Genomic DNA, 569,372 nt, shown 5'->3' on the forward strand with positions numbered 1-569,372 from the left:
AGTAAACTAAAGAAGTATGGTGTCTCTACATTCCAGTATGTGTCTATTACTAACACCTTCAGCCAGGGCCGCCATTAGCAATTACGGGGCCCGTACAACAAAATTTTGTACCCTGGTCCCACCCCAGGTCCCACCCACATCACAGTTAAAAGACCACACAGACATCAGCACTAAAAAAGGTAACCCCCCACATACTCAAGTTTTAAAAAGCTATTGATGTCAGGGCCCCCTTTTAAGTTAAAAAAAACTGTGGTGCCAGGGCCCCCCATAAAAGTTTTTTTTAAAAAAAATTGGTGGTCAGGGCCCCCCTACATTTTAAAAAAAATAATTGGTGACCAGAGCCCCTCTATAAATTAAAAAAAAAAAAAAAAACATTGGCACCAGTGGCCCCCATAAAGGTTTTAAAAAAAAAAAAAAAAAAAAAACATTGGACACCCCATGCAGCCCCTTGCACAGCCCATGCAGCCCCCTGGCAGCCCTGCACACCCCATATAGCCCCTGCACATTGCTCTCATCCTTACACAAATCTGCCTGACAACTTTAGGACCCACCAGCAGGAAGAAGCAGCCATCCACGGGGACCACTCAGGCAGCGGGACAGCCCCCACATCCTACCAATGTAGGGCTGACACAGAAACCTAACCAACAGCCTTAGCCAAACCCTGGTGCTGGAATTCAAGCCATGCTCACGCTTCAGGCCCGGGCCCGGTACACTTGTACCCCCTGTACCCCCCTGATGGCGGCCTGCCTTCAGCACACAGGCAGCAGTATAAACCAAGTGGCAGATCATTTCACTAATGTGCCCAAATACTTTATTACTGCTACGGTTACGTGATAACTGATAGCACTGTGCTGGCGGGCTGCATTTTTATTAATTTCATGATGGAGGCTGGGGGCCAGAGTAAATGGGCCACAATTGGCCCCCGGGCCGGACTTTGGACATGCAACAATTTATATTACAGACCAACCTCATTTTCTGCTGATAATTTATGACAACCCCTAAATTTAGCTTCTCAACAGCTGCTCAGAGCCCACTGAGCATGTGAGTGTCAGACACTTTCCAAGATGGTGACCCCCTGTGACTAGTTTGAAATCCTGGATCATTGTTGCTATTGACAAGCTGAAACTTTAGGCTGGTGCAATAGGTTCAGTTTATAAAATATGGCGTTTTAGCCATATTCATATTTAAGGTTTAGTTCTTTAAACACTAACAACCAGGAGTGCTGCTTTCAATAGCAGTGGTTTTTACAAAGTTGCTTAGAATTATGTTTTGTTTGGGGTTGACTTGTCCTTTCAGATTGAGACTTTCCAGTCTGACACAAAATGGCTAATTTACAATGCCCTACACAGTGTACAAAGTGCACGAAAAGTCATTGTGCAAATAGCTGTTTTGGAATGCACAGAGCTGCGGCTTTTTTCCCTAATACACTACTGACTACAATTAGTCACCAATGTATCAGTGACGCGCGGGTGGGACAGGAACATAGACTTTCCTTCTTCCGCCCTTTACCTTACTTGTCATTGAGCGGTGCAAGGTACAGAGGAGCAGGAGTGGCCTCTTGATGCTGCTTTCTTCACTGAGCACTGGCTTTTTGATTCTGTGCTTAATGCAGAGAGCAGCAGGCTGGGGAGTACAAGAGCACATCCCTTAAATGAAAATTTTAATATAAGCTTCAGCATACTGAAATAAAAAACTTTATAAATACAATTAATGAAAAAGTCTGCATTGTTTCTGAAATTATTGCGTTTATCTTCACTATCCGTCTCTGCACATATTTCTCTTCATTCTGTCTTCATTCAGGAGTTGGGTGTCAGATAATCATTGACAGATCCAATATATCTTATAGGGGGTTTATTTTGCCTAGAAGATGACCTGCCAAGGCCGGGGCCAGTATTACAAATTTACCGGCAATGTAGCTGCCGGTAAATTTGTAATACGATTAAAAAGAGCCCTCGGCCTGCCCCCAATCACCTGGAACTTAGCTTTTCTTTTGCTTCTTTTAGCGTCCGTGGCGCGGCCCGCCCCTTTTGACATCACGGCCTGCCCCTTTGTGTCCCCGCCCCCACCAGCCGGTAAAGAATGGTGGCAACCCTATTCCTTAATAGTAATTTCGTATAGAACGAAAAAACAAACAAACACAAATGAAACTTTTAAATCGCTAAGTCTTTATTAAGAAATAACTTACTGAAAATCCATTTGCGCTCCTCTTCAGAAAGGGCGACAGGGCAACGATCCATCATGCGGCGCTCGATTTCTCTTCCCTGGCTATCTCCTATTAGGAATGCAGGGAGGAGAAATTGAGTGCCGCACGATGGATCCCCGGATCGCCTTTTCTGAAGAGGAGTGGTAAGTTATTTCTCAATAAAGGCTTAGCAATTTAAAAGTTTAATTTGTCTTTGTGTTTTATTTTCGTTCTACACTAACGAATTTAAAAAAAATTATGTTACTGGTCCTTTAAAGCTCACTTTTAAAATCACCAGACATCATGTGGGACATTCACTAAGATTCGTAGTTGTGCCACACTTCGCCAGACGTAGTTTCACCAGCGCTCCGCAACTTCACTAAAATCCGAAGTTGCGCTCAGGGGTAGCGTACGGTTGCGAAGCTGCGCCAGCGTTGATTTGCGAAGCGAAGTTACGCTAGCGATGGTTAATTTGCATACGGCGCCAAATTCAAATTTCAATGGAGGAATATGTACAATCACTACAAATGCCTGGGAAACCTTCAAAACATCAAATAAAATTTTTATTTTGCCCTACACATGTGCCCACTGTATAGTTAAGTTGCCATGAGTTAGGAAATGTGGGGGGGAAGCAGGGGAGCCCCAAAAAAATCTTGATCTTTTTCAGCCTATCACCCATAATATAGGAAAAACACCAGCGTTTTTTGGGACTTAGAAAAAATTGTAACTTTTTTTGAAGCAATCCCTATCTACTCTATTGCGCTTCGCTTGGTCTGAGGTAGAGAAGGAAGTCTGGCGTAAAAGGTAGCATTCAGAACAATGCACGCGTTAGTGAATTTGCGTAGTTACGTCCGTTGCGCAAATTCGTCCGGCATAAGGGTGCGAAGTAACACTAGCGAAGTTACGCCAGCGTCCGTTAGTGAATTTGCGAAGTAACGAAAATGCCCAACGCTAGCGAATTGACGCTAGCGTTATGCGCTTGGGCGCATAGTGAATTTGCCCCCATGTAGCTCTACACGCAGGATTTGTGCAAAAGGCAGTTTTTTTGTTAGATTTTGTTTGTACTGGAATCAGTTATTTGAGTGAGCTCTTATACATCTGCTAGGAAAGGAAACCTTCCCCCATAAGATATATTGGATCTAACTGTCAATGATTGTCTGACACCCGACTGCTGCAGGAAGACAGAATGACAATGATATACAGATGCTGAGAGGGATAATGGACATAAATGTGATTATTTCAGGAATGATGCAGAATATTTAATTGATTGTTTTTAGAAAGTTTCTTATTTCAGTATGATGAAGTTTATATTAAGTTTCCATTTTCGAGATTTAATGCTTATTTGGGAAGCACTTGTGCCCCTGGTTTAATGAATGATCCCTGAAGCTTCAGAGACACGAGGGGTCATTTACAACCCCAGGGGGTGCAAGAGCACTAAGAGGCAGGGGCGTACCTTTTACTCCTCATTTACCAGCACTTTCAGCCCTAGGTTTGTTGCTCTATGCACAGTACTGGATCAAAAATCAGGGGATGAAGCTTAGCCCTTTCATGGGCATCCTTACTCCTATGTCCTTGCCTCCTCTCTTAGGTCTCTGCACTCCCAAACAAAAAGCAGAGGCCTGCGGCTATTTGCACAGTACCCCACGCAGCAGGCAAATGACAAACTTAAATTGTAAACGCAAATCTATTGTTTCAGCATAAGTACATACATCTTTTTTTGCTACCGGTTGTTATTATGTTTTTGAGTTGGAGTCTGTGTTTTTAGAACCTCTGCGTCTAATACGAGGATATGAGTAGTGAGTGTCTTGCACTGCAGATACAGGTATGTGATCCATTATCTGGAAACCCGTTATCCAGAAAGCACCAAATTACGGAAGGGCTGTCTCCCATAGACTCCATTTTATCCAAATAATCCAAATTTTTAAAAATGATTTCCTTTTTCTCTGTAATAATAAAACAGCACCTTGTACTTGATCCAAACTAAGATATAATGAATCCTCATTGGAGGCTAAACCAGCCAATTGGGTTTATTTAATGTTTACATGATTTTCTAGTAGACTTAAGGCATGAAGATCCAAATTATGGAAAGATCCATTATCCAGAAAGCCCCAGGTCCTAAGCATTCTGGATAACAGGTCCCATAACTGTATCTCCGTTTAATACATGCCAGTACAATAGTATATACCAAGATCTTTTCGTAAAACATTGAGAACAAAACGTTACCAGATTATTTTATTTATCCTTTATATGAATTGCAGTCGGTGCAGCCCTTCTTCCTGGATTTTCTATACACATGATGTTTTACATAATCTAGATACATCATTATTGAACTCAAATCAGGAAGTATTTGACATAACCTGATATGGTCACATCAAGGTGTTCCAGGACTTATGTTTTTATAGTTTTAGAATTCTGTATTTTTGTATATCTCTCAAAGAGGTGACTTCCAAAAGAAACTTTTGGAAGTCTAGGGGGCACCAACTTTCACAAGGACCAAGAGCAACACAAGCTATAAATATACCTGATGTACATACACTTGCTGTCAAGTGTATCCTTGTAATGTACAACACATTCTTCTTTCATGAGATGTCTGTAGGGGCTGCTGTTTGATGTCACCATTGATTTGATTGTCCATCTATCCTAAGGCTTGTTTACTGTTACGGCTTTTTATAAGACTCAACCTGCTTCTGTTCATAGTTTTACTCCTCAAGCCCCCAGGGAGGTTTGTGCCTCAAAGGGGCACTGTCATCAAAATAATGAAATGTATTCTAGTTACACTAGTTATTTATATTCAGTACTTGTATAAATGTTTGCTTTTAAGCTGAACTGCTACTTTTCATTGCAGCATGCTTGCAATCTGTTATGATGTCTATAACATAAATATCCATCCAACCACTGTACAGTGAAGTCTGTTATACATTATTTAAAAACTTGGGATTATAATTAAATGATAATATTTATGAATACATGTACATAAAGGATACTAATTATATGAAGTTTATTTCAGCTGTTTTGTGACAGTGGGTAAAAGATTAGAGGAGAGTTTGAACTAGACATGGGGAAAGGGAATATGAGAGATATATTGGATGAATGACATATGGATTGGACATACAATAGGAAAATAGCAGCTAAGGGAGAGATATTATCAGCTTAGATCAGAATCGTTGAACTCAAGGCCTACAGCCCAGATGTGGCCTTCCAACATATTTGGTTCCTCAGATTGCTCAAGATCTCCAGTGACCAATAGAATAACCTCATAACTATTATAACTCAGTCCTCAAACATGTTTGATAGTGAATAGCTGGCCCCACCGGAGGTAAGCTAGGCAAGTAAGCTACAGGTATGGGATCCGTTATCAGTAAACCTGTTATCCACCCCCCCCCCGGCCTACCTGCCCCCCTGGGCAAATGCCCCTAACTTGTTATTTACCCCTCCGTGCAGGTCCTCTCCTGCTGAGTTCACAGCAGCCATCTTCTCCCAGACGCTCTTCTTCCTGGATTCAGTGGCGTTTTCTGGCGCATGCACAGTTGGAGGCATTTGCCGGTGCATTTATCTACTGCACATGCGCCGAAAGTCACAAAGTTTCCGAAAAAAGAAATCAGAAACTTGGTGACTTTCGGGTGCATGCGTCTGCTGCCTACAGACATCATAGCAGATTGCAAGCTTATTTTAGTATGATGAAGCTTATATTACATTTTAATTTTCGCCATAGTTCCCCTTTAAGTTGGGGGGACACCTACATGCCTCCCCCATCCCTTTTGAATCTAGTGCAGCCTAAAGTAGGCCACACTAGATTCAAAAAGCAGTCCGAAGGGCAGAGGCCTGCGTCTATTCACACAACGCCCCATGAAGACGGTAAAGTTTAAAAAAGGCCTTTTTCTGCACACTAGTTGATTAAAAGCATTGGTGCTTCAGTATGGGACTAAGGCCCTGCATTTTGGGCAGAGAGGGGGGCGGGCCCAGGCGCGAGACGTGCATCCGGCCCCGCCCCCTCCATACGGCCAGAAACGGCCACATTTCCCTTAGGACAGAGTGGCGCACGAGCTGCCTGGGGGCCCTGAGGGGGTGCGGGCCTTGGCACCATTCACACCCCCGGTAGTTACGCCACTGATTTTGGGTTATATACCCTAAAGCTGGCCAAAGATGCAAAGCTAATTTTTGGACAGTGTGGGGAGTGTCCCAACATTTTTAGTAGGCAAAACTTACCAGTACACAGGACATGATGCAAGCGGGGAAACCCCTGCATGTTGTAGCGTTTCGGGGGCACGCCCCTTCGTCAGACATTGGTGATCAGTCATTCAGTGGAACCAACAGGTCAGAAGATTTCTATTGGCTAACGACATCTCTGCATGTATTGCCTATCTGATGATATAATGGGACACTGTCACTAGTATTTGTCAGACAGAACTTTCGTACGATTGATGTCTGTCAATTAATAGCCAGACCATCATCCGATTTATTCTGTTTACTATTTTATTTAATCTGAATGGTTAGTTGTAGGTCGTGAGACTGCAACGCATGATTATTTGTGAGCTATAAGGATAACTGTGCACATCTATGTTCAGCTTTCATCATAGGCAGGCAAGGATGTCAGCATTACAAACTTTTAAAGACTTGCAGACAGCGCCATCTAGAGACAAGATACCAGAATGGAATTGTCTACCATATGTTCACACTATTATCAAGCTTTAAAAATGTCAAAGAAAATTATTTAACTTAAAAAAAAAAGAGGAAAAAAATGTTAAGGAGGAGCAATAAATACATATTTAACATATAGTAATAGTCGGACTGGCCCAGGTGTCAGTGGGCCCTCCTGCACTTTCCTTGTGTGTCATTGGTGGTTTTAGAGAAAATGAGCTTATTCGTGGTTTCAAAAACCTATAAAATGAGAATGTTGATAAATGAGCCTCTAAGTCTTTAAATTTATATATATTACATTGTGGGAGTGGTTGACATTTAAAAACACAAATATTTTTATTCGATTATTATCTCCCCTCTCATACGCCAACCTCTAATGACGACCTTACCATGTTTTTCCAAGTTACTGGACGATTTTATACAGTTTTTACACACGAATGATTTGAATTAGCAATGATTCACCATGATGGAGAAATTAACTTTTTAGAGGTCACTTTATGTGGTGATGCTTTCTCTATAGAGGCCCATTTATCAACACTCTAATTTTAGTGGTTTTTAAAAGTTTTTGAAAGCAAGAATAGTGAAAACATCAAACCACAAGAGTCATATGATTTTAAAGCTTCGGGTAAGAAAATGTTTTGTTTAAAACGGATGCATGTTTAAAAAAAATTGGAATATACCAAGGTTAAAATTTGGGTTGGTATGTGTCTGATTTTTTATGGAGAATATTGCCAGGACCTCGGATATTTCAGACCCTCTGAAACTTTATTTATTCTGCCATTTGTTCTGATGCATAATAATTAGAATCTATACTGCCATGGGCTCTGGGGGTCTTTATAAATGCAACTGACTTACAAACATGTTTTGGCCACTGTATTTATTCTTCAAAACACTATACATTGCTGAGGGGAGTCTAGAAATGCACTGGAGTGGAGATAGTTTAAACAATGCAAACATGGAAATTGATTCTGCAATCTATAATTAGGAACATCGTTACAAAAATCTTTATTATAACATGATTTATAATATGAAAACCCCAAAGTCTATGGCCTAGCGCATTTCATGCATGAATGGCACTTGGTCTCTTTAAATCATGTTTTTAACATGTCATAATAAAGATGCGTTTTTTTAAAATTTGAGTGCAGAAATAATCTATATAACTATATTTATTCTGTCTTGCTTGTAGTACTACACAAGGAGATGGAACTTTATAATACCGGTATAGGATCCGTTATCTGGAAACCTGTTATCCAGAAAGCTCCGAATTACAGCATGGCCATCTCCCATAGACTCAATTTTATCCAAATTTTTAAAATGGATTTCCTTTTTCTCTATAATAATAATAATAATAATAATAATAATAATAAAACAATACCTTGTACTTGATCCTTATTGGAGGTAAAAACCAGCCAATTGGGTTTATTTTAAGTTTACATAATTTTCGAGTAGACTTCAGGTGAAGATCCAAATTACATAAAGATCAGTTATCTGGAAAACCCCAGGTCCCAAGCATTCTGGATAAAAGGTCCCATACCTGTACTATGTACTCTAGGGTATTATATATTAATTGTCTTGGAGACTACTATGATCGTTATCATGAAGGCCACTGATATGGAGACAACTTGGTTGTCACAAAGACAACTGTAGTGTTTTCCATGTTTTTTGTTATCCTATATGTGTCTGTAAATTACCCACCCCATTAGATTTTAGATTGGTATTTATAATTTCTAATCTATTGCTATGTTGTGTTAGTGCTATGTAAATAAAATCTACATAAGGATGCTGTACCAAGGCCTGGCAGAAAATTCCTTAGGCACATAATACAGAATGTAAAATGTCTTTTTTCAACCTCAATAACTATGGAAGAGAATAACTAGAATTTTTTTCCTAAGCCATTTTAGTGAAAACAAGTCAAACTGTAGTGAGGTTTTTTTTTTCTTCTTTTAATACACAGATAACTTTAGTTCCCCAGCATGTTATCATACGCAGGCAGGGCATCAATGCATTCCATACAGGAGAAATCTATTCACACCAGCAAAATGAATAGTTAAGTTATAAAATATATAAATGTACACCTTCAGGGGCTGCAGTGCAAGCCCAGTCCCAAATCTGTGAGTAAACACTGGCTTTCAGGCAACAAAGTGGATTTATATGAAATAACAAAAATAGATATCTATTTGCAAATTAACTTGTGATTATCAGTGGTTTCCAAACATTCCCTTCTCCCAAAGAATATATTAAAAATAAAGTGTATGCCCAAAATCTATAATTCCATCTGGCTAAATAAGGAATGCAACAGAACATCTCTACCTGTCTATTGCTTGGATCAATGGCCAACATTGTGCATCAGAGCAGATGAAATTTTCAAACCTGCCCAATCCCTTAAGGTGGCCATAGACGTAGAGATCCGCTCGTTTGGCGATGTCGCCAAATGAGCGTCTCTCTCCCTGATATGCACACATTGAAGTGGGCGATATCGGGCTGATCCGATCGTGGGCCCTAGCGACCAGGGATAGGATAAGAATAGATCGGATACGGGCGGTCGGATTGCGGGACCACATATACGCATAGATGCAGCCGCAATTCAACGGGAATTTTTAACCTGCTCAATCGAGATCTGCCTGATTTTCGCCCAGATATTGATCGGGGAAGCCCGTCGGATGGCTCCACACACGGGCCAATAAGCTGCAGACTCGATCTGTCAGCAGCCTTTATCGGCCCGTGTATGGGGGCCTTTACTCAATATAAATCCATAGTGCAAGAACAAAGGCAGCCTGAGTGACTGGAGTCTGGAGACAGGATTGGGAGTTAGCAGCTTAGCTTTCCAGATAAATAACAATGGCTAACGTTCTTATAACAGTAAATAAATGGCAAGGAATTAATAGTGAGAATGATTTTTAAATAGAGAGTTTTAATAACCCAGACATTATTCTGCACACCTACACTCTGGTCGCCAGCTACATTTTAAGCCGAATATGGAACTCGCTCATTTCTAAGAACAAATTATTTACATTACAGCACATGCAGGGGGGATTTACAAGGAAGGGGATGATTTCTTCACACAAATGATATTTACACAGGGAGGCCTGCACTATACTTAGCTTGCAGCATAGAAATCAACGGGATGCAGGTTTAATGTATTTGAATCTGCCCAAGTGAGTGGAAACTAGTGTTGTAGAAGAGAGCAAGGCATGCGATTCCCATAACTTCTGGCCAATTGTGTTACAGAGAAAACAGAACCAATTAAAGTATGATTTATCATGCATAGGGCCATGGTTTTAAATGCACAGAGCATCTATTCTGTTTATTATGGTGCCTGGAAACAAAGCCCTGCTTAGACTGTTCTTGCTCTACTAGTAAGGCTGATTTACCAAGATAGGTGCTAAATCACAGAAATACAGTTGCCAATAACATCCAATCATTTTCTGATCAAAACAAACTGCTGATTGGTTGTGAAGGGTAACTGCACTTGTGCAATTTAGCTGTTAGGTTTGTAAATAAGCCCATGTATGTATTACACTGCACTAAACCTGCTGACAAAATCAACACATGCTAGGTGGGCCCATTATGCTGAGAAAGGGGGAAGAGAGGAATGGCGTCTCAAGATGTGCCCATTGCATACAGTCTTTTTTATTATACGTGGGCAGTGGTTTGTGCTGTAAATCGAGAAGTTCCCAACATCCACCATACAAAGTGGCACTGCAAGGTCTTCAGGAGCTTTTAAATCCCCTCCTAATTGAAGTCCGGGGTTGCTTTAACGCCGGAACCACAGCCAGCTGTTCAGGAGTCCGAAGATGATGATGATGGAATACATGGTCATTTCATGCTTGACTCGTTCTTTGTTTTCTTCTTCTAGAAGCAGAAGACGTCTGTTCAGTTTGATTATCTAGGAGAGGAGAATGGAGGTGTGATTTATACCCACCACAATCAGAAAAGTTTGGAAAATTTCCACATATTCATTGAGCTGATCAGAGAAGCCTGTAATGCAACTTCAGTGAAACCTTGCACGTACCTGCCTCCTTAATGATGCTGCGTCTGCTAAAGCTAAGTCATCTGGGGTGGAGTCCAAAGTTGTGTCTAATGTGGACATTGCAGACCTGCAGAAGGAGTGATGGAAATGATATCAGAGGACCCATGCATAAAGACAAGCTCAGTCCAATCCTCTGTGCCAATGCTGATGGGAGTGCTACAGAGAGGCTCAATAAGTGGCACGAAGGAGAAACAGCCCAGAAGAAAAGACGAGGCCAAGTTTTAACCATAAACATCCCAGGTACATTGCATTTCTAAAGCATGCGCATTGCGATATGTTCACTAGTATGGTGTTCTTCTATTTATGATATCGTTTTCAGAGTACTGAGCAGGTGCTTAGAGAAGGTGGAATAATCCAGCTGGCTATTTAAAGGAACAGTAACCTCAAAAAATGAAAAATAAAATGCAGTGTTGCCCTGCACTGGTAAAACTGCTGTGTTTGCTTCAGAAACACGAATATTATTTATATAAATAAACTGCTGTGTAGCAATGGGGGCAGCCATTCAAAGGAGAAAAGGCTCCGGTTACTCAGCAGATAAGCTCTGTAGAACATAATAGTGTTATCTGTTATCCACTATTTAACCTGTGCCATATAGCCCTTTTTCAATTCCCCCATTGCTCCACAGCAGCTTGTTTATGTGAACTATAGTAGTGTTTCTGAAGCAAACACATCAGTTTTACCAGTGCACCAGTACATTATATTTTCATTACTTTAAAACACTAATTTTTTAGTGTTACGGTTTCTTTAAAGCGATAATGACACGTTTCTATAAAAATCATACGAACGTGTCAGTATGAAGTAAATGCTGCACAGAATAGTTCCCCCGCAAAGCCGCCCCAGCCCGCGCACCTGTGTACAGCAGACCGGCTGAAACAGCTTACTGATCTTCCGGGTTGCTTCAGTGATTTTGGGCTGGGGGCGGAGCGATCATTCCATAGGCTGAAGTCCTGTTTTGATTCGTAATCAGCCTATGGAAGTATCGTGCCACCCCCAGCCCAGCTTCAATGAAACGTTTGAGAACATCATTTAGCTGTTGGAGGGTCGGGTGAGTGCGGGTTTGCGGGGGAATATACCAGATGCAGCATTTACTTCATACTGACACATTCCTATGATTTTTACAGTAACGTGTCAGTATCGCTTTAACTTTACCACAGGGTTTTGATATCAAAACCCTAGGAATAGTCACTAACAGTATAGCACACAGCAAGTGCCATACATATTGCCAAAACAAATGAAAATATATTGAGGATTATTATTGCTATAATATTGGTATCATGACAGCAAGTTGAAAATAATTGCACAGTAGGCTTGGATTGCATTCAAATACTACAAGGTGTAAGTATCAACAGCAGCCACAGGCCAGGGGCTGAACATCTTTTCAAGCTGCAATTTATGGCAGAACCCTGAGAAAGGTATAGGAAAGTGTGAGCAGCAACACTTGGTAACTCATGGCTGGACATTGTCAAAGAAACTTAAGTGTCCAACAAACACAATGTGGTTTACTACCTATGGGTTTGCAGTACACACGACCAGACTAAGACACTGCCGATGTGTCATTAAGTTACATTTAAAAGCTTAAATGCCAGCCATGTATGCCCATAAGCATCCAGCCATACTGTATATAAACTCCTGCTCCTAAATAAAGTAAGGCAGGGTATGTAGTGGCACAATGGGCATCTAAAGTCACCCAGAAATGACCCTTAGTCTTTCCTACAATTACTCACCGGATGCTACACCACTATAGGGTAGAAACTTAGCAGAACATAGTTTATTATTGCAGCTGCTCTGTTCATAATACACTATTATTAATGATTTGAGTTAGATTTTTCCCCATAGTGTGCTATACTGTCCCCAGGCTCATGCACATGATCCTGTGCCACCATATTGTTGTCAGCCTTAGTCCCTGGCTTTACCTTGTACAAGAAATGGGTTGAAACAGTCTCTACATTAGATCCAAATCAGTCATTTATAGAGGTGGGCTTCAGACAGTACCAGAATGAGAGGACATAGATAACTGAATACATAAGCATAACTGAATAGAGAAAGGTTTGGGTTACCTGGGGTTATCATGATGGGTGACAGGAACAGAGGTCGATGATCCACCACGCAAGATAGGCCTGGTACAGGCACGTGCAGGGAAGAGACAATAAAAAGGGAAAAAGGAGAAGAGGGAGAAGAGAATAAGGAAAGGAAAGAGAATTACTAAATGCCCAAACACATTCATGTAATCACCACATGACCTGTGTATGCAGGGCTCCATGATCTAGAACACACATATACTTAAAGGAAAACTATACCCCCCAAACAATGTAGGTCTCTATTAAAAGATACTGAGTAAAACAGCTCATGTGTAAAACCCTGCTTCATGTAAATGAACCATTATCATAATAATATACTTTTTTAGTAGTATGTGCCATTGGGTAATCATAAATAGAAAATTGCCATTTTAAAAAATAAGGGCCGCCCCCTGAGATCGTAAGATTCACTGTGCTCACATACAAACCACATGTAAGGTCACATGAGCCAATTAACAGACAGAGTTCTGCCTTTTGCTTCCTCACTTCTTCCTGTTACAGTTAGTGTTGTAGTATTTCTGGTCAGGTGATCTCTGAGGCAGCACAGATAGAGTCACAAAATGGTGGTTCAAGGCAAGAGATGTAAAAGGGCAATATTTATGTAAATATATATTCCAGTTTGGTAAGATTCTTTAATATGTCATTCAATTTGATATAAACTATCTGTTGCTTAAGTATTCATTTTTGGGGTATAGTTTTCCTTTAATAGAAGGAGTAGCTTGGAACAGGTGGGGTCACATGGGCACTGCAAGTCAGTCTGGCACTGAAAGGGTTACAGGGGTGAGGAGGGTAATAGGGAAGACATTCACCTGCGGTTTTCATCCAGCACATCAAGGACCTGCTGATAAGCCCTGCGGGTGGAGGTCTGGATGAGCGACAGAATGCCACGGGGAGAGAAAAGATCTGCTCCAACTGCAGGGGGCGAGGGAGCGGGGCACAGGCGGCCTGCAGGGGCAGACGGAGTCGGGCTAACCAAAGGAGAGCAGCAGAGAGAAACAAAAAAGTAAGACTGTGTGTAAAAGGCAGACAGGGGAGTAAGAAATAGAGGAGTTCATAGTAGAGAAGGGTGAACACAATGTGAAAGACACACAAAGAATAAAGAAAGAAAGAATAGAGACAAAGGGGAGTAGTAAGTAAAGTAGTAAGAAAATAAAATATACATAAAAATCATGCAGAGATAAGTGCTATAATGGAAATACTACAAAAAGGAGCAAAAGAGGGTGTAATTTGGAAAAAGGAAAGACTGGAGGCCTGAAATTACTGCACTGAAGTTGGACATTAAGGGGCAAAAGGGCTGCACATTAGCATTGACTATACAGTATAGGGGAAATCAGAGAAGGTACAATATACACCAGGAATTATACTCCCAGAAATAACTCCTTACTCTAAGTACTGACAATGGCAGTTACACTCATCTTTTGCTTTTTACCCTTTTTCAGTTCTAAACAAACTAAACGTAAGGCTGTGGATCTGGTCATATACCTGTATCAAAGCTCTCATTACATTTCATTTGCACAGATCAGAGATGGAATTAGAAGCACAGGGAGCCCTTTCACTATGGTATATGCCTTGCTATACTTAGAAATAGGGGATATTTTCACTGGAAGGATAGTAAATATCAAGGGTACTAAGGGTTGCTAGGGTATAAAAGTGAACAAATGGAGGAGGCAGAGCAGCTGAAGCACAGGAATTGTAAGAAGAGGAGTTATACACAGGTACAAAAAGACGCACGGAAGAATTAGAACGATGGCTCACAGAAGTAAAAGGTGGGCTGAAAAGATGTTATATATAGAGATACAGCTGGGGGAACAAATGAGGAAAAGGATATGGCAAAAGGGAAAACTACAAAGGCTGGTAATAGGCCATTGGTTTCCAAAATGTGGGGCATGAATTAGAAATGGGACTCGGCATAAAGACCAAATCATTCCAACTAAAGGAGAGTGACTGGGCAGCGCACACGTAGTAGTAAGTCTTGGCGTTTTGTTGCCCAGCTTCTCACTGCTCATTGACACATCAAAACACACAGAGCACTTCCCATTCAAGTGACAGAAAACTTGGAATTGTTTTATTTTTGATTGCTCATAAAATGTGTTCTTATATCAGTAACATTGTCTTTTGCTAGAGGTTTGCCTTCAAAGGGGGCTGAAAACCTAGGGACTAACTGGGACAGATAATAAATAATGCCAGGCAGTATGTGGTGAGGTTATATGGGGATACAGGCTGAGTTATCACATGAAGAAAAAGAGGTGTATAAATATATAAAGACTTATATGGAGCTAGAGAAGGGACACAGAGCTGCATCATAAAATCTACTGAGGGCTCAGAAGCTGCTGCATAGCACTAAATACTGATGCTTGGAGTGCCAGGTATTAATGGACCCAGTACAGTAAGTGGCAAGGAAGTTTCATTAGGACAATAAAATAGATTCAAATAAAACGCTATTAAAAAGGAGTAACTGGAAAACAATGGGATTCTTTACAACCAGCTTTCGGGTCACTGCCTGTTTTGTCCTACGTGCATCCATACAGAGCATGTGATCAGCCACATTATAAATAATATCACAAAAACTTTATTTTCTCATTGAAAAACAGAGCAGAGTGTCAGTCATTAATTTGTAAAACAAATAAGAGCACCTAACACTTTTCATGTGGTTATCCAGCACTTCTTTAGAACTTGTTCCTGTACCTGGTGACAGGTACTTGCCATTAGGTGGCTATGTGTTTTATATTAATTACTTTTGAACCATTAATGTGTTTTTAAATGGTGACAATTGTTTCCTGATAATGTCAACTGCACAGTGTCGGAGACTGTGGATATTCTAGCAGAAAGATGAGCCCAGGGAATTATCCTACTAATACAGGGGTGCCTTGTATAGCACCTCAACACACTTCTCATGTTTTGCACTATTCTTATAAAAGGAAATTAATTATTATCCAAGCTGCAAGGACAGCATCACACTGATATTTAAATGTTTAGGAATAATAATATTCAGAGCACCACACAGAGAAACTATATTCTTATATTTCAAGGCAAATCAACTTCCCGTAAAATGTGAAACCTTCTCTTCAACAACCCTCCACCAAGTACTGCCCAGTATATTCAACTCTATCTAACCTTAATTACTGCATCAGAATCAATTGCAGTTCTCAAAAAGATTCCATAAGGGGTACGTCAGTATAAGAAAGATCACACTGAAATGGGTAACAATGAGTTTGCCCAGAAAAGGAACACACAAATATTGCTGTGATTAGATTAATATTCAGGAACACATAAATAAAACTGAAAAGGAATACAGATCCAGGCCAGAACATTAACCTAGGGAGAAAATACTATGTTTCCAGCAGAGCCTTTTAAACTTCAGGGATCCCCAACCTTTAGAACCCGTGAGCAACATTCAGAAGTAAAAGGAGTTGGGGAGCAACACTAGCATGAAAAATGTTCTTTGGGTGCCAAATAAGGGGTGTGATTGGCCTTATAGTAGCCCCTATATGGATTGTCAACCAACATTGAGGCTCTGTTTGGCAGTACAACTAGTTTTTCTACAACCAAAACTTGCCACCAAGCCTGGAATTTGAAAAAAATCACCTGCTTTGAGGACACGGAGAGCAACATGTTGCTCACGAGCTACTGGTTGGGGACCACTGTTTAAAGTAATGGATTAGGGTTAATTTAATGGAGGAGACAGACAATCCACTATGAGTAGTGTTTTGTATAATCTCATGTAATGCTCATAAGACAGGGAGTTTGTTGTTCTGCTGGTAGCCCGTGCATGGTATGGGAGGGGGGCTGGATGGATGGATGGACAAACATCAGTTATTTTATTATTTGTGTTACAAGTTGGTCTTTAACAAGTCACATAAGAGTGTAAAAGCTCAGTCACTTTTCTCCATTATGACCCATCAGTGATACATAGGGTTTTACCAGGAAACAAGTGCAGGTGAAGCTGTTTCTCCTGAGCCTCTCAATAAATATCTCATGCTCTTTTCAACCAGTCTTTGTCTACCACACCCCTGCAAGTCATTGTAACCCAGTGGCTCCCAAACTGTGGGGCTGGCTTCCCTGGGAGGGGGGTGGCTTTAAAGCAGTGGTTGGAGAGCTCAGTCTGAAGGCCATTTAAGATGAGAAGGGAAGTATAGCTGTTTCCTTTCCTAGATAAACCTAAAAGCCCAGCTCTAAGGTCTGTTCAGGTTAGAATTGAAGTGAATATGTATTTGTGATCCTAGACATTGTTGAAATAAAGACTGAGTAATTGATACACTCATATCTTCCTAATCTGTACTCATTTCATCCGTTAAGGGAAGCTCTGAGCAATGTTGGACCTTCAACGGACAGCATGATCCAAGGCTGGGCATTCAAGTGAAAACGGACAGCTACTAGTGTAGTATAATGGTAGTTTAACGGTATAATCTGTAAAGTGTTATTTGGTGCCTCATTTTAATAAGTCTTTTTGCCAGATACTAACATTATCCAGAAATACTTGTCTGTTTTTAATCACTTTCTGTAAAAACATTAATACACCAATTTTTTCTGCACAAGCAGAAAAAGTCTCAAAGGCCTTGAAACAACAGGAAAACAAAGATATGAGGCATGAAAACAGTCTTTACAGAGAAAAGAGGCATCAAAGCTTACATGGAGTCATGTCTGACGAGCTGTCCATTCTGCCTCAATGAATTCTCAGAGGCTAATCCGTCTCTCTTCAGATTCCCGCTGCTGCGTACCTAAGGATTTGAGTGACAGGGGTCAGACACTAGGCATACAGAGCCCTTTCTTAATTACATACAGGGATATACTACGTTATATAAATAAAAGGTGTTGTATAACCCTAGAGAGCAGGGCCGCCATCAGGGGGGGACAGGGAGTAGAGTTGTAGGGGGCCCGAGGGTAAGGGGGGCCCCGGCCACGCCACACTTTCTTGATTAGCCGGGCCCCCCTGCTTTCTGAGAGCTGCCGACTTCGGGTAAGCAGGGCAGGAGCACAAGGGGAGGTATCTTCTGTCCATTACTTCCCCTTATTGGTCACTGAGTTTAAGTCCCGGTTGAGCTGCTCAGGGATTGAATAGCTGAGGTTTGAACTTCTCCTCCAGCTCATCCAATCACCATGCAGCTTTACCAGGACTTGAAATTCTGTGACCAATAAGGGAAGAAAATGCTGTCACTGGAAGAAGATGCAGCCACCTGTGCTCCCCTCCTCCCTTCTGTAGTTGGCAGCTCACTGACAGCAGGTGGGCCACACTAATGAAGTAAGTGTAACATGGCAGGGCCCCCCTAAAGGTAACCCTTTGTGGTCCCTGTTGTGTGGTGGGGCCTGGGCACCACATTTTTTTTTAAACTTCTGGGGGGGGCAAATTTTTTACATGGACGTTTAAGGGGGGCCCTGGCCACCAATTTTCTTATAACGTGGGGGGGGGGGGGCTGGCCACCAATATTTTTTAATGGGGGCCCTGACCACAAATGTTTTTTTTAATGGGGGGCCCTGACCACAAATGTTTTTTTCAATGGGGGGGCCCAGACCACTAATATTTTTTTATTAACAAACGGGAACTATAGCCACCAATGTTTTTTTTAGTGTGCGGTGGACCTGTGGGGTGGGGAGAGGTGACCTGTAGGTGGGGCTTGTGGTGGGCACAGCCCAGGGAGCCCAGGACATTTTTTCGTATGGGGCCCTGCGGTTTCTGATGGCGGTGCTACTAGAGAGATGCATGGGGAGCTGGCATGCAGGTTGCTCGTGTATAAGCAATGAAATGATACACAGACCAAGTCACAGAGATAAAAGCGATTAAGTCTGCACGATGGGGGAGGTTACATCCCTTACATCGACTGTATCATATGCCATATTTTAGGCAAATACAAGGCTTTTTTTTTTTAATGAGAAAAAAGGAAAAGTTATCTGCCTCTTTGCTGTGTGGAGTGGCTGGTGCGGGTCCTTCCAAATCCAGAAAGTCTAGCGGCCTTTCACTCAGAGTGAGGACCCTCGGTGGGGTTTTCAGTGCAAGGGCCGCGATGTTAGCTCCAGGGATGAAATCCAAATTAGAAGGCCTTGAGAAGAGAGACTCCTCACTGTGACCTGTAAGCGGAGAGGTAACGAGGTCAGACTATTAGTAACGGCACAGACTGTTAGTAGAAATCTGATCTCTGTGTCGTGAATGCCATTTTATTGTATCACTTCTCTAACAAATGACTCTTCTATTAATGAATTTGCTGTCAGGGAATTATGTTCTGCCCAAATGCATGCGAATGCCCCAGGAAATCTAAATGTTATCAATGTCTCACCTGCTATCACAATCCTCTCAGGCACCTCCATAAATACTCCAGGAATGGGCATGTCTGGCTGAGTTTTTGGGTCGACTCCTGAGTTACTTGGAGCCACTTTAAGCTTCTCTGGGACCCTCATGCTCTGGCTGATCCCTTCTGTGTACTCTCTCTCATACTGCATGCGGTTTATCTCAGCCATCTCTGTGCTTGGGGGTGAGAAGCCTTTAATGTTCATCCTAAGGAGACAGTAGATCACAGTTTAGAAAGCAAAACTGAGTGCAGAGAATTGTGGAGTAGCAGTACAGTTTATGGTACAAGGAAGGCCCAGATATCATTTTCAGGAGTGGATGCAACATCAAGTCATACTTTCAATGCAGCGAGCACTGCTTATAATCCTGCTACAAGCACTTGTTCTACAGAAGCTGGATCATGAGTGCTTCAAGTTCCTACAGTACTATATCAAATCAGAGGCTGCCTTCTTGCTGCCTTATACATCTCCCACATCCCAGAGAATAGAAAGCTGCTGAGGAAGCCAGAAATTGTTCAACAACTATAGGGCTGCATGCAGATCATCCCTTCCCTATGCTAATATGGATTATGTCAGTGAAAGCTGTGTGTTAGTTATAAGATCACCTATAATCTGTTGTTAACTTTCTGGGTTGCTTTTTTAACAATTCGTTTTTATTAAATGTAAATGTGTACATATTATTACATTGTATAGCAAATGTGCAATTGCCTGTGGTACAACGTATTGATTGTAATTAACATTTCAACCCCAGTTAAAATAATAATGATACAAATAATAAAAAGAAAAGCAATAACCTTGCAGTGTAACCGATCACATTCTTCCATACGAGTAAATTTTTTCTATCGTTAATAAAACATCTTATCAACAGATTTCTAAGAACAAACGATGTCTATGTCATTCTACGCGAGAACCAGAGAAATGTTGGCAAACAAGTCCTAAGAGGGTTCAAAATCCACCCAGGACGCCCATATTTTATCAAATTTTTGCGGGCAGCCTCGTCTCATATACGTAAGCCTATAAAGAGAGATGGCTTTGTCAATCAGTGCTTCCCAAGTCACCAGCTTTGAGCCAGTAAAAGATTTCCAGTGGATTGCTATAGTTTTTTTTGCTTACATACACAGTAATATAATCAATGTTCTTTGAGCCCTTCTAGGTGAAAGATCCACAACCTGGTTAAGCAAGATTACCAAGGGGTCCAATGAGAGGATTAAGCCTGTCCTCTCTTGTATACTTTTCACCACTTTCCCCCAAAAGCGCTGTGCCCTAGAGCAGTTCCACACCAGGTGAAAGAGATCTGATGGAGAATATTGACATCTTGCCCAATCTCTGGATTCATTATGTGAGTGTAAGAAATGGGGTGTAAAATATGTACGATGGAGATATTTTAGCTAATTTAGTCTATCCCTGCTGCAAATAATCCCATCAAAGGTGGCCTCTAAAACATCTTCCCATTGTTCTGGGGAAAGATGTGGGATGTCTCACTGCCACTTGCTATACAGTTTGGGTAGTAGAGTGCTACCTGTTAGCAATAACCTATTGTAAAATGTTGTGAGGGGTTTCTTAAGATCCTCTGTGTGTCCTAGGAGTTCAAGTGCTCTTGGAGAGATGTCAATAGGATGGGCTCCAAACTGGGTCCCCACTGCATGTCGCAATTTCAGATATCTGAAGAGCATGTTATTGGGGAGGGAGAAAGAGTGCCTAAAGGTGGCCATACACGGAGAGATCCGCTCGTTTGGCGACATCTCTCTCCGATATGCCCACCTTGAGGTGGGCAATATCGGGTTGATCCGTTCGTGGGCCCTAGGATCCTAAGGAATGGGAACGGGCGGTCGGTTTGCGGGACCGCATCAACAAACAGATGCGACGGGATTGTTTGTCCCATCCGATCGAGATCTGGCCACTCTGGCCAATAAGCTGTCGACTCAGTCTGTCTGCAGCTTTTATCGACCCGTGTATGGCCGCCTTTAGCTCTGGAAAAGTTAGGAGAGTGCCTTCTGGCATAATATCCGAGATATATTTGATATTGTAGCTCGCCCATAACTGAGGATCTGGAATAGTCTTAAACTGTTGGAGCTTGGGATTACACCATAGGGGAGTATACTGCTGGGATTTGGGAAATGGTTTACATGCCATTTTCCAGGCTCCAACTATGGCTTTCATTTGTGGGGTAACCCTCTCAGCAGAAGCCGTACCCCGGTACAAATCCCCTCCTGGGATCCCACAATTTGTGCCTCCAGCATAGTAGCTACATTAGTAGGCGAAGGCGACATCCATCTCCATGCCACTACCATCTGTGCTGCTAAATAATATATATAGAGATTTGGCACTGCCAGCCCCCCTCTGGTAGTTGGTAGCTGCAGAGTTTGCAATGAAATCCTGGGCTGCTCTGCATTCCAAAATAAGGTTAACATAAGACCCTTAATCTTGTTGAAGGCGGAGTGGGGAATCACTATAGGGGACTGGCGGAAGACGTACGTCAATTTCGGGAGAACTACCATTTTAAATAAATTGATTCTTCCTGCAAGGGTAAGCGGAAGACATTTCCAATTCTCGATTCTAATACCCAAGTATTCTAAAATGGGACTAACATTCAGCTCCGTAAACTTCGCCAAGTCCAAATGAATCCAGATCCCCAGATATTTAAACTTATCTACCCACATCAACTACACCGTCTGGTTAGGCTGATTGGGGGTCTATTGGGAAGATTACAGATTTTGTCCAGTTTATTTTAAGACCAGAGAAAGCCATATGGTTATTAATAATGTCTAAGGCATTCTTTAAAGATTGGTCTGGGTCTGCTAGATATAAAAGATTATCATCTGCATATAGGGAGATCAGTTCTGTCCTATTGCCCAGTTGCAGTCCCTTTACTCCCTTTGCGGCTTTTATACGGCACGCCAATGGTTCCATCGCCAGGGAAAATAGCAAAGGCGACAACGGCATCCCTGTCTGGTACCCCTAACTATTGAGAAAAAGTTGGAGAGTTTGGAAATAGTGCGGACCTTTGCTATTGGAAGGTTATATAGCGCCCGGACCCAAGATAGAAATGTTTGGTTAATGCACATTTTCCTCAAAGTAGCCCATAAATATTCCCACTCTACAGAGACAAAAGCTTTTTCGTTATTAATTGAGACCACTATTCTACTACCATTGTTATCGTGTGTGACAGAAAGATTTGTGAAAAGCCGTCTGAGATTGGTATCAGTCAGATTGGTATCAGTTGGAGGAGATATCACCTCCTCCAAATGTTGGGACAGTCTCATGGCAAGCACTTTTGCCAAAATCTTTGCATCGACATTAATGAGGGATATGGGCCTATATGAGGCACAGCTTAGTGAAAGTTTCCCTGATTTGGGTATAAGAACTATTAGGGTAGGGACACACTGGGCGATTTGGGGAGATTTAGTCGCCTGGCGACTAATCGCCGCGACTTTCCACGACCAATCTTCCCCGAATGCCTCCCCTCACTCTGCGCCTGGATAAAATGAAAAATCGCCTGCGCTAATCACACGCGGCGATTTGTTTTCCGAAGTCGCCCGAAGTTTCCTCGTGAGGCAACTTCGGGCGATTTCGGAAAACGAATCGCCGTGTGTGATTAGCGCCGGCGACTTTTCATTTTATCCAGGCGCAGAGTGAGGGGAGGCATTCGGGGAGAAAAGTCGCTGCGATTAGTCGCCAGGCGACTAAATCTCCCCAAATCGCCCAGTGTGTCCCTGGTCTTAAGGTTTCTCTCATGGACTTTGGGAGGGGGTCCCGTTTGGTTATTCCATTATATAACTTAGCTAAAGTGGGTGCTAATTTTTTGGCATGCCTTTTGTACCATTCCGCCGGTATCCCATCTAAACCCGGTATTTTCCCTGCGGAGAGAGCTGAGATGGCCAATTACATCTCCGATGGAGTAATTTCCTGCGCTAGCTGTTGGGAGATTTGGTCCGGGAGTACAGAAAGTTGTATAGACTCGAGGTATTGGTGGAGTTCTTCTGGGGCGACTGAAAGCTTAGAGGTGTATAGAAAAAGTTTTGAAAGCCTCATTTATGCCCTCCGGAGAGGAAACAAGCTCCCCACTAGGTAGCTTGATGGCCGGGATGGAGGTGGTTACCGACTCATCCCTAGAGAGATTTGCTAAAAGCTTATCAGTTTTATCACCATGTTCAAACACATTTGTTTTTTGCAGGAGAATATTCTTCTTAGTGAGTTCTATTTGCGCCAAGTTAAGAGCTTCCTGACACTGTTGTCATCCCCACTTTATCTCATCTGTAGGCTCGGACACATGTCTAGCTTCTGCTTCTATCACCTTGTCACTTTTTTGGGAGATATCGGCTGCTGCATTACGATTGTGTGCTTTAATATGACTTATAAACTCTCTTCTAATGTATGCTTTAAGCGCATCCCAGTAGTTGCCCATAGATGTCTCCCCCAGATTAATGGCCAAGTATGTGTCTATACAGTTCTGAATAAGTTCCCCCAAATCCTGGTGATTTGCCCGGGACGGGCTCAGCCTCCATACTCTATCAGATGGCGTATTCGATGTCACCATAGTAACTAGCATTGGGGAATGGTCTGATATGCCTCTAGTTAATATTTCAACATTTTGTATCAGTTTGGCAGCCTCCCCACATCCTAAAGCCAAGTCTATCCTGGACAGGGCATTATGTCCAGCCGAGTAACATGTATATTGTTTAACCCCGGGGTTGCGCTCCCTCCACAAATCATGCAAACTAAAAGTCGAGAGCCATCTAACAAAGGCAGGGGTATTAACTTTCTGGTTTCCAGACTTCATGTAATGGTCATTTAAAGTGATATTGACACTAAAATTTTATTTTCAAAATATTCATCTACATTAAAATTTACCTGTAGGTCATGTTGATTGTTTTTCACTGATAGTTCTGCTTTTGTAAGTAATTGTTACTTGAGGTTCCTTAACTTGACTGTTTTGCCAACCTGACTGCCCCTCCTCTAACGGACTCCTGCTACACAATTATGGCAGCCTCTTCATAGAGGAACATGGGGATACAAAAAAGGTAATGTAAAAGCACCTGACAAATACTTTTAGGGCAAAATTATAAATCTTATGCAAAGACAATATTATGAAAGATATAAAAATAAGTTTATTTTCTGGTGTCAGTATCTCTTTAAAATATGTGCATAGTATGGGCATATAAACATATGTATTTTGTGCATGCTGGGAATCCAACAACAGCTGAATGTCTGTGAGCTATGCGTGTGTTTGCGCAGTTATAATCTCATTTCATATGTAGGTTATGTATGTATGGGAGTATAAATTTGTGCATGCTTTGTATATACAGTACTGCAGACAAATACAAATAAAGCTACGCTCTCTTGAGTTTTTTTTTCAGCTATGATAATATAACAGAAAACCCCTTTGTGTACTTGTTCCAGTGGGGTCTGTGCTTTTAACAGGGGATCAAGTAGGAGGTTTAGCCTAAAGGCAGGTTAGGGTGAGGTCACATTCCTTCTTCTTAAAGTGGTTGTTCAATTTTATATAAACTTTCAGCATGGTGTAGAGTGATATTCTTGTTGCTAAGGTCCACGTTACCCTAGCAACCATGCATTCATTTGAAGAGACTGGAATATAAATAGGAGAGGGCCTGAAGAGAACGAGGGAGTAATAAAAAGTAGCAATAAAAATAAATCAATCGATCCCCCATTTGAAATTTGGAAAGAGTCAGAAGGTGGCTGCAAATACAACAAAAACTATAAAAAATGAAGAACAATTGAAAGGTTGCTTAGAATTATCCATTCTAGAATATACTAAAGGTTAACTTAAAGGTGAACTGCCCCTTTGAACTGGTGATAGCCAAGGGCTGAGTGGCACCCCGTGCTGGTCGGGCATACATAACAGCCCTATGGACATGTGTAGGCCCACACTGGCAATCTACAGATTTTAATAGAGGCCAGGTCTTGGCCATGCAGTTGATGTCGGTGTGGGGCAGAGGTCTGGTTGGTAGGACTAACGGCAAAAGGCCCTGGGTAGCTTTTCTTGACTGCACATGGTTCTGGTACCTGCGGGTGCATACGCATTGATGCAGTAAACTAAGCTTAATAACAATGGAATGTGAGGATCTCCCCATTAATTTACAAATTTGCTTGTGCACAAAACCTTTTATTATCAATATAGGTCAACCCGCCACTTACAGCTGGAATTACCATTTTATTTGTTTAAAAGAGAACTAAAGCTTAACTAAAGAAGTAGCTAGAAATGTTCCAATGTATAAACTCAAAACGGAGGACAAAAGGACAATATGCAGGATAACTGCCAATGTGCAATTGTATTGCTATCCACACAACATGTTTCGGGCATCACAGGCCCTTTTTCAAATGCAGAGCAAATAGCTAGAAATGTTGTACATTATGTTTTGAGCTTCTGTACCAAGGCAACCACAGCCCTTTAGCATTAAAAATCTGTCTCCAAAGATGCCCCAGTAGCTCCCCATCTTCTTTTCTGCTGATTCATTGCACATGCTCTGTGCTGCTGTCACTTACTGAGCTTAGGGACCCACTCACAATATACAGTACACATAGAATAGAAATGTCACAATATAAGGCTGATTAGTAATTAATACAGATAATTATTACATGGCAGCACAGAAACCAGTGCAATTAGATTTAGATTTTAATAATCAGCCCTGGAGCATCAGCTTATATTACATGCCAACCTCATTTTCTGCTGGATAATTTGTGACAACCCCTAAGCTTAGCTTCTCAACAGCTGCTCAGAGCCCACTGAGCATGTGAGTGTCACAGACACTTTCCAAGATGGTGACCCCCTGTGAAAAGTCCTGGATCATTGCTGCTATTGAAAAGCTGAAACTTTAGGCTGCAGCAATAAGTTCAGTATATAAAATATGGCATTTTTAGCTATATTCATTTTCAGGGTTAGTTCTCCTTTAAAAACAACTAGTGGGGTATATCATTGCTAAAACATTCTCATCTCTGTCATACAATCAGATCTGGAATTAAGGTGGCCATACACGGGCCAATAAAAAGTGCCGACAGACCAAGTCGACAGCTTATTGGCCCGTGTATGGGGCCCTCCGACGGGCTTTCCTGATCGATATCTGGCCGAAAGTCGGACAGATGTCGATCGGATGGGACTAAAAATACCATTGGATCGCGGTCGCATCTGTTCATTGATGCGGTCCCACTATCCGACCGCGGTTACCCATCGTTAGGATCCAATCGTTGGGCCCTACAGCCCACGATCGGTTCAGCCCGATATTGCCCACCTCAAGATGGGCATATCGGGGAGAGATCCCCTCGTTTGGCGACATCGCCAAACGAGCGGATCTCTCCGTGTATGGCCATCTTTAGAGAGGTGGCCCTAGCCATGAGGATAGGTTGGGGCCAACATCTTTGGATAGATTTCTGGGGTTAGAAGATATTTGGGGATAGATATGTGGGGATAGATATGTGGGGATAGAAGATATTTGGGGATAGAAGATATTTGGGGATAGAAGATATTTGGGGATAGAAGATATCTGAGGATAGATATGTGGGGGATAGATATGTGGGGATAGATATTTGGGGATAGAAGATATTTGGGGATAGAAGATAATTGGGGATAGAAGATATTTGGGGATAGATATGTGGGGATAGATATGTGGGGGATAAATATGTGGGGGATAGATATGTGGGGGATAGATATGTGGGGATAGATATTTGGGGATAGAAGATATTTGGGGATAGATATGTGGGGGATAGATATGTGGGGATAGATATGTGGGGATAGAAGATATTTGGGGATAGAAGATATCTGAGGATAGATATGTGGGGATAGATATTTGGGGATAGAAGATATTTGGGGATAGAAGATATTTGGGGATAGATATGCTAAATCATGGATGTCCAGCTGCTGCAACTCCAGTTGTTGTTGAGCTACAACGTCAGACAGAGCTGGGGGGCTGCAGATTGGACAGTGCTGGTGTGACTGCTTCCCATGATACCAGTGGTTACACATTATAGTCTATGGTCTCAGCAACAGGAAGAGTTGGAACATCATTACGAGAGACAACCATTCTATCATCTCGCAGTAGCTGAGGGCTATTATAAGCGACTGACAGCGACTCGGGATAAATAAATATAACGAATAAGGATACATACAATGTACGCTCTTCAACCAGATCGTCCTTTCAGCCGTGTGCAATCTTCTAAGTCTGAGCCTACCCGGCTGCCATATGCCGGAAGCGGCTCTCTAGCTCTCCGCAGCTAACATTGAAAGCGGAAGTCCGGAATAGCGAAAAGGCCGAGTCGCTGACGTCAAGTGATGGTTGTCCCGTCTTACATAGCGACTGGGCTGGGGTGCGGGCGTGACAGGCCAAGGGATCATCGTATTAACATATATAATCTAGGTAGTATATAGTAAAGAGCTTTGCCCTTTTGTTTGTTGGAAGGTGTAGATGACAGCAGAACATCCAATGAAACCAAAAGTGAAAGGAGGTTTCACTATCAGCATAGGAAGGGGTTCTTTACTGTAAGCACTACAACATGTGGCACAAATCTGCTCTCCTGGGTGATAAAATATGGGTCAAGAAATTGACACTCAAAAATGCTGACTGTTGCCCCGATGGTTTCTTCAAGGAAAGTCCTGGCCAGAAGCTCATCCCCCTGTCTCCTTGTACAATTCAAAGCTTTTGTTGAGTCCTAACAAGACTTTGTGAGAAGGAGGTAATGGAAGAAAAAATTCAACTTCTGTTACTGGTCTAGTAACTTCTCAAGTCCCACCCAAACTTTATACCCATGATCCTCCTCACCTGTCCCCCGAGACCAAGGTGAGGGTTATGGGGTCTGCTCCCCAATAGTTACACTTTTGTAGGGCAGACCCTGTGAATGTCAAATCTACTTACAGATCGGGAATATTTATTTTTTGTAACCGGTTACTGTAACGATAAATCCTTAAAGGGCCGGTTGAATATCGTTGATTGTTTCTAAGCAGGGACTGCCCCGGGGAGCTGCAAGACGTGATGTTATCTCTTCAACCTCAGAAACCTCATGAATGAATCGAGCGTGGACGGAAAGTGCAGGATACGAGGAAGAGATAAGCGTATCAGTAGCCAGAATGAGATGGCACGACACTGTCTGTCTCAGATCATTTCCCTGAAATCTTCATTTTCATCTTGTTCTCTGAATTTCTCTGAGTACTGAATATATATATGTATAGAAATAGGTACTACTCCAAAATAATTAATAATTCAAAAACAAATACTGAAGTTAATCATAGAGAATATTCTCACAATTCACCCCAGTCCTAGGGTGTAGGTCCAAGACAACATTTCAAAAGAAAGGTGTGATTATCTCCAACAATAATGCATCAATCAGTTAAAAAATTTAAAAATGTATTAGGACATAAGAGCAAGACCTAATGCGTTTCGTGCCTGCTGGGGCACTTACTCATAGGCTAAGAAATTTCTCAATTTTTTAACTGATTGATTCATTATTGTTGGAGATCCTCACACCTTTCTTTTGAAAAGGGGGTACATTATCCCTTATAATAAATGAGTGATACTCAGAGTTCCCTGTATAACTCAGCCTGCAGCTGTTGGCATGTTACATTAGGTGGCAAAGAACCAATTTTACTTGCCCCTTCTTCTCAGAAACAGGGGTGCTTTTGAAGCGGAATTTGCATTTTACAAATTCTTCACAAACTGCCTGCAGCCTTGTGCCTTTATATGGTCACAGAACAACCCCTCAGTGACTTCAATATCCTTATCATTTACAGTAGGGGGTACATTATCCCTTATAATACATGAGTGATACTCAGAGTTCCCTGTATAACTCAGCCTGCAGCCTTGTGCCTTTATATGGTCACAGAACCCCTCAGTGACTTCTAATATCCTTATCATTTACAGTAGGGGGTACATTATCCCTTATAATACATGAGTGATACTGAGAGTTCCCTGTATAACTCAGCCTGCAGCTGTTGGCATGTTACATTAGGTGGCAAAGAACCAATTTTACTTGCCCCTTCTTCTCAGCAACAGGGGTGCTTTTGAAGCGGAATTTGCATTTTACAAATTCTTCACAAACGTACTGAATTGTTTTGTAGCACGGTGTTTATTCACACATGTGGCCAGTTACACAGGTTCCTTAAAATATAATATAACAAACATCACAACTGGGCAACATATGAGGTTCGGTGGTGTCTGTACTGCTGAATGTGCAGGTGAAACCACACACCTTTATAATTCAGAGGCAAAGCAGGAAGTATAGATAAATCTCATGTATAGGGCGTATCTCTCATTTCACATGCCTGAATTATACAGACAGTTCCTCTGTGAACATTCCTGCTTTGCATTTGTGCATTTGTAAATATAAACGGGTGCGGGAATATTTCTTTATTTCTTTCAAAGACTGGGCTTTCCTCTATTCAGTGAGTCTACTAGACATGGAACAATAACAACGTCTCGCCTTTCTATCAGCGCAGCTAATGTTACCGGGGCTGCTACCATTTCAATTAACCTTAGTTTGATGTAGAGAGTGATATTCTATGACAAATTTCAACTGGTTTCTATTTTTTATTTTTATTTTTTTTAGTTATTAAGCTTTTAATTTAGCAGCTCTTTGCAGTTTCAGAAAGCGACAAATTGCCTCTTCTTCGGCCGACTAACCTCCCTGCAATGCCTTCCCGCCAGCTAGAATGTAAAACGCCAGCTAGAATGTAAAACGCCAGCTAGAATGTAAACTGCCAGCTAGAATGTAAAACGCAGCTAGAATGTAAATCGCCAGCGGGAAGGCTCTCAGAGTGCTTCATTTTCCAAAATCGCCCGACGTTGCCTTGTGAGGCAACTTTGGAAAACGAAGCACTCTGAGTGCCTTCCCGCTGGCGATTTACATTCTAGCTGGCGTTTTACATTCTAGCTGGCGGGAAGGCATTGCAGGGAGGTAAGTCGGCCGAAGAAGAGGCAATTTGTCGCTGGGCAACTAAATCTCCCAGAATCTCCACGTGTCTCTGCCCTAAAAGATCAAGTTGGTAGCTTATTGTACATGTATGTGGCCAAGCAAAAGGCCTGTCTGACAATATCTGGCTAGGGTTGCCACGCGGCTGGTAAAACACCTGCCAAGGCCTGGGCCGGTATTACAAATTTACAGACAATGTAGCTGCTGGTAAATTTGTAATACACCTAACAAAAGGCCTGCCCCCAGTCTGGTCAAAACTTACCTTTTTGCCAGCTTCTGGCCAATCACGCACCGCGGCTCCACCCCTTTGATGTCACGGCCCACCCCATTTGTTCCCGCCCCCTCCACTGGCTGGTGGAAATTTTATTAAAAGGTGGCAACCCTATATCTTCCCCAGGATCAGCCAGATACTGTATGTAGGTTTAACAATTCCATTGGGCAGGGACTTTATTGGGGTCTCCCCTGACTGGTCTGCATAGCCCAATATAATGAGTGGCCAATTCTGATCATTTACTTTTTGCCAATCTCACTAAACGAGCGAAATCAGATGTCTTTGTGTGTGTTTGTAACTGTTGTTTTTATAACATTCATTTATCAAAGAATAACATTTGGCTTAGGTTGTGAAATATTAAGAGAGGGAGAGGATGGGGAGCCTGGGATGGAAATAGAGAAGAGGTTAAGTTTATGTGAGAAGTTGGGGTGGTTGTCTTATTCAGAGAAGAGTGGCTTCTTGTTATGTCTACAATATCCCTTCATTTTTTAATTCTAGGAATGATTGACTGTGGTGTTCCGTATTTCAGTAGAATTAGTACAGGTATGGGAGATGGCCATCCTGGAATTTGGAGCTTTCTGGATAATGGGTTCTGGATAATGAATCTTATACCTATATACAATACCCAGGTTTCAAAAGGAACCAAAGCATTTACAAATTAAAAAAAAAAAAGATCAATACTCCCACTGTCAACTCAGCCCTTTATCAAGTGTAACAACATAACTCCCACTGTCAATTCAACAGAACATGCTCCTTGTGTGCAGGGAGCCCAAATATTTTTTGTTCGGATCTGGGATATAGTCAGAGCACTTTTTGAAGTAGCTTTGAAAGTAAACTCAACAAATGAAAAGACATTTTTAATTTTTGGAGTTAAAGCGATGGTTCACCTTTAAATTCACTTTTGAGTTGATGTAGACGTTTGTATTCTAATGGGTTTGGTTGTTTTATGGTTTTTGAATTATTTAGCTTTTTGTTCAGCAACTCTACAGTGTGGAATTTATGCAGCTTCTTGGTTGCTAGGGTTCAGTTTACCATAGCAACCAAGGAGTGGTTTTAATGATAGACAGAAAGATGAATAGGGAAGGACTGTAATAAATGATAAAAAGTAGCAATAAAACTGTAGCCTCATAGAGCAATAGTTCTTGGCTGCTGGGGTCACTGACCCCCTTCTGAAAGCTAGAAAGAGGCAGAAGAAGAAGACATATTCAAAAACTATAAAAACAATTAGGAACAATTAAAAAGTTGTTTTAAACCAGGACATTCTATGACATACTAAATGTTAACTAAACTTAAAGGGGTTGTTCACCTTTGAGATAAATTTTAGTATGATCTAGATAGTGATATGCTGAGACAATTTGCAGTTGGTTTTCATTTCTTATTATTTGTGGTTTTTGAGTTTTTTTTTTTTTAGTCAGCAGCTCTCCAGTTTGCAATTTCAGCAATCTGGTTGCTAGGGTCCAAATTACACTAGCAACCATGCACTGATTTGAATAAGAGACTGGAATATGAATAGGAGAGGGCCTGAATAGAAAGATGAGGAATGCCAAGTAGCAATAGCAATACATTTGTAGCCTTACAGAGCATTTGTTTTTTAGAAGGGGTCAGCGACGCCCAAATCAGAGTCATAAGAAGTAAGGAAATAACTATAAAACTATAAAAAATAAATAACGAAGACCAATTGAAAAGTTGCTTAGAATTAGCCATTCTAAAAGTTATCTTAAAGCTGAACCACCGCTTTAAGGTGAACAACATTAAATGTAAAAGGGACGGTTATGTTTTTCCCCTCCACTAGGTGTCAGCATGAGGCAACAATATTAATACTGTAACTATTGGCACTAGAGATTTGTTAGTATAAATTGCTCTCTTTTACTAGCGCTCACATTACATTAAGATTGGCTTACTCATTTCACTTAATAACTAATAGGTTTAAGATGATTATCCAGCTATTTACAGCTCATTTATAGCATTTACCAGTGAGCCCCAAGTAAACAGCAGTGAATCTCTTTAAAAGCTGAGCAAATGTGTTTATACAATCGATCCACTGGTTTGAACTATAAGCATTTAAGGAACTACAGTTCTACGAGCAAAGACCGTGACAATGCAGTCAATGCAGTAAGATTTTTCTCTGGAATTTAGGGGAGAATGAAGAGTTTAGAATGAGGTTTGTGACCGATAATGATTAAAAAAAAACCCAACCAACCCCCCAGCACCTAGGGTTGCCACCTGGCCGGCATTTTACTGGCCTGGCCGGTAAAAATCACCTCCTTTATTTCATCACTCGGCTTCCCCTCCAGCAAGACCATTGCTTTCTTCTCCAGCATTCTCACTGCTTAGTCCCAGGGCCCAGTGCTCAGTAACCTCCATGCAGCTGCCCTAGCCATTGCATTAGTTCTCTTACCCGCCTTCTTTCCTTTATTACCATCAAGCAAAACCAAATGGCACTCACACATCTCAGCAACATGTCATATTTGTGATGCTTTATTAAGATCTCAGCAAACCCCTTCTCCATATGCTCTTGGTTTTGCTTGGTTCCATATCCACACCGTTCTTCTATATCAGCAGAAGCACAGAGAACCACTTCCATATTTATTCATCTATACAGCTACATACAGTACATGGATTATTTGTAGTTCTTTCCTTTATACCAATCAAATTCTTTCTCTCATATGTTCCTATATCCATGATATCTGCTCCTAGTCTCCCTTCACTCCATTGTATTTACTTTGCCCACTTCCCTTCTATAATAAACATCTACTTCCAATCGCATTTCAATTATATAACCCATATATATATATATAATTATATATACATAAATATATAACCCATATGCAGGTATGGGATCCATTATCCAAAAACCCATTATTCAGAACATTCCCGAATTACATAAAAGCCATCTCCCATAGACTCCATTTTGGTCTAGTGATTGTACGTTTTCAAAATGATTTCCTTTTTCTCTGTAATAATAAAACAGTGCCTTGTACTTGATCCCAACTAAGCTAAATAAATCCATATTGGTGGCAATATAATCCAATTGGGTTTAGTTTATGTTTACAATATTTCTAGCACACATAAAGTATGGAGTGCCATATACCTGTTTTATAATTTCTGGACTTGTATGTATTATCTGCATTTAGTCTATTCTTTACCATGATGGGGTTTTATAAATATGAATGCCAATACCAGTTATCCAGAATGCTTGAGACCTTGGCTTTTCCGGGTAATGGATCTTTCCGTAATTTGGATCTTCATAACTTAAGTCTACTAGAAAATCAAGAAAACATTAAATAAACCCAATAGACTGGTTTTGCTTCCAACAAGGATTAATTATATTTTAGTTGGGCTCAAGTACAAGGTACAGGTATGGGACCTGTTATCCAGAATGCTTGGGACCTTGGGTTTTCTATGTAGTGGATCTTTCCATAATTTGGATCTTCATACCTTAAGTCTACTAGAAAATCATGTAAACATTACATAAACCCAATAGGCTGTTTTTGCTTCCAATAAGGATTAATAATATCTTAGTTGGGATCAAGTACAAGGTACTGTTTTATTATTACAGAGAAAAAGGGAATCGTTTTAAAAAATTTACATTATTTGGATAAAATGGCGTCTATAGGAGGCAGACTTTCCATTATTGAAGCTTTCTGGATGATGGGTTTCCAGATAGTGGATCTCATACCTGTACTTTGAACCCAGCAAAAAGGTATTAACATATACCGGTGAAACTAACATAGAGGTTTCTACTGGGAGCAGTACCCTGGGCATCTTTGAATAATCACATGAATGAATAGAGAGCAGGGCAGGTTGAATGTGGACACAAGGTTATATAGTCAATGAGCGCATGATATTTATCTTGGCTCCAGTTGTGGGTGTTTGCTGATTTGTGGGGCTTTATGGAAAGGAAAACATTTTTTTGATGCCGTCATTTTTATTTCCTCGAGCGTCTAAGACAACTGTTTATGGCAGCCTGATAGAGTAGAGGGGTGATGGCTGATTTTGAAAATGCAAATTATAGAAAGCAATGAAAGAGAACGTTCTAACACGTCTTCCCAGCAAGCGTGCAAGGGGTGCAGGTTTCCATGGCAACCAGAGCAGCATGAAAATGCTCATTTGCAGCGGAGCAGGGAAATGCAGTTCCGGGCCTCTCTCTGATTAAGTGCAATTGTCACACACCAGACTCAGATCTAAATCATCCTGTCATTCTTGTGTGATGGGCAAAAGAGCCGCATCTATTTCTGTGAGAATCTCAATGTTCTGCTATGACTCTGCAGCCCAATAATAATCCATTGATCCTACAGTACAAAAAAGAGTAGTGATAACCAGCAGTGCAGGATTTACTACCCCCTGCCCTGTAAGAGGCACTGTACAGGTATGGGATCTGTTATCCGGAAACCTGTTATCCAGAAAGCTCCAATTTACAGAAAGGCCATCTCCCATAAACTCCATTTTATCCAAATAATCAATTTTTTTAAAAAAATGATTTCCTTTTTCTCTGTAATAATAAAACAGTAGCTTGTACTTGATCCAAACTAAGATATAATTAATCCTTATTGGAAGCAAAATCAGCCTATTGGGTTTATTTAATGTTTACATAATTTTCTAGTAGACTTAAGGTATGAAGATCTGAATTACAGAATGATCCATTAACTGGAAAACCCCAGGTCCTGAGCATTCCGGGTAACAGGTCCCATACCAGTACTTTTGTAAATAGCACAGTATATTCCTGTATGCTGATTTTTTTTCAAGAATATTTTGTATTGTTTTACCAATAGTTTACAGTTTCATATGGTGTATACATACAATGATTCTGACAATATTTCCGTTTACCTATGTATGAACACATAACACTATTTTGTTTAAATATCAGAGCACACTGCTGTTCACTCTGGAAGGGATTCTGGAAAACCAATTCCAACTGTAAAACATATGTAGTGATAACATAAAATAGAAAAAGAAATAGAAACAAAATGAAAAAAGAGGAAAAACTAACTAGAAAAAAAAGAACTAGAAAGTGGTCTGACTCACAATTTCTAAGCCTCTATAAATGATCAGTTTGTAAAGGTCCCTATTCTATTTCCCAGTAGTTACAGTGATAATAAATGAGAGGGGAGGGTCCCTCTATATCTATAGTCTATCCGGGGTTGCCACACTTTTAGAAATGAGGGCTATTTATCCAATGCAATGTTGGACAATTTTTCATTTACAAATATCCAGTCGCTTTTGGGCTTCAGTATATTAAAATTTATGAATAGGGACTTCCAAGATCTCGCTAAGACTTGTCTAGCAGCTAAGGGGCAAATTCCCTAAGCGGCGAAAATTCGCCAGTGACGGCTTTGCAGCCATCGAAAAACTTCGCTAGGCGTAATTTCACTGGGACAACGCCAATTCTCTAAAGTGCGAAGTTGCGTCAAGGCCGCCGAATGCTGGCGAATTTTCGTTGGCATTACTTCGGCAATCAAAGCGAAGATGTGCTAGTGTTGCCTAATTTGCATATGGCGGGAACTGATAAAGTTACATGGATGTATATGTTGCAGAAAATACATTATATTAAAAAGTCAGGGAACCTTAATAAAGAAAATAGAGTTATAATGCCCTACACATGAGCCCAGTGCGTAGTTTATGTTCCATATTTTTATGTTCCTTATGTTTAGAAAATGTATGGGGGAACCCGGTTACTTTTACGGACCTTTGCAGGCTATCACTCTGAAAAAAGGAAAAGACGCCAGTGTTTTTTGGGACTTAGAAGCATTTTGCACTAAAAGTTGAGGAAGTCCTATGCCCTCCATTGCACTTCGCCTGGTCTGAGCTGGCGAAGTAAAACCTGCATCCTAGTGAATTTGCGGAGTTACATCTGTTCGCCAGAGCGAAAATTCGCCTTGCATTAGAGTTCGAATCAACAATATCGTCTATCTCCTTCGCTAGCGAAGTAACGCCTGCGCCCGTTAGGGAATCGGCGTAGTTACGAAAATGACGTCACGCTGGTGAATTTTCACTATCATTAGTCACCCCGCCCATTAGAGAATCTGCACCTAAGAATATGTGGTTGATTAACTTTTTTTGTGCCCTTGTGTTTTGTGGTGGTGCTTCGTAAGGATTTTTTTGTAAGTTCACCTTCAGTACTGCACAAACCAGGTTATATACACGTAACCAATATGTAGATGCTATGGGGCAATCCCACCATATGTGGGCCCTGTTTGCTGATTTTTTAAAACAAGTTCTGGATCCCCCATCTCACAGGAGCAACTGGAAGCCTCTAGCCCTTGTGCCCAGTATATACCCACTATACAAATGAAACATCTGCATGACCATGGATCCCTGATCAGACAACTTTTGTTTTGTTAAGAAAAGTGTCAAGAGCTTTATTATACCCTAGTTCTACTGAATGCACTGAATAAGATAATCACAGGGAAATTGACTTCTTGGGATACTGTATCTCACAAGGGAAGGTGGGAGATCTTATAGACTCTACTAGATATTCAGCATTTAGCTCAACAGCACAAACTCACAGTAAAATTTCCAGTGACCGACCTTTACCTAGAGAGAAGCTTTAGAAATGTTACAAGCCTTCCTTGAATGTCGATCCTTTGGTCAAAGCCCCCTCCCACACCTTAAAACAAGGTTACAGATATAGGAAAAAATTGGAGTATCAGGCATTCAAACCATAGTTCTAGGAGGGCAAATACTGCAGGGGTTCACCCTAAATCTCACTCTAGTTGACCTTCAAAGTGGGTTTTCAGATGGATCTAGGAGACCAAAGAGACATTCTCTTCAAATCTCACCCTAACTGACCGTCAAGTTGAGTTTTCAGGTGGATCTAGGAGAGAAAAGTGACATTCTCCCCTCATCTCAACCCAATTGACTTTCAAGGTGGGTTTTCAGGTGGATCTAGGATAGAAAAGAGACAGTACCCCCGAATCGCAACCCAATTGACCTTCAAGGTGGGTTTTCATGTGGATGTAGGAGAGGAAATAGACATTCTCCCTAAAGCTCACCTTAACTGGCCTTCAAGGTGGGTTTTCAGGTGGATGTAGGAGAGCAAATAGACATTCTCACCAAATCTACCCCCAAATGACCTTTAGGGTGGGTTTTCTGTTGGATCTAGCAGAACAAAGACATTCTCACCCTAGCTGACCTTTAGGCTGAGTTTTCTGTTGGATCTAGCAGAACAAAGACATTCTCACCCTAGCTGACCTTCAGGCTGGGTTTCTGTTGAATCTAGGGGAACAAATAGACATTCTCACCAAATGCTTCTTCCAATGCTTCTTCCATCAAATGCTAAGCCCAAACCTTTTTGAGTTTGGCCCTTTTTTGTGGTTCAGCACTTGTTGGGGCCTCGGTAGCTCACAACAACTACATAAAACACACTGGGCACATGTACATTGCTTGTAAAAAGAACACACAAAGGTACATTTTCAACCATTTTCAAAAAATCAGTAGTGACACTGGTTATGCTTGCCTTAACCAAGGATTTGGCACCATTTCTGCTGTTGAACTAAAAGAGAATTAAAGGGAAGTTTATGATAAATCCTATGATAAGCCAGAGATAATATACAATTTACAGAAACCTCAAGATCTATCCATATCTCTATTTGAGTCCCTGCCATGGATCACAACTGGTATTTTGGGGTCAATATAAAGCTGGATTGCTCTAAATGCAACAGATTTCTCTCTGGTTATGTAGAGAGTGGATGTGAGTGGAGTTCTTCTAGGCGAGGGCAATAAGAAAGGCCACACATGATTTAGCTGCTCCCATCAGTTAACATTCATTGTACTAAGAAAGAGATATATAATCTAATAGGAAAGTCATTATAATGATCCTACATTTCTGGTCCATCCGGGTGATATGGAATGAGTAGGTGCCAAAGTCAGTGATTTGTATGTTGGGTCTCACAGATTTGGTAACTCATCATTTATCCTATATATAGCATGTACATTGTTTTTTTTAGACAAGTCAGTGGGGAAGAGCAATTGTGAGATATTCCATGTGGGAAATAGTCACGTATCATAGGGAAATGCTGGGAGTCTTGTAACTTTATCTCCCTCCCCCACTCTCAAGGGCCTGGGACAGTGAGCAGAATTTGCTTTATATCAGCCTACGCTTCATACGTCACCGCATGGAACCAGCTGCAGCACAGCCTGCGGAAATAGCGACACTCTCATACGCCCGGCCCATATCACAGGCAGCACTCGCATATTTCATATTTCCATTCCCACCTATACGCCTTTCCGGTAACAAATACTGTCGCTCCTTGCTAGTATTTGGGGGGTGGGGCAGTGTTTGATCAGCAATATACCGAGTGGAAGTGCAACAGCTGAAGTTTTTGTAGGATCCTACAAGATCTGATCCCCACAGCTGTAATGTACATCTATCTACATCCAACCAGGGCTGTGAAATAGGTACAGAAATCCTATGATTCCACAACAGCAACACCAAAATCTGAAAGGTTATCAAAATAATGAAAATATAATGTACTGTTGCTCTGCACTAGTAAAACTGATGTGTTTGCTTCAGAAACACTACTATAGTTCAAATAAACAAGCTGCTGTGTAGCCATGGGAGCAGCCATTCGAAGCTGGAAAAAAAAGGAGTTCCTCGTGAGGCAACTTTGGGCGACTTCTGAAAGCCAAAGCGATACATATGCCATCCCGCCGGCGATTTGGGGAGATCAGTCATCTGCAGTAGAGAAGACGTGCCACCACCCTATATGGCTGCCCCCATGGCTACACAGCAGCTTGTTTATATAAACTACAGGGCAACAGTAATTTTGTAAATGGATCCATCAGATCCTTTAATATACTAATGTAATTTCCATGTTGTTTGAAAGACGTTTACACAATATAGAAGGCATTTTATCACTGGCAAAGCTCAAAAATATAAACCATATATTTTGGTAATTCAATAAACCAAAACAACTGGAAAACCTAAAACAATATTAATAATATATTAAATGAACCTGGCATATAGCTGTAGATTAGCTGTTTTTGTATTGTATTGTTCTTAGAAACAGAATTGCTTCTGCCATATTGTCCTTCACAGAAGCTCTTAAATCTGATTTGATTATTTTCAGTGCTTGTATTAGGAGTCTGAACATTCTTGGAGACTCCGACTCTAGATACCCAAAATTGCTCCCGACTCCAACTCCACAGCTCTGCATCCAACAGTCACTAGGGCTCATTTACAATGAATGCAACAAGTTAAACGTGGGTTAAGCTGGCCACAGATGCAAAGATCCGATCATATGAATCAATGTACGATCGGACTTTCCCATCTCCCGACCTGCCACTAACCATTCAGATCAAAGTCTTACCATTCTGACCAAATAAAGTAGTTAAAGAACAGATCAGCCGATGTTCTGCCCCTGACAGCAATCGTACGATAGACAAAGCTAGTGACAGTCTCCCACTGAAAATTGTACGATCGGCAATACATGCAGAGATATTACCCGCAGCCGACAGAAATTTTCTAACCTGTCCAATCGACAGATCTCCGCCGGACGAAAAATGTCGGGACTCTTCACACACGTTCCGAAAATCGTACGAATCCTCGATTCGTACGATGAGATCTTTGCGTCTATGGCCAACTTAACTCCCCACTGGCAAATTTGCCTGGTGTTGATACAAGACCCCCAGTGTATTAGAAGTAAAAGTCTTACAGACTCCATGAGATTTTATCTTTCCAGATGCAGAGTTCCCTTTCTACAAGTGTGTTGTGTTGGAGCTTCCACGTAGTTCACACATCACATTTCTGTATTGACCCCATTATATTGTGACCCGGTTGACGACATCTGACTTGTACAATGTGTTCTGTAGATCTGACACTGATGATAATGAGAATTGTATGTGCAACTGCAGGACACTATCCTATCCTAAACAAACAGAGAGCTTCTAGAGCTGTTTACTAAGGTATGGTAAAACATTCTACAGAATAAATAATCTATTGGCAATAAAATGCCTCTGTAGCTTTCCTTCTCCTTTAAGGATCCTATGTTCCTGTACACACATGAACACTCACGGGAAGGTCTGTAATGTCTGACTACACGAGGATCATAAGAAGGTGCTACACTTGATCTTAGCCAAAAGGCAGAGAAGCAATCTGCTGCCAAAAGCTATTTTTGTTGTTTGGAAAGAAAAACTGCCTTTATTTTGTACCGGTTTGCCGCCGGCTGAAATAAAAGCCAATTTTTCTTTAAAGGAATTGTTCAGTGTAAAAATAAAAACTTGGTAAATAGGCTGTGCAAAATAAAAAATGTTTCTAATATAGTTAGTTAGCCAAAAATGTAATGTATAAAGGCTGGAGTGATTTGATGTATAACATGTCAGTCTGAACACTACTTCCTGCTTTTCAGCTCTCTTGGTTTACACTGATTGGTTACCAGGCAGTAACCAATCAGAGACTTGAGGGGGGGCCACATGGGTCATATCTGTTGCTTTTGAATCTGAGCTGAATACTGAGGATCAATTACAAACTCACTGAACAGAAATGTACCATGTGGCCCCCCCTTCAAGTCGCTGACTAACTCAGAGTTAGAGAGCTGAAAAGCAGGAAGTTGGATTCTGGCTGTTTTATAAGACATCCAGTCACTCCAGCCTTTATATATTACATTTTTGCCTAACTAACTATATTAGAAATATTTTTTATTTTGCACAACCTATCTATTTACACAGTTTTTATTTTCACACTGAACTGTTCCTTTAAGAGACCTTTTGAACCTGTCATATGCACCCTGAATAACACACAAGCTGGGGGCATGACAAGTGATGGCCCTGCGGTGCCCCCCATATGTTGAGTACAATGTAATTCTCCTACCGCACACCTGTAGTTCACCAATCCTGCAAGCTGGTGGTGCGTTCCTTCCGTTGACCCGGCTGGGTCCCTTAGCAACCAATGTGTAAAAGAAACGGATCCGCACACACACCGATTAATGCAGTCGGGGATTATCCCCTTTTATTCAGCCACCAAACATCAAAGTTTCGGGGGGGAACACCCACCCTTCATCAGAATGATATGTTGAGGCCTGTCTGGATGCAGCCTGCAAAGCACAAGCAGTGACACATATAGAAAGTGGTGCAAATCTTTATAAAAATAGGAACAGAGACTAAAGGTGCTGGGATTTTGCTTCTCCATTTGCAAATGAGGCCACACACAGAACTGGATAATTAGGCACACTGACACGTTGGGACACATCCAATCTGTATGACAGCTGAAGGTGCAGAAATATCTGTATTTATAGGCTCCTTCTGTACTATAAACCCAGCCTGGGCCACAAGTATAATAATAGAGACACTGCTCTAAACAGCTGCTGCACATGAGAACTGAGCTGCACATCTCTGGCACAGGAAGTTTTTCATTCTTTTACGGTTTTATTGAGCTTTGATCCCTGGGCCATTTCTTTCCCTTTGGCTGTGGCACATTTATAGGTTTTACAGAGCTGCACTTTCCCTGCCATAAAACCCTCTGTATTCCAGATCTGCTTGTGTCCTTCTTTCCCGTGCGCATACAGGAACCCATCTATACACGCTAAACATATATGTATTTAATACTCCAGAGTGTTGTATTTTTCTTTTCCTTTCAGATTGATTCCAGAGTTTTTCCTAATGAAATTATCATTTCCAGCACTGGGGCCCAGTAGACTATTTCCTTGTAGGAATTCTTGGAATAGGAAATGCCAGAGTCTCTTTTTCTTTTGTCTATAAACATATTTAATGTCAATCTTCTAAATTCCTTTATTACAAAAATCACCCTGCTCCTTTCCATGGATTGCACACCCGGCAGAAATTCTTACAGGAATAGAAAGGTATTCGTTGCCTTGTAAGTTTATCCGTTGACTGCAAAACCGCCGCCTGCGGAAGTCGCTGCGCTGACTGTGCAGAATAAGCAATTTAGACATTTAGGGGCACAGTCATCACATATAGAATGATCTGGTATAATCACAACTGGTCTCCATTGTGCTGATGGCTAAGCTAAGCTTGAGACTGGGTTCACGACACGTTTCAGATTCAAAAATTAATTTTACATTCCTCTCCAGGGTGATAATGGATTATTATTGGGGCCTGTAGGCCCCTGCAGAAAGAAATCCAGACATTTTGCAGTACAAGCCAAGTGCCCCATATAGCATGACATTTCTCTGGACAACCTCTTGCTAGGTAAGTCAATTTTTGACTTGTAAGGGCAGAGACACAAGGTCAGATTTGGGGAGATTAGTCGCCTGGCGACAAACCTCTTCTTTGAGGCAACTAATCGCCTGGCGACAAATCTCTTCTTCGGGCCACTAATCTCCCCAAACTGCTTTCCCGCCAGCTAGAATGTAGATTGCCTGCAGGATGGCACTCGGAGCAGTTTGTTTTCCGAGGAAACTTCGGGTGACTTCGGAAAACGAAGCTCTCCGAGTGCCATCCCGCTAGCAATTAACATTCTACCCGGCGGGAAAGCAGGTCAGGGACATTAGGCGCCCCGAAGAAGAGATTTGTCGCTGGGTGACTAATCTCCCCAAATCTGATCGTGATTCTGATCAAATTGACTTTGTTTTTAACGAGGGCAGGGGAAGATGAGAGAACTTGTTGGGGGACAAGGCAGTGGTCCCTAAGTTACACTCACTATCCTGAATTACACAGCACCCTATGGTCAGTTCTCTGCATCATTCATATGAATACCAGAAGTGCTACAATACTTCATCTCGGAACTGGAATTCTGGGGATTCACCTTGCATCCAGGCAGGACCCATGTGACCCCAGCCTTACTAGACCATCGCTCCAGGAGCTCATCAGATAAGCACTACTTCCCACTCAAATAGTTAACGACGGCACATGGATTTCAAATATATTTCCTTCTGCCAAGACAGGAAATAATTTCCTGTTACAAATAAAGTCTTGTGCCTAAAGGCAATATTTACTTTACCAAGACTTGTATTCGAACAGAAGCAGACGAAGCCGTACATTACAGGCTCATATGTTCGTGTAAAGGCCCACGGCTTGGGGGCTTGCAGGAAAATACACTTGAACAAATATGGGAACTAATGAGCAAAGTCCTAAAGAAACTTTTTTTTGTAAACGAAATTGCTGCCGTGCCAGACCTACGACCCAATATCCTGACTAGGACTGAAAGGCCTCAGTTTCAGGGCTACAGCCCTGTTTCTCTACTCATTTAAGGAGGCCATACACGGGCCGATAAAAGCTGCCGACAGACCGAGTTGGCAGCTTATTGGCTGGATCGATATCTGGGCGAAAGTCGGGCAGATGTCGATTGGACAGGACTAAAAATCCCGTCGGATCATGGGCGAATCTGTTCATAGATGTGATCCTGCAATCTGACGGACCATTTACCCTTCATTATGATCAGATCCTTGGGCCCATGATCGGATCAGCCCGATATCACCCACATCGGGGAGAGATCTGCTTGTTTGGATACATTGCCTGTTTGGCAACATCATCTGCCTGTAGTCCTGTCCTCTAAAGTTGGTCATACACAGTCAGATCTGCTAGTCTGACGACCTCTGGGCCCAATTTGGCCATCCACATGCTGTGCCAAATCGGCTAATTTGATCTTTGACCCTAGGGCATCTTTCATCAGGGTCTATGGAGACCCACATCAACATGCCTAAGTGATTCTCTTTTCTAAACGATATCTGGTCAATATTCAGCTACATATCAGTCAGCAGTGGGACTTAGATTTTAGAAACAGCTTAAATCTGCCTTTAAATCACCTTTGTGCTGCAATAGCTCCAAAAAGAGGGCGATTTGCGGGGTTTATTAAAAAAAGTGGGGGGAGACATCCCCAGTATATCTTATACATATGGCACAAGGACCTATTTTAAAATAGAATTGTAATAAAATCTACTTCTGTGCAGAAAGCGTGGATTCACTGATGTTTTGGCAGAGGAACACGAGGCCGCTCCTCGGAGCCATGTGGAATGTGCTTCTACAACTCATGTCTGAGCCATTCCAGCTGCAGCGACTACCCCAGCACACACTCTATATGGAATCCCACATATCTATGATGTAGAACTTCAAAGCAACAGCCCCTGACAGCAAAGATAGAAGAAGAAGAGAGAGAATAAGAGCTTCCTGCCCGGCCGCTGGTCACGCTGTAATTCTGTGTAATGTGGACCATTCTCGTTCCATAGGGAAGTCATATAAAGCTGACTGGGAACTCTCCAAGGAATGAGGTGAATCTGGGAAGCATTCGAGGAGCGCACACAACCCCCATTGTGAAGGAAATTCTCCTGTAATGATATGGGGGAATAAACATCACATATTCACTTGTTTCAGCAGCCTCAAGGCTATCTAAATATTTACACTTCACTAATTCCAACTAAGTAGTTACTATGATCCTCCCCCCTGCAATGTTTAATGGAAAAAGCAATAAGCTGCAGCCCCCACTAAATACCAGACCAATAAGAAAGAGTGTTGTTCCAATGAATATCATGGCCCTCAGCACAACATTCCTCAGCTGGGAAAAAGCTCTAAGCTGCCTGTGTGCATTGTGGGATACGGAGCAGCGTTCGATACAGGGGAGAATCGGCAAATCGCTGGCCCATTCAGTGTGAAAGAGAAATGCGGTGGTCACAGGCACATATTGCTCAGAAACACTAGCCCTGCATTTGCAGCAATACACCAGTCACTTAAAATGAAAAAAATATTATTTAACTATATACAGTTCACCCGTGCGTTTCTATTCTCTGGAAATAATACTGGGAAGATTAGAAACAATGAAGTCAATGTTTTAGTATGAAACTACTGTACTTTCCACTCGTACATAGACATGTTTTTTTGTGTAGCCCACAAGAGAATATCACACTGGCAATGAAACACTGGTGGCTACTTGTATTGGGCGGCTCTCAGACATTTCTAGAGAGGTCCCATTAAAATAAACAGCAACATTAGATGTTTGAGAAGCAGAATAGAGGTGGAGAAATGGAAATGCTGTGACAGCCATCATCTTGCCAAACAACATACCTCTGCACCATCAAGGGGCATCTGTAAATAGCGGCAAGGGGGGCACTTGCATATCTCACAGAGCTGTCCCAGGTCACTGTTTAAATGTCCCATGTTGTCCTTCTCAGCTTCCTGCTCCTTGTGAAAAAATCCAAGATGGCTGAGTGTTCCACTGTGGAACACATGGCCATCTTGGATTTTTTACGAGAGAGAGAGAAAAAGAGAGGCAGTGTGGGAGCAGCAGGAAAGAATAACTTCGGTGTTAGTATTCTTTCTGTGCAAGTGTAGTTGAGGGAATGCTTTCAATCTGTCAATTTCTGCATTCAACTTGCTGGCATGTTTAGGGATAAAGGAGAACTAAACCCTAAAAATGAATAGTGCTAAAAATTAGGGATGCACCGAATCCAGGATTCCGTTTGGGATTCTGCCAGGATTCTGCCTTTTTCAGCAGGATTCGGCCGAATCCTTCTGCCCGTCAAAACCTAATCCTAATTTGCATATTAGGAACAGGGAGGAAATTCACTGGACTTTTTGTCACTAAACAAGGAAGTAAAAAATGTTTTCCTTTTCCCACCCCTAATTTGAACATGCAAATTAGGATTTGGTTCTGTATTCGGCAGAATATTTTCCGTAGGATTTGGGGGTTCGGCCAAATCCAAAATAGTGGATTTAGTGCATCCCTACTAAAAATACCATATTTTATATGGTGAACTTATTGCACCAGCCTAAAGTTTCAGCTTGTCAATAGCAGCAATGATCCAGGACTTCAAACTTGTCACAGGGGGTCACCATCTTGGAAAGTGTCTGTGACACTCACATGTTCAGTGGGCTCTGAGCAGCTGTTGAGAAGCTAAGCTTAGGGGTCGTCACAAATTATCAAGCAGAAAATGAGGTTTGTCTGTAATATAAGCTGATGATACAGGGCTGATTATTACATTCTGATGCACATGATGCCATGTAGTCATTATCTGTATTAATTACTAAAAAGTGTACTGTATATTGTGAGTGGTCCCTAAACTCAGTAAGTGACAGCAGCACAGAGCATGTGCAGTGAATCAGCAGAAAAGAAGATGAGGAGCTACTGGGGCATCTTTGGAGAGACAGATCTTTACTGCTAAAGGATTGTGGTTGCCTTGGGCTGGCACAGAAGACCAAAACATCATGTACAACATTTCTAGCCACTTCTTTAGTTAGGCTTTAGTTCTCCTTTAAAGGAGTGCTCATTGGCCATTTCTACAGTGATTATACTGGTATGTCTGCGGTTAATATGCCAATTATCCATTTCCTGTAGTAATTAATCTGCATATTAACCCTAGTAATGCCAGTATGACTACGGAAAATGGATAATCTGATTAACCCTAGTTATGCACAGTATTTTTTCTGTAGTAACTATACTGGCACATATAGGGGTATTTTTATCAAAGAGTGAAGTTATAGATCTCCGCCGAGTGAAATACCGCCACTCTCTCCATCATTTCTATGGGATTTTTAAAGGCGTATTTATCAAAGGGTGATAGTGAAAGTTCACCTTTTGATAAATACGCCTTAAAAATCCCATAGAAATGAATGGAGAGAGTGGCGGTATTTCACTCGGCGGACTGCGGAGATCTCTAACTTCACTCTTTGATAAATATACCCACTGGGGTTAATAAACAGATTGTCCATTTTCTGTAGTAATTATACTGGCACGTCTGGGGTATGTTTTGGAAAATGGGTGTGGTTTCTTTAGGGGTGTGTTCACAAAGTACACGTGGTCAAAGTTTTTCGCAGCGTTGCATGCGTCAGATTTTCATGATTTATTCTCTCTATTTAAACAGCCCCCTCATTAAATAATTATGTAAGTTGTGAGTTTAGGGGCTTTGCCATTAAATTGATTTCTACCAATTGTGGCTTAGCTGAGTTGTTTTTGCTTCATGACTTTGCCCTCCCCAGAATACATTATGAGGACGTCCATGGGCAGAGCGCAAGGAAGGGGTTAGTCCCAAATAAAGCAACAGGTCACAAAGCTTTGGTAAACAAGTCTGTATTTTACCTTTGTAAATAATACAATTTTTTTATATGAAAAAGCAACACTTTTAACAACCAAAATAGCTTCCTTGGGGCAAAATGTTGTTCTCTGGTTGATAGACGCACGACTGATCTGAAGTTCCAGCAAACAGGATTTAACACATTCACAGTGACGGATAAAACATTTGAAACTATTAACATACATCATAGAATATAAAACGTCTATGTACACAAGCTTACATACTCTGACGTGTGGATCAGATTTATTCTTGCAGGAGCCGAATACAAAAATAAATTCTTATACAGAACCTGTGTTGCTTCCTTCTCATAAGCGATTTAAGGAATTCCTTTACATCCCCGGGGCGTATGATACAAAGCATGAACTGCTGCTGCTGCTGCTTAGAGTCGCATGAAAAAGCCGCATGTTAAAGGTGCAGAGATTCGTCAGGGTCACCTTCAGCCTCTCCTGAATAGTGTAACCTTGTTATTTAAAAATAGGGATGCACCGAATACACTATTATGGATTCGGCCGAATCCTTCTGAAAAAGGCTGAATCCCAGACCGAATCCTGATTCAGTGCATCCCTATTTAAAAACAGTAACATAATAGTGACCCAACCTCTGAACTTGACCCCCCCCCCCAAAAAAAAAAACATATTTGCTTGCTATTGAGCTGCAAAGCCTGGTCCCAGAAAAGTGCAGTCTTTCATTTTCAGAAGCACCGGTGCTTTAACTGTCACCAATAGCAGGGTCTTTGGGCACATCAGAGTCAAAGTGTTGCAGCTAATTAGTAAATTAATTCCACTGTTCCCTGTTTGTCCCCAGAATTAAAAATTAAGTTTAGCATTGATGCTGACATCTTTAAAGAAGAAACAAATCCTAATAATGAATATGGGCAGAAATACTGTATTTTATATAGTGAACTTACTGTATCAGCCCAGAGGCTCAGCAGCCCCACATTACCCACAGGAGTTCACCATCTCGGATCTTGTTAATCCAGAACACTACTTCCTGCTTTTCAGCTCTCTTGGTTTCCACTGAGTACCAGTCAGTTACCCATCAGAGACTTGAGGGGGGGCACATGGGTCATAACTGTTGCTTTTGAATCTGAGCTGAATGCTAAATATCAATTACAAACTCACAGAACAATTATGTCCCACGTGGTCCCCCTTTAAGTCGTCGACTAACTCAAGAGTTAGAGAGCTGAAAAGCAGGAAGTTGTGTTCTGGCTAATACGTTAGACATCCAGTCACTCCAGCCTTTATACAATACATTTTTACCTAACTTTATTAGAAACAATCTACCCATTTACTATTTACTGAACACTTAGGCTGGGGGGAGGAGGGAGGGGGTCTATGTAGGGTAGGGGGTTTTTAACGTTAGGGTTGAATTCTCCTTTAAAGGGTTTATAACGACTGAGGGACAATGATTTGAGGGATTGGGCAATAAATAAGATGGCCACTGCCAAATGGATCTGTATCCTGACTGGCTACCCAAAAAGTGGACCAAACTAGGCTGATCTGAACTTTTAGGCCCCTAGCTCTGTGTATTTTTTCAGGCTGAGAGAAGCAGATCTGCTCAGTACTAGGGATGCACCGAATCCACTTTTTTGGATTCGGCCGAACTCGGCCGAATACCGAACCCTATGCAAATTAGGGGAGGGCAGGGTCACGCAATTTCCCTCCCCGCCCCTAATTTGAATATGCAAATTAGGATACGGATTCGGTTCGGCCAGGCACAAGGATTCGGCCAAATCCAAATCCTGCTGAAAAAGGCCGAATCCCGAACCGAATCCTGGATTCGGTGCATCCCTACTCAGTACTTCTGCTTCATTGGTTTGAATTCTGATCAGCATGTGTTGCAGGTCACACCCAATGGAGGTCAGCCTGGAGATGCCCCCTTTCATGTATTTGGGCTGACCTTCGTTTAGCTCTGCTATGTGTGGGTACACACAGGATGATTCAAATCAGTGGAACAGGGACACTGAGCAGATCTGTTTCTCTCGTCTGCAAATAATAGCAGATCAACAGCCGGAGCCTACAGCCTGTGTGCCCATAGCCCAAGGCCTGACTACTACTACTACTGACTAATGAATGAGGAATGTGCAAATATATGATTGAGCTTCTTAAAAAATCCTTTAGGACAGCCGAGCAAAGATATGGTGAATATACAGAAAACATCATTCTGTATACAGAGGCACCTTATATCAAAGGTCACTACACACAGCAACTTTCTTTTCCACCCCCAAACCCTACAGAATGCTGAATAAAGGGCAGTGGTGTAAATGGAAGAATGTGTGTTCCAGTTAGAGGATCATTGATCAGGCTAGAGTTCATGTGGCTCTTAAAATTAAAAACCACAACTGGACTTAGGGCAGTGGCTGATGGGGAGATTTGTCGCCCGCATTGAAAATGCAGGCGACAAATCTCCCCATCGCCCACTGGCCTAAAGGTTGACATTATTCAGGAGTTGTTTTATGATGGCATTATCCCTTTAAAGGGGAACTATCTCAGATATTAAAATTTAATACAAGCTTCCTCATACTGAAATAAGAAACTTTCTAAATACAATCAATTAAATATTCTGCATTGTTTCTGAAATAATCCAGTTTATCTTCACTATCCCTCTCTCAGCATCTGTTTCTCTTCATTCTCTCTTCATGCAGCAGTTAGGTGTCAGATTTTCATTGACAGTTAGATCCGATTGATCTTATAGGGTGGCTCCTTTTGCCTAGAAGATGTATTAGAGCTCACTCTATTAAAATCACCAGACATCATGTCTCTCTAAATGCAGAATTTGTGCCAAATGTGGTTATTTTATTCGATTTTGTTTGTACTGGAATCAGTTATTTGAGTGAGCGGTCATATATCTGCTAGGAAAGGAAGCCCTGTATAATATATATTGGATCTAACTGTCAATGATTTTCTGACACCCAACTGCTGCATGAAGAGAGAATGAAGAGAAACAGATGCTGAGAGAGGATAGTGAAGATAAACTTTATTTCAGGAACAATGCAGAATGTTTAATTGATTGTATTTAGAAAGTTTCAGTATGAGGAAGCTTATAACAAATGTTCATTTTCTCGATAGTAAATATGTTAAAGTGATTTAGTATTGGGTATAAACTCACTGTGAAGCAGTGCCCCCTCAGCGCCACAGCCTTAAAGTACCTTCAGTAGACGACTTATCACTAAATGCCTGATCATGGATCTCCAGATGGCAAGTGGTTGCGTGTATGATCATCTGCTAACACTGTTAATATTAAAGAAAAAAAAATATATGTCATATATATATAAATCTATATTGTGTAAATAAAAATATGCTTCAAAATATTTAAAATGGACACTTTGCTGTTCCTTTAAGAACTCCCGGTGCCATTCTGTGAAAAGATTATTCCTTTGAAAACAAACGCAATTCATTCTGAACGGGAGGGGTAGTGATGGATTTCCAAGGCAACTAGAATCTTTTAAGACCAAGAAAATAAAAAGGTCAGGCTTTGAATGGGCACTGGAAGGAAGGAGGTAATTAGGGGGAAAGGGTGGTGGGGGAAAAAAGATGGAGTTGTCACATTTTTGGGAAAGCAGCACTGTAATGGACACTTTAATGTTGCATCGATATAGGTGCATTTTCCTGTAGGATGCTGGCCAGATAATGTCCTCTAGTCCCACTCCTGATATAGACCATTCACCAGCTGCTGCTGCTGCTTCACACTGTTGATGCCTTCCCCAGAAAAAGAAAAGTTCAACCATCATCAGACTCGAATCCCTGGGACACCTCCTCCGAGGAGCTATCTCTGTGGATTCGTCCGTCACTCCTCATGCTCTGGAAGGTCTTCTTAAATGCCACCATCATGGCATGTGCCAGCTTTTTAGCTTCTAACTTGCTCTCGCACTCCACAGCATGACAATCCATCTGGAAGCTCAGATCATCGTTGATTTCTCTGTATACCCAGGCAAAGATGTTGGGGCTCACGTTGTGATCGGCTGTACAATAGGCTATGCGCGCCACTTGGAAAGTATCCATGTGGACAGTAGCTTCACCCTTTAGGTCCTGGTGGTGAAGCCGTACCTGGAAGGGGCGGATTTCGAGGAGAGCATTCGAGGGGAAAACATCTTCCCGGGCAAGGGTATGCTTCTTCCACAATTCAATCACTGGCTGCTCTGTGCATCCTGAAGAAAACTGACCTCCGGTGGTGGAGACATTCCCCAGATACGTCACCTGGAAGACAAAAATCATCAATTTAGACCTTAATGTAGATGGACATCTTTGTGAAAACCAAACTCTACAATACTCTAGGTTAAAGGGATTCTGTCATGATTTTTATGGTGTATTTTTTATAGGGATGTACCGAATCCACTATTTTGGATTCGGCTGAACCCCTGAATCCTTCGCGAAAGATTCGGCCGAATACCGAACTGAATCTATGCAAATTAGGGTTGGGAAGGGGAAAACATTTTTTCCGACTTTGTTTTGTGACAAAAAGTCACATGATTTTCCTCCCTGTCCCTAATTTGCATATGCAAATTAGGATTCTGATTGTCCGAATCCGAATCCTGCTGAAAAAGGCCAAATCCTGGCCAAATCCCAAACAGAATCCTGGATTCGGCGCATGCCTACTTTTTTATTTCTAAATTACACTGTTTACACAGCAAATAATTCACTCTACAATATCAAATTTAATTCTTGAACCAGCAAGTGTATTTTTTTAGTTGTAATATTGGTGTGTAGGCAGCCATCTCAGGTCATTTGCCTGGTCATGTGCTTTCAGAAAGAGCCAGCACTTTCTGGCAGGCTGTTGTATCTACTACTCAATGTAACTGAATGTGTCGCAGTGGGACCTGGATTTTACTATTGAGTGCTGTTCTTAGATCTACCAGGCAGCTGCTATCTTGTGCTAGGGAGCTGCTATATGGTTACCTTCCCATTGTTCTGTTGTTAGGCTGCTGAGGGGGAGGGATGTGATATCACTCCAACCTGCAGTAGAGCAGTAAAGAGTGACTGAAGTCTATCAGAGCACAAGTCACATGACTGGGGGCAGCTTGGAAACGGACAATATGTCTAGCCCATGTCAGATTTCCAAATCAAATACAAAAAAAAAAACCTGTTTGTTCTTTTGAGAAACTGATTTCAGTGCAGAGTTCTGCTGAAGCAGCACTTTTAAATGATGCGTTTTGATGGTATCTCTTTAAGAAAAAATGCTATTGTACGGACAGTCACAAACATGCACACATCAAACAGTGGCATGCAACGCTCTATTTAGGCATATTAATGAATAATAGAATACATGAGGACACAGCTAACGATTCCAATCAGATGTTTGGGCAGTGGAAGAAGAGCTGACAGAGGTGAGGTGACAGAAAAGCTGACAGTTTAGAGTAGTTGCTATATCTCTCATATGGGAGGTGACAGTGGGATATTCACTTACACACATAGGGGTTAAATTTGACCCAATTGTGGTTACCATTAGCAACCATTCAGTGCTGACTGGTTGTTGTGGATGACTGGTGAGATTTAGCACCTATGGGAGGTGTAAAAGAGGACGACTTGATTATTTTACAAAGTTGATGGGTGAGAAGTGTTCTCAAAGGTTGAGGTGAAATCATGTATTTTGCACAAGAGAGGTGGGACTGAAAAAAAAACGATTTAATAAAAAGGGAGGTGTTCTTGCCAGAAGAGCTGATACAAGTGAGGTGACATTGGGAGAAGATCTGACACTGAGTTTTACAGAGAGGGAGGGAAGAGAGTAGGAGCAGAACTCACAATATTCTGAGCGGAGGTTACAGTTTAATAAATGTAATGAATTTCCTCTCATCTTTTTGTTTAAAGGGGTTGTTCAACTTTACATAACTAGTTGTTTTCAGATAGATCACTAGAAATAACGACTTTTTCCAATTACTTTCTATTTTCTATGTGTGACCGTTTTTATAATATTGAAGTGTAAAGTGTCATTTTTCACCTTCTGAAGCAGCTCTGGGAGGAGGGGGTCGCCGACCCTGTAAACTGATCTAAATTGAAACATTTAGTTGATACATTTCTTATCTTTGTCCCTACTGAGCAGAATCTCTGAGTTTCATTACAGGCACTAATACTCCAGAGATGCTGCTGAGAAATGGATCAACTAAATGTTACAAAATTATAACAGTTCAGAGTCTGCACCTGAATTACTGAGCTGCCAGACTCAAACACCAGAGACACGAACATTCAACTTTAAACTTAGATTTTAGAAAAACAGTAAAAAAAAATAACGAAAGTAATTGAAAAAAGTCTTTATTTTTGGGGGACGATCTGAAAACAACTGAACTGAAAAAAGTGTTTGGAACCCCTTTAAGTATCCCCTAATTTTTATTATTTGTTTGCAAATTTTTTACTCCATTTCTGTATTTCAAGAATACCGCTTTACGGATGATAACCGCAAGCTGTAGCTTTTCATGGAGACCGGCATAATCTGTCCCTCTGAACGGAGTAAGCAAACTTGGCATGAAACTAGCTAATGACAATTTAAATTCCTCTGGTTTCCTCTTAAGCAATCGGGTTGCGCTGTCTGTATGAGACTCCACTGGGTCCCAGGGAAGAAGCTGTCCTGCTGCTGCTGCTGCTGGTGAGATATATATACACGACTTTGGCTGCAGCACAAAACCAAGAGGCCCCAGACATTCCACTGACTGAGGGAATACAAGGGGCTTCATTTAACTGTTACTCACATCAGCGAAGAACACTCACTGCTATTTTCCACTTTATAAAAAAAACAACTGCTTATTTAACTTCTCCCCTGCAAGCTGGAAACATCTCCTCCACTCCGGTCTGGCAATAGGCTGTAAAGTCTTACACCTCACTTCATCCCAACCCCATTCTCATACAGGCCCATCTCCTTCCAAAAGAGGGTTTTCTTAGTGGCATCTTCTGCCTACTAACCTTCTAATACAGCAGCCCTAGACCTCACGGCTGATGGATTTCATATAGGACAGTAGCAATTCAATTACTGTTCAATATAAAAATAAAAACTGGGTAAATAGATAGTCTGTGCAAAATAAAAGATGTTTCTAATATGGTTAGTAAGTCGGCATCTTATTGGGCTTGTATGGGACCCTCTCACAGGTTTCCGCTAGGGATGCACCAAATCTACTTTTTGGGTTTCAGCTGAATCCCTGAATCCATCGTGAAAGATTCGGCCGAATACAGAACCAAATACTAATTTGCATATGCAAATAAGGGGTGGGAAAGGAAAAGGTGGGGAAAATGTTTTTTTTTCACTTTTTTGTGACAAAAAGTCACGTGATTTCCCTTCCCACACCTAATTTACATATGCAAATTAGGATTCAGTTCAGCCATGCACAACGATTCGGCCGAATCCTGCTGAAAAAGGCCAAATCCTGAACCGAATCCTGGTGCATCCCTAGTTTCCACGATAGAAACAATATCTGTCCATGTCGATCGGACAGGGTTAAAAATTACATTGGATCAAGGACTGCATCAGCTGGTTAATGCGGCCCTCTATCCGACCTCTCGTATTCTTCTCATTGTGATCCGATTGTTGGGCCCTAGGACCTACGATCGGATCAGCCCGATATCACCCACCTCATATCGGGGGGGGGGGGGCGTCGCCAAACAAGCGAATCCCCCTATGTATGGCCAGCTTTAAACAAGGGTTCATGAAAATATAAGCAAAACAAAATCTCTTTTACTATACTCTTTTACTAACTCATATATGTACAACGAAAAGCTTTGGGATGAAAAGGTTCTCACTGCAACTTTTCAATGGGTAATGGATCTCTGGGTTCTGCTGGGCAAATACGAGAGGAAAAGTTTAAATTTAATCAGATTCACCCTCCCAGTTTAGCTAAAGATAAAGATACGCAAAAGAAACCTAAAAACTTTCTGCAATCCATGGGAAGTGCAAAACAATCGTTATGGTTTCTTTCTATGTTTAGGTGTTTAAGTACAGGGATCCCCCAACCTTTTTTTTCTACCTGTGAGCCACATTCAAATGTAAAAAGATTTGGGGAGCAACACAAGCATGAAAAAGGTTAATGGGGATGTTAAATAAGGGCTGTGACTGGCTATATGATAGTCCCTGTGTGAACCCGTCAGCCTTTATGAGTCTCTGTTTGGCAATACACCTGGTTTTTATGCACCAAAACTTGCCTCCAAGCCAGGAATTCAAAAATAAGCTCCTGCTTTGAGGCCACTGGGAGCAACATCCAAGGGGTTGGTGAGTTACATGTTGCACACGAGCCACTGGTTGGGGATCAGTGATCTAGTAGATCAGGCATTTCAGCTCACAGAAGTGCCTACTATTGGTCCCAAGCATTCCTTGTACTAGATGCCGGATATCTAGTATAAGTAATTCTAAGGGTAAGGGCACACGGGCAGATTTGGGGAGATCAGTCGCCCAGGCGACAAATCGCTTCTCCGGGATGACAGTCCCAGCGGGATGGCACTCGCGGTACTTCGTTTTCTGAAGTCGCCCGAAGTTGCACTAACCCAATCACAATGGCACATTGTAACTCTTCAGAGAGTAATCACAATAACTACAAAGCAATGACACCTCTGTGAATTTCAGATGTCACCTCTCTGAAGAGTTACAATGTGCCATTGTGATTGGATTAGTGGAAGAGTTTATATGCAGAGGATTTCTCACACCAGTCAGTTGAACCGAAGAAGCTGCTCGGATGAGTAGTGAAACGTCTTCAATGATTACTCAGCAAGTCCAGTTGTTTTTAGAATTACTTATACTAGATATACCATGACCTGGATGAATGAAAATCTTCATAGTCATAGATGCTGGATACTAGATGCTGTGCCTGTAATATTGTTTTGTAGGAGTCAAACAGGTTTCATTGGGAGCCACACATGTGCCAACGCTGGTACATTGAGAGACAACTACTAAGATGGCAGAAAATGTATGACTTAAACAACCAACAAGACGACATGAAAATGAGTGAATGAAATGGTTTAGTGTTATCTTATAAATTACCCTCAATATGTTCAGATGTATTAGACCATTTAGTGAAACAACCAATCCCCTCCATGGGAGTGACAAGTTATTGGCCAAAGCATCAGCAGATGTTGCCTATTTAGGTATCAGTCCCCCACACAGACCATATAAACATCAGTAAGAACTACCTATAGTACAAAAATGAACTGTACTTTTAAAAAAGGTTTCTGTGAGGGACATAAAAGTGTTGCTTGCCTGCTCCACCACTGAAGGAAATGCAAAAAAGAACAAGGGAAACCAACTCACAGTAACAAAAAAAAAAAACATGAAAGAACCCACCCAATAAAATTTGCAAAACAGAAAGACACAAACAAAACAAATAATCTAGCATGAAAATGCCAGTTTCTGCCTGAAAAATCTGACATAGAACATATGGTCATTAAAGGAACAGCAACACCAAAAAACAAAAGCGTTTAAAAGTAATTAACATATAACATATGGTTAGGGTTGCCACCCAGCTGGTATTTTACCGGCCTAGCCGGTAAAACACCTGCCAAGGCCGGAATTACAAATTTACCGGCAATGTAGCTGCCGGTAAATTTGTAATACACATAACAAAAGCCCGTGGCCTGCCCCCACACTCACCTTTTTTGCCGGCTTCTTGCCAATCGCAGCGCCGAGGCTCCGCCCCTTGATGTCACAATCCTCCCCAGCCAATCACACGCCATGGCTCTGCCCCTTTTGATGTCACGGCCCGCCCCTTTGAAGTCACGACCCGCCCCTTTGTTTACACCCCTCCATTGGCTGGTGGAACTTTTATTAAAAGGTGGCAACCCTACATATGGTTAATATGCACTGGTAAAACTGGTGTGTTTGCTTCAGAAAGACTAATATAGTTTATATAAACAAGCTGCTGTGTAGCCATAGGGGCAGCTATTCAAGCTGTAGTATACAATGGGATTCTTCAGAATGTATCTGTGATCTACTGTATATCCTGTGCTTGAATAGCTGCCCACATGGCTACACAGCAGCTTATTTATATAAACTATAGTAGTCTTTCTGAAGCAAACACATCAGTTTTACCCGTAAAGGGCAACAGTATATTATATTGTCATTGCTTTAAAACACTTACATTTTTGATGTTACTGTTCCTTTAAAGGCCATGCTTACCATATTTTCTTTGGCCTAAAATAGTCCATAGGAAGCAACATGCTATGCCGGTTTTTGGCCGAGAACTGCATGAAAATAAGTATCTTTGGTTGATTTTCATTACAAATATGGTGGGGGTGAGGTGAATTCACCGATTGTAGGGATTAAGACTTTTAGGGAATGAAGCACACCCATTTTATAACAACAACTAGTGCTGCACACATACACAACACACACATACATAAGCATTGTGTTCAACTCTATCAGATATTGAAAGCCACTTGTCTATTTCTAGTTTCCTTTCACCGTGAATATTTATTGTACAGATAAGAGAAGTTAGGAGCAGAACACAAAGTACTCCCCCCTACACGACTTGTGAAATCAAAACAAGTCACATCCGCTCATAAACCAGAGACACTCAAGCCTGAAAAATGCAGATGTTGGTCCAGTTTCCATTGCTCATCTTCTTGTCCAGCAGCCACTGGTGCCAACTGCCAGATTCCACTAAACTGGGCCTATTTTTGGCATGGAATGGGTTACAGGCAGGACCAGATATTTGGCTCTGTTAGCATATACCACCAAACCACTCTGTAGAGTATAAAACCAAAACATCTGCTAGGGGCTCCCGAGAATCAAAATATTTTGGCATCTAGACGCACTCACATGCCCCTGTTAACCCTACTGACGCAGGACACCATGCATTGTGAGAGCCAAGGGATTAAACCTACACCAGTTGAAGAATATGTGTATATGCTGTCAGATACACGTGAATTCAAATACATACTGTAACCAAGCTAATTAATAGTGCACCATATTAACAGCAGCACAGCCTTTTAGCCTTTCATCAGCTTGTGCCACAGGTTTGACTGGCTACTTGCCCACATTATGGCCAGCTGATCAACAGGTCAGTATACCAATTGGATATTTGCTTGATGAGAATTAGAAAGATCCTGTAGACTTGGACATATTGGGCCTAACACAGATAGACTTTGGGGCAGTTTTAATAGAAATTGCCCAAACTGGATGGGTACTCACTTTTATGCCCAAATTCCAAACACCCTTATGTATTTATGCCCTGTAATTAACAGATGAGAGAGTCACAAATGTGTCCAAGGCATTATGCAATATAAAGTTTGCAGCACTTTGCTTATCAATAGCAACCAATCAGCAGTCAGCATTTCTTGGTGATTTGTTTAAAAGCAAGTATCTATGGGTTACTGCTCCTGGGAAAACATTGCGCCATTTATTACATATGTGGGTCTAGAGTCTTGGCTGAAAGAGAGCCGACAGATTCAATGGTACATGAATATATAATGAAATATTTGGCTTTACGGCCACTCTACTTTTAGTATGACATAGCCAGCAGTATTCTCAGACCACTTGCAATTAGGCTTCTATTTTTTGTTGTTGTGGTTCTAAAATATGTACTTTTTTGGTTCTCCAAATCTCAGGCTTGGATCTTCAACTGCTATTCTGTCGACTGAAGTTAATCACCCTAGAACCATGCAGCCATTTGCAGGGCCCCGCCTATTACAGTTAAAAGACCACACAGACATCAGCGTTAAAAAAAAGGTAACCTCCCCCCACACACGTTATAAAAAGCTATTGGTGAACATGGCCCCCGTAAACATTTTTTTTTTTAAAAACCATTGGTGCCAGGGCCCCTCTTACAAGTTAAAAAAAATTGGGGCCCAAAAGATGATTTAAAAAAAAAAAAAACAACATTGGTGCCAGGGCCCCTCTTACAAGTTAAAAAAAATTGGGGCCCAAAAGATGATTTAAAAAAAAAACCAAAACATTGGTGGCAGGGGCCTATAGAGTATTAAAATAATACATTGGTGGCCAGGGGATTAAAAAATAAATAAAAAAAACACACATTGGTGTTCAGAGGAGGCGGCATGGCTTTGGCGCTGTCAAGGGGGGCCTTGCTCTTTTGAAAAGCTCAGCACTGCCGGGCCCTTCAGGTCTGGGCCCGATACAAATGTACCCCCTGTGCCCCCTGATGGTGGCCCTGGCCGTTTGGAAATCAGAAGATGAATCAGAAATGAAACAAAGTGGGAGCGAGTCCAAGATGGCGGCGTGACAAGTCAGATTTCTCCGAGCTCCGGTTCCCCTTCTCAGCATCCGACACAATAACCTTCACAGAACTGCTCTAAATGAACCCTGTGATTGCCTCCCACACTGCGCACAGTATAGACATGGGGAGAAGTGATCAGAAGACCCAACACGAGCCTTCCAACAGGCTGGATCAATATCTCTCCTCTTCACAAAATGGTGGCGGTATCAAGCAGGGCGCAAAGGGACCCGTGGCCCTGACTTCCTCCAGCAGCACCCCACTAGTACTAGAACTAGCTGGAAATAAAGAGGGGCAAATTCACTAACCTGCGGAAATTCGCTAGCAACAACTTCGCTCACATCGCCAGGCGAAAATTCGCCAGGACAACGCTAATTTACCAACATGCAAAGTTGTGTCCACGGCGCTGAAGGATGGCAAAGTTCCGCTAGCATTAATTCAGCAAGCAAAACGAAGTTGCGCTATCGTTGGCTAATTTGCATACGGCAAGAAGTTAAATTTCAATCAACGTAAATGTTGCAGCAAATACATTACACTACACAAGCCCGGGGAACCTTAAAAAAATAAAATTGTTATATTGCCCTACACATGAGCCCAGTGTATAGTTTATGTGCCAAATGTTAGGAAATGTAGGGGGAAGTCGGGTACCCTAAAAAAAAAATACGATCTTTTGCAGCCTATATCTCCCGAAAAAATGAAAAGTCGCCAGTGTTTTTTGGGACTTTTCAAATTTTTTTTGAGGAACTCCTATCTATTTATTGCTATTCTATTCTCTATTCGCCTGGTCTGAGGTGGTGAAGGCAAGTCTGGCGCAAGAGGTAACATTCAGTAAAATCCGCATCTTAGTGAATTTGCGTAAAGTCCATTTGCCAGAGTGACAATTCGCCTGGCTTTAGAGTGCGAAGTAGCGCTAGAGTCTATCTCTTTTGCTAGCGAATTTACACCAGTGCCTGTTAGTAAATCGGCAAATGATGTCACGCTGGCGAATTTTCACCATCGTTAGTCAATTCGCCCTTTAGTAAATTTGCCCCAGAGGAACCCACAATGCTGCAGCTCCTCACAGCCATCAACAGCAATACAGTAACAAACCAAACAAGCACTGCTACAGCGCTGCTTACACTAAATACAAAAATTCAATTCAGCGGCAGAAGGATTTTCAGACCTACACAAGAAATCTCAGAGCCTAGCACTTTTCCAGCTCTTCCATTAATATTCTCCCCAGTCAACACTTATCTTCCATATTTTAATGCTGAACCCGAGCCACATCCAGCCTTCCTCTCCCCCCGAGTCTCACTGTGTGTGCAGACAGCTGTGTGGAGGGCCAAAGAAAGCAATGCAAGATCTGAGCCTTGTCCTTGGCAGAGTTCATGGCACTGGTTACTCCAATATCATCTAGTGAATGAATAGACTTTACATTAATACTGTAAGAACCCCGAATACATTTGGAGAATGCAAGCACTGTGGATGCAGCAGAGTACAAGAACGGTATATGTGTTGTGTCCAGTAATGTGTGAGAAAAGAAACCCGCAGTACAGATATTACATACAGATAATTAGTGGTATGTGCGGGGTAATGGTTTTGTATTTAAAGGACAAGGAAAGTTAAACTAAAGAAGTAGCTAGAAATGTTGTACATGATGTTTTTTGTGCTTCTGTACCAGCCCAAGGCAACCTCATCCCTTTAGCAGTAAAGATCTGTGTCTCTAAAGATGCCCCAGTAGCTCCCCATCTTCTTTTCTGCTGATTCACTGCACATGCTCTGTGCTGCTGTCACTTACTGAGCTTAGGGACCCACTCACAATATACAGTACACATAGAATAGAAATGTCACTATATAATTAATACATGGCAGCACAGAAACCAGTGCAATTAGCATCAGAATGTAATAATCAGCCCTGTAGCATCAGCTTATATTACAGACAAACCTCATTTTCGGTTTGATAATTTGCGACGACCCTTACGATTAGCTTCTCAACAGCTGCTCAGAGCCCACTGATCATGTGAGTGTCGCAGACACTTTACAAGATGGTGACCCCCTGTGACAAGTTTGAAGTCCTGGATCATTGCTGCTATTGACAAGCTGAAACTTTAGACTGGTGCAATAAGTTCAGTATATACAATATGGCATTTTTAGCCCTATTCATTTTTAGGGTTTAGTTCTCCTAAGGACACATACCTTCAAGCTTATTGCAACCTCACTATTTTTCAGTGGAACTGCTTATACCTCAGACACGGACCCTCTCACCCCACTATGGAATAATCAGGAGTAACCCATAATTGCTAAACCAGGATAATTTAGAGTCCCATAAAGACATTGGTTAAACTTCCATAGGCTCCGCTGCTCCCTCTACTCTACCCATAAGCGTAACAGACTCTCGCTTTCTCGCTTTCTACCCACCCGTTTCTATAGTACCTCTACCCTAAAGGGCATACCAATGGTCTTATTACCAAATTGTATGCCAGATTAATACTGGATGTGCACAGGGATGCTGTGGAAATAAATGGATATAATTCTGGATGAGGAGTAGCATGAGTCGCAAAAAGCTATACTAGTCTCCCCTAACAATAGGCTGTGCCTGATTCAGTTATATATTTTCTATAGGGCATATTATAGCCTGGTATGATTGCAACATATCAACACTGATATTCCAGATGTCTGTACAAGGTGTGCCTTAGAAAAGAAGGGACCTTTATTCCCATGATGTGGAGCTGTAGCAAGATCATGCAATACTGGGGAGAAATTGTGTCCACATTGGAATCAATAATTCAGGTCACGTTAAAACGAACCCCCAAATTGTGTATTTTAGCTGTGTTCCAATGACGAAATCTAAGCTACTACCAATCCCTGCTTCTACATGAGACTCTCTTGCAGGCAAAGAGATTAATCGCACAAAACTGGAGGAACCTAGCCACCCCTATTCACTCAAATGGGGTACGTCGTGCATATCTGTAGAATAGAACAATTTGTCAATATCAAAAGAGGAGTCCCAACCAAATTTTACAAAATTTGGGGCCCATGGCTGTCTAAATACCCTCTCAATCCACTAGGCAATGTGATGCAGGAATAACCTGAAATGTCTGTAATAAGCTATTAAGGGAATGTTTTTTATACACTTGTCTGTGCATTGTTGTGCCCCTATATACCAACACAATTTTGTCAAGATCAAATTGAACATTGCAAGTTACTATGTAACCATCGCCACTCATTGTTATTGACACTGTGCAACGTACCATGTTTTCCATCTGCGTTTACTCAATAAACTTAAAAAACAACAGACAAATATCTTGCCCTTTAAAAGAAGTACTTAAACTATGTCACAAAAAGGCCCTGTAAGAGAACTACCTAAACACTTTAATGTATGAAGCAAATACTCTTCACAAGCCATTGTTCAGTTTATTAAAGGGGTTGTTCACCTTCCAAACACTTTTCCATCTGAGTTGTTTTCAATCGTTTTCAATTTCTTTCCATTTTTTATTTTTTCCCATATTTCCAAAATTTAAATTTAAAGTTAATGTTCCACTTCCTGTCTCTGTAGTTTCAGTCTGGCAGCTCAGTAATTCAGGTTCAGATTCGGAACGGTTACAATTTTGATACATTAGTTGATACATTTCTCAGCAGCATCTGTGGAATATTAGCAACTATTGTATCAACAGCTGTCTTTAAAAAAAACTCAAGGTAGAGTCCTGTGCGGAACCAATTTGTTAAACCCGAACCCGACCCCCATCCGATTGGACCAGCTAAACGACCCACAAGTACCTTATCCGCAACCCGATCCGCTGACCATCAAGAAATAGGAAGTGCTGTTATTGTAAACCGGAAGTGACCTCTTAGAAGTAGGTGTGATCAGAAAAAAAGGAGTAAAACAGGAAGTGCTGTCAATGTAAACCAGAAGTGACATCATTAGAAGTAGGCGTGATCAGAAAAAAAAAGAAAAAAAAGAGTAAAACTCGCTATCGAGAAGACCAGCAACCCGACCTGCGTCTATACCCACTCCCGAAACTTCTACCTGCATCCCGCAGGATACCGCATAAGACATAAGAAGGTGAAAAACGAAAAAGTGTAAACTTCAATATTAAAAACACGACCACAAATAGAAGGTAACTGAAATTTTTTTTTTAATTTCTGACGAACTATCTGAAAATAACTAAACTAAAAATAAATAAAAAAAAAGTGTTGGAAGGTGAACAACCCCCTTAAAGGGGTGGTTCAACTTTAAGTTAACTTTTAGTATGTTAAAGAATGGCTAATTCTAAGCAATGTTTCCATTGGCCTTCATTTTTTCTTTATTATAGTTTTGAATTATTTGCCTTCTTCTTCTGACTTTTTCAAGCTTTCATATGGGAGTCACCGGCCCCTTCTAAAAACAAATGCTCTGTAAGGCTACACATTTATGGTTATTGCTACTTTTCATAACTCATCTTTACATTCAGGCCTCTCCTATTCTTAATACAGTCTTTTATTCTAATCAGTGCATGGTTGCTAGGGTAATTTGGACCCTAGCAACCAGATTGCTGAAATTGCAAACTGGAGAGCTGCTGAATAAAAAGCTAAATAACTGAACAACCAAAAATAATAAAAACAGAAAACCAATTGCAAATTGTCTCAGAATATCACTCTTCACATCATACTTAAAACTAAATTTAAAGGTGAACAACCCCTTTACGCTTACTTTACTAACAAGTCACCAAGTGGTCAGATCTCTGCCCAATTTGGCCACCCAGGAGGTAATTAGTTGGGATTACGGCTATTTGTTTTCCTATCTTGAAAATCAGTTGAGATGAACAACATGCACAGGTTACTTAATAAAACTAGCTTTATTTAGTTAAACAAACCCTATGGTACAGGTGTTTATAAATGGCAGGGACACATCTCAAACAATTATTGCATTAAAGGGGGTTATCCCCCTTTAAACTATTAGTATGATGTTCTAAGACAATTTGCAACTGGGTTTTATTTTTTATTTGAGGTTTTTGAGTTTTTTTAGTAGCTCTTCAGTTTGCAGTTTCAGCAATCTGGTTGCTAGGATCCAAAATACCATAGCAACCATTAACCGCTTTGAATAAGAGACTGGAATATAAATAGGGGAGGGTCTGAATAGAAAGGTGAGTAATACAAATTAGTGACAACTATAAATGTGTAGCCTTTTAGAGCATTTGTTTTTAGATGGGGTCAGTGACCCCCCCATTTGAAAGGTGGAAAGAGTCATAACAAGGCAAATAAAAAAAACCTATGATGTACATATATGTACATAAAGTCTCAGTTTTGCGCTTATGCTTTACTGTATCAGGAGGAGAAGGGGATGTTGACCTAATTGTGGTATCTGTTGTGAGCTCATCCTATGAAAAATGCAGTCCTAAAGATGAATTGAAGGCAAGTCAACCTCTGGAATTTTTTCTAAACAATAGCTTGTCAACGGAACTGCAAAATTAAAGAACAGGATTAAATCTATTTGCATAAAGGCTTTCTCCTCAGCCCTTAGAAATTTGCAGTCAAATAACCTTCATCAGCTTCTGTCATTGAGCCCTTGTTCTCTCTGCATATAACCATATTTCTATTCCCTGAACCCATTGATTTTGTCTGATGGTATTAATTACCTGTTATTCATACTTGCTGGGAACAATTCATTAGTGCGCCTGTCACCGCATTTCATGCTTCAGAAGCTCTCAGAAACATCAATACTTGTACTAACTAATGAGAAAACTGCACTGAAACTGAAAAAGGCAGTAGGATTGGTTTATTTGTAGATTTATAAAGCAGCAAAACAAACTGCGATTGGGTATTTATTAGCTTTATGTAGAACAAAGATGCATAAACTCGAATGGGAATTTATCAGAATTGTTGGTCAGTACTGGAGGGGTTATTTTACCGAGGGTAGGATTGGCAGGGGGACTCAGGGAGGAATATATTTTATATGATAGAAATGGGAGTAGTGTCCGTGTGAGGAAGGTCATTGTAACTTATTAAAATATATCTAAAGTGCCAACATGTTGCTCAGTGCTGTACAATAAATGGGTGTATATACTGAACATACAGAAACAGCCAATAACCATAACAAGAGTTAAAGAGTTTCCTGCTTACAATCTAAAAGAAGAGGGGGTATGATGGGGTGGGAAAGATCAGGAGCAAGGTAAGAGATGTGTCATAACATTTAACTCGGAGTTCCATGACCTGTATAAAAACACTCGGCCTTCGGCCTCGTGTTTTTATATGGTCATGAAACTCCTCGGTAACTTATAATATCCTTATACTTTATTCACTATATTATTATATATATATTTACACACAAACAAACACAAAAGGGCTCAAGCGCACACCTACAAAAGATATACCCGGGTGCAAATCGGAAAAAAAAACACACAGTAACTAGATGCTGATGCACATCATGATTTTTCAATTAAACAGCTCACTTTATTGAATCGATGTTTTGGTCCACGTCAGGGAACTTTATCAAGATATATATCAGCAGGTAATATAATAAATGGGTAAGGAGTATGGAGCTTAGATGTGAAAAAACAAAGACTGTGTAAACTGAGGTATGGACTAAGTACCCTAATTGGGGCTAAAACCTTGCTGTAAAGAGCAGAACTTGTGTGGCCAGTCTGCCAGTGAGCAGCCGCTTCTGGTTAATACCAAATAAAGAAATTGAGCAGCACTAACGGAATACTTCTTCATTAGCTGCAACAGAATCGGTTATAGGAAGCCATGACACCTGATGTGTTTCAGCTACGCCCCTTGTCATAGGCGCTTGGAGTTTGAGTGGCCATTTGTTATATGTTCCGTTTAATGAACACAACTGTTGCTTTTGTTAACAGTTAAGTCTGTCTTGAATGTTGCTGCATTTCTACGTTAAGAAGTTATTGCTGAGGTTAGGAGAATTCCCACAATTCATATATGTATGTATGTATGTATTTATAGTATATATGTGTGTGAGTGTATGTGTGCACAATACACTGTTTAATATGCTGCCACTGGAGAGTCAGCAACTGAGTTTGCCTGGACAGCAACTTATTGTAAACAGTGCCTTTCTCACTAGAATATCCAAACATTTGCATATGTTTGGCAGCTCTGTGCATCTATATGGCACTTGTTAACCACCCCAAGAAAGCCTTCTGGCCTGTCACTTGGGTTTTTTCCTTTGAATATACCACCTTACCAATTATCCTTGCAAAGCCTGGCAACTTTATTCTATCTCCACCTAATGGCATACAGACATGGGATACTCCAACCTTTTGTGTGAGTCAATGCAAATATGGCACTTCTTTGCAGCCAAGTTAACTTAGTGTGTACCAATGGGATACATTAGCATGTAATACTAGCCCACTGATCTCTAGGAACAACTATAATGATACCAGGATCATCCAGTTGAACAAGATTAACACAGAATAGAGTAAGCGGTTTGTGCCATTTAGCTCAAAGTCAGAACAAACTTTTAAACAAAAAAAAAACTGTTTAGGCTATGTCTGTCTGAAACATTAAGCATGTCGACATCTGAATACCAAAGTTTATATACATTTACCCCGGGGCCTTCCATTAATGGAATGGTATGCCTGCTGTCGGTCTATGGGGCTGTTCTAATTTTGCTCAGTTTTTCCAGTTTGTTGTTATTGTTGTCTGTGGATAAACCAAGACAAGCAGTATGACATATGTATAAATGTAAATAAACACAAGGCAAATATTGTGAGTGCTCGAGGAACTGTGCACTCTTTTAGGGCAGAGACACATCATAATGCTGCTATTTCGGGAGATACACTTGCCCATCGACAAATCGCTTCTTCTTTGGGCGACTAATGTCCCCAACTGCCTTCCTACCAGCTAGGATGTAAATCGCTGGGGGCATGGCACTCGGAACGCTTCGTTTTCCGAAATTGCCTCACGGTGAAACTTCGGGCGACTTCGGAAAGCCGAGGCGATCAGACTTTAATCCCGCTGGCGATTTACATTCTAGCCAGTGGGAAGGCAGTTCGGGAGATTAGTCGCCCGAAGAAGAAGAAATGGGCGACTAATCTCCCAAAATAGCAGTGAGTGTCTCTGCCCTTAGAGTGCAACTAAAACCCTCAACAAAGAGTACTGCTACCTGTTGGACTTAGAGTTCATGTCTGCAGGTACCACTGTTTTTGCAGCAATGCTACATGCCCTCTGTGCAACCTTGTGTTTTGGCAGTCAGTCGTCTGACATGAGATCTGCCATAGAATGCTTGCAGGATTTAGTCCAGTAACTCTGTAACAGAAGAATTCACTCCAATAAAAATGTTGCTATAAGCAAATATTTCAATTCAGCGCTCAGTTTACCTCAATTTTCCATTTAGGATGACTTGAACTGGGACAAATCATCGGACATGGCAGCCAAGTAAGGAGGAGGAATGGCTTTAAAATGTGGGGTGTGGGGGAGGGAGGATAAAAAGAAAATTTAGAATGGACTTGAACTAGAAAAAATGCTGTGACATGGCAGCCAAGCAATGAGAAATAATAGATTTGTGTGTGGGTAGCAGGGAAGCTGCCAAAATGCAACATTCAAAAGGATGCTACATACATATGGACACATTCATATAATGCAAGGTTATCATTCTATATTTATTCTATTTTAACAATACAGGTATAAGACCTGTTATCCAAAATAATTGGGGTTTTCCAGAGAACGGATCTTCCTACCTTAAGTCTATAAGAAAATCATGTTAACACTAAGTTTATGTTGGCTGGTTTTGCTTCCAATGAGGATTCATTATAGCTAAGTTGGGATCAAGTACAAGGTACTGTTTTATTATTATAGAGAAAAGGGAAATCATTTTTTTAAAATGTGGATTATTTGTATAAAATGGAGTCCATAGGAGAAAGCCTATCCATAATTCAGAGCTTTCTGGATAACGGGTCCCCATACCTGTATAACTAAAGTGCAAGTGTTTCATGTAAGGCTACAAGGCTAGTGAAACACTGGGTAAGTCTTAAAGGAACAGTTCAGTGTGAAATAAAAACTGTGTAAATAGATAGGCTGTGCAAAAAAAAAAAAATCTTTCTAATATAGTTAGTTGTAATGTATAAAGGCTGGAGTGACTGAATGTGACTGAATGTCTAATATAATTGCCAGAATCCAACTTCCTGCTTTTCAGCTCTATAACTCTGAGTTAGTCAGCGACTTGAAGGGGGGGCCACATGGTACATTTCTGTTCAGTGAGTTTGCAATTGATCCTCAGCATTCAGCTCAGATTCAAAAGCAACAGATATTACCCATGTGCCCCCCCCCCAAGTCTCTGATTGGTTACTGCCTGGTAAACAGGGTAACCAGTCAATTTTGAACAGCAGGAAGTAGTGTTCTGGCTATTATGTTACACACCCAGTCACGCCAGCCTTTATACATTACATTTTTGGCTAACTAACTATATTAGAACATTTTTTTATTTTGGACAGCCTATCTATTTACCCAGTTTTAATTTTTGAACAATTCCCTTAAGGCCTAACACACAAAGGTTAACTAAACTGGCTATACATAGTACCTTACAAGGGCCGGTGGATTTATCTATAAATCATAACTGAATACCTGCCTGCATAGGGGTGCCTTAAAGTGGACCTGTCACCCGACATAATAAGCTGTATAATAAAAGTCCTTTTCAAATTAAACATGAAATCCTAATTCTTTTTTTTTTTTTATTAAAGCGTTCGTAGCTGTGGTAAACTCATTTACAAATCTCAGCTGTCAATCAAATATTGCCTGCCCCTCCTCTATGCCTTAGGCAATTACTTTCACTTTCCATTTAGCACTTACTAGATATTATTGCACTTCCCATATCCCCCCCACTATCTTCACCATTTAATTGTGTAGCCAGTGCATGGGGATGGGGATGGACATCAGGTCCCCCATTCTGGTGCACAAACAAGATTCTGAGACGAAGCAAGGCTTGAATTAATAACAGTGTCCACAATATGGCGCCTGCCTGCTTGCTATAATTATGAGTTCACAGACCGAACAAAACAAGATTCAAATAATTTATACAGTGTTATTAAAGTTTATTTTGCTTGTCTAATGTCATAAAATAGTATTTGGAATATTTTTTTTGGGCGACAGGTCCCCTTTATAGAGGAAGTTTATCTTTAAATAAGTATGCTATATTAAATTGGTATGCTATAGACTGGTCTGTTCATAGCAACTTTATGGCAGATGTTCGTTTTTTTTATTTTTTATTTTAATGTTTTTTTTAACCAATTTGCGTTTTCCATATTGCAATTTAAAAATGCAATCTGATTGCTGGGGTCATTGACCCAGCAACCAAAAAAACGGATGATAGTGCCTATTCATTATAGTATTATTATTATCGTGTATTTTTATAGTGCAGCGCTTTAAAATAAATGTGTTTATACAAAGAAATCACATGAAGTACATGCATAGAGCATACAGAATTACATACATAGCTACCAGTAACAAACTAGTACAAAAGGTGCGGGAAGCCCTGGGCAAAAGAGCTTACAATCTAAAAGGGGAAGGGACAACAACTACCTAGTTTTAGTCCTACCCATATAACACTAAGTATCCATTGAAGAGAGTTTCGCAGCTTAGTACCTTGCACCCCGTATGAGGTCGGGTCTTCATAAGTGGTGTTGTGGTGCAAAGTTCAATGTCTTCAGGCTCGTGGAAGATCACAGCTGGAAGGGGCTCCTTATGAAGGGTTAACACGTTCAGCTTGGACTTTATCATGGTCTGGAAGTGCTGAGACAATTAAAAAAACAAAAAAAAAAAAACACAATAATACATTATAATTGGTACTGATCATTTCAAAAATATAATCCTTATTTTAACAGTTCCAGTTTACCAGTTAAATTTGTGCTCCAGCAAGATCAAATAATTCCGCACTAACTAAACAGTTCTTAGGAAACACAACCTGTTTCTACTCTAGTAGCCCGAACAAACAATCAAATGCACAAGAGGTCAATATGTGCTTACGACACAACAATGGCATTAAACATATCGCCCAGAATATTTCCTGCAATGCAATCGTGTTTTATTAAAATACTTCCCAATAGTACAAAGCGACTTCTGTTTTGTGCCCTTTGCCTTTGTATAAACATGTTGGTTTTGGAGGCATGGAGTTGACCCCAGACAGGGCAGAAAAGCTGCACTGCACAATCGGTATTTTCATAAGCCTCACTTTCTAAACCTTGTTTTGGTAGCCTCACATTAGGAACCCTTTTGCTTGGCTGCATGTTTCTGCATTTCTGTGACTTCCAGCACATGTTTTTCCAATTACCAGGAGGGGCTGAATACTCCAGCTAGACCCCTGGTTCCTGGAACTTAGCAGGACATGTGCAATAATCCAGGAGAATGTAAAATAGCCATTTTACTTGCCAAATCGATGCAGACTTTGCGTAAGACTTGGCATCTGGCAGCAATAAGGCGGAAAAGCAGCGCAGCTTCATGCTCCAAAATGCAGTTTATTAATGTGCTCGCTTTTTATTTCATGTTGTCTGCTCGAACACATCTGAAGAATGTATAAAACTTGAGACAAATAAAGCTCAGCTGGTTACCTTCCTCCAAATACCAGAGGCATATTATACTGAACTTAACATTTTTCTGAAACGCCACATGCTGGAGACACCTAGGGGTATATTTATCAAAGAGTGAAGTTAGAGATCGCCACAGTCCTCTAGAGTGAAATTCCACCTCTCTCCTTTCATTTGTATGGGATTTTGAAAGGCGTATTTATCAAAAGATGAACTTTCACCCATTGATAAATACTCTTTTAAAAATACCATAGATATGAATGGAGAGTGGCGTAATTTCGCTCTAGAGGACTGTGGAGATCTCTAACCCTTTGATAAATATACCACCTAGCATTTATCCTATGTATAAGGCATTACATTTAAAGGGCATGTAAAGGCAAAAAAATAAAATCTCATTTTTACTTTAATGAAAAAGAAACCTATCTCCAATATACTTTAATTAAAAAATGTGTACCGTTTTTATAAGAAACCTGACTGTATGCAGTGAAATTCTCCCTTCATTTACTGCTGTGGATAGGAATTGTCAGACGGTCCCTAACTGCTGAGCAGGGAAACAATCATACTCATGAACAGCAGGGGGAGCCCCCGCCTTACTTCCCAGCCATGCAGAACTCAAGCAGCTTTGTTTATGACGATCCCTAAGCAGCCCAGACCACACTGAGCATGTGCACAGTCTTAGTCTTGCAAAGATGTTTAACAAAGTTACAAGATGGTGTAGCCAACTTTGAAAGCATAAATTATTTGTTTGATTAGGCTTGTGGTGCAGTAAGTTCATGTTTATATTTAGTATACAAAATACAGTATTTCTAGCCTTATTCTATTTTAGACTTTACATGCCCTTTAGGAAGTGCACTGGGCTTCAAGGGGTATTTGGATGCCTATTTTAAGAAATTGCATACTCCAGACAGAAATGCGATGAGGTTGTTGCTGATTTCTACCCTGTCTCAAGGGCTATGCAATTTACAATGATATTAAGTGTCAACCAGAGAATGCAGTCTGTCTCAGCAGTGGAGGCATAGCTGGGACTGAGGAAGACTAACAGTAAGAATCCAGGGCTTTGGCGTATTTTGCTTTTGGTGGGTCCAAAATACAAAAGAGTACAAATACTGTCTTTGAATTTTTCTTTATACATTATTGTAATATTTGTTACATTAACAAAACAAGAAGATCCATTCTGATTGGTATATGACGATAATGCCTCTTTTAAGGGGCAAATTTTAGTGACGTGCAGGTCGGGACTTCCCGACCCGCAACTGCCCGCCCTCCTGAGCCCGACTTCCTTTTAGACCTGCGCCGCTCCGCCCCGGCTGATGACGCCACAAAAGGGGCGGGGTGAGCAGGTGCATCGTCTATAAAAAAAAATAAATAACCCGGAAGTCGAAAGTCGGCATTTGAAGGTGTCGGGCGGGGAGAGCAGAAGAGCTCAACCCGCAACAGCCCACGAAGAGGAGTGCAAGGCCGGCCTGCACATCACTAGTAGATTTATAAAGGTTCGAGCTGTGTTTTCCACAAAAATTCTAATTTTCAAGGTGCTTTTTTTTTTTTTGGAGTCAAACCTCACATTTTAGGGTTAAAAGAAAAAAACTCGAAATTTTCGAGATTTATTATACCCTGAACCCGTAAATAGCTGGAATCTGAAAATACACCATCTAAAACCTGTAGAGGTCATATAGGAAGGAGTCAATGGCAGAGGTCCCTTGAACCATTAGAAGAGGTTAATAGCCTTCATGATGTTCTACATTTTTTTTTTTCAGAGGGTTTTGCCGAAAACTCAATCAATTTGACCGATTCAAGTTTTTTTTTTGCCGAAAACTTGGTTAGTTTGAGTTTTTGGGTGTCGCAACTCAAACTTGCCGAATCTGTTTTTCTTAAATAAGATACCATTTGAGGTATAAAAAAAACTCTTAACAGGTCCAACGACCTTTGATAAATAACCCCCTTAGTGTCAAACATGTAATGAAATTTAAGCAGCCCCCTTCTCCTATACTACATCCTCCAGCTCCTGTTTAGATATTGGCTTGTGTACTTACCACAGTCCACTGTACCACCTCTCTCCATTCATTTCTATGGGATTTGTAAAAGGCGTATTTATGTGAAAAGTGAAAGTTCACCATTTAATAAATATGCCTTTAAAAAAAGAAAAAAACTCGAAATTTTCGAGATTTATTATACCCTGAACCCGTAAATAGCTGGAATCTGAAAATACACCATCTAAAACCTGTAGAGGTCATATAGGAAGGAGTCAATGGCAGAGGTCCCTTGAACCATTAGAAGAGGTTAATAGCCTTCATGATGTTCTACATTTTTTTTTTTCAGAGGGTTTTGCCGAAAACTCAATCAATTTGACCGATTCAAGTTTTTTTTTTGCCGAAAACTTGGTTAGTTTGAGTTTTTGGGTGTCGCAACTCAAACTTGCCGAATCTGTTTTTCTTAAATAAGATACCATTTGAGGTATAAAAAAAACTCTTAACAGGTCCAACGACCTTTGATAAATAACCCCCTTAGTGTCAAACATGTAATGAAATTTAAGCAGCCCCCTTCTCCTATACTACATCCTCCAGCTCCTGTTTAGATATTGGCTTGTGTACTTACCACAGTCCACTGTACCACCTCTCTCCATTCATTTCTATGGGATTTGTAAAAGGCGTATTTATGTGAAAAGTGAAAGTTCACCATTTAATAAATATGCCTTTAAAAAATCCCATAAAAATGAATGCCCGCTAGCAGACTGTGACAATCTCTAACTTCACTCTTAGATAAATATACCTCATGGTGTCCTGCCTACTGTCCAATCACATTACAGTGTGAAGCACCCACCACTACTGGCAAATAGAAGAGGGCTGGTAAGATAAAATAATGGGCTATGCATCTATTTTTCTACTGCTGAACTGTGCATCTGTACTGCAGAGACAGGGGCTCATTTATCAACACTGGGCATATTTGCTCATGGGCAGTTACCTATAGCATCCAATTAGTGATTAGCTTTATGAAATCAGCTGCAAGTAGAACAATGAATGCAACAATTCTATTGGTTGCCATGGGTTACTGCCCATGAACAAATTTGCCATGAACAAATTTGCCCAGTGTTGATAAATTACCCCCTGTGGGCTGGGAATCTCTGCATTTGGACTGCTGGTATACTACAGGGACACATGTTGCCAGAATACCCCCAGAATTACAGGTGGGTGATGGTTACACCAATGTTCTATATAAGACATTTGGGTCTCCATGGTATGTGCCACATTTTTTTCAGATTTCTTCAGACCTTAGGCATTGTCCTTAGAGCTATTAGCGGAAAGAGAGTTACCTGTGAGCACTCCGATACTCTCCCCTACAGTGTGCAGCCCGTAGAAAGCTTCCCCAGTGAGCTCAAAGGTTCAAAGCTTCAGAAAAGGTCACGGTGCACCAAGGAGGGAAGAGGTCAAAACTGGCACTCCTTATCATAAGGAACCAATGCTCGCTTGCTTAAGCAATGGTTCCTTATGATATGGAGTGCATGTTTTAATGGAACAAATAAATATGGACGTTTAATGATTATTTAAGTTTGACCTCTTCCCTCCTTGGTGCACCGTGACCTTTTCTGAAGCATTGTCCTTAGGGCTACACATTTTGAGCGATCACCATTCTCACGCCCTAACAATATGGAAACAGCCAAGTGTATGTAACAGCATGGCAGCAACCCGTTGATACCATTTGTGTGCATTGTTGGATATACCACGCTTCTACCTTCTAATTGTAAAATAAAAAAATAGATTGTATGGTCCAAGTGGGATGCATTAGAGAGTACCATGATACAATGCCATAAATCATTTTAAAGACATGCATAGATGGGACATCATTACAACCTGTTATTATAGGTTTCAACTTACCCAGAGCGTTCCCATTTCTGTACAGACCACCCCTTAACAAAACACAAGAACCGCACAAAGGAGAGAGGTGTGAGGACAGCAGTATGCACTGAACATATCGAATAGACAAAAAATGATCCTATCCATACCGGGAAAGCAGCCAGGTATTTGTTCACAGAATAGAAGTGAACAGCATGTGCTCTCAGGCCGTGGGATGAAAGTTGGCTTTAAGTCCTCTACAGAACAAACAGTAAAAAAAAAAAATAATACTCACGTTTCTGTATTATTAACCAATATGAGGTTACATATCCCCATGCTCGTTATCATTGTACCCACTGGATAACAGAACTGGAACTAAGAGACACTGCCCTTTAAGGTAAAGTGAGGCAAAGTTTAGTAAAGTTTATAAAGTATTTATTAGGACATGTTTAGCCTAACCCGTTTTGTGCCAAATGGGCACATACTCATAGGCTAATGAGTAAGTGCCCATTTGGCATGAAACACGTTAGGATCTTATTTCACTCACTTTGAGCATTTTTCCAATTTTTGGTTACCCTTAGAGTGGGTTTTTTTGTGAATAAGAACGCTTGGTGACCAGGGGCAATCCTGGCCCCTCAGCCGCCTGAGGCAGCAGCAATTGCTGCTGCCCCGCCCCTCCCCTACCACAGAAATTCGCTCTTAAAGTACCAGGAGCAGCATTTTTGTTGCCCCTGGTACCTAGTGGGGCGCTGCTGTCTGAGGCGACAGCCTCAACTCGCCTCATTGGCGAAGCACCCCTGTTGGTGACTTATCCATGACTACTTATATTTTTACTTTCATAGAAGCAAAAATATTTGCCATTTTTGGTTTAAATTGAGTTGAATGGCAGGTTCCAGTAAGTAAAGAAGAAAAAGCAAATAAAGGGGTAAGGGATATACAATGTTTAAGTGGTTAGTGGGTGTCTCAGTTACTGGCCAGCTTACCAGGAAGGTGCAATGCAGCCAGGGCTGGATCATCCGCACCTGCCTAAGGCCTGCCTAGCTCTGGATAACAGAAAAAAAAGCACCTAGCAAATCTTCCGGGTTCTGGGCCCCCTAATGGTGCGGTGACATTGCGGCGCAGACGTCATAGTGCACGCGGTGCCATTGCATCACAGGGGAGAGGATCGCCAAAGCCAATAAAAGGCTGGGTGTGATCAGGGAGAGCTGCAGTTGGCCCCCAAACTTCTTCTTGTTAGGACCTCCTATGTAAACTTGTGTTTTGCCTTGCCCCCTATTACTGTGCCTGGTTGGTCTATGGCACAGCAAGTGTGTGGCAGTGCCTGCTGCAGGCTGAATTTGTTTCTGTCTGACTGGCTTGTGAGGGGGGAGGAGGGGCAGTCAGGCCAGGCTGGCAGGCTGTGCTGTAGCCATTTGAAAGTTGTCTGGGGGGTCAAATTGAAAAGGGTCTGTGTGGGGCAGTGGGTGTGGAACTGTTACAAGGAGTGAGGGAGGGGGCAGACAGAACTGAGAAAAAAAAAACCTACAAAAAAAAACTAAAAAAAATTTAGTTTGGGGGCATTTGTAAATGGTCTCTGGGAGTGGGACTGTGCAAAACTGTAATAACTGAAACCACAGAAATATGCTCAAACTTTCATAATCTGCCAAATTTTGTAAAATGAACACGGTAAATAGGGAGTGTGGCCACAAAAACGGGCGTGGCCAAAAAAATTTTTTTCGCCCCTCTATTTCCAAAATGTTGGGAGGTATGCGCTAGCACAGCAGTGCTTCTTTTACCACTGTAACTTTAGCTGGTTCAAGGGGGGGGGGGTAGAAGAACTATCTTGCCTAGGTCCCCGTTTAGTCTTAATTCAGCTCTGAATGCAGCAGTGCCAGGCAGAATTGTTAATGTGTAGAGGAGCTGCTGTAAGATGCCATAGACAGTCACTATTTATTGGGCCCGTGGGGGGCTATTTGGGCATCTTTGTGCTTGAAATGTGAGGGCAGAGGAATCTTCACTGCTTTGTATATGGCGGGTATTTCTCTGCAGATTTACAGCATAGGGCAATGCTTAATCAGACACTGGAAAATCGACATGAAAATCCTTCCAGCATTAGTGTGTGAATATGGTCTGTCAGGGTGCCCAAGGGCTCCATGCATTTATTTACATAAGACAATACTGGTTACATAGACAACAAGGAAGAGATGCAATCTACATTAATAAAAGTCAGAAACAGCAACAAGGATAATGTAAATATTAAACTCAGGTTTAGGTAAATGTAGTAAATTAATGATGGTATCAATCATACTCCTATGAAGGGTCGTTAGTATCATCAACACTGGTAAAATGTACACCTTGGTGGTAATCCATAATAATTGTTGTTTTGTTTTGGGTTTTTTTCACTAATAAAAAAAGAAACAATTATATTTATGTGAAATGAAGGTTTAACTCAAATTTGATGGCTGTGTTTTCCTTGATTGAGCGCTAGGTTTACCATTTCCCACAGGCAGGAAAAAAAGAGTGCCTAAGAAAAAAACCTAAGAAGTTGGTGGAGACTTTTGGGTCCAAGGTGTTGTTGTTTATCTAGAGAATGTCTGGAACGTTTGCTACAATGTAATTTTCCAGGAATTCTAGAAAACATTGTACAGATATCGGAAACCCATTATCCAGAAAGCTCCAAATTGCAGAAAAGCTGTCTCCCATAGACTCCATTTTATCCAAATAATCCAAATTTGAAATAAGCGATTTCCTTTTTCTCTCTAATAATAAAAAACAGTACCTTGATTTTCTAGTAGACTTATAGTACAAAGTACGTAAAGATCGGTTCCAAATCCAAATTACGTAAAGATCAGTTATGTGGAAAACCCTAGGTCCCGAACATTCTGGATAATAGGTCCCATACCTGTACCTGCTGCTTGTTTTCTCTTTGTACTCCACCTAGTGCCATTATGCAAAAAATACTGTTAATTAATAAAATAATTATATATTTTTTTCACTGGCTTCAGATATGTAAATGATCAAAAAGTAAAACAAAACAGTAGGGAAAGCTCACAAGTTTTCCATGTCTCCATAGCTTTCTAAGAAGATGAAGAAGCAGGGCTGACCGGCACTCAAACAGATCCACAAGACCAGAGATATTCAGTTAAAAGATAAAATTTATTAGTAGAAAAATTTAAAATTATGGCTTCATCTCCATCCACCCTACGCGTTTCACATCCTTCAGGGTGCTTAATCATGGGCTCATAGCTTTCTAAACTTACTTTTAGCCTACTGTATGCCAAAAATCTTTTAATTTGTTGCTCCTCTCATGAGCTAAACAGGGCAATCGAGGAAATTGGAGCTACTCCATGTTTGCGAGGTACATAATTAGACCACCAGTGCAGAGATAAACCCCTTGCACAATGGGCTTCTGCTCATCTGTGCTCTGGTAATCTTGTGACCTACCTTGCAAGAAGCAAACATGTAACCCCAATTTCCCTGCACAGCTCATGAGAAAAACAAAAAACAGATTTTGATGATTGAAACAAGAGGCAAAACGTATGTTCAGCACAAGCCCTATTCACTGAGCTCATGTTGCACAAGGGGTGGTACTGTATGACTCAAAGTTACAAAGATTCAGTGTTTGTGTATTTCTTTAATGGATACTAGTGATACTGTATATCCACACAAGCACAACACAATCAACACCAATGTGCTTAGATGCTAAATACTATTGTAGGGATGTGAAAATCTTAGACACCCTTACACTTTATTGACAGGCCCATCCCTAGCTATTTGGATACCTAAGTGGGTCCTAAAATACAGTTGGGAGGGGTATTGTGCTCCTGTCTTATGTAACCCTTGCAATTCACACGGTGACCTGAGTGGCGCTGTGCCAGAGTATAAAAGGTTTAGGAGCCATGTGCTCTAGGTCCATTACTTTAGCCCAACCAAGCAGGCTGGAAGGGAATGGGTAGTGCTGACCCTAGAGCCCAGCATCCTAGTAAGTAGATAGCTATACTTGTTCATAGATCACTCTAGGAGTGATAGAGAGGTTAACTAGTTGAGCAGCTCAAGGCTCCTACGAGGAGATTAGTGGGATTAAGATTCCCGGGTAATACTGACCCAGAGAGGGACTAAAGTGTTGAGATTAGGGATGGTAGGTTTCCCCTAAGAGCAACCAGGAGTTCCTGAGTACTGAAGATATATTAATACCCACACCTGTTGCAACTACTCTCTGCTGTTATTCCCTGGCCTGTGGGGATTCAGCCTATGCGTGCTGTGAGTATAAGCTCCTTTAATGCTGCTGTGGTATTTGATGCTCCATTGTGGATAATTGTACTGATCATCTTCATGCTCTATTGTTCAATAAATATTCTTTTGGTTTACGGTTAAAGAACTACTGGCGCCCATCATTGTGCTATTGCACCGAGTTACAGTTGCATTACATCCTTCCTCCACCTCGTTGCGAGGGCTTGCCCCTGAGAAAGAGAGCTCATCTGTGGTGAGAGTCCACAAAGGAAAGTAGCTATAACTGCTATATAAGAGGCAGTTTACTATAGCGCTACATTTTGGCGCCCAACGTGGGGCTCTAAAGGGTTAACTGTAACCATTAATTGTTATACTGCACGCAGCCTAGTGTGACAGGCGCTGCGTGTGCGGACCCAGTAGGAAAAAGGCACCTTACTGTGGGGAAAGTCTGTAGTTCTTATTCCCCCAGTGCTGCCATACTGATTCCAGTGAGAAGTGTATTGTTTGCTTGGTTCTGTCCTTATTAAACATTATGGCTCCCCTATCTGAAGCTGCAATGTGGGATTGGTCCCTGGATATGGGAGCGGATCCTGAATACACATTTATGGTCGATGATGTACCTGAGAAATGTCCCATAGACGTTGTGAATCAATCGCTAATGGGAAATTCTATATTTGATGCGTTTGCTTATGTAGCTAGAGAACCCTCAGACAAGAAGGGATTTGTTCGGCTCTTATATTGGGTTCCTGCAGTGCCCCAGAAAAGCACCTGGCCTTCTAGAGTCTATCCGATGGGAGTACAGAAGGAAGGGTGCCCTTGTCGGTACCAGAGCCCGCCAACACTCCCTCCATTTGGGTTTCCGCTAGCTCCTTTTAGTGACTGTGTAACTGACTCTTTCAACTGCTCGAGTTTATCGGGAGAACAAGAGGGCTGCAGTACTAAAGTGTCTGATGATTATGAGATTAATGTGTCTACCCCTGGGCTTAATCCGTTCCTAGCTGATGATGTCAAGGACTGTAGTGACAGTTTGCCCGTTGAGGAATGTCCTAATATTGCCCAGGAAAAAGACTCGTTGGTGGATAGCTGTTTTGCTATACCGCCACCTATTCCCCCTCGCACAGGAAAAGTGGCTGTTAAGAAATTTTCTGCTGCGCCACACCCTGTGTCCTTGACCTGCCCAGAAGGGGTTAAGTCGGAAAGCCCGCGAAGAAATAAGGGGCGTGCTCACTCACCTCTAAGAGGCGTTATTGAGGAGATGTCGCGACGTCCTAATTTAAAAGATAGCTTGGCTGGGATATCCTGTTTGCCGTTCATGCTGCTAGGATCTTCGGAGCTAGTAGACCGGGACCTGAATTCTGTTATGGAGCCGATTTCCGAACCCGGTGTTCCAGAGTTGCCCATGGAGTCTTTGCCCCCTCGAGCGAGAGCTGATTCCGTTCCTATCCGGGTGGAGGCTGAGTGGCAGTATATATACCAAGGAACCTTTACCCCAAGTGAATGGGGAACCATGATTCCGGGCTGTGGAGTGTGCGACTTGGAAGCACCCGACGCCTTGGAAGATCCGGAGAGTGTTTGTTTCCAGTGTGAAGCTCATCTGTGGATGGGACCATTCAAGCGGGCTGATCAATCCCCCTTGGTGGACCGGATACGGGACAAGGTGAGCGGCAAAACTATTCTCATCTACAACGAGATAGAGGGTGCCCCCGGGGTGTCAGCGGCTGCGGGCCCCATATCTGGAGCTGCACCCAAGCTTGTCTCCGACTCCGCTCCAGAGCCTGTCCCTACACCGGTCCCTGAGCCTGCTATGGACTTTGTGTCTATGCCCGAGTCTGTCTCAGTGGCTGCAACAGTGCCGGGCCTTAAAACTCAGTGAGGTTAAGCTCATGTGCGATTGTGCTTCGCAGACTGATCTGATTCTACCAGGGGGAGAGGAACTTGTGATCGCCACTGCGGGTCACGAAAGAGTGCCGTCTTGCCGGGCGGCTGATGTGACTCCTACTACCCCCTTGCTAAAGTCCGAGGGTGAACAAAATATTCTGGCGTGTCCTGCGCTTTTGCCTCTTAAAGTGTCTTCCCCAGTTTCAGATGTACCAGGGGGAGATTTGGATCCCTTACTAACAGTTGAGGATCCTGACTGTTGGGTCCCTGGCACACCCCAAGAGAACTTTCCAGAAGGGGTGTGGCACGTGTTAGAGCCTGATGCAGCTTGCAGGCCTGAAGCTGCTCTTGTATCCTCAGAGGAGGAAATGTTTCAGCCGTTCATATCTAGCTATGCTGAGTCTGATGTTTCGTGGGAGGTGAATTCAAATCCTGAATTGTTCCATGCCTCAGCAGAGGAGAATGTTGGAACTGACCAGGAGCCTCTTGTGACGATTTGCCCCAAAGATGATCCTTTGCCCCGCAAAGTATTGCTCAGTGGCATGGGACCTCATGGGGATTTAACAGTGACTGTCTATACAGCCCTAGCTGTTCCTGCACCACTTCCAGTCCTTAGTTCTGATGTGGAATGGAGGAAGTTTTCTTTTGGCAGGTTGGGGACTATTGCGCCTGTTGCCACCAACCATCCGAGATCCTCCAATCCTGGAGGATGAGGAGGACCTGTTAGAAAAGTGGATCTCTGCCAGTGTGGACAGTGATGGAGTTTCCACATTGGACCTTCCGGCTCAGGTCAGATGTCAGAGCCGACGATCTGTGGCTAGTGAGCCAACAAAGAATGTGTGCCCCAAGGTGACCGTGTTTCAAACTCTTAGTGAGCCAGGAGAGAGCATTCACGTGTCGGAGTTGTACCATCACGAGTGGGGTAAGATATCCCTAGAGAGGGAGGAAGGACTGGTTGCTATCATTCCTGTTGTTGCTGATGACTCCATCCTCAAAAGAGCCCCTGGATGGGAAGAATATGAAGAGGAAACTCCCGAAGCCGTGTCTGAGCCAACACCTTCTATAGAGAGACCTTCCAGCTTCACTGCACCTCCCATCATTGGCCCTGAGGAGGAAAAAGATTTTGGGTGCTGCCAGGACGGGCAGACCCCAATGTATTCACCTCTGTATCCAGAGTACAGAGGGTGATAAATTTTCATGTTCATAGAACTTGGGGATATTTCATGCCCTATGCACCACTGTGGGTGTACGAGAAGGTGGCGGCATCTTATGAAAATTGGCTCATAGATGAGATTCTCCGCAAAGAAAAGATGCACCACAGTTGCCTTACCAATCCTGACAAAGTGAGGAGAGAGAAGGATTGGCAGTATCTGCGTTCCATAGAAAGGGAATGGTGGTATGGCCGCACCATTTTAAAGAATGCCGTGAAAAGCTGTGGCAAGTATAACCCCACCAAGTACTTCAACTTGGAAGTCTATTTGGGAGATGGACAGTGGGTGGACAAACCCCATCCCAAATACTACATCCCCTATGAAGATACCAAGGCAAGATTTCTTCACATGATTTAATCTGCTGATACTCCATTGGGAGTTTGTTTGTAGCTATTTTTTTTGAGCTATCTGCCTATTTTCCTGTCCCTTCAAGGTACTGAACTTTCTACAGGGGAAGATTGTTTTTCGTTTTACTTCAGTTGGAGTTATGCCCAAGGACTGTTTTAGGTAATACCTGTCCGTTGGTAGGTTCATCCAATTTCTCCTAAGTGCATTTTCAAAAAGGATTGTGGGTTTGAATGTTTGATGGACTAGAATACTGATTGTGTTTGAACTGCAGTATTTCTAACTTGTGTTCTTTTATAGGTGTACCAATAAAAGTTTACCTGTTCATGAAGGAAACTGTGCTATTGATATGTTTTCTTTCAGTTATGTCATTGTACCTGGGTTTACTCAGGAGAGTTACCCCGAAGAGGTTATAAGGTAATGGTGTAGTAATGCAATGTGTTCTTTGAAAAGGTTTCTGCATGATGTGCCTTAACTGCTATATTTTCAGTATTGATTCTTTGAAGGTTCCTTGCCGGGACGGAAGGAATTTACCAGGGGGAGAATGTAGGGATGTGAAAATCTTAGACACCCTTACACTTTATTGACAGGCCCATCCCTAGCTATTTGGATACCTAAGTGGGTCCTAAAATACAGTTGGGAGGGGTATTGTGCTCCTGTCTTATGTAACCCTTGCAATTCACACGGTGACCTGAGTGGCGCTGTGCCAGAGTATAAAAGGTTTAGGAGCCATGTGCTCTAGGTCCATTACTTTAGCCCAACCAAGCAGGCTGGAAGGGAATGGGTAGTGCTGACCCTAGAGCCCAGCATCCTAGTAAGTAGATAGCTATACTTGTTCATAGATCACTCTAGGAGTGATAGAGAGGTTAACTAGTTGAGCAGCTCAAGGCTCCTACGAGGAGATTAGTGGGATTAAGATTCCCGGGTAATACTGACCCAGAGAGGGACTAAAGTGTTGAGATTAGGGATGGTAGGTTTCCCCTAAGAGCAACCAGGAGTTCCTGAGTACTGAAGATATATTAATACCCACACCTGTTGCAACTACTCTCTGCTGTTATTCCCTGGCCTGTGGGGATTCAGCCTATGCGTGCTGTGAGTATAAGCTCCTTTAATGCTGCTGTGGTATTTGATGCTCCATTGTGGATAATTGTACTGATCATCTTCATGCTCTATTGTTCAATAAATATTCTTTTGGTTTACGGTTAAAGAACTACTGGCGCCCATCATTGTGCTATTGCACCGAGTTACAGTTGCATTACATCCTTCCTCCACCTCGTTGCGAGGGCTTGCCCCTGAGAAAGAGAGCTCATCTGTGGTGAGAGTCCACAAAGGAAAGTAGCTATAACTGCTATATAAGAGGCAGTTTACTATAGCGCTACACTATGAAGTGTTGAGAACATCAAAGAATGGGAATTATAGCCAATGCAAGAACTGCTGTCACAAAGTTAAGAGGATACAGAAGGCCAGTGGGGCACAGGGGGTATTCCTGTACGGGGCCCGGCTGTGCTGCACTTTTCGAAACGGCCGGGCCCTTAATTGACACAGACGAAGCCGTGCTGCCTCTTCCAAAGTCCGGAAACACCGAAAAGCCAAACAGCCGAAGTCCCGCAGCGGCAGAAAGACCAGAAGCCATGAAAATAGCCGAAGTTGAAGTCCTGAAACTGCGAAAAGACCCGAAGTCACGAGAATAGACGCAAAGTCCTGAAGCAGCGAAAAGACCCAAAGTCATGAAAATAGACGAAATTGAAGTCTGAGTTCAGTTCTACCACCAATGTATTATTTTAATACTCTATAGGCCCCTGCCACCAATGTATTTTTTAAAGTTGTAGGGGGCCCTGACCACCAATGTTTTTGTAAAAAACTTTTATGGGGGGCATTTTTATAACGTGTGAGTGGGGGGGGGTTTACCGTTTTTAGCGCTGGTGTGGACTTTTTTACTGTGGTGTGGGCGGGCAGGGACTAGGGGACCCAGAAAATGGGGCCTGTGATTTCTGATGGCGGCCCTGCAGAAGGCAAATACAAAATAATAATAAGGACAATATATCGATCAATTGTTTATTTTAAAACAGTGTTTTGTTTTTTTTTGTAAAGTTATGGGAATCCAGAATGCTCGGGAACTGATGTTTTCCTGATAAGGGGTCTTTACATAATTTGGATCTCGTACCTTAAGTCTACTAAAAATACATAAAAACGTGAATTAAATCAAATACGCTGGTGTTGCCTCCAATAAGGATCACTTATATATTCGTTGGGATCAAGAAGCTACCGTTTTATTTATTTATTACAGAGAAAAAATTAAAAATTTGATTATTTGGATAAAATGGAGTCTATGGGAAATGGTCTTCCCATAATTCAGAGCTTTCTGGATAATGGGTTTCTGGATAATGGATCCCATACCTGTAATATTAAACTAAGCTGGCCCCCGACCTGCCATTTTTAAACAAGCTGGAAGCCTACCAGCCCATGAATACCTATCTGATTGATATCAGATAGGTATTCCGTCAGATATGATTAGAAATAGCTGGGAAATCTAATTTAAGAAAGGATACAATCAACTCCAAACAGGTCTCCACACAGGGCTTATAGTATGATCTGATCCTTTGCAACTGGGCCAAATATCGGATCAGTCTATTCCGGTCTGCCATTGGACGGACGTATTTTCATCAGTGAACCTCATCTTTAAAAGATTTACAGTTCAAAAAGCTGCTGATAATAAATCCAACAATTTGCTATATTTAATTATAATGTTGCCCCGGGAACCAGTATAAAACCTACAGAAGGTATTTTAATATTCATCCAAATATTATAAAAATGCACAGTTGTTTTTCTTTCTGCAGGAACCAACTACACCTACCATTCGACTACAGAAAAATAAAGGATCTGTTAGTCCTAATTAATTACAAATCAGGAATATTTTAATGTGCCCTATTACTGAATAGGCACTAACAGAAAATCTGTGTTTATTTCAACAATACTCAAAATGAAACCAGAAAGGAGTCATTTGGGGAAAAGACATTTCCTCATTTTTTGTTATTCACTAAAAGGAAAGTTTTGCAACAAGCAATAAATCTTTATATTTAATTAGTCGTTAATCCCCTGGGTGCAAGGAGAAATGGGATCTGTTGATAATAACAGATCTCACAAAGTGCTATTATATGGCAGCGGTATTTGTTTAATCAAAAGCAGAGAGAGAGACACGTGCATTTAATACAACATTCAAAAACTCAGGAACATGAAATGTAAAACAAATTGAGTTTTCGCCACTGGCACCTGTGACCACTGGAAGAACAGACTGGGAAACACAGGCAATTTGGCCTGCCTGACCCACAACAAATTATGAGCACTAAAGTAGAGTCCTGCGTGTAGAGTACCCGACCCGTACTGCAACCCACAACCCGGACCCGCATTCTTACCCGCTACCAAGCCCGCAGGTACCTTATCCGCAACCCACTGACCATAAAGAATCAGGAAGTGCTGTCATTGTAAACCGGAAGTGACATAATCGGAAATAGGCATGATCAGAAAAAAGGAGTAAAAAAATCGCTATTGAGAAGACCCGCGGCCCAACCTGCAAACAGCCGACCTGCATCCTTACCCGCACCGGGAATTTCTACCCGCAGGTTTATACGGGTACCCAACCCGCTGCAGGACTCTACACTAAAGCACCCTCTAGGACACTGACCCAAAGCTACATTTTCAATTCAATTACAAAACTAATGAAAAAAAAACCCAATAAACTTTTGCTAATTGCGATTAAGTATCAATTGTTTCCTGCAAGCATATATCTAAATCTATAGATCTAAATCATATAATAATAAAACAAATATTTGCCAGGCATTCTTTCCCCACCGTCCTAATAAAAAGTTTCTATGATCGAGCAATCTTTGGGACAGAAAAACAAAGTCTGGGGAAATTTTGTACAACATATTTTACATAACCAAATCACACACTGGCCCTTATATATGAATTCAAGCATGGGATCCCTTATCCAGAAACACATTATGCAGAATGCTCCGAATTACAAGATGGTCATCCCCCATAGACTCCATTTTAATCAAATAATTCAAAGTTTTTACTCTCTCTTTAATAACGAAACTAGGGATGCACCGAATCCAAGATTCAGTTCGGGATTTGGCTTCGGCCAAATCCTTCTGGCTGGCCGAACCTAATCCTAATTTGCATATGTAAATTAGGGACGGGGAGGGAAATCACGTGACTTTTGTTAGAAAACAAAGAAGTAAACAATGTTTTTTCCCCTTCCCGCCCCTAATTTGCATATGCAGATTAGGATTCGGTATTTGGCCGAATCTTTTGTGAAGGATTCAGCCGAATACAAAATAGTGGATTCGGTGCATCCCTAAACAAAACATTAAAATCTACTTGATCCAAACAAAGATACAGTTACTCCTTACTTATAATCCTATTTGGTTTATTTAATGTTTAAATTAGTTCTTTAGTAAACTTAAAGTATTGATATTCAAATTACAGACCTCTTAAAGTAACAGCAAAAAATGAAAGTGTTTTAAAGTAAAATATAATGTAGTGTTGCCCTGCACTGGTAAAACTGATCTGTTTGCTTCAGAAACACTACTATAGTTCATATAAACAAGCTGCTGTGTAGCAATGGCATAAATTGAAAAAAAGTCTATATGGCACAGGTTAAATAGTGGATAACAGATAACACCATTATGTTCTACAGAGCTTATCTGCTGTGTAACCTGAGCCTTTTCTCCTTTGAATGGCTGCCCCCATTGCTACACAGCAGCTTATTTATATAAACAATAGTAGTGTTTCTGAAGCAAACACACCAGTTTTACCAGTGCAAGGCAACAACACATTATATATTAATTACTTTAAAACACTAATTTTTTGATGTTACTGTTCCTTTAACCAGAAAACCATGGGTCTCGAGCATTCCGGATAACAAACAAGATTACTTTATATCTAGAGTACAGAAGTACCCAACAGATTGACACAAACATCAGACGTGTAGCTAGTTATCCCTATGGATCAATTTATTCCTAGCAAAGCGTAATATTATTCCCCTAAAGCAGTAGCTACTGACCTCCCTGCTATTCAGTCCCCAAATACCTGAAGTTGAAAAATGACCCAGAACGCAAGATCATATCAGGAGTAAGTTTATTTCTAAGAACAGGCATTAGGTTTGTAGCTTTAAATACCAAAGGGAATAAAAATCGGCTGATCCCATAACTATCGGTGCACTTGGGATGAAACTCTGACTAATTATCTATTACTCTGCTATAAACCTCCCTATAGGGAATCCACTTTACCCCCAACACCTTTGCAAGGACAGAGTGTTAATTGTCTTTACTTCCTGTTCCTGGGTGTTCTCTCAAATTTTCAGCTGGGGGGGGGGGGGGTTGAGGCACCAGATGTTTCTCAAACATTCTGTATTCCAGTTCCCCTTTGTGTTTCAATCTCTGCATAAACTTTCAGAGCTTCTGATCTAGGAATACCCCAGGGGAGCAAATGCCGTCCAAATATCTCCCATAGGCTGATCCCCCCACCCCAATCTACTTCTTTTGGGCCCGACAACCTCTGCATATGCATTTGCCTTAAATGCAACCTTAACAGGCCTTTAGTTTGATATAAATGACAGGGCAGATTTATGGAAGATCCATAAGGGCACACGGACAGATTCGGGAGATTAGTCGCCCGGCGACAAATCTCCTCTTCTTCGGGGCAACTATTCTCCCAGAACTGCCTCCCCTGTCTTCCCGCCATCTAGAATGTAAATCGTCGGCGGAGCGATTCGTTTTCCTTAGTTGCTCGAAGCTTCCTCGTGAGGCAACTTCGGAAAATAAAGCGATCCGAGTGCCATCCCGCTGGCAACTTTCATTCTATTCAGTGGGAAAGCAGTTTGGGGAGATTAGTCGCCCCAAAGAAGGAGATTTCTCGTCGGGCGACTGATCTCCCCAAATCTGCCCATGTGTCTCTGCCCATAGGATTCTCAGCAGCTTAATCTCCCATTTATTAAATCTTTCCCTGGTATTAAAACCAAGAAAAAAGATGTCACTTTAAACGTGTTCAAGTGCTTTTGACTGCTCTGTAGGGTATTAGTGCTCCGGTAGCTCAGCAGCATCTCTGAGCACTAACAGCCATCCATGTTCTTAAAGGAACAATACCACCAAAAACTGTTGCCCTGCACTGGTAAAACTGATGTGTTTGCTTCAGAAACACTACTATAGTTCATATAAACAAGCTGCTGTGTAGCAATGCTGGAAATTGAAAAAAGTCTATATGGCACAGGTTAAAGGAAAACTATACCCCCAAAATGAATACTTAAGCAACAGATAGTTTATATCAAATTGAATGACATATTAAAGAATCTTACCAAACTGGAATATATATTTACATAAATATTGCCCTTTTACATCTCTTGCCTTGAACCACCATTTTGTGACTCTATCTGTGCTGCCTCAGAGATCACCTGACCAGAAATACTACAACACTAACTGTAACAGGAAGAAGTGAGGAAGCAAAAGGCAGAACTCTGTCTGTTAATTGGCTCATGTGACCTTACATGTGGTTTGTATGTGTACACAGTGAATCGTACGATCTCAGGGGGTGGCCCTTATTTTTTAAAATGGCAATTTTCTATTTAGGATTACCCAATGGCACATACTACTAAAAAAGTATATTATTATGATAATGGTTCATTTACATGAAGCAGGGTTTTACTCAGTATCTTTTAATAGAGACCTACATTGTTTGGGCGGTATAGTTTTCCTTTAAATAATGGATAACTTATAACACCATTATACTACAGAGCTTATCTGCGGAGTAACCGGAGTCTTTTCTTCTCTGAATGGCTGCCCCCATTGCTACACAGCAGCTTATTTATATAAACAATAGTAATGTTTCTGAAGCAAACACACCCGTTTTACCAGTACAGGGCAACACTACATTTTATTTTTCATGTTTTGATTGGTTACTGTTCCTTTAATCTTCAGTGCAAATGGCTTTCAGGAGAAAAATGCTTTGCACAACTATTTTCCACACTGGCAAAATAACTTGGCCCCTTAAAGGAACAGTGACACCAAAAAATGAGTGTATAAAAGTAATGAAAATATAATGTGCTGTTGCTCTGCACTGGTAAAACTGCTCTGTTTGCTTCAGAAAGACTACTATACTTTATATAAACAAGCTGATGTGTAGCAATGGGGCAGCCATTCAAGCTGGAAAAAAGTAGAAAAGACACAGGTTACATAGCAGATAACACCATTGTATTGGACAGGGCTTATCTGGTACGTGCTAGGTTTCCTGTGCCTTTTCTACTTTTTTCCAGCTTGAATGGCTGCCCCCATGGCTACACAGCAGCTTGTTTATATAAACTATAGTAGTCTTTCTGAAGCAAACACACAGCTTTTACCAGTGCAGAGCAACACTATGGGGCAGATTCATTAAGGGTCGAATTTCGAAGTTAAAAATACTTCGAAATTCGACCCTCGAATTTAAATCCTTCGGCTTCGAATATCGAAGTCGAAGGATTTAGCGCTAATCCTGCGATCGATCGAAGGATTTTTTGAACGATTTTTTGAACGATTAAATCCTTCGAATCGAACGATTCGAAGGATTTTAATCCAACGATCGAAGGAAAATCCTTCGATCAAAAAAAGTTAGCAAACCTATGGGGACCTTCCCCATAGGCTAACATTGACTTCGGTAGGTTTTACCTGCCGAAGTAGGGGGTCGAAGTTTTTTTTAAAGGGAAAGTACTTCGACTATTGAATGGTCGAATAGTCGAACGATTTTTCGTTCGATTTCGTTCGAATTCGAACGAATTTAACCAATTCGATGGTCGAAGTACCCAAAAAATACTTCGAAATTCGAATTTTTTTCATTCGAATCCTTCACTCGAGCTTAGTGAATCGGCCCCCTATATTATAAAATAATTCTTATGAAATGTACTGTTGCTATAAGTATTCAATCCTTTAAAAACGAATGGCCTATTCACTGAAAAGATGGTGGAAGAAGAAAATGGCAAAAATGGGCTTCTACAGAAATACCCCAGGCATGACATTTTGCTCTCCTTAGGGTAATGGTTGATGGGGAGATTTGTTACCCGCTATAAATCTGTGCTACCGTGTTGCTTTGTTTTTCCGAAGTAACGACCGAACTTTGGGTGACTTTGCAACGCATAGGTTTTACCACAGGCGATCACAATTATTTCCAATGGAGAAGCACTTTCAGGAAATTTGTCTCCCACAGTAGTGCAAATTTATCACGGGCAGCAAATCTCCCCTTAAACATTATATTTTGAAAAAAATCTTTGCAGCAATTGCAGCTTAAAGGGTTTTGGAAAGTATGTACCAGATCTGCCCACCCCATATATCAGTTTTCTGCACAAAATATATTTTATTACGGATACTGCATCATTTCCATTTGGTGATTTTATCTTTAGAATATTAATTGGAATAAGGTTTCTACTGCAAAGATTACGTTCCGCTGTTATTTTATTGCAGGAGTACTGAAACCTTTGAAAAAGACTAAATACGTTCAACGAGTAAGAAATCAAATCAGCGGAGTTCTAAATCAAGGGGTGAATACAGCATAGTAAATAAAAGCATTCTGAGGTCCAATATACACAACATTTTTAAAGGGGAGGTTCACGTTTGAGGTTATTTTTAATATGTTACAGAATGCCCAATGCCTACCAACATTGCAATTGGTCTTCATTATTTATATTTTATAGTTTTAAATGATTTGCCTTGCTCTTTTGTCTCTTTCCAGCTTTTACAAGGGGGTCTCTGGCTGCATCTAAAAACAAATGCTCTGGAAAGCTACAAATTTATTGTTATTGCTACTTTTTATTATTATTTTGGTTACTCATCTTTCTATTCAGGACCTTTCCTATTCATATACCAGTCTCTTACTCAAATCAATGCATGGTTGCTAGGTAACTTGGACCCTAGCAACAAGATTGCTGAAACTGCAACCTGGAGAGCTGCTGAATAAAAAGCTATATAGCTCAAAAATCACAAATAATAAAAAACAATTCCATACTGTCTCAGAATATTAATCTCTACATCATACTGAAAAGTTAATTTAAAGGACAAGGAAAGTTAAACTAAAGAAGTAGGCTAGAAATATGTACATTTTATTTTGTGCTTCTGTACCAGCCCCAGATCTGCATCTCGAAAGATGCCCCAGTAGCTCCCCATTTTCTTTTCTGCGGATTCACTGCACATGCTCTGTGCTGCTGTCACTTACTGAGCTTAGGGACCCACTCACAATATACAGTACACATAGAATAGAAATGACACAATATAAGGCTGATTAGTAATTAATACAGATAATTACTACATGGCAGCATAGAAACCAGTGCAACTAGCATCAGAATTTAATAATCAGCCCTGTAGCATCAGCTTTTACTACAGGCCAACCTCATTTTCTGCTTGATAATTAGTGACGACCCCTAAGCTTAGCTTCTCAACAGCTGCTCAGAGCCCACTGAGCATGTGAGTGTCTTTCCAAGATGGTGACCCCCTGTGACAAGTGTGAAGTCCTGGATCATTGCTGCTATTGACAAGCTGAACCTTTAGGCTGGTGCAATAAGTTCAGTATATAAATTATGGCATTTTTAGAGTTTAGTTCTCCTTTAAAGGTGAACAACCCCTTAATAAATTGTCCTTTTCTCTTCATTATTTGAATGTTTACTTGGGCAACAGCAAAAAGTTATTTCTATCTAAATGAGAATGCTTTGTTACTAGTTCTTTTTTCACGGCAGTGACCTTCTCCAAATTTTCATGTGCACACAGTGTACCTCCATCGCACATTCCCCTTTATTAACCACAACACGGGACTCTTCTTCCTCCAATCCACAAACCAAGAAGAGGGAGAAGGACAAAGGCAAATGGAAATTAAAACGGAAATGGAATTGAAAAAAAAAAAAAAAAAAAAAAGAGAGAGGGGATATGAAGGAAAGGAATAGAAAATATATGCGGGGGGTATTCATTCACATTCTTAAATATGATTAAAGGTACAAGGAGGTCATGGCAGAAATGGGAAAGAATGGGATGGGAAAACAGCTAAAAATAAAACAAGAAAATGAAGATAAAATTAACACGCTGGAAATTAGGAGGTAGAACAGTGTGAGGATATAGAGAACTGGTAGGTTACAAGGTGATTGTAAAATACTTTATTGCATGGATGTTTCACATCAATATGCAGTAAGGAGTAGTGAAATGCTGCAGATTCCATACAATCAACTAAACCAGATAGCTGTATGTAAAGGGGGGAATTCATCTTAAAATGAACTTTTAGGGGGTTATTTACTAAAATCAAAATTTGTCTCATATTTTATTTAAAAAAAAAAACAAAAAAAAACGTAGAATTGTCTTTTTTTTTTTTTAAATTATATACATTACTGAGCTGCACAGTTATCAAGCTGGTATCTGGTTACTTGGGCTTAATTAACCACAAAACAGTTATAAAGTCATAATGGGAAAATGAATATTAGAGGGTCCAAAAGTAATATGAAGTATAAAAACATTTATAAAAGCGAGGCTTTGTATACGGCCTGTTTTGGGTTGCCGGGTTCAGCGACCCAATCAACCAGATTGCATTTTCAGTTAAAGGGCAAAAGTGGAAGACTGATTTAAACCTATAAAGCAAGACTATCTGAAACCATTAAACAAATGCCGATCGTGCTATTATTTGTTCATATAAATGTCACTCACTTGGTATCTCTGTTTATCCTCCGTTCTTTCCAATTGTACTTATTCTAACATCTCATCTGCCACTGAACATTCTGTTTGTGTCTTACTCCACCTTTCATTCCATTTATATTCAGTCCAAGTGGCTGCATCACTTCCTTTATTGCTCTAGATGATTCCTGATATTACCCTTGTTCCACATAGCACAGCAAAATTAAAATAGAATCTCCAATGGCCATTTGCCATCACAAACGATACAGAAAAAAATTATGCTAAACTCATGTCTGTCATTTAGGCAGACCTTCAAGCAAGCTGGTGCCAATATTAATTAGTATCAACAGGATTCAAGGCAATGGATGATTATACCCAGTCAGTAGAACATGATCAATATACTGATCACACGATTATAACTCTGTCTTCTCTCTCACGGTGTAAAATGGGACTGGGATCAATCTCCAGTTGAAATGTCAATACTATTGAATTTAGTTATCAATATTGAACGCCTGTGTACATAATGTCCTGTTGCTTGCTTTCTAAAGAACTATAATGAAAAAAATATTTAGGCCAATATAAATGTACAACTGGTTTAAAGGAGAAAATGAAAGCTACAGAGGCATTTTATTGCCAATAGATTAGCCACAATAGTGCAAGCTACAATGCTATATTTATTCTGTAGAATGCTTTACCATACCTGAGTAAAAAGCTCTAGAAGCTCTCGGTTTGTTTAGGATAGCAGCTGCAGTATTAGCTTGGTGTGACATCACTTCCTGCCTGAGTCTCTCCATGCTCACTTATAGCTCTAGGCTCAGATTACAGCAGAGAAGGGGGGGAGGAGCAAACTGAGCATGCTCAAGCCCTAGCCCTGGAGGTTTAAGCTGAAGGCAGGAAGTCGATACAGAAGCCCATGTGTACACAATAGAAGGAAAGAAATGCTCTGTTTCTTTTGACAGAGGACTCAGAGCAGCATTACTGGCATATTTAAGTGGACCTTTCTGATAAGGCTTACTTAGTTTTAACCTTTCCTTCTCTTTAAAGAAGATACCATACCCTCCCACATTCCTGCAGAATAGTGCTTGGGACAAGCTGAAGGAGTATATTAGAAAACTTTTATGGTATTCCTCACTACAGGCTATAAGAAAATACAACAATTTGTCCCATTTAAACTAAATAGAGTTACCCAAAACCCTTGGCTGCTAGGCCACACCCTCTCCTTACTGTTTCTTATTAAGGGACCATTATACAATAGGATGTGCATGGGTTAATGTCTGTCCCCAGCCTGACAGTCAGACAATGACGGTAAGTTAAGTCAGCACAGGTATGGTATTTACTGGAATGCTTGGGAACTGGGGTTTTCCAGATGGAGGGTTTATCCATAATCTGGATCACCATTAAGGCTACTGAAAAGACAAGAATAGGATTGTCTTGCCACCAGCATGCATGCAGCTCAGTCAGTACCAGGTACCATATACTGTTGTATTATTACAGGGGAAAATGATATCTGGAAGATTTTGGATGAATTACTTAAAGGTTCACCTTTAAATTACTTTAAGTATGATGTAGAGAGTGAAATTCTGAGACAATTTGAAATTGGCTTTAATTATTTATTATTTGTGGTTTTTGAGTTATTTTGCTTTTTATTCAGTGGCTCTCCAGTTTGCAATTTCAGCAGTCTGGTTGCTAGGGTCAAAATTACCCTAGCAACCATGCATTGCATTGAATAAGAGACCTAAATATAATTAGAAGAGGGCCTAAATAGCAATACGAGTAATAAAAAATTGCAATAACATTACTTCAATAGTCTTAAAGAGCGTTTGTTTTTAGATGGGATCAGCGACCCCCATTTGAAAGCTGGAAAGAGTCAAAAGAAAGCAAATAAGTACAACAACTATACAAAATAAATAAATAATGAAGACCAATTGATAAGTTGCTTACAATTGGCAATTCTATAACATACTTAAAATTTACTTAAAGGTGAACCAACCCTTTAAAATATACTAGTTGAGATAATGCCTTTGCATTAGGTTGAGGCTTTCTGGATATTGGATTTCCGGATAACAGATCCAGGATGAAATCTTGAGGAAAGTAAAATGAATACAAAATATACATTATGCATACATTTCAACAGACAAAGCTATAGGGGGGAAATTAAAAACAAAAAAAAAAAAAAAGAATATACTAAAGGGTCACTATTGTACACACACATATATAGGAAAAACTGTGCATATCTGTGCAAGATGAAAAGAAGATTAAAGCACTATTACTAATGCTAAACAGCTTCTTGCCTGCCACCTGAAAAACACATTTTAAGACAAAAACATTTCTAAAGCTGCAATGTTCTGGCTGAAAATGAATGGCATAGTATTAGCTATAATTACAGAAGGGCTTTGAACAAACGGCTTTGGGGATTTATTATCAGCTGCACATATATATATATATATATATATATATATATATATATATATATATATATATATATATATATATATATATATATATATATATATATATATATATATATCTGCTTCTGCGGTTTCATGAACAGATCTTGCATTGCATCCACTGGAGAAAGAGTGAGACGACTTCAAAGCGCTCTGCCTCACATCCCCCTACAGAATACCTTGCTTTATGTCTGCTCTTTCAAAATTATGTTTAAAAGGGAGGAAAAAATAGAATGGTATCTTCAAAGAAGCACTGGATGGTAGGAGAGTGAGCTTGGAAAATGTGCAAAGCATATGTACAGCTTGTACCCAGAGGAATAAACAAAAACAGATCAATACCCGAGCGCAGCATAGAAGCCATTCCCAGAGCAACATTAAAGGGTAGGCGAACCACATAGAAGTGCCAAATATTACTGGCGCCAACCAGTTCCCACCCACCTCCCAGCTTGGTCATATACCCATACCTCTCCCCTGGTCCTCACTCCAGTTTACCAGCTTCTTGTGTGGCCCTCATGTTACCCCCTGCCTCACAAATCCACTCCAATTGCACCACCCCACATGCCTCTACTGCCTACCCCTAGTTTCAAGCACTAGTAAACCTAAAGCCTACCCCTAGTTCCAGCACAAGTAAACCTAAAGCCTACCCCTAGTTCCAGCACTAGTAAACCTAAAGCCTACCCCTAGTTTCAGCATTAGAAAACCTAAAGCCTAACCTTAGTTTCAGCACTAGCAAACCTAAAGCCTACCCCTAGTTTCAGCACTAATAAACCTAAAGCCTACCCCTAGTTTCAGCACTAGCAAACCTAAAGCCTACCCCTAGTTTCAGCTCTAGTAAACCTAAAGCCTAACCCTAGTTTCAGCACTAGTAAACATACAACCTACCCCTAGTTTCAGCACTAATAAACATAAAACCTACTCCTAGTTTCAGCACTAGTAAACCTAAAGCCTACCCCTAGTTCCAGCACTAGTAAACCTAAAGCCTACCCCTAGTTTCAGCACTAGTAAACATAAAACCTACCCCTAGTTTCAGCAACACAAGTGTTGGAAAGTGAACCACCCCTGTGATACCATAAACTTAAACTACAAATAACTTTAAAACCAAAAATGTCAACAAGTGTATACTGATTTAGTTAAAGATAAAGGAGCAGTTTAAGAATGGGAAAGGGAGAAGGACAGCTTGACTGGCTAAGCAGCGACAGAAGTAAACAACCGGGCACATCTGGAAAAGACAAGAATGACACAGCCAAATAGCTGAGGAAGGAATTTGAAAACAATTTACAGGGGTAGTGAAAAGGTGGCTGAAATGGTCCCCTCGGGCTGTGTAAGGCACAGTAACAGTCACGGGGGGGGTAGATTAAGACATTGAAATCCTACGTTAGTACATGAACTGTAAGCTGAGATTCCTACTTCATTCAACCAGCGCAGGATGAGGACACACTTTCTTGAAACCCCCTAAAACCTCCCTAAACCAGCGTAAAGAGTATAAATAAGAAAAAAAGAACATCACACATGCATTTCAACGAGACCCTTCATGATGACAGGAGAACGGAAGTAGTTAAACAATCGGCAACACACGCAAACCCTACAAATATCTGATGATCACGATGCAAACTCCCGCAAGCAGTGCTTTAGATTTTTAGAAGAATGTTTCTGATCTCGTGACTTAAAACTTGCACTTTAGAGCACCTTATTTCCCATATGTTCTTGGGTACAATGACACAACATGTAAAAATGTAACTACCTTCTGAAGAGTTGGAAAATGGAATGCCCAAATGATTGATAGGCAAAAAAATCATAGATATGAATGCCACATTCTCATAGAAGAACCCCAAACAGAAGTACCAGCCCAGGTTATCAGGTAAGTTAATACTATCATTGGGGGGGGGGGGGTTCACTGATGTAAAGCTCTAACTTAGGCCGTGTTCTCCCCAGTCTCTTTATTTTGCAAACTGCCAGCTCTGCTCCCATGTCCATGGGCCTTTCTACTTGCCCAGACCAAGAATCTAGCTTGAAAAAGAGCTGGGGAACAGCTTGAAATGTTGCTGTATTCTTGGTCTAATCCATGAAACAATAAAAACTTTCAAATCTACTAGGGATGCACCCAATCCCACTATTTTGGATTCGGCCGAACCCCTGAATCCTTTATGAAAGATTCGGCCGAATACCGAACCGAATCCGACCCCTAATTTGCATAGTGCTGGGAAGGGGAAAACTTTTTTACTTCCTTGTTTTGTGACAAAGTCACACAATTTCCCTCCTGTCCCTAATTTGCATATGCAAATTAGGATTCGGTCCGGCCAGGCAGAAGGATTCGGCCGAATCTGAATCCTGCTGAAAAAGGCCGAATCCCGAACCAAATCCTAGATTCGGTGCATCCATAAAATCTACTATGAGGTGCCGTTCTTTGCAGAATTTTATGTATCAAGTGGATTGTGGCCAGAACAGAACATGCACTTGTCTTCTTGAGGAACGTTGTACTAACTCAGAATTTGTCACTTGCCCTCCCAAGATGCTACAGGTGTTCCCGCTCCACCTTGATGTGGCAACAAGTTCATCCAATTTGGCATTTCTAACCAAAACTGATGTTCGCCATCATTTCATTTGCACTAAGAAATCAGCCTTCAACTTGGACTAATGTGGAGCTGTGCCTACATGGTGGTCTAAAGGATCAGCCCATGGGCCAAAAGGTTACCCATCGAATGAGCCTGTGTGGGACAGCTTACTGCTTTGAGTCTAAACAAGAAGTTAGAAGCAGGATTATACAGATTTAGCCTAGGTTACGGGAAGCTAAAGCATTTATCAAGATATGGAACCATTTGCACTTAGATTTCAGGTCAAAGCAGCCATTATTTCTGTACGGATATTCTTTTCAAGTGCCACAAAAAATAAGCAGTTTTTTTCCCCAGCTCTTTAGAAACATCAATGTTTATATGCATATAAACAAATTACACATTCACACAGTCTTTGACTAGAGAGAGAAACTTAGCATTTCTCCTTTTATTGCAAGTATGTGACTTGCATTCTGCTGTACTGCTTCTAAGAAGATTGCACAAAAACTACTAATTAGGCTGCAGGTCCTGCCAACCCTCTACCAGCTTTGATCTGCTTCAATAAATCTCGCCTCGGATTTTAAACGTGTCTAATACAAAACTTTGACGATAGCACGAGCCCTATTAAGATTAAAACTACTTTATACAATATATTTAACGTGTATTTAATGTACTAATATAGACAGGTTACAACTGCTCTGTGTACAGTAACTGGTTTTCCATTACCACTCATGTAAAAGAATAGTCAATGCCATGCTTTTAGTTGTACTCCTTCAAAAATCATAATCATGTATAATATGCAGGTATGGGATCCACTATCTGGAAACTCATTATATATGTATGTATAACTTTATTTGTAAAGTGCTGTTAAGAAGCTGCAGCGTCGAACAATGCATAAAAGTACAATATAAATAAAAGTACTATAAGAGTACACACAGGGTGAACAAGTCAGACAATATACACAGAGCTCATATAAGGACGCAGAGCTTAGGTGCTATGTGGTAAGAGCTAGGGATGCACCAAATCCACTATTTCAGGATTCAGCCGAATACCAAACTGGATCCAAACCCTAATGTGCATGTGTAAATTAGAGAAATGAGGGGGAAAGAACCAAAAAAAAACACCAAAACATTTTTGACTTCCTTGTTTGTGTGATTAAGTCACATGAATTTTTGGATTCAGATTCGGTTCGGCCAGGCACTTGAGTTCGACAGAGTTTGAATCCTGCTGAATAAGGCAGAATCTTGGCCAAATCCCAATCCTGGATTTGGTGCAACCCACAGTAAGATAGATGTCCCTGCCCTGTAGAGCTTACAGTCTAAGTGGTTATCCAAAAAGTTTCAAATAACGGGAAGTCCATCTCCCATAGATTCCATTTTATCCAAATTTTTATAAACTATTTCCTTTTTCTCTGTAATAATAAAATAGTACTTTGTACATGATCCAAACTAAGATATAATTAATCCTTATTGGAGAGAAAAAGCAGCCTATTGGGTTTATTGTTCAAATGATTCTCTAGTAGAGAATCCAAACTAATGAAAGATCCTTTATCCGGGAAAACCCCAGGTCCAAAGCATTCTGGATAACAGGCCCCATTACCCATATGTGCTCAGATACAACTGCCAACAATTTTTCATTCCTCCAAAAAGTCATACAAGAACCATAGTATCAATGTTTAAAGTAATTGTTTGTTTGGTTGGGGAGTAAATAATATGGGTTTTGGGCAATATCCACTGTAATTGCTGATGCACATGACAAATCTACAAGTATGAAATTTAAAACATCAGCTTATTTTAGTTCCTGTTTTATTTTATTACTATTATGCAACATACCAAATCAAAGTGGTAACCATACAAACATAGCTAAAAAAATAATTGCTCCGAACTTGGGCGTCAGACATATTGGTGACTTAATCAATGGAGAGTTGTTCATGTCATTAGAACAGCTAAGTGGGAAGTTACTCAATCCTACCATTCAACTTTATCGCTATCTGCAATTGCGACATGCCTTTAAGGCATGGTTCCTTAACTGTCACATGGGTAAGCTCGAAACTTGAATCTAGACTATAGGATCCACAAACCAAGAAACTGCACTCTGATATATATAGGCTACTCCTGGACCCAAATGTAGACCCATTTACTAAGTCTTATCCTAAATGGTCTCAATATATCCCAGAACTTGATCATGAGAAATGGGAGGAGGCTACTGAGAGTATATATGGGTCCTTGATATCCACTCGGGACAAAATGATACAATTTAAGGCTATACACCAGTTATATATTACTCCTATCAGATTGAAACAAATGGGTAGGTCGGTGGATGGAAAATGTCATAGATGTCAAACCCTTAATGCAGGATTCTTTCACATGGTGTGGGAATGTGAGGTCGCTTTTGGTCAGCAGTTGTCCACTATTTCAGCCAAAATCTTGATCTCCCGGGAGTAAAATCCCCGTTGGTATGTCTATTAGGGGTGGTAGAGGATTTGGTGCCTCTGAACAAAACCAGGAATCTTTTACGGGTTACACTCTTTTATGCCAAAAAGCTGGTGGTGATGAAGTGGATGAGCCCATATCCTCCCAATATCAAACAGTGGCGGGAATTAATAAATAAGACGCTACCACTTATTAAATTGACCTACATTGCCAGAGGTTCACCCACAAAGTTTGATAAAATTTGGACTTCCTGGATTGATGCCAATCCCGGAATCTCACTCCCAGACTCACCACAATAGTAAGTGGGACTCCCTATACTTGATCTACATATGCTATGATATTGACACATGTACTAATGTTTCGGTGTACAGCCTTGTATTTGTCTGTTTTTGTTGTGTGTTTTAAAAACCAGAAATAAACATCTTTAAAAAAAAAAATAATAATAATTGCTAAATTGTGTGTTCGTCTCACTTTGCTTTCTGTTGAAATAGCGGTGTAGCTCATTGTATGTCTGACTTTGCTTTGTGCATCTCATACTCTCATCTGCAGATACCGTAAGTGTGACTGTCCCAAGCTATATTGGACTTTTCCCACTGAAATTATTTATGTCATGAGCTATGTATTCCTCATTGTTTTGACAGGCAACTTTGCACTTGCTGTGCTGTCCTGGCTGTGAAATGTTTAGAGTCCAGTACATACACACACACAGATGCTGCACAATCTTAATGGGGTTGTTCACCTTCCAACACTTTTTTCAGTTCAGATGTTTTCAAATAGTTCACAAATAAAGACCTTTTCTGATTACTTTCTATTTATGGCAACCAGTTTTCTAATATTGAAGTTTAAAGTTACATTTTTCACCTTCTTATGTCTTTCTAAAGCAGCGGGATGAGGGGTAAACTGTTCTAAATTGACTGAAGGGTAAACGGTTCTACATTAGTTGATACATTTCTTATCTTTGTCCCTGCTGAGCTGAATCTGAGTTTCATTAAAGGTATTGATTAGAATTGATACAATAGTTGCTTATATTCCAGATGCTGCTGAGAAGTGTATCAAATTATGTAGCAAATTGTACCAGTTCAGAATCTGCACCTAAATTACTGAGCTGCCAGACTGAAACACCAGAGAAACGAACAGTACTTTGAACTACAAATTTGGAAACAAATGGAAAAAAAAAAAAAAAGGAAAGCAATTGGGGAAAAAAGGCTTTATTTCTAGTGAATAACTGAACTGAAAAGAAGTGTTTGGGAGGTGAACAACCCCTTTAAGATTGGATGTTACAAACAAATCACTCAGTAAAAGCATTTTATCACAGCATCATCACCAAGATGAGACGACTGTAAAATTGTGCCATAAAAAGAGGTGCTAGCGTGAAAAGTCACATAAAAATTCTAGCATCAGTATTTCGGAGCTCCACATGTCACCACCACGTGACGTGCATTAGACAATGTGTTTTCCATAGATTACCATTGTTGACAGGGGTTACACGTGTTTTAAATGTCCTTGTGATATATTTCCCAACGTGCTCCGATGCCAATTTTTGCTTTGTCTAATGGTGTTATTGCTTTCTCCCATGCCAAACCTCTTCTGTGTGACAATCTTATAAAAAGGAGAATGTTAGATGCCTGGCTATCTAGACATGGGTGACAGTTGGGGTGTGGCAACAGCAATAGCTGCACAAAATGGCGCTTCCCTGTGGGCAACACAGGTCCTTAAAATACCTTTTCATTGCCAGCAATAGGAATCGCCACCAGCAAAACACTTTAAATCTTTAAAGGCCATTTCGGAGTTCCATGACCTGTATAAAAACACTCAGTTGTCAAATTGTGCTTTTATATGGTCATTTAACTCCTCGGTAACTTAGAATATCCCTATATTTTACAAGAAGGGGTACTTTATTTTCTCTGCAGTGCAGGTCCAACGTTTCGGAGTCAGGCCCCTTTGTCAAGCATAGGGGCCTGACCCCAAAACGTTGCACCTGCACTGCATTAAAAAATTGCAAGGGTTTGACCTGCAGCCTAAAATCCTGTGTGCCGGCGAAATTCTTTTCCATGATTCCGTGAGGTGGCCGATGCCTCTATCTTGTGCACCAGGTGATTATATCAGGAAGGGTGGTGTCGGTGTGCGGTTAACCAAAAATCTTCTTGGCCTTATTCTCTCTCTCTATATAGTTTATGTCAGTGTAAAGATAGGTCGTGTCAGTGCATGTATGTGCACTGGGGATTATTTGGAGGTTAAACTTGATGGACTTTGGTCTTTTTTTCAACCCAGATTAACTACATAAATATGTCACAACGTAAACAAGCTTTCCCTTTTACAGTTCTACCCTTCTAGTCATTTAAATCTGCACATAAATATTCACAACAGCCACCTCCTCATTAGAAATGTGGTTGGTGTTTGTTGGCAGTATACTTCTTTATTTTAAAACTTTATTTTTCCAACCAACTATTGCTACTTTAACCAATTCAAACACATTGGTCCAAACAAACACATGTATGGTAAGTATCAGGCCTCTCCATAATTTTTTACAACTCCTCAAATGAAGTGTTCCCAATTCACAAAGTTATCCAAAATGTATCCGATACTACTAGAAAACACTAACTACAATTCACAAGAATGCACACATATATATTACATATATTCTATTAATAAGCAGCAGCTGAATTTACCCTCAATCTAAAAAACACATAAAAAGGAGAATTTATTTATAGCCTGTAAAATAGGTGAAACATTTAAAAGAGTTTATTTTAGGTTACACTGATATATAAGGTCTGTATACCTTTACCTATATGGGTCAGTTTATGGAAATAAAAGCAGATAAGCACATGCAGTTGTTTTCGAGATGGGGCTGGGGTTAATTAATAAAAATCTATTCAATAATGCATGACCAAAACAAGCTTGCTATCCTCCAATTAAGGTGCATTTATTTGACACATTAATTAATTAATTAATTAATTAATTAATTATAGCTTACTTACTTACTGACCTCTGGCCTGCAATGCCAAGAATCCCTTTCACATTGTAGTGTGAATGACCTTCACTTATTAAACAAGCCCCTAAATTCGGCAAAAACACCTTTGCAGCTTTACAGTCTTAATTTTGATAAGTTGTTCTCAAACACATGGATGAAGAGCTTGAAATGCAGCATGAAGAATCAGTTAAGTGACCTATTTACTGGCCATGCCAAAGTTTTGCTCCTCATGTTAATAAAGTAGTTACTTCTCTGCTTCCTCTTTCATTCTGACTCTCAAACCTAGATTACCCCTGCCTTCCAAAGAAAAGGGAAAACATTATATATTGTCGTTAAAGGAAGTAAAAGCCATCAACTGGATCTACTCAGAAACACAATTTTCAAAAATTGAGAAAACAAATCCATATTTCATGGTGATCTTTGACTACCTCAAAAGACCCAGAATACCGGAAACAAAGAGTTTACCCTGTTTAGCTCAAAAGCCTTAAATTTATTTAAATTAAAACGTTATGCACAAAAATAGGCTTACCACCCTTTTCATTGAACTCATGTTGAACAATGTGTATTGCCAGTTTTAAGTCACTTAAACCTTTTTTTGCATTTTAACGGAAAACAAATTTGCTGGCAAGAAAAGAAACACATTCTGTATACAGTAGGCCACATGGAAATATCGGCAGCAAACAAAAGTTATCCTAGCAGTTGCCAAATGAATAAAATGATCTAATGAGCTCTTTACATCTCATTCATTTAATGGCTTGCAGGTACTTTCAAAGCTAAATTTCTAAAATGATGTCCTGTAGTACAGTAGCTCATGCTCCATAGGATACAAGTCTCCAAAATGCTGTTAAAATTAAAGGAGGGGGGAAAAAACCATTGCTGTTAGTCATGTTTGCCTCATGTGATGTTTTATGTCAGTTCTCCATAGTTTTCTGGGAGATATAAAGCTACTTGAGAACTGCCAAAAAGGTCCCTTAGTGAGATTGTGTAAATGTATCTGGCAGCGCGTCCGTTCCGCCATCTGGAGAAGATTTTCCAGCGAGCAAATAGAAGCAGAGGCTCCAGCTAAACAGGACAAGATGACTTTGGTCGCCTGAGACTTCCTTAAAACGTGTCACTGTGTAGAGTGTTCTGACTAGCGAGACACCTATCCCAATTCCCAGACTGCACACGCAGTCCTGTAAAAAAAACACTAACCGCATTTCTGACACAAGGCAGACACACAGCTAAAGCAAAGATGTTTGCACAACTTGGACTATGTGACCAGTTTTCAGACCATGGCTGCACAAAATAAATGTTAAAATCCATCTCTCTATAAATTACCATGCCGGCCAATCACCATAAATTTCAGCAACAAAAGGCCCTGTTATGGGTTGGTCTTGCTAGAGTCCTGCACGGAACCAATTTCTAAGAACCGGACACGACAACGCGACCTGAACTGCAAACCGCATATTTACCCCCTTTGATCCGCTACCTGACCAGGACCCGCAACTGCCTTATCCGCAACCCAACGACAAACATCAAACAGGAAGTGATAGTGCTGCAAACCGGAAGTGATGTCATCAAAAGTGGAGGGGCAGAAACAAGTTTTGTAAAACTTTAAAAGGAGTAAAATATAGACAATATTACATAAGATAAGAAATTTAGATGAGACCAGCAACCCAACCCGCGGCTATACCCATACCTGAAAATCCTCCCCTCATTCTGCAGGGTGCCCACTTTTTTTGTGGGTAACCCGCGGGTACCCGACCTGCTGCAGGACTCTAGGTCTTGCATATTTTGGGAATGCTATTTTTTAAAGTTATCATAGATACACAAAGATGAAAAAGTTTTGCCATAGTTATCAAAAATATGTGTGTGTGCAGCCAACTGACAACATACCCTGGGAATAGACTGGAAGATCCACTGGTCTGTCCCTGAGCCAACAATGGGATTGTGATGGACTCCTACGCAGGGCTGTTGGCCAAGTACTACATTGATTCTCATCTGATGGGATTATCTAACCTACAGGTGGCCATATATGTTACAATTAAGATTACAATGAAATCTTTCCTGCTAACATCGGTCTCCTAAATGATAATTTGTTTTCACTGCAAACTTTTTTTTTTCCCTTTGCTGATGTTCGTAGACCTTCAAAGATGCCCAATCAAAACTTTCGGTTTTGGATGATTGATGAGATGACCGATAGCCAAGTCTTTAGTCAATATCTGTTGCCTTTGCTTTGTACGATAATATCTGTGTGTGCATGGCCACCTTAAAAGAGAACAAACCACTTGCTAATAAAACCCCATACCCCCCTACCCTATATAGACCCCCTCTCCCTGCTACCCCCCTCCCAGCCTAGGTGGTACCCAGGGGTGCTTCGCCAATGAGGCGAGTTGAAGCTGTCGCCTCAGGCGGCAGTGCCCCACTAGGTACCAGGGGCAGCAAAAATGCTGCTCCTGGTACTTTAAGAGCGAATTTCCGTGGAAGGGGGGGCAGCAGCAACTGCTGCTGCCTTAGGCGGTGGAGAGGCCAGGATCGCCCTGGTGGTACCTTTGGTAAATGCCCCTAACTCTTTATTTACCCCTCGTGCAGGTTCAGGGCATCGGAATTCACAGGCGCCATGTTCTTCTCTTCGGGTCTTCTTCTGGCGCTTCGGCAATTTCCGTGACTTTTGGTGTAGGCGTATGCAGTTTTCACGAAACAGAAGATTGCTCCAACTGCACATACGCTGTTACGCCGCTCTCTTCCCAAAATTTACTGAAGAGAAGAAGATGGCGCCCGTGAACTCCGATGCCCCGAATCTGCACCGAGGGGTAAGTTAAGAGCTAGGGGTATTTTCCAAAGGTACCACCTAGGCTGGGGGGAAGCAGGGAGGGGGGGTCTATGTAGGTTAGGGTTTTTTATTAGCAAGGGTTTGGTTCTCCTTTAAGCCAATAGATAACTGCCTGATTTTGCCCAACATCTGTGGGGTAGGCCATCTGGAGGGCTCAAAACATGCGGCTTTCCCCATGGAGGGGCCGCCTCAGCAGCTTTTATCAGTCAATGTATGGTTACCTTTATACTATGTTAACATGAAGCAAAGCATTGAAATTTCTTGGACACTCAGATTACTGTAAGTAATTAAAATGATAGCAAGAAGGCATCTAAGGAACAAAGGGAGAAGGCACACAGAATTCTTAGTGGGCTATCTTTCATGAAGGCAGAACATGAAGGCACAAGATTTTGGGCACAACCCCTTTCTCAGGTGCAGAATCATTGATTTATCATAGTCTGTGGGGCAGGAGTGGCCAAGGATTAAGGTGTACTGGTTCAGATTGAGTAAGTGGGGTGCAGAAGTTGAATTGCTGTTGTAAAAGGCACGTCAGTGATTTAGAAGTATGGGGCAGTCCTCACACGAACCTCAAAGCCATACTGAAGATTTAGACGGCTACGTGAATAAAATGAAATGTAGAGTTATGCAAAATAAATAGCATGTAAGGGGTTAAAACAGAATAACTCCAGCCAGTTGAAGCCGCTTTAACACAATGCTGGCAGTGGCCAGACTTTACTCATCCAGCACACACACAAACTTATGGCATGTAAAGTTTCTCTCCCAAAATCCTAGAAACATCTGGAGCCAACGACTGGATCCAGCCAGAATGTTTTCCCTCGGTCACTTTACAAGAACTGCAAGTCAGTTGCCCCTTGTCCTGTGATAAATAAGATGGAAAAAAACAAAAAAAAAACTAAAATGACACACACAAACAGCTACAAATGTTACTCCTGAGAACAGAAGCGCTGAATTCTGTCATTAAAAGAAGTTTGATAGATTAATAGAAACTACAATGAACATAACCATGCATTTATTAGCAACTGTAAAACAATACATGATTCATACAGGAGGTCTCTCACCCAATTATATTCTACAGTTCTAGGGGCCCATTTACTTAGCTCGAGTGAAGGAATAGAATAAAAAAAAAAACTTCGAATTTCTAATGTTTTCTTCAGGCATCGAATGGGCTACTTCGACTTCGAATCGAATGAATCAAACTAAAAATCGTTCAACTATTCGACCATTCGATAGTCGAAGTACTGTCTCTTTAAAAAAAAAAACTTCGACCCCCTAGTTTGCCACCTAAGACCTACTGAAGTCAATGCTTTGCTAGCTTTTTAAGGTAGAAGAAAAATCGTTCGATCGATGGATTGAAATCGAACGATTTTTCGTTCGATTGAACGAATTGCGGTAAATCCTTCCACTTCGATATTCGAAGTCGAAGGTTAATTAACCCTCGATATTCGACCATTAGTAAATTTGCCCCCTAAAGTCACAGCTTAATTGTGTGTGCAAAATATTCCTTTCCACCATATTTGTAATTCTCATTGCTCATCTCAGCAGTCATTCTTCCCTACTTCCACAGGCATTTACATTGAGGGACTGATTTATTAAGGGTCAAGTTGTGTTTTCCATGAAAAATTTGAGTTTTCAAGGGTGTTTTTGAGTTCGAAATCTAATTTTTAGTTTAAAAAAAAAGTGTATTTTTAAAGAAAATCAATTCATATTGTCCGAAATGAGCATCCCTGTGTTTCAATGATCTCTTAAAGGGGTGGTTCACCTTCAAATAACTAGTTGTTTTCAGATAGATCACCAGAAATAATGACTTTTTCCAATGACTTTCTCTTTTCTATGTGTGAACGTTTTTCTAATATTGAAGTATCAAGTGTCATTTTTTACCTTCTGAAGCAGCCCCTGGGGTCTCCAAACTTGTAAACCGTTCTAAATCGATACATTTAGTTGATACATTTCTTATTTTTGTCCCTGCTGAGCAGAATCTCTGGGTTTCATTACAGGCAGCTGTTAGAATTGATACAATAGTTGCTAATACTCCAGAGATGCTGCTGAGAAATGTATCAACTCAATGTTGCAAAATTGTAATAGTTTAAAGTCTGCATTAGAATTACTAAACTGCCAGACTCAAACACCAAAGATACCATCATTCAACTTTAAACTTAGATTTTGGAAAAGCAGTAAAAAATAAATAATGTAAATTATTTCTGAGGAACAATCTAAAAACAACTGAATTGGAAAAAGTGTTTGGAAGGCGAACAACAAGGTGAACAACCCCTTTAATACCCCTTTTTTTGAGTTTTTTTCCCCAAACACATGGAAAAAGTCTGATTTTTGGGCTAAACCCAGCGCAAAATATAATAACTTCAAATTGAGATTGGTTCCATTCTGGTTGACTTATACAGGACCTTGACAGGTCTGAGATGGAGGATTTTTGAGATTCAGGCTTTTTGCAGCATCAGGGCATAATAAATTATGAATAATTTGAGTTTGTTTTTTTCCATGCCCAGATAAATGAGGTTTATCAAATATGTTATAGAATGGCCAATTCTATGCAACCTTTCAACGGACGTTCATTTTTAATCGTTTTTTTTTTTTTATAATAGTTTTTTTAATTTATTTGCCTTCTTCTGATTGACTGACTTTCCAGCTTTCAGATGGAGGTCACTGACCCCGTCTAATAAAAAAATGCTCTGTAAGGTTACAAATATATTGTTACTGCTACTTTTTATCACTCATTTTCTATTCTGGCCCTCTACTATTCATATGGCAGTTTCTTATTCAAATCAGTGCATGGTTGCTAGGTTAATTTGAACCATGGCAACCAAATAGCTGAAAATGCAAACTGGAGAGCTGCTGTATAAAAAAAGCTAAATAACTCAAAAGCCACAAAAAATTAGTGTGGGTAATAAAATAAAATAAAATGCTCTGTGTGTTCTTACCCTGCCTTAGCCCACAGAATGGTAGGAATATCAGTTCAGTAGTTCATTAGTTTTAGTAATGAACAAAATAAATAACCATATGAAGAACAGGTGGAAGAATCAAAAGTATTTTATTCTTCCCCTCATTGCTTTTATTAAAGTTTGCCACATATATGAACATGAAACAATTATGAAAGACAACCTTTGGCCCTCTGGCTTTTCCACAGTGTTATGTTTACTAGTTAAAACGGGTTGAAAGAAGACAAAGTCCATCAAGTTCAACCCCTACATAGAATGATAAAAAGTTGTAGTTCACTCTTTACTGGAGAGCTGACAGTTCTGTGCTCCCACCCACTGAGAAAGCATGGTGGTGAGTGTGTAAGTAATCAAACTCCATTACAAATTAATTTAGGAAAATCAGGATCATACACAAACCCCAAAAGGCTTCTGTGGTTAGCGGCTTATTAATGTGTGCACGTGTGGGAGCAGCACTAATCAGGTGATTAGTACATTGACTGGAAGTACATATGCTCTACATAGAGGGATGAAGATAAATCACTTCCTCGTTGCGTTTAAAAAAAAAAAAAAAAGTGGAATGTAAATTATGGAATCTAGTGAGACTGGCAGTGTGCCAAGGGTGAGAGGAACGAAGGGATCGTAAGTACTCTCACTACAGGAGTTCTAAGCACAGACCAGACTTGAGACAAAACCGTTGGATCAAACGCAAATGGAAACATAAAAACCGTTCAGAAGGTTTATACCTGAACAAGACCAAAAAAAAAAAAAAAAAAAAATCTCTTTAATATAAGCAAGCACCAAAGATAAAAGTCTTGATAGAGTTGGAAAAGCACTAAATTCTAATGAAATCGGATGAGAACAGTATGGCACAAGCAATACAATAACCCAATTTTGTTTTGAATAACCAGACAAATGTAACAAATCGCGGGAAGCGGATGCCCTAATCTTAATTGAGAAGTCAGATGCACCACTGCCGCTAATTACATACATTTCATTGCACGCCTTATTATATTGCACTGTAAACAGAATTGTGAGTGAAAAAGAAAACAGTTTCCCAGATCTGAAGCAATGAAAAGTAACTCTCCTTTATGTCCTCTACATTTATTACCTGCTTTGTTCTGTGATAAATAAATGTCCAAACATTGAGTTTTTACTGGCATTTCTTTAAAGGACCAGTAACATCAAATATTTTAAAAAAATTTGTTTGTATACAAAAAAAAAAAAAAAAAATGAAACTTTAAAATTGCCAAATTGTCTTTATTAAGAAATAACTTCCTGAAACTCCACTTGCACTCCTCTTCAGAAAAGACGACAGGGCGACGATCCATCATTCGGCGATCGATTTTTCCTTCCTGGCTATCTCCTACAGGGAAGGCAGGGAGGATTGCCTTTTCTGAAGAGGGGCGCAAGCTGAGTTTCAGTAAGTTATTCTTAATAAATTTCAAAGTTTAATTTGTCTGTTTTTTTTTTGTTGTATACAAACGAATTTAAAAAAAAAAAAATTATGTTACTGGTACTTTAAGGTATCCTTACAGGACAAGGTTTTAGCAGGGGTCTCTATAGTCTGAGATTGGGGCTGGGGTTTCTTGTCTAAACTTAATTCTTGTATGTTTTTTTTGGAGAAAAGTTTAGTGCAGCCATTCCAGGGTAGATGCACTGAAAAGGTATTGTATTTTATACAAGTGAATAATGAATTGTTCTATATATACACATCTATTTTAGATATAGGAATATTTGGGATCACGTGTATAAACGTGATAGAATAATTTTTAAACTAATATCACACAACAATAATTTGTTTTACTAACTGGGAAAAGCAAAACATTACATTTTTTAACTCATAACTGATCAATAACTAAATAATTAAACAGTCACAGTGGTGTTTTATGAAAACTTGTATAAATTAATCAACTTGTTCCCCATGGAAGAATTTCCCAATTTCCCCGACATTCCTTAGATAATGGTAGTATTGGGGTTCCTCTGTTGCACCCCACACAAAGTCACTATAACTCGTCAGACCGTATTAAGCTGGCTCCATACTGTATATTGGAATTGTTAAAGCTTTATTATCATCAGTTCGCGCATGAGGCTAGTGATCAGCCTTGGCAACCAATCTCTGATACAATCAGCAAAATGTAAAACGGGCCCAACCAATGACCCGCACTAGTACATACTACATTCACTGGGTCATGTGCCAGAACATAACTAACTGTTGGACCAGTCCTTGGGATGTATGGGGCAAGCCTAAGAATTCCATATGTCAAATGGATAGTGATTATTAGCCAATATCAAAAATAACTGGTGCGTCAATGCTGCCCCTTGCCATATAGTGTCACTTGGGTAACCCCCTCCATCACCATTCCCAAACTTTAGCCTCCTGGCTGGTGTCAGCCTACTAACTGGAACCTGTGACACGTGCTGCTGAACATACTGGTAACTATTTCACTTGCATACCACTACACTGCTTCCAGAAACTGATATTCATAAATTGCTTGCTAATTATCACTATCAATATGGTAATTGACTACAATCCCAACGACGCAAGACAAAACCAAGCCAGCCGGGTGATGTTGTGATGCCGATTCAGTTAATGCCTTTAAGAATGGCTTGGATAATTTTTTGGACAGACATAATATCAAAGGCTATTGTGATACTAAACTCTATAGTTAGTATAGGTATGGGTATATAGAATTTATGTGAAAGTAGGGAGGGGTGTGTGTATGGATGATGGGTTTTCATTTGGAGGGGTTGAACTTGATGGACTTTGTCTTTTTTCAACCCAATTTAACTATGTAACCCACAAGAGATCTTTGTAATAATGAGTAAAACCCCCAGACCCTCTTTGTCGATTATTACTGTCTAATCTAAAACCTTCAACTGGTTATTCAACCACAGCTTCCAGTGCCCTCTAACAACTCAAGAGCTTATGTTTATGTAGCACAAAATACTACTGGTGCTACTTTGCCCTACTGACCATTCCCAGAGACTAGTATCCCACTGTTACTATAGGCACCATGTCTCCCTACTATACCTGCTATCCCACAGTCACACTCCCTTCCCAGAGACTATTATCCCACTGTTACTATAGACACCATCTCTCCCTACTATACCTGCTATCCCACAGTCACACTCCCTTCCCAGAGACTATTATCCCACTGTTACTATAGGCACCATCTCTCCCTACTATACCTGCTATCCCACAGTCACACTCCCTTCCCAGAGACTATTATCCCACTGTTACTATAGGCACCATCTCTCCCTACTATACCTGCTATCTAACAGCCACACTCCCTTCCCAGAGACTATTATCCCACTGTTACTATAGACACCATCTCTCCCTACTATACCTGCTATCCCACAGTCACAGAGACTATTAGAGTGAGAGCTGCAGTGGCTGCAGGCGCAACAGATTCACATACAGATTCACATACAGATTCACATACAGATATGGTGCAGCAGGTCTGGTCTGAATTAGAGCAAACACAAGTGCCGGCCTGTTTGCGCCCAGTAGGAACGAGGCCCAGAGCAGTTGTCCCAGCTGAAAGCCGCTACACACAGCTCAGCATAACCAGCGTCTGGAAACAATCTCTGCTCCACAGTCAGGTCTCACATCCCGGCATTCTCTGCTCCCCACCCTTAGCGCGCTACTTACCTGCAGCCTTTCGCTCGCCGGCTGCCACATTTCCCTCAGGGTTCTCCACAGACTGCCCGGCGCTGTTTAGCAAAGGGCCAAAAGATCCCGCGCTCGAAAAAGACCTGGTTCCTCACCGCCCCGTTATCCTCCTTAACCCAGGCTCCTCTCAGCTCCCAGACACCATGGGCGTGGCCTTTCAGATTGGCAGCCGTATTCCCCTACTGAGAAATGGGAGGAGCTTTCTTAAAAGGCCCGCCCGATAATCCCACGTATCCAATAGGTTTTCCTATGGAAAAAGTGCCAGCTACTCATTAGGAGGAGCCAATAATCACCCGCTTTTCGCAGCGCGCCAGCAGTGATGGAGGTGGTCCTGCAGTTGTGGTGATAGAGCTGGATGTGTGGTGTGACAGGTAGGACTGGAGAGGGAATGGAGACAGCAATGTCATATACAGTAAATTCGTCTACTCTGTGCTGTGGAGAATGTTTATCCCCGAGCTATTTAATGTATCTAAATAATGTCACTTTGTTTGGTCAGTTCATCCTACTCCTTGTGTGATTTCATTACCATAGTAACATAGTAAGTAACATAGTAAATTAGGTTGGAAAAATACACAAGTCCAACAAGTTCAACCTCTTTACTTTTTATTAACCTACCTAACTGCCAGTTGATCTAGAGGAAGGCAAAAAAACTCTCCAATTTGCCTCAGAGGGGACAATTCCTTCCTGACTCCAGAATGGCAATCGGACCAGTCCCTGGATCAACTTGTACTATGAGCCATCTCCCATAACCCTGTATTCCCTCACTTGCTAAAAAGCCACCCAACCCCTTCTTAAAGGGTTTGTCCACCTTTGAGTTAACTGTTAGTATGATGTAGGGAGGGATATTCTGAGACAATTTGCAATTAGTTTTCATTTTTTATTATTTGTGGTTTTTGAGTTATTTCGCTTTTTATTCAGCAGCTCTCCAGTTTGCAGTGTCAGCAATCTGGTTGCTAGGGTCCAAATCACGAAATTTGGGGGTTGTGGAAGCACTCTTAAGGCTAAATCAAAGTATATTTAAGTATAATGGAAGTGCTACTTACAATGCACTTCCCTGGGCCCCTGTCTCATAAGCAATTCAGTATAAATGCAAGTGCATGTGTTTACAAAACAGGGGTTGTTAGTTACAAAGTTATGATCATAAAGTTGAAAAGCGACCATACCACTTCAAGGTAAACCCCATATGGCGGTCCCTAACTTATTTATCTAAGGTCATAGTATAAAAAGACTTTGCTGGGCTTTTTTAAAGCAGTGAAGATCTCTACCCATATGGCTTCTGCCCCCTCCTTTTCTAACATAACCTCCTCCTTTATTTTAGCTTTTAAATCCTGCCTAACAGGCAGTATAGCCGCTGATATTAACTGCCCAGTCATGCGATTCATTCAGCCATGTTTTGGCAACACCAATCCTATATTTGTTGGTAGGACATAAAAGGTACAAAGATTCCTACAGGCCTACTCACCTTTCTCAGCTAATCAACAGAAAGGGTCTACAGTAGTGATGTGCAGGCCGGCCAGTCGTGCTGGTTCGGGCCAGCTACTACAAAAAATCTTCAAGTCGTGACCTAACACTGGCCTGTCGATATATAGACTTGCACCTGCCCTCCCCTTTTGTGACATCAGCACAGGGTGGGCACATGTCTATAAATAGAGGGGATGGACCGACCAGGCCGTGTTAGGTGGGAGCGGATCGCGAAAAACTTTAACCGCACATTACTAGTCTACAGCTCACCTGGTTAAAATCAGACATCTGATTGGTTGCTAGGGGTGACTAGACTGTGAAACTGCCTAGTTTTTGACAAAAACAACTAGTAAAGCGAGAGATCCAGTCTATGGACCTCAGCAGCCTTTTCTCTCAGTAGGGCTCTAAACTTCCTAATACACACAATTTCTGGCTGCTAGAAAAGCAATAATCAGCTTCAGTATTAATTCTTTTATCATTATGGATGGGCTCTTCCCCTTAATACTACCCCATTGTCCAATTATTAAAGCAAGCCCTGCCTTTAGTCTGTTGAAGTGTACCAAACAATTGTGAGCATCTCTGAGCTGGGCATTGTGATTGGCTTCTGGAGAATCAGTCACAGGCAGCTTAACAATACCCATCTGATGTATTTTTATGTGCTCTTCAAACTAGGTGTCAGAGTGTATATGTAAAAATATAATAGGAGAGGTGACTTTTTTTTGTGAACTAATCCATAGTCTGCCTGCACCTTTATCTCAGCCTTCTCTGCTGGAATTCTGGCTCACTAGTGATGCCTGTGTTTGCCTTCAGCTTCAGTATAATGTCTATATTTATAAACCTTGTTTGTTATATTATTGTAAGGCCACTGTTTATAAAATGTTAATGTAAAGTGCTGTGTAACTTGCTGGTGTTACATACATAAAAGATGATGTGTGATAGGAATCATTTTTTTTTCCATAAATGTCTGCAACCGTGGTCACTGAGAGATCCACTCGGCTATACTTATGCCCCCTCCTATCTGCCAGCCCTGATAAATGTTTATATTTCAAGCATCTTCTCCTGATGACAGGCAATAGCTAACAGGAGTTGCTGCCACAGCCAGGCCTTGGCATTATTTGTGCGTCGACATGAAAAGTGTCTTGTTTAAAAGTGATTATTAAGACTTTGGTCTTAATAAAGTAATTTTTAATTTTAAGAGTAATACATAATCCTTTTCTTACTCCGGGTGATGGTAATGTTGTGTGTGCCATGACATTGTCCTAAAAAAATAGAACCATAATTCTACATATAGGTATGTATAATATAGGTTAGGTATTCACATCCATGGGCCAACAGCAAGAATAAAATCAGCCTGTGCAAGCTCCCAGGGTCATGACCAGTAATCCCTGTTTGCTCATGTTGTCCTTACCTTGCTCCTACTTACCCTGGGCTTCCTCAGTTATGGGGTTTGCTTCGCCGTTATTACACTACTAATGTAATGATATGTGTTGATAGTTGGAGTAGGATGTAAGAGGAAGTAAAGTTTCCCCAGGATTTTTTTTCTTTTGGCACCAATTTGGTCACCTATCCAGTTTGGAAATTCCATGTCACTGGTTCACAGGTTGGAGTACTTGTGGGAGAGGTTAAATAAATGTAGATCTGTACTGCTGATTCCTTTATGTGTTTGACTTCTGCCTTTTTATCAGACTTCTCACTTTAGCTTACTGCTAAAACTACGACTTCACTCTCACTCAAGAATCCATACAGTCATCGGTGATTAAGATGGTCTGCCTGCACCTTTATCTCAGCCTTCTCTGCTGGAATTCTGTCTCACTGGTGATGCCTGTCTTTGCCTTCAGCTTCAGTATAATGTCTAAATTCATGACAGTGACAAGGGCATACTAGCCAAAAGAGACATCTTCCTTGATCAATGTGTTGTGGAGGAGACACAAACCTGGTAAACAAAGAATAATACAATGGAATCCTTGCTCAGCAACCCAAAGTATTCTCCTTTACTATTCAGTGCTGTTTACTAGATGTTGGAACATTGTCGATAGGATTTTGCCATTCAGTCACAATAGCGATAGTGATGTTGGACACTGATGTTGAGATTCAGGCCATCACAGTTATAGAGTTCCAAATTATCTCTCTGGTTTCTAGTTGGTTTGAGATTAGGGCTCTGTGCAGAGCATTTGGATTCCTTCACTCCCATTACTGTTAACCTATTCAGTATAGACACCATTGTGTAGAAAGTAGGAATCATGGTATTTTCAAGAATGCTACTGAACGAGACAGCCCTAAGGTTTGCTTTAAAAGGAACCAGAAACCATGCAAAACAGTCCCAGACCATTATACCTCCTCCATCAAACATTCAAAGTTACAATTGGATATTATTAGAAGACAATAGGAGGAGGGCCCTGCTTGTAAAAGCTTACTTTAAGAGAAGGATGCAACTGATACCCTTTTAGTCATGTGTACATTTTTATTGAAGCAAAATATTGTAAATTATCATTACTTAGCTGTATACTATTAATGCATGGGTAACTCAGGAGGAAATTCAAAAGAGACTAGAATATTTGAAGATAATAAAGGCCGGGACCAGATGGTACTTATCCAATGGTACCAAAAGAGCTTAGCTCTGTGTTTGCCAAACTTCTTTACTTAACCTTTCATAATTCTTTAATGTCTGGCAAGGTGCAGAGCGATTGGCCCATTGCCTAAATGTTGCCACTATTCAAAAGGGGGGAAATCACAATACTATAAGTTCATGCCAGCATGGTTTTATGTGTAATAGATCTTGCCAAACTAATTGCCTTCTACAAGGAGGTGTGCAGAAACTTAGACTCAGAAATGGCAGTGGATGTGATTTTTGTTTTAGAGTTTTGTACAGTACCAAACAGAGTGTTACTAATTAAATTAATGAATATTAGCCTGAAACATAATATTTGTAGTTGGATAGACAACTGGCTTAAGGATACTAGATTACAAAACATGGTGATAGATTGAAGATTTTCTATTTGGACGAGTGTTGGTAGTGGAGTACTGCAGGAATCTGTCCTTGACCCTTTGCTCTTCAACTTGTTATATGTAATTTTGCTGATGATACTAAAATATACAAATTCAGATGCTGCAAAGTGATTTTACTAAATAGATGAAATGGGCAGTAAATTAGCAAGTGAGATTCGATGTTGATTATTACAAGGTTATGCACTTCGTTAGAAATAAAACAAATGAGAAATATATATTGAATGGTGGTGTGCTAGGTGCCTTCTTTATTGAGAGGAAGTCGGGGATTTTTGTGGATAACAAGCTGTATAATGCTAGACAGTGACATTTAGTGGCTATTAAAGCAAATAAAGTACTGTCTTGCCATAAAAAGGTAATTAACTCAAGGGATGAAAACATAATTTGAATATGCAATGCAGAGACATGCAAGTAAATGGGTGAAAGGAATAATGACGTCAGCTACAAAAGGTGGTTTGATAACATTTATTTAGAATATCTGGAGGATCCAAGAAAAGAGCTGAAAAAAGACCAAGTAATCAAATGCCTACTGAATATAAATAAGAATACTGGACAATGCAATGCACAAGCTAATGAGCAGAAAAGTCCAAGACAAAATCTGCGTTATTTCAAATAAGACGCCTTGCTTAATCACAATTTAGAAAAAATCGTTGCTGTTTTTAAGACACACACAAAAGAAAATCTCATTCTATTTCTAATTTGCTTTCTATCATTTATACGAGAGCTGGTTGTAGCAACACAACAGGAGGATGAACAGGTACATCGATTCAAGAGCAGATTCTAGAAAACATTGCAGCATTATTGTTTGCAAACCATGCAGAGATGAAAGCTAAACGAAAAAATCTAGTAAATTGTGGTTAGAAAGAATTAACCACTCGGTTTTGAATATTTTTTTTCTTCACAACACAACATTGTAGACTCCTACTATGCCTATCGACAGATAAAATATGTATCGTATACGCCCCTACATCTACACATAAAGCCTGCATACGGTTCCGGCTGTAACAATGCTAACATATCAGAATTTCGCTAAGAAATCTGTTATTTCTTCCCAACTGGTTTAACCCTTTCACTGTCGGGGGTAACTGGAGCCCGTCTCTGGCAGTGAATAGGTTATTTTTCAGTTGAGACACCATGCCTTGAAGGATTTCTAGAGGTGGTAAACTGCTCAGTAAAGAAAGACATCTCAGATTTTTTTTTTTCCTTAAAAACAGTTAGTCAGTTTAGTTATTTTTACTTCTGAATGAAGATCATCCCCCCTGGACTCCTGGATCTAAATATGGGATGCTGGGAGAGATTACAAATCCTTTGTCTTGATCAGTGTAACAAGAGGCTTATCATCAGGGCTGTAGTCCTCATAAGACACAGGGGTTGCATCGTACATGGCAGGTCGGGACTTCTTGCCAAACCTGGTATAGGTAAGAAGAACAAAGTTAGATATTTGGGATAAGCAAAAAACACTGAAATTATATTCCCATTATGTTAAGGACCATGCATTTGTCGTCTCTTAATATGGTGTCATGCTATTAGTACTCACTACTTAATATTTATCCTTAATATTATTACTAATGATCAAATATAATGCGTAATAAAGTTTTTTACATTTTCCCAGATTTTACACCATATTCTTCTGGTGAGGGGAACTGCGCCAATGAGCGAGATGCAAAATTTGTTTCATGGGGGCATCACCGAGCATGTTACCAGGGGAGGCAAAAAGCATTCTCCACACAAGCAATACATCCCCCCCATGAAACCCCCTAAAGCTGCCCATGTTAGATCATTATGACAGTTGGTAGCTTATCTGCCCGTGCATGTGCCCTCTATGACTGCTTTCCCAACAGACATCTGGACAAAAAACAGGCAGATATATATCTATATGCCAGTCCTGTATAGGTGCCTATTATAATCTGATCATTGGCCCTGGGACCAAATGATCAATTCAGCCCAAATTGGTACACCATGTAGGTAGCCAAATCGGTAAAAAATCTGCTTGTTTTGTCACATACCTAGATGAGCAGTATGACCATTTTAACCTGCACATCATTCAGATGAGCAGATTAGAGTGCCTGCGGACGCATAGGTGTTCAGTCCTTACCACCTGCTTTATGGCAGGCTTTTCTTTTCAAAATCTTTATTTTTGTTTTTAGGGAAAGGAAAGGGCTATGGCAGGCTTTTTGCACAGAACTGCCTTGACCCTTGCAGTGCTTTGCTCTATACCTTGTGAGGTGCAGCAATGCCCCAGAAGCAAGTACCGGATAAATGAGAACCAAGGGGTGCCATTTTGCACTACCACTTGTGTCTGGGACATTGGTAAGTAGAGGTGGCCATACACAAGCATACTTTTATCGTTCTGCGATGAATGATCATATCGTTAAACGATCGTCTGGCGATTGTTTTACCATACGATATGCCATCCACGGAGAATGATTATATGATCAGACAAAGTTGCAACTGCATTTTTAACACTCAGACAGACTGTATACCCTGCACTTTCACACTTGTAGCAGTGTGTTTGCCTCATCGGACAGTAGGAGTGGTGCCAGCATTGTATCACTGTCTGTAGGATATAGTCAGTTTCTCCTTCCCTGCTCCATGCAGACATATGGATTTATGCTATGGTTGGCATAATAAACTTCTTTCACATATGAGGGGATAGGGTGATATTCCTGCAGTCAGCACCAATTTATTTCTTTACATAGTTCATATGGTTACAAATGACGCTTTCAGCAAAGAACGTTCGGGTTCTTCCGTATATGTTTGTTGACTTGTGCTACAATCCTGACATGCGCAAAGAACGATCGTTCTACGACAAATGTCTGTAATTCACGCAGGACTGCCATCAGAAATCTTGGGCCCCATACGACAAAATTTCCTGGGCTGCACCCAACGCAAGCCTCACCTACAGGTCCGCCCTCCCCACCCCACAGGTCCGCCCCCCACTACACAGTAAAAAAACAAAAGAAATTTTGGTGGCAAGGGTTCCCATATGTTAATAAAAAATAAAAAGATATTGGTGGTCAGGGCCCCCCATAAAAAACATTTGTGGCCAGGGCCCCCCCCATTAAAAAATATTGGTGGCTAGGACCCCTCATGAGAAAAAAATTGGTAGCCTGGCCCCCCCCCACATTATGAGAAAATTGGTAGCTAGGGCCCCTTAAACGACCATGCCTTCCCGAAGTCAGCAGCTCTCAGAAAGATGGGGGGCCCGGCTAATCAAGTAAGTGTGGCGTGGCCAGGCCCCCCTTAACCTCAGGGCCCCCTACAACTCTCCCCCCTGTCCCCCCTTGATGGCTGCCCTGAATTCACGCCCATTGCCCAATTTTATTGCTGAAAGACCAAAATTTTCAAACTCATCCTATCAAATTTGCAAACAATAATGTTGAGACGATCGTTCATCCGACGATCGTTCATCCACCATGAACCATCCGATAAGTCGGAACGTTTGGTGAAAGTAAAAAATCTGGCCTTTTATGGCCACCTTAACCCCTCTAATATGCTGTTTTTTTAAAAAAAAAATGATGTACAGTATAATTTCCTGATAAAATAGTTCTCTCTGTGATTGTGAAGGTTTATAATTGCACCAATTTATTTATCCTGGTGCAAACGTTGAAACTTTCTTTACATAATGCCCGTTGGTGTCTGGGATGCGGGAAAATTTTCCGAAAGCCACAAGCAGTTGATGTAGAAGTTTTCACTGGTTTTGACTCACCTCGCGTGTCTAATTGATTCTATTGCACTGCTGAATTCGCTGTCAATGCTTCTACAGTTGTAGAACTCCTCATACGCGGGTCTGGAGGATCCCTGGTACTCAATGCGACTGATTCTGCAGATCCCCACGATGAGAATAATCAACATGAGTACAAAGGCCACACAGAGTGCTCCAATGATTATATAGAGCGAGTGACGAGGCATATTGGTGAGACTTTCTGCCATGTGTCCAGCTTTCCACTGCAGATCTGCACAAAAGAGAGGACAATGTACAGACAACTGCTTTTCTATTTCCCCCTCTTTTTCATGAAACCAGAGCTAAACTATCAGTCTAAACTATCATGAACATTTAATAAATCTGCTCTCTATATTTTTTTTTTTCTCGTTTGTATAGCTTTTAGCTTCATTTTTTTAGCCACCTAGTGAATTCTCTCAACGTAAACATGAATTTACTGAAAAAGAGTATTTTTGTAATGATTAAGTTGCTAAGAATGGGGCATTCTATAACATGCTAGAACTTAACTTAATGGAAAGGTGAAGCGTTGCTTTTAAAGGTATCCTTTCACAAAATGATAACAAGCGCATCAAGAATGTTGTACTTACGAATTTCACAGGTGGCCCCAACCCAGCCATGAGGACAGTGACAGGTGTAACCATTGACCTGGTCTACGCAGGTGCTGGCATGGTGGCATGGGTTGCTGTCACACTCATTAACATCAGTTTCACACTGCTCACCTGCGTGGAAACAAACAGTCACATTGTGCAACATTAAGCCACCCCCGTAACAGCATTAAAGGTACATGTGAAAATGAGCTGTTGTCATTGGCAGAAGTTACTAGGCTGTAGGGAGAACTACACAGAGCAAGCAATGCAAAAAAAAAAAGCTAAGCATTTTTTTATTACTCATCTTTCTATGCAGGCCCTTATTCATATTCCAGTCTCTTACTCAAATCAATTCATGGTTGCTAGGGTAATTTGGACCCTAGCAACCAGCTTGCTGAAAATGCAAACTGAGAGAGCTGCTGAATAAAAACGAAATAACTCCAAAGCACAAAAATGTAAAAAATTAAAACCAATTGCAAATTGTCTCAGAATATCACTTTCTACATCATGTTAAAGGGCACCAATCATAACTAAAATCATTTCCTAAGTAAATACACTATGTGAAAGTTCAAGAAATCCGATTTTTAAAACAGTTTGTATAATGTAAATCATCAGCTCACTATACCTTCTGCAAGATCTCCCCTATCTCCACTGCAGTTCTAGCTGAGGCAGACATCTTGGATTTCACTGGCTCCTCCTAACTATATCTTCCCAGCCAACTGCAGCTCTGAAATCTCGCACATGCTCAGTTGAAATTCCTTGTTGCTTATCAACCCTTCTAAGCTATTTTCAAATCAGCCAAACCTCTGTGTTAGCTGCTGTTTAGTAGTGCTGCCACCTGCTGGAAGTTTGCATATTATAGTCTCTGTTATAGTCTAAGTATGGCCTCCCTCAGTGTAAGAACCCATTTGACAAAGTAAGGGATTTTTTAAAACCTGCACTTTTTTCAATTAAATTAAATATGTTTATGTTGTACTGGTCAGATTGTTAATATGTGTTTGATTTTCGGTGTGCTAGGTGCCCTTTGAGGGGTATATTTAATAAACCTCGAATTTATCTGGTCAGTCTTTTTGGAGAAAAAAGATTTCGAAATTTATTATACCCGATGCTGCAAAAAGCCTGAATCTGTAAATCCGCCATCTCAGACCTGTCGAGGTCATGTATAAGTCAATGGGAGATGTTCCTTTCCCAGTTGGATGATGTTGTGGTCTGCGCTGGATTTAGATGGATAATCGGGTAAATTCGGGGTTTTGGGGCAAAAACCCCGAAAAATCTAACGATTCATGGGAAAAGTTTGAAAAAAAGCATATGATTTGGGTTTTCACTCTATATTATTGAGTTTTTTACCGATCGATTAAATTGAGTTAATAAGGTAAAATCGGGGATGGGAGTTTGGGCTAGCTTTTTTTATTGAAACAATGATATATATTCAGATTTAGTAAATAACCCCCTAAGAGTTTATTTTAAGGCGAACAACCCCTTTAATCAGTATGCTGGTTGCTTAGTTCTTTTCTTTAACAAAAATTCCTATGCAAGTCATAAAGGAACATACCTTTTTTTCAAATGAACATATTATTACCAGACATAATTATTTCCATTATAAATATTCACCTATAAACCCAGGAGCACAGACACAGCTGGTGTTCATTCCTTCACTGTTACACGTTCCTCCATTCTGGCAACTGACATTGATACACGGGTCCTTGTAAAGCTCACAGTGAAGTCCTGGAAACAAGAACATATTTCTTAATATAGAAATACGGTTGATATGATGCTAATTTCATGGTTAATTTTGAGAACGCAATAACTGGTTGTATCTTCTAAATATCCACGGCAAAACCAAGGTGAACGGACCTACCAACAGTGCCGGGGCATTAGTCAATATTTTGTTTGGTTATCCACTGTTGCACATGGATGCTTTAGAAATATGCATCTTTTGTGGTCTCCAAGGGAAAAAACGGAAATTGATTGAGATCTAACTAGAATAGTAAGGTGTATTAGTAAAGTCCAAAAGAATGTTGGATTGGGGCATCATGACCCAGAATTGTGAACTCATAGCAACAGGATACAAGAAATTCAGTTTACAGCAGAGGGTTTTAGAAAAGGGAAAGCAGCCAGCCAAGGTTTTTTTGGGGAAATTTTCAGCGATGCAGTACAACAGGTAGGGATGCACCGAATCCAGGATTCAGTTCGGGATTCGGCCAGGATTCGGGCTTTTTCAGCAGGATTCGGCCGAATCCTTGTGCCTAGCCGAACCAAATCCTAATTTGCATATGTAAATTAGGGGCAGGTGGGAAAATCACGTGACTTTTCGTCACAAAAGAAGAACAGGCAACTATTAAAAGCACATTCCTTCTATGGAGGTGTATATTGCAATGTCAATAACTTATTCTGACACTAAGCTCCGAATACCCGAAATTCCGAAAAATTTGTGATTTTTTTTTTAATAAAATCGTACTTTTAAAAAAATCACAAATTTTTCAGAATTTATTAAACCCAGAGGGCTAAAAAGCCAGAATATAAAAACACAGCATCTCAAACCTGTCGAGGTTGCATAAAAGTCAATGGGAACAGTCCCATTGATTTTTGGTTGTGTCGGGGGTTTCGGGCAATTTCACGATGTATTCGGAGCTTTCGGATAAAAACTCCTGAAAAATTCAGAGTTTTCTGGGAAAATTCACAAAAAAATTGTGAAAATCAGAGCTTTTCCCGCAAAGCAAATTTTCAGGAAAATGTCATCATAAATAAGTGTTAAAAACCCGAGCAGGTTTGTAGCAGCCGATATTGAGATAAATTCGGACCTTGATAAATAACCCCCAACAAGTCCCCTTTAGGGGAGATTTGCTCGCCTGGCGACTAATCGCCTCGTTTTTGCAGCGGAAGTGGAAACTTCAGGTGACTTCGGAAAACGAATCGCCGCGTGTGATTAGCGCCGGCGTTTCTTTCATTTTAGCCGGCGCAGATTCAGGGAAGGCGTTTGGCGACCAAATCTCCCCAAAACGCCCTGTGTGGCCTGACCCTTATTAAGAATAGTAAATTAATGGCAAAACGGGTATTTGGAGACCAGAAGAAAACCTGTCCTGAGTTTCATGCTTTGTAAATCTAAATGTTCAGCTTGAAATTATTTTATTTTAGCAAACAACAAATAGGTACAAAAGCATGTTCCCTCTTTGCCAGCATTTGTATTATTATTATATGGCCTAGATATGTTTGCTGGCTCCCGGCCTGGATCCCTGTTGTAATTCTGCATTCATCTGCATAATGAAACAACGGCAAATAAGCTTTAAACACAGACCACCGCAGATACTGCTCATTTATCTGTCACCTCTCTCACAGCAGAGACATATCTTCCTTTCTTTAGAAGCCAATTTACTATACAAGAGCCAGTTTAGCTCATTGCATGGCAGTCTCATTAACGGAGGAGGCTATTTTAACTACATTTATGGTAGGATTTATCTACAGGACACTTAAAAGGAATATGGGGCCTAAAGTGCCTACGTTTTCTCTTGCAACAGTGATCTTGGGGCACTTTTGCGAGAGAACCAAAGCAGTGCAACCACTCAAAATTTTCCCCATGGAATCCTTCTTCAGTGATGAAATCTGAGCATCAGTCTGAAAGTAGCAGAGTAGGACACTTTGAGTGACATATACATTAAGGAATGCATTCAAATGTGTCCTTACCAGAAGAACAAACAAGTATTGGGATAATGTAGCCACAAATCCCAAAGTGTCACAATCAGTGTAAATCAGTCATGCACAACAGGAGGCTGATGCTTTCTTCAAGCTCTTGGAAGATCTGAGATCTTTTTAAAAGATCAGATCCTGATCGTGAGACCACGATTTTCTCGGAACGATGGTACGATCGTACGAATTGACCATCAACTAAAAAGACCAATTTACCAGGAAAACAAAGGGGAGCTGCCTGCTTGGCCCTGCAAACATAGATAGATTGCACTGGGACCGACAAAGATTTTTTGACCTGGCCGATCAATTTCCTGACAGATGTCGGCCGAAAAATCGTAAGATGTATGATCGTTCGAATCCCACTAAACGCACGATAATTTTGAAGGATCGGTCGTTCGGCAGGAAGAATCGCCACGTCTATGGGGAGCTTAAGACTGTTCTTGCCGTGCCGGTGGCAGTTCTCCTGAAGTCTAATCCATGATAATAGCATATCCCAAAACAAACTCCTTTAGAAACAAAATTGCAATCAGAAACCGCTTTAAGAAGTGCCATTGCTAGTGAAAAGTTGGTTATATATAATTAAGAACTGTGGGAGCACCTGCAATAGAACCTAACTTTAAAGGCCACACTCTGGTGTAAGAAATGTGCCAGAGCCCAAGAAGAAAATTCCCCTTAGTCAAAGTATTATGGCCCATCATCATGTGATTTTTCAGAGCTCGGTAGATGTTCCTCTTATACGATGTGACCATTCTTCATGAAGAAATTGTTCCCATTGTGCTTACAGTGGTCACATTCAGGTAAGGGAGACCGAAATAATTAATATGCATTTGGCCACCCTAAAGCTTAGGAGGAAATTTACTAAAGGGCGAAGTGGCTAACGCTGGCGAAAATTCGCCAGTGTGACATCATTACAGCACTGATTTACTAATGGTTGCTGGCGTAAATTCGCTGGCGTAATTTCGCCAAGGAGATAGACTCTGGTGCAATTCGCACTCTAACACCAGGCGAATTTTCGGTCTGGCGAAAGAGCGTTACTACGCAAATTCAGACTTGCCTTCGCCACCTCAGACCAGGCGAAGTGCAATAGAGTAGATAGGAGTTCCTCAAAAAAAAGTTGAAAATTTTTCTAAGTCCCAAAAAACGCTGGCGTTTTTTCCTATTTAAAGGGTGATAGACTGAAACTGAACTTCTTGGGGTACCTAAACTATACTGTGGGCACATGTGTAGGGCATTATAACAATTTTATTAAGGTTCCTTGGCCTTGTATAGTAATATGTATTTGCTGCAGCGTAAACGCCCTTTGTATTTTAACTGCACACCGTATGCTAAATAGCCAACGCCAACGAAACTTCGAACTGCTGAGCGTAATTTTGCCAGTGTTCGCTACCCTGTGTGCAACTTCGGATCTTCGTGAATTAGCGTTGTCCAGGCGAATTTACGCCTGCCGAAGTATTGCGATGTGCGCGAAGGCAGCGCTGGTGAATTTTTGCCGGTTAGTGAATTTGCCACTTAGTGTGTAATAATCCCTGCCCAGAAAAATCTAGCACAACAGATCAATGATTCAAAAGTTGCCATAAGTGCATTGGTATCCTCAGTAAATAGAGTTACCATTCAAAATTGCTTGAAAGCAGAACAGGTTCAATGACACACTACTGCTCACTTTACCTTCATATTCTGCCGGACACACACACTGGTACCCATTTACCAGGTCTTTGCATGTTGCCCCATTCTGACAGGGGTTAGACAGGCATTCGTTGTATTCTTCTTCACAGTAAAGTCCATGGTAACCTGCAGTATAAGGAACAACAAGAGAAAGATTTCATTTCATGCGAGCAAAAGAAACAGAAGCTGAAAACCAAAGTGTTTCACTATTACACTTTAAAGTTACATCAGACATTCCAGATGTTACACCTAATATTTCTCAGTCACCACCATCACCTTTCATTTTCAGTTTATTTACATGATAAGCAATGTATTACTGCCAAAGTATGAGCACAAATATATATATAGGCAATATGAAGATAATAGGCTGCTCTACATTCTACGTCTTGGTTTGTAATTAACACCTTACTGGTATTGCATTGTCACTATAATGGCATTTTAGCAGGCGTATGTCATTTTTTCACTAGGTGGCGCAAGTCTAGTTTTGCAGTCTGGCAAAAAAACGACATTTAGGAATCCTGTATCCAAGTCTATAGCTGAAGTCTTTGTCATCGCAAAGAGAGAAGTACTGTTACATTTAGCAGTTGAAAGAATATAATCTGCTTTCAGCTTTTAGTATCCCGCTGCTCTAAAGGGCACCCGCTCAACAAAAGACTTGATTTCACCATTTTAGCACTCAGCCTGCCCAAATACTCATTCCCCAAAAGAAACCTCAGGGGGCTGCTGTGCAGAACCCACCTGCTTAATATTCTTCTCACAGGCAAATCTCTCAGCCAGGCACAAAGGCTCAGATCCAGCACAGGGGCAAATAGTGAGAACATGTACACCAATGGCTTATTAACCCTTCCAGCAGCCAGGAACTCTGAGATTCCACAAGTATCCATGGATTATCTGCGCCACACTGGTTACAAATCCCCTTTCCTTTCTCCTGTGTGAATCAAAGGGATTCTGACATTTCTAAATTAATATGCTAATTTGTGCAAAAGATGGAACGGAAAGCGGAAAGTGGTGCGGTTTTGGTCCACACAAAGCGCCCCTGTCTGCATGCTGATATACTTGACATACATCTCCTTGATGTCTCCCTTCAGGCCTGGACTGGGAGTCAAAATAGGCCCTGCCATTCCAACTAAACAGAGGCCCAAACAGCCCCCTACCAGCCCACTATTTGGTAACTTTCTATGGAATGAAACAGCAGCCCCTCTGGCATTTGCCAGAACCCACAGATTGCCAGTCCGGGCCTGTCTCCCTTATTCAATCAAATCACACTGGGAATTATATTTCAGCAGCAGCTAAAAAAGGTGAAGATCCTATTCGTTCATTGATATTTATTGGGTTTAAACATTTAACGTGACAAGGAGGTGAAATAGCAGTATGTATATGTATAAATATATATACACAGTATAGTCTAGGTTCACAAATGCATTTATTTAAGCCGCTTTGTCCGTAGAATGTTAATTTTTCCATTTCAAGGTAAAGAGTTATTGTAGGATAAAGAAAGAGATGTTATCACAAGCCCAAATATAAAGAAAAATTGGTAATTGGTTATAAAACAATCATCATTTTAAAGGTACAAAGAATGAACGGATCTTAAAAGGTAAAGGGAACAATCACTGATTAACATTAAATACAGGCAAGCCTCAAGGAAGATTCAGAGGTTCCTTTACATAATAACAGGAGTAAATAAAATGGCCCTTGGCTGTAACATCAGAACAAGCCCCTCAGGTATACAGTATATATATTTTTTATTTAGATCCATAATGTCTATATACACTACAGGGCACATTTACTAAGCTCGAGTGAAGGATTAAAATGAAAAAAACTTAGAATTTGAAGGGTTTTTTGGCTACTTTGACCATCGAATTGGCTACTTCGACTTCGAATCAAACGATTCAAACTAAAAATCGCTCGACTATTGGACCATTCGATAGTCGAAGTACTGTCTCATTAAAAAAAACTTCGACTATCTACTTCTCCACCTAAAACCTACCGAGCACCAATGTTAGCCTATGGGGACCTTCCCTATAAGCTTTCTAAGAAATTTCTGATCAAAGGAAAATCATTCGATCGACGGATTAAAATCCTTCGAATCGTTCGATTCGAAGGATTTAATCGTTCGATCGAAGTAAATGCGGTAAATCATTCGTCATCGATATTTGAAGTCGAAGGATTTTACTTCGATGGTCAAATATCGAGGGTTAATTAACCCTCGATATTCGACCCTTAGTAAATGTGCCCCTACATATCAGAGATGAAACGTTTGAAATAAAGTTATTTTCTACAATTGCAATATATATAGTTTATTGTTGAAATACTATAGGAATAATGACTCTGAGATTGGGGGTTACAGGGCCCTTTAATGGCTGCTCCTCTTTTATATTCCATGAGGCTATAAAACTGATTAATTGGAACCCTCACTCTAAGCACCACTGGAAAGTTGAGGATCCCAGACCAGTAAGAAAACGGGGCTCCCTACAATGGTGTGGCCATTCGGTAAAGTGATGGAAATGTACCTGGGTATTTGCGCTCTATATTTTGAATACATAAACTGCATGAAACCCAGATTCCACTTAAACACTTTGGGGGTTATTTATCAAAAGTCGAGTTGTTTTTCCACAAAAAATTCATTGATCAATTCAAGTTTTTCACCCCGACTACACTGATTCAAGTTTTTTACATTCAAGTTTTCTTAAATTAGAAATCATCCAAGTTGTGACTTACATCGAGGTCGAAAAAAGCTCACATAGCTCTAAAATCCAACCTTTGATAAATATTACTGTACATAAACACACCACAAGGGTATTACACAACAGTATACAGGGCACATAACCTAAACACTCAGGAGAGGATTAGATAAAGGAATAATTTGCCAATTAACACAGGTAGAGTCAGAGAAAACAACATCTGCAGTGACTGATCCAATGATCATCTGCTGTAATGACACTGTAATTAGTGGTCTAATCAAGTAATTAATGAAAAACTGCTGACTCCAGACTCATCCAATTTTGATGCAATTAGCAGACTTTGCAACAAAAAAAATAAAGAAAAACGGCAGATGATCTCGTATTACGCCAGCCATTCATATCTGACAAATACACATACAAGCTTGTATTACATCCAATAGAATGGTGAAGAATGGAGTTAGAGATGAGGGGCCTCAGGCACTGCAGGTAGGCTGCACCTGTTAGACGGGTAGTGAATGCTGGAGGGCAGGAGGTTCAACATCCCTCATGAATATCCTATAAATATCTAATAACAGGTGCAATACACTGATGGCATTTCAAAATGGTTCCTTCCATATAAGGGCTCCACATTGGATAGTTTGCCCCAGGCCACTCAACCACTAAGGACTGCCTTAGGTTTAAAGGATATCAAGTGGGGCCTATCAACTTTATCTCCAAAGTGGTAACTTATCATATAACCTGGCTTCATCTCCTTAAAGGGATGGTTCACCGTTAAGTTTACTTTTAGTACGTTATAGAATGGCTCATTCTAAGCAACTTTTCAATTTGTCTTCATTTTTTTAATAGTTTTTAAAATGATTTGCCTTCTTCTTATGACTCTTTCCAGCTTTCAAACGGGGGTCACTGACTACAAACAAATTCTCTGTAAGGCTATGCATTTGTTGCTATTGCTCATTTGTATTACTTATCATAGGCCCTATCCTATTCATATTCCAGTCTCTTATTCAAAGCAAGGCATGGTTGTAGGGTAATTTGGACCTTATCAACCAGACTGCTGAAACTGGAGAACTGCTGAATAAAAAGCTAAATAACTAAAAAAAAACACAAATATTAAAAAATGAAAACCAATTGCAAATTGTGTCAGAATATCACTCTCTATACCGTAGTAAAAATGAACTCAAAAGTGAACAGCATCTTTAACTTCCAATATAATCAATCTTCATTATATTAGCAGTTTAGCTTGGTCCCTTAGCTACCAATCAGATATTTGCTTTTAAGCAGCCCACCAGTAAATGCTAGCTTTTTATTGGTTGCTATGGGGTACTAGATCCGAAAAAACATTGTCCCTTTTGATAAATTAGGTTATATAACGTCTCCCATAATATAATATGTGCTACTCCTTTACTAGTTTCTAAACATATTCCCCATTTTTGAGTAAGCCAAAGTTTTCCAACTATCATAGCAGCGGGTTATCCTTTCTTAGAAAAAAATAACTTGTACTAGTATCTGTATTGCCGGTACAAAAGGTCAGTATGGCCAGCGCTCCTGACTGTGAAAATGGAAGACCACAGACGGCTCCTTTTTACTGAACTATCAAAGAGAAATGTTAACTCTCCTGGTTTCCTACCAACCGAATCAAAAACAAAAATGTACTTTTTGGGCTCGTTCAGAAGTCCTTCTCTTGTATCACAAAACTCACGGAGCTAGGGGGAAAAAACCTTGTAATGTCTAACAGCACTCTTATATAATGTTTCGTCCTTAAAGGGGAACCTAAATTAAATAATAATCAAGCGACAATTGACTTTCCTCCCACTCTCTCTCTCTCTCTCTCTCTCTCTCTCTCTGCATGGAGGCTTTGAGTCATTTTATTGTAGCTCTAGTACATCATCTAGGCAAATGGATCACAAAGCAATGATGTATTTAAGCTAATTGTCCATACAAAACAGACTCTGACAAAAGCCTGAATGAGGATAGACGGACTGCTGAGTAATAAATGTGATATTTAAGCCAGAGCCATACGTGTGTGTGTGTATATATATATATATATATATATATATATATATATATATATATATATATATATATATATATAATATCAAAACAGGTAACAGATTACAGGTAATGCTAAAATGCACATAAAATATAAAACAAGTTAGGGACCGCCATTCGGGGTTTACCTTGACGTGGTATGGTGGCTTATCAATTTTATGATCATAACTTTGTAACAAAATAACCCCTGTTTTGGGTACATATGCAATAGCATTTATTATACTTATATATATACTTTAAAGCCTTTAGAGTGCTCCCACAACCCCCCGTTTTGATATTGTATATTTAGCCAGGAGCTGTGGCATAGCTTCAGTGGTTGTAGCACCCCATACCCCCCTTTAAACTAGTGGTGTTCCTATGCTTTTAAAATTGGGCGTTTGTTTTGGGAATATCTCTCCTTTAAAAGCCTGATTGCTGGCTGGGGAGGATTTAGCCCTCAGTGAAAAAACAGCGTTCAATGGACATTGATTACAGGTAATGCTAAAATGCACATAAAATATAAAACAAGTTAGGGACCGCCATTCGGGGTTTACCTTGACGTGGTATGGTGGCTTATCAATTTTATGATCATAACTTTGTAACAAAATAACCCCTGTTTTGGGTACATATGCAATAGCATTTATTATACTTATATATATACTTTAAAGCCTTTAGAGTGCTCCCACAACCCCCCTGTTTTGATATATATATATATATATATATATATATATATATATATATATATATATATATATATATATATATATATGGCAATGGTCAAACATAGTTACATAGTTAATATAGGATAAAAAAGTGACAAGTCCATCAAGTTCAACCTCTCCAATTAAACCCCAGCACACATGTATCACACACATAAACAACCTATCTACTGTATGCAATCACATATATACACTTTATATTCTAATACCAATACTAATTGTAGATCCTAAGATCACTATAGCGTTGGACATTATGCATGTTAAAGAAATCATCCATGCCACTCTTAAAGGCATTTATAGAATCAGCCATCATAACATCATCCGGCAGGACATTTCACATCCCCATTACCCTGACTGTGAAGAACCACCTCCACTGCTTCAAATGAAAGTTCTGTTCTTCAAGTCTAAAAGGATGGTATCTCTTTCTTTGATGTTTTTCAAGGGAGAATAGATCCCCATTAACTGCCTATAATTCTGTGTAGTGTGTATGTAAAAAGTAATCATGTCCCCTCACAAGCGTCTTTTCTCCAGAGAAAACAACCCCAATCTTGACAGTCTTTTTCTTTTACTAGTGTAATTGCACAAATATGCACTCTCTCCAGCTCATAAATATCCTTCTTCTCAAAGTGAAGCCTTACCAGGGACATAAAAGGTGGCAAAATTATGTTTTTATTCTTCGAGTTAATGCCCATTTTTATGTAAGCCAGCACTTTACTTGTTTTAGTTTGCATTACCTATAGTTACACAGCTTGTTTTCCACAAAAATCCCCAGATCCTTCTTAATATAAGAGGCTCCTAACAGACATCTGGGGGCAGATTTATCAAGGGTCGAATACTTAGAAATTCAACCCTCGAATTGAAATACTTCGTCTTCGAACATCGAAGTCGAGGTATTTTTCACTGAATTTGGCCATCGTACGATCAAAGTAAAATTGTTTAGCGTTCGATCGAACGATTTTACTTCGATGTGTAAAGACTTGAAGAAAAATGATCTAGAAGGTCCCCATAGGCTAACATAGCACTTCGGCAGGTTTAATTTGGCAAATTATTGAAGTCAAAGTTTTTTTAAAGAGACAGTACTTCGATTATCGAATAGTCAAATATTCAAACTATTTTACTTTGAATCAAAGTCGAAGTAGCCTATTCGATGGTCAAAGTATCCAAAAAATTACTTCGAAATTCGAACTTTTTTAACTTCGAAAATTCACTCGAACCTTAGTAAATCTGCCCCCTGGTGTATAGTTCACTATTTATGTTATTTCTAACAAAGAGCATAACCTTGGAATTCCACCTTGAACCTCATTTGTCATGAATCTGAATATTTAGATGTAAGAACTCATTTACCATACAGTATGCTGGGAAAATGGGAAAACAGACTGGTCCATATCACTAAAGGAGGAATGTTTTGTTGATATTTATGGTTTTGGATCCTATGACATATATGGAACATTTTGTTTTCTGGTCCAAGCTGTATTCTGATTAATAAGGCCCATTGTTTTCAAAATCTCTCACACTGCTGCCATTTCATATATCTCATATGGACACTGCTAAATTGGTTCTTATTAGAATACAAAAATGGCTATTTCATTGTCTGAGTAATGCATTTATTGCATGAAAGGAAATAGCTTCAGCCTCATGCTAGCCTGCCCTCCTCTAAACGCTGAGTAACAGAAATGCATCACTGCTGAGCTGCATGGATTTTGGATAGAGTGGCCCGGCACATCCCAATCAATAAGCTCTCCTGCTGATACAGCGCTCAATAACATCTGACAACCATTTGTCTTTCTCCAAAGTCAGGATGAATCTAGCAATAGCGCAGCACCACAGATTCCTTTCTTAAATGCTGTTCCTTCATAGCTCGCTGATATGCACTTCCTTCCGCTGATTAGGCACAATAAATGGCAATTACGGGAGAGATTATAATGGCCCTGTATAAAAAGGGCAAATAAAGCCCTGCAACATCATCTGCCCATAAAGACTGTCAAGGACAGTTTTATGGGATGGCATGAAAGGGGTTACCAGAGCTTTAGAGGAGTCACCTGGGTGGGGTGGAAAGTAGATAATTGTACAAAGGTCCTATTTATTTAGCTGTAATTTGTATAGTTGTTTATTTGTTCTTTCTCAACCAGAACAACTTTATTCAACACTCATACATACATTTGACAAATACAGTAGAGTAAACAGGACCATAATTATATACAGGCACCCGAGGGCATTGGGCAGCTGGGGGGGGGGACATCTTCCTTTAATTCCTGCTACAAGAAAATTGTATTTAAATTTGGGCCAGAGCTGAGAGTTAAGAATAGCCGACCTAGTGCCTTGCAAAGTGAATAAAAGAGCAATGAATCAGTTTGACACTTGCTGCTTCTACCCTTACACTGCACAAGTAGAAGTGTGAGGAGTGGAGAGCGGAAGTGATATGGCACCCTTCATTATATTCCTTTCACTCTTTATTACTCACACGCCAACACGTATTCATGTGACAGCTATTTAATAAAAGACTCTGCTACAGCAACTGTAGGGAATTTCATTAACACCATTTTCTTTTTTTTTCTTCTTCTTAGCAACATACATACATACATACATAACTTGACATTACCAAAATAACCAGTAATAAGCATTTGTGCCAAAAACAGAAACACACCATTTTATGTATAGATTTATTTTTCATTCTGGCATTTGTTGAAGTATGTCTTGAAATTTAACAGCAGACAAAATACTTTGCTATTTTACAACAATGCCATTGTTGTAAAAGCTCCAAATATTATTGAAACTACCCGTCTCAACATTCCCATTTCTCCCCTAAACTAAAACTGCTTGGCCCAGATTGCTTCTATAGACGCCAGAAACTGACCTGAATGTTTCTATGGAAGGAAAATTCAGATAAGAGAGATAGGGCCGCTATCTTTACAGCCAGGCAAGCCATCCCTCCTCAAGCAAGAATAATGCAGCTTTACTCAGATTAAGATATCTTTTTTAATAATATCTGTCATTTTTTATATAAAGGGTAAACATGACTGCACTTAAGTTAAAAAAAAAAGGAAATGTTAGTGTCCCTTTAACCACTGCCTAAACTGATAAAGGGGTAGTTAACATTTATGTTAAGATCAAAAAGGGCCAAAACAAGGCTTTAAATACATTTTGTTTTTGACTGTTCTTTTAATTTTAGAAAAAAATAATTCCAGATCATAGAAAGATAGATCATGTTTTTTTCACCCTGTCCCACCTGCAGTCATCATTTAGGCCAGCCTCCTGGATTTCTATAAGCCTGTACCATTCAGATAAAAATGTGCAAAGCAAAAATTGGTTAAAATACAACGGAACTTACAAGTGCGGATGCAGTAGATGATTCGGATTTCACAAAATTTTGTTATTACACATACTAAAAAGCAGTATAAAATTCCTCAATACTTCAATTGCCTAACAAAAGGGGTGGTGTTCCTGGGGGGCTCAATATGTGGGCCAGACTACCCGTGGGGCAGGAGTCAGGATCTTGGAACATCTTTCGGCAACAGATAGGGGCGATGAGAAATCAGCTACAGCCAGACATATGAAGTTAGGCCATCTAGTCCCTGCTAATATTTCTTTTCAAATCATTGACAAGCCACGTACAGAAATTAGGAAAGGAGATGTGAATAAAAGGCTGTTGGGTAAAGAAGTATAGTGGATTTACCACCTTAAGACTACTGAGGAATATGGTGGCATGAATCGGGATTGGGAATTGTCATGTTATTTCAGTTGATGTCATGTCACCCTGGGTTATTATGATGGGTTTGATTCAGTGTAGAATGTTTTTATGTAGCCATACTTTTGATATGGTTTTTTTCACTTTTTCTCTCTTTATTCTCTTTTCCCTTGTCTCTTATGTACTTTTTAGTATTTTCTATTTGCATTTCCATTTGTCCTTTTTTGTTTATCTAACATTTTCCAAAGGTGAATTAAGTGTTAATACATCCTCTGCGGAGAACCAAGGGTTAATCATTTTATGGGTGGGATTTACTTGTATTTATACCTGACTTTTGTGTGAACCAGTGTGCTTTTGAGAAAGTGGCTGGATAGCCACGAAACGCATTAAGCTATGGTTCCTTTATCAGACGGAGTGCCTATTTTAATGGAATATTAACAATATATTAAACAATAAAATATGGATTTTTAAAGCGACTTTTAAGTTTGTATTTCTCACTAATGATCTATTGTATCAGCCAACCCCTTCTTAAAGCTATCTAATGTATCAGCCAACCCCTTCTTAAAGCTATCTAATGTATTAGCCAACCCATTCTTAAAGCTATCTAATGTATCAGCCAACCCCTTCTTAAAGCTATCTAATGTATCAGCCAACCCCTTCTTAAAGCTATCTAATGTATCAGCCAACCCCTTCTTAAAGCTATCTAATGTATTAGCCAACCCATTCTTAAAGCTATCTAATGTATCAGCCAACCCCTTCTTAAAGCTATCTAATGTATCAGCCAACCCCTTCTTAAAGCTATCTAATGTATCAGCCAACCCCTTCTTAAAGCTATCTAATGTATCAGCCAACCCCTTCTTAAAGCTATCTAATGTATCAGCCAACCCCTTCTTAAAGCTATCTAATGTATCAGCCAACCCCTTCTTAAAGCTATCTAATGTATCAGCCAACCCCTTCTTAAAGCTATCTAATGTATCAGCCAACCCCTTCTTAAAGCTATCTAATGTATCAGCCAACCCCTTCTTAAAGCTATCTAATTTATCAGCCAACCCCTTCTTAAAGCTATCTAATGTATCAGCCAACCCCTTCTTAAAGCTATCTAATGTATCAGCCAACCCCTTCTTAAAGCTATCTAATGTATCAGCCAACCCCTTCTTAAAGCTATCTAATGTATCAGCCAACCCCTTCTTAAAGCTATTTAATGTATCAGCCAACCCCTTCTTAAAGCTATCTAATGTATCAGCCAACCCCTTCTTAAAGCTATCTAATGTATCAGCCAACCCCTTCTTAAAGTTATCTAATGTATCAGCCAACCCCTTCTTAAAGCTATCTAATGTATCAGCCAACCCCTTCTTAAAGTTATCTAATGTATCAGCCAACCCCTTCTTAAAGCTATCTAGTGTATCAACCAACCCCTTCATAAAGCTATCTAATGTATCAGCCAACCCCTTCTTAAAGTTATCTAATGTATCAGCCAACCCCTTCTTAAAGCTATCTAGTGTATCAGCCAACCCCTTCTTAAAGTTATCTAATGTATCAGCCAACCCCTTCTTAAAGCTATCTAGTGTATCAACCAACCCCTTCTTAAAGCTATCTAATGTATCAGCCAACCCCTCCTTAAAGCTATCTAATGTATCAGCCAACCCCTTCTTAAAGTTATCTAATGTATCAGCCAACCCTTTCTTAAAGCTATCTAATGTATCAGCCAACCCCTTCTTAAAGCTATCTAGTGTATCAACCAACCCCTTCATAAAGCTATCTAATGTATCAGCCAACCCCTTCTTAAAGCTATCTAATGTATCAGCCAACCCCTTCTTAAAGCTATCTAGTGTATCAACCAACCCCTTCATAAAGCTATCTAATGTATCAACTGGTTCAGGGAGAGAATTCCACAGCTCTCACTGTAAAAAAAACCCTTCTGAATATTTAGGCGGAACCTCTTTTCTTCTAATCGGAATGGGTGACCTTGTGTCAGCTGGAAAAACCAACCTAGATCCGACTACTGCCTGCATGCAACTAGAGGACAGGTATGCAGAGGGGGATTAAAGTTGGGGTGGGGGCCTTGGGTCGGTTGCAGCTGGAGCAGGGGGCCCAGAGAAGGGTGAGGGCCCCTGTGGAGGAAGCCCCGATGGGCCTCGGTCAGTCTGACGCTGATTTAGGCTAATGGCACAGAGCTAATTTTGGCATGAAAATGCATATTCTTACGTTTCCACACCAGATCTGTTTTGTGTGTGCACTGACAGGCTGATCCTGTGCTTGTCAATGCACATACATACAAAGGGCAGAAGGCAGTGGATTGTGTTTTCTTTTTTGGCCTTTTTACAACAGTAGAGAAAACAACCCTTGTCTCGTTAGATGACCTCGCATTTCCTTATCAGTGACCCAGTGACCCCAAGCTTATTACACAAGGAAGGTTTTACTACAAGAAGGACCATGTTTTTTACTGGAAGAATCATGGCGGTAGGGGGCTCATGCTGAAGGCAGGTTAGGAGTATGGCCATTTGCTCTACTGTATACAAATGAAAGACAAAATTCAAAGCCAGTAAGGATAAGATGTATTTGTTTCACTAGATGACTAAATGACACAAATATTTGCTTTATCTGTACTCATTTCATGAGCTAAAGGGGCTGTTGCTTTATCTGTGCACATTCTGGGAGATGCCCATATGCTGTGCTGGAAATGATGCTTATAAAAGTGAAAAGTGCTGCGCTTCATGGCACAACATGGATATGGAATTTGGGCAAGATGAAAATGCAAAATGGGCTCAGTATATAAGTTGTCATTTATAACCTTCTGGGAAGGTTGCAATGCGCAAAAACAGGTGCAGTTTATTTAATATATGTTTACTGTTCTTTACACTTCTGCCTGGGTAAATCATAAATGACCCCACAGTGCAAAGTATAAAATACAAGTATTCAGCTGCACCATTTAGTACAATAAATAAAAATAATATCTTTCGTTTTAGTAAATTAATATGCTAAACACATTTCCAACATAAGCTGTTTATATAGGACCAATGTTAAATGCAGGTGAATATTGCCTGATGGATTTCTGTTCTGTTTGCAAAGGTGTAAATAATGGCCTCACTCATAGGAATAATGCTGTTTTTGAAATGAATATACAAATATCAGGAAATACATGAGTATCAGGGAATACAGTACATGCCATTTGTATTTCGTCCAGCTTCGCTTTCTTAAATATTATTTATCTTAAAGGGATACTGTCATGGGAAAAAAATTTTTTTTCAAAATGAATCAGTTAATAGTGCTGCTCCAGCAGATTTCTGCACTGAAATCCATTTCTCAAAATAGCAAACAGATTTTTTTATATTCAATTTTGAAATCTGACATGGGGCTAGACATTTTGTCAATTTCCCAGCTGCCCCTGGTCATGTGACTTGTGCCTGCACTTTAGGAGAGAAATGCTTTCTGGCAGGCTGCTGTTTTTCCTTCTCAATGTAACTGAATGTGTCTCAGTGGGACATGGGTTTTTACTATTGAGTGTTGTTCTTATATCTACCAGGCAGCTGTTATCTTGTGTTAGGGAGCTGTTATCTGGTTATCTTCCTATTGTTCTTTTGTTTGGCTGCTGGGGGTAAAAGGGAGGGGGTGATATCACTCCAACTTGCAGTACAGCAGTAAAGAGTGATTGAAGTTTATCAGAGCACAAGTCACATGACTTGGGGCAGCTGGGAAATTGACAAAATGTCTAGCCCCATGTCAGATTTCAAAATTGAATATAAAAAAATCTGTTTGCTCTTTTGAGAAATGGATTTCAGTGCAGAATTCTGCTGGAACAGCACTATTAACTGATTCATTTTGAAAAAAATTTTTTTTCCCATGACAGTATCCCTTTAAATACATTTTTTATTGTTGCTAAATGTGTTTTGGCTGCATTACTAGCTTCTTCTCCCTCTCTATCCAAATAAAAGAACCTTTTTAGTAACCTCCCTAAACCAAATGCATATCCGATTTGTATTGTTTCCTCTCCCAATTTAATTTGTAATAATATGGAGAGTGTACTTTTATATTAATCTTGCCAGTCATAAGATTCTTCTACTCCTGTGGTTCTAAGGTAACAGTTATATCTTAATTATGTCTGAAAATACAGCACTTAATTACTTTGAAGATTAACCAAAAAAATAATGGCTGGCTGGGGTACTATATAATTTTAAAAGCTAATCCTGTCCAATGCTTGCTTTTATTTCTAAGCATATGGCTGCTCTCCCTGTAACCGTTTCATGTAAAATCTCTGCTTGGGATGTAAAAAGAAAACATATAATTGCCATGAATAAACATTAATCCTTTCTGGTACTGATATAATAAGTGTTTCACAGTCAGTAGCCGACACAAACATTAAGCAATATAATTACCAAGTTAAAATAACCTAATGGGCAGTAGCTAGTTTATAATGTATCTGTGTTCTATGTCTAACAGCAATTTACATCTCCTCTATTTTGTAAAGAAATTATGAAAAAAAGATACAGATTTGGGGCCTGTTCTCCAGACAGTGTCGGACTGGCCCGGCGGGACACCGGGAAAAAACCCGGTGGGCCCCGACCCTCGTGGGCCCCCGCCGGGCCAGACCCTATCTACCAGTATAAAAATGTTGAGAAAAGTTTACGGCGATGCGCATCGCATCGCCGTTTGCGCATGCGCACCGAGAAGCGCCGCTCGCGCATGCGCATGGCGGCATTCGAGCGGCGCATACGCACAGTTTGGCGCGTCGCAGTAGGGGGGCGGGGGGCCCTGGACCAGCAGTCCCGGTGGGCCCCGGGCCCCCCAGTCCGACCCTGTCTCCAGAATGCCTGGGCCCTGGGGCATTCGGGATAGGGGATCTTTCCGTAATTTGGATTTCCATACATTTGGGGGCAGATTTACTAAGGGCTGAAGTGAATTGAGGGAATTATCGAGTAAAAAAATTCGAAGTAATTTTTTGGATACTACGACTTCGAATTTACTTCGGCTTCGATTCGAAGTAAAAATCGTTCGAATATTCGACCATTCGATAATCGAAGTACTCTCTCTTTAAAAAAAACTACGACTTTTCAATACTTCGCCAAGGTACACCTGCCAAAGTTCTATGTTAGCCTATGCGGACCTTCTACAACCATTTTCTAAGTCGTTACACATCGAATAAAAACCGCTTGATCAATTGATGAAATCCTTCGAATCGTTCGATCCAACCATTTTCTAAGTCTTTACACATCGAATAAAAATCATTTGATCGATCGCTGAAATGTTTCGAATCTAACGATTCGAAAGATTTAATCGTTCTATCGAACGGTTTTTATTCGACCGCAGGATTGCCAAATTTGCTGAAAAGACTTTGAATTCGATATTCGAAGTTTTTTAATTCGATGGTCAAATTTCGAAGTTTTTTGTACTTCGAAATTCGACCCTTGATAAATCCGCCCCTAATTCTACTTACCGTAAAATTAATTTAAACATTAAATAAACCCAATAGTATGGGGTTGCCTCTAATATGGATTAATCCTAACTTAGTTGGGATCATGTACAAGGAAATTGCTATTGACATTCTTAAGAAGGTATCAATGATAAGATGCACTGTAAAATATTACTGCACCATAAGTTATTCCCCAGCTACATGGCCTACAGCTGGGGATGCCCAAAGGTAGTTCATTACCTACCAGTAGATCTTGAGTTGGTGACCAGTAGATCAGTGCAGCCCAGCCATCACTGGTACCTTTGTTATTTAATGAAGTGTAGCACTCAAGGTGGTGGCAGTGATGTGATAACTTCACTAAAAGATGACCCCATTGGGAAACCTTGCCCTACAGTGGGGGGCCCCCACAGTTTTAACTGTCACCTACATTCAGATGTAAAAAGAGTTGGGGAGCAACACAGGAATGAAAAATTTTCCTGGGTGGTGCCAAATGAGGGTTGTGATTGACTATTGGTAGCCCCTGTGTGGACTGGCAGCCTGCAGGAGGCTCTGTTTAGCAGTACTTCTGGTTTTTATGCAACCATAACTTGTCTCCAAGCCTGGAATTCAAAAATAAGCACCTGCTTTGGGGGAACTGAGAGCAACATCCAATGTTTGAGCAACATGTTGCCGAAGAGCCACTAGTTGGGATCACTGCCTTATAGCATTCAGCTGGGAATGTAGCTCCAGATATGTTGCTTCTAAAAGGAACCTTGAACAGCATTTACCTATTATTTATTCTTGGGTTTTAACTACAATTCATGTACTGATATAGTATTGCAGCATTTTATAGGTGGGGTATGTATTATTATTTGTAGAAATAATAATCATATTTGGTTTCAGTAAGAGTGATGTCCTGGTCCAAAATAATTATTGTAGCCTCTTCTTTGTATGGGACCTTTTTGTAACCAGGGAACTGATGGATAAAGTTGCTACTCACCAGGGATGCAAAGACATTTATAGCTTGTCCCAATGCTGCGGCAAATTCCATGGGCACATGGGCTGAGGGCACAGAAATCTACTAGCTGAGCGCAGGTTGGCCCAGTATAACCTGGACTGCAACGACAAGAATATGAGAGTCCAACGGAGGTGCAACTACCATTATTAAGACATGGAGAGGAGGCACACGGATCTATTTTCTCTTCACAAAAAGAACCCAGATATCCTGTTGAAGAAAGGAAGGCAATCAGTGCAACTTGGTATGAAAGAGACGTAATTTGCCTGCAGAAAGGAACACAGTGCTCTGCCTGTTTACCTCAGTACTCAAACAGCTCAGAATTTGATTTCATCCTTAGGACATGTCTGTCCCAGCTATTAATTAATTCAGTATGTGTATCAACAGTAATCAGGCAGAGGCTTATCTTTTTCAAGAACCCCTGTAAACAGATTAAAGGGACTAAATATATATTTTCAGTAAAAGAAAAAAACATCCCTCAATACTCTGTCATCTTAGTCATTAGTTCTGACAGGCAGGGGAGCCGGGTTCCACTTGCAGGTCAACTATTTGTGACATGAACTAGTCAATACCAGAGCCTCCGACACATAACATTAGATCACTGGTAGGTACCCTATCTCCATACACTATGCCGCCTATTCAGGATGCCAAAGCTTGTTTATTGTTTTAGGCAGATGACCTAGATATGAGCTGAACTTGCAATTTTCAGTCTTCCTTACTATTTCGTTTTGTACAGTCTGTGGTTTTTTTAACCCAAAATGACACCATCAGCCTTCACTTGCTCATTTGCTTTTTGCTGTCCTGAATGCACCTTAGAGTATACCAAAGTGCCATTTTATAATACTTGTATTTATCTATAGCCCTATTATAAACATGGATGGGCCTGAATATACTTAAAGGAAAACTATACCCATGAACAATGTAGGTCTCTATAAAAATATACTGCATAAAACATCTCATATGTAAAATCCTGCTTCATGTAAACAAACCATTTTCATTATAATATACTTTTTTAGTAGGATTGTGTAATCCTAAATAGAAAATTGCCATTTTAAAAACTAAGGGCCGCCACCCATGGATTCTAAAATTCACAGTGCACACAAACAAGCCCAAGAAACCATGCATATTAGGTCACGAGCCAATGAACAAATAATGTTCTGTCTTTTGCTTCCACACTTCTTCCTTTTAAAGTTAGAGCTGCATTATTTCTCGCCAGGGGATCTCTAATAGAGTACACAGACCATCTAATGATGGATCAATGGAAGAGAGTAAAAGGGCAACATTAATTGATATCTTTATTCCAGTTGGGTAAGATTCTTTATTATGCCACTTAATATGATGTTTATGTTGCTTAATTATTCGTTTTGGTGGTATAGTTCTCCTTTAACACTGCCTCTATGGGCTTGAATCCAAAAGCACTGCCCTATGCTATAGCTTCTGGGCTGGGATGAAATCGGTAGAGTTGTCACAGTGATTGACATTTGAGATCGATGTTTTATCCATAGGCAAACACAACTGATGGTTATTTCCCCATAAATGGTGAAAATATAAATGAAAGGTGAAAAAGTATGGACCTAGACATGTACTTGTCCCATAGGCAGTCAGAATAGTGGGTATGTCAAAAGTAATTAAATTCAGCAGCAAAAGTATTTCTCCATATTTATAACAATAACAATGTCAGAACAGAAAATTCTTCATGGTGCAAGCATTTTGTCCCAGAATTTTATATAGCTTAGTGAAATGGTTATTTGCCATCCTAGTTAATATTTAAAGGGTTGCCCTGGAATTAAAGAAAAAGCTGACCAATGCCAAAGGTGGGCCAAATAGTGGATAAGCAAAATATTGCGGAATTGTGCATTTCTATGGCTGTAATTGGTTGATACTATAGGTCCAAACCAATTATGGAATTATCTTTCATAGTTCAAGTAAGAACTGTCTTAGACAATGGAAACCTCTTATTCTTCCGAAGATACAACCAGTAGCCTTACCTTCAGGACAATGACAACTGAATCCGCTCAGACTGGTGGTGCAGGTGGCTCCATGTCTACATGGTTGGGGTGAGCAGTGATCTACAAGTAACTCACAGTGGCCCCCCGTGTAACCTGTATCAGAATAAATGGCTGGTATTAATACATGCACTGTCAGGGGATGTAAATATTATACTGTAAATATACATTTTGTTAACAAAAAGCTGACATATTCCGTAGTGTCTGGCTGTCTCTGGAGCAGGATACATACCAGGCAGGCAAGTACAGGTAGCATTTTTCCCATTATGTCTCTGAGGGACGTCCGTGCAAGAAGCGTTATTTAGACAGGGGTGCAAGTAACAGGCATCAAACTCTTCACAGTAAGAGCCAATGTAACCAGCTTCACAATGACAGGAATATATGTCCTGGAAATAAAGAAAGAAAGATGAAACAAGTAGGGTAAAAGCAATAGCGCAGAAGGAATACAATATTAGTTATATATATTTCTACTTGAACCAAAGAAGAATGAAATGGGTCCCAGAGGCTGATTCTATTGGTACAGGATGTTTTTTGTAAATGTAGGCTCCCTTCCAGACCATGATGCATTTCACCCAAACCTCTTTCTGCCTTATTGCTATGACTTGTGTCAAGATCCTACTAACAAATAACATCATTTTCCTCCTACCGCTCAGGAATGTCAAGCGCTCAGTGTTCAAAAGGGAGCTCTGGGGAACTATAGATGTTACAGTACACATAAGTCTATTTCACAGAGATTTAAAGAGATCCATATATATAAATTCTTCCATTTTAATGGACAAAATGCAGCCTTTTTACACAAAATATAAGAAAATCCCTGCTAGAGTCATGCAATCATGTTGTAAGCCTAATTTGCAACCCTTGATTCCCAGGTATATTCTCACCATGTGGGGTACAGTGAAACTTTATGGATTCCAAGTAATTGCTCCTGGTTTGAGAAAAACATTCTGCAAGCCACAGAGTAGACTTGTTTGTATTTAGAGTAAATCTTTCAGATTATAACAGTTGGCAAGCAAAGATCTGTTTCAATCTGATTATGGACATCTCATTATGTGCATCTATATATATTGGCTTACGGTTAATCTTCTTTTAGGTTCTATGTTGTGTTTCTCAGTCCAGCTTAGATTGGATTTAACAAACGTTACTAATATTGTTTCTCTGGAACCTGTGGTTGATATTCTAAAGTAAATGCTGCTGAACAATCAATATATAAATATGAAACTCTAATAGCATAGCAATATAAACGATATTTGTTTTTTGGCTTTATGATGAATAAAGACAGTGAGATAAAGCTCAGATCCAAATAACTCTGCTAGGAGATTAATAATGTTCAATCAAATTTAATAATGGTCAAAAGCATGCATGCAGTTGGATACAATTTGTAGAATACCCTTAAAGGGATACTGTCATGGGAAAAAAACATTTTTTCAAAATGAATCAGGTAATAGTGCTGCTCCAGCAGAATTCTGCACTGAAATCCATTTCTCAAAAGAGCAAACAGATTTTTTATATTCAATTTTGAAATCTTACATGGGGCTAGACATTTTGTCAATTTCCCAGCTGCCCCTGGTCATGTGACTTGTGCCTGCACTTTAGGAGAGAAATGCTTTCTGGCAGGCTGCTGTTTTTCCTCAATGTAACTGAATGTGTCTCAGTGGGACATGGGTTTTTACTATTGAGTGTTGTTCTTAGATCTACCAGGCAGCTGTTATCTTGTGTTAGGGAGCTGTTATCTGGTTACCTTCCCATTGTTCTTTTGTTTGGCTGCTGGGGGGGGAAAAGGAAGGGGGGTGATATCACTCCAACTTGCAGTACAGCAGTAAAGAGTGATTGAAGTTTATCAGAGCACAAGTCACATGACTTGGGGCAGCTGGGAAATTGACAATATGTCTAGCCCCATGTCAGATTTCAAAATTGAATATAAAAAAATCTGTTTGCTCTTTTGAGAAATGGATTTCAGTGCAGAATTCTTCTGGAGCAGCACTATTAACTGATTCATTTTGAAAAAAATGTTTTTCCCATGACCGTATCCCTTTAAGTGCAGAATACGGCAACTTTGATCTGGTTGTGTACTGGCCACTGAACATTATTCAATGTCATTTTCATGGTATACATTCCAATGAAATCAGTTGCATTAGTGATTTATCTCTGAGCATACATGATATACCCGGGCATAAAAGTGTTATGAATCCAAGGAGCAAAGAAATCCTGGCCATTAGCAGGGCCCCATTATAATGATGACAAATGTGCTGATTAAATAGGTAAATCACTTTCTAATACCTTTGCATTAACTTGTTTGTTTCTCTTATTTTGGGAACAAATGTATTTTAACAATCCCAGTAAGCATTACTTAGCATTGAACTGATAGAAAACCTTTAATTTGATTAAATTTAATTTGGGGTGGAAGCAGTGGTGACCACTCCGGACACCCAGTGAAAAGTGGCTGTATAAAGAAAAGGGAAAATAAAGATCTGGGAAGATGTTGTTACTAACACTTTAAATCAGGCTCCAGACCCTTCCTGCTATTTTATTTTATATAGACAGTATTTGGGGTTCAGGAACAGCCTGGGGACCATCAGTTCGACATCAATGACCAAACTCATCTGAATTTGATCATCTTTCTGGGTGATACAGTGCATTCTCCAGGATTGCTTCATTACATGTCTCAGTACTAGGCAGCAGTGAGCAGGAATAACAAGATTACTGATATTGCTCTGGGTTACAGTGCCAGCAGGGAGCTGGTATCAAGCGTGGCAAGAGTAATCCCTACTTTCTCTATCATGTTCAATCTGTGTCTTTTATAAACAGCTTTGGGGATTCATTTACAGTATCTTTTTTATGACAGCATGGGCACCAGGCAGCTTTAACTATAGGCTCAATCGAACCTAAAAAGTCCTGGCATTTATGTAAAGAATTATGTGATTAAAATAATGCATCTGCACTCTGACACTGGGCACACATGGACCAACATTTGGAATATACAACCAACCAGCATTTTGACCACAAAGATAAATGGTGACGAAGTTGATTGTTGGCCCCTGGATTATCAAGTCAGTTAGTCAACCCCATGTAGGTAAACCAAGTCACCTGTTAAACCAGTTTTCCTAAAGTCTGAACCCAGCACCCAGTCACTTGTTCAAGGTCTCTAGCCTGCCCCAGGCAAAGCCAAATGATAAAAGTACAAATATGTATTGTTACACAGATCTCTCCCAAAGACTCACAATTTTGTAAGATGACAAAAGACAAATCTGAATTAGCTGATATCAGTAAAAATTAAGAAATTAACTTTTGTTATGTGCAGTCAAAATGTAATATTTCTTTAACTATTACCACATTGTATACACCACCATGAGCTGCCAGCTAAACCTGTCAGGATGTCATTGGATGTTTTAGTAATATAAAGCTGTTTTGTTGTCCGTTTCCTCAATTTACACAAGATTATTCAACCACTATGAAGATCTTAAACAAGCCACAAGCCAAAGGTGGCCCTCCAAGATAATATTTTTGGCCGCCAGCCAGTGCTGGAATTGGGGAGGGCAGAATCTGAACTGCCAGCCAAGTAAATCTACGCATTCTGGGCATTAAACTGTGCGTTAGAAGGAAATGCCAAAATGGAAATAGCAAAATAGCTTTGCATTAAAGTGAGTGAAACCAGAAGATATTGGGGTGAAACCAGAAGGTATTAGGTGTGGCTTATGGTTGTGGGAGGGGCTTCTTTCAGCACGCCACTCTACACTTACCACAATGCGCATCCCTCCACTTTTTTTTACTCCAATTCAAGCACTGCCCCCAGCAGCCCAAGATCTCCACAGACTTCTGTGTACGACATCATTGTGTTGGGCCCCAAAAACATGGTGACCCTCCAAGATAATATTTTTGACCCCTTGCAGCCTAAGATCTCCTCAGACCTCTTTGTACAACATCATTGATTTTTAAAGTCTGCCCCTCAAAACATATGAAATAAAGATCAATAGCCCAGCAACATGGAAAACCATGGATGGTCCTAACTTAACAACATCAATAAAATCTAAATTGTTATGGGTTTCTGTACCAGGGCAAACTTTTAATGCTGAGCTTACTATACACATGCCAGTATTGCCAGCTGGGCTACTTAGAAGCTAATTGACAAATGTGATGGCCACCCTAATCAACATCTAGTCAGCTACTGGCCAGAAAATTCCATTACACAAAGGAAACATCAAGCCATGGAAGTCCTCTCCCTACAAGTCTGCACAGTAATGCATTATCTATTTTAAATGTATTCCTTAACAACCAGACCATAGTTTGCATTTTGTACAATATGCCTAGATAAGAGGACACTTTCTGTTTCTTTTATAGTCGATTAACTCTCCCTACATGTCATATTTTATGCATCTCTAAATAGCCAAGAAAGCACTGCCAGCCACTGTCACAGAGAAAATAAGGTGTCATGAAAATAGACTAAAGCTGGCCATAGATGTTGAGATTTTTAAAAGATCAGATCCTGATCGTGAGACCACGATCTTCTCAGAACGATCGTACGATCGTACGAATCTACCATCAACTAAAAAGACCAATTTACCAGGAAAACAAAGGGGAGCTGCCTGCTTGGCCCTGCAAACATAGAGAGATTGCACTGGGGCCGACAAAGATTTTTTGACCTGGCCGATCAATTTCCCGACAGATGTCGGCCGAAAAATCGTAAGATGTACGATCGTTCGAATACCACTAACCGCACGATAATTTCGAAGGATTGGTCGGGCTTCCCTAAAATCGGTCGTTCGGCAAGAAGAATCGTCGCGTCTATGGGGACCTTTAGCAGAGTCTAAGCCTGTGGCAGAAAGCCAAATTTGTTCTACCATTCATTAGTAAAAGAAGTCAAAAACCTACGATTAAGTGGAAGACTCAATTCAATTAGATGTAGCTGACTAGGAAACAACATTCCGAGGTATGAAACAGGCTACTAAATGCCGCTTGAAACATTGCTCCAAACTGCCACTGTGACGGTACCTTACTCCATATAGCTTCAAACAAAAGACAAGATCCCAAGGTTCTGCGGTTCACTCCCTTGGCCGGTAAAAGACCTGTTCTCTCTCAGATCGACCACAATGTAAACAAACTTTTCTTCATACGAAGATATACCAGCGCTAAAAGCTTAGGGATAGACACCAAAAGAGATAGAGATACAATATAGTGTAGTATTTTCAAATTAGATGAAATATGTAACCCTTTGTGCAGTTACTATACAGTGTGATTTGAGGTCTTCCACCAGGGGGGTTAAAGCCCTTTTTCCGTGCCTTTTATAGATAGTGTGGCCACCTCCTGTGTGGGGTAGTGGATACTTACAAACGTTTATGTTTGTCACCAGCATGTAATAAAATCCTTTGTCCCACTCTTGGTAAGCTCCAGACTTCTAAAAACATATGCCAAAATCGTGTAAAAACTTCTTTAATATAATAAAAAAGATAAAAGTACAAATTGCACTCATATGTGTGTGCTTATAATAAGCATGAAAAACAGTTCGCATTGGGGTTCTCAAGTCCTGCGGTCCAGGGGGACCAGGAGCGCGTGTCCTACGAACAAACGCCAGGCAAAGTGAAACATCTAAAGTGGACCGCAGGACTTGAGAACCCCAATGCGAACTGTTTTTCATGCTTATTATAAGCACACACATATGAGTGCAATTTGTACTTTTATCTTTTTATTATATTAAAGAAGTTTTTACACGATTTTAGCATATGTTTTTAGAAGTCTGGAGCTTACCAAGAGTGGGACAAAGGATTTTATTACATGCTGGTGACAAACATAAACGTTTGTAAGTACCCACTACCCCACACAGGAGGTGGCCACACTATCTATAAAAGGCACGGAAAAAGGGCTTTAACCCCCCTGGTGGAAGACCTCAAATCACACTGTATAGTAACTGCACAAAGGGTTACATATTTCATCTAATTTGAAAATACTACACTATATTGTATCTCTATCTCTTTTGGTGTCTATCCCTAAGCTTTTAGCGCTGGTATATCGTCATATGAAGAAAAGTTTGTTTCCATATAGCTTCACCCTTATGTTGGTAACTATGTGGCGCCATTGGTACTTTAGTTCATATCTTCTGGGAATGCTCCATGATCCAAAAGATTTGGCAAAAATGTCCATTACATGGAAACTGAATAAGAAATTTCCTAGCTTTAACTTTTTTACATGTGTTACGACCAGACTTGCAGAAGGGGAAAGCCTTCCTTACCCACCACCTATTCTTTCCAGTTACAATCCTAACACGTCAGCAATTATTTCAACTTGCTGGTCACCCTACTCTGCCCTGAAAAATCTAGGTTGCTCTAGGTCACTTAGTAGAAATCCAGGTGGAGGTGCCAGTCTTTCTACCCCCAGACCCTCAGACTGGCCAGCCATACACTGTAAACGAGCAGATCTTTCCCCTGATACACCCACCTAAGCTGGGATATATTGTGCCAATTCGATTGTCTGGCCCTATGGCCAAATGATCGCATCAGTGAGCCGGTCTGCCCAATCGATATCTGGCTCAGAACTCACCAGCATTTATTAGGTCTCATCATTGTGAGCTGAAGGCAAGAGCTAAAAATAAGGCTTTTTTTCTCATTCACTCACTTATCATTTCTTTCTTTCTGGTCCATCTGCTTCTAGTGATACTAGTGTTAACAACATAGCCGCTGCTTATCCTGTCAATCTCCAGACTTTGCAGAAGCTTATATAAAACCCTGCAGCGCTTGGTCACTTCATTGTGCTGGGGAAGTTACTTTTATTGGAATGTTTGTCTGAAGCCTAAAGGGCAAGTCACCAAAAATATATTTTTGTGTTATTGACTGTATAACAGTGTTCTATGCAAATGTGGGCATTGGCCTTCTTAATTTTTTTTAATAATTTGGCATGTATATGATTATTTTTTATTTATTTGTATGCTATTATATAATAAAGGACAAGGCAGAGGTCAGTATGGAGAGATCACAGCATGTGCCCCAGAAAGTACAAGATGCTCTAAATTCTAAGTTCTTCCATTTGGTTGGATACCAAATCCCAGCTGAGAATATATGCCCAAACTCAACAAAAAACAGAACTATTCCCAAATCTCTCTATTCAATGTATAAGGTCACAAAACACCTAAGGCCACTGGCTATACCCAAGATAAAAGGCTTAGGTTTAGACAATGGTCTGTTTTAGTGAATCCTGGAGTTGGTTCACCCGTAGTACTGTCATTTACAACCCAACCAGTAGTCCAAATTTAGCTTAAATCGTCCCTAATAATGGGTAGGGCTTTCTGGAAAGTGTGTAAATGTTTTTGGGTGGATTGTGAGTTTGCCCACAATAATTAGACATGGTCCCCTATTTTAAAATAAGAGCTCCGTGACTAAATAAAGGGACAGGGCTGCAGCCCAAGTCCAGATAAGTAATTTCTGAGGTGTCTTATAATATTTCTGTGGCTGTTCAATTGTTGAGGGGTTATGGGTGTTGTATGTCAGCTGCACCTTGAGAACTATGCATCAGAATCTATTTTCATCTAAGCCCTGCTAGAAATAAAGCTGACCCTGTTTTTATCTTGCTGTGCATGTTCCGATGGCTGGTGTAAGATGACAACTGATCATAAGATAACTATATTATCTACAAGAGACGAGAACCGTAGACATATTAATATTGGGCAAATGTGGTGTGTCTGCTGCAGGTAAAATAACAAAAGCAAGCAAGCTCCAAGTAGTTGTTACAATACAGGTATGGGACCTGTTATGCAAAACATGGGGTTTTCTGGATAACAGATCTTTACATAATTTGGATCTTCATACCTTAAAGGGATACTGCCATGGGAAAACATGTTTTTTTTCAAAACACATCAGTTAATAGTGCCGCTCCAGCAGAATTCTGTACTGAAATCCAATTCTAAAAAGAGCAAACAGATTTTTTAATATACAATTTTGAAATCTGACATGGGGCTAGACATATTGTCAGCTTTGCAGCAGCCCCAGTCATGTGACTTGTGCCTGCACTTTAGGATGGAACTACTTTCTGGCAGGATGTTATTTCACCTACTTAATGTAACTGAATCAGTCTCAGTGGGACTTGGCTTTTACTATTGAGTGTTGTTTTTAGATCTACCAAGGAGCTGATTTCTTTAGGGAGCTGCTATCTGGTTACCTTCCCATTGATCTGTTGTTAGGCTGCTGGGAGGGAAAGGGAGGGGGTGATATTACTCCAACTTGCAGTACAGCAGTAAAGAGTGATTGAAGTTTATCAGAGCACAAGTCACATGACGGGGGCAGCTGGGAAACTGACAATATGTCTAGCCCCATGTGAGATTTCAAAATTGAATATAAAAAAATGAGAAATGGATTTCAGTGCAGAATTCTGCTGGAGCAGCACTATTAACTGATGTGTTTTGAAAAAAGACATGTTTTCCCATGGCAGTATCCCTTTAAGGTATGAAGATCCAAATTATGTAAAGATCTGTTATCCAGAAAACCCCAGGTTTTGCATAACAGGCCCCATACCTGTATTGTAACAACTAATTGGTTGTTAAACATGTTTTCCCATGACAATATCCCTTTAAGTCTACTAGAAAATCCTTTAAACATTAAATAAACCCAATAGGCTGGTTTTAAGAATTAATTATATCTTAGATCAAGAACAAAGAACTGTTTTATTATCACAGAGAAAAAGGAAATAATTTTTTAAAATTTGGATTATTTGGATAAAATGGAGTCAATTAGAGATAGCCTTTCTGTAATTCGGAGCTTTCTGGATAACGGATCCCACACCTGTATCGGGACAAACTTAATCAGATTTTTATGTAAGCCTCATGATTTATGGTATTAGGCAATAGAATGGTTCAACTCCAGTGGATTACATGCAATAATAGACAGTCACAGAGCCCAGCAGTACAAATATTATAGAAAAGATATCAAAGCTCTTGCCACCCAGTGAAGGACACTATAACGAAGGTACATTATTGAACATCTGAAAGACCAAAGAACACTTTGGACAGACTGCATATGGTAACTAAAGTCATATAGTCTAAAGACTCTGATCTCTGATATCACATGGGGATACAAGGGTTTGTAGTATTGTTGGTAAGAGTTCAACTACCACAGTACGAAGACTGCAGTACTGGGAACATGCTATGATAACATAAAAATTATTAAATGTGCTATGATCATGTGTTAGCAGAAATGATGACAATCCAGAGATTCCAATTCTATGGTATAATAGAACTGTTATGCAGATGGTGACAGCACAGCACCAGATTCAAATGCTCTGTCCAAAAAGCAAACCAGAAAATACAACAGCAAAATACAGTAGAATCCCCATTTTACATTTTTCAGGGGACCAGAAAAAAATGGTGTAAAATCCTGGAAACTGTAAAATCAGGGAAATATATTATGCATAATATATAGGTGGGACCTCAAAACAACAATGTAAAATGATGGAAAACTTTAAATAAGGGGATGTAAAATGTGGGTTCTACTGTAGTCTTGTCTTCTGGTAATACGTGGGGTGGGGTAGATACAGCTGAAAGTCCAGCTTTAAAGGAGAAGGAAAGGCTAATATTAATCAAGCTTTATCAGAAAGGTCTTTATAAATACACCAGTAAACCCTCAAAGTAATGCTGCTCTGAGTCCACTGTCAAAAGAAACAGAATTTCTTTCCTTCTATTGTGTACACATGGGCTTCTGTATCAGACTTCCTGTTTTCAGCATAAACCTCCAGGGCAGGGCTTGAGCATGCTCAGTTTGCTCCCCTCCCTCCTCCCATCCCTGCTGTAATCTGAGCTCAGAGCTGTAAGTGAGCAGGGAGAGACTCAGGCAGGAAGTGATGTCACACCAAGCTTATATGGCAGCTTCTATCCTAAACAAACAGGGACAATATCTTACTCAGGTATGGTAAAGCATTCTGCAGAATAAATATAGCGTTCTAGCTTGCACTATTGTGGCTAATCTGTTGGCAATAAACTGTTTTGGAGCTTTCCTTCTCCTTTAAGGCAAATTATGATTTGGTGTCCTTCATATATTAACAGGGGCCCTGACCAAAGGCTGAACCTGCAAATGGGGCTTGAACTAAAAAGATCTAAGAACCTCTGCTTTACTGGGAATATTAGCCATCAATGTTCAGATATTTTGCATTTGAAGACTAATGTTATTAGAAACGTGAGCTTTCTAGACAGAGATGATTATTACACTGATGTCTGATTATGTTTCTGCACTTACCTCTGTATTTTTGGAACGGCAATCTCCCTTCCCATGGCACTGCAGCACATCTGGCGAGCTTCCCTCGGGTACACAGTCTGTGATCTTAACCACCACACTGAGGCGTAAAGCCACTATTGATTTACTAACAGAGTCGTTCACAAAGCCTGAAGAAAAGAGCAAAACCTCAGAAAAGACTAAGATTCTTGTCTGGCAGCGGTTTTATATGCATTTAAAATTAATCTATCACAGAAAAACATATATATATATATATATATATATATATATATATATATATATATATATTTTTTTTTTTTACAAAACGCATCAGTTAATAGTGCTTCTCCAGCAGAATTCTGCACTGAAATCTGTTTTTCAAAAGAGTTCCCAGGTGCCCTCAGTCATGCGACTTATGCTCTGATAAACTTCACTCTTTACTGCTACACTGTAAGTTCAATTGATATCACCCCGTTCCCTTTCCCCCTGGTGGTCTAACAACAGAACAATAGGCAGGTAACAGGATAACAGTTCTGTGACACCTAGGGGCCGATTCATTAACTTCGAGTGAAGGATTCGAAGGTAAAAAGCTTCGAATTTTTAAAGTTTTTTTGGGCTACTTCGACCATCGAATGGGCTACTTCGACCTTCGACTACGACTATCGAAGGATTCGAAGTAAAAATCGTTCGACTATTCGACCATTCGATAGTCGAAGTACTGTCTCTTTAAAAAAAAATTCGACCCCCTAGTTCGGCAGCTAAAAGCTACCGAAGTCAATGTTAGCCTATGGGGAAGGTCCCCATAGGCTTTCCTAAGTTTTTTTGATCGAAGGATATTCCTTCGATCGTTGGATTTAAATCCTTTGAATCGTTCGATTAGAAGGATTTAATCGTTCGATTGTACGATCGTACTATCTGCGCTAAATCCTTCGACTTCGATATTCGAAGTCGAAGGATTTTAGTTCCTAGTCGAATATCGAGGGTTAATTAACCCTCGATATTCGACTCTTGGTGAATCGGCCCCCTAGAGTGCTAGCGAATAGCAGAAATCCCACTATGACTCCTCTAGTTAAATTGAGTAGGAAAAATGACAGTTTAACTGAAAGCAGTTCTATTGTGAAGTGCTGGCCCTTTCTGAAAGCACATGCTCAGACACAATGACCTGAGATGGCTGCCTACACACCAATATTACAGATGAAAAAAATCAAGAATTATATTTTATTTATATGGTGGAGTGAATTATTTCTAATGTAAACATTGTAATTTAGAAATAAAAACGACACCATAAAAATCATGACATAATACCTTTAAATGTAATGTACTACTGTAGCCTGCAGTGGTAACAAAAAACTAATAAACGTAGCCAATAAATAGGTATTATGTATCTTTGTATCTTTACGGGCTCCCATTCAAGTGTCCGTACAACTGATATTGATTATATTGATAAACTGTTAAAATACAATGGTTTTAGTACTTAAAAGTGCAAATTAATAGAGGTCAAATGTCATTCATGGCCCCTACACACTTATAGAATAAAGCCAGCCATACACGTACCAATAATAAAGTTTCATATGATTTCTTTTTCTCTTAAATAAAAAACATTTATCTAAACAAAACATTGAATATATTGATAAATGACATTAAAACTACCCAGAATACATTTAAGGATCTAAACAAAAACAATCCAACTTAAAGGAAAATTATACCATCTGAACAAAATCACCCAATATGTTCTTTATATACTAAGTGACCCATCTAAGTAATTATTGACACATGCATGTTAATAAATATTCTCCTTTACCTTGAACCACCATATTGTGATGTTCTGTGAGCTCACTCACTAATCACCAGACAGGAAATGATGCAGCTCTGACAGTAACAGGAAGACGCGTGTCAAAATGCAGCTGTGTCCATTAATTGGCTGTTGAAACCTGGCATGTATGTGTACCTTTGGTTTGTGTATGAGAACAATGCCTCTTATAAACCAGAGGAACTGATGAAATACTGAATCTGGGATTATCTAATAGCACATACTACAGGTATAGGATCCCTTATCCGGAAAACCAATATCCAGAAAGATCTGAATTACGGAATGGCTGTCTCCCATAGACTCCATTTTATCCAAATAATCCAAATTTTTTAAAATGATTTCCTTTTTCTCTTTTATAATAAAACAGTAGCTTGATCCCAACTAAGATATAATTAATCCTTGTTGGAAGCAAAACCAGCCTATTGGGTGTATTTAATGTTTAAATGAATTTCTAGTAGACATAAGACACAAAGACACAAATTACGGAAAGATCCGTTATCTGGAAAACCCCAGGTCTCGAGCATTCTGGATAACAGGTCCCATACCTGTACTAGAAAAGAATATTTTTAAGGAAAAGGCTTTATTTATCTGAAACACTGTTTTGCATTTGAGTTGTTTTATGTGATATATTTTTATGGAGACCTGAAATGTTTAGGTACAATTTCCCTTTAATCGATTTGAATCTGAATAGATCCTAAATTGCTTTAAAAATAGGAGATGAATATTCAGGTGATGAAAACTACAATTTATTAATATGTAAAAGTGCACATTATAACCACTACAGCATCTTAAGTGAAAACCAGTTTAGTGGAGGTATTTTCTAGGCATAATCAAGGGGTGGGCCTCCTATGCCTGATATCAGTGTGTATGTGGGAGCCTGCAGTGTCTTGGAGATGTGGCTCTGGCTCTGTTCATCTGTCATTGGCAAGCATTTAGTACAAGGCCCAGCAAGACGCACATTTGTGGTAATAACAGAAAGCACAAGGGCTACATCAGCTGACAAGGCTACAATGCCCTCCAATATGTATGTAAAACAACCTCTAGAGATTTTCCAGTGGTCACATATCAGCACTTTTGTTTTCTTTCCCATTTTCCACAAAACCTCAGATTTTATATGTGGCAATTGAGAATATTTGCCTTAAAAAAATTAAGCACAATCTGCAAATGAGTGGCTTCTGATTATATGTGTATGAATGTTATTGGGGCCCTAGATTGCAAGCTCTACTGGGGCAGCGGCTGATGAATAATCTCAGTAAAGCACTGTGAAATATGTCGGCGCTACATAACTAAAGTATAAAAATAATGGCAGAATGTGCATTTATCACCTCTCTTGTGTAATTGGCAGCACATTTCTATTATAGCTCTGGGTTACAGGAAGTGAGGCTGCAGGTATTGATTCCCTGGCTGATGCAAAAATAGCCCTTCAGCGTCATATTTCTTAAGCCGCATGAAGGTACTGGAATTTGAACTCTCTTTTATATCTTGCTCTTTTACATATGTTAATGAGAGATTTCTGGGTCTTACAGCAATTCTTAGTCCACCAATCAGTGTCGGACTGGGACACCAGGGGCCCACCCAAAAACCTTAGACCAGGGGCCCACTATTATTCTTTCTCTCCTCACTCCTCAAACTGATATTCTTCTAGTCTCATTTCTTTACATATTATAATACTTTAATCAATATTCCATCTATTTAGCCTCTTTGTTCTCATAGAAATTAAGGATGACCATGAAATATGCCAAATATTTAGGCGCGATTCATTTTCAGAAGTCGCCCGAAGTTTTCACTTCGGGCGACTTCAGAAAACGAATTGCGCCGAGTGCCACCCCGCCGGCGATTTACATTTTAGCTGGCGGGAAGGCAGGAGAGGCAGTTTGGTGAGATTAGTTGCCCCGAAGAAGAGGAGATTTGCCGCCGGGCGACTAATCTGCCTGTTTGCCCTGACCCTTAAGAATAACTGAAGTTTATCAGAGTACAAGTCACATGAGTGAGGGCATCTGGGAAACTGACGTGTCCAGCCCATGTCAGGTTTCAAAATGAAATATTAAAAAATCTGTTTGCTCTTTTGAATAACGGATTTCACTGCAGGATTCTGCTGTAGCAGCACTATTAACTGATGCATTTTGGGAAAGAACATGTATTTCTGTCAGTCCCTTTAAAATTGATATTCTGCTGGCAATGACACTTTCTAGACACACTTACCAATAAAAAAGTTGTTTCCGAGGGCCAATACTTCATCAGAGAGCACAAGACCCCCCAGTGCCTGTAGTAAAGTTACACTTCTCCCGTCTATAAGAGAGCACTGTTTGAAGCCACTGGCTGTCACTTTCCACAGGAGAATCAGGGCAGCAGTTGCATCTTGGGAGATCCTTAAAATACATAAGCACATCTTTAAGACTAAAGGATAAGTAACACGTTTTTTTCAAGTTTAAATATAATGCCCTAGTACAGTATATATAGTATAAAGCTGGCCACAGACGCAAAGATCTGATCGTATGAATTGAGGATTCGTACGATTTTCGGAACGTGTGTGGAGAGTCCCGACATTTTTCATCAGGCGGAGATTGGTCATTTGGACAAGTTAAAAGATTTCTGTCGGCTGCGGGTAATATCTCTGCGTGTATTGCCGATCTCACAATTTTCAGAGGGAGCATTGGTCGGACATATCTTTGCTGTCAGGGGCAGAACATCGGCTGATCTGTTCTTTTGTACTTTATTTGATGGGAATGGTTAGTGGCAGGTCGGGAGATGGGGGAGTCCGATCGTACGTTGATTCGTACGATCGGATCTTTGCGTCTGTGGCCAGCTTAAGTTATCTGTTGTGTAGCCATGGGGGCAGTTATTTCAGATGATGAAACAGGGCAAATGTTTATATAGCAGATAACAAATGAGGTGTGTAGAATGCAATGACTTTAGTTATTACATAGGGTAAAGTGCAATGTATGGCTCACTATGGAATCAGAAACCCAGAAACAGAAGGGGTGGGAAAACAGAGCCCACACTCCAGGTGTGTGGGGGGGAAATAATACTATTTTGGGCAGCATATTTTCCTATGATAGGTGTCTTTTAATGGTGCCTAATTTTCAAGTAGAGTGTGGCAGGCAAAGAGTTATAAAAAGCTGCCGCACATTTGCAGAAGGTCCCAGCAGAGGCTTACGAGTAAAAAGTGACCTATTTTAGGGACAATACATCTTTTTGTTATTATTAGTCCCTGAAGTGTCAGTGAAGTGATGCTGCTGATTCCAGTATCAAATGTACTGCCATAAAGTTCCCTCGGGGGCCCCAGCTGTATCTACAAGGTAGAGGCACGAGGGAGCTAAAAATGTGACAGAAAATGTCCTTGGAAAAATTAAGAAAACACGTTTATAAAACAGTGAAATAATATTTCGACTATTTATGTCTAACCCACAGCCTCACAGCTTACTATGAACTACAACTCCCAACAGATGCTGCTTTAGGGTAACAAGATGAAGCTGCAACAGATGGGTTGGAAATACTAAGGAGAAATTAGCAGGAGAGAAAGAGATGTTACAAAGCAGTCAGACAGATCAAATGTTATAGTGAGGGGTGGAAAGGGAGAGATTAAAACAAGATTTTATGGCGGTGGAAGAATGATAAAGGGCACAGTATATAGAGAGAGTAGAGAGAGAGAGAGAGATAGACGGACAGACAATAGATAGTGCTATTAGGTTGTAATCTACTTGAAGAATGGGCAACATTAAAAAAGATCATGATTCATTATACAGATCTAATCAATAGCCTCACCACAGTATCAAAGGACATCTTATTTACACTTATTATTCCCTGACATTACAGAGTCATTTTCCCCATTACTACTCTGTAATTCCATAGAATAAGATATGTCCTTTCAGTGTTGGACTGGGGTGTACTTGCGGGCAGGCTGGGGAGCCCCTAAGTCCGGGCAGGGAGTGAGCCTGGGTCAGAGGGGGCCCACAAGGGCCAGGGCCCCTGGGTTTTTTCACTGTGTCCTGCTGGCCCAGTTCTACCCTTGTCTTTGTATTGTTCTCACTTCACTGTAAAGCAATGCCTATATCTCATATAGTATACAGTATATAAAAAAGGAATTGTCAACTATCAATGTCACAATCAAGAGTTGCAGTTCTGCAACTGCCTTAAAATAATAGCAGTACATATGCAATAAATATAGTAACTCATCGAAATACGGCAGTTGGTCTGCAGATCTTACAAAAATAAAATCATACATTTGATTTGTTGTTATTGGTTACTAGACCAGAGCACATCTTGCCGATTCTATATAAGGAACAAAAGCCATGAATAACATCTAAAACATAAACTTATCAAAGCTGCTTATCAATGTCATCAGTAATAATGAGTGCTAACTGATGTTATTTGTGCAAAAAAAATGATCTTTTCACTAATAAATAGTGTAATGTGAATAAAATAAGGAGTTTAGAATACAAGGTAAGATCATACATGCAAAACAACAGTAGCCCCTACAAAGAACAGTAGCCCCTTTCCAGTGTACTGAGCGGAGTGATGCCGGTCCCATACTAAAGTGCCCATAAAAGATTTAGGCAGAGAACTGTCCTGTTTGTGCAGCTCCCGCAGGACACCAGCGTTTTGTAATAGCAAGTGATGACTCAGCATAGATTGTGTCCTCCAGCAGAATATGAAGGTCAGTGTGTTCCATTATTACAGATTTCTAGTTGACAAATGAACCTTTATTTATTCACATGCACAACCCAGCGCAGACAGACCGGCAGCTTCCATGCAACTCAGCAGGATCCAGTGGGAAGACGCGAGGTCTCAGGCTACTTTGGAGGTTACATGTTACAGGAAAAAATCCTGCATTTTAATGAGATTTGCTTGGAATGTACAGGGCTAGAACTATTGAAAGAATATACATATGGCAGAGCCAAACTACAGGTCACATTACGATATTCTGTACAGTTTTGCTCCAACATTAGAGAATGGTATCCAATGTGACATATGGGGCAGATTCACTAAAGGGCGAATTGTCGCCAACGACTGATACGCACACATCGCACCACTTCGCCAGGCGCAAATTCGCTACCACTACTCTAATCCACTAATATGTGAAGTTGCACCCTGGGCGCCGAATGCTGGCGACTTTCTACTAGTGTTACTTCGGCAGTACGAGCATTTCATAGCGAAGATGCGCTAGCGTTCATTTGTAGCTAGTGAAAATTAGCCAGTGATCTTGCGCTTAGGTCAAGTTGCGTACGGTGGGTAATTTAAAGTTGTATTGACGTCTTTATTATAAATGTTGGTGCAAATGCTTGAGGTTACCACTTTTTATTACAAATGTCCAAATAAAAGAGAGTTAATATAATGCCCTACACATGAGGCCACTGTAAAATGAATGTTCCATATGTTAGGAAATTTCTGGAGAAAACCGGTTCCCCAAAAAAAGTTTGTTAGGACTTTTGCAGGCAATCCTGCTTCAAAAAAGGAAAAGTCGCCAGCGTTTATTTAACTTTAATGCATTTTCGGCACACAGGATATGATGTGAGTGACAGAGGATTGAGGAAGATTTTGCTTCTTTTTAGCACTGTGCCTGCTCTGAGGAGGCGAAGTCAACTCTGGTGAAAGAGGTAACATTCAGTAAAATCTAAACTTTAGTGAATTTGCAGAGTAATGAATTTTCACCAGAGCGAACAGTTGCCTGGTGGTAGAGTGCGAACAAACACAAGCGATGGTCTCTTTCACTAGCGAATTGGCACCTACGCCAGTTAGTGAATTGGCGAAGTCCCTGTGCGTTAGCCACTTCGTCCTTTAGTGAATTTAGCCCATAGTTGGAGTAGGGTGTATTATTATTATCAAATGACCTACGAACCTCCTGCCCAAATGGCAACCTTAACAATGGCTAGCAGATGTTGCAATCACCACTTAAAGGGCATGTAAAGGCAAAAAAATTAAATCTCATTTTTACTTTCTTTAATGAATAAGAAACCTATCTCCAATATAGTTTAATTAAAAAATGTGTACCCTTTTTATAAGAAACCTGACTGTATGCAGTGAAATTCTCCCTTCATTTACTGCTGTGGATAGGAATTGTCAGACGGTCCCTAACTGCTGAGCAGGGAAACAATCATACTTATGAACAGCAGGGGGAGCCCCCTGCCTTACTTCCCAGCCATGGAGAACTCAAGCAGCTTTGTTTATGATGATCCCTAAGCAGCCCAGACCACACTGAGCATGTGCACAGTCTTAGTCTTGCAAAGATGTTTAACAAAGTTACAAGATGGTGACCCCCTGTAGCCAACTTTGAAAGCAGAAATTATTAGTTTGATTAGACTTTGCATGCCCTTTAAAGGGGTGGTTCACCTGTAAGTTAATTTTTGGTATGTTAGAATGGGCAATTCTAAGCAACTTTTAAATTGGTCTTATTTTTTTAAATAATTTTTAATTATTTGTCTCCTTCTACTGACTCCCCATCTGAAAAACGAATGCTCTCTAAGGCTACAAATGTATTGTTACTTTTTATTACTCTTCTTTCTATTCAGTCTCTCTCCTATTCCTATTCCAGACTCTCATTCAAATAAATGCATGGTTGCTATGTTCATTTGGGCCCTATCAATTAGATTAATTGTCTCAGAATATCACTCATACTAAAAGTTAAGTCAAAGGTGGACAACGCTATGGCTATGGCACAGGAACAGGGGAGGCTCTGCCTACATAACTGCTAGGGGAAAATTTTTGTTGAGAATGCCTTCTAGATACTTCAAAGCCTAGAAAGATAGCTTACATTGACCTCTTATTATTTCCACTGGATAGATACAAAGGGATCATAAAAAATGAATATAACTAGATTGTAACGGGCTCATTACAATCAACAACTGCTCTCATCCTACTTCCTGAGCCTTAGCCTACAGCACATTCGGGTAACATTTGGGGAGTATGACTCCTCTTCCTGAAATCATTCAAATATTCACCAACAATAAAGGCAATGAATAAAGGCACTTTTTGCAGCAGAACTCTGCGCTTTATCGTTATCTATACCCAACTTTTTGGATTTACTGAACATGTGCTTTGGATGGAAGCAAGGGTCTATATACCAAATTTACATTTAAAGGGTAAATATACCGGATCACTGTGTTTGCCAATGTGCTACTTTCACTTTACTGGTTGGTGCAGTCATCACACTTACCCAATTCAGTACATAACCCCCCCCCCTTCTACTGAATTGATGTCTTAGGGTACATTTGTTTTCCATTGGTAAACTCCACAGCACCTATGATCACACTGCAATAAATCTCTGTGACAGACAGGTTACATAATGACAACACACACCCTAATTCACAAGTGCAGTGCTATGGGTAACATGATCATTAAAATTCCGGATTTTTTATTTTCATGCTGTTTGAACAGTTTCTGTTCGATTAGGAACCAGCTGGGTTTTTTTTTCAGACAAAGACCTTCAGGATTTAAATCCTGTAATTAGATTGTCAGTATAATAACCTTAACATCTGTTTGTCATCAAAAAGAGAAAATACCAGGCTATTATCTATTTAAAACTAAATGGTTTAAATGGCAACCAGCACTGAAAAGCATGACCATATTAGCATGGGTTACAGGATATTTCAAATGATACTATAGCAAACTGTCATATAGCAGACAATCAACAGTTAGCTTTTAATGAAACCAAAATAATAAAAGCAAGCATTCGAATGGGTTCTATGCATTAGTGACCTAGGACAGTCTTCTCTCACATATAGGGGCAAATTCACTAAGCGCCGAAGCGCCTAATGCTAGAGTGAATTCGCTAGCGTTGGGCATTTGCGTTACTTTGCAAATTCACTAACGGACGATGGCGTAACTTCGCTAGTGTTACTTCACACTCTTACGCCTGGCGAATTTGTGCAACGGACGTAACTACGCAAATTCACTAACGCGCGTATTGTTCTGAACGCTACCTTTTACGCCAGACTTCCTTCGCCACCTCAGACCAGGCGAAGCGCAATAGAGTAGGTGGGGATTGCTTCAAAAAAAGTTACAATTTTTTCTAAGTCCCAAAAAATGCTGGCGTTTTTTCTTTATTATGGGTGATAGGCTGGAAAAGATCGAAAAAATTTTTGGGGCTCCCCTCCTTCCCCCCTACATTTCCTAACTCATGGCAACTTAACTATACAGTGGGCACATGTGTAGGGCAAAATAAAAATTTTATTTGCTGTTTTGAAGGTTTCCCAGGCTTGTGTAGTTCTGCTACATATTCCTCCATTGAAATTTGAATTTGGCGCAAATTAACCCATTGTAACTTCAATTTGGCGCCGTATGCAAAATAACCATCACTAGCGTAACTTCACTTTGCTTGGCGAATTAACGCTAGCGCAACTTCGAAACCTTACGCTACCCCTGAGCGCAACTTCGGATTTTAGTGAATTTGGGGAGCGCTGGCGAAAATACGCCTGCCGAAATGCGGCGAGGCGAAGCAGACGCCAGCGCAACTACGATTCTTACTGAATGCCCCACATTGTGTGTTCTCTTTCGATAACTTTATTACTGGAGTACAACGTGGTGGTCAAACTGTTTCAGTTCAAGTCCACATGAAGCTCCAGCATTTGGCCAGGGTCCCACTTGAAGGTCACACCTTTTGCCTGAGAGTCCCTTAGGTCATGAAATCAGAGCAGATATAGTAAAATGTTGGTCTATCAGTCATTCAGCTATAGTTTACCAAAATCACAACCTAAATGACCTTCAAACTGAGCTTTAAGGTTTATCTAATAGACCAAATTTTCATTGTTCCAAATGTTTCTATCCTACCAAGATGAGCCCCCCTGCTGCTGCTGCTGCTCCAGGAACCCACTGTATGGAAGCCACTTGCCTAGAACAGGATTCAATTAAACACAGACGGGAATATTTCAAACATCTGGCATTGAGCCTGTGTCTTACTTCACAGATGTGTTCTCTGCCACTTCAAATGAAACCAGCCTCCCTCCAGAGGAAGTGTTGGAGCTGGCGTTTCCACACGCAACATCTGGAATTATCTGCAGTAAAAACAAATGCACAGGTACCATTCTATTAGTATTTAAGACATGAACATCATTATTAACATGTGTTTATAAAGCTCCAACATATTCCACTGTGCCTTGCAATAAATATCGCTATACACTGAACATACAGATTTACATAGAAAGCAAAAAACCCTGTAGAATAAAAATGCCCTGGTTTGTATCATCCCACTGCAGTGGTTGCTTCCTCCTCATAAATCCCATTTAGATGCAAAGGGCAAGTTAGTGTCAGATCTGGACAAATGGCCTTCAGTTTTCAATACAATAACCCACTAACCAATTAGCTTGGATTTGTGTTATATTGTGTTGTGGTGGCTCACGTGGACTCCATGATCCCCACACACATCCTTCGTGTGCCTATAACCAGACAATTACAGTCCTCATTGACCTTTTTTTCCACAATTGAGAATTGTGTTTATGGTTATGAACGTTGGGGACCTCTAGCTTAGGCACTTGTAAATACAGTCATGGAGCAGATCTGCAGGACCGAGTGGTTTTTAGGCTGGTGGTTGGTAGTGGGTATAGTTCAATACTCCTGAGGCTCAGGGAGGGTCTGGCAAAGCATTTTACACTTTCTGCACTTCACCAGTCCTACACTGGTACTGTCTTCTTCTATCTCCATTTCTCTTTTCTCATGGTCCCCCATCCTATTTTATAATATGTGCTGTGGGTCTAAACGTGCGCTAAACGTGCGGACGGGCCCAGCACACTCCGATCCCCATCCTTCCGCCCACTTTCTGCCTCCACCCACTTCCCCGCCCAGAATCCGCTCACTACCCTGTACAGACTCTGTCCACTATCCACCCAGTGCCGACACGCTCTGTTTCCCCGCCGCAGGTAAGAGAGCGGCTGAGGAAGGGGGTTCTTTTTGGCTATAGAGGAATCAGTCCAGGCCCCCCTTTTCCCCGGGCCCCCCTGTGACTGTGAGGTCTGCTTCCTCTATAGTTACACCACTGGGTCTAAACAGGAACTTATTCAAGTTGCTTTTACATACTGGTTCTGGTTCCACAATCCCTGTTTGCCAATAAATGGCTTTTGCGAACATGTCCAGTGTATGTAATAAAATTTCGCAATTGCCAAACATCTTTTGTGACAATATTTAACTGAACTCCAGAGCAGGTGTTAACGCTTACCTTTGCTTAGTGATAATGAGCGATTGATTTTACATTACGAGCCCCGCTAAACTTTTGCAAAAAAACGACATTTTAAATAGCGCTTGCGCTTTTTAATTACATTCCCCCCTATGTGTCTACAAATGACTGCGAAGAGAATAACCGCATGTAGACTTGGACTCACAATTAGCAACTGAAAAGCCTCTTTCAATATTGAAAATTTACAACTGTGAGAACCAATGAGAGCAGAATCACCATTTGTACCTACTTATATTATTATGTTTTTGCGCTACCATTTTACAGAGCTTTAGAGGATCCAAAACACTTTATAAACAATAAGAACGCTGAGTGCAGAACATCTGCTTATACTGTTTGTGATATGGAACTATAAATACTGATCTGTCTTATCGAGGACTGTTGTGATAGTTCTGAGTATTTTTATTTCCCTTATACAGTTATTTAAAGTATGCTTTAACATCTGGTATTGTTTTTATCCCCGAAATGAATCAGTATAAAAGCCTCATGCTGTTATGACAGTACTGCCATTTTATCCTTATGCTTTTGCAGAGTACTGAAATAAGAATGTTATTTATTTTATACTTAGGCTGCTCTTATAAGGCATTCGCACAAGCAATAAACATCTTACTTTATAATAACTCACGGATACTTACAGCTGTCACTTAGACTTATTTATTTGCAACCAGTAAACTAGGGTAAAGGGTGAAATAATGAGGCCTATGCTTCAGTAAAGAATATATTCCAGTAACACAGAGAGCGAGAGAGAGAGAGAGAGCGAGCGGAGAGCGAGCGAGAGAGAGCGAGAGAGAGAGAGATAAATAAGAATACATGCAATCCATCTAAAGAATGGGGAACACTAAATAAAAAAATAAATATATATATATATATTCCACTCGGCTACCAGCACTCTCAACAAAGTCATTAAATGTGCCTGGGTGCAGGAACATCAATAATGAGTGCGGATCCTTTCAGAAATATATATTTATATACATGAAATGTAGACAATTTTACTTTATCTAATGCTTAAAGGGGATGTTCACCTTTGAATAAACTTTTAGTATATTTCAGAATGTCTTATTCCTAGCAACTTTTAAATTGGTCTTCGTTATTTATTTCTTATAGATACTGAATTATTAAGCTTTTTATTCTGCCTCTTTCTAGCTGTCAGATGGATGACCCCGGCAGCACTCTGTGAGGCTACAATTTTATTAGTTTTTCATTTGTATTACTTTTCTTTCTATTCAGGCCCTCTCTTATTCACCAACCAGTCTCTTAATCAAACCACAGCCTGGTAAAGTAGGCCCTAGCAACCAGATTGCTTCTGGAATTCTAAATTGGAGGGCTACTTAACCATAAGGCAAATAATTCAAAAGCCATAGAAAATTAGAAAATGAAAAACGGTTGCAAATAGTCTTAGAATATGAATGTCAACATCATACTAAAAGTTAATTTAAATTTATCAATATAAAGAAAAGAACCCCAAAGTAAGTTTCTGGCCATATCTCACCTGTACTTCATCCCACTTTAGAGTTGTAACCTTCTGCCCAACCTTTGGCCTCCATGTTGGAAGCTCCTGGGCTACAGAGGAGTGAGCCACTTCAATTCTCGGCCCCGTGGTTGAATGGACGGGCTCTGTACGACTCGGAGCTACAATTTCTGCAGAGTGTAGAAGTGCCTGGTCACAGTTCAACCCAGTGAACCCGTCGCTACAGATGCACAGGTAACCATCGCCAAGGATACTGCAGTTTCCATGGTTACATGGGTTTTCACTACAGGGGTCTGTGACAAACTGGAAAAAAAAAACAAAAAAAAGAATTTTTTTGATTGCGTGCATATAATTTGATCTTGTTACTAACATTCTGGATTATTATTTCCCCCTAATCTGAAATAGAGAGCTCTGGAGAAACATAACTAGCAGTTCAACTCAAAGCATCAGAGAGGTTGCTGCTGTCTTACCTGTCCTTCACATGCCATTATTTCATTCCTTATGGCTGTGGATATTCATGCATAGTAATAAGAAGTGAAAGAAATTAAAGGAAAGATTATACACACGAGGAGATGCTTTTCAAGGATGGCATTAATAGGATGGAAGGGGTACTGACTATACATGCCCTCATTTCATTCATTTATTGCTTAGGTTCATGAGGGATGTAAAGTGCTCTGACCAATTATTTTCAAGCACTAAGGGGCAAATTGACTAAGCGGCAAAAATTCGCCAGTGGCGGCTTCACACCCATCGCTACAGTTCGTCAGCGAAAATTTGCTCAGACAACGCTAATTTACTAAAATGCGAAGTTGCGTCCAGGGCGCTGAACGCTGTCGATTTTTCGCTAGCGGTACTTCGCCAATCAAAGCGAAGATGCGCTAGCGGTCAATTACGCCTAGTGCAACTTCGTTAGAGGTCTTTGCTCAGGCTAATTTGCATACGACGCGAAATTATAAAGTTGAATGGACGTATATGTTGCAGCAAATACATTACATTACACAAGTCCAGGGAACCTTAATAAAGACAATAGATTTGTTATATTGCCCTACACATCAGCCCACTTTATAGTTAATGTTCCATATGTTAGAAAATGTATGGGGGAACACAGTTACCCAAAAAAAAATGTAAGGACTTTTGCAGCCTATCACTCTGAAAAATGGAAAAGACGCCAGTGACTTAGAGACTTTTTCCACTAAAAATATGATGTAAGTAACAGAAGATTGAGGAAGATCTACTTCACCTGATCTGAACTGGCGAAAATACGAATTTTAGTGAATTTTCGGCGTAACGTCCATTCTTCAGAGTGAAAATTCGCCTGCCGATAGGGTGCAAATGACCGATAGCGTCTGTCTCTTTCGGTAGCGAAGTTACGCCTGTGCCCATTAGTAAATTGGTGAAGTGCCTGAAAACGGTAACGCTGGCGAATCGTCACCAGCGTTAGTCACTTCGCCCTTTAGTAAATCTGCCTTGAATGTTTGTGTTAGGGGAAAAAAACATTAAATCTAATGAATGCAACATTGCTCGGGTGGTCTTCTATGCACTTTTACAATTGTTTTTATTGTTTTCACAATATTGTCAGTTTTTAAAATGCAAACACCAGCACCACCTGCTGCCCATTTTAGCCTTCTGGTTATAGTTGGCTGAAAATCAATTTCCTGATAGAAATGTCTTGTGATATTGCTCTGCTTAGAAAATTAAGTTAGAGAGCACAGAAGAGTCATCTGATGTTTCTCTGGTACATTCTAAGCAAAGCAACATTACAAGACGTTTCTGTTGAAGATGTTTATTTTCAGCCGACTGTAGCCTTAAGATAAAATGGCCAGCAGGTGGTGCAGTTGTTACAAATTCATTATATCAGCAAATTAAAAGCTGCTAATATTGTGAAAACTAGAAATAAAAATCTAAAGGGCTTAGAAGGTCACTCTGAGCAATTTTACATTAATTAGATTTTCAGCCGACTGTAGCCTTAAGATAAAATGGCCAGCAGGTGGTGCAGTTGTTACAAATTCATTATATCAGCAAATTAAAAGCTGCTAATATTGTGAAAACTAGAAATAAAAATCTAAAGGGCTTAGAAGGGCACTCTGAGCAATTTTACATTAATTAGATATGAGGGTTTACTTTTCCTTTAAGCATAATAAAAACAACTGACAAACACTGTAATATAATCAGTGATATATTCAGTCCAAACACATCAACAGTTTGCAAAGTCACATATGCAGCAATGCCAGCTTTTGGGCTAAGTATTTACTGTACCAAATTTGTGCTCTCTGTTCAGTAGTGATTTTTTTGCACCAAAAATTGAGGTGCACAAGAATTGTCTGGCTAACCTGAACAACCAATATCATATTGTCCTAGAAGAAGAGGCTTCAACTACTCCTGGACAGTTTGAAAAGTTGGTTCATACTACCCCCAAAAGCCCTAAAACTGTTGTTGCTGTAAAAGATACTTTGTAACATTTTGTGGGGACTGAATACAAGCATGTGACCTGCTTTGGAACTGGTGTTTTCCATATAGTGGGTTGTTCCATAATTTGGATCGCTATACTTTATGTGGGTTATTTACTAAACCTTGATTTTTTCTGGTCGAGGTTTCTTGGGAAAAAAATCGCTTTTTTGGGGAAAAAAAACTTGAATCTCAAAAAAACTAGAATTAATAGAGATGTATTATACCCTGAAGTTGCTAAAAGTCAGAATCTGAAAATCCACCATCTCAAACCTGCAAAAGTCATGTAGAAGTCAATGTCCCTTTTACAATTTGAAGATGTCATAATCTGTGCTGGGTTTCATCTGATAATCTAAAAAATGTGGGGTTTTCAGATAATAACCCGAAAAAAATCGACCGATTCAGGCGTCAAATCTGAAAAATTTGTACGAGTTTTCACTCAGTTTAATCGAGTCTTTCCCAACTTTTTCTAGTTATTTTATTGAAAGATAAGATAAAATCTCTTTTATTTATTTTTTTACTGTTTTTCCAACATCTAACATTCTCAGCAGCATCTCTGGAGTATTAGCAACTATTGTATCAATTCTAACAGCTGCCTCTAATGAAACTCAGCAGGGACAAAGATAACAAATGTATCAACTAAATGTATCAATTTAGAACAGTTTACAGGGTGGGCGACCCCCCTCCAAGAGCTGCTTCAGAAGGAGAAAAATTACACTTCAATATTAGAAAATGGTGACACATAGAAAATATAAAGTAATTGTAAAAAGTCGTTTGTTTGAAGGAGAACTACCCCTTTAAGATTGTTTTGCCTCCAATAAGGATTCATTATATCTTACTTGGGGTCAAGTACAAGGTACTGTTTTATTATTACAGAGATAAAGGAAATCATTTTTAAAATTTGGATTATTTGGATAAAATGGAGTCCATGGGAAACTGCCAATCCCTAATTCAGAGCTGGATAATGGGTTTTCAGATAATGGATCCTATACCTGTACTTACAATTGCACAGTTACAAAACACATTGTGACTTCAATGTGCCAGCAGAAAAAGCACAACTAAAAGGTTCCTGTTTAGTGGAACCCTTGGGGTCCTCTATAATCCTTGTTTGCCAAGCAGCCTCCATACTTAGTGACCCATTTATAAAAGGTCGAATTTTGAATTCACATGAATAAATTCGAATATACTCGAAATTCGATTGGGATGTTATTTAAAGGGGACCCATCACCAAAAGAAATTACTCCAAATCCTATTTTATCATGTTAGTCAAGCAAAATTAACTTAAATTACACTGTATAAATTATCTGAATCTTGTTTCCATCAGTCTGGGAAGTCATAATTATAATAAGCAGGCAGGAGCCATTTTGTGGACACTGTTATTAAGACAAACCTTGCATCATCTCAGAATCTTGTTTGTGCACCAGAAGGGGGGACCTGATGTCCATCCCCATAACCTGGCTACACAATTAAATGGTGAAAAGAACAGGGGAATGTGGGGAGAGCAGTGACATCTAGGAAGTGCTGAATGGAAAGTGAAAGTAATTGCTTGCCCCGCCTCTATGTCTAAGGCATAGAGGAGGGGCAGACAATATTTGATTGACAGCTGAGATTTTAAAAGAGTTTACAACAGCTATAAATGCTTTAATAAAAAAATTGGATAATAGTTAAGAAATTGGATTTCATGTTTCATTTGAAAAGGACTTTTATTATACAGGTTTTTAAGTCTGGGTGACAGGTCCCCTTTAAGAAAAAATTTGAATATTTAAAACTCGAACGAATATAACCGACTCAAAAACTCAAATCAAATTCAATTTGAATTCAACTAAACTGGAATCGCATCGAGTTTTTTCTCTGAAAAAACTTGAATGTCAGGAAGGCTATTAACATCTTCAAATGGGTCATTGGACCTCTCCCGTTGACTTATACACGAACTCAGCAGGTTTTAGGTGGCGAATAGTTGAATTCGAATTATTCCCAGGGTAAAGGTTTGATAAATCTCGAATTTCGAATTCAAATTCGAATCGAGTTTGGATTATTCCTAATTCGAATTTGTGAGTTTTGACCAAAAAAATGAAAATTTGAATTTACTATTCGACCCTTGATAAATCTGCCTCTTAGTCTCCATTCTTACACCTCTGCTTTATTAGCTGGATTTATATGACTGAAAGGTTTGACCCGATGGACATATTCCTTTTTTCTGTGTCAGTGACTATCCTGCTATGTTCTTTGATTGTTGTGTGTTCATGTTGTCTCCTTGTAGACCCTAGCAGTATTTGATATAATGGGCATGTCACATAATAATATAATATACATTCCTGGTTCTGCAAGTTGCTTTTCCCCATTGTACATCAAGGTCATTTTAACTACAAGTGACATACTACTGAGCACATCACCATGGCAAAATACATCTATATTGTGGCACAAGTACAGTAATATACAGTGTATGCTTGGAATTATTGTCTGTGTCGGTATAGGTTTTCCCCCAAAGGTCTAAAAACATACAGGCAGGTTAATTTGCTCATGATAAGTCTCACCGGTGTATTTGTGTGTGTGTGTGTACATGTGTATTTATGTGTGTGTACATGTGTATTTGTATGTGTGTACATGTGTATTTATGTGTGTGTGTAAATGTGTATTTATGTGTGTGTGCATTAGGAATGTTTTCTGTAAGCACCTCTGGGATATCATTTGATAAAAGGGTAGCACTTTATAAATAATAAGCAAGTGTGGATAAATAATACATTGTAATGATGTTGCACACTGATACAGGAAAGTACAAGAAAGATGATAAATATTAATGTGGAAAAATAACATTTCAGAGTCCATACCGACCAATGGCTGGCTTTAAATAGCCCTCTCTTAAGTTTGTACAGTAGGAGACAGCTTAGTTAACATGGGCCCCTGTAGTGTTTCACAGACAAAGGAAAATACCAGTGCACCAGGGAAGGAGGCTTTATGATGCCATTTGTTATCCTGCGGATCTCTGCTCGTTCTTCCCTACTCTGGTTTAATGTTCCCACCCCCACAAATATATCAACTCTTTTAATGACTTGTATAAATTGAGTCATTAGTCTCTCCTCCTCTGTGCAGTCCCAAAGGGTTGCATCTCTGTCTGTAAGAAATTGCTTGGATCCTCTCTCTCTCTCTCCTCCCCCACTGTCTCCATCACTTTCTTTGTCTCTTGGTCCCTACCTGTGTCACACAGCTCACGCTCTCTTTTCCCTCCTGTTACAACTTACATTTTTAATGGCTTAGGCCATATCACATCTACATCTTTCCTCCAACTGTGACTCTCTTTCTCTTTTCTTTATTCGTAATTCTCTCTTCTCTATATTCAGCTTTTGTTCCTGATGGAAACACAAATCACAAGAGCTGCCAAACATCAGTTATCTCTGCTCCCTTGCTATTGCTCATAATGCTGCCTATTTGTCAGTTTATAATCCTGAGTTTATAATCCTGAAATCTTTGGAAAAGCTCGGGAAGCTGGTACTTTATCTGGTAATTAATGGGAGGAAAACTTGTGCCTCTTTTGTACGCAAGTATTAGGAACAGCAATACAAGAGCCATGAATATCCTGTAAATTGTATACTTATAATGGTGCTTAGTGATGTCATTGGTTATAATTGGAGCTTAGTGATGTCACTTCTGTCACATGACTCACTGAAACTTGTGTATATAATAAATAAAGTAGCCCCTGTTGCAAAATATGAAGATATTAAAAGTCACCTCCTAGTTTCGTCCTTAGGCCTCGTGCTTTTATATTGTCATGGAACTCCTTATAACACACAAAAGCCATGAATATCTTGTACATCATATCCTTATAAACGGTGACTAGTGATGTCATCAATTATAAACGGTGAGTAGTGATGTCATTTGTCACAAGACTCACTGAAACTTGTGTTTCATAATAAATAAAGTACCCCCTGTTGCAAAATATGAGGAAATTATAAGTTACCTGGGAGTTCCATGACCTGTATAAAACCACTCGGCCTTCGGGCTTGTGTATTTATATGGTCATGAAACTCCTCGGTAACTTATAATATCCTTATAATTTACAAGATGGTGTATTTTATTCACTATATATTTTACAAGAGGGGATACTTTTTTCACTATATATATATATATAATTAAGGTGGTCATACACTGCAAGATCTGGTCATTTGGTAAAGGTCACCTAATGAGTGGACCTGGGCCCAATTTGGCAACCCATGTGCCCTTGGACCATCAATCTGATTAATCACTGGGGTCTACAAAGGCCTTTTGGAATGAGGATACATCAATGCACCAATGTGGTCTTCATACAGATTTTCAGTTCAGTCCAATTGATATTGCCCAGGTAGGTCCGTAGGGTTGCTACCTTTCTGTTCAATTAAGTCTGGGCAGGGGTTGGGTTGGTGACCTCAATGGGGCAGGTCAACAACATCATGGGGTGGACTGGGCCACATCAAGAGGGGGGTTCATGCCATCAGTGGGCTGGGTTGTGAAGTAGAAACCAGTGATTTGTCAATTGCAGCATCAACCAAGGAGTCCTCTCTCCAGATTTCCTAAAAACCGAGCAGGAAGTGTTGAGCCGTACAGCCCTTCCAAAAACTGGGCAGTCCAGGTCCATACATGGGCCAATATATCCATACCATACACCATCTCAGTCTTTATTTAACACCTGGCTTAGTTGTTTCTATACTCCTACCATCCCTGCCAACCTCTTGCCTTGTTTCTGGACTACACTTTAAACATTAACAATATTATTTTCCCCCACATTGATTTCCTAATTAACACCATGCTGAGTTAAATTGTGTGTATTATTTCATCCGCTTGTATGTTTCCCAGAGTTTTCCAGGCGCTGACTGTATTAAAGCCAATTAAACGAGTTTTATTTTTTTTTAATTTAACAATTATTTCCACATTGTTTTCATGAAATACGGGTGATGCAATTTTCCAGGCTTATTTTATTAGTCTTAACTTATAATTAATTATATTCACCCGGGAAGAAAAGTGTCTCATTGGGCACATAAAGGCACCATGTGGTTGTGATAACCTACATTAGAAAATACATTGTTTGTTTGTCAGATATAAAAAAAACGCTCTTGGCCTTTTCGTAAACCTCTTCACTTGCTGAGACGTACTATAGGAGGGAACCTGCAGTTTCACTTTCTGCTCTAATAAAGACAATTGGACTATATAGCCTGGAGTTTATGGTTTATGGTAAGCATAGTGGTTTGGCAGGAAACCTTAGTCGAGGGACCCCCTTTTGCTTCATTTTTCTCTCTCTCTTCTGTGTTCCATAATTATAGTTTATGTTGTTCCTCTTCCCATTTCCCCTCTCATCTGCCTCTAATTTGCCCTTTATTTAATGATGTCTTTTCTATTCTACTTTCATCTTTCTTTCCTTTTGTTATTTTCTTCCCCTTCCATCCAGTTTGCAAAAAAGAAGAAGCAATTATAACTGCAATATTAACTTTTTATGTTGCAGTGCAGCCTATTTTCTCAAACCTTTCATCTTCATTATACAAAGTAAGTCCCCCCATGGGATTTATGGTAAAATTAACATAGACTAAGGTTTCTTATGGCCTTCAAAGAATTTACTAAGTTGTGTGGTTGAACTAAAGAAGTTAATTGATTAGATGGGGTCCTTTGTAACTTTTTCTGTTCCTGGAAGCGAAGGTAGGATGAACCATGTATGTAGTATTATATTATATAAATTGTCTTTTAAAGGGATACTGTCATGGGAAAAAAAAAAAATCAAAATGAATCAGTTAATAGCGCTGCTCCAGCAGAATTCTGCACTGAAAACCGTTTCTCAATTTTGAAAGCTGACATGGGGCTAGACATTTTGTCAATTTCCCAGCTGCCCCTGGTCATATGACTTGTGCCTGCACTTTAGGAGAGAAATGCTTTCTGGCAGGCTGCTGTTTTTCCTTCTCAATGTAACTGAATGTGTCTCAGTGGGACATGGGATTTTACTATTGAGTGTTGTTCTTAGATCTACCAGGCAGCTGTTATCTTGTGTTAGGGAGCTGCTATCTGGTTACCTTCCCATTGTTCTTTTGTTTGGCTGCTGGGGGGGAAAAGGGAGGGGGTGATATCACTCCAACTTGCAGTACAGCAGTAAAGAGTGATTGAAGTTTATCAGAGCACAAGTCACATGACTTGGGGCAGCTGGGAAATTGACAATATGTCTAGCCCGTTGTCAAAATTGAATATAAAAAAATCTGTTTGCTCTTTTGAGAAATGGATTTCAGTGCAGAATTCTGCTGGATCAGCACTATTAACTGATTGATTTTGAAAACATTTTTTTCCCCATGACAGTATCCCTTTAATGCAACCTAAGCCGTGTGTTTTTTTAGAACGGTAAACATTTAATTTTATTTGAATTCCTATTTACGTTTTCTTTGCAACTAAAAACTTACAGCAATTAATGTTGAATTCAAAGATAATTTTTTTTATTTTATTTGCAAAGAAACAATAAGCTGGAGAATATAAGAGTGCCCATCATCTTGACATTTCTCAGCTGCCAAGCATAGAAATTATCAGCATAATGAGGTATGGCCTTCAAGCACCGAGCTTGTACTCTCTTAACAATGGGGCAATAAATAAACCTTGAATACTGTAGGCAGCTGGCATTTACATGGAAACTGAGAACCCCTGTATACAAGTCAATATCGACTTGTTTTGTTCTCCCTTCTGTGTACAATGCTTAGAAATATTTCTGGATATTGATTAGCCAATGACTTTTTATATATCAATAAAGTTGAATTATCAGAGTGAAATAATTGTACCTGGGTTAGGCCAGCACGTCCAGCTGTGGGCAATGACTAAAGGTGGCCATACACTGACAGATTTAAGATGCTGATTCAGGCCCTTCAGACCAATTCAACAGCTTATCTGACCTCAGAATGGCTCACTCAACCAATAGCTGGGCCAAAGTCTGGCTGGCTGGCTGGCTTGATTTCCCGTCGGATCAAGGTCCAAATCTGCACGTTATTGCAGTCCTTGATCCAATCACCTCCATTACAAACATTATCTGATCACTGGCCCAGGGTCCAAGCAATCAGATCAGCCCGATATCTCCCACCTTAAGGTGCCAATGATCCACTCATTTGGGTGATGTTGCCAAACAAGCAGATCTTATAATATATGGCCTGCGTTATCTTCCTAAAACGGTAAAAACATGATCCAGAATCAGCTAAAGCTGGCCATAGGTGTAAAGATTTTTAAAGACTTTAGATCTTTTCATTATCGTTAGACCAAGCTTATCTTGTAACGATCATTTAAATGTACGATTTGTCCATTAACTAAAAAGACCATTTCAAGCGATATTGTCCAGTTGAAGCCAGGAAAACTGAGGGGAGCTGCCTGCTTGGCCCTGCAAACAGTTGGACAATAGATTTCACTGTGACCGATGAACATTTTCTAACCTGGCCGAATAATTTTCTGACCGATGTCGGACAAAAATCGTTAGATGCACGATCGTCTGATTCCCACTAACCTCATGATAATTTGACAGATTGATTGGTTTGCACTAAAATTGGTTGTTTATCAAAGAAAAATCTTTGCGTCTATGGGGACCCTAACAGTTCTTGTACAGAAATAATGTAAGAGACCCCCATTCACCGACCTTCATAAAAAGCATTGAGGAAAGCATTGCTCTTTGCTTAAAGGAGAAGGAAAGGTTAAAATTAAGTAAGCCTTATCAGAAAGGTCCACCTAAATATACCAATAAACCCTCAAAGTAATGCTGCTCTGAGTCCCCTGTCAAAAGAAACACAGCATTTCTTTCCTTCTATTGTGTACACATGGGCTTCTGTATCAGACTTCCTGCCTTCAGCTTAAACCTCATTGCCCTGGGCGTGAGCATGCTCAGTTTGCTCCTCTTCCCCCCCCCTTCTCTGCTGTAATCTGAGCCAAGAGCTATAAGTGAGCAGGGAGAGAATCAGACAGGAAGTGATGTAACACCAAGCTAATACTGCAGCTGCTATCCTTATCAAACAGAGAGCTTCTAGAGCTTTTTACTCAGGTATGGTAAAACATTCTACAGAATAAATAGCATTCTAACTTGCACTATTGCAACTAATCTATTGGCAATAAAGCTTTCCTTTTACTTTAAGGCCTTCCGAGACGTACGTGCTGCCTCTTCTTACATTTCCATGCAGTACCAGCTCTCTCTTCTTGCATCTCCAATGCCATTCACTCCAAACCATATTTTATTAGAATGTCCTTCTTGCAAGTCCCATGCTCTGGACTCTATAGAGGGATGACAGTCAGTGATTCATCAATTTTTTAATGTATCTCTGGTAAACATAGTCTGTGGAAATTTTGTCACTGTCTAATCAGAGGCCATTGGATTCTCCAGTCTTGCTGTCCAACCTTTCACAACCCCCTCCCCATTCAAAATTACAGACAGTAAGGGTTTTATATAACATAACTGGTAACACTAAGCAAAGTGATGACTATGGAAGAGCAATGAGTGTCAGCACAGGGGCATCACTGACAAATAATACACAACAAGTCTGCCTAATGCCTCTGGTTTACCTGCCCATTAGTGGGCCCATTGTTCCATCCTGATTACAGCCAGTGATTACTAAATGTAATAATGTACAGACAGGCTGTTCCTCTGCACTTTGTACAGAGACTAGTTGTGAGCTATTCTGGGAATGGATTCCTGTTGGCTTCTCCAGGGTCTCTGTATCTCTCTTTCACGTGGTGCGGGCTGGCAGCTGGGAAGAGAGAAAAACAGCTTGTTTTCTTCCTTTTTCAGTAACATAATTAACCACTCTTTTTTTAACTGGTGAATTTACCAATAACATCTAATTGGTACGTGCATGGGGCCCCCACTGATTTAAAATGATGCACGTACTGTGTGTGTGTGTCAGTATGTTCAGGGATTAGGCAAATTACAAAAAGTAATCTGCTGATGTACCATGACTGCCAGTTCAGCTCCTCTTCAGATCCTGCTCTTCCAATCATTTCTGTTCTTTGCATGAATGACTAGAAAAATTGGATGCCGTACCATGGCCCCTCATACACTCTCTGCCTATTCGTCCCATGGGCCAAAAAATAAAGCATACTCAGTCAGCTCTCATATGGCTACCTAACTTGCAGTACACCCATCAAAACTAATCACTGATTGATTTTTCAGAAGGATTCGGATTCGGCCGAATCCTTATGCCCGAACTGAATCCAAATACTAATTTGCATATGCAACTTAGGGACCGGGAGGGAAATCGCGTGACTTTTTGTCACAAAAAAAGGAAGTAAAAACTGTTTTTCCCTTTGCATATGCAAATTAGGATTCAGATTCGGTTTGGTATTCGGCCGAATCTTTCGCAAAGGATTTGGGGGTTCGGCCAAATCCAAAATAGTGGTTTCGGTGCATCCCTAAAGGGAACATATTATAGATATAGGACCTGTTATCCAGAATGCTCCTGGAGTTTTCTGGATAACGGATCTTTCCATAATTTGGATCTTCGTATCTTAAGTCTACTAGAAAATCATGTAAACATTAAATAAACCCAATAGGCTGGTTTTGCTTCCGATAAGGATTAATTATATCTTAATTTGGCTCAAGTGCAAGGTACTGTTTTATTATTACAGAGAAACCATTTTGAGAAATGTGGATTATTTTCCGTAATTCTGATCTTTTTTGCATAACAGGTTTCAGGATAACGGATCCCATACCTGTACCTACAACTAGTCCCTATTTAAAGGGATCTTGTCATCAGAAAACATGTTTTTTTTTTTGCAAAACGCATCAGTTAATAGTGCTACTCCAGCAGAATTCTGCACTGAAATCCATTTCTCAAAAGAGCAAACTTATTTTTTTATCTGGTTACCTTCCCATTGTTCTTTTGTTTGGCTGCTGGGGGGGAAGGGAGGGGGGTGATATCACTCCAACTTGCAGTACAGCAGTAATGAGTGATTGAAGTTTATCAGAGCACAAGTCACATGACTTGGGCAGCTGGGAAATTGACAATGTCTAGCCCCATGTCCGATTTTAAAATTGAATATAAAAAAATCTGTTTGCTCTTTTGAGAAATGGATTTCAGTGCAGAATTCTGCTGGAGCAGCACTATTAACTGATCCATTTTGAAAAAAAATTTTTTCCCATGACAGTATCCCTTTAAGGCTGGGCTGTGTCAATGTGCAAGGCTGGAAAGGGGCAGTGGATACCAAGAAGTGGGCAGAGGTGTAAGTACATCAGGAGCACGACTGACTGTAACTGTAAACCATTCATAATTTTAATTAATCTATATTGAAACATAGCTCAGAATTAGATTTGCTTTCATTATGAATTGGAGAATATATTGTGTCCATTATTTGCATTATTTTCCTTTATGCATTAAGCCACACAATAACCCAACTGACCCTACAAGAATAATCTCAACCCTACCGGCCTCTAACATTAATATTCTGCCCCTGTATTCCTCAGAGCCTCCGATCTGCTTGAGCATCATCTAAGAAACCTGCTGACCCAATTTCCTTCCTCTAATGCTTAAAAAAAAAATAGAAAGAAAAAAGGAAAATAACATGCCGACAATTTCACTTTAAAGTTCCTTCTGCAATTAACCCCGTTACTGTAGCTCTCTCCCAAGCATGCTGATTAAGGGTCCATATTTTCTAGCTACATGGGAAGTGTCCGCTATTCAGAATACCAGCACAGAATCTGGGTGGATGGAAGGAATTTTGCGGGTTTCTATGGTAACCCTATTCATGCCAATGTTAGAGAAACGTGCCACAGAGGGCAAAATTCTGCTATTGGGAGATCATTACAGAACACGTCTCTGATTTATATGGTTCTCTCAGCATGCATCTATTTTCCTTGATATATGGACTTGATCTAATTCTATTATTGTTATCCTTTACTTATATAGTGCAGATTCATTCCAGAGCACTAGTCTGGTTTTATGTCGGCACAGAGACAACATTTGCCCTTTCTCCATACATTCTCTACAACATATACATACTCAGTGAATCGGTAGCTTTCATATTGTTGTCAAAATGCCACCCCCTGAATGCCAGATGCTGCCACTGGAGGCCACAGTTTTAAACTGAATGGATAAACTTATTTGCCTCAGAGCAGGGCCAATGACTTTTTGAACCCAAGGCAAGGGCTTTAATGTGCACCTACTCCCTCTGTGGTCACATGGTACCATTATTTCCATCTCATCTCCATTCAAATCGCTCCATGATTTAATACCCTAGCTTAAGCCAATGTCCCCCACAAATACACAGGGGAGTAATAGCCCTCCAGTCTAACTCAACAACCCCCCCCCCCAAAACAGCATGATCTAGAGTGGGTAGGACATAGGCAGGGGACCTGCAGGGACTCCATGAAATATGTTTAACCCCCACATAAAGCCCCTAATCTAGGCAAAATAAAGTGCTCTGCTGCACACCTACCAAAAGGCTAGACTGCTCCTTTATGGTATACAGCTGAGAGCAGCTCCGCCCATAACCTGGCATGCACTCGCCAATTCTCATTATTCCAGGCACCAACTACCCATTCCAAACTCCTGTGAAGCCTCAACATGTAAGCCATGCCAAGTCCAAGCACGGCAAGTGCCCTTTTCCCAGTATTTATCTTCCCACTGGCCTTTCATTTGACTGGTAATGACACGGCACAACAACAGTAACATGGAACCAGGTCTGGACTGGGAGACCTGGACTGGGAGGCAAAATAGGCCCTGGCATTCCAAGTACACATGAGGCCCAAGCAGCCCCCCACCAGCCCAATAAATAGTCACTGTCTATGGAAATTTACAGCAGATCTCTGGCATTTTCCAGAACTCTGCCAGTTCGGGCCTGCATGGAACCACTCCACAGCCAAAACACCAGATATCCACAGCTTTATTTTAAAAGGAATATTGAACTACATGACTGAATTGAAAGGAAGGCTTTGGGAAGATTGAGTAAATAGGACAACCCAATGTTTCTGAAAGGCTAGCGTTCCTGAGCCGTGAGTCTTGCCCCTCTAGGGAAGTCCAAAGCAGCACATGGGCCGTCTGAAGGCCACAGACTTGTCAGGATCCTATTATTAATTGGCTGCCTTAAACCCAGAATTGATGTCATACAAAGGTGGGGGGGTAAGAGACCTACAATTGGCGTTTTGGTTTACAACCCATTTAAGACAACAGCAACAAAGAGAAAGATGTTGAAATGCTATAGGTAAAATCAGTATAACCGAGGAGCTGCTGCTGTTACAATGGGGAATGTATATTAATTCAGCACACTAAAGATCAGTTTGTTCTGAACGCTTAGATGTTATGCACGATTAATATTGAACTTTACAAAACTATATATATCACTGCTACACTTCTGAGTAGGGCACTCTAGAATATTAATGCTGGAATGTGCAGGTATGAAGGTAGGCACTGGCTTAATGAGCCACAATTGTGAACTTATAAAACAATGGCACGTACATTAATATACTTAGGGGAAGATTCACTAACTTCGAGTGAAGGATTCGAAGATAAAAAACTTTGAATTTCTAAGTTTTTTTTGGGCTACTTCGACCATCGAATGGGCTACTTCGACCTTCGACTACGACTTCAAAACTAAGGATTCGAAGTAAAAATTGTTCAACTATTCGACCATTCGATAGTCGAAGTACTGTCTCTTTAAAAAAAACTTCGACCCCCTAGTTCGCCATCTAAAAGCTACCGAAGTCAATGTTAGCCTATGGGGAAGGTCCCCATAGGCTTGGCTAACTTTTTTGATCGAAGGATATTACTTCGATCGTTGGATTAAAATCCTTCGAATCAAAGATTCGAAGGATTTTATTGTTCGATCGAAGGAATTATCCTTTGATCGTTCGATCGAACTATCTACGCTAAATCCTTCGACTTCGATATTCGAAGTCGAAGAATTTTATTCCTAGTCAAATATCGAGGGTTAATTAACTCTCGATATTCGACCCTTAGTGAATCGGCCCCTGAATGTTCTACAGTCAGAGTTTAGAAACAAAATACCTAGATTGGGTGATGGTCAACAAAACCATGGTAAAATTATACTTTGTCAACAGGCTCATTTTGACCCTCTAATCTAACACAAGGGTCTTTTTTAACCTGTGAGCCACATTCAAGCATGAAAAAGTCCCTTGGGGTGCCAAATAAGGGCTGTGATTGGCTATTTGGTAGCCCTATATGGACTGGCAGCCTACAAGAGGCCCTACTTGGCACTATACTTAGTTTTTATGCAATTAAAACTTGCTTCCAAGCTTGGAATTCAAAAATAAGCTTCTGCTTTGAGGAACCTGAGAGCAACATCCAAGGAGTTGGTGAGCAACATGTTTCACACAAGCTACTGGTTGGGGATCACTGCTCTAACATATCCATGTCCAAGAGGTATGGGAAGAAGATACATACATTATATCAAACTTACAGCTGGTATGTATGGGTAGGGTGAATACCACAGCATTCATAAGGTTCACAAAGGACAAAGCAGTGCGGGGTGCTGAGGACGTAACACTGATATGTACAATACTCGTATGAAGAAAGCTCTTGCATACCCTTGTTGTGTAATACTAGTATGCTTGGTGCTCAGTGAACGAGAATACGGCAACCTCCCAATATACGTATAGAAGAAGCACACTGACCCACAAAACATAAAGATGTAGGGCGAACATTTGCAAAGTTTTTTAATGTGGAATAGTAACACTTCCGGGGTTCTGCCCCTTCTTCAAGCATAGTGGATCAAGGTTCAAGAGACATTTAAGGGGTGAATAAGTGATTTAGAAAAAAAAAACATATTTACATATATCACAGTGTTAAATTATTGGTGTAGTTCAGAAATTACAAGAGTCCATAATCCAGGTAGTAGGTGGAAAGAATTTCAAATTTCAAATACGAAAAACCAAAAAGATCAGTTCATTTAAAGTCCATTCAATGAAAAAGTCCATAGTTATAAACAAAGGAATTCATTTAAGAATTGTTACATTGTAGAAAATACCTAAAAAATGTGTGTAATAACATTTTGGTTACAAAGTGAAAAGATTTTACTTTTACCCTACACAAAGGGGGTTATTTATCAAAGTCTGATTTTATCTAAACATTTTCTGCTACAAACTCCGATCAAATACGCTCGGTTTTTTCATTATTAATACATTTTCCCGAAAATTTGCTTTGCAGGAAAAAAAAACAGATTTTTACAAATTTTTTCGGATTTTTCACCTGAAAACTCAGATTTCTTATGCTTTTTTTGCACGAAACCCAGCACACATCAAAAAATCATTGGGACTTCTTCCATTAACTTATTTGCAACCTCTACAAGACGGATTTTCTGATTCTGACTTTTCCATCCTCGGGGTTTAAAAATTCCTGAAAAATTCATGATTTTTTTAAAAGGCAGATTTTATTTGAAAAAATCATGAATTTTTCAGGATTTTTGCATTCAGAGTTTAGTAAATAACCCCCATAAAGTCTTTGTCCTTTGGAACGCAATACCTATTACAATACATAGACAGGGGACCTGTGGTGCTTTAAAGGTAAAGAAAAATCACACTGGCACACATGTAGATGCAGGGTGCCTTCAATGTAACACGTAGGGGCAAATTTATTAAGGATGTGTGTTGTGTTTTCAACAAAACACGAGTTTTTGAGGTTATTTTCTTGGTCGAAATCTATTTTTTTGGGTTAAAAAAAAACTAAAAGGATCAGTGAAAAAAAATCTCACATTTTTCAATATACAGTATCCTTACCCTGGGAATAGCTCGAGTCCAAAAATACACCATTTAAAACCTGGCATTTGAAGATGTTAATAGCCTTCATGATGTGCTATTATTTTCTAAAGATTTTGCCTGAAATCTAAATCAAAATCAATTCGAGTATTTTTCTGCCGAAATACTCGATTAATTAAAAAAAAAAAAAAACAATACAGAATTGTGTTTTTTTCCCATTTGATTTTTTTCTTGAATAAGAAATAATTCAAGTTGTGAGCTCATTCGAGGTATAAAAATTTGACCTTTGATAAATAATCCCCATAGTCTAGCAAGTCCTGCAGTGCTTTACAAAGTCCCTACAAAATGCTTGGTTCAGAATATCTTTCCAGCCATTACAACCAGGGCTGATGGGTGTCAGACAGGAGAGGAAGACGACCCATTGTTAATAACCTTGGTACAACACAAACACGTGAAAATACGTTAAAAAAAGAAAAGAAACAGTACTGTCAAATGATCAGAACATCTTGTAGTAAAGAGACTGAGCATTTATTCCCGACCTAAAGTTGTTCACTTCCTGGCTCATTTTGGTCAATTGTTTCAACTTCCAACAAGTTCTAATTACAGACTGAAATGTTGACCATTGTAACATTGTGGTTGCAAAGTCCTGAGAGTGTTCTTAAAATTCTCTACTAACCACCTAGGCTAGCATTCAGGTAGAACCCTCTGATTAGGATATATATATATATATATATATATATATATATATATATATATATATATATATATACATACATACATACACATACATAGGGGGTAATTTACTAAACTCTGAATGCAAAAATCATGGAAAACTCGTGATTTTTTATATAAAATCGGACTTTTAAAAAATCGGAATTTATTAAACCCCGAGGATGGAAAAGTCAGAATCAGAAAATCCGGCATCTCAGACCTGTCCAGGTTGCATATAAGTCAATGGGAGAAGTCCCAATGATTTTTTGATGTGCACTGGGTTTCGCGCAATAACCCTAAGTTTTCTGGGAAAATCTGAAAAAAAAAACCTTGAAAATCGGATGAAAAATCCAAAAAATCGTGAAAATCTGATTTTTTTGCCTGCAAAGCAAATTTTCGGGAAAATGTAAAAATAAATAAGTTAAAAAACCCAAGCGGATTTGAGTTTGTAGCAGAAAATATTGAGATAAATTTGGACTTTGATAAATAACCCTCATAGTGTATGTGTTTGTGTTATTTATGTTTGTGTGTAATGACATCAGGGCGTAACTATAGAGGAAGCAGACCCTGCGGCTGCAGGGGGGCCCAGGAGGTTTAGGGGCCCCATGAGGCCCTAATTCATATACAATTTCAATAAATATTGGAGAAACAAGTCAACCTCTAAACATTTTGGGGGCCTGAAAAATTATTTGCTGTGGGGCCCAGTAATATCTAGTTACGCCACTGAATGACAAATATACATTTAATTGTTCCACTTGGGATTTGGCACTTGGGGATTGACCAGTCACAAGTGCTCCCTCTTTATAATGGTAATTGCTTGGGGTGGGGTTTTTTTTTCAATAAAAGTGTTATTTGATCCTGACAGTGGCCTTTTGGGACCAAAATATGAATCTCATAACATGTCTCTGATTTTAATTTAAGCTGCTGAGCAGGCATTTGTTCTGTTACTCATATAAGGTTATTTATATAGAGTATCTGTATCAGTCATGCCCACTTGGGACTGAAACACGCTGAACAAATAACGCAAGTCTAATTTTCATTTAAGCCCCATGAGTGCTCTGATGTCTTTATTTAATGTTATATATATAACTTTATGTTTAGCACCTGGACTGCTGCATCACCATAGCCCATCGCTGCATTTAGTTAAAGAATTACTTCATTAAGTGGGTTATTTATCAAAGTCCAAATTCAAATTCTCAATATTTTCTGCTAGAAACTCCGATCAAATCTGCTCAGGTTTTTTTACGCTTATTTATTACATTATCCCGAAAATTTGCTTTGCGGGACAAATATTTTTTTTCAGATTTTTTCATCCGATTTTCACAATTTTTTCGGAATTTTCACCCGAAAACTTATTGCACGAAACTCAGCGCACATCAAAAAATCATTGGGACTTCTCCCATTGACTTTTATGCTACCTCAACAGGTCTGAGATGCCGGATTTTCAGATTTGGACTTTTCCATACATGGGGTTTAATAAATTTCCGAAAATGTGTCATTTTTTTAAAAGGCTGATTTTATAAAAAAAAAAAAAATCACGATTTTTTTCTTGATTTTTGCATTCGGAGTTTAGTAAATAACCCCCTATATGTACATAAAAGCTAATAAATAGCAACCTAGGGTTAGGCATTATACACAACTATCATAGCTGTGTTTTTCTATCTCTTGAGGTATTATATTATCTGCTATAAATCTTTTTTTTTTCAAGAAACCACCCCATTTCCGACTTATTTAGAATGAAGGGTCCACAACCCTCAAGAACCTCTTTTACATACATCTAGTGGCTTTCATATATCTGTATTAAGCTGGCCATAGATGCAAAGATCCGATCGTACGAATCCTCGAACGATCGGACTTCCCCATCTCCCGACCTGCCACTAACCAGTCAGATCAAATAAAGTAGTAAAAGAACAGAACAGCCGATGTTCTGCCCCTGACAGCAATCGTACGATACTTATGTCCGACAAAAGCTAGTGACAGTCTCCCTCTGAAAATCCGATCGGCAATACATGCAGAGACATTATCGGCAGCCGACAGAAATCTTTTAACCTGTCCGATCGACCAAACGACCGATCTCCGTGGGACGAAAAATGTTGGGACTCTCCACACACAGTCCGAAAATCTGATCTTTGAGTCTATGGCCAGCTTTACAGGGGCTGTAGGTTGTAGGAAAGTCATTGAACAGGTGTAACTTGACTCCCTGCCAATACAGGAGTCTCTCAAATATAAAGGGAACATTATGCTACAAGATAATTAGTGCAGTTTGTCAGTTTATCAAGAGCACAATGATTTGCCTCTGGGCTACTTTGCAATTATTCCTTGTCAGAGCGTTGGATTACAAATAGCAGCCTACAAATAGGCAAGTATAAAGTGTGCTTTGTGTACCACTGATGATAGGGGTTGTCAAGCCTGTACAATACAACCTGTTTCGGGGGTATGAACAGATTTTGAGGCAAGGTAGAGAGCTAGGGACCTATGTACTGGTGAATAGATACCAATGTTACTTTCATTATGGAAGGCCTGTTTATCAAAATTTAATTTTTCTACTTTGAATAAAAGAAAAGTGTTGAATGTTTGATCATTTATTAAAAAATCCAAACATTTCATTGAATTAAATTGTGAAAATAACTCGAATACCTCAGATTTGTATAATTTTCAATAGGTTGAATTTTTTTTTTACATTTTTCCATAGACAGCTCCCATTAACTTTTACACGAACTCGGACAACTCTTAGATACTGACGTTTTACATTTGTGGTTTTCTAATTGTTTTGCTCGTAAAGGGGTTGTTCGCCATTATCTTTTAGTAGGATGTAATAGAGTGATATTCTGAGACAATTTGCAATTGGTTTTCATTTTTTATTATTGAAGGTTTTTGAGTTATTTAGCTTTTTATTCAGCAGTTCTTCAGTTTACAATATCAGCAATCTGGTTGCTAGGTTCCAATTTACCCTAGCAACCATAGATTGCTTTGAATAAGAGACTGGAATATGAATAGGAGAGGCCTGAAAAGAAAGACAAGTAATAAAAAGTAGCAATAACAATACATTTGTAGCCTTACAGAGCATTTGTTTTTAGATAGGGTCAGTGACCCCCCCCTCCTTGAAAGCAGGAATGATTCAGAAGGAATGATTAAAAAAAATATTAAATAATGAAGACCAATTGAAAAGTTGCTTAGAATTAGCAAATGTATAACATACTAAAAGTATCTTAAAGGTGAATCACCCCTTTAATAATTGTCCATTCAATGTTTTGATAGGATATTTCAGGAGGTTTATCGAAAAAAATGTTGAATTGAGGCAAAAATTAAAATTTCAACATTGATAAATCACCCCCCTTACTATACAAGCGTTCCAACAAGTACACAAACTTGCATGCTAGTGCACTAAAGCAAGCTATTAATTATAAAGAAGATTGCGATTTTTTTTTTGACTTGCTTTAAATAAAGATCTGGTTAATTTCTATAATACAGAAATGCAGATGCTTCATCTAATTCTGAGTATCACTATATACTGCAGTCGTTTTCACTTTTTTAGTCCCAGCGTTTTTTTATTGCAATGTGTCAGACATACAGGGGCATATTTATCAAGGGTCAAATTTCTTTTTTTTTTTTCAAAAAACTCCCATCAACTCGAAATTTGAAAAAAAAATGACCAATCGAAATTTATTTAAAAAAATATTTTTTTTATATTCGGGTGAATAGGATTGACCTGCAAACTTGAATCGAATTGAATTAGATTGCAGCTGAGTTTTGTTTTGTTTTTTTTAAAATTCCACCAAATGACTCCAAATCCAAAACACCAATTTGGCAGGAATAGTCAAATTCGTATTCTTAAAGAGACAGTACATAAATTTCAAAATTCGAATTTCTATTTTTTTTAAACTCTTATCGAATTTGTACTATTCCATAGTAAATTTACACTAAAAAAATAAATACATTTTAAATTCGAACCTTGATAAATCTGCCCAATAGTGTATATGTATTAATGATGGCAAATATAACCCTTGATCTTAGAAAATACATTAAATGTAAGAAAGGAAAAGCTGCTATTACATTCTAACATGGTACCTTCTAATTCCACCGCCATTACCCTGTACTCTCTTGCTCCTTAGGGTAGGACTCCACAAGCGTTTTCGGCGCAATCCGACACGCTGTGATAAAACGCATGCGACAAAAATAACATAAGTAATAGAATTGTCGCATGGTGTTGCAGCGTTGATCCGACGCGACATGACTGTCGGATGCAGATGCTACACGCTGCGTCTGCATCCGAGAGTCGTGTCTCGTCGGATCAACGATGCAACACCACTATTACTTACGTTATTTTTGTCGCATGCGAGCAGCGCGTCGGATTGAGCTGAAAACGCTTGTGGAGTCCTACCCTTAAAGGTAAAACTGTTTCCCTTTCTTTTCACCACCTTTTTCTGTGTTTCCAACCCAGTCACTCACCTCTTATGAAAAGATATATCTACATTCAGACCAGTGAATGGTTGGTTACAAGGATTGGCGAATTTATTCACCAGGCATGGATTTACAGCGAATTTCCGGATTTCGCCGACTGTTTTAGCTTCACACTTTAGATTCACCCATCGCTATTGGTTGCCTTTTATTAAACCTTTCTAAGCTTCTTACACGTGTTCATATACCTCAACTGAACTGTATCGACATTGGGCACATCCACCTTTCATGAAATCCCTACACATAGACACACACAGGCCATTTCCAGTTATGTTACTCACCTTCCAATATTGAGCTGGTGTCTTGTGCTCTATCACTGCTGCCAGTCTTTATGGAGTATGACAAGTGATACATTTAATTACGTCTCGCTCTTTCTTTCTAATGTGCCCCTGCTGCAGCCTTGTTGTGACACGGGGGGATAACAATGGGGGTGGAATCATTAGCCGCCCAGGTAACAATATGACTTGAGGGGCCAATCTTTCTGAGTATTGCCAGCAAGCCTATCCTTCATGTATTAAATCTGGTCCCACGGCTGTCATAAACACAATATAAGAGTATGGTTCATCCTCTCATGTGAGGCTAAGAATAGGCTGCTAATAGCAAACATTCCTGCACTAGCATTGCACCATGTAACTATCCATTAGCTATATGTGCAATTAATAGGTTGAAGTTACACTAGAAATCCTGAGAATGACTGCCACGCTTGCAATATTTTACAATTAGCCTATAAATTTCCCCAATAAGCTGTGATTTGTGTCAAGCCATTCACTACATATAAGCAAAGAAGCGTATTCCGGGGTTTGTGATCAAATAGTCTTTCCGTTCCATTACTACTAACTCCAGGCTGATGGCAAACCATGGCATTGTCTCTGCAGCTGTAGGAAAAATGATTCACTGAATAAAAATAGAACAACACCTTAAATAATGGCATGGAAGGCTTTTTGCTAGTTTGCAGGTTGGAGTATGTATCCTAATTAAATAATCATATATAAAGTTATTGCTGGGGGTTGGCCAGTTGACTTCTGCCTGGACTTGAAAGTGACTGATTATGTTGGAATCACTGCTGAGCCACCGTGTGGGGGAATCCCTCAGATTTTGTCCTAAGTATCAAGAAATCACTCAACTATTTTATCTAAATCAGTGATCCCCAATCAGTGGCTCGTGAGCAACATGTTGCTCCCCAAGCAATTTGGAAGTTGCTCCCAGTGGCTTCAAAGCAGGTGCTTATTTTTAAATTGCAGTCTCGGAAGTACGTTTTGGTTGTATAAAAACCAGATGAACTGCCAAACAGAGCCTCATTTAGACTGCAAGTTTACATAGGGATTTTTATTAAAATAAATGCTTACAATAAAGAAAGAAACCATAATACAATTCTTAACATAAAATTATTGGCAGGTTAAATTAGTCCACTTAACATACCCACCACCAGAAGACTCCCTCCCCATTCCACCCATATGAGGACAGCCAACTATCAACGTCCACCACTTTGTCCATATTGACCGCCTCCCCTGCCCACACCCTCACCAATTCCAACAACCCCCATGGATAGCCAGTTTCAAAGTCTTATCTGTCCAATCTGGCTTCCATTCCCCTCCACCAAACCAAAATTTCCAGAGTCCACCACCTCTCTAACCCTCCAATAGAGCCCACACTCCGGTTGGGGGAGGGAGCTCCCGGAGCAAGTTGCAACATTGTGTAGAGCATCTGACATGGCACACATGCAAATAATGAGTGAGTTGCGGCATTTACTCATTTTGCACGTGCCCCAACATGGCAGCTCGAACCGGGAGTTTCCTAGCGCTGGTGGGTGGTGCAATTAAAAAAAATAAAACTACTGTTATCCCCAACCAGAGTGTGAGCTCTATTAGCCGCACCTTTGGTTGGGCGAAATATTTTCACCCAACAGGTGCCCTTTAAGCAAGTGTAGAAATACCCAAAGCTGAGACTGCAGCCTCCCACACACTTGAATAGTAAATGCTTGAACAGTATTGATGTTCTGCAACCCAAAAAATGCTTACTAGAGAAATCTCTGGCTAAAGAATTGCCATTGTCAGGCATTTTCCATGTAACTGACTAGGAGACAGCAGGGGCAGTTCCAGACTATGTAGTGCTTACTGGGAACTTCTTTAGAACAACAAGTTCTAATTACAGTCTGAAATATTGATTATTGCAATGTTCCTAAGAGTACACATTTTCTTCATATTCTGTTTTAACCATCTAGACTAGCATTCAGGTGGCACCGCTTGATTATGGGTAAGCTCTTCTGTTTCTAGGCTTTATATGTGTTAGTGTGTATAGGTTGTACTCCTTGCACATCACTCACTCTTTATTCCTTCTCTTGTGGGTTTCATTGTAATAACAAATATACATTTCATTGTTCCACTTGGGATTCGGCACTTTGGGATTGACCAGTCACAAGTGCTCCCTCATTATAATGGTAATTGCTTGGGGTGGAGTTTTTATTCCAATAATAGTGTTATTTAATCCTGACGGTGACCTTGTGGGACCAAAATATGAATCTCATAACATGTCTCTGATTTTAATTTAAGCTGCTGAGTGTACACTGATGTGTTCCATTACTCATATTTAACTATAAATATATCTATATATCTGTATCATTCATGCCCACGTTGAACAAATAATGTATGTCTAATTTTTTTAAGCCCAAGAGAGCTCTAATTTCTTCCTTTATTGATAGATATATATATATATATAACTTTATGTTTAGTACCTGGACTGCTGCATCACCACAGCTGTTGGCTAATAGAGCCCACGCTCTGGTTGGGGACAGTAGTTTGTGTTTTTTTAATTCCCCCCACCACCACCAGGACAAGCACACACCCACCAGGAGGGAGCTCCCTGTTTGAGCGGCCATGTTGGCGTACACATATGCGCATAATGAGTCCTAGCGCTGGCGGGGCCAATTTTTTCGAAAGAAAGACTACTGTTACCCCCAACCAGAGTGCGGGCTCTATTAGCACATTTGGTTGGGCAAAATATTCTCCAACTATGATGTCAAATCTGTTCATAACTTATTTTGTTGACACATGATTTTTGGCACAATGCCAAAGGTATAGCAATTCCCTTGTTGTGATGTCATGCAATATGGCCAATCTCTTTGCACAAAGATTATGGGGGTTATTTATAAAAGGTCAAGTTTGTCAGATGGAGTTTTTTAGTGTCAAAAAACTAATTTTTAGAGGGGGGAAAAAAATTTAATTTTTAGAAATTTATTAAGCCCCAAAGCAGCACAAAATCCGAATGCAAAAATACTCCATCTCAATCCTATTGAATTCATGTAAAAATCAATGGTAGATGGTCCCTTTGTGGAACATGTTTTATGCCTTCATGGTTATTGATGGTTTGCAATGGTTTTCACTCGATCCGATTTTTTTCAAGTTATTTTATTAATAAATAAGGTAAAATTGTGTAAGGGAGTTTGGTCAAGTTTGTTTTATTAGAATTTTAGTAAATAACCCCCTATCTGTTCTGGCACGGGAGCCATTTCCTTGGCTCACACTGTCATGATATCACTCCACTTAGCACATGGATATGTTGTTGAATGTATTTCAGGGACAAGAAAGTAGAAGCAGTAAAGACCCCCATACAGACAGACTGAGTCAGCAGCTTATTGGCCCATGTGTGGGGCCCTCCGACATGCTTTCCCGATAGATATCTGGCTGAAAGTCAGCCAGATGTCGATCGGACAGGGTCAAAAATCCTGTTTGATTGCGGCCGCATCTGTTCGTTGATGCCGTCCCGTGATCCGACCACCCGTATAGCCTCCATTCTGATCAGATCGACCCTAGGGCCCACGATCGGATCAGCCCAATATTGCCCACCTCAATGTTGCGATGTCGCCAAACGAGCGGATCTCCCTGTGTATAGCCACCTTAAAACAGACTGGGGGTCATTTATCAACACTGGGCAAATTTGCCCATGGGCAGTAACCCATGGAAACCAATCAAATTGCTGCAATCATTGTTCTACTTGCAGCTGGCTTTAAAAAGCTAATCACTGATTGGTTTCTATAGGTAACTGCCCATGGGCAAATTTGCCCAGTGTTGATAAATGAGCCCCACTGTGTCTCTGTGTGCTGATTGCAATAGATCAGTGATCCCCAACCAGTGGCTCGTGTGCAACATGTTGCTCTCCAACCCCTTAGATGTTGCTCCCAGTGGCCTCAAAGTATGAGCTTATTTTTGGTTGTATAAAAACTAGGTGTACTGCCAAACAGAGCCTCAATGTAGATTGACAATCATCATAGGGTCTACCAAATGGCCAATCACAGCCCTTATTTGACACCCCAAGAAAATGTTCATGCTTGTGTTGCTCCCAAACTCCTTTTACTTCTGAATGTTGCTCACTGGATCACATGTAGTCACATGTAAAGCTCACAGGATTTACACATGTAAAGTAACAGTTGCAGGTAATTTCCCAGTCAATGGGCTTTTAAAGCCTACCTCCTCCTGTGATCTGGGCTGCATCATTCAACTTCTTGCTGAGATCAAGTCAAGAGTGTCCGGAGAGTACCCTGTTCCTTCTAGTGAGTCTGACTTTGTCTACCGCCTGCCTTGACCTTATGCTTAACTACTGTATGGAATTCCTATTTTGTGTCAAACATTAAATATTCTTTCAGCAGGTTACCTAGCATATAGGCTCATCACAGCCTTTACTACAGCTAGGGTTGCCACCTTTTCTGGAAAAAAACTACCCTAACTACAGCAGAGCTTAATCCAGCACAGCAATCCTGACACATGTTTGGGTCCACTGAGAAAAAGGCTAAAAACCAGTAAAATCAGACCTCGAGTTCTATTTGTCAATGATACTTCAATCTTTTAACCAATATCTCTAAAGAGGAATTTCAATGAAAATGTCACATCTTCCCAGTACTAAGGGGGATAAGAGTTTAGCAGGATTACTGTGAACAAGGAATCATTCAGTAGATGGGACTGTCTCTTTTGCGAACGCCAAAACTCAAAAACTAAAAATAGTCAGCATGCCAACTTTTTAAGTTTGCATTTATTAATCGGATTAAACCCAAGTAAAATAAACCTGGTTTTACCTGCTTTCAGTAATGAGTAAAGTAGTTACTCGATGAGTTGCAACTAGCCCATTCCAACATGTTTTTGGACACAAGATATACAGTATGTACTTCCTTTTTGTGCCTTGTAATATCCTAATACTTCATTAACCCTAATAAGTACATCACAAGGTTTTTCGTGTTACCAAAGGTGCAAAACCCACAATGTTTCCCCAAAATGTATGTTTAGAAACCACACACAAACAGTAGTCCCAAAAGGGAGCAATTCATTAACAATTGTCTTTTGGGAACATTATCTCAGTATTGGCGCACAATTATGCTGCTGATGTTTTTTTGCTGTCCAGGTTTCAGAACCTTGAAAACAAAGCAGTATTTCCAGAACCAGACAGTACCCACTAAAAACAGGCAGTTGGCAACCCTAGTAGTAGATACAAAACTGTAGCCGCACAGAGTGATCTTCTGGATCTTAACTGGAAAATTTTGCAGAGATGGTGAAGTTTCTCGCTATCAGTTCTCCCCAGCAGCCATGGCTTCTTCCCTCCTGCCTTTGTAATAAGACAAGTCTTTATGTCCCATCAGACCTGTACCTTTGTCGACCTCTCTAGTGACGCACAGTGTAACTCCTGCAGATATATGTCGGCACTGATCAAAGCAAGAAGAAAGTGATGTGCACAGGAGAGAAATAATGGATCACTTGAAAGGAGAGGCACAAAATTCTCACTTGCAGAGCTTCCTGTCACCATAGTGTCTCCCAGCTTTTAACTAAGAAAAACCATAAACTCAGAGAAAATATGTTACAACCATGACCATGAAATCTGAGTTTAGTAAATACAATTTTTTACAAAGGATATAACAGAATAGCAAAAATGTACAAGGCATCTCTCTTAATTTCTTGTGATCGTTTGCTTTGCTTGAGTACATATGGACATAAGGACAAAAGTTTATCCAACAGGTCAATTATAATGTCTCACTAACAGGGAGTACAAAATGAAGCCAACTGTCCATAAATATATGATTATATTCTCCACCTGCTCCAGGACCAGGTACTCTAAAAAGGCAGATAAGCAGTAATAGTCTCAGATTTCTTAATACATGTGTGTACATAAAGGCACTTATATAACACAGGTATGGGCAGAGCCGGGCCAGGCAAGCCATGCACCCTAGGCAACCTGGCCGGCTGCAGTGCCGACTTGGTGCGCACACAGACCTGTGAACAGATGCCGGCACGCATGCGCGAACGGCCGCTAGCTTGTATGCCCTAACGGACGCTGGCGCACATGCGTCAACAGATGCTTTGTGATCCGATAGTCTACAGAAGAGAGAGGAATGGACTAGGGGTAGGCAGGCGGCAGAGAAGGTACGTGCCTGGCGCCCCCCCAGCTTTGCACCCTAGGCACATGCCTACTCTGCCTACCCCTAGTTCCAGCCCTGGGTATGGGACCTGTAATCCAGAATATTCAGGACCTGTAGTTTTCCAGTTAATGGATTTTTCCATAATTTGGATCTTCATACCTTAAAGGAGAAACAAACCCTTTACCAAAAAAAACCCTACCCCCTACCCCACGTAGACCCCCCTCCCTTCTCTCCCCCCAGCCTAGCTGCCCCCCTCCCAGCGAAATGCCTAACTTTTTACTTACCCCTCGTGCAGAGTCACAGCATCAGAGTTCACCACAGCCATCTTCCAGGTCTGTGGTAAGCTGAGACGGAGACCGGTGAAGCGGTGCATGTGCAGTTGGAGCAATTTACCGGTTTGCAACAACTGCAAATGCGCCGAAACCGCGGGAATTTCTGAAGCGCCAGAAGAAGACAAGAAGACCCGGAAGATGCTCAGAGGTTCCCAAAAACAATTATTTTGTGTTCACATATTAAACGCGTGTGCGCATTTTATTAAACAGTGTCACAATGAGTATAACATTTTGTATTTTCACACAAAATTCTTTGTGTGCACTGGTCTCAAAATTTGTGTGCGCACATGAAGCGAACATTGTGGCCAGAAAATGCTGCAGCATTGACATTATCTACAGTGTAAACACTGTACAGATCCAATTGTTCTGCCCTCACTGCCCCCGCTCTGGAAACTAGACGACTGCAGAACCTTCAGTGAAGTCCAGGAGGCTATTATGAACTGAGTATGTCATAGCGGGAAGTGAGATGAGAAGGCCAGAAAATCATTCATCACTAGAGTTCTAGCAAAGCCTAGGAACTGTCTTTCTCTTTCAAAAAATATTTTCTGAGCAATAGTCACCATCATTCATTAAAGGTTGCAGAGCAACTACATCTACTTTATGAATCATTACAGAGCAGCTCTGTTTGCCTTTGGAAAATAAAATAAACGTAAAAAAAAAGGTTCTTTCATCGGATACTAAAAAGGATAGTCAATAATTGAAAAAAACAATTGCTTTGTGGCCCATACTCCTACTTGTCAGTGGCTCTGCATTCCAACACTTGAATGCATCTTTAAACTATCCAATACTGGGAGGCATTTACTATGTCCGTGGGCAAAAGTGCAAAGGCACTAAGGGGTGCAAGGACATGTCCCTAAGTGCTCACACATGGAGGTGCAACCCAAACCTATGGAAGCACAGAGAATCTGGTTTCAGCTTGTATTTCTGCCCATAACCATCTCCTCTGTATTAGGAGGAGCCACCTACAGCATGGGATTCCTGAGTTCCTGGAAAGCTGGTACAGAAAGAGCACGGAACTAACTCAGCTTAAAGGGATCCTGTCATCGGAAAACATGTTTTTTTTCAAAACGCATCCGTTAATAGTGCTACTCCAGCAGAATTCTGCACTGAAATTCATTTCTCAAAAAAACAAACAGATTTTTTTATATTCAATTTTGAAATCTGACATGGGGCTAGACATTTTGTCAATTTCCCAGCTGCCCCTGGTCATGTGACTTGTGCCTGCACTTTAGGATAGAAATGCTTTCTGGCAGGCTGCTGTTTTTCCTTCTCAATGTAACTGAATGTGTCTCAGTGGGACATGGGTTTTTACTATTGAGTGTTGTTCTTAGATCTACCAGTCAGCTGTTATCTTGTGTTAGGGAGCTGTTATCTGGTTACCTTCCCATTGTTCTTTTGTTTGGCTACTGGGGGGAAAGGGAGGGGGTGATATCACTCCAACTTGCAGTAAAGAGTGACAAGCGCACATGTCTTGGGGCAGCTGGGAAACTGACAATATGTCTAGTACCATGTCAGATTTCAAAATTGAATATAAAAAAATCTGTTTCCTCTTTTGAGAAATGGATTTCAGTGCAGAATTCTGCTGGAGCAGCACTATTAACTGATTCATTTTGAAAATGTTTTTTTTCCCATGACAGTATCCCTTTAAATACCAACAAGAGACTAGACAGAGACTGGGCCAGACCAAGGCAATGATATCAAATCTTGTTACACGACAATCTACAAAGTAGGCTGAAGATCGACCAATGAACAAGGCAAAATAAGGACCAGGAGAGAAGCTGGACAGGGCGTTAGATCCAGATCAGAACAGAACAGGACAAGATTAAAGGGGCATTATAACATCTTACAATGAACACAAAACACCTTACAGGCAAATACCATGGGACTACAGGCAGAGAACAATAATAAAAAAATAGCTGCTATACTATGTACTATGTTATTGTACTGCTTGACATGTACAGCAGCCAAATACAACTCAAGTTGTGGCAGTTGATTAGAGCAATCTCTAAGCTTGAAAATCCACAGAGGGATCCAACTAAGGGGCAGGTATAGGTTTATAGGAAGGGATTGTAATTATGATACATTCGCTATTTGAACAATGACATTAACTACGCTAACCCCAACTATGGTTGGATTACAACTCCCTGCCAAAGGCATCTGGGCCTGATCTGAGTTGTAGTTCAACCTCATCTCAAGGGCTGAATCACTTTTCTTAAAGGAAAACTATACCCCCCAAACAATGTAGGTCTCTATTAAAAGATACTGAGTAAAACAGCTCATGTGTAAAACCCTGCTTCATGTAAATGAACCATTATCATAATAATATACTTTTCTAGTAGTATGTGCCATTGGGTAATCATAAATAGAAAATTGCCATTTTAAAAAATAAGGGCCGCCCCCAGAGATCGTAAGATTCACTGTGCACACATACAAACCACATGTAAGGTCACATGAGCCAATTAACAGACAGAGTTCTGCCTTTTGCTTCCTCACTTCTTCCTGTTACAGTTAGAGTTGTAGTATTTCTGGTCAGGTGATCTCTGAGGCAGCACAGATAGAGTCACGAAATGGTGGTTCAAGGCAAGAGATGTAAAAGGGCAATATTTATGTAAATATATATTCCAGTTTGGTAAGATTCTTTAATATGTCATTCAATTTGATATAAACTATCTGTTGCTTAAGTATTCATTTTGGGGGTATAGTTTTCCTTTAATAAACTACCAACACAGGAATTTGCGCTGCCAAGCTCTGGTTGCCTCGCCCTGCTGCTCAGCCAGAGATTTGCCCTTGCAGAACTGAGAAGGAACCTGGAGCAATTGTACAAAGGGAATGTCACAGCAGCCCCATGAGTTGGTACAAACAAACAAGCCAAAGTCCTGGTTTTAATATTCTATAAAATCAATGCTCGTATTGGCACAAAGAGAATGAAATGGATGTTTTCTGTAAGTAGCCCCACACGCATTAATTCATAATGGATTTTACTGCTGTCCTGTTCCAAAATACACACTCCAAATTAGTAGAGATTTCATTTCAGATACATTACTTAGCTCTCCTTTATGTACAATTCAATTAGCGTCGGCAAGGCAATCTCCTTTGTGCAAGCATGTTAGTATTCCGAGTGATACTTAGGGATAGAGTGGTGTCATCCATCCTCTGCGAATCTCTTCTTGTCCTCTCCGTCACCTAGCATCTGATAGACTTCTCACAGACATGAGGCCTGATTGCTATCTTCTGACAGACTTATGTTCAAGGGGGCCTGCCAGCTCATTCACCAATTATACCCTAATAAATGTGACAGATCGTGTGGTTGGGCTGTATACCAAGCGAATCACACGCGCAGACCAAGAATTCTGTTTAACTCTTTGGTGCTACAGGGAGCTGCCACATGTTTTCAACATTTCCATTAAGTTACGGAAAGGCCGTTTGCCATAGACTCCATTTTATCCAAAATATCCAAAATTTAAAAAGTATTCCCTTTTTCTCTGTAATAATAAAACAGTAGCTTGTACTTGATCCTAACTAAGATATAATTAATCCTTATTGGAAGCAAAACTAGTGTATTGGGTTTATTATATGTTTACATGACTTTCTAGTAGACTAAAGGTGGCCATACACGGGCCGATAAAAGCTGCCGACAGACCGTGTCGGCAGCTTATTGGCCCGTGTATGGGGGCCCCCGACGGGCTTCCCCGATCGAGATCTGGCCGAAAGTCGGCCAGATCTCGATCGGATGGGATTAAAAATCCCGTCGGATCGCGGCCGCATCTGTTCGTTGATGCGGTCCCGCGATCCGACCGCCCGTTTGGCGAACGCTAGGATCCGATCGTTGGGCCCTAGGGCCCACGATCGGATCAGCCCGATATTGCCCACCTCAAGGTGGGCATATCGGAGGGAGATCCGCTCGTTTGGCGACATCGCCAAACGAGCGGATCTATCCGTGTATGGCCACCTTAAGGGTGGTGACACACTCTAAGATTCTGGGGAGATTAGTCGCCCAGCGTCAAATCACCTCTTCTTCGGCCGACTAATCTCCCCTAAATGGCTTCCCACTGGCTAGAATGTAAATCACCAGTGGGATGACACTCAGAGAACTTCGTTTTCCAAAGTTGCCTCACAAGGAAAAGATGGGCGACTTCGGAAAACGAAGTGCTCCAAATGCCATCCCGCTGGTAATATACATTCTTCCTAGCGGGAAGGCATTTAGGGGAGATTAGTTGCCCGAAGAAGAGGTGATTTGTCGCTGGGCAACTAATCTCCCTAGAATTTTAGGGTGTGTCACCACCCTTATGGTATGAAGTTCCAAATAACAGAAATATCTGGAAAACCCCAAGTTCCGAGCATTCTGGAAAACAAGTCCCATACCTGTATATTGCTAATACTAATACTCTGTTGTGGAGCACATGACTGGAACCTTAGAGTGCTTTAGTAGAGAATCTTAAGCAGGGGAAGAATTGGCCACCAAGGGGGCAAAGTTTTCATAAATGAGCAAATCACACATGCGGAAATATTTATAAATATATGCAGACAATCCCAACAGATAGCTAGATACTATGGGTATTGCTTTGTTCATTGGAAAGATGAATATTTTGTCTTCAAATGCACCATGTCGACCAGTGCTGGACCAATGATGACTCAGCAGATGAGGATTGTTCAGGCTGTTGGCCCAATTGAAATGTGTCAGCGCTATATACTGTAAATAACACATAATACTAACACCATGTATGGCACTTTGTATGGTATGGTCCATTGGATCCCATAGTTGGACACTACTGTATAGGACTGTTCCATGTATGGCTGCCTTTAATGTTAATAGACCTTCTCCTTTTGTACAAGTAAAGTGGATATTTATATATACCCAAAAAAGTATAGAACGTTATTATTTAATAATCGATCAAACACGGGCAGAGACAATATTTAGATACCAGCTTTAGTTTTAGGATTTGCCTGCCATTGGTGCATCTTCCATGGTAAGGTCACTGCGGATATTTCTAAACCCCAGCGGCAGGCTCTCAGTGGGAGACCATACATTAAAACCTGATGAAAGCCCTAAAGTCACACTGGGCGATTTGGGGAGATTTAGTCGCCTGGCGACTAATCCCCTAGTCTTTGCAGCGACCAATCTCCCTGAATGCCTTACCTCTGTCTTGCGCCGGCTAAAATAAAAATTGCCTGAGGCATGGCACACGTGTCGCTTCGTATTCCGAAGTTGCCTCGCAAGGAAACTTCGGGCGACTTCACAATACGAAGCAACGTGTGTGCCATGCTGCAGGCGATTTTTCAGTTTAGCCGGCGCAAGACAGAGGTAAGGCATTCGGGGAGATGAGGCGATTGCCCAGTGTGACCTTACCCTAACTGGTTTTGGGAAACTTAGTGAAAGATCAAAAACTAGAGAGTTTGCCCTGATGCTAATCTCATAAATGAAAACATTTCAGTACTGTACCTTCCTTGCGATTCTGTGCTGTTCAGCCCTGGCATATCCTTTTGCAAGATCTCTTGCTGTATAAAGACAGCATGGTGTCCAACTGCTTTTCATGTGGAGCACAGTCTTGTCAAACTTAATGTCACACGTTGTGTTTTCCCTATGGGAAATTGTAAAAGATACCAAGCCTACTGAAATGTATAATCATATGGGCTAATCTGCACCAGTATAGTTACCCTCAGCAACCCATCAAACACTGGTGTCCATAGGCTAAATAATTTATTTTCCACCAGAAGGAAGAAAATTGAGTATTTCTAAGTCTTTGAGCTTGGGCACCTGCCAGGTACTCTCCTATCCTTTTTATTGTGTGTGTAATATATATATATATATATATAATCAAACAGAATGGAATGCACAACCATTAGTATGCAGAAACCTGGGTGCTAGTCTGAGAAGTATGTAGACAAAATGCAGGGATTGACAGCACTCCAAGGAAATACATCAAGTCAATAATTCAAATGAAAGTGGAGATTTATTGGTGATCCAACGTTTCGGCTCCGCACAGAAGCCTTCGTCAGGGAAAGAAAAGCAGTGCACAAGTGTTTGGGGGTTTAAATATTGTAAAAAATGGCTCCAAGACACCTGTATACGATACCTGTCACTCATCGTTTGTTATGCAAAGTAGTATATACAAGTGGATACAAAGGCAAATGTTGTTATCCATGTTAGGTATGCCCCTTTGTATGGGAGAGTTCTGCTTATACACAGGGTGCGTCCTACTGTTACCCCACTCTGTCACATTATTCTGATGTGTATATATATATATATAAAATACACAAAAGCCATGAATATCTTGAAACTTATATCTTTATAAACGGTGAGTTCTGATTTCATCAGTTATAAACGGTGAGTTCTGATGTCATTTCTGTCACATGACTCACTGAAACTTGTGTATTATAATAAATACTCCCAGTAGAAGTTACCTCGGAGTTCCATGACCTGTATAAAAACACTCGGTAACTTATAATATCCTTATAATTTACAAGAGGGGATACTTTATTCACTATATATATATATATATATATATATATATATATATATATATATATATATATATATATATATATATATATATATATATATATATATATATCCCAAGCTTTTTTCCCCATGCACTTCTGACTGTTCATCTCCTGTAGAAAACTGCAAAGCCTTCAAGTTTGCAGATAATATGACAGTGCTCGGCCTCATTCGCAACAATGATAAAAAAGGGAACACACAGGAGGTGTGTGACATTATTAAGTACAGCAGAAAACATGACCTGGTTCTTAATACAGCAAAAACCAGAGGTGATGTTAGAATTGAGTAGGTTGAGAGCATCACATTCCTTGGTCTAAAAATCATTTTAAAAAAACTTAAAATGGTCTGACACCAAAGCCATAATCCAAAAAGCTCATTAGCGTCTTCATTTCCTTAGAAGATTGAAGACAGGGGTGTAACTATAGAGGAAGCAGACCCTGCAGCTGCAGGGGGCCTAGGTGTTATAGGGGCCCCATGAGGCCCTAATTAATTAGCTATTTCAACATATATTGGTCAAACAGGGCAACCTGAGGATATGTTGGAGGGCCCTAAAATTAATTTGCAGTGGGCCCCAGTAACATCTAGTTACACCACTGATTAAAGTGGTTTGAAGTCAACAAGAGCCACTGTCAAAAGCATTTGATGAAAGTGTGGTATACAGTGGCGTAACTACTTGCCAGCCGGCCTTGGTACAGCATGGGCTCCCAGGCCCCGCTTATGAACTGCGAACGCTGTAAAATCTTCCCCTGCCCAGCCGTCCACAATAACGTGAGATCACACCCCCTGCACCCCTGGTAGTTACGCCACTGGTGGTATGGCAGCATCACACAGCAGGAAAAATACACTCTCCAAAGAGTACTTAGAACTGCTGAACGGATAATCTCCACCACACTTCCATCATTATCCGACCTAGACACTGACAGATGCAAGAACAAAATTTATGCCTTTACAAACGACCCAAATCATCCAGGACATGAACTGCTCATCTGGCAGATGCCCACCTACTCTCTTAGGCACAAAAGGCCTGAAAACATAAAAACCAGAAGCAAAAGACTATTTAACAATAATTTCTTCCCAAGGGCAGTCAGACTAACTGCAACCGTGTCCAGCTGTCAGGAAAGAATCACCAGGACTCATCTCACCTCATAAACTCACTGCACTGTCTGCTCATTCCAATACATCCGTACTCACTGCACTTTAATATCATACTCTGTAACCTTGTATTACATTGCACTCACTGCATTTATTAATCTAAATGTGTCTACTGCCTTATGCTGCGAAAGAATTCCTATGTACTTTTAGAACAAATGGCAATAAATTCCTACTTGATTTGACATGATATATATATATATATATATATATATATATATATATATATATATATATATATATATATATAAACAAATATAGGTAGAAATGCTGCACAGGTATGGGATCTACTACCTGTTATACAGAAAGCTCTGAACTACAGAATAGGCATCCCCCATAGACTCCAATTCATCCAAATAATCCAGATTTGCAAAAATAATTTTAAACATTTTGGATTATATAGATAAAATGGAGTCTATGGGAGCCTTTTAATAATTTGGATAACGGGTTTCCGGATAACGGATCCCATACCAGTATAGTTTTAGTCAAAGGGAACTAGAATAAGATCTTAAATGAGTTGACATGTATAAGGACATGTATAAGGAATCAATACAAAGAGAAGGGAAAAAATTAAAAAGTGGCAGTAGTATTTAAGGGAATGATATATAGCTTGCCCTTTGACCTACAGAAGCACCCTTACTGTTACTCTTAGCTGTCCTTCCTTCTTCTGCTTAAAGCCTTCTTATTGATTATGCTGACCTTGGCTATAGTAATAAGGATCCCCAGTGATGGTTGTTCCGGCATTGCTGGAATTAATATCCAATGCAAACAGCATCTTTTACAGACGTCATTTGGAGACTGACAGCTCTTTAATGTGCTACGGCAGAGAAGAGAAATAATGTGACAGCAGATAAAGATCGCAGGAGAGATGGAGAGATTGGGAAGCCGTCTGGTGACTGTGTGCATTACAATGCAAGGGCAGTAGCAGCGGGAATGCACAGTTGCACACGCAGGGAACTTGAGTGACCTTCACAAGAGGACTTCATGCAATCACTGGCTTGAATCATTACATTCCCCGAGTCTGACTGCTTCCTTATACATGTCAACTCATTTAAGATCTTATTCTAGTTCCCTTTGACTAAAACTATACTGGAACTTGGTACAGGTATGGGATCCGTTATCCGGAAACCCGTTATCCAAATTAGGAAAAGGCTCCCATAGACTCCATTTTATCTATATAATCCAAAATGTTTAAAATGATTTCCCTTTTCTCTGTAATAATAAAACAGTACCTTGTACTAAGATATAATTAATCCTTACTGGAGGCAAAACCAACCTATTGGGTTTACTTAATGTTTAAATAATTTTCTAGTAGACTTAAGGCATGAAGATCCAAATTACGTAAAGATCCAGAAAACCCCAGGTCCTGAGTATTCTGTATAACAGGTCCCAAATCAGTAATTCTGTACAATGTGCATAGTTACTCATTCTGAGAATGCATGTTTTATATGAACACAGGGCCTGGTAGAGTGGTCACCCTTTGGTTGCATTCATAGCCCCCATGTGATCCTCAGCTCATGTGACTTCTAGTTCAGCCCCATCACTGCCCTAAGGAGACCCAGTCAAATATTGATATATATATATATATATATATATATATATATATATATATATATATATATATATATTGAAAGGCAAGCAGTTCTAGGAGATTGTTTTTTTACCTGTATAGGAGATGAGGGACTGCCAATTTGGTCAAAAAAGTCTCAGTTAGAAGTAGTGTTTGTCCATAACAATTGGTCACATTGATATTGCATAAGAGATAAGACTTAACAGACACCTGACCTGGTGCTTTCGAGCCTCATTTATCACTTACAGATAATTATAATCCTTGATGTATTCATGTATACAGTTGGGGGCACTAAATGAAACACACACTGGAAAAGGAGCCCCCGTTGCTTGGAGAGAATAAAGGAAAGCAGATCTGCTATTTCATTAATGGGGTTGTTCACCTTCAAACAACTAGTTGTTTTCAGGTAGATCACCAGAAATAACGACTTTTTCAAATTATTTTCTATTTTCTATGTGCGACCGTTTTCTAAGATTGAAGTGCAAAGTGTCATTTTTCACCTTCTAAAGCAGCTCTAGTGGGGGTCGCCGACCCTGTAAACTGTTATAAATTGATACATTTAGCTGATACATTTTTTATCTTTGTCCCTGCTGAGCAGAATCCTTGAGTTTCATTAAAGGCAGCTGTTAGAATTGATACAATAGTTGCTAATACTCCAGAGATGCTGCTGAGAAATGTATCAACTAATGTAGCAAATTGTAACAGTTTAGAGTCTGCACTTGAATAAAGGCCCCATACACGGGCCGATAAAATCTTCCGAAAGACCGAGTCGGCAGCTTATTGGCCCGTGTGTGGGGCCATCTGACGGGCTTATGATGATAAACTTCATCATACTGAAAATGAAAGATAAAGATAAACGTGATTATTTCAGAAACGATGCAGAATATTTAATTGATTGTATTTATAAAGTTTCTTATTTCAGTATGCTGAAGCTTATATTCAATTTTCATTTTCGCGATAGTTTCCCTTTAAATAATAAACAAGCGCTCCTGCTCTGTGAATAGACAGTGTTGGGGTGGAAGTTCAAAGTGATTATTTCTGAATATGTGGAGTAATGTGCTCCTGCAGTATGGAACACTTTTAGCCAGAGGACTAAAAAGGACATAAGGGGGTATGAAAGGAAGAGAGGACAATAACCCTTTGTGAGAATGGAGAGACTATGAAACTGAAAGGGGAAACAGGAGAAAATGGCTTAAGGGAGGTTGAAGGGAGAAGGGCAGACTGAAAGAGATGGAAGATGAAGGACATCATAGCAAAGGGGCAGTAGGGAAAGGTGGAGAGAATGGCACTCATGATGTAAGGGAGAATGATACATGGTATAGAGAGAATAGAGAAAGGCACATGTGTAATGGAGAAATGAGAAAACGTCAGATGAAAAGAAGAAGAAATTGGCTGATGAACAGAGGTTGAAATCGTAGGGTAAAGAAAAGTGGTGGGGAAGAAAGAGATTCTGTTAAGCTGATTGAAAAAGATCAGGAAAGAAGTTATATGCGCATTATAATTCAGTGCATCCCTAATAAGTTTATGAGAAATATAAGTATAATGTTAACTATAAGAATAACTTGTGCTTTAGTTGTTTAATGGACCCTTCTGACCCTCAGTCAGGCCTGGACTGGGAGTCAAAATAGGCCCTGCCATTCCAAGTACACAGAGGCCCAAACAGCCCCCTTCCAGCCCAAACAGCCCCTACCAGCCCCACTATATGGTAACTTTCTATGGAACCATACAGCAGCCCCTCTGGCATTTGCCAGAACCCACAGATTGCCAGTCCGGGCCTGCCCTCAGTATCCAGATGGCTGGTTTATTACTTTCCACAAGTCTAATGAGATAAAATAAGTAAATGTATTTTTGTCCCAAATAATGTAACATTTTCGATCATCTCCTCCACAAATCAGGTTCTAAACGCTCTGTTTTCAAGCACAAAGTAGCCCTTAAGGCATGTACACAACCATTGCGCTATGCTCCTGTGGTACAATGCCCTAAGTGGCATCCAGTGCAATGTGACTGCAGGATAAACATGGCTAAAAATAGGCATCCCAGTGAGAGTGAACCGCCTGTGCACATTTTTACTTTTTTCATCCAATGCTCGAGGGACCAAAAATACTTGAGGCAACGCTCAAGGTCTGCCAGGCAATTGATAACAGAAGCATGTGTACAGGGTAGAGTGGTTATTCTAGGCTACTGTTAGCATGCCTCTGGCTAGATTACCTCCCATACAGCTCAAGGTATCACCGTATATATAGTTTAGGCCCTGCACACATACCCCTACATAACAAAGTTGCGCTGTTACCCCCATGTCTCCCAAGTGTCCTACATTCAGAAGCAAAATCAGGATTTTAAATATGGTTCCTCTAGTCTAAACCATCTACTTTTTATTTTTATGACTGTGCACTACAAACGCCACCATTTATTGGAAGTACCGTTTTTTCCGGTGAAACTGATATCACTTTCTCTAAGGCAGAAGCATATGGAAGTGCTGTGCTTGATTTGATATGTACATTGTTCTAATTATCTCCCCCAGCTATGGATAATCCATTGATGATCCATTAAATTAGTAGGCTTCTTCTGAAGAAGAACTTGTTATTGATGTAGGATACAAGGTCGCTTGTCGGCTCATATGGAGAGCACAGCTGAATGCCTAGTGTAGGAAGCGCTGAAGGATTTAGCCTCCTCCTCACAACACGACCTTTTAGGGACACCGTTTTCCACTTTGCCAGGTCTTTTGGGACCTCAACAAATATAAATTGTGGAAAAATTCACTATATAGTTTCCAATCTTTACAAAGACACAATGAGTGTGGGAATCCTTTTAATTCACCTAAAAGTGCACAAAAAGATGAAGACATTAAGGCATCCTTAATTGAGAAGTATTTGGTTTTGTGGATAACAAACTGTATGACTCTAGGCAGCATCACTCAGTGGCTACTAAAGTAAATAAAGTACTGTCTTGCATACAGAAAGCTCAGAATTACAGGTCGTCTCCCATAGACTCCTTTATATTTAAATAATCCCAATTTCAAGAAAATTATTTTTTATATGCAAATAATATGTTCATTTTTAAAGGGTTGGACGTGATGGATTTGTCTTTATTTGCTCTTTGCGGGTTTATTCTTAGCTAGATTGCCTTTGTCTCACTGGCTGGCTGGCCACAAGTTCCTTATCACTTCTCCCCTATTGTATTACAGAGAGGGGGAGAAAGACACAATATCATGAAATAATCTCTCCAAGTACATTTATATAAGTGCCCGTCCCTCCTCTGGTGCTGGAGCCTGAAGTTAATGCCCTCTCTGTCGCATTGTATCATATTTGCAGAAGTTTATCATGTGAATCTACCCAGGCTATAAATAAAATGAATGGAGAAGGAGACAATTTAGTGTTGTAGAATAACCCTGATATATGTGGCACTCCTGGACCCGTATGATGGCTAGAAACCTTTCTCAGAGACAATGAAGCCAGTGCAGGGTTATTCTATTTGGGAACAATTTCATTTCAATATCAATCCGGAACAAAAGTGATTTCACAGAACTCGGCGGAACCTGTATGTCTCTGTTTCCCTCTCTGCTGATAATGTCTGCAGTAAAATTGTGGCTAAATGGAGCTGCCTTTGTCTGCTCTCAGCTCAGTATCGGTATGTGCTGAGACACACACACCATCCGCTGACAAAGCATTTACTAGAGAAACACAAGTATTCAATACATCTGCCATTGCCTTCTACCTTCCCCTGCCAAGCTCAAAAACATGATTCTGATTTGAAGCCTGCTTGAAAAAAATCACATTATTTTAGACAAGGAGATCTTTGCAGGAAGGAACTTCCATACTGTAAATTGCACCTACATTTCCAGTCTATATTCAGTGCAACTTCTCAGATTCTCCACACCCTGCAGAAAATACTGGATGACAAGCAGTTGTTCCCTACTAGTATACAGCTAATGTGTATGGGAATGTGCCATATTCTAGTCACATTGCGCTAAATAGATCAGCCAATCGGGGTACAGGTATGGGATCCGTTATCCAGAAACCCGTTATCCAGAAAGCTCTGAATTACAGCAAGCCCATCTCCCATAGACTCCATTTTAATAAAATAATCAAAATGTTTAAAACGGATTTCTTTATTCTATGCAAAAATAAGACAGTATCTTGTACTTGATCACAACTTAGATATAATAATCCTTATTTTATTTAGGGGCATATTTATCACGGGTGGAATTTCGAATTGAAAAAACTTCGAAATTCAAATAAAAAAAAAAACAACCGAAATTAAGTCAAAGTTTTTTTTGGGCAAATAGGTCAGTTTTTGAATGAATAGGTCCGTATTTGGCCGAATATGAATCGAAGGAATAGAGCATTAGATCTAATTCGATTCAAAGTTTTTCCCAAAAAAAACTTAGGTTTTTCAAAGTCCACCAATTGACTCCAGTTCTAGGAGGTCCTCCATAGGCTAAAACAGCAATTCGGCAGGTTTTAGATGGCGAATGGTCGAAGTCGAATTTTTAAAGAGGCTGTACATGATAAATTTCGATATTTGAATTTCTTAATTTTTTTCAAATTCGAATCGAATTTGGACTCTTCCCTCGTCAAAGTACACAAAAAATTTAAATTTAATAGCTCGAAATTTAAATCTTTTTCATTTGAAAATTCACCTCGACCTTTGATAAATCTGCTCCTTAATGCTTACATGATTTTCATAGAGTTAAAGTATGGAAATCCAAAATACAGAAAGACACTTTATCCATATCTCCCAAGTGTCCTGCATTGCGCGGGACAGTCCCGCTTTTCACCTTCCCACAGTCCCAGACCACCCATCAAGTCCCACATTATCATGGGGAAGTCCAGCCTGCAGGAGGCGAGACGTCACCTACTAGTTTTCTGCGCGGATGGCCCCCAGGCCCATGGCAACCATGGGGAGGAGCCTGTAAAAAGGGGGCATGTTTTACCAAAGTGCATGTTCATTGTGGAGGCGTGGCCACAAAATGGGCGTGGTTTCTATCACCAAACAGGTGTCCCGCTTTTCATTTCCAAAATGTTGGGAGGTATGCTTTATCGATCAATCCCCAGGTTCTGAGCTAACCGGTCCCATACCTCTACTACAATTCAGGGTCTACACAATAGATACTCATGTATCTGTCTTATTTGCAGAATTTGATTATTGCTTAAACTATTTGCATTTCAAAAGTCCCCCTCTTGCCACCTGCACCCACTTCAAATCATACACAGAAGAGGCATCATACATAGTGGCAGCTGCAGTGACATCACAGTTTGTGCCAGCGGGATGCACTTTGTTGCCGTATCCATCTGTGAGCATTCAAGGCCCCGTATCTAGTGCCAAGGGTTTGTCATTAAGTACCAAGCTGTTGTGATGCTGTGAATTTGGACATGTAAACAAAGCACCCGAATAGCAGCTGTTTTAATTCTGCATTTCTGGTCATGTTATAATGTGTTGGGCCTTGCACTTGTCACCTTGAAGAACACAGAAAAGACACACACAAACTTATTGGAATATGTTGATTTCTTGTTATTTCACAGTTTCTGTTCTAAAAGGATTTTATGTTCTACAGTCGTAGCTCTGACCCAGTTAATACCAATTACTACAAAGAAGGTTAAAAGAGGTTTCATTTACACTGCTGTGTATCGAGGGAGGGCGTTTCCGCTGGCTGGAAATACTCCGTATCTGCTGGTATCGCTGCCTGCTACCTGCTTTCCACCAGCTTTCTGGTTAATGGCGACCTTGCTCTCAAAGTCATTTTGCCCATTGATTATGAGACTTTCAGGACTGTAATTTAACCTGTTGGACTACGGAGGGTGATATCCACTGCCACATTTTGTTTTGAAGAACAGTGAATATGACCAATACTGAGGCAAAAACAGAAAAAGGAAAAACAGGAGCCAGCGGCATCTGGCACTTTCATCAATGTCAGACTGAGATTTCCTCTGGGGTTGATCATTTGTAGAAGCAGCTGTGCATATTTAACCAGCATTAATTCCTTTTGGCATCACTCACATATTCATTTTTACCAAGAATTTTATCAGTGGTATTTGATGAGAAAATCAAAGAGGAATTGGCATTACTGTAGTTACCAGGATAGGGGCATCTATCTCTGCAGGGAGAAAAATGGAGGGGGGTTACCCTAATACTCCTAATATGCATGAAAACAAATTCGACTTATTACGTTTTGTTTGTGCCGCTAAGAAAAAAGGAATTAAGGAAAAGCTTCTCCAATTGATCTTTGCCCAATAACAGCCAAGTCATTGATTGATTTCACCCCTGGGCCAACGTTGGGATCAGTGGCGTAACTAGAAGTAACAGGGCCCCCCTGCAAAAGAAAAATTATGGGCCCCCCAACTTATCCTGGACTTATTATTAATAGGGAATAAAGATAAATATATATGAAGGCCAGTGATATGATCCCAATTTTATTAATAGGAAACCAGTTATTAATGATAATAATGATTTTCTCTCCCTTTCTATAAAACCCCTTTACCTGTTTAATCTCAGTTCCTTTTCTGTTAAAATATCTTATAGCACTTTTTATACTGCTCCCCTTTTGTGTTCTATCTGGTCTCTTCTTAGTTCTTTCCTTATGATTTATTTCAATTTTTTTTGTTTTACAATTTTCCATTCCCCAATTCTCTCCTCCTGTCCCCCATCTGTAGTTTTCACACTTTCAAATCCCCTCAAAACGTTTGACCCCCCTGTCCCTGCAGCATCATTCGTATTCCTTTCCCAGTTCCCACACATTGATTTTAGGTCGACTCTGCAGACAGACAGTGAGTCACTACACACACAGGCAGCCAGGCGGGCCTCTCCCTGCCTCACCTGCACCGTCCGACTCCCAACGTGCGCACTGCGTCCACACGGCACACGCGATTACACAGAGGAAGAGGGAGGGCCTGGCTAGACGCAGACGTCAGACGAGCAGAGAGAGGGCGGAAGTAACATGCGGCTTAGCGGCGCAGTACGGAGCAGGGAGGGCGGAAGCCGGAAGGAAGAACACAGTATGGAGTATGCCTGGAGGAGGTAGGGCCCGGCCAGTGGCAGTGGGGAGGACTGGGGACGGATCCGACGGAATATGTCATCATGTCACAGTCACGTCTGACGGACACGGACAGATCGATGCGATGCTGGCCTGGCTGCATTCATCAGCCAAGAGCCAGGAGGTCAGGAGGACATCAATATCGGCCGGGCCCCCTCTCCTCCCGGGCCCCCCCGCAGCTGCGGGGTCTGCTTCCTCCCTAGTTACGCCACTGGTTGGGATCACATAGGGAGACAGTCAGCAAATGAGATTTTGGCACCTATCTATATAAACCCATCAGGGTGATTTTGAGCACTTCAGCCCAAGTGAGTAGAAGATAAAATTGTAAAATAATCTCCCCACCAGTCACTATGAATGGGAATAGCCCCGGGCCACATTTATGAGCACTAAGCTCTAGCCACTGAACGATACTGGACGATTGCAGCCGATTTCCATTTCAAGTAAATATTGACCATATACAAAATACACAAGTGCCAAAACTAAAAAGCGAAACGTCCATGTAAACACCATGCAGATATTTGTTCTCTTCTGCATTAAGGGTAAGGACACACGAGGAGATTCAGGGAGATTTTGTTGCCTGGCTACTAATCTCCTTGTCTTTTGAGTTGCCTTAGTGAGGCAATTTCAGGCAACTATTGAAAACTAGGGATGGGCGAATTTTTTCGCCTCGTTTCGCCTAAAAAATGACGCCCATAGACTCGTATGGCAGCGTGCGTCAAAACAAAAAGACGCGCGTCAAAACAGTTTCGCCGCGCGACAAAATTTGTTTGACGCCCATAGACTTTAATGGGCGTCTGCGACATTTCGCCGGCGGTGAATTTTTGGCGAAGCGAAACGGGTCAAATTCGCCCATCCCTGTTGAAAACGCATCGCCCTGTGTGCATTAGCGCAGGCAACTTTTCATTGTAGCCTATGGGGAAAAACGCTGAGGCAGTTCAGGGAGATAGTTGCTCAAAAGACAAGGAGATTAGTAGCCAGGCGACAAAATCTCCCTGAATCTCCTCGTGTGTCCTTACCCTAACAAGGAACTGGCTCTTTAGTCAAGGGGAAAGTGCAATATGAGGAATGACAGCAGTGGAATTCATCACCTATAATGTGCTCTGTGTATTCATTAGATGCTGAATGTTTCATGAACTGAATTCTGAAGCAGAACATTTCTTGGCTTGCAGCTATTATTTAGCCAACATATGTGAATCTGGAGACTGACTGCTTTGTGCCCCGCGACATGGAACTGCAGAAGAGAACAAAGGAGCTGTCTCTGTACAGTGTGATGTTGTAGAACAATTAGATATGTTTCCCAGCAAAAAGAGCTCCTCCATAGCCCCGCTGTGTCACTGAGACTAATAACAAATGAATCCCTTTTAAATACCTGAATGCACCTTATAATTTGGACTTCCCCACCACAGATCTACCTTATTAGCCACAATAATAAAGTGTAACTCCCATGAACCTCAGGCTGCAAAGAGGCACATCACCCATTAATTACTGATAATAAAGTACAACCTGCTGAGTGTCCTTTCCTGCTCATTTGTTCTCTTCACTCATTTAGTAGTGTCTTTGGGATACTTCTTACCAAAAAAAGAACCTTCTTCCCTGATTAAGCCAATTGAATTACATCTGAAATGCACCATCTATTTTTGGTCTATAGATTTGATACGTCCCGATCATTTCTCAATCCACCCAAGTGGAACTTGCTCACTCACCAAAAGGATGATGTTACCAGCATCAAGAGGGCTACAATTTTGGAGTCCCTTAATTTCAATAAAGAATCTGGCCAATAAATGCTGTTTTCCCAAAGACTCCATCACCTCTAAGGGTAGAAACACACGATCAGATTTGTGGAGATTAGTCGCCCGGCAACAAATCTCCTATTCTTCGGGGCGACCAATCTCCCCGAACTGCCTTCCCGCCGGCTAGAATATAAATTGCCGGCGGGGTGGCACTAAGAGTGCTTCGTTTTCCGAAGTCGCCGAAGTTTCCTCGTGAGGGAAGAGACACACGGTCAGATTCAAGAAGATTAGTCGCCCGGCGACAAATCTCCTCTTCTTCGGGGCGACTAATATCCCCAAACTGCCTTCCCGCCAGCTAGAATGAAAATCACCAGATGGGTGGCACTCGGAGCACTTCGTTTTCTGAAGTCCCCTGAAGTTGCCTCATGAGAAAACTTCGGATGACACCGGAAAACGAAACGATCTGAGTGCCACCCCGCTGGTCATTTAGATTCTAGCCGGCGGGAGGCAGTTGGGGAGATTATTCGCCCTCCAAAGAAGAGGAGATTTGTGGCCGGGCGACAAATCTCCTCCGAATCTGACCGTGTGTCTCTGCCCTTAGGCAACTTCGGAAAACAAAGTGCTCTGAGTGCCATCACGAAGGCGATTTCTGTTCTAGCTGGCGGGACGGTAGGGGAAGGCAGTTCGGGGAGATTAGTCGCCCCGAAGAAGATGAGATTTGTCGCTGGGCGACTAAGCTCCCCAAATCTGACTGTGTGTCTCTGCCCTAAGAAGAAGAGAGGGCAGTGGAAGATTTAAGGTCACAAGAAGAAGGCACTGTCTATGGGCCCCCAGAATGGTACAAAGGACATTGTGTTACAATTGTACATTACCAGGGGGGCGCACCTCTCTATCTCTGTCCCTGTCCAGTTGCACTAAATATACTAATCCTTTGATCAGTTCAGATTCCTCTAATTGTTGGTATAGAAACTCTTACTGTAGGTATACATAAAACTACTACTAACCACACTACATATTTATGGCTCAGTGGTCTGTTTCATCAAGCCTTTTGTTGCCCATTTTTTGTTACCAGTTGTGTTTTTTTTGCCTTGGGTAAAAGTGAGAAATCCCAGCTTCATTAATTGTTTATGTGGAATGACTAAATTTAAAGCATGGAGCTCATGTTATTAATTTTTGTCAAATAAAACAGTAGCAACCAGCTTGGAGTTAATATGTTGAGTAGAGCGAGAGGGTATCAGCATCTGCTGCAAGTCTCGTCCAGATAGAGCGCAGTGCCAGTCCAAGCTGCTGTCTCTTTCCAGCTAATGACTGGGGAGAAAGAAATGGTTTCAGATGATTCAGTAGCTTTCAAGCCTGTAGCCTTTCCTATATAGAGGTCTGAGCTGGTGTTCTAGTTCTGCTCAGTATGCTCTGTTCCCCACATGAAGTATCATTATATACACTGCATGTTCTTAAAAGGATTTGTTAATAGTGAATATGAACTCAGCAATGAGACAATGTGCTGGGGTTTTTACAAGTGTCTATAAGAAATGCATCGTGGTCTGTTTCATTAATCTACATCTTCAACGTTGTCAGCCCATGTTATTAGGGTGATAATGATCCCGTCTTGAATTTTTAAAATCTAATTTCTCAGTAATAAGAAATAATTCCTTAAAAAATGCACGAGCTGGACATCTCTGCATCCATCAGGTATTACTAAAGCTTTCAGCTCTCCATCAGTTCATTCCACCAACACAAATCTCCATTAGGTAATAACCAGCATGAACTGCACCATCACCCACCTCCATCATGTAATAACATACCTATCCATCAGACATGTCCACATCTCTCTCTCTCTCTCTCTCTCTCTTTCTCTCTTTCTCTCTCTCTCTCTATCAAGTAATACCCATCAAACACCTCTCCATCAGGAAATATTTTAAATAAACTGTATGGTATTATTATTAAATATCCAGAATTCTCCCAGCACCCATGTCTCCATCGGGTAACAACTCTCCACCAGGTAAAACCTAGGACATACTTCATTCTCATAATACCCAGTCTACACCTTTCTATGTAGAAATAATATATGCACCTATGTTTCCTAGTGGGACTGTGAGCATGTCTATCCCCATTAGCTGTTATAAAGGTGTTTGATTTTAGTTTAGTCTAAGTAGCCATTGCTCAGACTGGTTTAATCCTGATCACCTCCCATAGCCCTCCTATTGTGTTGTAGGAAGTTGGTGACGTTTGGAATCGTTTCAAAGATTTCTACTTAAAGCATTTGAACGTCTGATTATACTTTAGAAGCTGATCCACACTATGATTTGATAACTAGCATCCCAGTTGGAGGGGGGCAGCATATGAATTTAATGGGTTTATCCTAAGGGCCCTTACTCATGGGCGTTTGAAGCTGCGCTTTATGTGTTCAGCCGCAGGGGAGCGTAGGAGTAGATGCGCTGAATTCTTTTCAATGCGGCTGTACTCACATTGAGTACAAGTAAGCACTGAACGCAGGAAAAATGCAACATGCTGTGTCCCAACCTGTGTTCGGCGATTACATGCGCCTGAGTGATTACAGTCGCATTGAAAATAATTTAGAGCGTCTAATCCTGCGCTCCCCTGCGGCTGAACGCATAAAACCGTAACGCATGGGAGCGCAGCTTCAAACGCCCGTGAGTAAGGGCCCTAATTATATGTGATTAATCCTTTTATTCCCAGTTAGTATGCTTTTATGTTATAATCCCCTTAGAAAAATATGGTTGAGGGTAATGTAATAAAATGTGCAATATTTGCTACAGATTATGGCAGTACTGTCCAACCTATTACATGTAGCAGGCACATTATGTCTCTTAAAGCATGTTTGAGAACCAAATTCAATTAAAATAATTAAATGATTTCGTACAATGAAGTCTATGGAGCAAACGGAAGGCCATAAAAATCCTTTGGAGGGCCACATTCGGACAGTCCTGATCTATGGCAACAAATAAATGTAAACATTTTATTGGTTGCTATGAGTTACTGCACCTGAGCAAATATTGTGCCTTTTATTATTAACATTAGAGCATAGTGTGATACACAGAAAGCAGGGTCAGGTGAACAGGGCAATTAATGGAATCAGAGGACACAAATGTTTATACCAGTGGGACATCCTTTTAAATGACATTACCCAGAACTTTCTAATAGCTTTCTGTGAACCAATAGACATTCCTCTCCTATATTCACTTTTCTGCTGCCCTTTATTATGTGCCAGAGAGGGCCCCGGGTTTAATGAGCAGGAGACCTCCCAGACTAGGGGGCGCCACTGCAGCATAGGACTGGCCAATGATCCCAGAACACATCTGACTCCGGCACCATCAGGCACAAGAGCCAGTCAATACAAGGCCTCCTGACAACTGGAAACATCAGCAGACAGGAGTGTGGAGCCTGCTCTTATTTAAAGATTTGCTGACACAGATGCTATTTTTACAGAATCCACATCTGCTGTGTGATGATGATGATGATGATGATGATGATGCTAAGGAAGGACGTGCATGAGATGTGGAAGGAAAGGTATTTAAAATTAATAGCTAAAATAATCCATCTTTAGTGATGGTGGGCCTGGGGCAAAACAGATGTACAGAGGTGTCAGCCTTCTGGGAAACTTTTTGGCCAACTTTCATTATACCTTGGTCACACCCATAACCACCCCCTGATCACTCCCTAAGCTTTGCCTCACAATGCCTGACTACCTTTAACCACAAATTAGGGGAAGCAATAGATTGCCCAGGTTAAAGGTACAGTTAAGTGTAAAAATAAAAACTGGGTAAATAGATAGGCTGTGCAAAATAAAAAATGTTTCTAAAATAGTTAGTTAGCCAAAAATGTAATGTATAAAGGCTGGAGTGTGCAAGGGAGGCCACATGGGACATAGATATTCAGTGAGTTTGCAATTGATCCTCAGCATTCAGCTCAGATTCAAAAGCAACAGGTATGACCCATGTGACCCCCTTTAAAGGAGAACTAAACACCTTTCTAATAAAAACCCTTACACCCTACCCTCCATAGTGCCCCTCCCTGCTCCTCCCCCCCCCCCCGCATTGGATTTTACAAGTAAATACCCTTAAGCCGGTAATTGTTGCAGAGTCAGCGCAGCGAAGCTCACAGGGACCATCTTTAGCCTCTTCGGTGATCTCAGTAAGGGAGCTCCGTATCAGAGCATGCTCAGTTGGAGCATTTTCCCGGTTCAAATGGAAAGTGCGCAGAAAGTTACGAAAATTACCAAAGCGCCAGAAAAAGACCCAACGTTTATATATCTGGATGTGCTTGTGAATATTACAGTTCGGTTTGACTGTTGCTTTCAGCGATTAGTGCTGCCAGCCTCTCCAGTTTGCAGTGTCAGCAATCTGGTTGTTAGAGTCCAAATTACCCTAGTAACCATGCATTGATTTGAATGAGAATATGGAATATTGATAGGAGAGGGACGGAACAGAAAGAGGAGTAATAAAAAGTAATAAATAGCTTTAGGGAGGATTGTTTTTATAGGGGGTAAGCAGGGTTGGACTGGCCTGGCTGGACACTGGGAAAAAACCCAATGGGCCGCAACCCTCATGGGCCCCCACCGGGCCAGACCCCCTCTCCTGACATTCAGATTCCACAAAAAAAAATTGGCGCCCCACATCGATGTCTGCGCATGTGCGCCGCCACTCGCGCATGCGCGCAGCATTCATGCATGCACTCCATCTTCATGCATGCACGTTGAGCGTTGATTCACAGAATGGGGGCGGAGGGGGCCCTGGACAGCAGTCCCGGTGGGCCCGGGGCCCCCCAGTCCGACCCTGGGGGTAACTGACCCCGATTTGAAAGCTAGAAAGAGTCAGGAGAAGAAGGCAAATATTTCATAACTTATAATAAAATAAACAACGAAGAGCAATGGAAAAGTTGCTTAGAATTGGCCATTCAATAACCTGAAGGTGAACCACCCCTTTAATATCACTGGCATCAAACATTGGCTAGTCTGATTGTATCAGCCAGGTGACAGCCCTATTGCTCCATATCTAGTTCAGCCAAGAGGTGACTGTGTGGTTTGCCAGCCGGTGCAGAAGGACCCAAAAATGCTCATACCACTTCCCTTTTACATGGTCAATGGAGTCCATTGAAATCAGCTGGAGGTGCAAATGGGGTTTCTGTCCTAACATACACTGAGAGAGGACAGGACCTGTGAGCCTTGGTGTGGAGTGTGGGGAGACAGTTGCCCCTGTATAAAACCCCTAAGATATTTTGCTATTACAGATATGGGACCTGTTATCCAGGTAAACATTAAATAAACCCATTAGCATGATTTTGCCTCCAAAAGGGATTAATTATATCTTAGTTGGGATCAAGTACAAGCTACTGTTTTATTATTAAAAATGTTAATTATTTGATTAAAATGAAGTCTATGGCATACCTCCCAACATTTTGGAAATAGAAAGAGGGACAAAAAGATTTGCCACTCCCATTTTTGTGGCCACATCCCCTTATTATCATTTTAATTTTACACAATTTGGCAGGTTATGAAAGTTTGAACACATTTCTGGGGTTTTTATGTGTTATTACAGTTTTGCTAATGAAGGTGAATTGCCTTTTAAGCTGCAAGTCACAGTTTCCCCAAGAGACCTGCTTCTCTTAAATTGTTACAATTGCTTCTTTGCTTATCTAAAATTGTTACAAAAGTATCCAGCCACATATTCTGGGCTCCCTGCTAAAAGACAATTAATTTTAGAAACTGTATCTTTTTCTGGCTGTTCAGTGCAGGAGATAAAAGTGAAAGTCAGAACATTTCAGTAACAATCTGGGACTGCGGGTTGAGCTGTGAAAAGTGGGACTGTCCCGCGAAAAACGGACAGTGGGGAGGTATACTATGGGAAATGCACGTCCCGTAACGGATAACGGATCCCACGCCTGTAGTAACATTTGCAACTGTCACTCCTTTGCAAAAATTATCCTTTGAATCTAGTGCGCATAAAATCTCATGAACAATCACATAAAAATGTGGCCCAAGCTTCCAGCTAAGTCCCTATAGGTGTAATGAAATTTTTTTTACTGGGCTCTAAAACAAAACCCCCGATTTATAAGCTGTTCCTCGCTACAGCGACGCTGGCAGGTGCCCAGCTGAGATATTAAAATACAAATTACCCTCAATCTTTCCCTCCAGCAGGTGCCAGATTGCAGATTTAGTTGTCACTTGTAAAATATGCACATGGCTTTCTATTAGACGTTCCAGAAGAAATGCAAATTCAAACTGAACCAGTCAGCATTTGTAGAGGGGCTTATTTATTTAGCCACTTTCTGTTTTGCCCTGCAGAAAATGCTTAGCACAGTATAAACAATCAATATAAAATCTGCTGGGTTACACAGAACACTAAAACGTCCTATTGTGTTTTTTTTATATCCCTGAATAAAGGGAGGCCCAGGCCAGGAACCATATACTTACACTTTCCATATGTGCCTTTCTTAGAATTAATACAGGTCTGGGGTCTGTTATCCAGAATGCTCAGTACTTGGGATTTTCTGGATAAGGGATCTGTCTGTACTTTGGATCGTCATACATAAAGTTTACTAAAAATGAATTGAATGTTAAATATACCTAATAGTTTGAATGAAGAACAAGGTACTAATTTATTATTACAGAGAAAAAGAAAATAATTTAAAAAAAATGTGAATTATTTCGATTAAAACGGAGTCTATGAGTGATGGCTTTCCAGTAATTCGGAGCTTTCCGAATAACAGGCTTCCAGATAACTTATCCCATACCTGTATATATCAGTACAGGTATGGGATCCGTTATCCGGAAACTCATTTTTCAGAAAGCTCTGAATTGCAGAAAGGTGGTCTTACGTTGACACTAGTTTATCCAAATAATCAAAATTTTTAAAATTAATTCCTTTTTCTCTGAAATAAATAAAAGTTTCTTGTACTTGATCCAAACGATAAACTGTACATGTTAGTACAATTGCTTGTACAGGTATGGGATCAGTTATCTGGAAACCCGTTATCCAGAAAGCTCATAAATACAGAAAGGTCGTCTCCCATAGACATTTTATCCAAATAATTCAAATTTTTGAAAACGATTTCCTTTTTTTCTCTGTAATAATAAAACAATAACTTGTACTTGATCCAAACTAAGATATAATTAATCCCTACTGGAAGCAAAACCAACCGATTGAGTTTATTAAATGTTTACATGATTTTTTTAATTTAGGCTTAGACTTAACGTATAAAGATCCAAATTATGGAAAGATCCGTTATCCGGAAAGCCCTAGGTCCCGAGCATTCTGGATAATAGGTCACATACCTCTAGTATATACAGTATTTTGCTCCATCTTCGTTACATTTAATACCAGCCACTTTGCACACGAACTCCAAGCATCTCAATCATAAATAGAATTTGGCAGAAACAGAGTCAAATTATTTTATGCAGAACACAGTTTCCATTGGACGTGTTTAATCATTTTAGCTGCCCGCAGCTGTAATGTTCAATATGTTGTTTGTACATAATAATGGAGAGCAAGTGTTTCCTTTATTATCCAGGATTTATTCTCTTTGTTGCTTCGCCCTCTTTATTTTCACATGAAATGCTGAAATGTTGGCCGGGCACCAGTTCTCCACGTCAGAGTCTAGCCCTACTACAAGGAGCATTTATAGAATCCGATCCTTTCATTCAAAGCTTTTTCCTAATTGCCAGGCATAACAAGTCCTGTGGGGCTCTTACATCTTTGATCAGGAGAAGGAAAGTATCCATGTTGCCCTGGAAATGGTCAACAAAGAGGTTTGCTTATCTTTATTTGTCACAAAATCTACAGACGGGGTATATATTGCAAATACGTTCATGCCACAAACTCATGGCCTGATCCTCCCTATGGTAAATGATATGAGTTTCAAGCCTTAGGAATCCTAGTTCCATCTGTATTCCCTGAAAACTCCTAGCCGACACTTGTATTTCTTCAGGGTCGACCTTTTATATAATACAGGTATGGGATCCGTTATCCGGAAACCCATTATCCAGAAAGCTCAGAATTACAGAAGGCTGTCTCCTGTCCTCTCTTTTGTCTCTGTAATAATAAAACAGTACCTTGTACTTGATCCCAACTAAGATACAATTAATCCTTATTGGAAACAAAACCACCTATTAGGCTTATTTTATGTTTAAATCATTTTCTAGTAGACTTAAGGTATGAAGATCCATATTAGGGAAAGATTGGTTATCCGGAAAACTCCAGGTCATGAGCATACTGGATAACAGGTCCCATACCTGTATAGTAGTTATATAGTATCATACTTTCTTTACTGCCTTTTTCAGTTGTTATGGGCTCCAACTCCTAAAATGAAAGAACCCATGATTTCTTTCTACCAACTGATTGATCCTAGAAATGAGAAGCAGGCAATAGTACATATATAGTGATAGTGATGGGCAAATTCGGGTTGAAATTCGAATTTTGTTGAAGCCAGCGACGATTAACAGACACCCATTGACTTTAATGGGCGCCGAAATCTGCGTTTCACAATTTTTTCACCCATTTCATGAATTTTGCGTGAAATTCGCGGCGAAGCAAAACAGGACAAATTCGCTCATCACTATTAGGGATCCCAGCATCAATTAATACTTTATCCCATTATAAATCTTGAATTACAGCTACTTACTCATACCAGTAGAAGTCCCTATTCTTTCCATAGTGAGTGGGTACAGATTCTCTAGAAAGGAAAAAGACTTCAAGTTCCAAAATCCATTACTTTACAATGGAACCCAGTGATAGATGGGCTACATGGCTCAGTCTAAGGGCGAGGGGGGTGGGGAAATGGTTCTTATGAGTCAGGGATAAACTCAGGTGAAGCAGACCCTGTGGCTGCAGGGGAGCCCAGGTGTATAGGAGCCCCATGAGGCCCTAATTAATGAGTAAGCACAACCTCTGGATATTTTGAGGGGCCCTAAAATGATTTTGCTGTGGGGCCCAGTAACATCTAGTTACACTACTGGATAGACTGAATATCCTATTCATACTGTGGAATTGGCTATGACTGTGTAAGAAAAAAATCTATATCTAGTTTTGGAAAAATTCAGTTAGTGTTTGTGCTTCTGTACTTACGCCCAACTGAATGAGCTCATTTCATTAAGGGGAGTTTATATTTCCTTTTCAAGGACAATGACACCCACGATTTGCAGTAGTTCTAGAGCTGATGTAAATTCACACATCAGAACCCCTCATTGTTTGCTTGTGGCAATCTACATTTCCAATGTTTGGGACACAAAGAAGACTATGGGGTGAACATTGGGTCCTTCTACGTGAGCTTGCGAGGGCTGGCGTTGCAAGGGTAATAAGGCAAAGCTCAGAAAATTATCATTTTACAAATTGTTTGCAAAATGTACTTAAATGACCTGAAAATTGTTTAGTAATAGTAAAATACGAAATAAAAATTCATGAACTATGCGTTGCAGTTTTACACATGAATAAAACCAAGGCAAGTCTCGCAGTGTAAATGGAATAAAATTATCAGCGAGGAGCAGCGACAGATACAGGAGCTTCTCGAAGGCGACGCGCGGCGTCTGGAACAAAACCCATTGTATGGTCTGAAATATTTCTACAAAACAAGTGGAAAATTATACGTCTTTGCATTGGCAGAATGTCACAACTAATCAGAGGCAGCTCCCAAAAACACTAATTCCAGGGAGAAGTGCAAAAACTCCAGGCGCTGCGTTTAGTTACATTGGCATTCCCATTAGATTGTAATTAAAAATAAGCCGTGCGCAATTACTGGCAGAAGAAAAAAGGCATATAAACAACAGCCAGGCCGATGTCAGTACGGGCCTGCGGGAAGTATGCAGGGAGTTTGCTGGCGATGTAGCTGGAGATGGTAGTGAACGTGGTCATATCACAGCAAGTGAGACAAGAAGTGATACAAAGACAATGGCTGTAGAGAAACAGAACGATACTCATGGGAAAAGATAATTAGATATCTTGTAAATCGTGACAACATATTCTGCACAGGACTACAGAGTTCAATCATCATTCACAACAGTCCTGATAGGGTGGGCCCATCTACCTTTAGTGCTTCAAGCAAAATTCCAAAATAGGCCACCAAATAGAGCGGCAACATATTGCGCAATGCTGTAAAATAAATGTGTTTATACAAGTTACTGTAAAGTGACACCAAGTATTAGAAGGCTCAGTGACCCCAAACATCAAATAGCACAGTGACTCCCAGCATCAAATAGCACAGTGACTCCCAGCATCAAATAGAACAGTGACTCCCAGCATCAAATAGAACCGTGACTCCCAGCATCAAATAGCACAGTGACTCCCAGCATCAAATAGCACAGTGACTCCCAGCGTCAAATAGCACAGTGGCTCCCAGCATCAAATAGCACAGTGACTCCCAGCATCAAATAGCACAGTGGCTCCCAGCATCAAATAGCACAGTGACTCCCAGCATCAAATAGAACAGTGACTCCCAGCATCAAATAGGACAGTGACTCCCAGCATCAAATAGAACAGTGACTCCCAGCACCAAATAGCACAGTGACTCCCAGCATCAAATAGAACAGTGACTCCCAGCATCAAATAGCACAGTGACTCCCAGCATCAAATAGAACAGTGACTCCCAGCATCAAATAGAACAGTGACTCCCAGCATCAAATAGCACAGTGACTCCCAGCACCAAATAGCACAGTGACTCCCAGCATCAAATAGAACAGTGACTCCCAGCATCAAATAGAACAGTGACTCCCAGCATCAAATAGAACAGTGACTCCCAGCACCAAATAGCACAGTGACTCCCAGCATCAAATAGCAGTGACTCCCAGCACCAAATAGCACAGTGACTCCCAGCATCAAATAGAACAGTGACTCCCAGCATCAAATAGCACAGTGACTCCCAGCATCAAATAGAACAGTGACTCCCAGCATCAAATAGAACAGTGACTCCCAGCATCAAATAGCACAGTGACTCCCAGCACCAAATAGCACAGTGACTCCCAGCATCAAATAGAACAGTGACTCCCAGCATCAAATAGAACAGTGACTCCCAGCATCAAATAGAACAGTGACTCCCAGCACCAAATAGCACAGTGACTCCCAGCATCAAATAGCACAGTGACTCCCAGCATCAAATAGCACAGTGACTCCCAGCATCAAATAGCACAGTGACTCCCAGCATCAAATAGCACAGTGGCTCCCAGCATCAAATAGCACAGTGACTCCCAGCATCAAATAGAACAGTGACTCCCAGCATCAAATAGAATAGTGACTCCCAGCACCAAATAGCACAGTGACTCCCAGCATCAAATAGAACAGTGACTCCCAGCATCAAATAGCACAGTGACTCCCAGCATCAAATAGCACAGTGACTCCCAGCATCAAATGGTAGAGTGCTCTAGAACAGCAAATGAAACAGTTAACCACAGCACAGTTATACCCAGTATTAAATGGCACAGTGACCATGCTTCAGTACAGAAACTGCCCTCCACTTTCCAACCCCTCTCTTTTGGCACATGCCCCTATACAAGTGGTTGATGTGACTAAATATAAATGTAGACCTGTCTGGATCTGAACTAGACATACAGCTGGTGCGAAGTAGAGGAGTCAGGGAATAAACTACCACTTACACACACTACAGTTTTCACTGAGCTCATTCGGCTGCCTGTATGTTTTTGAATAGTAGGGGAAAAGGAAGCAGCAGAAAATTTGCTTTGTGCCACCATTCTGCCCATGAAACCACAAGAGCACAGGGAAGACTGGAACCTGATAAGGATGTTATGGGGATGGAGCTTTTGGGAAGGAGATGGAGGGAAAGAGGCAGGAGAGGTCATCTGGGACAATGTGACAAGAGAGATGTAACAGGCACTAGGGGAGAAGGACTGATCACTATCATTTATTCACTGTACAGCATATAATTAACCTTGCAAAGATGGCTACTGCAGATCTCATTGTGGGCCCTTGCTTATAAACAAAATGAAATCAACAGCATCTCGACAAACAACAGGCCTAGTTACTGCGCTGAACACGATCTCTCTGGAGTTGGCTATAGGCAGGGGATAATCAGGCGCTACCCATGTACTGCCCAAAAGCAGCAATTGCAGCATCTCCTGGGCCAGGACAGAAGCACAGATCTGCCCCATTACCGGTGAGCTAGGCTTTTGTATCTTAGGGCTGTTTTTGGGGCTTGTAATACAGTCATAGAGATGAATAAATATATATCTGTATATAGACCACAGGGCTGGAATGACAGAAGAAGGGGCCGACAATGCAATACAATATACATCAGCATCTAAACTAAACATTGTTGAGCATGAACCCCCCCCTAAAACTGCCCCCAGCACACAGTTCTGCCCAGAGATGCATATTAATAATATAACCTAATATGTAACATATATATATATATATATATATATATATATATATATATTCACAGACCAAAAGGCGCACACCGTTTACTTCGGTACATACCTGGGTGCCTGCCGAGTTTAGGTATGTATATGTATGCAGAAAGGCGGCACTCACAGGGTTTTTAGTCAAAAATAAAAAGTTCTTTATTTTTTTTTTAAATTTTTTTTTAAATTAATAAAGAACTTTTTATTTTTGACTAAAAACCCTGTGAGTGCCGCCTTTCTGCATACATATATATATATATATATATATATATATGTTTCAAATATGTATTCCGTACAAACACAATGGTGTGCAGGGAGCCATGAATAGCACGGAGGAATAATTCATTGAGCTTTTCGCAGAAGCACAGTTATATATAGGTACCATTAGCTCAGGCCATAGGGCACCATGTAAAATGGATACTTGTGGTTCCATTACGGCTTATAATGCAGAACGGTTTTTATTCCCCTATATGTGCCTGTAAGCTAATAGTACAGCAACTGGGGTACATCTATGACGTTGCAATTAAATTCATTTTGCAATGCTCCCATGACTGCCATATGTCAATGTGAACTTTCCCATGATTCAGCTGTGCATTACGCCATTGGGAATTTGCATGAAATCACAGAAAAAGCTCTGGTGTGTATCAGAATCATATACCCTGTGTTCGGAACTACAATCAAGACTCACTTTATGGCCATAGACGTAACAATTACGATCTTTCTTGGAAAAGATCTTTCCAAGAAACATTGCTTGTTTCAATACAAACGTGTAGAGCTGAATTATCAGATATACGGTTACAAACAATAGGATTTTACCTGTATCTGACAATTTAGCACTAAGCAGTGGCCGATGTTCGGGTGCCATCTGTTTCGGATATGCCTAAATTCATAATAATTATATTGCATCGATAAGTGCTAGAAACTGCTATTGCAAGGCCAAACGATATTTCAGGCTACATGGCTACGTGCAGTGCACTATATTATCTGACACCTATATATACTCGCACATTATCGCATAATATGCCTGACCACATATGTAACACTTGTGTTATTTCTGTAACTCTGGCATGCTGTTATGTCCTTTGCTTATTCTTGTATGCATGTTACATGGACGTACTAAGGTATATACTGTAAACCTGCTTCACTATGCAATAAACAAACAAGTATTGGCATCACATCTCGTGTGTATTCTTGTGCTTGTTCCCCGGAGGTCTCTGGATCCTAAGTGGGGTACTCCAAGGGCGTGGCAGTTCCAAGGTGGTCAGGAACCCCAACACCATCAAATCCAAATTTTACAACTAGGCCGTTTGAGGAGCCGACCGATATCTAAGTCTTCTGCCGATATTGGTCGGCTCGTCTCTCGCCATACATGCGTACGATAATATCTGTGTGTCTATGGCCACCTTCACACAGCCCTTTTTTATACAGTTAGAATCATACAGTTATTATATTGCTATACAGATATGGGATCCGTTATCCTGAAAACTCAGAATTACAGAAAAGCCTTACCCTCAATTTTCTCCAGATTTTAAGAAAAATTTGCTCTGTAATAACAAAACAGTACCTTGTACTTGACCCAAACTAAGATATAATTAATCCTTATTGGAAGCAAAATCAGCCTATTGGGTTTATTTAATGTTTATTTAATTTTCTAGTAGACTTAAGGTATGAAGATCAAAATTACGGAATGATCTGTTATCTTAAATACCCCAAATCCCAAGTATCCTGCATAACAGGCCCCATACCTGTATTTATATAGGGTTGACACAGACTGTTCATCACACACACACACTATGCCCAGTTTTATCAGGAACCAATGATTATGGGACATTATAGACATAGGGAGACAATTGCAGATTTTAAAAAATGATTTCCTTTTTCTCTGTAATAATAAAACAGTAGCTTGTATTTGATCCAAACTAATTAATCCTTATTGGAAGCAAAACCAGCCTATTGGGTTTATTTAATGTTTACATGATTTTCTAGTAGACTTAAGGTATGAAGATTCAAATTACAGAAAGATCTGCTATCTGAAAACCCCCAGGTCCCAAGTATTCTGCATAACAGGTCCAATAAATGTCTATATATCGGGTTGACACAGACTGTTCATCACAAACACACTATGCCCAGTTTTATCAGGAACCAATGATTATGGGACATTATAGACATAGGGAGACAATTGCAGAAAGAGGCCCCAGTTATGATTGAAGTCAGAACCCTAGAACTTAAGACAGCAGTAATCTTCCCCCAGCTTGAATCTGTTAATATAATGGAAGATAAAAAAAAAAAGCCCAGGAGTTTCTATATGAAGCAGACATGTCCCCGCAACCCACAGAACATTAGACAAGTCTGACCCTAGTGGGACCCGCTATAAAGTCGCCTCCTCATGCCATTCTGCTCTGCCATAATGATATCACCATGAACTAGATGGAACCACGCTCAACTTTAATCAAATTTTACTATTCTCAGCACAATGAAATTGATGATTCATCATGAAAATAGGAGAAAATCCCGGATCTGTGCAATTACTGCTATAGACAAGGCAGCTGTATATAAGGAAGAGAGAAGCAGAGATGGAAGCTGTGCTAGTAAATGAGCAGTAAATCTCTCGTTAGCTAACAGAACGCATTCCTTTACCCCCAAATCATTTACAGGAAGAAATAAGATTGTAAGCTCTGCTGTTTCAAACACAAATCTCATGCTGGGGTTGGTAATGTACCGGGTCCCTCCCGTACAACGTCAGGCTGGTGCTGCCCAACTGATGTGCAACTTCTCTTCTCACACAGATCATCTTCCTCAAGCATTGCTGAGTTATTAGAGGATTTCGCTGTGTGGCCCAATCGCTAATTACCCCTCTGCAAATCTGGGTGAAAAGTTTATTATTGTAGCAGAGGCACACTTTGCTTTAAAGGGTAACTCCAGCCAAATACTAAAAATAAAAATGCATTATGAAAGAAAATTTCCCAATATAAATTCATTAAACGTGGCTAATGGTTTTACATTTATTTGTATTTATTATTAAATGTCTTTGCTATTGAAAGCAGTATCTGCCTGTTCTGTGTTATTCTATGCTGGTTCTGACTACCACCATAGCAAAAGTCTTCCAGCCCAGATGCCATAAAACCTTTGGAGGGCCCCAACGAACAGTAGAGTCCTGAAGCGGGTTGGGTACCTGTGGGTTACCTGTAAAAGCCTGCGGTACCCTGCGGGTTGCAGGTAGGAGTTTTGGGATCGTTTATAGACGCGGGGCGGCGGTTCTCCGGGTTTGCGGGTCTTCTCAATAGCGAGTTTTACTCCATTTTTTCTGATCACACCTATGTCTAATGATGTCACTTCCAGTTTACAATGACATCACGTCCTGTTTCTTGATGGTTAGTGGATTGTGGATCGGGTTGCGGATAAGGTACTTGCAGTTCGGGTAGTGGGTCCAAGCGGGTAAGTATGCTGGTTGCGGGTCCGGGTTGCAGGTCGGGTTTAACAATTTGGTTCCGCACAGGACTCTAATGGCAGTGCTGCTCCGGCCCACATGGTCTCTCCTGTCCACAACCCCTGCCCCATGCTCACATAAGGGACAAGCATTGTCAAATTAAATAATAAGAGCGCCGGGGGGGGGGGATATGAACACTATAGATGAAGGTGACCCTGTGGTCCAGGCCCACCCGTGACTGTGGGGTCTGTTATACCACTGATTCCAGCATTGCACATAGCAATGAGTTTGACCCAGGGTTGGAACTAGGGGTAGGCAGGAGAGGAGGCACATGTCTAGGGCACAATAGTGGGGGGCACTAGGCATGTACCTATATTGTTGCCTACCCCTAGTCTGGACCCTTGTAACTGTATTTGTCGGCAACTTGATCATCTGGCCCATTTACTCTATATTGGTCAGGTATTCGGGTGATACTCGTGCACCAAAGCTTTCTAATAGGGCCACATACTCTCAGCTGGAGTGAGATCAGGGGGCTATGGTTGGGCCTTTGTAGAACATTCACCTTCTTCTTCTCAAAGCCCCTCCAATGTTATATATCTCTCTGTCCTGTTGAAAGATGAACTTCCACCCAAGCAGAATGAGACAGGTTCTCTTGCAGTATTTGCCTTTATTTTATACCTTCCATCCTTCCTTCTCCTTAAAGGGGTTGTTCACCTTTGAATTAACTTTTAGTATGATGCAGAGAGTGAAATTCTGAGACAATTTGCATATGGTTTTAGTTTTTTATTATTTGTAATTTTTGAGTTATTTAGCTTTTTATTCAGCGGCTCTCCAGTTTGCAATTTCAGCAGTCTGGTTGCTAGCGTCCAAATAACCTTAGCGACCATGCATTGATTTGAATAAGAGACTGGAATATGATTAGAAGCCTCAGATGTCCTTTCTCATCTCTGTCTTGAGCAGAGCAACATTAAAACACTTCTGTGTTTTCTGAAGGTATATCTCTTTGACTGTATAATTACAGGAAGTGACCAGCAGGTGGCGCACTTGTTACAAAACGTAAATATCACTGAAACTGAAAAAAATAATAAATGTAAATTGCAATAGAAAATCACCCTGAGCAATTTTAGATTTTTTAAAATTTTAGTTATCCTTTAAATATCTGCCATTTTGAAAGGCAGATTGTGCCCAGGTAGAAGCCAGAGTCAGGAATCCAGCATTACAGTCAGCAGTGCCACCCACTGACGCCTTGAACATTCTGGGCAAGTTCCTATTCAATCTATTTCTCAGGAAGTAGGTTTTGCATTAGTGGGGGAACCAGCCAAGTTTTCAGATAATAAAATAAAAGCTAATTATATGCAACTTTTCTTATATACATATGTCATTTTTTTGAATTTATTCAAAGTATTTCAAAGAAGTAAGTATATCTTTGTCCCTGTCTGCACTGCTGGTTCTGACTTTTGAAACAACATAGCAGACACTCCAAAGTATTAAATGTTCAGACCTTATTTACCACCTGGGCCTGGGCTTTTGTTTGAACATCCTTAGACATGATTCTGCTTTATAAACAATCTCATCTGCCATGAACAAATACACAGTTATGTAAGTGGTAAATCAATAAATGCTGGATTTGAGAACACAGATTTAACCATCATTTGTGCCCGTCATTTACTTAAATTCATACAATAAAACCTCCTTCTACTCAATATTTGAACAACAGATTCATTTTTAAATGCCTATTAAAGTACAGTAAATTTCAGCACAGCGATACAAACAGTACACATTCACATTACAGACAGCTACACCTCAAATAGCAGCACATTTACCCATAAAAAACACAGCCATATCCCTAGTAATAGTAAGTGGAGGGTTAGACTCTCAGAGCAGCCAGGCGAGTCAGCTAAAATGCCCACCCAGCAGTAATACAAATGTATCAGAAGCTGCCGAACATGGAAATGATGCCCAGTGGCACATGTCACAGCCTGACAAAGTGTGAGTCGTGTGAAGTCATGCCAGTGTTCTAAATAAATAAACACAGCACAGGGGACTGAGCCAAATGATGCACTGACAGAAGATAAGAAAAGATGAAAAAAACTGAGAAAAATCATGGGAGAGAATCTGGGATCCATGGATAGCTGTATTTTCCCCAACTCTGCTGATATTTCTGGCCCACTAACATTAGGGGCTATAGAGCCCTGTATATTCTTTCTTTTCATTCTCCCTTAACTTCCAATAAACCCTGATTCACAAATATGGATCTTAAAGGATTATTTTTATAGGGAGAGATGATGGTGCCTATAGTAGCAGTTCAATAATAGTCTCTGGGAAGGGAGTGTGACTGTGGGATAGCAGGTATAGTAGGGAGAGATGGTGCCTATAGTAGCAGTGGATAATAGTCTCTGGGAAGGGAGTGTGACTGTGGGATAGCAGGTATAGTAGGGAGAGATGGTGCCTATAGTAACAGTGGATAATAGTCTCTGGGAAGGGAGTGTGACTGTGGGATAGCAGGTATAGTAGGGAGAGATGGTGCCTATAGTAACAGTGGATAATAGTCTCTGGGAAGGGAGTGTGACTGTGGGATAGCAGGTATAGCAGGGAGAGATGGTGTCTATAGTAACAGTGGGATAATAGTCTCTGGGAAGGGACTGTGGGATTGCAGGTATAGCAGGGAGACATGGTGTCTATAGTAACAGTGGGATAATAGTCTATGGGAAGGGAGTGTGACTGTGGGATAGCAGGTATAGTAGGGAAAGATGGTGCCTATAGTAACAGTGGATAATAGTCTCTGGGAAGGGACTGTGACTGTGGGATAGCAGGTATAGTAGGGAGAGATGGTGCCTATAGTAACAGTGGATAATAGTCTCTGGGAAGGGAGTGTGACTGTGGGATAGCAGGTATAGTAGGGAGAGATGGTGCCTATAGTAACAGTGGATAATAGTCTCTGGGAAGGGACTGTGACTGTGGGATAGCAGGTATAGTAGGGAGAGATGGTGCCTATAGTAACAGTGGATAATAGTCTCTGGGAAGGGAGTGTGACTGTGGGATAGCAGGTATAGTAGGGAGAGATGGTGCCTATAGTAACAGTGGGAGTGACTCTGGGTAGAGGGTGCACTGTAACAAGAGAGATATCCTATACATAGTAGAGCTCTGTACCATAGATTCTCAGACTGAGGTTTGAGGAATGAGAACATTATGGCCCGTCTGACCTATAAGGTTCTCTCTGGTGAGACACAAGTTGTGTAATTGATCCTCATACAGCACAGCAGTGGGGTTATTTCCCCATAAAGGCAAATCACTGAAACTCGATTGTTCTGTGGCACAGAGGTAAAAGTGTATGTGACAGTAATATAACAATGACTGGATGTTGTGTGCAAGACCCCGTGTAACTGTGAGGCATGAGAGGCCTGGGCCAGGGATTGATAGTGAGTGAGTGAGTCAGTATGAGTGAGTGAGTAATTGAGTGAGTAATTGAGTGAGTGAATGAGTGAGAGTGGGTAAGTAAATGAGTATGAGTGAGTCAGTATGAGTGAGTGAGAGTGAATGAGTGAGAGTAAGTAAATGAGTATGAGTGAGTGAGAGTGAGAGTGAGTAAGTAACTGAGTATGAGTGAGTGAGTATGAGTGAGTGTGAATGAGTGAGAGTGAGTAAGTAAATGAGTATGAGTGAGTGAGAGTGAGAGTGAGTAAGTAACTGAGTATGAGTGAGTGAGTATGAGTGAGTGTGAATGAGTGAGAGTGAGTAAGTAAATGAGTATGAGTGAGTGAGTGAGCAGTGCTACAAGGCACATTCAGTGGATAAGGACTGACAGACACAAAGGGAACAACAAGGTGACTTCAAACCTCCACCTGAAATGTCTCCTGTAGGTGGGACGTGAGGGTGACAATGCCGATACAGATTTCAGTTGGTATGAGAAATGTAATATTCCTGAGAAACAGACATTATAGTGGAAGTGGGTGAGAGACTTTGGGACCAGGCACCTCATGCTTCTATAGAACAAAAAGTCAGACTGTCTTGTTTCTCTTGTGTCTGTGGGTCAGAACATTATGTGACATTCAGTTACAAGCAGGTTGTATCTACAGAGGAAACAGATGCTGTGAGTGAATTGTGGGGAGATATAGAGGGGCACGGGGCACTGACTGAGGAACAATTATTAGTTGCAGGGGGGTAAGTACAGAGGAAGCAGACCCTGTGGCTGCAGGGGGCCCAGGAGGTATAGGGGGTCCCATGAGGCTCTAAACAAAGAGCAATTTCAGAATATATTGGTAAAACAGGACAATCACTGGATATGTTGGGGCCCTCAAATGAATTTGCTGTGGGGCCCCAGTAACATCTAGTTACACCACTGGTTAGTTCTCTGGTGCCTGAAGGGTCCCACAATACCCCAGGTCTGGAACTGTAAGAAGGAGCAGCCGGGGGATCCCAGGCAATGGCTGTAGGACAATCGTTTCACTCATTCCTGACCCAGATACCAATGACCTTGTGCCAGGAGCTGTATTTCTGTGCCAGAGGTAGGTAGTAAGTGGGCAACTTTAGTACTGCTAGGGCCCGTGGCAAACACAGCGGGTTTTTTGTGGCCCCCATTATTTGTATGAAATAGTCTCACCTGTGTGGCCTTTTAGCACTTGCTGAAGTGCTTTTCCAGAAAACAGATTTTATTTTTCACTGTTGCCATTTTACCCATCCAATAATCCATCCAATAAACCCATCTTGTCATGATATATCTGTTATATCTCTGTTATATCATTGTGTTATATATCTGTTACATCTCTGATATATCTGTTCTATGTCTCTCTACTCTTTCTATCTGACACCTGCTCTCTAGTGATCACAATACAAAGAGTCTTATGTGGGCCCCCCAACTGACAGCAGTGTCTATGGGAACCCAAACTCCCTGCAATGTCCACAAGCGTTACAAGACATAACAGATAAACGCTTTGGTTACACCCAGACCCCAGGAGCCAGTGAAATGTGGGGGTTACAGTTCTACATGGAACACAGTAAGGGACAGTTTACCAGCCTTCACCTCTATGGCGATTACAACTCCCAGGACCCTTGGCTACCGAGAACTTTAGTTTGACAGCTGGGGGCTGAATGGGCAATGTACACAAATAAATTCTCATGGAGAAGAAGCGCTGCCCATTAGTAACAATGGTGTTATCCAAGCTGGGGACATTTTGGGAATGTGCTGTTGCTAAGTAGAAGCTGCTGTGGATACAAGTCAATGGGGGTCACTGGCCCAACAGCACTGCCAGGACAACACACGATGAGGGGCAATAATTAAGGGCAGATATCAGAGTGTAAAGTCAATTGGCCATTTTTGGCCATTTGTGTAGTAAAAGTGTGTCAGGACACATCGTGGGATCCGTGCAGCACAGACAGATACTGATATGGTATAAAAGCCAATGGACACCACGTATAAAAGCCATACCTTGCTTCCACCGCTCTCACACGGTTCGGCCCCGCAGGGTTCCCCGGAGAGCTCGGCAGAGACCAGGAGCCCGGAGAGGAGGAGAGCGAGTGCGGCCAGAAGAGCGCGGGAACACGGGAGAGGCATGAGGACGAGTAGAATCGGCGGCTCCCCTGCTCCAGAGATGTCGGTCCCTCGCTGGATGCTGCGATCTCAGAGCTGTGAGGAGCAGTCGGTTACTGTTACCATGGCAGCAGTGTGACTGACGGGAGGGATAAGGAGGAGGAGCTGATGGCGGGGAGATGTCGTGGGAAGAAGAAGAAGGTGTAACAGTGCGAGGGACGAGTTTAGAAGGTCGAGGGATGGAATATAAAAGAGACAGATAAATGGACTTTATCTCCGGCTCTTGTTCAACCACAAATACCGACCAGGGACGGGGGAGATTCATGGGCTCGATCAGTTGGGCCTCCAGCCTCACAGGGACCCCTGGGCCAAAGACTCTAATGACAAGTATAAAGGGCTTATTAAAGGGGAGGTTCACCTTCAAGTTAACTTTTAGTATGTTATAGAATGGCTGATTCTAAGCAACTTTTCAATTGGTCTTCATTATTTATTTTCTTATCGTTTTTGAATGATTTGCCTTCGTGTTCTGACTCTTTCCAGCTTTCAAATAGGGGTCACTGACCCCATCTACAAAATAATGCTCTGTAAGGCTACTCATTTATTGTTATTGCTACTTTTTATTACCCATCTTTCTATTCAGGCCTCCCCTATTCCTATTCCAGTCCCTTAATCAAATCAATGCATGGTTGCTAGGGTAATTTGGCCCCTAGCAACCAGATGGCTGAAATTGCAAACTGAAGAGCTGCTGAATAAAAAGCTAAATACTCAAAAACAACAAATAAAAAATTAAAATGTAATTTAAATGTGCCTTTAAATTGTGTGACTTGAATGAGATCATGGCTGACCTGATGCTTTCCCCTTCCCGGTGCTGAACTGCATCCCCCAACATCACACCCACAGCAGCGGGACATAACAACGAGCAACCTTTATTTATGTCATTCCCTGCAAACAGATAGGGCTCCAACCAGCTTGCCTTTCTACAGGGCCCAGTCCTTTGCTTTTAGTTTAGATTGTAAGCTCTTTTGAACAGGACCCACTTTACCTCCTGTACTGATTACAGCTTGTACTTTAGTATGTACGTTCAATGTATCCTTTAACTGTACAGCACAGCGGAATATGTTGGTACTTAATAAAGATGTGTTATAATCTCTAATTCTGATACCCTTAGTTAGACACCAATGAAACCAGTGCAGGGGCCCAGCGTTTATATCAATAACAGTCAAATGAAGGATTCCTAAAAGAGGCTTTTAGTCATTGCTGAACTGAAGTTGAATATAAGCCTTCATCTATAGGAGCATTGCGATCAGGGGCATAACTACAGAGGAAGCAGACCCTGCGGCTGCAGGGGGGCCCAGGAGGTGCAGGGGGCCCCATGAGGCTCTCATTGATGAGCAATTTGAACATATATTGGTAAAACAGGACAAACACTTGATATGTTGGGGGCCCTAAAATTAATTTGCTGTGGGGCCCAGCAACATCTAGTTACGCCACTGATTGCAATCGTTGCCTCCAGCCTATTGGTGTACATCCCATGGTATGTGTGAGCTCCCCCCCAAGAGTCAGATTAATGGTGGCCATACACAGGCAGATAAAGCTGCCGATATCGGTCATTTGGACCGATTTGACAGCTTATTTGCACGTGTATGGGGGCTTCCAAAGGGTCTTTCCGATCGATATCTGGCCACGATATCGATTGGGAAGGTTGGATTTTTACCCGACCGACCCGTCGGAGCCCCTTGGCGCATCGTAATTCGATCGTCACCATGGCTGCAACTTCAAGTACAATTTGTTTTTATGCAGAAAAACACAATGGCCAGCAGTGTCATTAAAATCATACAAATCAATCTATTAAAAAAAACAAAAAAAAAAAAACAATTGAATAGACAAGAGTGATTTGTAGACAGAACATCTGATCTGCTCAAGGCCTATGTGACGCCACAGCCTATAGAAAGTATATAGAGTAATTTGGTTACGCGAGATAATACCTCACTCGTGTGTATCAGAAGCATGTGCCTGGGTGCAGTCCAAACAGCAGATGCCCATGAACTGAAGGAAATCTGCACTCACAGATCTTATCTTGGTCAAAAAGATTCATCAAAAGGGGCAACTCGCCTGTAAATTCAAATTTAAGTATGATGTAGATATTGATATTATAAAACTGTTTGGAACTGTTTTTTTTTTTTTAAAGTTATTTAGCTTTTTGTTCGGCAGCTCTCCAGTTTGGTATTTCAGCAGCTATCTGGTTGCTATGGTCTTGTTTCTCCTAGAAACCAGAAGGGGATTTGGATGAAAGACTGGAAAATCAATAGGTGAAGGACAGAGTAGAAAAGTAAAGTACTAAAAGTAACAATACCAATAAAATTATAGAGCAATTGTTTTTTGTCTGTACCGGTGTCAGTGAGCCCTATCTGAAAGGCAGGCAAAAACTCTTAAAAAAAAAAATAATAATGAAGACCAATTGCTAAAATGCACAGTATAGGACATTCGTATAGTATATTAAGGGGGTTATTTACTAAACTCCGAATGCAAAAATCACAAACAAAACGTTATTTTTATATTATAAAAACTGACTAAAATAAATCACGAATTTTAGGAATTTATTTAACTCTGAGGATGGAAAAGTCTGAATCAGAAAATACGGCATCTCAGACCTGTCGAGGTTGCATATAAGTCAATGGGAGAAGTCCCAATGATTTTTTGATGTGCGCTGGGTTTTCGTACAATACTCCAAAGGTTTTCGGGTGAAAAATCCAAAAATATTGTGAAAATCTGATAAAAAAAATCAGATGTTAATCACTGTAATTAAGACAAGTCTTGCATCATCTCAGAATCTTGTTTGTGCAACAGAATAGGGGACCGGATGTCCATCCCCATGCCCTGGCTACACAATTAAATGGCGGAGGGAGGGGGAATGTGGGGAGGGCAGTGACATCTAGGAAGTGCTGAATGGAAAGTGAATAATTGCTTGCCCCGCCTCTATGCCTAAGGCATAGAGGAGGGGCAGGCAATATTTGATTGACAGTTGGGAGTTTTAAATGTGTTTTCAACAGCTATGAATGCTTGAATAAAAAATAGAATTTGGATTTCATGTTTAATTTGAAAAGGTTTTTTTTATTATGCAGTCTTTTATGTCTGGGTGACTAGCCTATGAAGTGCAGAGAACAAGCCATAACTAGAGAAACCTTCAGTGCTGTATAACGGGACAAGAGTTTGAGTGATACAGCAATATCTATAAGTGAAGCGCGGGAATTCAGAGCAAAAGCACAAGGATGAATTAAAGACACAAAGAAGGTGAAAAGAAAATATCTTTTATGTTGCTGCAGAATTCTTAAAAGTGGCACAAAAATAAATTAAACATGAAGCAAATTTTTTTTCGGTTTTATTTATATTCAGGTAAAAACATGAACCTGATGAAGTTGATTATTGCGGATCTGAGAAATCGGCACATAGAACAGGACATGGTGAACGCTTTGCCGCTGTCAGAACCTAAACGCTTTCAATTTTTTTCCCAAAGCTAGAACCAGAATAAAAAACAAACAAACAAAAAAAACCTCAGAACTCAAGAGAGAGAAAATGACTTTAAACAAGGAATTAAACTGCATTTTTATATATTTTTTTTTAAAATGTACAATAATTTGAAATGCTATGGCTGTGTAGAAAATACAAGCCAGCCAAGTTTTGTTTTACATTTTTGACAACTGAGGGAAAAAAAACCCCCCAAAAACCACCACTCTGCTTTTTTATATATCGTATGTAAACGTTGAAGTAAAAAGGCTGGTAGAAAGCAATCAGTCCAAGTTTGCAAGATGGGCCAACACCACAATGGAATACTGGGCCACTTTGCACACAGAGAGGGATACGTTTGAGAATGTGACCGAAGCAACTGCCCCTCACCCGCCCCAAAGGCTTATAAATAAAGGGCTTCGCCGTCAGGAAAGTAAATTGCACATTTCCAATATCAGAATGTGATGTGACTGCCCACAGAACTAAGTTTCTTTGCACTTCTGTATCTGGAAGGGAGACACTGAGCCATATGGATACACACAGACTGGGTATTTTCAACCGCACGGCAGTATTTATTGTACCAGCTTCAAAACATTACCTTTTTTTTTTAGATTTTTTTTTTTTTTGGTAAGTTTTGCCATCCCTCCTCTTTTAAAGTCACACGGCAAAAGCAATTTAAAACTTCACTCTTCAAATAAAGGATAATTTAAGCAAAAAAAAAAAAAAATGTTCTAAACAAACTAATGTCACAAATCTTTTGAGCCTGATCAATCTTAGATGTCCAGGGGCAGCTTAATGGATCTAGTGTGTCTCTGCATTTTGAGTGTGTCTGAAAACAATTGCAATTGTCTGAGCCGGGGGTTCTTTACAACAAGGCAAAATATGTGGCCTTGACTCTTTGTGATACATTTAGAAAAGAAATCATGATTTTACTAATCCATCAAGAGGGCTCCGTAGTTCAGTCCTTCGGGATCAGGAAAGGTGGAATGACTGTTGCCCTTCGCGTGCAGCCATTAACAGTTTCTCACGCATAATGTCAATGCTAGAATAATCTGGCAATTTAAGGTAGTTCACACAAGTCATTACTGAAGGGAGGAAATCATCTGGGTTTTCTGTGGCTTCAAAAGTCTTGCGGACTATGGTCAGAGGAGGGTTTAGACTCCGAAAACCTATTTGTGGACCAAAAGCACAAGTTAAGAGGTACTAATGTAACATCAGATCAGTTTACTATAAAAAATACAAACTCCAGCCCAATATTAAAATATAAGTCTATAAAAACGGGCACACGCTTACCTCCAACCGGTAGTCTGGGGCTTCCAGTGACAAACTGGAGGAAAAGTCTCTGTTGCTCCTTATCAAAACTGCTAAGGATTTCAAAGAGGGATTTCACAGCCCGGCTGGAAATGAGAAGGGTTAGAAACATGTTCAACAAGCAAATGTGAACTGAAGCTTCTGTAAAATGTTACAAACTAAAGCAGCAATTTGTCCTTGGACCAGCACCACCTAACGCATTGCCATACACAGTGCCCAGCCAACCCATTCACTCCCTTTTTTTTGTAAATTTCCTAAACTAGTATATCTGATATAATCACTGCTGACCTGTCATGTGTGTATCCATGGTCTGGTCTACAGCACTCCATCAGTGTTTTCACATCCCAAGGGTCAGCTCTACTTCCACACAAAAGCTGATCCAGCTGCAAAGAAACAAAAATTAAAAGCTGCAAACAGACAGACAAACCGTTTATGATGTTCACATGCCAATACCCTAAATAACATTCAGCCCAGCCTCTTGATGACCTGGTAACTGGCTTTTATTATTAGAGAAAAACAGAGAGTAATAAATAAGACAAGGGTATGATTGAACAGGATTTGCAAATGTGTCTCAGATATATGGCTGCTTACCTGCCAAATATTGGTCAACAGACTGCCTTCATACACAAGCCAGAATGCTGTAAACTTAGTATGGAGTTGGCAGCTTAAAATGTACAGTTGAGCTTATTAATAAGGCAGCTCATAAGTGTAGTGGGGACCATATCCATAATGTTTTGACAAATACCAGATTCCACATAAAAAATACAAGTTACTTTTCAAGTTGCAAGTCACATGGATTCAGTTTATTCCTAGTTTAGTAACCCTGCAGCAGTTTTTTCTGACCCTAAAAAAATTTATTGCACATAGTTTTGCACGTTAGTTTACACAACCTAACATTACATATAGCCTGTGTTCCCTAAACTATTATTAGCTATTATATAATAATATAGACACTTGGCTCCAAACATTCACTTTCATGGTTTCCACCAGTCTAACTCGGTTATATGCATTATTTTCCATGTGAACAGAAGCACAAAATAAAGTAAAATAAAATGATACCATAAAACAGAAAATACCTACCTCCTCTGGATAGAAATACTGTAGGTGGTTAAGAGGGAAAACAGACTCAAAGCCATCTCTGAATGAGTCAAGTTGTCGGGACACGCCTTCATTTAGCGCCCAATAGATGACAAGCTGCAAAAGGGACATTAATATAGATTTAAATAATAGCAATTGTTTTAGTATAGCCAGATATATCCTATGATGAGCTCAATACAGATGCAATGATAATAATGAGAAAACAGAGCTACAAGGCCTGCACTGAATGGACCTTGCTCATTTGTCTTTTTAGTGCCATCAGCTATAAGTCACCAACCCAAGTATGTGACATTTTATCCATCCCGTAACACCCTCTTCAGCAGCACACATTTTGAATACATTTCTTACCCGAACATAGTCCTCCAGATTGTGAATGGTAACAGGAACATCCTTCCCTCCTTTCTTAAGTTCAATGTTGGGAAACCCTGGTAAAGTAAAGTCCAGCCCCAGATCTTCCACAGAGCAGCCATTCATATTCAAGCTTTCAAGTGCAAACTGCAGACTCTCTTTGGTCTAGAAACAAAATACAAGGATTTTACACAATTCCAAGTCCTTAAAAAATAAATAAATGTTCCTATACACTACACTTTCAGAAAATGTTTACGCGTGTGTGCGCCACATATGCCCAGGAAATTTATTGACATTCTCACTCTCAAATAGAATTGCCACCTTTTAGTTCTGGCCCTACCAGCCGGTTACATAGATGATGGGGCCAGAGAGGCAGGATTGTGCTGTTTCATGGGCGGGTCACAAAGTTCAAAGCTGGTTTGGCCAGGAAGAAACTGCAGCGCTTGGATTAGGTGAGATGGGGAGCTGAGAGGGGCGGATCCGAGGCGGAACAATAGGGATTACAAATTTATCGGCTAATGCATTGCCGGTAAATTTGTAATGCTGGCCTCGACTGGTATTTCAACGGCCAGGTGGCAACCCTTCTCCAGACTGGATTATGCCACATGGTTTCAGATTCCAATAAAATATAACGTGTGCCATGCTTTTTCCCCCTCTTATCAAATGTAATCCCTGTTTAAATTAAACCACTCTCTTTACCTGTGCTTTGTCCTGCTCCAGCCTTTTCTTTTGTCTTACAATGTCCTCCAAGTGATAAACTGACTTGGCCACCACTGGATCAATATTAACCAGGTCATGGGTGGCCAAGGAGGATTCCTGCCTTAACATCCACTTGTAAAATGGGAGACCAAGAGGAATGTCGACCTGTATGGAGGGGAAAAAAAATCAATCACACAACTGAAGCTTAGGCAGTTTTAAGAATAGAGTAAATTGTTTTAGGATAAGGGGGTTCGCACCAGTCTGAAGTCCATGATGGCCTTTGCCATAAGTTTTCCAAGGAACCTGAATTTCATCTTAACCTTGGCAATGTGCGCTGGCTTTGCAGTTCTTCCAAAAGGAAGAGCAAATAGGCCTTGCAGGTTATGAATGTACTTGGTCCCTTCTTGGCTTCCTGAAATAAATAGAATGCAGAGGGTTAGGGTTATTCAGCAAATCACGGAACCCTTAAAGGGGTTGTTCAACTCTGAGTTAACTTTTAAAGGCAGATTTATCAACATGTGAGATTCACCACAGAAAAACTTACTATTCTATTCATTCCTATGGGATTTTTAAAAGCATATTTATCAAATGGTGAATTCCACTGATAATATAATTCTAAAAATCCAATAGGAATGAATAGAAAGTGAACGAGTTTCTCTGGTGAGTTCTTATCTCACACATTGATAAATCTGTCCCTTAGTATGATGTAGAGAGCAATATTCTTATAAAAATGGTTTTATTATTTGTAGTTTTTGAGTTTAGCTTTTTATTCAGCAGCTTTCCAGGTTTGCAGTTTCAGCAATCTGGTTGCTAGGGTCCAAATTTCCATAGCAACAATGTGTTGATTTGAACGAGGGACTGGAATATGAATAGGAGTGGACCTGAATAGAAAGACGAGTAAGCAAAATTGGCAACAACAAGGAACGTGTAGCTTAACTGAGCTTTTGTTTTTTAGATAGGGTCAGTGACCTCCTACTTAAAAGCTTGAAAGAGTTAGAAGGAGGTGGCAAATAATTTAAAAACTATTAAAAATATAGGACAACCAATTGAAAAGTTTCTTAGAATTGGTCATTCTACAGCATACTAAAAAGTTAACTTAAAGGTGAAGTATCCCTTTAAAGGAACTGTTCAGTGTAGTAATGAAACTGGGTAAATAGATAGGCTGTGCAAAATAAAAAATGTTTTCAATATAGTTAGTAGGCCAAAATGTAATGTATAAAGGCTGAAGTGACTGGATATCTAACATAACACTACTTCCTGCTTTACAGCTCTCTACTCTGTGAGTCAGTAAGCAACTAAAGGGGGGGAACATAACTGTTCAGTTTTCTATTGGTCAGATTCAGGTTAGACATTCGTTCACTCCAGCCTTTATAGATTACATTTTTGGCTAACTAATTGTTGTAGTAATTTTGTACCTCTATTTACCCAGTTTTATTTTTTTCACTGAACTGTTCCTTTAAATAGTCATACAATGCAGCAATATTATGACATCTTAGATAACCTCTAAAGTTAAACCCAAATATAGAGTTGCTTGTTATTTCTATGCTGTGAGGAGAGCAGCAACTCGGTGCATAAATCATACATTAATGGGCAGATTTATCAAGGATCGAAGTGAAAATTCGAATTTCAAGCTATTTTTGTGTACTTCGACTATCGAATAGGCCAAAATTCAATTTGAAAAAAAATTGACTATTCGAATATTGAAATTTATCATGTACTATCTATTTAAAACTTCGACTTTGATCATTCGCCATCTAAAACCTGCCGAATTGCTGTTTTAGCCTATGGGGGAACTCCTAAAACCTATTTAGAGTCATTTGGTGGACTTTGACAAATCAAAGTTTTTTGGGGCAAATATTTTGTTTCGAATTTGATCGAATGCGCTAATACTTTTATTCGAATGGGTTGAATACAGTCAGTCATTCACCCAAAGTTAAAAACTGTCCTTTTTTTTTTCTAATTTCGAAGTTATGGGAGTTCAAAAAAACTCCCATTACTTCTTATTTGACCCTTGATAAATCTGCCCCTAAGGGTGGGGCATTCCAGTTTCTCAGTTGGAGAAACTATTGAATTGTTTTTAATAAAGAGTTATAAACATACATAATATGCTAAGAAACTACTACTTTCCAATATGATTTAGTTTACCATCTTAAAAGTCAGCAGTTAGGGCTATCAATGGGACTTCAGCCACTGTATCTGTATTTTATTGCAATCATTTACCACCCAAATTTTCCCAAACGTATAAATTACCTTTTGGATTGGGGAGTGTTACTTCTTCCCCCCTCCAAAGGCCGAGGTCAGCTCTTTGTAATTCCTGAGATACTAGTGCATAAAACTCCAGAGTAGGTCCCAGTCCCGTCCCAACCTGGAGGTGACAAATATAAGTTGTTGTACAAAGCAGTTTGAGAACTTATCACTCCAACAATATGTACAGTCAGTCATTCATCCAGAATCAGCTGAACGAGAAACATTCAGGAGCAAAAAAAAAAAAAAAAAAAAAACAAAAAAAAAAAAAATAGCAATACCACTAAGTGCCTTGCTATTAAAAGAAATAGAAACCATTGTCTATTTCCCAGCTGCCCCAAGTCATGTGACTTGTGCTCTGATAAACTTCAATCACTTTTTACTGCTGTACTGCAAGTTGGAGTGATATCACCCCCCCTCCTTTTCCCCCCCAGCAGCCTTAACAAAAGAACAATGGGAAGGTAACCAGATAGCAGCCCCCTAACACAAGATAACAGCTGCCTAGTAGATCTAAGAACAACACTCAATAGTAAAAACCCATGTCTCACTGAGACACATTCAGTTACATTGAGAAGGAAAAACAGCAGCCTGCCAGAAAGCATTTCTCTCCTAAAGTGCAGGTACAAGTCACATGACCAGGGGCAGCTGGGAAATTGACAAAATGTCTAGCCCCATGTAAGATTTCAAAATTAAATATAAAAAAATCTGTTTGCTCTTTTGAGAAATGGATTTCAGTGCAGAATTCTGCTGGAGCAGCACTATTAACTGATTCATTTTTTAAAAAAAATCTTTTCCCATGACAGTATCTCTTTAATTATTTTTTCCAAGTAACTTGGACAAAAAATGAACTTCTTAAATGTAATGCTGCTGGTAAAGTTGTTACCAATTTCCTGTACATAGCCACTCACTAGCTCAGAAACTCTCCCTGCTTTCACTAAGGGTTGTGACACACGCTAAGATTCTGGGGAGATTAGTTGCCCAGTGGAAAATCTCTTCTTCTACGGGTGACTAATCTCCCTGTAATGCTTTCCCACTGGCTAGAATGTAAATCGCTGGCGGGATGGCACTCGCATCGATTTTGTTTCCAAAGTCGTCCAAAGTTTCCTCAGCAACTTCGGAAAACGAAGCGATTCAAGTGTCACCCAGTCTGCAATTTATATTCTAGCCAGTGGGAAGGCATTTTGTGAAGATTAGTCACCCGAAGAAGAGGAGATTTGTCGCTGGACGACTAATCTCCCCAGCATCATATAGAGTGTGTCACCAGCCTAAACTTATGCCATAGTTCCCCACTAAGAACCCTACCCCCTGACTTTATCATGAACATGGCTTGGGTTTCTGGTAATCAACTTAAGGTGGCCATAGACACACAGATCCGATCGTACGAATCGAGGATTCGTACGATTTTCGGATCGTGTGTGGCGTGTGCCGACATCTTTCGTCCGGCGGAGAACGGTCGTTTGGTCGATCGGTCAGGTTTGCTTTTGACCCGACCAATCCCGCCGGAGCTCATGGCACATCGTAATCTGATTGTTAGGCCATACGGCCGAACAATCAGATTACCCCCGACATAGCCATGCCTGTTAATGGCATATTGGGGAAAGATCCGCTCGTTTCGCAACATCGCCAAACGAGCGGATCTTTGCACCTATGGCCACCTTCAGTCCTGCCAGAAAGTCTTTATCATTTACACAAGCATGTTCCTCTTTTAGTGCGACTTTTGGATTTATCTCTACTGAGTCCAAATCAACATGTCTGGTACTGTATCACATATGTTGAGCTATCCCTCTGGACTGAGAGCTTGACAGCTTTTACAGACCATGTGCTCAAGAGCCAGGCTTTATTAGAGGTTTGCCCTCTAGCAAAAGCTCCAGACACAGACAAATAATTTCCATCTTATGGAGGTGGACATGCAAACACCCCTCCCTGCCAGGGCAGATTAGACTGCTGCATGGAACAAGACATTAGGCTAATAAGACAAGCCTGTCCCAAATACTAATACAAAAGATATTGAGGTATAGTAGCCCTGCTTGGCCCAGCCTGAATCTTTAGCCAACAAGTCATTGGTTGGTTGTCATTGATAACAGAAAGAAAATACTGGCTAGACAAAACAAACGAGAACTTACTTCATTTTCATACTGAATCTCCAACATGGCCCGTGAGCTCCCCAAGTCTTGCATCACAGACTCTGCCTGCTTCAGAAGGTCCTCTCTATTCACAGTGCGCTGGAAAAATATGAAAGATGTAAGCTGCAAAGCTCTATCGCAAAGAGGAATATGTGGGGTAATGCAGCAAACATTATAGAATCCAGAAACTCATGGCGTGGTTGTTATGGGTTACCAGCCATATAGTAAGCTTTGCACTTTCATTACACTACACCTACTGAGTGACATAATTGAATTAGGAGAGATTGAGAAATTGGGACCAGAAGTGAAATAAAGGTTGATATTAATAAAATGTAAATAATATAACGCAGTGTCTAAACAAAGTTCAAAGTGATGTATTTTTACTGCCCCTAATAAAAATGCCATCTTGGGAGAAGATCTAGAAAGAACAAAAATCATAGCTTTTGCTGATTAAGGGGCAGTATACCGCCTTGTTTAAAAGGAATGCTACAAGGAATGCTACAAGGAGACAGTTTAACCTATAAACAATATAGACTGAAGATAATTCGGAAAAAAACAACCGCTTTTAAACAGAGGGCTACCTGCCTTAGACCGAATACTAACTTTCGCAATCTGAAATACAATCCTCAGGATGAGTCACTTGTCCGATTAATAACCACGTGACTTTCTAGATCTTAAACAAACACTTTGTATCCATGCTAAGAAAGGCAATGTTCAGTGTTTAATACACCCTTGCATAGCTTGTTTGCCAAACATAAATATGTTGCACTTCTTGCTTTCACTTACTTTTTTTCTATCCAGCCTTGGGGCTACTCTGCTGTCCTGAGAGTCTGACTGGTTGATCTCTGGGTTGGTATCCAGCAGTCTCTGCATAGCCCGATCTCTATCAAATGCAGTTACGTAAAACAACATTTGCCGAGTATCAAATGGGAAAAAGAATGGACTGCAAAGAGAAACAGATGCATTGTTAATTTGGCAACAGTTGGAAAATTCATGATTATTAAACGAATACAGTAAGTTTGGCAGGTGCAGATGGTTTCGCTCTTACCAGCTTTTCCCAAGCTCTGTTAACCAGGTTGGGATGTTTCCAGTCATGATAACCAGAGGATCCTGTAGCTGTCTGTTCGCCTTTGCAGTTAGCTTGCTGTTAATAAACTCTGATGTAGGAATAATTTCTTTGCAAACAGCATTCTGGGAAAAGACAGGAAGAATTAGAATAATTAAAAACACTTACTTGTGTTAGCACAAGCAAAATCCTTAAAGGGGAACTATCGCGAAAATGAAAATGTTGTATAAGCTTCAGCATACTGAAATAAGAAACTTTCTAAATACAATTAAATATTCTGCATCATTTCTGAAATAATCAAGTTTATGTTCACTATTCTTCTCTCAATATCTGTTTCTCTTCATTCTGTCTTCATTCAGGAGTTGGGTGTCAGCTAGTCAATGACAGTTAGATTCAATATATCTTATAGGGGGGCTACTTTCCTAAAAGATGTATTAGAGCTCACTCAAATAACTCATTCCAGTACAAAACAAAATAACTGCCTTTTGCAATAATTCTGCATTTAGAGAGACCGGATTTCTAGTGATTTTAATAGAGTGAGCTCTTATATATCTTCTAGGCAAAAGGAGCCCCCCTATAAGATATATTAGATCATTCATCTGACACCAAATTCCTGAATGAAGACAGAATGAAGAGAAACAGGTGCAGAGAGAGGGAGTGAAGATACAATTGATTGTATTTAGAAATGTTCTTATTTCAGTATGATGTAGCTTATATTTAATTTTAGTGACAGTTCCCCTTTAAAGCCCCATAGTCCCATTTATGATTTCTGGAAAAGAAAATCAGTTATTTTGCAGCAACATTAAAAGAATAGCTGATGGGCCACAAACTGAGCCCCTGCATCATTTCCTAATAATCGAGACTAATTCAGAAGTGTTTGACAACGGGTGGAGAAATAACTTACATCATACAGGTAATACCAGTATCGGCTGACGGCATGGAGAACCCGTAAGAGGATCACCACATCCAAAGATGGGTCATCAAAGGTAATATTTTCAGGTGGCCCAGAGAGGAGATACGTTTCTAAAGGGTTTAAAATTCTGGGGCAAACGCCATCTTAAGACAAGAAAAGAAAATGTAATTGACAGATATGTAGAAATTGCACATTTCTCAAACAACCACGAAACACATTGGTTAAAATTAAATTAAAAGATGAAATTCAAATTTAAGATACGAATATGTAAAATGAAGAATTTGCTGTAACTCCTGATAGAGTGAGCTCTTTAAATAAAAGGCGAGGAGTGCGCATAGTTCTCGGTCTATACAGACTGCCAAAATCCACCATTATTTGTCCAAAGCATTGACAGGAATAATATACAACCTATGTAGCCAATAAGTATTGCTTCCTTGTAAACTCTGCAGATTCTATGTACTCACATTTCAAAAAAAATTCCAACCTGGAATAAATTTAACTTTAATTATTGTTTGTGCCCTTTACTTTATATTTAGTTCAACACTTTTAGTTCAGTAAACAATCAGTAATGTATGCATTTTGCTTATCAGCATATGCTCTAGAGCAGTGATCCCCAACCAGTAGCTCGTGAGCAACATGTTGCTCCCCAACCAATTGGATGTTGCTCTCAGTGGCCTCAAAGCAGGAGCTTATTTTTTAATTCCAGACTTGGAGGCAAGTTTTGGTTGTATTAAAACCAGATTAACTGCCAAACAGAGTCTCCTGTAGGCCGCCAGTCCACATAGGGGCCAACAATAACCAATCACGGCCCTTATTTGTCACTCCAGGGACATTTGAATGTGGCTCACGGGTAAAAAAAGGTTGGGGACCCCTGCTCTAGAGTACTTGCATTCTGTCAGAATTTGCGCTCATCTTTAAACCTCATGCAAGCAAAGGATTGCAGTAATATAAGCCAATATTAGAAATAAGTTTACATATACTGTAAATTAGTAACAAAAGCACACAAACCGTTGCTTTAATCTGTTAAAAATAAACTATCATTCTTTCTGTCTCCAACCATGCTCCTCCAATCCAAATACCTCCAGGTCTGATCTAGGGGATTCAGTCGAATCCACGAATCCTTCATGAAAGATTCAGCCGAATACTGAACCAAATTCGCATATGCAAATTAGGGACAGGAAGGGGAAAAAAACCCCCATTTCCTTCCATGTTATGCGATATCCCGTTCCACCCCTAATTTGCATATGCAAATTAGGATTTGGTTCGGCCAGGCAAAAGGATTCGGCGCATCCCTATTAGGAACCTTTTCTTGCTTTGCTGTTGTAAAGGAACTTCTTCTCTCCGACTACCCTGTCTGCTACCCTGGTAGTAATTTTCCATTTAGACGAAGGCAGATTGAATTATACAGGAAAACACTTTGCCTGCAGGAACATAAGCTAAGTAATGTACATTGCATAACACTCTAGTAATCTATGAACACTAATCCAAACAAAAATTTATGATTATGACTGGAATGACAGATTTAGATTACTATCTCTACCCATGTGCAGTGTAACATTTTAAATTGTCAGTTTCCTATATGGTAAAATAACAAACTCTTGTATTGTATCCATTAAGTATGAACGTTCATGCTTGGAGTTTAATTAAACTTTTACTCAAAGAAAAACCCAGCATACAAAGAATACAGAACATCCATGTCTCTTGCCCTTACCATGCCACAATTCATCATGTTTCTTTGAGTTCCTTGGAGAGGTTTTGGTGGGTGCTGTTTGGGCACGTCCTCTCTTGCCCCCTACCGTATCTTTCGCACTTTCTTCCTCTTCTCTTACAGGTTTGTACCTGTAAAACAGAAAGGCCATCGCATAGCTCAGACTATATGAAGCCCACACATCAACACTGAAATAGCAAACATATCAATACAACTAGACCTGTACATTAAAGTTGGTAATATGATTCATTAGTATAGGAAAATTGTACCGAGTTGGGTGTATCGAGATGTTTCGTGTACACAGGGGCGTAACTACCGGGGGAGCAGGGGGTGCAACTGGGCCAGGGCCCGCACCCCCGCAGGGCCCCCCTGGCAGATCCGGCTGCAGGCGCAGAGAAAAATCACACAGATGAGGGTGGGGGCGGGCCCGGCTGCATGGCCCGCCCCCACCTAGTTCCGTTACTGCGTGTACATCAGTGCAGATGATGTTGGAACTCAATTAGCAAGCTATAATAGTGATAATATGGCAGTACTAAACAGTTGCTTCATTTGATAAAACACTTTAAACAATCCTTGTAGCAGTTTCCCAGTTTCCCTAGAATTTTTAAAGTGCTCCAGGGGTGCAAAGCTGTGATAACCACCTATTCCAATTTATTTTTGATGGGAGACATTTGTACATTTTTTTGGTCAATGAAAGCCTGATTCACTCAATCTATGGCACAGTAACATGCTAATAAAATAAAGAATGGGGTGAATTGAAGCCAAATCAGCTGGTAAGGGCACACAGTGGCTGCATAATTTATCTTGTGGAAATTAGCTATGTGGTGTTGCCCCCAAAAGATGAAGATGAAGTTGTCACTTAAGTCAGTGGCAGTAACTTTGTAGAAAAAAAAATTCTGTTCCAAGCAATGGAACAGAATCAATTTTTGTGCAGATAAAAGACGGCTGGTTTCAAATGAAATTGCATTCCAATATTGCATCTTCTAGATGGCATCTATTATTCAGTCAGAAGTTTTAACTCTGCTACGTTTTACCCATAAAAATGGGTATACAGGTATGGGATCCGTTATTAGGAAAGTTCCAAATTACAGAAAGGCTGTCTCCCATAGACTCCATTATAATGAAATAATCCAAATTTTTTAAAATTATTTCCTTTTTCTCTGTAATAATAAAACAGTAGCTTGTACTTGTACCTTCACTACCTTTTAACCCAATGTCTCCTAGAGGTTGACTAAATGAAGGACTTCAAAACTGTATAAAAGAGTTTACCAAATAGTATGGGTCTTGGTCCAAATTCCAGCTCTTCCAAGAGGGTTACTTTCATCATCTGTAGATTCACGTTCTTCTTCTGTGTGTATGCTATACTGCCGTACTGCTTGGTACACGGTCATGTTGTAGGGAAGAAGGTGATCTCCAATGTAAAACTGCAACCGGTGCCGTACATTTCCTGAATTCAAGAACTGAGCAGCCTGTAGGAGCAGAGTAAAATAAACAGATGTTGGTAAAAAGATTCTGTATGTGGTGTAAAATCTGAATTTAGGTTGGGCTTTTGTTGAATGCCAGGGGAAATCTAGTATGCATATTAATGGTTTTAATTATACAAAGAGCTCCTGATATGGTAACCATGCGATTGTTATGTGTGGAATAGTCAACTACCAATGCCCTAGGTGAGAAAGGGAGTCAGGTGGAGGCAGGAGACTGAAAAACAAACCTACAAATCATATTGCTCAGCAGTAAACAAATGGGAAACCCCTGTTTATTCTAATCTCGAAGGGACAAAAGCCACACCTTCCTTTAAAGAGTGTTTTACTTGATAATGGTGTAATGTATGGCCCACTCGTACACCCTGTACCCTTCTAAGGATAACACCTGGTGCACGGTGATGGAGAGATCGGCACTCTCCCAAACAGACAGTTCCAAAAATTCACTGACACTCATGGCTGGTTCAAGCATGATAAAGGGGTATAACCCTGAAACATTGCACAAACTGCAAATAAACACGCAAGGGTTTTTCCCTGCTTGAACCAGCTGTGAGTGCCAGTGAATTTTTGGAACTTACTTAATAATGGCCCCACGGTCACACCAAGAGCACAGTCCAGTGTTTGAATACTTACCAAAGATTCATCTATCTCTTCATCAGAGCCATCATCATCACTATCTTCATCATCTTCTCTAACTCTTCCGTAACCTTAAAAATATTATATAGTGAAAAACGTACCACCTTTTGTAAAAATATAACAATATTAAAAGTTACTGAGGAGTTCCATGACCATATAAAAACACAAGGCTGAAGGCCTCTCTACACTTAAAGATCAACACCAGTTTTCAAAAAAGCCACAGGCAAAACAAACAGGATTTTTGTACTTACTGTTAAATCTGTTTCTTTGTAGTCGATAGGGGGACACAGGGCACGAATGAGGTTAAGCTCCACTCTTCAGGAGGCAGGAAACTTGATAATTAATTAAGGGGGCGTGCAACTCAGGCTTAACCCCTCCACACGGTTCTCTCGCTTCAGGTTGTACCAAAGAAACTACTGAAACCAGAACAATAACACTAAAATAGACAGAATAGGTAACCGAGGGAGTATTCCCAATCGCGACCAATGTGGTCGAACTCATCAGAAGGGCTGGAAGCCCTGTGTCCCCCTATCGACTACACAGAAACAAATTTAACTGTGAGTACAAAAATCCTGTTTTCTGTCGTCTCTGGGGGACACAGGGAATGAATAATGACTTAAGGCAGCCCCAGAACAGCAGGGTGGGAACTTACTATTGAGGAGACACGTTACTGCACTACCGAGTGCAGTACCTTGCAGCCAAAGGAAGCCTCAGCCGAAGAAAATATGCCAGTATTGAAAAATTTGGTAAATGTGTGCACTAAGGACCAGGTAGCAGCTCTGCAGATCTGATCCAGGGAAGCAGAATTGTGTCACACACAGGAGGCTGCCATAGCTCTCATAGAATGGGCTCTGGTGGAGATTTTTCCTTTGGCCAGGTAGATTTGCTGTATGGTCTCTGATCCACATTCTTTGTTGCTGCCTGTCCTCGACGGGGGCCCGATGGTAACACAAACAAGGATTGAGATCAACAAAATGATTTGGATCGTTCCAAATACCAATGTAGCGCTCTGACAACATATGGATAAGTCGTACTTGTCATTCTTGGGATCAGGACACAAGGATGGTACTATGATCTCCTGATTTACATGGAATGCAGATACCACTTTGGGTAAGAAGGAAGGAATCATGTGTAACACTACCGTGCCGTTGTGGAAAACCAAAAATTACCAAAAAAAAAAGATTGCAGGAGAGTGCGCTTAATTTGCACACTCTTCTTGTGGTGAACAATGCGGCCCAGGCAAAGGAGGTCAGCCCTGAGAGGTAAGGGGGGTTGGTTGTGTCATCGACATCTCCTGGAGATCTGAGAACCAAGTTCTTCGAGGCCAGTAAGGAGCTATTACAAACTGCTGTGACATGGGACTGTTTGATCTTTTTTAGAACCCGCGGTAACATGGGAAGACGTACGCCACGTCTAATCTCCAGCACTGTGTTTGCATCTACACCCACTGTTGTTTTGTCCTTGTAGCGGGCAAAGAATATTGGTACTTTTCATGACATCCATAACCATTTTCAATCGATCTGTGGTTCCCCCAGCGTCTCTCCAGTACCGAGAACGCTTCTGGATACAGTTCCCAATCCCCTGGATCCAGTTGGCTGAGGAATCTGTGTGTTGGACACACCTGGTATGTGGATGGTGGACAGTCTTGCCACGCTCAGCTCTGCCCAGCCCAAGATTTGTTGGTCTTCTGCTAGTGCCAATTTGATGCGCGTTCCTCCCTGCCGATTAATGTACGCCACCTGTACTGGTTTCGTTAGGAGGAGGTGTGACCAATTAAGTGCTAGCCTTACTGCTTGCAAATCCAGAATATTTATTGGCAGTCTGGACTCCTCTTGAGACCATGGACTATGTGCGGTCAGGTTGCTCCCCAGCCCTGCAGACTGCCATCTGTCAATATCACATTCCATTCCGGTGTCGCCCAGGATTAGCCTGTTGACAAATTTTAGGGACATAACCACTGCAGGGACTCCTTTGTTCATTAGGACAATCGACAAAACTGAGATAGAGATCCCCCTTTCCATGCTGACAGGATGTTGGCCTGGTGGGAGCGCAGATGGATTTGTGCAAATGGTACTGCCTCAATGGATGATACCATGAACCCGAGTACCATCATCGCGAAGTGGACTATGGGCTTCTGGGAGTAAAGAAGTAGACAGACATGCTCCCTGATTCTCATCTGCTTGTCCCTGGGAAGGTATACCATCTGTGTAATTGTGTTGAACTTGAGTCCCATGAATGCCATCTGCTGACTGGGATGAAGATTGTATTTTGACCAGTTGATGGTCTAGCCAAAATTCTGAGTGAAATAGCCTTGTTCAGGTTGTCCTTTGCTTTCTATTCCGTCCTGGCTTTCAGCAAAAGGTTGTCCAGGTAGGGTGTTACAGAAATCCCCTGGAGCCGTAAGGTTGCTGCTATTAGTGCTATCAGTTTGGTAAAGACTCTGGGGGCTGATGAGAGTCCAAATGGCAGGGCCACAAACTGATAGGGGCAGATTTATCAAGGGTCAAAATTAATTCGAGAAAATTTTCGAAGTAAAAAAATACGAAATTCAAAGTAATTTTTTGGAAACGTTGACCATCGAATGGGATACTACGACTTCAAATTTACTTCGATTCGAAGTAAAAATCGTTTGACTATTCGACCATTCGATAATCGAAGTACTGTCACTTTAAAAAACCTCGACTTCAATACTTCACCAACTTAAACCTGCCGAATTGCAGTTTAGACTATGGGGGACCTCCTGTGTGTTTTGCTAAGGTTTTTTTAAGTGAAAGGATTTTTTGGGAAAATCTTACGGTCGTGCGATAAAATCGTTCGAATCTTTCAATTCGAAGTACGATCGGAGTATGATTGTTCTACGATCGGAATACGATCGTACGATGTATAAACCCTCCAACGTTGAATTCGAAGGATTCTATTCGATGGTTGCATTTCTATGTTTTTTCTACTTCGAAATTCGATCCTTGATAAATCTGCCCCATAGTGTTTGTTTGAGAAAGCAAAATGAAGAAAGCAGTAGTGTGGGGGCCAAATTGGTACATCTTTGATGTCTAGAGACATGAGAAATTGACTGTTCCATTCCTCGCAGCGCAGTGTTTCCATTTTGAAGAGGACTGAGCGAATTAACTTGTTTAGATATTCGAGATCCAGAACGGGCCTGAATGCATCCTTCTTCGGGACTATGAAAAAGTTGGAGTAAAAACCTGAGAATCGCTCTGAAGGTGATACTGGCCTTATCACTCCAGATTCCTCCATTTTTGTGACGCATTCCAGAAATGCCTATTTGGAAGGAACCCTGGACATAATGCATTTCCTGGTGGGAATGGAAAGAAAGTCCAAGTGATACCCCTCGGAAATTATTTAGTTGACCCAGGTGTCCGAAGAATGGTGACTCCACACCTCCTGGAATCGTAGTAACTTGCCCCCTATAGTTTCCCACAACTCCGGACGGGTTGTCCCATCATGTTGATGAAGACTTGTCGGCTGAAGGTTTAGTGTGAGGCTTGTTGGTCTTCCATGGCGGGTGGCTCTTTTCCCCTGGCTTAGACAGAAATTGTGAGCGTTGTGGTGAGTTGCTTCGTCTTGCAAAACGTCCACTTTGGTTTCAAAAAATATTTCCCTGTCTGAAGGATGAGATGGATCTACTATTGGACTGAGGGAGAAACATACTTTTCCCGCCTGTTGCCTGTGAGATGATCTTCTCTAGTTCTTCCCCATATTGGGCCTTGAAGAGAAGGGTCCGCTATGCCACTGAGTGGAGGAGAGAAGGGGAGAGCAACCTTGGGGACCCTGTAAGTACCATCCCAAATTGCAGGCTTTTACTTACAGTTTTTGCTGTCTGCCCAGGCCCTCTGCCCTACTACCAGATTGCAGGAATTGCCTGGTTGGTCTGTTTAGTCTGGTAGGGCTATTAGTCTGACCGTGGTGGCTATCCAACGAAGGAGGCTAGTCCTAAGGATACAGGGAGCCCTGTTCCTGTCTAGCATCAAGGTGTCGGCTCTTGCTGACTGAATCTTCAGAGGAGTAGATTGAGCAGGACACTTGAAAAACTGAAGGGATGAGTACCGTGTGGAAGGGTTAAGATAGAGTGGCACCCCCTCTTAATTAATTACTATCAAGTGTCCTGCCTCCTGGAGGATGGAGCCATTTGTTCCTTGTGTCCCCCAGAGACGACAGAGAAAATGAGAGAGAGTGCAACAGAAATTAAGCAAAGGGCCGCAGATACTCACCTCTGACCACTAGGTATCTTTCAATTGCTTGTACAAGGGCTAATGGATCTATTTTAACAGGACCGCCCTTCCACTGCTTTACATTAGTGCAATCCGGGTGTCTCTGAAGCTGACACTTCAGCTGGTGAGTGTTGAAAAACTTTAAAGCTTGTGATCCTCTGCAAATAAATATACAAGGAGTATGTTATTCTCCAAACATCTAACTCTCCACAAGTTATATTAGTGCCATTTCACAATGACACATAAGATGGTATAACATTTCTCTACTCCATATAAATTTGAAGGAGAAGGAAAGGCTAAAACTAAGAAAGCCTTATCAGAAAGGTCCATCTAAATATACCAGTAAACCCCCAAAGTAGTGCTGCTCTGAGTCCCCTGTCAAAAGAAACACAGCATTTCTTTCCTTCTATTGTGTACACATGGACTTCTGTATCAAACTTCCTGCCTTCAGCTTAAACCTCATTGCCCTGGGCAAGAGCATGCTCAGTTTGCTCCTCTCCCCCCTCCTTTTTCTGCTGTAATCTGAGCCCAGAGCAGGGAGAGACTCAGGCAGGAAGTGAAGGAACACCATGTTAATACTGCAGCTGCTATCCTAAACAAACACGAGTTTCTAGAGCTTTTTACTCTGGTATGGTAAAACATTCTACAGAATAAATATAGTATTCTAGCTTGCACTATTGCAGCTAATCTATTGGCAATAAAATGCCTCCATAGCTTTCCTTCTCCTTTAATAACTTTCCTGACTCCGTGCTCTTTACCTAGCAAGCTTTCCACTTACCTACTGCCTGTCCCGTTACCACTAGGGAAATCATGCACTTTAACTGGAAACTGTTCCATCTGACTAAGGCAATTGTTCATCTTATGGACCAGTGCTAACAAGTGCCTATTTTCCGTCGGATCCAGTTTCGCAAGTGGTTCCTCTCCGGGAAGCTGTTGAGAAAAGCAGAATGGGACTGGATCCTTGAAATTGACACCAAGTTACAACATCTATCCTGAACAAGCAAGGAACAAGCCATCTAAGCAACTGTGCAGCAGTTCAGTATATTTAATGTATGTATTTATTTATTTTTGTTTTGAAGTAGTTACCTTTATATTTAGTCTCTTTTGAACAAGAACCTTCAGTGTTGTCTGTGTGAGTTAAATGGTAAGGAAAGTTAGACTTACTAAAGGGATGCCAATTGTTAAACACCCCAAGGACTCTAATCGATTACCTTTTAGCCCTGGCCAATGCATCAGGCAGTTTTCAAAAGTGCTTGGCGCTTGTTGTCATGTTTCTCTATCTACTATGCTCCTATTGAATGTGCCGCTTAAGACTTAGCACATGTACAGTACAGAAAAGGGTTGTACAGGTATGGGACTTGTTATCCACAATGCTTGGGACCTGGGGTTTTCCAGATAACGGACTTTAAGTCTACTAGAAAATCATGTAATTAATTACACCATTAGGCAGGGTTTGCTTCCAATAAGGATTAATTATATCTTAACTGGGATCAAGTAGAATACACTGTTTTATTATTACAGAGAAAAAGAAAATACCAAATAAATTTGGATTATTTGGATCAAACCAAGTCTGAGGGAGAAGGCCTTCGGCAATTTGGTGCTTTCTGGATAACGGGTTTCCGTATAACAGATCCCATACCTGTACTATGCATGTGCCAACTCTGATTATGTAATGTCAGCTCAGGGGATGACTGGGTGGTGCATAGCAGATTTTCACCACCCATTTACGCCAACTTTTCATTTAATTTAAAGATCAACTTCCCTCTAAATAATCCATGTCTATGCAAAACATACTTACTTTAACCTATACAAGCAGTGAAGAGGGTCCTACACAAAACAGATTACAATCTATTCATCTTTAATTGTTTGCCTTGAGGCAAAATACCCAAGAAGGGTAATTACAATTTCTGTGATTACGAGTGAAGACAGATGCTCTTGTTTGTTCCACTGCAGTTATTTTCTCTTCCCTGGAGGGGGAGCTCCTTCCCCATTAGTGTTTTGACTGACCACAAATACACAGTCCAAATGCCCAAGCCCTGGCAGATCAGGCAACAGTTGTAGTCAGTCAGAGCTAAGCATAGCTGCTGTCAAGCTCACAACTAGAGAAATAAGTGAAGTACTACAGCATGCCTGTTTCCATTTTCCAGTGCTTTTAGGATTTATGGGGTTGTTTGGAAAGTGAATTGAAAGCAATTCCTATCCATTTACAAGGTAAAATTGATCTTTATGTCGAGCAACACTTTTCATTAATTCCTACCCAATTCTTCCCACATTATTATACAATACACAAAACAAAGTCATGGGTAACAAACATTTTGAAACCTCGATTTTAAGTACCCGATTTTAAGTTTTCCCACATTTTACATTTTTAATGCATTTCAATGGGTGCATTTCTCTTATTTTAAAGGGCACCTATCGCAGCCAAAATCAAACACATATTAACAATCTGACCAGTACAACATAAACACGTTTAATCAAACTACATATATAGTTTTTTTTAAAAAAAACTGCAGGTTTTAAAAAATCCCTTACTTTGTCAAATGGGTTCTTTCACTGAGGGAGGCCATACTTAGACTATAACAGAGACAATAACATGCAAATTTCAGGAGCATGCTCAGACTGTAACACTGCTTTGAGTATTCTACCCAGAATGCCTTGTTTTAGTAAACTCCTCCACTAGAAGTATCAGGAGATTTCCCTATCTTGTCCCCTGCTGGTGATGTTATTATGCAAATGAAGGGCACACACTAACTTCCAGCAGGTGGCAGCACTACTGAACAGCAGCTAACACACAGGTTTGGCTGATTTAAAAATAGATTAGAAGGGTTGATAAGCAATAAGGAATTTCAACTGAGCATGTGTGAGATTTCAGAGCTACAATTGGCTGGGAAGATATAGGTAGGAGGAGCCAGTGAAATCCAAGATGTCTGACTCAGCTAGAACTGCAGTGGAGATAGGGGAGATCTTGCAGAAGGTATAGTGAGCTGATGATTTACATTATTATACAAACAATTCTAATTGTTTTAAAAATCTGATTTCTTGAACTTTCACAGTGTATTTACTTAGTAAATGATTTCAGCTATGATTGGTGCCCTTTAAGTAATGTTTTCCGTATTTTACATCAAAATGTTGTCCTGATGTTCCCAACAACTGCTTATTTTTCTCTATGAATTTTATTATGTGAAATAAAGAAGTTTAAAATACTAACTAGATGTATATTTTGGTATAGTTCTGCCTGTAAATGGTCAATACCAATTAGTCTGCCCCTACAGTCCTGCATCAATCACTTCTTGCTTTAGGTTCTGTATGTGACTGACAGAGAGGCCTTGCACATGCCCCCCCCCAAATGTTACATTAATGCTGCAATATTTAACCTGTTAATACAGTAAATATTGTATCTCAAAGTAAAATGGACTAATGTGCTTTTATGCTTTCAGAACTTGAAGAAAAAATTACTTTAACACATTTCCCTGATTTTACAATTCCCTGGATTTTTCATATTTTCCTAGTCCCCTGAAAAACATACTGCCTAGAGAAGCTGAATACAGATGGATAGGAGTGCATGCTCCTAAGTAGGTTCAGTTGCAGTCTTTGCTTAAAATTACTCTTTTGTCTAACAGGGAGTAGCTTTTAGAGCAATATTAAGCCATACACTAAATGGCCTTCACACACATTTACAGGAAGCAAGATTTCTTTTTACTGAGCAGAAATTTAACAGTAGGAATAAGATGGAAGTGCCTAGCAGTGAGATAAATGGTTATTCCCAGTGGTGCTCAGTACTGGGCAATACAAATAATGCACATGGATATGGTATACCTGTACACATTGGTTGCCAATCCCAACCCAGATGTGTGTGAAAGTATCACACTAAAAAAAAAAGCCTTGGAAGAAATCCCATAAATAAATAACTTACCGATACTCTGCTTGCGCTCCTCTTCAGAAAAGGCGACAGGGCGACAATTTCTCCTCCCTGGCTATCTCCTATAGAAGGAAGGGAGGAGAAATCGAGCGTCGTGCGATGGATCGTCGCCTTTTCTGAAATCGAGCGCAAGCAGAGTATCGGTAAGTTATTTCTTAATAAAAACTTTGCGATTTTAAAGTTAAATGTCTTGGTGTTTTTTTTTCCATTATATACAAATCAAATTTTTTTTTTTAAATTTGATATTACTGGCCCTTTAAATGAGCAAAATGTGTAAATGAGGGGGGGAAAAAAGTGTTGTTTCAATAAAGATTTGCAATAGAGGCTGAAAATATTTAGATTGAGATACTGAGATTGAAAACTACATAACCTGGATTTAAAATGACTGCTGGATACTAGTGAAAACTTTGTAAAATGTGAACTGCATAAGAGTCTGGGTTAGTATTATTTACCACTACCATTATATCGAGGCCTTCAGTCTGTCAATAAAACCTCTGTTTCGGGCAGCAAACCAAATGCTTAAATAATTCATAAACCAGAAAAACCACTAACAGCAAACTGTCACAGATTATCACTACCTATTGCCAAATGCACCCTTTAGTTATAAAAAAGTCAAACATAAATATTATGTGTTGCAGAATGGGCTATGCTCACATGGCTGTAGTGTGAATTCGGACAATGAAATAAAGCATACTTACAGGGGCACCGAAGAAAACATGAAGAAATCGTTTAAGCCGTATATCGCGGCTCACTATGTCTTTATCACTCTTGGAAGTCAAGTACAATAGCAGCTGTTTCACAAAACCACTGTGCTGGATTTCAAAAGAAGAGACGTCTGACTCGGAGACAATGCTACGGATTTCTACAAGGCACTCAACTCCTCCATCCACCTGAGAAAAAAAAAGTAATATTAATAAACCACACAGAGGAGTAGAGTCCACGTTTCTGTTAAAAGTACACTAGGGGCCTATTTATCAAGTACTTAATTTTTGGGTGCAGGGGTCATCAACCCTCAAAAACCACTCAGCATTGAAAAAATTAACTCTGAAAAAAGGCAGAAATAGGAAATTATAACAAAAACAGTCATTTTAAAGTTACTACAAAATCAACCTATAACACAATAATTTAAAGTAAAACATCCCTATAAAAAATAAACTTTATATAAATGTGAATTTAACATACCATGACATTACAAATACACAAGGGTATAGGTTCCCAGGCATGGATTATCACACACATCCAGGAACCTATGAACTAAACACCTGTAATGTCCAGTTTTAAGAATTCTACATTTATGACAATTTGTATTTCTCCAAAATAATATACAGGTATGGGATGGTATCCAGAAACCCATTAGCCGGATGGGATGTCTCCCATAAACTTCATTACAGAAATAATCAAAAATTGTCAAAATGATTCCTTTTTTTCTGTAATAAAACAGTTCCTTGTACTTGATCCCAACTAAGATATAATTAATCCTTTTAGGAAGCAAAACCAGCCTATTGGGTTTAATTAATGTTTACTTGATTTTCTAGTAGACTAAATCCAAATTACAGAAAGATCCGTTATCTGGAATGCCATAGGTTCCAAGCATTCTGGATAATAGGTCCCATAACTGTAGCTTGTACTTGACCTTAACTAAGCTAATAAAAACCATACTAATCAAAGAACCTTGTAGGTGAGATTAAAAATAAAAAAAGGCATCAAGTTCAACCACTTTGTCAAGGTGAAACCTGCCCAACTGATGCATTTTAGTAGATTTAAGGCATGTAGCTCCATATTACAAAGTATCTGGAAAACCCCAGGTCTTAAACATTTTTAGCTAGAAGATCACACACATGTACAAACTTGCTTGGGTCACATTCACGCACAACATTGCATTTAAAGCATACATAAAAAATATTTATATGTAAGAAAAAAAAATGTAAATGCTCGCACCTGGAGGTTGAGCTGTTCTGTGGCATTGCAGAGTCGCTGCAGCACGTTAAGTGCAGGATTACTGCCATCCATGTTCTCTGAGCTGAAATATCTCTCCACAAATTTGTGAGCTTGTTCTTTAATCCAGCCACGTATTCTCTCTCTAAGCAATTGGGAAGAAAGATTTAGAAGCACGACAACCACAACCTGTTCATAATAAGCAAGGATAAAAAGTTAATAGGATGCCAAAGATATTCTCCAACTATAGATAGTGTGAAGCTGGTGGTTTGATGAATAATTGAAAATAAAGTCATTGGATAGCAATAGAATGGAATATACAGGAAATACATTAAGATCCATGGCACAGATACGAATGTATGGAATATGCAGAAAATATATTAATATCATTTATTTATATAGCACCAACAAATTACGCAGTGCTTTACATTCGTTTATAACGAACAGGGAATAAGTGTTTATAAGCTTATAAACTAAAGGATTAGTGATCTCAATGCGCAGATAACCCCATGCTTTACAGACCACTGCTTATTTGTAAGTTAGAGAACTTGCTTGGGAGCTTTTCTGCAGAAAATGCTCATCTTCATCTAGAGTGCAGTTCATCTATAGTTGCCACCACAACCATGGTGGCAGAAATACATTTTTCAAGGAACAGGTGTCCTTTAAAGGAGAACTAAACCCCCCAATAAGAAATGCTCCTATCTACTACCCTAGGTAGTCCCCCTGCCCTGTTTCCCCCTACATAATTAGTTACCCCTGAAATCGCCCCAAAGAGTTTGCTCATGTATCGGTGCAAAGTAAGCACAGCTGAGCTCATGGGCGCCACCCTCCTGGATCTCTGGTTTTCTTCTGTAAAGGAACGCCGTATTTGTGCATTAGCAGCCTTCCAGGTCGTAGTAGCTGCGCATGCGCCAAAAGTGCCGGAAATTACAGATAGGGATGTAAGAAGACCTGAAGAAGACTTGGAAGATGGCACCAATGAACTCCGCTACGCTTTATCTGCACCAATACGTGAGCAACTCTTAGCTGCAATTTCAGGGGTAACCAACCATGCGCTAGTGATGTGCGTGACAGCCCGATAGCCGTGTGTGGGCGCCCCCATTTATGCATACCTACCTGTCAGTGCAGGACGTATGGGGCTGAGTTCTTTAAGTTCCTTAGGCTCTTCCTTTTTCTGTGTCTCCTTCTACAGTTTTTTGTTTGTCCTGCTCAGAGGTGGACACATTCATCATTCCTCTTCACCTTGGATTTTAAAACGGCGTGCTCTTAAATCAGGTGAGCCCTATGTGTTGCTGCGTGCTCCCTCAGGTTTAATTCAGCCCCTTATCTATTATCTTAACCCTCAGCGTGAGACCTACTAACATTGTTCAGTTGGCTGAATATATATTTGGATATATGCGAGATCCTCTCTAAGGGATTGGCGTTGCTCCATATCCTTGTATTACATTTACCCTGGTTGTGAGCTTCAGTATGTTCCCTCGGCGCCAAAATTACCTGTGCATCACTTGAGCGTGCTTTAGTGAGGTGACTGCACTGTACGCTCGAAGATTCAGCAGCAGCTGCTAAGTAAGTTGACGCCGCTATTGTGCATTTCTTAGGCTTTTCCTCTTTCTGTGTCTCCTTCTTCTCTCAGTTTTTTTTGTTTGTCCTGCTCAGAGGTGGACACATTCATCATTCCTCTTCACCTTGGATTTTAAAATGACGAGCTCTTAAATCAGGTGAGCCCTATGTGTTGCTGCGTGCTCCCTCAGGTTTAATTCAGCCCCTTATCTATTATTTTAGCCCTCAACTTGATATTTACCCTGGTTGTGAGCTTCAGTATGTTCCCCCTCGGCGCCAAAATTACCCGTGCATCACTTGAGCGTGCTTTAGTGACGTCACTGCACTGTACGCGCGGAGATTCAGCAGCAGTTGCTAAGCTGACTCCGTTATTGTGCATTTGTCTAGAAACACTACACTTCCTTCTGAGGATGCTGGATCATTCTGTGATCCAATGGATAAAAAGATGAAATCCGCACTTAAGCTTGATTTGATTCATTCAGCAGCCATTTTGCAGCCAGCCTCCACATCTCTTAGTATAGCTCGCACAGCACATTTTTGGTGTCAGGAACTTAAGAGTCCCTTCCAACTCAAATTCAGTTTAGTATTATCATTCATCAGTGATGCTTCCCTGGAAATAACTAAATTGGCAACTAGATCAATCACAGCATCTGTCACAGCGCATAAAGCATTGTGGTTGAGACAGTGGTCAGGTAATGTGGCATGCAAGAAGAGGTTGGTCTCCCTTAAATTCGAGGGTTCTATATTATTCGGCCCAGAACTTAAAAAGACAATTTCAGAGGTAACTGGAGGGAAAGGAGCTTTCCTACCTCAGGGTAAAAGATCACAAGCGTAATTTTCACCACCACTCAAGGATCCTACTCTAGATCATTTAATAGAGGTAAATCCACTGCACCTCAACAAAAAGTTCAAATCCTTGCAGACACAGTCAAAATTTTCCAGGAAAGAAGGACCAACTAGGACTCAAGATTCCTGACTCCAACTTTGTATTCGTAAGCTAACACAGCACGGTTGGATCATTAACCATCAAAAGAATATCCTCACACCAAGCCAAACTTCTCTATAAAATAGGGATGCACCGAATCCAGGATTCGAATCGGGATTCGTCCTTTTCCAGCAGGATTCGGGGCAAATCTTTCTGCCAGGCCGAACTGAATCCAAATCCTAATTTACATATGCAAATTAGGGGTGGGGAGGGAAATCGCATGACTTTTTGCCATTTCTCCTTTAAGGTCTGTGTGAACATAGCAGTGGTTTCCTAACTGTGGATCTGACAAGATTGGCTTAACATAAAATAAAACTGCAAATCAAGTTAGTAACTCCTTTGTGAAGTCTAAATAAAACAATATAAAGGGAAATATCATCATATTTAAAAAAAAAAAAAAGTCATGGGCAGTTAAATATACCCTTCCCTTGCTTTGAAGCAAAAAAATGATTTGTAATGTAAAGGAACAAGCTGTTACATGCTAAAGTATTACAGAAGCAACAGATCATGCTACCTGTTGTTAGAAATTGTATCCTTTGAAGCCGCCCTGGCCAATCCACTGACACCTGCAGTCCTTGCTGGCTCAATGTTGTTGCTGTTTGATTGAGTGCTTAATCTGCCCCAGGTTTTAGGGTTTAGGCTGGCTAAGAATGAAGATTTTGGAGACTGTGTAGTCGTAGGGCTTTTAGCTAAAGAGAAAGCCAAGGGAAGAAAATATAACAGAATTAGTTTAAAGATTTGAATAATATTTGTTACTTCTGCCTATCACTGGTAAAATCTGGTCAGATTGTATTTTATAGTACCTTGATTGTCAACTTTGTCTTCATCCCTAGGAGGCGAATACTTTGGTCTCCTTGGCCCCCGTTTTGGCAGCCGTTTCCTTTTCAGGACATCACTTAGTCGGCTAAAGCAGCAAGTAAAAGCAACAAGCAGGGTTTATGTATAGCAGAGGATCAGTAGAACTATGGTGCATGCCAACCCACTTACTGTCAAAAACAATTTCATAAAAGCTACAGGACCAAGTATCTGCTAAGCTGGCCATAGACGCAAGGTTCCTGCGATTTTTGCACTGTGCGGATTTCATACCATGTCGATTGGTCTTTAATCGATCAGACAGGTTAGAAGATTTCTGTCGGTGAATGGTTATATCTCTGCATGTATTGCCTATCTGACAATATCAAAAGGAGATTGTCTCTACTATTTATCGGACATAGCTTTCGTACGATTGCTGTCTGTCAAATTAATAAGTAGAACATAGCGTGATTTGTTCTCATTAATACTTGATGTATCTGAATGGTTAGTTGTAGGTCGGAAGATTAGAACTGACCAATCTAGGTCTGTGCATCTATGGCCAGCGTTAGGGATGCTTTTGAAAAGTATTGGCATGTACAAATAACAAGTATTCATACTTTTTCAGAAAAATAAAAATTATGCAAATACTCTCACCCTGGGGGGCTAAGATCCAGAGAGTCTTCCCGATGCTGCAGGCTTGGGGAGCCCAAATCAGCAGCACTATTCCCAGATGCAGCGCCACTCCCGGTGCTTATGGTTGTTGTGCTCCCTAGAGATCCAGAGCCATTTGTGCAAAGTTTTGGTGGGCTTGTAAGAAGAGCTTCTGATTCAGCCAAATTCTTTACCTGGTGCATGACACCTAAAAAAACCCCCAAAGGTTTGCATTTACAAGCTTACTTACATTGTCAGCTATACAGGATGAATCAGCAACTGCTATGTATTAAGAGACAACATAACCAAAAACTACATAGAGACACAATTTAGATTTATCATTTAGACAAACACACACTGTATCTAAAGATACAATAACTCATACAACTACCTAATGGGAACACATGCAGTCAAAATTGCTCAAATAACTTTAGTTGATAATAGACATTCTGCAAATGTTAATGCAAAATTACGAGTTGCTAAATATGACAGGCTGGAAAACAAATACTGTATATAAGAATGTACAAATGTTTTGGTACCCATGCAGTTCATCCACTAGTTACTTTTTTGTTCAGTCTCAATATATGGTTGACTCATTAGGTATTTAGTTCTTAAAGGAACAGTAACACCAAAAATGAAAGTGTTTTAAAGTAATGAAAATATCATGTAGTGTTGCCCTGCACAAGTAAATCTGGTGTGTTTGCTTCAGAAACACTACTATAGTTCATATAAACAAGCTGCTGTTTAGCAATGGCGGAAATTGAAAAAAGGTTATATGGCACAGGTTAAATAGTGTATAACAGAGAACATTGTGTTCTACAGAGCTTATCTGCTATTTGCTGTGTAACTTAAACCTTTGAATGGCTGCCCCATTGCTACACAGCAGCTTATTTATATAAACAAGAGTAGTGTTTCTGAAGCAAACAAGGCAGTTTTATCAATGTAGGGAAAAACTGCACTATATTTTTATTACTTTAAAACACTTTCATTACTGTTCCTTTAACCCATGTTAGGTGAAGTCAGTGCCAGAAGTTAATATATTCTCAGACTATTGACATCTATAAAGATGTCAAGCTTACACTAAACAGCTATGTGCTCCTCTAAGCAGTCGAGTGAGGGCAGGGAAAAAAATTTAAATATATCTAAATGCTTCCTGCAAACTAGAGGTATTTTAAAACCAAGGGATGTGCCTCACACATACATGTATATAGAAGAGTAGAATGAAGGAATATATTTCATAATAAAATAAATAAAATTTAGCCAATTTACATTACCTTCCCTTCTGAAGTACACACTAAATATATCCGGCAACTTCTGCATTAAGATTTCAGCCATCTGAAGAGCTCCCACTACGATTTTGAGGTCTTGACTTGAAAGCATTGATGCAATGTGACTACAAAAAAATTAGACAGCTTTTTATTTTATTCCTTTTTAATGAGAAAAACAGCAGTTACATTTGCAGAATTAAATTGCTGCATCAATGAAGCAATCTACAGCAACCAGGTATTTGCTTGCATTTTTAACCACAAATATTTTTAATGCCAGCCACGTGCATATTATAATTCAGTATGATATAGAATATTCAAGAGTGGTCAGACATGGCATTTTTAGTTATTCTATCATCCCCACAAAACTCAAATCTTTGGTCTGCCTCTACAAGAATTCTAGAATTAATCCTACCCTCTACTGTAACAAGCAATTACATGAGGGGGAAAAAAGGACAGAGGTTTGGGGCCTGGCTATAGGTTGAATATGATAAGGCCTACTAAATTAATTATATAATATAATACAATACAATATAAATTTTTATTTTAAAAATAATTAAAAAAACCAACAAACATAAAAGCAATTCTACCCGTTTACAATGTTCCTGTTACAGTGATCTGGAAATGCACTAGAAGGTTAAAGAGCAAGTCAACCCCAAAATAAAAATATGCATAATAAAAGAAACCAGTTCTAAGATGCTTTCCAATATACATGTATTAAACATGTTAAAGTTATTTGTAAAAACAGTTGCTATTGAAAGCAGCATTAGCTTAACTCCTTGTTGTTACTTTTTAAACAATGTTGCAAAAGTTCCCCAGTAAAGACAGTCTAGTAATCAGCTGGCCTGTCTTACACTGTTTGTTTCAAAAGTCTGAGCCATTAGGGCAAGGCCAGACGTGGCGTTTTTAAAAAAGCTCCGTCGGGCGTAAATACGCATAAACTGCACTACCACTGAAACGAATGAAAAACGTATTATGGCAATTCTCACAGGTCCATTTCCAACCGAAATCCGCCACGGGACGCCAGTATCGGCATTTTTTAGCCAATACGTCAAGAAAACTACTATATCGATAAACTCTATGGGATCTGCAAGTTTGAAACCACACTTTATGTAAATACACAGCGTATTTTAAATATGGCGTCCAAATTCTCCCGACGCATAAATGACGCATATACGGTTTTACGGCCAGTAACGTAATAACATTATTGCGTATTGACGATCATTCCTGCTCCATTTTGCAAGTAAATAGTTTTTCTACTTCTTAATAGCTTTTCTATTATCTATTTCCAGTCAGCTGAATTATGGGGAACGAGAACAATGAGAAGTGCATGTTGGTAAACCTAAGTGCTGAAAAACGCATAAAAAACGTATGTTGATAGTCGCGTGTGGTTTCAGTGGCGTTTTTACGCCCAACTGAGCTTTTTTAAAAACGCAACGTAAAAACCCCATATCTGGCCTTGGGGCAGAGAATAAAAAAAGGGACAGAATCACTGCTTTCAATTGCAATACATATACAAATAATTTAAAAATGAAAATTTGTAATAACCGTGTATTGCAAGTTGCTTAGAATTATGTTTTTTTTTTAACAGCCAAAAACATATTTTGGGTTGACATTCCCTTTATAAATCAAAATCATGATGGGCTTGTACACGTATGGGTGCTATGCGATATGCCCAGTCAGTGTTACTGCTTTAAAAGTTAATTATACCTTTTGTTATTTGGCAACTGAAACAAGTTGGCTTCAAGTAAATGTACCAAAACATATAGTATGGTATACAGATTTAAGAGAAAAACACGTAATCACAAATCACACATTGTGCTCCAAAAACCCTACCTGGATACGGCATGGTTCTTTAAAACATCTTTCAGAAGCTCAGCATCTGCAAAATAAATTATCCTAAGGATTGCTCTAAGGCACTTGTGTCTAACAGCAGGTCCTGCAGAAGAGCTGTACACTTCATAAAGCACTCCAAACAAGGTCTTAATAAAAGACTTAGCCAGCTCAGGGTCCTCTTTCATCAGCTGTGCTCTGGCGTCATCTCTTTTAAGCTCAGAATGTCCGGCTGCAAAAATCGGGGATAAGGGGAATTTTAGTTGAATATTTAAGGCAGAAATCATTGGAGGCCATAAGTAGTGTAAAGCTGGCCATACATACCTAGATTTGATTAGTTTGGCTGATTTTAACTATAGCGTCTGACTATATGTGCATGTAGGGATAGTCAGACAATTGAACAATTATGCAATCGACAGCTTATTGGGCTGCGTCTGCTGATTCATATGAAAATCAACCAGATATCTATTAGGCAGGTTTGAAAATCTACTCGCAAGGGCCCGACTGGCGTGTTGATGTGGGCCTCATTTCCCCATTATGATCTGATCATTGCCCCAGGGGCCAAACAATTTGGATCATCTCAATTTGGCCCAGCCTGTTTGTCGGGCCAAATTAGGTTAGGACAGGGTGCTCAAAAGGTAGATCAGGATCTATTAGTAGACCTTTAGCTGGTGATCAATAGATCTCAAGACACTCAACAAACAGCTTGTCTAAATCACCCTCTGTTTCATTCATATATTTATTATGTTACGGTTACATAAGAAATAGTTGTTTGTTAAATATAGCAGTATACATTTTCTCACTATTTAATATTTTCCATGGAACAGAATACTAACAATGCTTTTATAAATGTTGATCATAATAGGACATCACTAAAAGTAGACCTCCCATTTGTAAAGTATGGGCACTCCTGGGTTAAGACTTGCTTTAAGGTGACCTCTCCAAACAAGCAGGTCTTGTGTGTCATTTTTCAAACTTTGGTATATGAATAATTAACAATCCACTGTTCAAATCACATTACCATATAAAAAGCCACTTGAAACTAACTAAACTGGCCAAACTTCAATCATAAAATCATTTTATGAAAAGAAAATTTGTAAGTCAAAAAAGCTATGTATCGGACATATAGGTGGGATCTTTCTTTTGCCAACACAGACCTGTAATAACATAGGCTAGATTTTTCATGTTGTTAAATGACAAGTGCTGATGAGATACTTACTAGTGTTAGCATTGGCTACAGGGTTAGGCTTTCTCTGAATGGCGCGTGCAGTTCCGGTATCCTCGTTGATTTGCTGCATAGAATTAAAATCAATAGTATAAACACGCCCCAGTGTAGACAAACTTATCTCATCCTCACCAACCTGATGGGCTGCCTGAGAACACAGATATAAAACAGAGAGATAATCCTTGAATAGAAACACAAGACTTTAAGTCACACAGAATGTTAGACTGTGTTTTGTCCTCTCTGGGTCGCAAAAAGGGGAAAGACAAACAGTTTTGTAGCGTATGATAAAGATGTGTTTATAAACTAGAAAAAAACTAGCTTGTTCAAAATATTCCATAAACTTGGGAACTTATTGAGAGAAAGAGGACTTAGTTCAGCATTTGTTGCATTAAGTAAAGGCCCCTAAGTACATAACGAGTGCAACCAGGATAACTTAGATCTCCAAACTTTCCAAGTTATGATGCACATTTGCCCCATTCCAGTAAAAAACGTAATTTAATCTGCGGTTAACTTTGATCACTTTAGCACAGATTAATGACAGCAAATGACTAGTCACTACAGGACTGGGGCAAATCTACAACACTAAGACATGGTGACTTGAACGTAAAGGTGGATAGGAAGGGTTAAATGGGCTGGGCAAGGAAGAAATCACTAAATAGTTACGTTCCATACATCACAATGTAAATTAATATAGTATAGTGACTTATAATTCTGAAAATGCTTCAAAAAGAAAGGTAATAGTTGTAAAAAGGGCACTAGCAAATTAACACCATGAAATAAATCCAGGTACAGTCATGGCCACCAATAAGGACAGCATTACCTCCCTTGATGCCACCTTAGAAGGACAATGAAATCTCCATTTGGCAATTTTAAAGCTGCCCCTTCCAGCTAGGATTAATGCCTGGAGCCTGCACACCGGACATGACGGCCAAAATGGAATATTCTTCAAGTATACATCTTTTCCATTACACTGGGGGGATTTATAGGGGGACTTTAACGAAAATGAAAAATTAATATAAGCTTTCTAATACTGAAGAAACATTCTTAACACAATTAATTAAAAATTCAGTACCGTTTCCAAAATAATCAAGTTTATCTTCACTATTCCTCTCTCAGCATCTGTTTCACTTCATCCTGTCTTCATGCAGCAGATGAATGATCCAATATATCTTATAGGGGGCTCCCTTTCCTAGCAGATATATCAGAGCTCACTCAAATAATTGATTCTAGTAGAAACAAAATACCTGCCTTTTGCACAAATTCTGCATGTAGAGAGAAATCTGGTTTTAATAGAGTGAGCTCTAATACATCTCCTAGGCGAAATGAGCCCCCCTATAAGATATATTGGATCATTCATCCGACACCCAATTCCTGAATGAATACAGAATGAGGAGAAACAGATGCTGAGAGAGGAATAGTGAAGATAAACTTGATTATTTCAGAAACGGTATAGAATTTTTAATGTATTGTATTTAGAAAGTTTCTTATTTCCGTTTGAAGCTTATATAAATGTATTCCCAATTCATTTTCCTGATAGTTCCCCTTTAAGGATGTAAAAAAAAAAAAAGAAAAGATTTTGATGTTGAGATGAGACCTGAGGTGATGATGCTCGTTTGCAGTTGCAGTCTTCTCATATGAAGAGATCAGCAATTAGATTTGATCTGTAAAGTGAAGTCCGAGTAATGACACCTCGGTCTGGTTGTTTCTTTTTTGTTTTGTTTTTTAAAAACCTACTGGTACCTGCAAACACCCACAGAGGACAACACATCGCCTAAATGTCATGTATAAGCAATGCTATTTATCTAAACCGTTGCTAACATGAGGCAGCTTTCAACAACAAAAAATAAAAATAAAGCAAGCGGACAATCCTATTTACATACACCTGTACTGCAGCAAAGGCTGACCAGAAAAACTCAAATCAGAAATTACTGCAACTTACTACAGCTGAAATTAATCGCATTACAGTGCATGTTGAATCATATGCTTTCAACCAATAAAGGATGCAAGCATCTTGTCACAAAAAGCAGTGCACAAAATACAGTGGTCAATGGCACACACAGCCCATATACATACTAACAAAACATTAAATATGCACATATTGCTCACACATAACAAGCATAGAGTTAAAACAAATTTAACGTATGTGAAATATCATATGCTCTAAAAATTCCCAATAGGGGTGTAAAACTGGAAAGAAATACAGCAGGGTTGCAATAACTGTACTTTAGGTTAAAATGAACCATGGTCAAGTACAAAACCAAATTTCTCTTAAATTTGGGCAGAAACACGTTTATGAATTCTAAAAACAATATATATCACCAGTTTAATAAAATTAAAATTATTTGAAAGTTCTAGTAACAGGTGATGCATGTAACACTTACTCAGACTTTACTAGCTGTATGAGTAAACTTTTACCTCGATGATCCTGCTGTCGATCCTGCTGTATGGGTGCCACAGGCCACGGTCATCCCTCCACTGCCATATCGCTCCATCTGAGTTTTGGGCATTGCCCTTCTTTAGCATTGTATCCACAGCAAATATTCCTTCTTTTGGTAAGCAAGGCATCAGCTCACTGAAACAATGAAAGGGATATGGTTGAAGAGATAATCCAATAGCGTAAGCAGTCACACAACCCCATAAGAATATGCAGCAACACATTTTGTTGTACATGGTTGCACAATCATTTATGTACATAACCTTTACTGCTGAAGGCCTGTGAAAGAAGCAAATGGCTAATCAACGTACCATATAAGTGAGGTCAGTTCGTATAGCTCCTGAGGACTTCTTGGGACCAAGTCAATTTGCTCCAGGCAACTGCCATTTGAAGCTCCACAAAGGAGGAAATGCAGAGTCTCTGCAATGTCTACAAAATAACCAAATTGTTAATTAATACTTAAACCTTTATTGCCTTTTCTCTTTTATTAGTCAGTCTCCTGTTAAAGGAATGGTTCAGTGTAAAAATAAAAACTTGGTAAATAGATGGGCTGTGCAAAATAAAAAATGTTTCTAATATAGTTAGTTAGCCAAAAATGCAAAGTATAAATGCTGGAGTGATTTGATGTATAACAAGTCAGTCAGGACACTACTTCCTGCTTTTCAGCTCTCTTGGTTTACACTGACTGGTTACCCTGGCTATCAGGCAGTAACCAATCAGAGACTTGAGGGGGGGCACATGGGTCATATCTGTTGCTTTTGAATCTGAGCTGAATGCTGAGGATCAATTACAAACTCACTGAACAGAAATGTACCATGTGGCCCCCCTTCAAGTCGATGACTAACTCAGAGTTAGAGAGCTGAAAAGCAGGAAGTTGGATTCTGGCTGTTTTATGAGACATCTGTTCACTCCAGCCTTTATACATTACATTTTTGCCTAACTAACTATATTAGAAACATTATATATTTTGCACAGCCTATCTACCCAGTTTTTATTTTCACACTGAACTATTCATTTAAGGGAATCCACTTTCACAAAATGCTTCTTTCAAATCCGATATCAAAATACTATTCTAGAGAGGGGGAAATTGCTTACTCTGCTTCATGAGCTGCACGGCCAGCGTGGGGCAGTTGGAACACATTAAAGAGAACATGCGGACCACCATAATAAACATGCCAGAGCTCAGGATGGGGGGTGTCACGACAAGAAGCTGCTGAATGTTGGTTAGCAGGTCCCGAGAAGCCACTTGTTGCAGAAGGTTCTGTTTGCAGAGAAGAACAATCAATTTGTGTAATAAGTCATTTTACACAAAGCTAATAGAAAGCATAAAAGGGATGTTCATCTTCAAATTAACAATAAATGATGTAGATAGACAGTGGTATTCAATGGAAATTTTCAACTGGGAACCACAATTTTTCCTTTTAAAAAGATTAATTTTTTTTCTCTGCAGCTCACTGGGTAAGGTAAAGGGACAGAGGGGAAACAATTATGCAAAAGAAAGATGGAAAACGTCACGTGAGACAAATGTTAGGAGGACAGATGGGAACATGGATGAAAAACAGTTGAAAGGAGGAAAAGCACCTGAGGAAGGTAAAATACGCATTAGGACCCTACACCATAATAATTCTAACCTGTAATGGGACATATTTGTCAATATATATTTTATATTTTTCCATTACAAGTACAGAACTGGGCAGAGACATGATATTGAGTCATGTACTTTTCTTTATCCATTTAGTTCTAAGGTTCTAGATCAGGGGTGCCCACCTTTTTATTTTGCACAGCCTTTTAAGTTGTTTTATGAGTTTTACACATATAAATAAGACAAAATAGGAAACATAAGAAAACAGAAAAAAACAAAGGAAAAAAGAAAAAATTACACAGTTGAGAAACTGAAGTATGCAAGGTTGCGGATATGATTGACTAAATACAATGCAATGTCACAGCGTTATAAGGTTTCACAAGGTGCACACCCACTCTACAGCATAGTTTGGAGTGTGGTATCTGGATAAATCAGTCAAAGAGTGTTATCGATTTAGGAGGTGGAGGCCTAAAGTATCGTAAAATAAATGGAATGGGGAGGAATTAGCTGCAAACAAGCCCTAATCGAGGAACGTAATTGTGTCCACTCTCTGTAACCACAAACTACGCTCTGGGCCCCAAAATTCCGAAAGGTTGTAGCGACTATGTTGTTGTGTGGATGTTGGGAAAATGGTATATCCAATTCGTCCATATATTATCATAAGCCGATTTGCTGTGATAATGTATAGCTGACATATATTCTATTCTTCGTATGTCTTCCACCTTATCTTGTACTTCAGTCATAGTAGGGGCTAATCTTTGTTTCCATTTTGAACATACAAGTCTCTGAGCCGCTGTGAGTATGTGGTTCATTAACCTTTGGTCTGCTTTAGGATTCCCCTCAAGGGGTTTACCCAGTATATATATCCAGGGATCAAGTGGTATGGACCGGAAAAGCACTCTGCTTAAAAGTGTTGATACTCTTTCCCAGTATGGGACGATTATGGCCCCCAGTCATGGGGATAGAGTTCAGTTCCTCCATTCTAGTGCACAAACAAGATTCTGAGATGATGCAAGGCTTGTCTTAATAACTGTGTCCTCAAAATGGCTCCTGCCTACTTGCTATAATTATGAATTTCCAGACTGAAGGAAGCAATTTATGTAATTAAAGTTCATTTTGCTTGACTAACATGATAAAATAGGATTTGGAATCATTTTTTTGGGTGATGGGTCCCCTTTAAAGAAAGCAAACACCAAATTGCATATAACTTAGGAGTAGCCATTTCCACCAAGTCATTACCTCTTCATGTTGAAAGTTATCTACCAGTCGTGCAAAACAGAGGCAAGTGCTCTCCACAGATTTCTTATCCTGTGAAGAAAAATAGTGAAAGAGAGCAGAGCTTGTCAAAATGTTTAATTATAAAAGTATGGATACAAGACCTGTCAAAAGCTTTAAACAAGTAAACCAGTGTTTCCCCATACTCTAGCTATGGTTGTGTGTACCCAGATTGTGAATACATGAACATTTCAATAAAACAAACTCACCTGATGTGTTAACCTCTGGGTTAGCAACGGTAAAGAATCTGCAACAAAGTGAAACTCGTCTGGGCTGATACTCTGGCAACAGTTAGCTGCTATGGCTAAAGCATTCCTCTGTGCATTGATGCTGAAGAATTCCAGGTACAAGAGGCAATCAGCAAGTCCTCCCTATGTAAGCAAATGGTGTTAAAAAAAAAAAAAATCCTAAAACATAACCTTCCATTATAAGTTATAAGGGAATTAAAAGACAAGAAAGGTGTAGGTCAGATGTATATTTAAATATTTGGAACTATGGTATGACTAATACCCTATAGCAAGCTGGGTTGTATGGTACTTACAGCCTGTAAAATGGCTTTGCTGTGCCTCCGTGATAACATTTCAAGGGCAGTGAGAGCCTGTTCAGCCACATCAATGCATTGAATGACTTGCAGCTAGAAGAAGTGTAAACAGGTTAGTACCTTCATTACTAAGCTCTCTGTCCAAAACAGGAGCTTACTAGAAAGACCCAAGTTCAAGTTTCTTACCTTCTCCAAAAACACAGGGATGGCATCAACAACTACTGCGGAGGAGCGAGGAAGTGCTTCCATCATGTAAGTTAAGGCTCGACATGCATGGTTCATCTGTTAAATATTGAAATGGCAAAATTACATACATATGAAAAAGTTTAATAAAATATGAAATATTTCCATGTTTATAACTGACCCAATCTAAGTACTCATGGACAAAGTTAATTTACATTATAGCCTTGATTAGTACAAAGTTCTGTGTCAGCCACCCACTTTTTTTTTTTGTTTTTTTGGTGGAGGGGGGTGCAGAAACCGAAATATTTCCATTTTATATCGATCCCACAACCGAAAGTAATGATCGAATGAGCTAAGGTGGCAATTCCCTTACAAATGTGTATTGCCTCTACTGAACCACTATTACCTTTGTTTTTGGTAACACGTTAAAGGTTATGGCACATTTCCTCAGGCAATGTATCGCTATTACAGTTGTAATACATTCTGGTTTGTTAATGATCACTAAATCAAATATAGTATCATTTATTGCTGGGTGCTAAACAAAGTGTGGAATTAAAGGTGAATTCTGGCTTCCAAACCAAAATTTGATAAAGAGGTCCACATAACACAGAAACCTCTAATATACCCAGCACAGTTACCCGTTTCTTCAAAAAGTATGAAAAAATGCCATTTTCTATGCTGAAATCCAGCTGTTTAACAGTTCTTCTCTTTCTGCTTCATTTGAAACCATGGCAGGGAAGGAGGGACTAAACACTGATGTTACAAATTGTAACAACTTCTCCACAGCTTAGACAGCATGCGGGAACTACATAACCCATAATGCATTGCACGGTGATGTTCCTTTCCTTATTGAAATCACATGTGCAGGGAATTGTGGGGTCTGGAGGATGCAGGGTAAGGACAGATGGCTGCTTATATAAAGTAACAGTGGTCAGACAGCTCAGCAAAGTAGTCAGACAGATCAGCAGGAGAACAGGGAGCTAGGCTTGTGGGAAAACTAAAAATCATGAAAAATCTGCATATTTTTTAATTGATGTATATTGCAAATTTGCTTGAAATTATGTTTAATTTCCAAAAAGCTTAAGTTATGTTTGTGTGGAGTTCCCCTTTAAGACTTCCCCCTTCTGGCTTCTCTATTTGCAAAAAGGAGATTTTGTGTACTCACCGTTAAATCTTTTTCTCTTAAGTCGCTAGGGGGACACAGGGACAGTGGGAGGTATAGCTGGTGCATCTAGGAGGCAGGACACAACTAGAAAAAAATGGATGCTCCCCCACTGGCTATACCCCCAGTAGACGGAGATCAACTCAGTTTATAACAAAGTCAACAGGAATATAACCTCAATAGAAAACTTGTAATGTAAGAACAAAACCGTTACATGTCTGACGGAGAAAAAGAGAGCCTCAATCCAGGGAGGGAAGCCAAAGCTGTCCCTCAAACCCCAGGTGGGAGAGTGAGGCCTATGTGGAAACGACCACTGCAGCTTGAAGCACCTTTCTACCGAAGCGAGTGCCAGAAGCCGCAAAAGTATCAAAATGGTAAAATTTTGAAAAGGAGTGGACCGAGGTCCATGTAGCTGCTTTGCACAGCTGTTCTGCTGATGCCTGATTTCTGAATGCCCAGGACATACTCATCCCTCTGGTAGAGTGGGCAGTAATCCTGGTTGGGGCGTTTTTCCATGTGCCGTGTAGGCTCGCTGAATGGTTTGCTTGATCCAACGGGAAATGGCCGATTTAGTGGGCCGTGAACCCTTGTGAAGTCCAGAAGGAAGAATCAGAAGAGCATCAGACTTGCGGATGTCCTTAACTCTGTGAAGATAGAATTTTAGGGCCACCTGTAGAGCCACCTCCTTGGGGTTGGAGGGTGAAGGGCAGAATGTGGGAACCATAATTTCTTGGTTTAGGTGAAATTCTGAGACTACCTTAGGAAGGAAGGAATAGTCCGAAGAACCGCCCTGTCGTGATGGAAAACCAAGAAGGGAGGTTTGCAAGATAAGACGTTGAGCTCCGAAACACATCTTGCAGAAACAATTGCCAGAAGAAAAACGGTCTTCCAGGTTAGCCATTGAAGGGGCACTGATCCCATTGTTCAACGCGAGGGTGTTGTAAGGCTTTCAATACAAGATTGAGGTCCCAAAGGGAAGCTGGTGGTTGGATCCGGGGAGCTACATGTGCGACTCCCTGCATAAAGGTCTTGACATCAGGTAATAGCGCCAGTCGCTTCTGGAACAGGACAGACAGGGCAGAGATCTGGGACCTTTGAGACCTAGGGATAGACCTTTGGATAACCCCTCCTGTCAGCTTATGAAGTCTGCTTCCCAGTTCAGGAGACCTGGGATATATATCGCCGAAAGCATGGACCGATGGCTTTCTGCCCATTGGAAGATGAGCTTGACTTTGTTTAGGGCTGCTCTGCTTCTCGTGCCCCCCCTGGTGGTTGATGTAAGCCACTGCCGTAGCATTGTCCATCTGAATCTTCACTGCCTGATCTGTCAGGTCTCGCTGCCAATGAAGGAGGCCTAGGCGGATAGCTCGAATCTCTAGCAGATTGATCGGTAACTTCTTTTCCTCCGAATCCCAGACACCCGGTGTTGGTTTCCCCTTAAGGATGGCACCCCAGCCGAACAAGCATGCGACTGTGGTGAGTACCCGCCAGTGAGGGTCTCCTAGTGGTCTGCCTGATGTTAGGTGGTGAGATTTCAGCCACCAGCGAAGAGATAATCTCGTTTTGTGAGATAGTCTAATCTCTTGTAGCAGGGATCGCCTTTTCCACGCTGTCAGAATGTTCCATTGAAGCTCTCGGAGATGGAATTGGGCGAATGGTACCGCCTCTATGGTGAAAACCATGACTCCCAAAACCTTCATGCAAAACTTGACAGAATGTTGTCGTTTCTGTAGTAGGGATCTTACTAATGAAGATGAAGGGCCTTCTCCAGAGGAAGAGATATTCTCTGTGTTGTTATTCTCTGAATTGCATGCAGAGAAAGACCATGGATTGACTGGGAGTCAGAGAAGACTTGGTTAAGTTGAGAACCCAACCTAGTTTCTGCAGCATGTCCAGAGTTATCTTGAGGGAGCGATAAGCCTCCGCGGAAGTGATGGAGCTTTGATCAGCAGATCGTCCAGATAAGGAGTGATGGATACCACCGCACTGCGAATTACCGATATGCCTGCGGCCATAATCTTGGTGAAGACCAGGGGGGCCGAAGTTAGTCCAAAGGGAAGACTTGTGAATTGGAAATGATGACTCTGGTAGGCAAATCTCAAGTATTTCTGATGGCGAAGGAAAATGGGTACGTGCAGGTATGCATCATTTATGTCTATGGAGATAAGAAACTGCCCCGGGGACATTGCTGCAATGACCGACCTGAGAGACTCCATTTTGAAGCATCGGGGGCGAATGAGCTTGTTCAATTCCTTTAGGTCTAGGATGGGACGGACTGGTGGCGCGCCTCTGACTCCTGCCTGTTGTTTGATTCCGATTCTGCCTCACCCCATCTGATTGATTACCCGGTTTTGACCATTGCCTGCCTGACGATCCTGCTATCTACCTGCCTCAATCCTGCCTGTCTGACCACAAATTCGCCTATTCCTGCTTGTACCGTGACCTTTGGCCTTAAAGACTATCTACAGTCGTGCCCCTCTGCCTATCCAGAACCCTCATCTTGCACCTCTCGTTTAAGTCCAGGTGGCATTCAAGTAAGCCGAGGGCTCCTCCCGAGGCCCAAAGGCAGTCGCACTACTGGTGAAGCACGAGCCGAGACCAGGGTGTCTGGTGTTTGTTCTGGTGTTGGGTGCCGACCGTGACATCTACGCATCCTGAACGAGAGTGAGCCAAGCGTCGGCGAACAGACTTGGCCACCCTCCTATCGGTGTGGTTGGAGGCGTAATGACACCGTCATGCCAAAGTAGACTTGTCCCCGGACTTAGGGGTGAGCTTCTTGTTGTGCCAGGCTGGTCTTTGTTTGCTAGCAAAGTGTCCCCGTGCCATGAAGGATTGTCTCGGGGGAGAGGATCTCAAGCCTTTTGTTTTGGAGCCACAAAAATTATTCATCTGCGAAAGGTAGACCGAGCCTTGAGCTGAGGTAGGAGAGTACTCTTGCCCCCAGTAGCTTGGCTGATAATCTTGTCCAAATCAGGGCCAAAGAGCAACTTACCCTTGAAGGGTATGGAAGTCAGGAATTTCTTTGAAGAAAAGTCAGCAGACCATAACTTCATCCATTAGGACCAACGGGCTGCAACTGCGAGTGCCGAAGACCTACTGATGACTTGAGCAGCATCTAAGGAGGCCTTGGAAATATAATCATTTGCTTCCTTTATCCGAGAGGCTCATTGAGAAAGTTCGCATCAGGGAGCCCCAGATTCAATAGCGTTGAGAAGAGAATCAGACCTGGATTGAATGGCTCTACTCACCCAGGCTGTTGCTAAAGCAGGTCGAAGGGAGGTGCAGAGGCCGAGAAAAGAGACAGCAGAAGGCTCTCTACTTTCTTGCCCATGGAATGAGGAGGCATCAGGGACTGGGAGAGCAGTATTTTGGACAGTCGAGAGACTGGTGCATCCACTGAAGGTGGCAGTGACCACTTCTCAGTAAACTCGCTTGGGAAAGGATAGAGCTTTTGGAAGCGGCGGTTAGTTTGAAAACGTCTCTCAGGTTTGTCCCACTCTTGCTGAATGATATTGTCGAGCTGTGAGTGGGAAGGGAAAACAGAGGAAGTCTTGCTGTGTCGTTTGAAAAGAGTCTTAGAAGACTCGGCTGAGACTTATGGTTCTTGAAGGTGAGGAGTCTCTAAAACAGGGGCAATTAGAGTCCAACGAGTTTGAGGATGGTCTAAGGGATACCTTCTCATCTTGGTCTGAGTTGTAAGAAAGCTCGAGGTCGTCCTCATCCACCGAAATTAACGGATGTATGGAAGTAATTCTGGAATCACAAGTGTCTTGCGCGATAAGGAAGGGAGGAGTAAGCGAGGGGAACCGACTCCTCAGATGAGGCCCAAAAGGCTGGCCAGAGTGACGCGCACCTGTTGATATGGCTCGGCTTCCCCAGGGAAGGTGAAGAGTCTCTAAAAACCGTGCCCATACACGCACACTGCTGCTGATCTGAGGGGGTCCCACGGGGAAAATAAGGTGTAACTTACCCCATTAGGGCCCTCAGTAAACTTCTTATCCTGAAGGGGAAAAAAAAGAGTCTGGGTGGTCTGTGCAAAAAGCAGTCCAGAACCCGGAGACAGGTCCCTCGTGGGGTGGGGGGGTGGGGTCAGAATGGACCTCTATACAGTGTAGAGGGCCTGATCAACCCCGGGTGTCAGTCTAGCAGTAATATATAAAAACAAAAAATACTCTGAAGAGAGACAATATGTCCTATCCTCCTGACACAACTTAAACTGAGTAGAACTCCGCCTACTGGGGGTATAGCCAGTTTTTTTCTAGTTGTGTCCTGCCTCCTAGATGCACCAGCTATACCCCCCACTGTCCTTGTGTCCCCCAAGCAGACCTGGAGAAAGGAGCTGGATTTATACCCTTAGATTCAAATAAGATGGTTTGTAGTCTAGCACATTCGACTTCAGCATTACTTTCCATGACACCTCTTACATGGGTTTCAAATCATGCAAAACAAATTTCTTTCTTAATTACCCTGTCCCTTCAAATATTAACTGCCCAGTCAAGCAACTCATTTAACCAAATTTCTGCAATACCAATTATATATTGCATTTCTCACCCATTTTAACAGGCAAACTTCTTGTATTATAAACATACATGTACTACTGCTACCAGTCTGATCAAAGTCTAAGTCCTTCAGCCTTTACAGTAAAGTTTCTTCATTTCAATACACACGTGTAGAGCTAAATCGTCAGATATACAGGTAGATGATTATCATACCAGAATTTGTTTCGTACAGTATTATCAGTGCATCTATAGCCATCTATGGATCTGACTTCTGGTCCTCCCAGTCATATGGAATAAGCCTATCGATCTCCACACATCCTTTGCACTACTATTTTAAGTAAACTATCTTCCCTTTATTTCTAACTTCTACCCCACCAAAGCCTATCTGAAACAACAGTAATAATTTCACATAACCAAATAACAAAAACAGGTCAAAACTGCTTAAATTTAAATCAACCCAACTAATCTCATATACCATTAATGCATTTTAGTGAATACTTACAATATCAAAATTGTGCTCCATCTGCAGAAGTGTTATCTAAAGAAAAATGAGAATCACCAGGTTATGCATAACAAGTGAATAGGCTTATTTTAAAGAGATTGCAAACTGTATCAAGGGCTCAAAACAAAGATCTAAAACAGTTTATGTTATGGTACAGGAAACTAAATAAATGCACTGAATTTATATATTTGGCCAAAAACCATATTGTCTTCCATTTGTGAAAAACAAATTCCTTATTTGCATAAAACTCTGCATCAGCAAACATTAAAATTTATGAGAGATTAACAGGCATCTATGGATATGCCCAGATACACGACAGCAAGGTCTGAGATTCACTTTTGTGAAAGGGCTAGGACTGTGGTTTTTGGTTTGGTTCAAGTCTCTTTGTGGTCCAACATTTGGCCTTAGTTTATAAAAAAAATTACAGACAGAATAAACAGAGATACAAACCATACAGTCATAGCGCCAAAGTTACCCAATAGCTCTAAATCTCACCCTAAATGACCTTTAAAACTGGCTTCAACACAAAGGAGAAATTCTCCCTAAATCTCACCTAAACGGGACAGTCACAGTTGTGTCTCCCAGATTGTCTATGGATGCCATATATAAAAAATGAGAGCATAAAATAATCCTAGGTTTGACTAAATACCACATCCTGACATATGTTTCCATCAACCTCCTATTATTTATATTATTATTTAAATCACTAATTATATTCAGCTTCTTACAGAAGCTAAGGGAGATCTTTCTCCTCCAGTTTGAAGAGATACAACATGTTCCCCTTTTCAAAATATATAGTGTTACACACTTCTAGCTAGTACAGGGTAGTTTATTTTTACTAAATATATAAAGGTTTCATAATATTACACATTTTAAAAGTACAGTTGTCTTATTGTGTATGGCTAAGTTTTCTGATCCATTAGTCTAATTAGCCATGTTAATGGCTCAAACCACATAGTGATAGAAACATATCTTTAAAAAAAAAGAGCTGTTGTAGCCCTCGAGTTCTACAACAACACTGCAAAACTGCCCTTTATAAAACGTAGGCCTGTTTTGCATAGCAATATGATGAAATGGTCACTACACTTTCTCTTACCAGTGCTGGGACAACACTTTTCACAGGGAACCCACCCAACGTCTCTTCATTTCCCATCACCAGTAACTGGCACATCTCAATGACAGCCTGGAGCTGCTGGCTCTCGTCTGTTGCCTGGAGACCCTGCAGCAGTTGCTGCGCCTTGGAGCCTACAGAAGAGAAATCAAACCAATGAAATGCTTATTTATGACCTCATGCAAATCCTACAGAGCTTAAAATTTAGATTTGGCAGTTATACATGCCACATGCATCATAAAAATACTACTAAAGGGAGCTGCCTGCAAAAATCTCATAGAATATATTTTCTTTATGTGCTTACAATTACTTTGACTACAAGTGATATGTAAAAAAAAAACTCCAAGACACCAACCCAGTCATAGCTAAACTTCCTTTACAAACTTCATAAATTCACCTGAAAACTAATTTAGTATGCTGTGAAGTTATAATCCAAGACAAATTGCAGCTGGCATTTGATTTCAATTTTTTGCATTTTTTTCCCCAATAGTTTTTTTTCTTATTTCCAACTGATATTTAAACTCGTTTTGAGCCGTAAGAATTATTGAAAACCCCTGGTGCAAAGACAGAAGGGCAAAAAATTGGAACCCATGAATTAAAAGGGGTTGTTCACCTTTAAATTAGATTTTAGCATAATGTAGAGAGTGAAATTCTGAGACAATGAGCAATTGGTCTTTTTAATTTTTTTTTATGTAGCTGCTCTCCAGAGTGAAATGTTAGCAGCTGATTGCTAGGGTCAAAATTACCTTAGCAACCAGGAATTGATCTGAATGAGACAGTTTTTGGCTGCTGGGGTAAGTGACCCCCATTCACTCACCACGGTAATTAATACTTACTAGCCCCACTCCCAATTGTCCGATGGAAGAGCTGGGACATCCGAGGTCCAAGGGGACCAAAGAGGTGGGGAGGAAGACCTCGGGCCTCCAGAAGAGCTGTGTGATTCAGAATAAAAGTTGAATGATGATCTTTAGATACTACTACAGTACAAGAATATATTACGGTCATAAGGTTTCTCCTAAGAGCAACCAATTAAATATCAAAGACTGCACTAAAACAGGGATTTCATTTGGTCATATTGTCATTACAAACGGTAGAATGCTTGCTTTGATTAACTAAATTGTAAAAAAAGGGGTACAAACCAGCAAATAACATAGTGAAGGCTTAGAAACAAATAATATATTTATAAGAAAGTGTATTTACAATACATTATTGGTAAAACACCCCACCAGCTTTCTAACTAAATCGAGTTCCCTCATCCCTAACACAGACACTACCCAAATACTTATATATGGCTTGAATCTACTATGAATAAAGAGCTACATACAGAAAAAATGTTCACCACATGGATGAGCTACATATCCTCCCATCTCCCCTCACACATCAGACATCTCACAATATATACTTTCAGACATACTACTTGATATGACACGGAATGCCTACTAAATAGTACAATACAGGAAACTGATCACTTTATACAATGCCTCTACCAACTACAAGGACAGAGATCACACCCCAAGAGTCACCTCATAAACCAAATGCTATCTTCAACATGAGGTACTTCCAATAATCCTTGAAAGTGTTGGATGTGAGAGAAACCACTGTGTAGAGCATTAATGATATTGTCAATGATCCTAATAGTTTCATGATTAGATATTATAATTAAAAAAAGTTGTATTTACAAAGGTGAATTTATACCTTGAAGACGTCCCATTTCTGAGTCATCGCTCTCACTCTCTCCAGAGGTAGTCATTCCTACTGCACCCGCTACAGAGCTAGAAGCTAAAAAGAAAGGTAACCATTACAAAATAATGTACGTATACAGCCATTTGCATCTGCATTAATTTAAGTAGGTTGCCATTTTACCCCTCCCACAACTATTCCCATTACAGCATAAAAACATGTCGTTCATGTGGGCTCTACTTCCTTTCTTCAGAGCACTCGAGACGTTTTTCACACTTTTACCACCCATTACTATCTTTCTATGAAGAAAAAAAAACACACAAGCTGAGCTGTGCATACAGTGTAAATTTTAAACAAGCAAGGCCCCGTTTATCTTCACTGTGAATATTTAGGGTTTTGACCCTGAACTGTACTTTTTTTTTTTTTAATTTTTTCTAATTTTTCTTTTTTTTTAATCTTTTGCACTAAATAGTACTGAACTGTTTAGTGCAAAAAGTGTTGAACTTGATGGACTTGTCTTTTTAAAACCAACTTCTCATACCCACCTGTTTTTTGTTTATCTTTGTGTATTCTGTTTTCCTTATTTTTTGTTATTGTTTGTATTCAAAGCATTACAATTTCTTTTTAAAAACCAACTTATCTATGTAACAGAGAACAAAGTTTACCACTGATTTCACTTTCTTATATCTTCTTAATAACTGTGATAGGGAAAAGGCTCTTAAAGCGGTTGTTCATCTTTAAATTAAACTTAACGTATGATGTAGAGAGTGATTCTGAGAATTTGCAATTGGTTTTCATTTTCATATCGTTAATTTGATCGTTTTTAATCGTTAAGTTATCTTTTTATTCAGCAGCAGCAAATTCAGCAATCTGGTTGCTAGGCTTTAAATTACCCTAACAACCATACACTGATTTGAATACGAGAATGGAATACGAATAGGAGAGGCATGTATAGAAAGAGGAGTGATAAAAAGTAGCAATTGCTCAAAATGTGTAGCCTTACCGAGCATTTGTTTTTAGATAGGGTCAGTGACCCCCCCCCATTTGAAAGCTTAAAGAAAAGCTATACATATAGAACAATGTAGGTCTCTATAAAAAGATATTAGATAAAACAGCTCATATGTAAAACCCTGCTTCATGTAAATAAACTATTTTCATAATAATATACTTTTTTAGTAGTATGTGCCATTGGGTAATCATAAACAAAAAATTGCCATTTTAACAAAATAAGGACCATCCCCTGGGATCGTAGGATTCACAGTGCACACAAACAAACCAAACCAAACCTTTACTTGTTAGGTCACATGAGCCAATTAACAGACAGAGTCACGTTTTTTGCTTCCACACTTCTTCCTGTTACAGTTAGAGCTGCATTATTTCTGGCCAGGTGATCTCTGAGGCAGCACACAGGCCATCACAAAATGGTGGGTCAAGGATAGAGATGTAAAAGGGCAATATTTACTTAGATGTATATACCAGTTTGGTAAGATTCTTCAATATTCCACTTAAAGTGATAAACTGTCTGCTGCTTAAGTATTCATTTTGGGGGTATAGTTTTCCTTTAAAAGAGGCAAACGAGCAAGGCAAATAACTCAAAAACTATAAATTATAAATAATGAAGACCAATTGCAAAGTTGCTAGGAATTCTAGAACATACTAAAAATTACCTCAAAGGTGAACCACCCCTTTAATAAATTGCCCTTTCAGCTAAGGCAATGACACTTAAAGTGATACTGACACTAAAAAACGAATTTTAGCATATGAATGTACATTAAATGTTACCTATAGGTCATGTTGATCATTTTTTGCTTGAGAGGTTTGTTTTTGTATATAATTGTTAGTTGAAGTTACTAAGCCTGACACTCTGACTTTGCCAAACTGACTGTCCCATCTCAGCCTGTTAGTTACAGTTTCTAATGCTAACGGACTCCTGCTGCACAAATATGGCAGCCCCCTCATACAGGAACATGGGGGATCAGACAGGTAATGTAAAAGCATCATGCAAATACTTTATGGCAAAGTTAGAAGTAGCTTGCAAAGCCAATATTATAATAGATGTAAAAAAGTTTAATTTCAGGTGTCAGTATCTCTTTAACATTAGTTGTCCACGACAAATGTTTTTTTTTGTGTCACTTCCTCCATGCATGAAATGTACAAAGTAGCTAGGGAAAGGGAGGAGCTAATTTATACAAAGTTCATTATAATCCTTTAAAATGACTACCCTGCTTCTAGGGGATTAGGATAGAAAAAACATAATTCATTACAACTCTACAATAACAAAAAAACTAAATTTCTAAGATAAAACACATATTCAGAGTATTTTGCTCACGTTGAGAATAGTTATATGTTGCCCCATTCACTGTCAGTGCAAACAAATTCTTTTCCCCAGTCACAGGTCCGTTTTATACTAAAACTGTTAAATGGTTTGCAACGACTGTACTGTAGAACCTGACTGCTTCATTCTGTTATGTCTATAAGCTGCCCGCCAGTGCCTGCACGCTTAAAGGAACAGTTCAGAAAAAAAACTGGATAAATAGATAATATGTCCAAAATAAAAAATGTTTTTAAAATAGTTAGTTAGCCAAAAATTTAATGTATAAAGGCTGGAGTGACTGGATGTCTGACACTACCAGAATGCCAGAACACTACTTCCAGCTTTTCATCTCTCTTACTGAGTTAGTCAGCGACATTAAGGGGGCCCACATGGGACATAACTATTCAGTGAGTTTGCAATTGATCCTTAGCATTCAGCTGAGATTGAAAAGAAACAGTTATGAACCATGTGGACCTCCCTCAATTAGCTGATTGGCTACTGCCTGGTAACCAATCAGTGGAAACCAAGAGAACTCAAAAGCAGTAGTGTTCTGGCTATTATATTAGATATCCAGTCACTCCAGCCTTTATATATTACATTTTTGGCTAACTAACTATATTAGAAACATTTTTTATTGTGCACTGCCTATTTACCTAGTTTTTATTTTTTTACTGAACAATTCCTTTAAGACTACTTATCAGGCGAGTATCCTTTACACACATCTAGTGATACTCATATTTCATGTGCTTAATACAATACACATCTCATGTTTTAGTTTCTAGCAATATAGACAGATATAGATAACTAATAACTCCAGTCTGCAGGTCTACAGATGCACCGAATGCAGGATTCGGCCTTTTTTTTTTTTTTTTAGCAAGATTTGGTTGAATCCTTCTGCCCGGCCGTACGAATATGAATCCTTATTTGAATATGCAAATTAGGGCAGGGGAGGGAAATCGTGACTTTTTGTCACAAAACAAGGAAGTAAAAAATGTTTTCCCCTTCCCATCCCTAATTTGCAAATGCAAATAAGGATTCATATGGATATGCAAATTAGGATTCGGTTCACTATTCGGGCAAATCTTTGGCGAAGGATTTGGGGGTTTGGCCGAATCCAAAAAATTGGATTTGGTGCAACCCTAGCCAGGTCCCTCTATATGAATTACAATGCCAGCAAGTTTTACTATTGTTTAAACAAGGAAATATCACAGCACAATAATTCTCACGATTTATTATATGGAGCAGGGCCCTCTATCCCCAGAGTCTGTTCTATGTGACAAACTACTGTATGTGTAAAAAAACAGTAAACCAAAACACAAATTGTACCTGCTGCACCCTGTGCAGTGTCATCCGTGCGAGCAGCTGAAGAATTTGCACCTTCCTGGTTTTCAGGATCGGCCATCTTCTCCTGTCGGCGAGCTTCAGCTGCTGCTCGCTTGCCAAGGCCAGAGCCTCGCCGACTGCAGCGTAAACAGAAACCGTAAGAAATAGGCAATAACATGGTTCTAGCATCATACAAATTATATTTACTCATGCATTTAATAAGTTAATTTAAAGTTGTTAGGTTGTTACAAAATGTTTTTAGGTTGGAAAAAAAACACGTTATACTAGAGTTTGATAAGTTTAGAGTTTCAACCTGGTGCTAGCACAGGAGCCCGTGGTCTTTTGGCGTGTGCTCCGCCTCAGGCTGGGGAGCTCAGCGGGTGGCGACTCACTGCGCTTCTTGGTAGATTTTCTTAAGTCTGTGACAAAGAAATATGGAAAGTTTAAATTTAAAATTTTGGTCAAAGAAAATAATATTTATAAGAGAACTGCTGTTCCCAAATGATATTGCACTGAATTGCATAAGTAATTATCTCTTTAGACCATTCCATGTTTTGTTGTGTTGCAATTGAAATAGATTTGTTTGCTTACTCAACATTTCATTTGCAACAGCATATTTAACATTTTGAAGGTGCAAAATAATTAAATACACTAAAATGTATCAAATTAAAAAGCTTTAAAATCAGTACTTTGTGCAAAGGCCAGAAAGTAGAAATTTAGGCTCATGAGACAAGACAATCTGTCAGTGTAAATTGCCAGGGGTAAAACATATGAACTGTCTATCAACTGCAAATTGCATTTTCCAGCAGCAATTTACCCTGACACCAATGTAAAGGTAAGTTCAAACACCCACGTGTACAATGACTCTCCAGATATGGGCTGATACTTTATTATAGAAGAAAGCAGCAACAAAACCCTCCCAACTCTGCTACTTTTCTCAAGAAAACTAGTGGACGTGCCAGTAAATTTGCCTCTTAAGTGGTACAGCAAAGCTACATGACCCGAATTGCTTGGGACACCCCAAATCTGTGTTCTTAAAGGACAATTAAAGCCTATATTTTCCTACCATGTATAGAAGTTGGGCATATCTTCCCCACCCAAGCCACAGACCACCGACAGACCAAGTAGGCAGCTTATTGGCCCGTGTATGGGGACCTCCGACGGGCTTCCCCGATCAAAAATCCTGTCGGATCACAGCCACATCTGTTCGTTGATGTGATCCGACCGCCCGTTAGTATCCGAATCTTTGGGCCCTAGGACCCACGATCGGATCAGCCCAATATTGCCCACCTCAAGGTGGGCATATTGGGGAGAGATCCGCTCATTTGGCGACATTGCCAAACGAGCGGATCTCTCCGTGTATGGCCACCTTTACACATCATCAGTAACATTGACATGCGCAAACAGGACATGAATGCTGTAAAGTTCATGCAATGCAGAATGCAGGGTTATACAGGCACACCATAAAAAGTTCTGCTGGGGTTGAGCACTGTGATGGTTAAGCTAAGCTTAGGAGAGGTGGTTAGGAGAAAAAAATAGGGTCAGACAGCTAGAGCAGAGTTTCTATGGGAACCAGTAATGCTATCTCATCATTGGCTGTTAGACTGGAGGGTGTGTTTAGTAATCTGAGCTGAGAAGAACTGATCATGCTCATATATCAACAGACAAAGTAAATTTCTGAGGGAGGGGCAGAGTGGCTTAGAGGAGTAGAAGGATTTCTAAATGATTAAGGGGACACAATTCTGGGGTAACATTTAGCAAGGGGAGGCAGGGAGGGGGCCAGTGGGGACTTTTCATCATGGGGGGTTTAGTTCTCCTTTAAGCAGAACGGAAGCATTTTTGGGTAACTGGAATCAGAGCCGGCAATAAGGTACTGACTGACTCCTAGTAAATTTAAATTGTAATGAAAAAAAAATACAATACAGGTATGGGATCCGTTATCTGGAAACCCATTATACAGAAAACTCAGAATTACAGAAAGCCATAGACTGCAATTTATCCGAATTTTCAAAACAATTTCCCTTTTCTCTGTAATCCCAAAATAGTACCTTGTACTTGATCCTAACCAATATATAATTAATCCTTACTGGAAGCAAAACCAGCCTTTTGGGTTTATTTCATGTTTACATGATTCTCTAGTAGACTTATGGTATGAAGATCAAAATTATGGAAAGATCCGTTATCCAGAAACCACCAGGACCCGAACATTTTGAATAACAGGTCCCATACCTTCACAGATAATAGTCATAATAAGGTAATTCTCTGCTGTAACAAGAAACCCCAGTGCAAAGTTTGACTCGTGTGAAATCCAGAGGTTATAACCTTATTGGTTTCATTTTGCCTTATATTTAAAGTTTAGATTTAAGGAATGTTTGCGTTTCTTTTATAAATAAAATAAAAAGCCACAACGACATAGGCTCAGTAATAGATTTAGACCCAAACTTGAACAGTATCCTCATTCATGTTAGCAGTGACAGGCTTGAATGGCCAATAGGGCAGTGTGTTGGCTTTCTAGACAGTTCTTTGAAGATGGTGACTGATTTTTAATTTTAAACAGCTTTAAAATTGCTGGGCTATGAAAGGATTAAAATGACAAGCAACATGGAAAAAAATAAACATCAAGTAAACTCAATTGAAATGTTCAGTCTACAATGTGGATGAATAATATCTTAGTTGAAATCAACTTAGAGGTACGGTTTTATTACTACAAAGGAAAGGGAAATCATTTTAAGAATGCTGAATTATTTGATTATAATGGAGTCAACAGGAGATGGCCTTTCTGTAATTCTGAGCTTTCTCTGCATGGCGGGTTTCCAGATAATGCAGGGCTGTCCAACTGGTGGCCCGTGGGCCACTGACCCCCCCCCTTTGTGTGGCCCCCACATGAAAGTCTGCCTGCTGTGTCTGCTTACCTTGTATACCTTGTATAAACTTTAAAAGGTATCACTACAGAGATTTACTGACCCCTGTATTGTTTAAACCTCAAATTCAGACTGTAATCCCCTGTATTGTTCACACCTGTGATCCCCCCGTATTGTACTTGTAACACCTCTATTGTTTAAACCCTTTACTGTTCACAATTGAGACCCAGACAAACTGCCCACATTGTTCACACTTAAACTGCTGGAGGGCACCGGCACTGTGTCATTGTATGTAGCACAGTATTAACTGTCCATTTTAGACTGGTCCTGATAGGTTTCCCTGTCTCCTGCTTTGTTCTACCTTCCTTTGCTCCCTGTGTGTGCCATACTCTGCTTGCCCAGTGCTGCTTGTGTGGGCCATACTCTGCTTGCCCAGTGCTGCTTGGGTGGGCCATACTCTGCTTGCCCAGTGCTGCTTTAGTGTGCCATTCTCTGCTTGTCATACACTACCTGGGGGATGTAAGCCTGGTAGGGGTTTGTTAGCATTTGGAAATTGTTTGTTATGGGCCCCTAAGGTGTTTAATCATGTGTTGGGGGGTTGTTGTGTTATCCACAGGGGAGGTGGAGGCATATAGATTTAAGGGTATGTTATACATGACTTAAATTTTTCACATATGATGAGGGATATCCCTGCAGTGAGCACCAACGATTTGGTTTTTTGGTGTGCTACCACAATTAATGTGGATATGATCTTACCACCACTTGTGGTAATGTGGGTGTGGTTTACAGTGGGTGTGGTTTAAAAGGGGAAGTGGTCAACACTGACTTCCATTATCGGCCCTCCACCACAAAAAAATCGGCTCTCGGTACCACAGAAGTTGGACAGTGCTGAGATAATGGATCCCATACCTATATATAGACATTTATTTGGTAAATAAACACAATGAATCCATGATAGATCTGTATAAAATAGTTACTATAGTCAAGCAAACTATAGTGGATGTTTAAAGGGGTTGTTCACCTTTGAGTTAACTTTAAATATACTGTAGAAAATTATATTCTGAGAATTTTTCAATTGGTTTTAATTTATTATTTGAGGTTTTTTGAGTTACCTTTTTATTCAGCAGCTCTCGGTTTGCATTTCAGCAATCTGGTTGCTAGGGTTCAAATTACCGTAGCAACTATGCATTGATTTGTTTAAGGGACTGGAATATAATTAGTGGAGGTCTGAACAGAAATGTGAGTAATAAAAAAGTAGCAACAACAATAAATGTGTAGCCTTACATAGCATTTGTTTAGATGGAGTCAGTGACTCCCATTGAAAAGCTTGGAAGAGCTACAAGTACAGGGCAAATAATTAAAAAGAACTATAAAAAATAAATAATGAAGACCAATTAAAAAAGTGTGTAGAATTAACCACACTAAATGTTAATTTAAAGGTGAAACAACATTAATATTTTAGCTTGTCAGCAACCCAGTCATGCGGTTTGGCAAAATCCAGATAACAGTGATGCTCTGAATCCTCGTTAGACCTGGGAAATTAGTTTGTCAATAACGGCATGAGTAAAGCTGTTGGAAGCAGGAAACAAAAAAGCTGGTCTAAGGAGCTCACAAATGAAACTTTTAATATCTGAACTCTATAAGGAAATAAGTGCATGGGTTTGTTTCTCAGTTATAAGCACATCCCTACGTTTCTTTATAATGAACTACGGATGTATTATTATTGTTTAAAATCACAAAGATCAACCACAATAATTTATTGTGTTTCTTTAGAGTTTATGCGCCCATCTATCTGTACATCACAATACTGTTTATAATTAAAAAGCAACAGAACAAAATAACTCCTTTAAACGGCAGGAATAATGTGACCATTTACTATCACTTCTTTGTATATGTCACATTTAGATAAACTAGCACAGTTGGCCATTCCTTGTCATCACCGTAAACTGAATGTATCATCATACTACATAGGTCAGAGGCTTTAAAAAGCAAGCACTAGATTTTTGTCCTCATCATTCAATATATTATCCGCACAGACGGAAGCTAATGAAGCTAATGTGGGGTTGAATACAAAGAGTTCTCCTCACCCACTCATACCCAAAGCATTACAGAGAGAAAAAGTTTATTAGCCATTAAATGGTTATAGAATTTGCCCTTATAAGACAATACAACCTTGTGTTTTTTTTTCTCTCCTGATGCGTTTAAACCACCAGGGGGAACAGATGGTGTGACCGCACTATTCACATGGGGGGCAGTTGGTCGCTGCTGCAGCAAGTGGGGGGGTGTAGTATTGGCATGCTACTAGGTGATAGCTTTCTCCATATTAGCAAGAGAAAATGTAGTGAGGTCTTCATGCTAATGCTACACTTCTCTTTAAAAAAAACTGGTTGAAATCTAGGAATCATCTTGAAGATTGGGTTTTGAAATAAGATTACGCATCTTGCTCTAACTCAGGGCTGTCCAACAGGACCCACCTTGTGTGGCCCCCACATGAAAGTCTGCCTGCTGTGTCTGCTTATCATCTGTAAGATTTAAAAGGTATCACTTCAGATATTAACTGGCCCCTGCATTGTTTAAACCTCAAATTCAGATTGTAATCCCCTGTATTGGTCACACATGTAATCCCCCCTTGCATTGTTCACACTTGTAATACCTCTATTGTTCACATGCTAATACCTTGTACTGTTCACACCTGAGACCCAGACTGAAACTGCCCACATTGTTCACCTGTTCACACTCATACAAACTGCTAAAGGTGCAACAGCACTGTGTCACTGTATGTAGTACATATTAGACTGGTCCTGACTGGTTCCGTCTACTGCTTTGCCTGCACCTATGCACTCAGCCTGTGGGGGCCGTACTCAGCCTGTGGGGGCCGTACTCAGCCTGTGGGGGCCGTACTCAGCCTGTGGGGGCCGTACTCAGCCTGTGGGGGCCGTACTCAGCCTGTGGGGGCCGTACTCAGCCTGTGGGGGCCGTACTCAGCCTGTGGGGGCCGTACTCAGCCTGTGGGGGCCGTACTCAGCCTGTGGGGGCCGTACTCAGCCTGTGGGGGCCGTACTCAGCCTGTGGGGGCCGTACTCAGCCTGTGGGGGCCGTACTCAGCCTGTGGGGGCCGTACTCAGCCTGTGGGGGCCGTACTCAGCCTGTGGGGGCCGTACTCAGCCTGTGGGGGCCGTACTCAGCCTGTGGGGGCCGTACTCAGGCCTGTGGGGGCCGTACTCAGCCTGTGGGGGCCGTACTCAGCCTGTGGGGGCCGTACTCAGCCTGTGGGGGCCGTACTCAGCCTGTGGGGGCCGTACTCAGCCTGTGGGGGCCGTACTCAGCCTGTGGGGGCCGTACTCAGCCTGTGGGGGCCGTACTCAGCCTGTGGGGGCCGTACTCAGCCTGTGGGGGCCGTACTCAGCCTGTGGGGGCCGTACTCAGCCTGTGGGGGCCGTACTCAGCCTGTGGGGGCCCGTACTCAGCCTGTGGGGGCCGTACTCAGCCTGTGGGGGCCGTACTCAGCCTGTGGGGGCCGTACTCAGCCTGTGGGGGCCGTACTCAGCCTGTGGGGGCCGTACTCAGCCTGTGGGGGCCGTACTCAGCCTGTGGGGGGCCGTACTCAGCCTGTGGGGGCCGTACTCAGCCTGTGGGGGGCCGTACTCAGCCTGTGGGGGCCGTACTCAGCCTGTGGGGGCCGTACTCAGCCTGTGGGGGCCGTACTCAGCCTGTGGGGGCCGTACTCAGCCTGTGGGGGCCGTACTCAGCACCTGTGGGGGCCGTACTCAGCCTGTGGGGGCCGTACTCAGCCTGTGGGGGCCGTACTCAGCCTGTGGGGGCCGTACTCAGCGTACTCTGCCTGTGACATTCCCTTTGTACAATTGCTCCAGGTTCCTTCTCAGTTCTGCAAGGGCATATCTCTGGCAGAGCAGCAGGGTTTTGTCCGAAAACTCAAATCGAGAACTCAACTTGAGTTTTTTTCATTGAAAACTGAATAGATTCGAGTTTTCAGGTTGCGAGACTTGAACTTGCAGAATCAGGTTTTTGACATTCAAGTGTTTTCTTAAGTAAGATATTTAAGTTTCAAAGTCATTTGAGGTATAAAAAAAAAATGAACATTCGATAAATCAACCCCTTATAGTAGGTAAATTTTTCCTAAAGTTTTCTAGAAAATCATCTAAACAATAAACCCATTAGGCTGGTTTTGCTTCCAATAAGGATTAATCATATCTTAGTTGGTATCAAGTACAAGGTACTGTGTTATTATTACAGAGAAAAAGAAAACCATTTTAAAAAATAGGTTATTTAGACCTTAATACCTTAATTCGGAGCCTTCTGGATAAATCTTTTCTATACTAGAATGCAGTACAAAGTCTGTGTTGCCAAATCTCCAACATTACAAAGCCCTCACTAGCATGTTTTGTTTTATACTAGGATTATATGTTGTACAGGTATGGAATATGTTATCTGGAAACCAGTTATCCAGAAAGCTCCAAATTATGGAAATTTTTTTATAAAAGTGTTCTTTTTCTCTGTAATAATAAAAGAGTAGCTTGTACTGGATCCCAGCTAAGAAATAATTAATCAAAATTGGAGCAAAACCAGCCTATTGGGTTTATTTAATGTTTAAATGAATAGTAGACTTAAGGTATGAATATTCAAATTATAGAAAGATCCGTTATCCGGAAAACCACAGGTCCCAAGCATTCTGGATAACAGGTCCCATAAAAGTACATATTGGACTATTTGATTATCAATTTATTTTATTATTGATTTAAATTTTCTCAACTTATGAAAAATTGTTCTAAACTTTGCACAGCACTGTAGCGGAAAGATCTGGCATTTTTACTAGTTTATGGTCAATATTATCCGACTTTAAGGCATGCAACTACACTCAAATGGAGAATTCTTATTGAAAAGTGCAGTTCTTTTGACTGGCAAATATTTTTAGAATTGTTCATAATCATTCAAGTAACACTCTCAAAAGCATATATTAATAAATACAATGATTTCCCTGACAACCGGTACTTATCAATCACAGCTGTTGTATTAAATAGGGACGAGTTTGGCTTATAAAAAAAACCCAAACATTAAGGGGCAGATTTACATAGGGTCGAATTAACCCTCGATATTCGACTGCCGAATGTAAATCCTTCGACTTCGAATATCGAAGTCGAAGGATTTACCGATATTCCTACGATCGAAGGAATAATCATTCGATCGAACGATTAAATCCTTCGAATCGATCGATCGAAGGATTTTCCTTTGATCAAAAAATTGTTAGGAAGCCTATGGGGACCTTCCCTATAGGCTAACATTGGCCTCGGTAGGTTTTAGGTGGCGAACTAGGGGGTCGAAGTATTTGTTAAAGAGACAGTACTTCGACTATCGAACGGTCGAATAGTCGAACGATTTTTAGTTCGAATCATTCGATTCGAAGTCGAAGTAGCCTATTCGATGGTCGAAGTAGCTTATTCGACCATTCGAAATTCTAAGTATTTTTTCTTCTATTCCTTCACTCAAGCTAAGTAAATGGGCCCCTAAATGAATGACTCATGGGTGTTGTAAAATAATAATTTATCAGTGTTTCTAGATGACACAAAACTACGCAGCCCAATTAATTCAATCCAGGATATGACATACTTGCAGCAGCAGGATCTTCGAATCTGGGAGGCTGATGAGATTCAGTGTTAATAAATTTAAGTTATGCACCAGGGATGTAAAAATATGTATTAGCCACTTTTGGGACTGCACTAGGTAAATCCATAATGGAAAAGGACCTTGGGAGTCCTTGTAGATAAAACCTGGATGTAGAAAGCAATGCCAGGCAGCAGCTACAAGGGCAAATCTGCAGAGAGAAGGGGTAATTCTTCTACTTCATAGAGCACTGGTAAGGTCCACTCTACAAAATGTGGAGCAGTTTTAGTTTCCAGTGCTCAAACAGGATATTATAGAATTAGAGAGGGTAGAGAAAGGCAACTAAGCTGGTAAAAGGTATGAAACGTTATGAAGAAAGATTGGCCAAGCTGGGTTGTTTATGCTGGACAAGGTGTTTTAGGGGCGATATGATAACTATGTATAAATATAGTACCAGTAGGTCCTTCCAGCAAACTCAAGGGCACCCATTCTGATTAAAAGAAAGTCACATTGAGCTTGAATTCTCTCCCTGAATCAGTTGTACTGGCTGATACATTAGATAACTTCACAAAGGGGTTGGATGGCTTTTTAGCAAGTGAGGGAATACAGGGCCATGGAAGATAGCTCATAGTACAAGTTGATCCAGGGTCTAGTCCTATTGCCATCTTGGAGTCAGGAAGGAATTCTTTGCCCTTTGAGGCAAATTGGAGAGGCTTCAAATGGGTTTTCGGCCTTCCTCTGGATCAACTAGCAGTTAGACAGGTTATATAAGTTAAACTTAATGGATGTGTCGTCTTTCAAACTAAATTACTATGTTACCAAGTACAGAAATGTTGACAAGTTCCAATGTAATATAGAAATTAAGTAAGTAACCTTTTAAACTCATCCGAATATAGCTATACTTTTAAATTATGTATTTTCCAAATCCCTGCAGTCCCATGTGACCTTATGCTGCTGAACTGAAAAACACTGCTTTAAAAGGTAACAGATATACTCCTTTAGGGCAATGTCACACAAGGACTGAAGCACTTCTTGAAAAAAGAAGAGGCCTTAAAGCACCTAAACAGACCTTTACGAACAAAAATCAAACTACCTAGTACGCTTGTCTTGTGCTTGTTATGAAGTAGCCTCCTTTCAGGCAAATAACACCTGAAGTACCGGCACGGGTGACTGTCAGACACTTTAATGTTACTCTCTGGGCTGTTCTGAATGATTTAACCAGGTTTTTGGGCTACTTTAAAAAAAAAAAAAAAAAAAAAAAAAAAAAAGTGCTTAAAGCTCCTAAACAGACCCATATTGAACACTGCCCTCAGATCATACTTATGGAGCGAATACATTCTAACTATAACTTACTTGCTAGTTTTGCCTGCAATCCAGAGGGTCCAGGTTTCGATGTCTCAGCCTTGGAAGAACCTGGTAGAGAGAGCTTTGTTTTTGGGAGACTGACTTTTGGGCTAAAACGAGCTGCCCAATCGAATTTAGAGGAGCCACTGGTTTTAGTCTGCTCTTTTTCCCGACTGCTTCTCCGAGGACTAGGGCTGGAAGCAGACCGGGAACGCCTTGCCTTGTTCTGGTCCTTTCCTTGCTTAACACGGGCTCCTGGAGGTGCTGCAGAGACCGAAGCAACAGCGGAGGATGAGGAAGATGTTGAAGCAGAAGAAGAAGAATCTGTGATGTTGCTACACCCAGCTTTGGCTGAGGTGGCCGATTTTGAAGCCAGCTTGGTTAGTTTTGGAGGTATGTCTTCTGCACCGGTCGATACAACGGCCGCGCTACTGCTTTTTACACAAGAGGAGAGATCTGTCCTTTTTCTTTTAGGTAACTGGGATGTGCCCTGGGATCCACCCTTCCTGCTGTGGGCTTTGCTTGTTGATGGCAATGATGCAGAAGGAACCGGCTGCTCTTGGCTGCCCTGTCTCTTCTTGGCTTTATTATTTGGTCGCCTCGTCCCTGAAGAGGGCTCAGCGTGCTGAAGTGCTTTGGGTTTTTTAGCAGAGCTGGGAGAGTTGGTCCGACTGTGATCTGGGCTGGCACTACGTTTTACACCACGGGAGTTGTCTTTCTTAGGTCTTTGAGTCTCTGAGGTGTTTATTCGCTCGGTATCCTCTGGATTTGGTAGTAAATTAGAAGAGCTACAGCCCCTGATCAAAAATAAAGTATACATAATTATTATTGTTTTGCAGAAAAAACAAACATTTCATTTACTTTAATAACACCTATCTCATTATCTTTAATGACTAAGCAGCAAAGTTCTATATGTACTAGGGTAGCGCCTGACAGTATCTAAACAAGTAACAAGCAAGTAACTTAAATATTAAACCAGGCTGCTGAGTTAGTGTTTTAACGGACATTCACTTGGGCACCGAATAACAATGTTACTAGTTTTAAAATAGTGCTTATTTTGGTGAAAAAAACACCAAACTATTAAGAATCTAGTTCTCCATTACGAGTCGGGTAAAGACATAACATCTTAATACTAAAAGAACCAGAAATGCTACAAAATGGACACTTCAGCTATTACCATTCTCAAATGTACGCAGTACACCTTTGTCCAACACTAGCAACCACAACAAGCTCATTCACATACAGGTATTATCCTGAAACATTTCAATTTGCAATATGTGGCTGACCAAGCAGAAGGAGAGGGATAAGGAACATAAAAATAAATAATGAAGTCCAATTGAAAGGCTGCTTAAAATTGCCCACCCTATAACATACTAAAAGTTAACTATGGTGAACTGGTGAACCACACATTTAAAAAGAATGGGGCAAGACAGCAGAGATTTCAAAAAGTAAAACAGAAAGCAGCCAAAAGGTGGAGAAGGCGTTAAGTATATACACAGTCATATGAAAAAGTTTGGGAACCCCTCTCGGCCTGCAGAATAATTTACTACACTTTCTTTAAAATATAACAGTGGTATGTCTTTCATTTCCCAGGAACATCTGAGTACTGGGGTGTTTTGTGAACAAAGATTTTTAATGAAGCAGTATTCAGTTGTATAAAATTAAATCAAATGTGAAAAACTGGCTGTGCAAAAATTTGGGAACCCTTGTAATTTTGCTAATTTGAATGCATGTAACTGCTCAATACTGATTACTGGCAGCACCAAATTGGTTGTATTAGCTCGTTAAACCTTGAACTTCTTAGGCAGGTGTGTCCAAAGGTGTGTTCATGAGAAAAGTTATTTAAGGTGGCGAATTGAAGAGTGACAGCATGGGATCCTCAAAGCAACTCTCAAAAGATCTAAAAACAAAGATTGTTAAGTATTGCGGTTTATGGGAATGCTACAAAAAGCTATCTGAGAGGTTTAAAATTTCAGTTTCAACTGTAAGTAATGTAATTCAGGAAATGGAAGGACACAGGCACAGTTGCTGTAAAACCCTCTGGCAGGCCAAGAAAAATACAGGAGCGGCATATGCAGAGGATTGTGAGAATGGTTACAGACAACCCAAAGATCACCTTCAAAGACCTGCAAGAACATCTTGCTGCAGATGATGCATCTGTACATCGTTCAACAATTCAGCACAATTTGCACAAAGAACATCTGTATGGCAGGGTGATGAGAAAGAAGCCCTTTCTGCACTCACACAAACAGAGTACCTTGTTGTATTCAAAAGCTCATTTAGACAAGCCACAGTCCTTTTGGAACAAAGTGTTTTGGACTGATAAGACAAAAAATTAGTTATTTGGTCATAACAAAAAGTGCTTAGAAGAAGAACACCACATTCCAAGAAAACACCAGCTACCTGCTGTCAAATTTAGTGGAGGTTCCATCTTGCTGTGGGGCTGTGTGGCTAGTTCAGGGACTTAGGCCCTTATTAAAGTCGAGGGTTGGATGAATTCAACCCAATATCAACAAATTCTTCAGGATAATGTTCAAGCATCAGTCACGAAGTTGAAGTTATGCAGGGGTTGGATATTCCAACAAGACAATGAACCTAATCACACTTCGAAATCTACAAAGGCATTTATGCAGAGGGAGAAGTAAAATATTCTGGAATGGCCGTCACAGTCGCCTGACTTGCATATCATCAAAAATCTGTGGGATGATTGGAAGCAGACTGTCCATGTTTGGCAGCCATCAAATTTAACTGAACTGGAGAGATTTTGTTTGGTCGAATGGTCAAAATTACCGCCATCCAGACACTAATCAAAGTGCACCTGTCTAATTTTGTTATGATGCATATTGCACATTTTCTGTTAATCCAATAAACTTTATGTCACTGCTGAAATACTACTGTTTCCACAAGGCATGTTATATATTAAAAGGAAGTTGCTACATTGAAAGCTTAGCCAATGATAAACATAACTACAAAGAATTAAGAGGGGTTCCCAAACTTTTTCATATGACGGTGTATTTATTATTTTATATATATATATATATATATATATATATATATATATATATATATATATATATATATATATATATATATATATATATATATATATATATATATATATATATATATATATATATATATATATACACACACACATATATACACTGGTTGGCATTATTGCCTGTCAATATGTAGTATATAAAAACAAACAACTTCTTTTACTTCCAAGCGCAAAGCAGTAAAGATTTACCAGGTCTAATTTTGCCAGAAAAAAAGCTTTTCCTAAACAGGACAAATTCTATATTATGGTTATAAAGTTTCCTAATGTTCTATGCACTGCATTCAGTAACTTCCAGTTTCACAAAACTTCAACATTACAATTCGAGGAAGATTAAAAAAGAAAATTGCTTAACTGTAATACGATATTCCTGCTTTTTCAATCTAAAAATCGTAATGCCAGAAAGCGTTTTGTAAGAGCAAACTAGAAAATGCACAACACAAATGACTATACATAAAGATGAGGGCACAGTCATTAAATAACTAAGCAGGCCACATTTTAAATAGTGTTATATACACCCAATACAACTACAAAGGGACTGTGAATCTACTGGGATAGACATTTTCTTTTGATAGGTTATCTAGTAATGAATAATACAACCAGTAAAAGTGTTAAAAAAACGTAATGTATTAATAAACACATTTAAAAGTAATCTGTAATGTTACCTTTTAGAGCTGTGCCCTTTGAACGGACCAGAGGTTGTATTAGACTGCACTTTGGGGGTCTTAGAATGAGATTTTCTGCTCTCGGGAAGGCTATGGGTCTTATTCTCTGCCTGATCTAAATGGGACCTGTAGCCAAAACAAATACCAAAAGACAACTGCATCAGGAAGGAAAAATAATCCTGATGAAATTCATGGAGAAAACTGCTGAAGCAATGTTAAAACATTTGCACTTGCCAACAGTGCTGAAAACTGCAGTAAAGCAACAACTCAAGAACTAAGTCTCCGCCGACATTTCCAAAGTACTGGCGTTTGAAACAAAGCTGCAACATCAATAAACGATTAGCTTAAACTAATTTGGTACTTATAGTTCATAAGTTATATGTATTGTCTGCTTGGAGCTGGTAAGGCATTGGTGGAGGGAAAAAAAGAAACTTGGCAATCAACTGTTTTATACTATGCTTAAAGTGGACCTGTCACCCAGACATAAGCTGTATAATAAAAGTCCTTTTCAAATTAAAAATGAAATCTAAATTCTTTTTTTTTTTATTAAAGCATTTATAGCTGTTGTAAACGCATTAAAAAAATCTCAGCTGTCAATCAAATATTGCCTGCCCCTCCACTATGCCTAGGCATAGAGGCGGCGCAAGCAATTACTTTCACTTTCCATTCAGCACTTCCTAGATGTCACTGCTCTCCCCACATTCCCCCAGTTCTTTTAACCATTTAATTGTGTAACCAGGTTATGGGGATGGACATCAGGTCCCCCCTTCTGATGCACAAACAAGATTCTGAGATGATACAAGACTTGCCTTAATAACAGTGTGCACAAAATGGCTCCTGCCTGCTTGCTATAATTATGAATTCCCAGACTAAAGGAAACATGATTCAAATATTTTATACAGTGTAATTAAAGTTCATTTTGCTTGTCTAACATGATAAAACAGAATATGAAAGTTTGTTTGGGTGACGGGTCCCCTAAAGAATGTACAGTATAAAGGTCGATGTTTGTAGCCTGTTAATAAGCTGGAAAAAAAGAAAAATGGTACAGGTTACGAAGCACATAATAGATAAGCCCTGTCCAATACACAGTGTGTTTTATTTGTTATGTGCTATGTAACCTGTGCCTTTTCTCCTTTTCTCCAGCTTGAATGGCTGCCCACATGGCTACACAGCAGCAAATTTATATAAACTATAGTAGTGTTTATGAAGCAAACACAACTTTTACCAGTGCAGGGCAATAGTACATTATATTGTAATTACTATTTTATATTTTCAGTTTTTGGTGTTCATGTTTCTCTAAATACAGAGGCATTGGAGGTACCATAAACTGAGTCAAGGACTGAGTCAAAGGATTTATGTACAGACTCCACAGCCCTGGTTGCATTTTTGTGCAACAATTGTTTGTCATTGATCTACACAGTCATATGAAAACGAGAAGCTATCCTATTTTATCTGTTCAATTTCAACAGTACAGCTTTCTGCAGCATTACACATGTTTTATGCTGCCACATGCATTACAAGAGCTTGTGGGACAGGTATGTCTCTCCTGTAGTAGTTTTCTTTTCATGATCATCGGTTTACCATTTGAAATATATGCCTTGAAGTGTATTCCAAAAGCAACAAGAACAAGCTCAACAAGAAAACAGGTTAGGCCCCATAGGTTTTAAACATTTAAATCATTAAAACATTAAAAGCAACTCTGCCTACTTTCATAAATGGCTTCCAAACAAGATTGCCCCAGTCTATATTAAAGATAGTTACAAGATGGCTAAAGGATTCTCTTAAATGAGTAAGACTAAGAGCTCACAAACATAGAAGGGACTGGGCTTGGCTAAAAGCTAAGGGTCCATAAGCAGAGGGGGGAGTGGTGAATAAGAACCTGTTAAATATAAACTAAGTACAGGCATGGGACCTGTTATCCAGAATCCTCCGGACCTGGAATTTTCCAGATAAGGGGTCTTTCCATGATTTGGATCTCTCTCTCTCTCTTAAGTCTACCAAAAAAAGCATTATCCAAACAATTAAATCAATTAGGATTGTTCTGCCTCCAATAAGGATTAATTATATCTTAGTTGAGATCAAGTACAACTTAGTGTTTCACTATTACAGAGAAATAATAATTAAAAAAAAAAAATAAAATAATAATATTTGGTTAAAGTGGAATCTATAGGAGATGGCCTTCCTATAATTCAGAGCTTTCTTGATAATTTGTTTCCGGATAATGGATCCCATACCTGTATACAGCAGTGGAAAGGAAATATTGTGGTTTACTCTTGAAGTATCATGTATACAGAGCATTTTAAAACATACCTTTTATAAATATATATATATATATATAAATAAAGTATATAAAACCAAGTTGTCTGTTTGGTCTGTGTGGTTGGAAATGGCATGACCAAATGCAACAGAATTGCTAGAAAAACTTTAGGATGCCACTACATATTTTGGGCCCCCTTTATATGTATATGGACATAAACAGCAACAAAAATCCCCTACAACAGCCTACTAATCTATCCAATAAAATGTTGATGCTTTTTACAATCAAGTGCAAAAAGACATGTAACCTAGTGGTTCTCAAAGGTGCTGAGCTTCAATCTGCCACCTGTATATAGAGTTGCCACCCAGACGGGATAAAACACCTGCCAAGGCCTAGGCCGGTATTACAAATTTACCAGCAATGTAGTGCAGGAGGGAGGGACTATGGAGTGTAGGGGGTAAGGGGTTTTTATTAGCAAGGGGGTTTAGTTTTCCTTTAAATGCCTTTACAACAGTTATGTTTAATATGAAAATAACTTTTATTATACAGTTTTTTGTGTGTGCGCGCGCCAAGGTCACCTTTCTAGTGTCACTGAATTACTAGCACTGCATACATAGAAATAACCTTTTGAGACAAATGTCTGCATAACTAAATGAAATACATGTTATTAAAGGGGAACTCCACAAAAATATAAGCTACTTGAAAAGTAAACATAATTTCAAGCAACTTCTACACATCATTTAAAAAATATGCAGACTTTTCATGATTTTTAATGGTTTCTGACAGTTCCCTAAGCCTAGCCCCTGCTCTTCTGCTGATCTTTCTGACTACTTTGCTGAGCTGGCTGACTACTGTTACTTTGTATCAACAGCCATCTGTCCTCAGCCTGCATCCTCCAAACCCCACAATTCCCTGCACAAGTGATTTCAATAAGGAAAGGAACATCACAGTGCAATGCATTGTGGGTTATGTAGTTCCTGCATGCTGTCTGTAAGCTGTGGAGAAGTTGTTACAATTTGTAACATCAGTGTTTAGTCCCTTCTTCCCTGCCAGGATTTCAAATGACGCAGAAAGAGAAGAACTGTTAAACAGCTGGATTTCAGCATAGAAAATGGCATTTCTTCATACTTTTTGAAGAAACAGGGAACTGTGATGGGTATATTAGGCGTTTCTGTGCTTTGTGGGCCTCTTTATCAAATTTAGGTTTGGAAGCCAGAGTTCCCCTTTAAGTTTATATTATGCTAATTATGTATAATAAATTGACTAAATTATAGGCAAAAATAATAACACTGGTGGTATGTGGGGGATATACCATTAAACAGCTCCTTGATTTTCACTACAAAAGCATGTTGCAACAACACGTAGAGCAATTCTGTTATCTTTATATGTTGCCTAACTTCTTGGTAGTTCTAAAAACTTGTAACAATGGCGGGAAAGGAAGTATAAAAAAAGGATACAGTTAAAACCACATCTAGAGATGGAAAAACTTTGTAATAATGAAACCATAATACATATTAACATCTACTGTCCCTTTATCAACTATCTTAGGTGTGAAGGTTTTCCAGCAGTGCCAGTTATTTCACACAAACTTCTTCTGATCCCATACATATCTGCCGGATATCTCACAAGAAAAAGAAGTTCGTGACAACTGCACAGTCAGAGGTTCAAGGATTTAAACAGATATGTAAAGGCAACAACAGACTGCTCCGCCATATTTTTTTTTTAAACTGGTCAACTGTTCCACTCAATTACGGATGTGGAAACACCAAACATATTTGGGGAATGTTGCTGGAGATGACAACTGGCAATTTCTCACCTTCCTCCTGCAGTGTCCTCTTGCGGCTGGGCCCCGGCAGTGTTCCTCTGTGAACGTCGCAGTGACCCCCCTGGATTGCTATTAGGCCGGCTGGACATTGGCACCTCTCTCCTGAAGGGACATACCCTTTCCAGACACTACCATTCACTGTAAGAAAAGAATCACTTGTTATCTTATGTATGGAGCTTCTTCTTTACCAGATTAAACGCATTACGGGCAGATTCTGAGAGATTTAGTCGTCTGGCGACTAATCTCCTTTTCTTTGGGGCGACAATCTCCCCAAACTGTCTTTCCCCCTGCTGAACTGAAAAATCTCCTGCGGCAATACACCCGCAGCACTTCGGTTTCCTAAGTCGCCCAAAGTTTCCATGTGAGGCAACTTCGGAAATCGAAGCATCGTGCCGTTGCGCTGGCGTTTTCTCATTTTAGCAGGCGGAAGGCAGCTCGGGGAGATTGGCAAATAATCGCCTCTTCTTTGGGGCGACAGTCGACTAAATCTCCCCGAATCTGCCCATGTGCCCCTGCCCTAAGGGCACATGGGGAGATTACGTCGCCCGGCGACTAATCGCCTTTTCTTTGGGGCGACAATCTCCCCGAGCTGCCTTCCCTTAAGCTGGCCATAGATGTTGAGATTTTTAAAAGATCAGATCCTGATCGTGAGACCACGATCTTCTTGGAACGATCGTACGAATTTACCATCAACTAAAAAGACCAATTTGCCAGTAAAACAAAGGGGAGCTACTTGGCCCTGCAAACATAGATAGATTGCACTGGGACTGACAAAGATTTTTTGACCTGGCCGATCAATTTCCTGACAGATGTCGTAAGATGTACGATCGTTCGAATCCCGCTAACCACACAATAATTTCGAAGGATTGGTCGAACTTCCCTAAAATCGGTCGTTCGGCAAGAAGAATCATCGCGTCTATGGGGAGCTTTACCTTCCCACCGGCTATAATGAAAGATCGCCAGCGGTATGTCACTTGCAGCGTTTCGTTTTCCGGAGTTGCCCGAAGTTACCACGCGAGGCAACTTCGGAAAACGAAGGCCATGAGTGCCATACTGCTGGTGATTTTTCATTATAGCCGGCGGAAAGTTAGGATAAAGGCACACAGGGAAATTAGTCACCCCAGCAACAAATCGCCTCTTCTTCGGGGCGACAATCTCCCCGAACAGCCTTCCTGCCGGCTATAATAAAAAAAAAAATCGCACTCGCGGCGCTTCGTTTTCCGAAGTTGCCCATGGTTGCCTTATGAGGCAACTTCGGAAAACAAAGTGCCACGAGTGCTATCCTGCTGGCGATTTCTCATTATAGCCTGCGGGAAGGCAGATCGGGGAGACTGTCGCCCAGAAGAAGAGCCGATTAATCGCCAGGCAACTTATCTACCTGTGTGCCCTTGCCCTTAGGGGAAGGCAGTTCGGGGAGATTGTCGCCCTGAAGAAGAGGCGATTAGTCGCTGGAGCTACTAATCTCTTCGTGTGCCATTACCCTTAAACAGAACCAAAAATAATAAAACATTAAAACCAATTGCAAATGGTCTCAGAATATCACTCTCTACATACACCTCTACAAAGCACTGCGTATCTTGAGAGCGCTATATAAATAAATGATGATGATGATCATACTTAGTTAATTTAAAAGTGAACAACCCCTTTAAGAATTTGAAGAAAATGGCATGTTTGGATGGATATCCCCTTTACTCTTCTGGTTAGAAGATTGCTTTAGTATGACACCAGACGTTAGCAAAAAAGCAACAGAAATATTTAAAGTCCCTAGAAGGACCATCACTCATTCACAGTCCACTTAGGGAATTTTTCAATGATATCACCAGTGCACACAAGTCAGTTGCCTGTCACACAGCAATACATTCACATTCTCAATTGGCAGAAGTTCTAGTGACTTGACACTTTTCACTTCCTTGATAATTTATGAATATTGCACACAGGCCTATCTCCTGCAAATAATCCCAATGCACAGGCAGATTCTCTCTAGTATGACATGAAGGGGGAGCCATGACCCTGCATTTTACTGCCAAAATGTTTTCATTGTTAAAAGGATACAGTCACGGAAAAGTGTTTTATTTTCAAAATACATTCGTTAATAGTGCTGCTCCGGCAGAATTCTGCACTGAAATCAGTTTCTCAAAAGAGCAAACTGATTTTTTTTTTATATTTAATTTTGAAATCTGACATGAGGCTAGACATATTGTCAGTTTCCCGGGAACCCCCAGTCACGTGACTTATGCTGTGATAAACTTCAGTCACTCTTTACTGCTGTACTACAAGTTTGAATGATATCATCCCCCTCCCTTTCCCCCCAGCAGCCTAACAACAGAACAATGGGAAGGTAACATATAGCAGCTCTCCAACACAAGATAAACGCTCCCTGGTAGATCTCCCAGTACTCAATAGTAAAATCCAGGTCCCACTGCGACTCCTTCAGTTACATTGAGTAGGAGAAACAACAGCCTGCCAGAAAGCAGTTCCATCCTAAATTGCTGGCTCTTTCTGAAAGCACATGACCAGGCAAAATGACCTGAGATGGTTGCCTACACACCAATATTACAACTAAAAAAAATACACTTGCTAGTTCAGAAATGAAAGTTTATTTTATATGGTAGATTGAATTATTTGCAGTGTAAACAGTGTAATTTAGAAATAAAAACTACACCATAAAAATTATGACAAAATCCCTATAAGTCACAAAGTATTTTTGCTGGGTTGCACCTGGAATTTTTTAAAGTTGAACAAATATATAAAAATATATTTTATATATTGACCTTATTGCACCAGCCTAAAGTTTCAGCTTCTCAATAGCAGCAATGATCCAGGACTTCAAACTTGGCACAGGGGGTCACCATCTTGGAAAGTGTCTGTGACACTCATATGCTCAGTGGGCTCTGAGCAGCTGTTAAGAAGCCAAGCTTAGGGGTCATAGTAAATTATCAAGCAGAATATGAGGTTGGCCTGTGATATAAGCTAATGCTACAGGGCTGATTATTAAATTCTGATGCTAGTTGCACTGGTTTCTGCGCTGCCATGAAGTAATTATCTGTATTTATTACTAATCAGCCTTATATTGTGACATTTATATTATATGTGTACTGTATATTGTGAGTGGGTCCCTAAGCTCAGTAAGTGACAGCAGCACAGAGCGTGTGCAGTGAATCAGCAGAAAATAAGATGGGGAGCTACTGGGACATCTTTGGAGACACCAATCTTTACTGCTAAAGGACTGTGGTTGCCTTGGGCTGGTACAGAAGCACAAAACATAATGTACAACATTTCTAGGGACTTCTTTAGTTAAGCTTTAGTTCTCCTTTAAGCTGTGTGGCTCTGCTACCACATTTCTGCCATGTCAATTGCACCCCTAAGTGGCTGCAGGGTTCCCAGATTAACTTCACTTTGCTCATATCTTGCAATGGAAGGCGCCATTCAGGATAGACTGGCTTCAGGAAGTGGTGATCGAACATGTATATTTGTGCCCCACCAGAATCTTTTCTTGAGAGATTCCCAGAAATATTTTGATCACTGTAAAAGTGTTTTAGCAGAAAATGGTCTCTGCCTAAAATCTATATGTGACCTTAGATCCCCTTAAAACTGTGTTCAAGCAGTAAGCCAATACAATTGTTTAATTTATACTCTCTCACCCTGGTGCAATCATCATAATGATAGACTATATTGCCACTAGACTAGATAAATACACACTGAGGCAACAAATGTGCATTTGAAATACAAAAAAACTTTCAAGTCAAGGAAGAAACATTGGATACGTGTAAAACACAAATGTAAAAGTAGCAGGCGTGCAATACAACTGTGCAGCTCTGGGATTGCTTCAGGAACGAAGGGCCTCAGCCCAACCCACAATGTGGAACTCTACTGACATGATTGGACTGCTTGCTCACAGTCTCAAATCACATATAAAAAACCCATTGGTCGTAATCAAAACTTTCTATACACAACCAAGATGACTAACGTCATCCTTTCTTTTTTTTTTTTTTTTTTCTTTTTTTTTAACCAAATCAAGCAAAGCCAGGCCACCAGCGGTTACATCTGCTAGAAACATGGCCACTATACATTCAGACCGCTAATATTATAACATATAAAGCACTACGGAAAGTTAATAAATCACAAAATTGATCACAACACCACATATTTAAAGGGCCAGCAACACCAAGGAATAACATTTTTTGTAAGCCAATGCATTTAACACTTTTTCAAAATGTCTGCATAATTAATAAAATATCTGGCGTGACATTCCCTTCTAGATGAAAATGGGGTTGCCATAAAATCCAGGCACATTCAGAATGAATAAAGTCAACACACCTACTGGGTTTGTTTTATGTTTAAAAGATTTCTAGCAGACTTAAGGTATGGAGAATTACAGAAAGATTCCTTATCTGGAAAACCCCAGGCCCCAAGAGAAAATGTAAAACTATAGCTCTTAAAGGGCATAAATACTAATACTTAATACTAAGTTATCTCAAAGGTGAACATCCATTTAATTTAACATTTAGTACCAACTTTTTATGTAGAAGGCCCAATTATTTGACCAGCACATACTGTATGATTTTTAGATCAGATGATGTCACAAAGAATGTGCCCTTGGGAAGACATAAAAATCCTTTGGAGGGCCACCTATGGCCTGTACGCCTCTAGCTGGACAGCACTATTATGGGATGATGGCATTCTGATGAGCTTTGTGGTTTTTGTTCACCAGTCTGGAATTAAAACTCTTATGACCTACCCTAACGACCAAGCAGTGGGGTGAAATAGACTGGACTATAACAGTTGGAGGCAGAAGAGTTAGGCAAACCTTCATTCTCCTACTAACGCAAAAATGAACATTTAATACTGCTTCATCATACTGAATTACGAAACTTTCTAAATACAATCAATTAAAGGAGAAGGAAAGCTCCAAGACAGTTTATTGCCAACAGATTAGCCACAGTAGTGCAAGCTATAACATTATATTTATTCTGCAGAATGCTTTACCATACCTGAGTAAACAGCTCTAGACACTGTCTCTGTTTGTTTAAGATAGAAGCTGCCATATAAGCTTGGTGTGACATCACTTCCTGCCTGAGTCTATCCCTGCTCACTCATAGCTCTGGGCTCAGATTACAGTAGGGAGGGGAGAAGGGAGGGAGAGAGGAGCAAACTGAGCATGCTCAAGCACCTAGAGGTTTATGCTGAAAACAGGAAGTCTGTACACAATAAAAGGAAAGAAATGCTGTGTTTCTTTTGACAGAGGACGCAGAGCAGCATTACTTTGAGGGTTTACTGGTGTATTTATATAGACCTTTCTGATAAAGCTTACTTAGTTTTAGCCTTTCCTTCTCCTTTAAATATTCTGCATCGTTTCTGAAACAATCAAGTTTGTTACTATTCCTCTCTTAGTATCTGTTTCTCTTCATTCTGTCTTCTTGCAGCAGTTGGGTGTCAGGTAATCATTGACAGATCCAATATATCTTATAGGGGGGCTTCCTTTCCTAGCAATGTATTAGAGCTCACTCAAATAACAGATTCCAGTACAAACAAAATAACTGCTTTTAGCACAAATTCTGCCTGTAGCGAGACATGATATCTGTGTTTTTAATAGAGTAAGCTCTAAGGGTGTGGACACATGCTGATTTGCGGCACGGCCCGCGTCCGGGTTTTTAAAAAAGCTGACTGCTGCGTAAATACGCTAGTGTAGTGTGTCATTGCATAAGCTTCAAACCGCTAAGCGTATTACTTTAATTTATTTACTTTCATAAATGAGCCCCACTATGTTCTAAATTGAGCAGGACATAAGAACCCTAGAAGAACACACTCAAATGGCAGCACAGGGATCTGATAAAAGTAAATTTTGCCACATTCCTCTTACCCGTGGCTATAAATGGGCTTATCTGTACGGTACTCTGACCGACAGGCCCTTGGTCTGACCACACGAATACCATACAAGTTTCCATAGATATGTATGGTCACTTTTCTATTGTTCTGCTCATTGACTGGAAAAGAAGTATTTCAAGAGAAGCCGAGGTTGCTCTGCACTTGCTTTCAGCCAAAACAGGACAAATAAAACGCAATTCTCCAGAATCACAGGACAAACAAAAGGGCCCTCCCGACTTCACACACATGCCCAGATTGTCTGGGCCAGCTACTTTCCTTTCAACCGAGACGTGTGCTGGAGTGGGAATTGCTAGAGAACGTGGCAGCTAAACCATCTGTTTGTAAAATCGCTTTGGTGCGTCCTTGGCACAGAATTTTGGCAAAGAAAACAAATCTTAGGCATCATTCTGAGAGGATTATTGCTATCATCCCATGCCTTTACCCCAAAACGGTCATATTAGTTCAGTGCAGAATGAATCGTGCCATGAGTATTGAGAGATTATTGTTAATTTGTAATCCTAGCCAAAATGCAAGGCAGGGCTGCCAGGATTTTTCTTTTTTGCCAAAAAGTAAGGTCATACTATAGAAATAGTGGCCTCACCCATTAGAAAGAATACAAATTATTATAAAAGTTAACAACACATGTATAAAGTGCCAAAATATTCTGCAGCGCTGTACAATCGATGTGTATACATTGAAAAAAAAAAATTTATTATTAATGATAGAAGAGGTAAAGATGCGCCATGCTCAATATTACAAGCTAAAAAGACAAGGGGTGCTACCAAACATAGAATACACACATTTTTTATATATATATATATATATATATATATATATATATATATATATATATATATATATATATATATATATATATATATATACACACATATACATATATATATATACATACATACATACATATAATAATACACAAGAGCCATGAATATCCTGTAAACTATATTCTTATAAACGGTGCTTAGTGAGGTCATCAGTTATAATCAGAGCCAAGTATATTATAATAAAATAAAGTAGCCTCTGTTGCAAAATATGAGGATTTTAGAAGTCACCATGAGTTCCATGACCTGCATAAAAACCTTTGGCCTTGTATTTTTATATGGTCCTGGAACTCCTCTATAACTTACAATATCCTTAGAGGGAATACTTTATTCACTTTATAAATTGCAGTTAAAGTCTACACTCAAATTAAAAACTGGGTACATGGTCAATTATTATTAAACGTATAAGAAATACAACGAATGAAAAACATTTCTTTATCCCACCATTTCATTGCAATTCCAACTTTTTAGTCTCACAATGGGGCCTTTATCATTGATAACGCATGTGAACAATTAGTACAATGTTTCAGGCACTAAACAGGGCAAAATATGAAACTGAAAGTAGTGTCACATTATATTTTCTGGTCCAAATGAGCATAATAAAAACAAATCTCCAGTCTACAGAGAAGCTTCTGTATAATGAGCTGCTCCTTATCTCACTGGAGTGTACGCTGGGAAAAGGGGTTATGTGTAAAACGATCATGTTTTGTATTTTTGTACCCAATCAACTCTAGCTTCAAATAATTTGTTATCTTTTGTTCTAAATAGAAAACTCCATTCTCATGCCAAGCAAAGATTCATGAAACTGTAGCCAATGGTCAAAAGTGGTAGACTGCTTTAAGGGTTTTAATGAACAACTCTATAACACCGCAATAATTCAACACACTTTTTTTAATCCATGAGTAGGTAGCACTGCCAATGCATAGGACATATACAACTACAAAGGCAATAAGAACTTGTAAATCCTGCAAAAGTTGGAAAGGGGTGGTTCCCCTTTAAGTTAACTTTTTGTATGTTATAGAATGGTCAAAGCTTAGCAACTTTTCAATTGGTCTTCATTACTTATTTTTTATAGTTATTAAATGATTTGCCTATTTCTTCTGACTCTTTCCAGCTTTCAAATGGGGGTCATGGACTCCATCTAAAATACAAATGTTTTGTACGGCTACAAATGTATTGCCATCGCTACTTTTTATTACTCATCATTCTATTAAGATCCTTTCATATTCGAGTATTTAAATCGTGTTAACATTACATAAACCCAATAGGCTGATTTTGCTTCCAATAAGGATTAATTGTATCTAAGTTTGGATCAAGTACAAGCTACTGTTTTATTATTACAGAGAAAAAGGAAATCATTTTTAAAAATATGGATTATTTGGAGTCTATGGGAGACAACCTTTCCGTAATTTGGAGTTTTGGTTTCCATATAATGGATCCTATACCTGTACTAGAAGTAAAAATTTGCTTATATCTTCAAATCTAGAAAAAAAAATTCAACTGAAAAGGTGCTTAAAAGAACAGAGGAATTTTACATTGATTTTGAGTGTTTATATTTCCTTTAAAAACCAGCCATGGACAGGTGAGCACAATAAGTATTTAATTCAGGATTTTGTGGATTGAATTATAATCAATAGCCAGTGAGATAGAGAGGGGCTGGACAACCAAATATAAATCATGAATAACCCATAATTCCTTAAATGGGAAAGGGAATTCAGAAGAAAAGTGGCTGATGCATCAAGCCAGACATGCTGCAAGTTCACATGTGAATCATAAATATTAAATGCTGATTTCAGAGTTATAAATAGAGCAGCTATCCACAAGCATACAGTCTGTGTGAGAGTAAATGGATAGTGTTAACCTACAAAAGGGATAAAAATACTCATCTGTAGTTCTACACAATAAAAAAAAATAAAATAAGATTTTATGCACAAAACTACACAACAGTTAGGGGCACATTTACTTAGGGTGGAATATCGAGTGTTAATTAACCCTCGATATTCGACCGTCGAAATTAAATCCTTCAATTTCGAAGTCAAAGGATTTAGTGCTATTCGTTCGTTCGATCGATCGATCGAAGGAATAATCGTTCCTTCGGATCGAACGATTGAATCCTTCGAATCAAACGGTTCGAAGGATTTTAATCCATCGATCGATTTTCCTTCTATCAGAAATTGGCTAGAAAGCCTATGGGCACCTTCCCCATAGGCTAACATTGATGCTCGGTAGGTTTTAGGTGGCGAAGTAGGTGGTCAAAGTTTTTTTTTTTTTTTAAAGAGACAGTACTTCGACTATCGAATGATCGAATAGTCGAACGATTTTTAGTTCGAATCGTTCGATTCTAAGTCGTAGTTGAAGGTCGAAGTAGCCAATTCGATGGTCAAAGTAGCCAAAAAAATACTTTGAAATATTTTTTATTCTAATCCTTCACTCGAGCTAAGTAAAAAAAATAAGAATTTATGCACAAAACTACACAACAGTAAGGGGCACATTTACTTAGGGTCGAATATCGAGGGTTAATTAACCCTCGATATTTGACCATCGAAGTTAAATCCTTCGACTTCGAATACCGAAGTCGAAGGATTTAGCGCTATTCGTTCGATTGAAGTCGAAGTAGCCAATTCGATGGTCGAAGTAGCCAAAAAAATACTTCGAAATTCGAAGTATTTTTCATTCGAGCTAAGTAATTGTGCCCCTAAATGTCCAGTTGCCTTTGACTTAATTCTACTAGATACTGTACACCATTCCAAAAACTGTGTGCATTTCCAAAACAATGAAACAAAAATAAAAAAATAATTTGATAAAACTAAAAAAGTATAATAAAAAAAGAGGGAGCCCAAAAAATAAAAAGTATTGTAATATAGCCAAAAATGTAATGTATAAAGGCTGGAGTGACTGGATGTCTAATATAATAGCCAGAACACTACTTCCTGCTTTTGAGATCTATTGGTTTCTGCTGTAACCAATCAGTGACTCGAGGGGGGACCACGTGGGCCATAACCATTTGCTTTTGAATCTGAGCTGAATGCTAAGATTAATTTCAAACTCACTGAACAGTTATGTGCCCCCCTTTCAAGACACTGACTAACTCAGAGTGAGAGAGCTGCAAAGCAGGAAAGTGTGTTTTGTTATATTAGACATCCAGTCACTCCAGCCTTTATACATTACATTTTTGGCTAACTATATTAGATTTTTTTTTTTGGAAACAGGCTATTTAGCCAGTTTTTATTTTTACACTGAACTGAAGCTTTTCTTTATTATCTAAGTTTTTTGAATTATTAGCCTTCCTGTACATTTCTGTACTGCCTATGCCCAACAGAAAATGCTATCAGGTTTCTAGAACTGAACCCAGAAAAAAAAAAACATCGCACAGGTTAATTGTGAAACTTCAGATTGTATTCCTCATGGTTTTATTTTGTATTTATTCTTTTCAGACCCTTGCCTAATGATCTTCGGTTCTCACTTTCAGCTGCTGCCTGCTTGCTGGGTTTATTCCAAACCTGAGAGTAGCAGAATTCTTTTTTAAAGGATTAAAAAAAACACAGCAACCCTCTATGAAACTGGTTGAAAGCAGGTATCCCACCCCAGCAACAAGGCAGGTTGCTCCAGAAGTGGTAGGGATGCACCCACTCATAATGGAGAATGAGTAAAAGCAAAATGCAGAAAGAAAAAATAACACAAGCCTTTTCTGTCTTGTAAAGGTTAACTTTCCTCCTTGATGGGAATTTCCCAAACAAACTCTGCAATTATTAAGGTGTTTTTCCTTTTTGCAGGTTTCTCCAGTAGCGAGATTCTTCTATACTATATAAAAACATAGTACAGGTATGGGACCTGTTATCCAGAATGCTCGGAACCTGGGGTTTTCCGGATAATGGATCTTTCCGTAATTTGGGTCTTCATGCCTTAAGTCCACTAGAAATTAATTTAAACATTAAATAAACCCAATAGGCTGGTTTTGCTTCCAATAAGGATTCACTATATCTTAGTTGGGATCAAGTACAAGGTACTGTTTTATTATTACAGAGAAAAGGGAAATCATTTTTAAAAATTTGGACTATTTGGATAAAATGGAGTCTAATTCGGAGCTTTCTGGATATCGGGTTTCCAGATAAGGGATCCTATACCTGTATACATTTTATTTAAATACACATGTATTGGATCGATTATCTAGAATGCTTGAGGCCTGGAGTTTTCCAGATGAAGGATCTTTCTGTAATTTGAATCATCATATATTAAGTCTTCTAAAAAAAAAAAATTATTAAACCCAAAAGGACTGCTTTGCCACCAATTTGGATTCATGCAGCTTAGTTACCATAAAATACAAGGTACTGTTTTATTATTACAGGCAAAAAGCAAATCATGTTAAAAAATTAGAATTTTTTGCTTAAAATCAACTCTGTGGGAGATAGCCTTCCTGTAATTCAGAGCTTTCTGGAATATAGATTTCCAAGTAAGGAATTTCCTACCTTTATGAAGTCTTAAAGAGGACCGGTCACCCAAAAAAAATTATTCAAAATCCTATTTTATCATATTAGTTAAGCAAAATTAACTTAATTGCACTATATTACACTATATAATTGTCTCCCATAGGCTCCACTTTATCCAAATAATCCAAATTTTTCAAAATGATTTCCTTTGCCTCTGTAATAATAAAACAGTACCTTGTACTTGATCCAAACTAAGAGATAATAAATTTATATTATCGGCAAAATCAGACTATTGCGTTTAATGTTTAAGTGATTTTCTAGTAGACTTAAGGTATGGCGATCCAAATTATGGAAACATCCCTCATCCAGAAAACTCGAGGTCCTGGAGATTCTGGGTAACAGTTCCCATACCAGTATTTATTTATTTATTTATTTATTTATAGTTAAACGATATGCCTTCTTCTTCTGATGCATTTCCAGCTTTCAAATGGGGTTCACTGACCCCATCTAAAAACATATACTCTGTAAGGCTACAAATGTATTGTTATTACTACTTTGCAAAACTTGTATTTCTATGCAGGCCCTCTCCAATTCATACTCAAGTCTCTTAAACATTTCAATGCATGGTTGCTAGGGTAATTTGGACCTTAGCAACCAGATTGATGAAAAATTGCAAACTGGAGAGCTTCTGAAGGTAAAGCTAAATAACTTAAACAACAAATAATATAGAACTGCTGAATAAAAAGCTAAATAGCTCAATAACCACAAATAATAAAAAATTAAAACCAATTGCAAATTGTCTCAGAATATCACTCTCTACATCATACTAAATCTTAATTTGAAGGTGAAAAACCCCTTTAAGCAACACTGAGAAGTTCAGGTATATTGGACAGGCTAAAGGCTGAACATCCTTTATTTATATATATATATATATATATATATATATATATATATATATATATATATATATATATATATATATATATATATATATATATATATACATACATACATATACACACATAAAACTATTCCCAAATATCCATATATGACTTGAGCTAGTGTATTCAATACCCACAATTATCATATCTTAGGGGATGCGTTCTGCTAGAAGCAAAAATACTTTCAACCTCTGACTGAGCTGCAGAAAAAAAACATGACTAACTACAAACTACCTCAGAATAATAACCATGCCAGTGATGTCAAGCAATTTTTCCATCCACATGCTTTTTCAGGCAACTATCGCCGGACAAGTGCTGCTCTGACTGCTTGTGAGGCAACTGCAATATAAATAAAGATATAATAAACAAAGATGCCTTCAGTGCTGTTACAATAAGTATGAGTTAATCTGTTTGTCCAGGACTGCATGGGTCTATACGCCACCTTAGTAACTGAACCATTAAACATATGCAGCTCCCAATGGATCAGTGCAATTAACCCATATATGGGAAAGTCTTCCTGTGTGACGAGATGTAGTCACCATACAGGTTAAAGTGATACTGCCATATCCCTATAATTAATAGGACTGTGTCAGTATCACTAATGTGAAATAAATATAGTATTACATTAGTATATAGTTTTATTCCCTTTTTTGTAACCCCCCCCAAGTCTTCACCTTGAACATGTGCAATAAGCTTTTCTAAACAATCAGCAGGTAGCATTTATTATCACATATTTATAAAGCCCCAACATATCCCACAGCACTGTGCAATAAATGAGTGTAAACATGGAATATTTAGGTAACACATGAGATAAAGAGGGTCTTACGAAAACACCATTTACTGCTTACTGTCATATTGGTTGCCATGGGTTACTGCAGCTGGGCATTAGCTCATGGCACATAGGGTTACTTCAGGTGCTTAAAGCCTACAGGTAATGGCTAGGAATGCACCAAATCCAGGATTTGGTTCGGGATTCAGCCTTTTTCAGCAGGATTCGGATTCGGCCGAATCCTTCTGCCCGGTTGAACCAAATCCAAATTTGCATATGCATATTAGGGACTGGGAAAGAAATCGCGTAACTTTTTGTCACAAAACAAGGAAGAAAAAAAATGTTTTCCCCTTCCCACCCCTAATTTGCATATGCATTTTAGGGACATCTGTCACCTGCAGTATCGCACATTTAAACACAGGTCACCAGTTGTTTCCAAAGGTACTGGCATAAGGGCACACCTGGAGATTTGGGGAGATTTAGTTGTCTGACAACTAATCGCCTCTTCTTTGAGGCGACTAATCTCCCCGAACTGCTTCCCCGTGTCTTCCGTCTGCACCAATGCACTCCTGGGGCAACTTTGGAAATCGAAGCGTCGCAAGTGCATTGTGCAGGCGTATTTTCATTGAAGCAGACGGAAGGCATGGGGGAAGCAGTTCGGGGAGATTAGTCGCTCCAAATAAGAGGCGATTAGTGGCCAGGCGACTAAATCTCCAGATGTGCCCTTACCCCAAGAGGAGATTAGTCTCCCATGATCAATCTTTGCTACTGCGAGCAACTACTCTCCTGCAAATACATCCCAACCGGAAATGATGTAAATCAGCGGTGGGAAAACATATGTGGTGCCTTGTTTTTTCTAAAGTTGACTCGCAACAGCTGATTGTCCCACTTCATTTAGGTCTCCTGAGAAAAGTGTTACAAAGCACTGGGTTAAAGAATTATCCCTAGAAATGATATTTTGGAGCAATCCTCGATGCACACGGAGTGGTGGGTTCGTGTGGCTTGTCCCACTGTATGTCATGCAGATCAGCTGCCCACCTGTTGCTCACAATCGCACCTCTGCAGCTGCTGGAAAGGCGCATTTAGCCCCTGGCTCAGGGAAAGGCCTGGGACTGTGTGTAACTACAAGCCCCAGTGATAAGCAGTGGAGAGTGCAAGTTGCAGCCGTGTCACTGTGACTATGCGGTTCGAGTGATCAGCAATGCGGAGACTCCCACCTGTCGGTGCCCGTGTACAAGTGCAGTCTCCCCGGGCGCGATCACTAGCCTAGCCCGCTGTCTAAGTGCGACACTGAAGGCCTCAACCATCGGCACAGGCCTCTGACCTACACGAGAGCCGCCTCTGTTTGTATGGCAGCTTCCTGTTGTACTGAGCCGCACATGTCACACACACACAGCACACTCTACTACTCGATACATACACATATATATATCAGTGCTATACACACACACAATAACGCTCACACAAGCACATTGAACGTGGTAATAAAAACACAAAAATAACCCTCCCCCCAGCCTCCACAATAACAACAATACACACAATAATGCCACTACCACTTACACACACAGGCCGCACTGGAATACCAGGAATATGTCTTTGTATGTGTACAACACACCGACTAATCCCTGCACCAAGGGACACTACATACAGACACAGGCCTCATCATAATCACAACACACATATAACCCCCACAAAAGCCTCATCATAATCACAACACACATATAACCCCCACAAAAGCCTCATCATAATCATAACACACATATAAACCCCACAAAGGCCTCATCATAATCACAACACTCATATAAACCCCACAAAAGTCTCATCACAACACACATATGAACCCCACAAAAGCCTCATCATAATCATAACACACATATAAACCCCACAAAGGCCTCATCATAATCACAACACTCATATAAACCCCACAAAAGTCATCATAATCACAACACACATATGAACCCCACAAAAGCCTCATCATAATCACAACACAAATATGAAACCCACAAAAGCCTCATCATAATCACAACAAACATATGAAACCCACAAAAGCCTCATCATAATCACAACACACATATAACCCCCACAAAAGCCTCATCATAAACCTCATCATAATCACAACACACCTATGAACCCTACAAAAGCCTTATCATAATCACAACACACATAAAAACCCCACAAAGGCATCATCATAATACAGACACAGGGAACACAATATATGTTAGTGTATTTGCGGACACATAGACATAATAATAATAACAACAACAAGGACCCATGGACACACAAGCCTCCCATTGCATGCATATAGAAAATCCATTACAAGTCTATATAGTCACATATCATACACAACACTAGCAGTGTGTGTGTGTGTGTGTGTGTGTGTGTGTGTGTGTGTGTGTGTGTGTGTGTGTGTGTGTGTGTGTGTGTGTATATTACACAAAAGCCATGAATATAAATTATATCCTTATAAATGGTGAGTACTGTCATCAGTTATAAACGGTGAGTAATGAGTAGTGATGGCATTTCTGTCACATGACTCACTGAATATTGCAAAATATGAGGATATTAGAAGTTACCTCTGAGTTCCATGACCTGTATAAAAACACTCGGCCTTGTGTTTTTATATGGTCATGAAACTCCTCTGTAACTTATAATATCCTTATAATACACAAAAGCCATGAATATCCTCTAAATTATAACCTTATAAACGGTGAGTTCTGATGTCATTTCTGTCACATGACTCACTGAAACTTGTGTATTATAATAAATAAACTACCCCCAGTTGCAAAATGAGGATATTATAAGTCACCTCGGAGTTCCATGACCTGCCTTCGGCCTCGTGTTTTTATATGGTCTCCTCGGTAACATATATATATATTTTACAAGAGGGGGTACTTTATTCACTATAATATATACATACATGTCTCTCAAGCCCAGCAAATAGGGGACACAATATACAATGGATGTACACACACACACACATTCACACAGGCCTCACAACAGTCCTAGTTGACAAGGGCACATTTTAAACCTACACAAACTAAGTCATTGTGTCATGTACCTATTTAAACACACATTGTACACACATTGTACACAAAGCACAATACAGGCAGGAAAAGTAAAAGGGCTATAGAGAGATATGTGATATACAATCCCCTGTATAGAGAAACACACGACCGGCACAGCAGACTCCTATACACACACACACTCTACAGACACAAACACAGCAAATAGTGTGCAAGTACAAATGCACAAAATAAAGGACACATCACAATCCCAGTCCATAAAGGCAGCTTGTGTTTATACAGACAGCATACAGAACCAATGTCCAGAGAGTGTTATACACAGACACATATATATGTACATAGAAACACACACACACGTATCCCACTATAGTTGTATATATATATATATATATATATATATATATATATATATACATACATACATACATACATACACACACACACACATATCCCACAATATTAGTATATACACACACACACACGTATCCCACTATATTAGTATATACACACACATGTATCCCACTATAGTTGTATATACACACACACACAAAGCAGTGCATCGATCAAGGCCAGTAGACTTTTGAGATGGGGGTGGGGGGCAGCAATAGGCAGTAAATCCCTAAAGAATCTGTTAATGTTGCTCCCCATATGTGGCCCCTACTGCAGGAGAAGCTCCAGCAGCTCCCACACTGTATATTATTTCCCCCACCCCCAGCCAAACAATGAGCAGCCCAGAGAAAAGCGAACAGAGCGCCCCTCTCCCCCAGGCCTGGCAAGTGTGTGGCCCCAGTGTGCTCTTAGGGAAGTACGTATAAGATTGGGCCCAGGCCCCCACAAACATTAGGCCCAAGAGTTGTAGCCAGAGCTCAGTGACAGCCCAGGAAACCTGAGACCCTTCTGTCCGTGTCTATCAAGGGACATCCACACATGACACAATGTATCTCATTACTGTACATTAGGGACGGCCAGTCCTCCAGCCGTTGATCAAACACACACTTCCAAAAACCTTGGTTATCAGGAACTGGAGTTCAACAACAGCCGGAGGGCCGCCACTTGTACGTACATGCCCCCCCACACGCACGTAAAGTTGTTCACTGTTGCGCCGCTACGAGCCCGAGTAATGGACTTCTCCCGTCACCTCTGGACATGTCCAACTGTACCTCGGTCTCCGCCGCGCTCCCCCTAATATCTCCGATTCTCTCCAGCTCCTTCTCGGCGATCAGCTGAGGACGCGCACGTCCCAGATCCCTCCGCGCGGCACTATTTTTCCCCCCAAACAGATTCTTCCGCCAAAGAACTACGTACCAGGAGAGCTAGGAAAAACGTGCCCTCTCGCCGGACTACTTTGATAAGGTGATAGGAGTAGCGTGTAGACCTCAAAGACCCTTGGTAGGGACAAACCACATTGGATTCAGGCTTCTAGTGTCAATAAAAGTTAACGGAAGGCCCTGTTGCCGGAGAGGCCTCCGCTCACAGTACCAATCTAACAACACCTCGGCCAGTCTCTTTGTCTCACACACAAAACTGTTTAAGTTCTTCTGATCATTTTCGCCAGACTCGCGGTGTCACGAGAAAGTTACTGGGACAGGTACAAGGCACGGCGATGAACGTGTTCCAGATACGAACTGCTAACTCCTCAGTTATTGTTCGGAAGGGCTTTGGGGCGGATAGATATTTGATGAACGTTATTCGCCCTACGCGCAAAGATCCTCTTCCAGGTAGTTATTCGCCTCCGGTTGCCGTGGAAACCGCAAAGAGCGTCTCAAGATGGCGGCCGTGTTGCCGACGATTTTATACAAATGTGATGGGCAGGCTCCAGCCCCCAGTAAGGACTTCTATCATCTTATTGTCACACGTACAGAGGTAAGTGAGGCCAAAACGTATATACAGCAGCCTGTATACTGGAGGAAGGACCCTGCAAACCTCTGAATTAGTTCTGTAATATGGGGGATGAGTGGTATGCCTGGCACAACATGTTGTTATGTGGCCAAGTTTTATAGTTCATGTTGTCTAACCTGCTCTGGTTTTAAAAAAAAACAAAAAACTATATATATATATATATATATATATATATATATATATATATATATATATATATATTGCTTATAGAGTGACCCACACTCCAAAATCTCGTGTCACACAATTTTTATTGATTCATCCCTCATGCATCCAACATTTCGGCCGTCGTTGGGGCCTTTATCTCGTGTCACAGAATTTTTATTGATTCATCCCTCGTGCATCCAATGTTTCGGCCCTCGTTAGGGCCTTTATCTTAATAAAGGCCCCAACAAGGGCCGAAATGTTGGATGCACGAGGGATGAATCAATAAAAATTCTGTGACACAAGATTTTGGAGTCCTGGTCCCTCTATAAGCATTAGGGCAGGACTACATGGCCGTTTCTGCCGCGATCCGCCGCGCTGTGCAAAATCGCAGGCGTTACGTTGCATGCGACGGAAACAAGGTAAGTAATGGCAGTGTCGGATCGTTTGGCATTGTTAATGCGACACGACACGACTGTCGGATGCAGGTGCAGCGTCTGCATCCGGCAGTCGTGTCGCGTTGCATCAATGCTGTGACACGATGCAACAATTGAATTACTTACCTTATTTTCCGTCGCATCTGACGTGACGCCAGCAATTTTGCGCAGTGTGTCGGATCGCAGCGGAATCGGCCATGTAGTCCTGCCCTTATACAACAAAAATTGACCCACAAACGAATATTGAACTAAGATTCTTACTGGACGTGTGTGTGAAAAAATATATATGCACACTGGGATTTAATTAAAAAGTTAAAATCCATATTTTTATCACCCATTTAAATAGCTAAAACATGATACAATCACCCCCAATCATGTGCTTTCTCACCAGTCATGTGACCAGAAAAAGAACCCTGCACCAAGAGAACAAAATTATCTTAGTTAGGGCAAATATACAGTTTAAAAAGATACATTGATTAAAAACAAAACCACAGGAATATATGCAGAAACATTGTATCCTTGAAAAATAACATTATGTTTCGTTACATAAAAGTGCTTAAAGGAGAAGGAAAGTATAAAACTAAGTAAGCTTTATCAGAAAGGTCTATATAAATACACCAGTAAAACCTCCAAGTAATGTTGCTCTGAGTCAAAAGAAACACAGCATTTCTTTCCTTTTATTGTGTACACATGTATGTATGTAAGTATGTATATTTTTATTTTTAAAGCGCTCCTTGAGGGCAAAGCACTGTACAGCAAAACAATAAATTAGTAGTAACAAGCAAGGGGTCATTGGAATAAAAAGTAACAATAAGTGCATTATTAGAAATACAATTCACATAAATATAAAAAATATAATTACAATACAGAATAAGTGCTCAGTGTCAAGGAAACAAAAGGCTAGAGGACCCTACTCAGTAGAGTTTACAGTCTAAATGGGAGGGGCTTCTGTACAGACTTCCTTCTTTCATCTTAAAGGAAAACTATACCCCCAAACAATGTAAGTTTCTATAAAAAGATATTGCATAAAACAGCTCATGTGTAAAACCCTGCTTGCTGTAAATAAACCATTTTCATAATAATATACTTTTTATTAGTATATGCCATTGAGTAATCCTAATTAGAAAATTGTCATTAAAAAATAAGGGCAGCCCCCTGGGATTGTTGGATTCACAATGCACACAAACAAACCATACATGTTAGGTCACATGAGCCAGTTCTGTATTTTGCTTCCACGCTTCTTCCTGTTACAGTTAGAGTTGTAGTATTTCTGGTCAGGTGATCTCTGAGGCAGCACACAGACCATCACGAAATGGTGGTTCAGGGCAAGAGATGTAAAATGGCACTATTTACTTAAATATATATATACCCTTTTAGTAAGATTCTTTAATATGCCACTTAATATGATATAAACTATCTGTTGCTTAAATATTCATTTTGGGGGTATAGTTTTCCTTTAAACCTCCAGGGCACAGCATGAGCATGCTCAGTTTGTTCCTCTCCCCCTACCTTTTCCCATCCCTGCTGTAATCTGAGCCCAGAGCTATGAGTGAGCAGGGAGAGACTCAAGCAGGAAGTGATGTCACACCAAGCTAGTATGGCAGCTGCTATCCTAAACAACTAATTAGAACTTCTAGAGCTTTTTACTCTGGTTTGGTAAAGCATTCTACAGAATAAATATAGTGTTATGGCTTGCAACCTATTGCCAATAATCTGCCTCAGTAGCTTTCCTCCTTCTTTAACACTGGTTCAAAAAGCAAAGGAGGGAACAATGTTTATTCAGACCTAAAGGAGCTAAGGTATTAAGTAGGGATGCACTGAATCCATTATTTTGGATTCGGCTGAACCCCCGAATACTTTGTGAAAGATTCGGCCAAATACCGAATCCAAACTTGCTAATTTGAATATGGAAATCAGTGAAAGGGAGAAGAAGAGAGCTGCGGAAAAACATTTTTTAACTTACTTGTTTTATGATGAAAATTCACATGATTTTTAAGGATTCAGATTCTATTCAGCCAGGCACAAGGATTCTGCCGAATCCGAATCCCTAGTATTAAGGTTTTTTTATCCAGAATGCTTCCCTCTGGAGAAGAACTTTTGATCTGTTACCCCCTCGTCTCAAAGGTGGAATATGGTCTATTGCTATATACTTAAAGGTGGGCAACATTTGTCCTTTTTCGAGAAAGTGCTTTGCAGTGGGTTTATTAGTAATACCATCCCTAAAAGCTGGACTAATTGCGGATTGGTGTCCATCCATTTGCAGAAGCAATGTTTGATCTTTTTTCCCAACATAGGACAATTTGCATGGCTGGACATGTTATCAAGCAAACCACATGTGTGCTAATACAGGTAATATGATGTCTAGCAAACCGTCTACCTGTTTGTGGATGGAGGAAGGAATCACCAGGTGTCATACATCTGCATGAAGTGTAGTTAGGACAACAAAAACACCCTGGCTTCCCTCCCGACAACCAGCCGCTAGATTTCTTTTGATAGCAATCCACTAGATCACTCTTTACCAAAAGATTACGCAAATTAGTACCCCGTCTGTATATAGGTACATAGGACAGCACCACTTTCCGTTAAGCTACCTGGTAGCTGCCCCCATGCACGGAAAACCAATAAACAGAGCATTGCACTCATCAGGTCTTTAAAGGGGTTGTTCACCTTGGAGTTAACTTTTATGAAGGATAAATCAATCATTGATAAAGGCCCTAAGGGGGGGGGGGCTAAACGTTGGACACAAGATTCATGCAATAAAGGTGACATGATTCACTAAAAATTTGGAGTGCGTTTCCATGGGAAGAATTATACAGTAAATATTTGATCCAGCACCCACAATAATACAGAAAATCCGGATCAGAGTGCGGCTGCCGTTGTGTACACATATATATATATATATATATATATATATATATATATATATAATATATATTAAAATATATATATATATATATATATATATATATATATATATATATATATATATATAGACCAAAAATACTGTACAAAAACCGCACTCACAGGACTTTATACAGGTGCAAAAAAGATCTATTTATTTTTTACGACGTTTCGGCTTCTATTACTGAAGCCTTTCTCAAGTGGTGTGTAGATATATATATATATATATATATCTATGCAATAGTAAAGTATGCCCCAGCACACTCTTCAGTGTGTCAGTAGGAATCTCGGTGCTCGCTCCTTAGGAGACGCCGTCTCATCCCCTCGTATTATACACAATAGGAATGAATGAAGCAGCACTCGATTAATGCAAAAAGTGTATTAAAATTCAGTACATCACAAAGCGAGGTTTCGGACAAACTGTTTGCCCTTTATCAAGCCAAATGAACGTTCATTTGGCTTGATAAAGGGCACACCGTTTGTCTGAAACGTTGCTTTGTGATGTACTGAATTTTAATACACTTTTTGCATTAATCGAGTGCTGCTTCATTCATTCCTATTGTATGTATGTATGTATGTATATATATCTATATATATCTATATATATATATATATATATATATATATATATATATATATATATATATATATATATATATATATATATATATATATACATGGGGACACACACAATTGAACTCCAAGATTCAAACAAGACCTATTGTATGTATGTATGTATGTATGTATGTATGTATATATATCTATATATATATATATATATATATATATATATGTATGTGTGTATATATATATATATATATATATATATATATATATATATATATATATATATATATATATATATATATATATATATACATGGACACACACACAATTGAACTCCAAGATGCAAACAAGACCTATATGTCATAAGTATATCTGTGTAACATCTATGCCTAGATACTAATGTTAACCCATCATGCCTGAGCACCCTCCACCCTAGTAGAAGTGAGATAACGTCAGGAAGGTGGGTGTGCAGACAGCCACAACAAAGGAGATGTAGCAAAGCCGCACACTGAATTATGTATCCATTGCACCACCCACTAGGGACACACACAAAGCTGGCGGAATACACTTTAAACCATAACTTTTATTAATTAGAACTTTAAAACAAATTAAATGTTAAAATCACATTGGCTTTGTGGTTCAGCGGCAATTATCGGACATTAAAATGTGAGAATATCTTACCATGCAGAATGATACAGTTCCATAGCATATAGTGTATTTATGCCGCTAGACTTAGCCGACATTGCAGCTGTATCAGAGCAAAGCAATCAACTTAAGTCTGGATTTCGTCAGTATCTAAATAGGCCAGTGCAGGAGAGTGTATGTAGATAACATAGAGTCAGAGTGGGCTATAAAATTGTTTTCAGACATGAAGATGAAAATGCTGATAACAGGGGGGTATCTGCTAATTATCTGACCCTTTCTCTGTCCAGATTTATACCACCGGATTTAAGTGTGAGACGAGTTTCTCAAGTCACCTCATTGGTGCTGCGCCCCTTGGGGTCCCTAACCTTTCAAACACATTTTCCAACATTCAAATAGAGAAAGTGTTGGGGAGCCAAACAAGCATGCAAATAATTCCATGGGTGCCAAATAAGAGCTATGATTGGCTATTTGGTAGCCCCTATGTAGACTATCAAGCTGCTGGAGGCTCTGTTTCACATTACACTGGGTTTTTATGCAAACATGACAAGCCAGGAATTCAAAAATAAGCACCTGTTTTGAAGCCACTGGGAACAACATTCAAGTTATTGGCTGCTCACGGGTCACTGGTTGGGGACCACTCTCTTTGATGCAGGGATCATGTATGACTGTTCATTGCGCCGAAAATGGAAAATTTATTTGCACACACTGAGCATGAGAGCTTAAAGGGTTGGTTCACCTTTAAGTTAACTTTTAGTATATTATAGAATGGCCAATTCAAAGCAACTTTTGAATTGGCCTTCATTTTTTCTTTTTAATAGTTTTTGAATTATTTGCCTTCTTCTTCTGACTCTTTCCAGCTTTCAAGTGTGGGTCACTGACCCCATCTAAGAAACAAATGCTCTGTAAGGCTACAAATGTATTTTTATTGCTACTTTTTATTGATCATCTTTCTATTCAGGCCCCTCCTATTCATATTCCAGTCTCTTATTCCAATCAGTGAATGGTTGCTATGGAAATTTGCACCCTAGCAACCGGGTTGTCAAAATTGCAAACTAGACAGCTCCTAAATGAAAAGCGAAATAACTCAAAAACCTCAGATAATAAAAAAATGAAAACCAATTGCAGATTGTCTCAGATTATCACTCTCTGCATCATACTAAAAGTTAAACAACCACTTTAACACTAAGGGGCCCATTCACTAAGCTCGAGTGAAGGAATAGAGGAAAATAAAAGAAAAATAGTTTGAATTTCGAATGTTTTTTTTTGGATACTTCGACCATCGAATTGGTTACTTCGACCATCGAATTCGCTACTTCGACCTTCGACTACGACCTTCGAATCGAATGATTCGAACTAAAAATCGTTCGAATATTCGATCATTCGATAATCGGAATACTGTCTCTTTAAAAAAAATTTCGACCCCCTAGTTCGCCACCTAAAACCTACCGAGGCCAATGTTAGTCTATGGGGAAGGTCCCCATAGGCTTTCCAAGGTTTTTCTGATCGAAGGATAATCGTTCGATCGATGGATTAAAATCCTTTGAATCATTCGATTCAAAGGATTTAATCATTCGATCGAACGATTATTCCTTTGATCGTTCGATTTCGATTGTTCGATCGAACGAATTGCGCTAAATCCTTCGACTTCGATATTCGAAGTCGAAGGATTTCAATTCGGCAGTCGATATTCGACCCTAGGTAAATGTGCCCCTTACTGATATTTAAAGGGAAGAGTCACACAGGGGAGTTTACATCCATTTCTATTGTGACCTAAGATATTTTGGCATTTCAGCATTCACTCTTCACTTTATATTTTTTTAGGATCCAGGACCCTAGAATTACAGGTGAATACATAAGGAAAGGGTGGGGGCAGAAACTGGGAATGAAGGGAATAGCCAAGGCAAAGTCAGTGACATCAGGCAGGTAGGCATGGAGCGATGGAGAAGAGGAAGGATGAATAATTTCACTATACATATATTGTAATCCAATAGGCAGTTATACGTGATTCCTGTATTCAGGTCCGGATTTATAAACTGTGCTCCCATAAGCCACCTGACCCGCTCACCCCCCTTTACACCCGCTCCGCTCGCACCCGACCCTCTCCCCCTGCACCCGACCCGCTTCCGACCTGCTCCCCCATATCCGACCCACTCCTTATGCACAGCCCAACTGCGCACCTCCCACATATTTGCAGGTGTTTAACAAGGAAGCATACTGCCCCTTTAAGGGACGGGTAATCTGAATCTTATTGCCCAAATCTGGACATAGGTAGGACCAGACACTCGATGGATTAAAGTGTAGAGCTCCCCATAGACGCAAAGCTTTTTGTTGCTGAACGACCGATTTTACCAAAGTCTGACCAATCCTTTGAAATTATCGTGAAGTTAGTGGGATTCGAACGATCATACATCTTATGATTTTTCGGCCGACATCTGTCAGAAAATTGATTGGCCAGGTTAAAAAATCTTTATCGGTCCCAGTGCAAACTATCTATGTTGGCAGGGACAAGCAGGCAGCTACCCTTTGTTTTCCTGGCAAATTGGTCTTTTTAGTTGATGGACAATTCGTACGATCGTTCCGAGATAATCGTGGTCTCACGATGACGATCAAATCTTTTAAAAACCTCAACATCTATGGCCAGCTTTAGTCCTGCTACTTAAGGTGGCCACAGACGTTACAATTACAATCTTTCCTGTGACCAGCTTTTCTGTTTTCTCTAGCTGAATCGTACGATAAGCAAGTAGAAACAAAAGAATTCTAACTCTGAAGATTCAGCATGCCGATGATTGGGCAGCCGATAAAAATTTTCCATCCTGTCAGATCAACAAGACAACCAATTTCTAAGGATTTTGCTTATATTCGTTGTCTAGTATCCCACCATACACACCGAATAGCATACGAAACAATGTCAGTGTGTGTATGGCCACCTTTACACAAATACCACACACACATAATTGAATTTCTCTTGACCTTCATTAGATCGGGCTTTAAGGAGAAGAAATTAATAACCAGAGGCTTAAGTAGATAAATATACTGCTGGGTATACTGAGAATTGTAAAAAGATACATCTTAATGACCACATTGACTGGCCTTCTCCAAAGTCTGGACAGGCTTGAAGGGGTTGTTGACCTTTAAATTAACTTTTAGTATGATGTAGAGAGTGATATTTAGAGACACTATGCAATTGGTTTTCAATTTTTATAATTTGTGGCTTTTAAATTATTTAGCTTTTTATACAGCAGCTTTCCAGTTTGCAATTTCAGCAATCTGGTTGCTAGGGTCCCAAATACCCAGCAACCATGCATTGATTTGAATAAGAGACTGGAATATGAATAGGCGAGGGTCTGAATATAAATATGAGTAATAAAAACTAGCAATAACAATAAATTTGTAGCCTCACAGAACATTTGTTTTTTTAGATGGGGTCAGTTACCCCCATTTGAAAGCTGCAAAAGAGTTAGGAGAAGAAGAAGGCAAATAATTTAAAACTTTAAAAAAATAGATAATGAAGACCAGTTGTAAAATTGCTTAGAATAGGCTTAAAATTTAATTTCAAGGTGATCCACCCCTTTAATAAACTTCAGAATACAATAACTTGTCAGAAAGCCTACAGAGTTTGGGATACTCCCTATGAACTTGCTTAACATAATAAACAAATGACAAATCATATATAAATGTAGTTTCATTTTGGTATATTGATGTGGCCTAATGGTTATTATTCTTGCAGAGGTGTTATCCAAATTCTTGTGTGTAATTCCTTTGGGTATTTCCTTTGTTTTCCTGCCACATGTCAACAACATACAGGAAGGTTAGTTGTCTCCTGGTCAGATTGACCATAGTGTGATGGATTTAATCAATTATTCCTTTGAGCGTCTCTCAAAATCATTAGTATACAATGCTTAAATAGCTATAATATTTAATTAGATGCTCACCAAATTTGTCCCAAACCTGCCGCTTGTTTTAAGCCTACATGCGGTTTCAAAAAAAGGGTCACTCACCGCTCTCCAATAATGGTCCGGGTGCTGCAGAACCCGGAGCAGGGGGAGAAAGCGTTTCACCAATGTTCCACACGTCACAGACTTCTTGGAAGCGGTAAAATTCCACAATGCTTTATTTCACATAAAGTAACAGGCACCTAACTCATTTAGTGTGTAACTACACACAGGGCCAACATCAGAGGGTTCAGGGGGCACTGTTGTACTGGGCCTAGGCCTAAAGGGGAGCCTGGCTGTGCTCTAATTTTCGAAATATCAGCGCCGCCCTTAACAGCGCCAAAGCCACGAGAAGACCCAAAGCCATGAAAGGAGCCGAAGTTAAAGTCCCAAAGCCGTGAAAAGAGCCAAAGTCGAAGGCCTGAAGCCGTGGAAAGACCCAAATTCACGAAAGGAGCTGAAGTGGAAGTCCTGGAGCCGCGAAAGAAGACGAAGTTGAAGTCACAAGTGAACACCGATGAGTTTTTCTTTATTTTATTAAATCCCTGGCCAGGACCGGATTTACATAGCAGGCGCCCCTAGGCCCACTGCCGTTCATCGTCCCCATCCCCTCCGCTTCCTTTGTGTACATGCACAAATTTTCAGCATCGGGTCCAGAGTACTGGGGATTGGTGCACAGGAAATTTTAAAAACTATTGTATCTCCTGTGAATCCCCAGTGCTTCAGAACCAATGCGGGTGTGGTTGGGTGACAGGCCGCCCCCATAAAATTCTGCCACCCTAGGCCTGGGCCTTTGTGGCCTTTCCACAAATTCGGGCCTGTCCCTGGCCACCAATGCATTATTTTAATACTCTATAGACCCCTGCCACCAAAGTTTTTTAAAAAAAATATTCTCTGGGGCCCCAATGCCAGTGTATTTTAAACAAAACTTTTATGGGGGAGCCCTGGTGCAAATGTTTGTTTTTGGTTTTTTTTTACAATGTTTTATAAGGGGACCCTCACCATCAATGGGTTTTTATAATTTGTGTGTGGGGGGGGTTACCGTTTTTAGTGCTGATGTCTGTTTGGTGTGGGTGGGATCTGGGTTGGGGCTTGGGGCTGGGTCCAGAACTTTTTGTTGTATGGGGCCCCGAAATTTCTAATGGTGGCCCTGACCACATGTAATCATAGGTATAAAACACATTTAGCCATAGTGTGATGGGGCCATAGACTGAAAGCTCTACTGGGGGCACATATGGATTATGGAGGGTTTAATTATAGGAACAGAGCAAGATGATCAGTTTTGTTAATAGCGTTGCTGGAGAAACTTCCATGTTGATCTGTTTGTGATACATAAAATAAATGTTATGCCTGCTTTCATTTCCAACAATAGATGTTGAATAAATAATTGTGTCAACTTGCCTGATTCTTCAGAAGAGGAGACTGAAAATAAAGAACTGGTTGAGCCAGAGAATTTCCATGAGAAATGTCTGGTTTCCTCTGACTGTATCATATGCTGAATAGAGGGCACCAGAGTCTTTTTGGGAAGATCACTTCCAGTACATTGGTTTTTGTGTTTATTAAAACTTTAGCAGAAAGGTGTGATTGTGGCTTCATGGTTGCAGTGCATTATGTTCACCAGGTGAAGAACTTGACATCTTCCTTGCAGTTATGCAGGAATCCTGAAATGTGAAGTACTCAGAGCATCAAACACTTAGATCTCAGTGTAAAATTTCACCTTTCTGCCAAGAGCGTTGACCAGCCTTAGCAGTGGGAAGTTTTAAATCTTGAGTATGAGGTTCAGCACCCCAAGGAGGTATAAAGTGGGAGTGCACAGAGGTGTTGCCACAGAAGGATTATAAACCACAGTATCTGAAAAAGTCAGAAAACATAAGTATAGTTATATTCAGGCTGATCTCCTCTTGGCCGGAAAGCTGTGCAGGTGGAAGCTGTGATTGTCAGTAGAACTACAGGGAGATGCAGAAGGGAGTGGATCCGCTTCTCTCAACCTGCAAAAACAACCAACGCTCCGTGTGCCCTCCCCCTAAGGCTTGGTACACACAAGCATGCAGTGTGGTGCAGATAGATGAGATTAAACATTTTCATCTTATTTTCATCTTATTCCCTCTCTGCAGATCATTATGAGATACTGGAAAATATCTCTCAGAAATGAATTCCGAGGAGCCAGACCAGGGGAGGTCAAAGAGTCTCACCAGGACTTTGTGGATGACCCAACGCTGCAAGGTAAGTAGATGATATGTTGGAAACACACGTATACAGCACGTACATGCCAGAACCAGTTATTATGGGTGCTTAGCAATGATTCCCAGTTAATTTCTCTTATAATTTTGCCTCTGTGCAATCCAACTCTTAGGGCTGTAGTTTTAGCAAGTGGATTGTTTGTGATTTGGATGTGCAGTTGTACTGATCAGTCAGCTGTATAGGGATGTACAGATTGAGGTGCTTGCCACCTGTCACTTCTGTTGGCTGTTGACCCCCAATTCAAGGCAAAGGTGGCTGTCTGGATTATTATCCAGAAGGGATAACACCATGGTGGCCAAGGCCCTTCAATTAAGGCAAGAAAATGCAATTTATAGTACATGGGAAGCCTCTTTAATAATATGTGCTTTTTTGTATTTGTATACCAGCTCCATGTAGACAGATTCAGAGCCCCAAAGCCCTGGTGAGTAGCTTTACCCCTTCTCATTCAAGCAGAAATGAGTTGCTCTAGTGTAGTGCTGCACTTTATGTGCAATCAATGTAGCCCTGCAACATGCATTCATTAAACGTCTCCTCAAATGCTCATGATCTGGTAACCCTAATATAGAAGTACAGTGTATAATTTAATGGAAATGACCGAAAGAGGCTTTTGTTGCCCTAAAAAAAGAATATATTGTGACAATAAAGGAATTTTGCGGCTAAGACTGCTGATTGTAATGCTCCTTCCTATCCCACAATTTTCTGCATGAATACAAGTTTGGCCTGGCTGGTGTGGCCTAAGTAGGAAAGTGAGCTACACAGGTGGAGATCGTTTGAACAAATCTTCATTCTTGCTAAAAAAAGAATATATGTTGTAGTGCCGTAAAACTGTTGACATTGCTAAAAGGTTTACAAGATAAAACACAGAGAGGGAAGGACATTGACATCTGCCCAGTAGCCCTTTTATCTGACAGGGCATAAGAGTCAGTGGTCAGACCATGACAGTGCAACTCTGCAGTCACAGGAGAGGTAAAAGCTGTTGGCTTGTTGGCGGATGGCATTTTATAGTCAGTCACAAGCTGCGTTTGTGAGTCTGCTTATGAGCAACCAATTATCTTGAGACTTCCAAAAAAATCACCAGTGCTCATTTGCCTTCTCAATTGCTCTCTGCCTCCAGTCAACCATTTGCAGGAAGCAAAATATAGTAGCCATGGTACCAGAGCAGGTGGGAAAGAAGTACTTGAGCAGGGGCCCAGGTTAATTATAGGGATCATCAGCCTGGGGCTCCTGGGCCTGCAAGATAAATAGCTAGGCCAAGCCAGTAATAAGAGGCAAGGCAATTAGAGCGTAATGACAGGGAGATTAAAATACATGTAGAATGCCTTTATGTTAAGCAGCAGGAATATAAATGCACAGTGTATGTAAGATGTTGTTATTAAGACATACATTTCTAGACAGGCATAGGTTAGTGCAGGCAATGGCAGGTAACAAGTTTGTTTAGACTGTACCCATTTCGTATTTGGGACCATAACAGGGTGTAAGGAGCATGGGTAGCTTTATTAATCATCATGTGCCAAATCTTTTCATCAATAAAATACGTGTTTCTCCGATGAAAGATCAAGGTGAACCCATGCATTTTCTAGGCAATATATAATAATCTGCACTGAACACAAGCATTTTAATGCAAGCATACACAACAATGCAACAAGTATCTGCCATTTCTGAATCTCCACTGACAGTTGGGCAGCCTTTGGACAATGCTGAAGTTCTGCATCATGCTCCTGTCCATAACAGAGCCACTACTGTTGTAGATTAGTGTCATTCTTGTGATTCTCTCTGGCTCTAGAAGATGTTAGGGGCATAGCAAGTCTAAACTGTTAACATAAAAGGAGACATGAGAACCTGACCCAACTTGTGTAGCCATACAAGCCAGAGTGCAGATTTTACCAGAATTAAACCCATGAGGACAACATTACTCTCACACACAAGGCGAATTGAGTTTTATGCTGCTGATGACACAATTAAGGACAATAAATGGTTCTCGTGTTTGTGACATGACACATGCATGAGTGGATACTGAACACGTGTGATTGCTGCTGTATATTCAGGTAATGTCACGTCCCAAATTAGAATCTAAACATGTAATTAAAGTACTTGATGGAGCATTTCCTCGTTAACTGAGGGTGTGGTTTGCAAGTGTGGAATGGTGTGTCATACAGCTGCACCAATCTATTTCCTTATACTTCCAAATCAGAGGGACAGTTGGGGTACCTACTGTAGTGATAAGAGAAGTAGGGGAAATTGTTTTCTGAAAGCTCAGAAGTCCTTGTTATTTGGGCAATAATGATACATGTGTGCTACAATCACAGGGATTCCCTTTAGCTCTTTCCATATCCCTGCTCAGTGAGCTCCACTACAGCAACTGTCTGATTGCAGTACTGGCTCCAGCAAACACAGGGCATTTGATATTCTGGGATAATGGGAACAATACAAGGATGCAATGCTAGAAATATAAATATTAAGAGTAAAGCAAAATACTTGATTGGATTAATGACTCGAGTGGTCAATTTCTATTCTCTGGGTGGAAGTGGTAGAGCGGAGAAAGCTGCACTACATATATTGGGGTGCAGATTGAAAATCTGAAGACAGGAGTAGCGCACAGTGCTAGGAGGCACAGATGAGCACTGCCCTTACCCCTACTAGTCCCTAACTGTGAATGAAGAGGGATAGTTATGGGGCTGATGGGGGGACGCCCATGTGTCTCCCCCGTCCACCTCTCACTAATACAGCTCCCACTAACACAAGCCAGCCCTGTATTCGTGGGGGGGGGACTCAGTTCTCTGTGCTCTGTTTCGGAGTGCAATGATCTCCCCCACTAATTATCTGTGGCAATGAAGGAAAGGCAGAACTGCATTGTGCTATACAAATGACTCCTCTTGTCTTGCAGTGCTAGAATGGTGCACACATTACAGGCAGATGAGTGCTTGCATGGAATACCTAGCTGTGCAGGAGCAACAGGAGCACTTTTGCATAAATATCTATGTTACTTTGGTAAATGTCTGTTTATGGCAGGCGGCACTATTTATATTGCAGAGAATGCAGTTATTGTATGTTGTCAATGTGGCTCTTTCTCTGGCAGATGGAGAGCACATTCCCAACTCGGCCGTTAATGAGAAACAGCTTCTACAGGATGTTATTGCAGCCTTGTTGTGCTGCTAGCGCTATGAAAGGGTGGGGTGTACATGAATTAAAGTTGGGGACTAGCAGTATGTGGAAGGGAACTGGGCACACTCACGGTTAAAGAGACTGTAACAAGGGGTTATGTTCTAGCAGCATTTATTCCCCTACATACGTTACAATTTTAATAGGCATTCTGTACACTGCACCGGGATCAGTGTTTTACTGTCTAGGATTACTCTGACTTTTTTCACAAAGCTTGCTTTATTTTATTTATATATATTGATGCACCATGCACTAATAAAGATCCTTTGATATACATTTGAGGAGTCAATGCCGTGAGTGCTTTCGCTGGACTGATATATATATATGTCTTAGGACAGCACCTCCTGAAAAATAAGCCAGCACCAAGGGTCTTAATATGAAAATATATATGTATATATATATATATATATATATATATATATATATATATATATATATATATATATATATATATATAAAAAATACTTGTGGTTTCCGCACACCACTGAGCAAAGCAAAATACCCAGGTGCTACTCAAAAGCAAATAACAATAGACTTTCCAAGGGAGAATGAGTGCACACTGGGAGCATTTAAATTAGTTTAAGACATATTTTTATTTAGTTAATTAAAAACAGGCCGACGTTTCGGTCCGCGTCTAGAACCTTTATCGTCTTGATAAAGGTTCTAGACGCGGACCGAAACGTCGGCCTGTTTTTAATTAACTAAATAAAAATATGTCTTAAACTAATTTAAATGCTCCCAGTGTGCACTCATTCTCCCTTGGAAAGTCTATATATATATATATATATATATATATATATATATATATATATATTAACATATATAATTAAGCGAGCAAGCAAACTTCCTAATTTATTGCCAATGAATACATTTCACTGATCTAACAGAATATATGCTGTGCCTTTCTAGCTTTCATTTGTAATTTGACTGACGAAGGGGCCTTGGTGCTCTGAAAGCTTGCAATGTATTTTTATTGTTAGCCAATATAGGTATCACTTCTACAATACTTTTTGTATTTGTTTGTTTTTTTATTTGTTATTTTTGCTACCGGCTAACACGATACCAAAGTTTTTGCACTCTGTAATAATAAAACAGTACCTTGTACTTGATCCAAACTAAGATATAATTAGTCCTTATTGGAGGCAAAACCAGCCTATTTGGGTTTGTTTATGTTTACATGATTTTCTAGTAGACTTAAGGAATGAAGATCCAAATTACAGAAAGATCCATTATCCGGAAACCCCAGGTCCCAAGCATTCTGGATAACAGGTCCCATATCTGTATATGTTTTACTCATCAAACCTAATCTGACCGATCATTTAAAAATGAATCCTAACACTAAAAGGGAGTAGCACAAGTCCATTTCAGTTTGATGCTACAGTATGAATGGAGATATTCCCTAGGAGTGGTGTCATGGAACCCGTTGGGCACAGAAGCCATTTCTTCCTGTCAATTTGTTGATTTCATAAATCATTTTGCTGCAGTGTTTGCAACTGTAAAACATCATATTGATTTCATTATTGGCTCACTGTCATATATACAGTTTATGTTTTTTTCTCTCCTTGTTGATTTGTTTTGTATTGTCAGCCTCAATTGTGCCAACAACTTTAATGCTGCCACTAATGATTTCCAGTCCCTCTTTTGGCCAATCAGCAGAGCTGCATGAAGGGATAACCATGATCTCTATGTGTTTCCTCCGCAGCACAGATTGCTATCATCTTTGGCCAGAAAACCCTGCATTACGTGCTAAACCTGTGCAAAGGTTCCTATGATTACCTTGAGCGACTGTCTGAGCCATTGCTTCTTTATATAATGACTTTCCTGGAACTAGAGGACATTACCCTTCTCTCTCAAGTATCTCACACCTTTCAGAAGGTAAATATACATTTGTGATTCAAGAATGTTCTTCAGTACTTGTGTTTCCATTACAATCCCTAGGAGAATACAACTTACAGAAATGGAAATATAGGCCACTAGGTTTCTGTGTTGAGATAAAGGTTCCAAGAAAACCAGGGGCCTAGGATGTGTGAAAAATATAAAAAGTAGATTAGAGGCTGATGAAGGCCACAGGCACTAGAGGGCCTAGAGTGGGGGGAAGAGAAACGTTGCTGTGGGACCCTTTGCTGGGATGATGAAACTGGTGTATTAGTGCAACAGGTAATGTATATAGAAGCATTGTGCACTTGCCCTTGAATTCGTAAACGAACCTTGTATATAAGAAATTTATTTTAGCTGTTATACATCATTCACTTAAAGGATAAGTAAACCTTTAAAATAAGTGAATGTGAAATAGATGAGAATGCTATTCTAAGGACTTTGTGCATTCATTATTTATTTTTCTTTGATTCCAAGATATTAAGGGATACATGTACTGTTAATGCGTGAATTATGTTACAATAGCGCCACCTGCTGGTCAGTTTCCAACTATTCTGACCACCTAGTAGTCAAGGAAGTTGTCAGAAGAAAGAGGCTGCTGTTATGTTCTTCTGGAAAAAAATAAAAACCTTTCTCATACCTTACAGAATAGTCGAAAACTGACCAGCAGGTGATGCTATTGTAACATTCACTCATTAACGGTACATGTATCCCTTAATATCTTGTAGTCAAAGAAAAATAAATAATGAATGCACATTGTAAAGGTTCATAGAATAGCACCCTCATCACTTTTACATTGACTTATTTTAAAGGTTTACTTATCCTTTCAGTCCCTGCCTCAGTGGTGCTTACAGTCTGAGGCCATATCACATTCATACATTAGGGACAAATGTATTTTGAGCCAGTTAGCCAGCCTGCATGGGCGGATTTTCATTAAGGCTTGGGGAGGCTAAGTCTCCCCAAACTTGCCTGACACTCTTTCCTGACAGAAAAAAAAAAGACAAAAAAATGGCATTTATATCTCCCTTACTACTGGAGCAAAGTCTGTCTCCAGTTGGTATGGGGAATACTACTAGCAGCTTATATGTCAGATGGGACTGTAATTACTGCGTCTGCATATTTAAACATCCACAACAAAGATCAACTATATTTTCTTTATCTTCTACAGCTTCAATTTAAGTTTAAGTCCCGGTACAGCTGCTAGAAATCGGATTGGCTGTAGAATGAAACTTGCACCTCCCTCCAGCCAATCCAGTTTCTGCTCCGTGTTCTGGCCCTTAAACTGTGCAGAAAGTGCAGAAGCCACGAATGTGTAGCAGATATGAGAGGAATACATGATGTGGGGTCAGCAATGAGTGTCCAGGCATGCAGTAACTAACATTCCCCAATGGTTCTGGCCCTGTGAGTGCTATAACCTATGGCTGCCATCAGCACCCACCCCCTGCTATCTTACACAGCCTTTACACCAGCAAGTCAGTGAACATGGTTTTTATTTGTGAAAAAAGAACATAATGGGGGAAAGGAGTCATGGTGGGATAGATTAGATAAATATGAAAGTGCAGAAGAAAAGAAAAGTGTTAAGCTCCCCATAGACGCGACAATTCTTCTTGCCGAAAGACCGATTATAGGGAAGTCCGACCAGTCCTTCGAAATTATGGTGCGGTTAGTGGGATCCAAACGATCGACCATCTTACGATTTTTCGGCCGACATCTGTCAGGAAATTGATTGGCCAGGTCAAAAAATCTTTGTCGGTCCCAGTGCAATCTATCTATGTTTGCAGGGCCAAGCAAACAATGAGGAGCTGATCTTTTAAAAATCTCAACATCTATGGCGAGCTTTACAGAAGGAGAAGAAATTGGATCAGAGTAGGAGAAGGAATCTGAAACACAGAAAGTTCGAGCACATAAATGGGAAAGTGGAGGAAAGCAGGAAAAAGACACAGAAAAGCAGAAAGAAAGGAGCACAAAATAGAATGTGTGTTCTAAATTGTTTAACATTCTGTAAATCCGTGATCCCCAACCAGTAGCTCGTGAGCAACATGTTGCTCCCCAACCCCTTGGATGTTGCTCTCAGTGGCCTCAAAGCAGGTGCTTATTTTTGAATTTCAGGCTTGGAGGCAAGTTTTGGTTGTATAAAAACCAGGTGTATTGCCCAATAGACTCACCTGTAAGCTGCCAGTCAACAAAGGGGCTACCAATAGCCAATCACAATCCTTATTTGGCACCACTCAGGTACATTTTTTTAATGTGCGTGTTGCTCCCCAACTCTTTTTACATCTGAATGTTGCTCATGGGTGAAAAAGGTTGGGGACCCCTGCTGTAAATGATATGGTTGTGGGCCCCTTCCCAACAGTGCCTGTGTTGGTAGCAGATTAAACTGTGCCTAATCTGACAGCATTGTGCTTGGCACATGTACTTGAGGTATCAGTGCCCACTACTAGTCACACTATCTACTTGGGCTGCCAAAATCCACTGTCTTTCACTTTTTAACATGCTTGTGGTGCCACAATCTATTGCCCTAAGTGTATAATATACTTGAGCTACCAGTATCCACTTATTATTATTTTAAATTATTACTATGTTTAATGTGATCAGGGCAGTACTCACTTACTCTATACAGAGTAATCTAACCCTGATTATCTCAAAACTAAAGTAAAAAGTTAAGTTAATTTAGTCTAATTTAGCAAAGATCCATCACTTTATACTTTCGCAGGATTAAAAATCAGCTTTAAGGCAATGGCACGCTGGACATTTTGTTGCAGATGGTAATTCGGCGCTATGTCTGCAGACAAAATATCCCTAGTTTCCTTCCCACCAGCAGTAATGGGACTTGCGATGGGAAAACATATACATCACTAAAGTAGCCCGAAGTATGTTTCCCACCAGCAATTAACATTACTGCAAGTGGAAAGAAAACTAGGTTTACCTGCACTGGTTTGCTATGGCCAATGAATCGTCCTGTGTACCATAGCCTGTGTGTGGCCACCTATAGCCTCCCCAAACAAAAATATCACCCTCCGCCAGCTTGTATGTTTTTGGAGTGTGGGGGGAAATCATAGCACATGGAGGGAACCCACACCGACAAAGAGAGAACATAGAAAGTCCTTGCAGATAGGGTTCAAGCTAGAATCAAACTCAGCACCCCAGCATAGCAAGGGAGAAGTGCTACCCACTGAGCCACCGTATTTAGCAGTATAAAATATTCACCCCAGTTTTAGATTGGTTAGTGATCTAACTTGTGGTTTTGTATCAATTTGGGCACCATTGTTTTAGTTAGAATGAGATTCTTGAGCTTTGTGCAGGGATGATAGATCTGATAGAGATGACAGTTGCAGTTTAATGGCTACAGAACTATCTGTAAGGGGACACATGGGTGACTGTCCCAGTGCCCACACTGCCTATGGAGATGGAGAAAAGAAGTACAGGTGTGGGATCTGTTATCCAGAAACCCGTTATCTAGCAAGCTCCGAATTACGGAAAGGCTGTCTCCCATAAACTCCATTTTATCCAAATAATCCAAATTTTTAAAAATTATTCCCTTTTTCTCTGTAATAATAAAACAGTACCTTGTACTTGATCCAAACTAAGATATAATTAATCCTTATTGGAAGCAAAGCCAGCCTATTGGGTTTATTTAATGTTTACATGATTTTCTAGTAGACTTGAAGTATGAAGATCCAAATTACAGAAAGATAACAGGTCCCATACCTGTACCACTGTGCACAAAAGCAGATATCTTGCAGAGAAAGCAATGTGATTAGATGCTGCCTTTGGCAATAAAGGGAAAACAGGCTCCATAACATGAGGTTTTTGGGTTAATACATTGAAAGAATGTAAGTACAATTCCCACGGAATTCCCAGAAGCTCCAGCATGTGAAATGCATTTTATATTCCCAAATACAGAATATTTTCCATAAACTAATCTGCATGTTTGAAATCAAATTTGCTGCAAAAGGTTTATTGATCTAACCTGCGCCACTGTGCTCTTAGTGATCTGATATCAGGAGATGGCATAATTTATAGCCAGAAGGGGGAGCTGAATCCCGTAGTATGGAGAATGTGTCTGATTGATTCTACTCATTTCCCTATTTAGCTGCAATCTGAGTGCTATTTGTACCCCAGTAGTTAGTGGATGCAGAAATTAACCCAGACCCCAAATCTACAGGAAAGACCCAGTGAGCATTAAAAATTAGATATGTCTTCTCCATATCATTTGAAGGGGGAACTATCCCGATAATAAAAATTTAATATAATCTTCCTCATACTGAAGTAAGAAACCTTTTAAATATAATCAATTACATATTCTGCATTGTTTCTAAAATCAAATTTATATTCACTATTCCTCTTTCAGCATCTGTTTCTCTTCATTCTGTCTTCATGGTGTCAGATGAATGATCCAATATATTCAAAATATCCAATACATTCCTAACAGATGAATAAGAGCTCACTCAAATAACTGATTCCAATACAAACAAAATCTAACAAAATAACTGTCTTTTGCACAAATTCTGCATGTAGAGAGACATGATATCTGGTGATTTTAATAGAGTGAGCTCTAATACATCTTCTAGGCAGAAGGAACCCCCCTATAAGATATATTGGATCATTCATCTGACACCCAACTCCTAAATGAAGACAGAATGAGGAGAAACAGATGCTGAGAGAGGGATAGTGAAGATAAACTTGATTATTTCATAAAGAATGCAGAATATTTGATTGATTGTATTTAGAAAATTTCTTATTTCAGTATGATGAAGCTTATATTAAATATTCATTTTTCACGATAGTTCCCCTTTAAATAATAATAAGATGTCATTTAGCTGATTCACAGTTACGTATAGCCAAGAAGAGGGCAGGGGTTTGGATATATGAGGGATGTGTCTGGGCATAACAATTTTCAATAAGAGAAGCAGCTAAGACTGTGCTCATGTGAGTGTGAAATTCCACAGGAAACCTATTTCTCTTGCTTGAAAACATTCCAGCATCTTTTCTGGGGGTTCTCTCTTATTGTATCAAGAATTTCTTTCTACCCCCTGTGCAACAATCTGGCTGCCAGGCTGTGAATAAGCTGCAGAACCCAGAGGGTTTTCTAGGAAAGATTTCCCTGTGTCAGACCAGCCTGTGCCGGAGCAGTGGCACCATCCTGTCTTTACTTGTGTGCTGCAGTATTATCCCTGGCACCATGCCACCTGCAGCCCAAGGCTTCTTTATGTCATTTTTTTCAAACACCCTACTCACATGGGCCAAGGAAAATGATTTATATGTGTGTGTGTCTGTGCCACGTGCATAGGTACAGGGCTTGGGGTGAGGCTCAAAGTGTACTTGCCCTCCGTACCAGGGGGAAAAATGTAGTACAAAGAACAAAGTGGGGGAATTATCGCCAGCAACCACTTTGCCACACTATGCATCACTTTACCAGGTGCAAATTCGTCACTATGCTAATTCCCTAAAGTGCAAAGTTGTGTCTCAGCAGCCAAACGCTGGAGATTTGTCACTGGCTTTACTTTGGCAGTGCAAGCATTTCATAGCGAATTTTCGCTAGCGTCCATTTCTGCCTAGCAAAACTTTGCTTACCTTAAATGAGAACTAAAGCTTAACTAATGAAATCGTCTAGAAATGCTGTACATTATGTTTTGGGCTTCTGTACCAGCCCAAGGCAACCACAGCCCTTTAGCAGTAAAAATCTGTGTTTCCAAAGATGCCTCAGTAGCTCTCCGTCTTCTCTTTTGCTGATTCACTGCACATGCACTGTACTTATCTTAATACAGCTAATTACTACATGGCAGCACAGAAACCAGTGCAACTAACATCAGAATTTAATAATCAGCCCTGTAGCATCAGCTTGTATTACAGGCAGTGTCGGACTGGGCCGGTGGCCCAGATCTGCTTCCCAGTGGCGCGCGACCCCCGACATAGAGGCAAAATCAAAATTTCACGCGCGCGCTATAGTGTTGCGCAACACGCACTGACGTGGCACTGAGCACTGATGCGCATACACATACCCGGCACCGGAGTGCCGGAGGGGGGTCTGGGGCTAGTAGCCCCGTTGGGCCCCAAGCCCCCAGTCTGACCCAGATTACAGGCCAATCTCATTTTCCAATTCCAATCTCATTTTCTGCCTGATATTTGTAACAACCCCTAAGCTTAGCTTCTCAACAGCTGCTCAGAGCCCACTGAGCATGTGAGTGTCACAGACACTTTCCAAGATGGTGACCCCCTGTGACAAGTTTGAAGTCCTGGATCATTGCTGCTATTGAGATGCTGAACCTTTAGGCTGGTGCAATAAGTTCAGTATATAAAATATGGCATTTTTAGCCACATTCATTTTTAGGGTTTATTTGTCCTTTAAATCTTTAAAGGAACAGTTGAGTGTGAAAATAAAAACTGTGTAAATAAAAAATGTTTCTAATACAGTTAGTTAGCCAAAAATGTAAACTATAAAGGCTGGAGTGAACAGATGTCTAATAAAACAGCCAGAATCCAACTTCCTGCTTTTCAGCTCTATAACTCTGAGTTAGTCAGCGACTTGAAGGGGGGCCACATGGTACATTTCTGTTCAGTGAGTTTGTAATTGATCCTCAGCATTCAGCTCAGATTCAAAAGCAACAGATATGACCCATGTGCCCCCCTCAAGTCTCTGATTGGTTACTGCCTGGTAGCCAGGGTAACCAGTTAGTGTAAACCAAGAGAGCTGAAAAGCAGGAAGTAGTGGTTTGGCTATTATGTTAGACATCCAGTCACTCCAGCCTTTATACATTACATTTTTGGCTAACTAACTATATTAGAAACATTTTTATTTTGCACAGCCTATCTATTTATCCAGTTTTATTTTTACACTGAACAATTCCTTTAAGGCTGTTAACACAGATGTGGTTTTGCCTCACAGAAACGCAGAGCAGTTTTTAAAAAAGCCAATTGCCGGGTAAAAACGCTTAGCAGATTCAAGCTTAGTCAGTGGCACACTAGGTTATCGTATTTACATGGCGGTTGGCTTTTTTAAAAACTACGCCACGTTTCCGTTCAGAAAACCATATGTGTGTCCATGCCAAATAGTTCTGATTTTTGAAGGCAATCCCGCTTTAAAAAAAGAAAAGTCGCCAGTGTTTTTACAACTTTAATGCATTTCCGGCAGACAGGATATGATGTCCCCAACATAAGATTGAGAAAGATGTAGCTTAGTTTAATCAGTTCGCCTGGTCTGGGGTGGCAAAGTAAACTCCGGGCGAAAGAGGTAACATTCTGTAAAATTCGCATCTTAGTGAATTTGCAGAGTAACGACCGTTCGCCAGAGCGAAAAGTCGTCTGGCGATAGAGTGCAAGCGAACACTTGTTCGCTAGGGAATTGTCCACTACGCCTGTTAGTGAATTAGCAATATCCCTGCGGATGAGATTTCTGTTGAATTGACGCTAACGGCAGCCACTTCTCTCTTTAGTGAATCTGTCCCATCATACTGTGCATGCTCATGGGCCAACTAGCATCCAGTTGTACTGTGCCACATACAGCCCAGCTGCACCCCAGTATATAGAGCTTACAGAGCTACTGTACAGAATTCTCTCAGGTTGCTAACAGTGTTTTATACCTTGCCTTACAGCTGTGCAACTCAGACAGACTGTGGGAGCACATTGTGGAGAGCTCCTGCGACAAAGTCACCCCCGAGATGAGGGCTCTAGCGCAAGACATCGGCTGGAAGCAGCTCTTCTACACCAACAAACTGCAGCTGCAGTTACAGCTCCGGAGGCGAAGGACGAGAGATGGAGACAGAATTACTCTGAGTTGCCATTACCCACCATCTTCCCTGCCAGAGAAGCCTGCAGAGCATTATGGGAAACTGGAGTGTGGCCTCGCAGCCGGTGCCAATGAGAGTATTTAGCACAGTTACAGTCATCCATATGCCATTTGCCTGTGTGTGTGTGTGTGTGCACATCCATATCAGTCTAATAGTTTCATTTATCTATCAATCAATTTGCAACAATGTGTCTCTCCACTGATAAAATTGCAACAATGTGTCTCTCACCAATAACCCACTGTGATGTTTCTTTTTCCAATCAAGCCGTGTTTGGCAGCATTTTATTCACAGCGTGCTTCTAAACAGTGATTAAAATATTAAAATATTACAATATATTAAAAAATATTTTAATCACTGTTTAGAAGCACGCTGTGAATAAAATGCTGCCAAACACGGCTTGATTGGAAAAAGAAACATCACAGTGGGTTATTGGTGAGAGACACATTGTTGCAATTTTATCGGCGGAGAGACACATTGTTGCAAATTGATCGATAGACGCAATGCCCAAGCGACATTGATGTACATTTAGGAAGGATTGATTTTATTAGTTTAACTAGTGGGAACACGTCAGAGTGGGAGGGAACCGAGATTTTGTGCCATCTTCCTGGTATTTAGGGGAGGTTCACATTGTAATTTGTAACTTTGACAAAGGCTGAGGTGCAGCCGAAACGTTAGTTTCTTAAATAAATCGTTTATACTTTTGGATAAGACATGTGAGTGCGGCTTCTTCATTGGAGGATCGTATGTGTTATTGGTGGCACGCACCCAGGCAGTGAGAGCCGAATTATCGTGAGTGCTATGATTTTGGGGAATATGTGTGTGTGTGTTTGTGTGTGTATATATATATATTTATATATATACTGTGTGTATATATATATATATATATATATATATATATATATATATATATATATATATATATATATATATATATATATATATATATATACATTGTATTATACCTGTGTGTTGTTATATATTATACAGTATATACCCAGAAACCTCCAACATTCCTTTAGCTCAGGGATTCTGGGGATTGTAGTTCAACAGTTATACGTTACCTACATGATGCCATGCCTGCTATTTATAGATGTCTTGCAATGTACAGCTTCTTAGTTATTTCTCAAGTGCCAATTATCCGCTCCCACTTTTTCATTATAATACACAATTAAAGGGGTTGTTCACCTTTGAATTAACTGTTAGTGTGATGTAGAGAGTGATATTCTGAGACAATTAGCAATTGCTTTTCATTTTTTATTATTTGTGGTTTTTAAGTTATTTTGTTTTATATGCATCAGCTCTCCAGTTTGCAATTTCAGCAGTCTGGTTGCTATGGTCCAAATTAGCAGATCAAGCACTGCTTGGACTGGAAGCTGAATAGGAGAGGGTCTGAATAGAAATTTGAGTAATAAAAAGTAGCAATAAAACAGTAGCCTTACAGAGCATTTGTTTTTAGATGGGGTCAGAGCCAGCAGTGCAGAGAGTTTAAACAGTCAGACAGACATTTCTTCCAATTGAAATTATACTGTATTTACAAGTAACTGTAGAACCACTGAGTGCATGCAATTCATGTATATTGTTGCTGTATTCAACTCCATTTCTTTCACAAACAGTTTTGGGTAGAGGAGCCTTTTAATCTGACACTGACAGTTCAATAGGAGTGGGATCCTGGCTGGCCGTGGTGCCGAAGGGGGCCACGCGTGCACAGACGATGGCGCACATTTGCCAATTTATGCTAATGCACATGCGCCAATCGACACAAGCAAACAGAGGTGGACAGTCCAGACAGGAGAGAGGGGACCAGAATGGGGGTAGGAGCCAGAGAAGGTATGTGCCTGGCGCCCCCCCCAACTTTGCACCCAAGGGACGTGCCTACTATGCCTACCCCTAGTTCCAGCCCTGGTGCCAGAGGTTTATATATCTCTGGGCCCTAGAAGCGAATAATAAAATGTAACTCACCCTTCTTGAGTTCTGTTATCACTGATGCATTTCCCACTCCAATGGGACTTTCTCCACCAACAGAAATAAGTCTTGCCCAGCAGAAAAAAACAAACACTGCCAATAGCAAAGAACCAGAGGCCACACCTTTAGACTAAAGGAACAGAACTTTCATTTGAAGCAGCGTAGGTGGTTATTCACAGTGAGGTTGTGATGACATATTCTATTGACTTTAAAGGGGTAGTTCACCTTTAAGTTAACTTTTAATATGTTATAGAATGTCCAATTCTAAGCAACTTTTCAATTGGTCTTCATTATTGATTTCTTATAGTTTTTGAATTATTTGCCTTCTTCTTCTTTAATGTTAAACAGGGATTTCTTCCTTTACCTTTTTAGATACATTCAATGCCAGTGCCTTTAAAATAATGATTGTTTTATAATACAGTTTTTTCCCCCTCTTCACAAATTTTCTTTATCTTTGGGCTTGTGGTAAAATCTCTTTCTTAATCCTACAATAATTCTTTATCTTGCAATGGAAAAATTAACATGCTATGCACAAATGACTTAAAGGAGAAAGAAAGGTTAAAACTAAGTAAGCCTTATCAGAAAGGTCCATCTAAATATACCAGTAAACCCCCAAAGTAATGTTGCTCTGAGTCCCCCTGTCAAAAGAAACACAGCATTTCTTTCCTTCTATTGTGTACTCATGGGCTTCTGTATCAGACTTCCTGCCTTCAGCTTAAACCTCATTGCCCTGGGCAAGAGCATGCTCAGTTTGCTCCTCTCCCCCCACCCCTCCCTTCTCTACTATAATCTGAGCCCAGAGCAGGGAGAGACTCGGGCAGGAAGTGATGTCACACCACATTAATACTGCAGCTCCTATACTAAACAAACAGAGAGTTTCTAGAGCTTTTTACTCCGGTATGGTAAAACATTCTACAGAATAAATATAGCATTCTAGCTTGCACTATTGCAGCTAATCTATTGGCAATAAAATGCCTCCGTAGCTTTCCTTCTCCTTTAAAGGGGTGGTTCACCTTTAAGTTACATTTTAGTTTGCTATAGAATGGCCAATTGTAAGCAACTTTCAATTGGTCTTCGTAAATAATTTTTTTTTATAGTATTTGAATTAATTGCCTTCTTCTTCTGACTCTTTCCAGCTTTCAAATCCGGGGTTGCACTTTGATAATTTTGAGTAGAAACACATTAGCAAATTTGTATTCGTTAGAATGTGTACTTTCCAAAAATATATGGTTTTTGGGGGTCTGTTACTTGCAGGATATAATATGCAGTCAGCGGGCTTGGTTCACAGAAGGCTAAAGGGCCACTAACATTGATTTTTTTTTTTTTTTTTTTTAAAAACCACAAAGACAAATTAAACGTTGAAATTGCTTAATCTTTATTAAGAAATAGCTTACCGAAACTCTGCTTGCGCTCCTCTTCAGAAAAGTTGACAGGGCGACAATTCATCTTGCGGCACTCGATTTCTCCTTCCTGGTTATCTCCTATACGGAAGGCAGGGAGGAGAAATCGAGCGCCGCGTGATGGATCGCCTTTTCTGAAGAGGAGCGCAAGTGGAGTTTTGGTAAGTTATTTCTTGGTGATTTCAAAGTTTAATTGGTCTTTGTGTTTTTTTCTGTTGTATATTAACAATTTTTTTTTTTTTTTTAAATTTGATGTTACTGGCCCTTTAATTGGCAGGCAAAAAAAATATTATGAAGTATTTTCATTTGGGGCCCACATATGCCAACTTCTTTGGTATATCTATGCATATTGGGCATCAAACTGTTAAGTAGACCCTTGCCATTCATATTTAGGGTGTTTTCCAATTGTATGTAAGAAATTGTGTGAGATAAATTGCCAATTGGCCAATTGCAATATTTTTAGGCGATTTTCAGAAATGTCATAAAAACCGCCACCTTTAGCGTAGCTTTGCAGTATGGTAGTTTGGAGTAGAAAGACATAATTACCATTTTGGATTCATCCAAAAATATATTGTTTTCAGGGGTTCGTCATACTTTTTTGTTGCTTCTACCACACATAAACATGGCAGTGTGTTTATTATCAACATCAAATAAGTATGCACTTCAGTGTACATGGGGTTTCGCACTGTTCATCTGACCCCTGGCATTTATATTTAGGGTGTTCCGGATTTCTTTGGGAAGTGAGCACCGTATTGGCGCATGCGCAGTAGGAGCAGTTTTATGGTTTATAGCACCTGTGCATGCACCAAAAGTGACAGAAACTGCCGAAGGAAGGAAGGGGACCCGAAAGAAATCCGAACAGCCGGAAGGTAGCGCCCTGACGATGAGTAAAAAAAAAAAAAAAGTAGCAATAACAGTACATTTGTAGCCTTATAGAGGATGTTTTTAAATGGGGTCAGTAACCCCCATTTGAAAGATTGAAAGAGTCAGAAGAAGACAAAGGCAAATAATTGCGCAGTTGGAACAGTCTTTTGGTTTGTAGCAAATGCTCATGTGCCAAAAGTGATGGAAATTGCCAAAGGGAAGAGGAACCTAAGAAATCCAAAGAGCCGGAAGATGCGCTTACACTGCACCTACAGGCAAGTAAAGGATTAGGGGGGGTCTATGTAGGGTTCTGGGTAGGGATTTTTATTAGTGGGGTGGTTGAGTTCTCCTTTAAGAGAGGCTGAAAAATCATTAGCCATGCCAGCAGCCCTTTCCCTAAGTGTCTGTGCAGAACCAGTGACCTGATCTAGTTGCTAGTCCTTGATCAGATCAACCCATTCACTGATCTCTGACTAGCTATAATTTTATTGTTATTACTTATCCTTCTGTTTAGGCCTCTACTATTCCTGACTCTCAATAAAGGGGTTGTTCACCTTTGAGTTAATTTTTAGTATGATGTAGAGAGTGATAGTCTAGACAATTTGCAATTGGTTTTCATTTTTTTTATTATTTGTGTTTTTGCTTTTTATTCAGCAGCTCTCCCATTTGCAATTTCAAAAATCTGGTTGCTATGGTACAAATTACCCTAGCAACCATACACTGATTTGAATAAGAGACTGGAATATGATTAAAAAAATATCAATAACAATACATTTGTAGCCTTACAGATGATGTTTAAGATGGGGTCAGTGACCCCCATTTGAAAGCTTGAAAGAGTCAGGAGGCAAATAATTTCAAACTATAACATAACTAAATGAATAATAAAGACCAATTGAAAAATTTCTTAGAATTGGAGATTCTATAACATACTAAGGTGAACCACCCCCTTAAAAACACAATTTTTAAAAAAAAAAAAAATGAATACCAACTGCAAATGGTCTACATCATACTAAAAGTTCATTTTAAGATGAACTACCCCTTTCAATAGGGGTAGATCCCTGTGCCTAGTCACGAGCTGCTCATTCAATTATTTTGCTCTTGTTCCACAAAGTACAAACAGAAATGTTTACCAGGAAACAGGTCCGGCTGTGTGAGCAGCAATATGTATAAGTGTATTTACACAGAGATGCTCAATTAAAGCAACCTGACAGCTGTCACCTTTGTACCCTCTTCTGTAGAGCTGCTAGGCACAGGTGCATTCTGGGTAGAAGACCCTACTTTAGGTGTATAAAGCAGCAATGAAACCAACACCACCTGGTAATCTCTATACCACTTCCTTTGTGGTCTGTGTGTTACATGTCACACCTCTGGCTCTAGAACCCTGAGAGACGGGAACCCCCCCCCCCACACACACACACACACCTGCCTGAATAGTTCCAGTTCTAATTGACCTTTAAGTTAACTTTTAGTGTGTTATCAAAAGTTCTATTCTTAGAACCTTTTATTTAGTCTTTCTTTTTAAATTTTTACAGGTTTTGAATGATTTGCCTTCCTCTTCTGCCTCCTCCCATCTTTCAAATAGGGGGTCACTGACCCTGGCAGTCAAAAAAAATTGCTCTGTGAGGCTACAATTTAGTAGTTATTGTAGCTTTTTATTGCTTATCTTTCTATTCAGGCCTCTCCTGATCATTTTACAGTCTCTCATTTAAACCACTGCCTGGTTACTAGGGTATTTTGGACCCTAGCAACAGGCATTTGCTAAAAACTGGAGACCTGCTGAAGATGAAGCGCAATCATTAAAGAAGACACCCACGTTAAAAAAATTGATCAGTTGCAAAATGTTTCTGATTGTTGTTGTCTACATGATTAAAAGTTCGTTTAAAGGTGAACTACTCCTATAATATATGACTTTTACAAGTTTTTGTAGTAGAGAGCAAGGTGTATCAGTTGCTCCAATTTCCATCTTATAGGAGGAGTAATACCCAGAACAATGATCATATAAATGATACCAAAGTTAATGGCATTTACAGAGACCATATAACACAGAGGGAACTTTAACCCTCCTGTATAATCAGCTTTCTGACTGTAGAATTTACAATCTATGGCAGGCAAGGGGTTAAAGTGCATGCACACGAGAGGTTGTTTTTAAGAAAGCAAACAAGTTATTATCCGGAGAGTATGGGAAGTCAGCAGAGCTGGTGCCCTGAGGGCTGCGTGGGCATCATGAGTTGCCAACACATTAAAGTATTCAGCAGTGCCTAGTAAATTTATGCCAGAGACAAGTGATTTGCAGGTCCGACTCACAGAACTCCTAATTCTGACAAAGGGAAAAGCAAGTCGTTTCTAGGGTAATTTCCTGCACTGCTGCAATGTACTGTTGTGCTCCAATTTTATGGAATGGAGCACTGTCATTGGTCAGATGGCCAGACCTGTGATTAGGGGTAAATGAAACAAAGACTGAGCGATGTGTGGGTTGAGAAATTCTCGACCCTCACCCACCCCCTCCCAACCTGCACCCGGCCCACGTTCCCCCTCTATTTATAGACCCACGCCCACCCTGTGTGCGCGAGTCTATAAATTTAGGGGCCAGAAGCCCGCAGTGCTAGATCGTGACCTGAAGATTTTGGGGCAATTTCACTAATGGGCGATATTTTGCCAGCAACCGCTTCACCACACTCTGTGTCACTTCGCCAGGCGCAAATTTGTCACCACTACGCTAATTCACTAAAATGTAAAGTTGCGTCTCAGCAGCCGAACACTGGTGAATTTTCACTACTTCGGCTGGGCAAGCATTTCATAGTGAATTTTTGCTCGCATATGACTTAGGGCGGGTACCTAAGTCATATGGACATCTTTAATAGTAATGTTGGTGCAAATGCTTGAAGTGGCCACGTTTTCAAACACATGTCCAATGAGCCATAATAAAGACAGAAGAGATCCTCTAATGCCTTAAACATGAGCCCACCCTCATGTAAGGGTCTAAGTTGTTGAAGGAAACTCTGGTGAAAGAGGTAACGTTCTGTATGATTCGCACTTTACTAAACTTGCGAAGTAACGACCGTTCACCAAAGCGAAAAGTCTCCTGGTGATAGAGTGCAAACGAACACTAGTGACAATCTCGTTCACTAGTGAATTGTCCTCTACTTCTGTTAGTGAATTGTCGATTTCTGGCAAATTGACGGTAGCGACGGCCACTTCATCCTTTAGTAATTCTGCCCCTTTGTGCAGGAGTCGCCCCAATCCCACACTACCCTCAGGTTTCTGGCCGGCCCACACATCACTACTGAGTAGTTCTCTGTTACTATTGGATGGCACAATCTCATTCGTCACATAGATAGGATAGTGGATTGCAGTCGGATAATGTTTTATCTTCCAACAGATATGGGAATGGTTTTTATTTGGTCATACCCTACAGAATACTGAAATCTGATTGGTCGGATACCTTGAGAGGCCATTGCAGCTAAATGTAGCAGTGGAGATGGGGGGGTACTACCTCCTGTCCTTCATGATTGGCACAGAGACTTATACATGTACCAGGTAGAGGGATGGGAAGAGGGCAGTGCACAGGGCAGGTCCAGATATAAATCTGATGCCAATGAACCCTTCAGGGTAAGTGTCAGACGTACCCGTTAGGCCTATGAAAATCATTTGACATGATTACACCTAATTCAAAGTCAGTGTTTCATTATCTTTATCTCAGGGAACCCAAATGAAGTTGTGGAAGCAGCTTGTATTGGATGTAGACCAGTTATTTCACATTCTCACAAGGGATAATGAAGACCCACCCTATGTACTACCGATCACATCTGGAGACAGCTTAGAGTTCAATAGGGCCCTTAATTCTAAGCAGAATATTACCAATGATCTAGAACAGGGTTATTTAAGGGGACCCACATGAATTCAATGAATCCAGTCTGACACCCTCAAAGTTTCTTGAGCTGCTTCTTGCTCAGTTTCCTACACGCTCATTTAGTTTTGGTGCTGGATCCTGAACGCCTGTTTGCACAATATTTACTTCCTCACCCTCCATAAAGATTTGCATCTCCAGGCTTCTGGTGGCATACAATTCAGAATGAAGTACCATATCGCTAGCCTGCTCCAGAAACACTGTGGAGCATGAACAAAGCACAGTTACAGTGCCCACTCCAGAAGAACCTGCGAGTTATTTTGGTGGCTTTGCATGTTAACAAGTAAGTCTTTGTATTAATCCTTTGGTTTTTACTAGTTTTTCTGATAATTCTTTCCTGTTTTGGGTATTCATTTAATTACATTATTACATATTTGTTGTCTGTGCATCTATAGAGTGAGTTTCTCTAAATGATTTGGTGCCTATCAAGGGTGTCCATGTTGCAGCTCTCCAGCTGTTGTTGAAACTCATCTTCTTGGTTAAGGACTGCTGGGACTATAGTGTGGTAGGAAATGTGGGTTCCTTTAAGTTTAGGAAATGTGGGTACCCTGAATGTAATAGCTGGATCCATAGAGAACACTAGATACATGCTGAAAGGGCAAGGAGCTCCCAAACATGGTGCTCATTCACAGACATCCTTACCTTACACCAGCCCTGCCTTTCTCCTCTCCTCTTGTTTTTGGGATGTCCTTAAGTATATACTGGAATATTTTGGTTTCTTGAGATATGCTTGTACTTGCATGTGTTAGTGCCGATTCATCTGGTTTCCATACATGTGCGGATACTGGCTGCCGACTCTTGATTAGGGTAGAATACCATTGGCCTATGTATGGACTCTAAACTACCTCCTCCAAGATAACTTTTGTTTTCCAGATCATTTTTATTCCTACTAATGCCTAGAGTGGAGTTCTATTTTATAGGCTTTATATATAGTAGGTAGGTTTTTATTAGCTGGAATGCTACATGTGCATGTTTACTCATGGGCCCAGAGCATTTCTCTTGCAAGATTTGACTGGAATTTGTAAAATTTTATTGTGTATCCACTCACCTGTATGGGTCCTGCATGCCAGCATTCTAATTCCCCATTTACATACAACAGAGGCATCACAAGGCCCTTGTCCCAGCAAAATGAATACCCCTGTATTCCTTCTGCTGGAACAAGGGCCTTGTGATGCCTCTCAGGTCTGATTTACAAAGGTGTTACATTGCACAAGCGTTATTGCCAATGGCAACAAATAATCAATGTATTTGCAACAGTCTGCTACAATTACAATGTAGAAAATGTAACCAAAGACCTGACGTTGTTACTGGCACTTGTGCAGTTTGGCCCCTCTCACGTTATCATGTAGTCATTGAAGCTAGCACTCGCAACTGATGATTCTTATAGAGACTTTCCCCTATACTAGCTCCAGCCTGGCAGTCAATGCGACACTGTCACCCACTGCTGCCACAATAATAGAGACCCCTCTCCTGAGAGTGCGTTTACTTTGGCATTGCTTACCAACTTCTTGTGCCCATTTACATACAGAGATATTGAGCTGGATTCCTTTACTTACACAGACACCAAGAAGCCAAATCACATCTTATATTAGTCAGCAGATAGAAAATGTATCTCAGGGCCCCTTGGGCAACATACAAATTACAAAGGACATATATAAACAATAGTTATTTTCAGTCCATGTATCAGGGATATCCAGCCTCCTGTTGTCTAGCTGCAACTCCCAGTACTCCTTATGACTGCAAAAGTTTATTTCTAAAGTGCCAGCATATTCTGCAGTGCTGTACAATTAATGAGGGAGAACACATACAGTGCAACACACAGTAACAAAATGATTCCAAACAATGAACCAGACATGAGTTCAGAGGACCATACCTGTGAGAGCTTAGCTAGGATTGTAGTTTGACAATAGCCAGCACCCCTATATATGTTTGACTCCAGCCCTACATGTGTCCCTGATAGAAACAGCTTCTTGAGTTTGCACTGACTGGTGCTTCAGTGTGACACGATTAAGATTTAAGAAAAGTATTGACCTTAGAGCTAAAGAGAAGCTTGTTACTCTTGCAGCCTGTTGTCCACTTCAAGTTGACAATCACCAACACTAAGCGAATGAGGAATGGTATTAGCTCCAGATCTTAATTTCTAGAGACCTACCAGTCTGGCATCTCCATCCAAGGAGGAACTACTAAAGTTGTGTAAAACCCTTGCCCTTATCCCAAAAACGGTTTATACTAGAACAATGGTCCCCAACCAGTGGCTTGTGAGCAACATGTTGCTTTCCGACCCCTTGGATGTTGCTCCCCATGGCCTCAAAGCAGGTGCTTATTTCTGAATTTCAGGCTTGGAGGCAAGTTTTGGTTCCATAAAAACAAAGTGTACTGCCAAACAGAGGCCCTTGTAGACTGCCAGTCTTCATGGAGGCTACTAAATGGTCAATCACAGCACTTATTTGGTACCTCCAGTAACATTTTTAATGCTAGTGTTGCTCCCCAACTCCTTTTACATCTGAATGTTGCTCACAGGTAGAAAAGGTTGGGGATCCCGGTACTAGAATATATCTTATTCTCTCATTGTATTGCCCACCTCCTAGAAATAAAAAATAGACTGGTATATAATACTGGCTCTCTGGGTCAGATGTATGTTGTGGCAATAAGGCCCAATCAGGCCCAATCAGGCAGGGTAAGTCCAAAATTGCATTCATTAGTGTGTCCTTCACCTAGCAATTGCACCACCCACACTGCAGCGCTGGTAGGCTCTCCACCCAAATGACTGTTGTATCTCTATTAGCATTTGGGGCCACAGTGGCCCTGTTAGAAATGTCTGACAGTCATTAAATGCACCAGTCCAGATGTGCATGGTGCCTACTGATGTGCCATTATTAAAAATCTGCATTAATGTAATGATTTATTTCATAAAATCCCACTACCATAAAAATAAATCAAAATCAAATTTTGACTCCGGAGTCAATAGAAACAGGTAATGTTTCTAAATCACATGACATAGGTAAAGGACCTGTATACCTTATGGCATAATGTTGGCTCAATTAAGAATGACTAGAAGGAATCTAATCATGGAATGTGCTCCTGTATCACTGGAACATTCACACAGTGTTGGACTGGGACACCAGGGGCCCACCAAAAAACCTTTGGTTAGGGGCCCACCAAATATTTTTAGACCAGGGTCCCACTGTCAGTAATATTTTCTTCCTTTTCTCACTCAATTTCTATTCTAGTCTCTTTTCTTTACTTACTATAATCTATTATTCCATCTATTTAGCCTCTAGAAATAGCGAATGGCCATGGTTAGAAGCAGGAGGGCCCACTGACACCTGGGTCCACCGGGAGTTTTCCTGGTGGGCCAGTCCAACACTGCATTCACAAATATTGTTGTGTTGTTTCATAAATCAACAAAGGTAGAATATAACAGTATTTAGTCTGCCCCACTAAACATTTTTTTTTACTAAAATCTAAACAAACCTCTTGGAGGTGCTACTCAGTCTCCTCCTCCCTGTGTTTCTTTAGCCATATACATTTGGTTATGTCTGATCCTGATCCCCCCAGATTGAGCACCAAGCTAAAGTGAAGAAGGGGCCAGGGTGTTTTGTACATTATGAGTACCTATACAATCCCCACGCTGCTCACCCAATTACCAATTAGCTTTCCAAACTGGTATTTTTTTCCAGAAAAGGTGGCAACCCTATCTATGATGGGAAGCTGCATTGGCCATGGGAGAACATAAGACATTTGGGGGTGGTGCAAGTTTGGTGCCGAGGCCTGAAAGCAATTGGTTACAGTACTGGCTTTCCAGTGGAACTTCTCTAAATAGTTTCCCTGTGTAAGGTATAATTATCAGTGGATTAGCAGACCGGTCTCCAGTTTGATTAATTGTTTTTCAGCCTAAACCTACTAAGAATGAACTAACCAAACCATTGTATGTGGACTCTGTCTGCTGGTTATGTCTGGAACACTCTGGAAATAGATGTTCTGAGAACTTAACTAACAGGACTGAGTAGACATTTGCTAGGATTGCTTGTAATAGTCTACAAGAAACTCCCATCTTTTTCCAACCCCCAACATAAAAAAGCAGTAGAAACAAAGGGGTGTATGCAATATGCACAGTGTTCTGGCTCCGGTCCTTGCCCTCCAGCAATAAAATAGTTATTGGAATATTCAGGACTCTTGGCTGCCAGATAATTTCTTTGATTGTTGGTCTTTTGACTGCAGACAGGGTTCCAGAAGCAAGCAAACGATTCCCACCATGTACAGCAAGCCACAAACATAGAAAGAATAATCATATTTCTGGGTGATGTCATAGATCCAGCCTGCAAAGGGACAGACACTGTTAAATCCATAGACTACAAGGGTTTATATTCAATATTTAAATAATATCTGAATTAGTTCAGTGCATTCATGTTTCTGTCCCTGAATTTTTGTACATCCAACCTATTTACTATATCCACCCCTTCAACTTTTACTTCCACTATACAGAGCTAAGGAGAATTGTTCCATCTAAAGAAAAGGTTCTAATCAAGTATAATTGGTCCAAGCACCACTGGCCCTTGACTTCACCTATACTTAAATGGGAACTATTGCGAAAATGAAAATTTAATACTAGATTCATCATACTGAAATAAGAAACTTTCTAAATACAATCAATTAAAAATTCGGTACCATTTCTGAGATAATCAAGTTTATCTGTAGCAAGCAATGCCAGTCTGCAGCATCAAGGGCAAATAAGGTCTTGAGCTGTATTAAAAGGGGCATAGAGTCAAGGGAGGAGGGGGTCATTCTTCCACTGTATAGAGCACTTGTAAGGCCCCATCTAGAATATGCCGTACAGTTTTGGTCTCCATCTCTCAAACAGGACATTATTGTATTAGAGAGGGTACAGAGAAGGGCAACTAAGCTGGTGAAAGGTATTGAAAATCTTAGCTATGAGGAAAGACTGGCCAAATTGGGGATGTTCACGCTGGAGAAGAGGCGCTTAAGGGGTGATATGATGACTATGTATAAATATATAAGGGGATCATATAATAATCTCTCTAATGCTTTATTTACCAGTAGGTCTTTCCAGCTGACACGAAGTCACCCATTCCGATTAGAAGAAAAGAGGTTCCGCCTAAATATTCGGAAGGGGTTTTTTACAAAGAGAGCTGTGAAGATGTGGAATTCTCTCCCTGATTCAGTTGTACAGGCTGATACATTAGATAGCTTTAAGAAGGGGTTGGCTGATACATTAGATAGCTTTAAGAAGGGGTTGGCTGATACATTAGATAGCTTTAAGAAGGGGTTGGCTGATACATTAGATAGCTTTAAGAAGGGGTTGGCTGATACATTAGATAGCTTTAAGAAGGGGTTGGATAGCTTTTTAGCAAGTGAGGGAATACAGGGTTATGGGAAATAGCTCATAGTCCAAGTTGATCCAGGGACTATTCCGATTGCCATTTTGGAGTCAGGAAGGAATTTTTCCCCCTCTAAGGCAAATTGGAGAGGCTTCAGATGGGTTGTTTGCCTTCCTCTGGATCAACTGGCAGATAGGTAGTTAAAAAAAAAAAAAGGTTGAACTCGATGGACATGTGTCTTTTTTCAACCTTACTTACTATGTTACTATGTTACTATGTGTATCTTCACTATCCCTCTCTCATCATCTGTTTCTCCTCATTCTGTCATTGACAGTTAGAGCCAATATATCTTATAGTGGGGGCTGCTTTTGCCTAGAAGATGTATTAGAGCTCACTCTATTAAAATCACCAGACATCATGTCTCTCTAAATGCAGAATTTGTGCAAAATACAGTTATTTTGTTAGATTTTGTTTGTACTGGAATCAGTTATTTGAGTGAGCTCTAATACATCTGCTCGGAAAGGAGGCCCAACCCCCAATAAGATATATTGGATCATTCATCTGACACCCAACTGCTACATAAAGACAAAATGAAGAGAAACAGATGCTGAGAGAGGAATAGTGAAGATAAACTTGTTTATTTCAGAAACAATGCAGTATTTAGAAAGTTTCTCACTTTAAGGAAGCTTATATTAAATTTTCATTTTCGTGATAGTTCCCCTTTAAAGGAGAACAACTAAAGAAGAAGCTAAAAATATTGTACATTATGTTTTTGGCTTCTGTACCAGCCCAAGGCAGCCACAGTCCTTTAGCAGTAAAGCTCTGTGTCTCCAAAGATGCCCCAGTAGCTCCCCATCTTCTTTTCTGCTGATTCACTGTACATGCTCTGTGCTGCTGTCACTTACTGAGCTTAGGGACCGACTCACAATATACAGTACACATAGAATATAAATGCCACAATATAAGGCTGATTAGTAATTAATACAGATAATTAGTACATGGCAGCACAGAAACCAGTGCAACTAGCATCAGAATTTAATAATCAGCCCTGTAGGATCAGCTTATACTACAGACCAACCTCATTTTCTGCTGGATAATTAGTGATGACCCGTAAGCTTAGCTTCTCAACAGCTGCTCAGAGCCCACTGAGCATGTGAGTGTCGCAGACACTTTCCAAGATGGTGACCCCCTGTGACTAGTTTGAAATCCTGGATCATTGCTGCTTAATGAACAACAGTTCTAACTCCTTACAGATTCTACAGATTAAATACATTAGTAAATACCTGCAAAAGGTGGTCCCAAAAGTGCTGAAATTCCATTAGCGCAGATAATGATGCCATAAGCATTCGCCAACTGCTTGATCCCCACTAAATCTTCAGTGACAACGGGCATAAGAGAGAAGTATCCGCTGGAGAAGCCAATGAGAGCGCAGACCAGAGCCAGGCTGGAGTAGACATGCATGAGTGGCAGAATAAGGATGCTCACGCCCATGGTAACATTGGATGCAATGAAGACATTCCAGGCACTAACACATGGCAGGTCACCAAGGAAACCTAAAATGACTTTGCCAAAAATATGTACAATGGCAATGATGGAGGTGAGGGGAAAAATGTTGTTCTGCTCTGTCAGGCCATACATCTCCACAATCTCCGGCAGGTGGATAAAGGGAATCACAAAGCTACAATAGGCCAGAAGTGCCCAAAAGACAAAGGCAACAAAGACTTTATTGGTGAAAAGGGATGATGTGCCAAAGTAGCTGGAATACCAGGCAAAGAAACCAGATCTTATAGCCACAGTCATATGGGTGAGGGTCTTCATGATGCTAAGCTTGTTCATGTCATTAATAAATATGTCATTGCTGGTTTCTTCCTTGCTCCATGATACAGCAGTATTTTCACTGGCCGTTCCCTCTTCTCCTTCATGTAACTCTCTGCTAGCTTTTACGGCATCAGCATTCAACAGGGTACCTTCCTTGACATCTTCAGGGTCACCTGCAGACTCTTCATGGTCTTTCAAGGGTTCCTCATCATGGGCTAGTGGTCTCATGAGCGCACCACATGCACACAAGTTTAGAGTGATAGCACCTTGAATAATCATGGCATTCCTCCAGCCTAACTCCCTGCACAGGTACTTCAGTAGGACTGTGATTAAGAATGTCCCAAAGCCAGTACCTGTGGTACTCAGACCTTGCGCTAGGGCACGTCTCTTCTGGAAATACTGCCCGACTATGACAACTGCAGGTAGATAAACCATCCCGCTGCCAATACCTTGGGGAAAAAAAGCAAACAACAGAATGTCTGAAACTCAAAGTTAACAGGAAGCAAGGCAAAATATAATATATTTAGCTCTAGTGAGCAATGCCAGTCAGAAGCAGCAAGAGCCAAGAAGGAGCCTTTAATTAGAATTAGGGGTATAGATTAATGGGAGGGAAGGGTAATTTGTCCCATTACAAAACACTGTTAAGGCTCCATCTAGAATATGTCGTTTTGATCTACAGCTCTGAAAGGGGGCATTACTGTTCTCATTTATCACCAGTGCCGGACTGGGCCAGCAGGACACCGGGAAAAAACCCGGTGGGCCCCGGGCTCTTGTGGGCCCTGTTGGCCCAGATCTGCTTCTTAGTGTTGCACGACCCCTCTTTGTTGGGGGTCACGGCAAAAGAAAAAGTTTGCTCGTTCGGACAAACGCTGCGCCTTGCGCGTGCGCACTAATGTGGTGTCATGCGCACACACAGAGACCCAGCACCGCGCGCGTATGCAGAAACGCAACGCAGTGCGCTAGAGCGGCAGTGGGGGCTGGAGGGGGGCTCTGGGGCAGTAGCCCTGGTGGGCCTCAAGCCCCCCAGTCCGACCTTGTTTATCATGTTCTCACTTATGAAGAAAGGTTGGACAAGAGCATTGGTATTGAGTAGTGATGGGCGAATCTGTCCCACTTGGCCAAAAAATCAGCGAAATGGCTAAAAATGTGCGAAACGTATTGAAGTATTGATGTCATTGGTTGCCAAAATTATTTTGAAGTGCGACAATTTTTAGATGGGCAACTTTTTTGTCCAAATGCATTAAAGTCAATGGGAGTCAAAATAAGTTTGACGCACGACAATTTTTATGCGCACGACAATTTTTACACACGTGACTTTTTTGTCCAAATGCATTAAAGTCAATGGGCATCAAATTATTTTAATTATTTAATTATTTTGACACGCAACAATTTTTACACTAGCGACTTTTTTGTTGCCGCAAATTTTTTCAGCAGTGAATGTTTGCAGCAGTTTCGTGAAACAATTTGAAGGTGGCAAAATGCAGAAATTCGCAGCGGATCCATGCCTGGCATTACCTGACCAGAGTCAGGTAATCTCTCAGCCTGCCTGAGGTTGCTAATTATCACATACAAAGGGAGCTACAAGGGGGTTCATTTATAAATCCTTTATGCATGCAGTTTGCCAAAATGTGGGGCTGGGTACCAAGTGAGACCCAAGAAATTGGACGGGATGCCCAGACTGAAGGCCACGTAGGTATGATTTAGGATGAATGTTGGCTATATGATATATTCTTTGAATCCTTGTCTTGTGTTACAGTTACTGTAAAATCTGGGGTGAACATTTATTTACTAATATGGTCACAGGATAACAAACATGACTATATTTTTTTAACATGCAGTAGGGGCACTGAACAAATGTTGGGTCACAAAACTGAGCTCTGAACCCAAAAAGGAGTGAATGTTTTTGAACTAAATCGAAAGATACAAAGCTTGGCCAAATGCCCATAGTGGCACAAAAATACAACAACTAGTTGAGATTTAAGAGACAGGATTACAGGTCGCCTCTATTGTTTACTTGTATGGTGAAGAACATGAAAGAAGGGCTATGCCTACGGGGCACCTGAACTAATGAGATACTTGCATTAAGGATCTTTTTAAAGGAAAACTATACCCCCAAAATGAACACTTAAGCAACAGATACTGTAGTTCATATCATATTAAGTGGCATATTAAAGAATCTTACCAAACTGGAATATATATTTACATAAATATTGCCCTTTTACATCTCTTGCCTTGATCCACCATTTCGTGACTCTATCTGTGCTGCCTCAGAGATCACCTGACCAGAAATACTGCAGCTCTAACTGTAACAGGAAGAAGTGTGGAAGCAAAAGACAAAACTCTGTCTGTTAATTGGCTCATGTGACCTAACATGTATGGTTTGTTGGTATGTTTATGAGTACAGTGAATCCTATGATCCCAGGGGGCGGTCCTTATTTTTTAAAATGGCAATTTTCTATTTATGATTACCCAATGGCACATACTACTAGAAAAGTATATTATTATGAAAATGGTTTATTTACATGAAGCAGGATTTTACATATGAGCTGTTTTATGCAATATCTTTTTATAGAGACCTACATTGTTTGGGGGGTATAGTTTTCCTTTAATAATCTCATTACATTCCAACAGAGCTAACCAGTAGCTATGGCAGTGAGAACTATGAGTATAGATATTCTGATGCATTACAAGACTCAAGGCTTACTTCTAATACAGTAAAACAAAGCTGAGTTCACGTAAAAAGTATACATGAGCAACATATTCATTTTGTGTGTACAGTACAGTACAGGTATGGGCTCCGTTATCCAGAAACCTGTTATCTGGAAACCTCCGAATTATAGGATGGCCGTCTCCCATAGACTCCATTTTATTCAAATAATCCAAATAATTAAAAATTATTTCCTTTTTCTCTGTAATAATAAAATAATAGCTTGTACTTGACCCAAAGTAAGATATAATTAATCCTTATTGGAAGCAAAACCAGTCTATTTAATATTTACATAATTTTCTAGTACACTTATGGTATTAAGATCCAAATTACAGAAAAATCCATTATCCAGAAAACCCCAGGTCCCGGGCGTTCTGAATTACAGGTCCCATACCTGTATAGTACAGTGTTTCACGCATATGGCAGAATATACTGACAACCTCTCATTGAGTGCAGCATCTCCAGTGACTAATACATTCTGTTGCAGATTTTCTTGGCCTATTTTAATTTGCATGTAAGAAGATTAAGTATGTGATTCGGCTCACCAAAATTAGGTTTGGCGTAAATGATGAATACTATTAATATGATCTTTAGATCATATATCCCTTTCCTATTTTTTATTTCCAGTCCTATACTATAACGGTGTGTAGCCTTGAACAGTGACCATGGGGTTTAAAACCCTATTCTGTAGTAGCCACTATATAGGTAACAGTGTTTGTTATGTGAGGGTATAACATTATGTGAAAACCTGCTGATAAAGGACTGGCTACGGCATCAATTGGAAACTGCCACAAAAGAACAAAAACTGCCAATATTTGTTGAGGTGGGGATGGTTCTGCTTCAGCCATAGTCAGAGAGGAATTCTCTTATCTTCTAAGGGTAAGGTCACACTGAGGGGAGCGACTAATCGCCTCGTCTTTACGGCGACCAATCTCCCCGAACGCCTTCCCTCACTCTTGCGCTGGCTAAAATGATAAATCGCCGGCGCTAAGCACACGTGCCGATTCGTTTTCCGAAGTTGCCCGAAGTTTCCTCGAGGCAACTTCGGAAAACAAATCGACGCGTGTGCTTAGCGGCGATTTTTCATTTTAGCCAGCGCAAGCGTGAGGGAAGGCATTCGGGTCGCCGCAAAAAGGAGGCGATTAGTCTTCAGGCGACTAATCTCCCCTAAACACTCAGTGTGACCTTACCATTACTAGCAGTGACATTTAACAATACACGTATTATGAATGCACAACCCTTCTGACTTTAATCTACTAATTTATTGAAAAAAACTAGGATTATTCTGGCTAAATGATATACTTACCAGCAGTCACACCAAATGAGAAGAACAGAAAATGCACATTGGGTGCAAAGGCACTCAGCACCCAGCCAAGGGAAGTCAGAAACCCTCCTATTATGGCAGTCTTTCGACACCCACATGTATTAATGAACAAGCCGATAATTGGACCTGCAGAGAGAATATTCAGATAACTGTGAATGAGCTTCAACATATTCATTTTCACTCTACTCACTCTATAGTCTTTACTGCAATTCACCTTTCATTAGTATATTTATTATAATAAACAGAAGTATAATAAACAGAAAACAACTCAGCTGAAAAGACAGTTATTGGATATATTCAAACTGGATCAGTGAGACCAATCATTAGCCCGACTGATACCCTAAATCAAGGGTCCCCAACCCTGAGCCACATTCAAATGTAAAAAAAGCTGGGGAGCAACAGAAGCATGAAAAAAAGTCCCTGGGATGCCAAATAAGGTCTCTGATTGGGTATTTGTGGACTGGCAGCCTACAGGAGACTCTGTTTGGCAGTGCACCTGGTTTTTATACAACCAAAACTTGCCTCCAAGTCTGGAATTCAAAAATAAGCTCCTGCTTTGAGGCCACTGAAAGCAACATCCAAGGGGTTGGAGAGCAACACGTTGTTCACGAGCCACTGGTTGGGGATCACTGCCCTAAATGATGTCCACAGTTATCAATATTTCTTTAAAAAAAAATTTAACCCAAAGGAAATAATTCAATATGATGACATTTCCATTTGAAAGAATTTTGGATAAGAGCCTGTTATTAATAATTTATGGTGTAATTTTTATCACTGAAGACAAGGATGATGTTGTAACTGCTTACAGTACAATAAAAATACATTGTACAATATAAAGTAGCAGAGCCACATTTGTGGATGTTTTACATATTTAGACCAGAAAGAGAGTGGTTCCTCCAGCCAAAACAATTCTGTAACTACCTCTTACTCTCCAGTTTCATTCCTAAATGTAAAGTGAAATGACCCAATCGCCTCAATATAGCCATATTATTTAGCTCAAGTTAAATATGAAACATTGCTTTTTAGCATGTAACTTGCCAATAATATTGGGTTATGCTTAATTTCTAACGAGATCCAGTACAGAGAACAAGGGGAATTTGCAGAATTATATATGAACAGTAAAGAAAGAACATGAGGCATTACTGTAAATATATATGGAGAACTGTATTTGATTTTTTCCACTTCTTTAAACAAATGAGACCAATAACATATATTTATATAAGGTATTTTCACTTCCTATTGTTTCAACGTCTTTAAAGGGATACTGTCATGGGAAAACATGTTTTTTTCAAAACGCATCAGTTAATAGTGCTGTTGCAGCAGAATTCTGCACTGAAATCTATTTTTCAAAAGAGCAAACAGATTTTTTTATATTCAATTTTGAAATCTGACATGGGGCTAGACATATTGTCAGTTTCCCAGCTGCCCTCAGTCATGTGACTTGTGCTCTGATAAACTTTAGTCACTCTATACTGCTGTAGAGCAAGTTGGAGAGATATCACCCCCCCCAGCCCATCACCAGAACAATGGGAAGGTAACCAGGTAACAGCTCCCTAACACAAGATAACAGTTGCCTGCGGGGGCGATCCGGCAATGAAGAGAGCTGAGGCGCTTGCCTCAGGCGGCAGCACCAGCTAGGTTTCCAGGGGGGCAAAAAGCCACTCCTGGTGCCTTTAAGAGCCGAATTTCAGTTTTTTAAACTGGAAATTCGACTTTACTAGGGCGAGAGAGCGCAATTGCGCTCTCCGCACTAGCTTTGCTGGCTCCCCACCCGGAAATGTAATCAGGTTGGGGGGGGTGCATTACTGGAGCCGCCTCGGCCGGCAATTACCACAGGATCCTGGTAGATCTAAGAACAACACTGAATAGTAAAAGCCAAGTCCCATGGAGACTGATTCAGTTACATTCAGGGGCAGATTTATCAAGGGTCGAATTTCAAATTTGAAAAAGTTCAAAATTCTAATTCAAAAAGACCAAACAAAATTGAATCAAAGTTTTTTTTTTGGCCGATTAGGTCTGTTTTCAATCAAGTTCGAATCATACGAATCAAAGTAATAGCGCATTCGATCAAATTAGATTCTAAGTTTTTCCCAAAAAAACTTTGACTTCTAGGAGGTCCCCCATAGGCTAAAACAGCAATTCGGCAGGTTTTAGATAGTGAATGGTCAAGTTCGAATTTTTAAAGAGACATTACATGATAAATTTCGAAATTCAAATCAAATTTGGACTATTCCCTAGTCGAAGTACACAAAAATTAGCTCAAAATTAGAATTTTTAAATTAGAATTTTCACTTCAACCTTTGATAAATCTGCCCCTCAGTAGGAGAAATAACAGCCTGCCAGAAAGTAGTTCCATCCTAAAGTGCAGGCACAAGTCACATGACTGGGGCAGCTGGGAAAATCTGTTGGCTCTTTTGAGAAATGGATTTCAGTGCAGAATTCTGCTGGAGCAGCACTATTAACTGATGTGTTTTGAAAAAAAACATGTTTTCCATTGACAGTATCCCTTTAAAGAAGGTCTCTGGTCACCCAAGTTAATGAATGTTCAACCTGTGGCTGCCATGGATCAGATCACAAAACCCTGCCATAAAATGACTTATAAAATATCATTCCTTTCCTTAGGCTCTTTTTCTATCTTGTTCTATATGGTGTCTTTATAGAAAATACTTACCAACAATCAAAGTGATGCCCATACTGAGGGAGCTGACCCAGGCTGTCAGACCTCTGCTCTGATTGAATTCTTCAAGCCATTCCAAATTGAGTATCCCAAGTGCCATCTGTGATCCCATTACCAGCAAATGGACAAGGAAAGACGACAGCACCACCATCCATGCCCACCCCCTGTCAATGTTGGGGTTCACTTTCTTCATTCGTGTCTTGCTCTTCATATCTTTGCCCAACTCCTTTCCCATGTTTGCTCCTGCACTGCACATCTTGCTCTACACAGGGGTTGTACAAAAAAAATATTATATATATTTTTATTCATATTTCATTATAGAAAAGCAAGCACTTTACAAAATTATATTTAAACCAATTAACTATAAATCATAATAATACAAATACCATAAGTATGAATCAAAGCACTGAGATTAATCATTCAGATAGTCAAATGATAGGTATAACAAACAATAGGCTAGCATGTGATAACATATTATTAAAGGGATCCTGTCATCGGAAAACATGTTTTTTTCAAAATGAATCAGTTAATAGTGCTACTCCAGCAGACTTCTGCACTGAAATCCATTTCTCAAAAGAGCAAACAGATTTTTTTATATTAAATTTTGAAATCTGACATGGGGCTAGACATTTTGTCAATTTCCCAGCTGCCCCTGATCATGTGACTTGTGCCAGCACTTTAGGATGGAACTGCTTTCTGGCAGACTGTTGTTTCTCCTACTCAATGTAATTGAATGTGTCGCAGTGGGACCTGAATTTTACTATTGAGTGCTGTTCTTAGATCTACCAGGGAGCTGTTATCTTGTGTTAGGGAGCTGCTATCTGGTTACCTTCCCATTGTTCTTTTGTTTGGCTACTGGGGGGGGGAGGAAGGGGGGTGATATCACTCCGACTTGCAGTACAGCAGTAAAGAGTGATTGAAGTTTATCAGAGCACAAGTCACATGACTTGGGGCAGCTGGGAAATTGACAATATGTTTAGTCCCATGTCAGATTTCAAAATTGAATATAAAAAAATCTGTTTGCTCTTTTGAGAAATGGATTTCAGTGCAGAATTCTGCTGGAGCAGCACTATTAACTGATTCATTTTGAAAAAAAATGTTTTTCCCATGACAGTATCCCTTTAAGTATCTATGGATCAGTTAAGAATATTGTTGAATTTAACTCTTTCTACAGAATCTAATGTTTGAAAGAAAATTTTCCCTTTGGATATAAATTTAAATCAATTCTGTATATTTTCAACTCTACAACTAATTGCCTCATTAGAGTTTTTAACTATAATAAAACCTCATTTAAAGTACAAAAACAATTGAAAATAAATAATATGAAAAAGAAGCCAACATATTAGTATGATTTACCAAATTGAACAATTGTTTTGCATGAAGTCATTATTATGGAGAAACGGTTACTGTTTGAGCAGTGAGAATGGTGGTGACCATTTATGACTTTCGTCTGGCTGTGGGACCACATGCTGCATGGATGTTAGATGTTAACATTCTCGCGCTCCATTTAAACCATACTGTGGATTATTGATGTTCAAAAAGCCCTGGTGTCAAAGTGTGCACACTATGGGGGTTATTTATTAAGGTTCGAGTTTTGTTTTCCATGAAAATTCTAATTTTCAAGATTATTTTTTTTGGTCAGAACTCACATTTTCAGGTTAAAATAACCCAAATTTTTTGACATAAACTAATTTTGAGATTTATTTATACACCAACGCTGGAAATAGCTTGGATCCAAAAATACACCATCTAAAACCTTTTGAGGTCATGTAGGAGTCAGTGGCAGAGGTACCTTGAACCATTTGAACATGTTATTAGCTTTCATGATGTTTGACTTTTTTTGGAGGATTTTGCTAAAAACTCGATTAATTCGAGCGTTTCAAGTTTTTTTTGCCAGGTTTCGCATCTTTTTTCCATTTCAGTTTTTTCTTAAATAAGAAACCATTCGAGTTGTGAGTTAATTTGAGGTGTAGAAACTCTAACATTCGACCTTTGATAAATAACCCCCTACAGTGTCGGACTGGCCCACCAGGATACCAGGAAAACTCCCAGTGGGCCCAGGTGTCAGTGGGCCTCTTGCTTCTAATCATTTGGTCTATTTCATGGTCATTCGCTATTTCTTTAAGAGGCTAATTAATGGAAGAATAGAGTATAGTATGTAGAGATAAAAAACTAGGAGAATAAAGAGGTTGAGTGAAGAGAGGAGGAATAATAGTTTGGAAAGTGGGCAGACTGTCTAAGGTTTTCTGGTGGGTCACTGGCATCCCAGTCCGACACTAAGCCCCTATGTATATTATCTCCCAACCACTGCATTCACATGGGAAAAGCATTAAAGATCTTGAATACAATGCTTGTAGATTTAACAAGGGTAATGCCTAATGCAAATCCCCCTTAATGGTTCCACTGGGGCCCCATGTTACTGTTGGACTGGTATGTTTAATTATATTACCAGGTATTGTTACGGACCCACTATGTATCTGGACATGTTATTTTGTGCACTTTCTTATTTGTAATGTAAGGGATCTGATCAGGCATTTGCACCGCATAAGGCCACTTTAATTGGCTGCATCTTTAGATTCTGTAACTCATGGATTTTGCATTTTATGTTTTTTTGTTTCAATTTTTAATGAACTAATTTTTTTTGGTTATGAGCAATAATTTCTGTTTTTAAAAAAAATCAGGGTTTTTTTCTCTCTCTTTATTTTGCTGAACAGAAAGGGACAGAAAAAAGAAAGGAGGAGAGCAGAAAAGAAGAAATTAGAGAAGACACAAATAAATGTGGATACAATTAAACAACATAATAGGGCTTGGAGGGTTAGCAGAAGATGGAGTGAGAATAGTGATGAGCATAAAATAAAGTAGAAAGAGGAGAACACTGGGTCCACAGAAGGGATAGAGAAGAAAATAAAAAAGAAGGTAGAGAGAAAAGGAAAGCACAAAATAGGAGGAAAGAAGAACTAAAGCAGAAACAAAACATAAAATAAAAAATAGAAGAAAATAGCAGTGGTAAGAAAGGGTTCTGAGCAGGGCAGAGAAGAAAATAAAGGTAAGAGTGAACAGAAAAGTGAAGCAGAAAAGAAAAGGGAGAGGGAACAAGCACAAGAGAATGAGGGTGAAAATAAGAGTGGGCAAACGCATAAGGAAAAAGGAAATACAATGGAGAATATTTATTGGGGAAAGAAATGTAAGGAAATGGGATAGAAAGGGAAAGGGAAACTCGGATGTAGAGGAAAGAAGCGCATGACAGGAGAAAGTTGGTGGAAGAAGGAGAGAAAGCAGCAAAAATCTCAAGTATATAGAAAGAGAGGGAAGAGTAATGAAGGCCTGTATTTTAACTTGGGAAAATCTAGGAGCTGCTAGACCTAACAATATATATGTAGTTATATAGCAAGGACTCCTTATATTTATTTGGGATCCTTGCTATAGACAAAGTTTTAGAAAATCAGGAGTGTCCAACATTGCACAGCCCTTCATATACTATATCAATGTGTCTCAATCCCTGTTATCAAAAGGGGTTGCAGAAAGTTTCCAAGTTAGAACAAGTGCCCTCTGCCCTGCTCAGAACCCTTTCTTACCACTGCTGTTTTCTTCTATTTCAGGGCAAGTGCCCTCTGCTTACCCAAATGAAAGCCTATGAAAACAAGCAGAAATTTTATAAAATCATAAATGTGGCCCTAAAAATCTGGGACTGAAAAATATTGAATGAAAGCAATACAAGCCAATCGGGAAGACGGTATCTCAACCAATTGGTTCTTTTAAGGAAACGCATGAGATTGTACATAGCTTTTTCCAGTACCTTTCTCGGCTTTATTTATTTTACAGAGCACCAGGGTTAATTACTGTGTATATAAATGATCTGATTCCATGAATAAGAAATGCTTCTGGAGAAACGACTGAAATCTAACTACATCAGAGCACATGATGAACATAAATATTGTATGCCAAAAAAATAAAGGTTGAAGAAATGAACGTTTCTCTTTTGCTGGATGTCAAGTCATTTTATAGTGTGTCCATATTACCTCTAAACTTGGTCACATAAAGATTTATTCACATGTGCACAAACACATACATATAAGTCTACATATAAGTTCCCTCTATGCAGTGCACTAATGTGTGCAAACAAATTGTCACACCTTTGTGTAGTTTGGTTCATTTTCTAATTGACCCCTTGGGGTATATTTATCAAAGAGTGAAGTTAATAGTGAAGTTCCGCCACTAGAGTGAAATTCCGCCACTCTCCATTCATTTCTATGGGATTTTTATAGGCGTATTTATCAAAGGGTGAACTTTCACTTTCACCCATTGATAAATACGCCTTTCAAAATCCCATAGAAATGAATGGAGAGTGGCGGAATTTCACTCTAGTGGCGGAACTTCACTCTTTGATAAATTTACCCTCTTGTTTCTAAAAACATTTTAACATGGATACATTACAAAAAAAATGTTTGCACATCCCTTAAGCCATCCCTTTTCTATACATGAACAGAGATATACAGTATAAAGACACAAACACTGATATGCATGCAACTGAGCAAATATAAAGTGTACATAGACATAGCTATCATTGAAGGGGTGGTTCATCTTTAAGCTAACTTTTAGTATGTTATATCAATTGGTTCATTCTTTTCTTTTTTTAGTTTTAAATTATTTGACTTCTTCGTCTGAATCGTTTCTGCTTTCAAATGGGGGGTCACTGACCCCTTTTAAAAACAAGAGCTTCGTTATGGCTTCACATTTATTGTTATTGCTCATTTCTGTTACTCATCTTTCTATTCAGACCCTCTCCTATTCATATTCTAGTCCCTTCTTCAAATCAATGTGTGGTTTCTAATTTAATTTAGACCCTAACAACCACATTGCTGACTAGCAACCACATTGCAAACTGGAGAGCTGCTGAGTGAAAAGCGAAAAATAACTCAAAATCCACAAATAATAAAAAATAAAAACCAATTGCGGATTGTCCCAGAATATCCCTACATCATACTAAAAGTTAACTCAAAAGGTGAAGAAAATGTATTCATACACTAAAGCACATACAAATATTGATCAAACAAGCTCAAACCCAGACATGTACACACTCACATGGACACATATATCTATCAGTGCCCATATACAGACACAGCAGTATATCTACTCATATACCATAAAACGGGTATATATATATATATATATATATACATATATATATATATATATATATATATATATTTGTGTGTGTGTGTAAACGTATAAATATGTATAATTATGTTACTTAGGTACATGATGATATCAATGATAGATAGATAGATAGATAGATAGATAGATAGATAGATAGATAGATAGATTATAGATAGATACATAGAAAGACACATACACAGAAAGATAGACATATTATAGATAGATATATAGATAGATAGATGATTGATAGATGATGGATAGAAAAATAGATGATAGATAGATGATGGATAGAAAAATAGATGATAGATAGATAGATAGATAGATAGATAGATAGATAGATAGATAGATGATAGACGATAGATAGATAGATAGGTAGATAATGGATAGATAAATAGATAGATAGACAGATAGATAGATAGATAGATAGATAGATAGATAGATAGATAGATGATGGATAGATAGATAGATAGATAGATAATAGATAGATAGATAGATAGATAGATAGATAGATAGATAGATAGACAGACAGACAGATAGATGATAGATAGATAGATAGATAGATAGATAGATAGATGATGGATAGATAAATAGATAGATAGACAGACAGACAGATAGATAGATGATGATAGATAGATAGATAGATAGATAGATAGATAGATAGATAATAGATAGATAGATAGATAGATAATAGATAGATAGATGATGGATAGATAAATAGATAGAAAGATAGATGATAGATAGATGATGGATCGATAGATAGTTAGATTGATGATAGATAGATAGATAGATAGATAGATGATAGATAGATAGATAGATAATGGCTAGATAGATAGATAGATAGATAGATAGATAGATAGATAGATAGATGATGGATATATAGATAAATAGATAGATAGATAGATAGATAGATAGATAGATGATAGATGATGGATAGATAGATAGATGATAGATAGATAGATAGATAGATAGATAGACAGATAAATAGATAATAGATAGATGATGGATAGATAAATAGATAGATAGATAATAGTCATGTAATTAACTGAATATAAATTGCATTTCTATTTACTCCAGTCTATGAGTAGATTAAGAAAGGCAGGCAATAATCTATCCTAACACACCTAGATTGTGGAATACCTAGATACTCAGTGACCCCTTACCAAGAGCGTTACAGTGGCTGAGTCCAGAGACTGATGTTCATCTCCACTCACTGAACCATTGCAATGAATCCCACTGTGAGCACAATTTATTGACTGAAGAATTTGAGTTTCCTCCCAGATCAGGGGCAGATGTCAGTTTCATTGGCTCCCACTGAGGGTCAAGCTGGAGTCTAGAAGTTGTGTAAATGGAATGAGGGAGACATGCTGAAGTGTAGAAAGCGGCAGGATAAACAGCACCAGTTAAACATCATGTCAGCAAAATGCAAAGTCCAGTTCTCTAGTCTTTAATGCTATAATTTTAATGTATAATCGGAGCAGGGAGAAAAGGAATGCTAGGTATATACCTTATGTATGAATGTAAAGGCAATTCCTGAAAGTTTTCTGAACTCGGGTAATTACTAAATGCTTTTATAGTCTCCAGCAATAAACCAGGCTGACCTTATATTCTCAGTGGTATTTGCTTGGCTCTGAAGTAATGACGACATGGTTATTATCAGCCAAAGGTTTCATGGGATCTGTAGGCATTTTGCAATAATGGATTCAACACAGAAATTTCTAACCACTTTCGCAACAATTCAGAAATATACAGAAATCTGCATTATATTCTCCTTTATTGTACCACACAGACACCATTCTCTATAACAGTAACAACAACAGTTTAAGCACCCCTTGAATGTCCAAAATTTGGCCGGGGCTCCCTATAGACGGTCCAATCATTGGCAGGGGCCCCCAGTTAGCACATGAAACGAGTACAAGAAAATATTGTTGTATCACAGTGGTGTAACTATAGAGAAAGCAGACCCCACAGTCGCAGTCGGGCCCAGGGAACAGGGGGGCCGGGACTGTAGGGTCTGGTTTCTCTATAGCTAATTAGAAAAATCCTCCTCTCCAGCCAATCTCTCTCTCATCTGGGGCAAGGAAGGTGGATGCATGTTGGGTGGGATTGGGTGGAGTCAGGGCAGGGAGTGGGCGGGGTGGACATGGGTAGGGTGGAGGTGGTGCCGGAACATGTTGATCACAGTGTACTGGGCCCCTCTGAAGATTTTTTTGCAGGGGGGGTCCAGCGCACTCTAGTGACACCACTGGCGTATCAGTCATAATATTCTAGAAAAAGGGCCCCCAACCTTATTTACCTGTGAGCCACATTCAAATGAAAAAAGAGTTGGGGAGCAACACAAGCACGAACAAAGACATTGGAGATGCCAAAAATGGGCTGTGATTGGCTATTGGACTGTGGACTGGCAGCCTATAGGAGGCTCTGTTTGCCAGTACACCTGGTTTTTATGCAACCAAAACTTGCCTCCAAGCCAGGAAAACAAAAATAAGCACTTGTTTGATGCCACTGAGAGCAACATCCAAGGGGCTGGTGAGCAACATGTTACTCGCAAGCCACTGATTGGAGATCACTGTTTTAGAATATCTAGGACAGCAGACACATATTCTCCCAAAATCTGACCTATAAACTGTGCTTGATATATCTAGGAGAGAACATGGTTATTCTCCACAATTCTCAACCTAACAGGCCTTCAGGCTGAGCCCACCCTGCTCTTAAGCTGGCCATAGACGCAAAGATCTGATCGTACGAATCGAGGATTCGTACGATTTTCGGAACGTGTGTGGAGAGTCCCGACATTTTTCGTCTGGCGGAGATCGGTCGTTTGGTCGATCGGACAGGTTAGAAAATTTCTGTCGGCTGCCGATAATATCTCTGCGTGTATTGCCGATCATACGATTTTCAGTGGGAGACTGTCAGTAGCTTTGGTTGGACATAGATATGGTACGATTGCTGTCAGGGCCAGAACATTGCTGATCTGTTCTTTAACTAATCTGACTGGTAAGACTTTGATCTGAATGGTTAGTGGCGGGTCGGGAGATGGGAAAGTCCGATCGTACGATGATTCGTACGATCGGATCTTTGCATCTATGGCCAGCTTTAGTCCCTTATCAACAGAATTACCTGCTCACTGGAAGGGGGTTCATCACCATCCCAACAGCAATTGTAATATCACAATTCAGAAACACCAGGGCACTTAAGACTTAAAAGTATTATATCTTTATTCACCGAGTTCTGAGACTGAGACCAAACTGCCCCCAGATGTTTTAAATTCAAGGCTTTATATATGCTATTAAAACAACATTTTAGGGTATATAGTTATCCAGGAAGACATAAAGGAGATCCTTGTCCTTGTGCATCTCTCACACCTCTTCTCTAACTAAACTAACAGTAGCAGCAGTGACCACCGATAAGCACCACCATGATAACAATGGCCGTGTGCCATAGCCCTAAGTCCACACTTGCAGACTGCCTTTATATTTTAGGATGTCAGAAGGAGCTGAGGATGATCATTCATTAGGAAGCTCTAGAAATTCTTCATTTTTGTATCACTGCATGTACTCAGGTTTTTCATAGATTCATTTGAACTGGCTTATCCATTATTTCTCTCCTGTGTACATGTTAAAAGCAGAATTCCAGGCTTTATTGCAGAGGGTTTGATATCAGCTCTGCTGGGATTTTTACATTTTTTCCTTGACCTTTGGTGAAGCTACTTGTGTTTGTTAATTATGGCATTTTCATTTCCTGGTGCTAATGGCACTTTAAAAGCCAAACATGTATGATGAGACATATGCCTTACTCTTAAGCTCCCCATAGACGCGACGATTCTTCTTGCCGAACGACCGATTTTAGGCAAATCCGACCAATCCTTCGAAATTATCGTGCGGTTAGTGGGATTCGAACGATCGTGCATCTTACGATTTTTCGCCCGACATCTGTCAGGAAATTGATCGGCCAGGTCAAAAAATCTTTGTCGGTCCCAGTACAATCTATCTATGTTTGCCAGGCCAAGCAGGCAGCTCCCCTTTGTTTTCCTGGCAAATTGGTCTTTTTAGCTGATGGTAAATTCGTACAATTGTACGATCATTCCGAGAAAATCGAGGATCTGATCTTTTAAAAATCTCTACATCTATGGGCAGCTTTAGTTAGGGTTCATTTGTCACTAATAAAACGGAATATCGTGCATGCACATAACACATTTTTGAGTACTTGCTTGGACTAAGCCACCACTGTTCACACTTTTTGCACACTTCTTGGTCCTTGTTTCCACTGCACATGCTTCTGGTCTGTCAAGGAGCCAGAAACCAGATCTGTCATGGCTGAAGATGGAGCTGTCAACCCCACAGAACAACTTTGCATTTGGGGGAACCAGGTTCTTTCAAGGGCAGTGACCAATGTGGTTTGGCAGGGGTCCTCTGCAGGTGAGCGAGCAGTTAAAAACAGAGGCTTGGGGTTTACTTATCCTTTAAATTTGAGGACTTTGGCTTAAATCTCATTAATTCTATATTTGTAATGGAAGTATACATACAGGTGGGAAGTGCCATACTAAAAACAGAAACATCCCAGTAAGGTAGAGTATTATCTAATCTTTCATGGTAAATATGGCATAATTCACAGTGGTTCCTTGGGTCCATATAGCTATGTCCCACTTCTTTTGGGCTCTGTATCCATCAGTGTTCAAAAGATGTTCAAAGTATAGTGAAATATCTTGGAATTATGCAGTTCACTTCCTCAGCCGGTCCCAATTTCCGTTCTACCTCGGTTGTTGCAGCCACAACAATTTATAGAGATGAACCAGCGTTAAATTAAAAACAGATCTCTGACTGGGAGAGACACACAGAGAGGGTCTGGGATCCTGACGTTAAGTATCCTATGAGTCTGTGCACACATGGTTACCCACAGGAAGGCAATAAGCCGCCTCTGGTACTGTAACTTTAAGAGCCGAAGTGTGTCGAAAAGTCTTTTGCACTTTGTACACTGCTTTGGCGTCTTAAATAAAAATCTATAGGAATAAAACACATATAGATACTTAAATATCTATATGTGTTTATAGATTATTTATGTAATTATTTACAAGAATCATATTTCATAGGCCATTTTGCACATGAAGGCAAACAATAGTTGGTGCCCGCAGGCTGGGTATTCAGTTACATGCCCTCCATCCAGATGAAAGTCTGTAAGTGTAGGTTGTCTTGCACCTTGGCCTTACAGCTCAGCTAGAAGTAATACAGTAGGTGCAGTAAAAGTCCAAGAGCTTGATGCTCATATTTTAGTCCCCACAGATGAATTCATTTCCCAGATTGTTTGTTTGTGTTGTGTTTATGCAACATTACACTAACATCTAAAGTGCCATTTGTTTCATAGCCTATATTGTGTGATCTAATGGTCCATTTCAGGGTTGGGAAGTGAGGTCATTTGCTGTGGCCCCCAACATTCTGGGGTAACGGTACAAAGAATACATAATCATGTGTGACAATAATCAGGTATTTTCACCATATACATTTATGCATTTTGTACAACCTAAAGCCCAATTCCCTGACTCCAGTCCTGGTATCACTTCTATTCTGAATGTCCATACTGCTCGCTGTATATCTGTAATGTTTATCCCATACTGCTCGCTGTATATCTGTAATGTTTATTCCATACTGCTTGCTGTATTTATTTAATATTTATCCCATACTGCCTGCTGTATATCTGTAATGTTTATCCCATACTGCTTGCTGTATTTATTTAATATTTATCCCATACTGCTTGCTGTATTAATTTAATATTTATACCATACTGCCTGCTGTATATCTGTAATGTTTATCCCATACTGCTCGCTGTATATCTGTAATGTTTATCCCATACTGCTTGCTGTATTTATTTAATATTTATCCCATACTGCTTGCTGTATTAATTTAATATTTATACCATACTGCCTGCTGTATATCTGTAATGTTTATCCCATACTGCTTGCTGTATTTATTTAATATTTATCCCATACTGCTTGCTGTATTTATTTAATATTTATCCCATACTGCTCGCTGTATTTATTTAATATCTATCCCATACTGCTTGCTGTATATATTTAATGTTTATCCCATACTGCCTGCTGTAGATCTGTAATGTTTTTCCGATACTGCTTGCTGTATTTATTTAATGTTTATCACATACTGCCTGCTGTATATCTGTAATGTTTATCCCATACTGCCTGCTGTATTTCTGTAATGTTTTTCCCATACTGCTCGCTGTATTTCTGTAATGTTTATCCCAACCCGTCACTTATTGAGCGAGCTGTCCAGCCCCCACTGACTGTTTCATTGTGTTCCAAAGAGAGGAAGCAGAAGGCAGCCAATTGTATTTCTTTGCAAAAAGAGGCTCCCCAATCATTTGCTGAGCTGTTTAGGAGAGAAAGACACCCTCTTGTAATGCACCAGTAAGAGCTGGCGAGATATAACCAGGATCCTCTTTCTGGCAGTTGCACAACATGGGTACAGGGCAGATTTGCTGCAGCATCCTGATGACCCGGAGACAGCCTGCGAGGGGATGGGAATTACACTCACATTATGCCTTTCACTGACAAATCTCCCCACCTCCTATGGAAATGAAGTGGTTAAAGCCATAGGGACGTAAAGCAATGATCTGTCTATGGGTCTCTCATAACCTATAGTAACCTCAGCCTTGATGTCCTGCTAGCGGGAGGGTGCCCATGGAAAGACAAACTCATGTACAAGGATTCCAGTATACAGAATGGTTCCAGTTAAAATGTTATTACACGGAGATGCCTATGCCATTTGCCTGGGTCAGTGAAGCTGAACAGCTGCAGCAAAAACACCCACACATATATATACAGTATATATACTGTATTTGCCATATAAACACACTTATTTCTTAATAACTCACAATCAGAATTTCCCAATTTTTATTTTCCCTACCGCAGGGTCAAAACATACGTTCATATATAACATATACACTAGCACATACTTTAATTACAATAAGCCAGTGCTCAGACAAAGAAGGACATTGGAGCATTTACTCAAGTATTAGTGTATAAAGGCTCCAGTACGTGTAAACCATATGTAAATGTTCACTCAAACAGACACAAATCCACATGGAAAATGCATTGAAATACACACACATACAGCTTTAGGTTTCCAGTTCCATACAGGCACAGGCACACAACATTAAATATATACACATTTATATTATTAGTGTTTAATGTCACTAGTGTTACCTGTTGTATCATATGTACAAATGGATATTTTATTTGTGTGCAAACACAACGTGCATATTCTGTTTGTGCACAAAACTATACACATGACCTGGTGTAAAGAAATATTACATACACCCAGAGGCACATACTGTATGTACACAAAGGCGACGTGCAGGTGCTGAGACATGAGAACATTGTGATCACAAACACACACACCCAATACACCAGAGAGACCATGGACTTGTGTGCGGGAAGTTTGGCCAGACTAGTGACAGGTACCTGATCCCGGCTCGCTCCACAGAAGCTGCAGAGATCCCAACTCTCTTCTCCTAGAGTTTCACACCCTCGTCCATGAAGAACTTGCTTTATCCGACCTCACAGCTCCCCTTGTCAACCTGCTGGTTCTTCTGCATGTGTACATTGTATTCAGCCTGACTGGGAACCGAGGAAATAGCCTCAGGTCATCCTTGTTTTGCCTCATACCCGGTTCTCCTCTTATTGCCCTGGAGCAGGCTTCAGTTTAAAATCTCTACTCTTTCATAGCCATACCGGCTAATTCTGGTTTGCAGGGGAAGAAAAAAAAAAAGATGAAGAGATCTTTAAAAACACCTCACAAGCACTCTCTTGTGGCAGGATGGAGTGTCACTCTGCTACTGTCATAATTCTACTTTATAGCATGGGGAGATTCCACTCTCTGCTGGACAAAGAGCAGCACCTCAGGACACTAGTTCCCACATCACAGCATGGACTTTGTATCCTGCACTCTTATTATATGATAAACAATTTATTCTGTCTGCACACTTATCCCATTCTAAACAATGCATTCCCCCTCCTCTTTCCTGAACTTGGATCCAGGGCCGGATTTAAATAGCGAGTGCCCCTAGGAAAGCTGCCGTTCATCGCCCCTGTCCCTTCCCCTTTATTTGCTCAAATATTCATCATCTGGACTGGAGCAATGGGGATTTGCGCACAGGAAATTTAAAAAACGTATCTCCTGTGCATCCCCAGTTAGGTTTGGCAGTTTTCCAACCAGTGGAGACCAGGGGGCGTTCTGTGATATAGAGGGCGGACCGTGCAGTCGGGGGGCTGGGCTATGACACGGCGATCAGCGATTGGTCGATCGCTGTGTCAATCATGGGGAATCCTACTCGGTTTTCCTTATTTGGAAACCGGGCAGGAAGTTTTGGCCCGGCAAAACTTCAAAATACCGGGCTGTCCGGGTCAAAACCGGACAAGTGGCAACCTTATCCCCAGTGTTTCTGAACTAATGTGGGTGTGGTTGGGCAGCATGCCGTCGCCTTAAATCCTGCCGCCCTAGGCCCGGACTTTGGTGGCCTGTCCACAAATCCAGGCCTGCTTGCATCCCAGTGTGTTCTCCCCAATCCCCTCTGCCACACACACGTACCCCATGCTAAACAGTGTATCCCCCCAACCCCAGGATCGGACGGGGCCAGTGGGAGACCGGGAAAAAACACGGTGGGCCCTGCCAGCCCAGACCTGCTCCCTGCACTACCAATCTCCGTACCTCCCTCCCTGATCCATAGGAAAAAGGTACACATGCATTTGTGTCTGTGGCATAGGGGGCTTTGCGACCGGTGGGGCCCGGGGGATGGTGTGGGGTGGCCACTTAAGGCTGCAGGTCCAGTCCAGCGCTGCCGAACACCCTGTGCCACACACAGACCCCCTGCTAAACAGTATCTCTCATCCCCTCTGCCACACACATACCTCATTCTAAACATTGTGTCCCCCCAAACCCTTTTGCCGCACACATATCCCATGCTCATACTGCTGAGGAACAGTAAAGGCGCTTCACAGAGGCTTAGTTTGGTCTATACTTAATTCTCTCATGCTGAATAAAAAAAATTTTAGTTATAAAAAAAATAAACATTTTTATTTATGTGCAAGTTACTATACACCACCCCCTCTCACTAATTTGTCTCTTTTCATGTAGTCGAGTGTAGGAAGGACCTTGAACAAATTTGGCCAGCTGAAATAAATAACAATATATTGAAACCTTGTTTGCGTACATGTGAGAACATTTAATGGAACAGGTATGGGACCTGTTATACAGAATGCTCGGGACCTGGGGTTTTTCTGGATAATAGATCTTTCAGTAATTTGGATCTTCATTCCTTAAGACAACTAGAAAATCATGTAAACATTAAATAAACCCAATAGGTTGGTTTTTCTTCCAATAAGGATTAATTATCTTAGTTTGGATCGAGAACAAGGTACTGTTTTACCAATACCGAGAAATCATTTATTAAAATTTGGATGGTTTGGATAAAATGGAGTCTATGGGAGATGGCCTTTCCATAATTCTGAGCTTTCTGGATAATGGGTTTCTGGATAACGGATCCCATACCTGTAGTAACTTTATACATGCTGAAGATAGTATAAAAACACAAGCAAGACAGGGAAACAGTGTATATTCCATTTGTTTGGTAGCCCTCCTCACATGGTGGCTGCTGCATCACTGTCCATTAAAGTCCAAAAGGTGTCTGATGCCACTTGGCGATCCTTTGGTTTTGTAACAGGCCAGTTCAAATTTGCCTACTAAAAATCACTTTTATGGTCATGGCCAAAAAATAAAAAAAAATAAGCAGGAACATTATAAAGGTATTCTGTCATGAGGAAAACATGTTTTTTTTTTACAAAATGCATCAGTTAATAGTGTTCCTCCAGCAGAATCCTGGATTGAAATCCGTTTTAAAGAGCAAACATTTTTTTTTTATATTTCATTTTAAAATCTGACAGGCGGGTTCCGGATGAGGGTCAGGTTGTGTGTGCACATCGCTACAGCTAACCCCAGTCAAGACTCCTTCAGTTATATCGAGTAGGAGAAATTATAGCTTATCTGAAATTAGTCCCATTGTGAAGTGCTGGTTCCTTCTCAAAACTCAGAATCGGGCACAATGAACTGAGATGGCTGCTTACAAACCAATATTACAGCAAAAAAAAAAACTACATTTATTGGTTCAAAAAATTTTAAATGGTAGAATGAATTACGTGCATAGCGTGATTTACTACTAAAATCAATACCATAAAATCATGAGCGAATCCCTTTAATTTTATCTTTTTACTGTGCTTCAGTTTGTTATGTGCTTTGAGAGAGGCATACTTGATGGTGAAGAATCTTTTAACTTAGCTATATTATGGCTATTTTGTTTTCGGACAAGGAGTTTCAGAGGGTTTGGAAAAATTCTCCTTCTAACCATGTGTATGAGTTCATGAACACACTACCTTCTTTGTTCTTTCTGATCTCCATTATCAATGCTTGACATTTTGTAATCAGATCTTTTTAACTTGAGAGTGTTTATGGAACACTCAACAAATGTATTTCATCAGCGCATCATTCTCAGTGTCAGGGTGTGGGAACTTATTTCTGGCTCCTGCAACTAAGGAAACCATAAGGGTAAGGCCACACTGGGCGTTTTGGGGAGATTTGGTAGCCTGGCGACTAATTGCCTCGTCTTTGCGGCGACCAATCACCCCAAACGCCTTCCCTGACTCTGCGCCAGCTAAAATGAAAAAACTTCGGCGCTAATCACACGCGGCGATTCGTTTTCCGAAGTCGCCCGAAGTTGATGAGGAAAGCTATGAAGGTGTCAATGTTTAAAAATATTGGCTAAAGGGCATATAAACCCAAAAGGTGAAGGAAAAAGAACACATTCCCTAATAAGTGTGAATTCACATAAAGGTGTCCAACAGAGCCATGAAATACTAGACTATATTAGGCAACTTTTGTTTGTTTTTTTGCTGTCTATCCTCAAGCTATTTTTAGCACTCGTCCATCCACTGGAACAGCTCAGTGTAAAAATCAGATAGGATTTGCTAAATAACTAATGTTTCTTATTTAGTTATTTAGCCAAAAATGTAATGTATAAAGGCTGGAGTGACTGGATGTGTAACATAATAGCCAGAACACTACTTCCTGCTTTTCAGCTCTCTTGGATTCCACTGATTGGTTACCAGGAAGTAACCAATCAGTGACTTGAGGGGGGGGGTACATGCAGGGCCGGAACTAGGGGTAGGCAGAGTGGGCACGTGCTTAGGGTGAAAAAGTAGGGGGGGTGCCAGGCATGCACCTGTTCTGATTCTCCTACACCCTTGTCCGGTCCCAGGTCAATGCTGTAACCGGCGTGGGCAGTCTTTTTAGCACATTGTTCAAATTGGTTTTCTTTGTAGGGCCAGGAGATCGTGAGAGGGGGTCTGGCCCATGAGGGCTGGGGCCCACCGGGTTTTTTCCCAGTGTCCCACAGGGCCAGTCTGAGCCTGTATAGGTGGTCCAGTGAGGCACAGATTGCTATGCAGTCAATATATGTGTAGGGATGTGTAGGGATGTGTACGATAGCCATCCCCAGTATTATTAGCAGTCCCTCAGTGTTATAGGCACCTAACTGGGTCAGTTAGGAGGGGTACTGTTGGGAGGGGTACTGTTTCCTATTCCTGCTCTAAGCTATGTCCCTTGCTGTTTCTCACAGTGATGCAATGTGATGTAGCCCGCTCGCACATCCCTGGCCTTCAGCAGTTCAGCGCCTGGTGCACGGTGTTGGAGGGATCGGCACCCTCCTCAGCAGACTATCCAAGAAAACACTGGCACTCAAAGGCAAGTAGCAGCAGGGTTATACCCTTGCGTATTTATTCTGCAAACGTGCAACGTTTCAGGGTCAGACCCCTTTGTCAAGCATCTTGCTTGCTTGACAAAGGGGTCTGACCCCGAAACGTTGCACGTTTGCAGAATAAATACGCAAGGGTATAACCCTGCTGCTACTTGCCTTTGAGTGCCAGTGTTTTCTTGGATGTTTCTCACAGTGACCAGAAGATGGCACTGTGTTAGAGTATAAAAGCCTCTGAAACCATGCTTTCAGGGTCCATTTTGTGCTGGCTCTAACCTGAAAAGGCTGATAGAGCTCTGTGGAACCTAAACATGTCAGGTCTAGTAAGGATAGGCTACTCACCCTTAAGAGGTCACTCTAGGAGTGACAGATAGACAGGTTATTTAGCTGAGCAGCTGAAGGCTCCGATGAGGAGAGTCAGAGGGATTAAGATCCCGGGTACTAATAGCCCAGAAGTAGGGACAAAGTGTATAGGAACAGGGTAGATAGATTCCCCTCAGGTTCCACTTAGGGAAAAGGCAGAAAGCTGGGTGTACCTTTATTGCTGCTGAGCATGTCCTCTTACCTGTGTAAGAGGGGACTAATACTGACCAAAGGGTGCTGTGAGTATTGCCTATACAATGTTGATGCGAAATCCTGTCTGCTCTATTGTATACTTCACTGAGGATTGTGTATGTTCAATATATATGTTCATGGTTAAGTTATAAGAACCACTGGCGCCCAATTATTATACCCTGTATCCAGTTACAGTTGCACTACAACCTGCCTCCACACCGTTGGGCTTACTCCCTAGGATTATACAGTAGGTCTCATCCGGAGCACATTTATTGGGAGTGGAGCTCAATAGTAGTGTACAGAACACACAATTTACTATAGCGCTACATATGTTTATGAACAATGTCTTATTCACAAAATTTAGGGGTCCCTAAAATGATGTTGCTGCTGGGCAAAGTATTCTCTAGTTAAACCATACTATGACCATGACTATCAACCTTTTCTTTTTTGTGCCGCTCTGTTTTCCACACATGGATGAGCTAAAGTGGTCCCACCATGAATATTTTGTTGCAGGGGGGAATTCTGTTTAACAAAATAAGCCAGAGGGTTAGTAAAATATTAGCTGAAAAGTGTATATTTTTTTGAAAGGTGGGGTATAGGAAACGCCCTCGAACTGAACTTTTTGTGTAAAAAACATCCAAGTATTTATATACACCTTCCCTAGTCTCCATCCACCATAGAGTGTGAGAAAAGCTTCTGGGGAAACAGAACGTTGGCTCCTAATAATGTGATGAGTTCTGCACTTTCTTGCAGAGAGGCCAAAGGGTCGTGTAAATGGCACCACGTCTATTATTTCTTATTATTACTTTGCTTTCTTTATATAGCATTGGTACATTTACTCAGCACTTTACAGAGACTGTTCAACATTCACATTATTCCCTGCCCTACCAGTCCACAGGGTTTATTTAATATTTACATGATTTTTTTTAGTAGAATTAAGGTATGAAGATCATAATTACGTTATCCAGAAACCCCCAGGTCCCAAGCATTCAGGATAACATGTCCCATACCTGTTAGTTTTACCTGGAGCCCATAAACCTGCATGTATTATAATTCCATCTAGGGTTATTTTCATGACACTTATGTCTATTTTACAATTAGGGGGTCAATGCAATAAAAAAGAAGGCTAAAGAAGAGGAGCCATTTTATATGGAATCAATTTGTATTTTTGTCAGGTTCAAGCCTTAAAGAAAAACTAAAGCTCAACCAAAGAAGTAGGGCAGAAATGTTGTACATTGTGTTTGGGCTTATTGTCAGGTATTGCTGGGATACGAGCCAGGGACCTTTGGGTTTCTGGCTTGATATCTTAACCATTTGGCCAGGTGAGCAGTCTGAAGGGTTGCTCACTATATGTTACCTGGCCTCTGCAGCCCCAGCCCAGCTGCAGCCTGATTGGCCTCTCCAGCGCCAGCCCAGCTGCAGCCTGATTGGCCTCTCCAGCCCCAGCCCAGCTGCCACCTGTCAATCAATCAAGGCTGACTCTGTCCTATTTAAGGTCAGCCCTCCAATCACACCTTGCCAGAGCATTGTTTCCCAGACTAGCAGTGTGGCATTGTCCCTAGCTAAGGGTAGGGACACACTGGGCGATTTGGGGAGATTTAGGGTAAGGACACACGAGGAGATTCAGGGAGATTTTGTTGCCTGGCTACTAATCTCCTTGTCTTTTGAGCAACTATCTCCCTGAACTGCCTCAGCGTTTTTCCCCATAGGCTACAATGAAAAGTTGCCTGCGCTAATGCACACACGGTGATGCGTTTTCAATAGTTGCCCAAAGTTGCCTCAGTGAGGCAATTTCAGGCAACTATTGAAAACACATCGCCCTGTGTGCATTAGCGTTAGCACAATATACTGAATATAAATGTCACATAAATTAGGCTGTTTAGTAAATAATTCAGATTATTGGTAATAGGCAGCTCAGAAACCAGAACTATTAGAAATAAACTTTAAAAATCAGCCCTGAAGCATCAGCTTATATAACAGACAAACCGCATTTTCTGCTTGATAATTTGTGAAGACCCCTAAACTTAGCTTCTCAGCAGCTGCTCAGAGCCCACACAGTATGTGAATGTCGCAGACACTCCTAACAAAATTGGAAACTCTAGTGACAACTTTGCAGGCCTGGATTGTTACTGCTATAGAGATGCTGGACCATTAGGTTGGTTCAATAAGCTCAGTTTATAAAAAAAATAGCTTTTTTTGCCATATTAATTTTTAGGGTTTAATGTATACATTGTTCTTGAACTTGTCTGCAATTAACTATTCAAGCTGTTTATAATCCTTACCAAAAGGGCCAAGAATTTTGTCAGTTTTTGTATATTTTCTCTTCAAGGTTAAATCCCATGAAGAGGTCATTTAGTATACCACTGAATAAAGCATTGTCTCCTCTAACTTCATAATCACCATTAATATAAGCAGATGAAGAATGTGTCCTTATTTTATTATGCTCTTTTACCGAGCCTATGTTTTGAAATATTTTTATTTTACAGATATAAATTACAGGCTACAGACTTAAACAGAGAACGAAGGGCACAGGCCCTCAAGTGCCTATCAATAAATATCGCTCTGCAGCAAGGAAGAGTTCAGGATAGGAAAACGACTTTTTATACAGAGCTGACCAGTGAGTGTGTATACTACAGAGGAGGCAAGTGAGTGTAGATATTAGGCCTGTTTTCCTTGGATCTATTAATTCAGTGCCTTGTGTGTGCACTTTCCAGCACTAACAATGTATTGCCTCTATCTGGCCTGCAGGCACATTGTGCTTAAGGTGAATAAAGCAGGGGCTTTAGAATTTAGATTAAGAAGGTGACAGTATATTAAAAAAAAAAGAAGAAAACAAATAAGTAAAACTGTATCAATAGAACATTACCATCTGCATAAAATGAGGGTCCTAGCATTTCTGGGAGATGCTTCATTCAAAAGTTATTGCAGATGAAATAGTTTATGGCAGACCCCCGTCTTGGTGGGCCCTGGTCAATGTATATTTGCCCATTTGTACATTTGTATATTTTGCCCATTTATTAAAGCAGCCCTGGTGGATATGACTGATATTCTCTGACCTTGTTCAGGCTGCATGGAGAGTATAATGAAACAGACGTGAAAGAAGACAGAAACAAAGGAGAGTTACAAAAGAACAAAGAGAACAGAATGATTCTTTGCCTCACCCTATTGGAATCCAACAACTTGCCAGAAGAAAAGAAGTGCCAAGAATATGAACCAGATATGTTTGTTGAAGATTAACTGTCCCAGAGAAGTATTATTATTAAGAAAACATGGTACAGTGTATCAAAGGGGTAGCAATGTAACAACATGGCAGCTTTAACAAAATTAGCAATGCAGAGGCACAATGGAACAGTGATAACAAAAACCAGTGGACTAAAGCTGAGCTAATCTACAGTTGCAACGTGCGAACCCTAATAGCTCTTCCACTGACCATAGACGTGCAGATTTTATTCTTTGTACGATGAAAGATTGTTTGTTTCAATCTACAACTAATCCACGACTAACCATTCAGATTAAGTAAAGTAGGAAAAATAGTGTTAATGTTCTGGCCATAATTATGTAACAGCAATCAGAAACAGCATCCCACACAGCAAATTGTGCTTACTGCTTTTGGTTTATTGAGATCTCCACACAACGTTTTGGGTAGGGATGCACCAAATCCACTATTTTGAATTCGACTGAACCCAGAATCATTTGCGAAAGATTCGGCCGAATATCGAACCAAATCCTAATTAGCATATGCAAATTAGGGGTGGGAAGGGGAAAACAGTTTTTACTTTCTTGTTTTGTAACAAAAAGTCATGTGATTTCCCTTTGCAAATTAGGACTCAGTTTGAATCCGAATCCTGCTGAAAAAGGCCGAATCCCGAACTGAATCCTGGATTCGGTGCATCCCTACTTTCGGGGGTCTACCCCATTTCCCAAGTGCTCTGGCCATTAATTGACAGACAGAAATTGTACGTAAGTTATGTCCGACAAATAGTAATGACAGTCACCCACTGATATTGTCAGATAGACAATACATGCAGAGATATTAACGTTAGCCAACAGAGATCTTCTAACCTGTCTGATCAAATAAACGACCAATTGCGACGGTACGAAAAATGTTGGGACGATATGAAAATCGTCTTTTCGTATGACTATTTCTTTGCCTCTATGGGCAGATTACTCACCAAACAAAACCTAAACTAATTCCTAAATCTGCAGGCCAATTTGAGCCCCTCACCGTGAGCAGTAACCTCTTCTTCTTTTGGTTCAGATTTCGGCACGAAATGCAAAGCATTGCTTTTCTTCACCATACCTCCCAACGTTTGAAAAATGGAAAGAGGCACAAAAAGATCTGCCACACACAGTGCGAGGAAATGTTTTTGACCACGTCCACTGCATGGCCACACCCCCTAAATACCACGTCCATTTAAAAAAGTTAAAAAATTTATTGAAAGTTAATTTCTGGGGGTTTTAGGGTCAGGTTTTCATGTGTTATTACAATTTTGCTAATGAAGGTGAATTCACAGTTTCCACATCTTAAATAATTGCAAATGTATATTTGCTTATCTTAAATTGCTACAAATGTATCTAAGTGCAGCTGCCGAGTATTCTGGGCTCTCTGCCAAAAGCCTCTTATAAAATTACAATTATTATCTTATTAAATTACAATTCAGAAACATTGTATCTTTTTCTGGATAAAAGAGAAACTCAGGAAATTTCATAAAAAATCTGGGACTGTGGGTTGAGCTGTCAAATTCGACTGTCCAGCGAAAAATGGGACAGTTGGGAGGTATGCTTCACCGAAATCCATCAAGTGTGTTCTCACCGGAGCCTACACAAGTGTTCCAGACGCGAAAGAAAAGGATACTGCTTGCAACAAGGGGCTGAAATCGGCCTTCATTCTGATATTAAAGTAAACTTTGAAATCTTAAAAAAAAAAATGTATTGAATTGCTCAGGGTGCTTTTCTAAGCAGTTTTGCAATATACATAATTTTTTTTTTTTTTTCTATTTAAGATTTTATCAACTGGCAATATAATGCATTTTGCAACAAGTCAGTTTCTGTAACTGTACAGTCAAAAAGAAATACCTTCAAATGGAAAAAAGTAAAGTGCTCTGACGTTGCTCTGTTCAGGGATAAGATGGAAAAGGGCATCTGTGGCTTCTGGTCTCTTTACTGAGCAACATCAGAACAGTTTTCTGTTTTCCTTCTAAAGGTAAATCTCTTTGACTGTTTGATTACAGGAACTAACCAGCAGGTGACGCTGTTGTTACAAAATCCATTCTACTGGTAATTCTGAAACAAAACAAAAAAAATAATGCTTCTTAGAAGAGCACACTGAGACATTTTACATACATTTTTTAAGGTTAACTTATCCTGTGCCAAATACCTGGTATTGAGGGTCACAGGCCATAGCAACCAACAGTAGCTGAAAAACAATGTAGACAATTAAAGACCAAAAAATTTAAATGAAAAAATCTTAAAATACATATCAAGTGAATGTCACCTTTGCATGACAGGAAGACATAACATAACATAATAATTTGAGCAACTTTTTAAGCATGCAAGTATTGGACAACTAGAAAGGCTGATGTGAAGTATAGTACAGTGTATGGGTCAGAAGACATTGGTAGGTGACATTATACGCAAAAGGAGCTGAAATTCAAATCATATGGAAGAGCAAAAGCAACTGAAGCATGGAGTGCTATGGAACAGCAGGCACAACTGAAGCATGAAGTTCTCTAGAACTAGAGAAGCAGATCATTTATAATATAAAAGCAAGAGGAGGAAATGAATAGGGCAGCAGCCATAGAAAGAAACCGAAGGAGTTCCATAGTAAGGTTAAGCTAAAAAGCAGATGTTAAAAGGTGAAAAGATGGAACATCATGTAGCGTTGAGGGATAAAGCAATATGAAACAGAAGGATGATCTCAACATAAGAAATTAGGAATAAAAACTCATTATTTGTAACAACAAGGAATAGTGTTCCAATGAATAGATTACATAAATTGGGAACGACCAGAAAAGTTATTATTATAATTATTAATAACATGTATTTTTAGAACAAAATATTGTACAGCGCTGTAACATAAATGTGTTTATACAAAGAAATCACATGAATTACATACATAGAACATACAGAGTTACATACATAACGACCAGTACCGTTACAAAAGGTCAGTAAGGCCCTGTGCAAAAGAGCTTACAATCTAAAAGGGGAAGGGAATGAGACACAAGGTGTGGGAGTGGCGGGCAAGATCACAAATAAGCAAGTTGGGAGATGTAGTGTATGGTATTGTATTTTGCAGCTAAACAGAGTGAAGGTAGGCTTCTTTAAATAAGCGTTAAAGAGATCTTTTGAAAGCAGAACGGTTTGGAGAAAGTCAGACAGACTATGGAAAAGAATTCCAGAGGAGAGGTGCAGCCCTTGCAAAGTCTTGAATGTGAGCATGTGAGGAGGTAATGAGAGAAGAGTTGTGGAGCAGGTCAGAAGAGGAGCGTAGTAAGCAGTTGTGTGAGTATCTGGAGATGTAGGGTATGGTCTCATGGGCTGTATGCTCGATGCGTTTCGTGGCCACCTGCAACTTCCTCAGAGGAAGTGGCAGGTGGCCACGAAACGCGTAGAGAGTACAGCCCATGGGACCATAGGGGCATGCTGTTTGTAATTTTTCTATTTTTAATTATGACGGGAAAAACTTAATTTTTTAAAATATTTTCCGGTCTCTCTGTGCTCCATCATTGGAATGTTTTTACTAATCAAGGATGACTGCTGGGATCGCAGTAGATGATGATTGTGAGGGGACCCGAAATGCTCCCACTACAACTTTTTGTAGGAGTTAAACAGAGATACAATTGTTAGATTTGAGATTTGGAGGTTTAGAAGTTTAGACTTATGCCACACACAGACTCATCTCGGCCAAAATGCAAACTCTAGTGTTTCTGCACCGAAATCCGCCATGTATGCCTGCAACTGGGCCGAAGCAATAGTTCCTGGTGCAGGTGAAGAAGGATGCAGATGCCAGCATAGGGGCTGATTCTCGAGATCAGCATATCAGGGAGCCGGGAGCTCCCTCCAGGGAGGTAGTCAGGATCGAAGAGGAAGCCCTCTTGAGGGAGCAAGGTCGCGGTGTCCATAAGGGTTAATCGAAGGAGTTCACGGGCAGGCAGATAATAGCAAAGTCCAAAGTCCAGGCAAAGGGTCAGGATAACAATCAGGAACAAGATTTAAACAATAGCAGCTCACAGGGAACCCAGGATACACTCAGGAAATGTTTCCTATACTTGGGCGCCATTCTGGCGTCTAGGTTGCGCTTTTAAGTTTGAATTTGGCGCCATAGTGACGTCATTGACGTCCTGACGCCGGCGTCGGTGCGCCGGCGCCGCGACCCACGTGGCGGCCATGGGCGCCGCCATTTTGGGAGCGACGCCGGAAGGAATAGACGCGCCGCCCGGAGCTCCTGGAACTGCTCCGGGCGGCGTTCGTGACACAGCGATAGTCACAAGAGCTATAGGGATTTAGATACTGTAGCTGACGCTATGTAAATAATGAAATACATGTGGAAGAAGTTAAATGGATCTGTTACAGAAGATTAAAGAAGAAGTTATATGGAACAGCTAAAGAAGTGGAGTTGTAAAATAATATGGAGCAGTCATTTCATAAAGTGAAGGGATCTATATTAAACATTGAGACGAGATGGATAAAGTAGATTAATGGAACAGGAGTGGATGGTATAATGACAGGCCAACAGTGCCCTAGTGTCTTCTGCCCCTGACAGATCCCCCTGGCCCTGCTCATGGTCTCTTCCTCTCCACCTGCTGCACTTGCACTGTACACATGATATACTTGCCACCCACCATCCTGCTCCAGAAGTGAAGACAGGCCAGAACAAGTGGTAGTCAGGTAGATGAGGTATGTGCCTAGTTCCCCCCTACTATTGCCCCCTAGGCACGTGCGTCTTCTGCCTACATCTGATTCTGGTCCTGGCTGGGGAAATTATACAGAACAGCAGGAGTAATAAGATGAAGTTAAATGGAACAGCATAAGAAATCCAACTATAATGCACTCACATGAAACAGCTAAGAGTTTTCTGGAGGAAAGAGAAGAAGCAGAGGGGTCCATGAGGGACAATACTGTAAAAGTATAAGAAGTAGGCCGCCTTGCTTTATTTTTTTTGGACCTTGTTATTTTTCTTTGTGTTTTGTTGAGTCAATTAATTTTTGCTCTGCTTTTTATTGGAATTTACGGAGTCAGATTTTTAGAGTTCCACTTAACCTAACAAACATAGCCTTAAACTAGCAACTAATGGCAACGCAGAAGATACGCAGGAGAGTGTGATAAAAATACTAACAGGGGTATTGCCCAAAAAAATAACATTCTGCACTACTGATTATTACTACACGTGCCACTGAAATATTACATAGTTACATAGTTACATAGTTACATAGTTAAATTGGGTTGAAAAAAGACAAAGTCCATCAAGTTCAACCCCTCCAAATGAAAACCCAGCATCCATACACACACCCCTCCCTACTTTTAATTAAAATTCTATATACCCATACCTATACTAGCTATAGAGTTTAGTATCACAATAGCCTTTGATATTATGTCTGTCCAAAAAATCATCCAAGCCATTCTTAAAGGTATTAACTGAATCAGCCATCAGAACATCACCCGGCAGTGCATTCCACAACCTCACTGTCCTGACTGTGAAGAACCCCCTACGTTGCTTCAAATGAAAGTTCTTTTCTTCTAGTCTAAAGGGGAGGCCTCTGGTACGGTGATCCACTTTATGGGTAAAAAGGTCCCCTGCCATTTGTCTATAATGTCCTCTAATGTACTTGTAAAGTGTAATCATGTCCCCTCGCAAGCGCCTTTTTTCCAGAGAAAACAACCCCAACCTTGACAGTCTACCCTCATAATTTAAGTCTTCCGTCCCTCTAACCAATTTAGTTGCACTTAGTCTCTGCACTCTCTCCAGCTCATTTATATCCCTCTTAAGGACTGGAGTCCAAAACTGCACTGCATACTCCAGATGAGGCCTTACCAGGGACCTATAAAGAGGCATAATTATGTTTTCATCCCTTGAATTAATGCCCTTTTTTATGCAAGACAGAACTTTATTTGCTTTGGTAGTCACAGAATGACACTGACCAGAATTAGACAACGTGTTATCTACAAAGACCCCTAGATCCTTTTCATTTAAGGAAACTCCCAACACACTGCCATTTAGTGTATAACTTGCATTTATATTATTTTTGCCAAAGTGCATAACCTTGCAATTATCAACATTGAACCTCATTTTCCAGTTTTCTGCCCAGTTTTCCAATTTAGACAGATCACTCTGCAAAGTGGCAGCATCCTGCATGGAACCTATAGTTCTGCACAATTTAGTATCATCTGCAAAAATAGAAACAGTACTTTCAATGCCCACCTCCAGGTCATTAATAAACAAGTTGAAAAGCAAGGGACCTAGTACAGAGCCCTGCGGTACTCCACTAACAACACTGGTCCAATTAGAAAATGTTCCATTTACCACCACTCTTTGTAGTCTATCTTTTAGCCAGTTCTCTATCCAGGTACAAATACTATGTTCCAGGCCAACATTCCTTAATTTAACCAGTAACCTTTTGGTTAAATTAAGGAATGTTGGCCTGGAACATAGTATTTGTACCTGGATAGAGAACAAATACTATGTTTTGTTGCAGTAACAACAAACAAGATGTCTGTCAATGCCCTAAGGAAAATATTTTTTTTAAAATGTTGCTAAATACGCAATGCCATTTTATGGAAATAGGCTTGTTCAACTAAAGTCCTGACCTGAACCCATTAAAGTGCTGACTACCTGCCTGCTTCTAATTCCTATATCTAATCTCCATGTATGATCTATTACATCTTTGCCAAGGTTTCATAAATCTTATCTCTGGAGTAATCTGAATGAGGTTAGTTTCTTTCAGCTTTGATAACTGCAACAAGGTTGGCAATTATCTGAGAATTTGGGAGACACATTACATGGACAATTGGTTCTCCAGAATTGCAGCTCTAAGATTAATTCCATTACATCCATCTGGTGTAACAATGTCGGTAGTTTGATTTTTGAAACATCTGGAGTGACAATATCTGCCAGAATCTGGTTTGAAAGACCAAACCAAAAAAGGCAGGTGCCCTGTGCTGGTCTATCAAGTTTCGTGTTTGCACATAGTGATCATATCAGTCAATAACTGTTAAAGTAATCTGTCTGCATGTACTTTGTAGTGATAAACTCTACCTCTTGCATCAGTCCCAGCATTTCCTTCTTATGAGCATGCACGTACATACATATTTATCTAGCTATATATAGATAAACACCCAGACGGGATGGTAAAACAGATAATAGAGTTGTGCAAAATGAATACCCAGCAATTTCAGGTTTCATTAACCATTTCGTCTGCTTGACTAGGACATGGTTCTTTTAGTGTTTCTTTCAAATCTGTTCAGAATTTTTTTGTTCATGTTTGTTTTTGAGAGCTGGACATAAATTAATGAAAAATCCTTGATTGATTTTCTGATAATATTACAATTTTCCACACAATGAACTTGGATAGGAACCTATAATCCAATGTGACTTATTTAGAATGATGATTTCATCTACCCTTGGGCACACTTAGGGGCAGATTTAAGCTGGCCACAGATGCAAAGATCCAATCGTATGAATCAATGTACGATGAGACTTTCCCATCTCCCGACCTGCCACTAACCATTCAGATCAAAGTCTTACCATTCCGACCAAATAAAGTAGTTAAAGAACAGATCAGCCGATGTTCTGCCCCTGACAGCAATCGTACGATAGACAAAGCTAGTGACCGTCTCCCACTGAAAATCGTACGATTGGCAATACACGCAGAGATATTATCGGCAGCCGACAGAAATTTTCCAACCTGTCCGATCGACGAAGCGACCGATCTCCGCTGGACGAAAAATGACGGGACTCTCCACACACATTCCTGAAAATCGTACGAATCCTCGATTCGTACGATGAGATCTTTGCGTCTATGGCCAAGGTTTTCCAGCACTTTGATATTTTCCCCCAGTAATTAACATTTGTCTGAGTGTCTGAATTTTTTTCCTGAAAGTCAGAAAAGTGTTTAATGAATTGATTAATGTATCAAAATATTAACTGATTTGATCAATGTGTCAATTCATCAGAAAGTGTTTGACTACTCTGAGTAGTCAAACTCCATTCTGTATTATAAATCTTTAACACCCTACCCCACCAAATCGTTAAGCCCTATAATTTAAAAAAAATCTCTGAAGGTTCATATCACTGTCACATATCTGTCGAACCAAGGCACTATGACTTTTTGGAATCGCGCCTGTCTTCCAAAAGACCCCTATTTCGGACATGTGACATTGCCCACAAAACCAGATGTTAACTACTAAGGCACTGGGGACAGGAGCATTGGCACAAACCAAATTTATATGAGGGGCCTTAAAATGATTTTGAGCAGCTTATAGTTATGCCACTGAAGAAATAAAATCTGTGCCAGACAGTTAATTAAAGTTCGAGTTTAACTGGGACTTAACGTGATACTGACACTAAAAATTTTCTTGTAAGAAATGTAAAATTAGATTAGAGATAAATTACAAAATTAGAAATAGCATTCAAAGACAGTTATTTTCAGTATCTCTTTAAATATATAAAAATACTTTTCAATGTTTCTATTAGGGAAAATGATTAGCAATAAGACCACTTTTGTTACCAGTGGTAAAATAAATGAAGGGTTTAAGAGACATGGTAAATATTCCTCTTGATAATTTTCTGTAGGTCGATAACTGGCTGGTCAAAAAAAAACCCCAGAAGGGCCTAAAACATTATTTGCATGTACGTCATGCTTTGTTTGCAGTGATCAAATTATACTTCTTGCATTATGCTCATGTGTAGCAGTCTTCCCTTCTCATTATGGGCATCCATGCACATACACACCTACGCTAATAAAATATAGCAATACCACACAGAGAGGCTGGTAGAATAGACAGTTCTCAAAGAAGGAGTTATTAACCATTTAAGCACTGCCAGTGGCAAAATCAACCAAATAAAATACTGTTGTATTCATATGTTATATGGAAGCATACCACAAGGTGTCACTGTTATACCCCATCAGTTTTTAACCTTCCACCTGTTCTGTAAGAATAGATACTGCATAAAGTTAAAAAAAAGGCAAACCATCAAAATAAAATGTAACAAATTGAAATGAAATGCATAGAGCTGCTTGTGGCCTCTGAATACAATGCTGTCTTCCTTTGACGTTATTGTATTCATGAAGGGCAGGTGGGGAGAGGCACCAATGGGCAGATTTACTAAAGAGCGCCGTGGCTAACGCTAGCGACAATTCGCTAGAGTTGCCACCTGCAGGGACATCACCAATTCACTAACAGACGCAAGCGCCAATTCGCTAGTGAACCAGACTGTCACTAGCACATTTTTGGACCCTATCGCCAGGCGTATTTTCGCTCCGGCGAACGGGCGCTACTAAATTCACAAAAGTGCTGATTTTACTGAACGTTACCTCTTTTGCCAAAATTGACTTCGCCACCTAGACTTGGTGAACTGCTAAAAAGAAGCTAGATCTTCCTCAATTTTCATCATATATAGTCACTTACATCATATCCTGTGTGCTGAAAATGCATTAAAGTTCTTAAAACGCTGGCCCTTTTCTCAAGCGGGATTGCCTGCAAAAGTCCTTTTTTTTGGGTAGGTGGTTTTCTCCAGACATTTAATAACATATGGAACATTCATTTTACAGTGGGCTCATGTGTAGAGCATTATATTAACTCTCTTGTCTTTATTAAGGTTCCCTGGACATGTGTAAGAAAAAGTGGTAACTTCAAGCATTTGCACTAACATTTATAATAAAGACGTCCATTCAACTTTAAATTACCCGCTGTATGCAAATTGACCTAAGCGCAAGATCACTTGCGAATTTTCAGTAGGTACAAGTGAACGCTAGCACATCTTCGCTATGAAATGCTCACGCAGCTTAAGTAACGCTAGCAAAAAGTCACCAGCGTTCGGCGCCCGGGACGAAACTTTGCATTTTAGCGAATTAGCATATTTGTAGCGCATTTGGGCCTGGGGAAGTAGTGCGGGGGCTGCCCCACAGACAGTTAACTCTTCTGCCATCTATCTATCCTGCCCATCCTAGGATGTTTGCAAACGTGCAATGGCCTTTGCCAGTCCCTGCCCACGACAGTAGCTGAGGTTACATAGTTATAGATCCTATTCCAATAGGCTGTATACTCAAATGTAACATTTCACATTATTTAAATTGAACTGAAAAGAACTTTCCAATATAGATTGATAACACATTTTTCCTTAATAGGAATGTGATTTGCAAATGTAACTGCTACTAAAAGCAGTATCTGTCTGTCATTTGCTATTTGTTGCACTGCTGGCTCTGACTATATACTCCGTTGAAACAAAGTTGCAGCTCTCCGCCCAGCCGCGATTCCAAATTCTACAATGATTTGGTGTTCTGTGATTGGCATTAGGGATGTAGCGAACGTCGGAAAAAAAGTTCGCGAACATATTCGCGAACTTGCGCAAAAACGCGAGCGGTTCGCGAACGGTTCGCGAACCCCATAGACTTCAATGGGAAGGCGAACTTTAACATCTAGAAAAGACATTTCTGGCCAGAAAAATGATTTTAAAGTTGTTTAAAGGGTGCAACGACCTGGACAGTGGCATGCCAGAGGGGGATCAAGGGCAAAAATGTATCTGAAAAATCTGCCTGTGTGTGCTTGGAAGAGATAGTGTAGGGGGAGAGCTGTTAGTGATTTCAGGGACAGATGATAGTAAGTTTGCTGGCTAGTAATCTGCTTGATACTGCTCTGTATTGGAGGGACAGAAGTCTGCAGGGATTTGAGGGACATTTTAGCTTAGGTAGCTTTGCTGGCTAGTAATCTACTGTTCTCTTTAAACAACTGCCATACGTTGACCTTGTAGGCATTGTTTGCCCAGTTTTTTGGACGCAGCCACTGAAGCACAGTTGCCAGAAAAAATATGCCATATAAATGCTGAAAATAGTAATTTTTCGCCATACGTTGACCTTGTAGACATTGTTTGCCCAGTTTTTTTGGTTGCAGCCACTGAAGCACAGTTGCCAGAAAAAATATGCCATATAAATGCTGAAAATAGTCATTTTTTGCCATACGTTGACCTTGTAGGCATTGTTTGCCCAGTTTTTTTGGTCGCAGCCACTGAAGCACAGTTGCCAGAAAAATATGCCATATAAATGCTGAAAATAGTCATTTTTTGCCATATACGTTGAGTCAACGTATGGCAAAAAATGACTATTTTCAGCATTTATATGGCATATTTTTCTGGCCTCTGTGCTTCAGTGGCTGCGGCCAAAAAAACTGGGCAAACAATGCCTACAAGGTCAACGTATACACTACTACAGCGGTGGATACGGATTACGTAAAATATATTATGGCTGCTTGAAAAAAGTCACTCCGGTGTTTTTTCTGGAGACGGTAATATTATGGATATTTAGACAGAATGTGAACAAGGTCACACAGCTAGATGGCGGGTTGAAGAAAACAGTGTGCAAATAATGCCTACAAGGTCAACGTATACACTACTACAGCGGTGGATACGGATTACGTAAAATATATTATGGCTGCTTGAAAAAAGTCACTCCGGTGTTTTTTCTGGAGACGGTAATATTATGGATATTTAGACAGAATGTGAACAAGGTCACACAGCTAGATGGCGGGTTGAAGAAAACACTGTGCAAATAATGCCTACAAGGTCAACGTATACACTACTACAGCGGTGGATACGGATTACGTAAAATATATGAATGCTGCTTGAAAAAAAGTAACTCAAGTGGTTTTTCTAGAGACGATAATATTATCAATATTTAGACAAAATGTGAACAAGCTCACACAGCTAGATGGCGGGTTGAAGAAAACAGTGTGCAAATAATGCCTACAAGGTCAACGTATACACTACTACAGCGGTGGATACGGATTACGTAAAATATATTATGGCTGCTTGAAAAAAGTCACTCCGGTGTTTTTTCTGGAGACGGTAATATTATGGATATTTAGACAGAATGTGAACAAGGTCACACAGCTAGATGGCGGGTTGAAGAAAACAGTGTGCAAATAATGCCTACAGGGCAAATAATGCCTAAAAGGTCAACTTATACACTACTACAGCGGTAGTAAAATAAAAAAAAGTAAAATAAAAAAAAAATGAATATTAAAAAAAAAAAATTAAAGTTGGTGCTGCTGAACTACTAGGAGCAGCAGATTAGCACACCAGTCCCACTCCCCAACACTGCTAGACTAATAGCACTGGGCTCTTATAGTAGTAGTAGTAGTAGTAGTAAAACAACAAAAAAATAAATAAAAGCAGTCCTTACAAGGACTACTGTTATTGCAGCAGTCAGCAGATGAGATCAGAAGCAGGACAGCTGCCCACTGCAGCTACATACAGAGCACTGCAGTAGAAGGTAGATTACTAGCCAGCAAAGCTACCTAAGCTTAAATGTCCCTCAAACCCCTGCAGACTTCTGTCCCTCCAATAACAGAGCAGTATCAAAACGATTACTAGCCAGCAAACTTTCAACTGTCCCTGAAATCACTAACAGGCAGCAGCTCTCTCCCTACACTATCTCTTCAGCACACACAGGCAGAGTGAAAAAACGCTGCAGGGCTTCGGTTTTTATAGGGAAGGGGAGTGGTCCAGGGGAGAGCTTCCTGATTGGCTGCCATGTACCTGCTGGTCTGGGGTGAGAGGGCAAAAAAAAGCGCCAACAATGGCGAACCCAAAATGGCGAACGTCGCGCGACGTTCGCGAACTTCCGGCGAGCGCGAACACCCGATGTTCGCGCGAACAAGTTCGCCGGCGAACAGTTCGCGACATCTCTAATTGGCATACCTGTAAAGAAGGAGAATCACAGAAACGTACAAGGTAGTATGGGAAATTAATTATTCATTGCTATGTGTATTTAGCGCCAGCAGTGCAGAGAACAAGTCAATATCAGAAAACAAATCTCAAGACAAGTCAGTAAAAAGCTGGGGGTCAAAACCAAAAAACATTTTAAGCGTCAGGACTAGGGAAGCAGGAACATGAAACAGAACACCTAGGAACAAGCTTGACCTACAATTTGTGTTGCCACCTGGCTGATATTTTAAAACACCCGCCAAGGCCGGGCCCGGTATTACAAATTTACCGGCAATGTAGCTGCCGGTAAATTTGTAATATCCCTAACTAAAGCCCTTGGCCTGCCCCAATCTGCACAAAATCTACCTTTTCATCTGCGCCTGGCCAATTGCACGCCGCCCCTTTGACATCTTGCCAGCCCCCTTTGACGTCACGTCCAATTGCACACTACGACTCCGCCCCCTTTGCAGTCACTCCCGCCCCCTTTGACGTCACGTCACACTTCTTTTTACCACCCCCAGCACTGGCCGGTGCAAATTTTATTGAAAGGTGGCAACCCTACCTACAATAGGCTGTGAATAAGCAGAGCTGGAGATTTTAATGGCAGACTGTAGCTAGCTTAACATCTGAATTCACTTTGCCTACCTGGAATCTAAAAGAGAACACAGCATATAACAAGAAGCCTAGCTATCTGCTCAGATAGACCAGAAGTAATGCAGACAGCATTGTAAACAGCAGGTCACACTGTCGTCTCTGGGAAAGGTGCTTTGAAAAGTCTGATCTGGTAACATAGTAAGTTAGGTTGTAAAAAGACACACGTCCTTCATGTTCAACCTTTCAACTATTTTAACCTGCCTAACTGCCAGTTGATCCAGAGGAAGGCAAAAAACCCCATTTGAAGCCTCTCCAATCTGCCTCAGAGGGGAAAAAATCCTTCCTAACTCCAGAATTGCAATCGGACTAGTCCCTGGATCAACTTGTACTATGAGCTATCTCCCATAACCCTGTGTTCCCTCACTTGCTAAAAAGCCATCCAACCCCTTCTAAATGCTATCTAATATATCAGCCAGCCCCTTCTTAAAGCTATCTAATATATCAGCCAGCCCCTTCTTAAAGTTATTTAATGTATTAGCCAACCCCTTCTTAAAGCTGTGAAATACTTAAAGGACAAGGAAAGTCTAAAATAGAATAAGGTTAGAAATGCTGTATTTTGTTTACTAAACATAAGCATCAACTTACTGCACCATAAAGCCTAACCAAACAAATGATTTAAGCTTTCAAAGTTGGCCACAGGGGGTCGCCATCTTGTAACTTTGTTAAACATCTTGGCCTGACCCTGCACATGCTCAGTGTGGTCTGGGCTGCTTAGGGATCATCATAAACAAAGCTGCTTGAGTTCTGCATGGCTCGGAAGTAAGGCGGGAGCTCCCTCTGCTGTTCATAAGTATGATTGTTTCCCTGCTCAGCAGTTAGGGACCGTCTGACAATTCCTATCCACAGCAGTAAATGAAGGGAGAATTTCACTGCATTCAGTCAGGTTTCTTATAAAAACGGTACACATTTTTTAATTAAAGTATATTGGAGATAGGTTTCTTTTTCATTAAAGAAAGTAAAAATGGGATTTTATTTTTTTGCCTTTCCTTGTCCTTTAAACTAAATACATTGACTTTTGCCTAGTAACTAGGAAATAAGGGGTAGGGATTTAAAGCTATAGGAGCCTAGCAGATCCGATAGGTCCCTACACTATACAAAGGAAAATTTGAAAAAGCCGTTAATTAATCACTTTACTATTTCTGCTGGGCCAGCATATTCTTTGAAAAAAACATGACAACCAAATAACCATTAAAAACCAATGACTTTTGGTCTGTGTAACACCCCTTCTGCGTTTCAACACTTTATTAATGATATCTCCATGGACTTTTTAAATCAATTTGTGATTGCATTAAAGGACATATGGCAAATAAAATAATGGCAAAAAAGCATAAAAAACTGGAACTGATTATTGCAGATGTGACAACCAGAAGAAACGGATACAGTAAATGTTTATCATTCTAAAAAACACAGATGACTTATCAGAACAAACCCATCCCACCTCTCAGTACTATATTTACATTGCAATCTGCAATATCCCTGACCAGCTACTGGTAACAGACACACAATCCTCATATTAAATAGCAAAACCACAGTGCAATAGCACTGTACAATATACAACTTCTGAGAGCAAATCAAACACAATTATTAAGTGTGTGTGTGTTACTCATACTATGGGATAATGAAGCAAGAAACCTGAATTATTAGATCCATGTACATTCATCAGTAAAGGTAAGAATTGTACTGCCTATATTTGCTTTCTTAAAGGACTGTTACTTTAGTCAAATCCTGTTTGGCAAATATACACACATTAAGGGGGTTATTTATTAAAGGTTGAGGGTATTTTTCAGTCAAAACTCGAATTTTCAAAAAAATTAAAAACTTAAATTTTTCAAGATTTACTATACCTCGAAGCTGGAAATAGCTCAAATCCAAGAATACATCATCTAAAACCTGTCAAGGTCACGTAGAAGTCAATGACAGAGGTCCCTTGAATCATTTGAAGATGTTAATAGCCTTTATGATTTTCGAGATGTTCAAAAAACTCCATCAATGCGGGCAATTCTATTTTTTTTTTCTGCCGAAAACTCTATTAATTTGAGTTTTCAGGTTGTTAACCCTGAATTCAGTGATTAGAGTTTTTTCCATTTGAGTTTTTTTAAAATTAGAAACCATTTGAGTTATGAGTTTATTTGATGTATAAAAAAACCTCACAAATCTCAAAAATTTTACCTTTGATAAATAACCCCCTCAATTCCCTGCTAAATGACTTGATGCTAAGAGGGGACAATGCCCCCCCCTAGCTGCTACACACTCTAGTATGTACAAGTAGCTTTATATTCAATTAGCCTTACAGATTTAAGGAAATTGTGCACACTGAAAGAAAGAAAATAAAGTGCACTTAAGCGTTGCACCCCTTCTGTGCATGTGCAGCAGTTATCATGGGAGGAGGTAAATGGGAATTAACTATTTCTCTTTTTTTCAGCTAATGTCCCAATATTCAACAGCCTATGTTTTTCAGGTGTGGGGTAATTCTGTGGCAGTGGCTTATACAATATCTCCATATAAGACACCTCCAAAGTTAAAGATAAGGTTCATCCTAAGGATTAACTTTTAGTAAAATGCTAAATGCTATTTAGCGCTGAACCTAAATATTGGCTTCCTCTACCCCTTTCTGCTTTCAAGAAATCTCTGAAAACGCACTTCTTTCAAGAAGCCTACTCTCACTCTGCTTAACTACCAAACGCAACACCACATACAGTACTACATTTCTCACCCACTTAATTCGATCTTGCCCACTCCCACACCTTGTGTATTACTCCCTTCCCTTTAGAGTGTAAGCTCTTTTGCATAGGGCCTTCCTCACCTTTTTTACCGGTATTGATTTTGATGTATGTAACTCCATATGTTCTATGTATAGAATTCATGTGATTTAGTTGTATAATCACATTTACTTTACAGTGCTACGCAATATGGTGCTATATAAATACATGTTAATAATAATAATAATAATAATAATAATAATAATAATAATAATCAGTGAGCAAATAAATTTTAGGGCACCTTTAAAAATTTAGTAAATATACAGTATACACTAAGGTTGCCAGAAGTTCAATGGGAAATAGGTGGACAAACTGGGAAAGTGGATGCCAAAAAACGGTATAGACCACACCTACTTTCCCTGCTTGCCTACCACTCCCTGTTTAACCACACCCACTCAATATCATATATGAACCTATGATTAAGGGATAACTCCCGAAACGCGTTAGGTGTATTCCAGCAGGATTTCCAATAAACCCTCTTTTTTCAGAAGTGCCGTCTGCCGTCGAATGTCTTGTCACTCAATATCATAGCCACATGTTTTTTCCCTTTCCTCTTATGAATTCAAATTACTTTGACCATATTTCCCCAGAGAGGGTAAACTGCTTTTAATTTCATTCCTGGTCCTCATTTGATAACATGTTCTTATATTTCACTTGTGCATCAAATGTTGAAAAATCGACCTATTAACGAGTTATACGGTGTTATCCACATTTCAGAAAAAGGAAAAAAAGTTTTTTTTGTGGTATTGTGATAGTGTTTATAGGCTAAGTGATATATGTAGGAATAGTGTGGCAGTGTGGCAGCTTCCAAAAAGACACATTGCTAGTACGATTCTGGGATACAGACAGACTGCAGGATAGCAAAGGCTGACAGACAGAACGACAAAATGCAGATCCAACCTCTCTAACCTTGTGCTTTTTACAGCCTAGATTATATGGTTGTTTGTGGTAATCTATTAGGTCTTCTTTTCCCGTTTACACATTATAAATTCTTCCTGAGAAACTCCCCCTGACAAGACCTCCCTGGATTCTCCTTCTTATCTGTTGCAATACATTTAGCCTCTGTCATTTCCCTGGCTCCATCCCAGACATCTAAACTAAACGTTTCTCGCTGCTAGTAATAAATGAAACACAAGCAGATCCAGGTAAAGGTAGAAAAGAGTAAATATTCTGTGCTCCAAAAAGGGCAAAGTGCCCACTAAGTCCAAAGAATAAAAAAATCCTGGAACCCAGGCAGGCTATTCCAATTAGTTCCAATTTAATTGTATTAAAGTTGTTCAACAGTGGTGTAACTACTGGGGATGCAAGGGGGTGTGATTGCCCCAGGGTCTGCACCCCATTGGGTTGATAAGCATATCGCAGGCAGCAGGGCAGGGGAATTTTCTTCCCACACCTGTTGACAAGTTGCAAGTCAGGGTTGGGGGCCCAGATTAGGGTTACCATCATGCCGGTATTTTACCGGCCTGGCCTGTAAAAATGATGGCTGATCCCAATGTTATTAATAGGGAAAAAAGATAAATATATAGGAAGGCCGGTATTTTTTTCCCAAAAAGGTGGCAACCCTAGCCCAAATGCACATCCTACACCCGGGTTTGGACAAGACTAGTTAGGCAATTGTTGTTCAAATAGCCTTCGGGATTACAAATACCAACAGTATATGGTGGCATATTATGTAAAAACAGTGAAACGTCGATTTTTAATTACTTACTTAATTTCCCGCATTTTACATTTTTTATTTGCGGTCCCACCAATTTTTAAGGCAAGGAAGTAACTCCAGCACACGCAACTGCTCAAGATATTTAACATGTGTTTAAAGGGTAACTATCACGTAAATGCAAATTTAATATAAGCTTCATCATATTGAAATAAGAAACTTTCTAAACACAATCAATTAAAAATTCTGAACCGTTTCTGAAATAATCAAGTTTATCTTCACTATCCCTCTCTCAGAATCTGTAATAAGCTGTACCCTGGTGTTCCAGTGGCTCTCCGTGGTGGTCTTGTGGGCGGGGGGTCCCCCGACATGCGTCCTTTCCTCTTCTGTGCCGGTTTCTCTATGGCACGCGGCCGCACGTTCCCATGGTTATACGCTGGCGTGATGATGTCAACGTGCAACGGCGCAAAATTCTAACTATTTGAAGGAGGCTTTGTAAAATAACACATTGCCCGTTGTTAGGTTCTATTTGTTAAAGTTCCTGGGTGTATTCTATGTGATTCCTGTTTGATCTTCTGGTGTTTTGACCCTTGCCTGCCTGTTTGACTACTCTGATCTCTTCGATCCTGACCCTTGCCTGCCTGTTAACCCCAAACTCTCCAGTCCAACCTTTGCCTATCCTCTGACTATTCTACGCTCTCCAACCCTGATTCCGGCTTGTCTGACTAATCTCTGCTTGTGCTGGCCTGCCTGTTCCAAGTGGCGTTCCTCCATCCTGGTGAGACAATCCCCTTTGCTCGTTCAGAACCATTAGCTTTGCTCCTCTCTCAAATAAGACCTGGCGGCATCCAATTAGCCGAGGGCTCCTCCCGAAGTGAAAGGGGGCGGTTATAGGCAGAAGTGAGAGCCGAGACCAGGGAGCTTAGCTTGGGTTCTGGATTTAGGGTGCCGTTCGTGACAGTACAACGGGCCAATGAAAAAGAAAATGGACGCCGAAAGTCATGCTACCTCTATTCTGCAAACCTCTAAACTGCTGTACTCGACCCTCCTCCAGCACTTAGATGAACAAGAGGGAAAACAGAACTATATTATTCAATCCTCTTCTGCGATTCCTGAGGGGTCTGTTCCGTCATCTACTCGGGTAATAGAGGTTTATCCCATGACCCAAAAATCCCCTTCCCTGATAAGTTTAGTGGGGATAGGAGTAAATTTTTTGTTTTTAAAGAGGCATGTAATTTATACCTCAGTTTTTTCCCTCACAACTTCCCTACTGGTGAGGATGAAGTAAGGTTAGTTATGACCTTACTACAAGATGACCCACAAGTTTGGGCACTAAGATTACCCCCTCTGACACCGCCCATCTTTCCCTAGAAGCATTTTTTGCTACCATGGCCATGTAATATGATGACCCGGATCGTGCTAGCTCTGCAGATTCCGCGATTTGTAAACACTGTCAAGGGAAAAGAGTAATTGAGGAGTATTGTACAGAATTCCACCGCTGGTCAGTTGAGACGGGGTGGAATGATATAGCTCTTCATAGTCAATTCCGGGTGGGGCTTTCTAGCTCTGTCAAAAACAGCCTGGTTAATTACCCTCCTTCATCCACTTTGGATGATCTCATGAGGGGTTCAGTTTAAGTTTCAGCCTTGGTGGATTCTGGGGCTGGGGGAAATTTGTAGGATGCTGCCTTTGCAGAAAGGTACAATATTCCCCTTATTCCCCTTACACCTCCTATGAGGATTTCTACTATTGATAGAAGCCCACTGGGGTCAGGTCTGGTAACCCAAAAATCCAAGGCATTATCCATGTGTGTGAACAATGCATTGTGAAAAATTAGCTTTTCATGTCCTTGATGGTTCCTCATCCCCGTTAATTCTGGGGTTACCGTAGCTACAGGAACACAACCCCCACATTGATTGGGTAACTGGGGAGGTTATCCAGTGGGGTTCCAAGTGCAAGGATTCCACTCTTATGGTGGCAGTTGCTTCCATAGAGAAACTTCCTTCTGTTGAGCATTGCTCTAAGTCTTGTTCTGGGGTACATAGTTCTCTATCGGCAGTTACATCCACTCAGAAAAGAGCTGCCGATAAAACCCATAGGAAGGTACCCAAATATCAGGTTGGGGACTTGGTTTGGCTATCCACAGGGAATATCAAGTTTAAAATCCCATTTCTTAAGCAGGGGCCCAGATTTACTGGTCCATATCCTATTGTGGAGATTGTGAATCCAACCTCTGTCTGTCTCAAGTTACCTGATATGTTTACGTTATCTAACATTTCATGTTTCTGTGTTGAAACCTGCTATACAGGTCCACCAGCAAGTTTCTCCTCCTCCAGTGTTGGTAAAGAGTCTGGCCAAATCTGATGTCAGGGCTGACCACTTTAAGAGACAGTCCCATCCTAGGTCTCTTGGTAAGCTTGAGGGTCCTGTGGGGGGGGGGTAATGTAAGGAATAAGCTTTACCCTGGTAGTCCAGTGGCTCCCCGTGGTGGTCTAGTGGGCAGCGGGGTCCCCCGCCATGTTTCTGGCGGGGAAGCCCGCCGCATGCGTCCGTTCCTCTTCTGCGCTGGTTTCTCTATGGGTTTTCCCATGGTTATGCGCCGCATGGTTATGCGCCGGTGTGATGACGTTATCGAAACGGCGTGAAATTCAAACTATTTAAAGGGGCATTGTAAAATAACACATTGCCTGTTGTTAGGTTCTATTTGTTAAAGTTCCTGGGTGTATTCTATGTGATTCCTGTTTAATCTTCTGGTGTTTTGACCCTTACCTGCCTGTTTGACTACTCTGACCTCTCCGATCCTGACCCTTGGTTGCCTGTTAACACCGAACTCTCCAATCCGACCTTTGCCTGTCCTTTGACTATTCTACGCTCTCCAACCCTGATTCCGGCTTGTCTGACTAATCTCTGCTTGTGCTGGCCCGGCCTGCCTGTTCCAAGTGGCGTTCCTCAATCCTGGTGAGACACGGCGGTTATAGGCAGAAGTGAGAGCCGAGACCAGGGAGCTTAGCTTGGGTTCTGGATTCAGAGTGCCATTCCTGACAGCTTCTGTTTCTCTTCATTTTCTCTTCATGCAGGAGTTGGGTGTCAGATAATCATTGACAGTTAGATCAATCTTATCTTATAGGTGAACTCCCTTTCCTAGCAGATGTGTTAGAGCTCACTCTATTAAAATCACCAGACATCATGTCTCTCTACAAGCATAATTTGTGCAAAAGTCAGTTTTGTTAGATTTTGTTTGTACTGAATCAGTTATTTAAGTGAGCTTTTATACATCTGCTAGGAAAGGAGCCCCCCTATAAGATATATTGGATGTAACGGTCAATGAATATCTGACACCCAACTCCTGCATGAAGACAGAATGCCTTTAGAAAGTCTCTTATTTCAGTATGATGAAGCTTATATAAATTTTTCATTTAACAGTTCCCCATTAATGTCAAGCCAACAAAGTACAACGTTTCAAGGCATACCCCACCAATTTATAATGCATTTCAATGGGTGCATTTCCCTGATTTTATGTAATGTTTTCCCGGATTTTACATCAAAATTTTGTCCTAATGTACCCAAAAATGTTTTTTCTCTGTAAATGTTATTTGTGAAATAAAGAGGTTTAAAATACTAACCAAATGTATATTTTTATACACTGCCGAGATTTACTGCTGATGTGCAAATTTATTGTCCACACAATTTGCACATCAGCAGTAAATCTGCACAGCGTCTTTCTGTTCTCAACTTTGTAAAGCTATAGTACTATATTTGGTGCTAGGACAGAGCACCAGTGGGACAGTCATAGGACCAGCTATACTCTCCACCGTGTATAAACCTACAGATGTATATTTTGCCATGGTTCTGCCTGTAAATGGTCAATTCCAGTTAGCCTGCCCCTTATACAGTCCTGCACCAATCACTTATTGCTTTAGGTTGTGTATGTGACTGACAGAAAGGCCTTGCACATGCCCCCAATAGTGTAATATTAACGCTGCAATGTTTAACCTTTGTTATTGACACAGTAAATATTGTATTACGGACTCCTGTGCTTATATCCTTTCAGTACATAAAGAAAACTACTTTAACACATTTCCCTGATTTTACATTTTCCCGGATTTTACATAATTTTTTCCTTGTCCCCTGAGAAATGTAAAATAGGGGTTCTACAGTATTATATAATATAATAAAAACTAAGCTAAGCAGCCAGCATTTATCAAATGTTAAACTGATAATACAACTAGATTTATCTCCAAGGAGTTGGCTCCATCACTGCACTGCTCTGTATACACTGAAGAGGACACTGAGATAATGCTGATTCTGCCAGAAGGCAACATTTCTCAGCCCATAGTTGACTTCAAACACCCAAGAATCTATTCACTAAAGGTGGATCAAGTAGAAATGGAGCCAGAATGTGGATAAAATAATAACAACTGTGCAATTCAGCAATTACTCTTCTTTAAATGTCACTTAATTCACTATACTCTTATGCCTTATAAACAGTATAAAATGCATTTGTATGTGTTTAGACAAATTATTATATTGTATTTGAAATGTTTATTATATAGATACATGTAGAGCATGTTTCCTTTTATAAATGAAACCAGAACGACTGCATTAAAAATATGGACGTGAATGCATGTGGGTACAACCAAGTACAATAAAATGAAATCAATTGGTTTGTGTACTTAAAAGCATTCAAACCTGAGCCACAATTGCATGAAAAAACTGTGTATGGGTTATTTGGCCAGTGGCTCATAAAACAGTAAGGCTGGCCCCTATTAGGGTCTGGAGCAATGGCAAGGTGGCTATTAAGGTAAGATTTGGGAGAATGCCTATTAGCTCTCCTAGATACATCAGAAAGGCACAGGCTGAAGGTCAATTAGGATGAGTTCTGGGATGAACCCTTACCGAGTCGGGCAGCTTATTGGCCCATGTATGGGCCCATGTATGGGGCCAACTTTCGGCCAGATATCGATCGTGCAGGTTAAAAAATCCCGGATCGCAGCTGCATCTCCCCGTGTATGTGGCCCCGCGATCCGACCGCCCATTCTCCTGCATTATGATCCGATATCGGATCATCCCGATATCACCCACTTCAATGTGGCAATATCGGCCCAAACGATCTCTACGCCTATGGCCACCTTTAGTTGTGGTCTTAGATAATCTTGCAATTACAGCTGAATGACTTATATCCAAATATTTAACTATATCTGTAACCTTGTTATCAGCTGACCAAATGTTGGACCTTCAAGGGGAGCTTGAAAAATTCCGACAACTGCTGCCAACCAGTTTTCTTCCTTGCATTGTCTCACTAAACTTTTCTTTACACCTCTTTGCATTACAGGTTGCCTTATTTACATATTAATAAAGATTAGCACCACTATCAAAGTCCAAATCTCAATATTTGAAACCAGGTGATAAACATGATTAATATGCTATTTGAATTAGTTTGCAAGTTTTCGATTGAAAACCATTGGGGTTGGCTATTTGTCAGGCACATCCCAGTGATTATGATTGTTAACCTTGGACTCCTTGCACCAAATAGCTCTTCAGTCATTTGCCAATCTGGGTTGCGGTATTGTAAAATCAAAATTTTACTGTACTGCACATATGTTCCCATATCTTTATTTAACTGGAGATAATACCTCATAGAAGTAACGGTATGATGATTCCAGAGATAAAAAATTACATTAAATTGTAGGAGATAATGTATCAGATTCAATTCACTGAGAAAAAGTTATCTCCCGGTTTAGGGTAAGGGCACACGTGCAGATTCGGGGAGATTAATTGCCCCGGCAACAAATCACCTCTTCTTTGGGGTGACAATCTCCCTGAACTGCCTTCCCACCGGCTAGAATGTAAAATAGCCAGTGGGATTGTGGGATGTCGCTTAGTTTTTTCGATGTCGCCCGAAGTTGCCTCACAAGCGCCACGAGTGCCATTCCCGCTTTTTCATTCTAGCCGGCGGGAAGGCAGGGGAAGGCAGTTCGGGGAGATTGTTGTCCCGAAGAAGAGGAGATTTGTCGCTGGGGCGACTAATCTCCCTTATCACGTGAAAAGACATGGGCGAGATTCAATTTGAGGAGAAAAAACTTTTCTCCAAATTCAGTTCCAGTTTTTCCCATAACCTTCAATAGAGTTTTCAAGTGATAAACAGTGGGATAAGTATTTCTGAATTGAAATGCATCCCAAATTGAATCTCGTCCATGACTTTTCACATGATAAACCCCTTTCTTACTGAATTGAATCTGGTCCTATGTTTGTCAATTTATATCAGCCTTTGAAGAGACCCCCAAAGGGTTATAGAAAGTAGAATGGACTATATCTAGTTAGATGGTTTTATAGTTTCAGAGTTTATAAGTTTTTTATATTTTATTTAACTGCTTTCTTATCTCAAACACTGATAATTCGCCCTAATAAGGGTTATAAACACTGCTGTGTTGCCAAAAAAACATTTTTATGTAGGAACTGTGAAAAAATGCCCTGCTAAAAAGATAACACAGTCTGATTAATACACTATACTACTATCCTTTTTGCAAATGCTCACTTGAAACAGTAATGGCCAGTGTTTACAATTGAGGATACAGTGGCATAACTACAGAGAAAGCGTGGCATGGATGACTTTCAATTTTTTAAATTTCAGAGCAACTTTTATTGAAACAATAATGTTTTACATTGCTGTATATGAGACAGTGTTGATCATTTTTCAAATAAATTACATCTATACATTTCCATTGAATGTTTTCATTAACATATCCAATCTGTACCATATGACATTAAATTTACTTGTCCAGTTGTCTCTTACATGTTTTAAAGCACAGCAAAAATATAAAACAAGAATATTTTTTAACAACTGTTAGTAGATGCTCAAAATATAGAAAAGGAGTTAAGATAGAAAACCACCAAAAAAAGGGGGGAGGGGGGAAAGGAGAGAAAAGAAAAAGAATAGAAATAAGACTAGGCAAGGTTTTTTTGTATATTTGCACGTTTGTCTTGAATATTCCTAAGTGTTCACATAAGCTAGTGTTTTAAAGATCAGTTGTACCCCTTTTATTTTCTAATAATTGCATCCAGAAAATCCATATAGCTGCAAATTTCGCATGTGTATTATTTATGTAAGATGTATATCTCATTTACTGTTTTATATCACTCTGCCCTAGTGGGTGGTATTAGTCTTCTCCAGTGGAGTGGCATCAGCGATTTTGCTGCCATTAAGCGTTGAATAAGAAGTCTTGTTTTTAAAGAATCGTAGGAGTTGATTTGGCGAAATAGTAGTATAACAGAAGGGGATTTAGTTAAAACATTTCTAACCATGTGCTGCACATGGTTCTCTTTAAAGGGATCTTGTCATGGGAAAACATTTTATTTTCAAAATGAATGCTGCTCCAGCAGAATTCTGCACTGAAATCCATTTCTCAAAAGAGCAAACAGACTTTTTTATATTCAATTTTGAAATCTGACATGGGGCTAGAAATTTTGTCAATTTCCCAGCTGCCCCTGGTCACGTGACTTGTGTCTGCACTTTAGGAGAGAAATGCTTTCTGGCAGGCTGCTGTTTTTCCTTCTCAATGTAACTGTAATGGAAGCTGAAGTTACTCACCTCCAAGATGGCCACGGCGTCCAAGATGGCGACTCCTTGATTCCCCATGGTGATCCTGCCGGTCGCAGCATGATGACGTCAGCTTCTCCTGGTCCGCCGATTGGTCGCCGGCGACGGAACGGTCGCCGGCGCCAGAACGTTCGTCAGCGTCCTGACACCAGCGTCTTGACGCCGGCGTCAGCGTCATGACGTCATTGCACCCAAACTTTGGCGCCAATTCTGCCTATTTAAACCCCTTGGACATTACAGACCTTGCCCAAGTATAGGTTTATCTTCGTGAATTCCTGGGTGTGATATTATTGCCTGATTACCTGTGTACCTACCTTGCCTGTTATTCGGATTGACCCTTTGCTGCCTGGACTGAACGTTTTGCCTGAACAACGACTACTCTCTTGCCTGATCCTTCTGTACTACGAACTCGGTGACTACCTGCCTCCTCCTTGGTCCGCACTCCTACTGAGCCCTCGGGCCCTTACAGTAACTGAATGTGTCTCAGTGGGACATGGGCTTTTACTATTGAGCGCTGTTCTTAGATCTACCAGGCAGCTGTTAATTTGTGTTAGGGAGCTGCTATCTGGTTACCTTCCCATTGTTCTTTTGTTTGGCTACTGGGGGGGGGGGAAGGGAGGGGGGTGATATCACTCCAACTTGCAGTACAGCAGTAAAGAGTGATTGAAGTTTATTAGAGCACAAGTCACATGACTTGGGGCAGCTGGAAAATTGACAATATGTCTAGCTCCATGTCAGATTTCAAAATTAAATATAAAAAAATCTGTTTGCTCTTTTGAGAAATGGATTTCAGTGCAGAATTCTGCTGAAGCAGCACTATTAACTGATTCATTTTGAAAAAAATGTTTTTTCCTATGACAGTATCCCTTTAACTTATCCTAACCCTTTGCATATGCACATTAGTGTTCAGTTTCAGTTCAAGAATCCCAAAATAGTGGATTTGGTGAATACTTAGTTGTAACCTTTGATTGTTTTTAAGTTATAAATTTGTAAAATCCCATCCAGTTTCCTTTTAAAAATTTGATTTCATCATACATTAATAAAAGTCTGATAAGTCTTTGACTAGACTATAAAAATCATTTGGAGACCTATATCTCACCAACACACCCCCAGCTAGACAACTATTTTTATATGGAGTCCTACATTTACAAAGCACAGGACATTGTCCAAACTGCAAAAATAGGCCCAATCTGCCATGTTCTTTACAAACTTGCACATTTCTGAACTGCCACAAGCCTCACTACTTCAAAATGAAGCTCAGAGACCTGCAAGTGTCCCATCCAATATTGTGTTCGACAGTGCTGTATTCATGAGGGGTAAATGACTCCTTTTTACTCCTTGAAGCTGTAAATCAACAGCTATGGCACCAAATTTGCCAGCAACATCCCTGTAAATTATAAGTAATTAAACATTTTATTCATAATTAACCTTAAGTGATATTATTATTATTATCCCACTAAGATATTCCAAAGCAATGTGCAATAAATGGGCACACATTTTTCAGCCGGATATTTCAATCTCTAATGCCTGCTTGCTAGACACACAGGTTCATTTTCCCATAATCCTGCCACATTTTCATTATTAATTTACCATTACTTGCTATGCTATTAATCAGGGACAGGAAAGCGTGCCGTTTCCATAAGAACTTCAGTTGCTCTCCCGTGCGAAACTGATGATCATTGCACATGCCTTGAAGTTTGATTTAAATGTTTGCCAATGTCCTTCTCTATGATTGTTTCCACAATGTGCATGATGTTCTTGAATGAGCAATCCACTCATCTCCTGCTCTTATCATACAGAGGATGATCTAGTTAAGACCATTTACTAAATATTTTCCACCCATTACAATGATACAATTACAAACCTAGGAACAATGACCAATAATTCTACAAAAACAAATGCTAGGGAAAAACAACTTCATGACAATCAAGTTCATGACATTGCATAAAATATTAGTGTGAACAAGCCATAAAAGCGTTAAATGGGACTTCAATTTTATTGTTGGATAGGGCAACTGAAAATCCTCAGGCCCCTTTAATTACCCAGTTTTTCAGTTGTTGGTGAAACACTTCATGCTATATTTTATTTTCAAATTTTATCACCAGCAATTAGAATTTTCTGGAATTTTCGGAAATGATTTACTAGTATTTTTTCTGGGTGAAAAGATGCAAAGAAATGGCAGGACTGTGTGAGGGGAACATTTATCAAAGCCTGGAAAAGGAATGGTAGGCACTCACAGATCCACAGGACAGGCAAAGTAAAAGAACTGCAGTCTTTATTAGGCAAAAAATAGACAAAGCCTTACGTGTTTCGTACATTGAAGGCATTTAAAGGGATACAGTTGGAAAATTATTCATGCAGGATACATCAAAATCATAATTTAGACCATAGGCACTAGATTTGGGCCTGTGGTGCCTCTGTGTATTTTTACATGCAGTCACCAATTTGTACATTGAAATTGAAAAATAATGTGTCTATTCTCCAGACTGACCCTATTCTTAATAACATCATGAAAGATGGTTGTCAATTTATAACTAGGAAAGGTAAAACTTTAGGCAACCTCCTTGTACCTAGTTTAATTGTCTCTGCTAAAAATGTATTATTTAAAATTTTAATTTATTATTTATTTATCTAACATGCACAAAATGTGGGAAACAGTATATAGGTCAAACAGGCAGTGAAAGATTGTGTACGTAAGCATGTACTTTGACATCAAGTGGAATAGAGGTATTAACACATCCTAACACTTTTCAGCATGCTCTAAGGGGAAATATAAACTTCCCCTCAGTAATAGGTATAGAAAGGGTCAAAAACCTTCAATGTATTCACACACCTCTTTGGTTTTAAGTCCCTCCTCTTGTTTTTTTATTGGTTGATTGATGTAACTTGTTGATTGGTGGTTTATACAGTATCCACTATACCAAACTGTGTTTGTTCAGCCTATGATTAAGTGCCTAAGTGCATGAATCAAAGTCTGCAGTTCTTTTACTTTGCCTGTCCTGTGGGATCTGTGCCTGCCGTTCCTTTTCCTTGAGCTGTAGGTCTGGGGCATGAACACCCAGACCCCACGTACAAACTGGTGAGATTTTCTTTTACTCATATTGCTATATACCAAAAACTTTTAACAGAACATTTATTAAAGGTTTAATTGTTTTTCCTGGTAACCTTTGGTTCTTTTTATTATTTTTAAATTGCATACCCAATTTTTTTTCCAGATTTGAGCAGCCAAAAAACATCTTATCCTGTGGGCCAAAAAACTGAGTGAGGCAGAAAGTTCTAAAAGTTTTTCACATTGTGTCAATGCAAGTCTACAGAAAAGTTTTGCAGCTCAGTAAAAGTTCTTACACATCTTTTCACCCAGGAAAAAATACTAGGAATACTATTTTTCCCCAACCTTTTTTACCGTGGTACTTTAACCACACATGGAAAGTAGTGATGGGCGAATTTGTCCCGTTTTGCTTTGGCCGAAACGGGCAAAAAATTTGCAAAACGCAGATTTTGACGTCGGCGACCATTAAAGTCAATGGGAGTCCGTTAATCGTAGAAGGCGTCTGAATTGTTGAGGCAAATTTGCGAAACGCGGAAGTTCGCAGTGAATTTGTGCCTGGCGAATAAATTCGCCCATCACTAATGGAAAGCCTTTAGTCAGGATAGCCATTATGGGGGGGGGGGGCGTACATGTACAAATGCTTTCTGTTCTTGCCAGAGTCATAAGTGCCAATATTAAATATATTGTATGTCCACAGAGGAAAATTGGGTTTATGTGAGAACACCTGGTGGTCTAATGGGGTGGTGGGGACACTCTCCCTGTGGGGAAGCCTCCATGTTTGACGCGAGTGCGCATCATTTTACTTTTGGCACGCCATGGGTGACTTCATCATTGGCACAAAATTCAATTATTTAACGGGGCCGCGGCCAATTATTCATTGCCCAACGTAGGTCTATTGCCTAATAGTTCCTGGTTGTGATTCGTATCTGATTATCTGTTCTTTGACCCTTGCAACCCTTCCGAAGCGAAAGGCGGTTGTTATAAGCAGAAGCACAAGCTGAGACAGGGGCCTTGGGGTTTGTTCTGGGTTTTGGGATAACCAAAGGCAGTGCTGCCTCGAATTTCCCTTTTCTACTTTATATGTGAATGCAGGTCTCCTTCTAATGATCTTTCTAAATTATAACAAGGGTGTAAAGGGTCCACCCATGTCTGGTGGGCATCCATTACTGTAAGATGCATTAGGTAGGCCTTTACTGTAATAAGCAGACATCTTCACAAGGCTGCAATGAACCAAGGCAGACTTTATTAACAGCTTCTTGCAGGGAGGCTAGCTTACAGACTGGGCACTGATCAGAGTTTATCAGTTACTCAATGCACAATACTTCTACAGATTCTATCTCATCCACACTCATCCACACTCTCACTGTTTCTCTCCTGAAGCCTCCAGAACTTCTGTCATTGTCATGGTTCCCATACTTTTTTCTGAGCCGTTGATTGAAGAAATTAAGCACCTCCCACAGGAAGCAGTTCCTGAGATGGAGACAGGGCTGTGAAAGTCAAGTAGTGGCAAAAGTGCTGGTAAGGATCCAGAGAATATTGGTGAGGAAGCCAGAACCAACAACCACTTCCTGTGAAGTGAGGTACCCAAAAGAGTAAAACAGAGGTAGTGTCAGGACAGGCAAGGGTCAATCCAGGCAGCAAACAGTGGAAAGGTCAAGTCCAAGCCAAGGTAAGAGGAAATCAGCTATCAGGCAAAAATAGTCAGGTAAAGGCAAATCCAAAAGCATAGCAAAAGATCAAAACCAGGAATCAATAGGAACCAAAGACTTAGGGGCAAATTCACTAAGATTCGTAGTTGCACCAGGTGTAACTTCGCCACACTTCGCCACACTTCGCCAGGCGTAGTTTCGCCAGCGCTCCACAAATTCACTAAAATCTGAAGTTGCGCACAGGGGTAGCGTAAGGTTGCGAAGTTGCGCTAGCGTTGATTCGCTAAGCGAAGTGAAGTTACGCTAGTGATGGTTAATTTGCATACGGCGCCAAATTCAAATTTCAATGGAGGAATACGTAGAATCACTACAAATGCCTGGGAAACCTTCAAAACATCAAATAATTTTTTTTTGCCCTACACATGTGCCCACTGTATAGTTAAGTTGCTATGAGTTAGGGAATGTAGGGGGGAAGGAGGGGAGCCCCAAAAAAATTTCGATCTTTTTCAGCCTATCACCCATAATATAGAAAAAACGCCAGCGTTTTTTGGGACTTAGAAAAAATTTGAACTTTTTTTGAAGCAATCCCTATCTACTTTATTGCGCTTCGCCTGGTCTGAGGTGGCGAAGGAAGTCTAGCGTAAAAGGTAGCGTTCAGTACACTGCGTGCGTTAGTGAATTTGCATAGTTACGTCCGTATCGAAAATTCGCCAGGCGTAAGGGTGCGAAGTAACACTAGCGAATTTACGCCAGCGTTCGGCGCTTGGGCGCTTAGTGAATTTGCCCCTTAGTTACTCACAGGCAAGGCATGGAGTCTGTGTCTGGAATGTACGATATATATATGCTATTCTTTTATATGTAAAACCATACAACTGTAATGTAAAATAAAGTTTAGCTCTACTTTGAAGTCCAACATTTTTTCCCACCCTCTCCATAACAGTGTCCCTGCTTTATAGAGTATCCACAGATTAATCAAAATAGTAAATTAAGCTGTGTCTCTTTAAATTGATGCAATGCAAGAGCTGGTGGAAAGAATGATTTGGTAAAAATTGCTGAAAGCAGAAGGGGCTGGTCTAAACTATTTCACAATGGCACAATGAGTGGGGGCGTATAAAAGTGATGAGGTGGTATGCAAGATAGTCTGTGGAGTCTTCCCTAGGAGGCACAACTTTGTTCAGGCTCCCCTTACCTTATAACAAGATTGCCAATATAGGAAACAATGGTCATGCAGCTATAATTATAACATCTAGGTCAGCAAATAAGTCTCAAATCTCATCCTATATCGTCCTAAGCTTACATGGTCCGACATGGTTTAAAAAAAGAGCAACTTCACAAGTGAAGGCATTTGGGGGCAGGGCAATGTTCTGATAGGCTGGATGACAAATGTAAACAGTGCACCAGCCTATGAGAACATTTCCCCATCCCCATAAACATGACATAACTCAGGAAGCTGTTTTCCTTTTGCTGGACATGAACATAGGTTTGTAAATGGGAGGGCAGGGGCACCTCTATTAGTTGGGCAATACTAAGGTTTATATAGGCAATGTCACACAATCCTGTTAAAATTGGAATGTTGGAATCAGTACCCCATGTATGCAGTATAATATAGTGTAGTATAGTATATGTATAATGTTCCTCTATTTACTAAACCCCTGAAGCTAATTATTTGGCTAATTATTTGTTTCTCATAGCAGAAGCTAGAACCTGCTGAGAATGAACTCTTCCACCAACAACTCCAACTCAAGGCAACTTACTGAGACAGTCAAAGCTTGCATCTACCTGGTGGATTTCTTAGTATGCTTGGTCTTTGCAATAGTGATCATAAGGACAATATCAAGCCATTCTGCGCTGAAGAAGGAAGTGCATTTTTTTCTGTTGTGTCACCATCTAATATACCTCACCTTATTTTTTACAATTGGGACCATATTCAACATTATAAGGGCGTCCAAATCCAATACCCCTGTACTTGCTTGCTGGACACTATTTGCAGTACTGATTGTATTTGGAAGGGCAATTTTAATGACTGTGGTGTTGATGATAGTAAACGTATGCATTGCAGTCTGTTGGCCACTGAAATATCTGGCCTTTGTTCATGCTGTCAAATTCAAAATAATTGCATGCATGTGGATTGTTGCATTTTCTGACCCTTTGGTGACAGTATTGTATGAAATTATTAATACAACGAAGCGCATACTAGAAACAGATCCATACTGCTCCACTACTTTTTCAGGTGTACTTTCCAGAACAGCAGCAATGGTTTTCATAATCCTGCTGGGAAGCATTGTGCTGGGGAGTTACATTCTAATAGTCAGAGAAGGAAGGAAAGCCGGACACTTTAAAAGTTCCAATCAACAGGCCAAGAGGACTATTCTGATCCATGGACTGCAGATTGTTCTACACTTCCTGCCCACATTAGTGAACATCTGGTTAGGTGGAAAAACTCAGTACATGATTTTTAATCTCGCCAATTTCATTATTTTTTCATTTGCACAGTGCCTCAGCCCTGTCGTATATGGTCTACGTTGCACCGAACTGAGGCAGAAGTTGACTGAAAGATGGCATCTCCGCAGTATAGTCTGTAATGGCTCTGCTAGGTTATGAAACATCTAACAGCTGTTGCTACGCCTGGCACACAGAAGTTTAGGCAGAGGAGCTCAATGGTCACAATAAATTGCTTCAGAACACAGGAGGAAAGGTTAATGTCAGCAGTTAAGAGCAGTAAGTAGCCTCAAAAAACAACACCAAAAACACACAAAGCCCATAGACATAGATGTAAATCACCTGACATGTGCTTGTCGTGTCATAGCAGCCTAGAAAACCATAGTGACCAAGGCTGTATTTTCTATATAGGCACCCAAGTGAATTGGTGTGGGGGGGAGGGGCCCCTTTATGTAAAAGAAAAACAAAATCATGACATTAAACGGGCAGGTGGCTAAGGCAGCCTTAGATATCATTCGTTGCTGGTAGAGATGCCTATCCAGAAAAGCAGAGACCAAGGGGCAGATTTACTAAAGGGCAAAGTGGGAAACGGTAGCATCAATTCGCTAGCGTTACCGCCCACAGGGACATCGCAATTTACTAACGGGCACAGGCACCAATTCGCAAGCGAAAGAGATAGATGCTAGCAGCCATTCACACTCTATCGCCGGGCGACTTTCGCTCTGGCAAATGGATGTTACTCCGCAAATTCACTAAAACATGGATTTTACTGAACGTTACCGCTTTCGCCAGACTTGCCGTCGCCAGCTCAGACCAGGCAAAGTGCAATGGAGTGTATAGATCTTCCTCAATCTTCTGTCACTTACATCATATTCTGTGAGTGGAAAATGCACCAAAGTTCAAAAAATGCTGGAGACTGGTGTCTTTTCCTTTTTTCAGAGTGATAGCCTGCAAAAGTCCTAAAATTTGTTTTTTGGGTAACTGGTTTCCCCGATATATTTTCTAACATATAGAACATTAACTGTACAGTGGGCTCGTGTAGGGCATTATAACAACTCTATTGTCTTTATTAAGGTTCCCTGGACATGTGTAATTAACAGTGGAAATGTAATGCATTTGCTGCAACATATAACATAAAGACGTCCATACAACTTTAAATTTCCCGCCGTATGCAAATTAACCTGAGCACAAGACCTCTAGCGAATTTGCGCTAGGCAGAAATGAACGCTAGCGCATCTTTACTTTGAATTGCTCGTATTGCCGAAGTAATGCTAGCAAAAATTCGCCAGCGTCTGGCGCCCAGGACGAAACTCTTAGGGGCCGATTCACTAACTTCGAGTGAAGGATTCGAAGGTAAAAAACTTCGAATTTCAAAGTTTTTTTTGGGCTACTTCGACCATCGAATGGGCTACTTCGACCTTCGACTAAGACTACGACTTTGAATCGAAGGATTCGAACTAAAAATCGTTCGACTATTCGACCATTCGACCATTCGATAGTCGAAGTACTGTCTCTTTAAAAAAAACTTCGACCCCCTAGTTCGCCATCTAAAAGCTACCGAAGTCAATGTTAGCCTATGGGGAAGGTCCTTCGTTCGATTCGAAGGATTTAATCGTTCGATCGAAGGAATTATCCTTCGATCGTACAATCGAACTATTTGCGCTAAATCCTTAGACTTCGATATTCGAAGTCGAAGGATTTCAATTCCCAGTCGAATATCGAGGGTTAATTAACCCTCAATATTCGACCCTTAGTGAATCAGCCCCTTAAAGTTTTAGAGAATTAGCGGTGTCTGAGCGATGGGTGTGAATCAGACGCTGGCAAATTTTCGCAGGTTAGTAAAACTGACCCCAAGTTGTTGAAAAACATTTATGCAGACCTTGGGGTATATTTATCAAAGCATGAAGTTAGAGATCACCACAGTCCGCTAGAGTGAAATACCTCCTCTTTCCATTCATTTCTATGGGATTCTTAAAGGTGTATTTATCAAAGGGTGAACTTTAATTTTCATCCATTGATAAATACTGTTTTAAAAATCCCATAGAAACTAATAGAGAGTGGTGGAATTTCACTCTAGCGGACTGTGGCAATCTCTACCTTCATGCTTTGATAAATATACCCCATTGTGTTTCCTGGCTATTAAGAATGTGACTATGAAGATTTTCATTAAGCTATTAAGAATGGCAGCTCATAAAAGCACCCAAGGAGCCCCGTCTGCCGTTGCTCTTAATGCCCCACTTAATATGTATCTAAATATTTAAATACATTTGTGCAAAAAATAAATAATATAAAATAAAGTACAGGTTTTTTTTTAATTTTATCATGATATCACGTGTAAAGTAATATTTCCTGGGCCTGCAATACCAGATTTAAATGTATAAATATGTTTATTTGAAAACAGCAATATCTTTTCAGCCCCACTCAAATAAAACCATACACTTTTACCCTTAGGCAGAAAAACCTTCATCAAAGGCAAAGAGCAGATAATTCAGAGTCACAAAATCATAATTACACATTACAGGACCATACGGCCTCACCATCACTTCACACAACTTCGCAGAGGCACATTAGTCACGTGACTTGCAGGGACCGATTGCTATGCGGAACTGAAGCACATGCCTTACACAGGACATTTACAGGTACACCAACCTCCAGAGTAGCTCTGCCTGGGTGTGTCTTCGCTCTGTATACTGCGCTTAAAGGGGATGCCGGCTTCCAAACCAAAATTTGATAAAGAGGCCCACATAACACAGAAACCCCTAATATATCCATCACAGTTACCTGTTTCTTCAAAAAGTATGAATAAATACCATTTTCTATGCTGAAATCCAGCTGTTTAACAGTTCTTCTCTTTCTTCATCATTTGAAATCCTGGCAGGGAAGGAGGGACTAAACACTGATGTTACAAATCGTAACAACTTCTTCACAGCTTACAGACAACATGCAGGAACTACATCACCCACAATGCATTGCACTGTGATGTTCCTTTCCTTATTGAAATCATGTGTGCAGGGATTTGTGGGGTTTGGAGGATGCAGGCTAAGGACAGATGGCTGTTGATACAAAGTAACAGTAGTCAGACAGCTCAGCAAAGTAGTCAGACAGATCAACAGGAGAGCAGGGGACTAGGCTTAGGGAACTGTTCCAAATCTTTAAAAATCATAAGTCTTTATATTTTTTAAATGATGTATATTGCAAAGTTGCTCGAAATTATGTTTACTTTTCAAAAAGCTTAAGTAATGTTTTTGTGGAGTTCCCCTTTAAGTTGCATGTCCCTTATATCCCCGTCCCTTTGTTGCTTTTTGCTCCTCCCTCGCAGGCTGTCTGTCACTGCCAGATTCGCATGAAAAAAGGCAGGTTCGACATAACTTTCGTACGATTGCAGAATATCAACTGATTTATTCTTTTACTACTTTATTTAATCTGAATGGTTAGTGGTAGGTCAGAAGATTGGGACGTCTTGGTTGGATACAAACGTAAAAAAAAAACGTAAAAAAAACATAGAATGCTTCAAAACACCCCCGTGCCTTAAAGGGGCCCCATCCCCAAAAAATTATTCAGAAGTCTATTTTATCACATTAGTCAAGCAAAATTAACTTTTATTACATTGTATAAATTATTCGAATTCCATCAGTCTTGGAATTCATAATTATAGCAAGCAGGTAGGAGCCATTTTGTGGACACTGTTATTAAGGCAAGCCTTGCATCATCTCAGAATCTTGTTTGTGCACCAGAATGGGGGACCTGATGTCCATCTCCATGTCCTGGTTACACAATTAAACGGTGAAGAGAACAGGGTAATGTGGGGAGAGCAGTGACATCTAGGAAGTGCTGAATGGAAAGTGAAAGTAATTGCTTGCCCCGCCACTATGCCTAGGCATAGAGGAGGGGCAGACAATATTTGATTGACAGCTGAGATTTTTAAATATGCTTACAAAAGCTATGAATGCTTTTATAAAAAATAGAAATTAGATTGTTATATTTCATTTGAAAAGGACTTTTATTATACAGCTTTTTGTGTCTGGATGACAGGTCCACTTTAATCTACCACTAGTAACTTTGGTTTGCTTTGGACTAAATTATGTAAAACACATTTTATAAATGCATTTTTTAATATACACATTAATATACGACCTAATGAAATTTGTATAATAAAATTGTTCATGGTAAATTAAAAAATATTTTAAATAAAGGTAATGTTAGCCTAAAATAAATTAGAATTGTTGGATATGTATGGTTAGAAAAAAAAAGGCAGAATTTCTAAATAAGAAATTATGTCAGCCAGGTCACCCTAGGACATAAACAGAACAGTGCAAAAGCAGAGCACGCAGAATACCTCAAAACAGGGGCAACAACAGTAGATAGCACAAAATATGAAGTTTATTGAGTATAGAAAGCCACTAAACAAAATGTGACAGCCCATGCCAGGTATTCAAGGTAATGAATCTGCAAGGTCACAACATGCATTCATGCAGTGCAAGCAAGCAAGCATATCTTAAGTAAACAACCAGGCACTAAATGTGATACAAGGTGCAGTGCATAGGAAAAAAAACAACCATTAAAGAAAAATATACATACCGTATATACTCGAGTATAAGCCAAGTTTTTCAGCCCCCAAAATATGCTGAAAAACTCTACCTCGGCTTATACTCGGGTCAAGCGCAAAAACGGTCGCCGGCGCCCGAGAATAGTCGCCGGCATCCAAGAATAGTCGCCGGCGTCCAAGAATAGTCTCCAAGAATATTCGCCGGCATCCAAGAATGGTCGCCGGCATCCAAAAACGAGACGCCAGCACCTCCAATCTGAGCAGAAACCCTTAATTTTTTGATTGAAACTTACCAGAAGCTGCTGCATTTCTCACCCTCGGCTTATACTCGAGTCAATAAGCTTTCCCAGTTTTTGGAGGTAAAATTAGGTACCTCGGCTTATACTCGGGACGGCTTATACTCGAGTATATACGGTAATAACCCTACAGAAAATATTAACATGTATATTGACATGGATCTCTACAGTGCACTATTATAAATATGTAAAAAACCAACAGTAATATTACCAATTTCCTCAGCCCCCATAAGTTAAGGGGTCATACACGCACACAGATAAAATTTGCACAAAAAAAGTAACCAATGTTGGCCCTCTAATCTGAACTGATATCCATGTCCTATGCTAGTTTGGGTATCAGTCAGGTTTAAAAATGTAATTTGCCAGAGCACAGTGTTGGATAGTGAATCTTGTATCAGCAGCTGACAAAGTAAAAAGGAACATTTCTATGTGAAAGAACTGAGGCTTTTGTATTTGGCACAGATTATCTGGTATCTGCTATGTTATTGAACCCCATAGCTTAATATCATCTTAAATGGCTTTCCATCTTGACTGCAAAGGAGCTTATTTATGTAGAGTTCCATAGGGTTAACTTCCCCTATGTTCTGGTAATCCCCTACTGGTTGGAAATGTCCTGGTTTGGCCAGCTAGTTGGGCCTATTTTAGAGATTGGAAGGAAAATGTTTAGTTTTCCAGGTTGAAATGTGCCCCTGGCAGTTCCAGAATTGGACAGGAGGAGTCAGTGTTACTTAAGTCTTTAAAAAGGAGAGGCACCATGTACCCTTTCTTTTTGGCTGCCACATGCAGAGCAAGGTGGAAGTCTGCTGGAGAGCCTGGGACTTAGGTCCCAGTAAGGAAAGGCCCCAAGGGAGGAGAACTTTGGAGAAGTCAAGAAACAGGGCCCATAAATGAGGTATGAAATAGAGGTGTAGCTCCTGTCCATAACTAGGTGGGGACAGGCACGTGCCAATTTTTTTTGCGGCTGCAGCGGGGCGAGATCTGCGGGGGTGCCGGCTCTGGTCCAATCGTACCCCTGCTCCCTCGGTAGTTACGCCACTGCTCCTGTCATAGTACACTCATGGAGTGTAAGTTAGATAGTTGAGCTAGAAATAGCAGTTCCATCATAGGAGGATAGTTTAGAGGTATCTCTCCCAGATGATACTGCCTGTTAGCGTAGGGATCATATTGGACAGCGAATCAGCTAGAGGATTTCCCTGCTAAAAGGTGTGACAGAGGTAAAGTGGTATTCCTTCCAAGTGTGTCTCCAAGTGGGTATTGAATGTGTCTTGACCACTTTGCCTCAGAGAAATCGTGTACTGTGTGAGTACCCTACCATTGGTAATGAATTGTTATTTTGGTTAAGAACTTCTTGCATTCAAAAATCTTGTTTTAAACAGCTGGTTGGTCCAGTTCTGCAACATCTCTCCCTTCCTCCACACATATATGAGAGGGCCCAGCTGAGGCTGAGGGTCTTATGGAACCAATACTTACACTATTTGAGTGAAAGCTAATCCTGGGTGGAAAATAAGGGTTACATTTATATAAACTGTAATAGTGCCTTTAAAGGAGAAACAAACCCTTAATAAAAAAAACGTACCCCCCTACCATACAGAGACCCCCCTCCCTCCTGCCCCCAGCCTAGCTGACCCCCCCCGGGTAAATGTCCCTATCTCGTTACTTACCTCCTCCATGCACATTCTGTCCAGCTCAGAGTTAGAGAGCTGAAAAGCAGGAAGCAGTGTACATTATATTGTTCTGGCTATAATGTTGGACATCCACTCACTACAGCTTTTATAGATTACGTTTTTGGCTAACTAACTATATCAGAAACATTTTAGTTTTCACATACTATCTATTTACCCAGTTTTTATTTTTACACTGAACTGTTCCTTTAAGTACCTAAAACCCTGTTTATTATTATTGGTAAAGTTTGCTATAGATAAGACCTGCTACCTTACCCACCAACCTACAGGTTACCTGCTTTTTTTGCGGGTACCCGACCTGCGGCAGGACTCTAGCTTAGCACAATCAGCTATAGGGTGTGACCAGTTGGAAAAGGGGTTTAAATTAATTTTAACCCTGAATTTCTCAATTAAAATTATTGTTGATTAAGAAAACATGGCACTCTTGACTTTTGTTATGACACTGTATCTGTCACCACCACATAAAAGATTATTGGTTTAATATTAGGTAAAATTACTAGATTAGCCTTTATAGCACTCTAAATCTAATATTTTTTTCATTTATGCTCTGAATGAAAATGTAGTTATACCGGTGCCGTTAGACTCTTTGCTATCTGAACTCAATTTCTTGGCCTCCTTGGCCCTTCCAGTGTTAGAATTTTAGATGAAGGGTTTTTCAAAGGGCTACAAATAACTTTTGTTTACTTACAAGTGTGTAAGTGAAGTTGTTCATGATGTACCCACAAAATTGATATTCATGTTTTCTCTAGTCCATTTTGCAATAGAGAGAACACTTCTACATTATTATAGCTCTCATTTTTCTTGCTCAGTGGAAAATGTGTGAGGCTTCATTGATAACACCAGGGCCACCATTAGAAACTGTTGTGTATTTGCATAAGCTGTGTTACATTTTATAAAGTTAATTACTTTTGAAGGATGTTAGAATGTCGCAGTCTCTCTTTGTGTGTGAAATAAAGATGGTGAAAAACTGTGGTGTCAGGGCCCCCCACAAAAGTTTTTTTAAAAAAATTGGTGGTCAGGCCCCCCTATAAGTTTAAAAAAAAACATTGGCTCCCCATAAAAGTTGTTTTTTTAAAAAAAAGAAAGTTTTTTTTTAAAAATCATTGGTGTTCAGGGCCCCCATAAGTTAAAAAAAATGTTGGCGCCAGGGCCCCCCTTACAAGTTAAAAAAAACATTGGGGCCCCAGAGAATATTTTTTAAAAAAATATTGGTGGCAGGGGCCTATATAGTATTTAAATAATACATTGGTGGGCAGGGGTATAATAAAAAAAAACTAAAAAAACTGGTGTTCAGTAGAACTGAACTCGTGGCTCCAGGACTTTAACTTCGGCTTCTTTCGTGGCTTCTGGTCTTTTCACGGCTTCAGGACTTCAAGTTGGGCTCTTTTCATGACTTCGGGTCTTTTGCGGCTTCGGGACTTCATCTTCGGCTCTTTTCGTGACTTTGGGTCATTTCGCAGCTTCTGGACTTTGGCAGTTCAGGACTTTGGCTCTTTGGGACTTCTGAGGTTCAAGACTTCAAAAGAGGCGGCATGGATTCGGTGCTGTCGAGGACGGCCTGGCTATTTTGAAAAGTGCAGCACAGCCTGGCCTCGTACAGGAGTTCCCCCTGTGCCCCCCTGATGGCGTAACTTGTTCAAAAATGCACAAAACTGTCTTGTATCCCCAGAGTATCATTTAGGAAATAGTAAGTAAGCTTCTAGAGGAGAATCTGAAGAAAACACATTCTGGACGAATCAAAGAAAAATGGCCACTGGAGCTGGTCACTGGAGAGCACTGGATCTGTAAATTTGGATTTGCTACCAGCTTGCTTGATGTTAGTGGAATAATTGCATGTTGAATGCAGGTGTCACGGTCGGAACTCAACACCAGAACAAATGCCAAGCACCCTGGTCTCGGCTTGTGCTTCACCTGTAGTGTAACCGCCTTTGGCCTCGGGAGGAGCCCTCAGCTACTTGGATGCCACCAGGACTTAAACGAGAGGTGCAAGGCTAGAGGTTCTGGATAGACAGAGGGGCATGACTGTTAGCTAGAGTCTTTAGGCCAAGGGTCATGGTACAAAACAGGAAATCAGAATCATCGTCAGAACAGGCCGGGTCGAGGCAAGCAGAAGTAAATCGTAATCAGGCAGGCAAGGCTCAAAACTGGGTAATCAATCAGACAGGAGAGTTCAGCAGAAGGGTTAGTCGATATTCAGGCAAGGGTCAAATATAGAGGTCAGGATAATTGATAGCCAGGCAGGGGTCAAAACCAGAATCAGAACACTAAATACAAAAGCTCACAAAGCACCAGGAACAAGATCCTATCACGGGCAAGGTCCTGTGGCTTTAATAAGCCTTTTATAGTTTTCAAATTTGGCGCCATTGCGTGCTGGCGTCATCATGCCAGCGCGCCTGCACCTTTAAATAGCGAGGATGTGCGCGCGCCCTTAGGGAACCAAGATGGCGCTTGACACGGAGTGGCGTGGCGAATTTATCACAGCAGGTTGCTGGGTTATAATTGGTGAACCTTACCTACTTTACTCCATTGCGGCTTAATAATGTTGTCAAAAAGGATAAGCTTGAAGATGCAGCAGCACCTGGGGCCCCACTGGCTTAGCGAATCCTTCAAAATGGAGACCATGACCAGTGGTTGAAGTAGTTGTGCTGGAACTGGACACATAAGGAAGACAGCAGAGAAGTAATGGAATGGGTTGTGGGTGAGCAGGGTCGGACTGGTGGGTGCACCCCCAAGGGGCCCCCACTCCCCCTACAGGGGACGCTGACACCCACCCTCGCCCGTAAATTAAACCTACCTTCAGCGCATCAGGGGAGGGAGCCTGGGGGAGCAGTGGTGGGGTTCAAGTCTTGGCCGGCGGGGACCACCGGGATTTTTTGCCAGTCTCCTGCAAGCCTGTCATCTGAAATCACTTGTGCAAGAATTGTTGCTTAGAAATGAGGACTGCCACATTTCCCAATTGTCAGTAGCCTGACGAGCACCTTCTCTAGCAAGTGCCTTAACAAAAGTGGCAGTTTCAGGTGATTTGGTACAGCTTCTCAAGCTTTTAAAAAATTGTGCCATCAAAGCACATGAATTTGTCTTATGTGCCTTCTCCCTAAAACTCCTGCAAAGAGACTAAATATGTTTCATGCAAGTGATATGAACAAAGTTAGAAGATTAATTAAGCACCTAAGTGGTAACAATTATTTAGACTTTGAGACTTCAGTTTAATTTGTCATTGAGACTCCTCTGTTTGCCTCCCAGGGAACGGGAAAAGGTATGTATGGGTATATAGGTGGAGAAAAGGGGGGCTGTATTATTGTTGTTCAGACAGGGGGTTAGCAAACACATACCAAAACATTCCTTGCCTAAATCATCCATTTAAATTATTCATTTAGTTTGTGATAACAAAATTCCACAGGTTATATTTCTTATTTCTCTAAAGCTTGTGCAGATTGCTTGTCACAACCATATTAATTTTATCAGGGTCGGACTGGATCTCTAGGACACTGGGATCTCTACCGACCTAGTCCTACTTCCCGTTCTAAGCCAGGCACTAAGGGTTGCCACCTGTCCGGTTTTGACCCGAACAGCCCAGTTTTTTGAAAACTGCCTGCTCAAATTAGGAAAACCGGGCAGGATTCCCTATGATTGATGTGCCGATTAGCCAGTCATCGATCGATAGATGATAGCTCCGTCCCTGATGTCACAGGCCCACCCCTATCACATTATGACCATACCCCGTTATATCACGGCCCCGCCTCCTGCCCAGAGGTGGACGGGCCAAAAGGTGGCAACCCTATAGATACTCCTTCCCCACCCCACTGGGGTGGGGGCCCTGGACACCCCAGTCGGACACTGCATTTGATTATTGTCTAGTGAATCTCAAAATCTGAATTTGTAGGTTGGAGGCTTCAAGCAAACCCACAGTAATAAAAATACCATATTAAATATATTAACTTTGATTTACACAAGGCAGTGATAAAGAAACTTTACTTATTTGAGATGAAATGTTCCCTTACACTATTTTTGGTTGCTAAAGGTGGCCATAGACACACAGATCAGATCGTACGAATCGAGGATTCGTACGATTTTCGTGTGTGCCGACATCTTTCGTCCGGCGGAGATTGGTCGTTTGGTCGATCGGTCAGGTCTGATTTTGACCCGACCGATCCCGCCGGAGCTCTTGGCACATCGTAATCTGATCGTTCGGCCATACTGCCGAACAATCAGATTACCCCCAATATAGCCACGCCTGTTAATTGCATATCGGGGAAAGATCCGCTCGTTTGGCAACATCGCCAAACGAGCGGATCTTTGCATCTATGGCCACCTTAAACCAAACAGGCAATTATATAAAGGATTTTAAATTGCCCAAATGCAGTTGCCTAAAGCAACTTTGCTTTTATTTTCTAACGGTTGGTAGACTGATCTAAATTCACTACTAATTTGGTTGCTATGGGCAACGTCTTTAGTGAGAAAACTTGAAGTTTCTTAGGAGTTCACAGGCGACATCTTCAGCCGATTCGATAATGTTTGGAATGAGACCGGCGCCTCAGCAATTTTCCTGAGTTTTGGCGCATGTGCAGTTGTTGTGAAAGAAAATTGCTGCAGCTTCGCATGCGCCACCACATTGGCCTCATTCCGAAGATTTCCGAAGAGAAGAAGATGGCGCCCGTGAACTCCGTTGCCTGAAACTGCATCGAGGGGTAAGTAAAATGTTAGGGGCATTTGCCTAAGGTAACACTTAGGCTGGAGGGAGGTCTATGTAGGGTAGGGGTAGGGGTTTTTTAACGTGAAGGTTGAATTCTCCTTTAAAGCCACTGCCTGTAGAGCTCAGTGTCTAAGTCCCGGTACAACTGAACACCAATTGGGTAGACTAGTGGGATTGACCCAGCAGTATAGCCAATCACTGTGCAGCTGTACACAATTGGATAGACTGGAATGATTCACTCTGCATACTAGCCAATCCCTGTGCAGCTAAACAATTTAGACTGAGGGGAAGATAAGCAGTTTGTGCAGCAGCAGCAGGCGTGGAATAAGGTAATAGCAATAAAGTTAATTGTCAGTGAAAGCTCCAGATTTGTCCTAATCTTCTAATGTCTTGTGTATGTGTGTGTCTGCCATGTACATGTGTGTGTTTTACTTACTATATCTGATTCTGCATTTGTGTGTTTGGACCAGACCCAGATATCTTTGTGCTACTGCCTAATGAATTGTGTATTATTGTGTGTGTTTGCTAAGTATTGTTACAATTTCTCTACTTGTGTAAGTGTGCCTGTTATATCTGCTTTTGTTGCAGTGCCTTCATAAGTAGGGTTGGGCGAATTTCACCCGTTTTGTTTCGGCAAAAATTCACCGCCGCAGAAATGTTACCGACGCCCATTAAAGGCTATGGGCGTCAAAAAAATGTTGTTGCACGGTGAAATTTTTTTTTTGGTCGCACGCCACCATACAAGTCTATGGGTGTCATTTCTGCGGCGAAACAAGGTGAAAAAATTCGCCCATCCTTATTAATAAGCCTATATATGTGTATAAGTGTGTGTGTATATATATATATATCTATATCTATCTATATATATATATATATATATATATATATATATATATATATATATATATATATATATATATATATATGTGTGTGTGTGTATGAGTGTGTGTATATATGTGTGTTTGTGCACCTGCCTGAGTCCCTGATTGAGTAAAGCCAGGGTTGCCAGGTCTAATGTTCAAAATCTGCCAAAGTCAGCCACGAAACCGGCCAGTGTTGGACAGGCCCACAGGGACACCAGGAAAAGTCATGCTGCTAAACATTTGGCCTATTTCATGGCTATTCCCTATTTCTATGAGAGCAAAGTGGCTAAATAGATGAAATAATATATTATAGTATGTAAAGAAAAGGAGAATAGATGAGCGAGAAAAGGAAGAATAATATTACTAAGAGTGGGCCCCTGGTCTAAGATTAAGTGGTGGGCCCCTAGGTTTTTGGGTGGGCCCCTGGTGTCCCAGTCCGACACTGAAACCGGCCCATAACTAGCCAAGAGGCTCTTCAAAAGTAGCCCAAAAATAGCACAATATGTGCAATGAAAAAAATTCAAAAAATATTTTTATATATTAATATATGTGAAAATACGCCTTTTTCAAATTTTCGCAAATTTTTGGTGACAGATTCACCCGTCACCAGGGGTGTAACTAGAGAGGGGGGCCCAGGAGGTATAGGGGCCCCATAAGGCCCTAATAAATATTGGTAAAACAGGTCAACCTCTAGTGATTTTGTTGGCCAGCAGATTTTTGCCCCAAAATTGAGGAAAGTCACTGGAAAATGTGAGAATGGGACGAGAGACTAGGGTTCAGAGCCCAAAAACTGGTAACTCCCGACTTCAACACAAATCAGTCCCATTGCATGCTGGGTATTATAGTCTTACATTAAACTTGGCAGCTGACAAATGGTTAAAAAAAAACTACATTACCCAACATGCATTGGAAGACGCAGGCGTGGCACATTAGGGCAAGAGAAAACTTTGGCTGGTTCCCAAAGTACAAACTAGCCAAAGGCCCAAAAAGTAGCCCAAATCCGTACCTTGGCTAGTTCGTACTTTCAAAACCTGCCTGGACTTTAAATTAGTAGCCCAATTTGGCTGGAAAACAGCCAACCTGGCAACTCTGACAGGAACCGCACCCTATTTATTCTCCCATGTGATCTGAGCTCTTTACAACTGGCACTGTGTATCTATCCAGCCTTGTCTTCTAGAGGCATTGTTAATGGAACTGGCACCATTGTTATTGGCACTATATTAATTCTGGCGTGTTTTCTGGTTTGTTATAAAAATTATTCTGCACTGTATTCTGGGGGATTCTTTATTGAATTGAGACCATGTTAACCATGTGAGGTATTTAGGTCTATTATACACAGAACTGGCCCTATTGCCACATGGAGACAATTTTCTGGGTAAATATACACAGAATGGGTTTCAGCACAAATGCATGTTTTTAACCCAAAATCTGCTCTGTGTGTATGCACCCAGGCCAACACTGTGCCTGTCAATGAAGAGGCAAAAGTGAGTGGGTTCCAGCAGATTAGTTGTTTCTCACTAGTCTGAGACTGTTAGTGCAAGTGTGTGAGTCAATGCATGTAAGGACAACTACGGTTACTGACCATTGCATCTGATGCATTGATTCACCTGCTAATATGTGTGTGCCCAAGCCATGATTTGCTTGCAAAGTGTATAAAGATGGCCACATTGGCTCAGAGTTATGACTTTATATTATTTCCTCTGCACTGCATTTTTTTTCACCATCAGGCTATTTAAAATTTTAGCTGACCAATAGTTCTCTCTTTCAAGTTTATTAACAATTCCATTCCTAGATTTGTCATGAAAACATTTGTAGACATTTTGCTTGTGATGCTTTTAGCTACTTGTCCCACCCTGAAAAATTTTCTGTCGACGCCCACAGTGAAAATTCAAATGGTACAAAATCAGAAACCAAGGGGCAAATTCACTAAGCGCCGAAGCGCTGAACGCTAGCGTTAATTCACTAGCGTTTGGCATTTTCGTTACTGCGCAAATTCACTAACGAACGCTGGCGTAGTTTCGCTAGTGTTACTTCGCACCCTTACGCCTGGCGAATTTTCGATAGCGACGAAACTACGCAAATTCACTAACTTGCGCAGTGTATTGAACGCTACCTTTTACACTAGACTTCCTTCGCCACCTCAGACCTGGCGAAGCGCAATAGAGTAGATAGGGATTGTTTCAAAAAAAGTCAAAATTTTTTCTAAGTCCCAAAAAACGCTGGCGTGTTTTCTACATTATGGGTGATAGGCTGAAAAAGATCGAAAATTTTTTTGGGAGTTCCCTCCTTCCCCCCTACATTTCCTGACTCATGGCAACTTACCTAGACAGTGGGCACATGTGTAGGGCAAAATAAAAATTTTATTTGATGATTTGAAGGTTTTCTAGGCATTTGTAGTGCTGATACGTATTCCTCCATTGAAATTTGAATTGGCGCCGTATGCAAATTAGCCTTCGCTAGCGTAACTTCGCTTTACATAGCGAATCAACGCTAGCGCAACTTCGCAACCTTACGCTACCCCTGAGCGCAACTTCGGATTTTAGTGAATTTGCAGAGCGCTGGCGAAACTACGCCTGGCGAAGTGCGGCGAAGTTGCGCCTGGTGCAACTTCGAATCTTAGTGAATTTGTCCCCAAGAGTCATCAGCCAGGCAGGGGTCAGTTCAGGCAGTAAGAAGCAAGGTCGGGGACAGGCAAGGGTCAATACACCGGAACACGATCAGAAACCAGACTAGAAAGCACCCAGGAACTTGGAAAACTAGCCAGAATGCCCTTTAAATATTTGAATTTCACGCCCTTTTGCAATGACGTCACGCGACGCTTGGGTATTTCCGGATTTCCCCTAAGCGTCTCGGAAGAATAGGACTGCAGCCCTCAGACAGATACAGGCGGCGGGCGTCCCCACAGGCAAGACGGCAGGTGTCCCCGTCACCTGCCAGGTATTTTTATTACACCTCCTCTGTAATGCATGCTCTATTGAGAGTTGCAGCTTGCCAGGCCTCTGCTAAATGACAAATCAGCGGTTATGCCGAGGGGGAGGGTTATATATCTTAAGTAAGACTATGCTGAGGGGCCTATTTATCATGTAAAACAGTGGAGAAAAACATCACTGGTGATGTTACCCATAGCAACCAATCAGATCTTTGCGTTTGTTTTCTAACATATAGATGACTGTTGAAATCGAATTCCCAAATGTTTTACACAGCATGATAAATAGGTGCCTTGGTGTCCTAAATAGTTGTATAATTTAAGCAAATTATGTTCTTCTTAAGAAGGCATCTTACATCAGGGATGGGTGGAAGGTTTTCATGTTCTTCATAAGAAGGGATAGTAACACACTAGGGATGGGTGGAAGGTTTTCATGTTCTTCTTAAGAAGGGATCTTAACACACTAGGGATGGGTGGAAGGTTTTATTTCCTTTCTTCCTTAGTCTGTTAGAAAGCAAAATTTCCAGACCCAGCTGACCCCAAAAGTTTCTCAGCTCTATTGCAGCCCAAAGCCACAGCACTAGCCACTCTGTGGATAGTTGTCTCCCAGGAAAGTGCACATGCTTATAGTTTTAGTTCAGAGATATGAGAACAGTTTCCCCTGCACTGCATGAAAGGAATTCCTCTTCCTTGTTTACACTGGTGATGAGACGTGTTCAAGTGCCGTACACTGTGGCAGGCAGGCAGAGAGTTAAAGCTCCCCATTTCCCAAAAGCGAGTACAGTTTGGGGCTTGTGTATGACTTGGTGTTATGTAGGTCAGAATGCTCAGCTTATGCAACATATAACTGTGCTGGATTACTGCATAACTCTGCAGAATCCAGTGCTGAAGTATTCACATTCTATCACTAGAGGAAATAACAATTCTTTAGTACGTATTTTCCTGTGCGACTGAGCAGCTGTAACGCTGGTATATTTAGCACTTGCAGAGCTTGTGGTAAGTAGGGTGTTGCCTAAATACAATTAGCCGGTCAGATGACAAGATCCCTGCTCTGGTGGCTTGTGAAATGTAGAAAGGCTATTGCAATTAAATTTTTTAAAAAAATGATGTCGTATCAGAAGAAATAGGAGAGAGGGGCACTCGAAAGCTTTTGAGTGATTTCATCCCTGACTAAGAAGGGGATCATGCCTTACAGAAGAACAGCAGATTTCCCAGAAGCGAGAAGGATGACATCTTTCAATGTCTGTGTATCGCACAGCAGCTCAGGAAGGTTTCACATATGGTTACATGAAGCAGCGCTGTTACCTTTGAGAATCTTGGCATGCACCGTGTAGTGCACATCCATTAAAGTACCTCTTTCATTTTGCACTACTTGTTTTTTTCCTTCTGAGCGATCTAAGGCGGTCGGAATTTTTCAACTGTGTTCTTTCCATAGTGCGTTTAATGAGAGCTGGCTCTGCCCTTCCTGCTTTTATTAGCAGTGCTGCAGGATGCATCTTTTGCAAGCCTGAAATGGCTGAGAGGATTCATGCTTTCTTCTCTGCATTCTGTTCTGCTGTCAGTATGTAAATACCCTGCCTGACATTACATGGTGCACCTCAGTAACTAAACATTGCATCATGATTTTACAGCATGTATTATGATCGACGTCTCATGCAAAAAAAAAAAAAAAACAGCCCTATAAAGTCATCGAAAGCATATTGCTACCAGATGGTATTAATCTTGCTTTTTAATCTCATGTTATATTTACCCAGTTAAATAATGTATGCTGTATTGTTAATTAATGTGAATATCAAATTAAAGAGCTTGAAAACTAATATACTAGCCATGCAGGTAGGAGGAACGGAAAAAAAATCTATTTTTAACTCTTGCGTAGCTCTGTAGCTTGGCTGGCTTGCGGAAGTCGTGAGGAAAAGGTTGGACCTCCAGGGGATGTGAGAAGTGGCCCTTTGCAGTGGTCAGTCTGCGACCCTTTACACAAAAAAAGCTGCAGATCTGTGGGCTGCATAATGGAGAAAACCCGGATGTGGATTATTATTGCTGCCACAATCCGTTCCCTGATGGAAAATCCATTTCTCATGCATACCGTCCATCCGAGCTTCTTTTCAGCTGATTTTACCAACGACAGCTTCTCAGAACCATGAAGCGAGGACCGAATTTAATGGTTTATTTTTACCTCCAACTGCGCAACATACAGGAGGATTGAATGTATATTCTAAGTTAACACTTCTTTAATGATTCGTACAGGTAGGTTGACGTGCATGTTGTTATCCCTGCAATTTATATTAAAAAACGCTGAGTACATGCATTGCCATCTATTGTAAAAACAGCTAATATAATGCACAGGGGAATTAGTTTACGATGAGAACAAAGCATACGTGAGGCACCAAGTTACAGAATAAGAGATTTTTATTGATCAACCTGTATTCGGCAGCAGATGAGATGAGCATCATCTTGCTTTAAATTCATATAAACATATACAGTTACATATATAATATATGGTTTGTTTTTTTTATATAAACCAGCGTAACTGGTCATTTGGTTAAATCACCAGTATAGGTGCATCTCAGTATGAAAGGACTATTGCACAGTATGGCGGATGGCATATTATACTCATATTAACTGTTCACTGCTCTTATACATAGAATAAGGCTTGGATACAAGTTTAAATATATAATATATACTAATAATAAATTAGGAATGTTATTTTTCTGGTGTTTCTATTTAAAATATAAGAAAATTATAAAACAATTATTTCTGTCCTAGAGAGCAACACAAACGTGAATTATTCTTTCACAGTTCACAGGCAGAGAGAAGTACAGCGAGGCCTTGAAAATAACCCTTATGTTTCTTTGTCCCTGTGGGGCTACAGGAGGCTTATCCGCTAATATCATCCAATGGCCACGAGCTTTGGCGGTTGAGGGCATCACTGCTTTCAAAAGAGTCAGGGCAGAAACTGAAATATTACATGATCTGAAGTAGAATTTTTTTAAAAAGTAACTAGTAAAGGTTTCAAGTAATGCCTTGCAAGTTAGATTTCCTCCCAAATAAAATGAAGGGCATGTCAGGCCGCTTCAGTAGCCAAAGAGTTAACGTTTGAGAGGGTTTCATGCAAGTTGGAACAGTGACATTATGATTCCGGACAGAACAGGGTGTTTTTTTTCTAAAACGTCTCATGTCTAGCTCTGTGTCTGTAGCACAGCTCCTTTAAGGCTGACGGTGATCTCTCTCGACTGGGCCCTTGCCTTGTTTCTGTGGCAACCGGAAATTTCTGCTAAATGGTTTTAACACCAGAGGAAGAAAATTTTATTTCTAGAATAATTTTCATCAGGCAAGTAGCAAATGCTTTTCGGAAAGAGCTTTTTTCCCCCTTTTCATTTTTTCTCTTCCTTGGGAACAAGAGCTGATTTAGTGTTTATATCTGTGGGCAGACAAAGCTGTGTGCTGCATATCCTCGCCTATTTTGACGTCTGTTTTATTTATTCGTTGTGTATGTGTATTTGTTCTAGTATTGACTGATTTATATTCATGAAGCATAGTGCTTTTTCCAGTAAATGTCCTGACTAGATAGATTAACCCGTTTTCTGCCTCAGCTGAGTGCTGTGGCTAGATTCGGCCTAACTGGTGATGAAAGGGTTCATTTTAGTTGTCTTTACTAAGATCTGATAATTTCAGTTTACAGCAAATGTATAACTATTTTAATTAAATGGAAATCTATAGTAGTTAGTATGAGACATAGGCCTGTAAGGCAGTATTACGCTATTTCTTGTTTTATTCCTAACCTTTACATTTAAACAATATTAGCATTTTCTCTGAGGATGTAATATGGCTCAGACTGGTAATGATAATACAAACACCATATTATCTTTTTTGCTTACTAGCATTCCTTTGTTATATGTATTGTGCTAAAATGTAACTGCGGCCATTTTGATTTTTGTACAGTTGCCACAAAATGGTCGCTTAGCTAGCACACGGTAAGTGACGCCGGTTTTTGAAGCACTGTAATCCCACATTCCGTGATCAGGCGGTGTTTGCAATCTGAGACAGACTGTGTTCCCACCTGATTTTTGTTTACATGTAAAATGTATTCTCATTTTATCTAAAAGGGAAGTAGAGATATGGCGAATCACAGAGTCTTCACTGATAAGGGTAGCAGAAAAGCTGTGTGATCGTTTTTGCTGACTAGAATTATTTTATTATATGTGTTGTGCGAGAAATTGAGGAAGCAATATGCAGCTGTAGCCATTTTGATTCAACCACACCAGCCACAAAATGGCTGCAAGTTTATGCTACTGGAATGAAGTTGTGCCTGAAATCATGCTAGAAAAGGCCTTTCTGTCATTTTGTCTCTGTGTGTATGTTTCATACCTTTAGTTTTCACAGGATACTATAACAGAATAATTTCCCAACATTTGAGCTTGTATTTGATGTTTTGCTGACAGAGACACTCCTAATACTTGTGTATTTATGTTTATGTTTTTCTATGCTGGCACGTTCAAGGCCTAACTTAACTCAATGATAAAATCTAATTTTACTGTATTCTTCTATAAGCACAAGCAGAATTACGAGGTACAATTGTGTGAAAAAAGGCAACACAAACTAAAAAGCATCCAACATATTTTTTAGTTGAAAGATATATAGCTTTCTTTAAAGCTGGGATGCTGGGAGTCAAATACGACAATAATTTCTTTTTAAAATAAAGGGAATATATTTTTGTTTATTTTTTTATTTGGAAAATTACTTTTCACAACTGGCAAAAATTAAAGTTTAACAATAAATGCAAGGCCAGTGCCAATACCTGCATCCCCTTCTGCCTATCTTCTGTTCAAAAATTAAAGTTTCCCAGGAATGCTTTGCCATCTCACCTTATGAGTGGGAATAATATAGCACATCTTCCATATGTGATTTGTTTTATGGCCATCAATCTATCAATTCAATCCTTTTTAAAGGGCCAGTAACACCAAAAACTGAATAACTTTATATGCATTTAAATATATATATATGTACTGTTACACTGCACTAATAGAAATGATATAAATGAACTTCTTAGTTGCATAGAAGGCATCGGCTCAAGTTCCAGTCAGATTGTTGGACCCACATCTGTACAGTAGATCAGCTAAGTATGATATCTTTGTTATTGTTGTGAAATGGTGATTAGCAAATGTAAGTTACCATTCAGATTCTTCTACACACTTCTGTTGGGTACAAAACACTCAAATCACCCTTCTATTTTGTCAGTTTTGCCCTCTGCTCAACAAGCTTTAAAATGTTCAATTGTGTTCAATTGCCCTAACTCACCCTGGCAGTCTAGCGGGGGTGCGATGGGGAGCCCTTCGCACCCTCAGCAGGGATGCCTGCCGTGTCCGCTCTCTTCAGCGCCGTTCTCCGGAATCTGGAGAATCTGAGTTTGCGCCGCTCAGCTCTATTCGGTTATATCCAGAAAGTGCCGAATGTGACATCATAGAGTGGCGAGGATTTTGAATATTTAAAGGGCTCTTTGCCCTCTGTTTGTTGCCCAACGAAGGTCTATTCTTTAGTTCCTGGGTGCGATTCTGTGTACTTCTAAGTTCTTCTTGACCTTGACTGACCAAGTCTTGTTTGCTGCCTGTCCTGACCTCTGCCTGTACTTTGACCATTCTTTCGGATCCTGTCTCATCTCTATGATTTTGGTCTTCTGACCCTGCCTGTGACCTCGCCTACGCTTTCGTCCTTGTTACGCTCAGTAAGCATAGGAGCCCAAGTACAGACTGAATACCTTTTAGGTGCAGTCAGAGAGCCTCACCGTATTCCGGTTTTCACCAATGCCCTTTTGGGGCCCTGGACTTTCTGCTGCGGTACCGGAGAAAATCCTAAACACGTCCAAGGTATTCAGAGAAAGGTACAAGGATCTGGCAGATATGAGTCGAACAGGCAAAAGGTCAAAATGCAGGATGCGTTGGTCCAATAACAAGCAAAAAGGTCAAAAGGCAGGCAGCAAGATGCATTGGTCAAATAACAGGCAAAAAGGTCAAACAACAAAAGGTCCAAAACAGAAAAGGCTTGGCTGACACAGTAAAACTGAAAACCACCTTGGGCAACCATTTTCAGTGAAAGGCGACTTTAAATTTCAAATTTGGCGCCTTGCGTGACGTCAGCACATCCTCCGACGTCACAGCGCATCGTTAATGCACATACGCGTCTCCAACTAGTGACCCGGGGACCAGTTCGTCTAAAGGTAGGAATGCGCGCGGGTCTCCCAGAGCACATTACAGTACCCACCTCTCAGGAGCACCCACTGGGGGCTCCCAAAGCTTTTCAGGAAATTTTTTATGAAACAATTTAACTAGTCTAGGAGCATGAGTGTCTTTGGCAGCGACCCAACACCTCTCCTCAGGACCAAATCCCTTCCAATGAATGAGGTATTGAATGTTATTTCTAAATCTGCGAGAGTCAATGCTCTCCTGAACTTCAAATTCTTGATGCCCATCAACTAAGATTGGAGAAGGGGAAGGACAATTGGAAGAAAAGGCGTTGTTGATCACAGGCTTGAGAAGGGAGACATGGAAGGAATTGGAAATCTTCATGCTAGGAGGCAACTCAAGCTTGACACATACCGGGTTAACTATTTTTTTTAATCTTGAATGGACCAATAAAATGAGGGCCGAGTTTAGGAGAAGGAACACAAAGCTTAATGTTCTTTGTGGATAGCCATACAGAATCACCGATATTGAAACAGGGAGCAGGTTTGCGAGGTCTATCAGTTGACTTCTTTTGGTGGACCGAGGATTTAACAAGAGCCTGATGAGCAGATGACCAAATGGATTTAAAGTCCCGTATCGCAACTTCAGCTGCGGAAACCTCTGCACTGAGTACAGAAGGTGGAAGAGCAAGAGGATTCTTACCAAACGTGCAGAAGAACGGAGAGCAGCCCAAAGCTTCATGTTTGAGATTATTATGGGCAAACTCCGCCCAAGGAAGGAGTTCGGACCAATTGTCTTGATTTAGAGAAATGAAACAACGAAGGAACTGTTCCAAGGTCTGATTGGTTCTCTCCGTCTGACCGTTGCTTTGAGGATGGTATGCTGAAGAAAAGTTCAGGCTAATTCCCAGTAACTTCCAAAAACGGGAAACAAATTGCACCCCTCTATCAGAAACAATGGAGGTAGGAAAACCATGGAGTCAGAAAATTTCCTTGATGAACACTTTTGCAAGAGAGGCAGCAGATGGGATACCCACTAAAGGAATGAAATGGGCCATCTTAGAGAAACGATCAACGACCACCAGAATAGCGGAGTAGCCTGCAGATTTAGGTAGATCCACAATAAAGACCATGGAAAGATCGGACCAGGGTTGGCTTGGTATTGGTAGAGTATACAGGAGGCCACAAGGAAGTGAACGAGGAGTCTTTTGCTGGGCACAGGTGGAACAAGCAGAGACAAACTGTGAAACATCTTGAGTGAGAGATGGCCACCAGAAATATCTGGAAATGAGGTCCAATTATTTTTTTATTCCTGGATGACCTGCAATCTTAGAGGAATGTCCCCATGAGAGGACCTGGGGTACGGAATACTTAGAAACGAATGTCTTGCCGGGAGGACATGCCATGGATGTTTCAGAAGTAGGTTGATCCAAGGATACTGGAGCCACCACTCGTTCAGGGGAAATAATGGGACAGGGTGGAACGAGAAGATTTCTTCGAAAGACACGGATCTGGACAGAGCATCAGCCTTCATATTCTTAGATCCAGGCCTATAGGAGATGATAAAATTGAACCTGGAGAAAAACAATGCCCATCTTGCTTGCTGTGGAGTTAATCTTTTGGCTGATGCAATGTATTCCAGGTTTTTGTGGTCAGTGAGGATGGTAATGGGATCCATAGTCCCTTCCAAGAGATGGCGCCATTCTTCTGCCATTCTTCTAAAGCCTTTTTCCCAGTAATTCCCGATTGCCAACATCATAATTTCTCTCGGCAGGGGAGAGCTTCCAGGAGAAAAAAGCACAGGGCTGGAGGTGGCCCTGAAGATGCGTTGAGATAAAATAGCACCTACCCCACAATCAGAGGCATCCACCTCCAGGGTGAATGGACGAAAGTGTCTGCATGAATCAGCACAGGACCAGATGCAAAGGCTGTTTTCAAGGATTCAAGAGCTTCTGGAGCCTCCGGAGACCAGGAACATTTTGAGTCTTTGCGAGTGAGGGCAACAATAGGGGCCACAATTTGGGAAAACCCCTTAATGAATTTTCGATAAAAATTAGCAAAGCCGAAAAAATGTTGGATGGCTTTCAACCCAATTGGGACAGGCCATTCGGTTACTGCAGATACTTTAGTGGGGTGCATCTTAAATCCGGATGCAGAAATGATGTACCCCAAGAAGTAAATCTTAGACTTATGGAATTCACATTTCTCTAATTTTGCATAGAGATTGTTTTCCCTGAGAAGTTGTAATACCATTTTTCTTGGGAAATATGCTCAGGAAGAGAAGAGGAGAACACCAGGATGTCCTCAAGGTAAACCACAACACAGGATAATAACAGGTCACGGCACATGTCGTTAATGAAGTCCTTAAAGAATGCAGGAGCGTTACATAGCCCAAAGGGCATGACGAGGTACTCATAGTGACCAGCACAAGTATTAAACGCTGTTTTCCATTGGTCTCCGTGACGAATGCAAATCAGGTTATTAGCATCTCGGAGATCTGGCTTGGAAAAGATTTTTGCACCCCTTAATCTGTTGAAAAGTTTAGCAAGTAACGGGAGAGGGTAACGGTTTTTAACAGTGATTTTTTTCAGACCCTGGTAGTCAATACAAGGCCTAAGCCCGCCATCTTTTTTCTGTACAAAAAAGAATCCGGCACCCGCAGGAGATGAGGATTTCGTGATGAATCCTTTGGAAAGGTTTTCCTGAATATATTCTTGCATGTCTAGAGTCTCAGGAGTGAATAACAGATACCTCCTTCCTCTAGGGGGAATGGTACCAGGAATAAGATCAATAGGGCAGTCATAATGTCTATGTGGAGGAAGAATATCAGCATTCTTTTCCTTAAAGACATCAAAAAATTCTGAGTAGCATTCCGGAAGAAGAGTGGAATTAGGAGTGATGGATGAAATACACAGGGATTTATGAGAGATATGCAGACAGAAGGAGCGACATGAAGAACCCCAGGCAACGAGCTGGCCAGTCCTCCAGTCAATGGATGGGTTATGTTGTCTTAACCAAGGAAGTCCCAAAATTACTGGAGTTGCAGGGCAATCAATTATGAGAAAATAAATTTCTTCAGAGTGCAACCATCCCACATGTAATTTAAGTGGCACCGTGGCAGATGTCAAAAGTTCAGGGGATACAGGTCTGCCATGAACAGCTTAAGCGAAAAGGGGTGTATCGAGAGGGGTAGAAGGAATGGCATATTTTCTGGCCATAGATGTGTCAAGGAAGTTGCCAGCTGCCCTGGAGTCCAGAAGCATTTGAAACAAGCAAATGAGGAACCGGCACACAGAGATGAATGCAAAAGTGGATAGACCCCTATGAGTTTATTGTGTCAAACAAGCACACAAGCACAGTTTGACACAATAAACTCTATCCCCTTTTGCATTCATCTCTGTGTGCCGGTTCCTCATTTGCTTGTTTCCTGTGGATCCAGGGGAGTGCTGTCTCCCTAGAGGACTGAGCACCAGATAATTGCATCACGGAAAGGCCAGGGAGTGCATACGAATTTCACTTTGACCAGTCCAGAAGCACTTGGCAGGGAAATACTTTATCCAAACAGGATATAGAAGCAGGGACAAAGATTCTTGAGGGTTGATTGTCTGGGAGTAGGAGTTTATTGCTTAGGGGAGACTCCCCACTCTAACCAAGGCAGGAGCATTTCCCTGACGCTTGGATCTCACAGGGCAAGTCTTGAGGAGATGACCTTTTTGACCACAGTATAAACAAAGACTGGAATTTCATATGCGAGTCTTTTTCATGGGGGACAGATGGGTGACCCCTAGTTGCATAGGTTCTTCAGCTGGAGAGACAGAAGTTAAAGGGGTCTCAGAGGAAAATGTAGAGGGCATAGTGAACCTCCTTTCCTTCATACGAGTCTCCACCCAAATTATGATAGCCACCAGATCGTCAAATTTAGTAGGCAAGTCCCTAGGGGCTAATTCATCTTTAAGATCTACGTTGAGCCCTTGCCAAAAAGCTGCGACCAAGGCGTCATTATTCCTGATGACCTCGGCTGCCATAGTAAGGAAATCAATAGCATATTCTGCAGCGGTCATAGTACCCTGTGAAATTTTCATTTAATTTCAATCTCTGAACGTTTTGATAAAAAACGAAGAGTTGTGGACAATAGGATCATCACGTTCCCATAAAGGAGAAGCCCAAGCGAGAGCTTTACCTTGTAGCAAGGCTATAATATAGGCCACCTTAGGATCCGCTGAGGACAGAGTTCAAACTGGATGAGGCATTGGATGAGGGGGAGCAGACCCTCCTTGAACACCCTGAAGCGCGTTCCAGATGAGAAGAAAAGTGCTTGAAGAGTCTGAGAAATATGCTGTTGTTGTGGCTCCTGGTTTTCCAGACATTTAAGAAGAGTCTCAAGCACCATTTTGAGGAAAGCGGTAGCCGTAGTCTGAGAGGGCTCCATGTTGGCCCAAGCTAACTGTTACGCTCAGTAACTATAGGAGCCCAAGTACAGACTGAATAACTTTTAGGTGCAGTCGGAGAGCCTCACCGTATTCTGGTTTTCACCGACGCCCTTTTGGGGCCCCGGACTTTCTGCTGCGGAACTGGCGAAGATCCTAAACACGCTCAAGGTATTCATAGAAAGGTACAAGGATCTGGCAGAGATGAGTCGAACAGGCAAAAGGTGAAAAAGGCAGGCAGCAAGATGCGTTGGTCCAATAACAGGCAAAAAGCTCAAAAGGCAGGCAGCAAGATGCGTTGGTCAAATAACAGGCAAAAAGGTCAAACAACATAAGGTCCAAAACAGAAAAGGCTTGTCTCACACAGTAAAACTGAAAACCAGCTTGGGCAACCATTTCCAGTGAATGGCGCCTTTAAATTTAAAATCTGGCCCCTTGCGTGATGTCAGCACGTCCGCCGACGTCATGGAGCATAGTTAATGCACATAGACGCGCATGCGCGTCTCCAAATAGGGACCCGGGGACTAGCGTGTCTAAAGGTAGGAATGCGCGCCGGTCTCCCGGAGCGCATTACAGTCCTCCTGTTATTGTACTGCTCTGCCAGTTTAGTGTTTTGACTTGGCCTGTGACCCCGACTACACGCCTGTCTCCTGATATTGTAGTGCTCTGCCAGTTTGGTCTTTTGACCTGGCCAATGACTCCGACTACACTTCTTTTTTCTCCGTTCCTGTACAACATGCTGTTCCCTTTCCTGCCCAGGATTCTTTCCCTGGTTCCCTCACGATATGACCTTGCTGCACCTGAGTACAGAGGGCTCCTCTCGAAGTGAAAGGTGGCTGTTATAGGCGGAAGACACACGGGAACTTGGGGTTTGTTCTGGGTTTGGGATACCAATCGTAACACCTAAGATGACATCTGTCTTAAAGAGATTCTGACATAAGAAATGAACCTTTTTTATTATCTATCATAACATTTCAATGCTATTTATAATTTTGCCATAAAAGTATTTGCCTGATGCTTTTACATTACCTTTCTTACGACTCTGTTCCTCTATGAGGTTGCTGCCATATTTGTGCAGCAGTAGTCTGTTAGCTGACAAGTTAAGAAGGGACAGTCAGGTTGGCAAAACAGTCAGGTTTAGGAACTTTAAGTGACTATTACTTACAAAAATAGAACTATCAGCGAAAAACATTCAACTTATAGGTAACTTTTGATATAGATTAATATTTTGAAAAGAACATTTTTTTGTCAGTATTACTAAGCAAAACGGATGTTGCTGTCAAGAGATATCTTATTGGCGGTTTCCGGGCAAGCAGATGTAACCTATAAATGTATCAATTGTTTGGCATCGGTAGACTTTTAAGCATTCCATTTAATAAGAAAACTTTAATCCATGTGTGGAGCTGATGTGGTATTTTTATGTATTTGGTAACTCTGCTGCTTATGAAGGTAATATACAGTATACATAAATCCCAATATTTCCAAATAATCCCAGCAGATGTTTTGGGGGAACTCGAAGAAGGGGTTGCCCGGAAACGTTTGCTGGGAGCTTGATGGAGTGATTTTCCATTAACTGAGCAAAACCGATCCTTGTTGTGCATTTATCAGTTTATATGTTATTTCTTAATTTTTGTTTCCCAGAGCCTTACGGAATTTAAGGCATACGCAACTGAGTTTAATAAGCTTAGGGTAATAGTACAAGTTGGTGTTCAAGCATTCTCAACAGTGTTTTTTTGTTATTATTTTGATAACAATGTGCTGAAGCCCCAGAAACAGCCCGATTAGAATTTTATTACAATTAATTGACAAGCCTTGGCGCTAGAACTTGTTCGACAGTTGCTGTGTAAATCTATACGATGTTAGTAGTTTGAGTGTTTTAATAAGTTTTCTGAACTACATTGCAGTTCTTAAAATGCCCAAAACATTCTGAGAATAATAGACTTAGATAGTGTCCAGCTGAGGGAACATCAGCATGGTTATATGAGTTCTCCAAGCATTTGACAAAAGAAACAATATTCAATTCTTAGGAATTTGATGGACAACAGTTTCAGATCGTCAGATCTAGCCTAAGCAAAACAGTATGGTGGGGGGTCTAGAAGGTGGGTTTTCATAGACAGCTCTATTCTCATCACTCCTTCTGTTTATCTGTATAGCCTGAGTGTTCTTTACCTCTGTAGTCCAGCCACTGTGCTGTGCTCAGTAAGAAAGTAAGAGTAAGAGAGCAGTGGCTTCCTGATATGTTGTCCATGCTGACTTACTTAAAAATTAAATAAAAGAAAAATATAATACTTACATTTTTGATGTAGTGCCTAGCTCAAGTTTTTTCCAAGCAGATGAAATACATCAAGCTCCGTGACTATGGGGTTGTTGAGAAAGCTGGGGCAATGTACCCATTCTGGTTTTCCCTAAATACATTTTATAGATATGGCATTTTTCCCATAAAGACACAGGCCAACTCCTAGAGTGCCTTATAAACAGAAGAAAGCAAAGTCTAGAAACAATCAGAGCTCAGGACAGGGAAATAGTCATGGCTGACAATTGATTTTGGATAACTAATAAGATCAACTATACATATAGTACTTATCGGACAAAACATCTCAGAGAAGAAACACAAGTTTTGACAGTCTTGAGTTTTTAATAAAAAGAAGGTACCTTGACCAAGGAAGGCCATCAAGAAATGCATTTCAGCAGATCATTTGGCACCAACACAGCAGCATCTGTAGCAAAGATTTGGCAAACTGGCTAAAATGCATATTGCATGGATGTCTTTGCACAAAATGTCAGAACACAAACAAGCAGCTATGACTTAATGAGTCCATGGTCATACATAAAGACAGTGACATGGGTAACAGCAAAGGTGGGAGCAGGATGTAATAGATGCTACACCAACACTGCATCTTCCAGATATTCACTGACCTTCCAAAAGTCTAAGCTATTGTTCTACATTTGCCCAATTTTAGATTATTTACCACTTTCTACTTTCCAAAGGTATACTTAATCTTTTTTTACATTTTGTTTGCCAGAAAGACATGGGAATAGCCTCCCATACCCTGTGCCAGTAGAACTCTCATTCATAGAACTTAGATTTCATTCATGTCACCTACTCTTTTAAATTGCCAACATGAGGGTTTACATTTGGGACAACCTTTCTAGAGAAAATTACTATTTACTTATTGTATTTTACTGGGTTGAAAATTATTGGCTTATTTCTGTTAGATTCTCTAGCAGGCTATTGTTTACTAGACATGCAACTGACAGTTATCTACCAGAGATGGGCCCCATTCTGATAAGTGCCAGCAGTGCCCCTTAAAAGAACTTCCTTGTGAGGCAACTTTGGAAAACAACTTTACTGAGATTTGTCACCAATGGTAGCACAGGTTTAAATATGGATGACAAGTCTTCCTTTGTGTCAGTACCCAAAGGATGAAACGCCAAACAGAATCACCCACCTAAAATACAACTTTATGCCGCAAGTTGGCACCTTTGGACCTTTTGAATATTTTTTGAAATGCTTGTAATTGCTTCAACATCAGGCATACTCAGTAGTAATGTCCAAACTCAGGGTGTTTTACTTCACGGAAAATTTCCCAAAACCACAAAATGTTACCAGAATGCATTGGAGTCAATGGGAAGGTGAAATTACAAGGTGTTTTTAGCTCTGTATTAGCATTTACATTACCCTACATTGGGGAAACACCTTTCCACTATGCCAGTTGCTCAGGCCAGAAATTCTCAAAATCTAGCTAACCAAAGCCTCTTTACTTTTTTTATTTTATAAATCATGTATTGTAGTGAACGCAACTGCCTCTTCAGAGTGCAAAGAATTAGCAAATGTTGAAGGCAAGGGGCAGAAATGCTGTATGCTGGGAGCTTTTTTTTCAGACAAAACAGACAGCATGAGTAATTGTAATGCAGACTCACAAAAAAAATTTGCTGCAGGCAAAACTGCAAAGTTTGCTGTGAAACTGTACTGGGTGAATATGTTTGCTTATGCCTAGTGCATAAAACTGGATGAAAAATTGTGTTTGAAAGTGGAGAGATCTAGTTAGTCCACTTAATTTCCCTTTTTGTGAGTAAAAGGCCAAAGACATGGCAAGTATAATTTAAAAAGTGCAAAACATGTGAATTGTGTTCTGTTACCATAAATAATTTGTTTCAGGAAATGAATAAAGATACCTACAGCAGCAAAAAGAATATTGGACGAATCACATTATATGCCATCACGGCCGACATTCAAAATCACGGGGCCCCGTACAACAAAATTTTCTGGACCCACCCAAGCCACACCACAGTTAAAAGACCACATAGACATCAGCGTTAAAAATGGTAAACCCCCAAAGACAAATTATAAAAAGCCATTGATGGTGAGGGCCCCCTTATAAGTAAAAAAAAAACGGTGGCACCAGGGCTCCCCATATAAATTTAAAATAAATAAAGTAAAAAGGGCCCCTGTATAAGTTAAAGAAAACATCTGTGCCAGGCCCCCCATAAAAGTATTTTAATAATCCTTGGTGTTTTTTTTTTTAAAAAAAACATTGGCAATGCCCCCCCCCCATACAGGTTAAAAAGAAACATTGGGGCCGCAGAGAATATTTTTAAAAAAAACATTGGTGGCAGGGGCCTATAGAGTATTTAAATAATACATTGGTGGCTAGGGGTTTAATAAAATTTAAAAAAAAAAACACATTGGTGTTCTGAACTTGTTGCTTCAGGACTTCAACTTCGACTCCTCTCGCTACTTCAGGACTTCAACTTCGGCTCCTTTCGTAGCTTCGGGACTTCAACTTCAGCTCCTTTCGTGGCTTTTGTTCTTTTGGGGGCTTTCGGCTCTTCTGGACTTCAGCTCTTTGGGAACTCTTCTGGACTTCCACTCTTTTGGACTTCGGCTCATCTGGACTTCGGCTCTTACGGACTTCGGCGGTTTGGGACTTAGCAAGGCTTTGGTGATGTAAAGGGGGGGCACAGCCAGTGCCCCCTTTAGGCCCAGTAAAACAGTGGCCCCCCTGATGTTGTCCCTGTGTGCCATCTTAGTGTGTTAAAAATTATCAAACTTTTTAGTGGGGAAAAAAATTTAATTTTTCGTGATTCATTATACCCCGAGGTTGGATAAAGTCAGAATCCAAAATGCAGGCATCTCAGACCTACTGAGGTTGTATATAAGTCAATGGGAGAGGTCCCTATCCAATTTGGAGGTTTCTGTGGTCTGCACCGGAATAAGTCCAAAAATCTGACTATTTCAGACTTTTCGGGCAAAAATTCAGGCTTTTCATTAAAGAGCCCGGAAAAAATGCACGATTCGGATTTTCACTCGATTTTTTCATGTTTATCGCATTACACCTACAGATACAAAACAACCAAAAACATTAGGAGGAGTCAACCTGCCACTTTAAGGAATACGTATAAAGATGCAGCACTACTACAAAATGCAAGGGAATGGTTAGTTAATAGAAACTGGTTCACAACCATAGATCTAGATCAATACCATCTAGGAGATCTTACCCTTAACTTTATTCTTCATTCACCACCATCAAATATCCTTCAATCACTAAAAGACAATTCTTTAATTCCTGTCACTTACAAAACTTGTCAGTCCTTTAGATTTAAACATCACCTTTCTTTACAACACTTACCATATTTAACATGGCTAGGAAATAGGGGATTCCCCCAATTTTACGTATCTGGCAAGAAAAAGGGCTATACAGCATAGGAAAACCTTACCAAAAGACATCTTGAATAACTCTCACTAGCAGAACTAAAGGAAAAGTTTCCTTTCACAAGCCCACACACCTTCCTCTATATGCAAATATTACATTTTGCAAGAAATACAACAATTTAAAGGACATACTGTAGGAGTCAATAACGATGTAGACAACCTATGGAAGATAAAACTACACAACGTAGAACCGCACAAATATATAACATAACACGAACAAATATAAATATAGACACAGCAAAAACTCCCCCATTTAAATGGACATCTACAGTATTACACCACAAATACCTATAACAGATATTTTAAAATCCCACATACACATTATGAAATGATTACAAGCAGGTATCAAGAAATGGCCCTACAACTCTTCCACAATGTTTCAAAAGATATTCGATGCTCGGCCCCAAAAGCAGACATCCTATATATGCTGTGGGGGTGTCCAAAAATACAAACATTCTGGCTGGAAGTAACCTCTTATTGGATGCAGATAGTGAATAAACTGATTCAAGCAAATATAGATTGAACACTGTTCAGTATTGTAACATCTTACTCAACTCAAGATAGGGGAAAAACATCTGGCAGAAAGATTGGCAGCAGCGTCCTGCAAGGCAATACTTCACCAATGGCTCTCAATAGAAGCCCCATCACTTACACTTACTAAACAAAAATCACATCACATATTTCATATGGACTGGCTGGAAGCCACGACAAAACAAGAACAAGAAACCAAAAAAATTTTCTCCATATGGACCACGTACGTCAATAGTCTCCCACAACCACTTTGACACCTAACAGCCTATACCTTTCATAATACAACATGGTATGATTCAGAAATTTTGAGGGGTAACAAATTATTGCAAGAATAGAATCAGTATACCAAAGATACACTTATACATGCTGCAACGATTACGAGAACACCCCCCAGGAGTCACTGTACCAATAGACTTTTGGCTGCTTACTTAAGGTAAATTAAATATAACTTGAGAAACCAGACAGTTAAACTCGGAATTTAACCCTGTTTAAATGTTCATTTTATTTTATTTTACTTACTTTTTTATTATTCAATACATGTAACATTAACTACTATAAACCTTCAGTTGGATGTATGTTACATCCAGGAAATGTTGTCCATGTTTGGAAAATAACAAAAACAATTATTAAAAATAAATAAATAAAAAAGAGGGGCTCCAGCAACTTGTTGAAATTTCAAATTGGAGAACTGCAGAATAAGGGGCACATTTACCTAGGGTCGAAGTAAAATCCTTCGACTTCGAATATCAAAGTCAAAGGATTTACCGATATTCCTACGATCGAACGATCGAAGGAATAATCATTCGATTAAATCCTTCGAATCGAACGATTCGAAGGATTTTAATCCATCGATCGAAGGATATTCCTTAGATCAGGAAATTGTTAGGAAGCCTATGGGGACTATCGTTAATACTTTCAAGTAATTGAACTTTGTGTGTGTGATTTTTTTTCAACAACCCAGTTATCCCACTGATCCTTTAGACAATCCAGATATTTGGGAAAGCAATTTTGTTTAATTGTACAGGAATGAGATCTGTTTTCTGGAAACCTGTTATCTAAAAAGCAGAGAATTACAGGAATGCCATCTCCCATAGACCCAGTTTTAAACAAATGATTCAAATTTTAAAAATGTTTCTTTTTTTGTAATAATGTACCAGTACCATGTACTTGATCCTAACTAAGATATAATCATAATTAGGCACATCAATTTTTTGCCTGTAAAACATCTCATAAAATGGCCTAACAAAATCTAAGGTGGCAAGTTCTGGTGCACAACTTTGAAGACCTGGATCATTACTATTATAGGAATATTATTATAGTGATGCTGAACACCTAGGCAGGTGCAGTAAGTTCAATATATGAAATACAACATTTTACAAGTGTTACTAGTTTAATAGTCAAGAAATCCCTAACTGAAGCTTTACTTCATGGAGTGGTTGGTATGAATAAATATTTAAGATCAGCTATATTATTTTAGCAGAAAAGCAGTCCATAGGGAAGGTCTGGAAAACATCTTCACAAACTAGACTTCACAATTACCTGGTGATGGAGAGACTCACTAGTATAGCTAAGGGAAAATTAGATATCTTTAAAAAAATATGGGATCCCTGGATCCAATACAGGGGTTTGACTGCTGACTAACTCTGGAATAATGTATCATCCAACATGCCTGACAATTCTTAGATTACCTTGATCCACAATCAATCTGCGTAATTGGTGCTAAAAATATACAGACCCATGGATACAATTACAGTTGATTTGTTGTGTTGTATTGTTCACAACAGTTTTGGTCCTTTTTAATTTGTTTCTGCTCTTCTGTGTTCTTTTTCTTTCTCTTGTTCCTCTTCAGTAAGCTAGCTGTGAAAACTGAACTGTTAATTATCCTAAATATCATGAGCAGTTTTCATTTATATGGTAAACAAGAAAAATATATTGTAAATTCTATTTATTTATTAAACAAATAAAAACAATAAAAAAAATTTTTAGTTATCCTGAAATCATTACCAAATAAGTACATAGTAATAATGGTCACTTTTTTTTAGCCATAATAATTTTTTGAGTTATCCTGAAATCATTACCAAATAAGTACATAGTAATAATTGTCACTTTTTTCCCCAGGGGTCAATCCAGGAATGTTATTAATTGCCTATATTGGAATTACAAGTTTCTCAATACAGAAAGCAAATAATAAGGGCATTAAGGGACACCTTTACAGAGTTCCTTGATAAAAGGTATTGTATCTAATTTGACTCATGTACAGTTTATTGCATTCTCAGTTACTTATTAGTTACATTTTCAATTAATATCAGTTACATCCTCAATAGGAGCTTATTTTTCCATTTGTTAATGTACTAACAGTGTCTGTGTATTTCTTGAGGCTTACAGAAGATGAGGCACTGTTGTGCAGGGAGAGGGAGTGTAGAATCTGTTTTGATCAAACTTTTTTGATGAAGAGATATAAAATCTTTTGTTAACCAAAAGGTTCACTGTTTCTACTATAATGTTGTGCTATGGACCAATTGTATATGGTCCGTAGGATAAGATTGTTTAACTTTCACTTTGGGTTATTAATGAGGGACATTATTGGGGAAGAGTGCTTTGTCAAGGCGTACATTGCCTTAAGTTTGTCCCAGATTTTTATGGAATGCAGCAGTAGAGGGTGGTCATTGTGCAGTATTCACCCATGATTTTTTTTCTATACGGGGTAGATATAGTACAAGGAGCCTGCTGTTTCAGTTCCACCCACAGTATGATAGGACCATGCAATAATTCTACTGTGGCATGGTATTGAGGTATGGTAATAGTGTCCCACATTAGGTAGTCTCACGTAGAGGCCTGCATGGAACCAATTTTTGAGATTTCTTGCGATCTGCATTTTTACCCGAGCAGCAACTGCCTTAACAGTAACTCGATGATGACAATTAAATTGGAAGTGCAACTGGAAGTGACATCATCAGAAGTGGGCAGAGACATTTAAAAATGTTTATTAAAGGAGTAAAATATAGATAATATAAGAAACAAGATATAGTGGAAGAAATTTAATTTACAAATTATAAAACCTCTTAAGACAGGATCCGTGCTTAGGTTTCAGTTTGCAGCACTTTACCAGAATCCCACAGTAGTCCCAAGCTCCAAGGATCTCTATATTCCTGAACCTAATCACTTGAGCCTCTATCCTGGCAGCCTTGTCACCACATAGTACTAACCCTCCTGATCTCTCCTTGTTGGAGCCTCTGGCTGCTCTACTAACCAACCCCTGAGCCTGTCTTTCACTCATAGAGTGACTATAACAGTACTACCCTTGCACTTAAGTCTCCTGTACTGGAACCCTCCTCTGTTCCAGGGCCCATGGAACACAAGACTAATTCCTCCAGCCAGTGCGGGAACCATAGAGACTGAGCATGTGTGCTTCCCTTTTTATCACCTAGGGGGAAACCTGACACCTTACACGCCCCCTCCCAACTGTTATTAGGACCCAAACCTAGCTGGCTACTAATCCTCCTGGGGAGAACTTACAGACATAAAGGTTTACAAAACATTTACCCCCCTACATAAATAATTTGAAAATTGTAAAATAGGAAAAGACCAGTAGCAACCTGTCCCAAATATCACTGTCTACATCATACATTTTCTTTAAGGTCTATTAATCTGCTACATTATTTCAAGGAGTCAGAGCAGTGAAACGGACAGATACTGCTTTCAGTGGCAGTTCCAAATAAGCTGTTTAAAACAACATTTAAAACATTCATTTCATAGGGGAACAACTGCTTCTATGCTACTGGCGTTACCAGGTGTCTGCCGTAGCCATGACATTTCAACCATTTTCAGAAACAGGCTGACACCATTGGTACAGACAGTTTTCATGCCTAAGTGTGCATTTTTGGGCAAGAATTGCATGAAGCACCCATGACAGACGGCTTCCAGAAAAATCCGCTTGGTGTGACATCACCCTAAAAGTAATTTTCAAATATTCACAGTCAAGTGTATCGGGGTCTGAGCCCATGTCTCAATAAAGGCATTTTAAGCAAAGAAATCCAAGACTGGTGCTGTGAATATTTGAAAATTGTGAGTGAACGGATACATGTTGGAAACCGTTGCACGTGCACCAGGCTCTAAGAATTAGGAGGTGACAGGTGCTGACTAAGAAACCTGCTTGATCGCCCTAAAAGTAATTAACCTTGTTTATTTGTGAAGCATAAATAAGCAAATGAATGCAGCACAGTTTTAAAGGAGAAATGTATTAGCCACATAACAAGTTTGCACCACTCCTGTGCCTTAGTCTTTTCTTGGCCTTATGTTGGCTGTAAACGCTGTTATCCACTCATTGGCTTACTTGACTCCTATTTCTTTGGACTCAAACCTGAGCCCATGTATGCAAAATCAGCTGGAATCATTGGTCTTTGGACACTATACGCATCCTACAGACTGACTGCCCATAACATGCTCTTGGCAACAAACTAACGTATGTCCTTTCTTTGTCAAAAGGGAATATTAAAAAAGGATGTATAATTATTTTTCTCATGCTTTGTTTTTTTTCAATGAAAATGTTCTCTGACTCAGCCCTATTTATTTCCTCCCACATTCCTTCTGTAGTGGCCAGGGGGTGTTTTATCACTTTTTTATTGAATCTGACCAAAAATGACTATTAATGGAAAATGTTACTCAGAGCAGAAGCAGAAACAGTCCACTGGGTTTGTTCGTAGACTGTACAGTATTCATAGCCAGTACTGAGGGATACCATAAAATGGTAAATGTTTTGTCCTGTAGTAAGTGCAATTCAGCTATAAATATACAAATTATAGTATTCCATTAAACATTATTACATGATTTAATAACTGATAGATATTTTAATTTTTTTTCTCCTAGGGTGTCCAAATTTCAGCTATTCAGTTATTGTTAAATTGTAGCTCACTGCACACTACAGGCAATATCTCACTGGCCAGTATTTTAGTAGCCCAAAGAGGTGGGCCACAACTCTCAAAACAACATAGAGTACTGCCCTGCTTTTCTTTCTAGTCTTGAAACTTTGACAGCATAGCACAGTCTTTTGTATACTAAATTCCCAAACTGATTTATTTTGTTGTATCAGCATTTTGGATTTTTGTCACATGTATGGTTCTTTTCCAGGAGAACTGATTTACCGGTTGGGAAATACAGAAGTATTTCAGGTTTCTGAATCTGGTATTTCAGGCTTCCAGTTTACTCAATTAAAAGGGTGAGTTATTTCAGATTTTGTATTATATAGATAATTGTACAATTAATCTACTCTAAAATGTGCATTCATACAGATAATTCATCATGGTATGGGATCTCTTATCTGGAAAGCTTGTTTTTCCAGTTTAAGGGTCTTTCTGTGATTTAGATCACCATTTATTAAAGGGGAACTATCATGAAATAAAAAAGTTTTTCACAAAAGTCTAAAAATTGAAAGCAGAAAGAACCATTATCTTAAATATAAGTTATATTTTTTTGCACCTGCTTGCACATAATAGACCATATTTACAGCTCCCACTCAAGTGTATACAAGTATACTCAAGTTTCCACATCACCGACTTTTAGATTTGACAGACACAAGAAGGAGCCAATAGTGGAAAGGGTTTAATAGGCAAATGGAAGCTATTCACACATAAGTTGGATGTCTACTTATTCTGACATCATTATCTTGCACCACATGTCTTAGGGGGATAGGGGAAGTAGCAGCATGCAGGGCTGTGAGTATCAATGCATTTTTCAATTGGACTCTTGAGATGAACCAGCCACGTAGTTTGTAGGGTGTCCCTACACAAATATTTTTGTAGAGCATGCAGCACTGCACTAGGAGCCCAGTCACTAAACAATCTAGTTGTGGTTGTCATATACTAAACCTCTGAGCATAAACCCTTTGCTTCTGCAAAACCACTAGGGCTTATAGCTACTCATATAATGGCTGGCTATTTGAGTCGTGGTCTAATTGGGAGACCACAGTACCTCAATTTGACCACCACAATCAACTGACCCAGTTTATATCTGTTCAGAATTGCATGGTAGTGTTTTCATGGGCAGCACCGTAGCTCAACTGCCTTGTAATGCTGAGTTTGGTTCTGATCTGAAGAGCATCTTCAAATAGTTAATTCCTTTGTCCATAAACACACAGGAAGGTTATTTTGCACCTGACATGTTTTATGAATGTAGAATTATCCTTTTAAGCTCTTCTGAAACAGAGACTGATGTGAATGATGAACAATCTCTGTAAAGCACGTATATTTCTGTTGACTATCACTGTATATTACTGGTTGCTATCATGTATTTTTTATATGCATCCAGTTTCACATATTAGTTATATAAGAGGTTGGTTGAATTCAAGGTGTCAATCAGCCATATCGCAAATCTACATTATGGCAAATGATTTGAGTCTAGGACTTTAAGTACTCGGGTACACTGACCATGACAGCACACAAAACAAACCTGCTCAACTGCTCAAAATGTTAATTAAATATTTATGTGCACTATTATGTGCAGGGCTGATCCTATAAAATGTGGGGCCCAATTGGGACCATGTTGGCGGGGCCCCTAGACAAAGTGTTGCTGGCTACTGACACACCAAGTATTTAGGAAAATAAGGGCATACAGGCATAAAATAGAAAGGAAAGGGGGCAGACAAGGTAAGAGAGTGAGAGGGATGAAATAGGGGCACATAATAGGGGCACACAGGGTAAGAGAGAGAGGGAGGAAATAGGAGAGTGGACTGGGCCAATTAGTTTGGGGCAGGCTGGGCCAATTCAGCTTGGGAGCAGGCTTGGTTGGATTGCGGCAGGCAGGGCCTATCAAGGTTGGAGGAAAGCTGGGCCTATGAGAGTTGGGGGCAGGCTAGACCTATGGAGTTGGGGGATAGGCTGGCTTATCAGAGTTGGGGGTGGGCTGGACCTATGGATTTGGGGATGGGCTGAACTCTCAAAGTTGGGGGCAGGCCAGGCAGCATCATGTGCTGAGGGAAATATTATCTGTGCTGCCCTGTGGTGCGGGGCCCCCCAGAGGTGCGGTGCCCTATTGGGCCCAATTGGTCCAATAGGCCTAAGGCCGGCCCTGATTATGTGCTAAACTATGGTACAGGCTAATCACTTTTGAGACTTGGGGGCAGGTTTATAACCCAGTGATAAATATACCTCCAAAAATCCCATAGGAATTAACAGAGAGTTATGGAATTTTATTGTGGTGAGCTCTGATTTCACACTTTATTATATCTTCTACTATGCCCATATTTATTTTTGGTTGGGTTTTCTATGTCATGTTTAATCAGCATGTAATATTATTTATGTTCTGAGTGGGCTTTTGGGTTAATTTTTCCAGCTGCATTTGCTTTCATATTTTTTTATTCCATTCATTTGCGTTAATGTTGTTTAGAACATAAGCTTGGCAGCACATACATATTTAATTAATGTTTGAATTGAACTGGCATTTTTTTGTGTGTGTTGTGGTCATGTTCAGTGTCCCCCCTAGAGATTACAGTCTAATGTTCTTTTCACACACAAGTTAAATTAATCAAGATGACCTGCCTGCATGTTTTTGGAGTGTGGAAGTATACCGGAGTACCTAGAGGTAATCCACACAGACACAAAGAACACATACATTGCTTTCTATACAATTCAGTATTGGCCCAGTTTTGTATGTTACGAAAAAAACACTGCAGGAAAAATGGAGAAAGTCAGACCTGTGCCATTAACCCTGTATTGTGTTATATATATATATATATATATATATATATATATATATATATATATATATATATATATATATATATATATATATTGATCATTATAACACCCAATGACACCATAAAAACAAATACATGCATGCCATAAAAGTTTCTTTATGAAGGTACTGAATTCCTGTTTTTTCCTGTATTTATAGATTAAAATGTGCAGCTCAGAAGACATAGTGGACTGTTTTCACAGCGATACATTGCTCTGTCATTTAAATGAGCAACGCATGCAGGGAGCCCTATGTGATGTCACCATTGTGGTTGAAGACACTAAGTTCAAGGCACACAGGAATATCTTGGAAGCATCAAGCTTGTATTTCAGAAAACAATTTTTGAGTCAAAGCATCTTAATCCAGGGACATGTGTTGGAACTTACAGACTTCAAGGCAGACACATTTACAGAGATACTGAATTATATTTATAGTTCTAAGATTGCAGTGAAGAGAAAGGGAGCACTAAGGGATATTGCAGATGCTGGGAAAAAATTGGGAATAGCGTTTTTAGAAAACATAAAAAATGCAAATTCGAGCTGTAAAAGATCTGCATTGCCTACTGCTCTCTGCACCTCACAAACAGAGAATAGACTGCCGCTTACTTTGTATCGTGATGACAGTGGTCTGAAATCAGAGACTGTGGAGAAAAAGGGAGATGATGTAGCCATTACCAACGGACCTAGAATTACCAATGCATTTTCCATTCTAGAAACAGAAGTTTGTGGTTTTTCTCCACTAGATCTGAGAGCAAACTTTAAAAAGACAACAGGCTCCATGCAAGAGATCAATAGTAGAGATCATTGTGAGAATGGAGTATGTAATGATGGCGAACCAGTAAATACTCTGGCTGAACACTCTTATGCTGTATCTTCAGGGGAGCTTCTGTATAGAAGGGATTCAAGGACTGAAGAAAGATCAATGCCTTGTATTGTCCCTACAATCCAAGAGGCACTACCAGCTAGTAGCATGCCTGTGCTTGAACAGCAGTGTGTTATACCACAGACAACAAAACAAAGCTGTACCTCTAACAGTGTAAAGAGCTTGAATTGCCCAGATGTCAAGGATCAAGAAATTACTCCTTCAGATTTCTATAAAGACATTGAAAACGGGGTGGCACAGCTTCCTTCAAATAACTCACCAGCCGACCAGTCCTTCCATGATCCATCTTTGTTGTATCCACAACCTAAAAAACGCCAAGAGATATTTAACTGTAAAAACTGCAGCAAAGAGTTTGCACATTTGAAACGACTGCAGCGACATGAACAGATATGCTTTAAGATGGTGCACACTGATAGAGATACTAAAATAACAGGCAGTCTTTCAGGGGATACTACTTTAGAGACATCAAATAATTCTTTAGATCAAATATCTGACCAAAATTCTCTTCCAAATATTACCACTCCTGGATCAGACCATTTTGTAAAGATAGTAGATGGTAAGATTTTTTATGTGTGCATTGTTTGCAAGCGGAACTATGTTACTCTTTCAAGTCTTCGAAGACATTCAAATGTCCATTCATGGAGGAAATCATATCCTTGTCATTACTGCAACAAAGTCTTTGCCTTAGCCGAATATCGTACTAAACATGAAATCTGGCACACAGGTGACAGACGATATCAGTGTATATTTTGCTTAGAAACATTCATGACTTATTATATCCTTAAAAATCATCAAAAATCTTCCCATGGAATTGATCCAAGAATGGGAGTGGTCAACAAAACTGCCAATAGAGGTCTGAAACCTAGCATTTATCCATACAAGCTTTATAGACTTTTGCCTATGAAAAATAAAAGAATATCCATGAAAACTTCTGCAAATGACACCTCTGCAAACACAGGAATACGTTTTCAAGGTCATAGTTCCTTTAACACAGCAGCCGTTGTTCAGAATTCATTAGGCTCTCAGCCTTTTAATTTGGAAAGCCAGGAGAACCTGCCTTGCTCTTCTGATACACCACACAATATTTCAAGCTCAAACATAAACCAGAATACTTGGCCATTTGAAGTTTCACACTCTGAAAATATAAGCGCACTGCCTGAAAAGAAAGATAATTCTCCTCTTCATAATGCCAACTCAACTCCAACAGGGTGTAATGCTGTAGTCAGTTATTTTGGTAATGAAACCCAGAATATGCCCTCTGTTATTAACTCTACCAGCTCTGCACCTTCTGTGATAATGCACAGCAGTAGAACATCTTCTGTAATTATGCATGGAAATTCAGTAACAGCAACATCATCAACAAATGGGGTAAGTTGTTACCATGGAAGAACCATTGTATCCCCAAAGAGGGATAGTAGTAGTTCTCAAGAAACTGGCATAGGGGTAGTAGATTCGCAATCCATAAAAGAGATGAGTTATGAAGACAGCAAAGCAAAAGATGTTCAGCAGGAAGAACTAGACTTATTTTCTCCTGTCCCTGTAAAGAAAAGCAAAAGTGTAATCAAACATGGAAATAAAACAGAAACATACATAGCCAAACCAGCCTTACCTGGAACTCTTGTGAACAGTGGAATTGCTCCACTTTGCAAGATCACTGTAAAGATCGGAAGTGAAGCTTTGGTAAAACGTCAAATTTCTGGGTCATCACTGTTTTTTAGAAAAAGTGTACGACCAAAACATTCAAGATCAAGAGCAGACAAATCAAATCAAGATTCTGAAGAAGAGAGGAAAGAAAGGAGCTCTAGCCGACTTCGAAAATCAGAATCTGCAAAGATGGAAGAGATGTGTGATGATCTTAGTGACCAAGATGTATCTGATAAACCATGGCGGCCATATTACAACTATAAGCCCAAGAAAAAATCCAAGCACTTTAAGAAATTTAGAAAGCTAAAGAAAAGGAAGAAACACAGCAATAAGAGGTCAGATGTGGAAAATCATGAAGAAGCAGACACTAAAGATATATCAAGGAATGTAACTGAAGAGAGTGAAAGAGGCAAGGAAGAACATCTACAGACTGCTGAGTATACTGAAAATTCAGCTGCAGAAGACATTGATGTCTCTGACTGGCAGCTAGCCACTAAGCCCTGTTTTTGTGAACTTTGTCAAAAGTCATTTCGGAATCCATCAACTTTAAAGGTTCACATGCGTTGTCACACAGGAGAGAAGCCCTACCCATGCACAACTTGTGGAAAGTGCTTCTCATTCCCTGGAAATCTAAACAAACATGCACGCATTCACATGGGTGTGAAAAACTTTATGTGTCAATACTGTAGTAAGTCATTTATCTTAAATGAAACCTTAAAAAAGCATGAGAGGATCCATACAGGAGAAAAACTGTATGGCTGCCAGTTCTGCCCACAGCAATTCCTGTATCTCTGCACAAAAAAGAACCATGAGCAAAGACATCAAACAGAACGCAGTGTTAAAGGTTTTGTTTGTATCCAGTGTTCCAAAATTTGCAAAACTGCAGCGGCTCTAGGAATGCACCAAAAGAAACATTATCTAAGGAGTCTGAAGCAAAAAGAACGGAAGGAAATTGCAGCAACAGAGAGCTGGGGAGCATCTACGAGTACTGCATGCAAAATTATGGATTTAACAAAGACTAGTGAAGTCACAAATGTGCCTGAAAGTGTTGCTGATTCCTTTGAAGACAATGAAGCTTTATTACTGTCATTTGATGGTGGTATTAGAGACAATTCCTCACATAATAAAGGTACCACTCATATTGCTGAGAGTTTAGCACCAGAAGAGCTGCCTGAAAGCAGACTTGGGACTCCATCAGCAATGCCACCAGTGGGTGAGCATGGCTCTGTCTTAATGGAGGTTCCAAAAAGCTGGAAGCACTGGAAAACACGACACTATAGTTTCGAGGAGGGTATGAACTCTGACAATTCTTCCACAAGAGAGTGCACAAAGACTTTTACTGAATTAAAGACAATGACAAGCTTTGATTCTTTTGTTCCTTAAGGTGGTGAAACACAAACCAAACCAATTACGTGAGTTGTAGGATACACAGCTACACATTTGTTAAGCGTTTTTGCCAGTTGCTTCCCTTGGGCATCAGCCAATTCTGTAATGTATTGTAAAACAGTGCTTTAAAGATGGCTCTAAAATCCAAGGATATTAAGCAAGCATTAGAGCTCAAGTGTTAGTGTTTTTCCCTTTGCTGTAAATTCATGTCATCTATATAGCAAATTAACCTAGAATGTATTAAAAAGAGCACAGGCAGCAGGAGAGCGCCGTCTATGGAGTCCATGTAGCTTCTTTTTTTAATTGCAATTAGTTGCAGTTTTTTCAACTACAAACAACACTTTGTAAAGGGATTTGAGGTTATATAGTTCCCTTAATCAACTAGTTCTTTATGGTACTTTATGGTAACCCTAATACTATAACTGTTTATGTGGTACAAATGAATTTCTGATTGGTAGCTAAAGTTAGCATAGCCTAACTAATTTACCATAAATATTACATCTGTATTACTGTATTGTCTAGGGCAATGCTTACTACAAGGAGGTTGAGAAGAATAACGTCAGTACCACAAAAAAGAGTTTAAAGAAGATTATAATGTTGTTAATGCATAAATTGATCTGCCAACATATCTGACAGTGTCTTTAACTGAACCGCAGTTTAAACTTCTTAACTGAATTGTGCAACACTTTAGATTCTCAAGATTTTTAGAATCGAAATTCCAAATATTAAAAAGCAGACCATTTATTCTATGCAAGTATTTTTGAAAGAATTTTAAATGATAAAATTAATGATCATGACAAACAGACAATTGTTATTCACAATTGCAATATAAGAAAATTCAAAAGGGGTTAGAATAAAAATGTTTTTTTCCAGTGTATGACAAGATATCCCTCAAAATATAAAATTTAGTATAAAAACATTGTCTTCACAGATTGAGAGATTTATCAAGCTGTTCATATCTATTCGTACAATACTTTGAAAATGAGGGAGAGCTTTGACTGTTTCACAGTAGGTTGTGAATCACAAATGTAATCATTTGTCAAATAAAACACAACCAAACTGACATAGCAAATTGGTATGTGTATGCTCAGTGCAATACACCCAATGGAAGCTGAATGTGTTGTTTTTTTATTTAGGAATCAAAAAACTATAAACATATATGTTGCCAATTGCTTTAAAACACTTTAAAACGGAAGTGTCAAGAGTTTTAAAAAGTCAATTATTTACAGTGTAGTGTATGCACCTGAACATGTTTTTAATTATGCAATAAATGAAGCAAAGTATAGAGGAATAAAATAAGTTCTTGACCAAGTAACTGATCTTGACCAAGGAACCAATAATTCCAAATACAATTAAATTTCTTTCAAGACACTTTATCAAGGTAAGATTTTAAAAAGTGCATTGCACAATAGTGCAAAAGGAATACAAAGTAGCAGGAAATATATACACATATATATATTTATATTTATGATACAAAGCATTTTTGAAAGAGACGTTAATATCTAGTTTCATTAGTAATGTTTATTATTTCTTAGCAAAGTGAAAAAAATGCCCGCATAAAACTAGCACTGGAATGGAATTTTATGCTTTATAATGTAAAGAATGTAATACAATTCACATGGATTTTGTATTGGTTTTGGTTTATAGCATTTCATTAATAATTTGATTTAATAAGAAAAGAGTTAAAGGTTTACTTTGTAACGAAAATACATGTATACATACTTATTATAAAAAGAGATGACATATAATAAGAATGCATCCACAGTAAATACGTATGTGTTTTGGTTGGAAGGTAATATGTTTCCAAGCCAATTAGTGTGCAGGATCCATTGCGCTCCCTAAAAGGTAATAAATGGTTGTTGACCCCACAGTAAGTGCATAAAACGGGTGCAAACTGCCATGTGTTTTGCACAACTGCAACATGCCCTGTTTTTTTCTGAATAACTGCAGGTATTTATACTACAAGTCTGAGTGAAAAATCTGGATATGCTCCATGAATTCAGAGCTGCCTGTTTTTAGCAGTGTTGTATTCACAAGCGGCAGCAGCCGGGTGATGGGACACCTACATGCCTCTCTCCATTTGCATCATTCGGACATGCAAACTAGGAAGCACTGGTGGGCACAGGCTGCAATGGACTTGTGCTACTGATGCCACTGCGCTGTGCACTTTGCACTTTTTTTTATCCAGCATAGGGTACAGAGGGCAAGATCCTGGGCACAAGTGCTTCATGAATGAGCACAAAGGGGGCAACAATGTAATTGTAAATGGCCCCTGGTTTAATTATATATCTAAGAATCAAAGCAAACATATTCATTCATTATTTTTAACTGCCTAATAAGGTTAGACAAACATTTCTTTATATTACACTATATTGAGATTGCATTATGGGAGTATGGGAGGTGAGAGACAGCAATGGGAAAGTTAGTCTCGAGCTTGGTAAAATATAGACAAACTAGCTGGGTGGAATAACAGTAGGGGGCACATTTACTAAGCTCGAGTGAAGGATTAGTAAAAAAGTTAAAAAACTTCAAATTTCGAAGGTTTTTTAGTGTGCAATGTCGAAATCGTTCGAGTATTCGACCCTTCGATAGTCGAAGTACTGTCTCTTTAAAAAAAACTTAGACTACATACTTTGCCACTTTAAACCTACCGAGCTACAATGTTATCCTATGGGGACCTTCCCCATAAGTTTTCAAAGCTTTAGATTCAAAGGATTTCATCGTTCGATTGAAGTATTTTTCCTTCAATCGATCGATCGTAGGATTTGCGGTAAATCCTTCGACTTCGATATTCGAAGTCGAAGGATTTTACCTCGAGGGTCGAATTCGAGGGTTAATTAACCCTCGATATTCGATCCTTAGTAAATGTGCCCCTAGATGTGAGAAGATAATATAAAGCCAATGTGTTGAGGAAGTTAGAGAGGAGGGGAACTGATCACATATAGAAACAACATCACTCTAGAAAGGTAATATGGGTTGATGGAGATAATGCCTGCTAAACAGTTATGACAAATAATAAAATTATAAACACAAACACAGAGAGTTCTCACTCTCTGTAGAGATGATAAGATTTAAAAGAGTTCTGTAGCCATGTAGATATTTTTCATATTTAATTTGGCTTTCTCTCCACAACCCCTAACCCAGAATATATGAAAATTATCATTGAATGGATATTCCCAAACTGACAGACAATAAAATAAAATTCTCTAAAAGCATATCAATATAGTAAAGGACAGTAAAACCTTTTGTGCAATAAACTACTAATATAATACCCTCCATATATAAAATAAATAAATCAGGCACTGTCCATCCATATATTGCAAAATATGTAAGTTGTTAATTTATAGTAGGAACAATTGAAAATTGTAACTCATCCAAATATAAGTGAGGCCCAGTCTTATGCTCCTGAACTTTCAGCATAGAAAGTTGATTTCAACTAGGAGTAAAGCAGGCCTATTATATTGACCACATTGTAAATGAATGCAGGTTCAACAAATTTGTTTATTTAGCAATATGCCAAAACAAAAGTTTTTCTCTCACTTGAATCTCATTCATCAAGAATTTCATTGTTCATTTTTACAGAGACTAAGTTTTACTTGCTCTTATAAATTAAAGCTCAGAAATGGTTTCCATTTGTATTAGGTACCATAGAGATCACCCACAATTAGGAATAATTAAAGCTATAACTAGGAAATGACAACTGCTCCTATATATATGAGTTGCACCATCACTGTATTTATGCACTAATGTTTAAGGAGAGCAAAACATTCCCTTTGCTATTGGATATCTAGAACATACCAGTATTCCAGTTATAAAGCAACTTTTTTGGAACAGGTACATTTTTTATTTCACGTTATTTTGGGCCATTTATCAAACGAAATGACAATATAATTTACTGTTGCCCTGCACTCGTAAAACTGGTTTGTTTGCTTCCGAAACACTACTATAGTTTATGCTGTGTAGCCATGGGGGCAGCCATTCAAGCACAGGATTCACAGAAGATAACAGATAACAGTTCTGAAGAATTCCATTGTAGACTACAGAGCTTACCTGTTATCTGCTGTGTATCCTGTGCCTTTTCTCCTTTTTCAGATTTGAATGGCTGCCCCCATGGCCACACAGCAGCTTGTTTATATAAACTATAGAAGAGTCTGAAGCAAACACACAAGTTTTACCAGTGCAGCGCAACAGTATATTACATGCTCATCACTTTAAAACACTTTCATTTTTGGGTGTTACTGTTCCTTTAACGACCCTGTTTCCTTCCTATTGTATTGATAAAAATATTCACATAAATATATCAAGACCAAAAGGAGACTGATAATGGCAGTTGGTAAATTGCTTTAATCATGTATCAAATGTGTATTTTTATATATATATATATTTGTGTCTTTATATAATAGGTCAAGTTAAACCAAACCATGGTGTTTCTTCTCTCATAAACCTTTGTGGAACCCCTTTGATCTAAAACTGCTTTGTGTTTATTGGTCTCTAGGGACAAACTTTGAATACTAAATTATATAAAACAGCTTTCATTTCCTTTTGTTAATACAGTGTTAAGGTTCCATAATCTCACTTTTACACCATTATTTTAGACAATAAAAATGCAGTGAAATTGTGTGAATTTTTCGCAAAGATCTGAAAGAAAACAAATCGAAAGAATTCCCTCTGCTCTTGCTCCTCAGAGAGACTTAAATAACTGTTGCTATAGATGGGAAATGTTAAGATGTCATCTTAGTTTTTTCTGTTTTGTGGATGAAAGATAACCAACACGATGCATTTTCAAAAAAATGTTTGTGCGGTTTATTTATTTAGACTCAAATTCTTCTTCACCAACTTGGTAGAAATATTGGAGAAATAGAATAAAAAATAAATTCTGTAATATTGTTTTGTGATGTGATTAATAGTTTCCCCTGTGTGTTATCTAAGGGGAGGTAGTTAAAAGATGGTGAAAATGGTGGACCTATCTATATACTCACATATATAACTACTCTGTATATCAATATTTATACTGTACTAACTAGCTGTAGATCTAAAAGTGGACCTGTCACCCAGACACAAAAATCTGTATAATAAAAGTCCTTTTCAAATTAAACATGAAATCCAATTTCTATTTTTTATTAAAGCATTCATAGCTGTTGTGAGCTCATTTAAAAATCTGAGCTGTCAATCAAATATTGTCTGCCCCTCCTCTATGCCTAGGCATAGAGGCGGTGCAGATAATTACTTTCACTTTCCATTTAGCACTTCCTAGATGTCACTGCTCTCCACACATTCCCCCGTTCTCTTTACCATTTAATTATCCAGGGCATGGGGATGGACATCGGGTCCCCCATTCTGGTGCACAAACAAGATTCTGAGATGATGCAAGGCTTGTCTTAAAGGAAAACTGTACCCCCCAAACAATGTAGGTCTCTATTAAAAGATACTGAGTAAAACAGCTCATGTGTAAAACCCTGCTTCATGTAATAATATACTTTTTTAGTAGTATGTGCCATTGGGTAATCATAAATAGAAAATTGCCATTTTAAAAAATAAGGGCTGCCCCCTGAGATCGTAAGATTCACTGTGCACACATACAAACCACATGTAAGGTCACATGAGCCAATTAACAGACAGAGTTCTGCCTTTTGCTTCCTCACTTCTTCCTGTTACAGTTAGGGGCTGATTCACTAAATTCGAGTGAAGGATTCGAAGTAAAAAAACTTCGAATTTCGAAGGTTTTTTTGGGCTACTTCGACCATCGAATGGGCTACTTCGACCTTCGACTACGACTTCGAATCGAAGGATTCGAACTAAAAATCGTTCGACTATTCGACCATTTGATAGTCGAAGTACTGTCTCTTTAAAAAAAACTTCGACCCCCTAGTTTGGCAGATAAAAGCTACCGAAGTCAATGTTAGCCTATGGGGAAGGTCCCCATAGGCTTGCCTAAGTTTTTTTGATCGAAGGCTATTCCTTCGATCGTTGGATTAAAATCCTTCGAATCGTTCGATTCGAAGGATTTAATCGTTCGATCGAAGGAATAATCCTTCGATCGCAGTATTTGCGCAAAATCCTTCGACTTCGATATTCGAAGTCGAAGGATTTCAATTCCTAGTCGAATATCGAGGGTTAATTAACCCTCGATATTCGACCCATAGTGAATCAGCCCCTTAGTGTTGTAGTATTTCTGGTCAGGTGATCTCTGAGGCAGCACAGATAGAGTCAAGAAATGGTGGTTCAAGGCAAGAGATGTAAAAGAGCAATATTTATGTAAATATATATTCCAGTTTGGTAAGATTCTTTAATATGTCATTCAATTTGATATAAACTATCTGTTGCTTAAGTATTCATTTTGGGGGTATAGTTTTCCTTTAATAACAGTGTCCACAAAATGGCTGCTGCCTGCTTGCTATAATTATGCATTCCCAGACTGAAGGAAACAAGATTCAAATAATTTATATAGTGTAATTAAAGTTCATTTTGCTTAACTAATGTGATAAAATAGGATTTTGAATAATGTATTTGGGTGACGGATCCCCTTTAAGCTCACAATAAACTTTAATATTATGCTTGTTCAAGAAAACATCCAAGCCACTCTTAAAGGCATTAAAAGGATCTACCACCATCATCCGACACGGCATTCTACAACGTCACTGCCTTTACTGTGAAAAACCACCTACACTGCTTCAGATGAACGTTCTGTACCTTTCGTCTAAAGGGGTGGCCTGTTGATGTTATTTTCCAAAGTAAAGATCCCTTGCTATCTGTTAATAATGTAATTTAATGTACTTGTAAAGAGTAATTAGGACCCCTCACAATTGCCTTTTCTACAGAGAAACCAACCCCAACCATGACAGTCTAGCCTCATACTTTAAATCCTCCGTCCCCTTTAGCAGTCTAGTTGAACATCTCCAAAACAGATATAAGCAGTAAACTTGACTGGTGGATAACACAACAATCCATTTAGTGCTTTAATATCACTGCACTGCATATTTAAGGTGAGGCCTTACCAGCGACCTATAAATGGGCAAAATTATGTTTTCATCCCTCAAGTAAATGGCATTTTTATGCAGGACAGTATTATATTTGCTTTAGTAGCCACTGATTGACAGTGCCTAGAATTACACAGCTTGTTATCTACAAAAATTCCCATATTATTCTTAATTAAGGATACCCCCAATACACCATTTAGTGTATAACATTTATGTTTTTTCTAATCTTACACTTACCAACATTGAGGGGGTTATTTATCAAGGGTTTAGTTTGTGAGGTTTTTTATACCTTGAATAAACTCACAACTCAAATGTTTTCTGATTTATGAAACAACTAGAATGGCAAAAACTTGAATCAGTGAATTCAGGGTGAAAACCCCAAATACTCACTCAGATGAATCGAGTTTTCAAGTAAAACCCCCTGAAAAAATCCCAAACATCATGAAGGTTACAAACATCTTCAAATGGTTCAATGGCCTCTGCCATTATAATCTACATGACCTCAACAGGTTTTAGCTGTATTTGTTTTAGAGTATTTTCAGATTTTTATTTTGTAGTTGAGAAAGCTTTATGTAAAAACGATGCCCAATATAGTCCATTTCAGTCCATTCCATTTAAAAGTGTATTTATCAATGGGTGAAAGTGAAAGTTCACCATTTGATAAATACACCTTTAGAAATGCCATAGAAATGAATGGAGAGAGGCGGTAATTCACTCTCTAATTTCAGTCTTTGATAAATCTAACCCCAGGGCTCCACAGGCAGCTGGCATTAATAGTCACAATGACTTGTGCAAAGTTTGACGCTACACATTACATTGGTGTGCCAGAAGTGATGCCACCCCATTGCCATAACTATGTCCTGCAACCTGCGAATGGTTTACCAATATGGACCCTAATTTGCACCCTTATTGGTACATCACTGGCAATTAGTGTCATGTTCTACTTAACTGGTACCCACTATAATGCTGGGGGGAATCCTGGGGAAAAAGCTTAATAGTATTACTCATCTTAAATATACTTCTGTGACTCTTGGAATTTAAACTCTTATCTGGCTGCAAGAGCTTAATTTCTCTAACAACAAGGGAGCCATTTTGAAAACAAAGGGAAGACAAAAAGGAGATGCCCAAAAAATTGATAATCAATACAAACTAATAACAGTAAAAGTGAAATAGATATATTTTCTGGTGCCAGGGATAACCTTTTAGCATTTTCAGTTGCATTCTGGAAAGTTAAAACCATACAAAATGAATAGTAAAAGCCAACTCAACAGTTGCCAAAAATAGGTCCAGCTATAACATTCTAAGAGGTAAGCATTAACTTCCTCTTTAAAATATTCCTAGGACTACTATTTAATCATCCATGCCTACTCCCTTCCTCTCACTGGGCTTTGGTGACAGACTAAGACAAAGAACTGGCCAATTGTGTGCAGGTATCGGATCTCTAGGCACTCCTCCCTGTTTGGAAGGTTCATAAAATTACCTATATAGGATAGTTTTTATACGCTGTAAAATTGCGTTACCTTAAAATACACTTTGAGAATGACAAATGAGACAAAATGTTCTGAATTAAGTATTTAACCTATAAAAATTGCGTTAACTTAAAATACACTTTGAGAATGACAAATGAGACAAAATGTTCTGAATTAAGTATTTAATCTATAAAGACACCAGAAAAAATACAAAAGACCCAAACAGAACCGAGACAAAAATGAATATAAAATAGTATATATTTGATTATTTAGGGGTTAGAATCATGATTTTTATGTTTAGTAAAAGTAAATAGTGTGCATTTCCATACAGTGTTAAAAGGCATATAGTAAAAACAAAGTGCTTTATTCTCTGTATTACTTGTTTCATCTGTGTTGTATCATATCTCAACTCCACCGTTTTATTCTGCTAGTATCCCAGAGCAGCTGACTTTTAAGGGCTTTTTTTTCAAGAGCACCCTATATATACTGAATACTACCATTGTTCAACTCCATTCATTCTAACTTCTAGCTCCCAGCTTGATTTGGGATGCTCCTGACTTCAGATCACACTTATATCACAATATCATCTTTGCTTGTACCATTGAACTCTTAACTACAATTTACTGCTTTCATAGCCATGCTGTTCTTTTTCTGGATTCTCAAGCTTAAAACTATGCCTCTGGCTTCTTTAAAAACTCGTGCAAAATCTCCATGACTCCATGAGCCGCTGTGATCTTCTTTATTTCCTTCTATATTTCAAACGAGCCCAAGTCTAATGCCAGGGTGGTATATTTTCCACCAACATTTAGATGCAATTAGGGCATTATAATGCTCATGCCACTTACTTCAATGGCATCTGTCTATCATTTTGCACTGATTTTGGATTTCTTTTCAGGCCAAAATCCACCGCATGTGTGCAGGCATGTGTGGTAGGCAGAAGTCAAAGGAATTAGGAACGGGCATTATGAGGTGATATTTTATGTTTTCCCTTTGGTGTTTTTGTGTTAGGTCTAACATCTATCACATACTTAGTGGTAATATACTGTTTTGACTAGGTGCTTGACAAATAACCCTTATTTACGCCAGTGGAGAAACCACCACATTTGACATTAGCCTTAAACTGGCAGCTTAGCACACACACCAGCAACTACATAGCAGTTTGCATAAAAAAGAAGGATGTGAATAGCAATAACAAAAAGGAGCCTCATGATCAACATGCAATCTATCCTACAATATAACTGTTTACATTATACCTTTAACCTCCACGTGTATTTCCCTTCACCTGTCTAGGGAATTACTGTTAGATGTTCCTGGTAGGACCAAAACCCAGTGATGTAAGTATCAGGAAAAAAGACCTCATGACTGTGAGAGGCCCAGTAAAGACTGCAAGGGGGTGGTACATGGGTCATGTAAATGTGTGCATGTGTTGGAAGGAATCAGGGGTTAGACGATTAAGCATATATATGGGATGGTGGAGGCCCAACTTAATCTCATGGGATAAAGTTATAACCCTTTCTAAAGTTCTAATTATTACTTTTTTCCCCACAATTCTCTATAGTCATGCAATGGACCCTCTATGAACTACATGACCTGGTTGTATATAGGATCATATTCCTTCCTCTGCTGCTTTCTGCAATTGTGGCATGTCCTACCCTAAGGATTATCCAAATAGTTGTCTCCTGTTCTCGGTCTTGAATAATGAACCTTGCAAATACAGGTATGTGACCTGTTATCCAGAATGCTTGGGACCTGTGGTTTTCTGGATAAGTGATATTTCCCAAATCAGGATCTCCATATCTAAAGTCTACTAAAATATAATTTAAACATGAATTTAACTCAATACGACTGTTCTGCCTCTAATAAGGATTAATTATATCTTATTTTGGAACAAGTACAAGGTACTACAGGTTGTTACTAACAGCTATTGTATCATACCTCCCAACATTTTGGAAGTAAAAAGAGGGACAACATTTTTTTTTGCACATAGCACAGTGAAACATTTTGACCACGCCCTTTCTGTGACCACACCCCCTAATTACAATGTTCATTTTACAAAATTTGGCAGGTTATGAAAGTTTGAAAATAATTCTCCTTATCTAAACTGTTTTTTTGTCTCAAAATTGTTACAAAGTATCTTATTTGTACCTGTTAGTTGTTCTGTGCTCTCTGCTAAAAGCCAATTAAGTGAGAAACTTTGTTTCTTTTTCTGGCTGTTCAGTGCAGAGAAAATAGGGACTTTCCAGTACAAATGAGGGACTGAGGGTTGAACTGTCAAAAGAGGGACTGTCCCTCCTGAAAAAGGGACAGTTGGGAGGTATGATTGTATTATGCTAAAAAAATGCCATTTCAATGCATTGGAAATCTCTTGATTCTACTTCCATACAATTTTGGGTTATAAATTACTCCCTTCTCTGGCATTTACCAGAATGTGTAGATTGCCAACCCAGGCCTTCTAGTACCCCAAACTCAGTAGGGCCCAAGGTAGCACAAAGATATTGAAAGGCCCTGAATATACAAGGCCGTCTTTTTGCTATTTTAAAGGACAATGGAACCCTGGATTGCTGGGGGGGACCAAATCACAAGTTTTTTTTTTTTCAGGCAGGTATTCCTTTTAAGAAAAAATGCAACAACCCAGTGAAATAAAAGTAAAATAGCTGCATTGCTTTCTCTGGTGCATCAGAACAGTGCATTTTTTCCCTAGAAGGAGAAAAACATTTTTGTTTCTATTAACAACATTGGAGGCTAGGTCAGAAAAATATCAGACAGGTGTCAAATATATTACTGATATTTAGCCTTCCTACTTTTTGCACATTGAGTGAAGACAGTGGCAGAGCTGGGGGGCTCCTTGTGAAGAGAAAACATAGCTGAGGCAGAATAAACATAATTAGGGAATTATGAATATTATTTCTTCTGGCCCATATATTATAAATATGAACTCTGGGGAGACAGAAAAAAACACTACATGGTCAAACCATGCCAAAACTGTCATTGTGTTTGTGGCACTGGTACACAGGGCCGCCATTAAGGGGGCACAGGTGGTACAACTGTACCTGGCCTGGGCCTAAAGGGGCGCCCGGCTGTGCTGCAGTTTTCAAAAGAGCCAGGCTTTGAAGCCATGTCCCGAACCGTCAAACAGCTGAAGTCCCGAAGTGCGAAAAGTCCCAAAGTTGCGAAAACAGACTAAATTGAAATCCTGAAGCGGCGAAAAGTTCAGAAGTCACAAAAACAGACAAAATTGAAATCCTGTAGCGGTGAAAAGACCCGAAGTCAAGAAAACACCCAATATTGAAGTTGAAGTCCTGAAGCTGCGAAAAGAACCAAAGTCACGAAAACAGCCGATATTGAAGTCCTGAAGCGGCGAAAAGACCCGAAGTCACGAAAACACCCAAGATTGAAGTCCTGAAGCGAAAACACCAGAAGTCACGAAAACAACCGAAATTGAAAACACCTGAAATTTAAATCCCGAAGCTGCAAAAAGATCCGAAGTAACGAAAACTCTATAGGCCCATGCCACCAATTTTTTTTAAAAAAAATATTCTCTGGGGCCACACATTTTTTTTTAGGGCCCTGGCACTAGGGTTGCCACCTGGCCGGTAAAAGTGATGGCTGATCCCAATGTTATTAATAGGGGAAAAAGATAAATATATAGGAAGGCCGGTATTTTACCTGGCACCAATGTTTTTTAAAAAAAAACTTTTATGGGGAGCCCTAGCTCCAATGTTCTTTTTTAACTTGTAGGGGGGGGGCTGAAAGGCAATTTTTAAAAAAATACTTTAATGGGGACAGGTGTGGGCCCTGAAAATGTTGTATGGGGCCCTGTGATTTCTAATGGCGACCCTGCTGGTACATATGTAATAAAAGAGGAAGTACACCTTCAAAGAACTATACGTGTGACGTGTTGTACATTTCCAAATGACAGACATTATAGCTTTCTTGATGCCTAAAATAATGGTAACACAATGTGGCCAGCAGCTTTTCCAGCTATATCTCTCACTACAAACAGCCGGCACCTAGTTTCCGTCAATGAAACCCCGCCCAAACTATTTACCGCCGCCCCTAGATGTGACGCAGCATCAGGTATCACTCCGCCTTAGGTTTACCATTCTTGCCTCTCACACACTTGGACAAAGTAGTTCGGCAGGCGGAGTAGGACTAACCGATTGGGGCTCTAGTGCCGCCAGACATGGCGGGAGAGCAGCGGGAAGGGGGTGGAGGAGAGGTCGGGGATCCGCCCGCGGCCCCCGTGCGGCTACTGCAGAGCCTGCGGGGGAAAATATGTGAGTATGACAGAATTGTGACTTAAACGCGTGCCATGCAGTTGTGTGTGTCCCATAGTGACTGGGATATTTACTGATGTGTAGCCTGTCTGTATGTAGGTACAACATACATTGGTCGAAACCATTTAATCTGTAAACAGGGCTCTTTTTATATCACTGCTCTTAAGCACGAAGCTGGGACAGCACTCGAAAACTTGTCTCTCCAGATGTTATTGAACTACAATTCCCAGCATTCTCTTAAATCTCTCATGTCCATTTTCAATCTTCAAAAGCCATTAGGGGCTGTTTTCTTTTAAACCTTGTCATAATCTCTTCCTTATTTCAGAAAAAAATGCCTTTAGCCTGTGGCTCACTTGCTGTTGCTGAAATACAACTCCATCTACATCATCATTTAGGGTCTTGTAGTTCAGCACCAGCTTGGGCGCCAGGCAAAAGGCATATTGATGGTACCAGCTGGTTACAATGCTCCCTTACAGCTGTTATTATACCTGACTCATTTTATGCCAGGTATTTGTTATGCATTTTTATAATCAAATAATATGACTACAGGGTTGGCTCATGGCCAGTATCTTCCTGGCCCGGCCGGTGAAAATGACAATTGTTGACGATTTTATCAACGGGCAAGAAAGATGAAAACACAGGAAGGCTTTTTTTCAGAAAGCGTGGCAACTGTGAAGGTATTGGTGTACAGGGCAGCGTGGATCCTTTAAGATCCTGAGTGGTTTGTAGCTTCTTGAGCGGGAGACAAAAAGCTTAAAAATCACTAACCTCTGTGTTATTGTTAAATGCAAAATTAAAGACTTTTAAAAAAATTCACTTCCCTCATTTATAGTGACTGGGAATAATGCCCTGGCCTCTTATCTGTAATTAAAGGGTAATTGCCAACTGACAGCCGCTTACTGGCAGCACTGACCACCCTGCGGCAACTCCCATCGACTTACAAGCGATAACAGCCCATCGCTTTACTTTGCCTATCCCCTACTTGGGGGTAGGGTTGCCACCTGGCTGGTATTTTACCGGCCTGGCTGGTAAAAATGATGGCTGATCCCAATGTTATTAAAAGGGAAAAAAAGATAAATATATAGGAAGGCCAGTATTTTTTTCTAGAAAAGGTGGCAACCTCACTTGGGGGGGGGGGCAATATTGAGTATTTTGTTTCTTTCCCAAGGAGCCACGAGATGCTTGCATCTACCACTTACCATGGGCCATGTAGTGCAGCGTATAAATAGAATTTCTTGTATAGTAAAGACCTATGAACAGAGGGATGCACATGAATGAATGTCGTTCAAGTATGGAATCTTTTTGTACCAGAAATCAGATATCCATAAAGCTCAGAATTTCAGAAGGCCATCTCCCACAGAGTTTATTCTAAGTAAAAAGTTCACATTTTAAAAAACCCCAAAAAAGCCGAGTGCTTTTCTGTGTAATAATAAAACAGTACTTTATATGTGGTGATAAGTAAGTTGTATAAATCAATATTGGGGGAAACTGTCTTTTGGGCTTTATGTAATGTTTAAATCTCTTAAAGAGAAACAGCACTGACACCAGAAATTAAACCATTTTTACATCTATCATAGTATTGGCATTGTTTGCTACTTGTAATTTTGCCATAAAGTATTTGCTCAAAACATTACCCATCTGACTCCCCGTGCTCGTCTATGAGGGGGCTGCCATATTTGTGCAGCAGGAGTCCGTTCGCATTAGAAACTGACAGGCTGAGATGGGACAGTCAGGTTGGCAAAACAGTCAGGTTTAGGAACATTAAACAGACCTCTCAGCAAAAAACAATCAACATGACCTACAGGTTACTTTTGATGTACATTCATATTTTAAAAAGTTGTTTTTTAGCGTCAGTATACTTAGGTATAGGCTTTTCTATTACAAAGAAAAACCTTATTTGAAAATCCCAAGCGTTATAGATAATAGACCCCATACCAATATAATGCCATTATTTTATTAGTCGAGTTGGCTGTATCGATTTATATGTGTATTGTAGGCATTGTTGAACAAATATTTATACTTTTTATCATAGTCTTGCAACTGTGATGCCATTCACTTGGATCCAGTTTAAGTTCCATGGATTTTGGATTGTACTGTAGGAGTTTTCTTACAAATCAGGCATGGAGATACGGTGTGTGATTGGGTGACTGCTTGGTGAAAATTGTAGAACATTACATCTCGGAACAGAGCTGAGTGCCAGTCTCATAAAACTCTATAGAGTGAAGATATCCATTTGATTATTGTAGTCAACGGTTGCAGACTTTCAAGGAATCTGTACTTTGATATATATATAATATCAATAGGGATTTTATTGCAAGTGGGTCCAATAATTGAACTTTATTAAGTAATCTATAATGCTTTAGGCAGCAACACAACAATACTGTAGAAAATTAACACCCACAGATACAGGCACACTTTTTTAAAGGATAAGGAAATCTAAAATCACTGCTGAGTGCAAAGTTTTTCAGGACCTCTTCATTAATTCTAGTTGATTATCTCCTAGGCTGGGTGTCCCCTTTCACCAAAAATGCATCGGCCAGGGGTACAGTTAGCCGATTGTTGTCATTTTTTAGATCATTGAGGAATCACTTAAAAGGGCCAGCAAACCCCCAAAAAACATTTATATACTTTGCGTTGCTTGGGAAGTTCTTATATGTTTATATATATATATATATATATATATATATATATATATATATATATATATATATATATATATATATATATATATATATATATATATATATTACATATACATACACTTAGCCTATCAAATAGTTACATCGCATAGCAGAATTGCAAAACTTTATTTCTTCTGGCCCATGTCACACAAGACATGCCTCTTTATCAAATTTTGGTTTGGAAGCCGGAGTTCCCCTTTAAAGGGGTTGTACACCTTTACAGAGTGGTATTCTGAGACAATTTGCAATTGGTTTTTATTTTTTTTATTTGAGTTTTATATAGCTTTTTTTATTCAGAACGCTCCAGTTTGCAAATTCAGCAATCTGATTGCTATGATCCAGATGACCCTAGCAACCATTCATTTAGATGAATAACATACTAGAATATGAATAGGAGAGGGCCTTAATTGAAAGATGAATAATAAAAAGTAGCAATAACTATAAATGTATAGCCTTACACACTGTTTTTAGATGGGGTCAGTGACCCCCATTTGAAAGATGGGAAAGAATCAGCAGGTGAAAGCAGATCATTCAAAAAGAAAAAATGAAGGCCAATTGAAAGGTTAGAATCAGCCATTCTATAACATACTAAAAGTAAACTTAAAGGTGAACCACCCCTTTAACAGGTAATAGGGAACAATTCTGAAATGCTGTTTTAACCTTTATTGTTGAACCTTGCCCGTGGGTATATGTACAGTCGTGACACCAATAGAGAATTCCAACTTATTATCTTTTCTGTGACATTACGCCCTTATTGTTGTCCTTCTTCAGGCGTTGTGCTGGAGGCATCCATTTTTCCCCCACTCTGTCTTGTGCTTTAAATGTGGTTGTGATGAGCTGAGAGTGTTCTGCTTATGTGTAAGTGGGTTACTGGCAGTAGAGGGCAGATACGCAAGCAGGCTAGTCAGTATTACTTTCGAAGGGAAATGTTTTGGATTACCCATGGTTTTATTGCCAGTATTTTACCCTTGGAAATGGTGACCACCAAAGTGGCCTAAGCCATAGATTAAAGGAGAAAGAAACCCAGTGGGCGCAAAAACCCTCCCCTGTGTTGCTTCCCCTCCCCCCTGGCCTACCTGTCCCGCTGGGCAAATGCCCCTAACTTGTTACTTACCCTTCTGCGCAGGTCCAGTCCACAGAGTTCACAGACGCCATCTTCTTCCACGCGATCTTCTTCCTGCTTTGACCGGCGTTTTGGCGCGTGCGCAGTAGGAGCATTTCACCGGTACAGATCTACTGCGCATGCGCCAAAAGTCACGAAGTGAAATCGGAAAACTTAATGACTTTTGGCGCATGCGCAGTAGATCTGTACCGGCGAAATGCTCCTACTGCGAATGCGCCGGTCAAAGCAGGAAGAAGACGGCTTGGAAGAAGACGGCGCCTATGAACTCCGAAGACTGGACCTGCGCAGAAGAGTAAGTAACAAGTTAGGGCATTTGTCCAGCGGGACAGGTAGGCCAGGGGGGAGGAGGGAGGGGAAGCAACACAGGGGAGGGGGGAGGGTTTTTGCGCCCACTGGGTTTCCTTCTCCTTTAGTGGCAACTGGTGTAACTGTACAACCCCTTCATGATTCTGTGAGGAGGCTGTTGGTGTGCAAGACCTTGGAGATTATTACTGATATTCATGATGGCACATGCAGTTGGCTGCTTATGAATGCTTTATCTTGCAGCCAAATCCTAAATGTTAAAAATTTGGCTAATCTGCACACAACCCACAAGCCACATTGAGCTGGCTGTTTCTTATAAAGAAGGGGAAGTGTTGATGAAAAGAACCAGCTGTCTGACGTTTGACTTCATTGCTCCATAGACATTAGACAACATCAGCAGACTCTCACCCATGAGGAAGTAGCCCAGGGTGACGGTGCCCTACGTTTTTGGTTGGTTTGTAGAATCCTGTACATCTTTGTTTGAATCAAGAGTAAATGAAAACATGAAAGCATACATTGGCCAGCCAAGACATTTGCTCCTTCTTTTGCGTCTGATCATCTGATCTGTTTCATTTCAAATTTCTTACCAGTATTTAAATCATTTAGGGGTGCATCAATTATATATATATATATATATATATATATATATATATATATATATATATATATATATATATTGCGGCACTCGCAGGGTTTTAGTGAAAAAAAAAAATGTTTTATTATTAAGCCTCAACGTTTCGAACCGCAACCATAAACGATTACCTTATCGGCAGAGTGGGATTGTAACACACAGAACGAAGAGCGCCCACCATTTGCCCCTTTGACGGTGGTCGGACCAACGTAAGGTGTCACTAATAACATTCCATGATTGCCGCCGAGGTCTGCAAACGAGTGATCTCCTTTTGTGCACCTATAGCAACTCTGCCGGCTTACTGACAGTCCATTGGCCACGTCCCTTTACATGTCACTGTGAAGGGAGCTCCCTGCTGTCATACAGGGGGCCACCCGTCTCCTAGATCGCCGCACAGATTATTAGTCTTCCCCATTTGGACTTCACTCTTCACAGGAAAGCCCTGTTGGGAGCGCCGAATTTAGTGAAAGACCTCATTCTCGCTCACCACCATACGGGCAGTATTACACTGTTTGTGAAGCCAGCGCATCTAACGAGGTTGTCCAGATAGACTGTGCAGCACAAAGGGAAGTAGTGCTGATCTTCCGGATCACATATAACTGCAATAAGACCATATTGTAATACCTTCAGTGAGTAATCGGACTACTTGGTCCGTCGCTCTGTCAGGGGCCTACCGACTATCTCTGTGGTCAACCCTGGTGCCAGCCAAGACATTTGCTCCTTCTTTTGCGTCATCTGGATCAAGGATACTTGATAAAGGCCCCACAGTGGGTCGAATTGTTGGATGCACGAGTGATGAATAAATAAAAGCCTTTTTTTCACATGAATTTGGAGTGCAGGTCCATCTATAAGAATTTTATATATATATATATATATATATATATAATTTTAGAATACTTAAAGGAGTGGTTCATCTTAAAGTTACAGTATGGCTAATTTTACGCATCTTTTCAATTGGCCTTCATTTTGTCTTTTTTTTTTTTTTTTAAATAGTTTTTGATGTATTTGCTTTCTTTTTCTGACTCTTTCCGGCTTTCAAATGAGGCTCGCTGTCCCCATCTACAAAAACAAATGACTTGTAAGGCTACAAATATATTGTTATTGCTACTTTTTATTACTCATATTTTAGTTTCTGATTAAAGGGGTTGTTCACCACCCAAACACATTTTTCAGTTCAATTGTTTTCATATTGTTCACCACAAATAGAGAAAGTTTTGTTAGGTGAACAACCCCTTTAAAATAAGTGCATTGTTGCTAGGGTAATTTGGGCAACAGCAGCCACATTGCCGAAACTGCAAACAGCAGAGCTGCTGAAAACCAGTTGTAAGTTGTATAAAAATATTACTTGTTTGACTTCTTACATATAAAAATATTGTAAGAAAAGGAGCAGACGTCAGTGTGTCTGCTTCATTTCTCTACAATCATTTTCTCTTAAAATTCATTATGATATGGCTTTGTATTTGGTTCAGGATTTTTCTGAATCTGGGCAATTTAAATAGGCAATGAAAACTTGTATTCAGTACATCCCTCATAATTTCACTGCGTCCAGTGACATGACTTTAGGTGTTCATACAAACTTTGTGCCTCTTTTCAGAACCGGCCCTTTAAATAACCCCTAAAGAGCTTTCCAACCACTAGCCCTCCAGCTACAATTGCCAATGTAGTCACATGATCGGTATGGATACTTATGGCTAATGGAACATGATGGTCACTCAGAGCCTTAGTGGAGCCCAGCCTGAAGGCCACTTAGGGACATTTTGAATGAAACATATAGAACATCCATTATGGTAAGATTTTGGGTGAACGCTTATTTAAAGTATAGATATTCTTCGGATTTTGGCCGATACAGCAATGCTTCATATGTTTGTAACCTGGTTATGGGCTAATGGGGTCCCTGGCTAAATGTTAGGCCTCAAGTGGGTGTTCGAACTGAACAAATCAGAGACCACTGCTCTAGTGCATTAGGCATTTCTCGCAAATTTAGTTGGAGGAAGTTATATCTGCACCCTCTAGATCATGCGACTGCCGCTAGTCACACAATTTCGGTACCAGATACAATGGTTCCTCCCTAGTAGAATCACACAAATTATGTTTTCTGATCAGTGGTTGTGGCAAAGTTTTTGTAATCGTATAATTATTTTATCACACAAACCTGGGGGAATTTTGGTTCCCCCGTATTTGTTAGTAATTATTTTTTGGGCTTCCCCTACTAATGAAATATTGATAAAAACTAAACTCTCTTGTGGGTTGATGATGAAGTGGTATTTATGTTGTTTACTTTTGTTACCAATGTGTTATTTTTTTGTATATGTAATATTATTACAGTGCAGCAAACCAATAATCAGTTGGCTTATGAATAAAGGTAGTCATTTTACATCAATGGAATTCATTTGCATATATGCTTGGCTAAAAAAATAGTCTTGGATATGCTTGTTAAAATTACACACAAATAAGGTAGTGCTCATAGTAATGCTAATTTATTTTCGGTAATTAGTCCCACTTCATTAAAAAAAAAAAAAAATACAGGTTCCCTAAAAAAAAAAAATCAAACTTCTAAATATTCCATACAAAGTAGGGTATAATTCAATAAATATACTAATAAACATTGCTAATAAACATATTAATCCATAAATGTTGATAGACCATAAGACATTAGATCTCTCTCTCTCTCTTTATTGTCATAAGAATATGCTTTTAAAAACCACATAAAGTATTTATTTGATACGTAAAGGGGTTGTTCTCCTCTGTGTTAACGTTTAGTATGATGTAGAGAGTGATATTCTGAGACAATTTGCAATTGCTTTTCATTTTTTTATTATTTGTGTTTTTTGTTATTTCGATGTTTTATTCAGCAGCTCTCCAATTTTCAATTTCAGCAATCCGGTTGCTAAGGTCCAAATTACCCTAGCAGCCATGTATTGATTTGAATAAGATAATGGAATATGAATAGGAGAGGGTCTGAATAGAAGGATGAGTAATAAAAAGTAGCAATAACAATACATTTGTAGCTTTACAGAGCATTTGTTTTTAGATTGGGTCAGTGAGCCCCATTTGAAAGCTGGAAAGAGTCTTAAGAAAAAGGCAGATAATTAAAAAAAAAAACTAAAAAATAATGAAGACCAGTCAAAAAATTCTTAGAACTTGCCACTCTATAACATACTAAAATTTAACTTAAAGGTGAACCACCCCTTTAATAATAATTACCTGACAGGAAACCTTAATGAGAACTAAACTATAAAAATTTGTATGACTATAAATTTCATATTTTATATACTGAACTTATTGTTTCAGCCTAAAGTTTCAACTTCTTAATAGCAGCAATGATCCAGGACTTCAAACTTGTCACAGGGGGGTCGCCATCTTGAAAAGTGTCTGTGACACTCACATGCTCAATTGGCTCGTAGCAGCTGCTGAGAATCTAAGCTTAGGGGTTGTCTCAAATTATCAAGCAGAAAATGTGGTTGGTCTGTAATATAAGCTGATGCTACATGGCTGATTATTAAATTCTGATGCTAATTGCACTGGTTTCTGAGCTGCCATGTAGTAATTATCTGTATCAGCCTTATATTTCTATTCTATGTGTACTGTATATTGTGAGTGGGTCCCTAAGCTCAGTAAGTGACAGCAGCACAGAGCATGTGCAGTCAATCAGCAGAAAAGAAGATGGGGAGCTACTGGCGCATCTTTGAAGACACAGATCTTTACTGCTAAATGGCTGTGGTTGCCTTGGCTGGTATAGAAACCTAAAACATAATGTGCAACATTTGTACCCTACTTCTTTAGTTAGGCTTTAGTTCTCCTTTAAGGGTAACTCTGCTGTGCCTCTTAAATGGAGCGTTTCCCTTGCAGGAATGGCTTCTCTCACATGTTGCCTGTGGAAGTGTAATAGGGAGCAAGTAAATATGAACAGGCCAACAACTAGCCTTTCTGTATAATGGGGTTCCGGATAACGGATCCTGTACCTGTGAATTTCTAGTAAAAAGTAGTGATACCAGGGATATTTGGGCCACAGAGAGTTTAACTTCTGCCTGCCAATACTAATCTGACAAAATGGCTATTTAATTAAATAGTTTTGGGAGCTAGGATTCTTATTCAAATACTTCTATTGTGTATATTTTTAGCTTCTATTTAATTAAACAGTATTAATACTCTGTACCTTATTCATTATAGAGAGAGAGTGAGGTTTATGTCTTTCATTATGTTCACTCTGTTAATAAGTGGTGACTCGTGCACTTGTTTAGGAACTTTAGGGAATAAAGAGATTGGTTATTAAACTTAAATTTGCATTCCAAGATTTCCATGATTACTACCTACTGTAATTGCATTGCTTTATTATGTTTTGTAAATATTTACTAAATACTGCTGAAATATGTGCAATTAGGATCCTTTAGCTCCTTTGTGGCTGCTCTTGCTGTATTATGTTGATTTATAAGGATGGCTATCTTTTATAAACAGCAAGATTAAACACAGGATAACTTTTCAATTGGCCTTCATTTTTTTTATTTTTGTTTAATTATTTGCCTTCTGATACTTTCCAGTTTTCAAATGGGGTCACTGACCCCATCTACAAACAAATACTCTATAAGGCTACAGATGTATTGTTATTGCTACTTTTGACTACTCTTCTTTCTATTCAGGCCCTCTCCTATTGATATTCCAGTCTCTTATTCAAGTCTAGCGACCAGTTTGCTGAAATAAGCTGCTGAATAAAAATCTAAATAACTCAAAAACCACAAATAATAATAAATGAAAAACAATTGTAAATTTTCTCAAAATATCACTCTACATCATACTAAAGGTTAATTTAAAAGTGAACAACCCCTTTAACTGATATTGCAACAGGACCCTTTATCTGGAAGCTTGTTATCCAAAAAGCTCCAAATTACCATAAACCCATCTCCCATAGAATTCATTATACTGTAAGTAGGTAATTCTAGTTTTTTTAAAACAATTTATTTTTTCTTTCTAATAATAAAACAGTACCTTGTACTTGACGGAAGCTCCAAATTGGTGGCAAAACAATTCTGTTGTGTTTATTTAGTGTTTTTTATAGACTTAAGATATGGTGATCCAACTTATGGAAAGACCCCTTATCTGGAAGATCTTATACCTGTACCAGAATTCATTATTGAAGTTGAGTTAAGAATGACTTTGAAAGAATTCTCAAAAACCGCGTGTTAATGCCAGTACCTCTCTTCATTGACAAAATAAAATGTGCTTTATTGAAATACCGCACAGCCCACTTCTCTGAGTTTTTGCGCAATCTCTTTCCTTTTTAACAGGAAGTTGCTGTGAAACTGTCCTAAATACCAAGCTCACACAACAATTTCAGTTTTGTTTCTTACAAAGAAAAAAAATTCTGCAGCTTGTCATTGAGGTGGGGTTTTATACTCAACACAGATTGTGGGTAAAAGACAATCGTAGAAGAAGAAAAAAAGATTGTGGTTTCCGTTTGAGATTGAAGTTACACAGAAGCACAAAAGGCTTCATTTGTTTCCGAGCGTCTGTCTCTTACAGCAGCTCTTATCATTCACAAGGAAGGGCCATTTATTTCCTTTCCACAAAGTCTTTTTGTTAAATAGAAAAAATACATCTTTTCAGTTTTTTTGTACTGGGCAGCTGTATTTGTTTTGTTTTGTTTTTTGGTATATTTTTTCTTCATTCAAAAATTATAAGTAATTAAACATACCTTCAAATTTCCATAAATACACACATCCCAATTTAAAGTGGACCCGTCACCCAGACACAAAAATCTGTATAATAAAAGTCCTTTTCAAATTAAACATGAAATCCAATTTCTATTTTTTATTAAAGCATTCATAGCTGTTGTAAACTCATTTAAAAATCTTAGCTGTCAATCAAATATTGTCTGCCCCGCCTCTATGCCTAGGCATAGAGGCGGGGCAGACAATTACTTTCACTTTCCATTCAGCCTTTCCTAGATGTCACTGCTCTCCCCACATTCCCCCAGTTCTCTTAACCATTTAATTGTGTAGCCAGTGCATGGGATGGACATCAGCTCCCCCATTCTGGTGCACAAACAAGATTCTGAGATGATACAAGACTTGTCTTAATAACGGTGTCCACAAAATGGCTCCTGCCTGCTTGTTATAATTATGAATTCCCAGACTGAAGGAAACAAGATTCAAATAATTTATATAGTGCAATTAAACTTCATTTTGCTTGACTAATGTGATAAAATAAGATTTTGAATATTTTTTTCCGGTGACGGGTCCACTTAATTTACCTTGATTGGTTCTTTCTAGTTTAACACTGGCCTGTGCTTTAAAGTTTTTTAGAACTATCACTTCAAATATAGGGTTGTTTTATGAAAGAAAATGTAATTCTAAGCAACTTTCCAATACGCTTTAAAGGAGAAGGAAAGGTTGAAATAAAGTAAGCTTTATCAGAAAGGTCTATATAAATACACCAGTAAACCATCAAAATAATGCTGCTCTGAGTCCTCTGTCAAAAGAAACACTGCTTTTCTTTCCTTCTATTGTGTACACATGGGCTTCTGTATCAGACTTCCTGTTTTCAGCTTAATCCTCAAGGGCTTGAGCATGCTCAGTTTGCTTCTCTCCCCCCCTCTCTTTTTCCCCCTCCCTGCTTAGATCTGAACCCAGAGCTATGAGTGAGCAGGGAGAGACTCAGGCAGGAAGTGGTCACACCAAGATAATATGGCAGCTGCTATCCTAAACAAACAGAGAGCTTCTAGAGCTGTTTACTTGGGTATGGTAAAGCATTCAGCAGAAAAAATATAGTGGTATAGCGTGCACTATTGTGGCTAATCCATTTTCAATAAACTGCTTTGGTAGCTTTCCTTATCCTTTAAAGCAGTTTTAAAGTTGTTGGTTTTGTAACAGAAGTTAACTCTCCTCCAAGCAAGACTTTTATTGCCACAATGTTAGAAAAATACCTCAGTGTAAGGGGAGTTCAAATAGTCAGTCCACACAGGGCAATATAGGTTCTGGGATTTCACTCCGGCTCCCAGGGCACTCTCAAAAATTGATTTCAAACAAAATTAAGCCAGTGAACCACTAATTAAAAGTCAAAATTATTTTGACATAATAAAAAATTGGTACATACTGACCCTTAAATAATCCACCTTATGCGTTTCGTACCCTCCGGTCATATTTCGACACTTATAATTAAGTACCGGAGGGTATGAGATGCGTAAATTGGATTATGTAAGGGTCAATATGTACCAATTTTTTATTATGTCAGCTTAATAAAAACCTTTTAACTTTTAATTAGTGATTCACTGGCTTAATTTTGTTTATAATCAGTTTTATTGCCACAATGCCTTCAATGTTTCTATGCAGGCCTGTTATTCGTAGAAAGGGATAGCAATTTCTTTTGCAAATCATTTAAAGGGAGGGTATGCAGTTTGATCACAGTTCCTCACTGGGCCCCCTTTGTCTTGGCTATATACCCCCGTACACTTCATAACCCCTTAAGGTCGAGGTCACACAGGGCGTTGTTTTTAAAACCACATATACAACCGAAAATACATTTAGCTGAAATATGCCGTGTACTGTATTTTCAATATGCTGGCCAAACTCTCGTGAGATGGATTGAGCATAGGTATGGGATCTGTTATCCGGAAACCCATTATCCAGAAAGTTCCAAATTACGGAAAGACCGTCTCCCCTTGACTCCATTATAATCAAATAATCCGAATTTTTAAAAATGATTTCCTTTTTCTCTGTTATAATAAAAGAGTACTTTGTACTTGATCCAAACTAAGATATAATTAATCCTTATTGGAAGCAAAACCAGCCTATTGGGTTTATTTAATGTTTACATAATTTTCTAGTAGTCTTAAAGTGTGAAGATCCAAATTACGGAAAGACCCATTATCCGGAAAGCCCCAGGTCCCGAGCATTCTGGATAACAGGTCCCATACCTGTGTAGAACGAGTTGTCCATGTCTTATTAGATCCTCATGTATTATACACAGTAGCAACACTTGCCTTTTGGTTCCCTATAATGAGTTTAGATAAATTAACCATTTAAGCAACACTTATGTGCAGCAATGAAAGTTGGTTTGATTGGCAGTCGCTAAATGCTGACAATTACATCACGTCAATCAGACTGTTGTTTGCCCACCTTATCATGTGTATAAAATGCATTTTCAATATTGAATTGTTACTTTGAGAAAGGCCTGGGAACAGGCCGAAACGTCAGTCTGTAACTTCTACAATAAATCATTTTTTCCTTTTAAGAAGTCCTGAGAGTGCGGACCTTATTGTATTTTGGTATATACATACATATATATATATATATACATACATATACACACACATTTGCGGCGTTGTATGCTGGTGGCGTAATTGATGATCAGTACGGCTACATTTTGCATGTAAATTGCTTTTGCATTTGGCTTTTTTTCCACAAAAGTTTACTAAAATTCTTCTGACGAAATTGTGGGGATCGAGAAAAACCATAAATGCATGTTGGGAAAAGAAGATTACAGGCAGAAAAATGCACATTATCATACGTGTGTGGTTTCATTGGCGTATGCAACACTCTACGAAGCGTTTTTAAAATGCCCCATGTGACCTTGCCCTTAAAGCAAAACATAAATTAAAAGTGGCTGCTTGATTTTACAGTGACCCACTTACTAATAATGAACGTACACCAAATCTTTAAACTAAATAGACGGTTAGCAATCATTTTTACTTGCTTGTTGCAAATAGCATTAGATTCTTTGTAGCCATGCAGTATGCAGCGACATGAAGGCTTAGTTTGTCATGCAGCATGAGGATATTGTGTCCTATTTTAAAATAGAACTAAACCCTAAAAATGTGTCTAAAAATGCCATATTTATATGATGACCTTATTGGACCAGTCTAAAGTTTCAGCTTCTCAATATCAGCAATGATCCAGGACTTTAAAATTGTCACAGGGTGTCACCATCCTAGAAAGTGTCTTCGACACTCCCATGCTCAGTGGGCTATGAGCAGCTGTTGGGAAGCTGAGCTTAGGGGTCGTCGCTACAAGGCTGATTATTAAATTATTATTAATAAATTATTACGTTATTATTATTTCTCCTACTTAATGTAACTGAATCAGTCTCAGTGGGGCTTGGCTTTTAATATTTAGTGCTGTTTTTAGATTTTCCAGGGAGCTGTTATCTTGTGTTAGGAGGCTGCTATCTCGTTACCTTCTCATTGTTCTGTTGTTGGACTGCTATCACTCCAACTTTCAGTAAAAAGTGATTGAAGTTTATCAGAGCACAGGTCACATGACTGGAGGCAGCTGGGAAATTGACAATATGTCTAGCTCCATGTCAGATTTCAAAATGGAATATAAAAAAATCTGTTTGCTCTTTTGAGAAATGGATTTCAGTGCAGAATTCTGCTGGAGCAGCACTATTAACTGATGTGTTTTGAAAAAAATGTATTCCCATGACAGTATGCCTTTAAGCTTTAGTTCTGTAAATGACAAGTAAACTAAAAAAGCAGTGCTGTGGATTCAGTACATAAATCCTTTGAATCCTCCATTTATGGTACCTCTGACTCCTCTGTTATTAAAGGAACAGTAAAACCACAAACCAAAAGTGTATCAAAGTATTGAAAATATACTGTTGCTCTGTACTGGTAAAAAACTGTGTGTATGCTTCAGAAGACTACTATAGTTTATATAAACAAGCTGCTGTGTAGTCATGGGGGCAGCCATACACGCTGCTAGAAAAAAGAAGAGGCACAGGATACATAGCAGATAACTGATAAAACACCATTGTATTGGTCAGGGCGAATCTGTTATGGGATATGTAACCTTCTTTTTCCAGCAGCTTGAATGGCTGCCCCCATGGCTACACAGCAGCTTGTTTATATAAACTATAGTAGTCTTTCTGAAGCAAACACATCAGTTTTACCAGTGCATTCTAACAGTGTATTATATGTGTTAATGACTTTAGAACACTTTCATTTTTTGGTGTTACTGTTCCTAATGTAATTTCCATGTTGATTAAAAGAAGTTAAGTTCACAACATACAAGGCATTTTATCACTGGCAAAGCTCAAAAATATAAACCATATGCTTTGGTAATCTATACCAAAGTCAAAGTTAAACTACACAATTGGAAAACCTGAAACAATTTATATATCAATTGAACCTAGCATAGAGTGGTAGATTAGCTGTTAAATACAATCAACAATTAACTAAAGTATTGTTCTTAGAAACAGAATTTCTTCTGCCATATTGTCCTTCACAAAAGCTTTTAAATCTGATTTGTTCACAGCTCTGTCAAAAAGACCAGCATTAACATTTCACCCTGTGTCATTTCTCCCCTTCTTTATTGCAGCAGAGCACAGATATATTACATATATTTTATAAAGCTACAATGTAGACAAATCTTTGGGCATTTCAGTTTTATATTTTTGCTTTAGTAGGCTTTGCATATAGTTATGTCTTTTCCTCCTTAGAGGAGAAGGAAAGCTCCAAGACAGTTTATTGGCAACAGATTAGCCACAATAGTGCAAGCTAGAACGCTATATTTATTCAGCAGAATGCTTTACCATACCTGAGTAAACAGCTGTAGACACTGTCTCTGTTTGTTTAGGACAGAAGCTGCCATATAAACTTGGTGTGACATCACTTCCTACCTGAGTCTCTCCCTGCTCACTTACAGCTCTGAGCTCAGATTACAGCAGGGATGGGAGGAGGTAGGGGGAGAGGAGTAAACTGAGCATGCTCCAGCCCTGCCCTGGAGGTTTATGCTGAAAACAGGAAGTCTGATACAGAAGCCCATGAGTACACAATAGAAGGAAAGAAATGCTGTGTTTCTTTTGACAGAGGACTCAGAGCAGCATTACTTTGAGGGTTTACCGGTGTATTTATATAGACCTTTCTGATAAAGCTTACTTAATTTTAGCCTTTCCTTCTCCTTTAATAAAGAAGCCTAATGATACATCTGTTGCTGTTATCTCTTCACTTTTAGGTGACGCAAAGCAATTGCTACCATATTCAGGCCCAAACAAAATGAGAGACTGCTTTTGCACTGTGAATTTGGACCAAGAAGAAATTTTTCGCACAAAAGTAGTTGAGAAATCTTTAACGTAAGTAACTTATTGTGTGAAAGGATAAATAACATGCACGTGTATTTTTAAAAATGTTTATCTTTTTTTCATTTTTTATTTTTTTACATTTTTGTGTGATATTAAGACATTTTAAAAGTTTATATAAATAGGCTTACTTATTATTCAAATTAAGTAAATGTAAACCGTGCTTAATAAAAAAAAAATATTACAATTTAACTTGAATGGGGTTCAAAAAATGAAGAAGCTTTTGGTGCTTATGATATTACTTTACTCACTGTAGTGTACATGGGCCATTGACATGTGCATGTTGGCTTATCTGAGGGGAGCAAGAAAGTGCTTTAGTGAAATATTACCAAGCTTAAATCTAATGATCTAAAACTAAAAATTACTGCTTAATGTGCTTGTGTCAAATAAAGCATATTTTTACATGGTTGCTTATTTGTAAGCAGAAAATGAAAGGCATTAAAATTCTGACACAAAGAGCATCCGCTTTCATTTGAAATGCAGACTGCAGAGGAAATTGTGGGTATGAAATAAACTGACAGCACTTGTTAAATGCAATGAATCAGATGATTCTGTCTGTTTTATTAATGTGGGATTTTGTGTGTATGTTTAACTACTGTAGTGGTAAAACACTGTATATGTAAGTGCAACACTGACTAGTAAGACAATGATGCCACGTTACTACAGATAGCCATAGACTTAACAAATTACAATCTTTAATTGAAAAAGATCTTTTCAAGAAAGATTGTTTGTTTCAATACACAGGTGTAAAGCTGAATCGTCGTATACAGGTAGATACAATAGAATTCTACCTGTATCTGATGATTCAGCACTAACTGGCGATGTTTGGGTGCCTTCAAAGATCAGAATTTTCCATCCAGCTCGATCGACGAGCCAACCGATATCCAAGTCTTCTGCCAATATCGGTCGGCTCGTTTTCCACCATACATGCACCAAAGATCATATGAAAATTAGTCTTGTACGATATTATCTGTGCGTCTATGGCCACCTTAAAATAGGATTTTGGGCAATTGGACTATGGTATAATTGTAATAGGTACAGTGGGCAGCACTTCTGCCTTGTGGAGCTGGGGTTCTATGTTTGATTCCTTTTGCCAGGAGTATGTATGCTTTCCCAGTCTCTGCATGTATTTCCTCTGTCTACTCTGGTTTCCTTCAATACTCCAAAAATATAAGGGCAGGCTCCTGAATAACATACCCCTATTATGTGTTTGTGTTAGGGACCTTAGACTGCAAACTCTGTTGGGCCAGAGACTGATGAGAAGTGCTGCGGATATGTGTTGGCACTATGAAAATACCAGGAAATTAATCGCTGCTATTGAAAACCAGACTGACCATTATATATACAATTTTGGTGTAATTATAGACATTATACCATATAAAAGACACCAGCAGCGGCTGTATGGGCAAGGTGTGGGAGTGTTGTGGGTATATTTGTGTGGTCTATTAGATGTGGATTTTTTTTAATGCATAAATCATAACTGGGGTATTGTATTACATAGTTGGCTGGACCCACTGCGTAGGTAGTCTTGCAAGGCAGTGTATTAAGTTGTGTGAGTTTTGATAGTTGCCCTTGAGATTGCTAAAACATTGCTAATCAGAAATAGCGGGTTATTTATAAGCAATGATTGCCCCAGAATTTCATTGTAATTGCACAAATTTGTGCTTATTGAAAGTTCAGACTTTGCTACCTTACATACATATAGTTTGTGCCTGTTTGTAAATCTGACACACAATGTATCTGCGTTATTAAAGTCATCATGTGGATGGGGTAGGCAGATATTTGCATGGCTTTCAGTTGCCTGAAGCCCTTTGGATGCAAAAAGATGAGCTTGGTTGTTATGGTGACTGGCAGGTGAAAGGTATATTGTACAGAGTTACCTTACATCTCTGTGCAATATACCATGTACCTCTGTGACTTTGATAGGGCCAGTCATGACATTTGGCCGAACCCCTGAATCCTTCGCGAAAGATTCGGCCGAATACTGAACCAAATCCGAATCCTAATTTGCATATGCAAATTAGGGGTGGGAAGGTGAAAACATTTTTTACTTCCGTGTTTTATGACAGTCATGTGATTTCCCTCCCCACCTCTAATTTGCATATGCAAATTACGATTAGGGTTCGGTTCGGCCGGGAAGAAGGATTATTCCGAATCCTGCTAAAAAAAAGGCCCGAACCGAATCCTGTATTCAGTGCATCCCTAGTTCGAGGCATCAAAGATCAATTTATTGCATTTTGCACCCAATCGAAAATTCAATGCAGCAAAGTATAATATAATGCATGCAGAGCTGCATTATAACTATTGTTAAATGAAAAGCTAAATACATAAGGGCAAATAAAATAATCTATGGGCTAAAAAGCAACGAATTAAAAGACATGGAGTATAATGAAGTTAGATTTGCTTATTTCTCTGTCTCAAAGTCTGATGTCTTATTGCCTTGTCGATTGGTGCTATGCGTGGTTCACTCTAGCTGTATTTTTCATATTTACTGTTATGAATTGTTATGCATTTTTTTTTCACATTATCTCTTTCTCTCTTCTTTAGCCCGTTTTATGGTGAAGATTTTTATTTTGAGATCCCCAGGACATTCCACAACTTGTCCTTTTATATCTATGATAAGAATGTAATACAAAGAGATCATCCAATAGGTAAGTAGTTGTTATTGTACCCTGCATAGTTGCAAACAATGCCAATGCATTTCATCTTGTAGGAAAAACTTATTGGGACAATACACTTGGACAGTATGTATTACTGAACATGAATACTATGTTGATTGTTATTGTTTTTTTACACTCAAAAGGACTAGCAAGCACACATATCATTTTAAGTCATACCTGGGTTTTCAGTCACAGCATTCAGTTATGCCTTGATAAAGTACAGGAGTGGGGCCCTTAAAGAAAAGTTCAGTCCCAGGATTACTGAGCTTTGTCGATTAGATTTAAATGTGTACTGTCACTTTAAATGTAGTTATCCATGACTCTGTACTCCACTTTGTATTGTTCAGCAATAATAATCCCACAGTGGCTTGGTGCAATGAGTGTCTCCTGTAGCAAATGACACAGAATGTTCTTCTGCAGAGTCTGTCTGAGGGGAACTAAATTGTACATTCATCCCAGTGTTATATATTGGTTACCTGTATCTCAGTACTGCTGCACACTTACTACTGAGATGTGAAGCAGGAGAGTCTGATACTCATAAACTTGCTTGCAGAGAGCAGGTCTCACTTCGTAACTCTCCATACTGCACTGGAGGCTTGGAAAGGCTCTGACTGAATTTCAGTCTGCTTCCCAAACTGTGCAGGAGGATCTCTGTTGTCTCCCTCACAGCATGCATATACTAACTGGCCTTTCTCAGAACTCTCTAGCAGCTCTCTGCAATCTTTCTCCTCATGCCCTTTTTTCTCTCCCCACCTCTATCTAGAGGATTTCCTTTCTTCCACTTCCTCTGCAGAGCGCAGCCTTCTGGGATCTGTAGACTAATTCACATTATTTTCTACACTGAATAACAGTGACTATTAATCTTTAGAAGAGTCCTTTAATTACACCTCCAAAAAAGCACAACAGGTTGTTTAAATTATATTGAGTTCTGTATAAACAAACTCCTCCCTTCCCTGTTTCATCAGTATTTTCTCTATAGGCACCTGAGGGCACATCCCTTCTGATTTTAATTAACAATAAACTATATTTTTTCCATATCTATATTATCATGTCTTGCTAAACTTTATTCGCTCATTTATTTATTTTTATGCTTGCAATATTAACGATTGCCAGAAAACATTCATAAAATGGAGCAAGTAGGATTTCAGTGGAACTTCTCTTTTATGCATGTGTCATACAGTGACTGAATGTTTTATTATGTTAAGCGTTATTCTCGTTCATGAAACACCTGACGTTAAAATGCATATAAATAATAGGAGGGACTGTGAGTGGATTGTGCAGTGATGCCTGTATTCAAAGAGATGCATAAATGTTTGCAGTAAGTCTTTAGTGGATTTCATACATTTTGGGTTCTCTTTTGTGCTCCAAATTTTGACTAGTGGTCCCCTTGGCTTATGGCATGGGACATTGCACACTGCAAACTATACACACACACACGTTTTTTTGTTTTTTAATTGGTTGTTATTATTATATCGGTCATCCAGCTATTGATGACCAGAGCTCCAGGAAGATTTAGGAAATCAATCATTTAAACAAATTCTACTTTAGGCTGCGGACCCCATTTACTGCTATGGACTTGAAAGCGCTAATCCCAGCAGCTGACACTTCTTATGATGTATACAGACTTGTGCCTTATAAATAATTTCTTAAAACCCCTCTGGTTAAGATTAATGCCATGAGTTGTTTTCATGGCTAAACTTTTGAGTATTTTTACATTAGCAATGGCCTCCTCCTCATTTATTCATATAGCACCAGCAAGTTATTTGCAATAAGAAACACAATGTAATAATTTAGCAAAGAAGTTAAAATTAAATTACTATCAGAACTGCTGATCCAACAGTGCTGAACAATTGACACACCGCGTAGCTCACCACAACATAATTCACCCACTTTCTATTCATTCCTTTGGTATTTTTAGAAGCATATTTATTAAGTGGTGAACTCTAGATTTTCACCCATCGATAAATACAATTCTAAAAATCCCATAAGAATGAAAAGAAGTGGGTGAATTTTTCTGTGATGAGCACTAATCTCACATTTTGAAAAAAATCTGCATCTGTAAAATAGCTTAAAGCAATTGTTAATTTGTTATGGTATGCTGATTTCTAATGAATTGAGGTGCCTCAGATAGGCTTCTTTAAACAGATAGGGAGCATTTGTAAGGAAGGATAGAGTCTGATTTGTTGTGGTAGTGTAATTCAGAGACCGACAAGAGTTTGAGAGGAGAATAACTATAGAATGGATTTGGAGGGTGAAATGTGCTTGAAAGTGTCCAGATTCACAGATTGTGCGTGGATGATCAGTTTGCATTCAAAAATGGCAGATGGGATGATCTTTCTAATAGCCAAGAGACCAGCATCCTTTAGTAGAGGTGAAGAGGAGAGTATAGGACTAGGCCAAGACAGATTGTGGGTACAGATTGTGTGGATATGCAATTCTTTTTTTATTATTGATTGGGTAGACAGATTATTGGCTAGGTCTGAGATTTTTCCTCCGCCACATACAACCTTAAAGGAGAAATCAATGGTAGAATTAAAAAAAAAACCCTACATAGACCCCCCCAGCCTAGCTTCTACCCCGGGCAAATGCCCCTATCTCTTTACTTAACCCTCGGTGCAGCAGAGTTTACGACAGCCATATTCTTCTCTTCGGTAATCTTCGGGAATGAGTGCCGTATTGAGGCATGCGCCGTTGGAGCAATTCTCTGTCTCGAGACAACTGCAGATGCACCGAAAGTCGCGGAAATTACCGAAGCGCCTCTCTCATTCCGAAGAGTACCAAAGAGCCAGAAGATGGCTGCCGTAAATTTGCTGAACAGAATATGCACCGAGGGGTAAGTGAAGAGTTAGGGGCATTTGTCCGGGGTAGCAGCTAGGCGAGAGGGAGGGGGGTCTATGTAGGGTAGGGGGGTAGGGTTTTTTTTTTACTGTAGGGTTGAATTCTCCTTTAAAAAAGCAAATGCATGGGTAAAGTCTTGGTATAGGACAAAATATAGACTTGACACATTGCACCGTAATTGAAGGGGGGTCCACTGTGCTACACTATATGAGAGAATTCCTAAGAGGCTGGAGAAACTATGTAAAGGTGAAGGGGTGATTTAGAGACTTATAGGGACTCTAGTGTAGACAGGGCTGTGGGATTAGAGTGCTGTCGCTGGGCAGGTGTGAGGGGGGCACATAGTATACCTTTAAAAGATATTCCGCACAAAAACATCTGTTTAACGGCGACTAGATCTAAATTTCACTTGAATAATGTGAATATCAGAAAAGTAGTAAAGTCCGCTGTCTTCTTGCAGATGAACGAATTTGCCTGCCAAAACGGATGACTTTGAGCTAATTGCATGTACAAAAATGTATGATTGATATCACTGAGACCTGGTGGGATGAAAAGTGACTGGGCTGTTCATTTACATAGTTTACAGGTTGCTTGACTGTTAGACTAGGTTAGTAATAAAATTATCATTGTGATACAGGTATGGGATACATTATCCGGAAACCTATAATCCAGAAAGCTTCGAATTACGGAAAAGCTGCCTCCCATAGACTGTATTTTATCCACATAATCCTTTTTTTTTTTTTTTTTAAATGATTTCCTTTTTCTCTGCAATAATAAAACAGTACCTTCTACTTAAATCAAACTATGATATAATTAATCCTCATTGGAAGCAAAAACCAGCCTATTGGATCTATTTAATGTTTACATGATTTTCTAGTAAACTTGGAAGTATGAAGTTCCAAATTACAGAAATATCCATTACCCGTATTAACCCAGGTCCCGAGCATTCTAGATAACAGGTCCCATACCTGTATTCTAAAAACTGAAGTGATGCTTCATGACTGAGTCAAGTTGTTTATTATGAGTGACTTTGATTATCCAGACATTAACTGCCTAGCCAAAGTCAGAAAATACACGTTTGTTGCCTAATGGCAACTTTTTATATTGAGTAATTTAGGAAGGACTCTCTTTTGGGTTCTTATAACTAATTAATAATACCAAATTTATCACTAGGATGGGTGACCATTTAGGGAACCGTGATCATAACCTAGTCTCCTTTGAGATTATGTTGCAGAGACAACTGTATAAGGGAATAGTTATTAGTTAAGACCGTAAAAGGAAAGGTTTTGCAGTGAAAAGTAATTTAGATCCAAGAATATTTTCTTCTCTTTTGATTGCCAGACCACTTTACTTATTCAGGTTTCGTTGAGGTATGCCATGATGCCAAAGATTGGTGAATTGCTAATGTGCAATTGTTCAAAATGGGATTTCATTCCATGCCTGAAAACTATAGGCCAGTTACATACCTCCCATCTGTCCCATTTTTCGCAGTATAGTCTTGATTTTAACAGCTCAGCCCCCAGTCCCGGATTGTTACTGAAATGTCCTGACTTTCTCTTTAATCTCCTGCACTGAACAGCCAGAAAAAGATACAAAGTTTTTAAAATGTAACTAGCTTTAGAGCCCAGAATGTGTGGCATGTGCACTTAGATACTTTTGTAACAAATTAAGATAAGCAAAGAAACAATTGTAACTATTTACGATAAGCAGGTCTCTTGGGATAACTGACTTGCAGCTTAAAGGGCAAATTGCCTTCATTAACTGTAATAATACATAAAAACCACAGAAATGTGTTCAAACTTCCATAACCTGCCAAATTTTGTAAAATTAACATAGTAATTAGGGGGGTGTGGCCACAAAATTTCACCGTGCTCCTCGAGGCAAATCTTTATTTCCCTCTTTCAAAATGTTGGAAGGTATGCAGTTAGTTTGATATCAGTGATAGGAACGCTTTTGGAGGGGTAATAAGGAACAAGATACTGTAGTACATTTTAAAACACAGTACTTTGAGTTTGTGCCAGCATTATGTGCAATAGATCTTACTAGACAGTTCAGTTGTTTTCTGTGAGGAGATGAGCTGAAACCTAGACATTGTGGTGACAGTGGATGTGATTGTTTTCATATGTTTGTGTGTTAGAATAAAGAGCTCTTTAGAATTCATCAGTAAATCAGAAAGATCGTCATTGAAAACAGCGGATTGATTTTTCAAGTCAAATTTATTGCCATCTCAACTGTATACAAGTACAAAACTGAAAAACAAGTGTGTAAAGCAGCAATGCAGAGGTAAAGTCGGACCTGTAGTAGTAGTCGCTGCACTTATGTGCTCTGTAAATTTGACTTTTACCAGAAAATTCAAAGCTGCATCTCATTGGTTCAACATTGACTGAATCGGGAAAAAGCTTTTGGGTGAGCCTTGCCCCTATGAGATGTTGCAGTCATTGGATTGGGGATTCTCGGGTTGAACTGATCTGCCCAATTATTGTCAGCTTTAAGGTGGCCATGCACGCACCAATATTTATCATATTAAAGGAAAACTATACCCCCCAAACAATGTAGGTCTCTATAAAAAGATATTGCATAAAACAGCTCATATGTAAAATCCTGCTTCATGTAAATAAACCATTTTCATAATAATATACTTTTCTAGTAGTATGTGCCATTGGGTAATCATAAATAGAAAATTGCCATTTTAAAAAATAAGGGCCGCCCCCTGAGATCGTAAGATTCACTGTGCACACATACAAACCACATGTAAGGTCACATGAGCCAATTAACAGACAGAGTTCTGCCTTTTGCTTCCTCACTTCTTCCTGTTACAGTTAGAATTGAAGTATTTCTGGTCAGGTGATCTCTGAGGCAGCACAGATAGAGTCACGAAATGGTGGCTCAAGGCAAGAGATGTAAAAGGGCAATATTTACTTAAATATATATTCCAGTTTGGTAAGATTCTTTAATATGCCACTTACTATGATATGAACTATCTGTTGCTTAAGTGTTCATTTTGGGGGTATAGTTTTCCTTTAAAGATTTTTTGTATGATAATCTGTGTATGTGTAGTGGCAGACAAGCAGACCAATATTGGTAAAAAGCCATGGATGTCAATCATCTCATCCATAGGGCAGGACTGAAAATTTTGATCGGGCACCTTTGAAGGGGCCGAGCATCGTAACATTAAAGGGCACCTCTAAAAATGTTATCCCCAACCAAAGGAGCGGGCTAAGGCTAAAGAATTATTTTTGTTTTTACCTGCATATCTAATGATTCAGCTCTTAGGACAGCGACAAATCTTCTCTACTGCGGGCGACTAATCTCCCCAAAATGCCTTCCCGCTGGCACCATGCCATACGTATCGCTTCGGGTTTGCGCAGTCGCTCGAAGTTGCCTCACGGGGAAACTTTGAGTGACTTTGGAAAACAAATTGATGCGTATGCCATCCTCCGGGCGATTCTCATTCTTGCCAGCGGGAAGGGATTTTAGTCTCCCTTAGTAGCAAAGATTTGTTACTTGGCAACTAATCTCCCCTTGTGCCACCACCCTTAACGTTATAAGAGTGGATGAAAGATCTTTCGTACGACCAATGGGCATGGGAATGATTGTAATTGTAGCGTGTATGGCCATCTTTAGACTTCAGTATGGAAATGTTGGGTGTCGCAAAAAAGTTCCAACAACAAATAAAAGGAAGAAAGAAGTAGCGATTTGTGTTTAAAATGTTTGTTACTGTTAACAAATTTCAAATAAAAATGTATTGTGTTTTTTTGACTCAGATTTTCAGGTTCTTTAGTTACAGAGACCACTTAAAGGAACATTTACATCTAAAAAGGAAATTGTTGAAACTGCTATATTTGCCTCAGAAACGCTATTTTTTTTTTTTTTTTTTAAATAAATAAGTAGTGTAGCAATCGGGGTAGCCATTCAAAGGAGAAAAGGTTTAGGTTACACAGCAGATAGAACAGTTATCTGTTATCCACTATTTAACCTGTGCCATATAGATTTTTTTCCAATTTCTTCCTTTGCTACACAGCCACTTGTTTACATGGAAAGACCTACTGGTAAATAAAGCATTAGATTATTATATGATCCCCTTATATATTAATACATAGTTATCATATCTCCCCTTAAACGCCTCTTCTCCAGCGTGAACATGCCCAATTTGGCAGGTCTTTCCTCATAGCTAAGATTTCCCATACCTTTTACCAGCTTAGTTGCCCTACTCTGTACCCTCTCTAATACAATAATGTCCTGTTTTAGTGATGTGGACCAAAACTGTACGGCATGTTCTAGATGGGGCCTTACCAGTGCTCTATACAGTGGAAGAATGACCCCCTCCTCCCGTGAATAAATGCCCCTTTTAATACAGCTCAAGACCTTATTTGCCCTTGATGCTGCTGACATTGCTTGTTGCAGCCAAGTGTATCATCTACAAGGACTCCAATGTCTTTTTCTATAATGGATTTGCCTAGTACAGTCCCATTAAGGGTATAAGTGGCTTGGATATTTTTACATCCCAGGTGCATGACTTTACATTTATCAACATTGAATCTCATTTGCCATTTAGCTGCCCAGATTGCCAGTTTGTCAAGATCATGACACATCCTGGATGGAATTAATTGGGCTGGATAGTTTTCTGTCATCTGCAAACACTGATACATTACTTAAATTACCCTCCTCCTAGTTGTGTTTCTGAAGTAAACACAGCAGTTCTACTAGTGCAGGGCAACAGTACATGATCTTTTCATTACTTTAAAACACTTTCATTTTTGGTGTTACTGTTCCTATAAGTAACTACAATGGAATTATGAATCCTGTCCCTGACAATTAAGATTGGTAAACCAAGTGTCACATTGTACTTTTTATGTCCTCAAAATTGTGTGATGTCTCTAGTGTAGTCTGCCTTTGAGAATTATTTCTCTGTAGTACCAAAGAAAAAAAGAATAAATAAAAGAAATAGAGCAGATATGAGGGCACTACCTCAGCTCTTGTGTCTCACCCTGCCCACGCACACAAGCCTATTTTCTTCCTCTAGTTTCCATTATCTTTTTGATCTGCCATAATGACTAATTGCTGCTCACTAGTTCCCTTTAACCATTTCAGACTGATAACTCAGCGTTGACAGTTTTCTCTCAAAATTACTGTTTTATTATTTAAGATCTATACACTTCTTGAATTTGATTTTAATTTACCAAATAAAAGTATAAGAATTTCAGAGTTAAAAATGTGAGCATGTATTAATTATACTGATTTAGTTGGAATGTTTATAGCAGTGCAGTGAAACTTTCCCAGTGTTGAGAGCTATTTATACATTAGATCGTCTGTGTGAGAACCTCATTATATTAACCATTTCAGGATCACTGGATCTTCCACATACTTTGCATGCTTGTTAAAAAGCTTTTTTTCATAATTTTATCTTTCCTCCATGAACATTGTAAAACTAAGTATTGGCCCTTTTTCCTTATGTAAAATTTCTGTGAATGCCTGAATTAGTTCTATGATACATAAAAAAATGATTTCATAATTTAGAGGTATATACTATTATTTTATATGCATAATAACACAAACTACAATGGTATTGAATTAAAAACATTGTAGCACAATTTATTTCAAATAATTACCTTCCCACAAACACTTGGGCAGAAATTTTCTTGAATATTAAAGCTATAATCAACTTCAAACGCAAGGCGATTGGGATTGTTGAACCGGAACAAGATCCACGGTGGGACCAAACTTTGTAAAAGAAAAGTTACTTTATTGATCCATGTTAAAATAGCAAATACAAGCGGGCAGGGAGACCAAGCTTGACGCGTTTCGTGACTACTGTGTCACTTCATCAGAAGCTGGCTGGCCTTGTGATGCATCAGATCGTAGAAAGGGACTCCCCTTGGCCTGACCCGTGGTGTGTGTGTGTGTGTGTACTATCCCCCCCAAGCAAAAAAATTAGACACTAAAATATAAATTAAAAGCTGATGATTTAATTGCAAATACTACAAAGACTTTGTATGAAATGTTGTAACTTTTTGTTTTCTAAAAAAATATATGTCCTTTTTTATTTTATGCCAGCAGTATGTTTAAAAAAAATGTGACAGGGCCTGTTTCTCACTGTTGTTGCATCACCTCTTACTTTAAGAACACTTTGTTAGCTGAGAAGACCAGTTGCTGTAATTTTGACAGTGAAATATGTTGTCCCATTCTTGTGTGATATAGGATTTTAGCCGCTCAACAGTTTGGGGTCTCCTTTGTCATAATTCTTGTTACATAATGCACCAAATCTTTTTAATGGGAGACAGATCAGGAGGGCAGGCAGGCCAGATCAGCACCCGGACACACTCACTACAGAGCCATGCTGTTGTAATACATACATAATTCTGTTTGGCATTGTCTTGCTGATAAAAGCAAGGCCTTCCCTATATAAATATATATTGCTCAGCATTAGTGCTACCTTCCCAAATCTGCAAGCTACCCTTGCCATGTGCACTAGCAGATCCACATACTATCATGGATGCTGGCTTTTGAACTGTGCTCTGAGTATGTGGCGTCCACTATTTCCAAAATGTAAAGTTTCAGATTCATCAGACCACAGGACAGTTTTGCACTTAGCCTTAGTCCATCTTAAAGTGATACTGACACTAAAAGACAACTCTTCAAAATATTAATCTACATTAAAAGTTACCTTTAGGTCATGTTGTTAATTTTTCGCTGGTAGAAACTTGAAGTTCCTAAACCTGACTGTTTTGCCAACCTGACTGTCCCTTCTCAGCCTGTCGTTTAAAGTTTCTAATGTTAATGGACTCCTGCTGCACAAATATGGCAGCCCCCTCATAGAGGAACTTGGGGCATCAAATGGATAATGTAAAAGCACTAGACAATTACTTTTATAGCATAATTATAAATAGCATGCAAAGACATAACAGAGATGCTATGATGAAAGCTGTAACAAGATGTTTAATTTCTGATGTCCATATCTCTTTAAATGTGCTTGGGTCCAGAGAAGGCAGAGGTGGCGTTTCTGGATAATGTTCATATATGGGTTTTTCTTTGCATGGTAGAGTTTTAACTTGCATGTGTGGGTTAAGCGACCATCTATCACAGATAATGATTTTCAGAGAGTATTTCTGAGCCTATGCAGGGAGTTCTACGACGACATCACCATATGTGTTTTTAACAAAGTGCAGTCTGAGCGCTTGAAGATCTGGCCATTCAGTACTGGCTTCCGGCCTTGTCCCTTGCATACAGAGACTTCTCTGGAGTCTCAGAATCTTTTAGAGGCACGTTTATCACAGGTTGAATTTCAAATTCATGTGTTTTTTATTTTTTTTTTAAACTCCCATAAACTCAAAATTCGACCAGAATTTATTAATAAAATAGAATTTTCTCCGCTTGGACGAATTGAATCGATCCGAAAACTCAAAACAAATTAGAAAAACTGTACAGTGTTTCACAGAGTGGTGTATCTCTTCCCATCTTTATTCTGAGAGACCCAGCTTCTCTGGGATCTGCTCTTTTTAGCATTGTCCCAACTTTTGTGATACACGTTGTTGGCATTAAATTCAAAATAAAACTTCTTGGTTTCAACATTTGATATATTGTTCTCTCTCTCTCTCTCTCTCTCTCTCTCTCTCTCTCTCTCTCTCTCTCTCTCTCTCTCTCTCTCTCTCTCTCTCTCTCTCATATTTTTAATAGGATAATGCAGGGCATTTGATATGTGTAATCTTATATCTATCTATTTATATCTATCTAGATATAGATATATAGATATATATAAAAATCTATTAAACATATGTTTGTAACAGGCATGTTCAGTTTATTTGTGATATTTTTCAATTTTTCTACAGGAAAAGTTGCCATCAAAAAAGAGGATTTATGCAGTTATAATGGCAAGGAAACTTGGTTTCCACTCCAGCCCATTGATTCTAATTCTGAAGTACAGGTATGACTTTTTCAGATATGTATTCAAAGATTTTTCAACTGAAGGAGAAAGGGAGTGCCAAAAGAAGGGAAGGATGGTCAACCATGCAATTCTTTGTAAGCATTGTTGAGGTGTGTTCTTTGTTGTCTGTATGTAAGCTAATGAAAAACGAAATACGGTTTAGGCCCTCTGTTCCGACAGAAGAAGCTGCACCCGAGCACGAAGCATAAACCTTTGTGAGGGCTACAGCTTTCTAGGACCTTGAACAGTGTACTCCCTTTTTAACCTAATGAAAAGGGAACTTTTGCCTATTCTTTTAATTAGAACACATATGGTTTTCGGTATGGTATTTATTACTCTAAGCAAATCAAAATTTAAAAATGGAACTAAAGACACATTCTACTTCCTGATCCCAAAGAGCATAATTAAACAAACCAGCAGTCCACTGAGAAGCATTTGTTTAACGAGCTTCTCATTATCTAAAGAGATAACAGGCTTTAAACACATGTAGTCAAAGGGTACTTACCTTAAAATTAACTCTTAGGCTAATGACACACCAGGCTGTTTCGGCGTGGACCGCAAAAAATATTTTGCTCCAAAATCCACTCCATATTTGTGCACACAGTTTGGCCTTATTTTTGTCAGCGTACATGTAGGTTGGAGTGGATTCACTTGGATCAGCTTTTTCTCCGCTTGCATAGAAACTGTCTGGTGTACCATTAGACTAAGTTTGAAGGATGCATCAAGTTGCAAGGGTTTAATTACATCAGAGTGAACATAAATAGGAAAGGGTCTTAAAAAGGTATACTTACTAAATTATCAATAAAATTAAATTCTCACCGTGTCACAGATTACTGGGTTACTGCACATAAAACAGAAGCAAAACATTAGACTTTTTTAACTACAAACCTATGACCTTTATCTGCCAATATAGTACAGGTATGGGATACATTGTCCGGAAACCCATTATCGATTAAAGCTCTGAATTACAGGATGGCCATCTCCCATAGACTTCATTTTAATAAAATAATTCACATTGTTAAAAATTATTCCCTTTTTTTTCTATAATAAGACAGTACATTGTACTTGATCTTAACTAAGATATAATTAATCCGTATTGGGGCCAAAACCGCTTTATTGAGTTTATCTTTAAATCCATTTTTAGTAGACTTTAAGGAGTTGTTCACCTTTAAGTTTACTTTTAACTTTATTAAGCAGATTTTCAGTTTGTCTTCACTATTTATCTTTAATAGTTTTCGTTTTATTTGCCTCCTTCTTCTGATACTTTCCTGCTTTCAAATGGGGACCTTGTCTGATAACAAATGCTCTGTAAGGCTACAAATGTATTGTTATTGCTACTTTTTATTTCTCATCTTTCTATTCAGACCTTCTCCTATTCATATTGCAGTCTCTTATTCAAAGTAGTGCATCGTTGCTAGGGTAATTTGGACCCCAGAAACCAGATTGCTGAAACTGCAAACTGGAGAGCTGTTGAATAAAAAGCTAAATGACTCAAAAACCACATGTAATAAAAAATGAAAACCAATTGCAAATTGTCTCAGAATATCACTCTCTACAGCATACTAAAAGTTAACTGAATGGTGAACAACCCCTTTAAGTAAGGTATTGTGATCCAAATTACTGGAAAAACCCCTTATGTGGCAAACCCCGAGTCCTGAGTATTCTACATAACAGGTCCCATACCTGTAATAGTAATAATGATCCACAGACTCATCTGTGTCTGCAAAAGGGCTTCATTAAATTAACTATAGCCACAGGCAGCAATCCTGCTAGTCAATATACATGCCTTTTTTACATATTCATCATCTAAACTACACTTCCTTTACATTCTAAGAAATTGACTCTAAGTATGCCATGAAAAATATGTCAACATGTGGAGGATGTTAAAGATTACCTTGCTGGAGTCTATTGCCCATACCTGCTGTCATATAAACAACTGTAATTGTTAGCTTGTTAATCCAATAACTGAGATCATTGTTATCCAGTGTCTCCGTAAATTCACAAAAGGACTCCTCACAGCCCTTTCAAACAAACAAATAAATGAGGAAAATACTCTCTTCAAAGATGTGAAAAGAAGTCAGCATAGGTGAATGCTTGACACCAATAGAAGTCCCACGTCGCTTATCTGCCTTTTGGCTAAGATCAAGTGTAAATCTGGGCCTTTTGGCTAAGATCAAGTATCCGTTCTTATGATCGTTTTGTGAAGAACAGAGAAAAACTTGGTCCTCTGGCTGGCAAGATCAAGTGAAGTATCTGTTGTTATGATCTTCTGTGAAGAACGGAAAAACACTTTGTCCTCTGATCTAGGCCCTCAAGCGAAGCTTCATGAAAGCAGAGGCTCTGTGCTTTCAGGAGGGGTGCTTGATTTACTTTTTTTGGGGTTTTTCACTATGCACATATACACTTCTTGCTTAATCTAGCCTCACTTCCTTTGCTCCAGCCATTAGGCGAGCGGAAAGTATGCCGGCCTTTGTATGGACGGAGCACACTTATGGCCAATGCCTTTTCAATCCATTTATTGCAGCAGAAAAAAACAGCACAAGCTTTCAGGGGATACCCGCTTCCTCAAGTTTTCCGGCCGCCAGCCGGAGCCTTACCAAGGTACTCAATGGCATTGCACTTTACACTCTGACACCTCAGCACCTTTTTTGTGCTTGTGTGTCTTTTTGGTGCATTTTTTTCACTGGATGGGTGTCATAGTCCTCTGGGCTTGACCCCAGGCCAAGGACTTGCGCCCCGATGGGTGCCTAGCTTTGGAACCCCCCCAGTGATTTCATCTTTCCTTCTCCTTTAATTACCTCTGAACTGTCAAGCATGAAAAATTAGACACCTGTCCACTCTCATCCAAATGGTACTTTTTTCTTTGTGCTTCATTTTGCATTATCTTTCTTTTTTAAAATAATCATGGATCCTTCCTTACCCCATCATCTTGGTTCTAATAGAAGGACCAACGCAAATAATGCTTAATGTTCTTTTCTAGCTGAACTTTACATTGATGATGACAGATTGTGTATTTTTTTTTTTTTTTTTTTGCCATGTTTGCTGTGGTGATCCTTCATTCAATTGGAAGAAAAATCTCAGGGGCTATTTATCATGCTATGTGAAGAAAAACATCACCGGTGATAATGTCACTGGAACTGCTGCTGAATAAAAAGCTAAATAACTCAAAAATCACAAATAATATAAAATGAAAACCTGCATATTGTCTCAGAATACCACTCTCTACATCATACTAAATTTTAATTTAAAGGTGAACAACCCCTAAAACAGTGTGCCATGGATGTCCACATGCTGGTTACTGTTGTGCAATCTTCATTTCTGGTTTACAAAAAGCCATTATGGGGTGTTGTAAGTCAGTGTAATTCCCATTTCAGAGGATAGGAAGCACCTGCCAGTTGGGAAGAACCTATTCATTGCTGAGATGATTCTGGCAGTCACTAAGCAAGTGTGATATTGCTGTAAAACTGGATACTAAGTTGGTAACACTGTAATTGAAGCTAGAAGAGGAAAATAATTACACCGTTACTTCTTCATTTCTGCATTAAGCAGTTGGAAATAGAAATCACTTGAATACACAGTGGCCCTTTAAAAGACAAGTAGACAAAAAATCAATTGGGTTGTCAAATTATCAGTGGCCTTTCCCCCATAGTCTCGCTGACTGCTAATCGCCTACCCCTGACTGTGGGGTACTTGTCTATGCACCCATCCTGTGTATACAGGGAATACTGGCAGGCTGGAACAAGATGGCGGTAGTGAATTTTTTACATGTTCCCCGGGCTGGTGAATTTTGGAAAACTAAAATTTCAGCCCAGAGTAGGAGGTTAGCTATTAGTCACTGGGCGGAGTAACTAACTAATAGGTTTTTCATTGTCCTTTTAAAGCAAATATCAAGCAGCTGTACCTGTGTCTGTATTAGGGCTCATACACACAGGCGCTATTTTATGTGTTTCTGGGCTTTTTGAGATGCACCTTACAGGGTAGTATGTTATAGAATGTCCAATTCTAAGCAACTTTTCAAATAGGGATACACGGAATCCAGGATTCGGTTCGGGATTCGGACAGGATTCGGCCTTTTTAAGCAGGATTCAGATTCGGCCGAATCCTTCTGCTTGGCCAAACCGAATCTGAATCCTAATTTGCATATGTAAATTAGGGGCAGGGAGGGAAATCACATGACTTTTTGGTTACAAAACAAGGAAGTAAAAAATGGTTTCCCCTTCCCACCCCTAATTTGCATATGGGTTCAGTATTCAGCTGAATCTTTTCGCAAAGGATTCGGGGGTTTGGGCGAATCCAAAAAAGTGGATTCGGTGCATCCCTATTTTCAAACAGTCTTATTTAATTTTTATAGTTAGCTGATTATTTCCCTCCTTCTGATTCTTTCCAGCTTTCAAATGAGGGTCACTGACCCCCATCTAAAAGGAAATGCTCTGTAAGGCTACAAATGTATTGGTATTGCTACTTTTTATTACTCCTCTTTCTATTAAGGCCCTCTCCTATTTATATTCCAGTCTCTTATTCAAATCAAAGCATGGTTGCTAGGGTAATTTGTACCCTAGCATCCAGATTGCTGAAATTGCAAACTGGAGAGTTGCTGAATAAAAAGCTAAATAACTAAAAAAACATAAATAATAATAAATTATAACCAATTGCAAATTGTCTCAGATTATCACTCTCTAATTCATACTAAAAGGTAACTCAAACGTGAACAATCCCTTTAACACATCAACTAACTGATTCTATTACGTTCTGCCCGTTCCTACTCATGACCGATCAGCATTGCTGAGGGGGTTTTAGACACAGGTTGCTACATTTTCTTGCGATTGGCGCATGTTTGTAGGACAACGGAAGGAAGGGTTGCTTTTGAACTACTAAAAAAATGCTTAGATATAGAGATATATCTAGATACAAGATATGTGTTTTTCACGCTCAGCGTGCATTTGTTAATCCATAAAAAATGTGTAAGAGCAATTGAAAAGTTGATAAACTTCCTCCCAGTAAATTAATACTTAAAGTGCACCTATGCATCATTGATAGTTAAATTCATTTAAATAGGAAATGAAATGCTTTGTGATACTAGGCACTCCCTATACTCAGCACTTAGGTACCTGGAACCGGTTTGTACTGAAAATCCAGATGGGAGTATATAGTCCCTAATAATGGGGCACTATTATAGTTAAACAGGTCAGGTGGTTGTCGCAAAGCATATCTGTTTGGTTGAGGATGCAGGTAAAGACTCATTCAGAAATTACAATCTGTAAAAAAAGCAATGACGCATGGGAACCTCCCCTAGTTATAATATTTTATATTTAATTCATCCAAACAGTTTTCTAAAGCCCAGTATATAGTACTAAATCTGTCACTGGACTATTAAAACCTAGGGAAATAATAACGAAACTGATTATATGCTAATCAAAGAAGGGCAATTAGAGAGAGAGCCAAACTAAGTGTAACCTATACAGGCTGCAGGTAGGGTTGCCACCAGGCCGGTATTTTACCGGCCTGGCCGGTATTTTACTGGCCTGGCCGGTAAAAATGATGGTTGATCCAAATGTTATTAATATGGAAAAAATATGAATATATAGGAAGGCTGGTATTTTTTTCCCAGAAAAGGTGGCAACCCTAGCTGCAGGTTTGGCACCCGCATACATTAAAGGCTATATTAGGCATTTAATTAACCCTTTACAGACATGTAGTGAATAGTCTGCTCTCTTCGTCCCATAGCATAAAAAGAAAGAACATATAATTGTGCAATTGCCAATTGGTTTTAATTTTTTATTATGTGTTTTTTGAGTTATTTAGCTTTTTATTCAGCAACTCTTCATTTTGCAATTTCAGCAATCTGGTTGCTAGGGTCGAAATAACCCTAGCAACATGCATTGCTTTGTATAGGAGACTGAAATAGGACTAGGAGAGAGCAGTTGTTATTTAGAAAGGGTCAGTGATCTCCATTTGAAATCTGGTGAGAGTCCAAAGAAATCATGATGGTTATTTGAAAAGTTGCTTAGAATTGGCTATTCTATAACATACTAAAAAGTTCTTAAAGAAGAAGGAAAGGCTAAAATTAAGGAAGCTTTAGCAGAAAGGCCTATATAAATACACAAGTAAACCCTTAAAGAAATGTTGCTCTGAGTCCTCTGTCAAAAGAAACACAGCATTTCTTTCCTTCTATTGTGTATACATGGACTTCTGTATCAGACTTCCTGTTTCATCTTAAACCTCCAGGACTAGGGCTTGAGCATGCTCAGTTTGCTCCTCTCCCCTCACTGCTGTAATCTGAGCTCAGAGCTATGAGTGAGCAGGGAGAGACTCGGACAGGAAGTGATGTCACACCAAGCTAATATGGCAGCTGCTATCCCAAACAAACAGAGAGCTTCTAGATCTGTTTACTCGGGTATTAAAAAGCATTCTTCAGAATAAATCTAGTGTTATAGCTTGCACTATAGTTGGGCCCTTAAAGCTGCCATAGTCTAAAGGTGGCTATACACGGAGAGATCCGCTCGTTTCGCGACATCGCCAAACGAGCGGATCTCTCTCCGATATGCCCAACTTCAGGTGGGCAATATCGGGCTGATCCGATCGTGGGCCCTAGGGCGGTCAGATCACGGGACCGCATCAACGAACAGATGTGGCCGCGATCCGATGGGATTTTTAGTCCCATCCGATCGAGATAGATCTCGGTTGGGGGGCCCCATACACAGGCCAATAAGCTGCCGACAGGCCACAGGCCAATAAGCTGCTTTTATCGGTGCGTGTATGGCCACCTTTACTCTTCTTATAATGCCTATGGGAGGCTTTTTGGGCCTCAGGGAACTTTTAGGTGAATTAAATGGATATTTCTCACTTAGGGGGAGGTTCTCGTGTCTTTTGCATTTTTTTGCAGTTTGATTGGGTAGTGAATGAATCAGCTATTACCGTTGGAGACAGATACCTTGGTGCGATATTAGTTGATTTCGTATTCATGCTCATGCCGAAATAATGCTGTTATAGGTTAGCAAAGATGTCACTGAGGCTTGCTTATACATCGTGTTCTCATTTTAGGGGAAACTACACTTGGAGCTGAAACTGAATGAGCTGATTACAGAGAATGGATCTGTTCAACAGCTTATGGTACAGTAAGTATATCCGAGAGGATGGAAATGGCATGCAAAGAGTGCTGTGCTTATACTGGTCAGCAGTTGTGTAAGTGAGACAAGCTTTCAGATGCTACCAGGACACTTCCTTTTTTTCTGTAGCTTGCAAAGAGAGGAAGCGTAGGCGGCTGCACAGAGTGTTTGAATAACACACACATCATTATCAACCCATTCACTCCCAGAATACGGCTCTGTGATTCAGGCACATAAAAAACACTTTACCCTTCATATTAAAAAGAAGAAAAATAAAATGCTGTTGTGCACATTTCCTCATGTGGTCATTTCTGTTGCTTCTGTTTCAGATTTCTGCTATATGAAGAAATGTTATGATGCATGCTTTGCTCTTATTTAATTCATTGTCTAGTCAGCAACTTGAACATAAATGGGATGTCCCTGGTGTTTCAATCTGGCAGCTCAGTAATTCAAGTGCAGATTCTGAACTGTTAAAATTTCACAAGATTCAGTTGATACATTTCTCAGCAGCATCTCTGGAGTATTAGCAACTATTGTATCAATAGAAAGATAAGATAAGAAATGTATCAACTAAATGTATCAATTTAGAACAATTTACAGGGTGGGTGACACCCCCTTCTTCCCAGAGCTGCTTTAGAAGGTGAAGAATTACATTTTAAACTTCAATATTCGAAAAACAGTCACACATAGAAAATAAAAAGTAATTGGAAAAGGTCTTTATTTCTGGTGATCTATCTGAAACCAACTGAGCTGGACAAAGTGTTGGAAGGTGATCAACCCCTTTAATGGCAGTATCCCTGTGTCCCGTGCTGCTTCTGACTACATGTACCATTTGGAACAAAGTTGCTGTACTGTGCTCCCATCCAGCCCAGGCTCCAATTTCCACAATGCCCTGCATTTTTATAAAGAAGCTGAATCAGAGTTGTGTGTACTGTGGGAATTGGATCTTGCTTGGAAAAGAACTAATGTTTGCTATATTGTTGTAATGGTACTGTAGGCCAAGCCATCAATGTACAATTAGGACAGATACAACTTTTGGTACTAAATACGCTTACAAATGTTTACTGTGCAGTGGAAAGTTGCTTAAAATTACATATTCTTTATGTTGTAGAACATTTTATTTTTGTCTTTTCATATTAAGTTTTGTTTGACATAGCAGCACATACATATGTGTAAATATGTGTGATTTTACTATTTCAGATGACTGCATTTTTGAGGAGAATGTTTTTTAATGCAACTTTTTTACTGGTTGCCATGTTCATCCCATTCAGCATGTAGCATGTTTATAAACAATTCATCACGTTAAGACTTATATATAATTACACTCTCAAGCACTACTTGCCTCGCATTCAGATGTCTGTATACCGATATCTATCACTTTAGGTTTTTGAATATGTTTTAGATCATGTTGAAAGCCTATCTGATTTTGTGAAGAAGAAGAAAAAAAAAAAAAAAAAAAAAAAAAAAATATATATATATATATATATATATATATATATATATATATATATATATATATATATATATATATATATATATATAGTAAAGTACCCCCTCTTGTAAATTATAAGGATATTATAAATTGCAGAGGAGTTTCATGACAATATAAGAATATAAGGCCTGTTTTTATACAGGTCATGGAACTCCGAGGTAAATTCACCTTTTATAAGGATATAAATTACAAGATATTCATGGCTTTTGTACTATATATATATATATATATATATATATATATATATATATATATATATATATATATATATATATATATATATATATATATACACACATACACATATACATACTGTTTGGAGGATCAGCACTCACTGTAGTAGAGATCTTGATCTGACGTTTCGGTCTCGCATGGGGACCTTTCTCAAGGTTCCCCCCCCCATGTGTGACTGAAACGTTAGATTAAGATGTAAACTTGTATAATAAAAGCATTTTTTTCACCTCTACTACAGTGAGTGCTGATCGTTCAAACATTATCTATGCAATTTTGATTTGATCCTGCACCACTGGTATCATACCGATCTGAGTGCGGGTACTGTGGGACAATGGACAATATATATATATATATATATATATATATATATATATATATATATATATATATATATATATATATATATATATATATATATATATATATATATATATATATATATATATATATACCGTTCTGTCTGCACACGCTGTACCGATGTTCCTCACTTCTGAGTGCTGTGCAGTGGTTGAAAATACAGAAAAAAAGCTGTAGTCTCACACGCTCCGGTTAATCACTTTACTTTATTTACTGCATTTCTTTACAAAAACCATTAACGTTTCTGCTCACGGTCTGGAGCCTTTGTCAAAATGCATTACCATGTTTAAAATCATTGATTTAAAACATTTTAATGCATTTTGACAGGCCCCAAATGTTTATACTTTTTTTTTTTTTGCTGCAGAATATATACAAGGTTTTGGGGCAGATTTATCAAAATGTGAGATTAGAGCTCGCCACAGAAAAATTCACTCACTTTCTATTCATTTCTATGGTATTTTTAGAATCATGTTTATCAATGGGTAAGAGTTAGAGATCACCATTTGAAAAATACATTTCTAAAAATCCCGTAGGAATGAATAAAAGTTGATTTTTAGAAGGTGATTTTCTTGGTGGTGAACTCTAATCTCACATTTTGATCAATCTGCCCCTTTGTCACTATTAACCCTGCATATAAGAAACTGCTTTCATGTAATATTTTATTCTTTCAGCATATTGGAATGTGAAGGATTACCCCTTGTGAACGGACAGAGTTGTGATCCGTATGCCTCTGTGTCAGTTGTTGGACCTTCCAGGTGAATTTTGCATATTTTTTTTTTAAAGTGTTTTAATTAAATGGAATGCTTGCTTAGTCCCTGGTGCCTTCTGTTGGACTATCCTGCTAAATAATAATAAAAAGGTGTATGGGGTTTTTCTTCTATTCTTTTGAATTTTTCCTTTAATTAAAGGAAATTAAAATATATGATGTTGTTTCACACCTTGCATGCTATTTTAATAAAGAGCTTTTATAAACTTGTGTTGTGTTTCCCACCCCACACATTTTTCTGTTTTAGAAACGAACAAAAGAGAACAAAAGTAAAAAAGAAAACCAGTAACCCACAGTTCAACGAGAAGTTTTACTTTGAGGTAAATTGATTTGAGCATTTAGGTGCATGCCTGTATTGTTATTAGCATCTGATAGACCCCAACTTGTCAGCTAGTCAGGCTATCGGTACGGTGCATTCTCCTGATGATCATGTGCAAATCCATGAAGTGTAAGTGAAAAAAGCAGAAATAACACTTTTGTTTATGCCACATTAGAGCTTTGTTTGTTGTTTTTCTTTTATAAGCAATACTGGTTACACTGATTCTCCTCTCCCAATGGACATTTTGCATATACATCGTATTTAACAATATGATTATCCTGGTACCAAAATGTAGATAGATACTTCTTAGGACTGTGCACTTTGTACATAGTCTCTAGAGACAATTGATTGTTGTAGATACTGATATAATTTACAGGTTTTCACAAATACATGTACTTGATGTAAGTTTAAATAATTGATACTATATGGAGGGATTAAAGGAGGAGGAAAGGTTAAAACTAAGTAAGCCTTATCAGAAAGGTCCACCTAAATATACCAGTAAACCCTGAAAGTAATGCTGCTCTGAGTCCCCTGTCAAAAGAAACACAGCATTTCTTTCCTTCTATTGTGTACACATGGGCTTCTGTATTAGACTTCCTGTCTTCATCTTAAACCACCTTGCCCCGGGCGTGAGCATTCTCAGTTTACTCCTCTTCCCCGCCTTCTCTGCTGTAATCTGAGCCCAGAACTATAAATGAGCAGGGAGAAACTCGGGCAAAAAGTGATGTCACACCAAGCTAATACTGCAGCTGCTTTTTTAAACAAATATAGAGCGTTTCTAGAGCTTTTTACATTCTACAGAATAAATATAGCATTCTAGCTTGCACTATTGCAGCTAATCTATTGGCAATTAAATGCCACCGTAGCTTTCCTTCTCCTATAAAGGTTAGCAGTACAGGTATAGGATCTGTTATCTAGAATGCTTGGGACTTGGGAGGTTTTCAGATAAGCAATCTTTCTCCAAATTGGATCTGCTTAAGTTTATTTAAATACAGCTTAGTTTAAAGATGTACAAGGTACTATGTTATAACTGAGGGAAAAAAATAAATAATTGTACAAATTTAAATTATTTGCTTAAAATGGACTCAATGGGAGATGGCAACGCCATTATTTTGAGATTTCTAGATAAGGGATCCCATACCTGTAAAAAGCATTAGCTCTTTTGGGACAAGTAGGTTCAAGCTGTGTGTGCGTGTCAAGATCGATTTCAGTCAATTCTTTCAAGAAGCTTTGCTCTGTGCTGTTTAATTTAATATTTTTATAACATAAAATAATCACTTTGAAGAACCTTGTGCCTGATGAGATGTACCTAACATTTATACTGATGGCAAAACAGTCCTCTTTTGGCCTTAAAAAAAAAAAAGGAGCTCCTTGACCATATAAAGACACATTTTCACAGGCTGAGTGCTTTTTTCATAGGAATACCAGTATTTTTAATACTTTGCAACATGGCATATAATTATATTTATTTTGTGTCTAAAAAAGTTCTTTTTGTTTGGAGTGTTACCAGTAACTGTTTTTCCAGGTGACAAGATCAAGCAGCTACACCAAGAAGTCCCATTTCCAGGTAGAAGAAGAAGATATTGAAAAACTGGAAGTGAGGTTTGTATATATAAGAGTTTTTATTAGATAGTTGTCTTTAGAGCAAATGTTGTCTTTAGAGCAGTAGTGTCGGTTTGTTCTGTTCAAGCCCCAGGAACATGTCCACCCTTTGGTCAGGGCTCCCTTAGCTCATAACAAAGTTACTGATGTAGGAAAACCTTGGTGTAACCTTCAGCCATATTTCTATTTCATATTTCTATATATAGGACAGCAAATACGTTTTCTGAAATATTCCTCTTGACTTCAAGCTGGGTTTCCAAAAGTCTATAGCCTTTTTACCAGACCTCATCCTAGGTGATCTTCAGGCTGAGCCCCCCTGCCGCTACTTCAGACCCCCACAGATTGGGGGGGGGTTCCTCTAGAGAGGAAAAAAGACTGTTTTATAGAAGGGAGACAGTAGTTTTCTGAAGTGGACTATTCTTCGTGTTATGTTGCTGCCTGGCATCATTATCTCATGTATTTATCTTCTTTTTCCCTTTACAACATACATGCTGTTTTTACAGACATGCCGTGGATGGTAAGCTGAGGGGCAGCTGCATGTGTTTGCAGTTCTCATGTTTTGAGTGCAAATCCCTTCACTGGCAGACAATCTCTGTAGCTCTCTGGTTTGGTAGGAGGGAATTAGATGTTTATCTGCATCGGTTTCCATTTAACAGTGTAGTGTTGCACAGATAACTGCATGAATGTATGTGGGCCCATTATAAAGCTTTTATGCTGTACTTACTTTAGTGTGTGTGTGTGTGTCCCAAAAGTGACTTCAGAGGTGCACGACCAATAGTTGTGGTATATGTTGTTGAAGGGTCAACACACTGTATTTTGTGCATATATGCTCTTTTATTTATACAGCTTTTTATCCAACATTTTGGTCCCACCTGGGGACCTTTTTCACGGATATTGTGCACTTCTTGTGGCTATTTAAGTTGTTTCACAAGAAGTGCACAATATCCTTGAAAAAGGTCCCCAGATTTGACCGTAAGTTGGATAAGATGCTGTATTAATAAAAGAGCATATATTCACAAATTACTGAGCGTGCTGACCCTTCATCAACATACATACAAATAGAGATGATCATTGAAGCCAATGCCAGTCTCTTGCCTGTGTAGAGCAGGGATCCCCAACAAGTGGCTTGTGAGCAACATGTTGCTCCCCAACCCCATGGATGTTGCTCCCAGTGGCTACAAAGTAGGTGCTTATTTTTGAATATCTGACTTGGAGGCAAGTTTTGGTTGCACAAACAGCCACATTGAGACTGCCAGTCCACATAGGAGCTGCCAATAGTCAATCACAGCCCTTATTTGGGCACCCCTGGGAACTTTTTTTTCTTTCATGCTTGTGTTGCTCCCCAACTCGTATTACAATTGAATGTGGCTCAAGGATTAAAAAGTTTGGGAACCCCTGGTGTAGAGAGAGGGTGTTTCACTGCTGGTGTTTTCTGCCTGATGGGAGCAGTGGTCAAAGTTCCTAATGTCAGCCTTAGGCCTATGGCAAATGGGACATTTTGACTTCTGCTGTGCTCAGACAGAAAGCACTAGCAGTCAAAACACCTTCACTTCTACCTATAGAGATGTATATCAAAACACCCTTTGCTTCTACCTATAGAGATGTATGAAAAAACACCCTTCACTTCTACCTATAGAGTTGTATATCAAAACAACCTTCACTTCTTCCTATAGAGATGTATATCAAAACACCCTTCACTTCTACCTATAGAGATGTATGGGATACACTTTCCCCCAGTACTGTCAGTGATGGGTGGACTGCCCATCAGAAACTGGGCTTCTCTTTGTGAAGTAGTGACAAACGGGGTGTTTTATTGCTACTCTCAAAACATCCTATCCTGACAATGGAGGAAGCTAATTTGAGCACTTTCTTTATCATGTCTGAGCACCCCATAGAACAGAAAGGAAGAGTAAAATTAAACCGCTAAATTAATATTTTGACAAAAATACTGAATGCATATGTTGACAAGCCCTATTTGTTGGGCCCATTGGATAAGTATATTTACTGTTTCATTTAAAGCACAGCAGTTCAAGTGGGTTTAATTCAATTAATGATTTTAGCTGGGTTTATTTCTATATCGAGCTTCTGCATCTTCTTTGGTAATGTTTTTTGAGCAGAGTAACTCATTCCCCACAGCTCATTTTTACACTTGAAATATTTATTCGCAGTCATGCATGTTTGCTGTGGTTTATGTGTTGATTAAGGGAAGATGCAACTACTAGAGATTCTAGTTATAGTAGTACTGTAAAGCTGTCTTCAGAAAAGCTACACTGTAGGTTGGAAGCATTTTTTAACATTTGTCATTCTGTTTCAGGGTTGATCTATGGAATAATGGAAATCTTGGCCAGGACGTTTTCCTTGGGGAGATAAGAATTTCAGTAAAAGTTTTGAGGAATGATTCATCTCATAGGGCATGGTAAGGCAAAGTAGAACACATAACTAGCCTTTTAGAATAGCTTATAAAAATATTACTAGTTCTCCCTATTTATAAAGGTGTTTCTGACTCTCTTAGCAGATTCTGCCTTGATTTTTCTGATATTCAAAGTCTTCCTTATCTCATTCCAAAATCATCCTCTCAACCTGGTTATCCTTTTATGTAATATGAACAGGTTATGTGGCAACCCAAAACCTGCTAGAAAACGAAGAAGCATCGCATCTCCTAAGAGCTTCCTACATTTGACCATAGCTTGTACAGAGTTTTATCATGAAACAATATTTAGTTATGTATTCTCTTCTGTAAATGCAATTTTAAACCATAGTGTATTATTTCTATGTCCTTTTCCCCCCATTCCTTAGGCCTGCATAGTTTTTGAATGGTTAGTTTATCACCTGCAGTGGTGCTCTAAGGCTTCAGTTGCTGACGTCAAGATGTCTGACTTAAAGGGGGTGTTCGCATTTGAAAATACACAAGGGGGGTTGTGGGAGCACCCGCATTGCTAAGTAAAAATATATAGAAGTATAAGGGAAGTGCTACTGGCATATCCAAATGGGTCAGTGCACATTCCCTGGGCCCCTGTCTAAGTAATTCAGTAGATATGCAAATGCATGTGTTAACAAAGACAGGGGTTTTTAGTTGCAAAGTTATGATCATAAAGTTGAAAAGCCACCATACCACGTCAAGGTAAACCCCATATGGCGGTCCCTAACTTGTTTACCTACCAGTCATAGTATTGAGGATCCTGTGTCTCTCTGCATAATAGCATTAGTAAAGTAAAAAGTAAAAGTCTGCTGAACCTTGGTTTCTGGAGGGCTAAATCCTCCCCCGCTGCTGAATTGCAGCTTTTAAGAGAGAGTGATTGCCCAAACCAACGCCCATTTTTGACAAAAATGTATAAATATGGTGCAGTTAGCAATGCGGGTGCTCCCACAACCCCCCTTGTGTATTTGCTTTTACAGCCTGTAGCTTTGGCTAAGCTTCTTGTGGCTTGTAGCACCCCCCATACCCACCCCTATTAATTAATAGTGGCCCTATGCTTTTAACTGCACCATATTTATACTTTTTTGTCAAAAATGGGCGTTGGCTTGGGCAATCACTCTCTCTTAAAAGCTGCAATTCAGCAGCGGGGGAGGATTTAGCCCTCCAGAAACCAAGGTTCAGCAGACTTTTACTTTTTACTTTACTAATGCTATTATGCAGAGAGACACAGGATCCTCAATACTATGACTGGTAGGTAAACAAGTTAGGGACCGCCATATGGGGTTTACCTTGACGTGGTATAGTGGCTTTTCAACTTTATGATCATAACTTTGCAACTAAAAACCCCTGTCTTTGTTAACACATGCATTTGCATATCTACTGAATTACTTAGACAGGGGCCCAGGGAATGTGCACTGACCCATTTGGATATGCCAGTAGCACTTCCCTTATACTTCTATATATTTTTACTTAGCAATGCGGGTGCTCCCACATCCCCCTTGTGTTCGCATTTGAGTTAACTTTTAGTAATATGTAGAGCGAGAGAGAGAATTTGCAATTGGCTTTCATTTTTAGTTATTTAGTTTTTCATTTAGCAGCTCTCCAGTTTGCAGTTTAATCCATCTGGTTAAGGGAATATTTTTTTAAAGATGTATTTTTATTCTTTTAACAAACATTACAAGCAAGTACAGCAGTATTGCTTGGTGTTCATTACAGTGCACAAAAGTATAACAAAAGGGTATATTGTAGCCTTTCTGGTCAGGTGATCTCTGAGGCAGCACAGAGACCATCACAAAATGGTGGTTCAAGGCAAGAGATGTAAAAGGGCAATATTTACTTAAATATATATTCCAGTTTGGTAAGATTCTTTAATAGGTCACTTAATGATATAAACTATCTTTTGCTTAAATATTCATTTTTTGGGTAAAGTTTTCCTTTAATATGTACCCTCAGAATTCATGGAAACCCAATCCTTATAACATATATTCTGCAGCCACATTCAGAGTGTTTCCAATTTACCCTAAAATATTCATAATCTTCTCTATGACCCTTTTTTAATAATGGTTTCCAGATTGCAGAAATTAATTGAGTGTTTTGTTTTATCTATTATTAAAATAAATCTTTAGGTGAGGGGGCAGTCATTTTCCCAAGGTATAATCAACTAGCTTGTTTTTTATATGAATAAAGTAATGGTGCTTTAATTTCTTGTTTTAGGTATCTGCTGCAGCCAAAAGATAATGGAAGTAAAACTTCCAAATATGACGAATTGGGCTTTCTAAGACTGAGTATCTGTTATACAGAGGACCTTGTGCTTTCTTCGAACTGTTACTCTCCTCTTCGAAGCCTTATGTTAAAGTCCCCAGAAGTTCGGGTAGGTTGCAGTTGAGATTGAGTGGTTTTGTTTCTTCTGTTTTGTACATTTAGAACTTGTGGAGTAGAGGTAACACATAGGAGAAGGGATAAGTAAGTTGTAGAATATATCATGGGTGAACTGAAAATACTTAAAAACTTGGCAGAGATCAAACTGTAGCAGAATTTAAATAACGGAATATATAAAGGTTGCCAACAGAACTCTTTCTCCTCCAACCAGCCTATATCTGCTTCACCTGCTTTTATCTTGGGAGAAGTTTGCAGAGACAAATACGATGCTGTCCTCCCTCTTGTCCGGCTCTTGCTTCACCACCAGAAACTAGTTCCTTTTGTGGCAGAGATTGCCCAGCTCGACCTAAATGATACACAGTATGTATTCTCTCTAAGGCACTTTAATTGTACAGGTATGGGACCTGTTATCCAGAATGCTCGGAAACTGGGGTTTTCCAGATAATGGATCTTTCCGTAATTTGGATCTTCAAACCTTAAGTCTACTAGAAAATCATGAAAACATTAAATAAACCCAATAGGCTGGTTTTGCTTCCAATAAGTATTCATTATATCTAAGTTTGGATCATGGACAAGCCACTGTTTTATTATTACAGAGAAAACGGAAATAATTTTTATAAAATGAGGTAATTTGGATAAAATGGAGTTTATGGGAGATGGCCTTTCAGTAATTTGGAGCTTTCTGGATAACGGGTGTCCGGATAACGGATTCCATACCGTACTTATATTTAGGGAATTTTTAATGTTACTGCATCGTCGGTTTGTGCTACCTCTTCTGTCTGACCCATATGGAAAGCTAATCTATTGCAGATATCGTATTCCATGTATTTATTATGGTGTATTATATTTTATAGGGAAGCAAATACTATCTTCCGAGGAAATTCTCTAGCCACTCGCTGCCTTGATGAGACGATGAAGATTGTGGGAAAACATTATCTTAAAGTTACACTGAAGAATGTTCTAGATGAGGTAATGCTAATTTTAACCAGAAAGCTAAAGAGAAATGATGGACTTTACACATATTTGAATATAACCTGTTTCCATATTGGAATATTGCCCAGATTTCTGGGTGCCTTTGATGGGAGTATCTCTTTTGACATATAATTCTAAGACTCCTAATTCATGCTCATACCGCGTAAAACAATTTGGCTGAGTAGCTTACACTGGCTGTCTATATTACAGATTTGTGATTCCCCAAAACCCTGTGAGATAGACCCCAACCGCCTGAAGGAAGGAGACAATGTGGACAATCACAAGGTATATTATAATGTGTGTTTAGTTCAAGTTGTTCACAAGTGAAACACCCACATGCAGTACAGGTAAAGGATCTGTTATCCGGAAACCCATTATCCAGAAAGCTTGGAATTACGGAAAGACCATTTCCCATAGACTCAGTTTAATCAAATAATGATTTCCTTTTTTTCTGTAATAATAAAACATTACCTTGTACTTGATCCAAACCAAGATATAATCAATTCCTATTGGAAACAAAATAAGCCTATTGTGTTTAGTTAATGTTTACATGATTTTCTAGTAGACTTAAGATATGAAGCTCCAAATTACGGAAATATCCATTATCTGGAAACCCCCAGATCCCGAGCATTATGGATAACAGGTCCCATACCTGTACAATGAATGTTAGAGAGAGGAATAATATTTTTATTTATAATTAATAAAGAATGACCAAATGAAGCAATTTAAGTAATTATAAACAAAAATATTATTCCTCTCTCTCTCTCTCTAAAATTCATTCATCTTAAGTTATGTTTGTGTGGAGTTCCCCTTTAATAAAGAATGACCAAACGAAGCAATTTAAGTAAAGGGGAACTCCACACAAACATAACTTAAGCTTTTTGAAAAGCAACTTTGCAATATACATCAATTAAAAAATATACAGACTTTTCAAGATTTTTAATGGTTTGGAACAGTTCCCGCTGATCTGGCTGACAACTTTGCTGAGCTGGCTGACTACTGTTACTTTGTATCAGCAGCTACTTGTCCTCAGCCTGTATCCTCCAAACCCAACAATTCCCTGCACACGTGATTTCAATACGGAACCAAACATCATAGTGCAATGCATTGTGGGTTATGTAGTTCCTGCAGCTTTAAGCTGTGGAGAAGTTGTTACAATTTGTAGCATCAGTGTTTAGTCCCCCCTTTTAGTGATGTGCGGGCCGGCCGGATACCCGTGGGTTTGGGCCGACCTTACGCTCTTCCTCACGGGTGATGGGTGCGGGTTGATCTCTTCTCCTGCTCTCCCACCGACCACCGTCAAATGCCGACTTCCAGGTTCGTCTTTTATAGATGTTTCGCCTGCTCGCCCCGTCCCTTTTGTGACGTCATCGGTGGGGCGGCGCAGGTCTATAAAAGCTACGCAGAAGTCAGATGCAGGTGCGGGCCAAGGGAGGGTAGGTTGGGGTCGGGGAAATCCCATCCCGCACATCACTACCCCCTTCCCTGCCAGGATTTCAAATGATGCAGAAAGGGAAGAACTGTTAAACAGCTGGATTTCAGCATAGAAAATGGCATTTATTCATACTTTTTGAAGAAACGGGTAACTGTGATGGATATTAGGGGTTTCTGTGTTATGTGGGCCTCTTAATCAAATTTTGGTTTGGAAACCGGAGTTCCCCTTTAAGAAACCAATGTAATTTCATGTTTTATCTTAGAAAGAGCTTAAATAGAAAACTAAATTATTAAAAATGCAATATGGCAGATGCTTCTTATGTCTGTAAATCAATTGGCTACATTGTTTTAATAATATGAACCGCTAGGACAGAGAATATAAATCTTTTATTTAAATAGCAATCACATTTGCAAATAACTTTAACTGACTTCTGTTTGTTCTGCAGGAGAACCTACGAAACTATGTTGATAAGGTATTCTTCTGCATAGTTAAATCTAGCATGAGCTGCCCCACTGCAATGTGTGATATTTTCTCTACTCTTAGACATATGGCTGTCAAGCACTTCCCCAGTAAGTATCACAGCACTGCATTTGCAGTTTTCTTTTAATAAAGGATACAAATGTGGAAATGTACAATTCTGGCATTAGGGCCAAAGCAGCAGTGTTATATGTTTACATTTGCATTAAAAATATTCATTCTAATAGGTGATGTAACAAGAGTGAGCATTACTGGACATTGATTTTTGCAGAGATGGTTATTGTGTGTAGATTGTATAGAGAGTTTGGGTTACTCTTGGTTAGGGATGCACCGAATCCAGGATTTGGTTCAGAATTCAGCCTTTTTCAGCAGGATTTGGCCGAATCCTTCTGCCAGGCCAAACCGAATCCTAATTTGCATATGCAAATTAGGGGGGAAATCACATGACTTTTTGTCACAAAACAAGGAAGTAAAAAATGGTTTCCACTTCCCATCCCTAATTTGCATATGCAAATTCGGATTTGGATTGCTATTCGGCCGAATCTTTCATGAAGGATTTGGGGGTTTGGCCAAATCCAAAATAGTGGATTCGGTGCATGCCTTCTCTTGGTTCACTATTTGTTCTGTAGCAAACTTATTTTCCACTTTGTCCTTTTTAGTTCATTTATTGTATGTTTTGTGCAGAGGCACAGGTGTCTACCACCGCTTACACGTAGAAACGTGATCCATTTAATGTGTAAATAGAAAACACTGATGTAAGAGCTGTATCCAGCCTTGGACCTAAGCTTCCATTAATTATCTGTTCTTTCTCAACTTCAGATGTTTTCTTCCTTCCCACTGGGAGGCTTCTCTATAAAATGTTTCACTTGTTGGTTTTTTTTTTTTTTTTTTGCTTCCTTGAGCCAAAAAAGAGTATTTCAATATTCTCGTTCATTATTTGTAGCTGTACACAATCATGTTCCTTTCTTATTGTTCTTTTTGCATTAGGGTGCTGGAAACGTTGGTCTGTTCTCATACATTTGTTAATGTCTTATTAACTTGGTACCCGTGGGTGGGATAGTAGAGAGATTTATGTGCTTTTCCAACTACTCTTGCTTGTGCGGAAGGAGATGGGCAATAGCTTATTCTCTCAAGTCTCCATATAAGGGGAGCAGGTTTAAGTGTAGCCCAACTGTAAATTACCAGGTTAAATATAGCTTTGTCTCATTCTCTGTAATAAATGTTTAGGTTCTTCTGCTTTGTCATAGCTCAGTGACGACATGGACCCGTGCTTGGCTGAAGGCTTCCTTCCCTCTGTTAACTCTCTATACTTGCAGGCAATATTTTATGCTCCTAACTAATGGGGGTCTTGAACTGAATTCTGCCGGAATGGTACTATTAGCGTTATACATGCTTGTGGGACCGGAGTTTATTTACAGTTGATTCAAGATTTACTCGCAAGTAGAAATGCTGTTATACTGGCTCCTTATGCAGCTTTATATGAGTGCTGTGTGTGTATCATGATTGTTTTGATGATCTATGGATCGAGGGCTAGGACATCATAGGCATCTGTAAAAACTATTTTTGGAAAAGGTAGGGGCTCAATTTAAGGCATTCCAGCACTCCATTTGACAGGTCTGTAATCAGACCAGCTCCATGTCTGGACAATCGGAGAGTGGATGCAGATAAGCCAGCCTTTCCTTAGCTGCCAAAACTCCTGGGGAGTTGGCAATAATTTGTTGCAAAAATCTGACCCTTGTGTGCAGTGACAGCCCTTTATGCCACTTACTCTACATATCAGCATATGGAAAGTGACGGGAAGAAAAGCTAGTGCGACATTACTTAACAGCAAGAGTAAAAGAAATTAGGAGGCACTTTAGAAACAGTGTGTGAAATATATTTTACGTAAAGACTGTAAATAGGCAAAATCTGACCGAAAGTACAACACCATTAAATATTATTGTAGTAATAGGGGTAAATTATGTTTTGAGTTTGACTGTATCTGTTGTGCTTTATGCAAATTCAGTTGCTGGTATTTTTGTTAGCGTTCAATCTATAGATGTCAGAAATATGTTAGTGTAAGACTGTGAATATTCTATGCAGCATTAGTTATGTACTGAAATGTAATCCCTCCTTTTGTCATTTAATGCAGAAGACCCCCATGTTCAGTATTCCGCCGTAAGCAGCTTTGTGTTCCTGCGTTTCTTTGCTGTTGCTGTTGTGTCACCTCACAGCTTCCAGCTACGACCCCACCATCCAGTGAGTGATCATCACCTTCAGCCTTTCTCATTGCGCACTTGGTCTGGTAGAAAGCATCATAAATCCATACTAGTCGTATCTTCGTTCAAGAATACAAAGGCACATTGTTACACGATTTTACTTTCTATAGTCTGTTACATTATACTCAAGTCCTTGGACTTGCCTGCCTTATTTCCTTAGGGAAGGGTTCCCTAACTTATTTTACCCGTGAGCTACATTTAAACATAAAAAAAAAGTTGGAGAGCAACCTAATTATGCACAAAGGTTCCCAGGGGTGCAAAATATAGGATGTGATTGGCAATTGGTAGTCACTCTGGGGACTTGAAGCCTACAGGAAGCTCAGTTTGGTAGGGCATTTTTTTTTTATGCACCAAGCCAAGCATTCATAAATATGCACCTGCTTTGAGGCCACTGGGAGCAACATTCAAGGGGTTGGAGAGCAACATGTTGCACACGAGCTACTGGTTGGGGATCACTGCCTTAGGGTGTGCCTAGAACCTGATAAATAGAACATGATATATTTTTTTGCTATTTGGAGGCCCAGCTTTGTCCCTATTATGCGAATAATAAATTAAACTTTTTTTTGTTAAAGTTTTAGTTTTTACATTCTTGTTTTATCATTTGTACAGGATGCACAGACCTCTCGGATATTAACCCTTATCTCAAAGACTATCCAGACCCTTGGTAGTGTCAGCAGTTTAACAAAGAGCAAACCAGTAAGCTTGTTTTATTGCACAATGACATTTATTTATATAGATAGATAGATATAGTCAAATACAAGAGTCCTCTGCACTCAACCCATTATCAATATATTTAAGACTGTCGCTGCCGCTGTCTTAAATATATTGATAATGGGTTGAGTGCAGAGGACTCTTGTATTTGACTATATGTATTTTGTGGTCACAGCCTCATTGCACCCCCGCCTAATGGTTTTAAAAAATAGTGGTGAGCACAACTTTCCCTTGTTTGTGATAGATAGATATATATATAAAAACTTTATTTTCCTGTTTTAGTCCAGCTTCAAGGAGCAGTTCATGTGTGACTTTTTCAAGACGTTTGAAGAGGAAACGTACTCTAAAGCCGTGAAAAAGGTGTGTTGAGCATACGATTTCAATGAACAAAAGCTACCAAGATTTTAAAAGTCGTATATAATACATTTTATATTAAATCATTATATATAAGATATAATTAATCCTTATTGGGGCAAAGCAATCCTATTGTGTAAAGGATAAGTAAATCTTTAAAATTAGTGAATGTAAAATTGATGAGGGCTATTTTAAGCATTTGTTTTTTTTTTTTTAATTCCAGAATATTAAGGGATACATGTACTGTTAATATAAAAAATTTTGTTACAACAGTGCCATCTGCTGGTCAATTTCTGACCATGTAGTAGTCAAGGAAGTTGTCAGAAGAAAAAAAAGAGGGCTGGTCTGATATTCTTCTATAGCAGGGGTGTCCAACCTTTTGGCTTCCCTGGGCCACATTGGAAGAAAAAAAATGTTATGGGGCCACACTCGAAATAAGCCCAAACACTAACGCTATTTTTTGATTAATTTTATTAGAAAAGAGGGTATCATAAACCTAGTGGGATTTTTGACATTGTGTTTGAGAAACTAATGTATCAATATCTGGTTGAATGGAAGTAATTGCAATTCTCAGTGAATTCTCAAGGTGCTCATCAGATAATTTGGTTCTAATTTTACTCTTAGTCATTCTTGAAAAAAGTTGCTCACAAATGTAGGTGCTGCATATATCCCTAGCTTAGCGGGCGAAACTGCTGAAGAATCCTTACCTGCCTTTGTAAGTAACCAAAAGCTCACTTGTTAACTGCTTTTCCTGCTCGAGGAAGCCACACACCGCACACCCATGTTAAATTTAAAGCACACATGCACACAATTGGCGACCGCATACATACGCTCTCTGTGCATGACATTGCAACATGACGTTTCCTGGATTGGCGGAAGTTCAAGCTAGGCCGCATTCATATCCATCCTGGGCCGCAGGTTGGACACCCCTGTTCTATAGGAAAAACATTACAAGCCTCGGATAATTTTTCTCATATCTTTTCTAACCAGACGAATATCAGACCAGCCTTCCTTCTTTTTTCTGACAACTTGATTACTTGGTTGTCAGAAACTGACCAGCAGATGGCATTGTTGTAGCACAATTCATATAAACAGTACATGTATTCCTTGATATCTTGGAATTAAAAATAACGAATGTAATTTGCTAAAGTAGCACTTAACTTTTCAGATAGCAAACAGACCATACATTATACTATAAATATCAAGCCATATACTGACTACTATAATCTGGCAAAATTTGGTATGTTTTTGTTAGAATTCACCTGAACAATGTACATTCATTGGCTCTGACCTCTTCTTATTTTTCGGTAGTTTCTAGAGGAAATCTCATCTACAGAAACCAAAGAACCAAGTGGAGTCAGTGATTCACTGATCCTGAAAGAGGGGTAAGAGTATTATAACATTAAAGGGATACTGTCATGGGAAAAATAATTTTTTTTCAAAATGATTCCGTTAATAATGCTGCTCAAAACATCAAACAGATTTTTTTATATTCAATTTTGAAATCTGACATGGGGCTAGACATATTGTCAATTTCCCAGCTGCCCCAAGTCATGTGACTTGTGCTCTGATAAACTTCAATCACTCTTTACTGCTGTACTGCAAGTTGGAGTGATATCACCCCCTCCCTTCCCCCCTCCCCAGCAGCCAAACAAAAGAACAATGGGAAGGTAACCAGATAGCAGCTCCCTAACAAAAGATAACAGCTGCCTGGTAGATCTAAGAACATCACTCAATAGTAAAAACCCATGTCCCACTGAGACACATTCAGTTACATTGAGAATGAAAAACAGCAGCCTGCCAGAAAGCATTTCTCTCCTAAAGTGCAGGCACAAGTCAAATGACCAGGGGCAGCTGGGAAATTGACAATATGTCTAGCCCCATGTCAGATTTCAAAATTGAGTATAAAAAAATCTGTTTGCTCTTTTGAGAAATGGATTTCAGTGCAGAATTCTGCTGGAGCAGCGCTATTAATGGAGTCATTTTGGGAAAAAAAAATTTTCCCATGACAGTATCCCTTTAAGCATTCCTTAAATATAACTAGAAGTTTTTGGCACATTCTTTGTTTTTGTCAGCCTTCATTTAAGGAAGCTCTAGAAGAAAAGAATTTTATGCTACAGTACTAGTGTATTTGTTTTTTGCATTATGCAATAGTGGTTAGCCATGTGCAAACAAAATGCATATTAAATATTAGCCACTTCTGTCATTCCCACGGAACGGGCAACATGCTTACATTACTGTGTTATTTTTTCGCTTGACAGGGAGATGCATAAGCGAGCTCTGGGGCGTACCATAATTGGCAAAAGGAACTTCAAAAAACGATGGTTTTCCCTAACAAGTCATGAGCTCACCTACCACAAACAGAAAGGTAATGAGACATCTAGACTGTTTAATGAGAGATGGAGGTGCTACAGATGTGGACTGAAGTACATGATTTGTTTAAGTTGAGGTCAAGAGACGGAGGGAAGGGACAGGGGAATTGGTGTAGTCATGGGCTGGATATGATATTGATGTGTTTCGGTTTACAGGGGATGTTATGGATAGATAAGCTTCTGGTGTGATACCAGAAGTGAAGTGAAGATATTGGGAAGTTTGGAAAAATGCAATCTAGATAGTCTGTCTTTTTATAGATTCATCATGCTATTGTTTTTTAGCTAACTGCTGATGTTTGGAATCCACTGCTGCAACAAGTTTGTTTGCGGTAAATTTTTTCAACGATGTTCAGTGTATTGGGTATTTGGGCACAGCAGTTCTAAGCAGGCAATCCATTGGTCAGAGCTGAAATAGTCTCCATTTCAAAAATGTTGTCTCCTGTAGGAAATCTGGAAATGACAGAAACCCCATCATCTACACATCTACTGTCTATGGGGCCAATTTACTAACATTCAGGTTTCAGAATTTTTTTTTTCATGAATCATTTTTTTCTCTAAAAATGTTTTTTTATTACTCCAAAGATTTGAGACATTCAGACTTTTAGAGGTTATGGGTTTTTTTCTGCTAGTAATTGTCAAAATGTGAATTTTTAGAACTTTTAGAGGTTTTCATATTTTTTAGCTTATGGTTAAAGGAGAAGGAAAGGTCCACCTAAATATACCAGTAAACCTCAAATTAATACTGCTCTGAGTCCTCTGTTAAAAGAAACAGCATTTCTTTCCTTCTATTGTGTACACTTCTGTATCAGACTTCCTGCCTTCAGCTTAAACCTCCTTGCCCTGGGCGGGAGCATGCTCAGTTTACTCCTCTTCCCCCCCCCTTCTCTGCTGTAATCTGAGCCCAGAGCTATAAGTGTGCAGGGAGAGACTCAGGCAGGAAGTGATGTCACACCAAGCTAAAACTGCAGCTGCTATCCTAAACAAACAGAGAGCTTCTAGAGCTTTTTACTCAGGTATGGTAAAACATTCTACAGAATAGATATCGCATTCTAGCTTGCTCTATTGCAGTGAATCTATTGGTAATAAAATGTCTCCGTAGCTTTCCTTCTTTAAGTGTTTTTTTTCATGTTCATACTTTTTATATGCTAATCTTATGGCATACTTTCATGGCATACTTTGTTTTAGAGAAAATTAGTTTAATCCTAGTTTCAAAAAGCTCTAATACCACTAAAATTCAATCTCTGATAAATAAAGTGGGCCTCTGTCCATTGTGTGGCCTATTTTAGAATAATTGTGTAACTTTTGTGTATTGAGAGACAAAACCAGCCATAACCACCCTTATTAAATTTGTACATGTTCATACCTTCTAATTTCCACAGATAAGGAGCCCGTATATACTATTCCAATTAAAAATATCCTGGCTGTTGAGAAACTGGATGAAAGTGCCTTCAATAAGAACAATGTAAGTAATTGTTCCATACAAAATCAGAAGGGCAGCCTTTGCACCTAATTGTCATTGTAGCATTCAAAAGGGCTTTTTTAATGACATGGTTTAGAACATACCTTATTACTCTTTTTATAATCACCAGCTGATCCTCTGACTGACTTCTCTCGCAGATGTTTCAGGTGATTCATAATGAGAAGCCTCTGTATATCCAGGCCAATAACTGCATAGAAGCTAATGAGTGGATTGAAATACTAAGCAGGTTAAGCAGACGCAACCAGAAGAGATTAAGCAAATACCACCCGTCTGTATTCCTGGGTGGGGCTTGGCTCTGCTGTAAAGCAACCAGTGACAGCACGGAAGGATGCTGCGTCTGCACTGTGTAAGTATAGACCACAAAAGTAGCCTGGCACTGATGGATACTGAGAAAGGATGTTTTTTTTTTCCATGTAGATGTTGCATTTTATGGTTAATATATGGAAATTGAAAGTAGAATTATCGCTAGAGTAAACAAATCCAAGGGGTCCTCTGCACTCAACCCATTATCAATGTATTAAGGACATTGAAACATTTTGTGCCTTAAGCTACTAAAAGTGCCTTACCCTTTAAACAAAACAGGGATTGTTTGTCCATATATTGTAACTTACAGTATTTAAGCTGGCCAACTATGTCAAAATCATCCCTGGTATGGCCAGTCCTACACTCAACTTGCATCTGATTCATTAAGAATTCTATTGCTTCATTATACATTTTTCATAGGGACTAAGTTTTACCTGCAACTTACTTGCTGCATTCAAGGTTAAAGCTCCCAAACTTGGCTGCCCTTTTATTGGCCACCACTGGGATCACCTGACTATAGCTGGTAAGCATGGGAGCTACAACATGGAGCTGGTCACTGCTCCTGTATAAACTATAAGATACAAGGGAAAGTTGTGCTCACCACTAATTTTTAAACCATTAAAGGCCAGTAACATAAATTTTTTGAAAACAATTGTTTGTATATAACGTATAAAAAGACACCAAGACATATTTAACTTTAAAATCGCAAAGTCTTTATTAATAAATAACTTACCAGAAACTCCTCTTGTGCTCCTCTTTAGAAAAGGCGACGATCCATCGTGCGGCGCTCAATTTCTCCTCCCTAGCTATCTCCTATAGAATGTAGGGAGGAGAAATCGAGCGCCACACGATGGATCGTCGACCTGACGCCTTTTCTGAAGAGGAGCCCAAGCGGAGTATCGGTAAGTTATTTCTTAATAAAGACTTTGCAATTTTAAAGTTAAATATGTTTTGCTGTTTTTTTTCCTTTATGTACAAACAAATGTTTTTTAAAAAATGTTTTGATATTACTGGTCCTTTAAGCGGGGTTGCAATGAGGCTGTGACCACATAATGAGGCAATAGAATTCTTAATGCATCAGATGAAAGTTGAGTGTAGGAACAGGCCACACTGGGAATGACTTTGACGTAGTTGGCCAGCTTAAATGTATAGCTATATATGGACAAACAATCCCTGTTTTGTTTAAAGGGTAAGGCATTTTTCAGTAGCAGTATGCATAAAATGTCTCTGTCTTAAATATATTGATAATGGGTTGAGTGCAGAGGACTCTTGTATTTGTCTATGTGAATTTTGTGGTCACAATCTCATTGCACCCCCGCCTAATGGTTTTAAAATTAGTGAGCACAACTTTCTCTTGTTTGTTATCACTAGAGTAAAAATATTCAGCAGCAGTTCCAGGTTGAATTCTACCTGAAATATTACCTCTAGCCTGTAATTTGTTTGTGTTTCATGCAGAGCTGTATAAAGGCATAGGAGAACCACATGTGATTGGAGTTAAAACTGGTATAGACAGGAAATCTTAATTTGAATTTATGCTGCACAATGCAGTAAATTTTATCTACATTAGTTGCCAGTTTGTCTTGAAGATGTATTCAGTATTAGGGTAAGTTCACACGAGGAGATTCGGGGAGATTTTGTCGCTTGGCGACTAATCGCCTCGACTTCTGGGTGGCAATCTCCCATTAACTGCCTCCTCCTGTCTTCCCATCCGCTAAAATGAAAGTTGCCTGCGCTAAAGCACATGCGGCACAGCGTTTTCCGAAGTTTCCTCGTGAGGCAACTTCAGATGACTTCGGAAAACGCTGCGCCCCGGTGTACTTCAGCGCAGGCGACTATTCCTCGTGTAAACTAACCCTTAGGGCTTGTAGAGGATAGCTTTGTTTGTGGCTTCTCTTAAAGTGGAGTGCAAAGCCCGAAAAGAAATGAGTTTACGATCCTACTTGTGTACTCCACTGATATTTTATACTCCCATTAGTTCAAGGGGTCTCCTTTGTTCAAGTATTATTGTTAGTTAATGTTAGTTTCTTACGTGATGCATAAATTCTGTCAATTTTTTTACGCTGTTAAAACGCTACGCATTACCCAATACTACTGGAACATGGCACTGTATCTTTAAACCTATTTTATTTACAATTATATTTTGGGGTTGGTGGACAAAATTCAGATGCATAATGTCATAGCACACTTCTGGCACTATGTAGTGATACAGACATCTCCAAACTGATAACTGTTGTAGATTAATAAGAATATTTTTTTTAAGATTAAGGCTCTCCTCTACCACAGCCCATCTAGTGTTGGGCACTTGGTTTGTATACTGAGCATTTGTTTTCTTTCAGTGTGCAGTGTTTGTCCTGCCTGCTGGGAGGATAGAATATGGGATGAGCTCATTCTTAGTTACTAGTTATGTAGATCTGTGATTCCCCAGTCTATTTTTCTGTATTGTTGCCACTCACTCTGCAACTGTTAGTAATTACTCTTACTCAGTATACCTGCTCTCTATCTGCCGTTTAATAGTTTTGGATCCTTCGTGGTCCAGGCTTTTAATTAACATTTTGTGAAATCCCAGCGATTCCATTCCAGAACGTTCTGTCCTGGGTACAATGCGAAATGCACTCAATTATATCTTCTCAAAGTCAATTTGTTGGTTTGTACATGTCATGATTTCATTTGTCAGAGATGTTCCAGCTGATGTGGCACTGGATATTGATGGAGATCGCGAATGTGAAAGAATCCATCGTCTTTTCAGCATGAATATGCAAAAGCTACTGAAAATGGAAGGTTAGTTTCCTACCCACTGTGTATGACTGTATTATGCCAGTTAACTCATATTGGCACCTTAACATTTGTGGACATTTTGAACCCAAACTGCTCCATTCTGTCTGTAAAAAACATGCTAAATTAAAGGAAGATCTTAACTTTCTATCCCTAGATCTTTTTTCTTAAGTGTGTTTTAGACCTGCCTAAAGGCTATGCTGTACCCATAACTTTCATGCTTGTTCTGGGGGCAACATCAAGTTCCAAAAGTCCAAAGTACTCATGAACACAGTACTTAGCCCACAGGAGTCTGCCGCCATCAGCCAGCCTAGTATGAAAGCAGAACAGAGTGCACTCCTAGGACTAGTGGGGAGGTCAGAGTTCACACCCATAGGCAGTGCTGCCATCAGAAATCTTTAATCCCCCACGAGAGTTAAGGTCCCCATAGACGCAAAGATTTCTCTTGACGAACGACCGGTTTTAGCAAAGTCTGACCAATCCTTCGAAATTATTGTGCGGTTAGTGGGATTCGAACGATCGTACATCTTACGATTTTTCGGCAGATATCTGCCAGAAAATTGATCGGCCAGGTTAAAAAATCTTTATCGGTCCCAGTGCAATCTATCTATGTTTGCAGGGACAAGCAGGCAGCTCCCCTTTGTTTTCAGTCCACTGCCATAAGCACTGAAAGACATCTCCTCTGCCTGCTTTTGGTCCAAAACAGTTTTTGGGCCACCGTCTGCCCCTTGTGATCTATTACAGCTGGATCTGTGTCTGGCAGTTCTAACTAGTGACTTTAGCTTTTAGACACCTGTGGTTTTATGAGTCTCTCAGAAATACAAGTAGCTACATATAAGCAAAGGTTTTTTTACACACAAAAGATGAAAAATATACACACTACTAAATGAGTAAAATGAGCAAAGCACTCCTCTCTGCAACCAAGACTGGGAGATCCCGTTACAGTCCGCAGATCGAAGTCCCTCCAACAGTCCCAAAGGTGCTGTTGGCATCTCCACAGGCGAAATCTCAGCTGATCGAATGGAGACCCCCAGTTTATATATGCTCAAAAACAATGAGCTCATACATTAAACCACTTGGTTAATAACATCTTGCTTCCCTTGCGCTCATCAGGATCTGGCCAGACTCCCAACAAGCACATCCAAAGCATAGATCTTATCTGGTCAACTAGCAGCGTTTTATTACATATTCTGCCTCTGGCTATAACAAAGGAAAGCCCCATGAGAACTTCCAGAAGTTACAAACATTTTAGGAAAAAATATAAGTATTAGGTCATCAACTAATTTGGTTCAAGAGTTTCTCTTGTACAAAGCTTTGCTATACACAATCATTGGCTATAAAGCTATAAGTTATAAAGTCTTATATACTATATTGGGTTCAGCATACCATATTGGGTTCAACAGTAGAAAAGTTCTTTGTGTTATATTTATCAAAGTACCATCATGAGCCACCATTGATAATAGTGCTTTGTGTTATATCTATCAAAGTCTTATATTTGTATCAAAGTATTGCCATGAGCAATCATTGATAAACAACACCCTAATAACACCCTAATAAATAACCACCGTTAATATTTTGGGGAAACATTGCCCTGTAAAGAGTATTCTTGAAAACATTCCCCAATGGGTTAATTTCAAAAATATTCTATTTGCTTTAGGCTTATTTGTACTAGATACTGTATATCATAACCTGGATGATTAAAAATCTTTATAGTCCATTCCATGTTATCTGGCACATAATTCTATAAAACACATGCGTATATTCCCCAGTATAGCTGCAGACATATATAATCCCCAGTTATTCTACAGCCACATTCACACATAATCTCCCAACAATCCTGCAAACACCTTGATAAATAAACACAAGACAATATTACCTGCTGCAGGCGTATCTACACATGATCCTTTATAATTCTTCATAAACGTGCACACAACCTCCTGTAATGCTGCAGATACATATGCATATAATTCCCAGTAAATGCACTTGCACCCACGGATATAATACTAATTATTCCTGAAGGTAATGCCCAATCATACAGACCATTCCATATTTATTCAGGTATCCTAACACATGTAATGTGGCAGTCATATAATCATTATCATCAACCATTATTGGTATGAATGCATATCATTTACCAGTAATACTGCAGGTGCATGTGTGTCAGTGTAGATAACATATCCCACCCCCATTCATTTCTCACTTTTTTTTTTTTTTTTTTTTTTCTTTGTCCTAAATAAAATTTTGAACCCGCTTTTATTTTCTGGCTTCTTAAATTGCAGGACCAACAAAAGTATTTAGTGCAGCAGGCCCACAATAGTATATTATATTCCAAGCATAGAATTACACAATTTAGGGACAGAACCGGTCATCTTCTGGCACTAATGTGCAGGGATATAGACCCATCTACCGCAATAATGAATATCCATTCTACAGAAGGCATAATGATTTCAGATATGTCAGGGATAAATAAGACATTTCAAAGCTACTTCTCTGAGGCCTACAGGACCAGAGTTACTTACACAAAGGGAGAATTGCAGAAGTATTTGCAACATGTACCTTTCCCCACACTAAACATAGAAGATAGAACCGCTAGATGGAGACATAACTGTGCAGGAAATAGAGGATGCAATCCGTTCATTTCCCAATGGTAAGGCCCTAGGAACAGATGGGATCCCTATGGAATTCTACAAACAGTATAAGGATATGTTAGTGCCTCGCTTGAAGAAATGCTTTGATCAGGCACTGTCTGTTGGGACCCTTCCATGACAGAGGCACTCATACTGTATGTATTCATAAACTCCCCAGTTTACATACCAAAACAGGTGTTTACACGGCTAGATTCTGATACCAAAACATTTGTCTGGGCAGACAAGCGCAGCAGACTTGCATACTCAGTTTTACAACTTCCAAGCTTGCAGGGTGGGATATTGGAGATCCTACTACTTAGCTTCACAATTGCAGCATCTCCTGCCATGGTCTAAACGAGACGAAACAGATTCCTCTTGTGTAGTTCTTAGTAAGTACTGGGGTAGCAAGGCGGTACCGCCACTGATATTCTTAGAACATGTATAGAACTTCGCCTGCCCCCTTCCATTGTTCGGACACTTTTTAGGGTGTAGGAGGTGGCACTGAAACTTATTCAATACCAGGGGATTTCCCCAAACACTCCATTGGGGGAAAACGAGGGGACCCCTCATTTCCAGAATGCGGATTTGCAGTTATTTTGGCAACCTCAGGGGATACAGTTCTTTGAAGATCTATATGTGGATGGTGATTTTAAAACTCCCGGGCAGATTGAAGCTGATTTTGATGTGACGGTTACAGCCTGGTTACAATATTAGCAACTTAAACAGGCCACTAAGGCAAAATTGTTATTATCCCCAGTCGTCGTATCTAAATCCCCACTAGAAAATATGTTGGAATATCTCACTGGCTTCTGTAGAAATCTCCCCTTATCACGGCATTTACTCTGTGTTACTGAAAAATAAGAAAGGTGTAACGGGAAATTTCAGAGGAATGTGGGAACCAGCTATAAATGACCTGGAGAATGAGGAATGGGAGGAGGTTTTGGAGGCTCCCATTTTGGTGTCCTTTAACGTAAGATGTAGATTCTCCCAAACTCTTATTCTACATCAAGCATACATCACACCGGTGCGTATGCACAGGGCAAATATTAGGCCGAATGACTGTTGTCCCAAATGTCACCTGCCAAGTGCCAACTTCTTTCACTTGATGTGGAGCTGCACAGTTAGGCTAGGGCCACACGGCGCGATTTTGCCGCGATTCTGCGCTGGGCGAGTTGCGAGTTACGAGTCGCTGCGGTTTTTAAGCCGAAATAGCTTTGTTAACTTTGGCGCTGGCGTCAATGCAAATCGCGGCGAAATCGCTGCGCTAATTCACACGCGGCGATTCTTTTTCTACTGTCGCCCGGAAACGCCCAGCGAGGCAACTTCGGGCGACAATAGAAAACGAATCACCGCGTGTGAATTAGCGCAGCGATTTCGCCGCGATTTGCATTGACGCCAGCGCCAAAGTTAACAAAGCTATTTCGGCTTAAAAACCGCAGCGACTCGCAACTCGCCCAGCGCAGAATCGCGGCAAAATCGCGCCGTGTGGCCCTAGCTTAATGGCTTCGTTTTGGGAAAAAGTATCTGAAGAACTTACCCATATTACTGAGATAAGAATCTCTGTGAACCCAAAGGTGTGCCTGCTAGGTATTCTCGCATTATGTGTTAACATCTCTGAGGGAATCGTTATTCCTAGCACCCAAATGCATAGCACTTAAGTGGTCTTCGGGAGACCCTCCCACTGAACAGATGTGGAAAAACCTTTTACAGGAACATATTACTCTGGCACGATTAGTGTACATACAAAGAAATACACCAAATAAGTTTGAGCTGGTCTGGACGGGATGGGTGGAAGCTTTACAACCAGGGGCTGATCCTACCTGAGAAGTTGAATAAGTATGACTTGTCAATGTGTACTGTTCTGATGTATGAAGTGCAATGAAGAGATATGTACCTGTCAATGTGTACGGAAGTGTATATGTTAAAATTTGAATGACAATCTCTGTGATTTGTATCTCCACCTACCTTCTTTTTTTGATTTTGTTTTAAAAAAGCAATAAAAATGATTATAAAAAAAAAATATATCTTAGTTGGGATCAAGTACAAAGTACTGTTTTATTATTACAGAGAAAAAAATAATTTTTAAATATTTGGATTATTTGGATAAAATTAAATCTATGGAAGACATTCCGTAATTCAGAGCTTTCTGAATAACGGATCCCATACCTGTTTTAGGAAAATACTGGGGGTTTTTTCTTTCAATAAATTTATGTTGAACATTGCGATATATAGATGTAGACTGTCTCTTTAATACCCCGTTGAATGAATGAGTCATGATATGAAAATATACTGTACATTTTCAGAGGCCTGTGGAACAATAGCAGTCTATCAAGGACCACAGAAGGAGCACAGCGACTACGCCTTCACCATTGAGGATTCTGTGACCACCTTTAAAGTTCTCCAGCAGATCAAAGCCATCACGGAGAACCTCAAGGAACTACACGACAAACATAAAAAGGGCTCGACGAGTGCAAAATATGGCAGCCAGTGAGTACTGATCTGAGTAGAGCACGGTTACTCTGTGACGCATTTACAAACATAAGTAAAGTGCTAAAAAACTGGCACAAGTCTCTGTGCTGTTCCAGAAATCCAGCATGTTTGCAGCCATCAAAAGTTGCCACTAAATGTTGTAACCACCACTAGCCAAAAACATTGAAAACATGCAGGTGCAGAACTTGCTCCTATTGGTAAATGCTGTGCAAAGTGCATCAGTTGTGGCTATCACGTGGTTTGAGTGTGGGCATTCTCTTATACATCTTCTAGTTGCACATAGTTTTGCACATATGGAAATGGCTGGTGTAAAGTATAGGGAACCTGTGAGCTTTATTATGCTGCATCTTGTACCTAATTTGTAGTAGTTGCTGCAGTAGGTATATCTATAGTGATTGGTGTTAGGGCTTTCTTATGGTATTTTAATGCACACAACGTTTTATAGGTTATTGGGCCTAGCTGTGCCACTGCTAAAAGAAAATAAGCCCTTTTATATTTTGGATTCCTTTTGCAATTGAGGTCCAAATAGCGTTTTTATTTTACAGATACACCTTCTCCTCTCAGCATCTATGCTGTAAGCATCCGTTAATCCAAACATATTTGCCATTTATTTCTTTATATTTGCCGGCAATCTTGTACAGGTATTGGACCTGTTATTCAGAATCCTCGGCACCTGGGGTTTTCCGGATAATGGATCTTTCTGTAGTTTGGTTCTTCATGCCTTAAGTCTACTAGAAAATGATGTGAACATTTAATAAACCCATTGGGCTGGTTTTGCTTCCAATAAGGATTAATGATACCTTAGTTTGGATGAAATACAAGGTACTGTTTTATTATTACAGAGAAAAAGGAAATAATGTTTTAAAATTGGGATAAAATGGGAGTCTATGGGAGACAGCCTTTCCATAATTCAGAGCTTTCTGGATAACGGGTTTCCGGATAATGGATCCCATACCTGTAATTTTTTTCTGTGCTCACATTTGCTTATGTTCCCCTGCTTCCATCTCAATAATAACCTAATTCAAATAGAGATGTGATGGCTATCTATCAGTGTGTGCCAGAGTTAGGAATGAGCTGCCTTGCTTGAAATGTCTTTTAGAGAGTACCTAAATGGTAAAATGTTCTGTAATGACTAACGAATTTGTTATAATGCTTCAGGGCACTCTTTTTTGACATTGTTACTTGTATAATTAAACTGTTTACTGTCACCACCACTGGATCTGAGATTTGGTCTGTCTTTTGGTCTTTTTTACCCACCATACACTGTGGGGCAAGGAATGCTCTCATGAATCCTAAAACCTTAGGCATTTAAAACACAGGCCAGTGAATGTAACACTTTTTATCTGCTGAGTTTTAACATCAGTTTAAAGGAGAACTAAAGCCTGACTAAAGAAGAAATGTTGTACATTATGTTTTGTGCTTCTATACCAGCCCCAGGCAACCACAGTCCATTAGCAATAAAGATCTGTGTCTCCAAAGATGCCCCAGTAGCTCCCCATCTTCTTTTCTGCTGATTCACTTCACATGCTCTGTGCTGCTGATACTTACTGAGCTTAAGGACCCACTCACAATTTACAGTACTCAGAATAGAAATGTCACAATATAAGGCTGGTTAGCAATTAATACAAATAACAATCAGCCTTGTAGCATCAGCTTATATTAAACACCAACCTCATTTTCTGCTTGATAATTTGTGACGACCCCTACGTTTTGCTTCTCAACAGCTGCTCAGAGCCCACTGAGCATGTGAGTGTCACAGACACTTTCCAAGATGGCGACCCCCTGTGACAAGTTTGAAGTCCTGGATCATTGCTGCTATTGAGAAGCTGAAACTTTAGGCTGGTGAAATAAGTTCAGTGTATAAAATATGGCATTTTAAGACATTCATTTTTAGGGTTAAATTCTCCTTCAAGCTTATTAAATGATTTCATAGACCTGTGTACGGTTAACAGATTTATTTTTTTACTTTTCAGGGAAAATCCCATTGTGGGAAAAGGATCTTAGCAGCCGCAACATTTTTGTTGTCTCAGAACTGGAACGGCTTAATGTCTGAAGCAGGAAGAGAATTTCTCAGCCAGTATCTAACATGGAGTTGGAAACTACTACATTACGTAACCACTTGGAAGGAAACTCTCAAGCTCGAGTAGCTGGAGCACTTAAAACTTTCCTGGCATTATAACTGCACAAAAACAACTGAAAATGTTGAGAAATAGATGAATCTTTATAGGAGATCCCTGTATCTTTATATGAGATCCCTGTATCTGTATAGGGAGATCCCTGTATCTGTATAGGGAGATCCCTGTATCTGTATAGGGAGATCCCTGTATCTGTATAGGGAGATCCCTGTATCTGTATAGGGAGATCCCTGTATCTGTATAGGGAGATCCCTGTATCTGTATAGGGAGATCCCTGTATCTGTATAGGGGGATCCCTGTATCTGTATAGGGGGATCCCTGTATCTGTATAGGGGGATCCCTGTATCTGTATAGGGGGATCCCTGTATCTGTATAGGGGGGTCCCTGTATCTGTATAGGGAGATCCAGCATGATAAGGTTTGCACTGCTGGCAGTGTGAGAGCTTCTGTCCATTGCTCTATTACTTACAGGGTATGATTCTGGGGTCTGATAAGGAGTGTGTGCTGCATTGCCAGAACTTAGCAGTGGTAAAACCTAGCAAATGCGAAGGGAGAAATCATCAATTACAAAACTCTTGAATGCTTATTGTGCTCTTTAGATGCCAATGTTCAAGTTGGTTGAGACCGATGGAAAAACTACACACTTTGTCCTTTTAAAAAAAAAAAAAGAAATGATCAGAGGAGTGGATATTTGAGCAGCTCTGACAGAAACCCGCACTTTGTTTTTACCACCTCAGACAAAGTTGGACGAATGAGTTTAAAACGGTACACATAGCATTCTTTTATTTATTGTCCCCCTGTTAATTCGGTGGATTCTTTGTTCTTCCCAAGAGAGGTCTGGATGAGCCAAATACAAAGCGAGAGGCCAAGTAGCACACGTGTTTCTAAAGAATATTCAAGGGACGTAATGAATTCCCTCTCAGATGGATAGCACTGTGCTGATGCGTGTGCCTACAAAATATTGCTACAGGATTTTACAAAAACAGACACCCCGCGTATTCCTTTTTAATGATTTTATAAAATTGAGGTATATGGCCCACTAAATCCGATAGATGTCTGCCTGCTATTTGCTTGGGTTTCATTTGAATGACCGTATTGATTGTAGAAATACATCTGCTACCGTTTTTTGTATTCTGTGTAATGAAGCTCTGATTTTGTCTGCAGAGGGACCAACCCTTCAAAGGAGCACCAAAGTTGTATAGTGGTATGGCAATCCGTCGTTCCTGCTTCTATCCAAAGCTCCGTTGCCCTTCGTCCAGCTAGATAGCTTTCACATTGCAGGTATCTTATTATACCTTAATCTTGATGGAGGCCCGTGGGCTTGCAGTTTATCGGAATGATTTCCCCCACCTTCGTTATCACAGCCTTTAAAACACCACTTTGAGCACTTTAGTAATGTGGTTATGGGTTATATAAACCTTTTCTCTCCTTTCCTTTTGCCCTAGTTAAGAAAGATACACCGTGTATCTGATTCCTCTTTTCTTTTAAGATCAGTTCCATGATCAATGCTGTTTGCTGTATTTCTATAGAGAGAAGAAAAAAAAAAGTTAAAAAGGATTAAATATTGTTTGGAGACCAAAGATATTTTTTTTTTTCTATATTTCTGTCTGTATTTATTTTATTTTTTTTAATCTTGCTTTGCTTGTCAGTATTAATACGCTGGTACTACTTGCCCTGCATTATCCCAGTAAAGGCTGCCCACAAAGAAACCTCATCATTATTCCCAGCCTGTGTAGGCTCTTCCATTAATACTTGCCTGTATTTACCAAGGTATCCGTTATCTGGAAACCCATTATCCAGAATGTTTTGAATTACGGCAAGACAGTCTCCCATAGATTACATTATACTCAATTGATCCAAATTTTTAAAAATGACTTCCTTTTTCTCAGTAATAATAAAACAGTACTTTGTACTTGGTCCAAACTAAGATATAATTAATCCTTATTGAAGCAAACCAGCCTATTGGGTTTATTTAGTGTTTATATGATATTCTTGTAGATTTAGGGGATGAAGGTCCAAATTACAGAAAGATCTGTTATCTGAAACACCCCAGGTCCCCAACATTCTGGATAACAGGTCCCATAACTATAGTAGGTAGTGTTTTTATTATTCAAGGAAAAAGGCAATCTTTTAAAAACATTTAGAATTATTTGCTTAAAATTGACTCTGTGGGAGATGGCCTTCCTGTAATTAGGAGCTTTCTGGATAACGGGTTTCTGGTTACCAGATTCCATACCTGTAGTGTTTTCATAGCCGAGTAATGGCCTTTAGAGGTACTATCATCACCTAATTCCATGTAATATTATATACAGTCTTAAATTGTGCTCTGTAGTTTTTCTTGGGCACTTTGTCTGCCTGTCAAGCACTGAGCCATCATATCCCTTGAATAATAATGATCATTGTACGAGTCTCGCACTGAACATAGACACCCGGGGGTATGTGTTTCTTTAGGGATCTGGTATCATATAGTGGTATAAACAATTGAAACCCCCTTCCACATAAAGCATTGCCAGTCTGCACCACTGGACATTATTGGTGTAAAATCCAATGCAAAAGCAAGGCTGCTGTCAGGAAACTGCTTTTCCCCCCCAAAATTAAATAGTCATATTATTGATGTTAATGGTAGTTTCCCCTTATACAGGTCATACTCACTGGGTTGTTTGTGCCTAATATGCCTGCCCATTTTATGACTCCCCCAGCTTCAACAATCATTTCATATACTGTATAAATGCAAGCGCTACAGTAGCCCAACTGGCAACCAACAATGACTGTGGCTTTGATCACTGTTTGCCCTGCAACTGGTATAGGTGAATCCGCTTTACTGATTAGCTGATATTAGCTTATTAATCAGACATCAACCTTTATTATAGTTATGGGACCTGTTATCCAGAATGCTCAGGACCTGGGCTTTTCCAGATAACAGATCTTTCTATAATGTGGATCCTCCATACCTCAAGTCTGCTAGCATTTAATTAAAACATGAATTAAACCCAATAGGCTGGTTTTGCTTCCAATAAGGATTAATTATATCTTAGTTGAGATCAAGTACAAGGAACTGTTTTATTATTACAGAGAAAAAGGAAAAAAAATTTAAACTTGGATAAAATGGAGTCTATGGGAGATGGCGTTCCCGTATTTCGGAGCTTTCTGGATAATGGGTTTCCAGATAACAGATCCCGTTAGGTATCACCTTTGTACTACCTTTTTTTTTTTTTTTATACCTGTACAAACATGTACAGATTATAGTCTGGTGCTTCCACTTTCTGCACCTCTCTAGCTACACTAGGTGGCGACACACAGGTTTCTTGTAAATAGGCGCTTCATTAAAACTAATGATATTGTTTTCTTGCACAGGACAAGTATATGGGAGCTGTTTATGTTGGGAGGGCGAAAAAGATGCATTCAAAAGGTGGTTCACTTTTATGTTAACTTTTAGTATGTTCTAGAATGACCAATTCTATATTCAGACCCTCTCCTGTTCTTGTTCCAGGCTCTTATTCAAATCAGTGCATGGTTGTTACGGGAATTTGGACCCTAGCAACCAGATTGCAAACTGGAGAGCTGCTGATTAAAAAGCAAAATAACTCAAAAACCACAAACGAAAACCAGTCCCAGATTTTTTCAGAATATCAGTCTCTACAATCATAATAAAAGTTAACTCGAAGGTGAACAGCCCATTAACGTTCAAGCTGGGCATACTAACTGTACTACACCCTGGGGGGAGGAGCAAGCCCACTTTTTGGCAATCCGCAGTATTATTGCTGTCTATGACAATCATACATTTGCCTTTAGTGTTTGCTATTTAATCATATAGTTCTTATGTTCAGCATCAAGCTGTATTTTGTGCTGCTAGCCACTGAATCCTCTTGCAATTCACATGGTTAAAGGGATACTGTCATGGGAAAACATTTTTTTCAAAATGCATCAGTTAATAGTGCTGCTCCAGCAGAATTCTCCACTGAAATCCATTTCTCAAAAGAGCAAACAGATTTTTTTTATATTTAATTTTGAAATCCGACATGGGGCTAGACATATTGTCAGTTTCCCAGTTGCCCTCAGTCACGTGACTTGTGATAAACTTCAGTTACTCTTTACTGCTGTACTGCATGTTGGAGTGATATCACCCACCTCCCTTTCCCCCCAGCAGCCTAACAACAGAACAATGGGAAGGTAACCATATAACAGCTCCCTAACACAAGATAACAGCCCCCTGGTAGATCTATGAACAGTACTCAATAGTAAAATCCAGGTCCCACTGAGACACATTCAGTTACATTGAGTAGGAGAAACAACAGCCTGCCCAGAAATCAATTCCATCCTAGAGTGCTGGCTCTTTCTGAAAGCACATGACCAGGCAAATGACCTGAGATGACCTCTACACATCAATATTACAACTAAAATAAAAATACACTTGCTGGTTCAGGAATGAAATTTTATATTGTAGAGTGAATTATTTGCAGTGTAAACAGTTTCATTTAGATATAAAAATTCACCTTAAAAATCATGACAGAATCCCTTTAACTTAGAATCTATGGGGCTTGATTACAAGAAGCCTGCACCCTTAGGTTACAATGTTTGTGGCTAGCCAGGAATTCTTTATTCGGAACCTGGGGACTAACTTCGATATAAATGGAGCTCTTCTCCTTCTACAGGAAGAGAAAGTTGGGAGGGCTCAGTAAAAGGCATTAGCAATTCAAAAGAAAAATAGACTGGCTGATGCCTTTACATAAATCCACTTTATATCTTGATTAATACAGCTATGGGACCCATTATACAGAATGCTCGGGACCTGTGGTTCTTCAGATAGCAGATCTTTCTGTAATTTGGATCTTCACACCTTAAGTCTACTTGAAAATCATGTAAATATTAAATAAACCCAATAGGCTGGTTTTGCTTCCAATAAGGATTGATTATATCTTAGTTGGGATCAAGTACAAGGTACTGTTTGATTATTACAGAGAAACAGGAAAATCACTTTTTAAAAAATGTAATTATTGGATTATAATGGAGTCTCTGAGAGACGGCCATCCCGTAATAAGGAACTTGCTGGATAATAGGTTTCCGGATAACGGATTCCATACCTGTAACCTGTTCTGGCCTTTCCAATATTAGGTCCATGCTGAGTAGTGTTCTGTGGGTGTTTGTCACCAATTACAATGGCACATTCCATGTGGACGTCCATATGTACTCGATAAAGAAGCTGCATACAGATTCCATACCTACATCTAACCAAACTGGTAAATACAAAGCAAAACATTGTATGTGTCCCTTATACTCCCTCCATGTCTATTTCGAGGATTATTGTATGCGACGGCTGCTATACAGCTACGTGGCTGATGATGTAGCTACAGATGGAGAAGACCTTGTTGATGCTTTATTGGTTTAAATGGGGAAGAGCAGTGGCTGCAAGCAGCAAGTCCTGTGGATAGAGTTGTAGTTGAGCAGCAGGTTGTCTGGAGCCAAATGCTTGGCTGGCACACATTGGGTTAATGAGCAGTTAATAGACCGGGGGTGCTACAAGTAAAGGCTTGGAATGGATCTGCCGTGATTTTCCCATGTTGTCATTTGCTGTTGCTGTATTGTATCCGGTCGTGTTACGCTGATTTGTTGCCTTTTAATTTAAATTTATTTTCTTACTGAAAGTATTATATGTGTTTGTAAATTACTGTGTGGGGGAAAAACCGAATTTAAAGCTTTCAAATAAAATTTTACAAGTTGCATCAGTGTGTTTTTTTTCTTCACATTTTAGAAACATTTCGGTACCTTTTGGGTGAATTTTCTATGTATGTTAACCCTCTTCAAACCCCACCCACATTAATTAATACTCATCACATGTGGTACCAACTGACTCACTGTTACTTACACATGGTGAGAATGAACCAACACCACTCACTGCTATAAATTTACTATATAATACTCAGACATTCACTGCTATACACTTACTATATAGTACCCAGGTACTCGCTGCTATACACTTACTATATAGTAGTCAGGTACTCGCTGCTATACACTTACTATATAGTAGTCAGGCATTCACTGCTATACACTTACTATATAGTACCCAGGCACTTACTGCTATACACTTGCTATATAGTACCCAGGCATTCGCTGCTATACGCTTACTATATAGTACCCAGGCACTCACTGCTATACACTTACTATACAGTACCCAGGCATTCGCTGCTATACACTTACTATATAGTACCCAGGCACTCGCTGCTATATACTTAATATATAGTACCCAGGCACTCACTGCTATACACTTACTATACAGTACCCAGGCATTCGCTGCTATACACTTACTATATAATACCAAGGTACTTGCTGCTATATATTTACTATATAGTACCCAGGCACTCACTGCTATGTATTTACCATATAGTACCCAGGCACTCGCTGCTATGGATTTACTATATAGTACCCAGGCACTTGCTGCTATACACTTACTATATAGTACCCAGTTACTCGCTGCTATATATTTACTATAGAGTATGCAGACACTCGTTGCTTTATATTTATAATATAGTACCTAGGCACTCACTGCTATATACTTACTATATAGTACCCACGTACTTCGTGCTATATATTTACTATATAGTACCCAGGCACTCGCTGCAATGTATTTACTATATAGTATCCAGCCACTCATTGCTCAATATTTACTTTATAGTTCCTAGGCACTCGCTTCTATATACTTACTATATAGTACCCAGACACCCGCTGCTATATAATATACTTACTATATATTACCCAGGCACTTGCGTCTATATACTTACTAAGTAGTACCCAGACACTAATGTAAAAAGTTGAAAGGGGTGGAGGGAGTGTGAATACAATTGCAAGGCCCTGTAAATGGTTAAACTATCTGATATTCCCGTGTGTGATAGTGTGTTGCTTCCCCTGGGAACTCAGCACAGACACCTCTGTTGCCCAATCCTTACAGCAGCCCTGAATACTCACCTGTTTACATTACTGAGAGGAGGTTTCTTGGTCACACACCCACGGGTGCTCTACGTTCTGGAGACAAATACACAAACCTCTTTATAAGATTGGCTTCTTTTTAATGAGAAAAAGCCTCTCTTCCCAGGCTTGAGACAAGGACACGGCATGTTGATATAAACACTGAAGGGCCAAACAAAATGCGCAGATGCAACATTCAAATGGAATCAACACAATAACACACTTTTACTTTCCCCTGCCCCATAGTATTAATCCTTGTGCATTTTTATCCTTTTTGAAGCCTTGTCTGTGCATTGAAACCAATTCTTAGGGCTCATTAACAATCTGCATGTTCAGTGCAAAAATGGGTGCAGCCAGCCATTCAAGCACAGGATACTCAATAACAGATACATTCTCAAGAATCCCATTGTATAGCACAGACTTACTGTTATCTGTTGTATATGCTGTGCCTTTTCTCTTTTTTCAGCTTCAATGGCTTTGAATACACTTTAATTTATTGGTGTTGCTGTTCCTTTTAGTTTTTGTTTTTTTTTACTTTGTTTACCGATTTTTACTTTTAGTATGTTACAGAATGGCTAATTCTAATCAACTTTTTAATTGGTCTTCATTATTCCTTTTTAATCGTTTTTAGCTTTCAAATGGGGGTCACTGGCTCCATCTAAAAACAAATGCTCTGTAAGGCTACATATGTATTGTTATTGTTACTTTTTATTACTCCTCTTTCTATTCAGATCCTGTTCACATTCCTGCCTTTCAAATCAATGCATGGTTGCTAGGGTAATTTGGACCCTGGCAATCAGATTGCTGAAATTGCAAACTGGAGAGCCCCTTAATAAAAAGCTAAATAACACAATATCACTCTCTACATTATACTAAACATTAACTTAAAGGTGGGCAACCCCTTTAAATGTAAGGCACTCACTGGGACAAACCTTTGCTTTTCCTCAATCTGAAACAAAATTTTGCGGCAGCAGATACCATTACCCTGGTTTACCTTATTTAAGCGGACAAATACTTTAATTTTATATGGGTTTTTCACCTGTCAAGTATTAACTTTTAGTATGATGTAGAGCGTGAAATTCTGAGATAATTTTTTTTTTTTTGGTTTATTTTTATTCAGCGGCTCTACAGTGTGCCATTCCAGTAATCTGGTTGCTAGGGACCAAATGACCCTAGCAACCATTCATTGATATAAATAAAAAATTGGAATATAAATAGGAGAGGCCCTGAATAGAAAGACAAGTAATACAAACGATAATTTTGTAGCCTTACAAAGCATTTGTTTTCAGATGGGGTAACTCCCCCCCCCATTTGAAAGCTGGAAAGTCAGAAGAAAAATGGAAATAATTAAAAAAACGATAAAGTTGAACTATGAAGTTGCATAGCCATTCTATTACATACTAAAAGTTAATTACAGGTGAACTACTCCTTTATCCTTCTTTGCTGCTGTTGGTCAGGTGCCAATTATATTTGCACCCAAATCACTACTACTTTGCCATGAATTGTATGTGTTACCATGTCCCAGGGATTGGGCTCTACTTATAATGAATTTACGGTTGAGGGCATTGGTGCAAACTATGTCAGCTTTAAGGTGCCAGTCCCACAGCTTGTGCCCAATCAGCTATTTGGGGGAAAACATGTAACGCAAACTTGCCCCAAGTTTTTAGGGATGAAACTTCAAGCTGCTTTGGAATGTAAACACACCACTTATGTTTTATAGCGGAATATCTATTTTATTTGGTTGTTCAATCAATTCTGGCATCGCCTCGGCTACCAAGTGCTTTGCAACAATAAAGTTGTTTTTGTTTTGACCGCACAGTTGCATACCGGTTAATAATGTTTGTCCTTTTCAAATAAGTTCAACCACTCCTTAATGTCTGTCCAGGAGAGTAAAAATAATCAACAGATTTGGTGTATATTTAAGAAAAACAACCCCTTTTCCTTCAGAGGCCAAAAAGAAAGAAAAGAAACCAAACCGAGGCTTTCAATAACGTTTGTCAGGCAGAAGGGGAACACTGGTCGAATCCATGACGTGTAAATCAGTCAGTAAGATATCTTCCTAATGCTCCCAGATGAAAAACTCTAAAATTAGGCACTTTTCAGGGAATGGCTGACGAAGTGGAGATTAGTCCCTCATGATAATCCTCCTCTACCACAGGCAACTAATCTCCTGCAAAGGCTTTCACACCGGTGTTAATGTAAATTGCTGAAGGGAAAACATACACGTTGCTTCAGTTTCCCAGTTTCTAAATGTCAGTTTCAGTTGCCTAAATGTCAGAAACTGGCTAGGGCCTATAACTTGTATATAAAAAGAAACCTACTGTATATATAGTGCCAGGCATGTCCACCTGATCCCATAACCAGGATAAATCCTGATAGGCCCTTCCACTGTGGGCCCCTAATGCAAAGTTGGCCAGGGTATGTGTGTCCGGCAGGGTTTGTGAAGCTGAGGGGAGGATATAATTGCAGAGAAGACAGGTGGGAGATCTCTAGAAGCAGTAGTCAATCAGCAGGGACTCATAGTTCAGCTCCTCTGGTCGGCCCAAGGGTCCCCAGTCCAGCACTGCACAACACACCACTGACCTAATTATAAAGGATACAGACCCCTTGCTTGTGGGATGCCTGGACTGTGGAATCTGCTTCCTCTATGGTTGTTGTAAAATCCCCCCTCCCTAGCTGCTTTTCTACCTGAGTGGAAGCGAGTGGACAAACATAAAGTGAAGGGCCATGTACGGGATGCTGTGTGCACCGTGCCCCTCCAAAGATTATTTTTTGGGCAGAGGACTGGCACTGGGTAGTTACACCACTGGCAACATCAATACTTTAAGACTAGGAGCTGATTTACCATTCTGTGGACAAGATTAGGTCTGGGAAAGTATACAAAGAAATATAAGTGGGGGAATGGTTGGTTGGACTCTGTTGGGCTCAATGGAGCATCAGAATTCTGATCTGTAGCGGGTGGGTACTGGTTAAATGACATACTGTTAAAGGCTTGCCTCAGACATGCTTGCAAACATCTGGCAGGAGGCAGGGAGCCCAGATACGCACACACTGCTCATTGAGCCAACAATGGACTTTACAAATGGGGCTGCACCAGTGACCCCTCCTCTGCATTTATAAGTTACAGCAACCGTCCAGTGACCAAGCACAACATTTGGAGAAAAGTATCTCTGACAATGAGGACTTTAGGTTGGGTGACACTGCCTCTAGCCCTGTCTCTGCTTTCCTGCCCAGCCTTGGTAGTCACCTCTCTTCTCCCTATGCTGAGCCTGGATTCTCCACTCCATGAGCAACTGGCCCAGGTAGGCATTTATAGGGCATTATATTGTCATTTCTAATATAATTCTAAAATATTAGGCTGTTGGGGGTACTTTGTCGAGATGTTTATGCTGATGGGGCCACTAGAGAAAAGGGGAGGCACTTACAATGTAAGAACTGCAACTCCCAGCAATGCCCTGAGAGCTGTATTATAACTAATGACACATTCACTGTATTCTAACAGTTATTTGTTCATGATCTACCTGGATTGTTCTAAATTAAGGACAGATAGATTTCATGCTCATATATACAGAGGTCTTCTAAGTTAATTGGCAATTGTTCTTTGTGTTTTTTTCTTATTAAATCTTTTGTGCTGCAGGTTGGCATTTAAACTCTCTATCTTATTGCTTGTGTCTCACTGTCCCTAGCAATTAAGCAGGGGTTTTGGCAAACTGAAAGATGAACAGGAAGCAAAGATATAATAAAGAACCGATTTCCTGTTGGGTGGGTCAGTGACCCTGGCATCCAGATAGTATTGTAAGTTTCAGGCTGGTGGAATGCACAGCTGAAAGAAAATCGTTTATACCTGAACAAAATGCAAAACAAGGGCCATCTGCAACTTATCAGAGTATGGCTACCTAAACCATAGTAAAGATTCATTTAAAACTCAATTGCCCCTGTAAAGATTGTTATCTAACATTACTCTCACGTTTTTGGGCATATTCAGAAATGTATATCAGAAAAGGGAAAGGCTGGGCCCACTTCAGTTTTTCAGAGGAAAATGTCAAAGCTCCCTTGCCCCAAACAATCCTATACGAGTTGTACTGTGGTGAATTATATTGTCAGGTGTAAATAAGTTTGCACCCAAAGAACTACCACTTTGCCATGAATTGTATTGGTTACCATGTCCCAGGGATTGGGATTTCTCCAATAAATTTAAGGTTGAGGGGCATTAGAGCAAACTTCATCAGCTTTATCAATTTGCTAAGGGCAGGGTGCCAGACCCACAGCTTGTGCCCAATCAGCCATTTGAGGGAAAACATGTGATGCAAAGTTGCCCCAAGATTTTAGTGATGAAACTTCAGGCTATTTTGGAAAGTAACCACAGTCCAGTGCTTTACAGCTGTTTTTGTTTTGAATCGCTGACAGCACAATTGCATTCCAGTTAATAATATTTGTTCTTTTCAGATAAGTTCAACCACTCCTTAATCTCTGACCAGGAGAGTAAAAACCATCAACAGATTTGGTATATATTTAAGTAAAACAACCCCTTTTGCTTCCGGGGGCAAAAAACCCCAAAAAAACGAGGAACCAAACCAAGGCTTTCAATAACGCTTGGCTGGCATAAAGGGAACACAGGGATGGTCTTATCCATGACATGTAAATCAGTCAATAAGATATCTTCCTAATGCTCCCAGATGAAAAACTCTAAAATTAGGTACTTTTCGGGGAATGGCTGACGAAGTGGAGATTAGTCCCCCATGATAATCCTCCTCTATCACAGGCAACTAATCTCCCACAAAGGCTTTCACACCAATGTTAATGTAAATTACTGAAGGGAAAACATACACGTTGCTTCAGTTTCCCAGTGGCTAAATGTCACTTTCAGTTGCCTAAATGTCAGAAATATTCACTGGCCAGGGCCCATAAGTTGCATATAAAAATAAACCTATATACAGGTCCAGGCTGACCCACCATGAAACCTGGAGAAATCCTGATGGGCCCTGCAACCATGACTAATCTCCCGCAAAGGCTTTCCCACCCGCGATAATGTAAATGTATGAATTAAGTTTTTGGCTAACTAACCATATTAGAAACCTGATTTATTTTGCACAGCCTAATTATTAACGCAGTTTTTATTTTTACACTGAACTGTTCCTTTAAATATTATGCTTCTATTTTTGTACAATGTTAAATAAGATTGTTCTAATGTTTGAGTCAGCTCTACTAACATAATCACAATTGTTTCAGATTGAGGTGGGAACCATGAACCCTTCTGCAGACTTGGTGGCAGAGTCCACTGCTAAAAACCAGGTCCCAAGCATTCCAGATAACAGACCTATATGATATTCACAGTACATTTTACTGATAACAGTGTATTGTTCCCTTCATCAGCACCATTGAATCTCCCAAGTGATATGACCAATTACAATGCCAAATATCTTGATTCATTGTTCCCAAATCCAGGGAAGGATTTAGCTGAATATCTATAAAATGGTTGGGGAGCACAATGGCTCAGTGTTTAGCTCCCTCCCGTTTTGCTGAATTCCAACTTGAGCACCTGCAAGGAGTTTGTTTGTTCCATGTTGGTTTCCTCTCACTCTCCAAAAACATACAGGCAGGTTAACTGGCTCCTGTTAGACTGACCCTTCTGTGTGCAAATATGATAGGGACTTCTTATTGTAAACTCACTGGGTCAGAGATTGTTTGAACGATGTATAATCTCTAGAGCACTGCGGGATATGTTGGTGCTATACAAATTACAGATATAGTCAGTACGCTTTGTCTCTTTCAGAAAGTGACCTGTTCTGCTGGAAAACCGACTAGGTCCTCAGACAGCCTGTTCCTGGGCAGTGGAGATGAGCAGCACATTCTGCATATGGAATTCCAGTTCTCCGAGTTAACAAGGTATCCAAAGCGTATCCAAACCATAGTGTAGAACCAGCTGATTAGAATGCAAGCTCAGGGGTAATCAGCTAACCTTTGCCGAGAGCATGGGGATTAAAGGAAAAAATACCTATGGGTGCAATTATGAGAGTGTGCAGACTACATTTATACATGCAATAATCTGCTATTTTTGGACCAACCATCACTCATCATTCTAATCCCCTTCATTAAATTAGTAAGCAAGGTCAATGGCCACACACAGTATGCTGTTTCAAGTTGGTTGTTCAGGGATTACACACAAGTTGCTGTCCAACTTTCTCCACGTGGAGCAGGGATCCCCAACCTTTTTTTACCTGTGAGCAACATTCAGATTTAAAAGGAGTTGGGGAGCAACGCAAGCATGAAAAATGTTCCTGGGGTGCCAAATAAGGGCTGTAATTGGCTATTTGGCAGCCTCTATGTGAATTACCACCATATAGGAGGGTTTGTTTGGCAATACACCTGGTTTTTCTGCAACCAAAATTTACCTCCAAGCCTGGAATTTAAAAATAAGCTCCTGCTTTGAGGCCACTGAGAGCAACGTCCAAGGGGTTGGAGAGCAACATGTTGCTCACGAGCTACTGGTTGGGGATCACTGACGTGGAGGGTAAATTATTTAAAGGGGGTCTTTCACCCAGACATAAAAAGCTGTATAATAAAAGTCATTTTCAAATGAAAGATGAGACCAAAATTTTTTTTTTTATTAAAACATCCATACCTGTTATAAACATGTTTAAAGGTCTTAGCTATCAATTGTGTGTTGCCTGCCCCTCCTCAGAGGCGGAGCAACTAATTACCCCACTAGATTGTACGCCCCACATTCCCCCTCCCTCTAATTGTGTAGCCAGTGCATGGCTATCAGGTGCTCCACTCCGGCACAGAAACATGATTTTGTCATGATGGAAAGCTTGCCTTAATAACAGTGTCCTGCTTGCTGTTGATGTGAGTTCCAAGACTAAGGGTAAGACTTCACAAACGATTTTGACGCAATCCGACGCGCTGTGACAAAACGCATCCGACAGTCGTGTCGCATCGGATCAACACTGCGACACCATGCGACAATTCTATCTCTTACCTTATTTTGTTGCATGTGACAAGTCGCATGCGTTTTGTCGCAGCGCGTCGGAACGCTACAAAATCATTCGCAGAGTCCTACCCTTAAAGAAACAAGAAATAATGTATGTAGTGAAGGTCAAGTTTATTTTCCTTAACTAACATAATTTGGAATTATTTTTATAGGGCAGACATGTAAAACATGCGTAAAATTGTTCTTCTGAGTAAGCTACATTAACTGAAGTTTTCTTTTAGATTTATGATATTGGCAGTTGTTTTCTGCTGCTTTCTACCTGTTTTGCAAGGTTGGGGTCCTGGATATTTATTGGTGCAGAAAGCCTTTCCTGAGACTTCTCTGCTCAAATAAATCACTCCCGTCACACTGAGCTGAGCAACTACAGGAGGTGCTTTCTTCATCAGTAAATGGAGCTTTTACAGTTCTGTTTGTCCCAAAAAGAGCAACAGAGGATGCTCAGATAATAATGTATATATAATATAAAGATAACTTGCAAAAGTGCTTAGCAATTTTGCAATTTTGAATTGTTATATGGATAAGCATGTGTCCCTTTTAAAGGAACAGTAATATCAAAAAATTAAAGTGTTTTAAAGTAATGACAATATAATGTGTCGTTGCCCTGCACTGGTAAAACTGATGTGTTTGCTTCAGAAACACTACTATTGTTTATATAAACAAGCTGCTGTGTAGCAATGGGGGCAGCCATTCAAAGGAGAAAGGTTTCAGGTTACACAGCAGATAAGCTCTGTAGAACATAATGGTGTTATCTGTTATCCACTATTAAACCTGTGCCATACAGACTTTTTTCAATTTCCGCCATTGCTACACAGCAGCTTGTTTATATGAACTATAGTAGTGTTTCTGAAGCAAACACATCAGTTTTATTAGTGCAGGGCAACACTACATGATATTTTCATTACTTTAACACACTTACATTTTTTTGGTGTTACTGTTCATTTAAGAAATGACACTTGTGGCGCTGTCACAGATCTGAGTTATTGTGGATAAAAAATATGGAGATGCTTAAATAGTAGATACAGGTTAGATCTATATGTGATATCAAGAATCAGTGGAATAACAGTATAACACCTCGCCGACCTACAAAAAAATCTCCAGAGGGGCTCGGCTTGCACAGCAAACCCCACCTGGCTGGCCCACCCTCCCCATGTGCAGTGCAAATATTCAGGTATATCAGCGGCAGGGAAAGGGGGGGATTTGTATACTGCAGACCCCCCCCCCTCTCCAACCGCAGGGTCTTCTACTTCGATAGTTACCCCACTGTATAGGATATGTAATGCAGCAGGTTCCTAAATAACATAAGTATAAGATGGAAGCATATTGGTGGTGCAAAATAATGTTGCTGTCTATCCGCAGGTACAGGGAGGCATCTGACTGCTGTTAGGATAGAGTGCTGTTCAGGGTAGTGCATAAAGATTCCTAGTTAGAGAACTATAAATGCTAATATAATGCTAAGTTGCCATTGGAATCTAGACATGCACAAGATATGGATGTATATTATATACGAGAATCCTTACCTTTTTATAAAGTCCTGGATTGAGTTTGTATCATCTTGTTCCTTGCAGTAACCAGTCTTCTTTTGCTATTCGGACCTTTGACCCAGAAGGGATTATTTTCTACGGGGATGTAGGGAAGAATAATTGGTTTGTGCTTGGAATCCGGGAGCGAAAACTGGAAGTTCAAATGAACAACGACAATGGGCAGATGTTGCTGTCTAAGTGGGGACCAGACATCAGTGATGGCAAATGGAGGAAGGTAGGATGATTCTATATATGGCAGCCAGTGCCGAAACTTGTCACTGATGTCCATTTGTTAAAGCTTTTTATACCTTAAGGGCAGCGAAATACAGTCAAATTCGGGGAGATTAGTCGCCCGGGAACAAATCTATTCTTCGGCGACTAATCTCTCCGAACTGCCTTCCCGCAGGCTAGAATGAAAATCACCAGCGGGACGGTACCTCCTCTCACGAGGAAACTTCAGGCAACTTTGGAAAACAATCGATCCGATTGCGGATTGCATTCTACCCGGCAGTTCGGGGAGATAACTCGCTTCAAAGAAGAGGAGATTTATCTCTGGGCGACTAATCTCCCTGAATCTGAGCATGTGTCTCTGCCCTTTAATTCCCTGCAAAATTGTATTTATTACATGGAAATACCTGTGCTGCCACTGATGCATCCCATCAAACACTGGATTCATAGATCTGTCTTGCAGGTAACTGTGGACAGCGGTAGCAATACTGTTGAGGTGAGGGTGGATGGAGAACTTGTGGTGAAGTTAATCCATCATGTGAGCTCTCAGCCTAGTGCTCAGATCCCTTCCATGCTCAGAATTATCCTGGGAAACCTGCCAGCAGGCACTAAGGATCAGCTCATTAAACCGGTAAGAGACACCACTGAAATCTTATGCATTTCTTTACTTGAAAACTATATTCAGTACTATGCACCTATGGATATTTAGAGCTCTGCTCATAGCACATAAGAGGGGACTTATTCTATATTGGTCAGGGATGGCTGTTGGAAGGACCCATACAAGGGCCAATAAGCTGCCAATTCAGCCTGTCAGCAGCTTTTTTCAGTCTGTGTATTTGGCCGCCTTAAGTGTGAAATACTAAAGGCCAAGTTGACAGCTTATTGGCCCATGTATGGGGCCCCCTGAAAGGCTAGACAACCAATATCTGGCCAGATATTGATCAGACAGGTTTAAAAAGTCCATCAGAGCTCTGACCACATGTGGTCCTCGCTCCAGTCCCCTGTATCTCCTTCATTGTTATCTGATTGTTGACCCTCAAGGTGGGCATAATGGGAAAAGGTCCTCTGGTTAGGTGACCTCACCAAACAAGTGGATCTTTAAGTGTATGCCTTCTAGTGTATGGCCAGAATAAGTGCCTAGCTACTCTGTCCCTTCTCAGATACAACCTGCTTTGGATGGGTGTATGCGCAACTGGGCCTGGGTAAAGAAAGATGCACACGTTTTGGAGGTTGCTTTAAATGCTGATGAGAACCGACGCTGCTTTGAACAGGAAGAGCCAGGAACTTTCTTCCCTCCCAATGGTTATGCTGTTTTTAAACCTGAAGGTGAGTGTTTTTTTATCCATTGCACATATCAACAACAAAGCTTAGGGGAAAGCAAATCTAATGCTTGACTCTATAGGATGAGAAGGGTGAGATTGAGGTGGGGAAATTGCTGTAGGAGGAAGGCTCCTCTAAACCCCAGTAAAGAAGTGGAGCTGGATTTCTATTTCTGGCACTCCTAGGCCAGCTGCAGTCTGTCTCCCGCCCCCCAGGTCCACACATGCACACACTTTGCCTGTCCCTATCGACACTGAGGACTGTGCATGTGAAGGTAAGTAAATGAGAAATTTGCTGTGTTCCCAGTCCTCAGGGCATGTAGAAATTAGACCGACAATGTGACTGTGTGGCATGCCACCCCTGAAATCATACCACCCCTGAAATCATGCCACCCGGGCCTTTGTGGCCTTACCACAAATCTGGGCCTGTTTCTCTCAGAGGAAGGGTAGGTATGGTGCCAGAAGAATGAGAAGGACTCCATTGGAGTGATGTTGGAAGGCCACAGATGGAGAATTCTCATTGTAGATTTGACAAGTTTGGCTAGGGTTGCCATCCATGGGATGAAGTCTGGGCAGGGGAGGTGGGGCGTGACATAACATGGGCATGGGTAGTGATGTAACTGGGTAGAGTGGGTGATGTGGAGAGGCAGGGCCATGACATCAGAGGTAGGGTTATGATTTGGTGATTGGCTGATCACCAAGGTCAATCTGAGAGTCCTGTCTGGATTTCCATATTTTGGAGAACCGAGCAGGAAATTTTGACCCGGAAAGCCCTTCCAAAACCCAGGTCAAAACCGGACACGTGGCAATCCTAGGTTTGGCGCTACCCAAAACCCTGAAATTAAGGTTAATACTTATAAAGAAGTTGCTACAAGCTGTGACCATTTGCTTGACCCCAAACTATGATACATTTAGAAGTGGAAATAAGCAATTCAAATGTTGTTCTTAGACAGCTCAAAGTACTTTCTATCCACCAGTTCATGGACAAATTTTTAGAGTTAGAGGAAACTTTACTTGTAACACTAAAATTGACCATACACAGGCAGATTTAAGATGCAGATTCAGCCGCTCATAGTGAATTGTCACATTTAAAAGTTAAGGCTATTTATTGAAAGACCAGGCCATCTGGAGAGACCTCCGTGTATCACTGGAATTTAGTAAGTTCTCACTAATACAGTTTTTACCTTTTTAAATGTAGATTTACTGGTTGCCATTATCATGTGACAGTAAATTGTGTATATATATATATATATATATATATATATATATATATATATATATATATATATATATATATATATATATATATATATATATATATATATATATATATATAGGGAAAAAATGGAACTGACTTTGGGGAAATCTATTTCTCCTCGAGTTGAATCTCATCCATGACTTTTCATGTGATAAACCATGAGACAACTTTTTCTCTCTGAATTGAATCTGACCCATGGTGTGAGCAGTGTGCTTGAGCCCTGCATGGTCTTATATTATCTAATTGCTAATAAAGCCTATGAGTGGCCTGGTGTGGTTCCATTTGTTTTTGTTTTGTATTTTGGGATTGGGATCTGCTGATGTTTGCGCACAGAGTCTATGTTCAGTTTTTAGGGTTTCCATTATATGCAGGGTTGGATGTGAGCGAACATCGATTGTTTCCTTGTTGTTGAGTGATGGATGTTGTCTTGCAGTGCTTCACACAGTAGACATTGAAACATGGGGACTGTCAATCAAGCTGCTGTTCCGAGTGGTTGAAAATGGCGGAATTCTGCTCTTATTACATGATGGGAGCAAGGTTGCAGCCCTAACGGTGGCACTGGACTGTCAGAAGAAGGTAGAGTATTCTGATCTATCTCAGTATGAACAGATACAATTACTCACAAAACACGATCTCCTTAAATCACATGTAAAATGTAGGTACCAAGGCCACTGACCCCTAGACCTGCAGCTGAGGCAGTAATGAAAGAGGTTAGCACAAATGGAATTAAAGCAACAGTAACACCAAAAAAAATGTTGTGTTGCCCTGCCCTGTTTGCTTCAGAAACACTACTATAGTTCATATAAACAAGCTGCTGTGTAGCAATGGCGTAAATTGAAAAAAGACTATATGACACAGGTTAAATAGTGGATAACAGATAACACCATTATGTTCTACAGAGCTTATCTGCTGTGTAACCTGAGCCTTTTCTCCTTTGAATGGCTGCCCCCATTGCTACACAGCAGCTTATTTATATAAACAATTGTAGTGTTTCTGAAGCAAACACAGCAGTTTTACCAGCAACACTGCATTACATTTGTATTACTTTAAAACACGTTTATTTTTTAAGGCTACTGTTCCTATAAGGCACTTATGGAATTAAGGCTTTACATTGTAGCCCTACTCTTCTGTCCTTGTTTCCTACAAACATACAGTACAAGATGTAGAACGATTTGTTGTACGAAAAGCATCAGAGGGTTGAAGGACAGTACACTCTACAAAAGGTGCCAAAGAAATGTAATGGTTGCTTTCCTGTCCCCAGGCTCTCATTGTCACTCTTGAAGGTAATTTGATACATTCTGAGTCACTTCCGGAAGACGTGTGCTCAGGACACTGGGAGATCAGAGAGGTCCATATAAAAACGAATGAGATACAAGCAAATCAAACCAAGTATTCCGTATTATGGGACATCAACCCAGTGGCCCTCAAAGCTCTAAAAGATGTTTGGCTGGACCCGGCTGCTCAGCTTTTTGTTGGAGGCATCCCAGGTACTGTACATGAGTCTCATTCTCCCATGTGAAATGTATTGACAGTTATGCTGAAGCTTGACTGGTTTGGCTGGTAGCCAGGCTAAAGCTATCATTGGTACAAGTGAGGTGGGTGCTATGGTGAACTGCAGGGTGCTACATATGAATACACAGCTTGCTAAGTCTTGCCAAGGAGTTATTGCATCCAGACCTGTATGTTATTAATAAAATTCTGTTGTAAGAATAAAAAAATGCTTTAAAAAGTTTAGATAATGGTGTATTAGTTTAGCAATGTAGGATCCATGTGCCAAAAGAAACGGGTGCAATGATTTAACAATAGATGACTATTATTGACAATATTGATGTCTGTTGTAAATAAGGCCACAAAGCATGAATTAAATACACCCTACACCCTGAGGAATAATGTATGATTAGTTGCATAATTGTGTTAGAGGTATGGGACCTGTTATCCAGAACGCTTGGGACCTGGGGTTTTCCAGATAACGGATATTTCTGTACTTCATACCATAAGTCTACTAGAAAATTATGGAAACATTCATTAAACCCAATAGGCTGGTTTTGTTTCAGTACAAGGGATCAGGTAAAATGTACTGTTTATGACAGAGAAAAAGGAAATCATTTTGATTAAAATGGAGTCTATGGGAGACAGCCTTTCCTTAATTCAGAGCTTTCTGGATAACAGGTTTTCCTGATAACGGATCCCATACCTGTACCTCTTTATACATGGAATCCAAAGAATATTCTGACGTATATTCGCATTTGCGTTTTTCACTGCATTTTTTCTCAAATCGTGAAAAAAACAAACACTTGACTTTTGATAAATCAGCCCCTAAATTTCCTCTGTCTTTGCAGACGATTTCACTAAGGCCGGACCTTACTTCTCTGGGTGCCTGCAGGTAACTGTGCAAGGGCAAGCTGTAAGCCTGGACTCAGCGCAGTACAACCACCCTCACGTCCGCAGTCACAGCTGCCCCCAAGGGACAGAGATAAAACCTTGCTCCGGGAATGAACCCTAGTCACAGGGCTGCACCTCAGAATATTTGAGAACTACTGCATTATAATTCTACTGTAGATTCTGCCTTCTTACAATGTGCAAATAAATGTTGGTATTAGAATAGTAACACTGGGGGAGGCAAAAAGAAAATCTAGTAAGCAAGACTGCTCTTAGACTGCTAGACACCTGCTAGACTTCTAGGCATTCCTACATTGGGGAACATTTACTAACTAACTAAAATTTGTATTGGTGAATTTTTTTCTTGTGCTCTTAGTAAATTGAAGAATATTGACTGGAGACATTTTACCTGCGGAAAAGATGTGAATTTATAACAATACAAAAAGAGTTTTCACCACTAGGAAGTTATTTCTCCAAAATGTGTTGTATTCTCCTTTTAGTAAATGGGTGATGTTTAGGGGAATCTTTATTTTAAGTGAGACTTCTTCAAATTTTCACTTTCACCCTTTAGTAAATATGCCCCTAAGTGTGATATAAAACTGATGGCTCATGGGCAAATCAACTCTGCCACCTCACATTGACTTGAATGTAAATCATATAGACAAATACAAGAGGTCCTCTGCACTCAACCCATTATCAATATGGACAAACAATCCCTGTTTTGTTTAAAGGGTAAGGCTTTTTTAGGGATGCACCAAATCCACTTTTGGATTTTGGAAATTTTTTAGTAGCTTAAAGGGATACTGTCATGGAAAAATGTTTTTTTTTTTAAACACATAAGTTAATAGTGCTGTTCCAGCAGACTTCTTCACTGAAGAAAGATTTTTTTTACATTTAATTTTAAAATCTGACATGGGGCTAGACATATTGTAAATTTTCCAGGTGACCCCAGTCATGTGACTTGTGCTCTGATAAACTTCAATCACTCTTTACTGCTGTACTCCAAGTTGGAGTGATATCACCCCCCCCCCCCAGCAGCCAAACAAAAGAACAATGGGAAGGTAACCAGATAACAGCTCCCTAACACAAGATAACAGCTCCCTGGTAGATCTAAGAACAGCACTCAATAGTAAAATTCAGGTCCCACTGCGACACATTCAATTACATTGAGTAGGAGAAACAACAGTCTGCCAGAAAGCAGTTCCATCCTAAAGTGCTGGCTCTTTCTGAAATCACATGACCAGGCAAAATGACCTGAGATGCCGCCTACACACCAATATT

At 39.9% G+C, this 569,372-nt stretch overlaps 9 protein-coding genes across 29 annotated transcripts; 4 read left to right on the forward strand and 5 right to left on the reverse strand.

Moving 5' to 3' along the window:
* Positions 1 to 9,711: 9,711 nt before the first annotated feature.
* Positions 9,712 to 27,489, reverse strand: mff.L (mitochondrial fission factor L homeolog). Of its 5 annotated transcripts, none has more exons than XM_018261869.2 (8): positions 27,326 to 27,489; positions 19,195 to 19,412; positions 18,816 to 18,988; positions 17,555 to 17,643; positions 13,735 to 13,893; positions 12,908 to 12,967; positions 10,833 to 10,917; positions 9,712 to 10,706 (listed from the first exon to the last, which is right to left on the reverse strand). In XM_018261869.2, the coding sequence occupies exons 2-8, from the start codon at positions 19,409 to 19,411 to the stop codon at positions 10,575 to 10,577; spliced, it is 915 nt and encodes a 304-aa protein (XP_018117358.1). In that variant the 5' UTR covers position 19,412; positions 27,326 to 27,489; the 3' UTR covers positions 9,712 to 10,574.
* A 23,405-nt stretch (positions 27,490 to 50,894) lies between these two features.
* pid1.L (phosphotyrosine interaction domain containing 1 L homeolog) lies at positions 50,895 to 113,126 on the reverse strand. 4 transcript variants are annotated; one of them, XM_018262161.2, is made up of 3 exons: positions 112,906 to 113,126; positions 70,032 to 70,178; positions 50,895 to 51,543 (listed from the first exon to the last, which is right to left on the reverse strand). In XM_018262161.2, exons 1-3 carry the CDS (start codon positions 112,933 to 112,935, stop codon positions 51,067 to 51,069), a joined length of 654 nt encoding a protein of 217 aa, XP_018117650.1. In that variant the 5' UTR covers positions 112,936 to 113,126; the 3' UTR covers positions 50,895 to 51,066.
* A 4,715-nt stretch (positions 113,127 to 117,841) lies between these two features.
* dner.L (delta/notch like EGF repeat containing L homeolog) lies at positions 117,842 to 236,603 on the reverse strand. Its single transcript, NM_001094060.1, is given in 13 exon segments — positions 117,842 to 118,799; positions 121,100 to 121,346; positions 121,702 to 121,833; positions 123,313 to 123,426; positions 127,051 to 127,173; positions 142,547 to 142,771; positions 144,550 to 144,663; positions 144,800 to 144,953; positions 154,773 to 154,918; positions 158,761 to 158,927; positions 165,454 to 165,548; positions 168,210 to 168,491; positions 236,394 to 236,603. Coding segments are annotated over 13 exon segments (2,037 nt in total). The 5' UTR covers positions 236,520 to 236,603; the 3' UTR covers positions 117,842 to 118,687.
* Positions 236,604 to 239,787: 3,184 nt separating this feature from the next.
* Positions 239,788 to 325,564, reverse strand: trip12.L (thyroid hormone receptor interactor 12 L homeolog). 9 transcript variants are annotated; one of them, XM_041563477.1, is made up of 42 exons: positions 325,425 to 325,564; positions 308,247 to 308,393; positions 304,174 to 304,299; positions 300,460 to 301,247; positions 290,940 to 291,045; positions 290,630 to 290,763; positions 287,005 to 287,088; positions 286,146 to 286,241; positions 285,295 to 285,443; positions 284,199 to 284,234; positions 278,039 to 278,134; positions 277,853 to 277,945; positions 277,521 to 277,682; positions 277,276 to 277,344; positions 275,550 to 275,715; positions 274,766 to 274,883; positions 274,436 to 274,592; positions 272,015 to 272,168; positions 270,799 to 271,027; positions 268,972 to 269,090; positions 267,701 to 267,905; positions 267,058 to 267,158; positions 266,769 to 266,943; positions 263,713 to 263,854; positions 262,473 to 262,664; positions 258,634 to 258,785; positions 257,856 to 258,013; positions 253,624 to 253,697; positions 252,779 to 252,978; positions 251,513 to 251,640; positions 249,793 to 249,944; positions 248,871 to 249,013; positions 248,609 to 248,765; positions 247,823 to 247,921; positions 245,706 to 245,820; positions 243,713 to 243,867; positions 243,456 to 243,620; positions 242,757 to 242,921; positions 242,391 to 242,504; positions 241,599 to 241,693; positions 241,293 to 241,396; positions 239,788 to 241,168 (listed from the first exon to the last, which is right to left on the reverse strand). In XM_041563477.1, exons 2-42 carry the CDS (start codon positions 308,342 to 308,344, stop codon positions 240,972 to 240,974), a joined length of 6,168 nt encoding a protein of 2,055 aa, XP_041419411.1. In that variant the 5' UTR covers positions 308,345 to 308,393; positions 325,425 to 325,564; the 3' UTR covers positions 239,788 to 240,971. The 9 variants fall into 9 exon arrangements, with proteins under 9 accessions (XP_041419411.1, XP_018119431.1, XP_018119430.1 ...); XM_018263942.2 differs by lacking the exon at positions 325,425 to 325,564 and adding an exon at positions 325,280 to 325,420 and having other exon boundaries at positions 272,015 to 272,087; XM_018263941.2 differs by lacking the exon at positions 325,425 to 325,564 and adding an exon at positions 325,280 to 325,420.
* Positions 325,565 to 325,848: 284 nt separating this feature from the next.
* On the forward strand, positions 325,849 to 349,926 carry fbxo36.L (F-box protein 36 L homeolog). Its single transcript, XM_018263945.2, has 4 exons — positions 325,849 to 325,982; positions 336,756 to 336,864; positions 341,744 to 341,916; positions 349,509 to 349,926. Exons 1-4 carry the CDS (start codon positions 325,887 to 325,889, stop codon positions 349,785 to 349,787), a joined length of 657 nt encoding a protein of 218 aa, XP_018119434.2. The 5' UTR covers positions 325,849 to 325,886; the 3' UTR covers positions 349,788 to 349,926.
* Positions 349,927 to 360,721: 10,795 nt separating this feature from the next.
* Positions 360,722 to 384,566, reverse strand: slc16a14.L (solute carrier family 16 member 14 L homeolog). Of its 4 annotated transcripts, none has more exons than XM_041563481.1 (6): positions 384,327 to 384,566; positions 375,277 to 375,332; positions 371,696 to 371,963; positions 369,007 to 369,150; positions 364,459 to 365,442; positions 360,722 to 362,155 (listed from the first exon to the last, which is right to left on the reverse strand). In XM_041563481.1, exons 3-6 carry the CDS (start codon positions 371,955 to 371,957, stop codon positions 362,004 to 362,006), a joined length of 1,542 nt encoding a protein of 513 aa, XP_041419415.1. In that variant the 5' UTR covers positions 371,958 to 371,963; positions 375,277 to 375,332; positions 384,327 to 384,566; the 3' UTR covers positions 360,722 to 362,003. The 4 variants fall into 4 exon arrangements, with proteins under 4 accessions (XP_041419415.1, XP_018119436.1, XP_018119435.1 ...); XM_018263947.2 differs by lacking the exon at positions 384,327 to 384,566 and adding an exon at positions 378,019 to 378,107; XM_018263946.2 differs by lacking the exon at positions 375,277 to 375,332.
* Positions 384,567 to 440,645: 56,079 nt separating this feature from the next.
* Positions 440,646 to 470,159, forward strand: zbtb38.L (zinc finger and BTB domain containing 38 L homeolog). Of its 2 annotated transcripts, none has more exons than XM_041563483.1 (4): positions 440,646 to 440,940; positions 458,912 to 459,024; positions 461,921 to 462,008; positions 464,681 to 470,159. In XM_041563483.1, the coding sequence occupies exon 4, from the start codon at positions 464,687 to 464,689 to the stop codon at positions 468,428 to 468,430; it is 3,744 nt and encodes a 1,247-aa protein (XP_041419417.1). In that variant the 5' UTR covers positions 440,646 to 440,940; positions 458,912 to 459,024; positions 461,921 to 462,008; positions 464,681 to 464,686; the 3' UTR covers positions 468,431 to 470,159. The 2 variants fall into 2 exon arrangements, with proteins under 2 accessions (XP_041419417.1, XP_018119438.1); XM_018263949.2 differs by lacking the exon at positions 440,646 to 440,940 and adding an exon at positions 440,954 to 442,191.
* A 10,786-nt stretch (positions 470,160 to 480,945) lies between these two features.
* On the forward strand, positions 480,946 to 549,002 carry rasa2.L (RAS p21 protein activator 2 L homeolog). 2 transcript variants are annotated; one of them, XM_018263950.2, is made up of 24 exons: positions 480,946 to 481,156; positions 496,841 to 496,958; positions 499,512 to 499,615; positions 510,286 to 510,380; positions 517,422 to 517,495; positions 520,241 to 520,324; positions 520,583 to 520,655; positions 522,180 to 522,256; positions 524,571 to 524,672; positions 526,887 to 527,043; positions 527,263 to 527,411; positions 527,906 to 528,020; positions 528,234 to 528,308; positions 529,904 to 530,027; positions 532,067 to 532,173; positions 532,803 to 532,889; positions 533,187 to 533,264; positions 534,570 to 534,643; positions 535,520 to 535,626; positions 537,010 to 537,092; positions 537,248 to 537,456; positions 540,088 to 540,191; positions 545,116 to 545,299; positions 547,276 to 549,002. In XM_018263950.2, exons 1-24 carry the CDS (start codon positions 481,063 to 481,065, stop codon positions 547,304 to 547,306), a joined length of 2,505 nt encoding a protein of 834 aa, XP_018119439.1. In that variant the 5' UTR covers positions 480,946 to 481,062; the 3' UTR covers positions 547,307 to 549,002. The 2 variants fall into 2 exon arrangements, with proteins under 2 accessions (XP_018119439.1, XP_041419418.1); XM_041563484.1 differs by lacking the exon at positions 480,946 to 481,156 and adding an exon at positions 487,339 to 487,681.
* An 8,450-nt stretch (positions 549,003 to 557,452) lies between these two features.
* LOC108717134 (sex hormone-binding globulin) lies at positions 557,453 to 568,824 on the forward strand. Its single transcript, XM_018263952.2, has 8 exons — positions 557,453 to 557,698; positions 560,170 to 560,282; positions 562,953 to 563,142; positions 563,599 to 563,766; positions 564,296 to 564,461; positions 566,146 to 566,288; positions 566,974 to 567,199; positions 568,052 to 568,824. Exons 1-8 carry the CDS (start codon positions 557,573 to 557,575, stop codon positions 568,213 to 568,215), a joined length of 1,296 nt encoding a protein of 431 aa, XP_018119441.1. The 5' UTR covers positions 557,453 to 557,572; the 3' UTR covers positions 568,216 to 568,824.
* Positions 568,825 to 569,372: the final 548 nt, after the last annotated feature.

Source organism: Xenopus laevis, chromosome 5L, assembly GCF_017654675.1.
Source record: "Xenopus laevis strain J_2021 chromosome 5L, Xenopus_laevis_v10.1, whole genome shotgun sequence".
NCBI classification, from domain to species: domain Eukaryota; kingdom Metazoa; phylum Chordata; class Amphibia; order Anura; family Pipidae; genus Xenopus; species Xenopus laevis.

Excerpts from the sequence above, each read along its gene's own strand:
- fbxo36.L (XM_018263945.2), top strand. The coding sequence starts at position 325,887 with ATGGCGGCCGTGTTGCCGACGATTTTATACAAATGTGATGGGCAGGCT. Across the intron at positions 325,983-336,755 it reads TTATTGTCACACGTACAGAG|ATCATTATGAGATACTGGAA; the intron begins GTAAGTGAGGCC and ends CCCTCTCTGCAG. Across the intron at positions 341,917-349,508 it reads TATCTCACACCTTTCAGAAG|CTGTGCAACTCAGACAGACT; the intron begins GTAAATATACAT and ends CTTGCCTTACAG.
- LOC108717134 (XM_018263952.2), top strand. The coding sequence starts at position 557,573 with ATGAGGACTTTAGGTTGGGTGACACTGCCTCTAGCCCTGTCTCTGCTT. Across the intron at positions 560,283-562,952 it reads CAGTTCTCCGAGTTAACAAG|TAACCAGTCTTCTTTTGCTA; the intron begins GTATCCAAAGCG and ends TGTTCCTTGCAG. Across the intron at positions 566,289-566,973 it reads CACTGGACTGTCAGAAGAAG|GCTCTCATTGTCACTCTTGA; the intron begins GTAGAGTATTCT and ends TCCTGTCCCCAG.
- mff.L (XM_018261868.2), bottom strand. Across the intron at positions 17,644-18,815 it reads CCACTCCACACAGCAAAGAG|GTACGCAGCAGCGGGAATCT; the intron begins GCAGATAACTTT and ends TCAAATCCTTAG. Across the intron at positions 12,968-13,734 it reads GTGCTGGATGAAAACCGCAG|GCCTATCTTGCGTGGTGGAT; the intron begins GTGAATGTCTTC and ends TGCCTGTACCAG.
- slc16a14.L (XM_018263946.2), bottom strand. The coding sequence starts at position 371,957 with ATGTGCAGTGCAGGAGCAAACATGGGAAAGGAGTTGGGCAAAGATATG. Across the intron at positions 369,151-371,695 it reads GGGCATCACTTTGATTGTTG|GTCCAATTATCGGCTTGTTC; the intron begins GTAAGTATTTTC and ends TTCTCTCTGCAG. Across the intron at positions 362,156-364,458 it reads TTTGGGACCACCTTTTGCAG|GCTGGATCTATGACATCACC; the intron begins GTATTTACTAAT and ends GTCCCTTTGCAG.
- trip12.L (XM_041563477.1), bottom strand. The coding sequence starts at position 308,344 with ATGTCCAGCCGGCCTAATAGCAATCCAGGGGGGTCACTGCGACGTTCA. Across the intron at positions 290,764-290,939 it reads GGCTCCTGTGCTAGCACCAG|TCGGCGAGGCTCTGGCCTTG; the intron begins GTTGAAACTCTA and ends TTTACGCTGCAG. Across the intron at positions 274,593-274,765 it reads GAACTGACCTCACTTATATG|TGAGCTGATGCCTTGCTTAC; the intron begins GTACGTTGATTA and ends TCATTGTTTCAG.
- pid1.L (XM_018262161.2), bottom strand. The coding sequence starts at position 112,935 with ATGTGGCAGCCGGCGAGCGAAAGGCTGCAG. Across the intron at positions 70,179-112,905 it reads CGGCGAGCGAAAGGCTGCAG|CACTTCCAGACCATGATAAA; the intron begins GTAAGTAGCGCG and ends TAATTGTCTCAG. Across the intron at positions 51,544-70,031 it reads GACCTCATACGGGGTGCAAG|GTGACGTATCTGGGGAATGT; the intron begins GTACTAAGCTGC and ends TTTGTCTTCCAG.
- rasa2.L (XM_018263950.2), top strand. The coding sequence starts at position 481,063 with ATGGCGGGAGAGCAGCGGGAAGGGGGTGGAGGAGAGGTCGGGGATCCG. Across the intron at positions 532,174-532,802 it reads AGCTACGACCCCACCATCCA|GATGCACAGACCTCTCGGAT; the intron begins GTGAGTGATCAT and ends TCATTTGTACAG. Across the intron at positions 537,457-540,087 it reads GGATGCTGCGTCTGCACTGT|AGATGTTCCAGCTGATGTGG; the intron begins GTAAGTATAGAC and ends TTCATTTGTCAG.
- zbtb38.L (XM_041563483.1), top strand. The coding sequence starts at position 464,687 with ATGTGCAGCTCAGAAGACATAGTGGACTGTTTTCACAGCGATACATTG.